This window comes from Tripterygium wilfordii, chromosome 23 (genome assembly GCF_013401445.1).
Source record: "Tripterygium wilfordii isolate XIE 37 chromosome 23, ASM1340144v1, whole genome shotgun sequence".
Lineage (NCBI taxonomy): Eukaryota > Viridiplantae > Streptophyta > Magnoliopsida > Celastrales > Celastraceae > Tripterygium > Tripterygium wilfordii.
The window spans coordinates 11,545,839-12,037,785 of NC_052254.1; the positions used below are offsets into that span (position 1 = coordinate 11,545,839).

General features: G+C 37.8%; 75 protein-coding genes, 4 long non-coding RNA genes, 1 other non-coding gene and 2 pseudogenes across 154 annotated transcripts; 43 read left to right on the forward strand and 39 right to left on the reverse strand.

Annotated features, from left to right (window-relative positions):
• Positions 1-4,869: 4,869 nt before the first annotated feature.
• LOC119993346 (protein tesmin/TSO1-like CXC 5) lies at positions 4,870-11,859 on the forward strand. The gene is made up of 8 exons (XM_038840447.1): positions 4,870-5,546; positions 6,476-6,580; positions 7,256-7,433; positions 8,242-8,595; positions 8,972-9,075; positions 9,171-9,265; positions 9,875-10,300; positions 11,399-11,859. Exons 1-8 carry the CDS (start codon positions 5,143-5,145, stop codon positions 11,554-11,556), a joined length of 1,824 nt encoding a protein of 607 aa, XP_038696375.1. The 5' UTR covers positions 4,870-5,142; the 3' UTR covers positions 11,557-11,859.
• A 554-nt stretch (positions 11,860-12,413) lies between these two features.
• On the reverse strand, positions 12,414-15,898 carry LOC119993347 (protein PEROXIN-4-like). Of its 5 annotated transcripts, none has more exons than XM_038840450.1 (6): positions 15,793-15,889; positions 15,190-15,270; positions 14,759-14,878; positions 14,548-14,676; positions 13,826-13,955; positions 12,414-12,855 (listed from the first exon to the last, which is right to left on the reverse strand). In XM_038840450.1, the coding sequence occupies exons 2-6, from the start codon at positions 15,193-15,195 to the stop codon at positions 12,767-12,769; spliced, it is 474 nt and encodes a 157-aa protein (XP_038696378.1). In that variant the 5' UTR covers positions 15,196-15,270; positions 15,793-15,889; the 3' UTR covers positions 12,414-12,766. The 5 variants fall into 5 exon arrangements, with proteins under 5 accessions (XP_038696378.1, XP_038696381.1, XP_038696380.1 ...); XM_038840453.1 differs by having other exon boundaries at positions 15,190-15,257; positions 15,761-15,888; XM_038840452.1 differs by having other exon boundaries at positions 15,190-15,257; positions 15,793-15,884.
• Positions 15,899-16,014: 116 nt separating this feature from the next.
• Positions 16,015-17,453, forward strand: LOC119993348. The gene is made up of 3 exons (XM_038840454.1): positions 16,015-16,286; positions 16,363-16,481; positions 17,186-17,453. The coding sequence occupies exons 1-3, from the start codon at positions 16,120-16,122 to the stop codon at positions 17,203-17,205; spliced, it is 306 nt and encodes a 101-aa protein (XP_038696382.1). The 5' UTR covers positions 16,015-16,119; the 3' UTR covers positions 17,206-17,453.
• Positions 17,454-18,056: 603 nt separating this feature from the next.
• On the reverse strand, positions 18,057-27,383 carry LOC119993274 (TOM1-like protein 9). Of its 4 annotated transcripts, none has more exons than XM_038840326.1 (10): positions 26,993-27,383; positions 25,684-25,727; positions 24,388-24,486; positions 24,179-24,292; positions 23,443-23,603; positions 22,655-22,736; positions 22,240-22,325; positions 21,671-21,862; positions 19,995-20,500; positions 18,057-18,990 (listed from the first exon to the last, which is right to left on the reverse strand). In XM_038840326.1, exons 2-10 carry the CDS (start codon positions 25,714-25,716, stop codon positions 18,395-18,397), a joined length of 1,869 nt encoding a protein of 622 aa, XP_038696254.1. In that variant the 5' UTR covers positions 25,717-25,727; positions 26,993-27,383; the 3' UTR covers positions 18,057-18,394. The 4 variants fall into 4 exon arrangements, with proteins under 4 accessions (XP_038696254.1, XP_038696252.1, XP_038696255.1 ...); XM_038840324.1 differs by having other exon boundaries at positions 25,649-25,727; XM_038840327.1 differs by having other exon boundaries at positions 24,388-24,551; positions 25,649-25,727; positions 26,993-27,055.
• Positions 27,384-28,927: 1,544 nt separating this feature from the next.
• Positions 28,928-33,205, reverse strand: LOC119992812 (D-amino-acid transaminase, chloroplastic-like). The gene is made up of 7 exons (XM_038839595.1): positions 33,182-33,205; positions 32,613-32,712; positions 31,595-31,948; positions 31,436-31,482; positions 31,042-31,220; positions 29,617-30,290; positions 28,928-29,274 (listed from the first exon to the last, which is right to left on the reverse strand). The coding sequence occupies exons 1-7, from the start codon at positions 33,203-33,205 to the stop codon at positions 29,180-29,182; spliced, it is 1,473 nt and encodes a 490-aa protein (XP_038695523.1). The 3' UTR covers positions 28,928-29,179.
• Positions 33,142-37,276, forward strand: LOC119992583. 2 transcript variants are annotated; one of them, XR_005466411.1, is made up of 4 exons: positions 33,142-33,845; positions 35,371-35,451; positions 36,186-36,695; positions 36,945-37,276. XR_005466411.1 is itself a non-coding variant. In XM_038839356.1 (3 exons), exons 1-3 carry the CDS (start codon positions 33,470-33,472, stop codon positions 36,605-36,607), a joined length of 879 nt encoding a protein of 292 aa, XP_038695284.1. In that variant the 5' UTR covers positions 33,142-33,469; the 3' UTR covers positions 36,608-37,276. The 2 variants fall into 2 exon arrangements, 1 of the variants encoding a protein (XP_038695284.1); XM_038839356.1 differs by having other exon boundaries at positions 36,186-37,276.
• A 51-nt stretch (positions 37,277-37,327) lies between these two features.
• Positions 37,328-42,794, forward strand: LOC119992582 (aspartate aminotransferase, cytoplasmic-like). Of its 2 annotated transcripts, none has more exons than XR_005466410.1 (12): positions 37,328-37,523; positions 38,384-38,455; positions 38,950-39,011; positions 39,084-39,167; positions 39,466-39,565; positions 39,663-39,783; positions 40,177-40,340; positions 40,444-40,581; positions 40,802-40,923; positions 41,032-41,126; positions 41,494-41,598; positions 41,664-41,784. XR_005466410.1 is itself a non-coding variant. In XM_038839355.1 (12 exons), exons 1-12 carry the CDS (start codon positions 37,443-37,445, stop codon positions 42,393-42,395), a joined length of 1,245 nt encoding a protein of 414 aa, XP_038695283.1. In that variant the 5' UTR covers positions 37,333-37,442; the 3' UTR covers positions 42,396-42,794. The 2 variants fall into 2 exon arrangements, 1 of the variants encoding a protein (XP_038695283.1); XM_038839355.1 differs by lacking the exon at positions 41,494-41,598 and adding an exon at positions 42,311-42,794 and having other exon boundaries at positions 37,333-37,523.
• A 579-nt stretch (positions 42,795-43,373) lies between these two features.
• LOC119992813 (aspartate aminotransferase 3, chloroplastic-like) lies at positions 43,374-50,442 on the forward strand. The gene is made up of 9 exons (XM_038839597.1): positions 43,374-43,637; positions 43,737-43,808; positions 44,019-44,080; positions 44,158-44,241; positions 44,359-44,458; positions 44,559-44,713; positions 44,861-45,021; positions 49,773-49,893; positions 50,106-50,442. Exons 1-9 carry the CDS (start codon positions 43,467-43,469, stop codon positions 50,188-50,190), a joined length of 1,011 nt encoding a protein of 336 aa, XP_038695525.1. The 5' UTR covers positions 43,374-43,466; the 3' UTR covers positions 50,191-50,442.
• A 401-nt stretch (positions 50,443-50,843) lies between these two features.
• LOC119992581 (transcription factor MYB3R-1-like) lies at positions 50,844-59,431 on the reverse strand. Its single transcript, XM_038839354.1, has 13 exons — positions 59,209-59,431; positions 57,829-58,031; positions 57,394-57,448; positions 56,695-56,752; positions 55,947-56,041; positions 55,703-55,806; positions 55,360-55,488; positions 53,317-55,138; positions 53,019-53,189; positions 52,549-52,880; positions 52,158-52,272; positions 51,826-52,059; positions 50,844-51,113 (listed from the first exon to the last, which is right to left on the reverse strand). Exons 2-13 carry the CDS (start codon positions 57,903-57,905, stop codon positions 50,988-50,990), a joined length of 3,318 nt encoding a protein of 1,105 aa, XP_038695282.1. The 5' UTR covers positions 57,906-58,031; positions 59,209-59,431; the 3' UTR covers positions 50,844-50,987.
• A 1,752-nt stretch (positions 59,432-61,183) lies between these two features.
• Positions 61,184-65,413, reverse strand: LOC119993225 (la protein 1-like). 2 transcript variants are annotated; one of them, XM_038840246.1, is made up of 10 exons: positions 65,253-65,413; positions 65,070-65,148; positions 64,793-64,942; positions 64,280-64,422; positions 63,917-64,065; positions 63,194-63,292; positions 62,683-63,115; positions 62,229-62,373; positions 61,700-61,760; positions 61,184-61,560 (listed from the first exon to the last, which is right to left on the reverse strand). In XM_038840246.1, exons 1-10 carry the CDS (start codon positions 65,301-65,303, stop codon positions 61,449-61,451), a joined length of 1,422 nt encoding a protein of 473 aa, XP_038696174.1. In that variant the 5' UTR covers positions 65,304-65,413; the 3' UTR covers positions 61,184-61,448. The 2 variants fall into 2 exon arrangements, with proteins under 2 accessions (XP_038696174.1, XP_038696175.1); XM_038840247.1 differs by lacking the exon at positions 61,184-61,560 and having other exon boundaries at positions 61,719-61,810.
• A 613-nt stretch (positions 65,414-66,026) lies between these two features.
• LOC119993227 (coiled-coil domain-containing protein 25-like) lies at positions 66,027-69,349 on the reverse strand. Its single transcript, XM_038840250.1, has 6 exons — positions 69,092-69,349; positions 68,600-68,727; positions 67,728-67,831; positions 67,535-67,622; positions 67,233-67,294; positions 66,027-66,434 (listed from the first exon to the last, which is right to left on the reverse strand). The coding sequence occupies exons 1-6, from the start codon at positions 69,202-69,204 to the stop codon at positions 66,282-66,284; spliced, it is 648 nt and encodes a 215-aa protein (XP_038696178.1). The 5' UTR covers positions 69,205-69,349; the 3' UTR covers positions 66,027-66,281.
• A 234-nt stretch (positions 69,350-69,583) lies between these two features.
• On the forward strand, positions 69,584-72,268 carry LOC119993226 (rhomboid-like protein 11, chloroplastic). 2 transcript variants are annotated; one of them, XM_038840248.1, is made up of 7 exons: positions 69,584-69,864; positions 70,324-70,448; positions 70,813-70,898; positions 70,993-71,033; positions 71,136-71,302; positions 71,383-71,445; positions 71,769-72,268. In XM_038840248.1, exons 1-7 carry the CDS (start codon positions 69,636-69,638, stop codon positions 71,967-71,969), a joined length of 912 nt encoding a protein of 303 aa, XP_038696176.1. In that variant the 5' UTR covers positions 69,584-69,635; the 3' UTR covers positions 71,970-72,268. The 2 variants fall into 2 exon arrangements, with proteins under 2 accessions (XP_038696176.1, XP_038696177.1); XM_038840249.1 differs by having other exon boundaries at positions 69,707-69,864; positions 70,281-70,448.
• A 716-nt stretch (positions 72,269-72,984) lies between these two features.
• On the reverse strand, positions 72,985-74,494 carry LOC119993531 (60S ribosomal protein L37-3-like). Its single transcript, XM_038840700.1, has 4 exons — positions 74,348-74,494; positions 74,134-74,269; positions 73,451-73,552; positions 72,985-73,352 (listed from the first exon to the last, which is right to left on the reverse strand). The coding sequence occupies exons 1-4, from the start codon at positions 74,348-74,350 to the stop codon at positions 73,306-73,308; spliced, it is 288 nt and encodes a 95-aa protein (XP_038696628.1). The 5' UTR covers positions 74,351-74,494; the 3' UTR covers positions 72,985-73,305.
• A 1,969-nt stretch (positions 74,495-76,463) lies between these two features.
• On the forward strand, positions 76,464-78,369 carry LOC119993063 (BURP domain protein RD22-like). The gene is made up of 3 exons (XM_038839974.1): positions 76,464-76,607; positions 76,718-76,823; positions 77,285-78,369. The coding sequence occupies exons 1-3, from the start codon at positions 76,479-76,481 to the stop codon at positions 78,223-78,225; spliced, it is 1,176 nt and encodes a 391-aa protein (XP_038695902.1). The 5' UTR covers positions 76,464-76,478; the 3' UTR covers positions 78,226-78,369.
• Positions 78,370-79,207: 838 nt separating this feature from the next.
• LOC119993396 (protein ALTERED PHOSPHATE STARVATION RESPONSE 1-like) lies at positions 79,208-83,172 on the forward strand. The gene is made up of 4 exons (XM_038840534.1): positions 79,208-80,373; positions 80,929-81,104; positions 81,396-81,619; positions 82,209-83,172. Exons 1-4 carry the CDS (start codon positions 79,401-79,403, stop codon positions 82,999-83,001), a joined length of 2,166 nt encoding a protein of 721 aa, XP_038696462.1. The 5' UTR covers positions 79,208-79,400; the 3' UTR covers positions 83,002-83,172.
• A 7,740-nt stretch (positions 83,173-90,912) lies between these two features.
• LOC119993397 lies at positions 90,913-93,527 on the reverse strand. The gene is made up of 2 exons (XM_038840535.1): positions 93,279-93,527; positions 90,913-91,687 (listed from the first exon to the last, which is right to left on the reverse strand). Exons 1-2 carry the CDS (start codon positions 93,484-93,486, stop codon positions 91,044-91,046), a joined length of 852 nt encoding a protein of 283 aa, XP_038696463.1. The 5' UTR covers positions 93,487-93,527; the 3' UTR covers positions 90,913-91,043.
• A 3,588-nt stretch (positions 93,528-97,115) lies between these two features.
• LOC119993398 (FCS-Like Zinc finger 11-like) lies at positions 97,116-99,580 on the forward strand. Of its 2 annotated transcripts, XM_038840537.1 has the most exons (3): positions 97,116-97,317; positions 97,873-98,990; positions 99,086-99,580. In XM_038840537.1, exons 2-3 carry the CDS (start codon positions 97,921-97,923, stop codon positions 99,174-99,176), a joined length of 1,161 nt encoding a protein of 386 aa, XP_038696465.1. In that variant the 5' UTR covers positions 97,116-97,317; positions 97,873-97,920; the 3' UTR covers positions 99,177-99,580. The 2 variants fall into 2 exon arrangements, with proteins under 2 accessions (XP_038696465.1, XP_038696464.1); XM_038840536.1 differs by having other exon boundaries at positions 97,116-98,990.
• A 2,194-nt stretch (positions 99,581-101,774) lies between these two features.
• On the forward strand, positions 101,775-104,203 carry LOC119993401 (leucine-rich repeat extensin-like protein 3). The gene has a single exon (XM_038840542.1). The coding sequence runs from the start codon at positions 101,865-101,867 to the stop codon at positions 103,749-103,751; it is 1,887 nt and encodes a 628-aa protein (XP_038696470.1). The 5' UTR covers positions 101,775-101,864; the 3' UTR covers positions 103,752-104,203.
• LOC119993399 lies at positions 104,161-111,217 on the reverse strand. 4 transcript variants are annotated; one of them, XM_038840540.1, is made up of 10 exons: positions 111,086-111,217; positions 110,733-110,800; positions 109,830-110,101; positions 108,457-109,117; positions 107,666-107,865; positions 107,330-107,574; positions 106,031-106,740; positions 105,871-105,952; positions 105,533-105,632; positions 104,161-104,297 (listed from the first exon to the last, which is right to left on the reverse strand). In XM_038840540.1, the coding sequence occupies exons 2-7, from the start codon at positions 110,751-110,753 to the stop codon at positions 106,043-106,045; spliced, it is 2,097 nt and encodes a 698-aa protein (XP_038696468.1). In that variant the 5' UTR covers positions 110,754-110,800; positions 111,086-111,217; the 3' UTR covers positions 104,161-104,297; positions 105,533-105,632; positions 105,871-105,952; positions 106,031-106,042. The 4 variants fall into 4 exon arrangements, with proteins under 4 accessions (XP_038696468.1, XP_038696466.1, XP_038696467.1 ...); XM_038840538.1 differs by having other exon boundaries at positions 105,871-106,740; XM_038840539.1 differs by lacking the exon at positions 111,086-111,217 and adding an exon at positions 110,875-111,064 and having other exon boundaries at positions 105,871-106,740.
• Positions 111,218-112,413: 1,196 nt separating this feature from the next.
• Positions 112,414-118,713, reverse strand: LOC119992519 (probable ADP-ribosylation factor GTPase-activating protein AGD14). 2 transcript variants are annotated; one of them, XM_038839254.1, is made up of 14 exons: positions 118,428-118,713; positions 117,724-117,834; positions 117,322-117,383; positions 117,062-117,149; positions 116,895-116,956; positions 116,699-116,819; positions 116,097-116,558; positions 114,842-115,558; positions 114,027-114,194; positions 113,839-113,946; positions 113,657-113,737; positions 113,355-113,481; positions 113,186-113,231; positions 112,414-113,006 (listed from the first exon to the last, which is right to left on the reverse strand). In XM_038839254.1, exons 2-14 carry the CDS (start codon positions 117,808-117,810, stop codon positions 112,883-112,885), a joined length of 2,253 nt encoding a protein of 750 aa, XP_038695182.1. In that variant the 5' UTR covers positions 117,811-117,834; positions 118,428-118,713; the 3' UTR covers positions 112,414-112,882. The 2 variants fall into 2 exon arrangements, with proteins under 2 accessions (XP_038695182.1, XP_038695181.1); XM_038839253.1 differs by having other exon boundaries at positions 113,657-113,740.
• Positions 118,714-119,825: 1,112 nt separating this feature from the next.
• Positions 119,826-124,279, reverse strand: LOC119992814 (psbP domain-containing protein 5, chloroplastic). Its single transcript, XM_038839598.1, has 12 exons — positions 124,154-124,279; positions 123,812-123,996; positions 123,553-123,707; positions 123,099-123,207; positions 122,619-122,668; positions 122,380-122,447; positions 122,196-122,294; positions 121,589-121,648; positions 121,335-121,394; positions 121,207-121,261; positions 120,753-120,802; positions 119,826-120,128 (listed from the first exon to the last, which is right to left on the reverse strand). Exons 1-12 carry the CDS (start codon positions 124,277-124,279, stop codon positions 120,030-120,032), a joined length of 1,116 nt encoding a protein of 371 aa, XP_038695526.1. The 3' UTR covers positions 119,826-120,029.
• On the forward strand, positions 124,108-128,700 carry LOC119993796 (pentatricopeptide repeat-containing protein At1g62914, mitochondrial-like). Of its 13 annotated transcripts, none has more exons than XM_038841047.1 (4): positions 124,108-126,714; positions 127,195-127,463; positions 128,005-128,075; positions 128,150-128,700. In XM_038841047.1, the coding sequence occupies exon 1, from the start codon at positions 124,439-124,441 to the stop codon at positions 126,608-126,610; it is 2,172 nt and encodes a 723-aa protein (XP_038696975.1). In that variant the 5' UTR covers positions 124,108-124,438; the 3' UTR covers positions 126,611-126,714; positions 127,195-127,463; positions 128,005-128,075; positions 128,150-128,700. The 13 variants fall into 13 exon arrangements, with proteins under 13 accessions (XP_038696975.1, XP_038696972.1, XP_038696974.1 ...); XM_038841044.1 differs by having other exon boundaries at positions 128,008-128,075; XM_038841046.1 differs by having other exon boundaries at positions 127,195-127,267; positions 127,378-127,463; positions 128,008-128,700.
• An 899-nt stretch (positions 128,701-129,599) lies between these two features.
• LOC119993526 (dnaJ homolog subfamily B member 4-like) lies at positions 129,600-132,125 on the forward strand. The gene is made up of 3 exons (XM_038840694.1): positions 129,600-130,103; positions 130,277-130,680; positions 131,350-132,125. The coding sequence occupies exons 1-3, from the start codon at positions 129,939-129,941 to the stop codon at positions 131,786-131,788; spliced, it is 1,008 nt and encodes a 335-aa protein (XP_038696622.1). The 5' UTR covers positions 129,600-129,938; the 3' UTR covers positions 131,789-132,125.
• Positions 132,126-132,300: 175 nt separating this feature from the next.
• On the reverse strand, positions 132,301-139,296 carry LOC119992815. The gene is made up of 7 exons (XM_038839599.1): positions 139,230-139,296; positions 138,817-138,914; positions 138,257-138,457; positions 135,178-137,333; positions 134,295-134,415; positions 133,518-133,577; positions 132,301-133,435 (listed from the first exon to the last, which is right to left on the reverse strand). Exons 1-7 carry the CDS (start codon positions 139,294-139,296, stop codon positions 132,554-132,556), a joined length of 3,585 nt encoding a protein of 1,194 aa, XP_038695527.1. The 3' UTR covers positions 132,301-132,553.
• On the reverse strand, positions 138,880-143,237 carry LOC119993743 (E3 ubiquitin-protein ligase At1g63170-like). 2 transcript variants are annotated; one of them, XM_038840961.1, is made up of 5 exons: positions 143,073-143,237; positions 141,472-142,315; positions 140,408-140,533; positions 140,041-140,332; positions 138,880-139,615 (listed from the first exon to the last, which is right to left on the reverse strand). In XM_038840961.1, exons 2-5 carry the CDS (start codon positions 142,134-142,136, stop codon positions 139,367-139,369), a joined length of 1,332 nt encoding a protein of 443 aa, XP_038696889.1. In that variant the 5' UTR covers positions 142,137-142,315; positions 143,073-143,237; the 3' UTR covers positions 138,880-139,366. The 2 variants fall into 2 exon arrangements, with proteins under 2 accessions (XP_038696889.1, XP_038696890.1); XM_038840962.1 differs by having other exon boundaries at positions 143,039-143,231.
• A 1,809-nt stretch (positions 143,238-145,046) lies between these two features.
• LOC119993384 (serine/threonine protein phosphatase 2A 57 kDa regulatory subunit B' kappa isoform-like) lies at positions 145,047-148,934 on the forward strand. Its single transcript, XM_038840519.1, has 2 exons — positions 145,047-147,074; positions 148,235-148,934. Exons 1-2 carry the CDS (start codon positions 145,923-145,925, stop codon positions 148,589-148,591), a joined length of 1,509 nt encoding a protein of 502 aa, XP_038696447.1. The 5' UTR covers positions 145,047-145,922; the 3' UTR covers positions 148,592-148,934.
• A 999-nt stretch (positions 148,935-149,933) lies between these two features.
• Positions 149,934-156,059, reverse strand: LOC119992892 (cyclin-A2-2-like). Of its 4 annotated transcripts, none has more exons than XM_038839713.1 (12): positions 155,833-156,059; positions 154,108-154,474; positions 153,568-153,838; positions 153,263-153,393; positions 152,760-152,852; positions 152,234-152,367; positions 151,790-151,865; positions 151,122-151,198; positions 150,996-151,029; positions 150,762-150,911; positions 150,537-150,671; positions 149,934-150,431 (listed from the first exon to the last, which is right to left on the reverse strand). In XM_038839713.1, exons 2-12 carry the CDS (start codon positions 154,441-154,443, stop codon positions 150,378-150,380), a joined length of 1,491 nt encoding a protein of 496 aa, XP_038695641.1. In that variant the 5' UTR covers positions 154,444-154,474; positions 155,833-156,059; the 3' UTR covers positions 149,934-150,377. The 4 variants fall into 4 exon arrangements, with proteins under 4 accessions (XP_038695641.1, XP_038695639.1, XP_038695638.1 ...); XM_038839711.1 differs by having other exon boundaries at positions 153,568-153,841; positions 154,108-154,479; XM_038839710.1 differs by having other exon boundaries at positions 153,568-153,841; positions 155,833-156,058.
• Positions 156,060-157,535: 1,476 nt separating this feature from the next.
• Positions 157,536-160,452, forward strand: LOC119992816 (annotated as a pseudogene).
• Positions 160,453-164,773: 4,321 nt separating this feature from the next.
• LOC119993817 (protein TIFY 8-like) lies at positions 164,774-170,399 on the forward strand. Of its 2 annotated transcripts, none has more exons than XM_038841090.1 (6): positions 164,774-165,467; positions 166,422-166,615; positions 166,707-167,149; positions 167,263-167,350; positions 169,655-169,883; positions 170,083-170,399. In XM_038841090.1, exons 1-6 carry the CDS (start codon positions 165,158-165,160, stop codon positions 170,157-170,159), a joined length of 1,341 nt encoding a protein of 446 aa, XP_038697018.1. In that variant the 5' UTR covers positions 164,774-165,157; the 3' UTR covers positions 170,160-170,399. The 2 variants fall into 2 exon arrangements, with proteins under 2 accessions (XP_038697018.1, XP_038697019.1); XM_038841091.1 differs by having other exon boundaries at positions 166,425-166,615.
• Positions 170,400-172,020: 1,621 nt separating this feature from the next.
• Positions 172,021-180,607, reverse strand: LOC119993514 (pleiotropic drug resistance protein 1-like). Its single transcript, XM_038840673.1, has 26 exons — positions 179,824-180,607; positions 178,799-179,132; positions 178,554-178,674; positions 178,386-178,474; positions 178,210-178,294; positions 177,975-178,134; positions 177,796-177,872; positions 177,653-177,709; positions 177,446-177,536; positions 177,032-177,333; positions 176,655-176,936; positions 176,231-176,547; positions 175,974-176,134; positions 175,749-175,852; positions 175,493-175,649; positions 175,318-175,410; positions 175,079-175,236; positions 174,624-174,956; positions 174,237-174,527; positions 174,062-174,145; positions 173,843-173,976; positions 173,424-173,651; positions 173,167-173,338; positions 172,647-172,901; positions 172,296-172,566; positions 172,021-172,205 (listed from the first exon to the last, which is right to left on the reverse strand). Exons 2-25 carry the CDS (start codon positions 179,128-179,130, stop codon positions 172,309-172,311), a joined length of 4,341 nt encoding a protein of 1,446 aa, XP_038696601.1. The 5' UTR covers positions 179,131-179,132; positions 179,824-180,607; the 3' UTR covers positions 172,021-172,205; positions 172,296-172,308.
• Positions 180,608-184,174: 3,567 nt separating this feature from the next.
• Positions 184,175-191,164, reverse strand: LOC119993513 (pleiotropic drug resistance protein 1-like). The gene is made up of 24 exons (XM_038840672.1): positions 190,675-191,164; positions 190,429-190,549; positions 190,262-190,350; positions 190,086-190,170; positions 189,848-190,007; positions 189,679-189,755; positions 189,536-189,592; positions 189,319-189,409; positions 188,904-189,205; positions 188,527-188,808; positions 188,103-188,419; positions 187,840-188,000; positions 187,644-187,747; positions 187,388-187,544; positions 187,213-187,305; positions 186,974-187,131; positions 186,518-186,850; positions 186,128-186,418; positions 185,946-186,029; positions 185,728-185,861; positions 185,307-185,534; positions 185,050-185,221; positions 184,515-184,769; positions 184,175-184,432 (listed from the first exon to the last, which is right to left on the reverse strand). The coding sequence occupies exons 1-24, from the start codon at positions 191,004-191,006 to the stop codon at positions 184,175-184,177; spliced, it is 4,341 nt and encodes a 1,446-aa protein (XP_038696600.1). The 5' UTR covers positions 191,007-191,164.
• Positions 191,165-194,508: 3,344 nt separating this feature from the next.
• Positions 194,509-194,580, forward strand: TRNAG-UCC. The gene has a single exon. It is a non-coding gene; the product is annotated as a tRNA-Gly (tRNA).
• A 4,078-nt stretch (positions 194,581-198,658) lies between these two features.
• Positions 198,659-201,431, forward strand: LOC119992947 (V-type proton ATPase subunit c''1-like). Of its 2 annotated transcripts, XM_038839790.1 has the most exons (4): positions 198,661-198,922; positions 199,010-199,087; positions 200,756-200,926; positions 201,025-201,431. In XM_038839790.1, exons 1-4 carry the CDS (start codon positions 198,795-198,797, stop codon positions 201,191-201,193), a joined length of 546 nt encoding a protein of 181 aa, XP_038695718.1. In that variant the 5' UTR covers positions 198,661-198,794; the 3' UTR covers positions 201,194-201,431. The 2 variants fall into 2 exon arrangements, with proteins under 2 accessions (XP_038695719.1, XP_038695718.1); XM_038839791.1 differs by lacking the exon at positions 199,010-199,087 and having other exon boundaries at positions 198,659-198,922.
• Positions 201,432-202,715: 1,284 nt separating this feature from the next.
• Positions 202,716-206,972, forward strand: LOC119993674 (boron transporter 4-like). Its single transcript, XM_038840883.1, has 13 exons — positions 202,716-202,822; positions 202,936-203,018; positions 203,268-203,460; positions 203,594-203,732; positions 203,821-203,986; positions 204,086-204,252; positions 204,345-204,518; positions 204,603-204,698; positions 204,786-204,906; positions 204,997-205,303; positions 205,785-206,064; positions 206,324-206,461; positions 206,610-206,972. Exons 1-13 carry the CDS (start codon positions 202,719-202,721, stop codon positions 206,649-206,651), a joined length of 2,010 nt encoding a protein of 669 aa, XP_038696811.1. The 5' UTR covers positions 202,716-202,718; the 3' UTR covers positions 206,652-206,972.
• A 2,612-nt stretch (positions 206,973-209,584) lies between these two features.
• Positions 209,585-217,287, reverse strand: LOC119993002 (potassium channel AKT1-like). Its single transcript, XM_038839864.1, has 12 exons — positions 216,908-217,287; positions 215,771-216,136; positions 215,340-215,397; positions 214,943-215,260; positions 213,957-214,202; positions 213,645-213,743; positions 213,391-213,423; positions 213,084-213,269; positions 211,870-212,064; positions 211,649-211,724; positions 210,232-210,822; positions 209,585-210,149 (listed from the first exon to the last, which is right to left on the reverse strand). The coding sequence occupies exons 1-12, from the start codon at positions 217,144-217,146 to the stop codon at positions 209,872-209,874; spliced, it is 2,685 nt and encodes an 894-aa protein (XP_038695792.1). The 5' UTR covers positions 217,147-217,287; the 3' UTR covers positions 209,585-209,871.
• Positions 217,288-220,027: 2,740 nt separating this feature from the next.
• Positions 220,028-222,126, forward strand: LOC119992853 (cytochrome b-c1 complex subunit 7-2, mitochondrial). 2 transcript variants are annotated; one of them, XM_038839648.1, is made up of 4 exons: positions 220,032-220,238; positions 220,350-220,507; positions 221,029-221,076; positions 221,872-222,126. In XM_038839648.1, the coding sequence occupies exons 1-4, from the start codon at positions 220,145-220,147 to the stop codon at positions 221,938-221,940; spliced, it is 369 nt and encodes a 122-aa protein (XP_038695576.1). In that variant the 5' UTR covers positions 220,032-220,144; the 3' UTR covers positions 221,941-222,126. The 2 variants fall into 2 exon arrangements, with proteins under 2 accessions (XP_038695577.1, XP_038695576.1); XM_038839649.1 differs by lacking the exon at positions 221,029-221,076 and having other exon boundaries at positions 220,028-220,238.
• A 4,424-nt stretch (positions 222,127-226,550) lies between these two features.
• LOC119993024 lies at positions 226,551-229,400 on the forward strand. Its single transcript, XM_038839915.1, has 3 exons — positions 226,551-226,714; positions 227,515-228,012; positions 228,480-229,400. Exons 1-3 carry the CDS (start codon positions 226,642-226,644, stop codon positions 229,004-229,006), a joined length of 1,098 nt encoding a protein of 365 aa, XP_038695843.1. The 5' UTR covers positions 226,551-226,641; the 3' UTR covers positions 229,007-229,400.
• A 609-nt stretch (positions 229,401-230,009) lies between these two features.
• LOC119993229 (peptidyl-prolyl cis-trans isomerase CYP95-like) lies at positions 230,010-237,866 on the forward strand. 6 transcript variants are annotated; one of them, XM_038840251.1, is made up of 15 exons: positions 230,010-230,167; positions 230,936-231,049; positions 231,194-231,248; positions 231,405-231,493; positions 231,589-231,656; positions 231,757-231,800; positions 233,032-233,070; positions 233,875-233,992; positions 234,118-234,245; positions 234,484-234,847; positions 235,286-235,401; positions 235,799-236,009; positions 236,099-236,797; positions 236,880-236,948; positions 237,269-237,866. In XM_038840251.1, exons 2-15 carry the CDS (start codon positions 230,972-230,974, stop codon positions 237,615-237,617), a joined length of 2,427 nt encoding a protein of 808 aa, XP_038696179.1. In that variant the 5' UTR covers positions 230,010-230,167; positions 230,936-230,971; the 3' UTR covers positions 237,618-237,866. The 6 variants fall into 6 exon arrangements, with proteins under 6 accessions (XP_038696179.1, XP_038696180.1, XP_038696181.1 ...); XM_038840252.1 differs by having other exon boundaries at positions 236,105-236,797; XM_038840253.1 differs by having other exon boundaries at positions 235,823-236,009.
• A 965-nt stretch (positions 237,867-238,831) lies between these two features.
• Positions 238,832-241,861, forward strand: LOC119992578 (cytochrome c oxidase subunit 5b-2, mitochondrial-like). Its single transcript, XM_038839352.1, has 6 exons — positions 238,832-239,057; positions 239,222-239,304; positions 239,387-239,437; positions 241,123-241,189; positions 241,328-241,407; positions 241,507-241,861. Exons 1-6 carry the CDS (start codon positions 238,877-238,879, stop codon positions 241,564-241,566), a joined length of 522 nt encoding a protein of 173 aa, XP_038695280.1. The 5' UTR covers positions 238,832-238,876; the 3' UTR covers positions 241,567-241,861.
• Positions 241,862-245,797: 3,936 nt separating this feature from the next.
• LOC119992555 (acyl-protein thioesterase 2-like) lies at positions 245,798-250,230 on the forward strand. Of its 4 annotated transcripts, none has more exons than XM_038839301.1 (11): positions 245,805-245,953; positions 246,261-246,340; positions 246,619-246,712; positions 246,828-246,942; positions 247,907-247,943; positions 248,099-248,168; positions 248,368-248,472; positions 248,599-248,749; positions 248,836-248,918; positions 249,573-249,666; positions 249,767-250,230. In XM_038839301.1, the coding sequence occupies exons 3-11, from the start codon at positions 246,682-246,684 to the stop codon at positions 249,855-249,857; spliced, it is 777 nt and encodes a 258-aa protein (XP_038695229.1). In that variant the 5' UTR covers positions 245,805-245,953; positions 246,261-246,340; positions 246,619-246,681; the 3' UTR covers positions 249,858-250,230. The 4 variants fall into 4 exon arrangements, with proteins under 4 accessions (XP_038695228.1, XP_038695229.1, XP_038695227.1 ...); XM_038839298.1 differs by lacking the exon at positions 245,805-245,953 and adding an exon at positions 246,007-246,046; XM_038839300.1 differs by lacking the exon at positions 246,261-246,340 and having other exon boundaries at positions 245,798-245,953.
• A 477-nt stretch (positions 250,231-250,707) lies between these two features.
• LOC119993044 lies at positions 250,708-255,759 on the reverse strand. 3 transcript variants are annotated; one of them, XM_038839948.1, is made up of 11 exons: positions 255,564-255,759; positions 254,915-255,070; positions 254,284-254,821; positions 253,090-253,763; positions 252,928-253,002; positions 252,645-252,828; positions 252,471-252,569; positions 252,297-252,363; positions 251,959-252,127; positions 251,149-251,871; positions 250,708-251,077 (listed from the first exon to the last, which is right to left on the reverse strand). In XM_038839948.1, the coding sequence occupies exons 3-10, from the start codon at positions 254,686-254,688 to the stop codon at positions 251,190-251,192; spliced, it is 2,355 nt and encodes a 784-aa protein (XP_038695876.1). In that variant the 5' UTR covers positions 254,689-254,821; positions 254,915-255,070; positions 255,564-255,759; the 3' UTR covers positions 250,708-251,077; positions 251,149-251,189. The 3 variants fall into 3 exon arrangements, with proteins under 3 accessions (XP_038695876.1, XP_038695877.1, XP_038695878.1); XM_038839949.1 differs by having other exon boundaries at positions 254,284-254,792; positions 254,899-255,070; XM_038839950.1 differs by lacking the exon at positions 254,915-255,070.
• Positions 255,760-256,057: 298 nt separating this feature from the next.
• Positions 256,058-260,279, forward strand: LOC119992476. 3 transcript variants are annotated; one of them, XM_038839182.1, is made up of 3 exons: positions 256,058-256,214; positions 256,827-258,334; positions 259,538-260,279. In XM_038839182.1, the coding sequence occupies exon 2, from the start codon at positions 256,968-256,970 to the stop codon at positions 258,234-258,236; it is 1,269 nt and encodes a 422-aa protein (XP_038695110.1). In that variant the 5' UTR covers positions 256,058-256,214; positions 256,827-256,967; the 3' UTR covers positions 258,237-258,334; positions 259,538-260,279. The 3 variants fall into 3 exon arrangements, with proteins under 3 accessions (XP_038695110.1, XP_038695112.1, XP_038695111.1); XM_038839184.1 differs by having other exon boundaries at positions 259,628-260,279; XM_038839183.1 differs by having other exon boundaries at positions 256,067-256,204.
• A 1,747-nt stretch (positions 260,280-262,026) lies between these two features.
• Positions 262,027-269,367, forward strand: LOC119992975 (cellulose synthase A catalytic subunit 1 [UDP-forming]-like). 2 transcript variants are annotated; one of them, XM_038839828.1, is made up of 14 exons: positions 262,027-262,297; positions 263,691-263,886; positions 263,959-264,134; positions 264,637-264,751; positions 264,862-265,048; positions 265,323-265,589; positions 265,711-266,056; positions 266,161-266,298; positions 266,389-266,514; positions 266,744-266,956; positions 267,046-267,310; positions 267,619-267,815; positions 267,915-268,265; positions 268,384-268,971. In XM_038839828.1, exons 1-14 carry the CDS (start codon positions 262,217-262,219, stop codon positions 268,969-268,971), a joined length of 3,246 nt encoding a protein of 1,081 aa, XP_038695756.1. In that variant the 5' UTR covers positions 262,027-262,216. The 2 variants fall into 2 exon arrangements, with proteins under 2 accessions (XP_038695756.1, XP_038695755.1); XM_038839827.1 differs by having other exon boundaries at positions 266,161-266,514; positions 268,384-269,367.
• A 492-nt stretch (positions 269,368-269,859) lies between these two features.
• LOC119992624 (uncharacterized protein At2g34160-like) lies at positions 269,860-272,203 on the forward strand. The gene is made up of 5 exons (XM_038839413.1): positions 269,860-270,070; positions 270,508-270,556; positions 271,205-271,267; positions 271,362-271,426; positions 271,921-272,203. The coding sequence occupies exons 1-5, from the start codon at positions 269,960-269,962 to the stop codon at positions 272,008-272,010; spliced, it is 378 nt and encodes a 125-aa protein (XP_038695341.1). The 5' UTR covers positions 269,860-269,959; the 3' UTR covers positions 272,011-272,203.
• A 405-nt stretch (positions 272,204-272,608) lies between these two features.
• Positions 272,609-276,657, reverse strand: LOC119992623 (adenine nucleotide transporter BT1, chloroplastic/mitochondrial-like). Its single transcript, XM_038839412.1, has 3 exons — positions 275,839-276,657; positions 273,461-273,622; positions 272,609-273,368 (listed from the first exon to the last, which is right to left on the reverse strand). Exons 1-3 carry the CDS (start codon positions 276,385-276,387, stop codon positions 272,895-272,897), a joined length of 1,185 nt encoding a protein of 394 aa, XP_038695340.1. The 5' UTR covers positions 276,388-276,657; the 3' UTR covers positions 272,609-272,894.
• Positions 276,658-277,616: 959 nt separating this feature from the next.
• Positions 277,617-291,826, reverse strand: LOC119992622 (putative ATPase N2B). Of its 2 annotated transcripts, none has more exons than XM_038839411.1 (14): positions 291,275-291,826; positions 290,524-290,660; positions 290,284-290,426; positions 289,155-289,297; positions 288,694-288,773; positions 288,120-288,377; positions 281,961-282,071; positions 281,628-281,750; positions 281,048-281,169; positions 280,899-280,968; positions 280,385-280,477; positions 279,527-279,654; positions 278,721-278,862; positions 277,617-277,983 (listed from the first exon to the last, which is right to left on the reverse strand). In XM_038839411.1, the coding sequence occupies exons 1-14, from the start codon at positions 291,672-291,674 to the stop codon at positions 277,867-277,869; spliced, it is 2,067 nt and encodes a 688-aa protein (XP_038695339.1). In that variant the 5' UTR covers positions 291,675-291,826; the 3' UTR covers positions 277,617-277,866. The 2 variants fall into 2 exon arrangements, with proteins under 2 accessions (XP_038695339.1, XP_038695338.1); XM_038839410.1 differs by having other exon boundaries at positions 289,155-289,300; positions 291,275-291,825.
• A 147-nt stretch (positions 291,827-291,973) lies between these two features.
• Positions 291,974-293,601, forward strand: LOC119992817 (pentatricopeptide repeat-containing protein At4g21065-like). Its single transcript, XM_038839600.1, has 2 exons — positions 291,974-293,411; positions 293,462-293,601. Exons 1-2 carry the CDS (start codon positions 291,974-291,976, stop codon positions 293,599-293,601), a joined length of 1,578 nt encoding a protein of 525 aa, XP_038695528.1.
• A 2,079-nt stretch (positions 293,602-295,680) lies between these two features.
• LOC119992818 lies at positions 295,681-296,474 on the forward strand. Its single transcript, XM_038839601.1, has 2 exons — positions 295,681-296,035; positions 296,161-296,474. Exons 1-2 carry the CDS (start codon positions 295,681-295,683, stop codon positions 296,472-296,474), a joined length of 669 nt encoding a protein of 222 aa, XP_038695529.1.
• Positions 296,475-299,811: 3,337 nt separating this feature from the next.
• Positions 299,812-302,680, forward strand: LOC119993032 (protein NRT1/ PTR FAMILY 6.2-like). The gene is made up of 6 exons (XM_038839924.1): positions 299,812-300,100; positions 300,195-300,297; positions 300,514-300,731; positions 300,839-301,386; positions 301,469-301,809; positions 301,944-302,680. The coding sequence occupies exons 1-6, from the start codon at positions 300,098-300,100 to the stop codon at positions 302,477-302,479; spliced, it is 1,749 nt and encodes a 582-aa protein (XP_038695852.1). The 5' UTR covers positions 299,812-300,097; the 3' UTR covers positions 302,480-302,680.
• A 1,211-nt stretch (positions 302,681-303,891) lies between these two features.
• LOC119993555 (probable sugar phosphate/phosphate translocator At5g25400) lies at positions 303,892-305,377 on the reverse strand. The gene has a single exon (XM_038840730.1). It carries the CDS (start codon positions 305,243-305,245, stop codon positions 304,208-304,210), a length of 1,038 nt encoding a protein of 345 aa, XP_038696658.1. The 5' UTR covers positions 305,246-305,377; the 3' UTR covers positions 303,892-304,207.
• A 5,071-nt stretch (positions 305,378-310,448) lies between these two features.
• On the reverse strand, positions 310,449-312,010 carry LOC119992820 (probable L-type lectin-domain containing receptor kinase S.5). The gene is made up of 2 exons (XM_038839602.1): positions 311,590-312,010; positions 310,449-310,834 (listed from the first exon to the last, which is right to left on the reverse strand). The coding sequence occupies exons 1-2, from the start codon at positions 312,008-312,010 to the stop codon at positions 310,449-310,451; spliced, it is 807 nt and encodes a 268-aa protein (XP_038695530.1).
• A 2,177-nt stretch (positions 312,011-314,187) lies between these two features.
• On the reverse strand, positions 314,188-315,501 carry LOC119993803 (lectin 1-like). Its single transcript, XM_038841070.1, has 2 exons — positions 315,040-315,501; positions 314,188-314,846 (listed from the first exon to the last, which is right to left on the reverse strand). The coding sequence occupies exons 1-2, from the start codon at positions 315,497-315,499 to the stop codon at positions 314,464-314,466; spliced, it is 843 nt and encodes a 280-aa protein (XP_038696998.1). The 5' UTR covers positions 315,500-315,501; the 3' UTR covers positions 314,188-314,463.
• Positions 315,502-316,391: 890 nt separating this feature from the next.
• On the forward strand, positions 316,392-318,278 carry LOC119993661. 2 transcript variants are annotated; one of them, XR_005466555.1, is made up of 4 exons: positions 316,392-316,527; positions 317,704-317,829; positions 317,921-318,019; positions 318,119-318,278. It is a non-coding gene; the product is annotated as an uncharacterized LOC119993661 (long non-coding RNA). The 2 variants fall into 2 exon arrangements; XR_005466556.1 differs by lacking the exons at positions 316,392-316,527; positions 318,119-318,278 and adding an exon at positions 316,537-317,129.
• LOC119993660 (lectin-like) lies at positions 317,137-319,247 on the reverse strand. The gene is made up of 2 exons (XM_038840863.1): positions 318,268-319,247; positions 317,137-318,069 (listed from the first exon to the last, which is right to left on the reverse strand). Exons 1-2 carry the CDS (start codon positions 318,716-318,718, stop codon positions 317,681-317,683), a joined length of 840 nt encoding a protein of 279 aa, XP_038696791.1. The 5' UTR covers positions 318,719-319,247; the 3' UTR covers positions 317,137-317,680.
• Positions 319,248-323,536: 4,289 nt separating this feature from the next.
• Positions 323,537-324,857, reverse strand: LOC119992821 (lectin-like). Its single transcript, XM_038839603.1, has 2 exons — positions 323,975-324,857; positions 323,537-323,898 (listed from the first exon to the last, which is right to left on the reverse strand). The coding sequence occupies exons 1-2, from the start codon at positions 324,450-324,452 to the stop codon at positions 323,537-323,539; spliced, it is 840 nt and encodes a 279-aa protein (XP_038695531.1). The 5' UTR covers positions 324,453-324,857.
• Positions 324,858-326,542: 1,685 nt separating this feature from the next.
• On the reverse strand, positions 326,543-327,470 carry LOC119992822 (probable L-type lectin-domain containing receptor kinase S.5). The gene is made up of 2 exons (XM_038839604.1): positions 327,038-327,470; positions 326,543-326,928 (listed from the first exon to the last, which is right to left on the reverse strand). Exons 1-2 carry the CDS (start codon positions 327,468-327,470, stop codon positions 326,543-326,545), a joined length of 819 nt encoding a protein of 272 aa, XP_038695532.1.
• Positions 327,471-328,963: 1,493 nt separating this feature from the next.
• Positions 328,964-332,629, forward strand: LOC119992411. Of its 4 annotated transcripts, none has more exons than XR_005466378.1 (5): positions 328,964-329,106; positions 329,688-329,797; positions 330,882-331,000; positions 331,599-331,915; positions 332,113-332,629. It is a non-coding gene; the product is annotated as an uncharacterized LOC119992411 (long non-coding RNA). The 4 variants fall into 4 exon arrangements; XR_005466376.1 differs by having other exon boundaries at positions 331,599-331,724; positions 331,816-332,629; XR_005466377.1 differs by having other exon boundaries at positions 330,882-331,105; positions 331,599-332,629.
• Positions 332,630-333,857: 1,228 nt separating this feature from the next.
• On the reverse strand, positions 333,858-334,837 carry LOC119992823 (anti-H(O) lectin 1-like). Its single transcript, XM_038839605.1, has 2 exons — positions 334,390-334,837; positions 333,858-334,240 (listed from the first exon to the last, which is right to left on the reverse strand). The coding sequence occupies exons 1-2, from the start codon at positions 334,835-334,837 to the stop codon at positions 333,858-333,860; spliced, it is 831 nt and encodes a 276-aa protein (XP_038695533.1).
• A 1,059-nt stretch (positions 334,838-335,896) lies between these two features.
• LOC119992824 (chlorophyllase-1, chloroplastic-like) lies at positions 335,897-337,227 on the reverse strand. The gene is made up of 3 exons (XM_038839606.1): positions 336,955-337,227; positions 336,010-336,717; positions 335,897-335,902 (listed from the first exon to the last, which is right to left on the reverse strand). Exons 1-3 carry the CDS (start codon positions 337,225-337,227, stop codon positions 335,897-335,899), a joined length of 987 nt encoding a protein of 328 aa, XP_038695534.1.
• Positions 337,228-343,371: 6,144 nt separating this feature from the next.
• Positions 343,372-349,244, reverse strand: LOC119993440 (DEAD-box ATP-dependent RNA helicase 15). Its single transcript, XM_038840594.1, has 12 exons — positions 349,077-349,244; positions 348,818-348,938; positions 348,349-348,449; positions 347,184-347,356; positions 346,836-347,067; positions 346,599-346,717; positions 345,968-346,024; positions 345,674-345,858; positions 344,852-344,996; positions 344,478-344,561; positions 344,325-344,388; positions 343,372-343,723 (listed from the first exon to the last, which is right to left on the reverse strand). Exons 2-12 carry the CDS (start codon positions 348,931-348,933, stop codon positions 343,713-343,715), a joined length of 1,287 nt encoding a protein of 428 aa, XP_038696522.1. The 5' UTR covers positions 348,934-348,938; positions 349,077-349,244; the 3' UTR covers positions 343,372-343,712.
• A 492-nt stretch (positions 349,245-349,736) lies between these two features.
• LOC119992980 lies at positions 349,737-352,502 on the forward strand. Its single transcript, XR_005466467.1, has 2 exons — positions 349,737-350,085; positions 351,902-352,502. It is a non-coding gene; the product is annotated as an uncharacterized LOC119992980 (long non-coding RNA).
• Positions 352,503-352,710: 208 nt separating this feature from the next.
• Positions 352,711-354,119, forward strand: LOC119992825 (annotated as a pseudogene).
• Positions 354,120-359,857: 5,738 nt separating this feature from the next.
• LOC119993049 (EIN3-binding F-box protein 1-like) lies at positions 359,858-363,554 on the forward strand. Its single transcript, XM_038839957.1, has 2 exons — positions 359,858-360,151; positions 360,889-363,554. Exons 1-2 carry the CDS (start codon positions 360,127-360,129, stop codon positions 362,823-362,825), a joined length of 1,962 nt encoding a protein of 653 aa, XP_038695885.1. The 5' UTR covers positions 359,858-360,126; the 3' UTR covers positions 362,826-363,554.
• Positions 363,555-367,043: 3,489 nt separating this feature from the next.
• LOC119993668 (protein WVD2-like 5) lies at positions 367,044-371,622 on the reverse strand. Its single transcript, XM_038840879.1, has 8 exons — positions 371,333-371,622; positions 370,131-370,406; positions 369,802-370,047; positions 369,610-369,650; positions 369,283-369,382; positions 369,118-369,189; positions 368,905-369,015; positions 367,044-367,861 (listed from the first exon to the last, which is right to left on the reverse strand). The coding sequence occupies exons 2-8, from the start codon at positions 370,398-370,400 to the stop codon at positions 367,424-367,426; spliced, it is 1,278 nt and encodes a 425-aa protein (XP_038696807.1). The 5' UTR covers positions 370,401-370,406; positions 371,333-371,622; the 3' UTR covers positions 367,044-367,423.
• A 3,198-nt stretch (positions 371,623-374,820) lies between these two features.
• LOC119993665 lies at positions 374,821-379,059 on the reverse strand. Of its 9 annotated transcripts, none has more exons than XR_005466557.1 (7): positions 378,813-378,954; positions 378,480-378,592; positions 377,737-377,892; positions 377,484-377,648; positions 376,612-376,681; positions 376,025-376,146; positions 374,821-375,740 (listed from the first exon to the last, which is right to left on the reverse strand). XR_005466557.1 is itself a non-coding variant. In XM_038840870.1 (7 exons), exons 1-5 carry the CDS (start codon positions 378,999-379,001, stop codon positions 376,663-376,665), a joined length of 567 nt encoding a protein of 188 aa, XP_038696798.1. In that variant the 5' UTR covers positions 379,002-379,059; the 3' UTR covers positions 374,821-375,740; positions 376,025-376,146; positions 376,612-376,662. The 9 variants fall into 9 exon arrangements, 8 of the variants coding, with proteins under 8 accessions (XP_038696798.1, XP_038696803.1, XP_038696800.1 ...); XM_038840870.1 differs by having other exon boundaries at positions 376,612-376,699; positions 377,491-377,648; positions 377,823-377,892; positions 378,813-379,059; XM_038840875.1 differs by having other exon boundaries at positions 376,612-376,699; positions 377,823-377,892; positions 378,480-378,604; positions 378,813-379,059.
• A 534-nt stretch (positions 379,060-379,593) lies between these two features.
• LOC119993643 (G-type lectin S-receptor-like serine/threonine-protein kinase SD2-5) lies at positions 379,594-383,230 on the reverse strand. Its single transcript, XM_038840843.1, has one exon. It carries the CDS (start codon positions 382,237-382,239, stop codon positions 379,789-379,791), a length of 2,451 nt encoding a protein of 816 aa, XP_038696771.1. The 5' UTR covers positions 382,240-383,230; the 3' UTR covers positions 379,594-379,788.
• Positions 383,231-387,950: 4,720 nt separating this feature from the next.
• LOC119992548 lies at positions 387,951-388,442 on the forward strand. Its single transcript, XR_005466407.1, has 2 exons — positions 387,951-388,137; positions 388,246-388,442. It is a non-coding gene; the product is annotated as an uncharacterized LOC119992548 (long non-coding RNA).
• A 2,752-nt stretch (positions 388,443-391,194) lies between these two features.
• On the reverse strand, positions 391,195-393,915 carry LOC119993191 (putative clathrin assembly protein At2g25430). Its single transcript, XM_038840201.1, has 2 exons — positions 393,640-393,915; positions 391,195-393,550 (listed from the first exon to the last, which is right to left on the reverse strand). The coding sequence occupies exon 2, from the start codon at positions 393,513-393,515 to the stop codon at positions 391,560-391,562; it is 1,956 nt and encodes a 651-aa protein (XP_038696129.1). The 5' UTR covers positions 393,516-393,550; positions 393,640-393,915; the 3' UTR covers positions 391,195-391,559.
• A 2,887-nt stretch (positions 393,916-396,802) lies between these two features.
• On the forward strand, positions 396,803-401,278 carry LOC119992923 (UDP-N-acetylglucosamine transporter UGNT1-like). Its single transcript, XM_038839763.1, has 10 exons — positions 396,803-397,089; positions 397,994-398,070; positions 398,669-398,824; positions 398,928-399,061; positions 399,335-399,465; positions 399,580-399,624; positions 399,749-399,846; positions 400,393-400,500; positions 400,785-400,841; positions 400,953-401,278. Exons 1-10 carry the CDS (start codon positions 396,924-396,926, stop codon positions 401,025-401,027), a joined length of 1,047 nt encoding a protein of 348 aa, XP_038695691.1. The 5' UTR covers positions 396,803-396,923; the 3' UTR covers positions 401,028-401,278.
• An 880-nt stretch (positions 401,279-402,158) lies between these two features.
• LOC119993669 lies at positions 402,159-405,738 on the forward strand. Its single transcript, XM_038840880.1, has 5 exons — positions 402,159-402,600; positions 402,725-402,824; positions 403,023-403,122; positions 403,906-403,994; positions 405,193-405,738. The coding sequence occupies exons 1-5, from the start codon at positions 402,414-402,416 to the stop codon at positions 405,473-405,475; spliced, it is 759 nt and encodes a 252-aa protein (XP_038696808.1). The 5' UTR covers positions 402,159-402,413; the 3' UTR covers positions 405,476-405,738.
• Positions 405,739-405,882: 144 nt separating this feature from the next.
• Positions 405,883-406,861, forward strand: LOC119993670 (ATP synthase subunit b', chloroplastic). Its single transcript, XM_038840881.1, has one exon. The coding sequence runs from the start codon at positions 406,066-406,068 to the stop codon at positions 406,723-406,725; it is 660 nt and encodes a 219-aa protein (XP_038696809.1). The 5' UTR covers positions 405,883-406,065; the 3' UTR covers positions 406,726-406,861.
• Positions 406,862-412,038: 5,177 nt separating this feature from the next.
• LOC119993047 (adenine phosphoribosyltransferase 5-like) lies at positions 412,039-415,201 on the forward strand. 2 transcript variants are annotated; one of them, XM_038839954.1, is made up of 7 exons: positions 412,040-412,377; positions 412,481-412,591; positions 413,348-413,440; positions 414,099-414,248; positions 414,356-414,414; positions 414,556-414,628; positions 414,944-415,201. In XM_038839954.1, exons 1-6 carry the CDS (start codon positions 412,260-412,262, stop codon positions 414,625-414,627), a joined length of 603 nt encoding a protein of 200 aa, XP_038695882.1. In that variant the 5' UTR covers positions 412,040-412,259; the 3' UTR covers position 414,628; positions 414,944-415,201. The 2 variants fall into 2 exon arrangements, with proteins under 2 accessions (XP_038695883.1, XP_038695882.1); XM_038839955.1 differs by lacking the exon at positions 412,481-412,591 and having other exon boundaries at positions 412,039-412,377.
• A 222-nt stretch (positions 415,202-415,423) lies between these two features.
• On the reverse strand, positions 415,424-423,568 carry LOC119993046 (PX domain-containing protein EREL1-like). Of its 2 annotated transcripts, XR_005466494.1 has the most exons (11): positions 423,075-423,568; positions 422,295-422,405; positions 421,727-421,825; positions 421,475-421,561; positions 420,698-420,806; positions 419,737-420,545; positions 418,326-418,490; positions 417,631-417,873; positions 416,868-417,086; positions 415,855-416,193; positions 415,424-415,730 (listed from the first exon to the last, which is right to left on the reverse strand). XR_005466494.1 is itself a non-coding variant. In XM_038839953.1 (10 exons), the coding sequence occupies exons 1-10, from the start codon at positions 423,165-423,167 to the stop codon at positions 415,948-415,950; spliced, it is 2,181 nt and encodes a 726-aa protein (XP_038695881.1). In that variant the 5' UTR covers positions 423,168-423,568; the 3' UTR covers positions 415,638-415,947. The 2 variants fall into 2 exon arrangements, 1 of the variants encoding a protein (XP_038695881.1); XM_038839953.1 differs by having other exon boundaries at positions 415,638-416,193.
• Positions 423,569-426,310: 2,742 nt separating this feature from the next.
• On the reverse strand, positions 426,311-426,952 carry LOC119993733 (14 kDa proline-rich protein DC2.15-like). Its single transcript, XM_038840953.1, has one exon. It carries the CDS (start codon positions 426,905-426,907, stop codon positions 426,515-426,517), a length of 393 nt encoding a protein of 130 aa, XP_038696881.1. The 5' UTR covers positions 426,908-426,952; the 3' UTR covers positions 426,311-426,514.
• Positions 426,953-427,764: 812 nt separating this feature from the next.
• LOC119992880 (protein FAR1-RELATED SEQUENCE 6-like) lies at positions 427,765-431,329 on the reverse strand. Its single transcript, XM_038839693.1, has 2 exons — positions 431,073-431,329; positions 427,765-430,982 (listed from the first exon to the last, which is right to left on the reverse strand). Exon 2 carries the CDS (start codon positions 429,430-429,432, stop codon positions 428,866-428,868), a length of 567 nt encoding a protein of 188 aa, XP_038695621.1. The 5' UTR covers positions 429,433-430,982; positions 431,073-431,329; the 3' UTR covers positions 427,765-428,865.
• A 3,286-nt stretch (positions 431,330-434,615) lies between these two features.
• LOC119992912 lies at positions 434,616-444,693 on the forward strand. The gene is made up of 10 exons (XM_038839745.1): positions 434,616-436,093; positions 436,702-437,175; positions 437,282-437,583; positions 438,160-438,882; positions 438,964-439,242; positions 439,441-439,602; positions 439,688-440,623; positions 440,723-440,938; positions 442,680-442,940; positions 444,059-444,693. Exons 1-10 carry the CDS (start codon positions 434,761-434,763, stop codon positions 444,401-444,403), a joined length of 5,031 nt encoding a protein of 1,676 aa, XP_038695673.1. The 5' UTR covers positions 434,616-434,760; the 3' UTR covers positions 444,404-444,693.
• Positions 444,694-445,689: 996 nt separating this feature from the next.
• Positions 445,690-448,482, forward strand: LOC119992916 (ACT domain-containing protein ACR2). 2 transcript variants are annotated; one of them, XM_038839748.1, is made up of 7 exons: positions 445,690-445,918; positions 446,032-446,112; positions 446,268-446,319; positions 446,397-446,511; positions 446,746-447,518; positions 447,733-447,837; positions 447,937-448,482. In XM_038839748.1, exons 2-7 carry the CDS (start codon positions 446,042-446,044, stop codon positions 448,273-448,275), a joined length of 1,455 nt encoding a protein of 484 aa, XP_038695676.1. In that variant the 5' UTR covers positions 445,690-445,918; positions 446,032-446,041; the 3' UTR covers positions 448,276-448,482. The 2 variants fall into 2 exon arrangements, with proteins under 2 accessions (XP_038695676.1, XP_038695677.1); XM_038839749.1 differs by having other exon boundaries at positions 445,690-445,868.
• A 605-nt stretch (positions 448,483-449,087) lies between these two features.
• On the forward strand, positions 449,088-452,561 carry LOC119993410 (ER membrane protein complex subunit 7 homolog). The gene is made up of 7 exons (XM_038840556.1): positions 449,088-449,276; positions 449,415-449,458; positions 450,739-450,847; positions 451,071-451,134; positions 451,230-451,346; positions 451,438-451,546; positions 452,239-452,561. Exons 1-7 carry the CDS (start codon positions 449,182-449,184, stop codon positions 452,331-452,333), a joined length of 633 nt encoding a protein of 210 aa, XP_038696484.1. The 5' UTR covers positions 449,088-449,181; the 3' UTR covers positions 452,334-452,561.
• Positions 452,562-454,244: 1,683 nt separating this feature from the next.
• Positions 454,245-457,233, reverse strand: LOC119993408 (F-box/LRR-repeat protein At3g58900-like). Of its 5 annotated transcripts, none has more exons than XM_038840550.1 (6): positions 457,028-457,233; positions 456,311-456,430; positions 456,108-456,200; positions 455,031-455,978; positions 454,785-454,928; positions 454,245-454,682 (listed from the first exon to the last, which is right to left on the reverse strand). In XM_038840550.1, exons 3-6 carry the CDS (start codon positions 456,153-456,155, stop codon positions 454,377-454,379), a joined length of 1,446 nt encoding a protein of 481 aa, XP_038696478.1. In that variant the 5' UTR covers positions 456,156-456,200; positions 456,311-456,430; positions 457,028-457,233; the 3' UTR covers positions 454,245-454,376. The 5 variants fall into 5 exon arrangements, with proteins under 5 accessions (XP_038696478.1, XP_038696479.1, XP_038696480.1 ...); XM_038840551.1 differs by having other exon boundaries at positions 456,982-457,233; XM_038840552.1 differs by having other exon boundaries at positions 456,108-456,148; positions 457,028-457,232.
• Positions 457,234-465,457: 8,224 nt separating this feature from the next.
• LOC119992635 (protein PHOX1-like) lies at positions 465,458-468,903 on the reverse strand. Its single transcript, XM_038839432.1, has 3 exons — positions 466,625-468,903; positions 466,279-466,525; positions 465,458-465,889 (listed from the first exon to the last, which is right to left on the reverse strand). Exons 1-2 carry the CDS (start codon positions 468,720-468,722, stop codon positions 466,377-466,379), a joined length of 2,247 nt encoding a protein of 748 aa, XP_038695360.1. The 5' UTR covers positions 468,723-468,903; the 3' UTR covers positions 465,458-465,889; positions 466,279-466,376.
• A 2,631-nt stretch (positions 468,904-471,534) lies between these two features.
• On the reverse strand, positions 471,535-472,574 carry LOC119992636 (uncharacterized protein DDB_G0271670-like). The gene has a single exon (XM_038839433.1). It carries the CDS (start codon positions 472,468-472,470, stop codon positions 471,853-471,855), a length of 618 nt encoding a protein of 205 aa, XP_038695361.1. The 5' UTR covers positions 472,471-472,574; the 3' UTR covers positions 471,535-471,852.
• A 4,512-nt stretch (positions 472,575-477,086) lies between these two features.
• Positions 477,087-490,036, forward strand: LOC119992950. 7 transcript variants are annotated; one of them, XM_038839793.1, is made up of 18 exons: positions 477,476-477,691; positions 477,791-477,903; positions 478,110-478,891; positions 478,993-479,081; positions 479,199-479,297; positions 480,297-480,987; positions 481,110-484,007; positions 485,354-485,486; positions 485,708-485,831; positions 485,923-486,006; positions 486,086-486,541; positions 487,582-487,677; positions 487,924-488,088; positions 488,246-488,419; positions 488,806-488,919; positions 489,027-489,209; positions 489,571-489,615; positions 489,762-490,036. In XM_038839793.1, exons 2-18 carry the CDS (start codon positions 477,887-477,889, stop codon positions 489,894-489,896), a joined length of 6,285 nt encoding a protein of 2,094 aa, XP_038695721.1. In that variant the 5' UTR covers positions 477,476-477,691; positions 477,791-477,886; the 3' UTR covers positions 489,897-490,036. The 7 variants fall into 7 exon arrangements, with proteins under 7 accessions (XP_038695725.1, XP_038695727.1, XP_038695721.1 ...); XM_038839795.1 differs by having other exon boundaries at positions 477,477-477,691; positions 480,297-480,969; XM_038839794.1 differs by having other exon boundaries at positions 477,481-477,691; positions 485,711-485,831.
• The last annotated feature ends 1,911 nt before the right edge of the window (positions 490,037-491,947 follow it).

A 491,947-nucleotide genomic window follows, 5' to 3' on the forward strand; every position in this document is an offset into this window, starting at 1 on the left:
CGGATTTGGTTAGTGATGGAGTTAGAAATTTATAGGATGGTCTAAAGACGGACAGGGTTGAAAATTTTTTTATGGTTATTTATTGAAAATTGACTGAAAATAGGTAAATATCTATATAGTCATTAAATTAAGTAAATATCCAAATAATCATTAAATTACATATCAAAAATTAAAGTATAAAAATATTAGTAGATAATAAAAAAAATCACTTAAGTTGTACTACATGATTTTTCATTAAATAGAAATCATCTATCATCATGTATGAGTGTGTATCAATCAATATTTGTTCTCTTGTATGAATCTCTATCAAATTATATTAAATAATAATTATAATTTTTATAATAACCATACATATTATACAGTTATTATAAGGGCTTTAGTTTTAACTTTTAAGTTATCGAACTCTATCAACAAGAATATAAAAGGTTGTTATTAAAGCTCACAATTAATAAAACCCACTAATAAAGTTCACTATTTTTAACTATATAATTATAGAGGTAGTTTTAGCTATATAAATATAGAAGGCTTGAACCCCCAGATCTGCCAATGGCTGGTTAGTCACGTTTCACAACAATCTTTTTTAATTATTTTCTCTCTTTTTTATGAGTACGTAAGTTTGTTGAGCATGACTACTTGATCATACATACTTTAGTGATGGATGATTATTTATTAAAAAATGTATAGAATTTAATATTTTAATTTCTAAACATATATATATATATATAGTAAACAACATTCGTTGACACTAAGTGGGGAGAAATTCTTTTCAGGAATTGAACCTAGCCATCAGTGGCGGAGGTAATTAGGGTCAAGGATGGGCAATTGTCCACCCTAAAAAAAATGGGTCATAGTTTTATTTATTTTTTAAGGTTTTTAGTCCATTTTTACCCACCCAAAATTTTTATTTTTGCCCACACTAAATACTTGGCTCAGTCCAGCCTAGCCCAACCTTCACCTTTCCCCTCTTCTCTCAATCTCTCGTAGAATCAGTCGATCAAATATAAAGCGGTAGTCTGTAAGTTCTCTCTCTACATAGAAGATACCAAGATATAGTAAACGTTATGACATTGGTTATAATAAATAGCCTTATTATTTATCGCTATTATATGATTTAGTGTTATTTTTCATACTTTTGAATACATGATTAATAAATAACACCAAAAAATTTCCGGGAGTGCTACTCCCGGACCCCATTTGATTTTGCCCATCCTCACGTAAATGCCTGACTCCACCCCTACTATCCATAACCTATAGATTGCACCACTGCAACGTAACTCTATTATTGGATCACATGTTCGCATATATACAGGGCCAGCCCTGAGCATGGGCTGGCCTGGGCTACTGCCCGGGGCCCCCAATCTGAGGGGCCCCAATATATATATTATATATATATATAGAGATGTATATTTTGATAATTGGAAGCATTTGAATGTATATTTGGATTTTTATTTAATCTTAAAATTGTTGAACAACTTTTTGCGATCAACTATGTCACAAGAGAAGTTGAATGGATTGACCATCTTATGCATCGAAAAACGTATGTTGAATAAGTGTGACTGGCTACTATTGATGATTTTGCTTCTCAAAATGTTGTGAGGTCTAAGATATTTATGTGATTTCATGTAATTTTCAAAATATATAAAAAAAATTTCTTTTTCCAATTTTTATAATGACTGATTGTAAATTTTATGTAATGAAATTCAATACATGATGACCTAACCTCCCAAAATTGGGTTCCAACCATCAAAAATTTCATGTATTATATTTTATGTTTTTTAAATATAAAGGGCCTCCACATAATTTTTTGCCCAGGGCCACCAAAAGGGCAGGGCTGGCCCTGCATATACATACATACATATATATATATATATATATATATATATATATATGTATGTATGTATGTATGTATATGCTAAATTTGCAATATTAGCAGTGATGGATGAAGAAGTTAATTGAAATGGTTATTAAGGCAATTCTGAGCTGGAAGTGGTTGGTATTAACGAATCGAACCTTACAAATCACTAGGCTATGAGTTTGGTGTTGCGCCAGTATTGTAGAAGGCTTAGGTTATGTTTGGGGTTTAGGCCCCCCCTTGATTTCCTCTTCTCCTCAATAAAGTTGCCTTGAACACGAACAAAAAAACGGTCTTTTTATCTGAAAGACAACGATAAGGGTATGCCTACTAATACTTATTTTTCATGTGCTTTTTTATTATAATTTATATATATATATATAAAATAATTCGGAAGATAAGTTTAGTTGTCATCTTGAAAGTACAGAAAACATTAAATCACTTGAAAATAGAAAATAGAAAAAATAAAAGACGTTTTCCAAAACGGAAAACAAATAAAAAATATCCTTACAAATATCAATTAATCAGTTAATCCCAAATATCCATTTAATTTGCAAGAACTATAATATATGTGTATAACAAAAAGGATATAAAAACAGTTTGTCAATTTTAAGCCAGTCATATTAATGTATATGTTAATTAATTAATTATATTCTGGATTTATTGAGTGCCTTAATTAACAACACACACAAAATGTTATAGAATTCTCTCATACATATATATATATGCAATCCTAGCCGGCCAACAATTTTTATACTTGCATGCAGCCAAAGATAGTGACCCAACAGATTCAATCATTTTTAATTTATGATTCTAATCTATAAATATCACATGTACGTAGAAGAATTTCACTTGTGACACCAGTTGAAAGTTGTAAAAAAAAAAACCTCTTTTTTCTTCTTCGATTCCCATTGGCCGGGAATAATATTCCCATGGTATGCGTTAAGTTTTTATTCAACTTATCATGTCGTCAGGTGAAAAACTTATGACGATTTGAGTTTAGACTCATATCAAATATCCAAAAAAAAACTTGTATTGTGTTGTTTTCGGTTAAAAAAAGAGAGTTTATGTTGTTGAATAATTAAAGCAGTTAATTAGTACTAATTTTGTGATTTCTACTAATGATTGTACCTAATTCTGAGTCACCCATTTGTTCTTTTGGATTCTGGCAATTGTTAGAAGTACATTTATTATTAGCTTCAATAATATTGTTGACTGATCAGTAATTGTTTTTCCAATAGATACATAATGTATGACGACGTCGTACCGGCCAACTTCTTCTTTTTTTTATATTGAGGAACTATAAGCCTAATTTATATATATACGCTTCAATATAAATATGTTTCTCATTGAAATCAAATTTTGGACACACATATGCCTAACTCAACCGATAATCAATCGAGCCGCCTCTCATTGATAAACTTTGCATATTTGAATTGTCACACCCTCTCTAATGTGTCTTGTATGATATGCTCGTTTAATTCAATAGCATTGGGCATTCGTATAACCTAATTATAGTAATTTACAGTATTTTTGTGAGCAAATGGGTTATATTTTTCTTATATATTATTGCCACATATGTATAGATATGTATATATATATAGTATGAGAATAAATGGTAGCTTATATCTTTAAAAGAATAAAGGAGTTTGTTGCGTTTTTTTGGAGATCTTAGCTCATGAATAAGAACTAAAATATTACTTATTCTATATAATTTAGTCATCGTGATATCATAATTCATGCTTCACAAGTACTTAATACACTTAATTTAAAAAACTAATACATTTAAAAAGCTAATACATTCTTAAAAGAAATACTTAACACATTTAATTGCAATTTAAAAAATAAAATTCTAGTGAAAAGTTTGAAATTTTTTGGTAATCCAGAACGAAACCATATAATAAGCTTGTCATTTGGACATTTAGTATAAGCCTAAACTCGGGCCATTATGTCCATACTCACAGAAATTTCTCACCTAACGACAAATAAACCAACATCCAACATGTGGCCACAAAAAGATTGCTCGAGTGGGAATATACTTTAACTAAGGTTCATCTTGTTATATAATGCAACATAAAACAAATTGTATTCTGCATGTGTTCTTGGAATATAAAACTAGCTAGTTTATTTTGGAATATTTTAATGACACCACATTTCAATTCTATTAAATTATTCACACTTTAATGTCGAAATATAAATAAATGTCTTAGTTTTATAAGTCCCTCTTCAGTCTCTACTTTTTTTTAGGTGATAAACCTAATTGTATGGATTCACCCAATAAATTACGTAATTGAGACTTGTATATACTCGAGTCAGCATGATGATGAAGTACAATCAAAAAAACTAAACAAAAAATGAAAAACAAGGAAAAAAAACATAAGAACACAAACACTAAAAAGGGCTTTCTCCGAACACTGCGATACGATATAATATTGCACCGGATTCTATTTGCCTACCCCGAGTAACAAAGACTAAAAGAAAAATAACACATTAGATCTACATCAAGGATGTTGGTTTCTTCTTCTTCAACAAGAGAGGCCGATTTCCTTCAGATTTGAAAATCTCATCACTATAAATACTGTCAAAGCCTCAGTTGTCCTTTTGCTAATTTTGACCACCCGGAACGACGGCGTTTCAACTTTTTCCCTAGGAAACGAATCCTTATCAGATAAATATCACTAAATTTAAATTTCATCCGTTCGTTTGAAAACCCTAACTCCAACTTGAACTTCGTTTAGGTCGTACACGTGTACATTACACCAAGACCCCCTTTTCTGTCTGACTTTTAATTAGCGCCAAATTCCACTCCTATAGTCCCATCGCTTTCCCAGGAAAATGGTCTAAACCCTTCATTAATCTAACGGCAGTTAATCAACATATGCCATTATAACGGATCATAACCGTCCAAAATATTTTTTAATTTCACCCGTCCGATCAATCTCCATAATCATTCACCCGTCGGATTTTCATATAATTAAATTTGAAATAATCTCGGAGGGAGAGAAGGGAAGAAAGAAGGAAAAAGATACCCAAAAGCGTTTCGCAAATCTCTCTGCGAGTCCGTACCAGTCGATTTCCTTCGATTCCGGTCAGTCGGCGGAGTCAGATTGCAGTCACAAGGACACTGTATAGTCCATCATTCATTCTCTCAGTCTGCAAAAGTTTTTTAGCTACAAATCTGAACCTGATAGTCGCTATTCTTATCGTTGAGTGTTTCGTTGGCCAGCCGACTTTTTGTCAAACCGGAGAGGCGTTTTTCTGAAGGCGATCGTTTGTGCTTCACAGGATCGATGGACCAAGGCGAAACTGTTTCCGATTTTGCTCCAAAGAAATTGGCGAGGCAGTTGGATTTCACGGCAGCTTGCCGAGCGTCGGCGAATGCGATGCTGACCGAGAAATCGAAATTGCAGTCGTCGCCGAAGAGCTCAATTTTGGAGTCACCGCAGCTGCAGTTGGGTTTAGGATTTCCCTCGGTCATGCAGCAGCCACAGTCTCCACAGGTGCAGCCGCCGCCACAAAGACATTCTCCATTGCAAAAACAGTTACAGTCGCAGAAGCATCAGCCGGAGTCCCCGTTGCAGATGCGTTCTCCAATGCACGCAATACCGAAGCTTCAAGTGCGACCACAGCAGTCACAGATTGCACATCGCGTGCCTCACCCCGTGCATAAGCTCGTGCCAGCATTTCAGGCCGCGTAAGTTTCATACGATTATATGTTTTTTCATTTAGTTTTTCTTCATGGCTGTTTTAGGCCAATTTGATAGGATCAGACAATTGGCATGAGCATGAAAAATTTAATTGCATTGAATTTTGTAGACGATGATTATGTTAGTGGCCTTCTTTAGATGCCTCTGGCCTCTGGGGTAAGATTATGCCAATATTTGTTGTCGGTGTAAATTTTAAGAAATGGTTGGGGTTTTGTTAAAAGGATAATGTTAGCACTTGATTTCAGCAGCTTTTTGTAGAAAAATTGGATTTAACTGACATAAGTTTTGATTGTTTGGAAGAATATGTACAAGTGTCTCTGAATGTCCAAATAAAATACCATAGTGAAATAAAATTATTGCAATGATTATGGTTGTTTGATCGATATTCCAGTTGATTTTGGAATATTAAGGGAAACACTTGTACGATTATTTTGCGCCTTAAATAGCTAACTAAATCATTGAATCTTATTACTTTCCAAAAAGTGTAATGAGGGATGCACTTGACCACTGAGTACTTTAGTGCATTATAATTGTTAATGATTTCTATTATAATTGATTATCTTAGCTAAATTTACTTATTTCTCTGCTTTGATGCTATCTTTGGCACTTAATAGTTCGTTCCATTTATTCTAAGTGGGTAAGATTTTTCAATTTATCTTTTCTTTTCATATCTACATCCATACAGTATGCGATTGTTGTTTGGACAAATATTCTCTAAGCTATATGTTTCACTCAATGACCATTAACTTTTCTCTTTACCTTTTTTTAGGGGATGACCTGTTTCTCAAATCAGAAGTTAAAACACTTAACATACATGTATTTAATTGTTTGTGCCACGTCTCATTACATAATTTCATACAAGTACAAAATGCACAATTATTTTGTCCATAACCTTGAAGGTTGTGTTTTGCTTCAGGAAGCAAGAATCGCCTAGACGACTGCGGGGTGACATTGATGGAAAAGATGGTACCCCTAAGAAACCAAAGCAATGTAATTGTAAAAATTCACGGTGCTTGAAACTGTAAGTATATTGCCTCTTTTGTCATAATTTTGACCTAATCAAAGATTTGATTGGTGATTTTCTTTTTAGCCTTTTGGAAGTTTAAGCAGGGGAATTACTTTACACTCCATCTAGAGGTTGATGGTGATAGTTAACCATTGGCATATGTAGTCCTTAAGAAACTTGTCCCTTTACTGTTGAACATTTTATTGTGTGAAAACTTGTCAAATTTTTTGATTGTGTGAAGGTTTTGCTATGCAATGAAAAGAAATGTAATTCATTTCCTCAGTGAGGCTGGGAACAACATAAATCTCTTATGGAGAATGATAATGTTCTATTAGGATGTGTTAGGTTATATTTTTTTTATATGCCATATTATTTTCAAAGAATGTATACTAAATTTGTTTTCTTGAATAAAAAAGAATTTTATTGGAACAGGCACCAAGAAGGTGCAGTGAAAATTTCTAAGAGGTCAAACTATGAAAGAGCTTGTTTATGACATGTCGTAGTAATTCAGTTGTGTTTATACTCCACAACTGCATTTCTTTAAATGCTGGCTGAAATAAAGTTATTGAGTTTTTGACTTCATTTTGCATTCTGTATGATTATAACGGCGTGCAAATTTTCTTTCTTTTTCCTTTTTTTTTTCAACTTTGTATGTATCATTATCAACCATAAAGTTTATGCAAACTCCAGGTATTGCGAGTGCTTTGCTACTGGAGTTTATTGTGATAACTGCAATTGCATAAGCTGCCAAAATAATGTGGATAATGAGAGTGCAAGGCAAGAAGCTATTGGAGCAGTCTTAGAGCGCAATCCAAATGCTTTCAGACCAAAAATTGCCAACAGTCCACATGGATCTTGGGATGCTAGGGTATGTAATCATCTTACAATTCAAGTTTGAAAGAAAATTTTCTTTCTTTTGATGGTATACTAGGTTCATTTTCAATCTAACTGGGAAGTAACATTCACTGAAGTAACTGAATTGTTGATATAATTATGGTTTTCTTCGATTTCTTTGTCCATGCTGGAATCAGTTACGTTGACAGCATTGTAAAGGCCTTGTCCATATGTTTTAACTGTAGGATGACGTTTTACATCTATTATACAGAAGAAGCTCGAGAATAATTTAGTTAAGGGCATCTGCTTTGTGTTGAATGGTATTGAGTACTTCTATAGTTCTATTTACTATAGTTATACATGATTTTCTTAATGGTACCTTCTCCACTTTTGAATAAAAAGATTTATGAGTGTTTTGTGCAACTCATATCAGAGCGTATCACAACATCTCTAATTTCTTGTATGATGGTTCTTGTTTATTTCCTACCTTGTCTTGGTGATCTTTCTTTTGACATCACTTGAATAAGTCAAGCAATCGGGAAGAAGCTAAATTTGTTAGTGTGATATACCATCTCCATTTCTGGTCATTGGCTAGAAGTGTGATTAGTGCAAAGTATTTTTTTTGAATGCTAAGTTAAGTTGCATGCTTTCTTGCTCCTTTAAATGGCAGATGTAAGGATATAAACTACATCTTTTAAGGTCTCATTATACCTAGAATAGGTGCAATATGTATAATGTTTTATTGTAGCAGGAACGACGTGGCCTATGTCATGTTGGATTCAAGCTATTTATAATCTTGCTGTGATTGGTAATGCATTTATAATGTGTGAAAGCAATTCCAGGAAGAAGCTGGGGAAGTTCAATTGGTGGGAAAGCACAATAAAGGATGTCACTGCAAGAAATCTGGTTGTCTCAAGAAGTATTGTGAGTGCTACCAAGCTAATATTCTTTGCTCTGAAAACTGTAAGTGTATGGATTGCAAAAACTTTGAAGGAAGTGAAGAAAGACAGTCTCTATTTCGTGGAGATCCCAATGCCATGGCCAACATGCAACAGGCTGCCAATGCAGCCATCAGTGGGGCCATTGGGTCATCCGGCTATGGCATTTCTGTTGTTTCCAAGAAAAGAAAAGGCGAGGAAATGTTGAGCATGGGATCCAAAGATCTATCAATTCATACCACTCTACAATTTCAACAGGTGCTTCTTTGTCCTTCTGGTTATGACGTCCTTCAAAGTTATCCTATGTAATTAGGCTGATTTGAACCATTTTTTAGTTTTTCTTTTATTTAAGTTCGTCCCCCTTATAGTGAAAATAATAAAATTCTGTCCCTTTTCAGGTCATTATTTTTTTGCTCTGTTACTTGGACGAACATAAGCTTTTTATATCCTATTATTTACTGCAAAAGTGCAAAGTGTTGTTGTCTCCATTATCCATACGAAAATTAACTCTGAATTTATTAGCATTTTCGGCTTTGCGAAACTCTCATAATCTCTCTGCTCCTTTGTGTTTAAATTTCCATCTTGGCATTTCTGTTTCCTCTTCCTCTTAAAAGAATGAATTCTCAAATGTCAGGAAACTTTTCAAAAAAGTTCCAAAGCCTCCTCTTCCATTATCTCTGTCCCTGTTTCTCAAAGGACTAATGGATCTGTTTTAAGATCCTCAAAGCCCACATACAGGTAAGTGTTTGTGTCAGACTTCCACAAGTGCCTATTTGAAACTTTTTCTTGCTTTCCCTTTTAAAGCTAATTTTCATAACTGCTCCTGGCTCAAGATCTCCACTGGCGGGTGTCCTTCAACCTCAGGACATGAAGGAGCTATGCTCAGTCTTGGTCATAGTTTCAGAAGAAGCTAGAAAGGCGCTTTCAGGTATTCACCGAGATACATAAATGACATTATCTTGTTTCTGAGAATTTCAATTAAATTTCTAATCTTTATCTAGTTATATAACTGAATTGGTTATAACAAATTTCCGATTTTACTATGTCTAAGTGAATTGGCCGTTGGTTCTGAGTGTTGGGCTATTAAGAGAGTAAAAGACAACATCCAAAAAATGTATGTTGCAGAAATGCAAATGTTTCGTTGGATGTGTTGCCACATGAAGACAAGTTTGAGGAAACCGTTTAAGACGGTATAAACATGTAAGACGTAGAGATAGCAGTACGGAGGTGAGGAGAATTGAGAGAATTTGTATAGGAGAGTGTAGGAAGCGAAGATGAGGATCTAAAAAAACTTGGCTTGAAGTTGTAAGAAAGGATATGGATTCAGTAGAAGTTGATTAAAGTATGGTCTTATAGAAATGAATGGCAGAAACGAATACATGTAGTGGATTCCTATTGATTTTCTCATAAATCCATGTAGCTGACCCCACACTTTTGATATAAAGCCTTGAATGATGATGTTTCTATGAATTTAGCGAAGAAGAGATCAAATGTGCCTCATTTTATTTTCTCTAATACTTTGGTTAAACCTTGCCAGAAAAAAGAGGAAAAATGGATGAGAAAACCGAGGGACAACAAAGTACCCATACCTTTTCTGCTTCACCTATTCAAGAGAGTGAAGATAGTGTAAAAGGACATGGTGTTCACAAAACTTTGCCAGATAACCGTTTGAGTGGGGACCAAGCAGCTAGAGAAAAATGCAGCGATGGTGGAACAGATGAAGGTGATCTGAAAAATAAAAAGCCAATGTCCCCTGGAACACTTGCATTGATGTGTGATGAACCTGATACAATCTTTATGAGGGCGGCATCACCTACTATGGTAGCAGAACATTGTCAAAACAGGACTCAGAAGTTATATAATGGACATGAGAGCTCGGAGGTTTATGCAGAGCAGGAAAGGCTCATCCTAACCAGGTTCCGGGATCTTCTCAATCGACTGATTATTTTTGGGAGCATAAAAGGTTAGTTTCTTTTGGGATTTTCTCAATCAGCTGATTACTTTTGACATTTCCTTGGTTTGGTGAAATTTTTTTTCTTTTTGAAAAAAAATAACTAAAGTAGATTACTAAAGTAGACAATCATCAATAGACCTGTGACTGATATGTAATTTGCTGAGAACTCACAATCAATCAGCACGTGTCTATCTTGGTTTCTAAGTCTTAGAAATGCCGCTTCAGTAGATGCTGATAACATGTGATGTGTGAGTCCAACTGGTACTTGCATTTTTTTTTTCGCTATAAATTTCGCCAAAACACCTGACAGCTTATCTCACAGCTTATAAATTAGCTTATTTTTCACAGCTTATAAACTAGTTTATTTTGACAGCAAATAACATATCAATCACAATCAATCACATGAAAAAAAAAAAAAAAAAAGAAGATTACTAAAGTAGACAATCATCAATAGACATGTGATTGTCTACCTAGGTTGCAGTCAACTATTGTATGCTCTGAAGATTCGATAATGTTTTGTATAATGTTTTATATAAAGTCTTTTAAAATTCTTTTCATTTTTTCTGTTTTCAAATTGTCGCTGGAGAGACCACAATTAGTCAAAGGGACCAGTTGAAAAAAAAAAAACTAATTTCTTTTTGCAAAAGTAAAGTACCAGTGTTTGGGATTAGTTGCCTCCAAAAGGTCCTTTTTAAAAAAAAAATAAAAGAGGTTACTAATTTCTTTTAGTGTATGTGTATCCAGCTGGCTGATTATTGGGTTCTGTATTGAGAGGCCTTCTAGGCTAGTCCCATGTCCAACTTACTGTGAAATGGAGGGATACGAAGCAGTTTATGTGCAGTTGAACTCAATTTTTTTTTCCTTATGGAGAGTATCTATCTGGGGTGACCGTTTTAGTTTTGGGGTCTTTAAAAAGTAAAATAAAACTTAGAATGATGACAAAATGATAGGCTGAACTGGTTTTGACATTGCTTTGTGACATCACTACAGTAACAAAGAAGTTCTGTGCCAACCAAGCATTTTAGTTTTCTATTGAGGATTTCCTATTGCGGGTTTTCATTATGTGTCTTATACTTAGAAATTGGTCCTTATGCATTCATGTGGCAGAAACATGTTCCCCAGTCTCCCAAAAAGGATCAGGGAGCCAGCAAGAATCCATGGAGAGAAGCACTATAAAAGCAGAAACTGTTGCAGAAAATCACAAGGAGGCTTGCAGCTATGGCATTGCAAACTCCCCTCCAGCTACGACTGCCGAAAATGTATGAAACATTGACTCTTATCACTTCCGCCTTCAATAATTATATTCTATGGAAGTTACAATACCTGTTTGTTCCCATTGGAGAGATTAGAACCAATACTAAGAGTGGCAATTAGGGCGAAACTGGTAGGGTGATGTCAAACTGTGGCTTGTGATTCATCCCCTCTTCTCGATGAGGCTTCAAGCTAGAGCCCTACTAAATACCGAGAAATGTTCTTGTAGGAATGAAATAATACTAGCTGAATCTCATGTGATTACGATGTTTGCAGCAACTACATATTTATGAAAGTGTTATTTGGATTTCGGGATGCTTTGCTGTTGTAGGGCAAAGTATAGTTATGTCATATGTTAGGACTATATCCCCAACCCGAGTTAAAACCAGTAACCTCTAATTCAGCAGGGTCTGCCCTTAACATGTTTGTCTCCGCATATGATCATGCTCCTTTTGAGAAATATCAAAGAAATGGAAAGCAATCTAAAAGCTTTCGAAGAGAATCCAATCCCACTAGATTTTGGTAAAACAGACGTGAAAATTTCAGGCACCAAATGTACCATTAGTGCGTTGGTTTTTAGCTCTTGAATGAACTTTCCTGTCTCAGGTAAACAGAGTCGCCTTTTGGGGAAATTTTGGACTTAGAAGAAACCAAGTTACATATATAGAACAGAAGATCCATGGTGCTTTGCTTCTTAATAGCTTGTCCATGACTAGGATAAAACGCTCTTCCCAAAAAAAAAAATAGTAATCCCTCTTTTTTCTTGCTTTTTAATATTGATATTTCTAAAAAAATTTATAAAATAATAAGTGATAAATATCAATGATTTTGAATCTAATGATGCATTACACAGCAATTGGCAATCATAAAAAACAAAATAAAAAACAATTACCAATAGTACTCCCTGGCAGCTATAACTATAGTCAGATACAGCAACTCAAAGATGACTTAACAATTCAAGACTCCAATAGTTACACTGATCATTGGAAAATCTGGAAATGACATGTAAAATAAATGATTTGTTGCACAGCATTAATACATTATTAACAAAGACACAGGAGAAATCGGAAGTTCAGGCTTTACTATAAGCAGTTCTAGCAATCTAAGCACAACCACAACTTCAACATCCTAGAATTTCTTTCTAGACTTTATAGGAATAATTCATTCCACACCAACCACGGGAGGTGGTTATTCATTTTGAGCATTAGAAATTGGTTCTCAAATTCACCCTTTCTTTGGCATGGCAGCAAGTCTAGTGTACATTCTTGCCATGGCCTGGAAACCTCTTATATCACTAGAGCGTAAGAGATTCCCTGTAAACAATAAGGAAGAATCTGTTAGGAAGAAACATCATTGTGTGCAGGACGAACAAAGTTGCAAAAATAAATTCCCCATAATAGCAAGAAACAGGAATTGACTTGTCAAAGCCAGAGAAAACACCTTTTAAGTCAACTCCGGTTCCCCATTCTATTGGTTATCTTCTTCTTTTTTTTTAACGACGAACCATAGGCCAAAATAAACCCCAGATACTTGGATCCCCCACTCTCCCCAAGTACATGATAAGTTGCAGGGTGTTTGGGAGAGTTAAACTTGGGTCCCCTGGCTGGAAGGATTCATCCTCAGCCAACTCGATCACCTCTGGTGGTTTGATCACCTCTAGTGGTTCATTGGTTATCAATTTAAATTAACCTTTCAGAACTCAACTTGGAGGCCCCACATATTTATCCTATACTTGTCCAGTTGTCCTCCAAGATACATCCATTTCTGTTCTCATAGAAAGCCACACAAACTCTTATGTGTAAACAGAACATTCACAATGCTTCAGCAGCTTTAGTCTATATCTCCACTGTTTTCACCTTATATGACCACCCTAAGATAGTAAGATATAATATAGGGAATAATGACAAAAACTGACAACTAATAAGGGGGCGTTAAGGGAAAGATGCAGAAATTGAAAAAGACCTCAATATTTTGGTCCGTCAACAATTGGATCAGTATTTGACTCTTCATAATTGCCTCCAGTTGCTGTACTTTTTGATTAAAGAGAGAATTCTGGCACTAATATTCACACCACTGCTAATCAAGTTTCAGGAAAAAATATGACTGCTAACAAGTTTCAGGAAACAGTACAAGTTCTGGAGACAAAAACTCTAAACCAGCTCAATTGAATATTAATGAGACACACTTTCCAGCAAAAATTACGAGTGCTCAAGGTACTTCTAGCACTAACAGGAAATAAAAGCAATGCATCCAAAGAAGTACCAACATTGGACACTAACTTACCTGAATCACAATTTAGTGGGCTATCGGCTTCTGGGTGGGCCATCAATGCAATTATGGCCCTACAAACCGACTGAAGAGTCCAAGCTGGGCTCCATGCATTCTTCAAAATATCAAGGCAGATCTCTCCCGTCTGCAAGAGGCGGGACAGAAAAGGTACTAAATAACACTTAAAGGACAGGCTTTAAACAATTTTACCAGAAATGAAATTCAGTAAAATTATAAAATACACATCATTTTACCAATCTATATCCAACAGATTGAAACATTCACAAAAACTCCAAACTTTAATATTACTCCAAAACTATTATTTTCAAAAGCTCTCAGAATGAGCTCCTTTCCAGTAGAAACAGTCTGAAGAAGAGGGGGAAAATCAAGTGGACTTGTTGACAATAATGCAAAAAAAAATGTTTCTAGAATCTCCTCTTGCAACCATGAGTTCATAACAATTGGAAGCAATCTATAAGGGTCTCTTTAGTTTAGTTACACCAAAAGATGAAAACATTGTGCACATTGAAACATCAAAGGCCAGCTCTACCATCTACAGTTCAATCCTGTTTGCAATATTGCACAGCAATAGTAAGTGGAATAGACAAATGTTGATTTTGCTTTTGGACTCACAGCAGCTGCAGTTGCAGTAAGTTTGGAAAGGAGTAAAGTTAGAAAAACACAAGCTCCTTTTTAAGCTTGAAAACAAGCAAAAGATCACACCAAAACATTCATACCTTAAAATGCACATTCGGATGAAATATTTTGGTCAAGAACCGCACTTGGGGAGGTTGCAAAGGATATTGCTCAGGAACAGAAAAGGCAAGCTGAAAGATACCGCCTTCGTAGGGAGTCTCGGAAGGTCCCTGCATACATACAAGTACAAAGATAAAGTAATCCAATAAACAACACACTAAACCACCAATCTCCAACAATATGTCAGCCTACCTTGATAAGAGCATTCCATTTAAATATGTTTGATTCATCGCATACTAATTGAATATCTGGATCAGCAGCTTTTTCTTTTTGCACCTCTTTGTATTCCTTAAATAACCTAGCCCTTGATGGCTTCAAAAGTAGCAAAAAAGACTGTAATTATACTTCATAATGCTTAGATTGAACTAGGCATTAAACAACAACTGAAACCATTTAAGACCAAAGCCTCTTAAAATACACAATGTATCAGATCTGCAAAAACCACAGATTCACCCCCTAGTAAATGTTCTGAACTTACTTTTTCTAATTTTTCAATCCAAAATAACATGGCTATGACCTGCATAAGCCCCATCTGGGCATTAACCAGGCTATACCCACATGCACATATATGAACACATCTCACACAACTGGAAATGAAAAAGGATCAATAAATAGTTGCTAACCTGCATTTTGAATGATGCTTTCTGCCTCAATCTGCTTCAAAGCACACGCAGAAGATATTATCTGGTAGCTGCAGTGTCAGTCTGTCAGAAAACATTAATCACCAATAATGTCGGCATAAAACAAAAAGTCTACTTTCAATTTAACTCAGATAGCAATCCTTTCATACTCATAATCGCATAGGATGATCACCAAATGAAGGCCATGATTCTAATTAAGCAGAGTAACTAGTTCTAGAACAGCTAAAACAACCAAATGAAAGCCAAGATTCTAATTAAGCAGAGTAACTAGTTCTAGAACAGCTAAAACAACCTTAGATACCAGAAGCTAGTCTAATTTTCTTTCCTTCACTTTCTCTGCGATTGATAGCATGAGTGATGATACACAAATTCCTTCGAAACTGAAAGGATCTACTTATCATTGATATATTATTCATAACTGAGAAAGAACCAAACGAAAATGAGAGGAAATTCGAAACCCTAAATTATCCTAGAATTCGAAATTCTATTGTGTTTTCCTTTTCTCGGTAGCCAAACAGATAACAAAATTGTACTCAAGCATAAATCCATGTACCAAGAATTGCCAATTCTGTAGTTACGACTTACGAGCTCCGAATCTCAGCAATCTGCGAAGCGAGGGGGAGAGGAATGAAAAGGCGCAACCAGGAAGTTCGGATTCTACGCGCTACGGCGACCGGCGGGCCTCTGTTTTTTACTTTTTAGTGGCATTTTGACTATTTAAAGGGCAAAATCGTCCACTTACACCGAGAAAACAAACCGTGTTATCATTATACCATGGACGAACGGTTTGAAACCTACAGCCAAACACGAGACTGAGGCGCACTGCGCATCACGCCCAAAATATCTCAACGTTACATGCGAGCGAAATAAACCCTAGGGAAGGCTAAAACCCTCTACAGTAGAGTGATCGCAATGGCAGGTTCAACGCTTGTTTCCCGATTATCGACTCGATTAGGATCTTTATCCTTGAATCTCAACAAATCAATCACCAAGTCAGTCTTACCCACCATTTCTCCATCGAAATCGAGCTCGGAGTTTCAAGTTTCCTCCTCATTGAAGCGCCTTTCACGGGATTCAAGGTAAAATCCTTTGAAGGAAGTAAAATTGATTCATTTCATTTATCTACTGATATGTAATTCCATTTTTATGGTGTAGATTACCTGTCCAGTTGAGCTGCTTAGTCTCAATGGTTCCATTACATGACGCAATTGCTTCTGCCCGCTTAACATCTATGCTTTCAGCGGAATCGCAGAGCTGGGGGCTAACTCCACAAGGTAACCATCATTTTCATTCATACGCACCCAATGCAATAATTATAACAAGGTAACCATCATCTTCATTCATACGCACCCGATGCAATTATTATAACCAGTTATTAGCCGATGTAATACTCGATTGAGATGCTGATTAATAGATGGAATCTGTACTTGCACTATCTGTAATGGGATTAGTTTATTTTTTAAGAATTTGGAAGAAAAAATTTGTAGTAGGGGGAGCAATTACTAGAAGAATGGGTGCTCAAAGAACGAGTATTTGATTTATCATTGTCGGTTCTTGGTAATCATAGATATTAGCTAGCTGCTTACAGGTTTGGTTGCATTGTGATATATTCAACTTCTTGTGAGGCCTCCTCGTTGAGAAGTCAAGAAAGTATAACCAGATAAGTTTTAGCTGTTGCACCCTTCATAACCCAATAAGTAGAAATGAAATTTGGTATTCATGAACGCTGGAAGGGAGCAAATATTATGTTGGTAGCAATTGTATAGAAGGTCTTTTTGGCAAAAGGTAACTGAAGAATATGGACAGGGTTCATTGATGGTTGTTTTCTTATACCAATTAGCGGAGTTTTTCTAAATAGATTCTCAACATTGTATCCAAAATTGCTTATGTTGAGTGGTTACATTTTGGTCTGGATATTAATATATTCTTTCGTCTTTCATCAATTGCGTTTCTTTGATTCATTTTATCATCTTGGCAGGTATATCTATGCCTTTATGACAGCATCACTTTGGGATGGGAGGATCTCATTGGTTGAATAATTTTGTGCTGCTTTGCTATTTTTCTTTTATGATGAACCGTCTAGTTGTAGCGGCACGGTTCGTGAGAGTTGTTCAATACTTTGGCAATGAATTACTTGCCCAGACTGTAGTCTGGGTTTTATCTGTAGCTTCCAATTTCCAGGCCCTGACATGGTTTTCCTGTTGCAAGTGAGGTGAATTGCATAATAGAAATGACATGTTGAACAAGTGAGAATTCTAAGTTTGATCCTTTTTTTTTTTTGGCTTTTATGAACACATTTAGATTAGATAATAGATGAGTGTCATTTTCAAAAGACAAGCAAGATCATTTGGATGAATTCTGCTGCTGTTTCAAGCAGAACACATTTTCAGTGAGCTATTAGTTTTTCCTTGGTTATGGCATTGATCTTAGTTACTTTTTGGCAAAATTTCTCATGTGACGGTCTAGGTGAATTGCTGGTACGTTTGACAGGATTTGTATGTATAGTCCCAGTAATTAGGATCACAGTGTTATCCCAATTGCTAAGGTGTACATGTGGAATCTATCACAAACACATTAAATCCTGTACATGTACATACAACTGGGCTAACTGGGTGAGATCTTTATCTTCTTCGTTTATATTTTCAAAATGTCGAAAACATAAAACGTAATTTTTGTTTTCCACAAAAAGGGCTAGCCAAACATCCGTTTTCAAAAACTAAAAATATATTAGCCTATCAATGCTGCTCCCATTCCTTCATACAATCCCAAAGCCAAATCACTAGACAACCAAATATCATCCAGTGTCTCGACTCTCCCAAAAACGAAATAGAAGAAACAGAAGGGCCAAGTGAAGAAATCCTAGTCCCTTTACATTATTAAACAAACAAGATTCCAACAGAAATAAAAGGCTTCCAGTAGAAACCCATATCTTAGAACATCAATCCAATTGAGTGTCAACCCTTTTCTTTTCTTTTTTCTCTACAAGAAATGTACAGGGTTTCAATGTCAAACATGGAAAAGGGCTATAAGGCCAAAAAGACCGGGAAGAAATATATATCGGAATAAAAATTTAAATTGATGGTGAATGAAGACAATGAAGCAAGTTAGCAAAAAAATTCTAAGAAACAGAAAAGTAAAAAAAAATAAATTGCAGGTCCAGTCATGATGTGTCATATGCCACGAGCTCTTACACGAGTGGCTTCGACTTTAATTTTGCTATGTCGACAAGGTCTCCGAATAACTTGTCCTCTGGCTTGGAAGTCTTCTTCATGGGTGGCAAATAGGATGAAGTCGGGACTTGATATGAAGAGTTTGTCATACCATTATCATTTCTAACAGACATCCCATACATTTGCTGCTGAAGGTACTGAACGCCTTGTTGCTGACCATATCCATATCCTGGCATCTGGTTACCATACATTTGTTGCTGTGGATACATTGAAGCCATCTGCCCAGATTGCATTGGCTGCGGGACCATACCCATGTACTGCCCGCCCTGGACTTGTTGAGGATGAAAACCAACAAATTGATTGCTCTGTCCAGCCTGATGATTGATCGCTGATAATTGGCCACCTGCAATGGGCTGAGTATACATACCCACAACCTGTTCATTCCCCATGGACTGAGGAGACCAAGGGTGCATACCACTTGACACTGGTTGAGCATGTGTGACAACCACCTGAGTAACTTGCAAAGGCTGAGGAAGCTGAGAGCCAGCCACCAAATTATTGTCCGGCTGTACTTCCCACGGAGGTGGTGGTAGTGATCCACCAGTTTGAGCTCCTTTTCAACATAACACGTAAGCTTAAAAAAATATACTAGAACATATAATGGCAATAAAAGTATGCATGTAAGTCTTGAGGACCTTGTTAAGAATCCAACAACAAACCGATTTGATTCAATTGAAAGTACTAAAGAACAAAATATTCTTCTAATTCTCTAGTCCATAATAAAACAGCTACATAAACTTAGTATTTAAAGACATCAATCCTAAACTAAATTAACAAACAAACTCTAATTAGTTGACAAATAAGGATTCCTAAACAAACTCATAATTAGTTGACTAAACTTAAACAAGGATTCCTAATTATCCTACGATTCTCATTAGAAAGTCACTGTAATAGTTTTTGATCGCTAAAACCCAGAACATCAGAGCACCTTTACAACATAACTCGCAGAGTTCAATAAACTCTACAATGAAATAGGGATGAAAGCAAAAAATATACTCATCACCCTAAACCAAGCATATAAAGAAGGTTTGGAGGAAAATGCAGGGGGCAATGCATGACCCAAAAACCAGAAGTTAGTTTAATCAGGTTATGATGCTTGCTGCTACGGACGGACCCGCATTTGAAGTACTTAGCTGGCATCAGATGTCTGCTGCCAGCTGAACTTCTAAACACCAAATACACAACTCAAAAAACTCTAATCCCAAATCAATTCGGATCAGCACAAATATCCACTCCAATATATATATTTTTATTTTTATTTTTTTTTGGATACCGGGAAACCCCCGACTCAACGGCCCCTTCGAAATCCCTGGGCCGGTTCTAAACCTGGGTCTGACTGCCACATCCCGCACCACGACGATAGACGCTTAAACCCGAACTAAAGCCCGTGCGGGTAAACCTCCAGAATTGTTGCGCCTGGTGTAGCTCGAACATCTGACCTTATGCACTCATGTGCACAAAGACCAATGGTATAACCAACCAGGCTAACGGCCTTTGGATAACTCCAATATAATTTTTAAAAAACTATTTATCAAAAGGGAAAAAGTATAAACATACCATAAGCTGGTGACGGTGGGGAAACAGGCGAGGCTGGTTGCTGCTGTTGGACAAACTGGCCATTCCAGGAAGGACCAGTACCCTGAACATGAAATGAATGCCCATATTGTGGTGATCCTATATTGGGGCCATTTCCATTTTGGTAAAATCCTGTTTCTGGGGATTGGAAATTCTGCTGCTGTTGGAATGGTGTGTTCAAAGGATTGGTTTGCGTACCAAGATTAGCAGGTTGGATATTGTTAGAATTAGGGGTATTGTTACCATCGGAAAACATGTCAAATAGTACAAGGGCATTATGCTGAGATGCAGGTGCAGTTGGTTGCTTCTCTCCCAGGGGAACAAGAGCTAATGAATTTTCAACTTTTGGAGAAGCAAAGTCATCGCCGCTCAGCAGGTCAACTTTTGGATTGGCTGCTGCCGGAGGATTCAGACCAGTTGTGCCAGGAGGTGCAGGAAGCAACAGCTGATTCAGTGGATTAACCCCTGCACCAGAACTTGAGGTAGATCTGCAAAATATCCTGAAACTTTTAGCTCAAAAAGCCAACTACATAAACTTTGGATTCTGGAGAGGAAAATATACTTATCTTAGCCACTTCATTTACCAAATTTCATACAGCTACAAAGTGTCCATCAAAAATAAAAAAATCCATTTTTAATCCAAGCTAACCTTGGATTTAGAAAAATGGAAAGAAAAAAAAAAACAACTTTTTGAACACATTTTTCCAAATAGAAGAGTTTCAAGATCTACCACTGCTGAAAAAAAATGTTAAATCCAAACCACCACCTCTTCTGTTTATTTCTTCTTCTTTTCCTTTTTCCTTTTTTCTTTATTTATTTTTGAAGAATCAATTTAGATAAGTTGCGAAAAAACCGTTTAAGATGGTATAGACATGTACAACATAGAGATAGCAGTACAACGGTGAGAAGAATAAAAAAAATATATAGGAGAGAGTAGGAAGCGAAGAAGACCTAAATAGACAAGGCTTGAAGTAGAAATAAAAGGATATAGATTCAACAGGAGTTGATGATAGTATGATCTTAGATAGAATTGAATGGCGAAAACGAATATACATAGTGGATTCCCGTTGATTTTTTCATACTCATGTAGCCAACCCCAAACTTTTGGGATAAAGGCTCGGATGATGACGACGACGATGATTTTTGGAGAATCAAACCAGTACATGTTTGGGGAAAAAAAATCATAAATACAAAACAGAGAAGAGTTTCCAGATATACTGCAGAAGGAAACAACTAATCAATTTACATTCATAACCTGAAAACTCAGGCTCACACATAAACCAGACGACAACAGTAATTGTCTGGGTCAAAACTATACAGGTCACCTTGAACAACATTATAGACCAACTTCATAATGTAGTCCATACAAATTTTAGGACCAACCACATCAAAAAAAAAAAATCATCTCTAGGCATGGGCATTTCAACCGATTGAGTCCTTCGGGTGAATACAACAATAAATTTGAGTTCAAATTGACAACTAGAAAACCAACTTCAAAGGGAATCTCAAATCTGCACATGCTCAAACCTTAACGGTGAAAATGTAAAAATTAAATGCCTACTTGGCCTAATCCACTAGATTTTTGACAGGACAACTACAGTATATTTTTCCCACTATAGGTTTTTCAGTGCATATGAATTAGTGACTACTTTACTTACCCTCCATCAGGCTTTTTGCTGCCATCTCCAGTGTCAACCAATGGGGCTTCAACATCTAGAAGTGCTGCAGTAGGCTCAGGATTGGGTTTCTCTATTTTAACTGGTGTCCCTGAAGCAATGGCTTCATGCTTGGCTAATACACGTTGCAAGTCATCATTCAGTGCCAATCCTTGACATAGCAGTGATTCATCCCTGAAAAATAAAAAATAGTGGTTCTTCAAGTTAGAGAGATGCAGTATTGGTCCATTAATCATTGCTTTCTGGAAAAGAATTAATCTACTCAGCCGACCAAGATCAGCCAGTTTTGAAAACACTAATGAGCAACACAGATCACAAAAAGAGACCTATATGCAAGCTCGATGCAGAGTTGATTAAAATATAAAAGCTACAAAGACCAGTTCATCTATTCCGACAGAAAATCATTATCATATCATTAGTTTAAAGATTAAAATCAATCAAAAAAGAGTACAAAGTCACCATGATCGCAAAGAAAATAACATCAGCATAGAGTACTGAGAGGGATGAAAAACCTAAAGTGTATCATACAAGAATTAAATGTGAGTCCTTACGTGGTAGAATTAACAAGGTGCACCACTCTTTGCTTATATGTACGGCACTGTTCCACCAAGTCAGCAAGAACATCCTGTCCCAGCCCCTGCAGATTGGAAGTAATCTTACTCAAATATGCAAATATACTTATGAACTCAAGAAATGTACCATTCCCCAGAATAAATAGGTTAAGAAATGATGCATCAGAAACTAATAAAAAGTTGAAAGTTTGTTACTACATGAATCAGACATGTGCTAATCAAGTGACATAACAGAATAATATTACCCAAGTCACACTTAGTTTACGAGCCAGCGTCAGATCAATTAGTAACTTCAATTACAAAAGCCACCGAGTTATCTATTAACCGCAACATAACTCATACTGCTGTTATTCGAGAAGAAAATTTCATTTAATACTTTTAATTCAAAGAATACCTCTTTGTTCCCTGGATTCAATGCATTTAGCATTTCTGCAAGGACATCGCTGATACCCCTAGCATTTTGAATCTCTGTCAAGCTAGCAAAAGAAAAATATCAAATAAGACGAGATACATAATCACCAATTATAATGCAAAAGCAAGCAGTCAAGGTGTGCAAATGTAATGCCAATCGCAACCTTCTGCAGAATCTGCACCACAACAGAATCAGTAATATATATCCCTATTCTCAATGACTACCCCAGTGAAGGGAGGATACCACTGCTTTAATTAATCAGGAAAAGAATTACAACCAAAAGTGCAACAACAACTGGAATACAGAGATGTCAAACACCTAGATTGATAAAGAAAAAGGCAAGTAGATGCATCCCAGCTTGGTGTACGGAATTTAATATATTAAAAATGTAGGAATAACAGATAATACAGCTGGTTTGGTCTTCACAAAAACCAAGGCAAAGGGAAAAACAAAATTGTGTCATCAAAGGCTCCTCTTTTGCTTCATTAAATTCACTACATCTGATGGGCGCAAAAGATAAAAATATGCTACATAAAATCCAAGGACAAACTATTTTTCACCGTAACAAGATAGATCATACATGAAAGTCAGAATGTATTCATACAAATTCCGTCAATTATTCTACCAGCAATTCACTTATTATCGATATCCTAAGTTTTGAAATCAGCACGTGAGACTTAGCAAGCAGCACCAACAAGACATAAGCAAGATTAAGCTTTTATCCAGGTCAAGTTTTACTCAAAGAACAAGAGAGGAGTGACACAATATACCTCAAGGTTGGAAACTCAGCTTCTGTAGAAGACTCGGCTGCCTCCGGTCTAAAATCAGTATTACGCAGATTTTGTGGATAGGAAGAAAGAGGTTGTGTTTGTGGTGGTGTGAATACTGGTGCAGAGCTCTCAGATCTGTGAGGGAATACCGCTCCAGCATGCTATTTTAAATAGAGAGACAATCCATTCAGTTTGGAAGAAAATGATCAGATCATTGCCAATCTATACTCGAGAACTTTTGGCTATTCAAGCTCGGCTCGAGTTATATAGGATAGCCTCGAGCTCGATTTGAGCTTAATATGTGAGCTCGAGTTCGGCTTGAAAATGTGTATGCAAAGTTCGAGTTCAGCTCGAGTGAGTCACCAAAATTATTGAGCTCGAGTTATTGTCTTGCTAATTTTATTACAAATACTAGAATTCAATTTTAATTATGATATATTATGTATCATATTTAGATATTGAAATTGAGCCGACTCGTGAGCTTTCGAGCCGAACAAATATAAGCTTGAGTTCGAGCTTGATAGATAATTGAGCCCTACATTAAGCTTGAATTCGAGCACTAGCTCAGTAAGTACAAACTCAAACCGAGCCTAATCGAGCTCGAACTCGAACTGTTCGATTAGAGCTCGGTTCATGTGCAGCCCTAATTGCCATAAATGCCAAAATACTTGTCTTACTTTCTCAGCTATGATCTTTTGCAGTCTTGAAGGAAAAAAAATGAATCCAAAGGAATTACCAACAACTCCTGGTATGCACCATAATATTGTTGATGTCTTGCCCTAGGTCCTCCAAAAGCCTCTTGCCAAGTATCTATAAGAATCAGTATCTTCTCTTTGACATGTAAGTCAGGCTACAATTAAAAATCAATAAATACCATCAACAATTTAATAAAAAGAATGTAGTAATACAGAGGTACAACTAAATTATTCCAGAATTAGTTTTTACCTTCCTCCTAATTATTCTCACCATCTGATGAAGAACACCCTTCTCTGCTACATGCATGTGGACAATGTCCCCACAGTTCTTTACTATTGTCTCCAGTAGCTAATATATGGAGTCCACACCAAATTTTAAACAAGTTTAGTTGTCACTTCTCAGGAGAATGTTAACTGAAAAAGAGGCATGACAATCATATTTATCATAAATTTATGCAGCCTGGGTAAGTGACCCAAAAAGTAGTAACCCTAAAAGGGCCTGAAATAATCAAGTCTTGAAAAACCTACAGATCAGAATAAGACTGACATTTTCAGCAAACAAGGCCCATATACTATCAGTTACATATTTGAAGCACAAACCCAAGAGTAATAGAATAAAAGAAAAAGGGTATTTATGTTATAAGTAATAATGCATTTAAAAAAAAAAAACAAAAAAGAACCAATCTCCATGAGAACAACAGTTTTCCTCATCATGAATGTACAATCCTGTTGAAGTTACAATTACAGCTATTATACAAGTTCAAAACCCTATTTTTTTTTGGCCTCTCCTAGACCATATATAAAAAGTCCAGCCTGTCAGAATATAACTGACTCAATGAACCTCTTAAATAAAGCCCTTCACAAATCCGCAATGAGAACTAAACTCATAAAATAGTATAAAAGTCAACCCTAATCAAATCGAACTTACAAATTTTCCTTCATTTAGGTGGTTCACTTCCAGATTTTGTTCCTCCCAACTTGCTTACATAATTTATTTTTTTTAAATGCAAAAGAAATTTTACTAATGGGCACCAAGAGAGTGCGGCCCAAAGAAGAAGAGTACATAGAAAGAACAGATGAAAAAATGAGAAAACATATTGGGGCGTTGCTTACATCATATTATTGAATGACACTGCATTGCACTTCTGACAAATTTCCAAAAGTCCAAATAACGTAATTTATTTCTCTAAGGCACAATGCAATGAATGACATTATTTTTTCCTTGGTTTGCAAATCAAACTTATTCTGACTGCTTCAAGAAAGTAGATTCAATGAACAAAATCATCTCTAATGACAGTAGAGGTGCAATATAATCTTTTTTCCTTCACTTCTAGTATGTTCGTCAGGACCTATCCATGTGAACTTGTCGCGCACAAGATGTCCTTAAATAGAACATCAAATGTGATCCACACAAATCTACTCTTTATGAAGACTAGGAAGAATACATCAAGGTAATAAGAATAGCACTACAATGGATTTCAAAATTATAAAAAGTAAAGTGCAAAGCTTACGGTTAGGGCAAGAAGCTGAACTTTGGGATTCTTACTTCCAAGGCGTTTCTTGATGCCCTTGACAACATCCTTTGCTTGCCTAATAGCATTATACCAACAAAATGTCGAAATTAGGGACCTCATCAAACATTTTTTTTAATTGCGAAAAATAAATTCATACCACAAAATAAAAGAAGGACTAGCTAAATCCACTGACAACATTCTTTGTCCACACAAGAGGAGAAGTTGCAAGTCACAGCTTCTATAATTACCAAGAATTAATTTTAGGAGTGCCTTCAGTAAATTTTAGCTACCAAGTTTGATGGCAAGGTAAAAACCTCAGTATGGTCCAAGCAATACTACAGAACTCAGAAAATACAGTCTACCAAACACAGCATTTTTATAAGTACCAAACTCAGCATATGCCTGACACATAACGAACATGCATTTTTAAAGATCTAAAAATACATTATAAGTAGCAGCCAAATAGCTGCCGGATCATCTGCCTTCCATAAAAGAATCAGAATATTCTCATTTTCACGGTAACTATGAAAATTACACACATACCCATCCCAAACAGTGCGAAACTAGGGCGGGTTTGATGTAAATAACTAGATATTTGACAAACGAGAAAATTTATCTCAAGTACAAATGAGACTAGAATTGATTTATCAAGATTATATTTGAGGATTTAGAGAGTGCAAAGGGTTAGCAAGTATAAAGGATCAAAGCCACAATTGATGTTAACTAAATGTCTACTAGATTCATGGAAATACTCTCAGATTCTTGCCTATCACACAAAGACTTAAGTAAATGTTATACTATATTCCCACATGATCAAACAAAGAAAACTAACTGAAGCAAAACAAAAGAACCACATGTCATTAAACACAAGAATATTAGGACCGAAAAGTAGTTAAAAAATTTCCAGCTTCTATTTCTTTATTCTTCATTGAATTTGCATTTGTATTTCCATTGTTTCCGTGGGAGAACAAAATAAGTAAAAACGAAAAGCAAAGAAATACATTACCAAGAGCGAGCTTCTCAACTATTGAAAGGCAAAACGAAATAAAGCATCAATGTTGGTAACAACCATAAACCAAGAATTCAACATCAAACTTAATCTATTACATGTTTCCTGTGTGTATTGTTGACACGTTTCTTGTATGTATTGTTCATGGAACATAGAACAAATGTTCAATCAAATTCACCAAAGCCATCGTTTGGAATCCATCATATTTATACATGAATCAAAACACTCAATAACAAGAACTGCACAATTCCATTCCTAATTTTAAAAAACAGTTTCAAAACCAGAATCAGCCAACAAAGCGAGAAGGAAACATGATCCGGTAAAACTCTTACGCAGGGTCGCGGTTGAGGATGTCGCAGATCTCGATATTCATGGCCCAATCAGGCCCGATCAGCATGGCGCTCGTGGCCCTCTCCACCATAGAATTCACCATCTCTACCAATAAATCCGATTCCGGAACTTCGAACAACTAGCCGACGAGATCGCTACGAATCCCGGCCAAAAAACAGAAATTCCTGCGACCTCCTTATACTACCTCTCCCTCTAGGTTTCCCTTTGCAGTAGTTTCTGGATCGGATAGCTGAAAAAGTAGTTCGACAATAGGTCTCTTCCTCTCTCAATATCTCCAACAAATCTCTCTCAGCGTGAGAGATCAAATCAAATACTTTCCAGTATTTTCTGTTCGGTTGGAAATTTTGCCTTTTATTTCAATTTTCAGTTGAATTATTTGGTAATGAAATTGTTTTCACAGAAAAAAAAAAAAAAAAAAAAACACCAATTAAAACCTTAAAGGTAATACGTGTTAGGTATTGCAATCCACGCGTGCCATACTGACGTGTACTCCACTTGATAGGTGGATACCGTTGGATTTGGCCGACCACTTCCCAATCATACGATTTTTATGGCTTGCGTATGGTGTTAATATGCAATAGCAAACGACGTCGTTTTCAAAGACAAACTAATTCTTTTTGTTTCCATGTTCAGAGCACAATCTCGTAAATAATAATTTATGAATGAAAAAAAATTCCGATTTTGAAATCACTTATAAGCCTAAACTCGGACTGAAGATAAATTAAAGTGAACCAAAGTACAACACGAGCCACAAAGGTATTACTATTAATGGGAATAGAACTCAAGTTCTTATGATTTGACCCAAAAAATATTAACCATTATACTATTATCCAAATGGTTTAAGAGTAAGAGAACTCTTGAACATATCAATATACATACAAGCCAAAGAATAAAAAAAACCTAGAGGCTTTTGTTTTAGAGTAAAGTTGCAGTATTTAATTTAGGTAAGAAATTTATTACAATCTATCTGGTGGGGGGGTTTAAAGAAATTTCAAGCAATAACAGTGGTAGGCGGTAGCCAGTAGGAAGAAAACAAATATGCATCACTACTTGCAAGGCACTGGCTTGGGCATATTGTGTTTTTTAATTTAATATTCTATGAAGTCTAAGATGTGTTGGGCTGATATCACAAGGCACATACACAATGAGTTCCAACAATTTAGCTGATTCACTGGCAGCATCTTTCGGCAAGCGAAGCCTGTGAAGCTGTGTGATCATGAGATCATTCTCTGATGATACTTTGTTGCAGTAGTTATATTTCTTCATAATTGATATATATGTATGTCAGATTGTCAGTCACCATTATGAATCTGGCATTGTATATCTATTGTGGTTGAAGAATTCTATTGAAGAATATGATATAATGACTTTTTTCGCTAGCCAAGACGGCACTTTTGGATATTCAATATGGACTTAAACTCGGACTATTCAAATTAATCGCTTGGACCGAATCGACCAACTATCCGAACGGATTGGTTGGTTATCATCAAAGATACGTTAGTGAGGATTGATCAAAAAATCGACCGAAACTCTGGAAAAACCGATCAAACCGCCAATAACCGACCAATTGATCGGTTATTTTTATGTCACAAAACCAGGGGGAAGAAGACTGAACCCTACCCGCAAGTACAAAAGTTTTTTACCCGACGATAGAATAAATTGGGTTAAAATTCATCTCGTGACCACAAGGGTATCGCTTCCCATGAAAATCGATGTAATGACACTTCCTATGTTTTAAAAGAACAGAATTCTTCAAGTAGTTTATTAGTTCCTATATAATTCTCATACCAAGTACGAATAAGTTGTTCCCGAGTAGGTTATCAGAAGGGGCCAAATGCAGGCTAAAGATAGAATCTTTCAGTTCAAAATTGCATTATAGTAAAAAAAAGAAGAAAGAAAAGAACTAAAAGCCAAGATTTGTACACAAATATAGAACAGATTTCCTAGGATGGCATCCGGCACAGTAGAATATTATTCTTAAGGTTGTCTTTGTATACAAATACACACAGTATTTTCATGCATCAATGCTCTGATTCCCAAACAATGTAGCTGGTGTAAAGCTCGGCATCTAATTGCCTACAAGCTACAGCAGCATTGGAACAGCAGGCAGCAGCTCTTCAGCCTTTTTAGTTTCCACTGAAACACCATGAAAACACCACCAAGTTTGCTTAGTAAGGAACGGGTAGCCGAACTGTTGGAGGGCCAGACTTCATGTCTTCCACAATAAGTTTCAAGAGTTCCTGGGTTATAGGACCTTCTTTGCCTGCAGTACATCGCAAAATCACCGACACCCAAATCAGAAAAATAAAAACATCTTCTAACAGAAGACGTAATGCTTAACATAACTTGCAGTTGGAACTTCAAATGAAAAAGCAACCTTGTAAAGTTCTCCAATATTTCTTAGGTACTTTAAAGATGAAGAAATAAATAAAAAGCTTTTCAAGTTACACAAACCAGGAAACCGAAACAAATCAAAATTACACGGACACCAGAATCAGATGATCACTCATTTGAAACCAATTTACGAGAAATAATCCCATAGAAGTATCTCTGGAACAAAGTAACATATATAATTTCGCATGGTAAGTTACTTGAAATTTCTTACCGTCGCCAATGACCTGATCATCCCACTGCAGTATAGGGCGAACAAGAATTCCACTGCCAATTAACATCATCTCATCTGCTCCCTTCCCTTCCTCCACAGTCACATCTTGTACACTGATTTTAGATAATTTTCCTTCCCTTACCAATCCTTCAGCAAGTGCCAAAACTCTTCTAGCTGTGCATCCGCTCAAAATCTTGTCAAAGCGAGGCATCAGGAGCTCCTTCTCTCTAGTAACAAATGCCACATTCATATTAGGTCCTTCAGCAATAAACCCATCATTATCTAACCAAATAGCTGCAAATGCACCATATTCTTCAGCTTCCATCTTTGACAGTGCATTTGGAAGGTAATTCACACTCTTCATGATAGCAAATTGTTGCGGTTTAATAGGGACAGAGGAAGTTACTACCCTAACACCTTCTGCGTTAAACGGTGATTGATCTTGGATAACAATGGCATAAAGAGCTGGGCAATCACAGCCAGATGGAGATAGTTGAAAATCACCGGGTCCAACAGAGAGCCAGTATCTGAGAGATCCGTTCCTACACTGAGAAACAGTCACCGTCTTTATGAGTATACTCCTGATACTTTCCCTATCAAAAGGGAGGTTTATTTTGGCCATGGCCGCTGACCTTATAATGCGGTCAAGGTGCTGGTCCAGCTCATAGAGGTGCCTGAGAATTTGAAAATGTATGAGGAGGCCGATCAGCACTAACTAGCTTTGCAGCATAAGATACGCCTAAAATAGAATACTTTATTGAAACTGGATTATTTTAGTTCACAACTTTCAACAATTTTGAAAATAACTAAGAACTGGCATTCTTCACTTCAGTTGCCATGGTTTTTTTTTCTTGGCATAGAGGCTAAGGCACATGCGCTGGGCTAAAACTTACTATTTATTTCTAGAGCTTTAATAAGTTAAATTATGCATATCGACATTTATTTCTTGAGAAACAATGCACAAGCTTCAAAATCATTCACTGAAAGAAGTCCATCACATCACTCATCAGAGTCAAAGTATTGTAATAGAGTAATATGCACATGAGACAGTTGCTGCTCTCAGAGAAAAAAATAAGGAAAAAAATTACTTCCAATTTTACAACTGATAACACTAGGTGGAAGGAAACATCCAATGAAAAAGACTCATTTGGAGATGAGGAGCAGGAAGGGTAGATGTACACAGCCGTGCCCCTGCATTGCGAAGATAATGTTCTTGTAGTTTGAAACATGCTATGAAACATTTTGGTGATATACTAAAACTAGTTAATCTTAAAACTAGGCATGAAACATGTATTTGATGTCTCGTGCTGATATTAACAAGGTAATACTCTCAATTCACAGCAAAAAGAAAATCTGTCAAAAATTGCAGTTCCAATGCTAAATCTGAAAAAGACTGATAGTCTTTTGGAGGTCAAATTCACTAACCCGTCCATTATCGCAGCAGTATCAAAGACCCCATGACCTCTGTGGACCATGTGATCATCCACTGGGATCACCATGGCTGCTGGATCAGTTGTTATTCCACCAACAATGCTTGAATACATGGCTAGGAATTGCTGCTTGCCCGTATAATTGTCTCGAAATGTGTTTAGCCTTTCAATGACCTTAACAACAAACATACACACATATTCATTAGATAAAGTCACGTTTACAACTCCACAATTATAAAACATCATTAGTTCTGATTTATTTCTTGTAGCTCTAATCTATGTTTTACCATTTAGGATTTGATGAGCACAAAAATCCCATATATGTAAACAATAACAAAAACAAACCATTACAGACTTTCTGGTAAATAAAAGGAAGATGGAAAATTTACCTCTGGACAAGACAGAACAGGAACGTCGGACTTTGGAATACTAGAATCTGCAGACAAACAGACAGTGTGGTTTTTAGTTCCAACTTCCAAATTAATCAGCAACATCAATAACTTCAATGAGAACCTCGTACTCCCAGTTGATTGCATTCAAGAACTTACCAACCAAAGCTTCGGTTTGATGCGAACAGCAACTGACCTTCACTTTTCCAAACAATCGAGTCCTAGGACTGAGAAACAGAAGGTTTCCCTGAACTGCGATGGATTTATGCGAATGGTTACGGAGTTCAATAGATGGGTTCTGGGAGAGGGGTTTGGGGAGAGACGCCATTGAAGCAAAATCGTAAGAATTCACAGTATGAGCATCAAAGATCAACACTCTGTTATCAAATGTAGTTCGCCCTAGTGGGTTTGGTGGGGTGTCGCTGTTTGTCTGATCACGAGATTCCAAAGGAGACGACGATGATGAGTAGAAATTTTGCCGGCTTCCATAGTTGCAAGTACGGGTCTCATTCGCTTCGGTTTTTAATCATAATGAAAATGTCCAAATCAATTTGACAATCATATTTTAGAATCCATAATCAAATCATATATATTTGGATAACCAAATCGAAATAACCATATTTTTTAGATCGGATAGGATCGATTTTTGGTTTTTGAATAAATGAATAAATCTCAAATAGAATGAGAAAATAATTCATAATCGACTCCAACTCCATCTGATAAAGTTTAATAAAAATTCATGATAATTATAATAAATATATTATCTCAACACAATTAAATAAAAATAAATTTACAAGACTGAGAGAAATAATATGATCATGAAAAGAAAAGAAACATACATGAAGATGTCTCTTTATTTTCGTTTTAACAATAATCAATCTTAATATATATAAATTTTAAAATGATAAATCTCCATGAGTTTCAACTAATCAATCTTAATTTATAATTTGTTATCAAGATATAATCAGAGTTTTACAAATGCTACTTTGCCTCTCATATTCTAATATGTAACTTTTATATATATATATATATATATAATATCATATATGATGTATATATATATATAATATATTAATATTATTCAGTTTTTTCGGTTAAAACTATAACCGTAACTGAAAAAACCATAACCGTAAAAATATCCAAATATTTACTAAAATCATAACCTTATCCAAATAACCATATCCGAAAATTGAATAACCATGGTTATAGATTGGTTTCTCGGTTACAAATCGGTTGTGGACACCCTTAGTTGCAAGCAAACGATGTGAACTGAACAACTGAACATTACGCCATATAATAATGATAATACCCTTCAAATGGGCTGGGCTAGTTGGGGCCCAAATATAGGCTTTTACTAAATGGGCTAAGCCTTGCTTAGCTTGGGCCCTGGAGGGTGGAAAAAAGATCGATTCCGAATCGATTTTGAATCGAATGATAACATGTGTTTACGAAATTCTTACATCTTCGATCCTAATCCAAATTGAATTTCGAATATACTTAATTGATGAAACTCGAATTATTTAAATCTGGACATATAAATAAATACGAATGTAATCCGAATTAGGTGATCCGAACCTTATTTTAAATCAGACAAATTTTATGTTTGAATATGAACCTCCAACATATAATTCATGTTAAAACTTGATTTAATCCGAATTAGACATATTCCATCATTCAACCGCCTGATTCCAGGAGAGCTAAAGCGTAAAGCGCTGCCATCCGTGACGGAACAAAACCACCACGCACCTTCAACTTCAAGGCTTCTCTCATCTAGTCATCTTCCCCTCTAACGGACGTGAAATCACTCACAATTAGGGTTTCCCCGTTCTCTTCCTAGTTCAGAAATAAGATCTTCTCGTTTGTTGATTAGATTTTCCTGAATCTTATCATTTCGGGAAATTTCTAGCGGAGGTTACTGGAAACCGGAAGTTAGGATTAGTGTAGAAACCATTGACTCAATAGTTACAACTCTAGACCTTCTTGGTTACTGACTACAATTTACTGCAATTTGCAAAGCCTTTGTTATTGGATTCGATGGAAATCATCGGGGATGCGTTGCGGCAAGCTTTCATGCCCAAGCATGAGTATGAGAGTCTGCGAGAAGAAGATAAAGCATGGATCAAGCTACAGCGACCAGTTATTTTGGGTTTTGTGGCTGTCATTTGCCTTGTAATACTTGTAAGTACGTTTGTGAGCTTGAATATTGTTTTCCCCGGTGATAGTGGGAAGAGGCTTTTCTGTGGGGACCGGAGGTTGCAGCCTCTGCACATAAACGTGAAAGGAGGCGATTCAGATCTCTTCCCGGGAGCTTTTTATCTCACAGATCAGGAAACTGTGGATTATTACTGGATGGTAGTGTTTATTCCTTCCATGATTATTTTCATGGCATCGGCTGTGTACCTCATTGCTGGTAAGGAATTCTTTGCGTTTTTCTTTAATTTATTTTGGGTTATAATTTTATAAACAGACGATGGAATTTTGGCTACCGTGCCTTCTTATTTTTCCTATCTGTTCAATGTGTTCATAATGGAAACTTTTGCCAATTTTTAGTGGTTTTGTCAAATATAGATGGGTGGAGGAGTGGTCTTTTTTTTCCCCCTTCCTTTTAACATTTAAGGATGGGAAAGAGTTTTTGTAAGGCAATACTCCTGCTGAATTCTCCTTGAGCTTTGCAATGCCCAGGATATATTCCTACAAAACTGTCCTTATACTCACCAATGTCTATAACTCTCGGTTGGCCTATGTATATGAAATAATTTAGCAATTTGGTCAATGAGAAACCTCGAATTTGGTGCTAGTTAAGCATTTGGTGATCCAACTTTTGTAAGTTCATTTTGCTGAAAATATGCATTAACCATAGTGATGGATATACGATAGAATTGGTATTCCGTTCAAAAAAAAAAAAGAATTGCTATTAGGAAAGGAATACATTATTTATGGACGTTTGCAATTGAATCCTTAACAAAGAGGACCACGAGTGTGCTGATCTCTGGTCCATGTCTCCGGAAATTGATGGAAAAAAGTCAAAAACTGATTGGAATATCTTAGAAATATCCTTGCATAGACAAATGCATGTAAAAAAGGCAAAGCTCAGTTATGTCTAGCATGCCAAGTTGAAGGTATTGCTTGTAATGACTTTTAAAAAGTTCATTTTGTTTTTAGGGTGGTTATGACTTATGAGGTTGGTGGGTAGTCAATTTGGTTATTTCATCTGTTCATCAACATCATGCATCTTCATATGGTGTCGAAATTATTGCTTGCGATGACTTGGTCTAAGAGGTTCATTTTGTTTTTAGTGTTGTTATGAGGTTGGTGGGTAGTTTATTTGGTTATTTCATCTGTTCATCAACATCATGCATCAGCACATGGTGTTGAACTGCTGATAGCCTGATGATATGTTTGATAATCAGCCTGATAGTTTTTTAGCGATTCAGGGACGATTGTTTAGACTTTCTAAGCACAGCTTGGTTTTTTTATTCCACTATATCCCAATGATTTACTTGAGCGTTTGCCAAGTGTTTTACATCTGGTGCCTTATATTTAATAATATAATGTGCTCTTGGTTTTAACTTTTCTCAACTCTACATTTGTGTTTTAGGTTTTGGCCTACTTCCACTTTTCATTTGTATAAGCCTAACTTTGTTCCTCCACATCTATATAACATTATCTAAATTGAAAAGAAAAACCCAAAATTTCTGCCTGATTGGTCTCCCTTGGAATATAATCTTAACACTAAGAACCTTCCCCGAGTACCAGAGTCTGTGGCTCTGCCTTTTTTGCTTAATAAAATTGCATTTATCTATAAAAAAGGAAAAACCCCAGACACACACAATAACACTCAGAGATATTCCAGATGCATTCCACCCTTTAACTAACTCAGCTGTGCCACAGGCTTATATTGCTTTCAAATTTTCATGGTTTCAATCATGTTACAGGGATTACTGTCGCTTATTCTGCTCCAGCAAGGCATGGATGCTTGATGGTGGTTGAAAATAACTATTGTGCTTCAAAACGGGGTATGAACTTCAGTTTATATTTGACTTGGTTCTATAGAAAAATGGTGGTTCAATTTGATGTTATCTAGGAGGAAGGTAGAATACCGATGCGGTTTAAGTAAATCAATAGATAGTCTTGGTCCTATTGAAATTGTTAGTGTACGTGAAGATCCTATTCTGAATGATAGGGATAAAAAAATTCATCCTTGGAGTGATACTGACAGTTCTAGTTACAGTGGATGATAATGATTATAGGCATTCTTTGGCTAGCTCTTCTTCCCTCCCCCTCCTCGCCCAGACCAACCTCAAAATCTGATACGAAATACTTGGGATTTGACTGTCTTTCGACAAAGCACCCCAGAAATAGAATGTGAAGAAATGAGTTTGGTTAAACGAAAAAGGTGTCACTGACTTTGTCTATTCAGAAATTATGATGGAAGGAAAGGCAAAGGCTGCTGTAGAATTGGCTGATAGATTTCTTTTGGAATTGATTAACTTACTCAAACCTTGTTTCCATAATTTTTTCTCCTGTTTAATATTTCTGTTGAAATTGCTTGTTGAAGCCAACTTAGTTGCATGGCTTGATTTCACCTCTGCGTATTGTGGATGATTTTTGAGCTAATCTTGATGGATTGATTAATTTGATTCTTTCCTTTAAATACAATCGCATCTGTGCTCTTTTATGAGAGAATTGTTTGTTAGACTTGGCATCACGTGGGTTGCATTTGTCTTGACTTTCTTGTACCAATCTACAGGTGGGGTTCGTTGTCTCTCTATTTTGAATGCTGTTTTTGCCATCATCTTTGGTCTGCTAGCTCTGTTTCTTGGTTCAAGCCTCCTTACCCTTGGGAGTAGCTGTTCCTTGCCCTTGTTTTGGTGTTATGAGATTGCATCGTGGGGATTAGCCATTCTCTATGGTGGAACTGCTTTCTTTCTGAGAAGGAGAGCAGCTGTAATTCTTGACGAAGGAGATTTTAATGGTCGAAACCTTGGTGTGGAAATGTTGGAAGCAAATCCCTTGGAGGTCACACCAGAGCTAGAGAGGCGTGTCAGTGAAGGATTTAAGTCGTGGATGGGGCCATCCCTTCTCTCCTCTGATGAAGAAGATGAACCTGATAGCTACCAGGAAGTGCCTCCTCCATTATCTCTCACAGCTTCGAACAGGCAAAGAGCATGACCTTAAACCAGATATTCAGAACTGACCCAGCTTTTGGGGGCTGGGGTACCAAAAATGCATCAGCAGCTAATATCCCTCCCATCCAAAGGTTATGCCTTTTAAATTCACGTCTCTCTCATTTATTCTCCCTCGTGCACTTTTCCTCCCACCATAAACTCTTCCTTTCCTCTCTCTGTTTTTCCCTTTTCTTCGAAAAAAATCTTTCTATCTACAAGTATTGTTGTAAATGAAAGCGAGATTAGTTTATATAGATATATATATTAATCATTCACCAACAATCTAACATCTGTTGGCCCTTCAAAAGCATTTCACCATAGGTGGTTCATCAATTTTTCAGATGGAGCGGACGGCGGGTTCCGGGGATGCAGAACACAAGAGTTTTGAGTCTTGGATTGGGAGAGAAGAAGAATTTTTACTATTTGAGGACTGTTGGATTGTATGTAAATTGCAGTAGTTTTAGCAATCGGTCCAAGATGAGTTTGTCTACCGGTTTGGTCCTCTGTCAATTACCCCTTTGAAGCAGCATGACCAGTAACTGGTGGTTTGAGAATTGTTATTATGGTCTCTATGATTAATATGCTGAAATTGGTAAATTCACGAGGATAATTATAAGCCTGTATATTGCAAAATTTGTGCATTTTGATTCTTAATGTAAAGAACTGTTCTGTTTTTGTCGCTTATAAAAAAATAAAAAAAAAAACCCACTAACTCATACGAGACGAGGACCCATTAGTCTTCTTAGGTCTCTCCGACGACCAAGAGTCAGATTTATTTGACACGCAATCCTAATCGTTTTGTATTCGCGCCTTGACGTCGACACATACTCTCTCCTCTCATGGAGGCTCTAATCAGCGACTCCCATGGCGATTCCGTGTTCGATAATGTTCCTAGACCTCCAGATATTCCTCTGTATGCGGTAACACTTCTTCAAATGACGAGTTTCTCTTTATCTTTCAGTATCGTTTGCTTGTTTATTTACTCTCATTTTTTTCAAGTAGTCGCCATTGTTGCGAAATTGTTAAGACTGCTTTGTATAGTCGATACATTAGAAACTGAATTACGCTGATACCGGCTTGATTTCTTGCTGTTTTGCTTGGATAGTACTAGAGGTTCTACTACCCTGAGTCTCACTGGGCTTTTTATGGTTCTGCGCTAAGGTTGTATTGGAACATGATTTGATTTTATTCACGACTATGTGCTTGCATTTATGTATAAAAAAGATAATAGGTTGACTAATTGAATAAATCATTCTGTTATTGAGATTTTCTATGCTTATAGACCAGTAGCCAAGCAAAAGATACGTCTGAGCAATTTTAAATGTAATTAGAGTTTGATTAGAGCAAATCTTATGCAAAGAACTAAATCCAATTCCTGTGAGACTCGAAGAATCTGCCATGAACGTCCCTAAATTTGATTGTATTTTGATTAGTTGTCAAGTGAATGGATTGGGATTCTATACTTCTATTCAGCTCCTTCTATATTTTTCCATCATGAATCTCCAAATTTAAGCGGTATTCAAATTCCTCTTGAGAACTTTCAACTTTGATCAGAATTATCATGTCAACCTGATATTAGAATGGGTTAGAAGATAAGTATTATGTGCTGTCCCCTTGGGTGTGGCATTTATTCAAGTAACACTGTATCTCGGCTTGAATCTGTAGACATGATTTCATTGTATGGTTCAATTTTATTGAAACTAGTGCTATGTGATAATTATGTCATAATTTATTGATGTCGGCAATACATTTGACTTCTAAAGTTATGTTAAACAAACAGATGATTGCAGCTTACAATGAAGACCCTAGTCCAATCAAGCTGAATTTGGGTATTGGTGTATATCGGACAGAGGTTAGCGTCCTGTTTTAGCATGGTGGTTAGGATTTGCACAACAGTGATTCCTACTTAATGATCTGAGATTCCTTTTTGTATGTCTGAGCATTAGGAGCTGCATTTTACTGAAGAGGATGACTAATTTGTTCATGATTAAATGAACAAATGCTACCCAATGAATGTACTTCCTGTTGCTAGGATGACAGATTTGGATTTTCTATAATTGTTAGCCTATCATCACCAATCGGCAATAGCATTAGCTCCAACAATTTGGAGTACTGCTGTTATACCTGCAAAAGAGACTGTAAATTCATTATACAAAAATGATGATACAGTGACCAGGCACCATAACATGATGGCGCTTGCTGTGGTTGGCACGAAATTGGTGACTGCAACGACTGCGATAATGATCTTTTAGTTTAACTGAAATTGTGTAAACATGGCTTCTCTTCAATGCTACAATACTAATCTGATGTTATAAATTTTCTGAATTGATCCTCATGATATTACAGGATGGAAAACCTGTTCTTTTAAATGTAGTTAGACGGGTGGAGCAACTACTGGCTAATGACATGTAAGGTACTTCTTCGTAGCAACTTCACTCTACTTGAAATGGTGATTAACTTTCGATTTACATGATATTCAGATCTTCAAATAAGGAATATCTTCCCATCACTGGAATGCCTGAATTTAACAAATTGACTGCTAAGCTTATTCTTGGCGTAGACAGGTAAACCTATCCTAATGGACAACACAAGAAGTTGATTTTATTTTCATAAATCTGCCTTACTAGGACAGTATCATAGGTAATTCTCGAACATAGGAAATACTGCTGAGTAACAGAAGGAGTAGTATGCCATTGGTTGGTATTTCATGTTGTCTGTCTATACATGATTGTTACCTGAACTCTTATTGTAAGATCATCATTAGTCGTTGTTTTTATTGCTATTTTTCTGTTTCATCCACTTTACCATGCTATTGCTACCCTTTTCTTTGCTAATTGCATACTTCGTTTGCTTTGGAGATAGCCCTGCTATCAATGAGAACAGAGTGGCTACTGTCCAATGCTTGTCTGGCAGTGGATCAGTGAGGATTGGAGCTGAATTTTTGGCAAAACATTATCACCAAGTAAGCCGATATTTATACAGAAAATTTATCAGTTTTCCTTTCCAATATATCTTTTGATCTGATGCCATTAATCTTTATTGTGTAATTTGCCCTGCAGCGCATGGTATATATTTCCCAGCCAACTTATGGAAATCATCCAAATTTTCTGATAGCGGCAGGACTTGAAATGAAGACCTACCGTTACTATCATCCAACAAAACATGAGCTGGATTTTCAAGGTTAGGACTATATAAAAATATATATATCCATGTCAAAGTTTCTTGTGTCGTCTCATTCATCTTTTTTTTGTCATGTACTTTGTTCCAACCCCATATTTACCTGGATTTTGAAGTTAAGCTTATCTATTGCACTTGACATAAAAAATGTGAGGGAATTCTAAATTTTATGCTTTTTTATTAGTTTGGAACCGGGAAGTAATTATGATACAGAACACATCTTAATTACTGAAACAGTATCTTGATTTCCTTTACCAATCTATCTCCGTTATATTTATTAAGAATTTGGAAGTAATTATGATGTTGCTATCCTAGGTATCTGATGTTGGGTATGATTATTTTCATTACTCTTTGTGGCTTCTATTGATCAAGTTATAATCACTATGGTGACAACAGGAATGCTGGAAGATATTGGCTCTGCAACGTCAGGAGCCATTGTGCTTCTCCAAACCTCTGGTCATAACCCTACTGGTGTAGATCCAACTCTTCAGCAGTGGGAGCAGATCAGGCAGTTAATAAGAACGAAAGGATTGTTACCTTTCTTTGATTGTGCTTATCAGGTAGGCCTCCCTTTGGCTACAGCTAAAGGCTTCAGAGCTGCTTCTTTTTTAATATATATATATTTTTTTATTTTGGTTCTTTTAAACCTTCTGCTCAATCTAGGGTTTCGTAAGTGGGAATCTGGATATGGATGCAGAATCTGTTCGCATCTTTGTTGCTGATGGTGGTGAATGCCTTGCAGCTCAGTCTTATTCAAAGAACATGGGACTTTATGGTGAACGTATTGGAGCACTGAATATTGTAAGAAACTTGTAGTATTCCATCCTTGTGCAGCAGTCTGCATGATTGCAGCCGCTGGCTTGCAAAATCATTTTGTTATGCCATTGTTTCTCAATGAATACATGGAAAATTTTAATCTCGTTGCAGGCTACCTCCATGGTTTCCTTTGTCAGGTATCTGCTAATAATGAGTCCTGTGGCCATTTTGTGCCATGATCTTCAACGAAAAATTTTCTTTGTAGGTTTGCAAGACTGCGGATGTGGCAAGCCGGGTTGAGAGCCAACTGAAACTTATTATCAGACCCATGTATTCAAATCCACCCATGCATGGCGCATCCATCGTGGCAGCTATTTTGAAGGACAGGTGTTCAATTACTTGGCAAATTTATGTCTTTAGAGAATGAAACCTAATAATATATCCAGACACTGTAGTAGTATAGCCATTTTGACCCTGTTAGAGCTTTATTTGCAGGGAAATGTTCAATGAATGGATTATTGAATTGAAGGAAATGAGTAATCGTATCACTTGCATGCGCTGCCAACTCTTTGATGCTCTGTGCGATAGAGGTACCTTCATGTGAACTCTACTTGAACTTAAGTTTGTTTTGGGAAGTAGTTGGCGAATATTGGGGAATGGATAAGGTTGCCCCGACCTTCATGTCAGTAAAATTGCTTAAAATACTGCTGTTAGCTTGAAATCATTAAATCTCCAACGATAAATCAGGAGAAAATTATACTTGCTCTTTAGAAACGTCGTTGATAGATCAATAACCTGAAGTACTAGAAATTTATTTTCTATAGCTTGTTGAATTGTAAACATTGCTAAATTTGGTGTTTGGCCACTCAGGTTTGACTTTAACTAGCCAGGTGGAGCTTATCTACATAACTGAAATAAAACAAGTAATGATTGTAATCAGGCTTGGACTTGCTGCAGGTGTTACTTACACGCAGAAATTGTTTTGTTTATCGGTAATTTACTGACTGACAATGCTTTGAGTCAGCCATAAACACAATGTGTGTTTGAAGAAAGTAAAAGAAGGTAAGCAAGAAATGCTGTGTTGGGATAAACTCTTGAACCTATGAGCATCTCTCTACTATGCACAGGTACTCCTGGCGACTGGAGCCACATTACCAGGCAGGTTGGAATGTTCACTTTCTCTGGCTTGAATGAAGCACAAGTTTCCTTTATGGCCAAAGAATACCACATCTACATGCCACCTGACGGGTAAGACATTTCGTCCTCTGGACTTCATTTTTCATTGGAAAGATTTCTCTTTCAAGTGTGTAAGATCATTGGTCACTCAGAAGTAAGATCTTAAGTGAAAATTTGGAATAATATAAAAATTCTATTACGTTGGATGTCATACATGAAGTAGCTTTGAGTTCGAGACATATACTCGTATCTCCCCTTTTTACAATTTAAAAGCAAAGTTTGAAATTTTTGAGCATTGTAGTGTAGGCTTGGATGGTTGCGAGTAATTATTAACTTTGGAGAAAACAATGGTTATTATTAGCCATAAATGGTGGATGAATTCTCTCTGATATTATTTGGTCAAGTGTGATTGTTCTCTAAAGTATAATCTTAGAGTTGGTTTTCTCGAATCACATTTGTTATATGAGCAGGCATATCCTTTTGGTTTCGGGTTTGGGGGCGCTAGAGCTCCTTGATTTGTGTCAATTTCAGTTTTCTAGCTTCATTGTTACTTTGCTTATGAAAAATTTGATGAGAAGACATTCGCTCTATCTTGCAGGAGGATTAACATGGCAGGCCTAAGCGAGAATTCAGTCCCTCATCTTGCCGATGCCATTCATACAGCGGTTACCCGTGTCATATAAATCATTGGCAGTGTTCTTACAAACCACCTGTTATCTTGGAGATAGGTGGATCGAATTGAGAGATTGTGACAAGATCATTATCTTCCTACATGTTACATTTAACATTTCCCCAAAACATGAACAATGAAATGTTCTTCGCACGTCTAGAATGGTCTGGCAGAAAAATAATTACTTGAAGTTGAGATTGACAAAACCTACTCAGATACCTGGTCAACTCACTGGGCGTTCCTATGAACTTATTACTTATCAGATAGTTGCAAACTTGCCCCTTTAAGAAGGGTACTTGGACATTCAAATGGAATGGGCCTAACGTTTGGCCCATCAAAAAAAAGCCCCTACCGGCCTGTAAGATATGGATTTTGTTCAACTTGAAGTGGTAACTCGCAAGGAAAATTGACATTGGTGTAGGTGTCTAGTTCTTAGCTATAATTTTAGTTACAATTCTTGCTCAAAATTATGTTTTAAAATATGTTATCGATTATTTTGTTATTTATAATGTTCGTAAATAATAGATCCTGAATTCTAAATCGAAAGGGATAAAGAGCTTCAATTTTTTGTTACAATTGTAATTATATTTCTTTCTCAAAATTATCTTAAATCATTATTAACAAAAAAAAAAATTGGAGTCCCTTCTAGCTTTATAACTACTGAGATGATGAAATGTCATTAGTCAATTGTCAGCTATGGCCCTCTGAGATAATGCCACGTGTCAAAACTGCCATCGTGGCGGAGATGACCCGTAAAGCATAATGGAACCTTTATACTCGTGCCGCAAAAGAGATTTGGATGTCTTTGGTATCTCATTCAATATTTTTATCTTTCAGGGATGAATTTTCCATTTTTGGACGTATTAGGTGTGGACGTGTGGTTTTCCTCATGTAAAATTACGACAACTGCTGAGGACAAAACGGTAAAAGACTACAAAATAGGGCCCACGGATGACAACCACTAGCGTTCCGCCTACTTCAGTCGCCGCGAAAGTTCAGTACAACCGTTTTTAAGTTTTCTTCGTCTCGAGGGGACGAAATCTGAAGAGTTATTGGAGCGAGTTTACGTGCCAAGACGCTGAAAATGGCTTATCCCTCGCCGACTGATCGTAGAATTAGCGCTCTGGCCGGACACCTCTCCGGTGTCTCTCCGTCGTTGGCGATGAATGTCTGTGCCTCTCCGACCTCTTCCTCCTCTCGCGGAAACTCTGTTTTCGATCACCTTGTTCAAGCACCCGAAGATCCAATCCTTGGTGTACTTTTCTCTCTTCCTCTCTGTCGCTCGCAGTTATGTGAATAATCGTTTTGAATTAACTTGAATTTAGTTTTGATTCGTTTTGCTGTGACAAGTTAGGTGACTGTTGCGTTTAACAAAGATCCAAGCCCTGTCAAGTTGAATTTGGGCGTTGGCGCTTATCGTACTGAGGTAATCTTATCTAATTCGTTCATTATTTGCGCTTCTCACACTGTGAAGCTTGAACATAGTGATACTTTATGTCTATCAGCTATTGTTAGGATCTTAAGATTTACACATGATCGGAAAGGCAATTTTATACTTCATACTTCATAGTGAACTGTTACTGGGAAGGCATGTGCACGACACTTATATGAATATGTCCCGTTTATTGCATAACAGGAAGGCAAACCTCTCGTTCTGAATGTGGTGAGAAGAGCCGAGCAGCTGCTTGTTAATGATAGGTGAAATAATATGGTCGTTATTCTTTTGTGTCATTTCTTTGTGGCAGTGGTATGCTTATGTTTTCAAAGATATTCAGGTCTCGAGTCAAGGAATATCTTCCCATTGTTGGTTTGGCAGAATTCAATAAATTGAGTGCCAAGCTCATTTTTGGTGCTGACAGGTACATAATTTCTTTTTTTTTGGGTAATAATTTGAGTTACTAGTCTATTTACAGTATTTTCATTAATTTCTACGACTCTGCGTATCTGAATTGGTTTGTTTTCTCCTGTGAAAATAGCCCTGCTATTCGAGAAAACAGGGTTACTACTGTGCAGTGTTTGTCAGGTACTGGCTCCTTGAGAATTGGAGCTGAGTTCTTAGGAAAACATTATCATCAAGTAAGTTCTCACATATATCATTGATTATAGTGTTGTAGCCATATGGATTCATTTTTTTTTTTTCATTCATCATATATACTCGGATGTTTGCCTCTTGCAGCACACAATATACATTCCAGCCCCAACATGGGGGAACCACCCAAAAATTTTCGCTCTGGCTGGTTTATCTGTGAAGACATACCGCTACTATGATCCAGCGACACGTGGGCTGAACTTCCAAGGTCCACCAGGGAATAATTTATCTAATATCATATCCTAAACTCTGAAGTACTGTATCAAAGTATGATCTAGTGTGTTTAGTGAAGCTTTTGGTTTTCAGACAACTGATGCGTGTAGATCTTTCCAGTCCATCCACCCAGAGGGTGGCAGAGAGCTCTGGCTGGTTTAGGCATCACTTTGTAGGTTCAAAACTCACCCTTCTTCTAACTCCATTTCAAAATTGATGGCTCTTCCTTATTTCTACTTTAGGGGCATGTACAATGAATGGACTATTGAGTTGAAGGCAATGGCTGACCGTATTATCAGCATGCGCCGGCAACTTTTTGATGCCTTGCGTGCTAGAGGTAAGCAGTTCTCATGTGTGCTTTGTGATCTACTGCTCCGTTGATCATGTGCTAAACTTTACCCGTATTTGTTTTCTATGATGAACTCAGTCTTTGTAATTCATCTCTAAAACCCTAAATTCTTCTCTTAAATGGCTTTTTCCCAACTACTTTTCATGTTTCGTGTGCATTTTTTTATTGCTGAATTGGTGGAAGGTTTGTTCTGAATCATTAGGCATGAAGCAGTATCCTGATCCTTGTGGCCGTAGTTGTTGATGTCTTTATGTGGAGAAACTGTGTGAAGGGCCTTTTTTTTTTTTTCCCTTGAAAGTATGAATCTTGGACTAGTTTCATAACTGGACATAAATTCGTAAGGACACAATGGGTTGGGGAAATTGCTCCAGCTTATACGTTAGTGTATGTGGGCCTTGAGTGAATACTAAGTAGTTGGGTATTTGGCTTACGGTACTGAAGGCATTAAAATATAATGCACCAAGAAAACATAGAACATGCAAGATATACCTGTTGGGTGCGTACTTATTGACATTAAATCCTCACATTATGGCCAACTTTGCTCCTCAAATTATGGCATAATTTGCTGCTCAAATTATGGATCAAATTATGGAACATTTGTCTTAGGGTGTAATGTTTGATCCCTATATATATGAGGTTGTAATTGTAATGTTAAATCAATATACATACACACCAAATATTGCCTCTATTCTCTACAATTGCTTCTATTTTTTCTACATGGTATCGGAGCAGGTCATGTTGTAGAAGAAACATTACAGGGAGATATGGTAAATTACACCTCAAATCCAATTTCCCTTATAAATGAGTTTGCAACCTATCTTCAGGAAAAGGGAAGAGTAAATTACACCTCAAATTCCACAACCCTCCTTGGTAAGTTTGCTGGGTTCTTATCAGACTCGAGACATCAATCCAACGACAACTTTGAAGGTATTCTCAGTGCATTCTCTACTGCTATAGAATTTAATACCGTGCATGATTTTTGGATTGTTGATTCTGGTGCCACCGATCATATGACAAATAAATTAACCAATTTGTCTGACTTCAAAAAATTTTCTACTCCATCCCATGTGTCAATTGCCAATGGGAATGGTGTTCCTGTTCTTGGTGAAGGTAAACTTAAATTGTTGTCTAAAGATGTGACTTCAATGGCTTTATATGTTCCATCTTTTCCAGTCAAGTTACTTTCGGTTAGAAAACTCACTCAAGCTTTAAATTGTTGTGTTATATTTCTTCCTCATGAGTTACTTTTTCAAGATCTTGTCACCAAGAAGATCATTGGTAGAGGATTTTTTCTACAAGGTCTCTAATACATCTCAGGAAATTTTCAACCTAGCAAAAGTACTCAAGTCTCGTTTTTTCCTTCTTCCTCGGCCGATCATGTTCTCTGACATCAACGTTTAGCACATCCTTCAGATAATATTCTCACTAAATTGTTGCCAAATGTTGATACCAAATATTTTTCTTGTGAAATTTGTCATTTGTCAAAATCTACTAGACTACCTTTTGTGTCTTCTTCTTCTAGAACTACTAGAATGTTTGAACTTGTTCACTCCGATATTTGGGGACCTACTCTTGAATCAATTGATGGTTTTAAATATTTTGTTACATTTATTGATGATTTCTCACGTGTTACTTGGGTGTACTTGTTGAGATCAAAAAGTGAAGTTATGAATATCTTCAAAGATTTTCATATGCTTGTTCAGACTCAATTTTCCTCTAAAATTCAAACACTTCGTTCTGATAATGGCACAGAATTCATGTCTAAAAATATGACACAATATTTATATTCTCATGGCATTGTGCATCAGACTAGTTGTGTTGGTACTCCTCAACAGAACGGAGTAGCAGAACGCAAAAATAGAGACTTGTTGGAAAAAACTCATGTATAAAAATATGACACAGTATTTATATTCTCATGGCATTGTGCATCAGACTAGTTGTGTTGGTACTCCTCAACAGAACGCAAAAATAGAGACTTGTTGGAAAAAACTCGTGCTTTGATGCTTCACATGCATGTTCCAAAAGTTTTTTGGTCTTATGGAGTATTAGCAGCAGTTTATATCATTAATCGGCTTCCGAGCCGAGTGTTGTCTTTTAAATCTCCCCTTGAAGTTTTGCAGGAGAAAACTATTGATGTGTCTCACTTGAAAGTATTTGGTTGCACTTGCTTTGTGCATATACAAACAGCTCATCGTGATAAGCTTGATGCCCGAGCTGCTAAGTGTATTTTTCTGGGGTATTCTTCGACCCAGAAGGGGTATAAATGTTATCATCCTGATTCTCGAAGATTATTTGTCTCCAGAGATGTTATGTTTGAAGAAGCAACACCTTATTATACAAATTCTGAAGATGATTTAGAGGACGTGTTTCCCTTGCCTATATCCGAGATTATTTCTGAAGGGGTTCCTCACAAGCCTAATATTGCTGAGTTTATTCCGCACAAGGCCGCTGAAAATCCTCCAACTGGACAGGCTGAACTCCTTCCAAATGTGCTAGCTGAAAATCTGGTTGAAAATCCTCCAGCCGAACAGCCCGAGAATCTCCAAGATGTGCATGTGCTTGCTTCCACTAATAATCATGAGGTGCTTGCTTCCACTAATAATCATGAGGTTTCACCATCATTGGTTCGACGGAATCCTACTCGAAACCGCGTCCCTCCAACAAAACTTCAAGATTACGTCACTTTTTCTGCTTGTCGTCCTCTCTCCAAGTATGTCACTTATCATCGTCTTTCCTCAACTCATGTGGCATTTCTCACCGCTATTTCTACTGTTCATGAACCTAAGAATTTCAAGGAAGCAAATTCTCAGGAAATATGGCGACAAGCTATGGGTGAAGAGCTTCAAGCTCTAGCTGAAAATCAGACTTGGAGTGTTGTTAAACTTACTTCTGGAAAACAACCAGTGGGGAGCCGCTGGGTATATAAAACTAAATTTCACTCGGATGGCACCATTGACAGGCATAAAGCTCGCCTTGTGGCCCAGGGATTTACTCAAACCTTTGGTGTGGATTACAAAGAGACGTTTGCACCTATTGCTAAGATGAATACAGTGCGTACTCTCCTTTCAGTTGCCGTAAATTGTGGATGGTCTATGAGTCAAATGGACGTCAAAAATGCTTTCCTTCATGGGGATCTTGAAGAAGAAGTCTATATGAAACTACCTCCAGGACATCCACAGAGTTCGGATTCTTCTTTGGTTTGTCACCTACACAAATCAATCTATGGGTTGAAACAATCTCCGCGTGCTTGGCACGCCAAGTTAAGTACCGTTCTTCAAGAGGTTGGTTTCTCTCGCAGTACAGCTGATTCTTCCTTGTTCATTCGTCATTCTTCCAATACTATAGTGGTGGTCCTAATTTATGTTGATGATCTTATTATTGCTGGGAATAGTATTGATGTTATTTCTCAACTCAAAACCACTCTTCAATCTCGATTTCCTATTAAGGATCTTGGTTCCTTAAATTACTTTCTTGGCATTGAAATGGCAGTTTCCAGCAAAGGTTTATTTCTAAATCAAATGAAGTATATTCTTGATTTGCTAGAGGAAACCGAAATGATGAATTCAAAACCAGCATCCACTCCACTGGATAGCAAATTAAATCATGATACAGCCAGTGAACCTTTACAAGGAGTTAGTGATTACCAACGGTTGGTTGGTAAGCTCATTTATCTCACTATTACTCGACCTGACATTGCTTATGGTGTAAGTCTTGTTAGCCAGTTCATGCACGCTCCTACTCTTTTCCATTTGGGCATTGTCAAACGAATCTTACGTTATCTCAAGGGTTCTATTGGTCGTGGCATAGTTCTAGCTAAGCACGGTCACTTACGGATTACAGGATATAGTGATTCTGATTGGGCTGGAAATGCCCTTGATCGAAAGTCCACTTCCGGCTATTGTATGTTTGTTGGTGGAAATCTTGTTTCTTGGCGTAGCAAAAAACAACAAGTGGTTGCTCGTTCTAGTGCTGAAGCTGAATATCGTGCAATGGCATCCAGTGCATGTGAACTAATATGGCTTAAGAGTTTGCTCGCAGATTTGGGCTTTCCAAGTAGTCTTCCTACGACTCTTTTTTGTGATAATCAGGCTGCTATGCATATTGCTGCTAATCCCGTGTTTCATGAACGCACAAAACATATTGAAGTTGATTGTCATTTTATTCGTCATCAAGTTCAGAATCAAGTTATTCAAACAGTTTACACTCGAAGCCATGATCAACTTACTGATTTTTTTACAAAGGTTCTGTCTTCTGGTCATTTTCACCGATTATTGTCCAAGCTTGGATCAATCAATCCTCTTGATCCAGCTTGAGGGGGAGTATTGACATTAAATCCTCACATTATGGCCAACTTTGCTCCTCAAATTATGGCATAATTTGTTCCTCAAATTATGGCATAATTTGCTCCTCAAATTATGGATCAAATTATGGAATCTTTGTCCTATAATTTGCTCCTCAAATTATGGAACCTTTGTCCTATAATTTGCTCCTCAAATTATGGAACATTTGTCTTAGGGTGTAATGTTTGATCCCTATATATATGAGGTTGTAATTGTAATGTTAAATCAATATACATACACACCAAATATTGACTCTATTCTCTACAATTGCTTCTATTTTTTCTACAGTACTTGAAACAGAAATATTGACCTTTGAATGCAATGTGCTCAAAAGTCTCTTTAATCTGGCGATTTATTCTAATCTTCGTGTGTATGTCATGTCACCTCAACATCTGGCAGGTACACCTGGTGATTGGAGTCACATTATCAAGCAAATTGGAATGTTTACTTTCACAGGAGTGAATTCAAAGCAAGTCGCCTTTATGACTGAAGAATACCATATCTACATGACTTCTGACGGGTAAGGAACTTTTTAAAATTCACATCATCTCGATCATATACAGTTGGGTATTTTACCTTTGATGTGACGAAAGCAGATAATTCACGTCGATTTTTTTCACAAATCTTTAGCCTTCGTATAATCTTGGCTATTTTTATAGAGTACTGAAAGGCTTAAGGTCTCAATAGTGCTTTTACAAGAGAGTGAACCTAGTGATATGCTTCTTGGTGTAGGAGGATTAGCATGGCAGGTCTTAGCGCTAAAAGAGTCCCGCATCTTGCAGATGCAATTCATGCTGCGATCACGCGTGTTTCCTAGGTATGTTATTTGCAATTCACTACTCGATTCCTTTCTCTCTGTTCCTGTTGTTTTGATGCAATAATTTTCACCTCAACAAATCGGATGGATTTATTGTCGGTTCTGTATGTATTATATGTTGTTTCGTTTGTATGCACCAGAACTGTAGGAGCTGTAGGGCTTAAAAGTCCTCGAAATCATGTAGCTAACTCTTGTTGGGGTGGTTTTGAAATAATTTTCCAGAGGAATGCATGCTTTGAACCAAAAACTGAAGAGTGCCTCGCAGAGTGGTTATTCTGTAAGTTGCGTAGCAGGCTGCAAAAATATAGCATCGGTAGAGGTAAACTGGGCCTTATGATTTGGGCTTACTTTGTCTGTGCCTACTGCCCAGCCTAATATAAGATCGGGCCATCCTTTTTGCCTAAGCCCTTAATTTCGTTCAGCCAGCCAGACATTGGGCCCAACCCAAGCTAAATCTAACATCATTTAAGATTGTGCTACTGTTATGGGCCGACAAGACAAAACCTTTTTTGTTGGGCCAGCCAGTTTGCTGGCCCAACTCAACCTCAAATTACGATTGGGCCTCTCATTTAGGCCTGGCCCAATTCTTGGATTTAATATAAACTGCTAAAGCCCATACTATAACCAAATGCAAAAAACATGGGAAATAATACAATGGAAGATCATCTAGAAAGAGGGACAAAAGTGAAGGAATCATAAGGCTCTCCCAAAATATTTATGCAATGGAAAAAATGACGAGAACTATATATAGAAACAATTAGTACAAATAATAGTGACAATGTAAGGTTTGAGCAACACTATCTGCAACCTTTCAAAAGATAGGAAGAGGGGCTTGAGAAGCTTACAGCAGTCGAGGGTTTCTCCTTTGCAGTTTCCTTCCCAGGAGTCCCACATTCGCTGAAGTCAAGAACACGACACTCACTCTGCAGAAGTTCAAAATATTTTTTCAGATTATTTCTTCACATCCATCACGAGTAAATGCATAGCAAAATAATACCACTATACAAGCTGGGGGTCATATTTGATCAATCGTGTACCTACTCATCCTTGCATCATTAAAGAATCCAAAAGGAACAGCCAAAATCTATACGTGGGTTGTTACAATCTATTCACTGATTTGTCCAAGAATGATACATTTAACATCCCATTATAGTCTATGCACCTGACTTCTCTGAATCTTAAGCAGAGCATTTTATGTGAGCTCGAAAAGTAATATAACAAGAAGGTTTTACACGAAGAAATGAATAGTATGCGGACAGCCGGACATTGGTCTTAAATCTCTCCCACAACCACAAAAAAGAATCATTTCCCACTATTTGACCCAGTTACGAATTAAGATTAAGGGTAACTAGGCCTCTGCTCAATGGTGGGTTTAAACAACGATCCGTTGGCTAAAACTCTATATGGGACAGCAGGTATCCTGTATTCATTGTCAGGGCGAGTCTAGCATTTGGGTTAATTTATCCACTTATTGGCAAGGATATATGACTAAGCCCAAATCGGCACCCCGTTTCATCAGATCTATTATGTATTGGCGACCTCTAAAACAACAGTGATCAATCAAATGCATGGTGTTTACCTCAGAAGCACATAAAAGCAGTAGAAAACAATTTAAAAGAAGTAATAGAATCATACCAAAACATTTGAAGCCAAATGGGGCCTGTTCTCTGTCTCATTATGTAAAGTGTGATTCTCTTGGTTGAGATTCTGAATATTGGAGCATTTTCGCCTTAATATTGTTTCTGGAGTGTCATTTCCTAGTACCTCCAGGGCATCTGCATATGCAGCTGAAGTGTGCTCACTTAACTGTTTCATCAACCCGATGGCGTCGTAGCTTCTTTCGCCTGGACTCATAAGATACCCAATATCCTGGAAAGAAATTTCAAGTATTTTGGAAGATATCGTAAAATGGATTTTAGATACCACTGATAAGCAAATAAACAATGGTAAAAAAGAACATATCATACCTCAATTGTTATATCTGTATCAATCCTTGGGCCAGGAAGAAAAGAATTGATGAACCAAGGGGACTTCCACGCAGAAGGGGACTCAATACTTCTTTTGAACGGAGTTTCACTAAATCTAAAAGCAAATATCTTTAATCAATGGCAATAGAAAGTAATGAAAGAGAGGTGGAAAAAGAAACTAACATCAACCATGCACAACATAAGAAGTGAGAATCAGACACGAAGCAGCGTTACATGTATTAATAAGTATCGAGAGATGAGAAAAGAAATTCTTGAAATAAATGCAGCAGTGTCCAACAGATAAATCATCCATACAAATAGCAGCAAATCATAATGAAATAAAAAGTAACAGATTTTCTTTTCTGATAAGTAAAAAGCAACAGAATCTTACACGCTAGAGTTTTCATTCCCAGCATGGTTGACCATATTTTCTAATGGTAGAGATGGACGAACAGGATGTGCCAAGTTAACTGCTTTTGGGTGACTATCAAGATTCTTTCCCCAACCAGAAGGAGAGGAAACAACTAGACATGGATTTCCAGATGAAGACTCTGATGTCATAACTCGACTTGGTGTAGCTCCCAACCTCTTAGTACATTGGTTTCTTGTTGTTTGAGCACTGAAGCTAGATCGTTTTTCCACTTTAATTGAAACTTGGTCAGGAGAAACAATTAACAGATCTTTCATTTTATGGTCAGCAAGAACTCCACGTTGTTGCTTTATCTGCCAAAATTACAGAGAGTCACACCAAAAGTTTATAAAGAATAACCAATGAAACACATAGGAGTGAGTCCAAAAGTCCATACCCAGTGTTCGTGTGAAACCTACACCAAAAGGAGAAAACCAAAGAAAAGAACTTACAGTTTGGGAACCGGCCTCAGGATCAAGGTTAGTTTTAGTATCAGTATCAGTGATCCCTTGCTTTACATTATTTTTAGAATTACCACTCAAAAAATGCTTGTCTGATATTCTATCATCTGAGGTATCATCAGGACCATTCCTCTCAACAAGAACCCCACATTGCTGTTGTACCTGAAAACAGTATAGAGAGCCCCAGCAAAAAAAAATTTAGATGCAACTAATGTAAATACATAAGAATAAGCCCTATTGCATTTGTTATTTTCTTTCTGAAGCCAATACCCAAAAAAAAAAAACTCACACTTCGGAGACTAGTATCAGGATCAACGTTGTTTTTACCATCCCCTTGATTCATTTTCTCCTGAAACTGATCACTATTAAAGTCTTTGTCCGATACGCTAATAATTGATTTAGGAGAATGAGTTCTCTGGTTCTGGTTCTCTCGTCCAACTTCGAAAGCAGGATCCATATTTTCTTTTTCATCAATGGAAGCCACAGAGTTCCTTTTATGATTAGATGATAAGGACATTGGAGATTCTTTGTCAGTCCCACTATCATCAAACAAAACATCCAAACGAGAGAATTCTTTGCTCAAACTGGATGTCACGTCAATCTCCAGTTTCTTGTCTGCTCTTCTATCTGACAAAGGTGACAATAAATCGCGGTTTCGTTTCTTCAAAATGGATGGAGTTCCTGTGAAAGTTTTAGCAGCACTTTTCAACACAGCTTCAGGGCTACTATCCCGAGATGGTGAATCCCACAACCTAAATGGCGTGAAGCAGTTCATAGAGGACATCATCAACTGTCGAATACCCAGAGGACTGTACTCTTGCTGCATGTCACTTCCAGATTGTATGAGATCACAACTTAAAAAAGGAACATCCATGCTTGGAAAACGAGGAGGTTCATAACATAGAGCTCCTCCATCCTGCTGTTCTGTGAGCACACTGGGTTTTTCATCGACAGGAGGGCAAGTTTGCATTATATCTGATCCAGAACCAAATGAGTTCATAGGTACTAGTTTTGAAGATTCCCTTATCTCAAAAGTTTGCTCTTGCGGGCCAGAGTTATCTGCACCATCACCAGAAAGGGAGTTGGCAGAACCAGTGGTATATATAAAGCCATCGGTTTCTCCGGAAACGAACTCTTGCTCTTGAATTCCGAAAGGATGACCAATAAACTGATCGACTGCCCTAGCATATACAATTGCATCTTCACTCACTGCATGCAGTGAAGGAACAGAAAGAGAAGGTTGACAGCATGAAGTTTGAAGTACATCAGACCTTGAAGGATAGTATGAGTGTGAGACCAAAGTTCTGCTGCTTTCAGGTGATTGGAAATTTGATGGTTGGCAAAGTATTGAATCTGAACATCCAACCAAGTCAGCCAAACTTGAACCTTTGGTAAGATCTTCAGAGGGAAAACATCCATCATTCATTGCCCCTGAGAATAGGACCCTGCAACATTCATCGTCAGATATGAGCACATGCCCCTGTTTAGCATGAGTTGCAGCCATATTTTCCATGGAAGCAGGAGCTCTACGCCCTATTGACGTTTGTAAGGTAGCATTCAGCACTTTGTGGCTTGCATTAGTACCTGTACAATGACTTGGCAACCCTGATGATTCCTGCCTGAGTTCCAGTGAAGATATATTAGGCAATTCATGCATATTAAACTGGTGATCTCTACTTGCAGAACTCCCAGCGTTATCTGAGAGATTCTGCTGAAGAAAGCTGGAAGAGAAACCTCCTTCAAAAGGTATGTCCTGGGTATGAAAAGAGCCTGAACTGGAGCTATGCTCCTTTCGTAGTTGAGACTCTTCGGTCAACTGGAATTCCTCCTTTGTATGTATAACTGAATTTACTAAGTCTCCTGCGGACTGAGAGTACCCAACAACATTTGAATCCTGACTGCATTCAGATATTTCTTCGGGTTCCCTGCCAGATCTATGACTACTATCCTCGCCGCTACTCTGCATCCTAGAAGAAGATGCAGGCATGGATTGATGGTGATTTGTGCCAAGAGGCAGGGCTGGAAACTGATCCAATAGACCTGATGCCAAGTAAGACTCCAATTTTTTCTTTACAGAACTGTTCCAGTGATTTTTTATAGCATTGTCTCCCCTGTTGACCACAATAAGATTTTAATAAAAATCCAGATTCTCTATGACAAGTTCAATAACAAAAAATATTTAGGATATAGTCATTGTAAGTACATAGAGGAATTTCCAACAGCAGCAAAAATGAAATAATTCATGAATGAAGGTGAGGAACCAAAGAACATACAAAACCTCTAATAAGGTAAAATTGAAAATGGGATCCTTTATTTCAACAATCGTATATACCTTCCCGGCAAGAATTTGGTTAGTTCTGCCCATCTGTTCCCATAAATTTGATGGGCACGAATTAAAGCCAACTCCTCCTGCTGCGTCCATGCCTCTTTGTTGATGGCAGGATTAAGATGATTGTGCCACCTAAAATTAGTAAAATTAATTTAAGTGGAAACAAAGAATACAGTTCCAACAAATGTGCTGCAGAAACAAGTTTAAACAAAACTACTTAGAATAAAACCGTGAGCTATTACAACCTATTCTAGAAGTATATGTTTACCTTCTCAAATATCTTATGACAACAAGTACAAGTCAAACTAAATTTAAAAACCATAACATCATCAACCTAAAATCATACCTTTCTCGGCATTGCTTTCCAATACGTCCGGGTAAATGTCGTGCGATGGTTGACCACTTTTTTGGCCCATATTTGTGCACCAATTCAATAATTATTTCGTCCTCCTGTTCACATTTGATAATAGCAATCAGTGGCCTCGCATTACGTTTCTTGAATGATTAGTATCCATTCCCCAGTGATTAGTACAATTATGAAAATCCTGCTAGGAATTCACTTAACGCTCATAAATAACAGGAATTTTCACCTCTTTTGACCATGGGCCTTTTATGAGTTCTGGATTCAAAACCTTTTGCCACCTATGCAGGCACTGCACATCAGTCCTATCCTTGAAACACTCCGCTACAAACATCCATACAATTAGATAAGGCAAAAGCGAAGAAAAATCAATTGAAGCACCAAGAAAGGAGGTTGGCTCAGATATCCAATTGCAAGAGAGATGTATAACGAGGTTCACATGAGATAAGAGTACAAATATTGAGCCACAAAGATACATGGGAGAAAAAGGTCAATGCTAAGAAAGAAATTAAGGCACTATGCCAAGAGTGACAGGTTATGGCCCAGATAAAGCATATACGCACTTATCCGACCAAAGTAAAGTAGGAGCAATAACACAAAATGCTATCAATAATTAAGCAAATTGACAATCTCCTAAAACTCATGTTCACTGTTCTATCAATTCAATATTGACAAATGCAAGCTAGACTGGCAGTGATTCATCCATTTCATTAACTCAGAAAAGAGGAATGATTTCATGCAGTGGAAGAACTCTATTTCCAGTAGAAGATATGGTATGTCTTTTAAAAAACAAGAAACAAAAAGGTCCATTGCCAGCTCAATTTTCCCATGCGAAAAAGGAGATGGCCGGTCAAAGAAGAAAGTTTGAATACCTCAAATGGAAACAACAAGAAAATAAAAATAGAGCAATTGAGAAAATAAAACTTAAAAGTGAGTGTAGTGTGACCTATCTATGGTATGTCAGGTAGCTGGCATACCTATTTTCTTCCAGTTCTTCCCTTTGAAACTCTGGACGGCTTTACGCAAAATCTCATCCTAAAAACAAAGAGCAATGTCTTTTACATTTGCATAGAAAAGAGCAACAAGATAAAAGATAAGCAAGCAAACTGTACTGAAAACCATTCTGTACCACAGACAAATCAAAATTCATGATCTCATTATAAAATGTTCTTCCTGAGTGTAGGATTAAAGCAACATTATGTAATGTCACTAGAAGGTAGAAAACTTTTTATCACAAAAAGGAAAGAATCTGAATGCAAAGATCTAGATAATGTTTACACTCTATAGTGCAAATTGATGTAGGAGTTGCAATTATAAATACAGTTCGGAGCCTATGTTTCTAAACTTGTAGACTTGTAGTACCATATTTGTGGTACTTCTATAAGCGGTTTAGAGCATATATGAATAAATGGCCCTGGTGCCCTATTATCTCTTGTTGAAAAAAGGGCACTTAGCTAGAGCCTAGTGCCATACTAGTATGACAAGTTTTATCTGGTCTATTGATCTGACCAGTTTTATTTAGCCTTCTGCTCTTTCGTTGAGCATCGTAATATGAGGGCAATACACAAGTAATTCATTGAAATACCACCAAAAATGTGTACACCTGAAGAAGAAAAGAGAAACACTTATAATATGGGAATGACGAGTTGTAAACAGCAGAAAACTAAAGCACTTACTTCTTCAGCTGTCCATTGTCCCTTAGTAGAACGCCTTGTAGGGCCACTAGTCCTCCTTCAGGAGAGTTTAACACATAATGTCATTCTCAATGTAGTTGTTCATCCCATTTCAAATGAAAGAAAATATTGGCCAAATAGTAAACATGAAAATTATATTTGAAAGGTTGGGGAAACATAAGTGGAGAGAAGAGGGAGAGAGAGATTTTCTAAACCAATCAATATGGGACTAGAGCCTGCCGAAAACTAGCAGCTTCTAAGAATGCGTCTTATCACATAACTTCTCTAAATTTTGCAATGCACTCCCGCAAGAAGATGAATATGAATAACTTATTAAATAAGAAAAATAGGAAGTAAGCAAGTATTTTCTAGCAGCTCATCTGATGATATCAAATTTCCAATTAAAATCAGGATCCCCAAATGTCTTTCAGAAATTACCCATGTAGAGGTCGCATCTTCTGAATGCCATCACTGCACCCGTCTGACGGAGTAGAAGTTATCATGTCACTGTCCATTGTTCGATTGACAAATAAAGCTGCATAACCCAATGCCCACTAGATAGCGATTCTCTCCAGAATATGATCTCCAAATCATTATAAACCTCCCTAACAAGTAACAAGAGTATCCTTCCAAGGCACAGGCTAAACAAGCACAAAGCAAAGCAATTCAGATTGTCGTAAACATAGTGTAAAAGAAAATAAAACCAAAACTAAGCTGTTTAGGTGACTTAAGTTTCTTATTACATTACGGAATAAGTACCAAGTTTACCCAAAAAGGAAAAACATATCCAGAGCATACAGAACAGCCCAACAGTATTGCAAATACTTTATCCACACAAGCGCAGATATGTTACCAGCTATGACCATATTGATGTACTCATATACATGAAAAATATAAGACAGAAAGGATGAGTATTGTCATCTATCAGGTAGAAGAAATGTCTGGCTATGCACAAAATTATATAGCAGATGCTTGTCTTCTTTCTTTTTTGTTTGTTTTGGGTTGAGGTTGCGGTTGGGGGAGTACTTAGTAGAACTGTAGAGGACAACACAAGTCCTCTTGATTTCAAGTCATGTTTATGAATTAAATTGGGAAGGAAGAGTAATATATATATGTGGGGGAAAATGCCATGATCAGGGGACAGGGATGTTCAAACAATTACAAGAGGATGAAATGCATCGAGTTGGAGTGAACATATGGTGGGCAGGAAGAGTACTACATATACATGAGGGAAAATGCCACGATCAGGGATTTTCAAACAATTACAAATGATGAAATGCATCAAGTTGGGTGAACATATGGTAACCTAAACAATCCGAGAATAAATCAGCAGATTGTAACACAGTAACTCTTGAAAATTTTGAAGTAATAGGGGAACATCATATCAATTGACTGTGTATAGAGAAAAACAGCTCTAGCCTACAGTTTCTTGAAAAATTAACTATAATTTTCTCGAACAAAGATAAGAGACAAAAATTCATGAATTCTCCAACTATATAAGAACTAAAGGAAAGGACAACAATCCACTAATGCAAACAACATACTAGGGATTAGAATTCAAAATCTACAAAAATCAGTCACAAAGTATTCACCAAACTATCAAATTCATTCAACATATCATGAAAAGAATTTTCAAATTCCACCAAGTAAATTCAGAATGACCGACCAAGTCATCCTAGGAATGCAAATTTAAAACGAAGAAGTACAAACCCAACCAAAAACGAAATTTAATACCACAAATGAAATCGAGCTAGAATTAATCACCAAGATCGACAAGAGAAATTTCAAATTTAGCAAACAGAACCCTAAAACACTGACCGAACTGAGCTTCAAAATGCGAATTGAAAATCTGCGAGAGAGAAACGATGCCGCAATCACAACGGTACGCATTTGCAGATCCAAATTTCGAAGTAGAGTCAGAAGAGACTGAGGGATCTGCAAATACCCCTTCGAATTCAATCCAGAAAAAAGCTTTAAGCGAAAGAGAGAGAAATAGAGAGAATGAAACGGTCTAAAGAGCTATTCAAACATAAAGGGGCGCACAATGTATTTTCAAACCCTATGGTTAAAGTTCGAGCATCTTCGGCGATAGACGGTCAAGATCCTCGCTCATGGAAATTATGCCGTCCTTTTCTAGTGAGCTTAAATGGTCTTATTTTTTGAAAAGCTCAACGGCCATATTTTTTTCTTTTCTTTTCTTTTCCTTTTTAAATTGAATAATGAATACATGTGTATAATCTAGGTATTTGGAATTACAAATGTGACAATTATACTTGAACAAAAAATACGGGGATTCCATTTATTGAGATCCTAGTCATTCCAATAAATGATGTAAGTGTAAAGGCGCACAATAAGATCATTACCTAGAATGACTATGATCCTTATCACTTCTAATACTTGAACGTTGAATCATAAATTTGACATCATGCATAATTAGTTTGGTAATCTTTTGGATTTTTATAATTTTTTGTTGGATTTGATGGGCATTAGCATGATCAGAAAGAGCTATTTTTTATTTTCAAATAATCCAACCACTACATTTTTTTTTTGATAAATTTTTTGTTGGATTTGATGGACATTAGCATGATCAAAAAGAGGTATTTTTTATTTTCAAGTAATCCAACCACTACATTTTTTTTTAAAACAGGGGTTTGGGGGAGGTAGGATTCGAACCCACGACATAATGGGTGGGTGATCCTTTACATGTAATGTGATTGTCGTTCAACAAACGGCTCATTTGCCACTACATTTTTTTAAAATTTATAAACAATCCAACCACCACATAATTCAAATTTTCAACTAATAATATTAGTCAAAATATACCATATGTATCATGATTAAAAATAATGAAATTTTTTTTTTTTTATCATTCAAAAGTAAATGCAATACAATAGTGAATATAAATTTTTTTTACTGCGTTTTCCTACTTATATGAATCAAAGGGAATGACTGAAACTCAATTGAAAAAAAAAAAAAAAAAAAAAACCTTCCGTCATTATTGTTGTATTTGTTTTGTTTAACATGGGCATTGAAATTGGTTTCCAACTAAGAACTTGGCCCAACAATACTATAGGGTGTCTGTTTGGTGTACAATTTTGCATAGCATTAATGCTGGTGTACACGAAACAACAATTTGGTGACCTGAATTCCCGGTGAGCATAGTAATGCTTTTTTATAAGGTAAAATACGTTTCCCCCTTCTAGTTACAAATTCCCATCTAGTTTGGTAGAAATCACTTGCTCTAAACGGTGAGTTGAATAGGCCAACAGTAGATTCAAGCTAGAGACCGCCAAAAAGCCAACTGTAATCCATTAAAGGAATCATTTGGTTCTAGATTGCACCTACATTTGTCCTTCTATATGATGTGTTTCTAGCATGTTGGAAAATATAATTACATATATCAGACGAGCAATTGCCGACAACACCCAACGGTGGATTTCGAGTTGAGATTAGGGGTGGCAAAAAATAAATTGATTCCAGGTCAATTTTAGATCGGATAACATCAAGTGTTTACAAAATATTTATATATTCGAACCCTAACCCGAATTAAATTTCAGACATATTTAATTGATCAAACCCATATTAGTTTAAATCCGAATAAATAAATCAAACAATAACTTAATCTAAATAAGATGCGGACAAATAAACCGAATAAAATTTATACATTTAGACCCAAATCCATTTTAAATCGTACAAAAAGCTTGTGTTTGAACCTAAATTTCAGACATATTATTTATGTCCAAACTTGATTTAATTCGAGTCGGACAAATTCGATCATCCAAACCGGATATAATTTTGCCACCCCTAATTAAGGTACTGCCAAAAAGTCAATTCCACGTACATTCATATATAGCAAATATAAATAAATTATAAAAAAAGTCGAAATCATTCCAAAAATAAAAACTGAAATCATTCAGCTAACATTTTTTGAATCTTATGAATAATAAAGTACAGTTCACAAAAGTAACCAGGAGATCAAGCAGGCATAGGCCTTCATGCATATTCTCCAATTGTGCTGCACAAAAATTGATCTCAAAACTGAGTCATGTTCACTACACTCATTCTGCTCCAACCTTTTGAGCTTTATTCGAGCGGCCTGATGAAGAATCATTTTCTCTAGCGCGGCGGCGATTTTGGCCATATTTCCCTCCCCTGCTGGGATTTCTTCCCCTGGAGAAACAAATGACAAAAGAAGAAAACTTGAAGAGTCAGTTTGACGATACCATTTAGCTAAGAATACTGAACAATGGGATTTGTAAGTGAAAAACTGTTAAAATCAAAGTGAAGTAGAAAATAGAGTGAGACAAACCTCCCTCGGTTGCCCTTGAATCCCTGCCGGACTCTGCTCCAGTATTCCTTTTCAGCCTCACCTGAGAGGCAAACATGTAGCAAAACAAAACTCAAAACACTGCAACAGAACCTGTATGGGGATCCTAGGATGTCAGCAGAGGGGCATACAAACACAACTTGATAGATTATTCAAGCCATAGGCAAGACAAAATGATTGTTCAGCGTGTAACAACCTACACATCACTAATATAAGTCACACTAGCTATTTATTTGCCGAACTCTAGATACCCTAAAATAAACCAACAAATGAAACAAGTGCATTAAATGGAATTCTCAAGAGCGAGCAATCATAAATGTCCCTTTTATAGGTCGAGCAGGACCCTTCAGTCCATCCCTCAGCCAACCCAAACCAAATAAAAAAAAAGTCTTTTGTCATGCGGAACAACCAGACCCTATCCGACATTCCCACCCTTTTGCTATAAAGTAGAGCTCAAAGCCTGATTTAAAACACACCGGCAAAATAAAGAAAAGGGAAGATTTCTGCCTACCAGTTACTGGCTCTAAAGTGGCAACAAAATTCTTCACAACAAGGCCTCCTTCAGATAGGACAGCAGCTGCACGAGCTTTCTGTGCTTCTTCAGCTTGTTCAAATCTGATGTAACCTGACTCTGCTCCCATCGAGAAATCAACAAACTATGGCATGGGGAAAAATCATGTCAGAATGAGACTCGCAAAGGCTGCATCAACCCCTTTTGAGACCAATTAATGGAGGGGCAAATCCCAAGCTCCCCAGCTCATATGACCATGAAATAGACATATGGAAGTGCCAACAAGAACACCTTGGCATCTTATGATGGCATCAACTTTTCAAGTTGAAAATTCATGATTAAAGATGCTAAAAAATACACATAATCTATGACTAAATCTGTATACTCTGTTTAGATTCAGCAAGATATCAACACTAAAAGCAACCAAATGAAGTAAAAAGTTGGAGCAGTGTACCTTGATAGTGCCATACTTCTGAAAAACTTCCCTAATATCCTCGCGTAAAACCACATCCTTGTTGTCTTTATAAGATTTTGCAGTTGGTTTTTCAACTTTCTCTTCACTCTTTTCCTTGAGGACTTCAGGCAATTTATCTCCCTCTTCACCCTCAACTCCTTTATTTTCTGAGCCATTTTCTTCGTCTACCTCCTTATTCTCTGTAATATTGTCAGTAGGGTTTTCTTCACCAGCTTTGGCATTTTCAGAAAACTCATCATTATTCTTACTAGTAGAGATTTCTGAAGAATTCATATCTCCGTCTATTTTGCAACCATTTGCACTTTCTTTGACGGAGTCATGAGTACCATTATGCGCCATAGAGTCCGAAGCTACCAAGCTTTTCAACGTAAATGCGACAACTACGCCCTTTGGGTAGCCACAAACATCAGGACTGGAGATAATTGGTAATAGGTTATGATACATTTAATAAAATGGCGCATTTAAAAAATGCATCAAATTAACAACTTACTTGGCATCTGCATCTGAATTGTGGTCAGGATTTGACCCTGCAGGATTAGAAATTTCCAATTTCTCTGATAGTTCGGCTCTTTCTGCATCAAAATCCTTCCTGGATGGGAAATTTTAAAAAACATAGAGATGTGTATATATCAAACCCTTGAACACAAACACACACAATAAACACAAACTACTTAACTAAAATAAAGGTACAAAGATAGCGTATTTCTAGATCATTAATATCTTAATCTCATAGATATTGCACGATACAGCATCACCTATTATTCTAAAATAAAATAAGTAAATAACTCTATCAGAGAGTACAACTGGAGTTAAAAAAAACCAGACAATCACTATCAGAGAAGATTCGCCACCCATTAATTTTTTTTGAATAAATACATCTTTATATCCAACCATCGAAAATGACTATAATGGCACCAATAGCACATCAATTAAGAATGCTACAGGTTGTGCAATCAAATATGAAATTCAAGAATCCAGGAACTGCCATTGAGAGGTGTAAAAGGATCTACTAATATATATGCGCAACCAACCATTTTTTGTTTTCAAGCAATGGTCTTTATGTTACAATTAACAGAGAGCAAATGTGATCCATATACCAAATGATGTACACATATGATAAATTTCATCGTTCTCAGACTTTGAACAAAGTTAAATATATGAAAAACACTCATTAACAAATATAATGAAATCAACGGACAGAATAGAGGCTTACTTTGGCTTTAACACCAGCTGAACTCCTGCAAGAGCTAAACTTAGCTTCAAAACCTTCTCAGCTTCTTCTTCTGTCGAGAACTCAATCAGAGCAGTGCCACAAAATACTCTTCTGTCAGCTACGTGACGAGGCATCCTCACACTGTTAACCTGGATAGCAAAAAAAGACCTATCACTAATCTAGACCCACAAAAAAATGCAATAAATACTACGATAAGTCGACAACTACACAAGTACAGTGCTGCAAGATATAGTCCACCATCCAGTTGGCTCTGGGGGCTCAATTAAAATAGCTTTGAAAGTTTAGTACAAAATGCTAACCATTAACAAACAGAATTTGGAGTGTATGAAAGAACACGAATACCTTGGCATATTGACCAAAAAAATTCTCCAAATCTTCCCTCTTAGCTTGATACTCGAGTGGAGATGCAGCAATTGTTCTGTTGTCCAACTGCTCCATCAACTCTTCTGGTTTCAGTAGGGCATTAATCCTCCCTACTTTCTTTCCTAGAAAATGCAATCAGAGATATAATTCAATAAAATACATTACGTTCTTTCAACGACACATATTAGGCTCCTAAAAAGAAACAGAAAATTAAGGGCTTGCTTGGATTGAAAAATGGAGAGAGAGTTATGTGAGGGGGAGGTATGGGAGGGAGAGTCCCATTACTCACCCTTACTTGGATAGAGGGTAGAGTGAATTACAAAATGTTGAGTTGGAGAGTTAAGTGAGGGGAACTTTCCTCATCCTTCAACCCACTTAACTCTCCCTATTACAATCCAAGGTGAAGTTATCCCTCCCTCCTTAACCCTCCTCACTTAACTCTCCAAAACATCCATCCAAGCAAGCCATAAAGTAATCACTAAAAACACTCACCATCTTCAGAGACTTTCAGAAAAGTCGATTTCCTAAGAGTTTCAGCAACGGCTTTCACAACATCTCCAGGCACCTCTTCGGGTTTCACATTGGCCAATTTTAGATGATTCTTCATACGACTAAATGAGCATATCAAAGCCAAACTAACCACTAGTTCAATTGTCAAGATCAACAACAATATGGTCATATGGACACAAAACAAACCGTTGGCAACAAAAAAAAACCATAATCTGAACCAAACTCAGAACACACATATATGCATATATATTAAGGATACTGCCATCCTCGCTCTCACTAATCGTCCTTTTCATGAAATTGTCCGTTGGTAGATTGCTATCACCGAAGTAAAACTCTACCTGTTATTAAAAAAAAAAAAAACGGTGTAGGTTAAGAGGAAATAAACAACAAAGTCAGCGTGTTTTGGCCGATTAAACACAGAAACTTCAGTGTAGCAACTGACCTGTCTAAGGACTTCCTTCGTTGTTTCCTCGTCCAAGGAAGGCGACGCCATTATTGTATCGACAGGAGAGCAGTGCGAGAGAGGGGAAAAATTAGGGTTTTAAGATATTTTTGGGTTTAGGCTTATAACTTTACGTTTTGTTCTCAGTTCACTCACCCTCGCCAGTAAAGAGGTGGTACTCAATTTAATTAAAATAAGGATGCTTACTTTTAAGCCGTTGATATAGAGCACTTCAATCTCGGCCATTGGTTATATTATTAGAGATGATCCTCCGCCATTTTCCGCCAAAAAAAGGGCCCAACCCACGGCATCGTGGTCCAACAAGTGTACGTAGGAGATATACTGTACAGTTCAGGCCACTGGCCACAACAACATCGCCCATGGGCCGTTCACTACCCAGCTGACTTTACCTGGTGGCGGAGCACTTTGCAATCGAGCTCATCATTATTGTTCCAGCTAGGCTGAGAACGATTGATTACAATCAATTTTTTTTCCTTGAGTTTTACATAAATTTAATCGAGGGATCGGTTATTGTCGGTCGTTTATTCTAACAATGCCGAAAATGATTGGTTACGGTTGATTTTTTTTCCCAAGTTTCCTTATAAATTTAACCGAATAATCGATTATTGTCGGTTGTTGATTTTTTGTTTTACTATCAAACGATTATTTTCAATTTTTTTAAAAAAAACCCAACCAATCAGTTCAGTAATTCGATTTAGTTTTTAACCCCCTAGTCCCAGCTGCCTCAAAAATAAATTCAAAGTGGAAAAAAAATCCCAACCAAAATAACCAAAACTTAAATGAAGACAACTCCCAAGTATCTTTCTAAACACCGGGTACAGATTTTCTTTCAATCACCCACATCACAATAAACATAAATCACAGCTTTGAAAAAGGTAATTTGTTCAAGAGGAAAATGACTTGAAAGGCCATGTAAATGAACGACAAGCCCCTTCCATAAGAGGGGTGCCATGGAGTATTTTACTGAACATGAGATAATGAGAACCACACAGACAGACACCCAGTCACTCACATGAAGTCCTCTTCCAATTCCTGCAAGGACTTGTTTCCCGAAGCAATCTCTTTGTTTGATGTCATATTCTCAGATACCATTAAACCCTTGTAACTTCGTATCTCTGCTTGCCTCTCCTTTGCAAGCCTGTCCATTTCTTCACGACGTTTCTGGCATAATAAAGGTATATGACATTAACTATTAGAATAGTTCAACAAATCAAGAAGATGATCGAAATTACGGTCTGACGGGGTTGAACGCCCAATCATTCTAATCTACTGAAGAGAGTCAAACATATAAGGGAATAATGGTTAAACTTATTTTGAAAGAGAGTTGCACTTCGTCACACGCTATTTTTTTAAAAAAGGGAAAAACAGTTTGGGGACCCTGGGATGAATGGATGATATTAGCATCGAGAAAATATGTATATTGCACTAAAGGTTCGTTATAACAAACACACGAGATGAAACAACTTTGGTTCAACTTGAACCAAACACGATAATCCATTTTAAGCTACTCTCATCCATGCAAACTAGCCCAAACTCTATATGAGGAGCGCAATGCCTGTAACCAGTATCCATAAGATGACCCGAAAGATGCATGATTGAAATTCACCTGAGAGAGGGGTGTTCCCCTGAAATCTTTAACAAGGGAAAACTTCGAGTTGTAAACAATACGTTAACGGTTAACTTCCTTTGAAAGCTCAACAAATTCCCAAGGAATCCTTTTTCCCAAGTGAAGTTCAAATTTTTATGCCTGAATAAAATGCTTTAGCACTGTTCCATAAAGGTGAATGTTGATGCCCAGGTTGTATCATTCGATAAATATTGTGTCACCTTACTGATGTTTTTTGAATAATTGTATTAAAAGGGCACCAGGGTGGTAAATGTGAAGACCTTTGAATGCAAATGAAAAAAATGTGACCACAAAGGGGCATAGAAACTATTTAAAAAAGTAATTGGACTGACTTTATCTCTCTGCTGAACCTTCCGCTCTGCTCTTTCAGCTGCGCCCACTGCTTCTCGCTCGGCTGCAACAATACATTATCAAAAGGATATTAGCACTGTCGAGAGAAAAATAGTTTGGTGTAACTTCCACAAAGAAGATTACTAAAAACATGTTAGACACTATGCTATTGAATAAAAAGAAATACAAGATGCAAAAAGTGACCTAGAATTCCCTCATAACGAATAAAAAGTAGACCTCTCAAGTTAGATAATAATAGCAAATCCAAAAGACGGGATTGGGGTGGATTAAAACAAAGATTTACCTTTCAAATCAGGCTTTCTTTCAACTTTTGTCTTGTTTAATCTATTGACAATCTCATTTATCCGCTTCTCTACCCTCACAGTCCGAACCTAGGAGCACAATCATTTGATCAAGTCAGTCATATATCCACATTCCATATAAACAGTAAAAATTATTGCATCAGTCAAACATGCACCCAAACGAAAGATACTCACCATCTTTGGATTGTGGAAACCAACTTGGCCGACGTCCATGGAAGCAGTTTTCTTTAAATTGGCCCAAGGTGTATATACAACATCAACATTATTTACCTTGTTGCCTGCAGATAAACAAACAATAGTAAACAAGTTAGGATAAATAAAATAATACTGGCTACATCATACTCGAAAGTGGTTGTGTGAGAGAGTGACATTCCATCACAGAACCACCTCATGCAAACAACAATCTTGCCAATCAATGAACACTGTTCATTGAACGGCATCTTGAAGATAACTATACTGCTGAGGGAAGAATGCCCTCATTGTGGATCTATGTTGAACTTTTACTTGTGATGTATGGTTGTGCTAAACCTAAGTTCAATCCTATTTTTGAAGAATATCAAGTCTCATCTAATACTTCAATTAAATGGTTAGCAACAAAATCTTCCCTACAGAGCCAGAGCTCAAAACCAGCCTGACATAAGACTAGTCTGAAAGGGCTAGCTAAGACAAGGCAACCTCTAAGTCTACTATGAAAGAAGGTGACAACAAGATTGACATTTCAGTAATCTTCAGACAATGCAATAGCAATAGCAACCATACCTAGTCCAGTATACCTTCAAGGCATCAATTTAAAGGTTGAGGGTGTGGATGGCAAGATACACATGAATATATCTGACTATCGTTAAAGACAGATTGCATATCAATACAGAACTACTTATTACTCTTCACCCCTTTTTGATTTAATATAAATTTCCACAGTAATCACAAAGACAGTAAGACACATGTCTAATCCACATTAAATATGTAGAGGCAACTCGCTAGACTCCATGAACACAAATCCAACAAATTGTATCACTTTCAAACATGAAGACTCTGTCAAGACTTGCCTTGAATGGAATTTGCTTTGACAAGCTGGGCGCAATCCTCAAGTAAACCTTCACTTATATCATCTATAGTCTGACCCTTGTGCAGTCTTACATAAACATGGGCAGAAGACATTTTATCCACATGGAACCTGTAACACATATGCCACAAACAAGTAACCATCTTTGGATAAGGAAACAACAGGAAGAAACATCAAACCAAATGTACTATTTAAAAAACCCTAAAATATCGAAGCTAGAAATCAAACCACAAACTATCAACAGAGACTGTCAAATCAAATCGAAATAAGCTAAATCAAAACAAAAATTTAGATAATTAAGAGGCGGAGAGAAGGAATACGTAGCATCAACGAGATCGAGAAGAAACTACCACAATTGATGTTAATTGCCAAAAAAAATTGATAAATACGTAGTCAAAGAGCTATCTGAATTCATAGAAACCTCAATTTTCGACGATGAACAGAAAACGAAAGTCAAATTGTTCATGCGGAATACCAGATATCTTCGGGAAATCCATATTTGATGAGCTCCTCGTTCTCGAACTTGTCGAGGCCCATAAAGATGGTGTAATCGCCTGCATCTGGGCGGGCTTTGAAGTAGAACACCATCTTCTATTTTTTTCCCCCTTCGCACCAACCAAGAACAACCGCCTCTGCGTTATCAGCGTTCTGTTGCTTTGTTATCCAAATCGAGATGATGGAACCGTATTTGATTATTTCACGTTTCAGGCTTTTTTTTTTTTTTTACCACAAAACGAAAGAGAGAGGAGAAAAAAAATAATTTTAATGGTGTAGATAATATGGTAGGTAATTTGATATAGTTTTGGGTAATAAAAATTCTGTAAAATAGAGAATATTAGTATTTTATCTGTATTTTAGAGAATAAATTGGGCTTAAACAAAACTATTGGGCTTAAGGCCCATTTACCAAAGCCCGCATGGATCGAAGAAAGACGCAGACATAGTAGAAAATCAGGGGGCTGAGATGTACGGGAGGGAGCCGGGAGGGAATGAGGGATAGGGGTTTAGGGGTAAGAAAGAATGGGACAGCTTCACTACGAGTCATTTTCGATGCTCAGACCATCTTCTTCCAAATTCATTCCCATGGCTTCTTCTTTGTCGCTCCATCGGCAAACTCGACTGACCAGGCCGCCTTTCATCGGCGTTTGTCTCTCCGATTCTCAGAAACTAACCGTGCCGAATAGAATTTCTCTTCTTCATCCTATCCCCACCGTCAGATATCGCTTAATCTGCAATATGAGCAATTCAGGTATCCTCTCGCAAACACAAGTTTGTGGTTTATGAATCATGTCTGATTGGTTTTGGTTTTAGGATAAGTGCTTGGGCTTTTATTGTCCCAACCGTTGCTTGCAATTTGAACAAAATTACTGCAGAAGTGCTAGCTGATTGAGTCCTCTGTCACTTGCAATGGAAGCATTTCTCTTTGTTTTTCAGTATGAACATGTTTTGTCTTCTCTGGATATCCATTTGTTGTCTCGGGTGAACTGTTTGTGTAACATATAGAACGGGATTCTTAGAATCAGAAAAGTAACAGTGGCCCTCTGGAGTGTAGACTGCAGTACTTTTGTCATTGTTAATGTGTTGTTCCCATGATTCTACAATTTGAAGTGAGGGTGTCTTATTTTTCTTTGTATTGAGTTTAAGATTAAGAAACATCTTATCCAGGGAAAAAGAACTGTTTAAGCAGTCCCTGTAATGCATTTGTTAGATATCATACCACAGCTGGAACTTGGAAAGCCAGAAGAGAGAAGAAAGCCGGAAAAGCGGGTTAATGGGATATTCTGGATTATCCTTCTTAATCTTGGAATATATGTAGCTGATCACTTGTTTCAGGTACTGGACTAATTTGCTTCACATACATAATTCCTAACAAAAAAGAAACTCTAGAACTGTTGAAGTCCATTATCTTTGAGACTAATTTGATTGTTATCATGACATTTAGTACCTGTATACTATTGTGGTTTGAAATTGTTTGGAAATTCAGACCATATCTGGAGAGTGATCATTTATTCATTTTAGCTGTGAGGGAAATGTTTCAGTGAAAGAAAACATTATTTGCAGTTTGAATTACACATTCATTCTTAGTCTGGCTGCTGGTCTAGTGATCCCTCCTAGAGAGTGCAGCCTGACTGCCTGAGTCATATTATATGATCTTGCAGTTTTGCAACACTGACATAGAAGTTTATATTTTGGGTAGGTCCAGGGCATTAGAGCTTTGTACTTGTACCACAATAGGCCCACCTGGTACCAATTCGTGACGGCTACATTCTGTCATGCAAGCTGGTTAGATCTCTACAAAGTCTTTAGTTGCAATTATGCTTAATGATCATATTCTTATAATATAGTTGCCTTTCACATCTCCTTCTGTCTCTTCCAGGAACCATCTTTCTAGCAACCTTTTCTTCTTATACATATTTGGTAAGCTTTTCATTTTAATTTCCAATTATAGTCTTTATTGACAAAAATTACAACTGAATAAAATGATTGCGAGAGTTGATTGGGACCTTCTTCCATGAACAGGAAAGCTAGTTGAAGAAGAGGAAGGGAATTTTGCATTATGGCTTTCTTACATATTTACTGGGGCTGGAGCTAATCTTGTTTCATGGTTGGTTTTACCAAGAAACGCAGTTTCTGTTGGAGCCTCTGGTGCAGTTTTTGGACTGTTTGCAATCAGTGTTCTTGTTAAGGTATCTAAATCACGATGTCTGTAAAACTGTGTTGCAGTATTAATCTGCCTAAACTCTTACCTACATTTTACTTCTTGTAGATGTCATGGGATTGGAGGAAAATTCTTGAAGTGCTTATATTGGGCCAATTTGTCATAGAGAAGGTGAGTGTTTCTAATGAAAGCATAACAAATGAGCTGTGTAAATTAGCATAAGAATTTAATAATTTGAAGTTGCTTTTACTAAAATCTGAAGAGGGGAAATATCATGGCCATTAGGCCAATTACCCTCGTTTTGACTTTACTAGATGCGGCAAAGAATTTCTCTTAATATTACTTAAAGCCATGATTCTTCGTATCCTGACCAGATTGCTCAAGAGGAATATCATGATGCTTAGTCCTTGAGATATTCTTCCAATTCTGCAGTATTTCATGCTTGAAGCAATATGAATGATCTCTGTATCTGCTCTATTTTTATATATATATAGGTAATGGAAGCTGCTCAAGCCTCTACAGGAATGTCAGGAAGGTTTTCTGGAGGCTACGCTTTGCAAAGTGTTAACCACATTGCTCACCTCTCTGGTGCCCTTGTTGGTGTAGTTCTTGTATGGCTTCTGAGCAGAGTCCCTTCTCATCCTCCAGAATCAGAAATGTCAAATTTGCGTGGCAAAAGAGACCAAAGTACATAATTATTTTCAATCTTTCTTTGTCTGATCGAAATATGTTTTGCTAGGAGCATTGGCTTGCGTGATGAATTTAGTGATTTTTCACTGCTGTAATTTGTGTTTCTTGAGCCTTTGCCCCCACCCCCAACTTTCATCTATCGCGAAACCGATCAGGCGTACACTCTTCAGATTTGGAACTTGTTACTGTGCATTTGAGTTTCTGGCACTGTTTTTCTTCGTCATTCTAGCTAATGTGTTTGTTTTCCTTGCTGAGAACTGAAAATACAATTAGCAATTCACATTATGATTGACTCATGGAACATACACATTGATTTGCGATTTGTTAATTGTTAGAATATGTATTATGACATGTTATATCTTGGGTTCAAACTTTCGCTTCCACAATTATAACCTACAATTTCTTTGAATTTTCCACATATCCACCTATTGAGAAGTTAGGCCATCTATTTGAGCTTGAATTTTCACGTGTTGGACCGTCGGATTATCCAGTCCATCCGTGAGGGAAGTGTTAAGAATATGTAAAAATGATGTGAGCAAAATCTAACAAGTCAATTTAATGGTTTGAATGACAAAATAATCTTAACACTAATAAACTCCATTATATCGAAAACCTACAAATTGATCAAGCGCATCCTGCTATGGTATTAACATCAAACAAGCTTCAATTGCTGTGTCCCCAAACTCTAGATCCTGCCTCCATAAACTTGGCATTTGAAAAAAGATGCTGACAAATAATACCAACCAAACTCAACACCTACTACCTTAGTCCCAAGCATAATCTGGGACTTCCACTAAATCAAGATTAACAGAACACCAATGATACAAATCGGAACAACTACTGCGAGCAAAACAAACAACCAAAGAGAAAATCGGAAAAGCAGTCGTGCAGCAGAGCAAACATTCTTTAAGCATGCTGCACTGAGTGTCAAAATAAGGACATACATGATTGGACTTTGGATTAAGTATAAAAGTGAAAGGAAGCAAGTCCTTATCAGGAATTGCAATGACAACTTGTAACTATCCAATACTTGGAAAAAATCAACAACTCCCTCGTAATAAAAAGCAATAATCCTTAAACAAGGATCAAACTATTCTTAGTTGCGAATACAGGACAAATAAAAGCTCGTATAAGAACATACATGTTTTGATTAAGTATAAAAGTGAAAGGAAGCACGTCCTCAGGAAATGCAGTGACAACTCGTAACTATCTAATACTTGGAAAAAAATCAACAACTCCCGCGTAATAAAAAGAAACACTACTTAAACAAGGATCCAACAATTCTTAGTTGCCAATACAGGACTAATAAAAGTTCATATACTCCCATTACCCTTCTAAACCTTAAGCTGAGGCTGCTGCTCCCTTCTTCCTTGGAGTTGCTTCAGTACCTAAACCAACACATTAATAGCATTCATTTACGCGAAAAAGTAGAAAATAAGACAATCCATACATCCATAATATATTTTAACATGTAAGATAATTTTACCTTCTCTGAAGTTAGTCTTGAACCTGTGTGGCACATTGCGAAGATACCTCATACGGCCAGTTCCAGTGGTCTTCCTACGAATAGCCTTCACACTCCAATTATCTGCGAACAAAAATAGAAAAGCAAGGGTTTCATCACTACGTCGGACCAACCAGGTAGGCAGGTATTCAGGTAAGCACATTAAACTTTATCCTGTAAGCTATTTGTACAAGAATTAAGAATTCCAAAAGACAGCACAATAGCACATTGATTAATAAACATCTCAACCTTACTACTCTGCCTTGTTCGAAGAAAAAGGCAGGAAACTGCAAACATTAATTACATCTGAATCCAATATCTATAGAAAAAAATAATGAATTAAAGACTAGGGATAGCTCAAATTCTTGCACCTAAAGTAATCAAACAAAGAGATGGTATAGAAAAATTGAAAATTGTATATAAAATTAAAAACAGGTCAAAAATCACAACATTCAGAACCTCATATTCCGCAAATCAGTTATATTTCTTCCTATTTATGTTTACAACCCCCTAATCTAGCTTTAGCTACACTCGCATGCGGCTTACATGAAAGGAAAATTTTATTAATCATGCTTTACGGTCGCCTACTGATTCCCTATCGAATTGAATATAATTGTGAGTATAAACTTCATCAGATAACAGAAATCAAAGAAAATAGCAGACACATTTCCGGACGCGACTGGCGGGGAATGCACAGGCACTGCAACGGCTCTTCTGCAGATGGAAGCTGCGGCGTCCGCATCGCACGCAAAGCGTGTGAGTCTTGTTCCTCCTCTTCCCGAAACTCCCAGTACCTTTCCCCTGCCAATGAATATCAATTAAACCCTAAAACTACAAAATACAGTACGCAACAGCAGATAAGACTGCGAGATAGAGTACCATTTCGTTGTTGCAGAAGAAACCCTAAGAGATGAAGTGATCGGGGAAGAGTTCTCCCCGTGAATTGACCAGTTAGATTTAGACCGCCAAGTTTGAGAATTAGGGTTTTTGCTTCCCAAATACGGTTCAAACCCGTGGGTATGAATGAAGGCTACATTATTGGCCCATTACTAATATTTATATTTTGACCCCTTATTTTTTTAAAAATATCTTAATATACCAACAATTTTTAATCTTACCTTTTTATGATCGTGAGTAAAAACTTGCTAATCTTTCTAGAAACATGTTACCAAAGGAGTCAAAGATTCTGCATTTACTTCTGGAATACCTTGAACAAGATCAGATTCAGAAATGACACTACATCTTTTATCCCTAATGGGTATTAGGGTGTCTACGGCCGATTTCGATAGACATTTCTAATGGGTATGCACCACATATTAAAAATCAGGGACATTTATGGCATAGCCACTTGGTACTGGTTAGAGAACAAAGTTTACATTGGTCAATTTCATGCCAGCAACTCATGCTTCCTAGTATATGATAAGATCAATATGCAAATGATCTTTTGGCAAGTTAATAAAAGATTACAAAACATGAATTCTCCAATGTCTGTACATGTTATATCTTCCTGGTTTAGTGAGGATCCGAGTGCTCTGCAATTCTCCAAACTCTAAAATTCGTATCCAATAATTTAGGAGGTATGTCACATCACTTTGTCAGATTTGTCTATATCACATCACTCTGTCAAATCATTTTTGCGTTGTTAAATGTAAATTTGAGAGTCTATGATTGAACTCCTAACCCAAACACATTGAAGATATTATCTATTTTGAGCCACGGGCCTGTAAATATTTGTTCTTCATGGCCCGTAACCTTGATACTTAAGCCTAGAAAATACATATTCAAAGTGAGAGGAGTTAGACTTTACTTATAAACCACTCAAGTAGGTTATGCCAAAGATTGACCAAAAAAAAAAAAAGGTTATGCCAAACCGATGTGAGATTTTAGTCTTGACACTCCCCTGCGCTTTTGTGTTAGATTATACTAAACCCAACAAGTGGACAGGTAGAGGCCCATCCAATTGGACCGAGACATTGCTTCGATACCATGTTGAAATTCCTCGGACCAAACACATTGAAGATATTGTCTGTTTTGAACCAAGGGTCTGCATGAATTTGTTCTTTATGAGTCGTCGCTATTGGTACTTGGGTCGAGAAAACGCATCTTCGATATGAGAGGAGTTGGACTTTACATATAAACCACTATTTTACTAATCCTTATTCTTGACATCCGTCTAGTTGCAGAATTCCTCCATTCGTTTAGTATTTGTTTTTATAAAACTGTTTTTACTAATCCTTACTTAAAGCCAACCAAAACACCTTGCCACATTTATGAATAATCTAATCAATGTTGAGGAAAGATGGCACTTCGCAACTTCCCACTAACCTCATAAGTATGGTGGTTGTCTGCTAATTTGGTCTAAGAGCACATGCATTATAATTCCCCCATATTGCAATGTCTTCATCATTCAGTGAACGGTGGTCACACCAAGGAATACAAGTCCAAGATATTGAGACCACTCTGCATCATGTTACAAAGATACCTGTTAATTCATTATCGCTGCCTCCTCCTCCTCCCTCCACCTGTCTAACTTGAAAGGATCCGACGCAGTTGACAACGTAAGACTGAGGCTAAATCCATGTTTTAGGCAAAAACACAAAAAAATCGGGATTCACTAGACAGATAAACAATATCAAAATATTTTATAAATCGTTGAAAATCAAACTACTAAAGCAAAGGAAATCGAAAAAAATTTAAGAAAATGTCCAAATATAATAATAAAATGCTAATTCCAAGGCCTAAACATCATAGTTTGGCCAAAATGGTCTGAGGCTAGTGGTGAGTTATCCTGTCAAATTTTGCGCAATTTCAAGCTTGTGACTTTTCGATCCTGCCACAAAGTACTATTCTTGAAATTAAACATGAGCGTAGTCCTACATCGGATCGCATTAAGTGAGTGAGGCAGGGACAGTTGAAGTAGTAATAACGCAGTCGACATTGTTGGTGGTGTTACAATATGACTACTCCGACGGCTAATTACTGTAACTTTCTCCAAACAATTCGCTTATAAATGCTGCAACACACTTGTTCTTCCTCACAAATCAGTCTCTGGACACACTTCTCTCTGTTATCTTCCAAGTTTCTGCTTCAAGATCTCAATATGCAGCCCCATTTCATACATATCGTTGCCTTCTTTACTGTAAGCTTCTTCTTCTTCCTCTCAGAGTTCTGTGCACATTGTTCTGTGCACATTTCGTAGCATTCGTAAGCTAACATAGCTAGGTTTATATGTATTTATATATGCTGCAGCTTGCACTGGTGGCAAGCCATGCCGCCATAGCTCCGGAGCAGTACTGGAACTCTGTGCTGCCTAACACTCCCATGCCAAAAGCGATCAGTGATCTTCTGCAACCAGGTATGTACTTCTAATGGTGTGCTCTGTTTTCCTCCAACAACTATCACTTCATCATCTTTATAACTTTATGCACTATCAAAGATCGAGGAGACAAGTCTAATGGGATAATACAACTTTTGGTTGCGGAAAGAGTTGTAATTTTTCAACTCAGTCATCCAATGTTCATACGTTCCAACTTGGAAACTCATTGTTGAAAATTGTTCTAATATGCAAACACAGACAGATTTTTCACTGTTCGGGAAGATTCCTTGTGTTGATTTTTTGTATGCCACATCAGTAGCTTGGTACCCGAATAGTCGAAAATATGTCCAAGTGTGCATATTGAAACAATTTTCAAAGTTGAAACGTTTGAACATTCCGTGACCGAGTTGAACCTGATCAACTCTTTCAGATACCAAATGTTGCATTACCCCAACGTCCATTGAAAACTAGTTCAAAACCTCACGTAAGATCAATGGCAGACTATGCAGAAGAAAAGAGCACCTCTGTCAATGTAGGAAAGGGCGGTGTTGATGTCAATGCCGGAAAAGGAAAGCCAGCCGGTGGCACGGGAGTGAACGTAGGACGCAAAGGAGTTGGCGTCGACGCAGGAAAGCCCGGTAAGGGGACTAATGTTGGCGTTGGTAAAGGAGGAGTCTCTGTAAACACAGGGAACAAGGGAAAGCCAGTATATGTTGGAGTAAAACCTGGGAAAAGTCCATTTTCTTACATATATGCTGCCACTGAAGATCAACTCCATGATGATCCAACTGTAGCTCTTTTCTTCTTAGAAAAGGACATGAATCCTGGAACTACAATGAATCTACATTTCAATCGAAACACAAACATGGCGGCGGCTACCATCTTGCCTCGCCAAGTTGCGAATTCAATACCCTTTTCGTCGAACAAGTTGCCAGAAATTTTCAGCCATTTTTCAGTTAAAACTGGGTCAGTGGAAGCTGAAATAATGCAGGACACAATCAAAGAGTGTGAAAGTCCTGGAATTCAAGGAGAGGATAAGTATTGCGCTACTTCTCTGGAATCGATGGTCGATTTCAGCACTTCGAAGCTCGGAAAGAATGTTCAGGCAATCTCTACAGAAGTGGAAGGGAAAACCCAATTTCAGAAGTATGAAATCACAGCAGGAGTAAGAAGGATGAAGGGTGAGAAGTCTGTTGTTTGTCATAAGCAAAACTATGCGTACGCCGTCTTCTACTGCCATTCTACACAGACAACAAATGCTTACATTGTTCCTTTAGAGGGTGCTGATGGGACGAAAGCCAAGGTGGTCGCGGTATGCCACAGAGATACCTCGGCATGGAACCCAAAGCATTTGGCTTTTCAAGTGCTGAAAGTTATGCCAGGAACAGTTCCTATTTGTCATTTCCTTCCTCAAGATCATATTGTCTGGGTTCCTAAGTAGCCATCTGCAGCAGCTTCAAACCCCTGTTAGATCCAAAACCTCACAGAATTATATTGTTTATATTTGTCAAGATATATGCTATGTTGCATGTCTGATGTACTGGTGGTTTATGCTCAGTTATAGCTACTACTTGTGTTCATATCAGTTGTTTTTAATCTCTTCAGTGGCCATTGATTAATCAACTGTGTTTCTTTCCGCCAAGAGAAGCTTTTGAAGAACATAACCCTAAAGGGGAGGAAAAAAAGAGTAAAAACTAACAGGAAGGCCTAGTAATCTCTAAAGTAAATATACTATTGTTTTTCAGTTAGTATTGGATTCTTCAACAGATAACAGACAAGTACCTCTGAAATTCCATAGACGACAACCCGAGGTTTATAATAAGCAAAGCCTCATTGATAAAGATTCGGGGTGATCTACAATTTCTCAGAATTTAGAATTCTCATCCAACGATTTGGAAGTTGTGCTACATTACTCTGCCTGATTTTTTCTATACCGTTAGATATGAATTTGAGAATCTGTCGAATTATTTGACGAGTGAATGCCACCAAAAAAAGCCCACATGATGTATACATCACAAGTCCAAACACTTCACAAAATACCAGCATTTCTTCCTCAACATTCTTCTGCATACCGCAAAAAAATGGCGCAAGCGAGAATCAAGCCAGGCATGAATAATATTATCATTTATCTGTAGTCCCGTGGGCTGGGCTTGGGCCAAAAATATGACCCGTTTTAAATTTCAGGCTGGACTTTAATCGGGACAGAAGACAGATTTTGACATGTAAACAGGCCCGATTTACCTAGCCTAGCCTGGCCCGATAACCGGGGTCTCGTAATATTTTGTAAAACCCGGCTCGAGCCCGGCACTGAGCGATTTATCGAGAAACAATTTATAAACGACTTCGCAGTACCTCAAAAAATGTGACCGTTAATTTAAATTGATTGTTACGGACACCTCGTAATCGAAAAAAGCGAGTGGTATTTAATTTCTTACTCTCGGCGAGTAACCGAAATTCTACTCTCTGTCTCTCACTGTGCTTCAGCACTCTCCCTCTGTACTAGCTTGGCATTATCTTTGCCTTTTCATGTTCTCCACACTGTAACCGAAAGCTTTCTCTCTCTTAAACCCTGACTTCTCTCTCTAAACCCATCGCTGTATCGGATAATTCTCGAAAATGGGTTGTGCACAATCGAGACTGGACAATGAAGAATCTGTGGCACGCTGTAAGGAACGTCGGAACCTTATGAAAGACGCTGTGGTTGCCCGTAACGCCTTCGCCGCCGGCCACTCCGGCTACGCCATGGCCTTGAAAAACACCGGTGCGGCACTTAGCGATTATGGACACGGTGAGGTCCAAGAATCCCATCATCAGCACCAAGTCCAGTCCCCTGCGGACGCCTCATCACAACCTCAGCCACCTCCTCCCCCGCCGCAGTTCGACAACTTTCCACCTCCGCCGCCTCCTCCGAATTTCTCTCCGAGCCCTGTTAAACGCTCGACGAGCTTGCCCGAGATCATATTGAATCAACACCGGCGACCTTTCGATAAAGTTTCCTTCACCATTGCAGAGGAAGGCGAAGAAGAGCAAGATAAGGAACATGAACAAGAAGCTAAAGGTAAAGCTAAAATTGCGGAAAATACTGCTAATAACATCCATAATAACTTGGCCGGGTCGCGGGTCCCACCTGGTGGTGGTGATGGGGGACCTCAAGCGGCATCACGGGCTCAAGAGACGCCGCCGATGCCAAAAGCAAAAAGCATGGCGTGGGATTATTTCTTCATGGTTGATAACATGCCAGGTTCTTCTTTGGAACCGGAATCGGATGAGGTTAGAAATGAGAACACTGCGGAAAACAATGTGGAAAGAGTGGGGTTCAGTGAAGTTGAGCCGAAGACGCCAGTAAAGCCGGTGGCGGAGATGGTGGAGGCGGAGGAAGAAGAAAGGAAACAAATAGAGCACTCTAAGACGGCGCCGGCAGATTTTAGGAGGGTTGTGGCGAAAGGCGAGCTTCCAAGTGTTAATCTAATGCAGGTATTGAGTGAGATTGATGATCAGTTCCTAAAAGCTTCGGAATGTGCACAAGAGGTATCCAAAATGCTGGAGGCTACCAGGTTGCATTATCACTCCAACTTTGCCGATAATCGAGGTAGTTTCTTCACTAATTTAGTTTTAGCTTGCTTTTGGCCTGTAAGGTTTATATATATGGTTGAATTGAATGTTGTGTATATATATACCTGACTTTTATCATATGAGCCATCTTTAATCCCATTTAATTGAATGAATTCATCTTGTAATTTCAACATCCCAAAACCCTTTTGACTTGCACGGTTGCCCCTTTAGATGAATTGGCCTTTAAAGTTAGCATCTTTAACATTTTATTCGACTTTTCAGAGTTTGCTTTTATGTGTCAATGGCAGCTCAATCTTGGATCTGCATTTTTTTTAAAAATCCTTTTTAAAAAGTGAAAAAGAGCAGTTTTTTGTTATCTAATGCTTCTTGAGTATCATTTTCATGCTAAGCATATCCGATGGTTTTTCATCATCAAGTTCCCTGTCAAAAGAGCTTGAGAAATGTCCTAAAATTGTTTGGTAGTTCATTAATTTTGTCATTTCGTTGGTGGTAATGTCCCTTATATTGGTAGGACATTTAATTCATATGGTTGATTCTGTTGCTCATTAGATCGATTGTCCTTCCAATGCAGGACAAATTGATCATTCTGCACGGGTAATGCGAGTGATCACGTGGAATAGATCATTGAAAGGTATACCAGACAGCGAGGGCGCAAAGGATGAGTTGGATTCAGAAGAATATGAAACTCATGCGACTATTTTGGACAAGATGTTGGCATGGGAGAAAAAACTTTATGAGGAAGTTAAGGTAAATTTCATTATATAGTTTGATTTGTTTGTTTCCGCAATATTTTCCTTGTGTGGCTATCGTCCATTGTTAGTCATAGCGGGTTTCCTTGAGTTATGCATTGTCATTGGTATTGTAAATGGAAAGTGTTGATATTCAATGAGAACCGTTGAAACGGTAATCTTATATCTCTGAATAGGATGCTTTTAATGTTGAGACAACATTTCCAAATCATATATATGTATGAATATTGATGTGAAGTTACGAACATGTGCGAAACCGTATTTAAATTGCTCCTTTTGATTTAATCAGCAAGGTGAATATATTGAGCTCGAGTACCAGAAGAAGGCTGCTCAGCTACAGAGGCAGAAGAAAAAAGGTGCAAGTGCGGAATCCATGGCAAAAACAAAAGCAGCAGTAAGTCATCTTCATACTAGATACATAGTCGACATGCAGTCCAAGGATTCAACTGTTTCAGAAGTGAATCGTTTACGTGATGAGCAACTATACCCAAAACTTGTAGCTCTTGTTGATGGGTAAGTCAAAACATAAGTTAGCAGGAGCTTTTCAAAATCTTGATTCTTCTATATCCTTGCGAACTTACATTATAGTATTTTACCTTCTAAGCATGGTACAAATTATAACGTGTTTGCTGTTCATATTTTTCTAGGCTGTGTCTAGCCCCTGGACTCATTCATTTTTGTCATAAATGGAGAATCCTAGAACTGTCAAAGGCATTTTGAATTCATATAACTTTGCTCTTCGAAAAAACGGTTAGATCTTTTGCTTGGCATTGTGCGTAGGCTGTCTGAACAGGATATGCAAGATGCTGAATGGTTGAAGTTTGCCGTTGATTGAAACTTCGTTGTGTTTCAATGATTTCTTCATCGATATTTACAAAAATGGCTTCAATTGGCTCAACCCGTTTGAAATTTTGGACTTCATTGAGTGCTTTTAGTACCTAAATAACAGCGCGGGATGTTCTCACCTGCAATATAAATGCTAAATGCTGAAGTAGACAATTCCTCTATATAAATACATTACTTCTAATCTTTTTTTTTTTTACTTGCAACTTTCAGATTGGATTTAAGTTTTGACTACCTTTGTTTTATTATTGCTGCCTAGGATGGCTAAAATGTGGGCAAGTATGTGCACATATCATGACAACCAGCTGAAGATTGTCACTGACCTCAAGTCCCTTGACATTGCCCATGCGCCCAAAGAAACAACTAAGCACCACCATGAGCACACCATCCAACTCTTGAATGTTATTGAAGGATGGAATTCACAGTTTGAGAAACTTGTGACACATAAAAAACAATACATCCAGGGTCTGAACAGCTGGTTGAAGTTAAATATCATTCCCATTGAAAGCAGCTTAAAAGAGAGAAGCTCATCTCCCACAAGGCCCCAAAATCCTCCTATCCAAGCACTCCTCAGTTCATGGCAAGATTGTCTTGACAAGCTTCCTGATGAGCTTGCCAAATCTGCAATTTCTTCCTTCGCCGCTGTGATAAAAACAATAATCATTCATCAAGAAGAAGAGATGAAGCTAAAGGAGAAATGTGAAGAGACTAGGAAGGAGCTTTTCCGCAAGAGTCAGGTGCTTGATGAATGGAATCAAAAACACCCCCAACGTAATGAAATTGACGGGGAAAGAGGTGACGATTCAATCCCTTCAGAACCCGTCTCTGAGAAACAATTTGTCGTTGAGAGTTTGAAAAAGAGGTTGGAAGATGAAATTGAAGCTCACCAAAAACATTGTCTTCAGGTGAGAGACAAGTCATTGGGGAGTCTCAAAATTCGTTTGCCTGAGATATTCCGTGCAATGTCAGACTATGCGCATGCCTGTTCTGATAATTACGAGAGATTGAGGTCCATCACGCAGTCCCGAAACACTAATGGTGATCCTTCCTGACATTTTGAACTCTTCTTTAAGCTAGTAAATTACTTGCAACTTAAAAACTCAGTTGTGCTGTAGTTTTTGTATCAGACAGTCATGTTTGTCCTGCACCTTTGATTTTGATAGCTGTGCTGTGGTTGCAACTGTGTTTTTGAAACCCTAATCTTCATCGTTTTCAAATTTAAACTATTACAACCTTATTTTGTGCTGATTCTTAACTGTTTTGGCACATACTGCCATTGTTATTTCTTATTGTTAGAAAGATGAAGCTAAATTTTCTTGGAGGAGCCAAGATGGTGGCTGATAATGTGTCTGTGATTGTAGAACTGTCAATATTTGACCATATTCCAACTAAATTGAAATAATTCATATAAAAGAATCATTTTTCAATGAATAGGGAGAGGCTGGGAGTTCGAACCAGTTGATATATTTATTCATAGATTTCGGCTCAATCTTATATGTTGTCAATATGATGTACAAACATGTTAGATTGAGTGGTTTCTCGATTGAAAAAAAGAGGAGATGGGGACTCACACGCGGCTGCCAGAAATAGACCGCTACTTCGGCAGCCTTACTTTTGAGACCTTTTTAATATTACACATGCCAAACATTATCTCCAAGCATGGGATGACATCTTAGACCTTCATTAGGCTAAAACTGTCATAAGTTGAGCCTAGCCATTAGCCAAGCCTCAATTTATTTTTCTTTTTCTTTTTTCCTACGTAAGAAGGAAAAACTATGAAATATAATTAAATGGTTGGTGAGTCAATCTCTAATTACCAAATTTTCATATTTTTTCCATTCTTAAGAAACTATGAACTTTACCCCATATTGGATGTCCTAAGGACAAGTTCGTATGATATATGATGTCGATCTCGGTTAATTAGTTGATTCTTCTTTCCTTTTGCATTTTAGGGTTTTTGAACCCGAGCCGACCCGAATTCAAACCTAAGTCATCATACAAGTTGCAATTAACTAAAGAAAAGTCCATTAATAAAGTAATTACATGAACCTGCACGTGCCTCTTAATCTTATAAACAAATTCTCTGAGTCATATAGTCTCATGTTACGTGCTATATATATATATATGGCATCACCTATTCACCTATTACTTTAGTCCAGAGCTTCTTCAAGTGCAGAAGAAAGCTTTGGTTCTTTGAGTCTCTGTGAAGCAAGGAATGGGAATGATGAAGAACTGGCGCAGCAGATCAGTGAGGGAAACTATTCAACTAGGCAAGAATCACATTCAAAGTGGCAACAAAGAATTTGATCCAAAACAAAGATGGATCATGTTTTGGAGGAAAATTAGTATCAAGAAGAAGAAGATTTTCACTGATAATATTCCTGTTACATTACAAGCTTCTTCCTATGATCCTGATGCATATCTTCAGAACTTTGATCATGGAACCGGGTGGGCGGAACCCGATAATTTTTCTCGCTCTTTCTCGGCTCGATTTGCTGATCCTAGTAGGATTTTAGGTAGGAATTATTTGATTATTCATGATGAGGTACCTTGATCATCATCTGTCTGTGTATTTCTGGATTTTGGTCTCCAAACTTGTATTTCTATGTGTACATACTTCTCTTCTTCTTTGCTATTTAGAGATATCACACTTTCTTCTCTTTTCTCCTTTCTTTTTTCCTTTGAAGTTTCATCTATGATTGTGATGAGGGTGATAGTCTAATTGGTAAATGTTTCTGGGATCAAACCGTATGGACTCAAGAGGTATTGAGTTCAATTAACTAATTGGGAGCAATATCTTTGTTGATACGCGTTATGTTTTGACCCAATTTATCTATCATTAGGACAAGCTCGTATGATATCGTTTTCGGTTAAAAAGAAGAAGATAATCATAGGATTTGAATGAATAGTAATTAGACCCACCTCAGATGACATAATATGTTTTGAACAAATGTGCAACACAATTTCTTGTATAATGTTTTATTTAATGAACAAGTAATAGTCATAGGGTTTATAGTCAAAGTTTTAAGCCTGAAATGTCTACACTACCAGAGATTTTAACGTCACATTTCTTTGCATAGTCTACAAAATTGATTTGTTTAATTAATTAGGGTAATAATACTAAGAAAATAATAATAAAAAAGGTGCATTGGTAAGTGTCCAAGAAGATGTCATATTGGGTTTTGAGAATATATATGTATATATATAAAATAAAAGGTCATATATTTTATTGTATTAAGTTACCCAATAAATTGGATAAATGAGACCCGTAGACATTCGGGACCACCATAAAGATAGAATACAATCTAGAGGACTCAAAAAAACAGGAACAAATTAAGAAAACACAAACACTAAAATGAAACATCGCCAAACGACATCGTATTAGACTCGACACCGCCGAACAATTGTCGAACGAGTCTGACTCCACCAGTCTATGTCGGGTAACAAAAACTAAATAGAAAACACACACACAAATTACAACTTGGATCTACAAGAGAGGCCAAACTCCTCATATCTGAATATCTCATCATTAAAAATCCGAATATATGTCGTCGGAGCACACCGGAAAGTCGATGATAGAAAATCCGCTACAGATGGGGGAGATCAAAATCCGGAGAGTAGAAACCTGCAAAATCCTTAGTCAAACACAAAAACATAACAAAATTAAACAGATCTATGTGGAGAAATGGCATATCTAACCCATCGGATAACGGGAGAAAGAAAGAGAACATCTTCTCTTTTGTGTGGGGTTTTTTTTTTGACCTTATTTGTGATCTCAAATTCTGAATGTAAGGGAACACAACACACCCAGAGACAAAAACAAAAGCTTCAATTTCTACCCAATTCTTTCTCATCATTTTACTCACACAAGTAAAATAGATGCCCGTTAGGCGCAATAATATTTTTGTGATCACGCGTTAGACTTTGTCCTAATATATTTTCTTTTCATGTAAAAGATTTCTGCACGCGTAGATTTCACGGTCGAGTTTAAAAGGGCAAATTTGCATGACCTTCTTCCAAAACCTGAATCTTTATGCTACTTTTTCTATTCCTCAAGTGGAAGACAGCATGATGAAAGCAAAGAGAATCCAGCAGTCTCAGTATTTGTATTATTGTGAATTTAATTATCATTCTCTTTCAACATTGAATTTGACTTAGGTGAGTTGCTGATTAATAATTGAAGGTTTGAAATTTTTTTGTTCAATAATTAAATTAATAAGTATCTGTGATTCTGACATTGGGAAGAAGATTTTAGCCTGGCCCCCTAATTTGAACTTGTAGCTGGTAATTACCATGACTTTCATGGAGAAGATAAGGAGAAATTCTTTACTCATTAGATTAAAACCTTTTTGTTATATATGTTGATCATCATCATGCCATCTAAAATGGAATTCCAAATAATGAGCTCCATAACCATATCATTATTCTCATTTTTTTTATTTTTTTAACCAGCAATTCATTCAAAACACGGTCATATTTAGGGGTGGTAAAACTCTATCTGATCCGAATGACCGAATTTGTCCCATCCGGATTAAATCAAGTTTGGACATAAGCTATGTGTTCAAAATCTGAGTCTAAACATAAAATTTTTGTCCAGGCCCTAACCCGGTTAGATTATTATCCGATTTAGTTGTCCGGATTTAAATAAATCCGAGTTTGGTCAATTAAATACGTTTGAAATTCAACCCGGGTTAAGGTTCGGACATATAAATATTTCGTGAACACGTGCTCTTGTCCGACATGAAACTGAATTTTTGTCACTCCTGTTGAGTCCCATGTTGACTCTTACACAAATTTAGAGCCTAAAAAGTTGTATGAGTTTGATGATTTACAAGCTAGATTGCATGACTTAGAATCTGAATTGAAATCTTGGGATGAACATGAAAGTGTTATGTTATCAAATGCTTCTTCCTTGCAAAATGAACTTGATGAATTAAGGGAGAAGAACAAAATGCTAGAATTACAATTTTCTAAATTCAACATGAGTTCTGAAAAATTAAATATGCTTTTATCATCTCAAAGACATTATTTGGATAGGAGTGGAATTGGATATGATCCAATGAAACTCAAGGAAAGTTTGAATGCAGGTTTTAGTGGCACAAGTAAAAAGGGTAGTACTTCAAGAGTAGCTGCCCATATGCCTAGGCACAATGGTGCTAGAATTTCACATTCAAAGCCTAGAAGAGTGCACTTGAGAAAATTTTGGGTGCCTAAGGGCATAAATGATGTAGATATGCATGCTTATATCAAAAATGTTTAGAATGGTAATGTAACTAGAAATAAAGCTAGGCTAGTTGCCCAAGGATATAGTCAAGAAGAGGGCATAGACTATGATGAAACCTTTGCACCGGTTGCAAGGTTAGAAGCCATTCGGTTACTCTTAACTTTTGCATGCTTTAGGGGTTTCAAACTTTATCAAATGGATGTCAAAAGTGCTTTTTTAAATGGTGTAATTAAAGAAGAGGTATATGTAAAACAACCCCCTGGTTTTGAAAATTCAAAGTACCCAAATAATGTTTACAAACTTGAAAAAGCACTTTATGGTTTAAAACAAGCTCCTAGAGCTTGGTATGAAAGGTTATCAAAATTTTTGCTTGAAAATAATTTTTCATGTGGATCAATAGATAATACTTTGTTTGTGAAATATAGAGGTAATGATATTTTGATTGTGCAAGTGTATGTTGATGATATTGTATTCGGTTCTACACTTGAATCCATGTGTAATGAATTTGCAAAGTGCATGCATTCTGAATTTGAAATGAGCATGATGGGTGAATTAAATTATTTTCTTGGTTTACAAATTAAACAAACTTCCCATGACATTCATATTAATCAAGAAAAATATACTTGTGATTTGCTTAAAAGATTTGGAATGGATTCATCTAAAAGTTGTGCCACACCTATGTCTGTGGGAAACAAGTTAGAATCCGATCTTGATGGCAATGAAGTAGATCAAAAATTGTATAGATCAATGATAGGTTCACTTTTATACTTAACTGCATCTAGGCCAGACATCATGTTTAGTGTTTGCATGTGTGCTAGGTATCAATCCAACCCTAAGCAAACACATTTGATGGCTGTGAAAAGAATTCTTAGGTACTTGAAAGATACATCATCACTAGGGTTATGGTATCCTAAGAACTCAAAAGTTGATATTCTTGCATATAGTGATGCAGATTATGGTGGCTGTAGAATCGATAGAAAGAGTACTAGTGGCACATGTCAACTCTTAGGTAATATGCTCATATCATGGTTTTCAAAGAAACAAACTAGTGTTGCATTGTCCACTACCGAGGCTGAGTATATGGCCATAGGTAGTTGTTGTGCCCAATTGCTATGGATCAAGCAACAATTGCTTGATTTTAATATGGACTTTGACCACATTCTAATTTATTGTGATAATATTAGTGCTATACAATTGACAAAAAATCCCGTTTACCATGGTAAAGCCAAGCATATAGATATTAGACATCATTTCATAAGAGATCATGTGCATAAGGGTGATATTGTACTTGAATATGTTGAAAGTGAATTTAATTTGGCTGATTTCTTTACCAAACCCTTGCCTAAGGATAGATTTAATACTCTTAGGGATGCATTAGGCATGAAAGAAGCTCCTTAGTTGATTAAATAAGAAGTATTTGTGCATTTTCATTAAGGTATGAATCATATGCATAATTTGATAAGAGTATATACAATAGTATCCTTTTCGGATTAATTTGGAGAGATTGAAAAATGGTTATTCATCTCAAGTATTTATATAAAATCATTTGTATGTATATGCGCATTCGAGGCTCGAAAACTTAACCTCTTTTCTACTTCCTTTTTGATTGATCACAAAAAGGGGGAGAAATTTGATGATGTAGAAAGTGCATTAGTTGCATTAGTGCATGAGTCAAGGGGGAGAGTGTTTATTTTTTAATTTAGGAATGAGTGAAGTATGAAGTAAGGGGGAGCTTAGTGCCCTAACGGCTTAGTGCTCAAACTTTAAATATTATATTTTATATGCATTAGTACATTTCATATATTCAAGTTTGGTATCAAATTCAATTGATATCAAATAGCTTTCTACATGCAAGGTTTTATAATCATCAAAAAGGGGGAGATTGTTGGACCAAAGGTCTTACATTTTAATTTTGATGATTCAATATTATTGTGCTATTTGATTACATGCACTATGTAATGAATTTAAGATTGAATTTGAAATTGGTTTTTATTGATAAGGTTTAAACCTACTTGTGAACTCACTGATCATTTTTATATCAAATGAATTCGGATTAATCTGAAATTTGGTAGAGACATTATTTACATCATAATAAACATTTTTCATGAAGACATGACTAAGAAATGTTGACTTCTTCTTACTCAAAATCGTTGCCCAAATATCTGTTTGAAATTGCTACGAAATGTTATTATTCAATTGATTTATGTGACTTATTATACTATATGATATTTATTTGAGCTGGAAACTTACATACACATTAGCCTATCTATGCAAAGATATTTGGAGAGAAAGTTGGTTGAGATTTGATTTCAAATAAAGAAAGACTTACCATATTTGATTGAAGCCATTAAGCCATGAATTATGGAGAAGGAAATCAAATAAAGGAGTTCTCTTTTTGACTTACCAAAATCACAATAAATTGAATCATCAAAATTAAAATGTAGGACCTTTGGTCCAACAACCCCTAGTCACATTGGACACCGTACTACATGATAAACTTTGGGATGGGAGGGGCTGGAATGATTCCAGCCAATTCCACCCATCCCAGTCATTGCATCATCATTGATTGCACTTAATTACCTTATCAATCAAGTGTTGTCAATGGTTGGGATGGATGGAATTGGTTGGAATCATTCCAGCCACACCCATCCCTAAACTTTGGGCATGTGAAGTCCCCCGTCCCACATGCACCAGGCAATTACAAGGCATTCGACCCATTGGGATGACTCCAAAGAAATTTGCTTGACGTGGGACATCATCACTCTCATTTGCGTGTGTTTGTGTGTATTGTAATGTAGAGAAAATTGTTCCTTTTCTTTCTTTCTTTTCGTCCATGGGTACGCGCAGAAAGGTGCTCTACTGGTCTTTTCTACAGTTTAAGCTTTCCAGGCCTAATGATGATTAAAATTAGTTTTCTTGCTGTAGATTCTCCTCCCCTATTATGAAATGGACCATGTGATCCAGGCAATCATCCTTTCAGTTTTTTTTTTTTTTTTTAAAAAAAGGGTTATTGGAACTGTATTATTAGTCAGTTTGGTATCTGTTGAGTGTTGTTGGTGTTTGATGAGAATCCCACGTCGGAATATGGTGGGTTTGGAGTCTAGCTTATAAAGGAGGACAAACCTCTTATTGTCAACCTAAATTTTTAATAGAGAATTAGACCCAAACTTGTGATGCTTCCTTCATGTGCTTGTTTGATGATTCAGAATTCAGCTGCTGGAACTTTCAACCTTGTTTAGTTGTAAAAGGCTCAAATAGTAATGGGTTAAAAGAATGCAGGCCCATGTTAGAAAGGCCTGGTCCAATAATCGATAAATCTGTGTATAATGCACGTATAGAATCTTCCAAGTACTTCATTTTTGTCCGAGACATTTTTTGATAGCTCAAAATGATCAGGTCATGCCCAACGAACTACTTACTTGTAAAATGATCATGACTGTATATTCCAAGAGTCATTGTGAAGGATGGTGTCAACAACGACGGTGTCGAGCCTCTCTCGCCTTCTTCCTCCTCATCATATGTTGATCTACTCATATCTTTGTTTTGTGTTGAATAAGTTGATCACCAGTTATTTATGATGTGTTCCGACGACATAAATTTGATGCATAATGATGCGGTATAGTCCAATGTTTTCCAATCTTTATAATTTCTTAAATTGCTTTCGTGACGTTAAGTTTAACATTTGCAAGGTTTCAACCCTTTTCAAAAAACGAGTCATTGTGAAAATTAATTGCGCGACTGGCAAAACAGCAGCTCACACTGCCACAGAATTCGGTAGTTACAAATCAATCACAAAAACCAAATAGCAAATCTGATTACAGATATTGAATGACACTATTTAAAATATATAGAAACCTGCTTCCTGAATCCTCAAGTAAATGAAATACCACATATGACAAGTACTAAATATACACTACAATCAATGAGCATTGCATCCATTGCCGCCTTCATCAACAATCCCAGCTCCAAAGCATTGCTCATTTGTTGAGCCCACCCATAATCGTCAGTCGTCAGGATCTTATTTTCAGCTCTGCCAGGCCTTTCCGCGCCTCTTTGTTTGTGGAAAACAAGCCGATATATGACAACTGTTAGATTTGTCAACAAAACTAGATGAAGAGGCCTAAAGCTTGCAATGAATTCCATTATGTTGCTGCCGAGGAGAAGAGATCCTAGATGTGAAGAAACAACTAAAAGAGCTATGGCAACGGAACAAAAAAGCCGTGTGGTCTCTGTAGCTGCAATGGCAGAGGTTATTCGCTTTGGGTTGAAATTTTTAAGCCAGTGTGCCTGACTTTCTACTGGCCAATCTGTGCCTGAATGAGGAGTTGATGAAGTTCGATCTGCGGACATGACCAGAGATGATTGTTCAACGCTGCTAATATGAGGACTGGGATCTACAGGGGCTCCAACACTCGAGACATGTTCTGACAAGGGTAGTCCTACACTGCTTCCACTTTGGTAAGTACCTTTCAGCAACATAGAGCTCAAGGCTTCACCCTCGCCATTAGGAGGCTCTGCACACAAGTGAGGCCCATAAGCATTACAAATTAAAATATCACTCTTTTACAAGCACAGTAAGGAGAAACAAATGGAAGTAGAAACACCTTATCTCTCCTACAACCTTACTTCTCTCTTTCCTTCCCTAGTGGCTATATTGCCGTATCCAGTTGCAAATGGAAATATAAAACGCAATTACTCGGCTATCTGAAAGGGAAAAGGCACAAGGCCCGAAGTTTACAAATGCAGAACCCTCCGCACAGCAAATTTGAAATTCTAATTACTATACCACGCGTTGCACTACAAGTAAGCAACCATTCCACCAGAAAATGCTACACCAAAGCTACAACTGAAAGCAATCAACTATCAAAAATATCACACAAAAGTCTGGGAAGTAAAAAAAGTAAACTAGGGAACTGATGCATTTTAGGCAAAAAGAAGAAGAAGAAGAATACTGATTTATTTCAATAACTCTTTGTCTATCCATTTTCGGGAATCGTACATACTCATACTGCAATCTTTTTTTATCAAGAGTCTCATAAACTTATAAGAAGCCTGTCGGGATTAAATCCTCAAGACCACAATCTTGCAACTAAAAAATGGAATTACAAAAAAAGAGTAGTAGAAGTAACACACTCTAGAAGAGTGTTAACTTAAAGCAGAAGACGAAATCTTCATCATGCTGATAAGTGAGAAGTACATTGAATTTCTCCAGCGTACAACCCAACCTTGACACCATGAACTAATTTTCCGACAGACCTAGAACTTAAACCCTTTTCACCAATGGATTTTCTGAGAATACTTCAATACAACCTAAGGGTTACAGATTCTACCACATAACCAGCCTCCCAAAAAAGTGGGTGTAAGGATCAGTAAATATGCCCTTTCAGCCTCCACCTCCAGGCCCTCCACTCAACAAAGATTGTAAACCAGGATTTGTTTTCTAATAATTCTATTAATCTATAGAAACTATATTAGAATAGGATCAATACTCAGTGCACCGGATGGTGTTGTTGAATTTTCCGAAGACCTACCCTAAGTTTCCATTACTGCTTAATACATCTTCCTTGCTTCCTAAGAAATCAAAACTTGTAACCTACCCAAACTCAATCCACCTGTTTCCAATTGAGTCAAAATCAAGAACACGACACTCATATTCTTACGATTGAGTTCCTGAATCACACATGCCAGCCTTATGAAAACTGAAAACATTAACGGTCAGAGAAAAATTAGAAATTCAAAAATGTCAGACAGTCTGATCTAATGATCTTAGCATCAATTAACATCAAACTTAAATTCAATTTAGCATCATAAGAATGCTCAGCATAGTAAACCAACAGAAGAATTTAACTAAAAGGGAAATCTTTTCAAGCTACATCAAGCAATTATACAATAAACATCACACCTCAATGCAAAAGTATATGTATTTCTCTAAATTCATCAAATTCCGATACACAAATAATTATCATTCAATCACAAGTAAAACAAGCAACACAACCATGGATAACAGAACAACAATTATAAGAAGAAATCCAACGCCAAACAAACACCAAATCCTTATAAAAATGTAAGCATAATCCATATACTGATAGAGATAAAGAAGGGTACCGTTGTTTTGATTCGTTGAAGAGGGTTGTATTTCCTGATCTTGAGGAACCAAGAGCTGAGATCGGTCGATGTTGATTAGCTCTTGAACAGATTCCGACGAAGAGAGAGGTGCAGGAACGTTCTGGATCCGACCCGTGATGAGAGCCAAACGGTCGGATCCTCTTTCAACGATCCTTCTCCTTCTAGATTCCCTGCTGCTCGTTGCCATGTTCGCGAATTGCAGCTCCGATAGAGGGGACTCAGACCCACTCGGTTGAGATATTTAGTATTTAGGCTTCGGTTACCCGAATTGGGCCGTAGAGCCCACGTTGACAATGAATATTTGGGCTGACTTTTCAGTTCCTCTCTATTGGGCCTAGAAGCCCATAATGACGAGCGGTTGTATGAGGCCATGAGCTGGGCTAAGTCTGTTGATATATTCTAAATCGGGCCTTTTGGGTTATGCTCTGATTGGACCTCGAAGTCCATACAGATGAAGCGGGTTATGGGCTGCTGCGCTATGAATAATGCTTGAGATTCCCAATTAATGTGAATTGTCATATGTTAAGTGAGTTTTACATGTGTATTTATAATTAATGGTTAATTTCACCACATAGATTTGGCCGTGGGCAGACACACTCTTGGATTGCCCACCCTCAAAAATTTTTTTGGTTAAATAAAAAATTCGGGCCTTTAATCCACTTTTGCACACCCTGGATCCCAGCCTTTGTCCATCCTGATATGCTTTGGCCCAACCCAAATTTTCCCCTCTTCTCTTCTGCCTCTTTTGATGCTATTCCAACTAAGGTTATTATGAAACGTTTTCAAAATATGATTTTTCATCGACTACATTTATAAGTTAATTGTCAATTATTACTTATCGTTATTATATAAACTTTTGGATTTAGTGTTATTTTTTCATATTTTTGAAGAAATAATTAATAAATATCCCAAAAAAATTCAATGCCCATCCTAACATAAATTTATGCATCCATCCCTGAATTTGGAGATCTTTTGAAGTCATATTTTGGGTGTAGCATTACTCTCTTTCTTGGTGCCATTTTTTCGCGTAATTATTATACATTTAACTCCTACAAATGATTGTTCAATTTTGCTCCTGAAATCCAAAGTAGCTTATCGAAGCCCTAGCTCTCTCGGATTAGGAGCTGGGCCTACATAGTGCACCGTCAGTTGGAAATTAAGCCCAACCCAGAGAGATGATAACCGCGTAGGGCCCCAAGGGGGCGCTGGGACCCGCCAAAAGTGTGATATAATTTGTAGTACTGGAAAGTGGGAGTAGGAACTAGGAAGAATGGGAGAGCTACACCGTCGGTGAGCGGTCCGTTTCAAAAGAATCTTCGCATTTGCGCCGTTCGATTTCACCGAGATGTGTGACAATAGACGTACACGTGGCCGTTTTTATGGTCGAAGTAACGGTGAGTCACGCAAAACGACAAAAAAGGGACAGTACCTAAAAGTTAAACAAAGAGGGAAACAGAGGGAGAATGATAACTTTGAGTCAGTATTATTTAACTCTGGTTAGCAAAGGCTAACCCTAGCTGACGTGGCATCCTTGAGGGGGACCAGCCAATTATTAGTTAACAGTCACTTACCGGCGTTTGCTTCCGTTAATTATTTGAGAGGGACTTAACAGAAAGTGAGACGTTTTGACTGTGAAGTTGCGGGGTTGGTAAACTCTATTTGCACATCCTAATTTACTGTTTTTTTTTTTAAATGGGGTGGGGAATTTGAACCCTAGACATTAAAGTGATACACATTGTAAGCGTTTGGGAGTGCTGTGAGGTGTGGTGAGGTGCTGTGAGGTAAAAAACTGTGGTGCTGTGAGGTGAGTTGGAACGCAAAAACTGTTTGGCGTGTCACAAAAAACTGTGGTGCTGTGAGGTGCGGTGTAACTGAACGCAGTTGAAACACACAGCCAAACATGTTCATTATCTTTATCTCTCCAACTAATGATTCGGATATCGTAATTTACTATATTGCACTCATGTTCATTTCATATTTTCACAATTTCTATTGTCCTTTTGTTTGTTCTACTTGTTATTTGGTACTTAATCCTGTAGCAAATATAATTGTTACAATTTATGAATCAAATTTAAAATTGTAAGAAGATGAAAAATGCATCACATCGCTTAATGTGATTTATAAAATGAGTTCAACACCTTAACACTTAAAGTGTATTTTAAAAGATTAACCTATGTGGATTTTAGACTCATAGTAGACAACACCGTAGTGGCCACAAATCGATTGGGCCCACCAATCTCCTAACTATGAGGCTTAAACCGAATATATGTGGTTAACTAACAAGTTCGCAGCCCACTAACATGGGCTCAAACCCAATATTCTTGTCTATGGATTCAAGCCCAATATCCTTGTTTATTTTACAGGTCCATCAAAGATCAAGGCCCATGGCCCCCCAACCGCCCATATCACATGTCAAACAGTCTGACATCCATAAGACATAACTGCAGCTTACATCATGCCTACCACCCACAACATACGCGATACTAACCTGCAAGACTAACATCCACGCGCAACAAGGTATTACGATCTGACAACTGCCTAGCATGGCACCAATCAGTGACCTACCATACGCCATTCCAACTTTTGGCCTGTCCCCACTTACAAACTGATTCCTTTGGTGTGAATGGCATGGCAGCTTCATCATGACCCCACTTTACAGGTTTGATGAAGTCGGATTTAATTATTCTCTCCTTACATCATCGGTTAAAGCATGCATATGTATTTTCCATAAAGACATTCTCCTCGTCTCCTTGCAATACATGACAAGTTTACATTCCTTCCAGGCGCCTAACCTATCTCAATCTTTCCTTTTTTACTACTTTACAGACCTTACTTTACCATTTTTAAAAAACTACTTTTACTCGTCAAATAACCAACTTGCAGGAGATGGCAGACAACCCTACTTCAACCATTGTAGATTCAGGAGTCTACAAGCACCTCAAGTGATTGGGCCCAACCTCTCTCTCACTCTCATCTCCTACTTCTCTCTACTTGTTTCTTCTTATCTTTCTCCAATTCTTCATATTATAACACGATATCATAACATAGTCTTGATCCTATACAAGACCTCCACCTGTTTGGTCACCTATTAGTCTTTTCGAATGTCCTAATAGATATACTATCCACAAGTGATGTGGATCATATGGACTTTAACTCGTATAGTCCAATTATTAGGCCTCGCAAATCAAGCCTATAAACGTAGAAAGTGTTAGAACATGAAAAATGTCTGACATCATTTAGAGAGTACAAAGTTATATGATTTATAAATGAGCATGAAATGCCTTTTAAAAGACAACCCCGATATTACCTTAGAATCGTAACCGACAATACCTCAAAAGTTAATTAAATTAAACAAAAAGTATCCTAAGAAGATCACAAATCTAGAAAATCACATCATTAAAAATGAAGTTCAAACTTGCTTTTCTACCTCGCAAAATCGGACCGATTAAAGTTGAAATCGTTAACTCCGGTAAGCAACGACCGTCAAATAGCCGTGACCGTTTGTCAGTTGCAATAAACAAACCTCCAAAACAGAAGCCAGGTTTGTCGTTTAGTGCGGACTCAACAACGAAAGGGTGCAAAAGTAAACTGACTGAAGCAAATCCTTTTGTCCAATTTTTTTTTTCCTCTTTTTGTCTCGTCTTTTTCCTGTAAATCAATAATTACTCCCGCATCAACCAACAAAGCTAAGCTAGACTCTCACTGACACCAAAATAATCAAACCAATTACGTATAAAGTTGGTAGTTTATACGTATAGAGTTCGTATAAAGAAAGTATAAAGTGGCAGAGGAGGGAGAAAGTGAGGGAGGAGTATTTCAGAAGCTCTCACTGGTTCGCTGATTTTGAGGCAATGCTAGAGAGAGGGAGAGCGGAGTACTGTGCAAGTTTTCACGAGATATAAAACACACACACACTGTGCAGAGTCTAATACTCTATTTGGATTTGGGTCACTTCTCTAAAACTTTCATCTCTGTGAAGTTTCTCAGAGACTGAGAGGAGAAAAAAGAAAACACCCAGGTGTGCTTTCTCATTCATTCTCTGATTTCAGCGTTTTTTTTCGGTTCCCTGGTTATTTTTCTTGTACTTGATGATTATTCGTTCGGGGTTCTATACACTGTGGGTTTTTGTTGATGGGGTTTTCGGTATTTTTGATATCTTGATTATTGACCTCCCATGGATGATTTATTTTCGTTGCGATTCCTCATCTGGGCATCTATCTAAACTTCAAATTATTTTTTAATTCTTCTGTGGGTTTCGCGACCCCATAACCTCTGCATGAATCTTGATATATGAAAATACATTCTGGGATTTTGTTTGTAGAAAATCGAAGGTGCATTTGGGGTTTTTGGAATCACTGCAGCGAAAAACATCTGTTTGTACATAACTTATATATCTTTTCACATGTCCATATTTCTTTTTATCTTCTTGATTTCAGATGAATGTGAAAGCTTTGATATTGTTTAATCTATTTTGTGTTTGTGCACTTGATGCTTGATGACGCTCTTGGGATGTTTTGGAGTTCTTACTGATTATTTTCAGTTGCTTATTCGAATCTGTTGATTCTTTACACAGAAAAGGGATTTCTGGTATTTCAAGTAGGGATTTAGGGGTTTTGAGAGAATGCTAAGAAAGAGGACCAGGTCTGAGCAGAAAGATCAACCAATGAATCAACTAGCAAAGTCTGATTCTGTTTCCGAATCCTATATCCAATCGGATGTGTGTGGCCATAAACAGAAAAACAGCACCTTGCTCAGCATACCTGGTGTGTTTGTAGGATTAACTCTTAGGGGTTTATTAGATTCAGACTCTGTTAGGAGCCCAACATCACCATTGGAGTTTCGGGTGCTCGAGAATCTACGCAACTCCATTAGGTCCCCAAGCTCACCCCGATATGGGCAACAAAAGAGCTGGGGTTCTGGTAAAGTAGGCTTAAGCATTATTGATTCTCTTGATGATGATACCAAAACATCCAGCAAAGTTCTGCAATCATCAGAGAGTAAGAACATTCTTTTTGGACAGAGAGTGGGAGTGAAAATCCCAGATTGTCAAACTCAAATCAATTCTTTTGAGGCAGCAAAGTCATTGCCTAGAAATTTTGCTATTTCCCCGCATACAAAGAACAAATCTTCAACCCAAAAGGGAAACTCTGATGTTCTCTTTGAAATTGGGGAAACCCTAGTAGAACCTGATCAATTTGGAAAAATCCAGTCTTCTTCATGGGATTCCTGCTGGTCATTTTCGGCACGGTCTACTCCTAAATCTGGGTTGGGAAGTTTTTGCTTGGTGGAAATAACCAACCATGTGAACTCTCCTCCTAAATTGTTTGGAGGAGCCTCATATTCAAACAAGTATTCTCACACAAATCTTACTTTGGCTCCACTGTCCTCTGGCTCTGGCAATGGAGTTTCTGGGTCTCTCTCAACAAGCGAGATTGAGCTTTCTGAGGATTACACTTGCGTAATTTCGCATGGTCCTAACCCCAAAAAAACACACATTTTTGGTGACCGCATTTTAGAGTGTCACAATAATGACTTGAGCAATTTTGGGAAAAATGGAGAGATGGAAACTGGTTTGCAACGCACAGATACTGGCCCCAAAACTGCAAGCCTTTTCCACTCTAGTGACTTTTTAAGCTTCTGTTTCTTTTGTGGGAAGAAACTGGAAGAGGGGAAAGATGTTTATATCTACAGGTTTGCCCTAGTCATACATCCTAGCCTTCTGACTTTATGCATTATAATAATTAGAGAGAATATTGATGTTAATTGTTCATTTCAATTTCTTTCAGAGGTGAGAAAGCATTTTGCACCTTAGATTGCCGTTCCCGGGAGATTATGATGGATGAAGCATTGGAGGAAGACATCTACAAATCTTCCTAGGATTCTCCCACGTCTAATGATGGTGGAGAACTTTCTGATGCTGGCATTTTCATCAATCCATAGAGTTGCTTGCCTAAGCCGCACTCCTATTATTGATGAAAGTCTTATGGGAAGTGGTCACTTTTAGATCATCTGTTTCACAAAGAGCTGTTTTATGTGCATCTGTTAGCTAGCAGCCATGGATGATCGTTTCTGTACATGGTTGCAGTTGCCATTTGTCTTTCAGCTCTCATGGGCTATTTGATTTTGCCATGCATTTATCTGACAGATCTTTGTAGTTCATGAAGAAAGGAAGTGGCCAAATTTTATGGCTCTCCTATGGCTTTTGTTACTTCCCTTTGATCTCTTCTGTGACAGAGTTAATGTATTAAGCCTGCAAAATTCAGACTCGTCTTTACATCAAATATAAAGTCATTTTATACAAACTGCTGTGGTTTATGGCAATGCTGTTTCTTTACAATTTTGACCCAGAATTCATCTGGACTATGCTTTAGATAGAACTATGCATTAACAGTTTCAGTGTTGGTGAGAAGTGTCAATCTGTTGTCAATGAATAGGGATGATGAAGAACTAGTTATCATTATCACTAGCCATATATATGGATTAAGTGGTTGTGGATGCGTATTTTCGCATCCAAGGGAATGATACGTCTCCATTTTAGAATTGATTTTGTCCTGAGTAATCACAGAAGGTTCATAGCTAGGAAGCACAAATACTTTTAAAATGGAGACGTACTGGTATCCGACGCGGCTGCTCGAACATTATAGTATTTGTTTATTTTAATTTTTTTTATATTATATATATATATATATATTTATATATGTGTTTCCTTGTTGTGTTGTGCAAATTTTGAAATTCTCGTGTCAGAGTGCTCGTGTCCCATGTCCGTGATTCCTAGTTTCATAGCATTGTTGCACGTTGCACTTATTGGGCTAAGCCCTGTACTTAGATTAAGCCCAGTTCAATAAAAAGAGGCCTGATGCAGTCACTGCACAGTAGGCTTAAATTGGATTCTTGAGAGCTGTGTGGGTTCATACTTTATAATAACTGATCAAGCCCAGTCAATACAAGGAGGCCTGATTCACTACTTGTTGGGTTAAGCCCATTCAATCCAAAGAGGCCCACTTGACCCAGTAACATTGGCACAGGCTCTCACCCGCCAAAACAGGCAGGTGGCCAGGTGGGGTGGGGGGGGGCAGGCATGAAAGAGTCACGAGCGACGCGGTTGATGCTCAAATACAGGCGCCGACAACTCCGTCCCAGAGAATAGGGACAGAGAGAGAGACGTTCAAGATTTTGAATTGGTGGACCCTCCGTCCATCATTATTCACATGCGGCTCTCTGTTTCTTTGATCACGTCAATTGCTTGAAACGGAGCGGAGTTTGGGACCCACATTGATCAACGCACTGATTGCGTTTGTTGCTACTTGGCATAATCACGACGGCTAAGACTATGAGAGAGCTCATCGTTCACTATTATGGGCTTTTTTTTAAAAAAAATATATAGGGGAGAGGGTTAAAAAAAATACGGGGAAAGAGAGACTCGAATTCGAGATCTTTATAAGATATTACACACATTAATACCTTTTGAGCTACTCGTGATTTATAATGGTTGAATTTAGAAACAAATAACAGCATTTTTATGCATTTTAGCATATAATTCGAAGTTCAAGACCTTTATAGTAGACTTCTATTGCAATCCGACCGTTTTAATCACAAACCTCCAATCTTTTCATCAATGAGATTCACACAATTTTTTAAATTTGCACGGACTAAATATTTGTGATAACATCTAATTCAGGGGCCCTCTTAGCTGTGATTTGAAGGGAGGGTCCCTATTATTTGAAGGTTTGGTCATTTTGGCAAGAAATGGCAACTGTCCCCGATAAGACTCGTCCTTGGTCACACTGACATTTCCGGCAAATACTGCAAAATGTTACTCCCAGACCCCAAATTGTGGGACGCATAGCCTCTGTTTAGGACCCCCCCTACTTTCCATGGCAAAGACTGTGTGATACCAAATCCCTTTCTCTCTTCAACTTAAATTATAAAAAAAAATACAATATTTAAAGCCAAATACATACAAAGTGTGATATACTCACTAAAAAAAATACATACACTAGGTTATATGATATCAACTTCCGTTAGTGAACATGTCGTTGGCTGAGATAATGAACTTCACAGCGATAATTCATAATGTAAACTGGAGGTTGTGAGTTCAAGTCTCAAGGGTGTTTCTATTACCATTCAGTTGTTCGATGGGCAACTGTGTCTGTGTGGATTCCAATTTCCACCTTACAAAAAGAACAAAACTTTCATTAGTGAACCTTTAGTGTCATTTCTCATGAAAACAGAGGGTATAATACAGTTCAATGATTCAATATGACTTTTTGTTGGCATTCCACGCGTGACCAGAAAATATAGCCGCATTATTATGGACAGGAGACACACCACAAGCTTCACCAGAAAAACCAGCAGAGAAAACACACCATGACAGTTGCTTAGTTCTAAATCCCACTTTTTAAGCGCCAAAGCCTCTCCACCACCACTTCTCATCTATCCTCCTTCTTCTCTCTTGATCTCACTACCCATCTAAAGAGAGGGAAAGAAACCAAAGAACACAATAGAAAATAAGCAATCCTATTACACTAGAAAGGAAATCCATAGAGGTTCACTGGTGTGTGTGTGATGAAGACAAAGGTTCAGATTCCAGTCTTTATCACTATTACAGTACTCATTTTCCTTACCGGTGATTCGCGGGTCTCGTCCTACAGCAATGTTGGACTTACAGATGTACAAGCATCATACATCAAGCAAAGACAGCTATTGTATTACAGAGATAAATATGGTTCTAGAGGTGAGTTTGTGAGCATACCTGCTTCTCTCACATTTGATAATCCAAGACTCAGAAGTGCCTACATTGCCCTTCAAGCATGGAAGCAAGCCATAATCTCTGATCCTCTGAACGTTACGTTTAATTGGGTTGGATCCAGTGTATGCAATTACACAGGCGTCTTCTGCGCCCCAGCTCCAGACAACCAATCGATCGAAACTGTAGCTGGCATTGATCTTAATCATGGTGACATTGCTGGGTACCTCCCAGAAGAGTTAGGCAGCCTCACGGATATTGCATTGTTTCACGTCAACTCAAATCGTTTCTGCGGGACACTTCCAAGAAGATTCAAGTATCTAAAGCTTCTCTTCGAGCTTGATCTGAGCAACAATAGATTTGCAGGCAAGTTTCCTTACGTTGTCCTTGGTCTGCCAAAACTCAAGTACCTTGATCTTCGGTTCAATGAGTTTGAAGGTAAAGTCCCTAGAGTTCTCTTTGATAAAGATCTCGATGCAATATTCATAAATAACAACAGATTTGCTTTCAAATTACCTGATAACGTGGGGAACTCGCCGGTTTCCGTCATGGTTATCGCGCACAACAGCTTTCATGGGTGTGTTCCAGCTAGTTTAGGAAATATGGCAAAAACCCTGAATGAGTTGGTTCTCATCAACAGTGGTTTGAGCTCATGTTTACCAAAAGAGATTGGGTTGCTAAAGAATGTGACAGTACTTGACATGAGCTATAACAAACTTGTGGGAGAGTTACCATACGCAATTGGACAGATGTTGAACTTGGAGCAGCTAAATGTGGCTCACAACATGCTAACTGGAGCTATACCTGAGAGCATTTGTTCGCTTCCAAATCTCAAGAACTTCAGCTTTGCTTACAACTTCTTCACTGGCGAGCCGCCTGGATGTTTGGATTTGGATAATTTTGATGAAAGCAGGAATTGTTTGAGAGGCAGGCCAAAGCAGAGATCCACGTTGCAGTGTAAAGTGTTTCTTTCTCGGAAAATACAGTGTAGTGCAATCAAGTGCCATCACTCAGGTCGTCCCCTGCCTCCGCCTCCGCCAGTTCAACCAATTTATCCACCTCCTCAATCACCACCTTCCCCTCCATCAGTATCACCATCACCACCAAATCCATCACTGCCCCCACCATCTTTGTTGCCACCACCCCCATCACCCCCACCACCTCCTCCATTGTCACCACCACCTCCGCCGCCACCATCACCTTCATCACCTCCTCCATCACCATCACCATCACCCCCACCCCCTTCACCACCTCCTCCATCACTATCACCACCATTGCCACCATTATCACCACCGCCACCTTTGCCACCAGCTCCACCACCACCGTTGATGCCACCTTCACCACCACCTCCATCACCAGTGTCACCACCCTGCATACACTTACCACCACCACCACCACCACCTCCACCTCCACCTCCACCCCCACCCCCACAGTCACCACCTCCACCACCCCCATCTAATAACTATCAACCACCACCACCACCACCGATTTATGCTCCACCACCCCCAGCTCCATGTACAGACCCTCCACCACCTCCATCACCTCCACCATGTGGGCAGCAATCACCACCCCCATCCCCACCTAATCAATACTCGCCACCTCCTTTACCTTCACCTACATTTCCACCAGCTCCATTCAATGATGGTCCGTTGCCGCCAATAATAGGGTCACCATATATGTCTCCGCCGCCACCACCATTTTATTGATGCAGTTTGATCCTTCCCTACCAATAACCAAAGGCTCATACATTCTCACCATTTATTCTCCAGAATAACCTACTTGCATATTTCACTATCAACGTACTGAAGAAAGTAGAGCAAGGATGTGAATTATAAATCACATAGGAATTGCATGAGTCAACTCAATCAGAGGAAAGGGGTAGGAGAGACAGAGAAGTGAGGCAAGACGATGGATGGGAGAAGTTTTCAATACTAGAATTCTCATGCATGCCCTTTTAGTTGGTAATAACGGTAAGGTGGGAATTAGAAGATAGTAGGTTTCAGGGAATGTAATTAGAGAGATGAGTTTCATATTAGTTATGATACTGCTGCTATGATGAAGAGCAGAGATCAACGATGAGAAGAGTTTCCGCTGCTCTATTGTGCCTCAACTTCTAAACCCAACATTAAATTTCCATCACAGCTGAACTTGTTTCTTCACTTGTTACAATTTATGGTCACATCGTTTTTGATGAAACACTACTTCATGCCACCAATCTTCTAGGTACATGGACGGATACCAGTTCTTGATATCTGTTGCAAGAAAATTTTAGTTTTTTGAACTTCATGAGGTTCGACCTCAAGTCTCCAATCAATTTGATAGCAGCATTTTTTATATTTCACAATGACCAATAGCAGAGATAATTAACTATTAGAAGGACTGTAAGCTCCAGCCCAAGTAACAATGCATGCAAGCATGTGCATCTATGAAAGTGCATCAATAGCTATGTATTCATACTTTCCTATAAACGAATACAAATCTTTCAATAGTGCTTAATCACGTCAGTAGGTTGATCCAAAAGGCCTTTCTGCTTCTTCAACATCTAACTTGCCTTAAAATATATGGCACTGCCAATTTAAGCACGGACCTTAGCTTAAATAAAGGCATGTTCACAAAAACCAACCTAGAACTAGAATAGCGCAGAGACCACGATTTGGCATATTGTTAGACAGCACTTAATCAACCATAAGAGTGAGGTCAACATTTCTGAGAAATTTCAAAGATAATTCCCCCTTTTCTTTTCATTTGTCCAGTCCATTTAACGTGGATTTTGAATGCTTCGGTTTACCATAAGCAACTGATATTTTCAGGGTGAAGACAGTACAGTATTGAGGCCAAAGGCATGGTTTGGCTATTCCAACAACTTAAAGAACTAAACGTCTCTTCAGATCCGGTTTTAAATGGTTCTTATTTATTATGTTGTGTTCCTATAATTGCAACTAGATTTTGAGCAAAGGATCAGCTAAATGAGACAAGTTGCACTTGTGAACCTCGTGTTCTTCTCTCTTTGGTTTTCTCGTATGAAATATCTTGGTCATTATGGATGCTTGAGCTGAGTTTCCTGTGTTTAGACTTTTCTTATGCTTCTTTAACATCCTCAAGAGATGCATGAAATCCCTAAAATTTCGTAACTATTGAAAAAAAATCTGTTAACATGCTTAGGCTCACTAATTAGCCATACTGTTATAATTTGTATCCAGTCAAAATATGTAAATTATAGCCTTTGAACATTTTTATGGCACCATGTATGCAGATGAATAAGTTTTGTTGTAGTTTAGATTATTTCATTTTTGCACAACTTTGAATCATTTTAACTGTTGAGAAATCGATAGCAAGGAATATAGTGAAAAAGAAACAACAACGAAACATGAAAAGTTTATTGCATCACTTGAGGAGGAATGCCCTTTTCAGTTATGAGAGATTAATGGCTAAGAACTAAAGATATTTGTTGATTTTCTTCCTTTTAGCACTAAAAACCTCATATTACCTTTTTTGAAGTCTGAGGACCGTGTAGTGACAGGAGTCTGGCACAGAAGGTAGTTTCCTTTTAAGATGAGCAACCATATTAAAACTGCATATCACGTTCACTGCAACCAAAAATTCAAAATATTCTTACCTTGAAAGAAATGGGGAAATCCATCAATTAAAAACAATGGTTTTAAAGACCAAATTTGTCAAAGGCTAAGCAAAGCTGATTGTCAGAAAGTAAACCACTTTTCTTCACAATTCCTTTTTTTTTTTTTACTTCCTTTACCCTGGTGATAAGAAGATTAAGAGAACTAGGGAACTACTGTGAATAATTACAAAAGCTAAGCCCTAACATACCTCCACAGTGACAGGTCAAGAGTCTTAAGGTTTCATGTCAGAATCTGGAGAGGTGTCGATGCGAACTGCGACGCATCTTGAGCTATTTTGCCAGCAGATCAACGACAAAACTTCATTCAAATACCTGTAAGAACCATGAATTATGCAAACAACCAATTACCTTTTCAATGTCCTAGTCAGCGGAACGTGGAAAAATCATAAGATTGTCAGTTGTTTGGTAGTTTATCTCAGAGGATAAAGGATGGAGAAGCCCGCTATTAGACAAATCTTCTAAGCCTTTAATATCCTGTTGCAAGCGAGTTGCATGTAGAATCGCATGCTCAAGAACCAACGGATCATCAGGGGTGTTATGCAGAAGGGAGAGTAGAGTCTGCCGATAGACTTGAGCAGCCAACAAGGGCCTTGCAACCTGGCGGCTTTTACATAAGATTGCCACCTTGATTGCATGCTTGCAGAGATTTCCCAGCATTGACCAGTGACAATCACAGAATGAAAACTCAGCACCAGGGTTCCAAATAGTATATGCCGCGGTTCTATCAGTTTGAGAGATGACTTTTGCAAGATGGAGATTATGCTCATCTAGAATCACATCAATATCTGGGATATGCAGAGCCTGATACCAGGCATTGTTTGAGAAAGATTCATCCCTAAGACTTGTGAAACTCCCGGTGTCTTCAATGTATTGATTTAACCAATACAGTGAGTGAAATTCAGTGGTCAAAGCGTGGATCAACCAATCAGTTCTTTGCCAGAAATTAGTACATTTCTCATCAGAAAGCTTGGATTTCAATCTCAGATGATAGGACTCAATTGCAGCCAATGCCTCTACACTTGCTACTGGAAGAGACCTTATGCCATTAACCCAAAACTCTGCAAGGCAAAAAAGCAGGTTAAGAGCAAACAGTTGGACCGACATATTAAGCAATCTACTAGTTGACAATGTTGAGAGGCAGTGGTCATTCTGTGTCATTATGAAGTTTGCTTCAACAGATCCTGTATCCACCAAGAACCATAAACAACTATTTTCATTCTTAAAATTTGGTAAGCACACACTCACACAAGTGAACCTGAAATGATGCCCTGCACCCCATTTGATGGATAGAGAAGATGTCAAAACATTACAAAGTCCTGGGCAAACTTCATAGTCAAATTTATAGGTGAAAGTTATTGGCCTATGCCATGTAAAAACCACAATGTTTCTCTCACCCAGAGTGTGATCAAAAGTGCAGAAAAAGAAAAATACATCATATATTTCAAGAAAAAGTCAATTCTTAGTCATTCATCATCATTATCAAAGCCTTTATCCCAAAGAATATCTTTTGTTCAGATAAAGAATCCATGTGAGAAATTAGTTAGTTCTTAAGGGCCACTACAGCTCCAACCTGGTCAAACGTAGACATGTAATAAATAACGTAGACATGTAATTATTTATTGAACTCAAGCACAAGCAAACAGAGACCTATAACTGGCAACCACTGGCTCTTGAAATGATCCATGAAGCTACATTGATCAACAAATACTTGCATGAAATCCTCAACCGCATCCATAGTATTTGGTCTACTTCTAGTGGAGTACAAAATCAAGCCCAAGTGCTTAACAATCTCTCTCTGGACATCTATGTTGCAGCTCCTCTTTAAAATACTTTTTGTCCAAGCACGGCGAATGTGCCAAGTGCATAATAGGATCCGACACTGAAAGATCTCTCTGCAAGTGAACATGATTATGGCATTCGCAATACCTTCTATAAAATCAAAATCAGTAAACAAATCGGAAAGCCACCCTGCGAAAAGTTTACCTCACAATGGAAATCTCAAATGAAGGATCATCAACTAAGAAGGCATTTAGTCTCCAAGTAGGATCCTTCACTCGGATTCTTTCAGCAAGAGGATCCATCCACTTATGGATATCTTGACCAACAAAAGAGGAGGTTATTACCCATGCAACTGGAATCGCAGTCCGGGAAGAGTCAAAAACCAGTAAAGTGCACAGAGGATACTGTCAAGAGATGGCAAAAATAGTTTCTTTAAGGCACCAATCACGATCAATTAATTTAAGCTAGAGATAAACAGCCAGCAATAATATGAGTAACACATGCACCACAATAATTGCAAGAATATGTCGTCAATATCATATGTCCACGACATATTACAAAAATAATACAATAATTGCACAAGTCTTGGGTAATTTCAATTCATCACTAGGTAGTTTTTTCTTTAAACAGTAATTAATAAACTTCATTGATTCTAGCCAAGGTTTGATTAAGTATTTATTGCGTCACTTTTCCTTGTAAAATTCAGGCCAAGCCAATTACAGTTGAAAATGAGAGAGAGAAGAAGGTCCAAGGCCCATGGAGAGAAAGCCTTAAGGAGAAGATCCTAGCTCAATGAACTGATTTTGTAAAGAAATATATTATAAAGGAAGTGTTTATTATTGTTCGGGTACGTCAATTATATTGTCATATAAATGCAGGTTGACTTGGTTCTTCCAAAAATCAAGAAAAATGATATTTCATAATCTCCTAAGCTTGCATCAGTAATAATAGGAGATTATGAAAATGAGAGAAAAACAAGAAAATGAGTAAATTACCTTCAATTTCTTCAAACCAAATGTTGAATGAGAAGCTAGAGAACCATTATTTCCTAGCCGGACCATCTGTAGCAGCTGCCATTCTGTTTGTATTCCCAAGACAAATGGTTCTGCACCAGAGGCTTCTTGGAAGAAGAAAACATGTTTTGGATGCCGCTGCACCCACATCTTTACACTGCTTCCATCATTCTCATGCAATTCATGCAAAGAATTACGAACAACCCTTTCCATGTTCCGAACATCGTTTCGAGTGAGAAAATCATCTCGGTTGTGAGGACCACCGTGCCCTTGCACCACCTCTGCATGGTGCTGGATTATATCGTCTAGGGATATTCCAACATAAAGCATAGACATAACTTTCTGGCGTAATTCTTCAGAAATTCGTGGAGCATACATAGCTCTTGTTCCCAAAGCAGCCTGATCAAGGATCCCGTGACATGGGGCCCCTGTTTTGTCCACATGCTTTCTTTGATTATAAATGATCAGAGCCAGGAGTGGGCGGGTATATAAACGCTTTACAGTAAAATGGCAAAGACAACCTCTCATCATATGACGCCTCCCTGGCCTGCTCCCCTTTCCACTTGTAGGTTTGATGTTAGAATCGTCACCCATGTTAGACTCACTATCTCGGAAGTCATCAGGACCATATGAACACCAGTATCTGAAAAATCAACCCAAAATTATTTGGAACTTAGACTTAGTATCTCGGAGTTTCCAAGTCATGCCACACGTTATTGTGTGATAACAATACTAAAACCATTTTTTAATAATAATACTTTAATGCGTCATAACTCATGTGAGCTGCAACTGATGCAATTAAATGTCGTATCAAAATTCAAGGACAACTATAATGAAATCTACGCTGAAAAGAGTATAGAAACATATAGAATCAGCAGAAGTATATGTGCTAAAGCCTAAAGGTGATATAACAAGAACATTTCTTTTAGAATTTCACTTTGTGAGCCGTATCTTAAAAATCACTATATACAACTAACATGTCATTTAGGGGTTACAATGAAGCATACAGGTTTCATAATGAGAAAGCATATTACGTGGAACCTTCAAAATTCTAGTGATAGAATGAGCTTTAAAGGTGTTACATTCAATAGCTAGCTTTGGAATTTTCTTTTGTATAGAGACAATTACGCAAGATAGGTAAGCTCTGATAAGAAATGAATAGACATTTTCCAAAACATGATAAACCACTTAGGAAAAAAAATGAAAAAAAGAAGAAGGATCGTCATTGGCAGAAAGCATCTTTCACATGATAAAGAAATCAAGCCGTTTCATTGACATATTGGTTTTCATTTACAAAAGTCAGAAAGAAGATGCTCTTGAAGCAACAATGCAGCAGCCACAGGATTAAAACATACAGTCTATATTCAAGAAAGCCATCAACTCTTGGTTTGCTGATGCTCCCTTCAGTTCTCTTTCTCCTTGATTCAATACGGAAGCTAGCAGGACATTCTGCATGAGAAGATTCTCCTTTCACAAAATCGTCCACTCTAGCAAAAGGGATAAGAGCAATATCATCACCACCTTGACGACCTCCTTCTACCTTTACCCACTTTATATGAGCAGCAGAAAAGTCTGCGAAAGGAGGATCTTGCACTGGAAGGTTCAGAATGTCTTCCATTCTTGGCATCTGCATTTAAGACATTAATGGAACCCCCCACATGACACGCTACTGGATCCAATCATAAAGAGCACTCAATACTGCATCTTTCTTGTTTTGTTTCCCGGTATATCAAATGTTCAAAATAAAAAATAAAAAATAAAATAAAAAAAACCTCAATATAATCATTGGCATTTCTATTTCATGAAGAAGTCTCATATGGTCTGATGAGAGCTAGAAATACCATATAAAGTAGATGTAAATGATAACAAAATCGACAAACAATTCTGATTTCTGAACATATCAAAAAACAAAAATTAAGTAGAAATAGAACTGCGATTAACCAAATGTGAATCAATAAAAAGATTATATTTCAATCACTGATCAGATCACCTCATTGCATTGCCATGCAGTATTCAGATACTCGACAGACTTGTTCAGTGAAACTTAATTCCAACTAGGATCACCATGAGAACATCTTGAAATAAAATATAAGACCTCATATCTAGTTTAAAACCCGGACTAACTAGTTGCTTTAGACGATAATGGATACACCAAAAAGGGAGAGGAAAAGGAAAAAAAAAACACAAAAAGGAAAAAGAAAAAGAAGAGAGACTGCTACACTAGGGAAGATTGATCAAGTGAGAGGGACCCCAATTACCTTCGATTCATGGCCCTTCATTCTTCCTGTACTACTTGAATAGCATAAACCGTCAATCCTACCTTATCCTGCACCAAATTCGAATGCTAAGTATAGAAGAACATAACTATAATCAGGAAAATAGAAAACGCAGCCCATTTACCAAGAACTACACGAAATCACTTCAATTCGCCGCAAAACGTAGACAATATTCAGTGGAATTAAAAAAAACCCTCCGGCGATTGAGATTCTTAATTAAAGCTCCAAGAGCAATTAAGAGAACAAAAAGAGATAAAAATGAAAAGCAGTAGCCAGGAAAGAAAGAGTTGCGACGAAACGAGAGAGAATGAATCAAGCGAAGAAGCTTGAATTACCTTGTACAAACTTCGTCCCGCGAGTCTGCAACTAACTGATACGAGAGAACTGATTGGGGGAGAAGAGTCTCTGGGTTTCTTCGATGGTCAAATTACCAAAATGTTCATATGTTTCCAGGTCTTTTACCTTCGTCGGTGTTACGGACTTACGGTCAGTAACGGCTATAATTATCTGGTACACTCGTGAAGTTTTGGTAGATAAAATTACGACCGTACCCCGGAACTTGAGACCGAGCTGGGCCAAGGTTGCATGCGACCGGGCTGAGCGAATATTGGGTTGGCTTACTACAAGTCCACAAGGCTGATCTGCGGATCTTGAGCATGCGATCCGGCTTGGCGAACATTGGGCTGGACCTGTGAATGTTGGGTTGAGCTGACCAGGGTGGCAAAGATTGGGTTGGGCTCTAAACTCTTTCGACTCACCTGAGCCCATTACAACCCCACCGCCAAACAAAGTGACCGGGCTTGGTGAACGTTGGGTCCGGGCTTGGGAGTACGTTGTATTTTGACCTTAGGCGAGACGCAAAACTGTGTGATGACGTATGCAGGAAATAATAGCTGCTGGAATTTTGACTGGAGTCCGCTTTGGGTTATCCGATTCCCGTGAATACATCGAATCTGTATGACTTTATCGCTCTTAAGCCCAGCTAGGAGTGACCGAAATCCAACTTATTGAGCAAAGCAAACCCAGTTACCACAAGTCGAAACCCAAACTAACCTTATTGTTTGTTAAGGATTGGACTTGACTTTATTAACCACAGTCGATTGGAAGATCCAACCGATGTGGAATTCTTTAACAGGGAGATTGGGTTCTTAACAGGGGGATTCATCTCTCAACAAGGCTTGTCATTTGCCTTGACTGCTATGAAATACATCAGAAATGTTGAGGATTTCTCTAATAAATCAAAATCTAGAAATGAAAGGCACTGGTTGGGTTCATCAATGGTGCAGGGGATGAGGGAAGTAATGGAAGAGAGACTGATAGTGAAATGGGCTGTTGACGAACTCATGGTGTTTGTGTTAGGTTATTGTTGGCCTTCATAAGAAAGCCTGATTTAGTGAAAGATATCAAAACATGCATGGAAGAAAGGGTTTATTAAAGGGCGCAATTCCTCAACTTTCATTATCAATATTGAATTCAGTGATTGCTGTTTGTAAATTGTCTATCAGATCTTTTTCCAGGCAACTAATTTAGTTGGAAACCTTGTACTAATTTTCATAAGTCCAATGTACATACATACACTAGTTGGCAAGCTCAAGGTGACAATGATCCTGGAGAAGGGAATGTCAGAAAGATTTTCTACCACAGCTGAAAGAGAGGGTACAGATTCCATGAAAAAAAAAAGAAGAAATTATCAACAATCTTTAACTACATTACAAGCAGTAACGATTTTTATGTCTGTTTTTTGTCTGTTAATAATAGGATACAAATACAATAATCCAGGTTGTAAGAAGTACAGAGAGGTTGTTTATGTACCTTGCACAATCTTGTTCACTGATGAACAAAGTTGAGAAGCTAATACTCGACGATGGAAGCATTCTGGTACTCAGATTGAAGAAGTTATCATACACACATACCATGACTGTGAAACCTTGGTCCAGAATGGTCAATGTTTTGATCCCCTTCACCAGGAGTGATCGGCAAATCTGATGATTCCAACTACTGCTGTAGAAACACCAGTCAACCAGACTACTCGTTTCATATCATCATCCGCCAAAACGAAGCCAGGATTTCATGAAAACTTCAAGTGCTGAGAAATAATATGATCTTCATGGAATGGATAAAATTTTGCTTCTTTAACCAAATGGGTTTCCTCCAGGTGAAGTAAAAGAATCGGGGCTGCAATTTGAGTATCTGCCTGTCAATTGCTGAGCCATGTCAAAGGAGCCAAAAGCTGCTCCACCACCAACTCCTTGTGGTCTGCAAAGACACACGAAAATAGTTGAATTTATTTCTTTTCGATTCATAACATCATGTCGTCCTAAGACCGAAGCGTTTTTTGGGGGAGAGAGAGAGATACATCAGATAACATTTATGAGGTTTAGATGAAAAGAAAAGAAAATTATGTAAGAGAGCCATTAGCCAAGTAGAAGACATGCCTGGAAGGTGTGGTATAATGGTGAGATTGTTGCCCCATATATGCGCCTGGAATAATTCAATTGAAAATAAGTAAAGATCCAAAGAAAATATGACGGAAACTTCCTTGATATACAACACAACAAAGTGAATTCACTTTTGCATGGCAAGGCTGATCTGAAGGAAAAAGACCTGGAGGCACTGCAGATGCATAAGAATGTGACTGAGGAATCATCCCTGATAGATGGGCATTAGGCCCTAAGCCTGTTGGAACTGAAACATCAGCGTCTGCTCCTTGCAGAGGCACTATGGAAGGAAACTATAACACAAAGAACAAATATTCAATGGTCAAAACAAAATTTTAAGGCTTGAAATGAATCTTTTGCTCTGCAAAATTTTGGCTACAGACAAACGAACATGGAAATGAAGAGTAAAAAGGGAAAATCAGCGTATGACTATATGATAACTGATAACAGTTTTAATATTGTGCTTACTGGTGGGGACTGCACTCCAGCTACTTCACTGTTAAGATCAAATGGGTTTGCTGACTTTGCCGCGTTGGGATAGGCTGGCATATGCTGTAAAAAACAGCCATTTTGGCAGATTAATTTGTGCATGTTTTTCCCAAAATAACAGAAATCCTACTTGAACACAGTGGCGTATAAGATACCAATACCATTGAGTTAGGATAGTGTTGCATATTGTATCCTCCTACATGAGGTTGGTAAGTTTGCCAGCCTTGAAATGAAGCAGGGGCGGCTGAATAGGTAGCAGTAAAAAGATCCTGCAGAGAATAAAATTAGAAGAACATTAAGAAAAAAAAAGTTTATTGGTCCAGAAAACATTATAAGATAAGGCAATCACCGCTGGAAGTTCCTTTCTTCCGGTAGACTTTGCTTCTGCTTGAATGGTGGTCTTGGATTCAACTCCAGAACCGGTTTCTTGGGTCAGCACAGAAATCCCAGGAAATGATAGTTCAGCAGATGGATCAGAGTCTAATTGAGCCTTAGCTACATCTGATGGCGTATATGGCTACAGATAAGTAGAGAAAGCAACTGATTTAGCAATTACGTATACAGGCACGACAGCAAACAAAAAACATTAAAACTGCTTAGAAATTATTTCTAGTCAACAGCTAAAGCTTCAACATTTAATATTTGACTGAAACTTCAGGAGTGCTATCAGATTTGACGACAAATGTTTGGTGGCAGAATGAAAGAGTTAAGATGGAAAAAGACAATTTATATGTCTCTTGTAAAAATAAAACAAATTGACTTTGCTGAACTTCAGAACCGCAGATGAAAAAAAGGAATTTACGAGAATTTGAGAGGTTCTTATTAACAGGAGGGAGTGCAGAAGATGAGTAGTTTCTTCTATTTTACTCTCCTAGAGAAGGTGTATTGACATGGGTTATAAAGCTTACAAGGATAACAAAATATTGTAATTAATGTGGATGCCTATAGAACTCTACAACTGCATTTTGAATAGTCCGTGGTCATTTTTTTTTTCAAATAGACTCTACGAATATTACTATTCAAAACTTTTTTTGGAACATCATCCTATATATGAGGACCCAAATCTATATATATATATATATGTATGAAGATAACTATGGACTACAGAACAATGGCGTAGTTTCTAATTTTTTATTCATTCTACAAAATTACACCAGCACTAACCTGGTTATTTATAGATTCCATTGGCCTGGCTGTCTCTTGTACAGCAGAGTTACTATTGGCAAGAGGAGATGCAGAAGGTTGATTTTGCTGCACGCTGGATATCTGTTGTGCATCAGGAACTTTGACAGTCGAGTCACTGGTAAAATCATGTTCAGCTTGTAAAGGAACGTCATTTGAAGGTTGCACAGACAAGTTGGTAGATATGGCAGTTCTTGAATCAGTAAAGTTATCAAATAAGGTTGAATCAGATATGTGCCCTTCAAGTGCAGACAGTGGAGGTTGTGTTGCCTCATTGGTAGTTGAAGGAGTTCTTGAAGCACCACTACTAAGGAACGATCTTGGCATCTGCTCCGCTGGTGCAGCTGCTGAAACATTGCCTTCAGGGACGTAGCATTTCGATGCAGTTGATGGAGCATTATTGCTACTTGGTATTTCAGGAGCGTTACCAACAGGCGGAAATGAGGGAACTGATAATTCAAACAGTAAGGATTCCAAAGTATTTGTAATTGGGGCCTGACGAGCCTTCTCTGGCGCAGAGAATTCAGATGAAGATGAATTGCCAGAGACATTGGCTGAATGTCCCTGCTGTATTTGTGCTGCTGCAGCATTTGAGGGCTCAGGTTCAGAATTAAAATCGATCAAGCTTTCGGAATTCTGGGCTTTAATTTCCTGGTGATTCCCATCAACAGATCCAGGTTTACCATAAGATGCAGTATTCTGCAATGAGAAAGATTATAGGTTAAATGAATGATATCTATAGAATGTTGGTGTAGAAAGGCTCCAAAATCAACAGCCAATACAAAATCGAGCTTCAAAAGTTGGGAACAAGAAGTTATCAAGAATTTTCCAGAGGTGTATATTGAAAGTTATAAATCACCTCACAGAAAAATAAGGAAATATTACAGTCAATGAAAATGAAGGAGGCCCAGGGTTCTATAACCATCATTATAGAATTTGTTTTACGATGAAAATTGGTAGGGAAGATAAGACATCATTGAGCGTGAAACTAAGAGCATCGAAAATGGTTGCACAACTGACAATTACATCTTCAGAACTTCCGCAGGAGCAGTGTCCAATACATCTTGCTTCATTTTCAAGGTATTTTTATGTGGTTGATTTTGAAATTAAAGATGTGAAGGACAACATAAAAGATTACTCTCTCATGGAAAGGAATTTATTAAGAAGAAATCTCCATTGAAATAAACATAAACTCATAATTTAAATAATTTTCAGCATAACCTAATCAGCTACACACCTGATTTTGAATACGATCCTCAGTACCATTCCTGTTATTTTCTTTAGAACTTTCTCCTGCACGAATAGGTTGACCGTTCTCTCCCAAAATGTCTTTCGCAGGACGTACCACCGAAGAAGTGAACTGATCCACGCTATTCTGACGTTCAGGTGACTTGTTCCCAACCCTAGATTCACTATTTGAAAATCTTCGGCTGTCAGATTGTCTTCTTCTTCCAAATCCATCATCTCTAAACCTGTCATCAACAATCTCAAACCGTGCAGGACTTCTCTTAAAACCTCCATTTCTTGAACTACCCGGGGCATATCGAGGGCTTCTTCTTTCATCGTAATAATATCTAAAACTTCTGTCCTCACTTCTTCTAGCAGTACCAGACCTTCCATTCAATTCACATCTATCCTCATAACTTGGACTTCCATACGCATTTACCTTTCTACTTTCATTACAACCCTCTTTGTCACGCTGAATAATATGCAGAAGAATTTTCAAGAAATTAGACCCACCAAAATAATATTGAGCATGCTTTTGGTAGAATATAACAACATGAGAACTCCATTGCACACGCATGAATGAATATATACAATGAACGTGTGGGGCCTCACCAGTCTCAGCCTTGCAAGCTTTTCAGTACTCCTCTCGTGTAAATCTTCAGCAATCCTCTCCCCAGTGTACTTTCTATCTACATATACATGCTTGATAAAGTCCCGAAGTCTATAAAGATTACTGGAAGCAAACATGTGAATCAGAATATATTCATTACAGATTTTCCAATACTAACTTTAAAAGATGCAAACTAACCTTCCATCAGGATAAGAATTACGCTGAGAATTCCATTCCTTGAAATAAATTTGCCGTGCTCGCTATGAAATGCAATGCAAGTTAAACAATGGGAAAAGACAGAATTTCAGTTTACTGATGAAAAAGCACTATATCCAGGTTTGCTGCTAATGAGAATGAATGCGCACCTCATTTCCCCCAGCTTGAAGAGCACTGACTTCTTCTGCATTAAATTTAGCCATTGACACTGACTTGACTCGATGAGTGAATTCCCGACTATAAATGTTGTTAAAAAAATAAAACCAAAATTAGTGGATAATTTCTTACTCAAGCAAGATAATCAACAATGGAACAGAATACACGGCATTTGCCAACACTCCTACGCATGTCACATTGAACTGTGCAGCATATGCACCATTTCAGGTAAAACACTCACAAAAGCACTTACTGTATCCCACCACAGTTTGTGCAAACAAATGTATTGAAAGTTGTGCAGACATATTGTGGTCCCTGCAAAAGATAAATCTTGTTAGATCTCTTGTAATTTTCTACTCCTATAGAAACCCGCAAAATTTTCCTTTTGTAACTTTTTTGATTAACATTTTGAATAGGACTTGACTCTTGAGGTAAACCCGGGAAGTGAAAGCATGCACAAAATCGACTATGCCAAAGACGAGTATCCTTTTCTTCTAATTACAAGGTAAAGAACATTCTGCTTAAATTGTAGATGTTTATGAAATCCTATTGATTTGCCGGTTTCCTCTCATGTTGTAGCTTTTGAGAGGCTCAACAATACATGAATAATATGAAAACTATAGATACACAGCAGTCAAATATAAAAAATTCATACCAGGCTATTGCAATTGATACATCTTCGATTCTCTGGAAGTTTCAAAAGACCGCGAATGGTCCTTTCAATTTTCTCTTCTTCCTTCATCCGGTTCACCGTCTTTCAAAAAGTCTGGATCCAACAAATGCAGACCATAAACTATTATTTTCTATAAAAAAGAATCAATATGTTTGTCAACAACAATCGAGGTTTCCACGTCAAACACAACGTTCCTTTCAGAGTGGTGAAAAATTAACATAAGAAGTTGTCTTCAAAATTCTGAAAGGTAATATCCCTCAACATTTCAAAATCTAATAAAACAATCCTTATAGAATCATTTAGCCTGGATAATCTCTCTCCCTCTCTCTCAAATTTGTTTTTGAATGAAACCAAAAAACTCTATCCTCTTCTTTAATTTTCTCACCAACCAAACAGCTGGAAGATTTTGAAATCCCAAAAGCTGCCACCCTTTAAAACCCTAGGATAGAGAGACGTTCTGTCCACAGAGCCCCAACAGAAAAAAAAACACACCCAGCTTAACTTCAGCTACAATTCTTCGTATCTTTCAAGCTAACTGTTCTCTTTACCTTCCACAATATTTCTTGTTAGCCAAAAAAAAGACGATTAAACCATGGAGCCATGCATGAAAAATAAAATCTAAAGATGTTGGTTTGTCAGCAAGTAAAAAGGAAAATCATACACCGAGAGAGATTAAATAAACAGACCTTATATTGATGAACCCATCGTACGATCGGCAAAAGCCACGAAACCCTAGAAATGGAAAAGTAGGAGAAAATGAAAACGGAGATCGGTAGCCCCAAACCGATTCCAGAGAATTACAACGACTCAAGGGTTTACGGAGCGCCATGTGTACACAAGAATCAGTGATCGTGAGAGAGAGGTCCTAGAAGGAGAGAAAGTAGCCGTTAGTAACGGTTAGACAGTTAGGTGACCGGTATTTTGGCCCTTGAAATTACAGGACCAATTGCACAGGCCGTATCTACCAGCAATTCCACCCAATGCATTGGATGGTCTATCTATGAAGTGTTTTATTTTAACTGAATTATTCCTTTGGTAGGGGAAAAAAAGCAGCAATATCCAATACCCAAATCCCAAATAGAAAAAGATTTCTATTTGGCAAGCTAATCCCATTCAAAGTGTGAGGAGCTCCCATTTCTTATTCTTCAAGCATTTAAATAGAAATGAAGATGATTACTTACTCAATATAAGATGATTACATTACGTCAATAATGGTGTTGCCCTAGTGGTTAAGTGCATACTAGTCACGCTTTCCGATCAATCTTCAATCCTCTTCGGAAACATGAGCTCACACATAGACTTTCCCGGAGTTTTTCTGATATGTGTAGTTTGTGGATCAGTATGCAGGGCCGATAAGTTTACCCAGTGCACATCCAAAAAGTAGTGATTACAGGTCCCATGGTATAAAAAAAAATGAAAATGCTTAGTTACAAAATGTTCCCTATTGAGTAGTAGTACAAGCCATTCGGCACTCTAGTTGCTACATAACTACATTCCTCACTTCCCCTCCATTATCGAAGCTGTAGTTTGTGGACTAGTACGCAAGCTCAATGAATTTACCTAGTGCACATCCAAAGGTTGTGGTTGCAGGTCCCATCATACACAAAAAAATGAAAATGATTACTTACAGAATGTTTCCTATCGAAGATTAATACAATCCATTTGGCACTCTAGCTACTACATAACTACATTCCTCACTTCCCCTCCATCATCGAGGCATTTTCTTTGGGTCCAAGTACCAAAGCATGATGACTCAGGAAGAACAAAGACGTGTGAGTTTGATGTATCTACGGAAATCGATAAACCTAAATCGGACAATATTATTGATGTGAGTAAGTGGGTGGGAATTTCCAACAAAAATGCTTGCAAATCTTCGTGAAAAGTTCACATCAAGTTTTCATGTGTATCAAGTGGTTCATTCGTTTCTCCGAAACCCTAATGCACAACATGTTGGTGATGAGATGTTATTTCATGAGAAAGAGGCGGTGTGCCATGTGCAACCAATTTGATGATAAATCCTCCATCATCTTCATTCAGCTTTTGTTCCTAAACCGTCATATATGTAGCAGGAGAACCCAGGAACGGAAGTATTAGCAGATAAAAAAGTAAAAATTTGTCCAACTTACAATTTGAACTTTGTTCTGTATGGATAAATCAGAGCCTCCCAAGGAGAAATGAAACTAAGTTAACCAGTTAAGAAGAACAATAAATCAACAAATATGATCCTAAACATCAATCCCATTATCTCTTTTTTGAGAGCTTTTGGCTAAAACAATGACAAAAAAATGTCACCAAAATCTCCATGGATCCTTATATGGTGGTACATAACTATCGGTGGCAGGAAGAAGACGGAAAGAGGACACAACTTGATTCAAGGCAGGTCCCATCTGCATCAAATAAAGGCAACATTAAGTAATCATCCCAAGTTATCAAACCATTTCAATCTCAAGGATTGAAGGAAGAATAGATCTGTGCAAGTCAATACATATTTCCATGCTTGAATAATATACTCAACCTATAATCGACATTAGACATCGAGAATACTGAAGCATTTCAGCATATATCCTCTACATTTTCAGAGTGGTTTCTCTAAACTTTTCACTCAACCAAGCGATTACTTCTTTCCATAACTCTGAACCCAGACACCGGTGTCTATTAGAAACTTCACCCGTTTCCACTGCTAACTGAATGATCAGATTTGTTTTTCCATTTGGTCAGCAATCTCAAACAATCATGTGATCATATTTTCCATCGATTTCTATTTTAGGTTACATTATAATTGTGGTCCACCCAGAGAAGGGGAGATAGAGAAGTGGTATGGTCATGATTTTGTCACACACGGACATGTAGTCTAATGGGGATAAGACTCCAAACAACACCATCGCATGAGACAAATTAGAGGGAGTCATACTGCTAGACTCTTACATATGAATGTGTTAATAGGTAAACAAAAATTGTTTTGTTTGAGAGAAAGATAAAGAGAAAGAGAGAGAGATAGGAGAGAAGTTGACCTTATCCCACTGCTTGCCAAGTGTTGAAGCAGTTAGCGAGTATAAATAACCTGCCATAAGAGTTTTTAGTGAATGAGAAAGCCTTAAAATGGAAAGATCCATTGCCACAACAGTGAAGTCAATGTAAAATAAGTATAGCGCTATAACGAACGTGCCAGCTCATCGATTAATCTTTCATAGACCACAGCATGCAGAGCTGAACTTAATTTTCTGTCTTCAAGTGATATTTCTTCCCTTTTTTTTATGGAGTGGAAGGGGGTTGGTGTTGGGGGTGGGGGTGAGAGAAGGAGCCAGATATTCGAGGGCACTCAAGTTCTCAGTCATGGCAAAATATTACATACGGAAGCTCAAAACAGGATAAATTTTGATGACAAAAATTACATGGGGAAAGGATCTAATTCCAGATGCAATCAACGTAGAAAGGAAAAAAAAACAAGTGAAACTTTGTTCTTACCATCCCGCTCGGCTGTTGAGGCAATGTAGTGTCGATAAAGGTTCGTCTCCTGAGCCTGCATAAATTCATGGGAGACATCAACAACCTATATTGGTATAAAATCTTCCCCAAGAAGAACTATTGCTTACAGTTTTGGTAGGAGATTTGCGAACAAGGTATTCATAATACCAGTATGGCTCACCATCAATCTGACAGAAGAAATTGGTGAAGTTAATGACAAGGGCTGCACACGCAAACACATGTATGCTGCACAACCATTAACCATATAAGCAGATTTATTTCTATCTATAGTCCCTGTGGGATATCCAATTTTGTGCAACTAAAATCTAGTTAAAAAATTTACATTTGAGAATATTCAGGAAGGCAATGGTTAAGAGCTTACTTCACCAGTATGCGTATCAAGAACGGAACTCTCGGCCAACCGCTGACTCGATGTGACTCGCTGCAGAATGTGCAGGATGTCAAGCAATTAATAAGAAGGAAAGCTTTTGAAAGTTATGTAATGCACAAATCTTTAAGGTAGATTATGAACTAACCCAAAGAACTCTATGAAAGCATAGTTCACGACATGCTACCAACAAATTGATCATATTCAACCATTTCGAGTAAGTTCTAGATTTACTAGAGGTTCTATGAGTTCCAACATTCCCAACACTGAGAACCTCAGTTTAGTCCTTCGCTGTCTAGAAATGCTTGATGAATATACTTTGCAGATATTGTCACATGAAAGAAATTACACAAAATTTGGGTTTAATGAGTGGCAAGGATTGAGATACATTGTTTCTACAAATCTCAGTTTTCATACGAAGTCCTGCCTTGTGCTAAATTTGGCTTAAAACTTAATATTTTTTAATGAGTCAATGTCGCAAAAGTACGCAAGAGTGTTTGAACTCCTCATACTATTCTTGTCAAAATGAACCTATTAATAGAAGTCAAACATATTTGCTGACAAAAAGGTCTTCTAGGTAAGCGAAAGGCAGCTACATTACCAGAGCAGACTTATCTGACAAAACAGAATCAGCAACATCCTTTGCAGTCCATGTACTCTTATCCTTAGATCTTATGAACTGAGAATTAGGGGGACCTATCTGAAACAAAGGAAACAAAACATGTGCCTTGAAGAAATGACAAATGAAATCAATCATGGAAAGAATATGGTACATCAGAAGTTACCGAAACAGAGATAATGAGATTGTCAACAATGTCAACACGCTCGGACACAATGCGCAGCCGTGCATCGGCTGTCATATTCAAACCAATATGTTGTCAGTTGTATATAAACGATTTGTCATGTTCCATGGCGTTTGCTAGAGGAGTAGAAAACTACTTTCGTAATTTTTTTTTGGAAATCAGCATGATTCAGTTTCACTTTTCTCAAGGTGATCAAAAAAAGCCAAAAGCACTAGACTTACGAGAAAGTGGTGCAGCTGATGAATATCGCTCTGGTTTTCTGGATTCCACCCTTCGAAAATTGCAGTGGTATTCCAGTTTAGTCATTTACGGATGAACAAAAGTAATGAAGCGTAGAGAACTAGTCTGCTTTTGCAGAAATAACATCACATGTTTTTTTCTCTCAATTTAATTAAGACTTCTGAAAGCATCTGAAACTACATGTCATTGCACAAAAAATTGGAGTAATAATCATCCAACACAGTTTTTATCATTTGTCATGATCTCAGAAGTTTCCAAGTCTTCATTTATAGAATTTGAATTATAGTATGCTTACAAATTTCAATCCTTTAAAAATGGGAATTGCTGAGAAAAATTCCAGCTATCCAGATTGTCTACGTTGAAAGAAAACTTTTTGATGACTCTAATAACCATTCAGAAATAGAAATATAGAGAAAATGTACTACATTTTCCGCAATTAAATTTGGATGGCAAGAACTTACCACTTGAAGAGGAACTTGTTGGAGGGCATCTCGACTGGGTATGAATAAGCATAGGCGTTTATTTCATCAACCAAAGGAACCATTTTCAAATCTTCCTCACAAATGGATCCTGCAATGAAGCTAATATAGTATCGGGTGGGAAGCAATTCATGTAGAATTCAGAAGCATGAATAATAAGTATTTTGACAATAGCATCTCATCAGCATGCAGGGAGAAACTTAAGTATTCATCCAACCCCTGAATTTCATTAACCTCCAAGCCCTTAGCCCTCCCTCAATTCTCCATCATGAAATGTCTATTTCCACCAATTAAGAGACCTAGACCCAAACTGCAATTTCTTGTGCTGATCCTCATTTTTCTAATTGTGTACATGTAAAATATCTATCAACGAACAGAAACAGATTTCAAACTCCCAGAGACTTCAAAAATCAATAATAAGAGGAATTGAGCTTACTTGGAGATGGGAAGACCAGAGACAGTGAAGAAGAGATGCCAAAGAACACCAAACCCCTTTTAGATATCCCATTTTGTTTTGAGGTGAGTTCAGGAGAAGCAGCACATGAACACACTGCTCTCCTCTCACCCAATTCGCACTGAATCTGTCTTTTCCTGTACAGAAGACCAAAACCCAGAAATAAGTGAGAGAAATAGATACAAGAGCTTTAATTGTATACATACACCAATACAAACATACGCGATGACAGATAGCATACCTCAAGAAGACGGGTTTTGGCAGGAGAGGAATATGGAGTTTGGAGAAAGAAAGAGAGGGAGAGAGAAGAACCATTGTCATGGACTCTGCTTTCTCTGGTACCTCATCCACTTCAGAGTTCAGACGTTTGTGAGGGACGGGGGCTACAATTCTTTTGTTCACTTTGGGTTGGGCTGGGCTTGCAATCTGAAACCAGGCCCAACTGTTATCCCGGGTAAAAGACAAAACTCCACTTAAACGACGCCGTAGTTACGGAACGTTAAACCCTCCGGAGTCCATGTGCTCGTTAGGGTTTATATCTTCCTTCGACGTCGATGATTCACTGTTCGAGTCTTTTCGTTACTTTGTTCCTTGAATTACTTCCCCAATCCGTTTGGCTTCCCAGAAACGAGAAGAAAATCTGAATTTCCAGATCTATTCGATGTTTTATATTATTTGTAATTGAGCATAATACAACTAGAGAGCTCATTAGGCAGAGTGTATTGAATTATTGTTTCATTCAATTTTCTCTACAACCATGCAAATTATTCTGGTTATCAAATGCAAATATACCCCAGTCGACGGAACTATCGGGTTTTTCTTCGACTAGTTTCAGTTGTGCTCAAAATCTCTGCTTTTCTTACCTCCAATGCCTGTTTGGATTGCCAAAGCGATCAGTCAATCCCCCAGAATCTTCAAGAATTTCCGTTTCTTCGTGAATTTTTCTTCTTCTTGTGCTCTCAAACCTATTTGTGACAGAGAAGAAGGCACTAGGCTTGATTGGGATTATGAGGAATTGAAGCATACAATGCAGAGTTACGCCGCCTCAGGTGACTTTAGCAATGCTCTTTACACTTTGAATCATATGAAGACTGTACTGGGAAAGCCTACAGCTTATGATTATAATGCTTTGATGTACTATTATTTGAAATCGCAAAATATATTGCTGGAAAGGTTAAAGGAAGTGTACATTGGAATGCAGAGGACTGGTCCTGCCCCAAATGCATCAACATTCAACACTCTTATCAGTGGAATGGTTAAGCTTGGCAACATCAAAGAGGCATATTTTTTTGTTGAAGAGATGTATCGGAGTGGTTATGAACCTTCGGCTAGATGCTTGTCTAAAATGTTGAAAAAAACACTTGAATTTGGGTTTGTAGTTGAGTCGATTAGTGTTTTTGAGCTTATGTTAGGCTTGGAGTATTATCCAACTGAACCCACCATGACTTCATTGATTTTTATGCTTTGCAAGTCCTGGATGATTTCAGAGGCTTATTCTTTGTTCTGTGTTCTTCTGGATAAGGGCATTTATTATGGTGTGCATACATATAATACAATTCTGTGGGCTTTATTTAAATCGGATCAGAGTTACACTGCTCTGGGATTGTTTTCTACGATGAAGAAGAGGGGTATTGTCCCTAATGTGTGCTCGTATACAGCTTTGATTTATGGATTCTGTAAAGAAGGTTTACTGGAAGATGCTCTATGTTGTTTGGATAAAATGAAAAGTGATGATTGTAAGCCTAATGTGAAAACCTACACTGTTATTATTAAGTTTCATTGTGATCACAGGAATATTGAGGAGGCATTCAACTTATTGGATACGATGGAAATGGAAGGTTTTGTTCCTGACTTGCAAACTTACAATGTTATCCTCCGTGAACTTTGTCATCAAGATAGGGTGGCTGACTTATCCAAGCTTATGCTGGATATTGATCAAAAAGGGCTTTCTCCGGATTCATATACCTATGCTGCATTGGCTGGAGGAATGTTGAAAACAGGCAAAGTAGAGATTGTTAATGACCTATTCCTTGATAAGATTTTGAGGGGCTGCCCTCAGGATGTTGCTGTATATAATATATACTTCAATTGTTTATGTCTTCTGGGTAGATCAGAAGAAGCATTACTTCTGTTAAATGACATGAGGGAAAAAGGTGTTTTGCCAAATAATATTACGTATAACACAATTTTGAAGGGCTTTCGCAAGGAAGATAACATCGATGTAGCTTTGAAGCTTTTGGACCACTTTGACTGGGGTGCCAGTGGACCCAATGTGGTTTCCTTCAATACAATTTTGTCTGCAGCATGCAAACAGGGGAACACTTCAATGATTCGTAGGATATTTTATCGTATGGAGTATGAAGGTATTAAGCTTGATGGTTTCAGTTTCACTTCCTTGATTCAGTATTTTTGTACAGTTGGGAAATTTCCGGAGTGTCCAAAGATTTTAGAAACCATGATTCTTGAAGGTCCAAGTCCAACTATAATCACCTTCAACGTGCTTTTGGGCGCACTTTGTAAGGCTGGGTTACTTGGATCTGCTTACAGGATTTGTGAGTATCTTAGAAACACTGAGTGTCCACCAGACACTTCTTCTTATAAAATTCTGATACATGCTTGCATAAGGAGTCACAATCATTATTGGTTGGGTCAACTGTTCAGGGAGATGCGTAGCCAGAGACTAAAGCCAGATGTTTTAACTTACCAATATTTAATTAAAGGCCTTTGTAGGGAAGGGAAGATATCGGTTGCACTCCAGCTCAGGGATCAAATGCTGGAGAATGACCTCACACCAAATATTGCAATTTACAATACCATATTGGAGGCAATGTTGAAGAGAGGTATGTTCTGGGACACTGTCTCGTTGCTTAGAATCATGACGAAAGACGGGTGTAAATTCAATGACACAACCTCGGAGATTATTAGGCGAGAAGTTTCAAAAGGTTCGTTGAAGAGACTTCCTAGTATTGCAAAATGTTTTGAGTCCTTGATATGCAATGATGGTGAACGAGAAATGTCTCACAGAGCGGTAGCAAGCTAATTGATTTACAGAATTGTTGCCTACGGTCCCTTACATCCATAGGCCGTACTTAGCTTTGTCTTTGATGAGGACCCTTTTTGAAGGATATCAAAACTTCGAATCAGGTATGAATGATTCTTATGTTTGTTTTATTGACACCTTTTTGATTAACCTTGAAATGCATTCCATCTCTCGGATGTCTGTGACTAATTTGTGCCGCTGTAGGCTGAAGTAGATTGGTACAACTTGGTCTTCTTTTGAATGTAATTGGGATGATACTATTTGGGACAAGAATGAGCCTATAACCGAATCTTATATTGTAAATTTATTTTTGTAACTCCTCTCACTAGGATGGGATATTATACTTTCCAAGTTTCCTCTACAGAATATCTTATAAATAAGAGAGAAACAAAATAAAGACGAGTACATACTCTCTCTCTCATTTTATCTTTGTATTCAAATATAAAAAGTTGTATGTATGTAGGTAGGTACTTGAAAACAAAATAATAGGGTGTTTTTTGTAAGTTGATGTTTTTTCATCCGATTGCGATCTTGATATCTCAACTCTCAAAGGTGAATAACTGTATTTACTTGGCAATAAACAGGAATTGATGCTTACAAGGAAAGAAGCAAAAACTGTTGGCAATTGCCATAGTTTCCTCCAGAACTAAGCTGAAGGTGGTTAGTCTCCAACAATGATTTTTCAAATGGACTAGCTTTATGTTTTATTAACGAAGACTATCTCTGGGTTCTTTGTCGTGACTAACCACGATGCCTCGCTTTCGCAGTAGCCGTCCACATTCACTGCATTCGGATATTTTAAAACATAAAGCTAGTCCATTCGTTTAGTTGCGACAGAAACAGCTCTATCCAGGTAATATTCTCTTTATTGTTAGATCGAGATTCTAGGTGCATATATGTATTACGCACTTACTTTCACTTTTGCAGAATGAACTTCCCCCTAAAAAATCATGGTAATTTAATTTTCAGAATGACAAGAGTGAATGTGGGGTGTCATCCTTGTCGACTGTGTGGCTACTATTTGATTGAGCGAACCTGAATGTTATTGTTTAAATTTGAAGCACGCAGTATAATATGTGTGTGTGTGTGTCTATATGTATGTATAGCGCATGGAGGTGGGGCTTATAATTCGGTGCACCATAGGCCTGTCTAAGCCCACACACATACCATGTAAAAGAAGTCTTGTCGAAGAGTTAAAATTAAGACACGCTTGAAAGGCTTCAAACATGTTTATATTCCATAATCAACTGAATCTCCCTCTTATCATGAAAATGAGAAATAATCAGCAGGACTTAGGTCTGCTCCTGTGCTGATATATGTTAGTGTACTGAATTTCTTTTCATATAGCATGTTTTTCAAATTTTATAGTTCCCTTTTAACTCTTTCTTGTCCAGCAGCTAGGCTCTCTCGGAAATTTGTTCTATTATACTTGCAGTGACTAACAGTGACATCCTGGACTTGACATGTACTCATCTAAGACTTGTTCTCTTAGTCCTCTTGAGTTATGAAAGGAATCACCCCTGACCATCTCCTTCGCAGAACCCATTTAGCTATCGTATCTGCCCAGTATTCGCTTCATGGAGCCAAGAGTGACACTTATCCGAGCCTCGAACTGCTGGGAGTATGATGCCCTTAGTCTTTCAATCCATCTCTGTAGCCGGGTTCGCCAGCGCCTTTACAACCAAAGCTGCATCACCCTCCATGGACTCCACAATCACATTCTGCGTTTCTCTCCTTGACAAGAAGTTTCACTGCTAAAGCCTCTCGAACTAGATCATTATTTCCCTGCACAAGTTCAGTTTGAATGGCCAAAATCTCTGTTTTTATGGTCTGTATCAACCACAGCAGCAGACATCAAATCCTGCCACACAAGAGGAATCAAAATTCAGCCTAATAAAAGTATAAGGAGGCGGCTTCCATACACACAGGAGTGAATAGCCCATCTCAGCGCCAGTTTATTGCCTTAGTAGAATGTAAACTCCAGTAAGAAAAGTTTCTAGGAATATTACTGCCTACTGGTAAAGGTGTAATCAGGTTGTCAACAGTCAAAGGGAATCAAAAACACTACTCTCTTTTTTTCCTCTATATTTTTTCCAAGCCTAATTAAATTAGTTTTTTTTTTTTAAAATGGGGATTTGAACGTGACCACTAAGGTAATACACATCATCTTTATCATTCTAATTAATGACTTGGGTGTTTTGTCCGAGCTTAATTAAGATATAACATTTTACACGTATAGCGTCAGCCTGTGGACAAAAATTGTGGAAAAAAATTGGACAATTTTAAAATGGGAAGGAAAGTCAGCTTTTACTACCCAAAATGCTCTCAGATAAGACTAGTCCAAACACGACCCAAGAAAAATTGCCTACAAAATTATAAAAATGCGGTCCAAAAACAAAACCCAAGAGCAATTTACCACAATTATAAATAGGGGGTTTATTTGATAAAGCGTATATGCTAATTTATAAACTAACATTAAGGTTGAAGGTTGGTAGGAATCTCACATTGAAAATGTATAAGGATCTCATTTCATTTATAAGAACAAAGCCACCCTTTACAATTATCAAGACTTTTTCATTGGCCTTAAGTATCATTAAGTGAGAGAGCTCAAGAAAGAAAAAAATTGGACGAGTCTAATGTATTTATGGGAACCGATAATACTTAAAGTGGACATTATTGTTAGTGTGAGTAAGCTGAAAATTTACAACAAATGTCAAATACACCATATTGGCATATAAGCTAAATCATCAAGTATAAACTAGCGTTAACTTTAAAAGTATCACCAAACATCCTACATTTTATAAGTTGATTTATTTTTCCCGAATATAAGCTCATCCAAACCAACCAAAGATATCGAGTTGAAAAAGACTAAAATAAAACAAAAAATGTAAAGGTTATTTTAGGAAAGACAAGTTCTAAAGTGGACCGTCGGCACCAAACGCGGTCTTATTAATAACATTCGTTTGATGAAATTCATGAACCAATTCATAATCTGTCAAACTTGGCAACACAAAAGTTCTCTCTCTCTCCTTCAAATAGTCTTTTGAGATTCTCCGGACAAAAGCTTTGAAAACGATATTGAAACAAGACAAACCCCATTGACCATTAAACAAATCCAAGCATTCCTCTCTCCAGCAGGGTATATTTATAATTTGTATGAAGCAGAGGGAATAATCTGTGGCGCTCTGATGTTATTGGGTTATGCATAGATGATTGAAGAGAGGTGAAGAGCGATCAAAGGTGTATATTTGGGGATCTGGGTATCTCTTAAAAGGGTGTGAATTGACTGATATTGTAGGATTTTGATCTGATAAGGAGAAAGGAAAAAATGGGGGTTGATTACTATAACATATTGAAGGTGAACAAGAATGCCACAGATGATGATCTCAAGAAATCGTACAGGAGACTGGCTATGAAATGGCACCCTGACAAGAACCCCAACGACAAGAAAGAAGCTGAAGCCAAATTCAAGCAGATCTCTGAGGCTTATGAGGCAAGTTTTCCTTGTATTCTTCTCTATTTGTCTCAGACATCTGTTAGATTTTTTGTAAATTTTCATTTTACATGAATTCAATCTTTCTTTTTCCTGTTCTTTCTTTACATATAATCTGATTAGGTTTGTACTGAATGAAGGATTGAGAGTTTGAGATATGTTTGTGAATTCAGGTCTTAAGCGACCCTCAAAAGAGGGCACTTTATGATCAATATGGTGAAGAAGGATTGAAAGACATGCCACCTCCTGGCAGTGGATCGCCATTCGGAAATGGCGGTGGTGGGCCGAATGGCTTCAATCCTAGGAATGCAGAGGATATATTTGCAGAATTCTTTGGGAGTAGCCCTTTTGGGTTTGGATCATCAGGACCGGGACGGTCTATGAGATTCCAGTCAGATGGAGGAGGGATGTTTGGGGGTTTTGGTGGGGCTGAAAATATGTTCCGGAGTTATAGCGAGGGGACAATGCCAAGGAAACCACCACCAGTTGAAAGCAAGTTACCTTGCAGCCTCGGGGAGCTTTACTCCGGATCAACAAGGAAAATGAAGATCTCTAGAACAGTAGTTGATGCCAATGGGTATGCATCTTTTCCTTATTTTTGTGTTTATTTCCTAAGCTTCCCATCACATTCCTTAACTTCCTACTGCCTGATTTGATCGAAACAGAGATTTTTTTTGAATTCAGAACATATGTATTCTTCATTCATTCTTTAACAGATTTAAAATGTCTTACAGACTTCCTAGAAGATCTTCACTTGGCCATCGGCCTTGTCAGCCTTGTCAGATGTTTGATCTTGTGCTTTTTTATGCATGTTTACTCTGTAATTATCTCCATAGATCCTGGCATGGCATTTGTTCTCGTCTTTTTGCATAACCCCGAGTACCTTGTTCACTTAGAAGGCACATCTATGGCATTACTAAGATTGTTGATTTGATTGAATCTAATAGGTATCAATATTGGACAGGATGTGTCTAGAACCGAAAGATAAAATGATATTTGTTTTTATGAGGGTGTAAACTGAAGTTCTGGGAATCGTTTTACTTGTTGCTTCAACGATTTCATTATCCCAATTAATTACTTCATACCATCTCTTGCTTGCATGTTCATGGCTGAATTATACTAATTGATAATAGACTGATCTTGTTATGGGATTGTGGTTGGTTGCTTGTGTTTTTGAGCTCCGCTGTCGTGTGTAAGAAATGCCCCAACTTTTTCAACTAATGTTATTTGAATCAAAACTTCATAGGAGGCAAGTCCCACAGACGGAGATATTAACTATTGATGTGAAGCCTGGATGGAAGAAAGGAACAAAAATAACATTTCCGGATAAAGGAAACGAGCAGCCATATCAGCTTCCAGAAGACCTTGTTTTTGTTATTGATGAGAAGCCTCATGAAGTTTACAAGAGAGATGGCAATGACCTCATTGTTAACCAAAGGGTGTCACTAGCTGAGGCATTGGGGGGAACCACAGTGAACCTGACAACTCTTGATGGCCGTAATCTATCGATCCCTGTGACAGATATTGTTAGCCCTGGCTACGAGCTCGTCCTTGCCAAGGAGGGAATGCCTATAGTAAAAGAGGCTGGTAATAGGGGTGATTTGAGGATCAAATTTGATGTCAAGTTCCCTACAAGATTAACCCCGGAGCAAAAAACAGGACTCAAGCGTGCTTTGGGAGGCTGATTGTTGAATCTTATTATGCTCAGTATAAGCCAATAGCTGGATTGGAGTTCAAAGAGCAAAGCAGCCTCCTTTCTGCTCTTCTGATAGACTGAAACCTTCGCTCCGGTGGTGGTATAGGACAAAGCCAAAATTGCTCTCCTCTTATCGTGCAATCTGTGTTTCAGAGCAGTTCTTTGATATTCTTGTGATTGTAATATAAGTTTTGGTAATTCATTCTTTTTTCCTTTTACGAATAATGTATATTTGCAGTCATAATAGTTTTCAAGGGATGACAAATATCCCTGTACATTTTTTCCTTGTTGAAATCTGTTCTATCTTACCTGTAATCAGCAGGTAATCAGCGTGGTGTAGGTTTCGGGCAAAAGACATGTTGATACTAGGCAAAGGCCTGTTTTCAGCAAGAAATACCATGACCAAGAATGGTCTTGATTCAGTTGAAGCAGACAAAAGTACTTTTTGGGTCTTTTGCAGCCGATGGAAAAAAGCAAACCAAAAAGAAAGAGCCCAGAAAATTGATAATCCAAACCAGCCGCCATCAAATTATTGCAGAATCTGAATAATACCAGTTTCTAACTTTCATGTTTTGTTATGGGAACAAAGAAGAAATTCTAACTAGATTAATTATCAACTGCAAACCTACATTCCATCCCAAAAGGAATTACTACAGAAGAAAGAACACTACAATCTACAACCCAAAACGTTCAAAAGCCCCTACTCATAGCCATAGGAGCATATCGGACTATCGGTCGCCAGGCTGTTCCTGGCTCACCTGTTCCATTGGGGACCTCGCCACGTATTCATGGCAGTGTTTTGTTGGCCCTGGCCCTGCATCATATTCACAGAAGAAGAAGAAGAATACATGGTTGCCACATTGGGTTGCTGATGTGGAAGTAATTGGGTCACCATGGGTGCAGTCTGCTGAAAGTTCTGCACAGCAGCGTGTTGATGTGATATCTGGGGCTGTGAAGAAGCTTGTGGTTGCCACTCTGGAATATCGTCATCGTCATCATCATTCCATTGCCTGACTGGTACACCAATTCCCCTATTCGCCTGCCAGGTCCTGGGAGATTCACTTGTTTGGGTTTGTCCATATTTGTAAATCAGCTCCCTCATCTGGTCTACCGGGGCTTGAGAATGCATACGGAGGGGGGCTTGTCCAAGTCTCCTAGAGGGATTTTGGGTTGACCTAGTAGAGAAGTTAAACTCAGGCAAATCATCTTCATCCCGGGCCGTGCCGGCTCCAAACCCCGGAGGCACATCATCATCATCGTCATCCTCCTCAATGGTTTGGGTTTGGGGTTTATTAAAGGGATTGGTTGGACGTCTTGGGGTGACATTCACATTCATGTTTACATCTTTATCTTCACGTCTCCTAGAACTAGTAGTAACGTGGTGCTGCTTTTTAGAGCTGCTGTGTTTATGGTGTGAAGAAGTTGAGTTGGGTGATATGGTTGGAGTCAGTTTTCTCAATACAAAAACACCAATTAGACCATTGTCGATGTTATCAAGTACTCCTGTTTGGTCATTCGATACGATTTTCCCGAGCATCTGACGCATTTTCTCATTGGTGGGGCACAGATAAAGTTCCACTCCTGGAGAGGGCTCGGCAAACCCTACCCTCCCATCTAACACATATGAATCACCCACCTGCACAACCAAATTCTGAGTAATCTATTCTATGGAACCACAAAAATCATCAACCGCGCAGCAAAATCGATTAACTTATTACCTCACGAATGCTAGCCTGGTCACTTTCTGCAGACCCCTCCTTGCATATGAAGTGGACAATCTGGAAAAAAAAAATCAAAAAAAGTTTAAACGAATATTAAATGAACATAGGAATAATATTTAGGTGAAAAATACTAGGTCTACTTCGTGGCAGTTTTTAAATATCATTTCATGGATTTTGTTCGACTTTTTGTTCATTGCAACACCTGCTTCCCAGTACAGCTATGAGTGTTACTGGTTCATTGAAGTTGCAAAAGAAATAATATATAGCTTACTCACGCGACCAACTAGATATTTGGAAAAGATGAAAAACTCTGTGCCTTTTCCCATTAGATATCTAGTCACCTTATCTAAACTTTATGCCTTGATAGAAGTCCAAAAGCAATTGACATACTTCCGTCCTTCATATTTTGGCTTAAAGCAATATAGCAGAGCTAGTCTTTTAGAACAGTTTATCCGCTTCTAACTAAACATGAACGAGCAGATTCACTAAATAAACCCTATCACTTGTATGATTCACAATTCACACAGTTCACAGCTTGGTCTGTAAATCAAGAGATTGTCCATCCATCTTTCTGGGATAGAGAGAAAAATCTAAACTCATTTTCACCAGTAACTCAGCCTCGTCTCCCCCCAATCGTGGGAAGATGCTTGCATGGAATTTGTGGATTATCATAATAGGTAAAGAACAGTTTTCACTTTCTTTTCTCCATTTTCTGTTTTCTGGATATAAGAGAGACATTAAAAATTTAATACACTGAAGAGAAACTTGGGATACCATAACAGCCCGACTTCGAGACATGGGCAGCTCCTGAAGGAATTTTTCAAATGGATTGAGTCTGACCCTCCCTTTGAGCTCAATGAGGGCAGGCCACTCCTTTGTTGACACTTTCTCACCACTGCAACAAAGAAACTCAATAAGCAAACAAGACTACTAGCATGAATTATGCCCAACAATTTTTCAAAGATAACTTCCTAAAGTTAGAGAAAGAATGCACAAATCAAGGACAAACAACTGATCACACTTTTCACCCAGGACTGATTACTGAAAAACAACGGTCAGTACATATACTACGAAGCAGATCCATCACCACCACAAGTCTTCAAAGCAGTCTTTCCAATAAGATCAGCTTTCCTCCTCCGGGTAGCTTCTCAACTGCTGTTTACCTTTTTAACTCTTTTGACTAGTGTAAAGCATATCTGCAATGGCATCAGCAACTAACTGGAAACTACACTAGGTAATCTGCCGATCAACAGGTAGCACTAAATTTCAAAATCCCTACAAATACACTCATTACTCCGAAATTAAATCCTAACCCATCACTATTTAGCTTATGAGATGGCATCTGTTTAATCGTGTGAGATATGAATTATTAGCAAATAACTTTCAACCTATAAAAAGCCAAGTCATATAATGCCAGCACAAACTGACATTGGTTCATATTTGCCAGTGCCAGATTACTGCCATAAGCCATATTGGGAATGAAGAAGTACTACATGGATTTGCCATCTTTTTTTGGATTTGTCGAAGGATAAGAAACACCAAGCCTCAGCTTCCCAGTTCAGGTTACTACATGAAACCTAGTTAATACCCACTGTACTTTAAATAAGAAAGACAAAGACAGCCATCCTCACATCAGTAATACCAAGTTTAAACATACCTTTTGAAAACAGCAAAAACAGGGGCCAGTGCCGAGACATTTAGCTGAAGTAAGCCTTCCCAAACATGTTCACCTTTGGACACACCGACAGGAATGTTTTCTGACTTGACATTTTTGTCACCAGATTTTGCATCAGCATCTGACCTCGCATCTATTGCATCAATATTATCAACTTCATCCGGGGAAGTTTGAACAGGATCTTCTGGAAGCCCATCCGGAGACTTTGACTTCGACTCTAAGTCATCCTTGCCCAATTTTGGTGAGACCTTTCCCTCATCTGCTTGTAAATTTGCAAAAGGCGGCTCTGAATTAAGGGATTCCATGAACTCATCTAAGGAAACAATAGGAGGAAGAAATTCAGTATCCTTCAATCCATCATCCACCATTAGCCCTTGCATTAAATCATTACCCTCAGTAGAAGGAATCGTAAGTGTACAAGAAATGTCACTATTTTCTAATTTACTCTTATCCCCGGTAGCTCTTTCTTCTTCCTTTACAACAGGGTTAGCTGGGGGAGATGCTTCCTTCCCCTCAGTATCCAATCTACTCCGAGTAAAAGAACTTGCACCAACTGATACCTCCACAGAGACACTGTCATCTGGCTCAACTTCAACTTGGAATTCACCCTTGTGTGTTTTTTTCACCAAACGCCTGACATCTGAATCAGGCAAAACAACCATCTGGGCAAGCTCTTCTGCCTTCGCCATCCGCCACTCAGAAAGCTCCTTAGAAGCAAGATCCTCTGCAGTCATATTGCAAAGCTTCTCAGGGGGGATTTCTCCAGCCACAACTCTTTCTCTCAGTTCAGGGTTATTACGATCCTTCAAATTAAACAAAAGAGACCTGCCTTTTTCTTTATATTTTTTATTAACACCTCCAAATAATTTGAAGAGTTCATCTTCAATTTTTGCTGCCAACATTTGGGGGGTTTGATCAACTTGTTCCTCCACTACTCCACCAACTTCCTGGTTGCTTGGCTTTTGATTCTTAGCAGACAGAACTTCCTTATTCTCTGTCAAATCAGCAACGGGATCCATTACCCAGGAGAGCCCATTTCCCTGCAAAAGTTCATCTTTCGCAAAAATGTTGTCACTAAATGAATCCTCGTCAGCTAAAAGCACATTTGATTGGAGCCCCAGATTATCACAAATAGTATTTTGCACAGAATTTCCAGCACCTCCATTGGAAGAATTCTCTTGTGATGCACTTCCCCCATCCTTACCCTTTTCCACAGAAGACCCCTCACTGGCCAGTGAATCATCCTTGGGTAACTTGGATCCCTGGTCAAGAGCATCAGCAAGAGCCAAACCGGACCCAACGGATTGAGAACCTTCCAGTGTCTGCCCAGTTGCAGCCCCACCTTGAGAATCCTTTCCTAAATTTGATGGTTTATTTTTACGCTGAGTAACCAATTCCAAGGCAGATGCAAGTGATTCTCTGAGTTTGGACCTGTAATCTGTCTGAATTTTTGGAGAAGATTGTACTTGCACAGTATGAGGCTTTTGAACTGACGACTGCTGTGGACCAGATTTACGAGGAGCGGATTGCAGTTGTACTGTTCTCTTTGGTGCTTGCAAGTGTTGGGACTGCAAAGTGTTATTTGATGGAGACACTTGCTGCATCAACCATGGCCTGTGTTCACTTGGTGCTACCCTTTTGTTGGGCATTGACATATTTTGTTGTGCAACTTGGTTGGACACCGGCTCCATTGGTGCCTTGCGCTTACTAGCTGCCGATAAATTCTGCATATTATTAAAGCTCATTTCCATCTCCCCTAATTGCTTGTTAGGTAGTAAAATCTGCTGAGGAAACAAACCATAGGCTTGTGTGCCAAGCTGTCCCATCTGCATGTTCGACATTGATAATCTCTGAAACCCAGGATTATATGATGGTATATTTTGGATGTTAGACACTGGTACATGTTGGGGTGTGGGAGCAATGGAACCTGGAGGCAACATGAGCCCCATATGCATGGTTGATACCGCCATGTGCTGATGAGCAGGATTATTTGTGCCCGACCCCATATGTCCGCCCTGTATTGATGAGTCAAATTGATTAAAAATGGATTCCATCTGATTCATTTGGTTGCTTGCCATTGGTAGTGCTGGACACCGGATCGTTGGACAAGCTAGACTCGCAACATATCCAAGTGCCCACTACAAAAATGAACCGCCGATTAGTTTCTAACTCGGTACATTCAGAGAGTAAGGTATTATTGAACAATTACATCAGATGCTGCAATTACACACTTTTTTGAATGCAATTATACACTAAAAAAAACTATGCCTTCATGTATATATCGACAAATGAGATATTGCACCCGTATATGTGAGAATCACAGCCATAATTTTTCAATTCAACTCATGCACCAAGCCCTCTATGCCAAAAAAAAATAAGGCTACGAAAAGAGGTCAATTACAATAACTGAATTTTAGCTATCATACATGTGTAACAGATCCTACGTTAAACTGTGCAAGACTACAAGAACAAATCCTCATTAAGAAAATCTTATTAAATAGTTAAAAGATACAAAACCCATCAGGTATAGAGCCAAGAGATATGAAGAAGGTTGCTGCAACACTACATCTATTGCAGACAAAAGCAAGCAACGCGAAATTCTTTAGTCAAAACATGCTTGCAAATTAGCATTAAATAAAAAACACGACAAGTTTTTCCACACAAGCACCTGCAAAAGGCACAACTCATCTACTTTGATCTCATCCACCAAATCGAAAAATTAAAAATTAAAAGAAAAGAAAAGAAAATCAAACATCCTACGCATGTCATCTCAGATACCCGTCCCACGATTCAGAGACAAAAACTGATGATTCAATGTTGATACTATCCGTTGACACATAAAAATATAAAGATTATGCGATATCGAAGTACAAACCCTAATTCTGGAATCACCAAACAAAACCAGCACAAAAGAAGTAAATCCTGATCCAATAAAAAAAAACCGACTCAAATTCAAACAAATCGACGGAACAAGAAAGACACAAATCCATGCGCAATAAAATCGATTTACGGAATAACCAAAAAGCTTAGCTACGGAATCTTTTATCGTGGCGACGTGTACCTGATCGTAGAATCTGAAAAGAGGTTTACGGTAAGTCGCCGGAAATGGAGTTGAAGATCTGAGCTGATTGAGAGGCAGAGAGAGTCGGCTAAAGAGATAGAACCTAACTTGCGCTCTGTTTGGTGTGATTATAAAAGAAACGAAAACCCTAAAAGCTAATCCGAACGGATAATATATATATGCGCGTGTGTGCCCGACTTTCTGTCCGCGTCAAATTCATGACCCCGTATAAGTTTTTCTAGAGAGTACTTCGGCTTGACACGTGACACTCGATCTGTGGGACCCACTATACTACAGAGGCGGTTCGCTGTGATCTTCTCATGATGGGAGTTGGTACCATCCTAGACCGTCGGATTAGAGGGATTTAGGTACTAACAAACGGGCCGAAAATGGGCCAAAAAGCCCATCCAGAATAGATGGTGCTTCAACAGGCCCATTGACCGACACGAGAGGACAATTGGCGGTCATTTTTTATCTGACAATAAAAACAAACATGAATCACACATGTATCCCTCAAACTCACACACACATGCAACCCATACACACTCGCATAAATGTACACAAATGTTACCCACAAGATACAAGATTTGAACCCTTAACCACCGGGAAGAAATACACGAATGGAAACCAGTTAGGCTAGCACCCAGTGTGTAACAACCTTCAACAATGAATAATTAATGAATCTACGAACAAAAATTATAAAAATTACAACAATTAAGATCTATTTATCTCAAGATTCAAGTGAATTCGTGAACTCCACATATCCAACATGATGAATGATACACATGAAATCACAACTCTATAGTTGGGATAACTCATCGGCAATTACAAGATCATTATTGCTCACTCCATTTACATTGTCCTGTAGCTAAAACTCCACATGACCATATGATGCCGCCATTGAAAGACAATTCCTAGCTTAAACATAACCTTGTAACGCAATTGCCGTGGTATCTATATAGCTACAGCTCACCCTGAGGAAATAAAATCAACTGGAACAATGGCAGGGATGAGCATTCTACTGCCATGTATTCATCCATCCCCTGAAAAATGATCCTCAAGGTACTAGCCCTTCGCGCACATATACTCGGATTGGTGCGTATAATAGAATTAGAACATGGTGCCGGCTACGCCATTGCCCACCCTATTCTCAACACGTCTGTGGCTGGAGTTGGAGCTGGAGCTGGAGCCGGAGCCATACGAACCCAAAATGCTTTCACCAACCTCATTCTTGCAGAGAGGGCACAAGGCGTTGATCTTCAGCCACTTATCCACGCATTCCTTGTGGAAAAAATGTGAACAAGGCAACTCCCTCAGCTCATCATTGTTAGCATACTTTGCCAAGCAAATGCAACAAGCCTGCACAGAATTTGAATCAAGAAACAGTAGCAACAAAATCAGTCTTGTTTTTTGATAAGGAACAGGAACTTTTTGGTTGAAACAGAAATCAGAATCTGCTAAATGTATGTGGTAATACTGGGTTCTAACTTATGACCATAACCTCACAACCATACCATAAAGACTTATATTTCCTTGATTTGAACAAACAGAAAAACTGATGCAATGCCACTTAAAACACTCTAGGAAAACTTACAGCAGAGTTTTAAAACATTTGGTAACAACTTGCCACTTTCATTCAGGATACCCCCACATTCATCGATTTTCTATTTCATTTAGACACAAACAGGGATTCCATTCACCCCTCCTCGCAAAAAAAACCCTCAGTTGGGGTATAAATATAATGCTGGGTATATGAAGTTGCAGATGATCCAATGTGAACATACCGCATCTTCTCCAGATATTATGCGCTCTTTATCTGTTCCTGCCGCCACAAACCCACCATCACCGGCACTTGAACTGCCATCTCTATCATCAGTATGTCTATTTTTCTTCACGTTAAACTTGTATGTTGGTAAAGCATCTATTGATTCTGCTGTGGCACCTCTGGTCTGTCCCAGATCCTCTCTAAACCCAAGAATGGAAATTATACATGGCAGGCAGCAACAGATCGTGGCACACAGGATGAAAGGCATGGCATACCCGATACAGCTTATAGTAAGAAACACTATACATAACCTGCAAAGGGAAAAAAAAAAAAGACATAAGAAGAAATATGAAAGCAAACATACGATATACACAAATGACTGGTACCTATACAAGTTTGGAGCCTCTGAGGCAGATGAATGCCCTCCAAAAATCCAGACATTGCCAACTACAAACCAAACTGCAAAGAAGCAATCCAGAGCCATTTTAAAGTATTCCACCAGCACCTTGAGTCTGCAAGAGCACAAACAGGCCTGTTTGTTTACCTAGAATTTTAAATCACCAACTATGCCATCCAGAGTACTTTTGATGATAGAGAAGTAGAATCGTACTATCCACTGCTAAAAGAAGTTATGCATTTGACGGTAAAGAATTTAACGGAAACACCGGTTACATGACAAGTAGAATCATGGTGTTCATAAATAACTGATGGCACTGACAACCACCATGAAACCATTTGCAAGCAGAGATCAGAGGCTTGATAATCGGATAATGAATTCGATACAAACACTTGGGAAGAATCTAAACTAGACCTGAGACTTTGAGTTTCACATTGTCTGTTTTTATCTGCTTTTGCTCATTTTTGTAAAAGAATTTACATTGTTTTTCTTAAGAAAATAATCAGATTCAGGAAAAAAAATTATCAATGCCTTAATCCAAAGCTAATTGGAAAATAAAGTCAAACTTTCATAATGCATCACCACTGTCCTTTCCATGTATGGATGGTGCTGCCCATCCAAGGGAACAGCAGCAGCACAAATCGAAACATGGAGCAAGAAAAATCCAAAAACTAATGATGTGAAGTAAACAATTTGATGTAGAAGGAACATCTGCTACTGTTAGAGATATATATTTTCTAACAGCTACTTTTCTCTTGCTACTCCAAACCTACCAATAGAATAAAGGATATAAGAATTGAGAGCCAGGCCAAATTCCATAACTCATTACGAACAGTAGTGAAAAAATGAACAAACAAAGTCAAATGAAATATAATCCCATACTGTGGCGTTACACGATAAGGTAGACCCATGGTCAAACAGAAATAGCTAATTACAACAAAACAAACCTTCTGAAGCAGCACTTGCCGCTCATTTCACAAAAGGTACTATAATAAAATAGAATTAAACCAAGCATGTTCAAGTTAATGAACACAACAAGTAAAAAACTCATACCTTGCATTCAGTGCCCCAGAATCTTGACCACCTCTAGGGGATGTAACAGCACTCCGATGATCTTCCCCCTCTGAAGTCCTTGTCACTGAGAGGGAAAAGGGTCTCGCAGAAACGTTTATATGCGAAGAACTTTGACGAGGTTGTGCCGAGTCTTGCCCTGAAACCAGATTACGGTGACGATACCGCCAATAAAGGAGAGGGAGGGTCGCAACACATCCAGATGCATAACCAATCATCCATTCAAATAATGGAGCCCGTGGGTTCTCATGCCTAGACAAAGACAAAACAACAACAGCTGCAATGATCTGGCTCACTGTAAGAGCTAGTTCAACAGAAATCCATAACCCAGAATTCAGCGGACTCCTACGACGACGAGTTTCCCGTCTCCTGATGAATGAAGGGTTTCTTGAGTTTGAACTATTAGAAGAAGATGTTAAAGGTTGATGAATGGGTGTTCTTGCACTACTTGAAGGTCTGTCTTCATGTTGCAATGTATCCAAGACATTAGAAGTCCTTTCCTGAGAAGCGGTCAACAATGAACTATCAGCAGTCCTTGGCATGTCGATAACAATATGCTCACTATTGTCAAGGTTCTCCGCCCGCTCCATTAATAATGGATGAGAATCTGTTCGACTCTCAGAATGTATTTCCGAGGAAACATCCATCTAGTCCACCACCGTTATTGAAGCTGACGGAAGCATAGAACAGCACAAAGCTATCACCTTCACACGCTAAGATCACGTGTCAAAACCACTGTCTTTCGGCCCGAGGACTTGTCAAGTGATATTAATAACATTAAATTACTCCGCACAACAAGAAGCAGATCGACTAACAATCTCCACCTCTGCATGAGCAAGTGAAAATCAAAATAATCAGCAAGAGGACAGACCCCTTTGCCTTAGAAAAATCACCCTGTGTCACTAAGAAAGGTAGACAATACTAAAGAAGTTCTACTTTCAATATCTGCAAATTATGATGGACCTTGTAAAATTATTAACATCCAAATTAGCAGACTAACAGACCTCCTTTGTTTGCTTCAACAAATATTTTTAATTTAGTGAAACGATAATTATCAATACGATAGTGCAAGATTGTTTTCTGCATTTTGCCCTGCTTTCAAAATATGATTAGAATAAAACCAATACGAACTACTCTCACGTATCATCAATAACCTGCAAACAATGAACTTCTTCATTTTCCAAAACTCGATGAGTATGCTCAAAATATAGCTTAAATAAACAAGGAAAAACTAACACAAAACTAAAAGAACCAATTACAATTGTATTATATAATAAAAATCAACAGTATATGATACAAATATCTTTAAAATAAACTCATAAGTTGATTGGAAAGGATTTCTCATAAGTTGATTGGATCGTGACTCATAAGTTCTTTGAACTGCAAAAGACTAAATGCCCCCAAAAAAAAAAGACGTTGACAAACCATCAACCATAATCGCACACTCAAGAACCCTAAAACACACCAATTGACTGTAAAAACCGCGGAAATAAAATCCCAATCAAAACTTCCGAACCGCTACAATACAAGTTACTCTAACCATACATACACTGACAGAGAGACAGCGAAGAAGGGGTTCGTACCGGATAGCAGATTGGGAGCGAAAGAGAGCCGATAAAGGTTTAGACTTTAGAGTTGAGAAATGAAGGAAGCAGCCTAAAACGGTGTCGTACGCCGTTGGAAAAATCGCTTCGTCGCTTTCTTTACAGGAAAGATGAGTCGGCTTTCGAGCTCCATTGCTTGGCTTGATTTGGAAGAAGGAATAAAAACATGGTTAATTACAGATAAACGTCATTTTTAGCATCCAAAGACTTTTTTTTTTTTTTACAAACTCGTCATTCATTGATTTAAAATGAGATATTTAAGGGATTTTGTTAGAATTGTTATAGTAATGAGTAGGGTTTAAGCTGATTTGACATATGATCAATTATTGTAACATTAAAATGATGATATGTATGTTTACGTGTTTTTAACCCTATTAAAAAAAATTAAAAAAAACTCTTTCAAGGTCAATGCCAAGGATACTCGCATAGCCAAGGAAGGACAGGCCCTCCTTTGCTTAGTCACGTGCGATCTCGTCGGTGCGTCGAATCCATGGCCATGTTGCTGCCTGCGCTATCGAGATGATTCACACCATGTCTCTCTCTCAAATAACCCACCATTGTCATAGATCAAAAACCATAATTTCAAATGCCAAGCCGCGTGATTGCTTATAAGTCTTGACACCATTGCATTTGTGGATTTAGTTATGCGGGGCGTAACAAGTGGACCAAATGAAAGTATTTGTTCCGATATCATGTTAAAGTCTGAATCCAAATATATAAATAAGTATTTATTCATTTTTTTTTCCTCAAAGGATTGCACGAATTTGTTTTTAGATCATCTCCGTAATACTTAAGTAGGCCTATGTGAGATAGTTATACCCAAAAGATACATCTGCAGAGATGTTTGAACTTTACTTATATAATTATATGTAACTAGGTTAAGTTATGCACAACCGATATGGAATCGAAGAGTTTCAATAGTTTTTAAATTAAGCTTTTATAAGTTGATAAAGGACAATGCTAGAGACCTCCAAATCTACGTGGCATTAAAATAACCATTGATTAAAAATTAACCATTGATTAAAAATACACATGTAGGATCCACTTCACATCCAACACTCCACATTAAACGGGAGTCTTTTGGGGTTCACTTATTTAGGATCTCAAGCATTATTCATTGATAAATTAGTATAGGGTCGATTGGGGTAGGCTGCTATTCTTTGATAATAGCAGCCCCTCCTATCTCTCAAATCTAGTCCATTCAATTCATTTTTAGAAGATCCAAAGGCTGGTTTTGAATTTATACGTAAATTTTTAACTGTAAATTTACAAGTACGACGCACCATCCATTTTTAGATGTAACTTTTGAATTGACATCAAACTCCCTAGTTTTGCATGTTAACCATTAAGTTTTGAATAACACGTGTAAAATTAATTTTCATGTGGAATTAATGCGTTAACCTAAAATATAAAAATAATGTGGACAAATCTCCACCTGACATTTCTTGTAACCGTTATGTGTATTCAAACGGGCAACATATGTGTCAAAACGAACACTGAAAATTCATTCTCATTTCAAATCACGCATTAAAACATGGAGTATTTTTAATGACCAAATGCAATATTAACACCTTAGATAATCATGAATGACAAACCATGTTAAACCTTATTTCTCTAATAATTTTTGACTTGATTATCTCTCACGATGGTCTCACGACCGGCGGCCTTGTATTAGTACCAACAAATTCGATCAGATCCACTCTCCTGCGGGCTGCGACCACAAGAACACCGATTCACCACTCTTGTCCATCTCCTTCTCCGTCGGCACACATAATCCTCACAATTTCGGGCCAATTTCGGGCTTGGAAGAAAGGAAGAGAGTTATTTAATATGATGTGGATGACGTGTCATTAATTTTGTCCTTTAGATCTATTGAATGGACTAGATTTAAGAGATGGGAGGCGCTGCTATGCCTATTATCAAAGAATAGCAGTCTACCCCTCCCCTGGGACAGGGCAGAGACTTGTTTGAAATAGCAGCGTTGAAGTTTCGATCTGTACCTTTCTACCGTCCGATCATAGTTTGTAGAGTGTCCGTTACTGCCAGCGGACTCCAAGAGGAACGCAAAGTTCTCAAACAGCCCGTGACACAATTCTTTTTTCTTTTTTTTTAAATTATCAATTATTTATGTTTAAAGTAGCAGAGTACCTGCATTTTCCGAGAAAATGCCATAATTTTCTCATCGCCCGAGAAAAGAACCACCAAAACAACACATTGGTATTTTTTTTTTTGCTTTGTAATAATTTTTGATTAATTTTCCTTCTTCAGTTCAATGGATCATGGATATCATATGCTGTGCGTGCTTTAGATCTTCATACACGGGAGCACCAACATCGGATTCTCTCTAGCTTTCAGTGGGAACATCTCTTCTCTTTCTCATTAGATCATTCAGATGTGATTTCGCATTCAAAGGCCTGAAACCTTCACATTCTATTTCTATATATGCACGCACGTATATATGTATATCTTGCTTCCCCTCTCTGTAGGTTTCGTGTGGAGATTGTGATTATGAGAATCAGATTTAGCTTTGCAATTAGAATCTGATCATTAGGGTTTCATGCGCCCCATTTGTAGGCATCATCTATGGCCATATTTGGCAGAGATCTGTCGTTTCGCCAATGTCGCTGCTCCTGAATCCCTTTGTATCCGTATACACTCCAGACCCTGAAATGGACATGCTGTTCCCCCAAAATTAGGGTTTCTGATTTAATCCTCAAGTTCTTGTCAAAACCCCTCCTTATGGTTTTCTTTTAACACTCCATAACTCTTTTTTTTTTTCCTTTTAATTCTAGTTTTTGTTTGTTTCGGTGATAGTCTACAAATTTGACAATGCTTAAGCAAATCTTGAGTAGACTTCCCCGGAAATCCTTGAAGAACGACTCTTCGGAGTCGGTACGGCAAGACTCAGCGTCGCCAAACTCCAGCTCCCGATCCAGTGGTGGCCCTGGCCCAGTGACTTCGGGCACCAGATCCAATGGCCCTAAACGCACCTCCTCTGCCGTGTTCCCCGCGAGTGTGGTGGCAGGGATAGAGCCCCTTGTGCCCTTCAAGGACGTGCCTAGCGCTGAGAGAATGAACCTCTTTGTAAGTAAAGTGAGTCTGTGTTGTGTGACATTCGATTTCACTGAACCAACCAATAACTCTATGGAGAAAGACTTTAAAAAGCACACCTTGCTTGAACTTGTGGACTTTGTGTCTTCTGGGTCAATGAGGTTCAGTGAGCCTGCGATTTTGGCGATGTGTAGGATGTGTGCTGTTAATCTTTTTAGGGTTTTCCCACCAAATTACCTGTTCCATTTGGGTGGAAATGGCGGTGAAGATGATGAAGAGCCAGTGTTTGATCCTGCTTGGCCACACTTACAAATTGTGTACGAATTGCTGCTTAAATTTATCACTTCTTCATGTTTAGATGCAAAGGTGGCAAAAAAGTATATAGACCATTCCTTTATGTTGAGGTTGCTTGACTTGTTAGATTCAGAGGATCCTAGGGAAAGGGACTGTTTGAAGACTATTTTGCACAGGGCTTATGGAAAATTTATGGTGCATAGGCCATTTATTCGAAAATCTATAAGCAATGTATTTTATAGGTTTGTGTTTGAGACGGAGAGACATAATGGAATTGCAGAGTTATTGGAGATCTATGGGAGTATAATAAGTGGGTTTGCTGTTCCTTTGAAGGAAGAGCATAAAATTTTCTTGTGGAGGGTTTTGATACCCCTGCACAAGCCAAAGTCACTTGGCGTTTATTTCCAACAGCTGTCATATTGTGTTACACAGTTCATAGAAAAGGAGCCGAAGCTAGCGAGTACAGTGATAAAAGGGTTGTTGAAATTCTGGCCAATAACAAATAGCCAGAAGGAGGTGATGTTTCTAGCTGAGATTGAAGAGATTTTGGAATCCATTAACATGGTTGAATTTCAAAAGATTATGGCCCCATTGTTTTGGCGGCTTGGATGCTGTATTAATAGTTACCATTTCCAGGTATTTCTGTTCTCTCTTTACCAAGTTTATACATTACATGCTGAAGTTAATCTTCTTTTGTTTGTGAACCCTCATTATTTTTCATGCAATAAATTCCTTTTATGCCATATATTCAGATCGACTTTTGCTTAGAGCAAGAATAATACAATTTATATATGCCATGTAACTGCAATTGATATATCCTCATGGACATGGTTTGGATTGTTGAATTAATTCGGAGATGATAAATGATTCATCTTCCGTCAGCTTTACCTGTTGGTTAAGCAGGGTTTCACATGGTATAAAAGTCATGGCCAATGCTTGGTTCTGCTTTCAGAACTTGACTCCACTTAAAATAAATATGCTACTTATTGGACTCCCAAATTAAGGATAACGTCCAGTCCATCTGTAAACAGGAGTGTTAAACTAATAGTTAGAATTACTAATGATTCACTTGTACATCAACTTGGGGTTTTAGGATAAACACAGTTTCTCAGGCATAACCTTTGCCCATAAACTTACCACTTGTTCCTGATAGACTGGCTGGTTTCTTTTCTGGCTCTAGGACTCCTATGTGCAAGAGAAATATGTTATGCCTTGCCTCATGTAAAGCCACCAGAAAGAAGGTTTGCCACTTTGGTAGATAAAGCTTTAGATACCTAATGTACCCAAAATCGTGGAAAATCACTTGCACACATCCTCTATCTTCATTGTTTTATGTCGGGTTTCCAGCACAAGTCGTGGATTATAACAATGTTTGGGCAATTATTCTCGAAAAATCATAACGTCCACTAGGCAATGACTAATATTGCTTAATCTACATGAAACCTTTTGTTCACACTTGTTCAGTCATAGAACTGATGAAATCTTTACGTTTGTTTCTTTAGGGTCTGGGTATTGCATTCGCTGCAAATGGGTGCCAGTCTTTACGTTTGTTTGTTTCTTTGATGTTCATTCATTTCCAGGGGAACATTGAGTAGTTGTTAGTATTGTATTCTTTTGGTTTAAGTTCATACTGTTGATATATCATCACATGGGTAGCAATTCATAGTTTCATACCCTCCTTACTGTTTATTAGAAGAACCTTTGGCAACAATCAATACTTGTATTGAACTTGAGAGTAAAGCTCCAGTACCTGTTGGGAAAGATTTGAGTACTGTTTTGACAAATTTTTGGTTCAGGTGGCTGAAAGGACCCTTTTCTTGTGGAACAATGATCAAATTGTGAACCTGATTGCGCACAACCGGCAGGTGATCATGCCCATCATAATTCCAGCCTTAGAAAAGAATGCGTATGGCCATTGGAACCAAGCAGTGCTCAATTTAACTCACAATGTCAGAAAGATGTTTGCGGATATGGATGAGTTGTTGTTCATGTCCTGTCATGCTCGATTCAAGGAGGAAGAAGCAAATCAAAGCATGGTAGCTGAGAAGCGGAAGCAAGCGTGGGTGCTGCTTGAGAATGTAGCCAGTCTCCAGCCAGTAACAGGGAAAACTGCCGTCTTAGTAACTCCTTTAGCAACGACGATTGCCTGTTAATTGCAATTCTTGAACTGCTGTTATCCTGACCTTACTATCTTTTGGGGGCCGGGGCTGGGGGAGCATAGAAGTTGACGCAAATGGTTTGGGGATCATGGGTATTTTTTGTGGGTGGTCCTCCGAGAGCCAGTTGTTGTAACTTATGCTGTTATGATCTTTAGCATCTAGTACTACTGTATGGATTGTTCAGTGCTTCCTGCATAATGTTGTTGGCAGGGGCCATGGAGTGGATTGTACAATTCTCTGTATGAGCTAATTGATAATTACCTCTTTTTATGTATTGTATTCTTAATTCTAAGAGAAGCTGAGCAGTGAATTTTTCATGGCCTTGATGGCTGTCCTATGTGCTTTTCACTATGAAATGAGACAAAACTGTAAGATTCTACTTAGGGGTGGCAAAACTCAATTCGATATGGATGATGGAATTTGTCCAATCCAATCAAACCAAGTTTGGATATAAATTATATGTTCGAAATCTGAGTTTTAACACAAAAGTTTTGTCTTGTTTCAAACTGAACTCAGGACCAAACACAAAAATCTTATTTGATTTACTTGTATGGATCTTAACCTAGATTAGATTATTATCTAATTTATTTGTTTGAATTTAAACCAATTCGAGTTTGGTCAATTAAGTACTTTTGATATCCAATCCGAATAGAGGCCCAGACATGTAAATATTTCGTAAAAACATGTCCGATTCAGAACGATTTTTTGTCAGCCTTAATTCTACCCTATATCAGTAAATTTTATGCCTGAAAACCAACTGTTTATTTCAATGAAATTGAAATATAAAGCTAATATTAGGACCAAGTTGACGGAATTTCTCAATAGGCAAATCAAATCTAATTTTGGTTGGCTGCAATTGTTTCTGTTTTTATTTAAAACAATTTAAAATATTTTTCTTCATAAATAAAATGTCAGCAGGCCTATAATAAGCCTACACAGGATACTGCAACTTGGTGGGGGAAGACACTAAACTAAGAAGTAAAATTATGTTCAGAAATCAAGCAGAAATATTTTGAAAACCAAAATCTTCCAAAACTAAAAAGTTAATAAAACGCTAGAAGCAAATTATTTTCTTCAAAATTCATAGAAAGCAATCCCCATAATTGTAATCCACCAAACACCCGAGTCACTAATTGGAGTGATAAGGATGGTGTGTATCATCCTGGTGATCAAAGTTTGAATCCCCTTCCCCTGTTTCAAAAAATAATAATAATTGTAATTCACCATCAGATGGGATCCGTTGCCTTGTGCCTCACTGCCAATTCACTAGTCAATATAGACCTCAAACACTTGATCTATGGCCTTCTACACATAACATTTCATGACAATACTACGGAAACAAGATCATTACATGTAAAAAAAGAGCGTTTGTTTTGTAGTTCATGAACTCTGTAAATACAGAGTGATATATTCAATGGCTAGATTTCCATGGCATTCTTGCCATCTAGCAAATAATTCTAGTAACTGTGAAAGACTGACTTCCCAAAGGTTGGGAAGTTCCGAAAGATTATTACCCGGCAGGCGCACAGGCCTATAATTGTCAAGGTAAGGCAATTACAGGTCATAATTGCTCTGAAAGTAACAAGAAACAAAGAATGCTATAACAATGAAGAAAGACCAATCAGAAACAGATAAGAATCATAACTTCTAATATAGAGGTACTCGTTTCATGATTGGAGTCGCGATTAACCTCAAAGTACTGCAACGCGAAGAAGACGGTGCCATCACATAAATAGTTCAATTCATCTGGAATATATCTGCTTCCTGTTCCTGTTCATTGTTAGAACAGTGATAGAACTCGTTCTGGAGAGGTCAAGTCTGCCACACACTTGAACTGCCATGTCATAACAAAGTCATCAACACAACATATCACAGAAAAAGAAAAGATGGCTTTAAAAATCCCACAAGACCATAAAACCAGGTGGCAGACGGTTTATACCTTTTGCTGTCTGTACTTCTCACGTATAGCATTTAGAGAGCAGCCATTAGTGTTCAGCTGCAAATCTTCCAGTTCAAGAACTGCAGGTTTTAGTTCTGATGCCTTGTAACTGGTATAGTGCTCTAAGGTAGGATTCTGCAAGCACACAGGAAAAGACTATTCACATTGTCTATTAGATTAAAAACGTGTAGGTAAAATATAAATGAGGGGACAAGAGGTGCAGACCCATGGGTGGTCTGTCTGATCCACTGTCCATCGGGCAAGGAACACAGCTGATGCTGCTACGATGGAAGGTAGGTACTTTAGGAAGTTATACTCAAGAAGAGTCAACTCAGCTAAGTAATTTGCCAAAAACTCCATCTCCATACAAGGAACCTGTATATCAATGTAACTAATCACTTCCCCTCTATTTTAAGTTGATGTCGATAAACAATGATCAGAAAATTCTAGTTAAAATACCTTGTAAGAACTCTGTGCTGCTTGAATGAATCTCCTGAAAACCAAAAATTTTGAAAGTGAAAATAAGCAAGCTTTTTAATAAAGGGGAACTTAAGAATGGTAAAAATTACAGTATGATGAGAAAACCTGAGAAATGTCTTTGTGGTTGGAACAGATAACTGGAAGTGCAAGAGATTCAGGAGTTGGCTCTCCATTTTCAATACCTGCCAATATGACTTTAATCAGTAGAGTTGTAGACGTGCACCAGTGCATGCCATTAAGACTACTGTGGGGAAGTTTAACATAAGTATCTTTAGGTTCTTTATTAACTACAGAACACAGCTGAATTTCACCATGTGAACTGAATGTTTATAATTCAGAGTCTTGCCCTCTTCTTATTTGCCCTTAGTTTCTATCTAGTGCCACTCCGTTAGTCAGTTGTGAGGAACTACGTCATATCTCACGGCCAGTTGCACTTCATTCTGCCTTCAAATTGAAACAAACGACTACTTTTAAATGCTTGTTCATGCACATGATGAGAGGGTCTTGCTTATCTCTTCCCATCTTTGCATTATAGCCACCACATCATTTGTCCTATACCCCTCCGTTGTTCATTCACTATTTCTAAGACGACTACCGCAACGCCACCACTATCTATAACTACTTCTGAAAGCATTGATTATTGCTGCAAAATTATGTGCCTAGATATTTACTCAGAGCAAAATGGAAGATGGGAAGAAGTGCATGAGTATTGTCTGTATATCGCAATATATTAAATACTGCTTCAAAACAAAGAACCTATACTTGCTGCATACCTCGCCCCTAGTGTAAGTATTGTCTGTGATGAAACAAAATTCTTCCACTCGTGGTGCACAGATTTCTTCATACTTTCTGCAATCATAGTGGAGAAAAACACACTAGAACCACTAAGTGAAATAAAATAGAAAAAGAAAAAGAAAACAATTTTCGTAATAATGTCACTTGTTTCAAGTCTCAACGGATGCATACAAATATTTTGAATTGTCCAAACCTCAAGCAATTTAATGCTGTCTCCCTCTTATGGTTCTTAATTTTGTAATTAGTTGATGATTATAAAACCAAAACAGTTGCCGTTGCTTCCATAAGTTCGCAATGCAAATTGCAGCTAAATGAGAATGTTAAAACTTAAAAGCATTGAAAGATGACTTTGTAACTCAGCCATAGAGAAAACTATAAGTACATGTCATCCTTCTTAAACCACAACTCAACATAGAACTTACGAGGCAATTAACATGCAAGTTACACCAAGGATCTGAAGTCGCTGTTTTTCAATATATTTTCGCGAGAGGAACCGATCAATGAGATTCACCGTCAAGTATAGCGTATCAGGAACCAACTTATATTCTTCCGAAACCTGAAAGATAACTGTTATTATTTATAAAACCATCCAAAATAGTGTTTGCCCATTCCATAACAAGAAAGATGAAGAGTTTTTTAAAGTTCTGCTGTCTAAATTCAGATAGTGTCAGTCTAGTGCTTCCATAAACATAGAAGTTCCTTGCCAATCATGAAATAATAACTCATAAGTCATAACTATATGTTTAACAAAGCCATAGAATAAATCGAACTATATTTTTTTGTCATGCAGGCTAACATTTGATGATATTCTAAGAAATTAAAAGATTCGCAAGTCCGCAACCAACACACTTTGTTTCAAGTCTTAAATATCAAACAACAGGCATGTTTTGAAGCAAGGGAAAAGATACCTAGTTTACTTCACAATTATGAATATTCGATAAACCTAACCTCCACAAGCCAATCAATAAGAATTCCACGCATGCTTGGAGTGATATCTCGCTGCAAATTTTCCATGTAATCGGTTGAAGGTCTTTGATTGAGCTGTAGGAGAGAAATTAGGAAACCATTAAGTGCAAGAACCAGAGGAAAACATGTAAACTGTATTGTAAAACCTAAAACTCTAAGCTTCAATTCCAAAAAGGAAATTTAAACACTCTTTTTGATCATCTACTTTTAACAAGAGAAGCTAGCAATAATAAAGGTAAAAACTCTAGGGCAAAAGTCTTACCTGCCGCATGGTGAACATGCTATTTCTAGGAATTAAGCTTAAGCCTGTTAACCACTAGGCCAAGGGTTTGCCCATGAGTAGGGCAAGACCTCATAAGTAGAACCAACAGAAAAAATCAATATTTATATAGCTATTGCAATGTGCTTAAGATGGATAGTGCTAGCGATTTCTGCATATAAAATAATGGCAGGAAATAAACCAAAGCAACCATTGTGACAAGTACCTCGGCAACACATCCATTATTGTATATATCAGGCGCATAGAAGCTCCACGATTGAGGATCTTTTACGTTTGAGTCTATATTCACAATGCCTAAACCACTCGAGGCGCCTAGTTTCATGCAAATCTCATTCTCTGCAAAATTCAATCGCAACAACGTCAACATCACATTTGTTCAAAATGGACCTTAAATTCACAGCAACCAAGAAAAGTCCTGTCCTTAACATTGTGTTGTTCATGCAATTTTATTTACTCTCTATTTTGTCACTTCTAACTTATAAATGGAGAAATTTAGCAAAGAACAAACACCTGTCTTTTGCATTCCTGCTGGTTTTATGTAATCTGGTTCCTGAAGCATTTGATCATCTGCACTGGATTCCTGCATGCCATGAAGCATATTTTTCTCTACAACCTCTTTTTCTTGCAACTTCCTTGATAATGTGAGGTCTTGTGGTTCTACCATTCTTATTCTTGATAAATCTTCTGCTAACTTTGTCTTCACATCCTCTTCATCCCGAGGAAATTCCTCTGAGATATCTGTTGCCACCTTCGTTTTGCTCTTTGCCAGAACTCTTCTATCCTTCTTCTCAGCGTGTCCCAAGGGAAAAAAAAATTAAGTTCGGATTATGCAGCAAAAATCAATAACTTGCAACTGAAATAGGGCTGTGGTATAGAGTTTCTTGAAAACATGTAAAAACATTTTTTCTCATGATGATCATGGAGATTGACCATTAAGTGATTTAATTTTAATACTCATGTGGCATTTAAATGAATATGAACTTTCAAATTTCATAATAAGTCGCACTAATTGATAGTTAAACTGATTGTCTAAAAGTTGTAAATTCTTACCTGAACTTTCGTTGCGTTGGTACCATCTATATTCATATCCTCATCAATAATGTTTGTGACATCTTTAAGCACTGCTCTTCTTTTATGCTGAAGTCCATGGGTTCCACTCATGGAATTTTTGTTCTCATCTGAAGCTGCTCTTTTGGAATTAGCTCGAAGAACACGATTCTCATCCTGCTTAAAAGAAGATTTTAATGAGGGGAATATTCCACTGGAAGTCCCCAAGGCTTTGGCCCGTGCTCTTGTGATTCGAGCATTAGGCTCTTCAAATTTGGTAACGCTTTCATTTTCTTTGCTCATAGTTGCCTGCCTTGTAGAGGAGCTATGTGCATACATAAATGATATATCTAAATAATGCTCATTGAACCTGCACTTGAAAATGCCATAATGTCAGACAACTGGAACACAAACTTGACATGCAAGTTTGAATCAACAAATCAATATGTAAGTAAAGATGCAATGCCATTTAACATTACCAAAATCAAGCCAATACAAAACATCAAGGATACTGGCAGTAGTAGCTTTTGTGTATGTTGACAAACAGGACTATTACCATTGCATTTACCGTTCACAAACATATGACAATGTTGGTGGTTCAGAAGGGATTAAACAAATATAAAGCTATTGCAGTTTTTGCGTATGTTGACAAACAGGACTATTATCAATGCATTTACCGTTCACAAATATAGGTCCATGTTGGTGGTGGTTCAGAAGGGATTACACAAATATAAAGCAGACAGATAGCTCTTTGATGAAAATGATAGTATATCCACCTTCAGATGCGGGGAACAAATTATAAGCCAATTTCAAATTTTAGTAGATTAACTTATTGATGTCGAAAACTTTCCTAATAGTAGAAGTTTGTTTCCTTTTCTAGTTTAGTTGCACCTCTGTCGTTAGCTACAATAAACTCTCATACAATTCCGTCAACCTCTCCACTTAAGCTACGTAACCTAATAATTTCAAATTGACCACAACAGAAAAGCCTCATAATTTCAAAGTCCTTCTGGTGCCAACATCAAAAACATCATTGTATACATAAGATCTAAACACTTCAATGATGAAGTCTGCATAAACCAACAATGACAGAAAGAGAATCAACAAAAGGAAGGGGGAACAGAGAACTACGCATACATCATTAAATGCTTAAAGTGTAATCTAGACGTGCTTTCTTACTAAATCAATTTGAACCGTCCTACACAAATGGAGTGCTCAAATTGCTTCATAAATTTCTCCAAATAAACAAAATCCACATGCAGCACGTAAACACGCTGTAGGCGCGAAAATCCACCGAGAATTTAAACTCAAAATTGCCAATAAACTTGCGATAAACATAAGCACCTCATAAACCAAACACATTAATAAGTCAATTTGAACCAAGATTTGCCATGGAGAGGATACCGTAAAGGCATAAACCATCCTCTCAACTCACTGAGCTCAATTCCACCATAAAGCTGCCTAACCAAACAAAATCCAGACACGGCATAACACAAACACACAATGTGCATGAGAATCCCAACAAAACTCAAACCTCACGCCTGGCAAATCAGTCTCCCTCACAGATCTACCATGAGAAACTCAAATCATATCCTCGTTTCAACAAAATCTTTGACTCCAACCGATCCAAAACAAGATTCCGAAACAAAATTCAAGCACGTCAAAATTACATTCAACCATAAAAAAAATAGCGGAAATTTACAGCGAAATAGAGTGAGCTGAGCTTACTGTGTCGTTGGGAGCTCCGCGACCTTCACTAGCGGTCTCTAGAGCTCTATACAGACACAGATAAGAGAAGCTTTTACTGCTTTTTCAACAGAGAGAGAATGTGATGCGTCGATATGAGAGGAGCCTGAGCGGGACGGAGGCACAGTTTAAACTTCCCAAAAAACTTTACTATGTCCACTACCCATTTTGCTGTATCCAGAATTTCAGATCACCTCCATTAAACTCCATGCGAGTAAAGTAAACCAATGGAGCTAGGGTTCTATACAATAGGGTCCACGTAGCATAAAAATGCATCGGCTAATGAAATGCTTGCCACGTAGTATTATAATTATCGAAAATGATTAATATCCGAGTTGTTGGTATTCCAATTATCTCAACTACTCAGTTTAATACACATAATTCAAGTGATTTCGTGGACTCCACCACTACACGTGACGCGTGTGAAATTTTGTGCGTACAACTCAGTAACTAGGACAACTCGAATACGATGTCTATCATAATTGATTATTAATTTGGTAGGGAAATAAACACATCTCGATTTACTTTTGGAAATGTGATCAACTAAACCATCAATCTCGCTCCGTCCTTTGCCATAAAGTACATTTAAAGAAAATAATTGTTGGGAATATGGTATTGTATATTTTATTTGAGAAAATAATCGCATCTCCACCGCTTAAACTTATGACCTCTTATGAGAGAGTGAGTATCCACGGAATCCAAATGAATAATTTAGAGGGGCTGGGAATTGATCATCGATCAATAAATTAAATTTATTTCCACTTTAAATCGAGGGGAAAATATTTTGTAAAATAGAATAATAATATCTCAATGCTATTTGTTACATAGTAACTAGTAAGAATGTTTTTGATATAAATGGAAAACAAAATTTCTTCCATATCCCCAATGGTGAGGAGGGATGGAGTAGAAAAAGGAGTGATCATATTCATATTTGGCAAACATTATCGCACCGGACATTAGTCATATATAAATCCATGGAGATGGCGTACCTAACCTTTTTTTTTTTAACCAACAATGATATCATATAATTTTATTTTTTTGGACATCCAATATCAACCTAAATTCAGACAATTAGGTCCGTGCCATAATTAACCCACTTATAGACCAACAACTTTACTACAAATAATAACACAATCCACAAAAAATACGAGTCCCATTTACCTTAAATTAATTTGAAGTGTTGAATGTTAAGCGGAACCCACAAGTATGCTTATAATCAATGATTATTTCACATGTCACATAGATTCAAGGGTAATTAGGACAAGTGGGTCCTGTTGATACCTTTTTACTTGAGGTGTAAAGGAGGCTGGTCGAGCCGGGCTTTTACCAAGTCCTTTGCTCAACTCGTTTAGTAACAGGTTTAAATCAAGGCCCTAACTCATTTACCAAATGAATCGGACTATCCTACGACTTTTAGGACATGCTCGCTAGCCTCTATATTCAACGAGCTCGAAGCTAGGCCCTAACAAACGAACCGAACTCAAGCCGAGGAGGAGCGTAACCCGGCCCACACTGAAGACCCAATAAGAGTTTCAACTTTCGACAGATCTATCCAATGAAGGCAAACTTTGAGGCTAGATTCAGGATTCAAAGTTCGAACACAGTTGAGTAATGGCACTGAAGAGAAGTACTAAACAAATCATATGCTCGTGGACATTGAAAAGTAATGAGAAAATATGTAAGACATGGCAGGCTTGCTATTGCCAAAGCTCATGGGAAGGGAATGGCACAGACAAATCAAATTTCAAACTTCTCAGGTCTCACTCAAGCAAGCTGGTCCATACCCTAAAATCAAGCTAGCCGCACATTTTCTACCTAGGGATGACCCTAGGGCTGGGCGTGGGTCAGTTTTATCTGCATACAAATCCATTATCGGCCTGACTTTCATGACCATAAACCGACTCATGGAATTGAATCGAAATTTCACCCGACCCATGTAAAGATGGGTCTGTTGGTGATTATAAGAATACTTAAAAATCGGTTGACCAATAAATCTGTTAAAAGGAATTGGGCTAAAAGCCCAAAAACATTACAATTTACATTTTACAAATCCACAATATCCATGCTCAGCCCCAGATGACCCTAACCGAAAAAATCTAAGACAGACAACCCAGTCAGTCCGAGGGTTGAGCTGCATGGGCCAGACCAACCCACATACCGAGCCTCTATTCAGAATTCAAACCCAGCCCAAACCCGTTCCTCTATTTCATTTTGCTTCCATGAATCTGCATCTCCATGAACCGGCTCTCGTGCAAGCCGTGTTTGATCATTTCGTTCTTCTCCTAAGTTGCTGCACACTCCGTGTCATTAACCGGGGTTTCGATCCTCTCCGGCACTGTTCATTTCGATGATCTACCTGATTGGGAAAGTAAAGGAGTTCGATTCTGCGTGGTTCTTGACCGGATTGGTACAAATGAGGGATTAGAGCTGGTTTCGTGCGATACCTTTGCCATTATGATCAGAAGGTATTCCCGCGCTGGTGTCCTTTCTTATCTCTAAAGTTTGTGCTTGCCTTTTGTTAGAGTGGTTTGAAATATGAAGTTACAGTGTAATCAAACTGATTAATTGAAAATATAATTAGAGGTTTGAATAAATTCACTTCTTTGATTTTATTTTGGGATTAATTCATTTTGTGGCTCCTTGTTCTATTGTGCTATGAGTCTAGATTTTCACAGCTATTGCTTCCGATTTAAAGAGAATTCTGCCACACTTTTTTTCAGACCTATTGCTGATTTTGCAGGCAGTTACAGGTTTTCTTCTTGTTTGGATTCCAATCATTTTGTGCTTATGCAATTCTGGAGGAATGACAAAACCTGCAATTTGAACATTTGAATATGCAAGCATTCTAGATTTGATTCACTAATTCTGATTTAGTGACAAATTTGTTAGAGATTTTGTTGGATTCTCTCTGTAAAGGTCATATTAGGGTGGCTTCTGAATACTCTGACAGGAAGAAGGAACTTGATCCAAATTGGCTTCCTACAATTCGGGTTTACAATATGCTACTGGATGGGTGGTTCAGATCAAGAAGACTCAAACATGCAGATGGACTTTGAACAGATATGAGAAAAAAGAATTTGACCCCTAATGTTGTCACATATGGTATCATTTTGGAAGGTTACAGTATGATTCGTCATATTGACAGGGCAATTTCATTAGTGCATGAAACGTGGAGGGAAGGATTGAACCAAATGCCATAGTGTGCAATCCAATTATTGCAAGGCTGGAGATAGTGTCAGTACTAGTAAGATCCTTACGACCATGATTAGTAGGGGTTTTGTCCCAACCCCTACAACCTATAACTACTTTTGCAGGCACTTCTCCAAATTTGGAAAAATTGAGGAGGGGATGAACCTTTATACCAAGATGATTGAATCAGGGCATAATACAGATCGGCTTACTTGCCATCTTCTAGGGAAGATGTCATGCGAGGAACATGGATTGGATTTGGCAGTTCAAGTTAGTATGGAAATGAGAGCTAGAGGATGCGACATGGACCCAGCTACTGGCACCATGCTGATTCATTTGCTTTGTAGAATGCATAAATTGAAAGAGGCTTTTGCAGAGTTTGAGGACATGTTACTGCGGGGTATAGTGCCTCAGTATCTTACTTTCCAGCTATTGAATAATGAGTTAAAGCATCAACGAACGAATGACATGGCACATAAACTATGTGGTTTGATGTCTTATGTACCTCATCCAACAAAGCTGCTCAGTACTTAATGTACTGACGGGGTCCATCATGTGCAAGGAGATCATCTATAATGTGAAAAGGTGAAGCAGTGTCAAGGAGATCTTGTTAAGCATAGAAGATTGTCTGAGAATTTGGCTTCAAGTGCCAACAGGTTGATAGGGAATATAAAGAAAAGAGTCAAGGAGACCGTAAGTTACAAACAGTTAAGCATTAGTGGCAAAATATAATATGTGGATGGGCTGGGAATGAAAGGGTTGCAGTGGCATCTGCATCCAACCTGAGATTTTTCTCTCACTCTCGATTAAAAGGTAAAAGTATAACAACTCTCATGCACAAGGCTCCCGCAGTGGGCGGGGTCGGGACATAAAGGATATTCACAAACCTTACCCTACATAGTTTGTGGAGTGACTATTTTAGGAATTGAATCTACGACCTATTGGTTTCACTCCCACAATTCTATGACCTTGGGATTAATTTTGCTAATATGTTATTCTATGTAATGAGAAAAGCTTGCGCTAACTGTGAAATTTATGAAAACAAATCGTGCAAATGGCATCTGCAAACGTGCTTCTGATGATTTAGAACACATGAAGAATGCAGCAGGAGCTGGACATCGTTGAAGAAGATTTAGAATAGCATTTGGGCTTAGGATCTTATGTGGATTTGAACAGACTTGACTGCTTTGGAGTCATCTTCTTCTACCAATTAACATTTAACTCTTTGAAGCTAGATTTAGAGTCTTGGTTTCTATGAAGGCGCCAGATAGTTGATTGTTTCTGGTCCATGAAGTGAGCTATATAATGTGGTCCGAGGTAAAAATTATCAGTTTTAACTATTTTATGTAGTTAAGGATGATGTTTGTTGATATTTTTTGGCTCCTGCAAAATGATGCTATTGTTGGATGGTTTCATTGCCTAATGACTATTAAACTTGTTATAGGTTGTGAATGATATTCCTAGATAGCATACGGTTGAAAAGAGTCCATTCATTGGGTTGTCATGTCTTCCTCTTGGTGCTGTATATGGCTGGATCTTACATATTCTATATAATCGAGGACAATGTAAAATCTTGCAACTCTGAACTGTGTCTGCACATTTTAAATGTTTTGTTTTCAGCTGAGTTGAAGTATTTGATCTTGTTTAACTCGGGAAACTTGTACTTTTCTGTATGTGAAATCATTTAGCAGCCGTCCTCGCAGTCTTAAATGTTTGTTTTTGATGCTAGACCATCTTTGTTAATGGAGCCATTCGGACAACCATTTAACTGTATTCCCTGTAAAAACAGTTGGCCTTTTGGTGTGTGTAATGGGTTGTGTTACAAATTCAAAGTGAAAGTTTGGCGTATTTGATACGAATGGATAGGGAATCTGGTCCAGTGATAACACACTTGATCAGATGTATGGTCCACATAGGAATTCTAGACTACCTGAGGTGTGCAAGAAACCCCAACTGGGTGCATAATGTAATATGCTTTGCTATAAGTTATTATTGGTGGGGTCTTAGGTGTTTTTTTTTTTTTTTTTAACCCAGAACGACACTATAGAAGCCTGCTTTTTAGAAATCCGATTTGATGAAATTTCTCACTTGATGACAGGGTAAATTGGACTAAACCCTTGCACGTGACAACAAATGTATTGCTCCAAGTGGGAATCAAATTCAGGACCTCTCGAGTTCATACGGTTTGATCTCAGAGAGATTCACCAACCAGGCTATCACTCAAGTGGTTGGTTGTGGGGTCTCATTATAATGATGATCTTATTGATTCTTTGTAATCAAACTGTGCTGCACTGAATGTTTGTTTTTTTAGTGGATTTATGGGGTGAAAGCAGGTAATGAGAGTGGTTAGGTTACTGAAATTAGATTATTTAAACATGGGCATAATTATTAGTTGCAGAGAATCTGATTGTCATATAGTTCAGACTTGGCAATTGGATTTATCTGAATGTGATAGTGATGTTACGCCTGATGTTTATATATGTGGATTGGTTGCTAGGGATTCGATTATAATATCACAATCTCATATTGAATACTGTTGACATGAAGATCATTGTGGATTTGTTGACAAAATTGGCTTCCCGGGAGTGGCCTTTTGTGCGTGTGATTGGGGTGCGATGGTGGGTTTCTCTTTGTCCGGGGCCCTCCATCGATGACTTCATGCTTGACTTCTGGATACAAAGTTCTATTTGTATTTGTGTTAGATTTATAATCCCGCATCGTTTGGAGAACGCTAAACGATGTGTTTCATAAGAAAAACTCAATATTCTCTTAATCAACAAATGTCTTTTTTTAATTCAATTGCCGAACTTTTGGGTATCAAAATGATGTCCAAAGATTTAATTTTGTTCGAAATTGGACAAAAAGTAAAATTTTCATATCCTAGAGAAGAGAATCGTTATACTCTATTTAATTCGAAATTGGACAAAAAACGTAAAAAATTCGTCCATGGATAAAGTTGAGTAATTTTAAACCATGAAAGGGAATTGTTGACCGTACTTGCTAATTTAGGCTACGTAAAACGTTTCGTAGCATTAACTGAGACCCATAAACCCAAAATGGATACTCCAACATTTTATCGATTTGAGTGGGTTGAGATTCTTGTTCTATTAGTCTTCATGTATTCCTATTTCTCCCCGTTCTGTCTCTATTGTGTTGTTAGAGCATGTCCAATGGACACTTGAAACATAGTTTTCAAGTGTCCAAAAGTGAACTTTATGAAAAATTTAGAGTGTTAGAGTTCTACAATGGATAAAAATGAACACTTGAAAACACACTTTCTTGATAATGACACTTGTTTTATAGGTTGTTGTGGAAAATGACACTTGAAATGTGAAGTATGGATATAGTTGATGAATAGTGAAGAGAGATGATGAAAAGGAAGATAGAGGTGATGAAAAGAAAGAGAGATAAAATAGAGAAATGAGTTTGAAGTGTTGGAAAGTATAAAGTATTGATGAATAATGTATATTATGGGACCCATTCACTCAATTAAATTATGCCACTTAGGATAGAGAATGGTTTTGAAGTGCTTGATATTTGGTTTACCACTGGAGTTACTCTTATGGCCATGGTTGTCCACCAAAAGGAGAAGCTATAATTACTTGAGAGGGGGAAATTTTTGAAAAAGAAAGAAAAGTAACAAAAGAGCTAAGGAAAGCAAAACAAAGGCAACTAGTGGAAATCATTAGCCATATAGGTTTCTTTCCTGGTATGAGTAATGTTCTTCCCAATAATGCAGTAATTCATTCATTTTATGATCTGGTTGATATAGTGGACACCCACAAATACAATGATAACTAGTGCTCTTCAACAAGTTAAGAATCTGCTTTCTCACAGTGGACTCAAAATAAAACGTAATGATTTCACTGCCCAAGTTTAACGCTTTGGTGAGCCCTAAAAAGGGACGAGTCTTAGGAAAAAATGATCAATCTTTTTGTGGCAACCATTATGGATTTAGAAGATTCTGAGTTTGATTTCCATTAAGGTTAATATTTTTGTTGTCACGTGTTTCGTTTTGGTCCATATTATTTTGTCGTCGGGTGAGAAATTTTTGTATGCATGGGTTTCACGATGTGAGTTTAGACTCATATTGAATGTCCAAAATGGGGGTGGTAAAACTCTGTTTAGATGATCGAATTTGTCCGACCTGAATTAAACAAATTTTGGACATAAGTTATATGTCCGAAATCCAGGTCCAAATACAAAAATTTTATCTGGTTTAAAATGGTGTTGGAGTCCAAACACATAAATCTTGTCAAATTTACTTGTCTGGACTCTAATCCAGATCAGGTTATTACCTAAATTTAAATTAATCCGAGTTTGATAAATTAAATACATCCGAAACCCAATCCGATTTAGGGGCCGAAGATGTAAATATTTCATAAACATGTGATGTTGTCCACTTCAAAACCAATTTGAAATCAATTTTTTTTTGCCACCCCTAATCCAATGGTCCAAAAATAATTATTATGCTGAGTCTAAAATGGAATGTCCAAAGATAAGTTTTATGTTGTCGTTATCGGTTTTAAAAAAATGGGTATTAGAAAAATATATGTTAAAAGTGTCGGAAATGGAAAGTGTGGTGGCAACTAAGGAGAAATTGGTAAATTGCGTGTGCTGCTTTTACGCGAAGACCAATGAAAGAAAGGGACGGCTTGGTGGAGGTAAGACCAAGAGAGTAATGGTGAGAGCACTACAACCACGACTACTGGAAGGGAATAAGTTCTATCATATTCATCCGGCTTTTAGGTTATTGCATTTCCGCCCTTATATTTGTCTACATATTATAAAAATATACTAAATTGAATCACCATGTACTATTACACCCCTCATTTTTTTTTAACCAATAACAACACCATGCAAGCTTATCCTCTAGACATGTGATATGGGCCTAAACTCTGGCCGTAAGGGCCGTGTGCACAAGAATATTGTTTTTAGTATGAATCGAATTTATAACCTCCCAAATTTATACGATTTGACACCAGAAAAATTCACCAATTAACTATCACCCAAATGGTTGTCACTCACTAATTGTCTAATAATTGAGAGGGCATTTGCTATTGACTATGCTAGAAGGCATGTTAAGGTGTGCAAGTGCATGTGTACAAGTAGACTTCGTTCTTTTAGTGGCTCAATAACCAAAAATGTTTATTTTTTTGTTATAAATTTATCATGTCATTTTACTTATCATGTCAAATTGTCAAGATTTGATACTCAGTCATGATTTCCAAACTCACATCAAAAATAGATTTAAAGAATATCAAATTTTCATGGCATTTTACCATGAACTTCTATGGAGTACTTTACATTAGGTTTTACATAACAATATCATCTCTTAATTGGAAATTACTTAACGATAGCCTAATTGATTATCTATTTGGAGTTCGATTCTAAAATGGAGCAGTTATTTTCAAGTGGTTCATATGACCTTGGCCCAACTAACTTGTCGGATGAGTTTGCACTTGCCTAATGCTATCTTGAATTTAAGCTTAGAGAGCTGTCCATATGACAGGCCTGCTGAGTTGTTCTCGAATAAAAAAAAAAAAAATCCTCTCCTAATTGGAGTGGAAAAGAAAAATTAGGGTTAAAAAAGTTTGAGCAGGAGAAGATGGGCCCTAAACACGAATAACGAAACTTTGCTGTGGCATATGTGTAATTATAGATTTCATCAGGGGTTGGAATTTCTCATTGCAGAATCCATCGTTACAATATAGTCCTGCAAGAAATACAAATGATCTCGAACCCCTCAATTTCTCCTCTCTCGCTTTCTCTATTTGGTCTTCTCCCCGTTATATGCGAGGACGCACAACGCAGCAGACTCTCTCCCCCACAAACATTTGTACTCGACAACAAAACAACTGAATACCCAGATACAGATAGAGAGAGAAGCCCCCACTACATTGAGCAATACATCAACTGATGGAGAGAGAGAGAGAACCTTTTGCTTTTTAATGCTCTTTCTCTTTCTGGGTCTGTCTGATTCTCCCTCTCTTTCCTGAAAATCGTGCTCTCTTTTTCAGTCTCTAATGGAGTGAAGAGAGAGAGAGAGAGAGCAGAGAGAGCGACTCCACTGCGACAGACAGCCGTTGCATGAAGTGGGTATGGCTATGGAGGTGAAATGGCAGGGCTGATAATGGCTCAACCGAACAAAATCTACAATGCCATTGGTGCCCGTGATTTGATTAGTATGAGTGGTACTGGAACTGACAACAAAACATTAGGACAACAACTACAGCAGAAGGAGCAGGGGAAGCCAATGCTCCATGATTTTTTGGGTATGAAAGTCGGTATTGATTCTTCTGTTGTATTGACTCCGAAGACTGGTGAGGCAAGGGTTGCAGAGGCGTCCCCATCGGCTTCTGCCTCTCTTGGGGGGTCTTCTGGGGGCGGCCGTGGACCCATCTCCACCACCTCTGATCTGGGTTCAGGTTAGTTTGTCCAAAGATACAAAAGATTTCATTTTTCTTTGTTGTTTTCATAACCTATGCACGTTCGTGGATTATTTTGATTTTTCTCTTCGTTGATGTAGAGAAGTTTTTGTTAGGAGTGTCTTTTGATGTCTACTTTTGTTAAGGATTTGGTCCATACATATTTAATTTGTTGAAGTTTCTGCATCGGCTAGTGGCATATAAACTATTTTTGATGGTTTCATTGTCCATCTGGGAATATACAGACTCTATTTAATCCTTGATGCTGCTTTGATGTGCTAATTTTGTTCTTTATTTGGGGGTTATACCCTCTTTTTTGTCTGTGCACTGCATCGATTCTCTTGATTTTCACCTGCTGATGTAAACTTTTTTCTGGGGTTGCGGTGGGTGCATGTGGTATGGATTAGTTTCATTGAGGTCATTGATGTAGTTGGTAGCTTTTGTAAGTTTCCTCTTTTCCTTTACTGTTTTTTAAGGGAAATTTCTGTATATGGATGTCTTTTTTTGCAATGGTTTTCATTTATGTGGCCCTTTTTTTTTTAATTTAAATGATTAATGTGGCTCAACTGATAGGTTTTTCAATTGGTTTTTCGTGTGTTTCTTAATGGTTTCACCTTTAAAGGCTGAAAAAGCAGAATTTATCTATATCAAGTTGGTTGCATCTTATGGAAACTTCACTTACAAATTGAAGAGTTTGATTTAGTTCCTAATTGTGCTACTCCGCCCAAATGCTTTTGTTTGTGATCATATACTTGCTTTTGTCATTTTTATAGGTGATATTTTTAAATTGAGTTTTCTTTTTCTGTTGATTTCACCAGGAGGGCACTACTCCTTTCTAAGCTTTCTTGTTCTAATTGTGTTATTGAAATGACAGCATCTTTTAGTGCTTGTATCTTCTGATTTGAGACTCTAACTATCATAATTAAAGTTTGATTTATTTTCTCATCAATTTAGTAGAAAGACAGGTTGGAGAACATCTTGAGGGAGTTCCATTTTATGGTCCGAGGAGTGATGTTTCTAGACATGACATAAACAACAGATTAGCTGGTAATAAGCGAAGCAATTCGGATTCTACATTTATGGGATCATCCAGCGAGAGGATTCCTCAGATGGGTCATGACTCCATTGAGAGCTCGCACTTGATGAAGGTGTGTTTCAGTATCTAGTCATGTTTTTATTCCTACGATTATCTAGGCCAAACAAAGATCAAAACTGATATTACTTCCATATACAATTCAGATGCTTCGGAATGGGGCTGGGGGAGAGCGTCCTAGAAGGTCCAGCGATGATGAAGTGTTGCATGGTATGCAGTCCCTGAAGCCAACTTCTTCTCTCATACTGCAGCCTCCTACTGGCAATAGATTTGATGCAAATGCTGCCAAATGGGAACGATCCATACCCATGGGTCCATTGATGCAGTATCCTCTTCGTGGGAGCCAATTTGTACCTTTTATGCAGCAAGTACCTTCAAACAGGTTCAAAGATGCCCATACTGGTTCTACAATTATATCTCAGTCAGCTGCTGATGAAGGATCTAGAACCGGAATCAAGGGCCCTGGGATTTTGAGTTCCCTTAAAGCTGGTGGTAGTGTCTCTGACAACAACTCAACTGGAACACTGCTCAGTGGTAGCAGAGCAAAGTCTGGGATTCATGTTTCTGAACCAGAATCATCTACTCCAAAGTGAGCTTTCATTAATACAATTCATTCTCTATTCTGATTCTTCTTTTCAGTCATGTTCCTTGGGAAAAAAGAATGATTGATGCTATTATCGACATCATGTGTTATGGTGGCAGTCGGCAGGGATTAATGTCCGCCAGCCGGCAGATGACTATATTTTATGGTGGTCAAGCACATGTTTTCGATGATGTTCACCCAAACAAGGTTTGTTTTCTATTTATTTCCCAATTCTCAAGGCTGCTATGTATTTTGTTGTATTTGACTGGCCCTTGGACTAATAAGCTTAAGCATATGCCTAGTCAAGACTGTAGACCTAAATCCATCTACACAATTGAACTCTCTTAAGAAAGTGAAATATGCTGATTAATCGAATGTGGCTGATGATGACCGGAATTTATACCAATATCTGATGCAACTGAGTGCTACTTACCTTTTTTGTAGAACCCCAGATTAGTGTCTAATTGGCCTCTGACCATGTTATATCTTATCGTAACCTCTTGGCTGGTCTTAATTATTTGAAGAGTTATATGTTTCTGCAAGATTGATTTCTTGCTGTACTATTGCTAGGTCAAAGTCTCCATTCTGTATACCTTGAGTGCTTGTATAAGATCTTCACTGGCAGTTGTACTCTACTGTCACTCTTTATGTTCAAGTGGCTTTTATTGGAAGATTACCTTCGAGATCTTCAACTTTTGCTTGTTAGATAGCAGAAGAACAATTCAAAATCAGATTTAGTTGCATGCTTAATTTAGCATGGTAACCTTGGTTTGCTGTTACGTGGAATGAAAAAGCAGAACTGCATTATTACTCTAGATCTTAAAGAAGCTTTACTGTGAAATTTCATCATTATGGTCTAAGAACCATCCCAAGCCTTTGTCAGACAGAAACTTATTTGCTTTCCTTATATGAGTACAAGGATCTAGGCTTCAGTTTCCCTTTCCAACTAATGGTAGATGTCATTTCACTGTGTTGTGCCCTGGAGACGCGCAAACTTTCTAAAATGTAGACAACGGACAACCTATTTGTTACTGAGAGATTAATTCATTCAATACATATGGAAGTTGCAATGCTTGTCATTGGCTGAACTATTTGTAAATGGCAGCACTCCTGCATCTAAAGTGGCACCAGCAATGCTTAGCTTAACTGGAAGTTGCAATGCTTGTCATTGGCTGAACTAAGTGGATAATCATGAAAGTGATCGACATCAAAATTTTCACAAAAACATGAGTGCTGCCATTTATTGCTTTCCAAACTTCCTGCTTGCAAAATGCTAATTAGCATAAGGAATCCTAGAGTCTCCTCCAGGCAATTCATGTATGCCCTCTTCTAATTAGTGATTTAATAAGCAAGCTCACTTAAACAGTTTAAGGAAAGGGAAAATGGTCTTAGCAAAGAAACATTGAATAGAACAAAGTGAGAAAAAAACCCATGTTTGGTTAAGAACTTTTTATTGGGGACGATGGTACAATTGTGTGATAATTTTATATACTTCCTGCGTAAATGGGTTACAAAATCATTAATACTGAAATCCTACAGTTACTAAAACGATGGTACGATTATATGCAACACTTTTCATTACTTGAACAAAAATGGGAAAGCTTTTTGCCTGATGCAATGGTTTGGTAAAAACTAAAAGGGCAGAACAATAATTGAAATTAATTTATGAAGTCCCAGGAACTTCACGCAAAGATGTTTGTGTTCAATGCATGACATGTTCCAACTATGCTTTGTTCTGAGTTCTGTTGGTTGCTTGAATTTGTTTGGTTCATTGTGTGCAGCTTGTCATTCTACTGTCATATGACCTACTTTCAGGGTTTTATTAAGTGATGTAACAAATTGGGTAGTTTTCAACGACGCCTTAGGCATGGTAGGCTTTTGTGGCGTTTGTGAGTACAGGTTTTTAGCCATTGCGAGTGAACATTTCAAAACTTATGAAAACTCTGGGTAAAAAAGAGTGCTTACTTAAAAATGAGGAGCATTTCAAAATATTTAAGAAAATTTAAAGTTACTGTGCCTCGAGGTATCCTAGAAAGGTCCTAAAAATTGGTTTTTTTTTTTCCCCTTCTTTTCTTTTCGAAATCAGTTTTCCAATGGTTGCAGTCATGTGTCATTCTTATGTTTTATACATCTATAGAATTGCAGCTACAGTATGATGCATAATTCAAGATTCATTGGGTGACATAGATATGCCTACCTGTCTTGTTTATTGTCATGAAAGAGGAATGGCCTTAAACACCATGTCATAAAATGTTGAAACAAAATGGGGTTGCTGAAGAATCCGTTGTTGACGGTACTTCCTTTAACGAACTTGCATTATTATGCATTTTCTCTTTATACATTGATACACTGTTTAGTCACACTTAAGGGGTTATATGCACTAAGAGCTGCCTTTTGTAATGTTTTTTGAGGCAATTCGTAATGCATGAACTTTAAGAAGATTTTAAGGCAAAAAAAGAGTTTCTCAGACATGGCATGCCTTCACCACTATCTGCTGCTTGATCATTTCAGGCAGATGTCATAATGGCCTTAGCTGGATCAAATGGAGGATCATGGTCAACAACCTACTCACCAAAATCTACCGGGAGGCCAGCCAGTGATGATCGCATGTCCCGTGGAGAGTATGAAACATGCATAGCAGGTAATGCTGCATTCCCTCGCGAATTTCATGGGAGGCTCTCTGGCACTAGCAATGCTGCCCAGGATACCGGTTCTGGTGATCGAGTGCCAGCCCCTACAGGTTATCCTTCATATTGTAAATCTATTGTATTTTGCTTATGACTTGGACTCGTATACTTGTGTTGTCCTTGAGATTTTCCTATACGATTGTTTTCTTTATACGTCTGATAGGAAACTAACAGGACCTTCGGCTAAAAGTACATATGATATCGCATTTGTTTACCGTTACTTAATTTTAATTATTTATTTTTATCATGTAGGAGGTCATCAAGGCGGCGTTACGATAGCTAAGGCAAAAGAATCTGGTACTGAAGATAAAAGAGAGAGACAAAGCTGAGAACAGCCAGCCTCATTGGTTTCAATTCTCTCAGACTTCTGAGGAAGGAATGAGGTCTTTGTTCTGTTGTATCCATGTTTCAACCTTATATTTTGTTAGCTTTTGTCCACTTTTTGGGAGGGTTTAGGTTGAAAAATCTTGTCTACAGAGGACCCAGTTTGATCTTTTTTGTTGGGTTTGACACTCGGAATATCTGATATTAACACAACTGACCTGAGCTGCTGCTTCTCAATTCTCATCATCATCTCATGGTGCTTTGTAGATTAGTTATGAATTTGCATTTTCATCTTTTAGGCCTTGGGCTTAGTGAAGGTGGGCCTGAGTCATATACATGGGCTTATGAAAGTTCTGATTTTATCTGGGCCTCTCTTTGGGATACATTGGTAGGGTCCATTTGGACAAGCCTTTATTGGATTTATTTTCATCAGACACCCTTCTTCATTAGTAACAGCAAATGTTGTGGCACTTTGACCCACCACAAATATGAGCTTGGACAAAAAGTAGGTTCGGTTGGGCTTCTAAAGCCCATTTCTCTTTTAACTTCCGCAAATACTGTGGCTTGGGTTTGGGTCCCTCATTTGATAGGTCCAGCCGGAAAATGAACTGGACAAGCCCAAAGATGTCCGAAGCAAATTCAGTCCAAGCCCACTAGTTTCTCTCTGGCTCCAGCAACGTTTATGTTTTTTGGACTCTTTTGTGGAGTTGCCATGAAATAGATTCATTTCTTTCTTCCCTCTTTACTACCACTTTCGAACACCCCATCAGCCCTTTGGTCAACCGTTGGCTAGGGATGTTAATAATATACTTATCCGGTAGATATCCGTAGAATTCGTCTCGAATCATATTGGTATGCCCCGTTAGTTAACGGGTTGGGAAATAAGTATGGATTTTTTTCTGAGAAAATAATGGGTGTGGGGATGAGTTTGTTGTCTAGGGATGAAAATGAATCGAGCTATACAAGGGTGGCTCACGGGAAGCCCTATTCAGGCCAAGTCCGAGCTCAACTCTCATGACAAGGGGGTCGAGCTAGGGTCTTTTGTAATCATTTCAATTAATTCACAAATTGTAGTGAAGATACAAATTTATTGTCGATTGACAAAATGATATGACAAAAAAGCGATAGAGAGATGAAGAGAGTGAACAAATCATAAAATATTGTCAATTATAAATATGAAATATTGTGGAAATGTGTACTTTTCAAAAGGACATTATAAGTATTTAATTAAAAATAACCGAGGATCCTCAATCCTTAAAGAGGATTCTTCTATTTTTATGGGAAAAAAAAATTACTCCTTTGAGAGAAATTCAATTTTTCTAGGATTCCACCAACCAAATATATAAATCATTGAGAAAAATAAACTCTTATTTTTGCAAATCAATCGACACCTAAATCTAAAATGGATGCCTTGTTATATATTGAATATATTTTTAGAAAGTATCTTTTCACCATTTGTGAAAGTTGGCTCGGTCATTTGTCTTTAATTTGTACCTCTCTTCATGCAATAATAACTCTTTTATTAACTAAAATTATCCTTTTCAATTTATGAACTAATATCATCCTATTTTAAAAAAATTACCTTTAAAGTTTGCACCATCCTATTTCAAAAAATTAATATAAATTTAAAAGTGTTGATAATATACTTTTCTATGTTTTTGAAGGTTATCACAAATTTTTTTAATATATTTTAAAAATATCTGAAAAAAATCATGTAGTTGGTTAAAAGGATATTTTGTTAGTTAACATTATCTATTATATCCCATTGCATTGTTGGTTGAAAGAATAAATTAACTATTTCAATTGAAATGTTAGTTGAGAAAATAAACAAATTAATAGGGTAAAAATCCTTGCAAGTTTAGGAGGGAAAAAAAGATGAAGTGTATCATACTTTTATATATATATATATATATATATAGGTTGTTATTTTACATTTATTTATTCTGTAAGGTCATATCAGAATTGACCGTTAGATACAAATTCAACTTCTAATCTCTCTGAATCTTCTTCCTCCTCTTCTTATTAGTCTCTTCTGATCTCCATGCTTTAATCTGCACAATCAATATATCAGTTATTTCAACTGAACACAGCATAATGAAGAGAAAAGGGAGAAGAGGAGACTGTCAAACTCTTGTATTTACCTATATTACGCTATTATCTTTTCTGGAAGTTGAATACTTTAATTGACAAGCCAAAGATGAAGCCAAAGAATACTGCAATCCCAACTGTTATGACTGCAACGACAGGTAAGAAGTCGTGATCAAACCCGAAGTAAGATCTAACGAAATGACTAACTATTTCTCCATCCTCTAATTCATCTTCAAGGTCTCCAAATTGTGAAGAAACTAGTCCATACAATGTCCATGAAACGGGTGACAGGTAGTAGTACCATCTCCACCACACTGGTATCCTCTGTCACACCACAAGTATAAAACCCATTAGTGGGTGTGAGGAAACATGAAACTGAATACGAGAGGTTTGGGTGCGCCTACTGTTTTTGGAACGATGAATCCAGAGAAAAGGTTCCATAATAAATAGAAGGTGATGGAGACAATGGCAGCAATGTTGTGGTTGGGAGTAACGGCCACCGTCATCATGCCATAGAAAGTGAAGTATAATAATGTGAAGTACATGAAGAAGATATACCAGAAGAACTTGGCAACTGTCCAGTGAAACCCTATCATGGCGTATACAATGATCCCGTATAAGATAGTCTGACCAAAAATGTATGGGATCTCAATCATGACCTGCAAAATAAATTTTCAGGCAGCTAATCATTTGGACTGAAAATGCAAGTCTACCTTGTGAATGATTAAGATCCCAGAAGTTGGTATCTCAATTATCCCAGCTACTAAGTTGGATGCACAAGATTCAACTGAATTCGTGAGCTCCATGTCTCACGTGAGAAATATTGTGCGTAAAACTCAAGATCTGGGATAATTGGGATACCAGCTACTGGGATCCGTATCATAATTGCTTGTGGAATTCTACAAACTACAGTTAGTTGTTTACTTGTCCAAAGGCATAAGGCAAAGCTGAATACATTCCAGCAGCTTTTTCCCTGTAAAAGACAGTTCTCTCAATAGCCACTACTGGCTGAACTGATGAAGCATTCTGTACTCCTATGAAGAGAATAGCAGCATACATGGAACCCATTGCATTGAGGAGATCTTGTTGCCTTCTTCTGCAATTCACAAGGACTTACCTTAAGTTGGAGAATTAGTATAAATCATGACACAATCATAACAATATCTTGAGCTTCTTTATACGTTTTGGAGCCTAAATCCCAGAACATCGTCCCCAACAATATGGCAATGAAAGTTGTGAATAGGAATCTGACTGCGGTGTATGGTGGGTTTCGCAAATATGACCAATGCTGCTTCCATAGACAAGCCATAGACTGTGTGAAGAATGATTGAGTGTATCGAGTTGGGAAGTATAGATCCTTGGAACCTGGTGCAGGGACACTTAATTCCTTCACCAAGGCTTTACACCTCCTGAATCATTGACAATTAATAGCTTATCAATAGCTATACAAAAAGGTCATTAAGCTTTGGTGAGATAATTGAAACTTCTCGTTCAAGTTACCCAATTTCAGTTATTTGACATATTGAAGAGTTAAAGTTGTCTGAAAATTGAAGAGATTGTTTAATTAAATCCCTAATGGCAGGTTTTAATGTTGCTCTACCTATATAGCTCTGAGTTTCTGTATATTTCTGTGAAGTTGACTCCCAGAGCTGCTTCTTGTGCTGCTGAAGTAACCTCTAACATCCAAGTCGCAGGATTGTATCCGTCCTTAATCTTTGGAACTCCCTCAACTCCCTTTGATCGAAATCAGGAAAAAAAAATTCAGCTTTTTATCTGAATATACTGGAAAGAGCTTCATACACCATACTCTTTTCCCTACCTGAAAATAATCGATGAGGTGTGAAGAATGGTGGCCTAATGGACCGGCATATATTTCTTCACCTCCCCTTTTCAACAAAAATAGCTGCAACAAGATATATTACTTTTTAACTTTCAGACATAAATGAATATCAATGAAGACATGATTGGCTCCTCACTTGAACATTTTATCTCACCTCATCAAAAGCATCAAATATATCTATGCTTGGCTGGTGGATAGTGCAGACAACAGTTCGTCCAGTGTCCACCGTGTTCCTTACTGTCCTCATTACTATTGCTGCTGCCCTGGCGTCAAGTCCTGAGGTCGGTTCATCCATGAAGATTATAGATGGGTTAGCGACGAGCTCAACTGCAATTGTCAGCCTCTTGCGCTGCTCGGTTGAGAGGCCATTAACTCCAGGCAATCCAACAAGTGCCTCCTTCAAAGAGTTCAGCTCAACAAGCTCCATGACTTCTTCAACAAACATCTGCAGACCATCATTTCCGTTAGATTCAACAAGACATGGATAAACAAGACGTAGAAAATATCGAATATCTTGAATGCTGTTCAACCTTTTATTTACCTTTCTGGTATCAGACTTGACATCAGGTGATAATCGAAGCCACGCAGAATAAATCAACGATTCATAGACTGTGACATGTGGGGAATGGATATCAGTTTGCTCACAATAACCCGCAACGTGAGCAAACGTTTCTTGCTTCTTAGGATACCCAGAGATTTTGATGTTTCCCTCAATATAACCCCCGGTTTTCCTTCCAGCCAGAACATCCATCAAAGTGGTCTTGCCAGCACCACTAACACCCATTAGAGCTGTTAGAATACCGGGCCTACAAGTACCACTAACACCTTTCAAAAGTACTAGACGATCCTCGGTAACTCCATGAGTTTTCATTTCCTGCAAACATGAAGTATACATGCGAGCACTGAAATTAGCAGAGGAGTCATACTTAGTAGATGTCATAACTTTATATGAAACACCTGTCTAGTATAGTCTATTAGATAAGATCTTGGGGATACCTTTGGCATGTCTACAGAATATCTGACCTCATCAAAAGTGATGGAAAGTGGTTCAAAAGGAAGAGCCATCCCACGTTTATGGTTACGTTCATTGAAACTGCCTACCCTTGATAATGGAGTCCTGGATGAAACAGTTCTTTTACTCTCACTTCCTCCTTCTGCATTGTTACAATACTGTCTAAACTATCGCTCAAAGTAGAGATAAGAAAATACTATTATCCACCTGGAAGAGACCTTACCCCTATTTGATAGCTCAACCGACTCTCCAGCTTTACTAGCAATCTTCTCAGCCAAGGCTTCTTTGGATATTACTGCCTGAGGTTTCCCAAAGGCTGCATGTCATTTCTTCATTTCAGAACATCAGCAATAAAACTTCAAGAAATCGGAAAAAAGTAGGAAGATTGTAGAGCTTACGATTCAAGTACTTTAGAGCAACAATGCAGAGAAGATTGAACAGAATACAATATCCTATTAAAGTTCCTGCTCCAATCCAATACCATCGTGCTTCAGTAGGAATTCCGCGAGATTTCAAGACTGAAACTCCTAATGGTTCTGTTTCGTTTGGAGGAACCTGTAACAAATGAAATCTTATCAGTTGATTGAATTCTGTAATCAGCCTTCTATTTTATGTTTGTTTTCATCATTCAAAGTTCAGGAGGAAAATGCCTACGTGACTCCAGCTATTCCCGAGAAACTCATTTACTGCTATAGCATTCTGTGCGTACGTCATTGGTGAGAACCAGTAACCCCAAATCCACCATGGCTTTATATCATCTGGTTCAGTTCAAAAGGAGAAACAGCCTTTACCATCAAAACTAATAAGCATAAAATGATGAGAAGTAGAAACACTTATATTCTTTGTTTTTTGAAAAGAATACTTATATTCTTAGTTCACCTTTTGATATGATGAATCCACCTGGGACTATAATTGCAAGGAATGCACATGATCCAAGGGTGTTGGCAACAATTACATTCCTTCCTAGAGCCCCCATGAATCGAAACAATCCGGATGCCATCTGATTAACGCATAGGAATAGGAAGTATTGTCTGAAAAATCTGAAGTTTAATAAAAAGAAAAAGAAAAAGAAATCATCAAACTGTACAACCCATCATCCAAAAAATTTGAATTCATTTGTTTAAGACTTTTATCACCTCTCAATATTTGGATCAAAGCCAGTAACATAATAAACCAGGATCACCCAAATGGCTACTTCTACAAACGTGATCGGAATCTTGAGAACCCATGTAGGTAGTGAATATGCCCATGAAGGAAAAAAGAGTAGATCCCTTTGCTTGTAGAAGACAGGGAGTCTCGTGATGGACATGGCAAGCTCCGCGAATCCATTAAAAGTGATAATGAACATACCAAAAAAGAGTGCACTAAGATATATTTGTCCATCAGTTATGGTCTCCCGGTGCATCTCTGTTCGGAAAAATAGTGTCGTTGTTACAGTAGCCATAATGATAAGCTGTCAATGGTAGGATGAGAAATGGACAGCCATAAATTAGCAACTTCAAATGGTAAATTTCTGAATTTAAACCAAGTAAGTTATCCATGAATATTAATACCACTCACTTGTGACAATTTAAAAATGTAGAAGAATGAGTTTCTTTTCATAAGCAGAAATTCTCTTGACAAGCAGATTTTCAACAATTCCCTCTTGCTGACACCGTACTTGGTGGTTGTTAAAGCAGCAGGGTGGCCTTTGGACTTATCAAATGGTACAGTGAATTCATCGCGTAGTCTTCGTCCAACGTGAAATGACTGAAATGCTTCAGCAAAATCCTTTACCGTAACAAAGCTAGAAGGTTCATCTCTATGCATCCAGTACTGCTCTTGATCTTTCCTTGATGTCACCTAATGCAAAACCACCGTGGAAATTTCATAAATATACTCAATACATTTAATAATATAAACTAGGCAGGACTTGTGATCAAAAGTAGAATTAGCACTTCTTGTAAAAAGTCAGCAACTCCTTTTCTCTCAGGACATTTGAAGCCCATGTATTCAAAGAACTCGAGCACGTTTTCACGTGGACCTTGATACACAATTTGGCCATCCGAGAGGAGAATTATATCATCAAAAAGGCCATATGTCTCTGGTGCTGGCTGAAGGAGAGAGATAAGAGCAGTTCCATTGAGGATGTGGATAGATTGTCTCAGTGAATTCACTATCTGATAAGTTGTTGAGCTGTCCAAACCAGTTGATATCTCATCCATGAAAAGTGCTCTAGATGGTCCAACCAGCATCTCACCTATTTCACACAACAGAACATCAATTCAGACAAATAACCTTAAATCTGGTGTCGATGAATAGGATTGTCCAAATGAATAAAACATATATAGTTATTTGTTATGATCTTGTACCTGTCGTGACTCGCTTCTTTTGTCCACCAGAGAGGCCTCGTATCATTTCATCTCCCACCAAGGTATCTGCACACACTTCAAGTCCCAAAATCTGTAAAGGGAGTAAAAAGGGGAAAAAAATGTAAATCAAATTTAGTTATTTTGATTGTCCATATCTTCTTATCATGATAATTCATTAGCACAGACCACTGAAATTTTAGGCAATACCTTCAGAAAATAATCTGTAACGACATTTGCCTCCTGCCAGCCGTTCAGCGCTGCTGCCTGTGAAATGAGAAGCACCAAAGCATTTCCTTAATGAAATTAACACTTCTTGCAACACTATTTTACTTTTCCTGTATTTTTCTCACCTTCATGTAGAGATCAAGATCAGGATCAGGCTTAATATTTTCGGCTTTCTCCCTCCTTGTTAGTTCTTCCAGCATCTCTACATAGTTTTCGAAATCCGATAACAGTTTTAGTCTGAGAACATTTTTAGTTGTGAACTTATTAATGAACATGTCAAAGCAATATTTTTATCTGAACTGACCATAACGAGATCCAATCCCTTGACATCTTGCAGAAAAATTCAGTGTTTCTCTCACTGTCAATTCTGGTATGTGAAGATCATACTGACTAATGTAAGCCGACGACCTCTGCGGTACAAAATCTTTCATTCCATGTCCATTATATGTAACACTCCCAGAAACCTGAAGTTCAGTAAGTAAACTAAATCATAACTAGAACGACTATATATATTTGACTTTAATCCACTGTGTGCTTACTTTTAAATCTTTATCAAGTTTTCCAGCCAAAGCTAGTAGTAAGGTGGTCTTCCCTGAACTTGGGGGGCCTAAAAGCAATGTCATTCTGCATAGACCAGATCAATACTGTGATTTTGGATTTGTTTTTGACATTGCAGAGTGTGTGAAAGATATTCTATTTGAATTTTTATCCTTACCTTCCCGGTTTGATGATTCCACTGCTATCGTTTAGGATCGGTAATGGTTTCTTTTGACTTGGAAAAATATGAAGAAATTTCAAGACACCCTTTCGACAGAAGGAGTATTATAAGTTGAGTTTCAATCAGAACCAAAAAAAGATAAACAGAAGCAGCATACATACTTACTTCTAAGGTATTAACACAGAAGTTGAAAATGGTAGGCACTGCTCTTCCTCCTACATAAGCCTCTGCTTCCACATTTAAATGCTCAAACCGGACTTCAATCGTTGGCATATCAATCCCAACTCTGTGATTCCCAAAGAAACAAAACACAGCATTTCATCAAAAGGTTGGAGAACACAAAAAAGATACCCGATTTCAGTCTTTTGCACAAATTTAGTAGCTTAAGCTAATGAAAGCTGAAAGGTTACCTATCAATGCGTTCCTTGAGCTTCAACAAGAATCCCTCATTATCTTCCTCCGCAATCTTGACAAGCCTATCCAAGAGGTTCTTTCTTTCAAGGAATCCAAGATCATTAATGTCAATCTCTCTAGCTTGTCCCTCAGCTTCAGCAAGTATGCCCCTCCTTACTCGTAAATACGTAGGAAGTCTCTCAATAGCGGCCCATTTGAGTGCTTCTTCGTCGTCTTCTTCTCGAGAAGACTTGGAGAAAACTTCCATTGTTGTGTTCCTCCAGATGCTTGAACTCCCTAGACGTGCACTACCAACTCTATATGCATCAGCATCACTCCTAATATCCATTTCTGTACAACCAAACAAAACATTAATTAAACTCTCTATATAGTATATATCACACACTTCATTCAAGAAAGATTTTAAAGCTTAATCAGCTGAGTATCCGGAAATACATACTTCTCTGTTGTTTCTGCAGAGATATTTCATAAGATTTTGATTCTTATTTTCAATGGAGACTAGTGTGTGATTCATACATATATATATACACATAAATTATTTGGTAATAGCTTTTAAGGTCAAACTCTATTACAATTTACATTTTACATGGATTTGTGAAGAGTAAATCCATTTTGGTCCCTTATGGCTCATTCAACTCAATCATCAAGTTTTCAAATTTCTCAACTAGGTCATTCATTCATTGTTCGTTTTTTTCCCTCCCGATAGGTCCCTCGGTCACTGAAAAGTGAGCGTGGCTGTCGGAGTATCACGTGGCATCGCCGAAGCTCCACGTGACAGTTTTAACTTTGTTGGCTGCTGAAGTGTATTTTCAAAAATAAAAATAGAAAATAAAATTAATAAATCATTTCCTTCCTATTTTCTCACCAACCAAACAGAAAATTTAAATTACACAACAAAGAAATGAAACCCCATTTCCGTTTCTTTTCTCAACAGCCTCACAGAAAATCCAAATCTACAGGTTACTTGTTGACATGAAACAAACCCAAATAATTTCTCAGAAACATAAAAAAGGCATCAAACCTTGCACTCCAGAATGGTAGATCCCGAGGCCAAGCCAATAAGCATTGCCATTCTGGGTGTCAAATCGTAGACGTTCAAGTAAACCGGAGCCGACCCGGTCTTCTTCTTCCGGGAAACCAACGACATTCTACACAACATCTTTGGAACACCTTTCAGGCTTCAGCTTTCCAAATCTACCTACGAAAAAAAGTGATATTCTCACATGAAAAAGTTACAAGTTCCTTCACTGGAAAGCGAAACTCGAGTGGCCCGAGGAAATTCCCTGGAGTTTCCGGAGCAGTTTGGGGAAAAAAAATTTTGCAGGACCCTCTTTGTAGCGAATTACAGATTATTTCGGTTCTTCCGGCGGCCGAATACGTCCGCCGCGCTATTTTACGAAAATTCCCATTATTTATTACAATCCCAAATAAAGGAGAGGAAAACCCCCTTTCATGGCTGTCGCTTAATTGTCGCACTGCCTCAGTTATCTACAAAATCTTTTCCAACACATGTTTGTGATAATTGCTTTTGAGCATGAATGCAATGAAAATCCTGCCACCTTCCGACGAAGGCTCTGACGGAGAGAGGATAGATTTACCGGAGCTCGGATTTGATGGAGTCAGTCGGGGTTTTGCTTACAGAGAGAGACAGAGAAAAGATGTAACGTTTTTGTTTTTTATTTTTAAAAAAAAAAAAAAACCACATAAGCTGCTGTCTAGATATGCCACGCGGAGTTCCGGCACTGCCACGTGACACTCCGGCTGCCGCGTCATTCTCCGGTGATCAGCAGTGAGAAAAAACGAATAGTGAGTGAATAAATTGAGAAATTTAAATTTGGTGGTTGAATTATATTCGATGATCAAAATATATATTTACTTGATTTGATAAATATGTATATAAATACGGAAGCACTACACATCCATAAAATAAGCATTCATAAACTTACATAAACATGTGACATGCCTATGTGACTTATTTAATAAAATTTGTTTATTTTTTTAATCTATGTGACGTGCAATTTTACTTGCCACATAGATTATGTAAGTTTATGGATAGGAAAATTATGGACATATATCATTTTGGCTCAAAGACTAAAGAGGCCTTCCTCGAGTGTCAACTCGAGTGGAATTGGTGTGCTTGACTCCCAAGATGTCTTCCTTGAGCAGGAGCTCGAGTGAAATCGTATCTGATGCGTTTTTAGTTTATGTTCAAATAAATTAAACCTAATTTCCTTAAAGTGAGCAAACTAATAGAGTGAGGCTCCGTTTGAGAGAAAAAAAACACAGAGAGCTTGAGCGAGAGTTTCTTCTTGTAATTGGTGACTTTTTCTCTTGTAATATTCTCTACCATATAGTAAATACTTGATCTATGATGCACATGGACGTAGGTTTTTGTCAAACCACGTAAATCTCTTGTGATATTTTACGACTTTGATTTAGTTCTCTACAATGGTTCTGGCTTGAATCTTGTTATTGGTTTAGTCAATCCTTGTGTGCTTTATCTGTTGGTTGATTGCTTTACCTGTTGGTTATGACAGCATAGGCAAGTATTATTTTAAGGTGTCAAACAAGTTGGAAGGCTTAAAATAAAATCTTTGTTGCCATCATTAAAGGCTTAGAATAAAATATTGAGGGTCTGAGTACTAGGATTGTTAAAAAAATCGCCAAAGTCGAACGGACCATAATCGAACCAATTAGTCAATTTTTTATAATAAAAATTACATATTTCTCTACCAAAAATAGAACTGAATTGAAAAAAAAAACCCAAAAACCAAACATAACCAACCATTTGGTCGGTTATATGTATGTCAAAAAATTGAAAAAAATTTGACCACGAACACCCCTACTGAGTACTATGCACTTAGGCTCTACTTGTATATTATAAGTGAGGATGGTTAATAAGGGTAAGAGTTCCATCCTGTTTAGATTGGAAGAGAAAGTTTAATAGGGTATGATAAATGGGTGAATTATCCCTATATATATCATCCTCATTTATCCATATTAAGGCATATATCAAATCCAACGGGGTATATGTGCTAACTATTTGTCCTTCCCGTTGAAAAGTTGGGTTTCAGACTGTCCGTACTAAAAGTCTCAGACTAAAACCACCATGAAAACCGACCCGTACTCCGAAATTATACTCAGATGACACTCATGTGTGTGGTATCTCATAGAGGTCTCGAGTTCGAGTCTCTCCCGTCCCCTTCCTTTGTTTAAAAAAAAGAAAGAAAGTATACTTACATATATATTACTCTTATAGTTCCGGGTAAAGAAAAGGTCTGTCCATTTTAGATGTACATATTTTTGAAAGTATACTTACATATATTAACAGTTACATATATCTTATCGTTCACGGCAAAAAAGGGTCTGCCCATTTTTCCCTAACATTATATTGGAAATTATAGTTGTCAAGTTCTTGAATGATGAAAAATTATAGCCTGTCGGTTGGCTGAAAGCTGAAATTGGAATCTATTGTCTTCCCCACCAGTTTCATTTTACAACTTCAATTCTCGTCAAAAGGCACATCATGTATATATATATATATATATATATATATATATATATATATATGTATATATATATTTATATAATTCATGCATAACTTCTATTCACATGCCTGCCTACAACTAGTTGCCGTTTGTATTGGTTTCTGATAAAACCTAACATGTTAGTTTTAATTGGAAGAGATCATGTGACTTCATTTTTCCTCGACTGTGTTTGTTCTTGCTTAAGTGTGTGCTTAATTTGGCTCATCCTAAAATATGAATAATTTTGTGAAATCATATGCCTAATGTCACTCCTCGTTTAATAAATGTAGTGAACTATGGTCTCTAAGCATATTATTTTTTATTTGACCAAAAGAGAAAAACTTAAAGGAAAAAAATCTATCGATCTATCTATACGTATATATAAAACAGATGCTCTAACCAATTACTCAATTTGTTCGACACTTAGACAATCTATTTGTAAAATTAGTTGTCACATAGATTCATAAGAATTCTCTATTTCTCTTTTTTCAAAAAGCTGTTACTACCAATTAGTATTAATCAAGTTTTGTGACTATTCTTATTCTATTTTCGTTATAGATAACTTGAAAATATTTATGTTGAATTCATTAAGTTAATCACATTCAATGTACAAGTAATAAGTGATGATTAGTATAGCACAAGAAGTACAAACCTTTGATATTTGAAGAGTCTTGAGTTGTAGATGGAGTATTTAGAAACAAACTGCGTTGTTGTTCTTGCCTTGAATGTTCGAAAGCGTGGGGCTTAATTTCCATATAACACTCCGAAATGCACCCCGAACACATATAATCAACTCCGCGACACTCGGTATTACTTTCCAAAGTTTTTAACCCCAAATTTGACTATTCAAACTTGTTCGATTCAAATGAATACATACTCAACATATGTTGACCCTATAAGGATTGTAAAGTACGGGACTTTACAATGTATATACACACACACCGAGAAACAAGTTTGTCATAAATATAAAATGAACAAAAGATTAAAAGGCTTAATTAATTGCCCTCTCTCCTCTTCTGTAATCATTGCATTTTAATTCACAAATTGTATTGAAGATACAAATTTATTGTCGATTGATCAAATGATATGACAAAAATACGGCAAAGAGATGGAAGTTAGATAAAAGGGAGAGAAATAGAGTAAACAAATCATAAAATCTGTCAATTATAAATATGAGATATTGTTGAACATCGGAATCATTGACAAAAAAAAAAAACTCTTCTTCTTGAAAAGTTGGATTCTGCATTTTCACGAACCAATCATCATCATCATCAAAACCTTTATCTAACAAATTTGGGATCGGTTACATGAGTTTATGAGAACATTTACTGGAATCCACCACATGTATTCTTTTTCTCCATTAATTTCTATCATGTATCATGCATTTTCGCGAACCAAACAACACATAAATCTACAATATGGATGTCTTGTCATATATTGAATGTATTTTTGGAAAGTATCTTTTCAGCATTTATGAAAGTTGCCTCTCAGTCGTTTGTCCTTTGATTTGTACCTCTCTTCATGCAATGAGAACTCTACCTTCCCCCTAATCTCCCTCTCCTAGCAAAAGTGACTGAGGGAGTGCAACCCTTGGAGAGGAAAAATTTGTGGGTGTGTACTTGAGGAGTAAATGTGAATTTGTTGAACTTGAAAAGGTTAGATTTAGGATTGAACACAGCATATGAAGAGAGAAAGAAGAAGAGGAGAGACGTCAAACTCTTAGACTTAGTGTACACAAATCCTATATATATATATATATATATATATATATGACAAAATTGAACAAAATCTATGATACAAGGATTGATTAGTTCTTATTGTCTTGAATATACCTCTATTACACTATTATCTTTTCTGGAAGTTGAATACCTTAATTGACAAGCCAAAGATGAAGCCAAAGAATACTGCAATCCCAACTGTTATGACTGCAACGCCTGGTAAGAAGTCGTGATCAAACCCGAAGTAAGAGCTAACAAAATGACTAACTATTTCTCCATCCTTTAATTCATCTTCAAGGTCTCCAAATTGTGAAGTAACTAGTCCATACAATGTCCATGAAACTGGGGACAGATAGTAGTACCATCTCCACCACACTGGTATCCTCTGTCACACCACAAGTATAAAACCATTAGTCGCTGTGAGGAAACAGGAAGCTGAGTACAAGAGGAGATATGTTTGCGCTTACTGTTTTTGGAACGATGAATCCAGAGAAAAGGTTCCAGAGTGAGTAAAAGGCGGAGGAGACAATGGCAGCAATGTTGTGGTTGGGAGTAACGGCCACCGTCATCATGCCATAGAATGTGAAGTATAAAAAGGTGAAGTACATGAAGAAGATATACCAGAAGAACTTGGCAACCGTCCAGTGAAATCCTATCATAGCGTATACAATGATCCCGTAGACGATGGTCTGAATGAAAATGTATGGGATCTCAATCATGACCTGCATAACACATTTTGAGGCAGCTAATCATTTTGACTGAAAATGCAAGTCTACCTTGTCGAAAAGTTATGATACGGATCCCAGTAGTTTGTATCCTAGTTATCCTAGCAGCCATGTAAGATTTCATGTGCATCACGTATTCACGTAGGACATGTGGAACCCATGAATTCACTTGAATCCTGTGCATCCAACTCAGCAATTGGGATAACTGGGATACCAAGTGCTGGGATCTTAATCAATTTTGCTTGTCGAATTCTACAAACTACAGCTAGTTGTTTACTTGTCCAAAGGCGTAAGGCAATGCTGAATACATTCCAGCAGCTCTTTCTCTGTAAAAGACAGTTCTCTCAATAGCCACTACTGGCTGAACTGATGAAGCATTCTGTACTCCTACGAAGAGCACAGCAGCATACATAGAACCCATTGCATTGAAGAGATCTTGTTGCCTTCCTCTGCAATTCACAAGAACTCACCTTAAGTTGGAGAATTAGTATAAATCATGACACAATCATAACAATATCTTAAGCTTCTTTATACCTTTTGGAGCCTAAATCCCAGAACATCGTCCCGAACAAAATGGCAATGAAAGTTGTGAATAGAAATCTGACTGCGGTGTATGGTGGGTTTCGCCAATATGACCAATGCTGCTTCCATAGACAAGCCATAGACTGTGTGAAGAATGATTGAGTGTATCGAGTTGGGAAGTATAGATCTTTGGAACCTGGTGCAGGGACACTTAATTCCTTCACCAAGGCTTTACATCTCCTGAATCATCGACAATTAATACCTTATCAATAGCAATACAAAAAGTTCATTAAGCTTCGGTAAGTTCATTGAAACTTCTCATTCAAGTTTAGCGAATTTCAGTTATCCGACATATTGAAGAGTTAAATTTGTCTGAAAATTGAAGAGATTGTTTAATTAAATCCTTAACGGCAGGGTTTGAATGTTTCTCTACCTATATAGCTCTGAGTTCCTGTATATTTCTGTGAAGTTGACTCCCAGAGCTGCTTCTTGTGCTGCCGAAGTAACCTCTAACATCCAAGTCGCAGGATTGTATCCATCCTTAATCTTTGGAACTCCCTCAACTCCCTTTGATCGAAAATAGGAAAAAAAATTCAGCTTTTTATCTGACATAGTGGAAAGAGCTTCATATGCCATACTTCTTTTCCTTACCTGAAAATACTCGATGAGGTGTGAAGAATGGTGGCCTAATGGACCGGCATATATTTCTTCACCTCCCCTTTTCAACAAAAATAGCTGAAGCAAGATGTAGTATTTTTTTAACTTTCATGCAGATATGAATATCAATGAAGACATAATTGGTTCCTCAGTTTAACTCGAACATTTTATCTCACCTCATCAAAAGCATCAAATATATCTATGCTTGGCTGGTGGATAGTGCAGACAACAGTTCGTCCAGTGTCCACCGTGTTCCTTACTGTCCTCATTACTATTGCTGCTGCCCTGGCGTCAAGTCCTGAGGTCGGTTCATCCATGAAGATTATAGATGGGTTAGCGACGAGCTCAACTGCAATCGTGAGCCTCTTGCGCTGCTCGGTTGAGAGGCCATTAACTCCAGGCAATCCAACAAGTGCCTCCCTCAAAGAGTTCAGCTCAACAAGCTCCATGACTTCTTCAACAAACATCTGCAGACCATCATTTCCGATAGATTCAAAAAACAAGACATGGCTAAACAAGACGTAGAAAATATCGAATATCTTGAATGCTGTCAACCTTCTTTTTACCTTTCTGGTATCAGACTTGACATCAGGTGATAATCGAAGCCATGCAGAATAAATCAACGATTCATAGACTGTGACATGTGGGGAATGGATATCAGTTTGCTCACAATAACCCGCAACGCGAGCAAAAGTTTCTTGCTTCTTAGGATACCCAGAAATTTTGATGTCTCCCTCAATATAACCCCCCGTTTTCCTTCCAGCCAAAACATCCATCAAAGTGGTCTTGCCAGCACCACTAACACCCATTAGAGCTGTTAGAATACCGGGCCTAAAAGCACCAGTAACACTTTTCAAAAGTACTAGACGATCCTCGGTAACTCCATGAGTTTTCATTTCCTGCAAACATGAAGTATACGTGCGAGCACTGAAATTAGCAGAGGCGTCATACATAGTATATGTCATAACTTTATATGAAACACCTGTCTATTGTAGCCTATTAGATAAGATCTTTGGAGATACCTTTGGCATGTCTACAGCATATCTGACCTCATCAAAAGTGACAGAAAGTGGTTCAAAAGGAAGAGCCATCCCACGTTTAGGGTTACGTTCATTGAAACTGCCTACCCTTGATGACGGAGTCCTAGATGAAATATTTCTTTTATTCTCACTACCTCCTTCTGCATTGTTACAATACTGTCTAAACTATCGTTCAAAGCAGAAACAGGAAAATACTATTATCAACCTGGAAGAGACCTTACCCCTATTTGATAGCTCAACAGACTCTCCAGCTTTACTAGAAATCTTCTCAGCCAAGGCTTCTTTGGATAGTACTGCCTGAGGTTTCCCAAAGGCTGCATTTCATTTCTTCATTTCAGAACATCGGCAATAAAACTTTAAGAAATCTGAAAAAAGTAGGAAAATTGTAGTACTTACGATTCAAGTACTTCAGAGCAACAATGCAGAGGAGATTGAACAGAATACAATATCCTATTAAAGTTCCTGCTCCAATCCAATACCATCGTGCTTCAGTAGGAATCCCGCGAGACTTCAAAACTGAAACTCCCAATGGTTCTGTTTGGTTTGGAGGAACCTGTAACAAACGAAATCTTATCAGTTGATTGAATTCTGTAGTCAGCCTTCTATTTTATGTTTGTTTTCATCACTCAAAGTTCAGGAGAAAAATGCCTACGTGACTCCAGCTATTCCCGAGAAACTCATTTACTGCTATAGCATTCTGCGCGTACATCATTGGTGAGAACCAATAACCCCAAATCCACCATGGCTTTATATCATCTGGTTCAGTTCAAAAGAAGAAACAGTCTTCACCATCAAAACTTATAACCATAAAACGATGAAAACTAGTAATACTTATATTCTTAATTCACCTTTTGATATGATGAATCCACCTGGGACCATAATTGCAAGTAATGCACATGTTCCAAGGGTGTTGGCAACAATTACATTCCTTCCTAGAGCCCCCATGAATCGAAACAATCCGGATGCCATCTGATTAACGCATAGGAATAGGAAGTATTGTCTGAAAAATCTGTTTCAGAAAAAAAAAACGAAAAAGGAAAAAAAGAAATCATCAAATTCTACAACCTATCATTCAAAAGTTTTGAATTCATTAGTTTAAGATTTTTATCACCTCTCAATATTTGGATCAAAGCCAGTAACATAATAAACCAGAATCACCCAAATGGCTACTTCTACAAACGTGATCGGAATCTTGAGAACCCATGTAGGTAGGGAATATGCCCATGAAGGAAAGAAGAGTAGGTCCCTTTGCTTGTAGAAGACAGGGAGTTTCATGATGGACAATGCGAGCTCCGCATATCCATTAAACATGATCATCAACATAGCAAAGAAGAGTGCACCCAGATATATCCCTCCATCAGTTACTGTCTCCCGGTGCATCTCCGTTCGGAAAAATAGTGTCATTGTTACAGTAGCCATAATGGTAAGCTGTCCACGGTAGGATGAGAAACGAATAGCCATAAATTAGTATCTTCAAATGGTAACTTTCTGAATTTAAACCAAGTAAGTTATCCATGAATATTAACACTACTCACTTGGGACAATTTAAAAATGTAGAAGAATGAGTTTCTCTTCATAAGCAGAAATTCTCTTGACAAGCAGATTTTCAACAATTCCTTCTTGCTGACACCATACTTGTTGGTTGTTAAAGCAGCAGGGTGGCCTTTGGACTTGTCAAATGGTACAGATAGTTCATCGCCTAGTCTTCGACCGACGTGAAATGACTGAAATGCTTCAGCGAAATCCTTTACCGTAACAAAGCCATAAGGCTCGTCTCTACGCATCCAGTACTGCTCTTGATCTTTCCTCGATGTCACCTAATGCAAAACCAACATAGAAATTTCATAAATATACTCAATACATTTGATAATATAAACTAGGCAGGACTTGTGATCAAAACTAGAATTAGTACTTCTTGTAAAAAGTCAGCAACTCCTTTTCTCTCAGGACATTTGAAGCCCATGTATTCAAAGAACTCGAGCACATTTTCGCGTGGACCTTGATACACAATTTGGCCATCCGAGAGGAGAATTATATCATCAAAAAGGTTGTATGTCTCTGGTGCCGGCTGAAGGAGAGAGATAAGAGCAGTTCCATTGAGGATGTGTATAGATTGTCTCAGTGAATTCACTATCTGATATGTTGTTGAGCTGTCCAAACCAGTTGATATCTCATCCATGAAAAGTGCTCTAGCTGGTCCAACCAGCATCTCACCTATGTCATACAACAGAACATCAACTCAGACGAATAAACCTTAAATCTGGCGTCGATGAATAGGACTGTCCAAAAGTGTAAAACATATATAATTATTTGTTATGATCTTGTACCTGTCGTGACCCGCTTCTTTTGTCCACCAGAGATGCCTCGTATCATTTCATCCCCCACCAAGGTATCTGCACATACCTCAAGTCCCAAAATCTGTAAAGCAATAAAAAGCAGACAAAAGAGGAAAACAAATGTAAAACAAATTTAGTTATTTTGATTGTCCATATCTTCTTATCATGATAATTCATTAGCGCAGATCACTGAAATTTTAGGCAATACCTTCAGAAAATAATCTGTAACGACATTTGACTCCTGCTGGCCGTTCAGCACTGCTGCCTGTGAAATGAGAAGCACCAAAGCATTTCCTTAATGAAATTAACACTTCTTGCAACACTATTTTACTTTTCCTGTATTTTTCTCACCTTCATGTAGAGATCAAGATCAGGATCAGGCTTAATATTTTCGGCTTTCTCCCTCCTTGTTAGTTCTTCCAGCATCCCTACATAGTTTTCCACAGTTTTATTCTGAGAACATTTTCAGTTCTGAACTTAATAATGGACATGTCAAAGTAATATGTTTATATGAACTGACCATAACGAGATCCAATCCCTTGACATCTTGCTGAGAAATTCAGTGTTTCTCTCACTGTCAATTCTGGTATGTGAAGATCATACTGACTAATGTAAGCCGCTGACCTCTGCGGTACAAAATCTTTCATTCCATGTCCATTATATGTAACACTCCCAGAAACCTGAAGTTCAGTAAGTAAATTAGATCTTAACTAGAAAGACTATATTTGACTTTAATCTACCGACTACCGAGTACTTACTTTTAAATCTTTATCAAGTTTTCCAGCCAAAGCTAGTAGTAAGGTGGTCTTCCCTGAACTTGGGGGGCCTAAAAGCAATGTCATTCTGCATAAACCAGATCAATACTGTGATTTTGGATTTGTTTTCGCCATTGCAGAGTCTCTGACAGATATTCTAATTGAATTTTTATCCTTACCTTCCCGGTTTGATGATTCCACTGATATTGTTTAAGATCGGTAATGGTCTCTTTTGACTTGGAAAAATATGAAGAAATTTCAAGACACCCTTTCGACAGAAGGAGTATTATAAGTTGAGTTTCAATCAGAACCAAAAAAGATAAACAGAAGCAGCATACATACTTACTTCTAAGGTATTAACACAGAAGTTGAAAATGGTAGGCACTGCTCTTCCTCCTACATAAGCCTCTGCTTCCACATTTAAATGCTCAAACCGGACTTCAATCGTCGGCATATCAATCCCAACTCTGTGATTCCCAAAGAAACACAACACGGCATTTCATCAAACGGTTGAAGAACACAAAAAAAGATACCCGATTTCAGTCTTTTGCACATATTTAGTAGCTTAAGCTAATGACAGCAGAAAGGTTACCTATCAATGCGTTCCTTGAGCTTCAACAAGAATCGCTCGTTATCTTCCTCCGCAATCTTGACAAGCCTATCCAAGAGGTTCTTTCTTTCAAGTAATCCAAGATCATTAATGTCAATCTCTCTAGCTTGTCCCTCAGCTTCAGCAAGTATACCCCTCCTTACTCGTAAATACGTTGGAAGTCTCTCAATAGCGGCCCATTTGAGTGCTTCTTCGTCGTCTTCTTCTCGAGAAGACTTGGAGAAAACTTCCATTGTTGTGTTCCTCCAGATGCTTGAACTCCCTAGACGTGCACTACCAACTCTATATGCATCAGCATCACTCCTAATATCCATTTCTATACAAGCAAAGAGAACTTATTAATTAAACTCTCTATATAGTATATATCACACACTTCATTCAAGAAAGATTTAAAGCTGAATCCTCTGAGTATCCGGAAATACATACTTCTCTGTTGTTTCTGCAGAGATATTTGATAAGATTTTGATTCCTTTTAATGGAGACACGCATGTGATTGATACATATATACAGATATACTTACACAGAAATTATTTCGTAGTAGCTTTGAAGGTCAAACTCTATTACATGATTTATATATACATACATACATACATACATACATATAGATATAATCAGGAATTATCTTATATACGGATACCTCCAAGTTATATTAATTTATGCACCTCAATTTCACCGTTGATTTGAAATATGTCGGATCCACTTATCATTTCACTTTGAAAACACTTAAAAAGTGGGGTATGCAAGTTATTAAGTTACGGACATCCGCACTTGAGAATGTCGATGTAAAATGCAGACTGCTTTTTAAGAGGGTAGATAAGTAAAATGACAAGTGAGGACACTACTTTGAGAACCACACGTTCCAGATCAACGGTAAAAGGGTGATCCGTATTTTACACCCTCATAAAATAATTCATATATTTATATATACCCCATGAAAAATGATTTCAATTTAACAAAAAAATCTTGAAGTAGTTCATGTATGTGAATATCCTCTTGGTTACTAAATATTTAAATAATATTGTCATTGTATGGACAGGATTCGGGGTTCTCAAATTAAAGTTCAGACTCAAAAATTTCATCCAACGGTCAGTATCAAAGTGTGAAGACACTTGATGTAAAATATATTTGATACTTTACATGGAATATTTCAGACATTTACGGTATCCAAACTTGACTTTTTTGACATTTCCCCCCCTTTTTTTTTGTGTATTTGCACCCCAATCCCCAACAATCGATGGATCTCAAAATTAGGATTTTTTGTGTCATTTGATGATAATTTTGAAATCTGTCATCTCCGGAGAATTGCGGAATCCCAAATTCATATGAGCAAATATTTAACGGGTCAAACAAGTATTTATCTTACGCACAAAAAGCTTACCCACTAAAGTAAAAAGTAAAATATTTTGTTGTTGTCATTAAATGGTTATTATAAAAGGATATTTACATAACATGTTTCATCACGGGAAATTCATGACAACATGGTATATATGTAATAGGCTAACTACTTTGTCCCTACCCTTGAAATATTGAGTTTTGGATTCTCCCTACTTAAACCTCCATAAAACCGATCCTTGTTTGATTCGCGAATCTAAAGATGAAAATGGAAAGATGATATCGAAAAATTACCTTTCCTAGCATCGTTTTTCTTTACGACTATTTGGATTACATTGTCTTTATTGATATCATTGGTTTCCTTAGCTATATTTGATTAAAGTAAAAAAATTAGGATGAAATAAAAATATCCTTGTTATCATATATAATTTAAAATAATATATTAAACAATTGTAGCTAATATTTTCTTTTGGTAGTTATATTTAGAACCTATATTCCTTGAAATTCTAGAATTTCAAAAATTACACCAATTAAACAAAAGAATTATTGACAAAATGAAAACTCTTATTCTTGAAAAGTTATATTCCGCAAACCAAACGACACCTAAATCTAAAATGAGTGCATGATAAGTGGCGGATGCATGTTATACATCGCCCCCCACAAATTATTTTTTAAAAAAAAATCAGCTTAAATTATAAGTATTTACCATAAATATAAGTATAATGTTTGTATTACTTAGAAATTTATATATTTTATAATAACTATATAATATGTATGGTTGATGTAAAAATTATAATTATTGATTGATACACACTCGTGCAAGAGAATAAATATTGATTGATACACATTCGTACATGATGATAAAAGATTTATACTCGCTAAAAAATCATTTTGGCACAACTTAAATATTTTTTTTGTTATCTTGAATATTTATGTTTTAATGTTAAATATTTACTTAATTTATTTACTATATAGATATTTACTTAATTTAATAATTAGATAGATATTTGCTTATTATGTCACCTTTTAGCAAAAAAAAAAGATTTTAGGGGCCCGAACCCCATCTACCTTTAGTTCCCCTCCCAATATATTCTCAACGCTCACATTAACCGAGCCACGTCAATTATTTTTCAAAATTCGCCATTGTGCATGATCATATGTTCCCATATTTGTACAAAATCCCAATGGATCCGGGGAAAAAGAAGGGTCGGTCCATTTTAGATATATATTTTATTTACTGTGTACTTACATATCTTATTTTATGTATATAGGGTACATGCACCAAAGTGGGTGGTTTGTTCGAATCCCAAATAATAATAAATAAAAAATCCAAGTCGGTCAACTAAATTGATATGATCATACTTTATATTATATCATATTACATTATATTATATAGTTTTCATTAACTTCAGCCACCCAAATTTGGAGTTCTCAGCGTCACGAATGACCAAATCATTTGAGGTGTTACTTCATTGGCTTCTATTTTGTATTTTGTATTTGTACTAAAATTATTATATATATTAGCTTCTCATTAGTTGTACTGTTGTAGGGTACTTTTCAAATACAAAGATAAACAATTATATTTTTAGAACATGTGAGACCCAAAACGATCAACCCCACTTCTCATTTTAGTTATCAATATTTTCAAAAATTGATGCGTATTTTAGGTCCGTATTTTAAATCCGCATTGAAGAATTCTTTTATATATATTAGCTTCTTATTATGAGTTGTAGGGTACTTTCAAATGATAAGCAATTCTTTTTTTTTTTTGTTTTGTGTGTGAATGCCTTTGGAGTTATGTACGCATCCTGTTAATTAATTTAATTGGTTCCATCCACCACACAAACTAGGAATAACTCGAATGGAATCTTTTCCAAAACAAGTTTTGTCGCATATATACAAGCTACATAATCACGCGCATATGACATATACATATATATAAGTTGACTACATATATATATATATATATAATGTTTGAGTACGATAAGAGAATTCCTATATATATATATATACATATATATATATGAGTAATTAGTGGGTTCATTATTTAATGTTGCAGATGATGTTGAGGAGCATATTCTATGATCAATTTTTATGTGATTCCAGTATACATACATAGCATCAACAAATGTCGTTGTTTGATTGAATAGAATATGTATACATATATAACATATATATCTATATACATTTTCCTAAACTAATTCCAAAATAAACCTGCAAGTCAGAGACAGACCATCATGAACACATTCAAATGGTCGTTGATTGACTATATATATATATATGAATTTTCTTATAAGATCCTAAAATGAGGTATATCGAAGACAGACCATCATGAAGACATTTCTTGTGTTGATTTTCTATCGTTATTATCAAGTCCATATTAATGGTACCATTGGCAACTCTCAACTCTTAAGCTGGTAATTTGTAATAAGTTGCGCAAATATCTTCTCTATTAAATACATTAGGGCGACATTTTGAGCATCAGCGTCTGTAGTCCAACGGTTAGGATAATTGCCTTCCAAGCAATAGACCCGGGTTCGACTCCCGGCAGACGCATGCTTTTTTGGATTTCGCATCAGAGTTGACCTTTTGATGAAGTCTTTTTGTACCACAATGAGTCATCGTTGCGTCCTAGCCGTTCGATCAAATCATGATCCCTTGATTGTCCATCTTGGCCAATGGCCACCACTTCTCCCATGGCCTTTGTAGCACCTGATAATTTGTCGTCTTTGAAAGAGACCGGAGTACCGGACCTTAGGGTTTTATATAAGTTCGTACATGTTCAGCCCCCTTTAGATTGCTCAAGCTGACCCACAAGAGCCCAGCTAGGGCCTCAAAAGAAGATGGGCTTAAACTTGGTCTTGGGCCATGTCGATGCAGGCCTGGACCATGCTGTCCCATGAATGGATCTAAACTCAATCCGCCAACTCATCCCTACTAACCATTTGTAAAGAGTTTGACAACCAACTTAACCATCCCAACTAAAACTTGCTTTGTTCTCTAATCTCGCTTTCTTTCGCTCGTACCTCTACCATTCTAACTCCTGCATCATTGCACTTTATCATCCAATCCCACATTTCATTCCTCTGCAAACTCCTACTCACCGAGTCACCGTAGGAAACTGTCATGATCCCACATCGGAAGATGTGGGCATGCCAACGTAGTATATAAGTGGGAGGGCCTTCCTCCCACAGTAACCAAGGTTTTCATGGGACGGGCTTCTCTTCCCCCTATCCCTGCCCATGAGGGCCTTGGCTACAGCCCGGCCCATTCGTGGGTGTGAGGGTTGGGCCTTGGATTATGCGTGGGGGCCCAGGGATTTATCATCCAATCCCACATTTCATTCCTCTGCAAACTCCTACTCACCGTAGGAAACCATGCAAGTATTTCAGTCAGAGACTCTTTAACTTCTTAATTGTCTCTCCCCAATTTTATTTTATTTTTTCCCTTTCTTTCTTCTTCTTCTTTGTCTATTTTCTTATTCCAGGAAAACTCTTATTACTGAAAAGCTGAATTCCTGCCTCCAGCCACATCCCAACTCCCATTTTTTTATCCTCAAGGCCTTCTTTTTGGAGGTGGACTATCTTTGCTGATACAGCAAGTTGACTTATTTTGTTGTACATGGAAGGTTTAGTTTTAGGACTAAACACAGCATATGAAGAGAAAAGGAAGAAGAGGAGACGTCAAACTCTCAGCATACACACAAATACTATATATATATTAGACAAAATTGAACAAAATCTATGATACAAGGATTGATGGGTCCTTATTGTCTTGTCTTTACATCTATTACACTGTTATCTTTTTCTGGAAGTTGAATACCTTAATTGACAAGCAAGCCAAAGATGAAGCCAAAGAATACTGCAATCCCAACGATTATGACTGCAACGCCTGGTAAGAAGTCGTGCGAAGTAAGAGCTAACAAAATGACCAACTATTCTCCATCCTCTAATTCATCTTCTAGGTCTCCAAATTGTGAAGCAACAAGTCCATACAATGTCCATGAAACTGGGGACACCATCTCCACCACACTGGTATCCTCTGTCACACCACAAGTATAAAACCATAAGCAATTGCAGTGGATGAATTTTGGGGGGGCATGGATCCAATTTGACATCCCATTTGTTGAGCCATGGATAAAAAAATTGTTCCAATGAAGTCAATTTGTTGGCTCCATTTTGATGGGACTAGCATGGGGGAATGGCAAAGCTCATGCCCCATGTTGTTTCTCCAAGTGAGTCCCACAACAAAACATACTCACATCTACATCAAAATTAATATTGGATATCACCTCTATTACACAAAAAGTAAAGCCAATAAATTTATACAATTGTACCAATATATTTTGTTGGCTCAGCCATATCAACAAAACACTTTTCCCAATACATTTTGTTGTCTCAAACAAAAAACTATCATTGTGGTTGCTTAACATGAAAATTTTTGATGACCCATTAAAAATACACCTTTTGCAACCCATGCCCCATTAAATAACAATCATTGTGGTTGCTCTAAACTAGGGCCTCAAAATATGGGCTTGCACCTTGGTCTTAGACCGTACTGATCCGTTAATGACCCGCATTTGTGAGGAGTTAACATAGTCAACTTCATCATCACGACTAAAATTTATTTGTTGTTTAATCTCATCTCTCTTTCGCTCTACCATTTCTAACTCCTACATCGTTGCACTTTATCATAGAGCTGTGCAAATAAAATCGAAGATCGGACCAAAACTGGTAACCGGATCGATCGGTCTGGATTGGTAAGTTGACTAAATTTGGTCAAATGGTTTCAACAACCAGTATCAACCAAGCTAATCCGATCTGGACATGGTTCAGAATTTTTGTAATCATTGGTACCCATTTTTGATGGTTTTAGTTTAAAAAATTACAAAACCGTGATTTTCGGATTGTGCCCTACTTTATCATCCAATCCCACTTTTCATTCCTCTGCAAACCTCCCACTCGCCGAGGGAACCATGTAATCATTTGAGCAAGAGACTCTCTAAGCTTCTTAATTAGGGCTGTTACTGGTATGGTAAATTATCCATTGGTATACCATTACCGACGTATTGGTTACCGAAAATAGCAAAAGACTGGTATACCATTACCAATTGTTCGGTACGGTAAATTTACCGATGACTTCGGTAACGGTAACGGTAAGCAAAGTTCAAAACCGGTAAATTTCCCGATTACCGACATATATATTAAATATATATTAATATTATTTTTAGTTTTAGTCTTATGTAATTATGACTATTAGATTAATCTAATTTAATCTAGACCATTGATTATTTTTAGTGTTATCGTTTATATATCACTCGTAGCAATTTCATTAACTTTAAAGCAGTGTTTGTTACATAACAAAATGCTTTGTTGGTATTGATTACAGGCTTTTCTTCTCTCTTTTCGTTATGGTCTTTTATCTTTTATTTATCTTGTTTCTTCTAGCTTTTCTGCTATGGAGTTTAAAACACTTCGGATACTAAAAATATTAGAAATTAATGAAATGAAAGATTTTCTGTTATAGATTGTTGGAATAATATTATGTGAATTCTCCTTTTTTTTTTTCTTCGATTGATAGGTCTTTTCTCTGATTCACATGTAGCACAATTATCCTTCTCATTAATCTATCAATTTTATTATTGGTATTGTAGACAAGATGAAAGTGTTATAGTCTCATACAATGACTCTTAGGCTCTGTGTGGGAGTTTTTTGTTATTGGTTTAAGTTGGTTCGTAAAGTATTGGTTAGGGTGGGTTTGTTTTGTATTGGTTTGAAACTATGTGTGGGAGTTTTAGAAATTAATGATTGACTTGGTTTAAAACCATGTGTGGGAGTTTGAGACATCATTGGCTTTGATTGTTTCATTTAACATACAATTACTCATATATCCTTTATTACAAACACATTTTTATTTTATATGTAATTAGAAAAATTGCAAGAATTGCAAGTAATAAAAATTCACAATACAACAAAACAAACCCAAAAAATGATTGAGCTAAGAGGACCTGAAAAATTGATGTTTTATTGTGTTGGTAGGGTTAAGGGCAAAGTTGACATATGATTTGTAAGGTGAGGGTATATTTGGGTATTAATTTTTAAACCAACATGAACCCACCAATTTGGTGGGTTGTAAAAGTTGATCAAAACCTTCATGGATTGGTTTCCCTTGTTTTTTAAAACCAATACAAACCAATCATTTAAAATGCTAAAAAAAACTACCACACATGATTAAAATGAACCAAAACTAAACTAAACAATGAAAACCAATGAAATCTTAACTCCCACACAAGGCCTTAAGCACAATGCTACTTGATGCTTTTTTTTCTTCTGTTTTTTAAATAGGTTTTAAGAATTGGTAAATTTACCAATTACCGACTTACCATTACCGATCGATCGGTATACCGACCATTGGTATACCGACTCTTCCGGTAACGGTAACGGTAACATTTTTTGAGTTACCAAAAGAATTGGTATGGTAACGGTATTCCGTGATTGGTAACGGTAACCGTACCAATAACAGCCCTATTCTTAATTGTCTCTCGGGCTCCCAACGCAGCTCGATAATTGTTGATGGGCCTGGCTCAATGAACCCAACTTGTGGTGGGCTGTATAAGATATGCCAGTACAGGGCCTTAAAATTGTGCCCGCATTGGCACGAGCAGATTCCACGTGTCTGCTCCGTCACCTCTCACATGTCAGACTGATCGGGGGTTCTTGAATCGTTAATTCAATCGAGCAACAAGATTGCAACGGAAATTGAAAGCGAGAATGTCAGGATCTTCAGTGGTAGGAGATTCTAGCTCGTGGTCACATGCTCTGGTTAGGATATCTCCATACACTTTCGCCGCCGTCGGCATCGCCATCTCCATTGGCGTCTCTGTCCTCGGCGCTGCCTGGTACTCCTCAGTTGCTTGACATGCTCGATTACATGTATTTGTTGTTAATTTTTTTGTAATTTGGTTTGGTAAGCTTGGTTTTTGCAGGGGAATTTACATCACCGGAAGTAGTTTAATCGGTGCTGCAATCAAGGCTCCTCGTATTACTTCCAAAAATCTCATCAGGTATTGAAATTTTACTAATTGATTATCGTTAGGGTTATCATTTGATTGTTTTTTGTAATTTAGTTGTGTTCTTAGTTTGTTCCGTCCAAAAGGTTAAAGGTATCCGGTTGAGCTATTAACCCTAGAGACGTTTTATGGAGTTAGTTCTCTATTTGTTTTTTTTTATCATAGTTATTCATTGATCTTAAAATGCTTTGTGGATTTTTTTGCAATGAATTTCCTAACTGACTTTGATCATCCTTTGTGTGACTGAAGCAAACATTACGGTTTTCAATTCATATTTCTTTGATGAATTAGATTCAACGACTTGGCAAACTTGGATTTTACTTGTTAGGATTTGAATGGGAAGGATGAGTTGAGTTTTGTTTGTTTAGTGTAGGAACGAAAACGAAAATTCTAATTTTGGATTCAAGGTAAAGGAAATATTGATGGAATTGTGCTTTCTACGTTTATACATCTTGTCACCCTGGTGCTTATTTGGTTGGTGGGAGAATGTGATAGCCGGAGGGAAATGAAATCTTACTTTTTGCCTGGGGGTCAACAAGCATGAATTTTATCAATGATTGTCCCTCTACTTCTTCTCCACTTTGGTAGTAGAAAATGGCATCATGAGCCTGGCTAGTACTTCTGTTCTCACTTCTCAGACAGCCATTTAGTTATTTAGTTGATCTTAGACCATGTGAGTTCAACTTCTTTTTGGCTACAAAACATCTTATTCCTCAGTAATAGTAACCTGAACTAGTCAAGAACTTTGAGAGTTAAAGAACTGTTATGATTTTGCAGCCTCATGAGACTCTGAGAATGTTAGCTAAGCCCACCATCCAAGTTGACATGATATGGTGGCAATTTAACATGAGGGCAAGCCTAGGGATAGTTGCAATTTGCAAAGCTACTTCATTGCAAGTTGCAAGGTAGACGTCAGAGTTTTATTCGAAACAGCTTCTTTGCAATAAATGTCTCTTCGTTCATCTACTCTCCCGGCTATCCCACCATTATGGCAGAACCTTTCTGATGTAGGTTGTTTCACTAGCAATTTATCATCTAGAATTTTAAAAATTAGCCCAATTTTAAATGCAGTATTTCTTTTCATTGTTTTTAGCCCTGTAATTTTTATATTCACATGCAGTTTTTGCCTATTTTATTAACTGAATTATAACTTAAAAAATACATTTTTAAAACGAAAGGAACACTGTGCTTTGCACAGGTAAAATCCTGGATAATTTAAGTGGCCCATCACCTTAAGAATTCAGAAAACCACGGCTATTTTCCCTTGCCACAGACTTTTTTCCTGTTATTCGAACTAGGGTCTCCCAGATGGACTGTTTACCTCTGGGCCCTGGCCAATCCATCCTCTCCCTTGCAGACAACTTAACAATATTTGTTTTAATGGAGTTTTAATGTTATATGACCAGTCTTCAATCTTTGGGTTGCACACAATATGATTTAAGCTCAATAAATGTTACATGTATGGAAATTTGCAGTCATTCAGTTTTGAATTTTAGTCATAAAATCAGAAACATGCAATGATGTGAAGCTTTTGACTTTTATGTTGGTCTGCAATCTGCATTGAAAATAAATTGATTTCAAACTTCATTGGTTATTGTGAGTTCTGGATTACCAGTAGTGGATGGCCTGAAATAGTGAATTTGTTAACTTGTATCTTCTCAGTGTGATCTTTTGTGAAGCTGTTGCTATCTATGGTGTTATCGTGGCCATTATTCTACAAACAAAACTAGAGAGTGTTCCAGCCTCCCAGATTTATGCTCCAGAGTCTCTTAGGGCAGGATATGCAATTTTCGCATCTGGGATTATTGTGGGCTTTGCAAACCTTGTCTGCGGGTTCGTGTTATCTATCACGTTTTCAACTCTGGCAACTCTCTTGCTTTTTCTTTATGACATTTTTGTTATAAGTTACAACTTTTATGTTTCGGTAACAGGTTGTGTGTAGGAATAATTGGAAGCAGTTGTGCATTGTCCGATGCCCAAAACTCCACACTTTTTGTGAAGATTCTTGTGATCGAGATTTTTGGAAGTGCACTTGGGTTATTTGGAGTCATTGTGGGAATAATCATGTCTGCTCAAGCTACATGGCCTACAAACATCTAATATGTTTGTTCTTGAAGATCTTGCTTCAGCCATGGAGTGCCACATCTGTTATGCATTGTGCAGTCCAGAATGAGTTATCTATCATAGTATCATTAATGAAGTATGTATTATATTCTTTTAGGTTGTAAACTGGCATGGTGAGATTGTATTTTGCCCAAATATCCCGTGCCGCATCTGCAGGTTTCTATGTTTATAGTTCTTGATAAGGAATCAACAGTTACAGATCCTTTTTACTGAATCTATATGTGCAGTGATATCGACCAAAACAGATCAAGTAAACACAAGAACTCAAACAATTATAACGGCAAAATAGAGAGTAAGGGAAGAAGAATGACGAATAATTTATCCTGGTTCGGACTTAATACGAGATCCTACCTTCAGCAGCATTGATGTTTAGAGAGTTTACAAGATCAGAGTACAAGAAATAACCCTTACAAGTCTCTTAAGGTTTTAATTGAAAATGGGTGTTATATGCATAATAAAATACTCCAGGGGTGTCATTTTAAAAAAAAAACTAAGTATTCCGCAGCCCAAATTAGTAATTCCCCTTTCTCAAAAATTGTTAGTAGCCACGACGACGGGTAAAGACAAGAGGGCGGAACGAAAAGCGTGGGGGCAAGATCAAGCCGATACCGATTTTGTAGCCGACCCACAAATAGTCAAGGAGGTCCTACGTGGCATAACCCCGCGAATCCATTAGTTTTTTGAATAAAGTCAATAAACTTTTCGGTTTTGTCTCTCTTGGCACAAGCTTCTTGGGCAGACACCTCTCTCTCTCTTCCTCTCGCGCTACCAGGAGAGTCTTAGAGAGAGAGGAAAAAAACTAGTTCTCGCCTACCGGAATCTGGAATCTCCGGTGACCTCTCTGCCCGGACTCCGGCTCCGGGAGTTTCCTACATTCTCTTCCTCTTTTATTGCAGCTTTATTGCGCCAGGTCTGTTCGCATCATTTTTTGGCTTTGTTGTTTATGTATTGTTGCGTGTCTGTGAACACAATCGCGTATAAGTGAGAACGTCTTTGGTTTCTGCTTCGATCGGAAATTGCGTTTGGTTTTAGCGTGTTCGAATGCGTTTTGATTACGTGCATGCAGATTTGAGACCGCCGATTCTGTTTGGTTGTCGAGAAATTTCGAAAGAAAATAAAATATTTAAAGTTTAAATTTGTATGACTCAAAGTGATGCATGCAATGATGATGATTTAGTTTCTTGAATAAGACTAGCCATTGAAATCAATTGTGCCTGCGGAATTGCATGATGATACTTCATCAATAATGGATGTTTATTGTTCATACAACAATTGCTTCCACCAATGATTTGAATCCATTTTTGTTCCGTTATGTTTTTCGAAATTCTCAAGCGCTGTTTATTAGATGCCAAACAGGTCATTTCAGGAAAGTATTGGGGGTTTAGTGATTGTTTGATTGTTGTCTTGATGTAATGTATAGTCATTAGTTTGTTTCCGTTTAAAACAAACGAAAAATGCTAAAACTTATGTGATTTTAACTCCCATTCAAGTTTTCTTAGCAATGGAGAGTCTCGGAACTCCCTTCAAGGGAATTATTGGGGATATCAAGGGAAGAGCTGCTTGCTACAAGGAAGATTGGACAAGTGCACTCTGTTCAGGCATTCGGTATGTTTTATTTCATGTTGCAAAGAAGCTACACGCAGGGAACTAAATTTTATTTTCTTATAATCCTATGCCACTTAGTCTAGTTTATTCACAGTCCTTATAATTTGTATCAGGTTGTTGGCCCCTACTGCCTATATCTTCTTTGCTTCTGCTCTTCCTGTTATTGCGTTCGGAGAGCAGCTCTACAGGAATACAGGTACTTTCAGTTTGTTACAATATTTGAAAGATCCATCACTGAAGAGATGGAAATTGGTTTAATTCAAGTCTCTTATATGACAGAACAGCTAATGCTAGAGAGTAGAGACTTCTGCTTCTCTTCTTTTGTCTTTGTAATTTAGTATTTGTGAGAGGGGGAGTGGGCATGTGAAATTAACATGCAAATTTGTACTATTAATTTTTCTATTGAGGTTATGATGCTTTATGAGCCTGAAGATGTTTTTGTCAGATGGAAGTTTAAGCACGGTGGAAACCTTGCTTTCTACTGCAATTTGTGGAATAATCCACTCAATCTTTGGTGGGCAGCCATTATTGATATTAGGAGTTGCAGAACCGACAGTCATCATGTACACTTACTTGTATAGTTTTGCCAAAGGAAGACCAGAGTTGGGACAGCAGCTGTACTTAGCGTGGACAGGGTGGTAAGCTAATTTATATTCTCCCAACCAACCCCACCCCTCACACCCACACAAAAATGTATTTTAACTTTTTTAGGTTCTTGAATTGACAGATGCTGATACTTTACCCATCTCTTATTCTCTTTACATTTTACAGGGTTTGTGTCTGGACAGCTTTCCTTCTTGTGCTTCTTGCAATATTTAACACGTGCACAATCATCACTCGGTTTACCAGGATAGCAGGGGAACTGTTTGGCATGTTGATAGCTGTTCTCTTTATGCAAGAGGCTGTTAAGGTACTTGTAAATCTTGGGTAGTAAGAAAATTGATAAGACAGAAACAGATGATACATTGCGCTAGATATTTTAACTATTTCAACTGCAGGGACTGATAAGTGAATTCAGCATTCCAAAAGCTGAAAATCCAAAAGAAGAAAAGTATCAGTTCCAGTGGCTATATACAAATGGGCTGCTTGCCACTATTTTCTCATTTGGTCTACTCTTCACTGCCAATAAGAGCAGAAAGGCAAGATCATGGCGATATGGCACAGGTACATGAATATTCATGACCATACCACTACATAATTGTTCTTTGTGGGATTCCGTTCAGCTTTTTTCATTTTTTCTTTTCTTTATTGCATTATGTTCAGGATTCCTCCGAAGCTTTATCGCAGATTATGGGGTTCCCTTCATGGTTGTGGTGTGGACAGCATTATCTTACAGTGTACCCAGCAAAGTTCCTTCTGGGGTTCCCAGGAGGCTGTTTTGTCCTCTTCCTTGGGAATCCGAGTCATTGTACCATTGGACAGTAGTCAAGGCAAGAAACTCAGATGATGTTACTATCTTAGCTGAACTATGATAATGATGGTTATTATGTGCTAATCATTAATTGATACTCTTCTATTGCAGGACATGGGCAAGGTCCCAGTTCCATATATTTTTGCTGCCTTTATACCAGCCATCATGATAGCAGGTCTATACTTTTTCGACCATGGTGTAGCTTCACAGATGGCACAACAGAAGGAATTCAATCTAAAAAATCCATCTGCTTACCACTATGATATGTTTTTGCTCGGACTAATGGTATATACCTGAAAATTTGGGAGTTTTTCCCCCAATTTTTGTATCTTGTGTATACTAATATTTTTCTTGTATTCTTGGTTTTAGACATTGATCTGTGGATTACTTGGGCTGCCCCCTTCAAATGGGGTCCTCCCGCAGTCCCCCATGCACACAAAGAGTCTGGCGGTTCTCAAGCGGCAGGTGTGTTATGATACAAGAATAAAGTTCTTTTTTCATTAATATGGACTTCACTTCTTCAGATTCTTACCCAGTGGGAGCAATTTTCAGTTGATCCGAAAGAAGATGGTGCAGAGCGCCAAGGAATGCATTAAACAACACAGAAGCAACTCAGAAATCTATGGACGAATGCAGGCTGTTTTTGTAGAAATGGACACATCTCCAAGTGTAAGTGCTATAGGCTTCTGACTTCTGAGTAGTGTTTGCATTTTAGTGTGAACGTGAAACAATTAAAGAATTTTGTTGCAGACTACTGCTGTAGCTGAAGAATTACAGGATTTAAAGCAGGCTGTAATGAAAAGTAATGATGAAGGGAGTGCGAAGGGAAAATTCGATCCTGAAAAACACATCGATGCATACTTGCCTGTTCGGGTAAATGAGCAAAGAATGAGCAACCTTTTGCAGTCACTTTTTGTGGGTTTATCAACATGTGCGATGCCTATACTCAAAATGATTCCTACCTCGGTTCTTTGGGGATACTTTGCCTACATGGCAATTGATAGTCTCCCAGGGAATCAGTTTTGGGATAGGATGCTGTTGCTCTTCATCACGCCAGGCCGACGTTATAAGTAAGTCCTTCATCTTAATAAAGCATAAATTTCATGATAACTGATAGGAAATGGTGGAACTTATTAAATTAACAGTACAAGACATGTACTAGCTCCTTTATATTGGTTGAATCATCTTGCTTTGAAAGATGATTTTTCATTATAGCCTGGTAGATCTTAGGTGCTCAGTTATCTTTTACCTAGCCGTGAGAGAAACATCTTAGCTCTGAAAATTTGATCATCAATAACGGTTAAAACACACATGCCCGCATTTGAAGAGGATTTTGTTTTCTTTCCCCATTGTATTGATAATAGAAACATGGAAAGTCAGTTAACCTCATGTTCCAGACAAATAGTTCCTGAAGAGCAAATAAATTGGGGCTAATTTTCACTCAACAATTAAACACTATTAATACGTGATAAATCTAGTTGATTATGCAACATATAAGATTAAATTTCATTGGCTTAATTTAATCTGTTTTTATGGTATTGTGTTGGGCAGAGTCCTTGAAGGTGATCATGCTTCATTTGTGGAGTCAGTGCCATTCAAGGCCACGGCTGTGTTCACGCTCTTCCAATTTTTCTATTTTCTGGTTTGTTTTGGGGTGACTTGGATACCAATTGCTGGAATATTGTTTCCTCTGCCATTTTTCTTGCTTATCACCATAAGGCAACACATCCTCCCAAAGTTTTTCCATGCTAACGACCTTCGGGAACTGGATGCGGCTGAGTATGAAGAAATTGCCGGTGCTCCAAAAAGAAACCGAAGTCTCTCTATCAAGGTAAAAAATTCGGTTTTGTCCCATTCATGGTCAATGCACACTTCTAAGAACATTGTGCCCTAGTATGTATAAAAAAGAATCAGCATCAATATCATCTCGACAGAATTCATCCCCACGTTGAATTTCTGCTTGTTTGGTTGTCTGCGAGGTTTCTCGAGAGAAGATTTCATTTTTTAGAATTAGGTTTACATTTGATGTTGTTTTGGTTCATTACATCGGTAATTGTTCTCATCCATGGTGTGTGCTACCTTGTGAACAGGACAAAGATACACCTGATGCACGGATTGAGGCAAGTGAAGATGAATTCTACGACGCTGAGATACTGGACGAGATGACCACCCACAGAGGCGAGCTGAAACTTAGGACTTTAAGCTTCAATGAAGATAGGATGTATCAGGTAGGGCTTAATTAGTACCTCTTGAAAATGGTGCTGCAGCACTATGGTAATTATTATCACTATTTTCACCGCTATGATTATCAATATCCCCATCATTGTGGTTAGGGAATCAATGTACGCTTATACTAGAATGTGGAATCATTTGCAGGTTCATCCACAAGACGAGGTCCGAACATCAGGAGGGTCATGATGACAAAGCATTAGGATTTAGTGAGTGCTCCTTCTATATTTAGGAAAATTATTATAGTCCTCTCCCCGACCAAAAGACCATAGGAAACAGGATACTCTGGGTAGAAGTCTTAAAGATGTTGCCTTTACTTATATATCTGCGAGCCAAGATAGGAAAAACAGAAACATGTGTTCCTTAAGGGGAACAAAAAGGAATAAGGAAGCTGCTGCTCTTGTTTTCTTTTTCCTACATTAGGTAAAATCAGTTAGATTAACAGCCATTCATCATCTGTTTTGAGTGTTTTGCTTCCAAAATAAGAGAGAGGAGTGAGGTGGTGGAAATGGAGATGAGAAAAATAGGGGATGTGAAAGAGAGTGGGATGTGAGTTTGACAAAGGGTGTGTCGTATATTTTCTTACAGAATGATCAAGTATATTTGTACAAAATTTTGATTACCTATAAGAAGTTGAGAATTCGTAGATTTCTATCCATGATTGTTGAATCTGTGATATGTATAGGCTCTTTCTTTGCATTTTCAATGTCCTCTTAGCATTTCAATTGGCATTTTTAGTCATAGAGTTTCATGTCAGACTGGCTCCAAAAGGTTAATAACTGGAAGCCATGTGAAACAACTGGAGTCTAGAGCAGTGCATTATGCAAATATGGAGATTTGAAGTAAAACCCAGTTTGATAAATCGTGGAGTGAAGCTGAATTCCTATATCAAAAAAAGACCATCGCGCACAGCTCATTAGTTATAGTCCTCTTGTAGGCCAGTTACATGGCAGTTGCTGCAGGTCGTTAGAACCCGGAAAAATCAGTTGGTTGGCCCTTCCTGTGTTATAAGCGAGAAGAAACAGGGGAAGACATACTCATTGTACGACCATCTTCGTGTTTACGTTTCAAAATCGCACCCCCGTTCGGTTCGTCGTTGCGTAACGTTTATTACTGTTGCGTATGCTGTTACCCTTGCCAACGATCTGGGCCTAAGCCACCAGGGTGCTCCAAACGCGGGGGCGGTCCTCCCTCGCAAGCGAACGAATACAAACGTGGCTGCTCCAATATCAACCGATGCGGAACCAGTTAAGCTCCAGAGATCATCCCAAACGCGGTGGCGGTCCTCCCTCGTTATTCTTTACTTTGCTCTTTGTAATCAAACTTCCGTAAAATCTAGGTAAAATTTAGAATTTTATACTCTGAACTGTATAAGCGTCAGAGATCATCCCAGAGATTGGGGGTGATAATGTAAAATTTATCACAATGTCATGAAATTGAAAATGTTGTTTTTTTCAAATGATGTTATAGTCGAAGATTTTCTTATTAAAGTTGTAATAAAAAGACATTAATCAATAATGTTAGGTAGCTCATATAATGGTATCTCAATATTCGGAATCAGCGCATAAAACGTTTTCTAGTAAGATTTATTGTCGATGAGTTTTATCGGGTGAATCTTAATTCTATTATTTTTTTAAATGAAATTTCAAAAATAATGAATTTTAAATTGTATTTTAAAAAATAATAAAATCTATGAATCGGGACTGCATTGTTAGTTGAAGTCATTTCATTAGTTTCAATGTACATGGTGATGAAGAAAAAAGCTAAAATGAGATTACAAAGTGCTCTTGCAAATTATGTGTTAATTGTTGATTTGCCCATTTCAACTACCAAATATTTCACTGGTGGTTGTATAAAATTGTAATTAAAGTTCAGACCTTCGGACGGCTTGCAGTGCGAAAGGTGAGAGATCTTGAGGAAGAAGGGGTTCAGAGCTTGTCTTTACGTTGGGCCGAGCTGCATCACGGTCTGTTGTGAATTACTGAATTGGGCATTTAGTTTTGTTAAAGGGCTTTGCTTAATTCTACTATCAAGAACTGTTTGGGCTTGTTTTCGATGGGCCATGCGGTGAACTGGGCCGTTCTAAAGTTGAAGCCCAATACTGGGTCACGGCGTCACACCAATGGGTTATGCTTGGTCAAGCTTAAGCCCAGTGTTTGTTAGTAGTACTTATTAGTACTTCACTACTTTGGTAGTTGCCTTTCAGAATTGTCTTAAGGCGGCTTTAATTTGGGCCGGGCTTGATTGCAGCCTTTTGTCTTTTGGGCTTTGGAGTTATTAAAGGGGCTTTGATTAATTCCGTTTATCATGGCTTGTTTGGGCTTGTTTCTGATGGACCAAATGATACACTGGGCTTTTCTAAAGCCGAAGCCTAATGCCTGCTCATGGCGGTGGATTATGCACATAGGCATGCATAGCCACATGATACGAGTAAAGTGGTGGGCGAAACCGTGGAGAGTAGCGTTTCCGAAGTCCCGAACTATTTCCAGTTCCAGATTTTTTCCTTATATCAAAAATCCACACCCCCATACACGTCAATAATATTGTCCATTTTGAGTTATTTAATTTCTGTGAATATATCAGAACCACACGACTTTGTATGAATATACTTATATATATCACTCAGTTGAGACTTACCCAACCATTTTGGAATATATGGTCCTAACACTTCCCCGTACTTGTGGACTGAGTTATATATATCACTTGGTTGAGACTTACCCAACCATTGTGGGATATATAGTCTTAACACTTTTCCGTACTTATGGGTTGAGTTATGTCCAGACTCAACAAATGGAGTAGAGACTACGTCCAATAAGGCCAAAATATTGCCCACTTTAGGTTATCCGATTCCTGTGAATACATGACGTCCGCACGACTTTGTTCATCCTGAGCTCAGCTACTACAAGCCGAAGTCCAATTCACTGAGCAAGCTCAACAATACAGGCCGAAATCCAACTCAATAGGTTCAAAAAATGCCTTGATAACATGTACGGATAGGGTTACCCATATCGACCACTCGATTGGGACTTATCCAACCGATGTGGGATATGTAGTCTTAACATGTTATTTCCTTGTAATTTGCTTCAGATTAGTTACCATCAATAAAAATTCAATAGCACAAATTTTAAAAAATGAAATAATACTGTTTTTCCTTGTGGTGTCTGTACATAAAACACAACACAGAAATATACAGCTTTTCACTATTTCTTGCTTTCTATGTAACTATGTTAACTCGCAATTGTTTATACCTATGACGCCCTCTTCATTTTCTCCACCATTTACTACACTCATTCAAAAGAATGTATGTATATCTATAGACGTGTATTTATGCAATTCAATATCTTGTAGAACAAAGAATATCCCCACCTTTTGGTACTCCCTCAAGAAGGAATCCAAGTGTCTCATACTTTTATTTTCCATTATCACCAAGGAGAACTAGTTCATCACCATCTCTAATGAGCTCTATATCATCAATTTCAGCTCCTACCTTACTTAAAATTTTCGTAGGAGTTACTCCAAATTTTTTGGCACCGATATCAAGTAATTCTTGAATTGACTTGGGTAATAGAACAAGCTTTCTTGCAGCTTCATCTTTTTCAGGGCAAGTGAGAATCACTCTAGCTGAATAGCCACTCAAACTCGGAAAACCGGCAAAGCCACAAGCAGATGCAGCGGATTCCTTTCCATCTGCACAATTATAGCTTCAACTTCTAAATAAAATTCTAATACCATAGAAGGGAAAAAAAAAATGTTAGAGAAGCATGCTCACCGGCATTGGCAGCTGACATGATCCCAAAGAGAGAATTGCTGAAACAATTAGCTGGTTGTCTCTGGTGTGCATCAGACCAAGTCACTTCACGAACAGCTGGCATGAAGTCGTGGGAATATGGCGGTATCGTGGGCTCGCTACTGTACTTGGCAAGGCGCTTTCCAAGATATGGCACTCCATGCTGGTTGGGGATTGTGACAGCTGGAGGTTCTTTTCTCTCTTGTCCAGTTCCGAACATATTTTGAATGTCTTCATGGCCCTGATGATCTGCCAAAGCCCTTGGTGTCCATCCATGGATATCTGGTTTATCAATGTCAGCGCCTTGGTCTAAAAGGAACTTAACTATTTCAGGGTTTCCATCACTAATTGCCGTATGAAGTGCTGTAGTTCCACTTGTCGTAGGCAGTGTTACATCCCCTCCATAATTGACAATGTCCTTGAGCAAATCTAAGTTGTTTTGCTCAACAGCAGTTGTCGCAAAGTGACCCACATCACCCGAAGTAATTGTTGCCCCATTGTTTAGAAGAAGTTTAATGGCAGATTCATGCCTCCCCATTATTGCCTCCCATAAAGGAACATTACCTTCTGAATCTGCAGACATAATTAAAGCAATGATCTACATCTATTCTTTACAGTTGATGACTTCTGATCACTAATTTAGGGCTAAGAAATTATAGCAACAAATGCACAGGATAATCATGTTGACATAGCAGAATTTGTTCCTAGAAATCCTGTTTCTCAATTAAAATGATAGCATATTCCTAAACTAGTATAAGACATGTGTACACATCGGCATGCTCTATGTGGAAGGGTAGCCTGAAATTTTAACACAAAATGATAGGACATGAGATCTTTTAGACGTTTGCGCCAAATTCAGTAATATAGATGGAATGAAATCATGAATAGTTTAACTAAATTGTCGACCTATGACAAAACACAGTTTTGAGATTTTGTCACAGGAAAAAAAAATGTGCCATTGCTCACTTCAGAAAGAAAAGCAAGTACTCAACGATTTCATGAATTTTGTCACAGGAAAAAAAAATGTGCCATTGCTCACTTCAGAAAGAAAAGCAAGTACTCAACGATTTCATGAATTTTCTCAGCAGTGTCCCTCTTCTCTTTTAAAAATCTCCCGCCTGAATTTTCTGACCTTTCCACATCAGGGCATTCACACGCTATGTTTTACATATCCAAATCATCTTACAGGATTTTCCTCATCTAATCTTCAACTGGTGTTACCCTGACCTTAAGATCAAATATCTTCATTTTGTCTTCAATGTTTGGTAGTATAGTCCCATACTTATTTCAAAATTTCAACATTCTGATATCTACTTACAATTTTCAAAGGCAAAATAATTAGAGTTTAATATCACAACTGTAGAAGGGGCATTGAATTTACTAGTAATTGAGGGAATACCTCTGCTGTTTGGATCTGTTCCATATTCCAGAAGTAGAACAATACAATGTTCACTTCCTCTGGAGGCCGCAATATGCTGTTTCAATAACAAGTATTAACTCCCAGTTGTCTATCAAAGAAAACTTTTTTGAGACAAAAATGACCCCTTCCCTCCGGCCAATCTTTTATGTGTGTGTATGTATGTCTCATATGTCTATATATAATGAATAAACATGCATTACCAGTGCTGTTCTCCCGTTTTTATCCAATTCATTTGGATCTGAACCCCGTCTAAGCAACTGATGCAACAATAAATCGTCGCCTCTCATAGCTGCAAAGCACAAACTGAGAGGCACGTCCATTCTGCCATGAGCCAGCATGTACTCTGTGTGCGCCAAAATTCCTTCCATCACGGGATCATTTGATTGTTTCAGATGCTGCATTGATAACAACACCAGTGGGTGATTTTACATATGCATCTCTTTATTTAGTCAATAAGGCTGTTTTTATTAAATTTTAAACAAATAACAGGAATAAAAAACCAATAATATCAGCAAAGAAGGTATTCATAATTCTGATTTTAACGTGCTATTCTGCTGTAGAAAACTGGCAAAACAAACATAGAGCATCAAGTAGAATATAACAGAGGAACCTGCCTCCATTTCAGTTAAGTACGTTAATCTTTACATCAAAGAGGCAAAGTTTCTGCAGAGAACAATGGTTTTTGTTTCAAGTCATGTTGTTTTTATATCATTATTAGCGTGAGAGGAGAACAATGCTATATGATATATATTAGATGCATAGTGCCTATAGTATTCGTCTTTAGATACACTCAAAGAAGTAAGATTCAAGGTCCGTCAATGCCTACATGTAAAACTGATCAAACATAAGCATAAGATACAGCTCTAATAAATGTAGTAAGCCTGATCAAATAGTAATGATAAATGAACTAATAGACGTAAACTTATAAATGTCGATTAGCTACAACAAATTCTACCAAGCTTCTTTTTTTTAACAGAGATCCAACAATTAAAGAACTGAAAGAGAGCATTTCCCTACTCTATTATGATAATCGTTGGCTGATTGTGACAGGACCATCCATAGATGAAAGTAACTAAATTTATAAATACTTTCCATTATAAGGAAATTTCGAAAAGGGTAATACTTCCACTTTCTAAACTACAATAACTAGGATAGCCAACCAATTGTTGAATACACACAAACTTGACAATTCAAAAAGAGAAAAACAAATAAAAATCTCACAGTAATATTAAACCTGTAGAATGAAGAAAGCTGAAGACAATAAAACAGCATTTATGCGCACATGCACTCACACCTGAAGGAAGTCCACTAGTTCGAATGATGAGTCATTAATTACTTAATTTTACTTGAATTAGTGCAAGCGAAGATGAGAAAAAGGGTCATTAGTTTAGCAATGTGTCAGAAATTTAAAGACCTGAAGTAGATTGTTCATGATTATTGTCCCATCTCCAACATTTGACCGAACAATGTTGAGAAAAGCAGTACGGCTCAGACGCAGCAGCTGACTTAATCTTTTGGTCCGAACCGTGAATAACCGTGGCGTGTAACACAGAACCCCTACCTCACCCACAACATCTCCAGTCTTTGCCTCACAAACAACCTGCAAGAATCCATTGCAAATAGCATGCTTAAATTTCATGGTAAAGAAGCTTTCCACATCCCGAGAAAGTCAACCACTGCAAAGGAACAAACTATGAAAATGTCTATAAGGCCAAACTTACTTCTTCCATGCCATTCTTCTGCACAATAAGTTCCTGTCAAGAAAATTTAAAATAAGACACTGCCCACTGTGGGATGACGGTGCAATTAAAACATAAAATGACAAGCAAACACATTTTCTAGAGATCGGATGGAAAAAAAATTCTCCAAGCAACCCTTAGTTCTCTTTTCATTTATAGTGAGAGATTAACTTCTGACATTCTCAGGACTGTATACCCAAACAAACACATTGTAGAAGTGGGAGTCAAGTTCTTACCACAGCACCAGTAACCAATATGTACAAGTCCGAGGGTGTTTCATTCTGCAAAATCACATCTTCTTTTGGAGGAAAATATTCAGCCTTCATCTCTGAGACCTTCAAGAATTTTTAAAACATTTCAAAAGTACATAACAAGGGGGAAAAAGGTGGTCTAAATAGATACAAGATGGCCTGGCACATCACTATTGTCTTGTGGAAGGACAATACTTCTAAGCATGAACATATACAGTAATGTTCTTTCTTTACATTGTTGTTTATTGGCCAAGAAGAACTTTTTTGACGAGGATAGAATAGTTATAGTGGCATTACCATTTGGAACAGCAAGTCATTTGACACTCCACGAAACAAGTACACCTTATCAACGAGGGAATAGAAGAGATAATGTGAAATGCTTGAGCGGATAGCTTTAGGAAGAGTATCAACGGTCTCTTGCTGCTGTAGACCCTCTGAGTCAGTTCTGTACTTTAAACACAAATGAGCAATCATTTGATCTTGCAGACGCACAGGTAGTTGGTTCCTTTGTGCGAAACTGGAAGCAGCTTGGATAGTGTCTCTCTGCAATTTCAAATAAAGGAGTTCACAATACAACAAATGGAGTTGAAAGCCAAAAAAGAGCGTGAAAACAGCCATATAGATGTAAGTTTATGGCACAGTATTTCATGATAATATTTCTGAAGTGTAACAGTGATTTGGGACCATGCATATAAAGTTTGAATAGCTCTTAACTACTGGATAGTGTCTGCTATGGGTGTTGTATGCCAAAGTGACAATATGTCTTGGCAGGAAAAAGGACAAAAAAAAAAAAAAAAGAGTTAATGGACGGTGATTTAAAAAAATATATAATATTTAAGGGCTTAAGTTAGGTAAAGACCTCAAGGGTAAACTTTTTAGTGAAAAAACTTAGAACAATAGCTCTTTTTCCTTGTAGCTTAAAGCAAGCAGTAAAAAAAATAGTAATTCACAAAGTTATTCTTCAACATAAAGGAGAAAAAGAAAAGCTGCTACACAGGCAATAATCTTTTGGCATTTGATAAAATTACTAGCTGATTTGAGATGCAAAATTAATCTTTTGCAATTTCAACTCCAGGCTAAAAGTCAAATCATCTAAATTGGTGTCCTAACTTCCATGTTGGAAAAAAACTGCTTCTAAAAAAATATACTTTCCAAAGACAAATAGACAATCTTGCAAACATTGTGAAGTTGCCACCCAATGGCTTGTAGACCAAAATAGTCATGCTTGTTCAGACTTCAGAAAAATGAAGATCATCAAAATAGAAGGACAGACATTTACTCACAAATTTCCTCGTTCGACTAGTAGCATGAACTACCAGGTTTGTCATATTTCCAATCAAATACGCTGTCAGTCCAAGATTGAACAACATAAAGACGGTGACAAACGCCATCTCCCTAGTATTTACAGGATGGAGATCACCATATCCAGTGGTTGTGAGCGTGCTTATAGACCAGTAAATAGATGTCACATAGCGGGCCCACAAACTCTGATCTTCAAAGTTTTCCTTGGAAAGCGCCATAAATGTGCTTTTTGGGTCATGATAATTATCGGCAAGAAAGTAGCAGAAGCAGGCAGCAAAATGAACAGTAAAAAGAGTAACCTGTATGGACAATATTGGTTGGATACACTGAAGAGGAACTATGTTCAGAAAAAGACCAAATATTTGTAATGAAACTCACACATATAAGCTTTGAACATCGAACCCAAAAGTAGCTGTAGTTCCTATCCTTTTCCAATCTGAAATAACAAAGAAAAAGTATACCATAATGCCAGCGGAATATGGGAGAATGAACATAGCAAAGAAAGAAAACCAAACATAAGCCCATTCATTTTCCATAGCCAAAGAAAGTAGCACCAAGAAAATGATATCCGGTGCTTTACTGACAACGCCAAGTGACAAATAGAATAGGGTTTATTAATTTCTATAAAACATTATTATGTGAGAGGAAAGGAAATAATCACAAAGTGTAATTGTGTAAAACACTTTATGATCAATTAATGGACTGAACAACAGTTTATTACATTATTGAGGATACTAAACATAAGTACCATGGTTGTAATTTCTTAATAAATAGAAGTAGCCGGAAAAATAATGAAACTCCCATTATACCTGGAGAAAAATTTGCTGACTCGCCGAAGACGCCAGAGACGAAGCATATTGAAATATCCATAAGGCTGAAGAAAATGGGGCAGTATTCTTCGAGCAAGTTCAGATGGGATAGTGGAGATAACATCAAAAGCCAACCAGGTTCTGGCATACCTTAAAGCAATTTTTTTATGATCCTCGACCAAGAGATAACTAGTTTTATCGAGGTATGCAACAAAGAAGGTCAAAACAATGTCAATGGCAAAAAATCCATTGACCACATTATCAGTTATGGACAAAGGTCCCTTTGGTGCTTTGAGGAATCCAAATTCAAACGGACACACCCATGCTGTGTAGAAAACTAAAAGGACCAAAAATGTATCCCAAATTCTGCAATAACAGTGTAAGTTCAGTTACATGGATTAAACTTCGAGACTTCGAGTTAATGCAGTATATATACATAAAATTGGACGACTAAAAAAGTACAAGCCAAAAAAAAAACAGAACTTCATTAACACTATTATCTAATCAATTCAGAGACCAATTCGGTATGAAAAATATTATTTATCAAAAAAAAAAAAAAATGGGAATGCTAGCTATTAAGTGGAAACAGAATTGTGTGATGATCATTCTATCACCCCTAAGTAGAAACAAAATTGTGCAATAATCATCATATAACATTTATATTTTTCTATAAGCATTTGAGACTGCGTTTGGAACAGATTATTAAGGGAAACATGTAAAAATCAACCAAAGGGGAAAAGGGGGGTCAAAATAAGCAATAGATGCTGCCACTGATGAAATTAGTTGGTTCCCCTGAAATCACATAAAGATACATTTGTCAAATTAGGAAAGAAACATATGATATGACTAACATTTTCCCAGTTTTTTCTCCAAAAATCTAGTGAGTTTTCTGGGCTTAAAATTCAGCGGGAAGACCCAATCAGGAATAGAACACCAAGCCAACGAAGTGGGAGGTATATGAAAACCTAGGTTTTCCCATTATTATCCAAATCAACAACAGTAACTCCTCCTCAATCAAATCATTAAATCCAAATTGTATTAAAACAAGTCCACATAACAAAGTAACATTCATCCCAAAACAGAAATTACATTCGCAGTTAATGTTACAAAAACTTAACGAACCATGGAATTAAGAACCTGTAACGGGGATCGAAGGGGGAGACAATGTAGGGGCGAGAAAGGACTGTACGATTACTACGAGCGGTGGCGCCAAGAGAGGGTAAAATCCCGGCGCTGAGGCTGTACTGACTGCCATCGTCCCTAGACATAACTTCTACATCAACCACACCGCCTCCGCCACCGTCACTGACTCTTCCACATAGCAACGACGATCTCCTCTTCTTCTGCCCCATTTTGCGCTCTCTCTCTCTAAACATAGTTGTTGTTCCCTGACTCCTCCACGAAGACGCTTGTCCAGGACCGAACCACAAACACCACTCTCTCTCTCCCTCTCCCTCTCCCTCTCCCGTCAATGTATCGATTGATCCATCTTTTGCTGAGCCGGTGATGAGAGAGAGATATTGTTGTTGTGTCCAGTGCGTATGTGAGCGCGTTCTGCCTGTTTATAGTTACGAATTCTGTCTGTCCCTCCAAAAAACAAGGTTCGCCTACTTGAATTACTGTTGTGCCCCCGTTCTATTCTCTTTTTTACTAATTTTATTTTTAAAGTGTCATTTTTTTTAAATGATGGAATAAATCTTTAATTGTGTGAAAGTGAAATATGACTATTTTTTTATTATAGGGAAAGGGATGGGAAGACTCGAACTCGAGATCTCTATAAGATATCACATATATGAGTGTTATCTGAATTACTCATATATGTTACATTTTAAGTAATATTTGGTAAATGTTACGCGGACCAACCATTTCAGGAATATTTAGGATTTTAATCAATAATTTTTAGAAATACCCCTCATTTATGATAAAAAAATTTACCCTCATTTAGGTTTGGATCTTGAGATGCAATCATGCAAATGGATTGAGATTTAATTGACCAATTTGAGTTTTTTATTTGGGCGTTTCTCTAAAAAAAAATTTTGTTTTTAGATGCAAGCTTATGCAAAATAGGGCATTTATGTAATTAAATGTAACCACTGAGGATGTTTTAGTCAAACAAATACTTGCCACGGCTAGATATTTCATATATATGGTATGTTACCAATGTGTTCAAATTTCAAATGTTTATTGCCTTTATGGTTCTATGGTCGAGACTTGTTATCTCATATTGGATTGACAAACCCAACTAAGTAATATATGAGTAAAAATCAAGTATCTCTCACACAACAAACGTGTTTTCTAAGCCTAAGTATTATGGAGACGATTCAGGAAAACAAATCCGTGTGAACCCGTGAAATAGAGCGAACAATATTTGTTAATGTGTTTTGGTTTGGATTTTTAACAATGTGTTCTTTCTCCACTAGGTGACAGAGAGAATATTGAGATATGTTGCAAGGCTGCAATTCAATTATAACGATTACATTCTTACAATTCATTTTTAGGTCAAAAGAATCATAGCAACGAAGACATGAGGTATATATATAGGTTCGAGTTTGACCACTTGTTACATTCCACACATATACATGAGGGATATATATGTACATGCATGTCATGTAGTGAAAAGTATATATTCTTGTGGTCACGTGCTTAGCTTTGGCCTAACTTATCATGTTGTCAGATTGGAAACATCTGTGCCCGCAGGTCTGACGGCTCGAATTTAGACCCATATTGAAAGTTCAAAAGACAGGTTTGTATGGTGTCGTTTTTGGTTAAACAAATTATAGTGAAAGTAATGATCAAGGTATATATATCTGTAGGGGTGGCAAAAAATCGATTCAAGGTCGGTTTCGGATCGGGCAACAACATGTGTTTACGAAATATTTACATGTCTAGACCTAACTCGGATTTAATTTCGGACGTACTTAATTGACAAAATCCATTTTGGTTTAAATCCGGACAAGTAAATTGGACAATAACCTAATCCGGGTTAGGGTTCAGACAAGTAAATTGAACAAGATTTATGTATTTGGACTCATACCCGACTTTAAACTGGATAAATTTTTTGTGTTTGAACTCAAATTTCAAACATATAACGTATGTCCAAACTTAATATAATACGGGTCGGACAAATTCGACCATCCAAACCGGACAAAATTTTACATCCCCATATATATGTTCCAAGGCAACCGCAGGTGTGATGTTCTTCTTTCTTGAGACATTCATGGTTTGCTCTTTATGTTCTTTCTACATGGACGGAGGAAATGTGATTCTTCTACACCATGTGAAATCTCATCTTCTTTTTTGTCTTGGTGTCGTCAAAGGTGTGGTCTTAACCGGGAGATTTGGGTGCTAAATATTTAATGGCCACAATATATTGTTAAAGCCATGTCTCAAGAACACTCATTTTGGACCATACAATAGTTAATTGGAGAATCATAGAGTTTGATGCTTTGAATGACATTTAGCATTATTTAAACAAGAGAACGTTAAAATATTAGCATGCATGAATGTCAATGAGAGGTGGTTCGATTGAAAATCGATTAGGTTATGCATATGTACGTTCAAAGTTCGATTCCAATCAAAATCATATTTCTCAGTGATATTTCAAAAAAAAAGAAATGCATGTGAATGTCACAAAATTTAAACTTTAAATTATGAATGGGTGCTAAAGATGCATTGAATTTTAAGTGAGAGTGTGTTAAGAATTTATCTCATATCGGATTGATATAACTCAAACGAATAGCATGTAAGCAAATGTCCAGTCTCTCTCATGCAACCAACGTATTTTTCGAACATAAGAATCAATGACGATGACTCAAGAACAACAAAATCATATTAATTTGTAGTGTTTGGGTTGAATTTTCTAACAACGTGTATGGAGCCGCGGGCCCGTAGCACCAAATCTGTTGACACCATTCATTTGGTGTAAGTGCGACCCCCATACGTGATGGGACTTGCACGTGAATGATGTTAGATGAATCCGCACTTTAAATAAAATATGGGATACCGCACCTGAAAACCGTTCTTATATAAACGTGTAAAGTTTAAAAAAAAAAATGTCAACAGATTTCCTCTCGTGGGCTCAATTGTGATGGGCTAGCATTGTTGGGCATATCAAAACTACCACCAGAGTTCCAGGCCCAAGACCAATAGTTAGTAGGTTTGCCTCTGAATTCGTCGTTCACGGTTCACCAACCCAAAAATCTCGCATAGATCAGATAAAATAAATTTAAAAAAAAAAAAAACAACAAATAATCGCAATTAATAATCGACACACACTTGAAGAGTATTCCAGGAAAACCGAGAGAAGCCGAGGCAAGACTACCGCAGCCAGAAGTAGATAGTTGCAGAGGGTGAGAGAGAGAAGGATCGACCAAAATGTCGTCGTTTCTGCAGAAAATCGTAGATCCGAAGAAGAATCCTTTGGCAAAAATGCACATGAAGGCCGTATCCACGCGTCTCCGCCACTACGGTTAGCTGTTCGAACCCTAATCTTTTTTTTCTTGTTCTGGTGCACTGTAGGAATATATACGCAGGTTAGTTGTAGGTGTTGATTTGTTATATGTATTGAATCGGCTGTTAGGGCTTAGATACGACGATCTGTACGATCCGTACTACGATCTGGATATTAAGGAGGCGTTGAATCGGCTGCCCAGAGAGATTGTGGATGCTCGTAATCAGCGCCTCAAGCGCGCCATGGACCTCTCCATGAAGCACAAGTACCTTCCAGAGGATCTTCAGGTGCATTTCACTACTCTTTTTCGCGTCGATTCGTTCGTTGGTGTTTTGTGGTTGGTTATTCAGAAAAGGATAGGATATGGAAATAATATGTATTAGTTTGTGTGTCTTTTACCATAATTGTTTTTGTGTGCGAATTGGGATGCTGTGTGGACCGAATTCTGTCAAAATTGTGTTGACTACATTACAGGTAGAACGTGTTTGTTCATATCAAGAAACTTTTGTTTGCAAATATTATTGAACGACATCCCTATTCATACTGTGTTGTCTTAGTTAGTTATGTCATATGAGAATTACGTTGATGTGTTTCTTCTTTCTTGTGCGTATGGATATCAAATGATTTGTCATGGTTCTACCATGGCTTTAGTCTGGATGGGATGAGGAACTCATTGCTCTCTTTTTATTTCCCCTTAAATACGATAAAGCATACTGGGGAAATTTGATTGGTTTTCTGCTGATTTCTGCATTTTTATTCCATGGCTATGATCCAGAAGCTTATTTTTTTTCATTACACCTTTCTCCAGGCGAAACAAACCCCTTTCAGGAGCTACCTTCAGGATATGCTGGCTCTTGTAAGTACTCATTTAAAGGGAAAAGTTCTTTTTAGTTTCCAGTCTCTGATCTATATTCATCTATGTCCCGTGGAACTTCCATTAACACCTTTATTATGTTGTACTTGCTGTAACACCATTTAAAACACTTTGTTTATTGAGTTGATGATGACCTCTGGTTCACTGGGTGGTTCCTCACTGCCTGCTTCAGGGCAGGGGTCCTAGAACCCCTAATCCAGAACAATAAAAAAAATGCTTTGTTTCTTGAATGGTTTTTTTTATTGAGTTGATGATGGCCTCTAGTTCAGTGGGTGGTTCCTCACTACCTGCTTCAGGGCAGGGGTCCTAAAACCCAATCCAGAACAATAAAAGATGTTGTGTTTCATGCATTGTTGGTGCGTAATTATTGAAATTCTGAGAAGTATATATGCATTGCCTGTCTTTTAAACTGCTGAGAATTAGTATCACGCTCTCAAAGATTTTTTGTTGACTGACTTCCATGTTTTGAGAAAGCTCTCTTCCCAAGTTTTGCGAATATCCATGCACAATTAGGACATAGGAGTGACGACTGAAATGTTATTTGTCACATGAAGAAGCTCGGCTTGGGATGCATTTCGTGATTTGTTGGCTGTTTCTTTTTCAGTATGCTGTATAAGTGGTTGCCAAATAGCCTTCCTGTTTTAGTTGAATGCCTGAGTAATGTTATGATGACTGATGAGTGAGTTATGCTTTAGGAATAACGGACTTTTGTTTTCTTTAGGAAAAGAAAGTTGATACATGTGGTCTGAAATCCTTTACAATGTTAAACTTTTGCAGGTGAAGCGGGAAAGAGAAGAACGTGAGGCTTTGGGTGCCTTGCCCCTCTATCAGCGCACCCTTCCCTGAGTATATATGCTTCTCCTGTCGCTTATGCTGGTGGGTGAATCTTAGATCGAATTATATGTTTGTGATTGTTACAGAATTTTTCTGCTGTTGACGGAAGATGGGATATGCCTTTCATAGCACTTCTCTAATAAATATGTGACAATATGTTGCCAATTTGCTGCAATAAGCCAGTTTGTCTCCTACTATATGATAAGGGTTTTCTTTTCGGTGTTTGCTTTTAATATATTTGCCCGGGCGAGGTTATGGATCCCAGAAGATGTCATTTTACATCTTAATATTTTTCTTCCTATTAGTGCTGTAGAACTTGAAGATTTTGTTGGTAATTTTATCTTGTCTCCTTTGACATGGCACACGGTTTCTACATATCGAAAAGGTCACTTGTGTTCTGTGACTGTTTAGTAGATGGTTTTTATGGTGAAGACGCTGATCTGTGTGTGCCATTCCGATGAGGAACTCTTGGCAATTAGATAATGGGCTGTGGTTTTCGATATGTGGGTGCAATGAATTGGAATCCAGTCCATTGGGAAATTCTAAAAAATTATTCTCCGTTGGCAATGAGTTTGTGTATAGTGATCAGTACCTGAAGATGGGATCTTTGTAAGGTCACATACCTGATAGTGCAACTCTTGCGTTTCTGTACTATTCAGGCTATGCAATTATTTGTAGTAGTCTCGAGTTTGCCAAACTGATAATGTTTGACTAGTAGTCTTTCCTGTTTTGTTAAAAAATGATTTGTATATGTTAGTAACAAGTTGAGAGGATCTGTTAAGTGTTAGGTTAAACAAGTAGCAGTCTCTTCAATCTACTGAGTTAGTAGTGTATTGCGCTGGACGTGGCTGCGGCTTGTCTTGCCAATCATGGTAGTGACATGACTCCGTCGTGCATCAAAATTGTGCAATTGGAGCTACAATATATATATATATATATAGACATACAGTTGCAGGTACTAGAAAAATCTACAGGTTGATGTATCTTTACCCCAAGGGGACAATTGATGGCGCATCAATGGCCAAAGCAAGCATTCAACAGATAAAATCAAATGGGTAGTTTCTTTGCAACAATTCTTCTTCCTAGCGTATAAGACTCTTTAGTTTCTCCGTTTCTGCTTGTAGGAAATGAAGCATTCGCAAATCTGTGAAGAAAATTAAATGTGTGCCTATGGATCTGTGTCTTGGTAAATGATGACACTTGTCAAAAATGTGACACTTTTTAGAAGTGATGGGAATCTCAGTCATCACAGTAGTGGATGTGTTATTCTTATTCAATCACTAGGTTTTGTGGGTCCTTATATTTACATCAATTAAGTGATAAGATTCACTATTGAGATGTCATTTATTGGGATTCCTAACGTTTTTGAATACCTTTTCCCCCCAACTAATGCTAGGTCGCCATCACATGAACTGGAACAAAATTTGCGTCCACATATCAATCCATTATGGCATGTCTCTGCATAAATGTATCCACGTGCGGCTGCCTTCTATGTTTAGTTTGTTTCATATACCTAACCAACCTCTAGTTAAGTGACTGCTTACATGGGTGTCTTTACCGTTTTATCTATACTTCTACGCATCAAGGATTCGAACCAGTAGATCTCCTTTTTACTGGACACATGAAAACTTTCTTTTTTAAGAAATTGAGTGAAATGAGAAGAAGAATGTGAGAAGGTTTGACATAATCTAATGCAGTTAAGGTATTGTCTGGTCTGTCTGTGCTCAAAGCTCTCACAGTCTTGTCTTTCAAAAGTGCACTCAAGTGTTGTTTTTTTTTTAAAAAATAGAATAGGGGATTCGAATCTTGATCACCAAGATCACACACATCATTCGAACACTTACGTGTGTTTGTGGTGGAGTTGTATCTTATAAACCAAATTATTTAGAATTTTACCAAAAAATGTGGAACTTTTTGGTCTTAAAAAATGGAAGAAAAATGAGTTCCTTCGTATATACAACCACCCCACCACATCTTATGTCTCTATATTTGTAAAAACTCTCTCATTCATATTTTCATAAACTGGCCATGTGAGAAAGACCCCCGCCAGCTTTAATGGGGAGGCTCATCGTTTGTTGTTGTTTGTTTTATTCTGAAATAAGTTCACTTTTTTTTTTCTTTTCTTTCCACTTGACCCTAGTTGTAGTAGGTCGAATACCGCATAGAAAACATAGATTCGATCTAAGGTGATTGGACTTGGATAAACCAAATTGGGATAACTCAGTTGGTTCTCCGCTTCCGACAAAAGTGTATCCCTAATAGTACTTATCTCCGTTCGATTTCGGGTCGAGTCTGGACCAAATTTATCTGTTGATAGGTTGCGCACGTGGCTTGTTCTACCCGAGTTTAGGTCTAGTTCAAGTCGTTTGACTATCTAAAATAGATAAACCCGATGATATCGTTGTCGTTTAACGACACAGAGGTTAGACTTGGATTGACGAGCTTCCATTTCTTTCATAATTCAATGTAAACATGTGCATTTCAGCTGGTGCGTAGATTCATGTGTCTTGATATGGATTTCTGTACGTGTTCCATAAAATCTTAGATCTGGGACAACCTGCAATGAATGCTAGCCACGTTGAGACATTTGTGGAAGGGAGATTGGTTCTTGCCGTTTTCCATTTCACCCCGAGCGAAAGAGCTAATTCGTAATTGACTCTCACTAGACAACTGCTTTTCTCAAGTTGCAACTTTTTTTTTTTTTTATATTCAAGTCGAAATTGAGATTTCACGCAAGTGACACGTTTTCTAAACCTATAAATTAATGATAATGACCCATGAAGAAGAATAAATTCACGTAGGCCCATGGTCTATAACTGATAATATTCTTGGTGTATTTGGATTTGGATTTCCAGCATAACTGACTAGTGTTTTAAGAGAACAGATATATGTGTTTTTGGTATTTTGACATCATAAATAAATATACTTCTTTTTTATATTCAAGTCATGGCAATGTCCACTTTATATTGTGATGGTAAAGATCAGTGTACGTGCACCTCTTGCTTGGCTTCCTAAAGGTGACAAAATCTTGTATATATGCACTAACATGCGATCGATCGAATTGTTCTATTCCAACAACAATAAAATAATTTGTGTTGTTTTCTTGTTAAAGAGCTTGAATGAATGAATTGAATTGAATCATCCGATGAGATTCACATGGGTGCCATTTGATTCCTACTTCTGATGAGAAGATCGAGGTGGTGCCTGTTTCCTTCTCATCCACCAAGCCCCAATATTATGTCACATGATTTCATATACAAAAACAAAAACAAATATTGTATTTTATGATATAGAATTTTGATAAGGAAATTAAAGAAAACATTAGATATTCTCATAAATCTACACCACCATACACATCCATTTCCGATGATGAATATTATTTACATCCCCTTTTTAACTAAGTACACTCTAATAACCCTTTAAAAACACACTAAAGTGGGGTGTTCTTAGTAAAAAATATGGTGTAAATAATGTTCATCATTTCGGATTCAAATTCTCGTCGATACATCGGATTATTCTTACGAATTTGCTCCTCATGGCCCAACCGATCGATGTGGTATCTTTTGGTCTTTTAACAAATATATAATAGTCTTATAGAAGAAGGAGAGTAGGGCATAAGAGTGAATTGAGGATAACTATTGGTGAATATTGGGCCAGATAAAAAACTTGGAAGATACAAAACGGATCATGACTCGATCGGGTTCCCCCTGGAAACCCGGCCTGAGCTCGGTCGTCCACATGCAGATGTGGCTGATATCAAAGTCGGCCCACTTTCATGGCTTAAAAGCCTGTAGGCCCACATGCCTTGTTCTTTGTTGGAAGCCCAGAAACAGGCCACGATTTAACAGTACATTTGGCATTAGGTCACTTTGTGGGGCCCGTTTTTTAGTCCGGCCAGGCCCAGGCCCCCCTCGTGATATGTTTCTTCCCCCTCTGACATCACGATTTCCTCCTTCCCCGCTACATTATGCAGGGCTAGTTTAGTAATTTAGATGCAATCCCATAATTTGGCTTCTACAAATCATAGCATTGTTGTTTTACCAATTTAATGTTAAGACTTGTAATCTCACACCCGATTCGCATAACTCAAACAATTATGAATGTCATATAAGCAAAGTCCAAGTATCTCTCACCGAACAAATGCGTTTTTGGGCCTAACTACAAGGGAGACGACGCAAGAGAATAAATATGTGTGAATCATTGACCTAGAGTGGACAATATTTATTAATGTGTTTGTATTTCTAACATAATACATATAGTCAAAAAAAAATTATTCTTGAGTCACGTATAGGTTTGAGAAAGTTTTATTTTGATTGTCGACCTAACGCAACCCTCATCCTTTATTCAAATTTGAGACCTACTGCAAGAGTAGGCGAAATTTTATGTTGATTGCCGATCTATTTATCGTAACTTTTATCCTCTATCCGAGTTTGGGACCGGTGCAAGCGCATAGGAAATCTTTTACGGTCATTCATTATTAAAAATAAAGGTCAAATTCGTCAATCAACCCCCACGTGAAGACACAAAATGGCATATTCGTCATTCTCTCGAAATCCAAGGTCCTTCTCGCACTGCATCATGGATATAAACCTCGATCTCCTCTCTCACTTCTACGGCCTTCCCATCCCACTCCGCTCCACCACCTTATTTTCTCTCTCTAACCCTCCTTCCCTCCCCCCCTCTCTCTCTAGAAAACCGCACAGAGCTTCCACAATGCGAGGGACCATCATATTGCTGTGTGCGCTCCTGTTCACTTCCTTCCACATCGCCTTCTCTAGAATAGACGGTAAGCCTTTGCATACTTGCACAGTTGCACATTTTGAATTTTGAATTTTGAATTTCATTATCTTCTCCGGTGTCTGGAGAACTACGTCGTACTTGAAGTTGTTTCGTCTACCTAGCTAGTCTGTTTCCGACAACCTTGCTTGACTAGTCATTTCCATAGTGTTGAAGATAATTCAATGTGATCAGAGGGTAGATAGGGAGATAGATAGATTCTGCTCATTTTGGTACGATTGTGCAGAGGAAGTAACATGGTCTGTCATGGGCCTTTGGGTTTGCGATTGGTCCTTTAATGGGCCCAACAGGAACGTGACCAAACCAAACCGCCAATCTCAATAAATACAACCGTAAATCTCAGTAAAACCCTTACCATATATAGTAGCCTGCCCACTTTGTAACCACAGCTAAAATTTGCCCAAAATTACTTGCCATTTATTGTCTTGTTAGACAATTCCGACAAATTATTCAGTGGTCCTGATACACCACGTGACATATTGAATTGTCGATATAGTGTAAAATTGGCACATTTTTTAAATTTGTATTGTAAATTATGTATCTTCATTCTCAACTATTCATGCATTGTCAACAACTGTTAGTGAATTAGCACACCATCCTATTGGTTTTTGTATATGACATAGTGTGCGAGAACCATTGAATAATTTCTCGGCAATTCGCCAATATTTTATTGTATCTAGAATTCTATTAGGTAATCAAAATACGACATATTTGAATTCCTCATGGTAGAGAAAATGAGATTCATAATTTCATTTTTTTTTCCCTTTTCTTTGTCAACAAACAATACAGGGTTGCTGCCAAATGGGAACTTTGAGTTGGGTCCAAAGCCGTCGGATATGAAAGGGACGGTGGTGATCGGCCGGAACGCAATCCCAGAGTGGGAGATAGCAGGGTTTGTAGAGTACATAAAGTCAGGGCAAAAGCAAGGAGACATGTTGCTAGTAGTACCAGAAGGAGCCTTTGCAATAAGGCTTGGGAATGAAGCATCAATCAAGCAAAGAATGAAAGTAATCAAAGGAATGTATTATTCCATCACATTCTGTGCTGCTAGGACTTGTGCACAAGAGGAGAAACTGAATGTCTCAGTCTCCCCTGATTGGGGTGTTCTTCCTATGCAAACTTTGTATAGCAGTAATGGCTGGGATTGCTATGCTTGGGCCTTTCAAGCTGAATCAGATGATGTTGAGCTTGTTTTACACAATCCTGGTGTGGAAGAGGATCCGGCTTGTGGACCCTTGATTGACTCTGTTGCATCCAGAGCTCTCTACCCTCCTAGAGCCTCAAACAGTAAGTACTGGAAAACCCAATTCAAGTTTTTAGTAATTGTCGCTTAGAGCTGAAATCGAGGGCTAATATAATTTTTGGTCACTAAAAATAGGGGTGTAAATGGTCGGTTTTTAGTCGGTTCTCACTATTCTTTTTTGAAAATAACCACCGTTTGATACGGGTTTTTTGGGTAATTTTCATATAGCCATAACTTAAAGAGTTGCCAATTTCTAACTTAGTCACGGAATGTTCAAACTTTGAATCCAAAATTGAAAATTGTTCCAATATGACAATATGCACATGGATAGATTTTTCATTGTTGGAATAGATTCTGCCTAATAGTCTAAAATATACCTGGGTGTGCATATTAGAACAATTTTTAACTTTTGGGTTATCGAGTTTGAATGTTTGACCTGATTAATTCTTTAAATGACCGAAAATTGTATTACCCCATTGAAATTGATTGTTGGGTATGTGAAATTGTGCAGAGAACATATTGAAAAACGGTGGATTTGAAGAGGGACCCTACATGCTACCCAACACAACATGGGGTGTACTAATTCCTCCAAACATTGAAGATGATCACTCTCCGCTCCCCGGTTGGATGGTTGAATCACTCAAGGCAGTGAAGTACATTGATTCCGAACACTTCAACGTTCCGCAAGGACGACGAGCAGTGGAGCTTGTAGCAGGAAAAGAAAGTGCAATAGCCCAGATTGCGCGAACCGTCGTTGGCCGGACTTATATTCTGTCATTTACAGTTGGCGATGCCAGTAATGCTTGTGCAGGGTCCTTGATGGTTGAGGCATTTGCAGGGAAAGACACACTTAAGGTCCCTTATGAGTCCAAAGGCAAAGGAGGGTTCAAGCGAGCTTCGCTTAGATTTGTTGCGAATTCTGTGAGAACAAGGATTATTTTCTACAGCAGGTTTTACACTATGAGAAGTGACGACTTCTCTTCCCTGTGTGGTCCTGTTATTGATGATGTGAAGCTCTTGAGTGTTCGTAAACCATGACTCATGTCATGTGAAGCTGGTCTACATTGATTGCATACCGTACTAAGAGATTCAAAGTTGAAGTCGGTTCCTGTATTAGTATTTTTTTTCTTTTTTTTTTATGGTGATTTTGAAAATAAAAAATATTATTTATCTACGGTTGTTTTTATTTTTGGCAAGCCTTTTGTGTTTTGAGAATCTCTCCAAAGTAGGGTATTTTGGATCCATCCCGATGGAGTAAACCCTCGGGTTCGTACCCCGTATGTTTAGAAAATTCTCTACATGTTTCAGGGTAAGTTGGTTAGTATACTAATATATGGATGATGGAGTAGTAGAGTGATTTGATAAAGTGATCATGTTGTGTATTTTTGGATTTTAGCTGAATAAAATAATGAGGGAAAAAAAAAGTTATTTATTTACGAAATGTAGTTTTATTCAAGTTTACATGCTTCAAGCTGATTAGCTTGTTTGGTGAGCGGGGATCCACAACAAAGCCGCTTTGCGGTCCCGCTCCGCCAAATAAGTGGCGGATGCTAGCGATTCTGTTGACATTATTAATATTTTATTAATAAATGTTTTTATACAAAATTTATTAACGTTGTATTAATAAATCATTGATATTTAATTAATAAAATATTTAGAATTTATACTTAAAATTAATTTTAAGTATAAATTAAATTAAATTTAATTATAAAAATCATAAAATATAATATTATAAAGTTTAAGATATTATAACCCGAGTTTAAGATATATTGAATGTTCAAAGATATTACAACCCAAGTTTAACATATATTGAATATTCAAAAAATAAGCATATAAAAAATAGTTCTCAGTTATAAAAAAAAATGATTGCAGCATTCATAGACCCAATAATAATGCTTTAAAAAACTAGTGTTATCAGACCGCCCCGCCGGTGGCCGGTTCTAATAACACTGAAAACAACACACGGCGAACAACTAGGCCAAAGCCCATTAGTTGGGTTTGTTTATTTTCTTGGTCGGTTTTCCTTAAATGGGTTGGATTTGTTTGGATTATTGCAATTCAGATTCTCAGACATAAGTAACGTTGGGCAGGGGTGGCTTGGTCACTTCATGCGCTAGCAGAAGGAGCTCAGAGACTAACTTGAGCGTGTTCTTCCGTCTCATTTCTCAACCTTATTTTCTGTGGCTCTGCGTCTCTCAGGTGAACCCTAGGGTTTCTCGTCTGCACACACAATCACAATCACACTCATTTTACTCTTAGTTTCAATTTTTGCTAATTTTCTTTCATCTTCTCTCCTTGTTTACGCTCCTGATCCGAAATATGTAGTATCGTATTTGTTGTTTATAATTTCTGTTAAATTTTGCAATATGCGCTTTCAGTTTACATGTAGCTAGCGTTAGTTTGATTTCGCATATTATAGCTCGCCAAGATGATTTGATGAAGGGTCTGTTCTTGTGAGTTGGTGCTGGCGTCACGTAGGGTTTGGGGTTTTGAATTCGTTGTGAGATGTTTATTGTATTCTAAATACTTTGTTATCAACAATCGATTTAGAACTTTGATTCCTCTTGCAAGTGCCCTTCACAGCATTGTTGTGGTTATAGAAATTATACGCAAAAGAACTGTGCTCGTGATCTTGATTTGATCCATAGCAGCTATTACTGTTTTTGTGCATTTGTTTCCTGACATAATTAGTCAGAGAAAGGCTTAGATCTGTAAGAGTTTTTGATGGTTTTTCAAGTGCTTTAAAGGAGCTTGATATATTGTTCCTCGTTAGTTATTGAAATTTTACTGGGATGTTGAATTAGGTTTAAGGTAGTGCTAAGAATATATCCGTTATTGTTTGTCTTGGTGATACTGCTTTGAGCTCTGATTGTTAGTTTTGTCATTATAGTTAGAATATTGAGGAGTTTATTTATCAGCTTGTATAAGCATACATTTCTTTTGCGTTTTATTTGTGGTCACCAATAGCTTGAGCTCTAATAGTGAGACTGGAAAACACAGAGGATGGCAAAGAAGAAGAACACGCTGGTTTTTATGGATATTTCTATCGATGGTGATCCTATTGAAAGAATGGTTTTTGAGGTATATTGTGTGCCTGTGTGGAGATTTGCAATGCTCTAGTCCTGTATTCTTTTTTCTTCACTAATGCTGTCAATGTCTGATTTTTCTTCTCTTTGATTAAAGAGAAATATTTAGTTCATTTATGGGCAATCTTTGATTCTGCAGCTGTTCTACGATGTTGCACCCAAGACTGCTGAAAATTTTCGTTCCCTCTGTACAGGTGACACATGATTGCATAATTAATATTCTGGATTTGTTGTTTTTCCTTACAATAAGTACCTTTTGCGTCAACAATTTGGTCTTTTTTTCCTGATATTTGATATCAGACATCGGCAAATTTAACCCTTCAACTATTTATTGAGAATTTCAATCTCAGGTGAAAAGGGAATTGGACCTAAAACAGGACGACCACTGCATTTCAAAGGGACCTTCTTTCACCGCATCATTAGGGGTTCCATGGCAGAGGTTTGTCACTTAGTATTGCATGCATGAAGATGGTTTTGGCTTTTGTTCTTAGAATTTTGTTAGTGTGGCTTAGAAGTGGTCTCTCTTTTGGTCGGTTACCCTTGTTTGGTGTAGGATACAGGGCTGACGCTCACGACTGCTTTTCTTGTGATGTAGTTTTAAGGTTGTACTTACTAAGTTGTCCAATCAATTTAAAATTTGATAATCTTTGTCGTGTGTAACAGTCTTTTAAACGACGTCTTTCTTGGTATGTGTATTTACAGCTTATGCTTTATCTTGCAGGGTGGCGATTTATTGAGACAAGATGGTATGTATTCTTTTTGCTTTTTTCATTTTATAATTCCATTATTACTTTTGAAGGTACTAGTTGTGGCAAGATCCAAGTCATGACTCAAATTTAGGGTGGGAAATGTCTGAATATATTATTATACGTCTTGTCCTAATGCATTTGCATCTATAATGTAATCCTATCCACTTGAAGGATAATTTATGAGCTATCTATATCTCTTTAATAAAAGTTTGTATCTATAATGTTAGAGACTTGAAATACATTTATCGATGTATGGCTCAGTAAACTTCTTTTTTGGACCCTGATGGCTTGTGATTCTTCATTTTTTGGACCGAGAGCTGTTTTACTTCTGATATTTGCTCTGTTATACCCCTTCAATTTAAACTAGAGGTTGTGATTCTTTCGATTGGGTACCCTATTGGAGTTTAAAAGGTAAAAACATAAACAACTTTTTTAGGCAGGGTTGGGGAACGAGTATAGTTTAGCAGTACCTTCACTTAAGATTCAGTAAAAATACTTCTCTATCTTTTTACACCTATTGAATATGAGCTTCAGTGTTGGTTATTATGTGATTTTGCAGTAGTTGTTGTCATCATTCATCAAAGCTTTAATCTTAATGCTTTAGGGTCAGCTACATAGGTTTATCAGGAAAATAATTTGGGTCCGTTCATCTTGATTCTCTCAGCTTATATTATAGTATCATATTTTGGTACTTCAATTTAATCCCCAGCCTTCCTTTTTTCTTTTTAGCACTTCCTACTTCGGAGTTTTCAAATTTTTGCATTGGAGCTCTAACATTTTATGTTGTACATGCCTAAAGCCATCTGGGATGAACCTCTCATCTTATGTCTTGAGCAGATTTGTTTTATGGATAAGCATTTTTAGAGAGGGAGTAATTTAAACCTGCACCTAACACAAGCTATGAGGAGTAGGGCACCATCAGTGCGACAAGGGCTCCTCATCTCTCAGTGGTCCACTACATCTACCTTAGATTGAGTTTTTGTTTTTAATCCAATCATAATCTTGCTAAATATAATGATTATGAATTTATGATATGTGATCATGCTATATTAATTAATTTATATCATTTTCAAATTGACTAATTGAATTTCATTATTAATTATAAAGATCGAGTTTGTTTTGGTCGATATTTCAGCAACACGAGAGTCTTTAGCTACCATTTATAGAATTAACAGGAGTAATTTTTATTGCTGGTTATGATCAATTAGATTTTAATTTCCTTTTGTAGGTGCTGGTGGAGAAAGCATATATGGGGGGAAGTTTCCAGGTGAGGATATTTGTTTCTGTTCTTTATGAACTGGCAATAGAGTTTTTTTTTTTACTGTTTTCCTTGAAGTAAATCTTAATAAATGACTCTCGGATTTTTTCAATTCTTGATTTGGTTAATGGGTAATATTGTTTTTTTTATAAGCAATATTGTTATTCTATTTCATTATTCTCATTAAGTATATGTGTGTCCTTATGGCTACTGCATCTGGAGGAGCTGAATGAAAACTTGAGAAAATGTATGGCAGGGTGTTTTTACTTGCCCTTCATGTTAGGATAATGCATTAATGTGTCATAGAGTACCTGACTTTTGTTTGCTTCTTCTCTTTGTCCTCTTGGAGGGGTACATCTTTGTAACTTCCTCTTTTTAAAAATAAGTTTCTTTGTGGAATTAGTTATAAAGGTATTTTTTGGTTTCTTTATAAGAAATATTTGCCTTAATTGCCTTTTTGGGCTAATGAACTGTCTGGATACGGGTTGAAAGTTTGCTGATGAAAAAGTGGAAAATTCTATTATTAGTTTGCAGCATATGTTTATTAAACTGCATCTTTATTTCTAGTCTGGAATGGCCATACTAATTTATTGTATTATAAATCATCATATGGTTTTATTCTGCCATTAAAATATTGCAAATTGATCTTTCTGTGCTTAAAATGGTGGAACTGGTGAAGGCATTTAAACGTCTTCCAAGTTTTTGTGTGGTACAGTAATTTTTTTTCATGAATGTAATTAATTCTTCCCATCAATACTTACATTCACCTATTGTTTTTAACTATGTATAAATATTGTAATGATGATGTTTCAGACGAGTCACCCCAGCTAAAGCATGATGGACCTGGTCTACTTTCTATGTCAATTTCTGATCGTGACATTTCTGGTTCTATTTTCGTCGTCACTTTTAAGGCCAGCCATCATCTTGACAGGTTTGTTTAGTTACTCTTCTGTTATTGTTTTTTGTTGATAAGAACTTTCATTTCATATACCGCCTTGTATTCATTTTGATTGCTGTGTGCTAAACATATTCTATATGGCGGTGTCCTTTTAACAGGAAGTATGTAGTTTTTGGTAAGCTTGTGAAAGGAGATGAAGTACTGAAAAAAATTGAAGATGCTGGCGATGAAGAAGGAAGACCAGTTGTAACAGTGAAAGTGATCAAGTGTGGGGAATTCAATGAGGGTAAGGATCCTTAACTATCGACTTTTCTTTGACTTTGAGTGCTTATATTGGTTTAAGTGCTCTTTGAGCATTTATTTTGAATTTCCATTGCCCATTTTGGATGTAGGCTTGAGTTTGAGGAGTTATATTCACCTTTACTTTTTATAATGAGTAACAATCTGTTTTTTTGTATATGTTCTATTTGTAACTTTGTACCAAACTATCAATGTATCCCATTGGTTTGATTATTTATGTGCAGACGTGAAAAAATTAAGTAAACTGAAGGCAGGAAAGGATGCTTCCCCTGATGCCTATAGTCGTGAAATACGGAAGAGGGGAAAACACAAGAAATCTTCAAGAGACAGAAGGAAGAAGAGGAGAAGATACTATTCATCTGATACGGAGAGTTCCTCTGATTTTGAAACAGATGAATCTGAATCTGATAGTGATTCCGATTCATCTTTATCATCATCAACTGATGCAACCTCTTCGAGTGATGACAGGCGCAAAAAGAGGAAGAGGTCTTCTAAAAGAGACAAATATAAGCGTCTCAAAAGAAGAGATAGGAAGCGTGATAAGAAGCGAAAGCGGCATGATAAGAGATTGAAGCACCGATCAAGAAGGTTGGTTTGATTCAATTGGTGGTCCTTTTCGCTTCTGCGAGATTAAAATTGTACATGCTTTGTCCTTTTCTGTTGAGGCGAGGGTTTTGTGATTTGGTTGAAGATAGATTTTTTTGTGCTTGCACCATTATAAGTGGGTTATTTGTGTCATATTGCATACTTGGCATGTATCTGTAAAACATGGCCTTTATTCTACTGTATTTCAATATGTGCTTGGTCAATGTTTCTAACAAACATTTTGTTAGTCTGATCAGTTCCTAGGTAAAAAAGGCCATAATCTGGATAGTTGATGGAGTACTTGGTGTAGTAGACACCATTGTGCATATTACTTTCTGAGCCATTTCAATTCTGTATATATTTTTTTTATCCCTGTTGTGGTATGTTACTCCTTGTGATCTGATATCTTTTCAATGTACTGAAACCTGTGTTTTTCGTTAGGGCCTTGGATGGTCTTTCCAATTCTGAGAGTGAGAGCAAAAGTGGAAGTAGCTCTGATGATGGTCTTGATGCTCAAGGACAGGGTAAAACATGTAAAGAACTTTCACAGAAAGCTGGTATGTCATGTGGTTGGCATTTCTTAGCATATTCCTATTGCTCCTTGTAACTTGGGTCCCAGAAGCTGGTTTATGTTGCTGTTGATTTGTTTGATTTTGCATGTCGTTATCAATCGACTTCTTGTCCTTGATATCGGTTCTTGTTAGTGCTGATACTATTTAGAGACTCATGCTCTGTGTTCTGACATCAACATGAGGTATTTGGTTCAATAGCACTCTGTTGATGCAGGACAGTGTTGGGTCCAAATGTACAGCTTTATTGCCACATTAAATTTGTTTTTAAGTTCCAACTTTTTCGAGGCATTGTGTCTGTTATGTTGAAAGATTGTGTCTGATCTGTGTATTTTTGTGTAACTTTTTTTTTTCGGCACTTTTGTGTTTGTATGCTGTTCTGCAGCTGCGCATCTATCTCTTATGACAGGAGATGAAAAAACTGTTTCTGTACGATGTAAATGGAGAGAGGAAGCAGGTGTTATTGAGAAGGAAAGCAGTCGGTCCCCCAAAGAAAATGGTGAACAACATAGCAATGGCATCGAAGCATATGCTAAGTCTAATGGGAGTACTGATAGACAGCCTGATGTGGTCGATGATCACCCAGGCAAATCTAGGTCTACTCTTCATTCTTGTCACTCCTTAGTTATTCTTTATGTTAACCGATTCTTCCAGATCTGGTATTTTATTAAAAGTTGATGAGCAGGAGCAGAAGCATGAGTCCGAAGAGGACCATGAGTAAGAGTATGAGTATTAGTCCCAGGAAGAGAATGAGCAGGAGCCCAAGTGCTAGCCCTAAGAGGAGCATGAGCAGAATAGCAAGAGTCAGTAGAAGCCCTCCTCCTGTCACACGGAGGAGTATCAGCAGAAGTCCTGTCAGAAGTGTTAGCAGTCGGAGCCCATCTGTAAGCAGAAGCCCAGTGAGGGGCAGAAAGGGTCGTAGCATCAGCAGAAGCCCGGTGAGGGTCCAGTCTCGAAGAAGCATTAGTAGGAGCCCCGTGAAATCCTTGTCTCGGAGAAGCCTTACTAGAAGTCCAGCCAGAACATCTTCTCGGAGGTCTTTTAGCAGAAGCCCGGTGAGATCTTCTCGAAGAAGCATAAGCCGGAGTTCAGGCCGGGCTCCTTCTAGGAGAAGTATTAGCAGAAGTCCGATTAAGCCCCCAAGCAGGAATACTCGTCGCAGATATTCACGGAGCCCTTCCCCTGTACGTAGGACCAGGTCACCTCCTTCTGCTCGAGGAAGAAGTTTGTCTAGAAGTGATTCTCTTGATGGCTCCTCCAAGCGAATTAGAAGGGGACGAGGTTTTAGTCAGCGTTACTCTTTTGCTCGGCAATACCGAACCCCCTCTCCAGATCGTTCTCCTGTTCGATCTTATCGTTACGGTGGCAGAGTTGACCGTGACAGGTAGGAAACACATTTGTGGGAATACTTAGAACTTTGTTTTCTTTCGGAGAACTAAATTGAGAGTTCATCTTCGTATTTCCAGATATTCGAGTTACAGAAGGTATTCTCCTAGGCGTTATAGAAGTCCACCAAGAGGAAGAACTCCTCCAAGGTTTGTCCTGCCTCTCAATTTTCTTAGTGTTTCATTAATTTCTTCAATTCTTTTCTTTTTTTTGGGTTTTGTGAGAGTTAGATGTTGAGTATTAGAGTGTAGCGTACCAGGGGAAAGAGAGGTCTTCAGTACAGAATTTTGGTAAAATAAGGCTGTGTTCTTGCAAAATTTTCTTTCCTCCTTTCCCCTCAAAATCCCTGGTTTTGTTTGTTTGGGTGTTCTGAATCTCCTGAAAGGTGTCTTGAGGAACCCTGGCAATCTGACATCAGAATGCATATTTTCTTTTTGTGGAAAGTTATTCCTATGGGACGTGTCTACAGGTACAGGAGGAGCAGGAGAAGCAGAACAAGGAGCCCCTCTGTATCACGCAGGAGAGGCACCTCTGTATCACGCAGTCCAAACTATCGCAGTCGTCGTTCTAGTCATAGTCATAGTCCCATTCGGAGTCGATCCCCAGTTGAAGTATCTAGATCTCGGGTATCACTACGGGCCGAGAGGCGTAGGTCACCTTTGAGGAGCAGGAGCCCATCAGAGTCTCACTCATCATTGGAATCCCGTTCTCCTAGGCGACTAAGCAAAGATAGGTCAAGGTCGACTTCTGGAAGCCCTGCAAATAAGAAGGTCCAGGCATCGTACGATGATGGTTCTCCTGACTCGGGTCAACTGTAAAATGAGCGAAAATCAGAGCATCGATTGTGCTTTTGGTTTGGATGAGCACTAGTTTCTCTGCATGCTATCCCATCTGGACTTACATTGATCTCCTTCTCGTCAGAGTCTATGATCAGTTGTTAAATGTCCGTTTTATAGTATGTTCTAGATTGATTGATCCGTGGTCTGCTGTTAAGGCTTTATTTTCAATAATGGATTTAAAGAGTCATATGAGGTTGGTGTGTTTAAGAAAGCATGTCTTTACTTTTATTGTGCTGCAGTGATTAGCTCATTTTTTACTGTCGTGTGCAATTTGAAACACGGGCTGTAGGTACTTCAAATGTGTTATTAACCCGCATTGTAATTGTTTGGCCCATCAAATCATGATGGGAAAGGATATGAGAATCGGAAACAAATGTTACATAATGATAAAACAATTCCATCGAGGACGCATGTTAATGGTTTTACAGATTCTTAAAATTATGAATAAAATGAGAATATAAGTGGATATAGATTTTTTATTCAATGAATGTTACATAAAATTATTTATCATATTCTTTATTTTATTAATTTTTATGATAAAGAGTATAAGACACTAACTTTTGGAGAGAGTTGCGAGTTCTTTAATTTATTTTTATTTTATGTAATAAATATCCAAACGTGGAAATCAGTATCACTATAGTTGTTATGCAAAATAGGTAATCTGATAAAAAATATTTTTTTTTACTAATTTTCTATATTTATTCTCTAAAATAAGGAAATAACTATATTTAGTTAATCTGACATTCACATGCCTAGAACATTGAAAAATACATGGACAGAGTTTCAAATATTTTTTGAAAAAGAAAAAATAAAACAATTTTAGAAGCAGAGTTCCTCCCTTTTTCATCTTTGTTCACTTCTCTAAAATAGAAAAATAACCATATTTAGTTAATCTACATGGCCAGAACATTGAGGAATATCTAAATAATTTAAGAAATATATGGACAGAGTTTCAATTTTTTTTTAAAAGAAAAAGAAAACAATTTTGGAAGCAGAGTTCCTCCATTTTCCATCTTCAGTCTGAATTGCAAGGAAATGCTTTAATCAATTCAATTTTTATTTATAGCCAAAATAAATAAAATAAAACAATTAATTAATAGAATTGATTTTTAGCAAAATCCAAATGGCAAATTCTCATTGGTTTTACCATTATATTAATATACATAGCCTCTCTCTCTACAATTTGTAATTTATATTTTCCAAAGTGTTATTTCTTCTCGCGTACGGAGCAAAACAAAATGTGGAGAAGAGTGGTGACGTCATCAGCAGCCTCATGGCGGCGACCATCAAAATCGACGGCGAGTACTCTTACCCGGAGATTTCTTTCCTCCACGGCGCCATCGTCTCAGTCACCATCGAAGACGCCGCCGTTTCACACTATCTCCTCACAGTCTTCTCCCAGTGCCGCCTCCGCCTCAGGTAGCTTATTTTTATTCTTTTCTTGAATTACTTAATCTAATCTCTATTTGATCGCAGATCACTTTCCAGATTACGATTTTCTATGCCTTCATTTTTTTGCTTTAGTTTCTTGGCTTTTTTCCCCTTTGGTGTGGGAGATATGATTAGCTTGTGAATTACGGTAGGTATGGAATTGAAGAAGAAGTTTGAAGAGATGATACCCGCTGCTACTGGCCATGAGCGTGAAGAACTTGAAGCTGAGCTCCAGGTAACTTATACACTTTTTATTAATTTTAAAACGTAAATTTTTCGGATTTGATAATTTTCATGTTTCGTTGATGTAAATGCAGGGGAAGAGGGTTCTGGAAATCAATTATCCCGTTGGTCCTTTTGGTACCAAGGTCAGTATCTATTGGAGCTCATACTTCGCTGTCCATTTTCTTCTACTTAACTAGTCGTGAGGGATTCTCAAGGAATTCCAAGAAATTCTTGGTCATGATGTTCATATCTCCCATGTTTAGAATTGCCTGCTTACTCAAATTAAATGTATGTAATTAGAATTTTAGGCACGATAGGAAAGGTAATTCCCAGGCATCTGCGGTCATACGAACGAATTATCTTCAGTCACACTAATGAATTATCTTTGTGCGGAGAACATATGTTTAATATTCATATCTTGGTGGACTTGGGTGTTGTAGGAATACAATTGATTGTCTTTCCAGTCCCCTCCTAGCAAAGGGAGATAGACCACACCTACAAGGCTACAACTTCTTGGTTAGAAGATAAATTGAGAAAAGGGATGGTCCCTTTACAAGTACAAGTTATCAACAGGGACAAGGAACATCGATTTTGAGATTCATGACCGTTTTATGAATGAATTGATTGTCCGCAATATGCCTTGTAGGTGTGTTTTTTTTCCTTTCTCAGGGCCTTGTAGGTGCATTTGAAATAACATATTTGATGCTAAGGCCAATACATCACTACCCTCACTTCATAGGACTGGTTAAGAAGGCAGTGGGCTTGTAAATCACAAAAATCATACATTATGATATGATCCTGCTATTGTCATTGTCATGGTGCAATCTTCTGCTTGGGTGCTATATCTTGACATAATTGAGTGTTTCTTCTCCCTTTAGAAAACAGAATGAGGTCTTAGAAAAACTTCAAAGCTCTTGGCCATTGTCCATATAACCGAAGGCACTAGGAAAAGCATGTTTCAAAAGCGTAAAGATTCTTGCAACTGTTGCTTAGTGATAGTAAAGGTAAACAACTCCTATGCAGTGGCCGGAGTCGGAGATAGTCATGAAGTATGTAGACCTTACCCCCAAATAATATGTGGAGATTTTGTATTTGCAAAGCTTTTCTCCAGCATGTTTCAAAAGCCTAAAGAATGAGTTGCATTTTACAAGCATTTAGGGGGCTCAGAGAATCGGATGATGAAGAAACTTTTTTCATGTGAAGAAAAACATGAAGAAAAATCTCTGTATTTCTCAAATTGATGTGTGAAACTTTTTTGCGACTTGGTTTCATGGAGGGTATTTGATTGTTCTTTCAACTAGAGTATATTTCCTTCTACTTTATGCCAATTTCTTGACTTTCTCTCTGTTGTTTCTCATCCAATTTCCTTCTTCAACTTCATTATTGGTACTTAAATCAATACTCTACAATTGATGCTGATTCTTCTCACTAGAGTTATTCTACTCAACATCTTTTAAAAAATCTTAGTCTTAATGGTAAATCCCACCACTCTGCATGTTGCCACAGTGACTAGAATTCACACATTGAAGGAGGAAACGAACTGACTTCTTTCATCATGCAGCTTTTAGTGGTAGTAATATAAAAAGCAGATATGAAGACATGTGAATGATAAGTTTTAATTCCCAGCTTTGTGATGCCACCAAATAATTGTGTTTTCTGCACCAGTTCTTTTTCATGCCCACTTTTTACATGCTGGTTTGAGTTTTAGAGGTGATTGAAGGGTGGTGGTGATAACTTAGTTGAGGGACTATGACTGCATGAAGACTAAAGTGATGCCAGTTCATTGACTATATCTCTCTGTTATGTTTTTTTTTTTTTTTGGTTGCAGGAAGAACCTGCTATAGTTAAATCTATCTATGACAAAAGGATAGTTGGATGTCCTGGTGGTGAGGGAGGTAATCCCCTGTTATCAATTTGGATTTGTGTTTCTTCAATTTTTGACGATGTTGGATTTGCCTGTTTCCATCAATGACTGTGACCTCATTTATAAGTTTTGGTGATCTACCATGTTTCTGAATTACCTACATTTGCAGAAGACGAGCATGATGTTGTATGGTTTTGGCTAGAGAAAGGCAAGCCTCACGAATGCCCCGTCTGTACCCAGTATTTCAAGGTAAACTATCGCGAGTGTTTTTTTTCCAATGAATTGTAGTAATTATTTTTGGGTAACTCAATTTAATGAGAATTATCTTATTGAATACATGCTCTGCAGCTGGAAGTGGTAGGTCCTGGAGGTCCCCCACATGGCCATGAAGATGATCATCATCACTGAGCTTGCCTGCAATTTATAGCCGGAATAAATTTGATCAAGTGATTATGAGAAAATTGACAATATTTTGTAGCCACATCAATCTTTCTGTCCTTACATACTTTGGCTTCTTGAGATTATCATGTTCAGTAGCCTTTTTGTCATTGATAAATGGGATTTTTTTTTTCTTGGTTTCCTGGTGCCTGGTTGGGCATTGGATTACTGGAAACTTCACGGTTTAGACATCATGCTATCAAATAATTGATTGATGACTGCATTGATTGTTTGTTAAATATCTTTACAGTCAACATTCTTTTCTGTATGTTCTTTCTGCACTGCATTACCCCTCTTTCATAGGGAGGCCTGATAGGGTAAGTTAGGAGCCCTTCTATATTTTATCTTTTGTCCGATTATAACGAGGAATTATTTCTTATTTATAAGATATTGGACGTATGCGTGCTAGTCCATGGTAGTCTACTCCTGATGATCAGATGCTTGCGAGATAATACTGCTAGTTAATGACAGAAAACTTCTTTGGTTTTTTGTTTTGTCATTTATTATGTCTATGATATCACTGAAACATTCTCCAAATCTCCCAATTTAAGGGAGACTTGACAACTGCAGATAGATTTTCCTAATGTTGGTTATCCTAGCACATACTCTTTGAGCTATGTCATGATTGATGCCGTGAAGTATATTCTCTATCTGTTTTATCTATTTCTGCGTATATGCTGCTCTGGTTTGTAGGATTATGGTCAACTCTCAAAAGATGGCGTCTTCTGCTAATGCTTCCTGAAACAATCAGTGTCTTTCTGGAGCTCAATCAGACTCCCCTGAACAGCAACAGAAAGCTCTGCAGCACTGACTACTATCACCAAGGTCAGTCCCCAAAACAGAAACCTACTGGAGAGGATGTGGCTGGAACTTCACTCACTGTTCTGGGATGAACACATTGTGAAATTGAGGGTTGCCTGAGAGAAGCTCTGACGCTGCCAGAGTTTGTCACTGCCCTAGCTTATCTTTCAGTTAGAGGTTGTTCAGCAAGAGCTCGAGAGAGAACTTCTAATCTGATGAAGAAGAAGATAAGAGTTGGATTTTTTCAGCATTGATGGTAGAATGAATTTTTTTTTTTTGGAATAACCACTTTCTCCATATTTTCTGCTTTAAAATCATATACTAAAGATTCTGGTTATTCTATTATTGAATAGGTTATTGAGTTTGATATATATATATATTTTTTTTGTTTTTATAATTGAGGAACCCCCTAGCCCAATATACCCTTTGGACAGTTGAGGGAGTCTAAACTCTGGGTTGACAGACTCATGCGCACGGAAGTTTTTTCACCTGTCAACAAGATAAGTTACGGGCCAAGGCCAGTGCAGTAAGACCCGCTAGCAAACCAAAGCCCATGTGTAGGCGATCACAAAGAAATTACTAACAGCTGGATTGTAATTCTGGGCGCACACTCAATTGGAGCGCCTAGTCAGGCCAAAAACCAACAGCGCCTAATCAGGCCAAAAACCAACAGAGCCACCTCTTTGTGATTTTATGATTTTATTGAGTTTGATACAATACATGTTGAAATTAGTGATTGATTTATGGAGATTTTTTTCTCTTCTATGTATTTTGGACTCTACATATTTCTTCCAAAAGTCATAAACCATGACTAATGTATCAAAAAACTGATGATATATCTGCTTTTTACTGTATTAAAGCAGAAAGTCCTCTCTTGGCTTTAGCATCAGTTGAAAGTGAGTTTAGTTCCACTAATCTTGTATTAAACAAAATTTAGGATGGAATAATGATGTTGGGATGCTGTTTTTTTTAGTTCACTGATTAATGACATTGTTTTGTTGATGGGAATAACTGATTTATATTATATGGCAACTTGTTTTGTCATTTAGTGATGCTTTGATGGGACTAATTTCAAATATGTTATAATTAACATCATAATAATCCTAGTTACGAGAGTTGGCTTGGTTGACAATTGATTTGAGTTAGGTATATGTATGTCCAAAGTTCAATTCCAACCATAAACGTAATTCTCTGTGGTATTTAAAAAAAAAATATCATAATAATCTTTAAAAAAAATATCATAATAATCTTTGTTTACTATCTAAAGCTGATCCAAATACTTCTTTCTCGGAAGGCTTACAATTTTTAGTTACAACTCTCCCTCCAAAATCATGTCAAATTATGATTTTTTTTGTAAGTGTCATATTAGAATTTAGTGTTTCAGATTCTCAGTACTTTTGGTTACCAAAAAAGTTTAATATTTCGGGTTTAGGGTTTGGACTTTATAATTTTTTTATTTCAAAATTCACTATATTCTAAAATTATTTACACCAAAATACTTAATAAAATATTTTAATTCATGATTTAACATAATTTTTGAAAAAATTATAGCTAAATTTTTCGGTAAGAATTGTAGCCCCGAATCTCCGCCTTTCTAATTCAAAATCATTACACTAATGATCTCCCAAATCCTAAAATTATCATTAGTTTGATTACAATTAGAATCATGATGATGGAGAACATGTGGAATCCAATAATCATTTAAAATTGGCATAAACTATTTTGGGAGTTAATTCTCTCCACTTTTGCATCATATAGTACAAAAGAAGAGGCATCAGCATACTGTCTTTTTGTTATTATTATTTTTTTTTGAAAAAAAAATTAATTAATTTAGTGAAGGATGAAATCTGATCTTGTCCTATCTTATTAATCACGATTATTCCAAAAGGCAATACCACTACTTTAAACCTTTGAAGACAGGACATTTGTCTATACTATGATTCTCTTATTTTTTTTCTAGCCGTGTGGGGCCTGGTAAGGGTTGACAACTTAAAAGTGATGCCCTAAAAGATTCATTTCTCAATTAAATTCTCATAATATAATTTTTCTGCTCACTCACGTATCTGCGGATCTTACTATCCCATAACCGAACTGTATTAGAAGTTTCAATCCATATACATTAACAATATTATATGATTTGGGTTATTCGATTACTGTAGATATATCAGGCCCGCAAGACTTTGCATTCTTAGGGAGGTCACTCATCCCAATAATACTCTCACAGAAGCACGGTTAAATGCATAGTTATTATGGGATGTGATTCATCTCCTCGAAGAAAACACATCAATGATGCTAATGAACTGGATTTATCTATATATGTTAACAAATCTACTGGTCAATTATTCCCAAAATTTTTAACTTAGAACCGACTATTAACCAATTGAAATAATCATCGATAACCGATCAATTGATCGGTTAAATTCACTACGAAAAATTGAAAGAAAAAAAATGACCGTAACGGATCGTATACACCCCAACTTATACCCTTATAACTTTTGGTTGAAGATGAATTTTTCGAATTCAAAAGACAAATTCAGCGCAGCACAATTACATTATAACAATTTGCAACTTCTGACGTATTGCAGGAGATGATGAAATTACGCTTTCACATGGTATTCGCTACTAAGTGGCCTCCAGCATATATATATATATTTATTGGAATTGTAACGTCATAATATGAATTGGTGCAAGACAAGTGTCATAATATATTTCCATAAATTGTCAATTTTCAGACCAACCTCATGACAAATTAAAAGGTTGTATTCGAATATTTGTGGATGTGAATATGTTTGTTTGGAATGTGACTTCATATTATTGAAGTCGCAATCGTGATTATTGACCGTCAGAATGTTATTGGTCCCTTCCTCCAAGTTTCTTCCAATTACACGCAAAAAGCTCCTACGAGATTGAAAGTTTAATTTTAAACTTAAATTAATGTAGCTATTTCAAAATGGTTTGTCTTAAATTTCAACTCAACTAACATATCGGACATATTTGCGAGTGTCTAGATTGAGTTCGATTTTTGTGAGCGGTCCAAAAGATACGATTGTTGAGTTGTTATCGATAATAAAATAAAAATAAAAATAAAAATACAAAAGAGAAATTAAATTAAATTAAAAACTCGCAAATTGAAATGCAAGTTTATATGATATCCTTCGAAAATGATGTCCAGATTAAATGTCTCCTTTTTTTTTTCTTCCACAAAATTAGTTTATCATCGTTGCATTGTCATTTCTATCAAGAAACAGTACAAATTAGGTTTTTATTTGGTAATTTAACACTAGCAGTCTTCCAGTGATGAAGATGGAAATGTTGAAATGTTTGAAGGGTATTTGCGTCACGTAAAAGTTGATAGCGACCCAGTTTTGGACTATGGTGGGGGGATTCTACTTTCGTTCTTGGGGTTTCTTTTAAAAAAGTATATGAAGAAACAAATAACAAAGGGAGGAGGAAAAGGAGAGAAAGTTGTGGGAAATCAAAGCAAAGGTTTATCAAGAGAGAAAAGATAGAAAGCCCTTACGCTTTTGGGTCTCTTCTTCCACAATCCCCATATCAGGTTTGGTGGTTTGTTGCCATGTTAAAAAAGCTTAAACGCCATCTCTCTTTCTCACCATATATTATTCAATGTCATTAGATCTTTTTTATGCCTGTAAGTTCAATACCTCATTAAGCTAGTGCTTGGCATTTCAACTTCCAGTTTTGTAGTTAGTGGGTGTTCATCAGTATGAATCATTAAAAAAAATTACAAATGGGAACATGGGTTTTTTTTTTCAATTTTTCAACCATTAATTGCACATGGAATATGGGTTTTCATGTTTGGGAAATTTTGGGATCAAAATGTGGTTTCTTTTTATATGTGACAGTATTCTACCGGCTGCCTGCCATAGTTGAAGTGCTTTACTTTTCCCCCACCGTCGCAAGCATAGATTCTCTAAAGGGTTTGGTGAGCTTATTTTTCTAAATATATGTGCTTTGGTTTGTTTTGAGTGTTCTTGTAATAAAGACTAAATGCTTTTCAGGGCCCTTTCTCAATCTCTCCCTTTCTCCTTTTTTGATGCCTTATTCTTTCTTAGATAGTCTTTTACTATTTAGAAGGTTTTAGGTACTGTTTAACTGCCGTAAGCAAGGAGTAGATGATGTTGATTGAAGGGATTATATTCCCTTGCACCTTCCTAAATGAGTATAAATAGAGAGAGCCACTTCTGGTTTTCATCATTGCAGGATCTCATCTCCCTAACACCGACAACAAGGGTTTTGCACTGTGTACTTATTTGGGCAAATATAATGAGCCATAGCAGATCCACTACTGGTTCTGGTATGTCTTCTTCTTCTTCTCCCTCTGTAATGACTGCCTCCCTTAGCTTGTTGTATTTGTATATACAATTTTTAATCTTGTTTGCATCCTGAAATGGTTTATTGAAATATTTCAGGAAGTAGAACTGCTAGAAGCACATTTGAGTTTGGAAGGACACATGTTGTCAGGCCCAAAGGGAAGCACCAAGCCACTATAGTTTGGCTACATGGCTTGGGAGATAAGGGTTCAAGGTAATCTCTATTGATTTTCTATTATTCCTTTTTAAACTGCATTAGCATTTACAGGTTTTTAGATGATTATTTCAGTTGTTATTTTGCTTCAACATTTTTTTTTTCTGGAAAATTCTCGACTTTCGTAAGTAGGTTGATAGGAATTGTGCATAACGGTTCCTTATGGTGCATAATGGTTCCTTTGCATGTGCATGAATTCAAAGTACGCAAATATAGGAACTTGAGTTGCATTTAATTTTCATCATTGATGTAGTTCTTCCAGTTTTTCAAGAAATATTTGGTGAAATTCGATTCCTTTCTTTTTATATTGAGAATATGCTCATAATAAAAGGTCAACTTGCTTTGCTCAGAAAGAAACAAAATGGAGGGACTTGCAGAATGTCAATCTCTTGTCCTCTTTTGGTGGAAAAGTTAGGAGATTGATTTTTTGTGAACTCTGTGCCTCTTTGTGGAATATTCTTGTTATCGTTGATTGGATTGGACAAAGAAAAATGCGTAAAGCATGATTAATTTTTGTTCTCATCCTTCCTATAGTGATTAATGCTCCACTGAGATGGTCTCTAAATATCTGTATGCCTAAAGATAGAATAGGGGACAACTTTTTCACAAGCTTAACAATCCTTTATTTTGGCAAAAAAAAAAAAAAAAAAAGAAGAGAAGGAAAGATTTATGTTATTACTAATGTATTCATGTGTATGATTCCGAAGCTGAGAGCTCATGACATCACAATTGTTATATCGGATGATTTACAACACCTATGCTAACATTGAATGTGGTCCCAAATTGAGAAGGGTCAAGTGGGTGTTTAAAAACAATATCATCACACCTTCAAGCTTCCTAAAGTTTTTCATCAACCCTCTAAGGATTTTTTATTTTTTTAATGTCTTGTCTTGTCATCACCTGGTTAAACAATTTCAAAGAGGCCCTACAGTGACTAAGATAGATTCCATTTTCTTTTTTGCAGCTGGTCCCAGCTTCTGGAGACCCTTCCTCTTTCAAATGTGAGTATAAGTGGTTTATACACTGTAGTTTCTATGTGTGCACATTCAATATATTATATATGTCATTGATTTTCTTGATTCTCAATGATTGAAGAACATATAGTCACTTATATATAACTTTATTGGGGTAAGTTTGCTAACTCCTGATTTTGCAGATTAAGTGGATTTGCCCAACTGCACCTACTAGACCAGTAGCATTATTTGGTGGTTTTCCCTGCACTGCTTGTAAGACGCTATCACTTTGAATTTTGATCAACTGCTTAAGTGACTTCTAGCTCAGAAATCAAAATTGTGATCAATAATAAAGTTTTCTTCAATTCTTGAGCCACATATCCTGCCAATGAGAATTGATGTCATTATTCATATTCTTCTGTTGAACTGAAAAAATGATCTAATAATTTTCGCTTACATATTTTAATTTCAGGGTTTGATGTGGGGGAAATTTCAGAAGATGCTCCTGATGATATGGAGGTTTTGGATGCTACTGCTGCACATGTTGCGAATCTATTGTCAACAGAGCCTGCTGACAGTAAGTTTATATCTTGGCAGCATCCAGAGCTTTGGAGCCTCTTCTATAGAACCTTTTAGAACCATGCTACAATCTTCTCCATTTTGCCTACTTTGTTGCATAATGGAGTAAATCATGCTTTTGCAGTCAAACTGGGTGTTGGTGGCTTCAGTATGGGAGCTGCAACTGCCCTCTACTCTGCCACTTGCCGCGTTTTAGGAAAATATGGCAATGGGAACCTGTATCCAGTTAACCTAAGTGCAATTGTTGGTTTAAGCGGATGGCTACCATGTTCAAGGTTTGGCTTCTGATTTAAACACAGCCGCTCACAGATTTGCTTTTCGGTTGATCAATTCATTCATCTAAGAAACTGTTGTTTTGCAGGACCTTGAGGACCAGGATGGAAGGATCATACGAGGCTGCAAGGAGAGCAGCATCCTTGCCAATTTTGGTTTGCCATGGCTTAGGTATTCATGCTCTTAGATCATTATATAAAGCTTATGTTAATTCTTAACAGCAGCGTTTAGGACAATATGATAAGCTCATGCAGATGTGAGTTTTCCTTCTCCGTTCTTCCTCTCAAAAGCTACACTCTCACCTAATCTTTTGGAGTCCATGTCGTTTCTTATCACTCCCACAATCCCATCCATGTCTTTTTTGGTTCCCCCCTCTATTTTTAGCGTCTCCTACTACTACTCTATGCACTGCTGATGATGTTTGGTGAAGATTGAAATTTTGCAATGTCCTTTTACACGATGTGTGATACTTCTCTGGTTGGACATGATCTCAAGGACTTCAATGAGTGTTGAACAGAAGTTCTCAGTTAAATGGCACCATGGAAAAGCATTGTGTAAGCTGACAAGATCTTTGATCATTAGCAGAGAGGCTGACAGTCAAGTTCTGGAACCTGGAATCGGATCATGCTAGTGCTTTAACCTACTATGAAGCAAGAGCTTTGTAGTACCACCTAGTAATAGCATAGAAGTCAGTTTGTGTTTGTTCCTGATGCCATTTAACGACATGTTGTGGACGTCATAGGCTCATAGCACATGGTCCACATCTGCATGGTAAAGAAATTACTTAGTGGTGAACAGTAACACGCTCTATATTTCCTGCTGCAGCTGATGACGTGATCGCATATAAACATGGACAGAAATCAGCAGAGGCCTTAACTTCAGCTGGATTTCGAAATCTTACATTTAGAACCTATAATGGGTACATATTCTCGCTTGCTTCTTTCATCAAGGAGTACTATCGTCTTCCGGTTCTTCCATATGTAATATTCTCAAACTGTTTCTTTGTATTCAAAATGCAGGCTGGGTCACTATACAGTACCTGAAGAGATGGATGAAGTTTGTAATTGGCTAACTGCATGGTTAGGCCTTGAAGGGTCTCGATCGCGCTAGTGAAAGTAAGTGAAGAATATGGACTGCTACTTGCAACTTTTATAGGAGATTCGAGGCGGCGGAACCTTAGAATAGATGCATAGTTTGGGGTTATATGGTATAGCTCATGGTTTGGAGTTATTATTTACTAAATTTACCTTTAGGGTAATCTTCTATTTGGTGTCTGGCAGACAGGGAAGTATGATTAGTTTTTGTAATTTTGTCTTTCTGGTTCATGTGAAGCTGTCTGGCAGTTATGCTCAGTCCAGGAAAATTTTGTTTGCTTATATGTAACTCAAATAAGGAGTATGTGTTATATAACTGTTGCCAGTGATAATGTATTATTCTGGGATGGATAATAAGAGCTGGATATGGATGGGCTCATTTCTCATCACCTTCTTCTCTCTACATATTGATATGGGCTTTTTGCCCCGTGTACTTGGATCGCCCCACTGTCTACTTATGGGCTTTTAGCCCCCGTTGGCCTGGTGTCCTTGGATCACCCATGACCCAACTCTCTACTTTCTAATCCAAAATCCTACAGAGGAAACTGCTCATTGCTCAATGCTGACAATGCAAATAGCTAAATATACGACTCTGCAAGTTGGGCTTAGGGGCCTCCAAATGACAAGATAGGCCCGCCCAGGAAGACAAACTTGGGCTTAGCTTTGCACGACCAGGTAACAATATAGAAATATGAACGGAACAAGCTCAGCTAAGGATGGATGTCATTGTCCGCATGCCGCGAAGATTGGGAGTTCGAACCAGCTATTATTTGGTAAGCAGCCCAAATTAACTGAAGTGGAGTTAAGAGGGTACACCTATGAACCACTTTAAAATGAAAAAAGAAAAATTATTTTTGCCCTTTTGGAACAAGCTAAAACTTCCATCATTATTTCTTCCCTCTAACCATGAGGAATAACTACCAAAATAAACATCCAGTTCAGGAAGGAAGCAATACTAACATAAGATAATAAAATAAAACTAGAAGAGAAAACTGATGATTCCGTGGCCATATCTCCTTGACTACAAAGTTACAGAGCATTTTTTTATGGTGGAAACTTGGAACATTTTTACCTCAGAAAGTCATGATGGAGATCAGGCAAATAGATGGCACAAAGGATCGTCGTATCGAGCCTGATACAAATATCTGAATCCTTGCAAAGGTGCTGCACCAACCAAATACAGCAGCCTGCTGTTATACGTTCTGAAGAAGTATTACTGAGTGCAATGACCAAAACCTGTAGATCAATCATTAAGATTAAGAAACAAAATTTGAGGATATAATGTGTAAACATTACAAATTGTTTACCTCAAACTGCAGTACAGTTGAATATCTGTTTCGACATTTGCTCAAACATCACTTTCTTTCTGATTAGTGCTGCCCTTTGAATCAATACAAGGAGTAAGAGGTGGAAAAGAAGGCACAGCCTGCAATATGAACTTGCGTCTACTTTTTAAGCCTCCTCCTGATGAGCTTGATCCAAGTTCTTGCATATGAGTGTGAGGCAGAGAAACTCGCTTCTGGTTGGGGGAGCTTACTTTCACAGATTTATTCAGGGTAGAAGCATCTTTCAGTATCTCAGGTGTGTCATCTTCAAGAATGTCATAGTACCTGCTATCAGTGTTAACCCTCTCATGGTCTTTGGTCCCACATAACTGTGTCATAGGTGAAATTGGTGAACAATGCCAGCGAAGGGAACCATCAGAGGAATAGCAACTACTTCCAGTGCCAGGTTGAAGTCGAGAAGCATTTGTCCAATCCATTGTTTTAGATGAAGCAGAAGACATGACCATTGAGGGATTGGGCAGAGGTGTGAGGTTGGACATATCTACTAGTGAATCACATCTGAGTGAGAATCTGTCCCCCATTAGAGAACTATTGTAATCTGTTTCCTGACCATAAGGGTTTACATCAAAAGTCCCTTTACTTGTTTCGAGAAATATGTCATTGCTATCCGAATTTTGCAGAGACCTCACAGGTCTTGCATAAGATGATAAGATGGTAAGGTCTGACTCAGATGATGGGAGGTATCTGCAATAAGCAAAAACATAGAAGTTGAATGTAAACATCTGATCCCTTTTAAGGTAAACGGAGATGTCAAACTATAAGAAAGCTTACTTGGAGCCCCGGAATGATGGTGTGAGAGGCGTGAGATAGTGTGAATCATACAACTCAGCAAGTAAGAAATCTTGCTCCGTCGCCACCACTTCCAGTCTGTCATCAAATGTCTCAGCCAACCTTTCCTCAGTGCCTTTATTGCTCATCATTTCTTCAGATAGGCCATATTCTGAGAGAGAATGACAGTTCTAAAATCACTATTTTACTAGCATTAGTCTCTCTGTCTGTAATTTAGCTTTGGAGCAGCTTGAATTAAGCTATTTTGTAATGTTCCAAGGTTAATATGACGTTTATGAAAAAAGTGACCATGGCTTAAGAGAATTTGTTCAATCTCTCACCGTCTTTCTTGCCATAGACATTTTTGCATCCCTCACATCGACATCCACTTGAGCATCCAACATTGGCCTTTAGAACATAAATATTAAGGACATAATTAGTGCAGACAGATATGGTGACAGTAAAGGTGAAATCATTCAGGGCACAGGACGGCAACATTCTTGTAGTATCATTACCTGATAGCATTCACAATATTTTTTCAGACACATTGATTTTTTGCAGTTGCATCCTTTTTTGTGCCTAGCTGAGGATGGTGTCGACCCATTTCCCTCTTCCTATGAATGTTTAAAATGATTACAGAATGTATATACAAATATTTGACTGAGAAGTTCATTGAGATTGTTACATACCGCATTGTTGGATGGAAATTCAGTGACAAACTGCACAATCTTGGGGGCAAAAGCAAGTCGATTTCGGGATTCAATTTGTTGCCTTGTCTCAAGGACTGTTTCTTCATACTCGGGTCTGTTAAAGCAGCCTTGGCAAGAACAAGGCTCAGCACAATAGATTCCAGCAGCAAAGCAGTCACAATAACTGCGGATTTTTTTCCCATTGAAAAATGAAATAAGAAAAGAAGACATTATACAAATATATGACTGACTTGTACGCAATAATAGGATTCCATACACTTACAGTTTCAAGCATTTGGTTTTCTTACAATTGCAACGTTTGCAATCGTCACCATCAAGAGTGCTTGAAGATTTCTTCCTGAAACATCATACACAATTTCAAGTATAAGAAAAGTAAACACACAAAAGAATAAAAGTATCTGAGATTATGAGAAAGCACATTTGCCTTTTCTTGCTGGGGCTAGGTTGTTTGATTTCCTCAAAATTGTGAGCATGCGCTACATTAACCTTTATTTTACTGAGTGGAGTTGCATAATGCTCTATTGGAGGCAATGTATTAAAGGGTTTCATGGGTTGGAGAGCTTCAGCAGGGGTAGAACCTGCAGCTATTGAAGCTTCACTTTGAAACATCATGACTTCATTGATGTCCGAAACCTTCTCAACTAAACTTGATGATCCCGAGCGGCTCTTGATGTTCTCCGGGGAAAAACAGGAAGTACCAGATGCTGACCATATCCCAGGTCCACCCATACTGTTATCTGCTAACTTCATCATGACAGTTGCACTGCAACCCACTGGCACATTGTTCACAAAGCTGTTTAGGTGCAAGCCAATACCTGATGGCTTGGAAATAATGTAGGGAACATTTCCACAATGGCAAGGAGGAACCATGGTTGACATGGGTTGGGACAAGCCAACCAGGAGCTTCTTGCTAGACGTTGTACTTGAATCCAAATAAGATGCCTCTGAACTCTCCAATTGCATAGCGGAAAGAGGTTGCCTTGTACTGGTTATATTATTCCGTGGATTGGAAGAACTGGTGCTGCTCAAAGTGCTCTTTGGTTGAGCTTCTCCAAATTGAAGGCAGCGCCTGCTTATGCTTTGCTGGTTTTGACTAGCCTACATGGACTGTTATAGTTATTCTAATGCCAAAGAAAAACATGAAAAAAAAAACTACTCCAAGCATTAGGTAACAAAATGTATTTACAGATAAAGAAACTCATGTTTGTTTGCTAAGCAAGGACTGGCAATGTGTACCTTCAAGCCACTCCTATTTCAGGAGAACCTTGATCATGACCTCGGGTGCCTAACTAAACAAAGAAGGATCCATCCAGCGACTACCATGACCATGAGATTTGACTAAACACAGACACATGCTTAACTAGCTTCCTTCCAAGGCTACAAGGGTCAAATAATTTCCTTAAGGGAAACAAAAATAACATTTTGATACATAATTAAAAAAAAAATTCCTCTTAAATCTTTATCCTACTATCAAACATTTAGCATTTGCAACACGCTGCTACTTATTCGGTATGTAGCCACAAGCACCTTCTAACATCAATTTACCAGTTTTGTTTCATAAGACTTTATGAAACAAAACTGGTAAATTAATGAAATATAACTAGTAGATTGTGGTTACCTGCAGACCTGAAATTTCAAATTGTTGTTCCTTGGAGATGTTATCCACAGATAGGGCAGACTCAATATCTGGATGGTCAATAGAAAGCGATTCACCAAATTTCTGTCCCTCTACAATTTTCACTGGCTCAACACCAAACTTTGACTTCCCCGGAAAATCGTCTCCAAATTGTTCCCTAAAGGGAAGAGCTGCATCCACTTCCCTCCATGCATCATTACCATCTAACATCAAGTCATTCTTAGATTCAGCTGAAGGAAGCAAACCATCAGACTGTTCCAATTTTGAACTGACTGAATATGCAGAATTTGCATGGTCCACCTCAACAGGATCAACCAAGTACTGGTCAACATCTCCAGAGGAACTGTAAGAGTGGCCTGGGACTGGGAGTGAATTTGTTGTATCCATGTCCTTCTGATTGATTGACCCACTAAACAAACAGCCAGTAGTTTTGGTGGAATCATCTAAACTATCATCATATTTCTTGCTTTCATAGTCATAGTGAGTTGTTTCTACAAGCAATAATGAGGAGCACTGAGGCCTAAGAAGAATTGCAAATTATATTCAATCAATGAACAGCCCAGAATTCATGTATGTCAAAGTGAAAATATAATGTACCTAAAGGATCTCAGACCTTTGTGGAAAACTTGTTTCACGGTGTGAACTTGTATGTGGTGATGTGAATACCTGAGGAGGGGAGATTAGACTGAGGTATACTTGTGCAAAAATGTGCACACCTGATATTCTTTATTGGAGAGAGATTGCTTATGAAGTTAGTGACAGGAGATTCCTGAAATCAGATAAACAAAGGATAAACAGGATATCTGCGTCTGCATTTCAGATTGATGGGAACGAAAATCAATTCCAATGGATTTACAAGTTTTTTTTTACTAGAACAGCCCTCCAATTTCCATTTAGAAACCTAACGGAAGGTCATAAATCAATCCTAAACAGTTTTTGTAAGAATGTAACTTGGGATCACTAAATTTATGCACATTTATGTCTACTTGTGTCATATACTTCATCCAGAATATATATGCATCAGAAAAACATGACTACATCAAAAAAAATTCCTCCGAGAGTCCACATCCACGAAATTGTAGACAAATCCAGAATTCAGCAAAGAAACAGAGAAAATAAATTAGGGCAAAAACCGCTATACATGACAATAATACCAAACAAACACACACCAAATTCAACAGTTGTATAGAGAATCAAACTAATCAAAGGAAATAGAATACTTAATTTCGAAATTAAAGCGAATTGGGTGCAAATGTAGTTACCGAACAAACTTCAGTTGTGGAGGCAGCAGTAGTGGTGGCTGCAGTGGTGGTGGTGAATTTAGTGACCTCCATAGGAGAATCCATGGAGTGAAAACCTAACCCTAGACGTCACTACTCTCTGCATCTTTGCCCTTTTCTTCTTCTTCTATATGCATGAGAAGAAGAAAATGCGTCTGCATGCTACGTGTTTTTTTTATTCTCCTCCATTTTTTAAGAGAGGGAAATTGAGATAAGAAAAGAGACGTACGCTAATCGGCGGGATTTTAAAAACCGAGCGGGAACATAAAGATCACCGGCCTTTTTGAAATTGGGCTAGCCCGTAAGTATCGCTCAAAAGCTAATCGTTTTAGTGTTACTTTAGTTGGGCCTAAGCCTGCTGTCATGGGCCCAAGCTAAGAGACCATAACGAGCCAATTATGGGCCTGATTTCCTTGAGCTAAAAGGCCCAAAACTACTTCTTATGGGCTTGACGATACGTTTCACTTCACGATCACCATCTACGGCATCTTTTGTCAACACCAGCAGTGGCTGCGCAATCTTCTGCAGCAGCAGCAGCAGCAGCTACGGCAAAGTTCGGAGCGGAGAACCAGACATGCACAGTTCCCATTCGTAATGGTTTTGAGAAGGGTTTCCAATTTCCGGTAACGCTGTGTAAGCTCCTTTAGTCCTTTAGTATTCTCTTCTGCAACTGCTATTGTTATTTCGGCAATAGGTATTCGTTGAATGTGAATATGGACTGTGGAGTCGTAAAAGGGGATTTCGTGGGATATTGATTGGCATGAATGCGTGAGAATTGATTAGTGTTTTATTCATTTGCGCTATTTTCAATGTGTTTTTTTTCTCTAAAGATGGATGCTATTGACTCAATAAAGTATTAAAGCAAATTCTATGGATTTTATGAGCTAGTGCTTTTGAGAATTGTTCAGGTTTGGGTTCTCTTTACATTTTCTTTTTTAGGTTTTTCTTTTTAATACAATACTGAAGATTATATATTTCAAATTGATATAGAATTGTGCAATTATTGGAAGGTTGTTTTGAACTATTGTGAGAAATTGTGTTGCGCACAGCCTTATAGGGTAGAATGGATTTTCAGGTGTTGGACGGGTAGCAGAGATTTTTCTTTAGTTAATTCATAATCACTGTATTTCATTTATGATTTATCAGCCATATATAATCATCAGATGACCTATTCACTGCATGTCAGTTTCGACAAATGTTTTTAAGATCTTAATATTTTATGCTAAAATGTATTTCATTTTTCAGATGTTTCACCGGTTTGATATTGAAGCTAATGTCGGGAAAATGATTGCAGAAGCATAAGATTTAGCTGTGTCATGAACTGTATTGCATGTAGCAGGGTCGAATAGGGTTTTATGCTATTGTAATAGAAAGTAATACCCAGTAATGGCATACAAGCATGTGCAAAAGTTTATTTCCTTGGCAAATTGTGCTAGCACGAGAAAGGGTATGATCCATTTGAATGTGATGTTGTATCACTGTAGAAGCGAACCCAGTGAAGAGAAACTGTCATATGAATGGTATGAAAAGGCATTTCCTAAGATGAAAAAATTGAGCTATTTGTTGAAAGACGTGGATTTGATTGATGGATGCCTGGTTAACATAAAGGATGATTCAATGATTTTTGATCCTCATATTCAGCAGAAAATGCATACTTTCAAATCAATTGTCAGGGTGTTTATCGGGTCTCCATTACTCCAGCAAATACTACAGAAGGATGCTGTGGTATTTTCAGATGGTGCAAAAAACAACATTATTTCTTCCTTCAGTAAACCTTGTGAAAGAGAGCCCATGGTTGTTAATTCTCTAAACAAGGTGGCAGACTTCCTTAACATTTCTTCTCAAAAAAGAAAATTGGTGCGGGCAACAGTATCTCCACAGGTCACGCAGCATCGCATATGGTCAGGAGCGCTTATGGAGATTTTAAATGGGTTGAAAGCAGAGATGGATTGTTTAAATTACGGATATTCAGATGAGGGGTCAAATATGGCTCAGCAGATTGTTTCTGGTTGTCTGAAATTCTTAGCTGAAAATGACATTGGCCATGATCCTGACTCAACTTCATGGATGCGGCTAACACCTAGTAAAGTTTTTGACTATTCTGCTTCATCTAAATGGGAAGATGTTCTTGATATGTTCAATGATCTTATTGTCTGCTTAGAGGGTGAAATGGGACTGTTCTATCATGTAGCCAAACTTAAGGTCATGAAAGAAGGGCTGTCTCAAATTAAGGGCATTATGGTTGAGAAAGGTATTGGATACAAGGATGCTCGGTATCAAGGGATCCTGGTACGAAAGAAGCTCTCCAAGACATTGGGTCACTCATCCCGATGCTTATTCACCCTTCTGCTGTATTACCTCTATGGATGTGTGAGAGATATCGAAGTGGATGTATGTGGCAGTATTTATGGGTGTGGCAACGAGGATAGGTTTTCATTGTGCATGGGAAGAATTTTGACGTCAGAAGATGATAAGATGCTCTGGGGTGGGGTGAAGCAGTTGAGCAGGGCTCTACAACTATTCAAGTTCGTGTGGGAAACAGCTGAAATGAAAGGGGCTCTGGACTTGCAAGGCCACTTATGGTGCGTGGGGGCTGAAGAACGATCTGTCACCTACAGAGGAACTACTTTCTTTGTGCATGGAATCAATATTTGAACTTGGTTTCCCATGATATGAGCTTGACATTTGGATGCTGTACAATGGCGTGATATCATGCAGTGGTCACTGCAGAAGGGTCCTATTTCAACTTTCAAGTAAGTACTTATATTTACTTTATAAATTCAATTATGTAGGATATTGTTTTCAAGAGAAATTCCTTGGTCTATCATTTGATGTCATAAAGCCTTTTGTTATGTGGTATTGGTATGATAATTTTTTACCCTTGACAATCGTTTATAGGAATCAAGGCTGCATCTTTGCTGTCATGCACGTGTGAAACTTTTCAGTTGATTCTTAAAACAAAGCTGTAATGGAAGTAATTTGTTTGACATGTCGCATTTTAGTGAGACTTATTGGAGTAAATATGTCAAGGGCATGAAAAGTTATATGAGGCTTGTCTGCTGCTCTTTGTGAAAGATTTATGGGTTTGAAGAGTATCTAATACATTTGTTGGCTTACTTTAATGCAAATTAAGTGACTCTCTTGTGAACCCCTAAGTGCATCAAGCGTTGTGAATAAGCTATAGAAGGTTTCACCACAGTGCGTAATGCATTTGGATGTTGGATGCGGACACCCTACCCTAATATATAAACTCTTAACTCTTGGCATAGGAATTCATATATGTCTCTCTTTTCTAGTGGATACAATCATCACAAAATGAAATTTGTGGATTGGTTTCTTTCTGGTCAACCTATGTTTTCTTGGGAGACGGGGATGCAACTCCAGTTGATACAAGGGTGCAAGCACTAAATTTACAACATTTACAAGCTGTTCTTTGGATTTTTCATTCATTACAAACAAATGGTGCTGCAGAAATACAAGCAGTATGAAATGAAGTGCATTTACCAAAGGTCCATGAATAATCATTTTTCTTCTTTGATGTTAAGAAGTGAAAGAAATGGATTAATTGAAAGATGTGAGGTGTTATTGGAATTAAAAAAAAAAACTTAATAACAAAATCGGGAAAAAAGGTGCACTTGAGGGATGGAAAATTGAATTTCTCCATTTAAGTTCGGTAGATATCGAAGATGTCGGTTTTTTCAACCCCACATTTATTTATTGTTTGTGAGAAACCCCACATTTATTTTCATATACTTGCCTTTATGTTAATTTTTATGGGTCCTATCATTGCTATATTATGACAGGTTTTATATGCCTCTTCCTGTTCTCTAGCTCTTTTTTTTTAATCTCCTACTTCACTTTGAGTCTCCAGAGGATAAAAAAAAACAATACAATAATGTTTGTACTAATTTTTGTTTTTGTGATCAATTGAAATGAAATGAATGTTTCTGCCACAGATGATGAAGAAAATCCGTATATTCCCAAGGGAAGCGATTTTGTTGTATCGTCTTGAGAAACAAGTCGGATAAAGTTATCATCATTTCCAGGGAGCATTGTTGGACTTGGTAAGAACTAGTTATCTGCCATCAAAGCATCCGCCAAGGATGAGATTGCAGCGTTTGGGAAGACGGAATTTGACGGGTCGGAAAAAAGGCTGGGGGGAGGTTTCAACCGGCTGCGTCGAAGAATATGTTTTTAACATCAAATTCCAGAGTTTGATATAGATGACAAATCAGAAATCCTTCTTCGGAATCTCGCGGCCTATGAGTGGGCTCACGATTGTGAGGAGACTTGCTTAAATCATCATTTTTGCCGCCATTGATTCCCTGTCGATACTGACAATGATGTACCTTGGAAGAGACCATTGCAGAACCAAAAGTCCTCTCCCCAACCCTTCACCAACAACTAGTTAACTACTCCCCTTACCATTGACTGCGATATCCGGACATGGGAGCCCCTTCCAGCTCACAACAGCTTTCAATAAGTGGTCCAACTTATTACCCCATTCAGCTTTGTAATGTAGATATTGAAGAACACTACTCCGAGCAGGAGAGGAGGAACTAGTGGTTCCAATGCTGATGGATCTTTATGAGTAAATAAAGCATTGACAAGAAGAATGTGTAAAAATTGAGGAGTGTTGATTGATTGAAAAATCAGTCAAATATCGGAGAGAAAAATGTCAGCATGTCGTTCAACTTACTCCGTGTCGTTAAATTTCTGTACTTGTGGACCTCGCGACCCGAATTTATACTCATATCCCGAATTTATATTCATATTAGAGGTGTAAAGGGCAAAAATCACCGTATGTTTACTTTCTTATGATATATTGGATAATCCATTATATTGTTAATGGGCCTGTGTTGAAATTAGGGGTGGCAAAAATTGAGTTTTGAGTTAGACAATATCATGTGTTTATGAAATATTTATATGTCCGAACTCTAACCCGGATTGGATTTCGAACGTATTTAATTTATCAAATCTAAAAAAGTAAATAGGATAATAATCTAATCCAAGTTAGGGTCTTGACAAATAAAATATTATGTTTGGACTCATACCAGGTTTCAAAACAGACAAAAATTTTATGTTTGTATCAAGATTTCGAATATATAATTCATGTACAAACTTTAGGTCGGACAAATTCAAATCATTTGAACCGGCTAGAGTTTTGCCATTTCTAAGTTAAATTGTCCGGTGGACGAAATGGTGAGCTTGTAATTTAAAGCAAAAAAAATTATATGCAAAGTTAATTAGTTAAAAGTCGAGTCCACCGACACCAATTTTTTTTTTTTATATTTATTACAAATAAAATAGAACGTATTATTCAGCAACTCTTGAATAAGAAGCGTAAGGCTACCGACAATATCCGGTAACTCCAAGTACAGGCTGTAGAACAGCAAAGACAAATTTCGGTCTTCTGCAATAAACTATGACTCCTCCACCCACCAACCGTGCAACCTAATGCGTGTCGGTATCTCATTGGCTGTTTGATAGTCTAAAACATAAACCTGGGCTCGTCTTTAACCAGTCATTTTCTTACACGGCATCATCTGGCGATGTGGTAGTACGTAGTGTGTCATTCAGTTTCGTTGAATATGACAGTGATGTAGTAGCTGTTGCAGCCATGGAGTTTCATTGAGTCGTTGCAAATTTGTGAAATGTCAGAAATTAGTTTATTTTTCCATTTTATAAAAAAATTCTAAATCTAATCATGCAAAGAATAAAGTTGGAGGACAATTATTGATGATATTAAAAGGGATTTGGTAGTTGAAGTGTTATTTTCATTTTTTTTTCCCAATTTAACTTTTCACATATTAATTGTTTAAGTTTATATTATTATAATAAGGAGATAATTATGAAGACTATAATCACACATCGATCTAAACAAAACCTATTCATTTTCATGTAAACATTGTTTTTTTTTGGACTCAAGTACTGTTAACTGTGACAGTTAAGAGAAATAAAGCATTGTAGGCTCAGACTCATATTATTAGTTAGGGGTGTTCACGGTTGGTTTCGGTCCATTTTTTTGTTATAAAAATAACTGATCAATCAGTTGATTATTGATGGTTTGGTCGGTCTTTTGGGATTTCGATCTGTCCTTATTGACATATCATTGATGATAACCGATCAATCAGTTCGGGCGGTTGAGAGATTCGATCCGAACTGTTAATTTGGACAACTCTATTATTAGTGTATTTGGGATGAAAATTTCAACAATAATATATCAAAACAAATGAATCAAATTCTCTATTCAAAAATATCGCTTGTATCAATTAATCTTAATTATTTGTGAATATAATAAAAACTAAGGAAAAAAATGAAAAATAGAAGCCAAGGCGGACTCACATCAAGCCGAGCTGGGTTTAGTTATCCTACTACCGAACTAACCGGTAAAAACATTACATCCTGAGAATACCAAAAGACAATAAAATAACACAAAAAAAGGATAAAAAGACAAGCCATCAGCGGATGATAGCTTGATAGATTGGTAATAGCTGGAAGGAGAAACAGAGTGTGAGAGATGGCGTATTGAATGGGCGACGATTTCAGTCTTAATCGTTGATATCCTATTCTCTCACAGCAGATCTGCTCTCTTTAGTTCTTAGTCTTGTGAAAACAGTGAATTCAGCAACACCATGCAGGCAAATGCGGGTATGGTGGCCGGGTCGCACCGGACGAACGAGCTTGTCCGGATTCGTCACGATTCCGATAGTGGGGTTCGTCCGTCCTTTCTAGCACTGCCCATTTTGATTTTGATCTCAAGCTTGATGCTATCTGTTTCTATGTTCTCATTGTGTTCTTTGCTTTTTTATTTGTGCCGTTTTGCTGTATAGATCTGAGTGTAAATTGAGTGACAGTGAACTTTCATAGCCAAAATTTTGTCTCTTTATTTCGATTTGGGAATTGGGTTGTCGGTGTTAGTTGATCTTGGCTCGTTTAGTAATTTATATTAGTGTTATCGGTTATATCAACAGCTTACCTTATCTGGTTATGTCAAAGTGATTTCTCAGAAGTTTGTTACTTTTAGTGGATTCAATCGACTGTCATGCCCCATACTTCGATCTTCCTTCTTTAGGAATGTGTATAAAAGTATTTATAATGGAACTTATATTTTTTCTTCTGTATGGATCGCTGGTATTTGTAACTGAGCGACAGTGACCTCTTACTCGACTCTCGAGAGTGTGTACAATTTTTCTGTGGGTATGTTATGCAAGTTTTAGGTCTTTATTAGTGGGTTTAAGTGCTTAGATCCTCTAATCTCTGATCTCGTTATTCTTATTGTTGGAAACTTTCTTGTGTGGATGACGGTTGGATTTTTGTTTATAGTTTTAAGTATAAGAATAATGACAAAAAGTTTGATAGCTGAACTAGTGATAGTTGAATGCCTCACCTATTCTCTTTTTGTTTGGTGAGGTGAGTTTGTAATTAGCTTATTGTTGCTTTCGATCAAGTGTATTAGTATTACAACAGAGATCACAGTTGTCATTGTGATTCAACTTCTGTTTCATGGGGGATGAGGTCTACTTTACGTTAAACATACATAGTTATCCAAGTTCATTTGAAAATTACATACTGTGGTTTGTTGAATTGGCACTATATTTGTTAGTATATGTCACTAATTAGGTTCTTGTTGTAAAATACTTTTGAGAATGAGCTCACTTGAGCTATAGGTTGACAACTTAGATTAGCTAGCTGACTATTTGTGCACTGTCGCTTAAGATTCTTCCTCTCTTTGGATTTAAAGTAAACAATCTATTTCTTAACCTGTTTCATTCATCGTCATGGTTAGTTTTGCTTGTTGCTGTAATTTAGTTTTGATGCCAAGCTTTATGGAAAATATCTATTACTTATATCTATTTTTTCTGCTCATCATTGATCTGTCTAATTAAATAGGGAGTTTACTGGCTGAGAACAATACGTTAGACTAACATCTTTGTGCATTGGAAGAATTTTATAATTCGAGTGCCTAGACTTTTGACAATACATCCATTATGTTCGAGTCTGAAGCTTATTTTTCATGAGCATTTGGAGTGCAATAATGAGCCCTGAAATATGCTCTAATATTTGCTGTTAGAGTTCTGATTCTTTTGTGGTCTGTGTTAAATGCAGCCCAAACCTCTCAAGAATTTGAATGGCCAGATATGCCAGATCTGTGGTGATAATGTTGGACTTACAGCAGCTGATGACATCTTTGTTGCTTGCAATGAGTGTGCCTTCCCAGTTTGCCGGCCTTGTTACGAGTATGAGAGGAAGGATGGAACACAGTGTTGTCCTCAATGCAAGACCAGATATAAACGGCAAAAAGGTTACATTTTTACTGGTTTATTTTACTCATTTGTGTATCCAGAAAATGAAGTTTAAACATCTGCTATTTCAGGGAGTCCTCGTGTGGAAGGGGATGATGAAGAGGAGGACATCGATGACCTAGAGAATGAGTTCAATTATACCCATGATAATAGCAAGGCTAGACGCCACTGGCAGGGTGAAGATCTTGCTTCTTCCTCTAGACATGAATCTCAGCAGCCAATTCCTCTTCTCACCAATGGGCAAGTGGTAAGGAAAGTATAATGGTTTTCTGTACATATTCATGCGTATTACTCTGTTTATGGAGATTTTTTTAACTTGCTGACATGCATTTGTCCTGATTCATGTTGAGGCACTATCCTGGATGATATCGGGAAATGATAACCTCTTTGTGTAGTTGGTTGAGACTTCAAATTAGTCTGATCATGTCTCAATGTATATGCAAGCAATGCAGGCTTAAAGCACTTAATATTTGTTTTTCGAAAAATATACTTAAAACTTATTGGTTACAGTATAGGTTGGATAAAACGTATAAAAGGCATTATTATTCACCTTGTGGGTGGTGGTTAAATTTGAGGATATACTTGGTTAAAGAACTACAATGTGCCCTTTTAGCACTTAGGAGAGATGAGCTGTGGGTTGTAGCTTAAATGATGTTGCATTTCCCTTTCAACACTTTGCGAGTTCATTTATGCAGTTTGTAGTGTTTGTTTTAGTAACTCTCTTCTTACTACTATTTCCGTTGTTTTAGATTTCTGGAGAAATTCCCACCCATGATAACCAGTCTGTGCGAACTACATCGGGTCCTTTGGGTACTGCTGAGAGGAATGGTCAGTCATCTCCTTATATTGACCCAAGGCAGCCAGGTAGTAATTCCTTTTTCCCCCTTTCTGTTTACTTAGAGTTCTCAAGCTAGGTTTTGTATGCTCGAGATCTCGTTCGAATTATCATTTGGTTGTTCCATTTCTCACTACAGTTCCTGTGCGTATTGTGGACCCATCAAAGGACTTAAATTCTTATGGTCTTGGGAATGTTGATTGGAAAGAAAGAGTTGAAGGTTGGAAACTCAAACAGGAGAAGAATATGTTGCAGATGACCAATAAGTATTCTGAAGGAAAGGGTGATATAGAAGGCACTGGTTCAAATGGAGAAGAACTCCAAATGTGAGATTTTTCTATGAAAGCTTTTATTTTTTGGTTGTTTCAAAGTTAGTTGTTAGATGTTATACGTGCGTAAAGTTATGTCATTTTGCTTGCGAGTCGGTCATGGGATTCTTTGGTCCTCTGCCCAAAATTTGTTTTGCATTTCTTAAGATCTGTTTGTGCATAGGGACCTAATTTTGATTCACAGAATGATGGGTTCTGTGTGTAATGATTTCTTCCCCAGGCTGCCAACTAAGCACTTCTGACATGGGCTTCTCTGGTTTGTATGTTTCAGGGCTGATGACCCCCGGTTACCCTTGAGCCGTGTGGTGCCTATTCCTTCATCTCACTTGACCCCCTATCGTGTTGTCATCATTCTCCGGCTTATCATTTTGGGTTTCTTCATGCAATATCGTATAACTCACCCCGTGAATGATGCGTATCCTTTGTGGCTAATCTCTGTTATCTGTGAGATTTGGTTTGCCATATCCTGGCTTCTGGATCAGTTTCCAAAATGGTCTCCTATTAATCGTGAGACCTACCTCGACAGACTTGCATTACGGTTAGTTTAATTTATTTTTTTTTCCTTATGGCTGATGGTGTAATGCACCTATGAGGAATTTGAACATGAGCTGGATGGAGGCTACTACTATTATGATTTAACCGTAGTTCTTATCATGCAGGTATGATCGAGAAGGGGAGCCGTCACAGTTATCCCCTGTGGATATCTTTGTTAGTACAGTGGATCCCCTCAAGGAGCCTCCTCTTGTGACAGCCAATACTGTTTTATCTATACTTTCTGTGGATTATCCTGTGGACAAAGTTTCGTGCTATGTTTCAGACGATGGGTCGGCTATGTTAACTTTTGAAGCCCTTTCTGAGACTGCAGAATTTGCAAGAAAATGGGTTCCTTTCTGCAAGAAACATAACATTGAGCCTAGAGCCCCTGAATTTTATTTTGCCCAAAAGATTGATTACTTAAAGGATAAGATACAACCCTCTTTTGTTAAAGAGCGCCGTGCGATGAAGGTGATATGATATATTTGATGCTAACCTTGCTCCTCTAATGGCTCAAGTCGGTATCTGTGATATTCTCTATCGTTCTTACTTTTCTTTTATTTTTTGTCTCACAGAGAGAGTACGAAGAATTTAAGGTGCGGATCAATGCCCTTGTCGCCAAAGCTCAGAAGATGCCTGAAGAAGGCTGGACAATGCAGGATGGCACTCCTTGGCCTGGGAATAATCCAAGGGATCATCCGGGAATGATACAGGTAAATCATCATTCGTCAGTACTATCAGGATTTTCTGTGTGTTTTAATAGAAGTTTAATTCCTCTTTGTTTTACGATTTGGTCTAAACAGGTGTTCTTAGGTCATAGTGGGGGACTTGACACCGATGGTAATGAGCTACCTCGACTTGTATATGTTTCTCGTGAAAAGAGACCTGGTTTCCAACATCACAAAAAAGCCGGAGCAATGAATGCATTGGTTTGTTATCCTTATAACTTTTTCCTATTTAAATTCTTCTTCTTGACAGGCTTGGCAATGTTAATTGCATCAACCATTGTTAGTAATGTAGTTGGTGCTTTGCTTCTTGTCCTCGTGCATAAATTTTGGTTTGACGGATTGATTACCAGCTGAAGTACTTGTATGCATGAAGTTCAATATATTGCTGATTCGTTGAATTATTATCTAACTCGGGTTTATTGTGATACAGATTCGAGTTTCAGCTGTCTTGACAAATGGTGCATATCTTTTGAATGTCGATTGTGATCACTACTTCAATAACAGTAAAGCTCTTAAAGAAGCTATGTGTTTTATGATGGATCCTGCATATGGAAAGAAAACCTGCTATGTACAGTTCCCTCAGCGTTTTGATGGCATTGACTTGCATGATCGATATGCTAATCGCAATATAGTTTTCTTTGATGTAAGTCTCAGTTTATTTATCATAACTCTGAAAATATTCCATTATCCATTTGATGGTTTAGAAACCTGTGGTGTTGTTTTCTTTTGCAGATCAACTTGAAGGGGCTGGATGGCATACAAGGTCCAGTCTATGTGGGAACTGGTTGCTGTTTCAACAGGCAAGCTCTTTATGGGTATGATCCAGTCTTAACAGAGGAGGATTTGGAACCAAATATTATAGTCAAGAGTTGTTGTGGTTCAAGAAAGAAGGGAAGAAATGGCAATAAGAAGTACATTGATAAGAAGAGGGCAATGAAAAGAACTGAATCAACCGTTCCCATTTTCAATATGGAAGAAATTGAGGATGGCATTGAAGGTTTGTGCGAATTTTAAGTTCTTCTTCCTTGTCTCTCTTCCAGTTTACAGGCCTCTTTACTGTAAAATTTGGAGAAGGCCCATTGTGCTTCTGCATGTGCTCTAGGAATTTAATAGCGTGTTAGTTTTTACGTTTTTGTCAATTAACATCAGTCCAATAGCTGCAATTCATGATTTACGCATTTAATTAAGAAGTTAAAATTGGGGTTTGTCATGTTTCCACGCAAGATTTGAGGTGAAACCAGATAATGTTGACAGAAAAGTTTTTTTTTTGTTTGTGTTAGTAAATGCATTTCATATGCTATGCAGGATACGATGATGATAGGTCTCTTCTTATGTCCCAGAAAAGCTTAGAGAAGCGTTTTGGTCAGTCTCCAGTTTTCATTGCAGCGACATTCATGGAACAGGGAGGCATTCCACCTACAACCAATTCTGCTACCCTCTTAAAAGAAGCAATCCATGTTATTAGCTGCGGATATGAAGATAAGACTGAATGGGGAAAAGAGGTTAGTTAACTGCTTTGTGGCATTAACTATTTAGCAGTACCTGTTTAGGCCAATTGTGTTTTGTGTATATGTTAAATAAACTTTTTTTCTACCAACCAGATTGGATGGATTTATGGCTCCGTGACTGAAGATATCTTAACTGGGTTTAAAATGCATGCTCGTGGTTGGATCTCAATCTATTGCATGCCTCCACGCCCTGCATTTAAGGGATCTGCTCCTATCAATCTTTCTGATCGGTTGAACCAGGTGCTTCGATGGGCCCTTGGATCGATTGAGATTTTTCTGAGTAGGCATTGTCCCATATGGTATGGCTACAATGGGAAATTGAAGCCCTTGGAGAGGCTAGCCTACATCAATACCATTGTCTATCCCCTCACCTCTATGCCATTGCTCGCTTACTGTATCCTTCCTGCTTTCTGCCTTCTCACTGGAAAATTCATTATTCCTGAGGTATGTGAATATTTTTTTCCTCTTCACTTGAAATTTTTGAGCACATTTGTATGTGTGACCCTTGCCTAAAAGTTTTCTGCTATCACAGATAATTCTAATTTTTATTATGATTCTGCAGATAAGCAACTATGCCAGCATGTGGTTCATTCTTCTCTTCGTGTCCATTTTTGCTACCGGTATTCTTGAGCTTAGGTGGAGTGGAGTCAGTATTGATGACTGGTGGAGGAATGAACAATTTTGGGTCATTGGTGGTACATCTGCTCATCTCTTTGCCGTATTCCAAGGGCTGCTGAAAGTTCTTGCCGGCATTGACACCAACTTCACTGTCACCTCTAAGGCATCTGATGAGGATGGGGATTTCGCAGAGCTTTATGTGTTCAAATGGACATCGCTTCTCATCCCTCCTACCACAGTCCTCATCGTGAACCTGGTGGGTATTGTGGCCGGTATTTCGTATGCAGTCAACAGTGGATACCAGTCATGGGGACCTCTATTTGGCAGGCTATTCTTTGCATTGTGGGTCGTCGTCCATCTCTACCCCTTCCTGAAAGGTTTAGTGGGCCGTCAAAACCGTACTCCTACAATTGTCATTGTGTGGTCTATTCTTCTTGCTTCGATTTTCTCCTTGCTCTGGGTTCGGATTGATCCTTTTACTTCCGATGCCACGAAAAGTGCAGCAAATGGCCAATGCGGAATAAATTGCTAGATCACTTTTGGGATCAGTCTGGTTTGTTTTAGTACATGTCATATATATCTCGTCCTCCAAGGTGCCCGTTGTGTATATAGGAAGGACATTTAAATGCTGAAGTCACATGAATTATTTACAGTTACGGACATTTTTTGGAAAGAAGTAACCTTACCATCACTGAAACATTCGGAAGACATTTATATTCAGGCATCATTGTTGTCGTGTGGTGTGTCATGAGGTGTTTTCTGTTTGGACAATCGCAATAGATGTTCTTCTGAGTTGAAGTGTGATCGTTTGCTGATTCTGTTTTGTGATTGTCATTTGTATCTTATAGAAAAATCTGGTTACTCATCCAGTTAAGTTATTTCAAAGAGGAAGAAAGAAAGATGAACCCATGGCATTGCTTAGTTTATTATACCAAGGATTTTTATTTGGATTATTGTCACTTTCTTGAACTGAAATTTTTGTAGCCGAGAACAATTTAGTAGACGTGTTTTTTTTGGACATTCCATTGAGTTCAAATTCAGGTTGGACGGTATGCGCAAATTTGTTGTTTGATAAGTTAGTTGGGTCAAGTTTTAGCGTAAATTATTTAAAAATAGCCATGTTAGTTTATAATCGAACTCTCAATCTCGGAGGATTGGTTTACTGGTTCTGTTCATGTGTGAAAAAATTTAAGCTTTCATTTCAAGGGGAGATCAAGACTCAAGAGGTTCGGCTGACAGCTGACCAAAGGCAGCAGCCAATGCTCATTGTTTACATGGGTTTGACGAACTGGGCTCGGATGGGCTTTCGGCCCAAAATAAAGGTCCTGAAATTGGGCGGAGCCCAAAACTACTGGGTTCGTCAAAACGACGCCGTTAAATATTGATAGGAGCAGATAACGACTCTTTAATTCTCAGGGCCGAACTGGAGACGGAGGGACGGGTTTGGTGTTTCAGATACAGGAGAAAGAAAAGGTCGAAGAGCGAGAGATTAGGGTTTTGCTATATCTAGAGAGTAGAAAATGGAAGGGATCACAGAAGGAATTAACAACTTGAATGTGAATGGGAAGAAGAACCGAATCCAAGTCTCAAACACCAAGAAACCCCTCTTCTTCTACGTCAATCTCGCCAAGGTTCTCTCTTCGAGCCCCTCTCTTTACTCTTCAATTTAGCGTAACTAGAAACTTACGTTTGTAATCTTACGACTGAACTTAACGCTTTTTGACTGCTGAGAAAACTGAAAATTTTTGTTTATTTTTCTATATAAAGGCTTAGGAACATTCTGAATAGCAGACACTGGATTTGTAGTTTTTTTGTCATAAATATTTGATGATTTGCTTTGGATGTTTGTCATGTTTGATATTGATTAGTAGAAGTATTGTTCCCTGGCAGTGGAAACTGAACTTTCCATGTTTTTGGGCCTACAGTGTACTTTTGTGCTATCTGGTATAATGCTGAAATGTTGTATACACGCTCACACGAGCACAATCTCTTGTAATGTAGAGAAATTCATAGTTTCTAATGGGAGACATTTATTCATTTCATGGATGTTTTATGGCTGTTCATGCAGAGATACATGCAGCAACACAAAGAAGTGGAACTTTCTGCCCTTGGAATGGGTATTGTTTCTTTTGCCACCCCTTGGTTTACCGATACATCTCTAGTTTCTCTAAACATGAATTCATGGATCCCTTTTCTATCTGTTGATACTTACTGCTTTTTTGTGTGCTGAAATATCCTAAGAAGTAAGAACTGATTTGGGTACTGCTTCAATTCCAAGAGGAGCGCTAGAGATATAATTTAATCTTGTCATTCTATTGTTGTTGTTGATAAAAAGTTACTGAGCTAATTGTGTGTCAGAAAATTAATGATGCAGTTTAATTGCTTTTTCCGTGCTTGCACTAGATTTATGAGTAAAGTAGTGATATTAAAATATGGATGATATAGTAGAATCTTCAAAGAATCAAAATCCTATTTTGATAGATTTCTTGTTAGTTGTTAATTGCTTGATATTGCACTCTTTTTAGTTCTTACTAACTGGCTGGAGGTCATATCCTCAGCTTCCTTCGTAACCTTTCTTTGTGCTTTTCCTGGTTGCCTTAGTAAAGTTTGGTTCCATTCTCAAAATATTTAGTAATTCGTGGTCCATGGTTGGTGTTGCAGAAGATCATAACATGTTTATTGTTCCGTGTAGACATTTCATCTTGTAGTGCTTCATTGTTTTTTTAGTTTTTATTAGAAAAATTACATTTATGTTGTCCTTACAGCTATTGCTACGGTAGTTACAATTGCTGAGATCTTGAAGAATAATGGGTTGGCACTTGAGAAGAGTGAGGCCTAATTTTCCCTGTGATTTTTGTTTTTGATTTATTATTTTTGTTCTAGAAGCTATTGGGAACTTTTCTTTATAGATTAAATATACAGGGATCATGACATCGACGGTTGACATGAGGGAGGAATCAGGGGGACGCCCTGTTGAGAAAGCTAAGGTAAACCTTCATTACAGCATGTAAAACACAACTGTACTTCAGTGCAGCATTTATTTCTTCATGCATCGTGTATATCTTTGGCTGTGGTAACCTTACACCTTATTGGTTTTCCATGCATTAACTTAAGTTTGATCTGGGTTATTATGATCTAAAATCTCTGTAAGCATTTAGCTTAGAAACATGGAATTTGTGGCTTATGCATTGGAAATGCTTGGAACTGAAATGTGCTGGTGTCGATTTTACTTGTGTGCTCTAATATATATTAACCAGCTGATGATGCTTGCCCTTCGTTAAAGATTCTACCATCAAAACACATGTTTCTTAGATGCTAGGTGGACTCAATTTTGTTGGTCATGATTTCTTTTTTGGAGTAGTATTGCCCAAGGATTCACTTCTAGATTATGGCAGGCAGTCATAGGCGTATTATTTGGAGTAGCTGTTGTCTTGATTTTATCTAGAAGCAGCTGAATTATTTTCTTTTGCCCCTTTTATAGATAGAAATACTGCTGGGTAAGACCGAGAAGTTTGATGAGTTGATGGCAGCTGCTGCTGAGGAAGCTGCGTACAACGAGGAGCAAAACTGAGATGTTCTCCAGAATATTAGTCTGTTCTCTTTAGTTTTGTCTTCCGAACATCTTTTAACATTTATTGATCGGAGTTTTATGCTTGTTAGTGATGATATTTTTAGAAATTTTGTAAAAAACAATGCATTCTTAGTCTATTCAAATTTGTTTACCAAGTTTTTGGCTTTTGGAAGTAAAGCAATGATGTGTACAATTATCTTGTTTACATCTCCATGGAATGGGGTTGCTACCATGTCAAGTAGGATGGTTACAACAACGGGTCATTGGTTGAAATGGTGAACTTGATTGCGGTAATTGTTGTGAGTTCAACTCCTAATGGTGTTCATTATTGCAATTTGCGAGATGAGCCATTGTTCAACCCAGTATATGCGAATGTTATTCTACGTTATCTACCTGCACTGGCCTTTGGACCATGGGGTTGCGGGAATTGGTCCATGAGGTTGTGGGGTCTTCGGCCAGTTACCAGTGGACAGCTGGGGGGAACTCCTTATTGTTATCAAGAAAGTAGGATGGTTACACCAGCTGAATTGGTCAATCAGGCAAATCTGATTGTGTACATTGTCAATTGGTGATTTTGCAGAAATCAGAAGGAAATGGATGATAATATACCCCTTTTTGTAATCAATTAGAGCAAGAAGCAGGGGATAACATAAGAGTTAAAACATGAAACCCCATCAGCGAAAACAGGGCATGATGAAGCAAAATAATGCACAATTCTGCATTCCCAAAATTCTTCAGTGTCAATGCCTTATCAGTTGTAACCTCAAAAAAAAAAAAAAAAAAAAAACTATCTTTAATTGAGTCCCCAGTAAATTATTAAGATGAAGAAAAAATAAATAAATATCCCATTCTCATCAGAGAAGCATTATTTTGTCCATTCTCTTCTATGCTTCCTCATCCTCCTCTACAAGTATCCTCTTGCAAGCTTCATAGCACATAAAGGAAATCCCAGCAGCAGGTACCAACTTCAAGCAGCTAGGACCTAACCCCTTGTATAAACCCGGAATCCCTTCATGTTCGAGTATGCTGGCGAGTGCATGCATCACATTCTTGTATACCTGCCTCCCACTAACAGCTCCTACCTGCATATGTTTCCGAGCCACCTCGAGAGGAAAAGTTGCACTACTTGATATCGCACCAGCAGCTGATCCGATCAACAGGGTTTCAATGTTTCCAATCTTTTCTTGCTTAAAAGCCTTCCTGTAGGCTTTTCGTAATGTGTCGTAAGCAAAGTAGTTTGTGGCAGCATAAGGAATCACTCCAATTAGACTTGGGGCAAGGCCTCTGTAGAGTTCTCCAGGGCCCTCTTCTCGCAATATTTTGACGAATGCATCTACTATACCCTTATAAACCCCTCGCTGAATAAATTTGCAAGACAACAGTTGTGAGTAATGTAAACACTTTTACATTTCAGCTAAGCAGTCAAATCATAGTCGAGCAATGGCTTTACCTGTATGGTTAGTCGAGTCTTGATCAACTCCAGAGGATACGTGCACAAAGTCGAGCTCACTCCAGCACAGGCCCCAGCAACTAATGAGGCAGGCACGGGAAGTTTTGCTTGTTCCCCAGGTTTTGGTGACAAGTTCTTGTTAACTGTGTCGTAAACAAACAACTGCAGAGAGATTAAGAAACATTTAGACAGAGGCTAACAAATGTGACAGAATAAAACTTCTGAAACAAGACATTTCCTTTGTATAGCAAAATTAAGTTCCATGGCTTTATTTTCAATACCAATTAGACAAATATCATTACCATAACTACTGCATCACACATTCCAACAGCATTCCATAAAATAAAAATAATATCCTCCTCTTCGCATCTCCAAGGGAGGCTGAAGAATAGGTTTAGCTTTTACAAAGCCAAACACAAAAAACCTTGGCATCTGAAATTTGAGGCCAACCATGTCCAACTATGAACATATCATCATCTGAGCCTTTATGCCAATAGTTTGGGGTCGGCTACTTGAGTCTATGAGAAAAATCAAAAGGAATCCGCTATGTATATTCATTTCCACGATTTATTTCATTTAGGATCATGATGTCCAACAATGAACATGAGTCAAAATGAGAAAATGCCAGGGTGTTCTTCTCACTAGTTTCTCATAAGGATTCACATAACTGAGCCCCAACATGGTTTAAGATAAAGGCTTTGACACTAATGATGAGGAAGGAAACATGGATGAGTAAGGTCAGCAAACACGCTGAACACAGCAGAACTTCAGACTTAATTGACAAGAAAAAAATGTCATCACTAGAGCACTTGAGCATGGCTCACAAACTCCCAAGCACAAGATTATAACATAAAAATCCAGAAACCCAAGCAGGAACATTTGGATTTTGCAACCCAAGAGCCTGCCGTCATATTTCAATACCGTTTTCAGCAAAGTACAATTCGTTGTCACTGACACAAGTTAGTTAAGCATGCATCAAGGCTGGATCAGCGAGTATGAAAGACTTAACAAAGGTTCTTGTTTTCCCAAGAAATGAGTTTGAGATATCGGAGGCAGGAAGGGAAGGAAGGTCGCCATAAGGTCACTCTCCCCTTGCAATGTTTTTAACAAGAAAAATAATGGGAAAAAAGAGTTGCACAGTTCTATGGCTTTATCAACTTACCTCTCAGCTACAACAAAAGTTTTAACTTTTAAGAAACCCTCCTATGCCCAAGTTTGGGTGAGTTAAGGAGTGAGGGTGTGATCTTCTTTTATAGTTGACACCAATATTTTGAACTAAGTTTATTGGGCAAAAGAGGTAATTCTCAGGCTTCAACTTAAAAGTTACTCACAAAATTGTCTTGTATTTGTAAGGTAAAATGTAAACAACTCTCGTGCACAATGCTCTCGCAATGGGCGGGGTCAAGGACAAACAAGATGTACACAGACTTTATCTCCACATAATATGTGGAGAGACTGTTTTCAGGAATTTATCTATGACTTCTAGGTTGCACTTCAACTTGAAAGTTACTCATAAAGGTGTCTTGTATTTGTAAGTAAATAAATAAGTGTTGGTACTATCAAATAATTATGGGAGGGAAGAAGCAAATGAAAATTTAGGTAAAGACATGTTTGAAATCATTCACAATTAGACGAAGTAAGCACTACAAGAGTAAATATCACTACTCCTATATAACTATTCAATATAAGAGTTGAGCTCTTCAACAGTAAAAACTAAAAACAACATATACAATTAACAAAAAGTATTAGATTTACACAAGAATTTTTACATTTATGATTTTCATATCCCGTTTACTCACAAACTTCTATTTTTTTACTAAATTTTAATTTCAAGGCATTGGCAAAGGTTAGCCATGCTTATCAATTTATCATGAGATCACTATGTTGTTTCGAAAACTGAGAGTCAGATCACTATAATACAAATTTAGCTGATAATGAGATAATGAAACAAATTTGTAACAATACCAGACACCAGGAACTACCAAGGCAATAAATCTTCACAAAACTACACCAAGAAAACAAAGTGTTCAGTTTAATTTATCACCATCAATTTCCTGGATTTTCGCAGCTCCGTGGCTTGAATTTCCGCATTCCCAAACAAACAAACAAATGTTCATAAACAATAGAAAAGAGATGACATAAGTGAAACAGAACCAACAAAAGGAGTGAAACCTGAGCACATATCTACTCTCATGTGCTTAGCTACAGGCAATGGGAACTCATAGTTGGATTGTTAGTCATTGACAGGCATTTAATGACAAAGCTTTTTTTTTATCCTTCGTCATACTTTTGAACAGCGAATTAAGAATCCAAACAATTCGTAAATGTTGAATATAAAAGCTGAATGCATCTAACATAAAATCATGAGAAACCATTACCTCAATGGCCTTGCTAGGCGCGACTCGAATGACATTAACTAGATTGCCCCTAAACAACCCCTTCCACCCATCAGTCTTCATTATATTATGGAACACCTCAGTTGAAGAATTCCCACTACTCCCCACCATCAAATGAGTCCTTATAGTCTCCAAAGGAGCCACTGCCGTCCTAGATATTGCCCCCGCAACGCCGCCACTTATTAAGCGCCTCAAGGACATATTCTTTACCTTAATCTTCAATTTGAGGCCACCCTTTTTCTTCTTCAGAGCCCCTTCCTCCTCTGGGACCCCCACAATGCCAACTCCCTCGGCCGAAGATACATACTTGACATACAAATTGGAATATAGAGATTTCAGGCTGTTATTATCACGAGAATCTGGAGAATTTGATGAAATACCAAACCCTGAACCTATCTGATTGATGCTCGCAAATAAACCTCCAGGGGGATGACAGCTCCCATCTGGGACACCCCATTGAGACCCCAAATTACAAATTGAGAAAAACCCATCTTGTTTATCATCGAACAACTCAATTTGTCTCCTACCCATAAATCAAAATCCTTGAAGTTGAACTTTTTCTTCAGGGTTTATTGGAGGGAAAAGGCTGTGAACAGAGATGGGTTGCTGGTAGAGATTTGGGTTTTAGACGAGGAATACGATAAAGGAGGCGATGAAAAAGAGAGATAAACAAAAATTGCAAAACCTAGAAAGAGAAGAGAAGAGAAGCGCGGTAGGTGAATCTCCCTTCGCTTCTCTTTCTCTTTTTAGATTGTGTTTGGTGGATAGTATATATATGTGTGCAGCACGGTGCTCTCTGCTATGTGTTGGAGAACCTTTGAAAGGGCAGCCGGGGACGGAAGCATATATTAGTATTAGAATTCAAATCGTCTTTAGGAGGTTAAAATTGTAAATTTCTAACATTATTTTTATAGTGTTTTTTTTTATTGGCTCTAGGATTTTATTTTATTTTTTTGGGTTAAAATTATTAATTCTATTTATAATTATTAGAAAATGTGAGACAAATAAAGTTCTTTTTGAAAGGCCATCACCACCCTAATACCTCCATTAGTAGGGAAAAAATTATTTCAGACTTACAAACAGGACGAGTATTTTTTCCATATAGAATGCCTCCTAAAGAGCATCTCCAAAGAGAAGAAAAAACTCCTCATGCTCAAATCTGATTCCCTCGACCTCTCAGCTCCTCATGCAGCCCCGCGGGGGGTGGTTAGTCATTGGCTGGAGTAGACGCAGCATGGTTCTCTTCCCTGGCCTATGCTGGAGTAGGGTAGGGATTTATGCGGCTGGATTTTAGCCTCAAGCTTCAAGAACATCTCTCTGGCGGGAAGAAACTTATTTGCTGATTGAACTGGCAATTGCTATGAATTGTCATTATTTTAGCCTAGAATGGGATGCTCTGATATTTGAAGGCACAAAAGGATTGTTCTGACTCCTTATGGTTGTGTGTGGAAATCATGTTTCTCCTTTAACAGGATATTCAGTGTGATATGGTTCATACTCCAATGGTCAACAATCAAGTTCAACTACCTGGTTCGCTGGCACAACAAGGAATGAATTCTACTGGCTCGGTCACTCTTGTAGAACAAGTCCCTATTGCTTGTAATGCCTTGGCTGTATTTTACTCTTTGATCTAATGAATTTCCCTTTTTCTCAAGAAAGAAAAGAAAAGAAAAAACTACAGGTTTCAAACACGTCAAAGAAAGACAAACCAAACCATAACAATCCACACCCAGTTTGAAGTTGCACTATGCACCAGTATATACTTAGATAAACAAAAAAATTTCATTCTATTTAAAAAATTTCATAGATGTGTAGTTTATGGTCTAACGAAACCCACATTTATTATAATCCACTTTCACAATTCAAAACGAAAATTTCTATCTCCCAATGAAATTGGTAACTCTAACTGGTAAAATGCAATTCCTATACCTTGATTGCTCTCAAGCTCTAGGTTAAGGCTAATAAGAAATCAAGTAGCATGAATAGCCTCTTCACAATGATGAATGATGCTTAAGATGGTGAGATACTGGCACAATTATCTGCATATTCCCGACGTTGGAAATAAGGATGAAGGGTATGAACACCGTCCAAGTATAAAGTTGTCTGCATCTCAATTAAGCGAGAGACCTACAAAGAAAGTTTTCTCTGTCAAGCATGAGATCTGCACCAATTCACTTATTCCTCCTATACAAAAACAGATAGATATATGCACTTAATCATCATTCATCGGTCTATAACCAGTAACATTGCCCAAATCATGAACGTGAGAGATAATAAGAAGTTTTAGATGCAATGTTGGTCTAAATAAAGTCAGCTCCTCAGATAACATGCAGCTCTCCCCAAGTTTCTATTGTAAATGTAAGCAAATATGTAAATAGCTGTCAATGAGAAGTGCCAGATATCATGCCCTCAAGGTCTCAAGTACTCGACAAATATTATCTCTTAAGCTATTCTGGTAAGGAATACAGTCACATCACTGAGGACGGTAGCAATAAGGAGTTGGAATAATTTTCCCTACCCATGCTAAGTTTATCAGATTATCTTAAAAATACACATGCACTATCCAGTTAGATCATGATCCAATGTCATATACGAAATCAATGCCATGTCTTTCTTAGAAAGTCGTGGAATATACATTGTGCTGGCAGGCGTTAATGTTCTAAACCAATAAAATCAATTACAAAAAATACCAGTAAGTTGTCACCGATGAGACTTATTGAATAAAAACTCAATGTAAGCAAGGGTTGATAAAAAAGCTAATCCTTACCATGTTTAATCAATTGATCTGTATTCAAAATATGCTTGCATATAAAGTTTATTTTAAACAAAAACAAACGTGTGTTCATGAAAGGCAGAATACTTACTGCTCGACGGAAGGAAAACATCTCTTCTTGACCAGATAGCATGGAAACTATGCCAGCTGGAGCACCTCCAGAACCAACATTTCCTTCTGCTAAAACATTTCGGCGAAGTTTCCCACCTTCTATTTCCGTTTCAAATTGGAAACTGGAAACAAAAAGACAAAGTTGCTCATTAGGCGATTGACACATCATTCTACATCAAATAACTAGAGTATCAAAACATGGCATCGAAAGCATGCATTAGTTTATGCTTGATATTATTAGCAAATTGGTTATGTTTGAAAATGGTAAAAGCAAAATCATTGCAAATCCAAGTTTCTACACGGGTAATTTTGTAAAATTAGTCCGTCCAGTTTTAGGGACCATGATAATAATACATAAGAAACACATTTGTCAATCAATTAAAAGAAAAATAGATCAGGAAACTTGATTGTATTCAATGGCTATCATGATGTTATCAAAAATAAAAATTATAAAATCAAGGAGACACTCCCTGAGGAACCCATTAAGTATCAACCTAAATCCTTCTTCTACAAGTAACCAAAGTCCGTCTGCAAAGGAAACCAAAAGAATAAGCTTGCTCATCATGATTCCCCTTGAATGCAACAAGAAAAGTTCCCACAATTACATCAAAATCTTTTCTGATGAAGGAGCCAAATCCCCCTTTTTAGCTATGCAGAGGAAGAAAAGCAACTAATTTGAAAATACAACAGCTAGGAATCAAACAGCAGGATCGAGAGCCGACTTTAGAATACAGAAATATCAACATATCTATGTGCTTTGACGGTAGACATCTCAGAACAAAATACCTTTCCAAATCAAAAAGAGTTCCCTCTTCGGTTCCTTGAAATAGATCTTCAACAGACGAAGCAGCGGAACAAATTAGGAGGCAGTGGTGGTTGTACAACTCATCAATGAGGGTAATAAACCTACGTGCCTGAGAAGTGAACCCAAAAAACTGTTATTGATGTGTAAGAACGTGGAACTCCAAAATCTTAGTTGGTAATCTTTACAGGAAAAAAAAAAAAAGAGTAATCATATGTAACAGAAAATACGAGGGCAATTTGTAATTCAACAGAGGTCAGGGAGATTAGCTTAGGTTGTAACGGACTTCTATTTAATGTTCAACTTGGGGAGGTGGGGAGAAAAACAAAATGGGATTCATAAATAATAGATACTATATACACACAATGCAAACAGAGGTCTGGAAGATTATATGTAGGCTGGAAGGGATTTGTTTTGACTGTTCAACTTTGGGGAATGAGGGATTCAGACCTGCAACTAACTGGTTGATTGTAAACTCCTCGCTAGAAGTTAGAAGGGGAATTGAATCCTCTTTAACTGTGGGTTTAGAGTGATTGTCAAATGTCAACTAATAGTGTCTACATCTCTTCTTTGCAGCCCCTTCCATTGTACATTTGGGATCACTGTTATCTGTGATACTAATGGTTAGGGTTTGCAAGCAGCTTTATTGAAATATTAAGAAGTCCGATGTTGTGATTTATCAAGAACTTTCCATTGGTCTTGTTGCATGTATTGCCCAAGAATATGTTTGGCATCAAAGTGATATGTCATTGCATAATACTGAAGTTAGAATAGATTCGTAGACCAGGTCGACTTATTCGTTTTAAATTATAATCCAGTTAGTGTTAAAAGCAGGGTGATACCTTGTCACGTATCTGCATACTCATTACTGGAATATCAGAGATGAAGACAGTGTGAAAATGTTGTGCTACTGCAATATAATCGGCTGCCCCTACCTGCAGAAAAATGATTGAAAGTTAAGAGAGTACTAAAGGACTAAAGGAGAGACCTCACTACTTAGTGCGAAGGAATTCCCCAAAAAGATGCATCTGAGTAACAAAAAAGCTCAACTACCTGGCTGAGAGCGAGAGTGTGTTATGGTGTAGAAAACAGGTTTGAATATTACCTATCTCACCATGGCCATGACTACTTAACTAAGGGATTTACTCACCTAAGCCTTCCTAAGTCACTAGGATATAGTCAGTAGACAGTAATTCAATTAAAGGGAGAAATGAGCTCCTCCAAAAGAAAGAGACAAAATAGATCCTAACAATAACTTGAATTTAGAAGCAGTGAAGGATAGAAATGTGGACTTTCAGGAATAATTATTAGTAGTAGCAAAAAACTGATATTCACACATAAAGCAAACTGCAATACCGGCTGCCCACATAGATACTCAAATGTGAATCGCGCCACTCCAATGCAGCTTTCAGGAACCACCAATGTTCTGTTTTTAAACAGAAACATGTCACTAAACAAGACCAAAATAAATCAAGTTGATTTATATCATTGAAGTGGCTTATTACCTCCCAAACATCACTGGAATAGTGGTAGATGTGATTTTTCCTCCCAACTCACCTGTTGCCTCACGCCACATATTCTCAAACTCCTTCACAGCAGTGGTATCTAAAGGCCAGAAATAATGAACCTGCAGAAACGCGAAAAATACATTCAGAGTTCAGACATTAGGTAGAATGGTGGATACATATATGCAGACATGTTTTAAATCATTTTCACTTCATGAGGATTCTTTGCACAGCAGTGACCATGCTCCAGTACCTCATCGTCATCCGTTCAACTCATGGACACTCTGCAATGTAGAGATACTGGGGACCTCTGACACTTACAATAAGGCATTGAGCTGCCCTTGAAATTAATTTTCTACTTAAATGTACTGTCTACAGGCTGAACTGTGATCGGGTAAAACCCATTCAAATATTGAAGGAGTATCTCATGGGAATTTCAGCTTTCCTAACCCCAAGGAATGTCTTCTCAGCCTTTTGAGGTCAAGATACCCATCAAATGAAGATAACAGGTGGGTTAAAACGGTTATGAAGAAAATAAAAGGGCATCAACAAATTCAGCTCGAAGTGCTTAATAGTTTACCTGGTCTTCAGATGTTTGTGCTATTAAACGGCGATAATCAGTCTCACTTTCAATTGGAACGATCTCACAGCGCTCCTCTAACTTAGCAACAAGTTTTAGAAAGATCTCACGTTGCATGCCATCCTGTGACAATATTTGCAGGCACCAAATTAGCACAGCCTATCCCCACTTTGAATCCTTTCACAAACACTACGCATCATATTCACATGTAACTAATGCAAATAGACTGAGAAATATGCATAGCAAACAAGGATAATCATAGTCCATGTAATCCACATGCATTTGAAGTCCACTCACATCAAGGCCCTTTGCATGCTTTGGTAAAAAACACACCTGATTTAAGTCCTTTGGCGCTCGGTTACTGGTGGCCACAAGAACAGTTCCGGTATTTAACAATCTGCTTAAAATTCCAGATAAGGCCACAACAGCAAATACATCAACAGTCTGTAAAGTAAAACAAGACATTATAAGTCATAAACAAGCTGTAAAATGAATAAGCTTCAATTTATCAGTAACAGGATTTATATCAAACAAGGCAGTTATTTAATGCAATCACAAACTGATGAAAATCCAAAAGCAACAAAATGGTTTCTAAGCTATCAACATATGATTCATTTCAATCAATCTAGGCTTTCTGAGAGCAGTTTCAATTGTATCACAGCAGTTTTGATAAATCTATCAATCTACATTTGATTCTATCTTACAACATGGCACCATCTTTTACAAATACTGGTAATTTTCCATCATGATCAGCCTTACAACAACTAAAAGTTGTTACATTCAGCATATTGCTTCCAGTACAAGGAACTATTGCTCGTAAATTGAGATTGATAAGTGTTAGAATATATGGGGGTAATTGAGTCATTGTACATGTATTTTAGAATATACTAGATTGTATTTAGTGCTGTAAAAGATATTGAAAAAAAGTAAGATGGAAAAGATGAAAGCTTTCAAGACAGAGCTTCTCTCGTAACATGGTATCGGAGCCGATTGCGTCGATCGCGATTGTGCCTTGGTGGTTGCAAGTAAGTTTCTGTTTGGTTTTGGTTTTCTATCTGGAAGTGTTGAAGCAATCACCTTCTCTCTTCTTGGTTCTGTTTCTGGAGTCTGGTTTCTGTTTCCAGTGGTGGATTCGACTCAGATTCAGTGCCTAGTGCGACTGATCTGGTTGTGCATTTTTTCTGCGCAGTTGCACAAACTTATTGTGCGAATCTTCGTGTGTTCTGTTTCTCGGCTTTATTCGGGTGTGTGAGCAGATATTTGTGCTGGTGATCTATTTCTGTGGGTTAGTGAGAGTGTTTGCAAGTCCAAATCAGTGCTGGTGATTTCTGTGTGTATTTCTGCTGGTGATTTCTGTGGGTGTGTGTATTTCTGTGGGTGCTGGTGATTTCTGTGGGTGCTGGTGATTTATTTCTGTGGGATAGTGAGAGTGTTTGCAAGTCCAAATCAGTGCTGGTGAATTCTGTGTGTATTTCTGTGGGTGCTGGTGATTTCTGTGTGTTAGTGACAGTGTTTGCAACTCAAAATCAAAGCTGGTGATTTCTGTGGGTTAGTGACAGTGTTTGCAAGTTAGTGACAGTGTTTGCAACTCAAAATCAAAGCTGGTGATTTCTGTGGGTTAGTGACAGTGTTTGCAAGTTAGTGACAGTGTTTGCAACTCAAAATCAAAGCTGGTGAATTGATTTCTGGTTGTTCTGGTTGTTTTTTTTTATTACACAGACTGATTTCTTTGATCTGTTTGTCATGGCTGGTTCTAGTGAGACGAAGACATTTACTGAGATTATCACCACTGGGCATCGTATTACTGATAGGAAACTAAATGGTGTCAATTATAGTCAATGGAAAAGGGTGATTAGAAGATATCTTTCAAGCATTGATGTGGAGAACCACTTGACTGAAAACCCACCAACAGAGCCTCGAGCAAGGACTCAATGGCAGAAAGAAGATGATAAATTGTTTACCATGATTCAGCACACTATGGAACATTCTGTTGACGACATGGTCGGGCATTGTGATACTGTCTGTGAGTTATGGCAATATTTGGAGTCCCTATATTCCAGCAAGCAGAACTTGTCCCATGTTCATGATTTGTTATCTGGTTTGTATCGTGCTGATCAGAAGGGGCGAACCTTAGTTGAATATTATGCTGATTTTAAGCGAATGTTTGAGGAGAAGAGGACCTTATATCCCATAATAGCTGATGTGAAGAAAATGCAAGAACAAGAGGAGGAGATCATGGTTCAGTGCTTCCTTGCAGGGTTGGAATCCGAGTATGATGTGGCTCGGTCTCAAATCCTTACAGGCTCCACTCTTCCGTCACTAGCTGAGGTGTTCTCTCGGCTGCGCAAAGTCTGTAAGGATGGTAAAGAATCTGGAGTCTCTGCTGGTTCTGGTGATACTTCTGCTTTATTGGGCTGGACACCACCAGTTGGTGGTAATAGAGGTGGTCGTAGTAGTGGTCGAGGAGTACGTGGAGGGGGTCGTGACAATGGAGGACGTGGAGGTCCCAGGACATGCTATTATTGTGGAGAGCAGGGTCATTTGAAGAAAAATTGTTGGAAATTGAATGGTAAACCATCACCGCGGTTTGCCAATGCTGTTACTCAGGAGGGTCTTTTGCCTACTCCTACTGGGGCTGTGCCTTCTTCCATAGCACCTAGACCTGATGGTCATATCATGATTTCAGCTGATGAGTATGCTCGGTTTGCTCAGTTTCAAGCTACCTAGTCTACTGCCAACCTTGTTCAGTTAGGTAATCCAACTGCATGTCTTTCTTCGTCCTCCGGTGCTTGGGTCATTGACTCTGGAGCCACCGATCACATGACTAGCAATACAGGTATTCTTTCTTCATTTCAATCCTCTCCCACTCTACCAAATGTTACTCTAGCTGATGGTTCTAATGTTCCTGTACTTGGTAGTGGTACAGCCTCACCTACTTCCACCTTATCTCTATCTTCTGTTTTGTGCTTGCCTCATTTTCCTTTTAATCTATTATCAGTGAGTAGAATCACTCATGCTTTACATTGTTCTGTTCATTTTTTTCCTGATCATTGTGTGTTCCAGGATCTGGTGACGAAGAAGATTATTGGTAGAGGTCGTGTGTCTAATGGTCTATACGTTCTTGCTGCTGATTGTTCACCAGTGCCACGACCAATTGCTTCCATTAGTGCTACCTCAGTCTATCAGTTGCATTGTCAGTTTGGGCATCCTTCGTTAAATGTTTTAAAGTGTCTTTGTCCGTCTTTACTCTTTAGGTTCAGTGTCTCCATTAGAGTGTGAGGCGTGTCAGTTTGCTAAACATCATAGGGCGTCTTACATTCCTCGAGTCAATAAACGGGCTGCGTCCCCCTTTGAACTAGTTCATTCAGATATTTGGGGTCCTTGTCCAGTTGTGTCTCAATCTGGATTTCGTTATTTTGTTACTTTTGTTGATGACTTTTCCCGAGTAACTTGGTTATATTTAATGAAAAAACGTTCTGAGTTATATTCTATATTTTGTGCCTTTCATGCTGAAATTAAAACTCAAAATAATGGTTCTCTTCGCATTCTACGTAGTGACAATGCCAAAGAGTATTTCTCTGACCCTCTTTCTTCTTATCTTGTTCAGAATGGTATTGTTCATCAGTCATCATGTGTTGTCACTCCACAACAAAATGGAGTAGCTGAAAGAAAAAATCGTCATTTGATGGAAGTTGCCAGAGCCTTATTATTTCATATGAAAGTTTCTAAGATTTTTTGGGCTGATGCTGTCCATACTGCATGTTATTTAATCAATCGTATGCCCTCTTCGATTCTAGATGGTCATATACCTTATTCTGTTCTGGTTCCCTCTCAGCCTCTCTTTTGTCTTCCCCCACGTATATTTGGTTGTGTGTGTTTTGTGCAGGATATCCGACCTAAGGTTACTAAACTTGACCCGCGTTCTCTGAAATGTATTTTCTTGGGATACTCTCGTCATCAAAAAGGGTATCGTTGTTTCTCTCCCGATCTAGGTCGATATTTAATCTCAGCTGATGTTACCTTCTTTGAATCTACCCCTTATGTCAGTGGTGCTTCTGCTTCCTTTTTTGCTCCCGAAGATGATTTTCTTGTCTACCGTGTATCTGGACAACCTTTTCTTCCTGAGTCTTCTCGTCCTCCTATTACTCAGACATATTCTCGACATAGCTGGCATCGTCCTGCGGCACCATCTATAGTGAATTCTCCAGTGGCACCTACGGACGACCTTGACACTCAGCCTTCACCTACATCTTCATCTCCAGATCCGAATCCTCCTGCTCCTGATGCTAGTCTTGATTTACCTATTACTCTTCGTAAAGGTAAACGTTCTTGTACCTATCCTATCTCTTCATTTGTTTCTTATAACAGTCTATCTCTTGTCTCCCAATCTACTATTTCTTCTCTCGATTCTACTCCTGTTCCTAAGTCTGTTTCAGAGGCTCTTGATCATTCTGGGTGGCGGCAAGCAATGGAGGATGAGATGTTTGCTCTTAAGGAGAATGGTACATGGGAACTTGTTTCTCTCCTCAAAGACAAACATGCTATTGGTTGTAAGTGGGTTTTCACTATTAAAGTGAATCCCGATGGTTCTGTGGCCCGTTTGAAGGCTCGGTTAGTGGCAAAAGGCTATGCTCAGACATATGGCGTTGCTTATTTGGACACTTTTTCTCCAGTTGCCAAGATTGCTTCTATTCGCTTATTTATTTCTCTTGCTGCTATCTATCACTGGCCTTTACATCAGTTAGATGTTAAGAATGCCTTTCTGAATGGTGATTTGCTTGAAGAGGTCTACATGGTTGCGTTTTCTTCGGAAATCATTATATGGGTTGAAACAGTCTCCCCGTGCTTGGTTTGGTAGATTCAGTGAAGTGGTCATTGAGTTTGGGATGTGCCGAAGTGCTCTTGATCACTCTGTCTTCTACAGACAATCTGAGTTCGGTTGTATTCGTCTAGTGGTTTATGTTGATGATATTGTGATTACTGGGAGTGATAGTATGGGTATTAGTGCTCTTAAGTCCTTTCTTCACACTAAATTTCAAACAAAGGATCTTGGACCTCTCAGATACTTCTTGGGCATTGAAGTGTCACGTAGCAAGCAAGGTATCTTCATATCTCAGAGGAAATATGTCCTTGATATACTTAGTGAGACAGGTTTGACTGATGTTAAACCTTGTGAGGCACCTATGGTGCCTAATGTGAAACTGGCTGCTGAAGATGGTGTTCTACTTGCTGATCCAGAACAATATAGGCGATTAGTTGGGAAACTTAATTACCTTACAGTGACGCGTCCAGATATTGCTTTCCCAGTAAGTGTGGTTAGTCGGTTTATGTCATCTCCTCGAGCATCTCACTGGGATGCAGTTATTCATATCTTGAAGTATCTTAAGGGTGCTCCAGGTCGAGGTATTGTTTATAGGAATCGTGGTCACAGTAGAGTAGAAGGAACAGGTTGTGGTTTTCTTTATAAAGATCATGATAATCTTGGAGTAGAAGGATTCTCTGATGCTGATTGGGCGGGATGTCCTATAGACAGACGGTCTACTACAGGTTATTGTGTCTTTATTGGAGGAAATTTGATATCATGGAAAAGTAAGAAACAAAATGTAATTGCACGGTCGAGTGCTGAGTCTGAATATAGAGCCATGGCTCAATCTATTTGTGAACTTATGTGGGTGCGTCACTTGCTTGAGGAAATTGGTATGAAAGACTCGACTCCCATGCGATTGTGGTGTGATAATCAAGCAGCTATTCATATTGCTTCTAACTCAGTGTTTCATGAGCGTACGAAACATATCGAGGTTGATTGTCACTTTATTCGAGAGAAACTCCAACAAGGAATGGTTCGTCTTAACCATGTTAGAACTGGGGATCAAATAGCCGACATATTTACTAAAGCTCTACCAGGGAGCCGAATAACTGATATTTGTAACAAGTTGGGCATGATTGATATCTATGCTCCAACTTGAAGGGGGTGTTAGAATATATGGGGGTAATTGAGTCATTGTACATGTATTTTAGAATATACTAGATTGTATTTAGTGCTGTAAAAGATATTGAAAAAAAGTAAGATGGAAAAGATGAAAGCTTTCAAGACAGAGCTTCTCTCGTAACAATAAGAAACACAAGTAATAAGGAGGTGCCAACACAAATACAGAACTAAGAGATTATCTACAGGAAATCAAGTCGAGTACATGAAAGTAAGATCCACAACCACAAATAATGATCAGCAGCACAGAACAAGATCATGAACGGTGAAAAACTGTCTAGATCATCTAAGCTTTAACAATGTACCACTTAAGAAGGTCAGGCTGTAGTCAAGTGGAGGAATTGTTACTTGCTGTTAAAGTTAATCTAAATTGTTAATAATTCAAAAGGTAAATACCAAAGATGATTCCCCAACTAGCACCAATAATGAACCATGTCATTATCTGTAATAGATCTAAGCACAAAATATCAACTAAACAAGATGTTTCAACACATGTTTCGTCTTACTTGTATCTCATCAAAGCAAAGAACACTAGCTCCTCTTCGATCTGCTTGCTGGTCCACTAGAAACTTATCTGCTACAGCAGGAAGAATGTTTTTCATCTGTACTTCTTTTTTGTATCGTTCTTCTGCAGCTAGCCATTCCTTAACTTTTACATCAAACGGCAGATTCATAATCCAGCTTGATATGCTTGATTGTAATGACTTTTCCTCCACTTGATTTTTCCAAGTCCTATGCATATGTTCATTTATTTTCAGCATAGCCTGTAATTGTGAGTGAAAAACATAACTGATTTTTCCCAAAAGTCGTATCTAGCTGAAAAGTGCATATTTGAGGGTGGGTGAGGGGTGTGACTTGTGAGTGTAGTTAAGGGAGAACGAGACAAAACCTGTATCATCAATAATGTAGCATACTTTAATACATTTATAGAAAGTAAAATCACAATGAATGTTAGTATGAACTTATCACCATATTAAATTGTATTGGAGAGCACATCGATGTTTTTTGATAATGGAAAAGAAGAACTAGAGGATGGTGGACATAAGGAAGATCTTATCGAAAATCAGAATTAGAATTTACCTCATGAAAGTGAAGCCTCCTCCGTTGTTTAACAGTTCCGTCAGTGGCAGCAAAAAACATGTCCATAAGCATTGTCTTTCCTGTACCCAGAAAAATTCTTCATCAAATGATATTAATATAAGCAATATACTTGGATGAATTTACATAGTAAGGATTTAGATGAATTTGTGTCCCTATTGGCAGGTCACAGATAATTCTTTCAGGGACCAGGGAGTGGGCATATATCCATCATAGATACAACAAAAACTTTTTGAGTGGGACGGTGCCTTCTAGTGTGGAAGGAGTTCAAACGAAAGAAGAACTCTCTGTATTGCAATTTATATAATCTCTGAAAGAATAATAGAATTGATTCCTGGAGAGATGAACTCGGATGGCAAAACAAAATTTCTAATTATGGCTCAATCAGATACCAATTACTTATATTCCAACTGTCTCTTGAGACATAGAGATGAGAAATATACCACTACCAACGTTGCCATATATATACAATCCTTTTGGAGATGGAGGTAGAGTTGGGCGGCGACCAACTACTGAATCCAATTTCCTCTCTCGGTTGAGATATGAAACCCATTTACCCACTCCAGGTTCTACATTCTCAGGTTTTCTTCTGAGTCAAGAAAAATCAAATTGACACAAAATATGACTACCGTAAGTTTTGCAGAGAAGAAAGCAACATATGATTTCAAACTAATGTATCATGTATGCACCCATGAATTTCAGATGTAATTGAGGAGACTGGGACAGACAATCTACCAACAATTTTTTAACAGTGTTCAAATATACCTGGAAAGATAAAAGGAAAAGTAAATACTTATCTTTTAGTCAAGCTTCATGGAACGTGTTTCTGAACTTTGAATAAAGTGGATGACATTTATATTATTCTTTATGGATTAAATTCTATCTGCAAACGACTGTGGGACCTTTCTTAATTCCTTTCCTTCCTTTTCTTGATATATTATAGTTGTCTGTTACTCCTAACGATAATTTAGGCTATTTAGCATCAGCAATGCTGTAGGGGTATGCAGTTTCTACAGTGAGACTCACAAAAAACTGTAAAAACTAAATAGTTATCGATTTACTTAAAATGCATGCACTGGCATAGAAAATTTTATTGAAGAATTAGTATTATTGTGTGTAAACTAAATTTATTGAAACACGTTTAAAATATCAAGTATGCTTCAAATTTATCTCCTTTCCCCAAAAATGGATGTTCTCATAGACTCGTGTTGCCGACCCCAAACTTTTGGGATAAAGGCTCAGATGATGATGATGATGACGACATATGCAGCCTAATCATGTGATCCGAAAGTATCTATATGCTATTATCCTGGTGAATGCCTCAAAGTGGCATTATCGGAAAATTAGCAAAAGGAAGAAAAGCAATAATCATGGAGGTAAAAGGATAACGGTATGGTGGCGACAGTAAAGATGGTGTGGTCATAGAAATGCCAAAGTATACCATGTGTAGCAGCAACCATTGGCCGCAACTTCCAAGATATATCATATACTTGTGCTATATGCATAACTATAGTAAGAATGCCACATGACATAAACAACTGATCCTAAAAGATGTATACCAGAGTGCCTTACTGGAACATCCATCTTTCTAGAAGACCATTGCGCTTCTTATTAACCGATGTCCACAAGCCTCCCTCTTGCTTTTGTTCAGCTTCCTCCATCAAAAGTCTGCGTCGCTCAAGCTCCCTCTTCTCCTCCCACATTGCTAGCTTTGCCTACAATATTTTAAGACTGTAAACAAACATAGAGGCACTGAAGCATCATCAGAAATATAAATATTTAGCATCATAGAATGTGGAATCTAAACTTTACATGATATTCCTCCATGTCTTGCTCATATTTTTCCAACCTTCCACATAATTTTTCCAATTCTGATGCAACTCTTTCCTGGTAAGGATCATGCTGTAGCTTCCCTTGATCAACTAAATTCCTATAGTGCATTAATGGACCTGAAGGAAAATTACGTATTCCGAATCACAATTACGGAAAAGGCATTGAGAAATTTCAAGATGAAAGAAAGTGCTAGGGCAATACTGAAACACAAACCAAATGAGACAAAAACATAATTCCATGGCTGACATAGCCAAATAGATATGTGTGCAAGATTTTACAAAATGCAACCAAAAAAAAACAGAGCAGCCAAGATAAGGACAATTTCCCTTCATCTAATATCAATTCCGATAAAATACACTCAAAAGATAGATTGGATGAGTATCAATCAGGTACGTTAGAGAAAATCTATCCCTGATTGATAGATCATGAGGAGTCATGACTTCCCTTCTAGAAAATCTTAGCACTCCTGCCGGACCAAGACTAAATTAAATCAAATTCGCCCTAAATTACAAGCGAGACAACGTTCACCGCTATACCAAACAGTAAATCATCCATATATGAAATCGAATTGTTCAATAATCACACATGAATGTTCGCAATAAATAAATAATTCAATAAACAGAATATGAACGAACAAGATAATATGCAACTGAATGACGAAAACGGGAACCGAACAGAAATGCATGCATATAAATACTCGTCTATGTATTGTATATGTCAGAGAGATTACCCGAGGCCTTATGGAATGACGGATCGGAGTAGAACCGAGCCGGATTGACACGAGACTTACAGGAATATCTTCCATGGACCAACCCTGGACTAAGAAGCCAAGATAACCTTCTCATTTTCCCCCTCTCTGCGATCGCGCGAGATTGAAATTCTTCTGATGTTAATGGTCCAGAAACAAAAGGTCGAAGACAAGAAACGAGATTTGGAGAAAGACGTAAACGTGAGTGACGTGGCCGATTTTGAACCTCCCAGGTGGATTTTTTGTTTTCGTTTGATGGACCAAAACGTCGTCGTTGGGTATCCGTCAAACCCGGAGGGCCGGTCCGGTTCCTGCAGAAATGTGGCCGTTGAGAGACCTTGGGGAATGAAAATGCAGTCCCAAACGAGCCTGGTCCGAACATTCGGGAAAAGAGAAGCAGAGCAGAGCTGCCTAGCTCTTCTTCAAGCCTGCAACACCTTCGAGAAGCTAACCCAAGTCCACGCCCACCTCCTCAAATCGGGACTCCAGAACAATCTTCTGGTCCTCACAAAGTTCGCCTCCACATCGTCTGATTTAAATGCAATCAATTACGCTTCACGGATATTGCTCTCACCGGAGGTGGATACTCCCTTATATGATACGTTTCTGTACAATACAATCGTCAGAGCTTATGCTCAGACGGGTGATTATAAAGGAAGGGCTGTATTGGTGTATAATTTTATGAGAGAATGTGGTGTTTTGCCAAATAAATTCACTTACCCTTTTGTGCTGAAGGCCTGTGCGGGTATTGGGGACTTGAATTTGGGCAAGTCGGTTCATGGGTCTGTGTTGAAGTTCGGTTTTGACAATGATGTTCACGTGCAGAACACGATGGTTCACATGTATTGCTGCTGTGAAGGAAACGTTGAGATGGCAAGAAAGGTGTTTGATGAAATGCCAAAAGACGATTCGGTGACTTGGAGTGCGATGATTGGCGGGTATGCGCGTTTAGGGTTGTCCGCAGATGCAATTGGTTTGTTCAGGAAGATGCAAACTGTGGGTGTAAGACCTGATGAGATTACCATGATTTCAGTTCTGAGTGCATGTACTGATTTGGGGGCGCTTGAGCTTGGCAAGTGGGTGGAGTCTTATATCCAGAAAGAGAAGGTTCAGAAAAGTGTTGAGCTTTGTAATGCGCTGATTGATATGTTTGCAAAGTGTGGTGATATTGATAGGGCTTTGAACTTGTTTACAAATATGAATGAAAGAACAATTGTTTCATGGACTTCTGTGATTGTTGGTTTGGCAATGCACGGTCGTGGCTTAGAGACTATCTCTTTGTTCGAGGAGATGATAGAAGCCGGGATGGTGCCTGATTATGTTGTATTTATCGGGTTGCTCTCAGCTTGTAGTCATTCTGGGCTAGTTGACAAAGGAAAACGGTACTTTGATTCAATGGCAGAGAAGTATGGCATTTTACCTAAAATAAAACATTATGGATGCATGGTTGATCTGTTATGCAGGGCTGGACTTGTTAAAGAAGCATTGGAATTTGTTCAGAATATGCCCATGGAGCCAAATCAAATCATTCTGCGAACTCTAATAAATGCTTGCCGTGCTCATGGGGAGCTTAAGCTTGGAGAGAGCATCACGGAACAACTAATTAGAAATGAGCCAATGGATGAGTCCAGCTATGTATTACTTTCCAACATTTATGCAAAAATGCTCCAATGGGAAAAGAAAACCAAGATTAGAGAGGAAATGGATGAGCAAGGGATGAGAAAGATCCCAGGGAGCACAATGATCGAAATAGATAATGAAATGTATGAATTTGTGGCTGGAGATAAATCGCATAAAGAGCACAAAGAAATTTTTGAGATGATGGATGAGATGGGGAGGGAGATGAAGAGGGCTGGATATGCTGCTTCTACATCAGAGGTGATGCTTGATATAAATGAAGAAGATAAGGAAGACGCTTTGAATCGGCATAGTGAAAAGATCGCTATTGCTTTTGCCCTTCTTAAGACACCACCTGGAACTCCAATTCGGCTTGTGAAGAATTTGCGAGTTTGTGCTGATTGCCATTCTGCTACTAAATTCATATCCAAAATTTATAATCGAGAAATAGTGGTGAGGGACAGAAACCGGTTTCACTACTTCAAGGATGGTCTATGCTCATGTAAAGATTTTTGGTGATGAACTATGGATATTTTTGGTGACCAAGTACAGTTTCTGATATGGTTACTGGAAGATACTATGACTGCATTAACCGAATGGAACTACATGATGAATCCCTGGAAGGTTGTTTGCATGGAGAATTTTGTATTCGTGATGGTTCACTGAAAGATAGTTCTGGATCCCAAGCTTGATACTCTAGACTGTTCGACATTTCAGCTGGTTAGCTCTCTGAATTCTTTCCACCAAACTTCAAATCTATCTAGCATTTAAGAAGGTAGATGAGGAACCATATGCTGGAAGAATTATCATGACAGGCAGCAATGAGGGTCGACACTGCAGCTGAATTTATCATCTGGAAAATTGGTGAAGCTTCTTCTTTAACTGGATTCTTTATGGATGTTCACTCTTTTTGTTTCAGATGGGGTTTGCTAATGGATAACTAACCAAAAAAAAAGATGTTTCGGAAACCATCAGTCTGAGAATGCCTTCATTGAGAATCTAATCAATAACCTTGTTTTGTTGGAATTACTTGTGCTTTTTGATATACAATTTTTTAATAAACTTATGAAGTAATCAATATATTTCATTCTTGATTGAATACGAAATGATTCTTGACTTTGAGCTTATAACAAAAAATCTGATCTTTATCGATCACGCGACTGTTGATCACCGAAAGGCCATGTTCATTTGTTTTCTCTGCTCAACGATAATGGTTGAAGAAGCTTTTTTTCTCAGCATGATTCATGCATAACTCTCGAAAAGAGCATGCTTTCTTGACGATCCTACCTTCTCAGTCCTCAACAAAAGAGAGAGAAGTTAGTTGAACCCGCATAGCAAAAAGGGGATTTCCTTACACGTGAAATCCTGTCTACCAGCTAATGTGTGTTAGGGTGATATCAGGATTTTAGTACGTGATGCCCTTTGCATGATGTCATTGAGTGACTGTACTACAGGCATCGATGGTATTTTTCGCTAATTTTCTTGCCATTTTAATTGTCTAAGCTTTGGCTCTGTATATGTCTTCTTTTGATTGTTCACGAGGAAATTGGATTCCAACCCCTGCCTTTAGGCTGGGTGGTGAGTGGTTCGACCATTTGAACTAGTGATGCAGCCTTTGGGACTCTATATCAGGGGAAATATTTGATGTACTCCAATGGCACAGCCCTTCTTACTCGGATACATTCGAAAATCCTCTTGTCTAAGCTGTAGATATATATATTTATACGATCTAGTGCTACCCTTCTTGTTCTATTCCTTCATATTTCAGGTTCAAGGTACTGTAGGCTCACCTTGGTGGATTCAGCAAGCTTCTTTTTTCTTTTTTTTTGTTCTTTCACAGGAGATTTTTTTAGAGTTGACAATGACAACATAGGAATATGTAAAGTTGTGAGACTCCCCGGTCCCCATCTCCCAAATACTGGAACTTCTATTGCATTGGTCCATAGAGAATCTTGCTTTACAAATAAGTGCTCTGTACTGTATATTCGAATACTAACCAATTTTCTTGCCTCCATATATTGATGTATACTGAGGCATTTTCAGCAACCAATGGAACTTTTAACAAAGCAATGAGAGGGCTTTCACCACTTCAAGGAAAAAAGAGACTGTATGCCATCTATACATAAATGAAGAAGAAAGAGAGAGTTGAAATAAATTCCCACACTGAGTTTGTTTCCCTAACTAAACTCCAATTTGCATTAGTAAGTAATTTTTCTCTAAAAGCTATATACTTATCCCCTTTTAGATTTCACCACCTAATTTTAGGCTCTCGTGTTATTTTACTTCTAGAACCTTTCTTAAAACAAATGTCAACCACTACCATCCTATGTTTTAAGAAAGTTTCTAAAAGTAAAGTAACACAAGAGCCTAAAATTAGGTGGTGGAATCTAAAAGGGGATAAGTAAATAGCTTTTAGGGAAAAATTCCTTACTAATGCAAATTGGAGTTTAGTTAGGGAACCAAACTCAATGTGTGGAGAGATGGCGAATTGTATCAAACAAGTAGCAAAAGAGGTGTCTGATTATGTATAGATGGCATAATCAGCCCTGCATAACAGATCAACCATGCATCCATAATGTTTTATTTTAGGTAAAATGCCATACTTCTCTGCCATGGAATCAAAGTACTGTTTTCCTTTGTCAACTAGCCCAGAATGACTACAAGTTGAGAGCAACCCAATAAATACAACATAATCAGGCATCAAGCCCAGATGAAGGAGGAGGATTGCGGTAGGTTGGCGGCCAATGTAAAAATTTACCAAACACATGAACATGAGTCTAAATGAGACTATCGTTAGGGCATTCCCTACTTGCGAGGCGTTGCATCGAAACCTGGGTGCATCGAAAAATGAGCAAGGGCTGGCACCGGCGTGCCTCCATACTCTTGCTCTACATCGAACCCTGGATGTAGTGATAAATGAGCAAGGGCATGCTAGGGTGTTCCCCGTAAGCAACGAGCCGCATTGGCGTCCGGATGTGGTGAGAAATGGGCAAGGGTTCCCCCGCTTTGGACGGTCGAGGGTAAAGAAGCTAGTCCATAATCATAATCATAGGATTAGGATAGGCACGTGGAACATAGGGTCGCTTACAGGGAGATTAACTGAATTAGTTGACACCATGACTAGACGTAAGGTTAACATAATGTGTCTACAGGAGACTAAATGGGTTGGAGAGAAATCTAGAGAGATTGAAAACGCAAGTTATAAGTTATGGTACACTGGAATTGATATGATAGAAATAGAAATGGTGTAGGTATAGTAATAGATAGCGAACTAAAAGACAATGTTGTGGAGATAAAACAAACAAGCGATATGATCTTATTAGCCAAACTATTGCTAGGGGAGGAGATAGTTAATGTCATTAGTGCTTACACCCCACAAATAGGGTTAGATGAAAACATTAAGAAACAATTTTGGGAGAACCTTGATGCGATTATCCAGGGCATTCCAATTAGAGAGAAAATATTCCTAGGAGGAGACCTGAATGGACATATAGGGAGAGATAGTGAAAACTTTGATAGTGTGCACGGGGGGTATGGGTTTGGGGATAGAAATGAGGTTGGATAAACTATTTTAGAATTTGCCATGTCATATGACTTGTGTCTGGTAAACACTTGGTTTAAGAAAAGAGTCACATTTGATTACATTTAAGAGTGGTTATAATGCTAGTCAGATAGATTTCATTCTTATGCGAAAGTTAGATAGGAGACTATGTAAGGACTGTAAAGTGATCCCAGGGGAGAGTCTAACCTCTCAACATAGGATGGTAGTGGCTGACATTTGTTTTAAGAAAGGTTCTAGAAGTAAAGTAACACGAGAGCCTAAAATTAGGTGGTGGAATCTAAAATTAGGGAAAAATTACTTACTAATGCAAATTGGAGTTTAGTTAGGGAAACAAAGTCAATGTGGGGAGAGATGGCGAATTGTATCAAACAAGTAGCAAAAGAGATGCTTGGTGAGTCAAAGGGTCCAATACCTAAAGGCAAAGAAACATGGTGGTGGAATGAGGATGTTAAAAAGCAATTAGGACTAAGAGAGAATGTTATAGGAAGTTAAAAACTAGTATGGATGGGAATAGTTATGAAACTTACAAAGTGGCCAAACAAGAAGCCAAGAAGATTATAGGGGAGGCACGTCATAAGGCATGTATTGAGTTGTATAACAAGTTAGATACAAGAGAGGGAGAAAAAGATATTTATAGGTTAGCTAAAACACGCGAAAGGAAAACCAAGGACTTAAATCACGTAAAATGCATCAAAGATATAGATGATAGAGTTTTAGTGAAAGATGTAGAAATTAATGAGAGGTGAAGACATTACTTCAATGAATTGCTTAATGGCGGGCACGCAGGAAGCATTGAAAATCTCCATAGCTCTCGAGAAAATAGGAATCCGTGGTATGTAAGACGTATTAGGGAGACTGAAGTGAAGGAAGCCTTAAGGAAAATGAAAAGGGGTAAAGCCATGGGACCGAATGGAATTCCAATTGAAGTATGGAAGTGCTTAGGTGATGTAGGCATAGTATGGCTCACTAGGTTATTTAATCAAATTATTAAGACTCGTAGGATGCCTAATGAGTGGAGGAGAAGCACCATAGTACCCATATACAAGAACAAAGGGTGATATTCAAAGTTGTAATAAGTATAGGACCATCAAACTTATGATCCACACATTAAAAGTTTGGGAGAGAGTTGTGGAACAGACAATGAGATCGGTATCCACGATATCCGAAAATCAATTTGGTTTTTTGCCAGGACGGTCCACAATTGCCAGGACGGTCCACAACGGATGCAATATTTCTACTAGTGTAGAAAAATATAGACAAAAGGAAAAAGACCTCCCTTTAGTATTTGTAGATTTGGAGAAGGCATATGATAGGGTGCCTAGGGAAGTAATGTGGTGGATTTTAGAGAAAAGAGGAGTCCCGACTAGCTATATTACTATGATTAAAGATATGTATGAAGGAGTCGTAGCTTGTGTTAGGGCTATTGGAGGAGTTACAGGGGAGTTTCCCATCACGATAGGATTACATCAGGGGTCGGCACTAAGTCCGTTCCTGTTCGTTATAGTGATGGATGAACTCACACGGCATATCCAAGGTGAGATATATAGCTTGGTGTATTTTGTTTGCGGATGATATAGTTCTAGTGGATGAGACAATATCAGGAGTTAACTCAAAACTTGAAATATGGAGGCAAGCATTAGAGTCTAAAGGATTTAAACTAAGTAGGACTAAAACAGAATATATGAAATGTAAGTTTAGTAAGAGTAGGCAAAGGAACGAACAAGTAATTAAACTAGATGGGAAAGAAGTAACAAAAAGTAAGGTTTTTAAATATCTTGGATCTATTTTCCAAGAAGATGGTGACATAGGTGATGATATAGTTAATAGGATTAAACACGGGTGGAATAAGTGGAAGAGTGCATCTAGGGTGTTATGCGACCGGAGAATTCCCTTAAAGTTGAAGGGAAAATTCTATAGGTCAGCTATTCGCCCTGCAATGATGTATGATTGTGAGTGTTGGGCTATCAAGAGATAACATATCCAAAAAATGCATGTAGCATAAATGCAAATGCTTCGTTTGAATGTGTGGTCACACTAGGAAAGATATGATAAGAAATGAGATCATTAGATCTAAAGTAGGAGTGGCACCTATTGAAGATAAGTTACGAGAAAATCGATCAAGATGGTATGGACATGTCCAACGTAGAGATAGCAGTGCAACAGTGAGGAGGAATGAGAGTAGGAGGCAGCAAGGTAGATTAAAAAGACATGGCTTGAAGTTATAAGAAATTATATGAATTTAATAGGAGTGGATGAATGTATGATCCATAATAGAAATGAATGGCGAAAACAAATACATATGGTGGATTTCTAATGATGTTCTCATAGAGACTCGTGTAGCCAACCCTAAACTTTTGAAATAAAGGCTCAGATGATGATGATGATGAAAGAGAGAGCTGAAATAGTTGGGGTTGAAAGGAAACGTCAGATGTCAATTTTAGTGCACTCCATTCAAAAGGTATGTAAACTGATCCGTTGGTTGCATGTAGTGGAGGGGCCAAGGAAGATTGTGGCTATACTTTCTACCATTGGTTTAAAATTTTCCTTCTCTTTATTTTGTACCTCTTGCAATTATTGAACCACATGCATTGTCTGTGTATTTCCCTAGTACAAGTAACATGAAGACATATTTGTACTAGATTGGCAATACGTTGCAGCCTTTAGTCTTCTCGCCATTTTCATTTTCCTTGAAGGCATGATCTAGAGATCATGAGCGATGGAAAAGGTTTTGATAAGAACTGGCAATTGTTCCCTCTTGCGAAAACAACTTCAGCTTTTTCCATGTTAGTATGTTACTCATTCTGACATATGAATACATTGTCGACTGAAAATGATCCATTTGAACTGTAGATATATTCCTTCTCAAAATTTTATCCATATAACCTTTGCTCTTTGCAGTGCATTGTTTGAGTTGCTGATGAGATCTTAAACAGAATTGCAATACCAGATCTTGTCAATGCACCCCATTTACTCACCAAGCCAGGTTGGTTTTTCTTTTCTCTTGATTCCATTACAATCCAATTTCAATAGTTCAAATCATTGCTTCACGCGTAGAAGATTGAAATGACTATGACAGTTCCCGGATGAAAACGATTTGTGAGAGAAAATACATAGTGTTGTGTCAATTGTGCACAGTGGTTGATATGTCATTATATAGAAAAGGCCTTATGGCATTATTGTATACAATGAATTTACTTGTATGTAGTGTCAAGAAAATAAAAAAGGGTAGATGTTTGATTTCTCTTTTCTTCTACAGTGGGGAAGAGAACAAAACAACATATATGGAGCCCTGCTGTGGGGCAGCAAAGGCACCTAAATAGAAAGCTTGTTTTTGTGGTGCATGTTCCAGATTCTATTTTCCTTAGTTTTGCCCTCCAATGATCTTTGTCTCCTTAAATTTGCAAAAATTATATTGAAATTTGAAGAAGAGAAACTATAAAACGATGTATCCTTCACAACTTTCCTATACTACAGTCTTATAAACCTGATCCCTCGCAATGCCATAACAAAGAGAGAAGTATCATAGTGAAGGTGACTGTAAGATGATTAGGTGAACTGAGACTGCCTAGTAGTAACTTGAACATTCTAGCTTCTGTTCTAGCTCGATTGAAGTAAACTTTGAAAACATGGTTTGTTTCTTTGGCTTTAATAAGGAATGTCTAAAAGTTTCAGTATGAACTTTTTTCATATGGTATTTATGTTACCTTTCAATTCTGCTGGCAGGAAGAGAAGATGAGTTGGTCTGCTGTTGATGCTGTAGACTACAAGGGATTCCCTGCTGACAAGTCTAAAACTGGTGGTTGGGTACCTGCTGCTCTGAGCCTAGGTTTACTACTAACTGCAAGTTTTCCTTTTGTTCTTTTCCTTCTAGTATCAATAATCCCATTTTTTGATCATGCATCCAAGTTCTACAATAAAGAAAATGATTGTAAGCAGTGCCAGATAGAAAGTGTGAGGCTATATTGGGTTGGCTCAAATGGAAGTAACTTTGTGGCTAACGAATTTCCCTTTGAATATACTAAACTAAGGAGATTTTCTCCAGGGATTGAAATATGCGAGAGGCTCTCAACAATGGGAATAGCAGTTAACCTCGTGACATATTTGGGTGGAACGATGCATTTGCCCAGTGCAACTTCTGCCAATATTGTGACTAATTTCATGGGTACAGCTTTTCTGCTCTGTTTACTGGGCGGATTCCTTGCTGATTCTTTCTTAGGAAGATATAAGACAATTGCAATCTTTGCTGTCATCCAAACTCTTGTAAGTTCTGAAGTTCTCAAACTTCCTCATCAATCAGTTTATAGCTATGCCTTTCTCCTTTCATTTTTTTCTTTCTTATTCTCTTCATCAATATCTTACATGGCTAGGGAACCAGCATGTTAGCGATATCATCTAAACTTCCTCAGCTGCGTCCACCTCCGTGCCATGGCCGTGAAGATGCTACCTGCAAACAAGCAAGTGGATTCCAAAAGGGAGTCCTTTTTCTGTCATTGTATTTGATTGCACTCGGAACTGGTGGCCTAAAATCAAGTGTGTCAGGATTTGGAACTGACCAGTTTGACGAGAAAGACGAGAAGGAAAATACCCAAATGGCCTACTTCTTCAATAGGTTCTTCTTCATAATTAGCACAGGGACTTTGATGGCAGTCACAGTGCTTGTTTACATTCAAGATGAAGTGGGTCGAAGCTGGGGATATGGGATTTGTTCCATTTCAATGTTTGTTGCTATTTTGATATTCTTATCTGGAACCAAGAGATACAGGTACAAAAAGTGTTTGGGAAGTCCTATCGTCCATATTTCCCAAGTTGTCATGGCAGCTAGAAGAAAGAGGCATCATCAAGTGCCTTCTGATATCACCTTATTATATGAGAGTTACCCTGAGGAATTGAGAATCCGTCACACAGATCATTTACAGTGAGTCGCTCTTGTCTCTGCTCTCCATTATTTCACTCATGAAGTTTTCTCAATTATGATTCATATTTCATTGTGTCCGTAGTTTCTTGGACAAAGCCTCTGTTATCGCGGAAGGAGATTATGGAAATGATGGATCTTTAGCTCCAAACCCTTGGGAACTATGTGAGGTCACAAGGGTAGAGGAAGTGAAAATGATGGTCAGACTGATTCCCATTTGGGCAACAACAATTATCTTTTGGACAACATATGCACAGATGATCACTTTCTCAGTGGAACAAGCATCAACTATGAAGAGATGGATCGGAGGCTTCCAAATCCCCGCTGGCTCACTTACTGTCTTCTTTGTAGGAGCCATATTGATCACTTTGGCAGTTTACGACCGCCTGATAATGCCACTTTGGAAAACCTGGAAAGGGAAACCCGGTATGATGTTTTGCTCCTTGTGAAGCCTTACTAATCATTTTCTTTGTCCACTCCTGAATGCCCTTACCATTACCAATACTGAATAATTGATTATGAGCTTTTAGAGAAATCATATTTTGTTTTATATATCGCAGGCTTCACCAACTTACAAAGAATAACCATAGGTCTCTTCCTATCCACAGTTGGAATGGCAGCTGCAGCACTCGCTGAGGTGAAACGTCTATCAGTGGCGAAATCAGCTGGTCAGACCACGAAAGTTCTGCCAATAAGCGTCTTCCTACTGATCCCACAATTTTTCCTTGTGGGCAGTGGGGAAGCATTCATATACACAGGCCAGCTAGATTTCTTCATTACTCAGTCACCGAAAGGGATGAAAACAATGAGCACAGGCATCTTCCTTACAACTCTTTCACTTGGATTCTTCTTTAGTAGCTTGTTGGTTTCCATCGTGGAGAGCGTTACTGGAATTAGAGGTAGACAAGGCTGGGTAGGTGAGAACATCAACAAAGGGAGACTTGATTGCTTCTATGGACTTCTAGCTATATTAAGCTTCATTAACTTCGGATTATTCCTTGTTAGCGCCATGTGGTACAGGCGTAGAGCATATAAGCATGTTTCGGAGATGGAAATTGTGGGGAAGAAGAGCCCCTCGGCTGTCGAGAAGTGCTAGTTTTGAGTCATAAGATCACTTACCAGTTTATGTGTGTCATTTCTTTTTTGTACCTGTGAGTTTTTGCTTATTATTGGAATTGGATAAGGTAATTACACTTTGAAAAAGCACAAGATTGTAAGATCATAAATGATTGTTGTATATATGTTGATGCTATGATGTTCAGAAAAGATTTACATACCCTTTTGTTCTTAGAGATTAGACAGTGATGTCTTGTTAATTTTCATGAATTTATGCTCCCTTGGCACTAAGATCACTACTAGGATTAGGCGAATCAGTGATGGGCAAAGTGGTGCATGATCAATAGAAATGCAGTCACTACTGTCGATGGCTACAAAACACTTGGTTTAGAACTCATTAAGTTCTCTTTAGAGGGTCTAGACAGTGACTCTCTACCAATGAAAGTTTATCTGGAATTTCAGACAAGGGACCTTTTTTAACCGAGGAAGACAAAGAACATGAGTATGAATTATTCCTAAGACCAACCAATTTCTTGGATTTATTACCCTCCATGTCTGGTTTCTTCCTTTCACTTCCAGATAAAAGTTTTTTTGCTCAATCCAGTGACAAGTATGAGAGAGCACTACAAATGTGATTTTTTGGAAAGACACTCTGAAACGGGCTCTGTCCCATGAACTTTGTACCTACATGCAATAACTGCTGGTTGTTCTACCAGACTCCAAAAATAGTAAAATACAACCGCCCAACTTCAGTCCTTCAAGAGGGTCCCTAGATTGGTAAAGAAGGGTTCTAAGCCCTAAATACATAATCTAATCAATTTGGCCATTGGAGTGGCTTCAACATAGAATGAAAATGAAAAGCAAGATGCAACAGTCTACCAGCCTTACTTAGTGGAACTGGCCTGAGAGCAGCCTACTCGTTACCAGCTCAAATCGCGAATAAAGGTAGTTGAGATATATAGTGTGTTTGGATTGAGGGATTTAGGGGGAAGGGAATGGAAGAGAAGGGAATCTTCTCTCTAATTCTCTCCAAATCCCTCCCTTTAATGAAATCTTTATCTCAATCCCTTTCAAAACTCTCTCCTTAATTTTTTATAAACCATCCAAACAAGGGAATTGGAAGAAACTCTATTTCCCTTCCATTCCCTTCCCCTCAAATCCCTCAATCCAAACACACTACTAAAGTCAATCTCTAGCTACTTCATTCAAAAGTCAGAAAGGGCAAAGATGTTCTTCATATGAAGGTACTACCTGCGTTACTTTATGGAGTGGACATTCAACTTACTCAACAATGAAAGCATGCAACATTGCAACTATAATTCATCTCTCCCCATCTGAATTTTAAAAACTTGTACAAAGATCAATCCTTTGTTACCACCACAACTACACATTCATCAGCACCATCCCAAAAAATCCACAAAAGACAGTATAATTCAACATCACACAGCAAAATAAACCCAGGAATGAAAGAAATAAGCATTGATTAAAAAGGTTACTACATATGAAGCAAAAACAAAGCGAACTTGGACTCGAGATCTAATGACATACAATGGGGCAACCATAACCAGTAAGCACAATAAACTTAAATCTAAAACAACATCGTGAGTTCAAAACCATCCCAATGAGGAAACAATGCTATCAGGCTATCAATTTCCTCTTGCTCCAAACCCTTCCTCCTCCTCATTTGCTCTTATTGCTCATACTCTCCTCCTTTTCAAGTCTATTTTAACTAAAATCAATTCTCAGATAAATTATGCCAAAAAAATTATTAGTTCTCGGATTCACTTCTCTTGGCATCTGTTTCCTCTAAAAGCCTCCCAGCTTCCTCATCAGTCTGTGCTGCCTTCTTCTGCGCTTCTTTGGCCTTTAAAGCCTGCAATTTGGAGTGATTGTAGTATCCAACTCCCAAGAAGGCCAATCCATACCCAAACAAATTGATGGGCGTCACAGTGTCCTTAATCACCGACCAAGAGAATGCGATCAAAAGCCAATCCTTGACCACGCCGGCCACATTCATGGTCAACGCCGAGGTCTTGCCCACAAGCAAGAACACGGCAAGATTCAAGGCAAACGCACACAATGAATTGGTACCAAAGATCACAAAATCGAAATGGAAACTCGATGTCTCCCTCAGAATAGGGTATTCGACAAAGATCCATGGCAGAAACAAGAAAGCCAAGCAACATGGAGCAACGTAATACAGAGATGTAATCGGATTCAAAGTGATCCCTTTAGATGTAAGTAAGATTTGGATCATAACCAATCTAGTGGCCTCAAAAGCGACGGCACCCAGTTGCAGAATCACACCCCAAGTATCAAATCTGGCCTCACCGTAAGCAGCAATGCCGACTCCGAGCGAGATCGAAACCATGTTCATCATGGTGTCACTCTTGAAACCCTCTTTCTTGAAGAGCACTCCGATAGAGTACACGGCGACCGGCATCAAGGCTTTCAACATCTGAATGAATGAGACAGACAGATATATATAAGCCGAATTAGAGAGCCAGAGAGAAAGAGAATACAGAGCTCCGATGGGGACGACGGAGGAGAAGTAGAGATCCCACGACATCGTGACCGGCTCCACCAATTTGAAGACCTTGATCACGAGAACAGCTAGGGTTGCACAGAACGACATGTGGATCATGGTCAGCGAGATCGGGAAAGGCCAATTGTACATCTTCTTGTCCAAGATGTACTTGTTGTAGACGATAACCGTGAAGGAGAGGAAGATCCAGATCGCGACATAGGTGTAGGAGAGCAAGATCTTCTTCAAAACGCCGTCGCTTAATGACCCACCCTTCCCCATTGCGGCAGAAGACGGAGAAGCTCCGATGAGAGAGGGAGAGACGAAAAGATCTGAACTTTATGGTGTATTTCAGTCACGGCGAGATATATAGAGAGAGAGAGAGACAGATCTTGGAGGGAGTGGATGGATTTTGTCTGTACGTGGGGTAGTTAAATGGACGGACGGATTGGACCTTAAATGGGCTTTTGATTTTATTTAAGGGATTTTTAAAAATTAATTTCATAATTTATGATTTTTTTTGCCAATAATGGAGTTGACTAGAAATGGGTAAGTCATATTGGCAATTTGAGATTTGGTTGATAACTAACATGATAAGTAATACAATGAAGACCTTAAATACTTTCTTTTAGTGTTCTCAAAGGAATCAATTACACTTTATCAATCTAGTTAGGGTTGATCTACTAATATTACTATATTAGGATTTATTATGTATTAGTGTATTTTACCGACGAGAGGTGGCTTAATTGATAATTGATTGAATTAGGCATATGTGTTCAAGATTTGATTATAATATGAAACTAGTTGCATGCCCGCGCTTCGCGCGGCACATATTTTGATAGGAAAATAGAGATGTGTAAGAATTTTTTAATACTTTGTTAACATGAAGAGCAGTAGAGTAGAGTTTTAATTGTAGAAAATAGAGATGTTTGTGAGATGAATATAAAGATAAAATATGTACAATACCTTTTTTTTAGTTTGCTAATAAAAAAAATTTTCTAATAGGGTGTAAAAAATTTGATTCATAAGAAATAAGTATGTTAAGAGTTTATCAATTTTTATTTGTGTCGTTAGTATCTACAAAGTGTTATAGGTCACCAAAGCATGTTTATGAGACGATATTGTATGGTTGGTACAACATTCTCTATAAAGTGGCATTCAATATCGAGAAATGCAATGTAGCATAAGTAATATTTTTGAAATTATATTTTTAGAATAAGATTTTTGAATTTATATTTTTGAAATGTTATGTATGACTGGTAGATTTATGCCCATAATCACTCTGACCTTCAACAACTCACTGAATTCTATCATGCTTTCATGTCACCACTTACATGTTCCAATACCAAAGGGGCTGAATTTACTTACACATTAAAACAATATAACGTGAGAAAAACCTCTCTTGTTGTGTATATTGCAATCCAAACAGACTACTAAACCTGACCAAACTCTAAACATGCACAATACATCAATTAAATACTACAAAAACACACAAAATACATAAAAACACACATAAAATGATAAAAACACACAAAAATAATGATAAAAACACGAAAAAAATTCTCACAAAAATGATGATAATTAATGCCAAAAACATACAAAATGTTTTCAAACTAAATACTACAAAGGAATTTCATTAATTGAGTAATATCAAAAGCCTCTCATAATTAATAATACATGACCTTAGTAAAGCTGAAACAACATCAAACCACTTCCATGAAACATTAAATCCCCATTATGGGTCTTAAAGTTTTTCAATATATTTTAATTTTTTCTTTTGTCCTTTACATTTTTGTTTTTTTAAATTAATTCTCATCACTCAAGTTGTCAATCATTCTTTTTTATCAAGTTTAATTAGAATGTGTAAGCTTTTTTGTAGAGGCGTCCACGTGGCACCAAGAATTAAGGAGAAGCCTTGTGGATCCTCAGTTATATATATATAAATTGATATATTTCTCAGTAATATTTCAAAAAAAAAAACTTAAGCTAAATACATTTTGTTCCCACCACTCGGAGATAACCGAATTGGTTTGGGGCGTTTCTTTTAGTTAGAGTACCCAAGTTCAACTATCCACATTAATACGATTTGGAAAATGACATGTACCTCATCAGTTTGGTAGTCGATGAGAGCCCAACAAGTTTATTCAATTCTTTTATTCCAGAATTCATTGTCCAAAATTTATTGTTTTAATATAAATTTCATTATATTTTAAAGCACAATCTAGAATTCATTGTTTTAGTTCTGAACCATTGTGTTTTCGAATTCCATTGAAAAAAATAATGTAATTAAGATTTATCGGATACAACTCATCAACAATGGATTTTGTTAGAAAGAGTTTTATGCGCTGATTCCAAATATGTAATTTTTTCAAAAAATCTAACATGTATTTTGAGAGTTAAAAGGTTTTAAAATTTCATTTAAGATATTTGGGCTTCCATGTGCTACCACTAAATGGGTTATCTAGCACTATTGATATGATTTCTCTTGTAGAGTGGAGCAATCTAAATATTCAGAATTTACATCAACCAAAAACTCATAGTTTCTCCTTGTAAAAAAAATATACAAGTTTTTGCTCCAAATACTAGTTTTACACTTTGATTAAAACACTTCACTTTTGTATATGGGCTTCGTTTAAAGGCCCATGTATGTGAATTTTAGTTATTTTCACCATTTACAAGAGATAGAGATGTGAAACCCCCTATTGTGGGATTGTGTCGGAGCATAAATCACGGAAGCAGCAAAAGACTATTTCACAAAGAACAGTGTCACGTGGGGACTTTTTGTTTAACGTGACCGACACGTGTTAAACACCCACTAAGCACGCAAACTTTACTCAAACCATATATGTTAACATAATACTTGGAACTCTTAAACTAATACTCTCTCTTTTTTCAAGCATTTTATGCCCTTTTTTTTTTCCCTACACGTCTAAAGACACTTAATCTCATTCAACCTTTTTTGTTAATCTTGTTTGGAATGATTAGGGTTTGATTGAGACTCAACTTGGGTTGATTGAGTTCAACTAGACGTTCTCTATTGGAAAACCATTGAAACTCCCAATTGCGAAGAATCTCAACTCTATCATGTGTTTACTTGGTTAATTTTGTTGAAATTGGTTAAAGTTTATTCAAATGAACATAAATAGTTAGTTCATTTGAGTTTTTTTTTTTTTTTTTTATTGGATTTAGGGTTTAGGGTATCTCACCTGGCAACAACTTGGTATTAGCCTAATGATTATATCTTCGGATTTAGAGGTGAAAGATCCTTCAGGTCACGTACGAATCAGTGGGAGGTAATTCCTTGGAGTTTTTTGGGTTCCGTGGACCGAGGACTTATTTCATAGGAGAGTCAGTTCGACCTTACTTGCGCACTGAGCTTCGACTCATAGCTAAATTGGTGGCCCACTGTGTGCATGTGGTACTCATCTTAAGTTTAAAACTAGCTCAGGGGATTACAAAGTGGTTATTGGGTTGGGGCCTTTCCGATAAAAAAAAGAAAAGAAAAAGAAAAAGTCCCACCTCGCCTAAATTAAGCTCCTATAAGATTTTTTTTTTTGGAGTCTATACACAAAAAAAAAAAAAAAACCCTAAATTAGGAAGCAAAGTATAAGAAATTAAATTGATGGGTTTTGCCGTGTTGGCTAGTGAGGCTGCGTTGAATGTTAAAAATAAGAAAATGAAATTAAGAGATAGAAGCACAATACCTAACCTATAGTATAAATTCATACATAAAGCCACCACACCAAACCTTCTATTAATATGGTCCATGTATAGAATAATAGATCATAGTCCACATTTTTTTGGTCATAATCCCATTGACTATTCTATTCAATGTACAAAGATGGAGACTTCATGGTTTGCACATTAAATTTGGAGTATTTTATGGTTTTATTGACTAGCTCCACTTGCTTCCCAACTCTCAATTCCCCAATTTCGTTATTAAGGGTTGAAAAATCTTGATATGTAATTGACATCCAAACCAACATTTGAGATATTGGTGTAAACCTAATTTTTGCATTATAAGAGCAATAATTGTGAGATTACTTTTCAACATCACCTAATTAAGCAAACAATCAATAGACAAAAATTATTTCCTCCAAATTATTATAAAATTGTTTTTTATTTTTTATTTTTACATTATCTTATTAAAACATGTGTATTTGAATAGATGAAATGGGGATTGGGGATTAGTGGAAGTGAAGGTTGCTTGAGAGAGCAAGGCAAAAGGGATAGAAAATGTGTGAAGTTGCTAATTGATGATGACTTCGAGAAAACTCAGCTTCTCAAACTAAATCACCATTTGCTAGTTGTGTCCATGAATTGATGTCCCAAGTCTTGGAAGTCAAAACTTTCAAGAATCTAATAATCTTAGCTGGGACCACTGGTTGCTTCAAAGAAGGGGCAACGTAACTTTTGGTCTAAAAATTATCTATTTACAACTCAGTTATCGAAAGATCAAATATTCCATTTTAAAAACCTAAAACTAAAAAATTGTTCGAATATGATACAATGACAGATTTTTCACTCTTCAGGTAAGTTTTTTTTTTTTTTTATACCACATCAATAGTTTGATTGGCCAAATAGTCGAAAATATGTTAGAGTGTGCATATTGAAATAATTTTCAATTTTGGATTCTCATGTTAGAACGTTTGAATGTTCGGTGACTGAGTTGAACGTGATAAACTCTTTCAATAACTAAAAGTGACATTACCCTATTCAAAAAAGCCCAAATTAAAAAAAAAAAACAGTATAGTCCAATCAAATAAGTCCCATTAATATTATTATAGACAAAGGCCCAATGATAAATACAAAGGCCCAAACCAAGATCATTAGATCCAACGGGCTTAATCTTAACAGCGATTAATCGATTATAGCCTTATAGGCTCGCAGGCTACACCCAAAGCCCATTATAATCACATATACTAATATTAGCCCACTAGCAAGGGCAGTAGCCCAATATGTTCATCGACTTAACCCACTCAATTTCTAATACCCAAAAATAATAGTTACAATTTACAAATCCACCTTTGGTTGAATCAGGCAATTGGCTACTTATTGTTTTCCTTCCTTTATAACTGCATTATATGCTTGATGGTTCTGGTGTTCTTATCTATATATATAGTTTTTCATGGTAGCATTGGATCGAGGGAGGAAACATAATCTTAATTAGTACTCCATTAACATTGTAGATAGATTCAAAGGCATTGTAACAACGTATTATACGTTCATATGAAATGATGAAAAAAGTGCTAAAACAAGTTGACAACCAGACAGACATCTTGGTCATGGGGGTTGGAGTGCGACCATCTCAACTGGGGTTCTTACCTCAGTCGACATCGCTTATTTGTACATTATTCTGTTCCAACTCAAAAGAAGAAAGAAAGAAAAGAAAAGAAACACAATGAAAATTGAAATATTTCTGTGATTGGATAAGTTGGTTGCTGACTTGATCATTCTTCATTAATTTGACTGATCTGTCGAAGAACTAAACTCCCAGTTTTGTCGTAGATTTGAACTTCCAGCTGAGAAGTTGATGGCTCTCTGTGAAATACCCAGTGGCAGCTGTGAAGCCAACATAGACGAAGTTTGGAATCGTAGCTGCGATGTCAATTTGCAGGGAAAGAATCTTCACAAGTGGGTTTGAATCATATGCTGCATGTACTTCAAGCCATTTCGTCCAGCTGTTATAATCGATTTTAAATGTGATGTCCTTCCCACTTTTAAGGTCAATTCCACTGCCGTTGAGAGTCGCAGCTATTAGTGGTTTGTCTACTCTTGTTGTCTCGACGGCGATGTGATTCCCATCCATGTCAAAATCGTTCTTGTAAGTATCCAGCTCCACTACTAATTGACGAATATCGCTAGCTCCATCTGCACATAAGCTTAATTTGGTTAGCTAGGTAGCTCTAAGAAGTGCAAGGAATGGTGAAATACAACCCAATCCCAATCCTATTGTAAGATATATATTTGTTAAATTAACAAATAACCTAGAAGAGAAACACTAGAATTTCTTCAAAACCCTCAAAGTTTTGATTAATTTCTTCAAAACAAAAGATAATGAGCCTTAGAGAGGGCTACAACCCTTCCTGAAAAACATAAAAACACAAAATTAAAAAATGTCCAGTGAAATTTGACCACCACGTCAAAACGAGTCTCCCAACCAAGTATCGCACAATTTTGATGATATGAAAAATTTTCGATCCTACTGGTCAGAGCCGACCCTTACCCAAAGCAATCAAAGTTAGGGCTTTGAACACTAGGCCAACCTAGGCATCACAATTTTTTTAAAAATTTTTACACCTAGCCCAATTGATTAGTCCAATCCAAAAATAAATTTTAAAAGAACTTAAATTAATTCCCTAGCTCCTTCCTCTCCTCTCCCTCATGTCTCAACACTCACGCACACGATACATGAGTATCGTCTCATTTTACGGGAATTTTTTTTCCGGCCGGCCACCATTTTACGATGCTGATTTGTTCACCAAAATATCTAGGACGGGCCCTACTACTAGTCAATTTGTTTATAATTAACTTGCCACTAGTCCTCCATCATAAGTATTGTCCGGCCTGTGCCACAACCATGAATAAAAATTGAGATACAGGGTGTGTGTGCGTGTATATATTACCTGAATCTGGAACGATTCCAAGATTGAAGCCAGCTGGTGAAGAACTATTATCTGGAGCAAAAATAAATGTCATTCCATCTCCTGCAGGTGAATTGGGGGCTCCGACAATTCTGACTGTGAAGGTGGTAGAGACAAATGCTGGCCAAGCAGCCACCGGTTCACGGTATAGAACCCTTCCAACCAGGTTCCTAGTTGAGCCTTCAGGTAATAGCGTAGGCTCCGGCGTAAGCATTAAGAAACCATCAGCGGCCCTAACAGAGCCGGTGCATATTAGGTTGCTGGAGGAGCTGCAACTTTGATAGTTGAAAGCTCCAAAAGCAAAGTTAGTCGCGGGGACTTGTGCGTCAAGCTCCGGACCAAGCCTTGCTGCATAAGCTTGGTTGAGAAAGGCAGCTGAAAGAAGCAGAACAAGAAGATGCATTGTTGTTGTATGTACGTACTTGATTCATTACCAGCTTCGCCATTTGTATATAGTGGCTATGATGCTTAATTAACTCCGTCAGATTAATGGGTTGTTTTGTTACGAACACTAAGAGACAATTCAGACAACTAATATCGTTGTTCAAATATCTATGGAAGATGACATCTGGATCCAGTTATTAACCATGAGAAATATCAATCTTCTTGTCATCCTCTATATCAAACTGGAAGAGTTATTAATTCTCAACTCAATCACCGAATGTTCAAACATTTCAATTTAGAAACTTAAATTGAAAATTATTCCAATATGCACACATGGATAAATTTCTCACTATTCAATCTAATTTCTTATATTGATTGTTTATGCCACATCAATGATTTAACTGCTTGAATAGTCAAAATAATTTTTCAACTTTGAGTTCTTTGAACGTTCGATGACCAATTTGAACCTGATCAACTCTTTCAATGACAAAAAGTTACAATACCCTGTTCAAAGAAACTGACATCATTTTTTTCCTCAAAAAAAGCCCAAATAAAAAAATCTAGGCCTTCTACAAAAATTCACAACAGTCCATTAAAATTTGCACTACTTTAACAAATTTCACTGGGTACCAACCCCCAGTGAAAATACTAGTCCATCCGCTCCTGAGAAGATGAGGCCGGTGACATGAAGGGTGGTTGGCGAGAGACTTGAATGTTTTTTTTTTGCTATGTTCCAGATATTTTTCAATTTTTATGAGGTGTAGATGTCAGATATAATGGGGTATAGTTTAAAAATAATGGGGTGCAAATAAAACTTATTTAAGAGGACCCCAATAAAATTTTCTTGTGCCCCCATTAAGTTTTTTAAAGGCCCAATTTAATAAAGCAAATTCATATTTAAGTCGTCTGGCACTCTGGCCCATCAATATTCAAGGTTAGGTTTTTTTCCTCCTCTTTTTTAGGCTTTAGCAGTTTTGCTGCCACTTCCTCTCTCTTTAGCAATTTCTCTCTTTATTTGCTGAAAACAGCCAGCACCGAAGGAAACTCTGTCACTCGATATGTGGTTCTTTCTCCATTTTTGGGTGCAAATTTTTTGATTTTTCCCCCTATATATTAAAAAATTTACATGACATATTGTTTGTTTGGCCTTCTCTGTCAATGCTATTTTGTCTTGGCCAACAAATATGTATGGAGTTTTGTGTTTTGCTGATGTGGCTGTATTGGAAGATATGTTTTGCTAATGTGGTTGTATTGAAAGATTATATTTTGGTGTAGTTTTATTGTGGACAATATGGAAGACATGAGAATTTGTTGACCTCCATGTTGGGTGAGAATGAAAAATGTATAGGAATTTGTGTTTTGTTGATGTGACTATATTGAGAGATGTGTTTTGTTGATGTGGCTATATTGAGAAACGTGTTTGACTTAACTTTTTATGTAATAGAAGTGAGACTCAGTACTGATTTTTATTGACCCGACACATTAGAAGTGCTCTTACATATTATATTTTATCGTACTTGGATGCTTCAATGCTTTCTTTGAAATTTTTGTTAGTTGAATTTAACATATTAGTGAGGATTATATAAATAAATTGGTGTTATATAATTAATTTTAAAAAATATTTCGGGGCGCTGCCTGCATAACCCTACCATTTAATTGTGTCCCAGTGAAGTGAAATTGGATTTTGGATCTGCCACTGCATCTTCTCCACTCCAATTGAAAGATTTACTCTGGCAGAAAGAAACACTGTCTCTGAGATTCATTACAGACCAAAACTCATTCTTGGATCATATAAAAACCTCAGAACCAGAGTACTACCGATTAACCCATAATACAAATTAAAACATGATAAGACAGTTAAATTACATTGCAAAAAACATCAAGGGTGTTCATCAGTAGATGATAATCAACACAAAAATAGTGGTTGATCAATATGAACAAAAACCCAATCACTGGTATCGAAATCTGCAAGTATTCTTCGCTAATCTTCGAACCCAATTTTCTGCTAAATCGCATTTCTTATGCGACGAAGGTCTCTCCCCCTCCCCATCCCTTCGTGAACCCAAAGTGAAGCTCCTTTAACACTCGCCAAGTACTCATGAGGTGGGATCCTGTCATCGTGATCACTGTTGTCATCGTAGCTACCTCTGTTTTGTTTATTACATTAACATTGTAGATAAATTTTATGTCTTAAACTATCAAAATTGTATTATATCAAAGGCATTGTAACAACGTACATACGTGCATATGAAATGATGAAAAAGTGCCAAAACAAGTTGACAACCAGACAGACATCTTGGTCATGGGGTTGGAGTGCGAGGCCATCTCAACTGGGATCAAACCTCAGTTGACATGATCGCTTATTTGTACATTATTCTGTTTCAACTCAAAAAAAAAAGGAAAAAAATTGAAATGCAATGCCATGTTATTTCTGTGATTGGATAGGTTGGTAGCTGACTCGATCATTCTTCATTAATTCGACTTTGTGTTGGATTTAAACTCCCAGCCGAGAAGTTGATGGCTCTCTGCCAAAGAACCAGTGGCAGCTGTGAAGCCAACGTACACAGAGTTTGGAATCGTAGCAGCGATGTCAATTTGTAGGGCAAGAATCTTCGCAGGTGGGTCTGATACATATGATGCATATACTTCAAGCCATTTCGTCCAGCTATTATAATTGATTTGAACTACGATATCCTTCCCACTTTTAAGATCAACTCCACTGCTGTTGAGACTCGCAGTTATTAGTGGTTTATCTACACTTATTGTGTCGACAGAGATGTGATTCCCATCAATGTCAAAACCGTTCTTGTAAGTATCCAACTCCAGTACTAATTGACGAACATTACTAGCTCCATCTGCACATAAGCTTTGGTTAGCTAACTAAGAATGTGCAAGGAATTGTGAAATACAATCCCTACTAAGGATATCCTATTGTGGGAGAGAGCTTTCATGTCCAAACGAGTCTCCCGCTCAAGTATTGAATAATTCTGACAAACTATGAATAAAAATTGGGATAGAGGGGAGAGGGTGTATAAAACTATATATTACCTGAATCTGGTACGATTCCAAGATTGAAGCCAGTGCTGCCAGGTGGTGAAGGACTATTATCTGGAGCAAAAATAAATGTCATTCCATCTCCGGCAGGTGAATTGGGGGCTCCCATAATTTTGAATTTGAAGGTGGTAGAGATAAATGCTGGCCAAGCAACCACCGGTTGACGGTATAAAACCCTTCCAACCTGGTTTTTTGGATAACCAGATAATAGCGAAGGCTCTGGCGTAAGGCTTAAGAAACCATTACCGGCTGTAACAGAGCCAGTGCAGAGTAGGTTGCTGGAGGAGCTGCAACTTTGAGCGTCGAAAGTACCGAAAGCAAAGTTAGTAGCGGGGACTTGTGCGTCAAGCTCCCTTGCTGTATAAGCTTGGTTGAGAAAGGCAGCTGCAAGAAACAGAACAAGAAGATGCATTGTTGTTGTATTTACTTGATTCATTACCAGCTTCGCATTCATATATAGTGGCTCTGATGTTTAATTAACTCCGTCGGCTTAATGGGTTGTTTTGTTAAGAACAATATGAGACAATTCACACAACTAATCTTCATTCAAATATCTGTGGACGATGAAATCTGTATCCAGTTATTAACCATGAGAAACATCAAACTTCTTTGTCATCTTCTATATTGCCATATTCCAGGAAGAAGAAGAGAAAATGTGATTAATATGACCATTCTTCATCGACGAGGAATTACAGGAATCTTCGTCAGCTATGTGTAATTGCATACACCGCCGCCTGTGATTGTCTTTGTGATTAATACAAGTCTCGTCATTGCTGTCTGATAAAAACAACTAGAAGACATGACCACCTTAACCTCGTGTTCTTTGGCCCACTATTTTACTGGTGGGACCCATTCACGTACTGTCAAGCCCAAAGAAACAAGTTTCAATTAGCCCACTTCAGTCCGCTTCTCATATATCCCATATCGCTCAAGTGTGGTGAAATAGAGTGTTTTATAAGATTGGGCAATCCTATCACTAGTAAACCAGTTTTCTAGCCTATAGTTAGGCTCATGACAATTGGTATCGAAGCCAAACCACACTTGGGCCGCGTTATGTGGACACTTGGGCCGCGTTATGTGGGCCGGGCCCTGTAAAGGGCTACCACCAAACCACACTTGGGCCGCGTTATGTGGACACTTGGGCCGCGTTATGTGGGCCGGGCCCTGTAAAGGGCTACCAGTTGACCCCGTACCCTGTTGAGGGTGGCTCACGGAAGCGTGGTGTTGAGGGTGCTAGTCGGCAAGTATGGTGAAGTGGAGTGTTTTATAAGATTGGGCAATCCTATCACTAGAGTGCATAGTTAGGCTCATGACACCGCTACAGTAAGCAATATCACTAGTAAGCCGGTTTCGGTTTTCTAGTGCATAGTTAGGCCCATGACACCGCTATAGTCAGCAATGACATATGGCTTGGGGTTGTAAGTTGTAACGAAAAGGAATCTGTTTGTCGTTCCTTAGCAATTCCCTGTTGATTTCATAGAGGTGGGTGGTTTCAATGAGATTTTTTGGTTTGTTTGGTTTGTTGAAATGTAATCTCTGTTTTAAGAATTCATTCTCATTTGGGCTTCGTCACATTATGTAGTCTGAGTGGCGATTGCCCTTGCTCTGTGATCTTCTGCTTCATCATAATTGCTTATCCATGTTGCTTCTTTTGTAAATGGGATTCATTTGTTTGTAATAATTAAGGATTCGTTGAAGTGTTATGCAGATTCAGGTATTGACTGTGCTGTAATTTATTTATTTGGACAGGGATTTGTGTGCTTGATGTATATGTGTACTTGGGTCATGCTAGGTCATTGCCTATCAAGTGTTTGATAAAATGCCAGCCGGTTGGGCTATCAAGTTTTCGGGAATGCTTCTGTCTTGTTCCATATTTGTTTAGATTGATCTATATTCATTCATGTTGGGATAGGGCTCAAGAAAAAAAATGCTGCTGTTGGCTATAGATGTGGAGACTGAGAAATAGAAGATTAGTTGGTGCAAATATCTTGGTTTGAGGAGGGTAGGGTATTAGAAGAAGGACCTAACTATGGAAAGCTTAATCTACTGCTGTTGGAGGTTTCTGTCTTGTTTTAGTCTGCTGTGTAAGCTGCTTTGCCTTTATCTCCTCTATGCCTCTACCATGACGTTTTTTAGGTCTTGTGGTAGGTTAGTTTCTGTTCTGCTGCTTAATGAAATTCTGTCTTACTGCAGAGCTTTGCATTTCCTATGCTCTGGTGTGAAGGAGAAGGACTGATGTCAATAGTTTTACTGGACAAATATTTCATGTCCCTTGTATCTATATAGTTTTTCATAGTGGCATTGGATGGGGGGAGGAAACATAAGTATACACAATCGTACATTAACATTGTAGATAGATTTTACGTCTTAAACTATCAAAATTTATCCAAGACTTTGTAACAACGTGCACATGAAATGATGAAAGTGCTAAAACAAGTCGACCACAAGACATCTTGGTCATGGGGTTGGAGTCCTACCATGGCAACTGGGGTCTTACCTCAGTTGACATCACTTATTTATACATTATTCTGTTTCAACTCAAAAAAGAAAAAAGAAAAGAAACACGACGAAAACTGAAATGCAATGCCATTTTATTTCTATGATTGGATTGGTTGGTTGCTGACTTGATCATTCTTTAATGGTTCCACTTTGTTGTAGATTTAAACTCCCAGCTGAGAAGTTGATGGCTCTCTGTGAAATACCCAGTGGCAGCTGTGAAGCCAACATAGACGGAGTTTGGAATCGTAGCTGCGATGTCAATTTGCAGGGAAAGAATCTTCACAAGTGGGTTTGAATCATATGCTGCATGTACTTCCAGCCCTTTCGTCCAGCTGTTATAATCGATTTTAAATGTGATGTCCTTCCCACTTTTAAGGTCAATTCCACTGCTGTTGAGACTCGCAGCTATTAGTGGATTATCTACACTTCTTGTGTCGACAGCAATGTGATTCGCATCAATGTCAAAATCGTTCTTGTAAGTATCCAGCTCCACTGCTAATTGACGAATATCACTGCTAGCTGCATCTGCACATAAATGGTTAAATACAATCCACTTATCATAAGATATTTGTAGGGCACAGATATGTTTGCAGTCTTATCCCAATATTGCAGAGAGCTTTCATATATAAATGTTGTCCGGCCTGTCATGAATTTTTTTAAAGAAAAGCCTGTGCAACAAACTATGAATAGAAATTGGGACACAGGGGCATGTGTATATATTACCTGTATTTGCTTGTCCGACAATTCCAAGATTGAAGCCAGTGCTCTCAGCTGGTGAAGAACTATTATCTGGAGCGAAAATAAATGTCATTCCATCTCCGGTAGGTGAATTGGAGGCTCCGACAATTCTGACTGTGAAGGTGGTAGAGACAAATGCTGGCCAAGCAGCCACCGGTTCACGGTATAGAACCCTTCCAACCTGGTCTCTATTTGGGCCTTGAAAACCAGGGAATAGTGAAGGGTCCTGCGTAAGGCTTAAGAAACCATCAGCGGCTGTAACAGAGCCGGTGCAGAGTAGGTTACTGGAGGGGCTGCAACTTTGACTGTTAAAAGCCTTGAAAGCAAAGTTAGTCGCGGGCACTTGTGCGGCGTCAAGCTCCGGAGCAAGCCTTGCTGCATAAGCGTGGTTGAGAAAGGCAGCTGCAAGAAGCAGAAGAATAGGAAGAAGATGCATTGTTGTTGGTATTTGGTTGATTCATTACCAGCTTCACCTTCATATATAGTGGCTATGATGTTTAATTAGCTCCGTCAGATTAATGGGCTATGTTGTCAAGAACACTAAGAGACGATTCACACAGCTAATCTTTATTAAAATATCTGTGGAAGATGAAATCTGTATCCAGTTATTAAGCATGAGAAATATCAAACTTCTTGTCATCTTCTATATGTTGCACTATTCCAGGAAGAAGAAGAAGAAAAAACGTGATAAATAGGCCAATTCTTCATCGGCCGGAATCTTCAGCAATGCATAGCCGCCTGTTATTGTCTCTGTGATTAATACAAGTCTCACCATTACTATCTAATAAAAACAACAAAAAGACTGCTGTAATTTTTATTTTATTTGGGCAGGGATTTGGGTGCTTGATATATGTATGTGTACTTGGGCCATGCTAGTTCATTGCCTATCAAGTGTTTGATAAAATGCCAGCCCGTTCTGCTATCAAGTGTTCTGTAATGCTACTGTATTTTTCCATATCAAGTCTGGTATTGATCAAGATCTTGGGTCATGCTAGTTCATTGCCTATCAAGTGTTTGATAAAATGCCAGCCCGTTCTGCTATCAAGTGTTCTGTAATGCTACTGTATTTTTCCATGTCAAGTCTGGTATTGATCAAGATCGCAGATTGCTGCAAGTAACAAGTTCAGATATGATCTGTGGAAGAGAAGGAAAAAAATGTGATAAATATGGCGACTGTTATTGTCTTTGTGATAAATACAAATATCGCCATTACTGTCTAATCAAAATAACAAGAAGTCAAAAAGACATGGCCAAAGTATAAGCTCGTGTTGTGTTTCTTGTTGATGAATTCTCTGTGACAGGAATATTCGGGGCAGCAGCTGCAAACCCAAAGACAGGAGGGAACGATAAGAAAGAATAAAAGAAAGCCTGTCCTTCATTCTAGATGCCCCGTTGACACTATGAAACAAACCATGGCTACAAACTCACATCGTTTAGGTGTGAGAGTGAAGTACTAGATATAAGGGAGGCTCAACTCCCTAACTAATAACAATCGATTTTTCTGATGTATGAATCTCAAGGGGATCGGTTGTTGGACTAGGCCTTCCGGGCTCAATATGAACTGGGCTTAAGGGAACAAATCCATGCGGGTCTTAGGCCCTCCTAAGCAAACAAACTGTTGTTATTGAAGGAGAGCGATCTTTCTATACCAAGCTGCTTTTGCGAGACAACTTGAGAAGAGTGATTATACCAATGGGGAGAACCATTCCAATTTCATCGAAGCTGAATTTTGAAGGGGTCGAAAGGCTTTGATTGTATTATGATCCAAAGAGGAAGGCAAAAAATTATGATTTTGAAATAAATATCAAAATATTTTAGATTCTTAAAAGGGAGATGAGATATGTGCACGGAGAAGATGGTAGTTAGGATATTAAATATTATATAATTAATAGGTATGAAAGTGTAATTGGAGAAACTTAACGTGTGTATTAGGAAAAAAATTAATGTATTAGCCAAGCATATACATTAACTCATTAAGTCCAAATTCTAAAATTCGTGTAGAAATAACGATTCCTTTATTAGTTTGCTGTTAATTTGGGCCACTATTTTTCGGGTCTGGCCCATTCGGTTGTTGTCAAGCCCAAAGAAACAAGTGTCCATTAGCCCACTCCAGTCCAATCCGATATATACGTAAGCAGTGTCTGTCGTTTCTTAGCAATAAGCCAATAATTCTGGGTTATTATTATTCCCTGCTGGTTTCACAAAGTCGTTTGCTCCACGCAGACTCGCAATGCTTTGAATCTGTCAAGAAGGTGGAGATTTTTTTTGTTGCATTTGTTTGGTAAAATAATTTGGAAACTTTGATTGTCTTGCAGGTAACAGATCAAAGAGTAAGCATGAAGATAAAGAAGAAGAGGAAGAAGAAGAAGAGATAGAGAGATAAGCCAATGAACTTGTAATGTTATTCAATTGACTTATCTCTCTATCTCTTCTTCTTCTTCTTCTTCTTCTTTATCTTCGTGCTTACTCTTTGATCTGTTACCTGCAATACAATCAAAGTTTCTAAATTATTTTATGGTATCGGAGCATTATGGATCCAGAAAATTCAAACAAAGTTTCTAAATTATTTTATGGTATCGGAGCATTATGGATCCAGAAAATTCAAACACTGTTACGGTCTCACAAGCATTGGCTAATGGCAATGATTACATGAGGAACACTTCACAAGCATTGGCTAATGGCACAAGCATTGGCTAATGGCAATGATTACATGAGGAACACTTCACAAGCATTGGCTAATGGCAGTGATTACATGAGGAACATTGCAGTGGCAGATATAACAAGCATTGGCTAATGGCAGTGATTACATGAGGAACACTGCAGTGACAGATATCAACAATGGAGTTAATCTCCACACAGTGACTACAAATGGTAATCCTCTTTTTTTTTCTAACCCACCCATCACCACTACATCTATTTTATCCACACCCCCATACACACCAACAATATTGTCCGCTTTGGGTTATCCGGTTCCCGTGGATACATCGGGCCCACACGGCTTTGTTTCTCCTTAGGTCCAAGCATGTGGGCTAGGCCAACCCACTCAAGCCTAGGAAAAGGCCTTGTATAGTGTTAAGGGTGGTCTTTTAGCCTTATAAATAAGACTTTAAGTCCCACATCTTTCGATGTGGGACAACACTCCCCGCATTTGTGGGTTCTCAAGCCTAGGAAAAGGCTTTGTATAGTGTTAAGGGTGGGGGGAAGGGTGGGCTTTTAGCCTTATAAATAATACTTTAAGTCTCACATCTTTCGATGTGGGGAAGGGTGGGCTTTTAGTCTTATAAATAAGACTTTAAGTCCCACATGGGACAACACTCCCCACACTTGTGGGTTGAGTTATGTCAGACCCAACAAGTGGAGTAGAACATCTATTTTATCCACACCCCCATACACACCAACAATATTGTCCGCTTTGGGTTGTCCGGTTCCCGTGGATACATCGGACCCGCGCGGCTTTGTTTCTCCTTAAGTCCAAGCAGGTGGGTTAAGCCCAACCCACTCAAGCCTAAGAAAAGGCCTTGTATAGTGTTAAGGGTGGGCTTTTAGCCTTATAAATAAGACTTTAAGTCCCACATATTTCGATGTGGGACGACACTCCCCTCACTTGTGGGTTCTCAAGCCTAGGAAAATGCCTTGTATAGTGTTAAGGGTGGCTTTTAGTCTTATAAATAAGACTTTAAGTCCCACATCTTTCGATGTGAGGCAACACTCCCCACACTTGTGGGTTGAGTTATGTCAGACCCAACAAGTGGAGTAGAGGTCATGTCCCACAGGAACGAATTGTTCCGATACCATGTTGGAAATCCACACCCCCATACACACCAACAATATTGTCCGCTTTGGGTTGTCCGATTCCTGTGGATACATCAGGCCAGCACGGCTTTGTTTCTCCTAGGTCCAAGGAGGTGGGCTAGGCCCAACCCACTCAAGCCTAGGAAAAGGTCTTGCATAGTGTTAAGGGTGGGCTTTTAGTCTTATAAATAAGACTTTAAGTTCGATATGGGACAACATTTGGTTAATTGACGTATAATCTCTGTTTCAAGAATTCACTGTCAGGCCAGCACGGCTTTGTTTCTCCTTGGTTCAAGGAGGTGGGCTAGGCCCAACCCACTCAAGCCTAGGCAAAGGCCTTGCATAGTGTTACGGGTGGGGTTTTAGCCTTATAAATAAGACTTTAAGTTCGATATGGGACAACATTTGGTTAATTGACGTATAATCTCTGTTTCAAGAATTCACTGTCATATGGGCTTCGTCTCATTGTGCAGTCTGAGTGGCGATTGCCCTTGCTCTGTGATCTTCTGCTGCATCATAAGTGCTCATCCATGTTGTTTCTTTGCTTGAAGTGTTATGCAGATTCAGGCATTGACTGTGCTTTAATTTGATTTATTCCGAAACAGATTTGTGTGCTTGATATATATGGCTACTTGGGTGGGTCATGCTAGCTCATTGCCTATCAAGTGTTTGATAAAATGCCAGCCAGTTCTGCTATCAAGTGCTCTGGAATGCTACTGTTTGTTTTTTCCACATCTTTTTTTATTGAATCCACATTCATTGATTTTGGGATAGGGCTCAAAATAAAATGATGCTGTTGGCTATAGATGTGGAGACTGAGAAATAGAAGATTAGTTGGTGTAAATATCTTTCCTTGGAAGCTGCTACTAGTATGTTGGTCTGAGGGAGGTAGGATATTAGAAGGAGGACCTGACTATTGGAAAGCTTTAATCAACTGCTGGTGGAGGTTTCTGTCATGTTTAGTGTGCTATAAGCTGCTTTGCCTTTATCTGCTCTATGCCTCTACCTTGACTCTTTTATGTCTTGTGGTAGGTTAGTTTCTGTTCTGCTGCTTAATGAAATATTGTCTTACTGCAGCGCTTTGTAATTCCTATGTTCTGGTGTGAAGGAGAAGGACTGATGTCAATGAAAACTTTGATAACCCAAAACTAAATGGCGAGTCAGTATGGTATTGATCAAGATTGCAGATTGCTAAATGATATTAAGTCTGGTATGTGAATTATATTTCCTGCCATTTAGTTTGTTGTAGTGGCTTAGTTGTTGGTAGACCTACAAGTCCTGTTGTATAAGCATAGTGTTGTAGTATATCATTCCCTCACCATCTGAACTGGGTTCTTACCTCATTTGTCATCACTTATTTATACATTTTTTCTGTTTCACCTTGAGGGAAAAAAAAACACGATGAAACTTTAAATTCAAGCCATTTTATTTTTGTGATTAGATTGGTTGGTTGCTGACTTGATCATTCTTTATTGGTTTGGTTCCACTTTGTTGAAGATTTAAACTCCCAGCTGAGAAGTTGATAGCTCTCTGTGAAATACCCAGTGGCAGCTGTGAAGCCAACATACATGGAGTTTGGAAAAGTAGCTGCGATGTCAATTTGTGTGGAAAAGACCTTGTCAAGTGGGTCAGATTCAAATGCTGCATATACTTCAAGCCATTTCCTCCAGCTATTATAATCGATTCGAACTTTGATAACCTTCCCACTTTTAAGGTCAATTCCAAAGACATTTGTCCTGAGAGTGATGTAATTCCCATCAATGTCAAAGTCGTTCTTCTGAGTATACAGCTCCACTGTGATGAGGCGAATATCACTAGCTGCATCTACACATAAGCTTTGGTTAGCTAACTATGAACAAAAATTGGGACACAGGGGCCTGTATGTGTGTGTATATATTACCTGTATTTACTTGTCCCACGGTTCCAAGATTGACACCAGTCCTGTCATCTGGAGCCATAATGAATGTGATTCCATCAAAGGAAAGGATGGAAGGTGAATTGGAGACTCCGACAATTCTGTATGTGAAGGTGGTAGAGAAAAATGCTAGCCAAGCCCCCACCGGATGACGGTATTGAACCCTTCCACCCTTGTTTAGGACTTGAAAACCAGCATATGGCGAAGGCTCCGGCTCAAGGCTTAAGAAACCATCATGGGCTGTAACAGCGCCGAGGCAGAGTAGGTTGCTGGAGGAGCTGCAACTTTGGGTGTCGAAAGCAGGGAAAGCAAAGTTAGTAGCGGAGAGTTGTGGTGCAGGCTCTGGAGCAAGCCTTTCTGCATAAGCTTGGTTGAGAAAGGCAACAGCTGCAAGAAACAGAACAAGAAGAATATGCATAGTTGTTGGTATTTTTGCTTGATTCATTACCAGCTTGGCATTCATATGTAGTGGCTATGATGTTTAATTTTTGTTCAAATCTATGTAGAAGAGTGAGAAACATCAAACTTCTTGCTCTATTCTATATTGCAATATTCCTGAAAGAAAAAACATGTGATAAATGGGCCAATTCTTCATCGTCGAGTAATTACTGGAATCTTCGTAAGCTATGCATATAGCATATAGCATACACCGCCTCGCCCGTTAACTAACCTCGTGTTCTTTTCTTGGTATTGAATCCGCTGTGAAAGGAATAACTCTGCTGATTGATTTACTGGTTCGTTGTTGCTTTGGGCTACTATTTTCTGGTCGGGCCCATTAACTTGTTGTCAAGCCCAAAGAAACAAGTGTCCATTAGCCCAGTCCAGTCCGCTATATGTGTGATTGTTTATTCTCTGCTGGTTTCATAGAGGTGGGTGAGTGACTGGCGATTGCCCTCTCTGTAAGTGCTCGTGTTCTTTCTTTTTGTTTGTGGGAGTCATTTGTTTGTAGTGTCTTTGTCTAATAATTAAGGATTCGTTGAATTTTTTTGCAGAGATTTGTGTTCTTGATATATATGTATACTCGGGTCGTGCTAGTTCATTGCCTACCAAGTGTTCGATAAAATGCCAGCCCGTTCTGCTATCAAGATTAGTTGGTGCAAATATCTTCCTTGGAAGCTGGTTCTAGTATGTTGGTCTGAGAGAGGTAGGGTGTTAGAAGGAGGACCTAACTAATGGAAAGCTTAATCTACTGCTGCTGGAGGTTTCTGTCATGTTTTAGTGTTCTATAAGCTGCTTTGCCTTTATCTGCTCGATGCCTCTACCATAATTTTTTTTTTCTTTTATTTCTTGTGGTAGGTTAGTTTCTGTTCTGCTGCTAAATGAAATTCTGTCTTACTGCAGCTCTTTGCAATTTCTATGCTCTGGTGTGATGGACCAATGTCGATGAAAATTCTTGACGAGTCAGTCTGGTACTAATCAAGATTGCAGATTGCAAGGAGATATTAAGCCTGGTACGGTTATGTTTCATGCCATTTAGTTTGTCGCCATGGCTAAGTTGTTGGTAGACCTACAATTTCTGTTGTATAAGCATAGTCTTGTATAATGAAGCCAAACCAGCTCCATTTGCTTGAATTGTGAAATTTGATTTTTTTTTTGGGAGTTTGGAAGAACCTCTCATGGATGATTGATTGTTTCTTTTGATTATGAGAAATTATCTTGGGTTTTTTGCTTAGTTGTTAATTCATTTCTGAAGCATTTCCATACAAGTGAAACATTAAGGGCTTGCCCGTTTGAGGTGTTCAGGGATATTGGGTTGGGAGGTGTTCAAGAACCCTTGACCGTTTCAGGTGTTCGAGACTGTTAGGACAAAATCTCTCTATAAGGTTATATATAAAAATCCCAACACCTCCCAACCCCTCCCAACCAACAACCTTGAACACCTCAAATGGGCAAGCCCTAAAAATTGCAAACCTTGAGGAAATTTTGTCTCAACTTGACATTTATAAACAAGAAGATAAGCTTTATTTCATGTGAAAATATGATCCAATGATTGACAGACTACTTATTGTTTTCCTGCCAATACAACTGCATTATACTTGATGCTTCTGGTGTTCTTCTGCTTTGTCAACCACTTACTCCATCTCAAGAGTAATAATTCTATAAGAAATTATTTCATCCCTGTTCTGTTTATTGTCTGTTGATTTGTTTTAGATTTTATGTACTGCTCAATTTAGTTGGCTTTACTGGACAAATATTTCCTGTCCCTCATGTCTATATAGTTTTTTGTGGTGGCATTGCATCGATGGAGGAAAGATAAGTATACACAATCATACATTAACATTGTAGATAGATTTTATGTCTTAAACCATCAAATTTATCAAAGACTTTGTAACAACGTGCATATGAAATGATGAAAGTGCTGAAACAAGTTGACAACAAGACATGGAGTGCTACCCTTCTCAGCTGGGGTCTTACCGCAGTTGACATCACTTATTTATACATTATTCTGTTTCAACTCAAAAAAGAAAAAAGAAAAGAAACACGATGAAAACTGAAATGCAATGCCATTTTATTTTTGTGATTGGATAATTTGGTTGCAGACTTGATCATTCTTTAATGGTTCCACTTTGTTGTAGATTTAAATTCCCAGCTGAGAAGTTGATGGCTCTCTGCGAAATTCTGAGTGACAGCTGCGAAGCCAACATACATGGAGTTTGGAATCCTACCTGTGACGTCAATTTGTCGGGAAACAATCTTCTCAAGTGGGTTTGATTCATATCCTGCATGTACTTCAAGCCATTTAGTCCAGCTATTATAATCGATTTGAACTTTGATAACCTTGCCACTTTTAAGGTCAATTCCGCTACCATTGGGACTCGCAGCTATTAGTGGTCTTTCTACGCTTGCTGTGTCAACAGTGATATGATTCCCATCAATGTCAAAGTTGTTCTTGTAAGTATCCAGCCGCACTGTTAATTGACGAATATCACTACCTGGTTCTGCACATAAGCAATGGTTAGCTAACTAAGAAGTGCATGGAATGGTTAAATACAGTCCACTACAAATGATATCCTATCACAAGATATTTGTAAAGGACAGATATACTACTTGTATTTGGTTGTCCTACGATTCCAAGATCATCTAGTGAAGGTCTATTAACTGGAAGCATAAGAAATGACACTCCATCTCCAGCCGATGAATTGGAGGCTACGACAATTCTGAATTTGAAGACGGTAGATAAAAATGCTGGCCAAACAACCACTGGTTGACGGTATAGAACCCATCCAACCTTGTGTTTATTTGAGTTTCGAAAGCCAGGGAATAGCGAAGGCTCTGGCGTAAGGCTTAGGAAACCATCATGGGCTGTAACAGCGCCGAGGCAGAGTAGGTTGCTGGAGGAGCTGCAACTTTGAGTGTCGAAAGAAGGGAAAGCAAAGTTAGTTGCGGAGAGTTGTGGTGCAGGCTCCGGAGCAAGACTTTCTGCATAAGCTTGGTTGAGAAAGGCCGCAGCTGCAAGAAGCAGAACAAGAATAATATGCATATTGTTGTTGTATTTTCTTGATTATCCCACTTCTTGTTGTGAAGATTCATTACCAGCTTCGCATTCATATATAGTGGCTAGAAGAGTGAGATTTTTACCCAGCTATTAAGCATGAAAAATATCAAACTTGTTGTCCTCTTATGTATTGCACTATTCCTGAAAGAAAAAAAAAAAAACATGTGATAAATAGGCCAATTCTTCATCGATGAGGAATTATTGAAATTTTCATCGACTATGCATTTGGCATTTTGGCCTGTTGCTAACCTCTTGTTCTTTTCTGGGTAATGAATCCGCTGCGAAAGGAATAACCCTGCCGTTTTCCTAATTGATTTTCTGGTTCCTTGATGCTTTGGGCTGCGATTTCCTGGTCGGGCACAGTAGCTAGTTGTCAAGCCCAAAGAAACAAGCGTCAATTAGCCCAGCCCAGTCCGCTATATGCGTATGATTTTAGGGCTTTTTACCTATAAGAACAAAAATTAAAATTTGTACTTCAATCAGGACAATTCAAAAAAAACTTTAGAAAAAACGACAAATCCTAACAACTTATTATAAGTACCCTAAGATCCATCATACTTTCAAGTGCGTGTTGTGATTCTTCTTCTTCCTTTTTTTTTTCCCTCTCTCTTCTTATTTCATGCCGACCACAGGAAGTTGGCTGTCTGACAATCGTTTTTGACGAACGAACTACCGAAATGAAGCTCTATGTCAATCCGATCAAAGCTTAATCATCACCGGTCGTCAATTATCACTTGATTTGCAGAAAAAGTTTTTGAAATCACGACATTGTTTGGAAAAGAGCTAGATCCGGCTAACGCCGGTGACCATCAACACTACCAATCAACTCCACGAACCAAGACTCATCACCTTTGAAGTTTTATTGTCTTTTCGAACTCTTTTTTTTTCCTTCTGAAATTGGATCTAAATATACAGATAATATATCTATTTCGAATATGTTCTTATAGGTTTTCTGTTTTGGAACTTCTTTTTTGATAATTTAATAATTAACTTCAAATTGATAACATTTCATTAAAGACATAATAGTTTAACAAAGACATATAACATTATGACAAATATCAAATTAATCGAAACAGATAACATATCATCTGTAGATCCAAAATCAGAACCAAAAAATCACGAAAATCACCATAGAAACTACCAAAAATAATGATGTGATGACAGATTGAAGGAATACTACAAGTCCCATGATGATTATGATTAGATCTAGAAATTCAAATACCGAAAACATCCAAAACCAAGAGGATCGCAAGGTAAATCATTATAGGAATTCAAAATCAATGCAAGATTTAGATTAGAAAATCAATTTCACGAAGAAAACTGGAAAGAAAAATATTCCCTGCAACCATAGTAGCCAAAGAGGAGCTTCCGCAAGCCAAGGAGGAGTTTTTGTAAACTCATGATTTATTTATTTTAAAAATCTAAATAATTAAAATGAGGTTATTTTAGTTATTTGAAAAGATTAGGGTAACAATTTGTCTTTTTTGAAGAGTGTCATTATTGGAATAAAACTCACTTATCTCTCATTTTCCCATGATTTTATTGGGTGATTATTATTCTCTTTTGGTTTCATAGAGGTGGGTGTTTGCTCCCGTCGCAATGCTTCGACTCTGTCAAGAAGGTGGGGATTTTTTTTGGTTGCATTTGTTTGGTTAATTGACGTATAATCTCTATTTTAAGAATTCATTGTCATTTTGGCTTCGTCTCATTGTGCAGTCTAAGTGGCGATTGCCCTTGCCCTGTGATCTTCTGCTGCATCCTAACTTCCTCAGTGCTTATCCATGTTGTTTTTTTTTTTGGGGATTCATTTGTTTGTAATAATTAAGGATTCGTTGAAGTGTTATGCAGATTCAGGCATTGACTGTGCTGTAATTTTATTTATTTGGAAAGAAATTTGTTTGCTTGATATATATGTGTACTTGGGTCATGCTAGTTCATTGCCTATCAAGTGTTTGATAAAATGCCAGCCCGTTCTGCTATCAAGTGTTCTGGATTGCTAATGTCTTTTTCCCTGGCTTTTTTGATTAATCTGCATTCACTGAAGCTCTTAATCTACTACTGGTGGAGGTTCCTGTCATGTTTAGTGTGCTATAAGCCGCTTTGCCTTTATCTGCTCTATGCCTCTACCGTGATTTTTTTTTTCATGTCTTGTGGTTGGTTAGTTTCTCTTCTGCTGCTAAATGAAATTCCGTCTTACTGCAGTGTTTTGCAATTCCTATGCTCTGGTTTAAGGACTGATGTCAATGAAAACTTCTTGGCGAGTCAGTCTGGCGTTGATCAAGATTGCAGATTGATAGAAGATATTAAGCCTGGTACGTGAATTATGTTTCCTGCCGTTTAGTTTGTTGTAGTGGCTTAGTTGTTGGTAGACCTACAAGTCCTGTTGTATAAGCATAGTCTTGTAGTATAATGAAGCCAAACGTGTTCCATTTGCTTGGATTCTCAAATTGGCTTTGTTGTTGGAGTTTGGAAGAACCTCTCATGGATGATTGATTGTTTCTTTTGATTATAAGAATATTATCTACGGTTTTCTGCATAGTTGTTAGTTCATTTCTGAAGCATTTCCATACAAGTGAAACATTAAAAATGGCAAACCGTGAGGAAATTTGTCTCAACTTGACATTTAGAGATAAGAAAATAAGCTTTATTTCATGTGAAAATAAGATCGAATGATTGACAGAATTCGCGTAACATTTACGTCTTTTTCAAGTAAGCAGTTACAAAATACGAAGTTAAGAGATGTTATCAGCTAGAACTAGCTGACACCATTCATTTATTTATTAATTAAAGACAAATACTCAAAGCATAAAACACAAAGGAAAATTGGCGTGCAATGGATATAATTCATAATAGGATTATCCAGAATATTTGATCATTCTCTATGACTTCACTGTGTAGATGATATGAAATCCCAACTGAGAAGTTGATAGCTCTCAGTGAAAGCCCCTGTGGAGGCTCTGAAGCCCACGTGAATATACTGCAGAACTCTGGTAGAAAACTCCACTAGTAATTCTGATGCATGCCCTATAGGAATTTGGAGCAATTTCTTCCAGCCATTATTATCAATTCAGACCTTGAAATCTTTTCAACTTTTGAGGTCTATGCTAGTGTCGTTAAGACTACTAAATATAATAGATGTTCTACACTTGTTGTGTCAGCAGCAATGTGATTCCCGTCAACATCAAAATCATTCTTGTAAGTATCAAACTCCACCGCTAGTTGACAACAATTCATTCTAACTGCAGTTGCACACAAATCATTGAATTTCTCATACACTTGTTCTGTTTATGTTCATCAAAAAAGGGGGGGGGGTGTGGTGGAGGAGAACTTTCTTCTTTTTATTGCTGGAAAAATATAAACCATAAGCTGCTGATAATGTATATATATTACCTTCAGGTTGTGATTCCATGAGTCCAAGATAGGAGCCAGAGCTGTCATCTGGAGCCATAGCAAATGTTATTCCATCCCCATTACCTGGTGAATTGGGAAAGGGACTTATTCTAAACGTGAAGATGGTAGAGATAATTGGTTACTTAATTGTTTTCCTGCCAATATAACTGCATTATACTTCATGGTTCTGGTGTTCTTCTGCTTTGTCAACCACTTACTCCATCTCAAGAGTAATAATTCTCTAAGAAATTACTTCATCTCTGTTCTTTTTATTGTCTGTTGATTTGTTTTAGACTTTATGTACTGCTCAATTTTGTTGGTTTTACTGGACAAATATTTCCTGTCCCCTGTATCTATATAGTTTTTCATGGTGGCATTGGATCAAGGGAGGAAACATAAGTATACACAATCATACATTAACATTGTAGATAGATTTTATGTCTTAAACTATCAAATTTATCAAAGACTTTGTAATAATGTGCACATGAAAGTGATGAAAGTGCTAAAACAAGTTGACAACAAGACATGGAGTGCTACCATCTCAACTGGGGTCTTACCTCAGGTTGACATGATCACTTATTTATACATTATTCTGTTTCAACTCAAAAAAGAAAAAAGAAAAGAAACACGATGAAAACTGAAATGCAATGCCAAGTTATTTTTTGTGATTGGATAGGTTGGTTGCAGACTTGATCATTCTTTAATGGTTCCACTTTGCTGTAGATTTAAATTCCCAGCTGAGAAGTTGATGGCTCTCTGTGGAATTCTGAGTGGAAGCTGCGAAGCCAACATACATGGAGTTTGGAAACATACCTGTGACGTCAATTTGTCGGGAAGAAATCTTCACAAGTGGGTTTGATTCATATCCTGCATGTACTTCAAGCCATTTAGTCCAGCTATTATAATCGATTTGAACTTTGATATCCTTGCCACTTTCAAGGTCAATTCCGCTACCATTGGGACTCACAGCTATTAAGTGGTCTTGCTACACTTGCTGTGTCGTCAGTGATATGATTCCCATCAATGTCAAAGTTGTTCTTGTAAGTATCCAGCCGCACTGTTAATTGACGAATATCACTATCTGGTTCTGCACATAAGCTATGGTTAGTTAACTAAGAAGTGCAAGGAATGGTTAATACAGGCCACTACAAATGATATCCTATCATAAGATATTTGTAAAGGACAGATCTCCTACTTGTATTTGGTTCTCCTACGATTCCAAGATCATCTTGTGCAGGACTATTAACTGGAATCATAAGAAATGACACTCGATCTCCAGCAGATGAATTGGAGGCTACGACAATTCTGAATGTGAAGACGGTAGAGAAAAATGCTGGCCAAAGAACCACTGGTTGACGGTATATAACCCATCCAACATTGTGTTTATTTGAGTTTAGAAAACCAGGGAATAGCGAAGGCTCCGGCGTAAGGCTTAGGAAACCATCATGGGCTGTAACAGCGCCGAGGCAGAGTAGGTTGCTGGAGGAGCTGCAACTTTGAGTGTCGAAAGCAGGGAAAGCAAAGTTAGTAGCGGAGAGTTATGGTGCAGGCTCTGGAGCAAGACTTTCTGCATAAGCTTGGTTGAGAAAGGCCACAGCTGCTAGAAGCAGAACAAGAAGACTATGCATGGTTGTTGGTATTTGCTTGATTCATTACCAGCTTGGCATTCATATGTAGTGGCTATGGTCAAATCTATGTAGAAGATAAAAAATATCAAACTACTTGTTCTATTCTATATTGAAATATTCCTGAAAGAAAAAACATGTGATAAATTTTCCAATTCTTCATCGACGAGGAATTACTGGAATCATCATAAGCTATGCATATAGGCACAGCATACACATCTTCGCCTGTTTTCCTGATTGATTTACTGGTTCGTTGTTGCTTTGGGCTATGATTTTCTCGTCGGGCCCATTAGCTTGTTGTCAAGCCCGAAGAAACAAGTGTCCATTAGCCCAGCCCATTAGTCCGCTATATGCGTACGGAGTGCATGACTATAATCTCTGTTTAGCCCAAAGAAACAAGTGTCCATTAGCCCAGCTCATTGCATTTGCCATTTTGTTTGGTTAATTGACGTATAATCTCTAATTTAAGAATTCATTGTCATTTGGGCTTCGTCTGATTGTGCAGTCTGAGTGGAGATTGCCCTTGCTCTGTGATCTTCTGCTGCATCCCAAATGCTTATACATGTTGCTTCTTTTGTTTTTGGGATTCATTTGTTTGTAATAATTAAGGATTCGTTGAAGTGTTTTGAAGATTCAGGCATTGAATGTGCTGTAATTTTATTTATTTGGAAAGAAACTTGTTTGATTGATATATATGTGTACTTGGGTCATGCTGGTTCATTGCCTATCAAGTGTTTGATAAAATGCCAGCCCGTTCTGCTATCAAGTGTTCTGGATTGCTAGTCTTTTTCCCTATCTTTTTTGATTAATCTACCTTCACTGAAGCTCTTAATCTACTGCTGGTGGAGGTTCCTGTCATATTTAGTGTGCTATAAGCTGCTTTGCCTTTATCTGCTCTATGCCTCTACCATGACTTTTTTTTTTTAATGTCTTGTGGTAGGTTAGTTTCTGCTCTGCTACTAAATGAAATTCCGTCTTACTGCAGTGTTTTGCAATTCCTGTGCTCTGGTGTGAAGGAAAAGACCTGATGTCAATGAAAACTTCTTGGCGAGTCAGTCTGGTATTGATCAAGACTGCAGATTGCTAGAAGATCTTAAGCCTGGTACGTGAATTATGTTTCCTGCCATTTAGTTTGTTGTCGTGGCTTAGTTGTTCGCATAACATTTACGTCTTTTTGAAGTAAGCAGTTACAAAATACGAAGTTAAGAGATGTTATCAGCTAGAACTAGCTGACACCATTCATTTACTTATTAACTAAAAATAAATACTCAAAGCATAAAACACAAAGGAAAATTAGCGTGCAACGGATATAATTCATAATAGGATTATCCAGAATACTTGATCATTCTCTATGACTTCACTGTGTAGATGATATGAAGTCCCAATTGAGAAGTTGATGGCTCTCAGTGAAAGCCCCTGTGGAGGCTGCAAAGCCCACGTAAATATACTGCGGAACTATGGTTGAGATGTCAATAGAGTAGGGAGGAAACTCCACTAGTGATTCTGATGCATACCCTATAGAAATTTGGAGCAATTTCGTCCAACCATTATAATCAATTCGAACCTTGATATCTGTTCCACTTTTGAGGTCTATGCTAGTATCGTTAAGACTCCTAAGTATAATCGGCTGTGTATCATGTTTTACACTTGTTGTGTCAACAGCAAAGTGATTCCCGTCAGCGTCAAAATCATTCTTGTAAGTATCAAACTCCACCGCTAGTTGACGACGAGCCAGTCTAACTGCAGTTGCACACAAATATTTGAATTTCTCATATACTTGTTCAGTTTATCTTCTTCAAAACAGAAAAAGAAAAAGAAAAAGAAAACTTTCTTCTGTTTATCGCTAGAAAATTATTAGACATAAGCTACTGAGAATGTATATATATTACCTTCAGGCTGTCGTTCCATGAGTCCAAGATAGGAGCCAAAGCTGTCATCAGGCGAGGGACGGTCATCTGGAGCCATAACAAATGCCATTCCGTCTCCATTACCCGGTGAACCGAGGAAGGTCTTTATTCTAAACGTGAAGGTGGTAGAGATAATTGCCGGCCATGCACGCACAGGGTGTTTGTATAGAACCCTCCCAATCTGGAAGTTTCGAACATTTGGTTGTGGCTCGGGAGTAAGACTTAAGTGGCCATTACCAGCGGTAACTGTACCGGTGCAAATCAGTTTGCCAGTGTAGCAACTTTCACTGTCGAATGAGGGGAAAGAAAAAATAGTTGCGCTGGCTCTCGGTGCTGGCGCAGGAGCAGGGATTGGACCAAAGTCGTCATAAGCTTGGTTTAAAGAAGCTTGGTTGAGAAAGATAGCTATTAGGAGTAGAAGCAGAGACATTGTTGTATGTATATCTGTATATGAGTTTGTATCATTGTATCACACACACACACACACACACACACACACACACACACACACATATATATATATGGTGACTAGGATGTCTATAGTTCGTTAATGTTTAGGTTAATTGTCCAAAATAATCTTCAATAAGAGGCTTCTTGTTGCATTATTTACTTACGTGCTTCAACTTTTGTACCCATCCTGACATCTGTGAACAATTAATAACCTTGATATTATAATTCTTGTATTGTTTGGAGTTCATGGCTTTACTCAGTGCACACCCGAAGGATAGTAGATGCGGCCGGGTCATTAAATGTTAACCGGCCGCATCCCATGTGTTTCCCTGCACAATCACAGCTGTCGAACAAGGGAACATACGTTATTCCGTTGCAAAAAAAACCTTAATTATTTGGGTGTATAGAAAACTCAAAACTGGACTTAGATACCTTCTTTGGGACGGGAGAAAATATAGATGTGCACTTCATCAGCCAATGTCATAGTAATGGTAGCAAGGACAATGTAATTAAGCTTTCAAGAAATTTCATTACTGAGTGATCAGTTATTTTTGTTCTGGGGTTGATTTGGTCAAAACTATTGAGACTTCATATTCAGAAAACTAGACTAACTAGTCATGAATTTTAATACAGGATTTTGAAGTTTGGGTCACACTTTAAGATGGCTCTATTGACATCAATATATACTAGACAAGTACACAGATGTAATCAACTAATCATAGGTCTCCATGATATTTGCTATGGATAGTTCAATAATCTCTTTTTTTTTTTTGGTTAACAGAGACAACAACAACAACATACAAGCTTGTCATGTGAACATTCGATATGAGTATAAACGAGGACCATCAGACTCGCGCACACAGAAAGTTTTAACACCGTTTGTTGTTTAGTATAGACTATTATGGTATCATTCTCGGTTATAAAAAACAAAAAGTTGAGACTAACTACAGAGAGCATAAAATTAATTGAGTATGTGGAGGAACCATTAGTTATAAAAATATTTATTTTCAGATTAAATTTACATTAACGAGATAATTACTTATACCTATATATAGCAAAGTAAAATCTATCAACTTTAGTATAAGGCTTAATTTTATTGAGGCCAATACATACATCAAAGAGCTTCTTATACTATAGCATCGATATACCCACCATTTTATGCATCACAATCTTGTACTCACAAGGATCAAGATTCACAGGATGAGGAGCAACGCTAGGGTCTTGAGCAATGATTTTGAGAAAACCAAAATCGTTTTCAAACCCGGCCTTCAAAGAAGCCACAACAAGCCCTCCCACACATCTCTTGAATGGGTCTTTTGGGCCCTCCCCACCCTTGATAAAAAACTCTACATCTAACATATCCAAATGACCATAATTCCTAGCAACAAAATGGCCACAAGGAGCTTCACATCTTTTGTAGAAATCATCATGGTTAACACCCTCTGGATCACATGATGGCAGAGGCAGATGCAGAGGCAGATGCAGAGGCAGAGGCAGAGGCAGAGGCAGAGTAGAGTCCACACCGGTCCCAATCACCGTCACCGAAATTGGCAAGTTGAAAGACTGATCATCGAGGATTTCAGGAGGGAGTTCTTTGTTTGGAAATTGGCCAGCGACTGGGGCTATTCCAATTAGTGCCTTAAAGGGATTAGAGGAAGTTTTGGCACGGTCAAGTGCAAGTTTAAAGGCTACTTTCCCTCCTCTACTGTGCCCTGCAAGAGCAATCTTGGTTAGGTCTTCACGAACGTTGTCAGGGAGCAAGGGTCGGAGGCTTGAACGTAACAACCAATCTGTCACTTCTCCTCCGAGGCGGACCTCTTCGTCTACATTTGTGACAAGAAATTCCCAATACGTGTATAACTGAAACCAACATTACTATTAGCCAAAAAATGAATTTTAATATATATAATAGCTGGTATCCCAATAATTTCCGCTGCTGAGTTATACTCACAAGTATCATCATGTGAATCCCACAAACTCACTCAAATCATATGCGGACTGATATCTTTTATCATTTTCGGAAGAAGTGTATTTATTTCCAACAAATTATGGTCACTGTATAATTAACGTAAGGAAGAGAGAGACAAATTTATATACCTGGGGTGCAACAACTATATACCCGTGGGAAGCTATATGTGTGAGGAGTTGTGTGTAGAAGATGTTTTGGAGTAGGGTCCCATGGTGAAACTGAAGAAGTGGGTATTCTCCAGGTTCAACTGGTGTGACAATGAACAATGGTTTTGGGGTTGATGTCTCAACCTTAAAGTTTGTCGTCTGATAAGGTCCGTCCACAAAGATGGGAAGTTGTTTAATAAGAGTATCACGGGGCGGGGGCGGGGGCGGGGGCATGGAATCCAACAATGAAGCCATCTCCTACAATTAAAACCTCTTTATGGTTCTTATGGATCTAATTCTTCTCTCAAGGTAAAGGGTACTCTCCTCTAATTTATAACTGATATGCTTTTGTGTGAACATAATTAATTATGCCAATGGAGTTTGGTCATCCTAGGAGCACAATTTTCTCCTAAACCGGATCCTCTAAGCCTGAGGTCATGTTTGATACACAATTGATGTTGTATTGACGGGTGGTGTGGGATCCTAATGTGTCAAAGTTTGTTTTCATATTAGATTGGATAAGATCTACCTAATAAACATATGTTCATACTGTGGAAATATTGGCTCACACCTGCTGTCAAGGGTTACTGAGCAATCTATCCGGATAGGCCAAGGATATTTGCAGACAAATGTCGCAAATTTGCAATCGGGATAGGTTTTTTTTTTTTTTTTAATCAAGCACACCAACACCGATTACACACCACACCATGACAGACCAAAAAAAAAAATGATCTGGCGGATCATGACCACTATGTTAGGTTTTGTTGTTGAGTGTGTTGCTTCGGCAATACCCTTGGAGCGCGAGAGAAGAAGAGATAGAGCACTCCACAAAGGCAAACATTTGAGAGAGAGTGTGAGGGGATTCAAGAGATAGGTGAGAGAGCGACTCTTGGGGTTTCGATTGGCTTGTTTTCATATTAGACTGGATAAGATCTACCTAATAAACCTATGTTCAAAGTGTGGAAATATTGGCTCACACCTGTTGTCAGGTGTTACTGAGCAATCTGTTCGGATAGGCCAAGGATCTGTCCGGACAGATGTCGCAAATTTGCAATCGGGATAGTCATGTAAATAGAACTTTAGGTTTTGTTGTTGAGTGTGTTGCTTCGGCAATACCCTTGAAGCACGAGAGAAGAAGAGATAGAGCACTCCACAAAGGCAAACATTTGAGAGAGAGTGTGAGGGGATTCAAGAGATAGGTGAGAGAGCGACTCTTGCGGTTCCGATTGGCTTGTTTTCATATTAGACTGGATAAGATCTACCTAATAAACCTATGTTCATACTGTGGAAATATTGGTTCACACCTGCTGTCAGGTGTTATGGAGCAATCTGTCCGGATAGGACAAGGATCTATCCAGACATATGTCACAAGTTTTCAATCGAGATAGTCATATAAATAGAACTTCAGGTTTTGTTGTTGAGTGTGTTGCTTCGGCAATACCCTTGGAGCACGAGAGAAGAAGAGATAGAGCACTCCACAAGGGCAAACATTTGAGAGAGAGTGTGAGGGGATTCAAGAGATAGGTGAGAGAGCGACTCTTAGGGTTCTGATTGGCTTGTTTTCATATTAGACTGGATAAGATCTACCATATAAACCTATGTTCATACAGTGAAAATATTGGCTAACATCTGCTACCAGGTGTTACTGAGCAATATGTCTGAATAGGCCAAGGATCTGTTCAGACAAATGTCGTAGATTTGCAATCGGGATAGTCATGTAAATAGAGCTTTAGGTTTTGTTGTTGAGTGTGTTGCTTCAGCAATACCCTTGGAGCACGAGAGAAGAAGAGATAGAGCACTCCACAAGGGCAAACATTTGAGAGAGAGTGCGCGGGGATTCAAGAGATAGGTGAGAGAGCGACTCTTGGGGTTCCAATTGACTTGTTTTCATATTAGACTGGATAAGATCTACCTAATAAACCTATGTTCATACTGTGGAAATTTGGCTCACCTGCTGTCAGGTGTTACTGAGCAATATATCCGGATAGGAAAAGGATCTGTCCAGATAGATGTCGTAAATTTGCAATCGGGATAGTCATGTAAATAGAATTTTAGGTTTTGTTGTAGAGTGTGTTGCTTTGGCAATACCCTTGGAGCACGAGAGAAGAAGAGATAGAGCACTCCACAAGCGCAAACATTTGAGAAAGAGTGTGAGGGGATTCAAGAGATAGGTGAGAGAGCGACTATTGGGGTTCCGATTGGCTTGTGTGGGGTGGGTTCTTGTCTTTATTTAGCTTGAAAGAACACTATAGTATCTAGAGTGAACTTGTTCTCCTTGTATTGATGAGTCTCTCAACTGATAACTTCTAAAAACATAGTGAAATATTGGATCTCTATTGTAGTTGTTTCACACCTTAGGTATTGATTTCCACTTGGGATTGACTGAATTATATTGTTGGGTAGAAGATGAGCGGGGAGAATCCAAAGAGGGATACACCGTCATCATCATCTTCCACATTGGGCCAATCTTATAGGAAGGCTATTTCCAATGCTAGGTTTGAACTAGAGAAATTTGATGGTAAGTGTAATTTTTGTTTGAGGTAGCATGAGGTAATTGGATTTGGATGTTACTCTGGGTGATAAAGCGAGTAATATATCTGACAGTGTTTGGGAGAAGTTGAATAGACAGTCTTGTAGCTTAATTGTTTGTGTTTGGCCAATGATTTGAAATACTTTTTTATATAGTATCCGACAAATAATTCGGTGTCGAATCATTTGAATGAGAATAACAAAATTTTGGCAAACTTGAATGTCACAATGATGAATACTACACTTGTGACTTCTGAGTCTAGGCATGTTTGTTTTGGGCACACTTATTCGGAGGCTTCACAGGGATTGATGGAGCCTTATGTGATGATTGGTGTCATAACGTGGAAGCTTGATTTTGGTAATCATTGTGTACTAGACAAGAAGACTATATTCCGTTTTGAAAATTGTTGAAGTGTATTTATTTCCAACAAATTATAGCTCCCCAGGTGTAGCTTTATGTGTGAGAAGTTATGTGTAAGAGATGTTTTGTTGATTGGTCCCATGGTGAAACTGGAGAAGTGAGTATTCTCCAGGTTCAATTGGTGTGACAATGAAAAATGGTTTTGGAAGTGAGGAAGGGCTTCATGTCTCGACCAACTTTTGATTTATAATTGATATGCTTTGTGTGAACATAATTCATGATGTTAGAACTTCCAATGAAGTTTGGTCATCCTAGGAGCACAACGTTAGGTTTCGATCATAAGTTTGATATTCGGGCCGGATCGAGTGTAGAGTTGAAGTTTGTTGCGGTGTAACGTTGTTCTCACGTGATTACGTGAAGTGGCAGAAGAGGCTTACTGGAGATCTTTCCACGGAGAAGGCTGTCCAGTAAGGACAATTTGGTCAAGCGTGGAAACAAGTGAATGTGGGCCAAAAAGACGGGTGTCAGGGGCCTGCACTATTTTAGTATAAATAGGGGACTTGTTTCTAGGTTTACTTAATCCTAATTCTTATTCTTTGTTTCTCTGGGTTTAGAGAGGCGGCTGAGAGAGAGAGAGTGTGTGAGCAAGGTGGGGTAAATCCTTGTGGTTTATCTCTCAGTGTATCTCTTGGAGGTTTGAATATGGATTCAAGGGTGTGAGACTAAAAGAAGTTCAAGATGTAGAATCTTAGAGGGGATGGGCTGAATTGGGGCTGATGGAAAATCTCCAGGGTTCTTGGGTTTTCTTGGGTAGAGAAAGGTCATTGAGAATATGATTGTAACAATTTCATATAGTGAAAGTTTCTCTGGTTGTCTCTGACAACACCCGTGGTTTTTTCTCCGGTTTTGGAGTTTTCCACGTAAATCTTATGTGTTGTTGATTGTGTTATCTCAAGTTCAATTTTTCTTTGGTTTGTTGATAGTTCTATAGGAAGGATCATGGGGAGTAATTCCCCAACAATTGGGATCGGAGCTTTAGGATTCAATTTCTTGGGCGGTTGAAGTTTTCCTTAAGGAAGAATTGTCAGGTGTTGACATCGAGAAATTTGATGGGGGATGGATCAATTTTGGGCTTGTGGCAAGTTCAAGTCAAAGTTGTGAAAATTCAATCAAGGTTACACAAAAGGCATGTGTGTGAAGCATCAAGGTGAGTCGTGAGGTACAGGACACAATGAGGTTCATCGGTGTTGTGGTGTACCGAAAAATATGTAGGTGTGCCAGATATGGCAAGGAAGTGGAGTTCATGCATGGGTGGAAAAACTCAAGGAGGAGACGTTGGTCGGAGGTGATGCGGATGTTGCCGGGGCAGAGTTTTTGGTGGTGGAGTTATCACCTGAAGAAGCTCTTGAAGGGTAGCTGGAGTGGTCACCAGGGGCATAAGGTGTGGACAATCACCTAAAGAATGAATATTGTCAAGGAGGAGCGGTTCAGCTAAAAGCACCAAATCAATAGATGAAGATGCTGAAATTGTCGCTGACAGTAAATTTCTTTTCTCCATAAGAGGTTGGTTATCTTTTGGCATATTGATTGATTTCTAGGTTGCCATGGAAGAGGATGGGTTACTGAAAACGAGTCCACAAGTTTGCAAGCAAGCATTGGTTTGCCATTAATGCAGGGTGTGTGGTGGAAATGATGTCGGAGGGCTGAGGAAGTCCTGGAAAAGTCAAGCATAAGGGTTGCACCATAAAATTCAGCAGATTTTTTCGACATATGCCTAAAAAAAGAAAATCTTGGAGCGGGAAAGTTTTGCGTGGTATACTCTTTTATGGTGGAGTATGATTGTTGGTAAAGACAATGCATAGCGAAGGCTATGGAGGATGATTCTCGATGTAGAGAGTTGACTGTCGATGAAGACGGTGATCATAGCGAAGGCTATGAAATTTGTGATCAAGGTGGAGATTTGTTAGGTTTTGATCATAAATTTGATATTCGGGTCGGATCGAATGTAGAGTCGAAGTCTGTTGCGGTGTAGCGTTGTTCTCGGATGATTACGTGAAGTGGCAGAGGAGGCTTACTAGAGATCTTTCCTCGAAGAAGGTTGTCTAGTAAAGACAATTTGGTCAAGCGTGAAAACAAGTGAATGTGGTGGGCCAAAAAGACGGGTGTCAAGAGTTTGCACTACTTTAGTATAAATAGGGGACTTGTTTCTAGGTTTACTTAACCCTAATTATTATTCTTTGTTTTTATTGGTTTAGAGAGGCGGCTGAGAGAGAGAGAGAGTGAGCAAGGTAGGGTAAATCATTGTGGTTTATCTCTCAGTGTATCTCTTGGGAGTTCGAATATGGGTTCAAGGGTGTAAGACTGAAAGAAGTTCAATATATAAAATCTTAGAGGGGATAGGCTAAATTGGGGCTTATGGAAATTTTCTAGGGTTCTTGGGTTTTCTTGGGTAGAGAAATATCACTAAGAATATGATTGTAACAAATTCATATAATGAAAGTTTCTATGGTCGTCTCTGAAAACACCCGTGGTTTTTTCTCCGATTTTGGAGTTTTCCTCGTAAATCTTGTGTTGTTGATTATGTTATCTCAAGTTCAATTTATCTTTGGTTTGTTCATAGTTATGTTGGAAGGATCCTAGGGGTAATTCCCCAACACACAATTGTCTCTTAAACAATTAAAACAGGACCTACATTTACTTTAATGCCATACTCAATTGTCTCTTAAACAACTAAAACAGGACCCACTTTTACTCTAATGCCATACTTGAAGACAACGTTGTATTGTGGGGTAGTGTTGGATCCATTTTATGTAATGGTGACAAAATTCTATTCGATTCGGAGACCGAAGGATCCATTTTATGTAGGGATGATAAAACTCTATTCGGTTTGAAGATCAAATTTATCCAACCCATATTAAATTAAGTTTGGACATAAATTATATGTCCAAAATCTAAGTCCAAACACAACATTTTTATCCATTTTAATCCAAGTTAAGATCCAAACCTAGAATATTTTTTCGTTTTACTTGTCCTGCCCATAACCCAAATTAAATTATTATCCGATTTATTTATCGAAATTTGAACCAATCCAGTATGATCAATTAAATACGTTCAAAATCCAATCCGAATTAATATCTAAACATATAAATATTTCAAAAACACGTGATATCATTCAACCCAAAACTTTTTTTTCCCACCCCTAATCCTACGTCAAGTTCTTTTTTTCACATTAGCCTGGATGAGATCTACCTAATAAACGTAAGTTCACAACATGATAAAAATTTTCAAATTTCATGCAAATTTGTAGCATCAACAAAACAATACTCAAGTTTTCTAGTACACTTATTACTTGAAAACCTCCAAATCCGTTTTTCCAAACTAGCTAACTTGAAGGCATAAACCTCCCATGTCTTCCTCATAAAGGTCAATTAAACAACTTTCAAAAAAGAGGTCAAATAGCCCAATGAAGGATAATCCTCTCCATGTGACATAGAAACCATTCAGAAGAATTCATCAACCACCAGGTGTATACCAACCAGGGCAATTCCGCATAATATTCCAATTTCCATCATAATTTAAACATAGCAAAAATACAAGCCATATGAAATCTAGTCCAAGTTTGCTGCAAGTATAACTCCAGAAAATTGATAAGCGATTCAACAACAAAGTTGTCTAAATAAACTACAATAATATGAGATGGCACCGTAAACCACATGGTAAGCATCGGAGCCGTCAATCTAAAGCATTCAACATTAGTTTGAGAAACAAGTACAAGAGAGGCCACACCAACCATATCGGCTATTCTGCTTCCATCTGCGACAGACCCACCATGTCTTGGACCAAAACTCCACTAAGACGGCACTACACATGACAATATTGCCAAAACAATGAAGAATTAGTACATGTAGACAACTTATAACTTGAGTACACTTCCATTCTAGCGATCACAAAAGCCACAACATGCAATTAAAAAAAATTCAATACAGTGAGCTTACGATCCGGTACTAACATTCTAGATCTCACAAGAGATGTGCAACAATCCATGAGCTAAGCGGTTATTATCAAAACCCATAATTGCATGTGTCTATTAAATCAGCAGACATTTCCCAATTCAACTAACCAATGGTATTATTATGCATACTTCAGAAAACCCAAACCCTTTAATCATCACAACAAAATACCTCACAAGCCAACGCCTGCACCCTCAATCATCTCTGACCCGAAATGAAATCAAAGTGTCAAATTTTCCATCAAGCCAAACACTATTAAACCGAAAGATAAGAAAGCCACCAGCACAATATTTAGTCAACTGAGCAATCTAAAAGGCCACACATTTCATGACACGACAGCTCACAAACAAAGGAGAGTGTGCACAAATAGTGCGCATCAATATTCAAACCCAAAAAACACGACAGATACAGAAACGAAAAGCCATCTTGGCAGGCAGATATTGGTTACTCACTGTATGAAGAGGTATCAATTTGCTCAGGAAGCTCCTTTATATCCACCTCAAACCTCTCTTGAACCTATATAATCAATTAGCCGACTATATCAGATCAGAACCTAAAACACATAAAGCAATGCAAATGAAATCAATTAAATAAAAATTATCAACCTGATTAAGAACATCGGAGTCTGAAGCTGAGGAGACAAACGTTATTGCCAGACCCTTTGTGCCAAACCTACCAGCTCTACCAACCTGTCAACAATCCAAACGTCGAGCAAAATCAGCCAGGCATTTCAGAATGAATAATGCTTGAGACACCCAAAATTTGACCCCCAAAAGACCCCCATTTAATGTGGAGGGTTGGATGTGAAGTGGGCCCTACATGTGTGTTTTTAATCAATGGCTCTTTTAATGCCACATAGATTTGGGGAACTTTTGGGGGTCAAATTTTGGGGGTCTCTAGCATTGTCCTTTCAGAATAAAATAACAGGAAAATTAATCGAACATTTCCTTTCACACAAAACTAGTTTAAGTTAACTAACCCTATGCAGGTAAGTATCAGCAGAATCCGGCATGTCATAGTTGATGACGATGTTGACACGTTCAATATCAATTCCTCTACCAACCAAATCAGTAGCCACGAGAATCCTTTTATGACCCTCCTTGAAACCCTTGTACCGCATCAACCTGCATAGAGAGAACAGTAAGCTACCATCATCAACTGCAGCAAGGACAACTTTGAAAAACAGTAGAACTTAGTAACTGCCATCATGGTAAACAAACCTAAATCTGTTGATTAATCATCTACCATTAAGGGCAGGAACTCAAGTAGTAGATACAAAACTTATTTAAATAGAAGCGCCATTAGTTGAGGGTTAGACCCTATTAGAGCATTCACTGAAAATAGAGAACAAAACACACCACACTCCATTGTCAACAGAAAGGTTAAAAAGGTCATAGCATAAGAACATACGGAACCACGAAATGCACCATCAAAAATTAAAATACACATCAATTTACACTGACAAACACCTAAATAGTATTGAAATATACAATATGTAACATGGCCAATTTAAAATAAATGATAAGCCACAAACTAATATATTTTCTAAATCCGTATCTGGCGGCCCAAATTGATCAAAAATGGATGATATATATCACGTATTACACAACTTACAAGTTGCACACACCACAATTTACCAAATGAACTCCTCTCAGCAAAAGCATCAACAGCAGAATGATTTTAGAAAACAGAAAGAAACGCATCCAGTGAAGCATATTGAGAGGAAAATATGAACTCTAATGAATGAGCGGACAAGCCCTAATGCATAAAACAATTAACTAATAAGAAGTTAAGAACAAACCTTTCTTCTTGGGACATGCCTGAATGGATGCATATTGAGGGGAAATTACACTCCACCAGTAACTTGTTCAGCTCGGCCGCTCTGTTCACACTCTTGACAAAGATGACAACCTGATTAAAGTCCAATGCATCAAGAAGGTCGTTCAACTTGCGATTCTTCTCCAGCTCACTCAATTTGATGTAGTGCTGTCATTTCCATTATCAAAGTAAGATAGATGTCAATGGACAAATTAAGATAAGTTCATCTGCCAATCATATATGCCTGAAAAAATGCTTAACAATTAAAAGCATATACCTGTACAAGACCATGAAGGGTTAACTTGGCCTCGTCATCTACATAAATTTCCATTGGCTGAAAGGAACAAATGTCACAGTAAAACATATTAGGTGCCTTCTTCAAGCTAATGGAATCCAGTACCAAATGAATGCGGGCGCACATCCCTCGATTTGAGGTTCTGATCCATCGCATTTGTCCCCTTCCAAATACACAATTTTTACAGCAAGCAAGAGCCACTGCCCCTCAAGACAGATCTACCACGGAAGTAAAACTCAACACCTTCCCACAAAGAATCCTACCCAAACAAAAAAAAAAACTAGAACCAAAAAAGAATAAAAAAACAACCTGCCCCAATTATCTAAACCAACACTAACAACCCTCCAACTCCCAGCCTCAACAAACTAAACGATGACCAAGTAGAAATGGCGACCTGAATTCCTTTCTATAATTATAAAACCCAACTATACAATCAGGCTGGCTACAATTTCCCAATGGAACTGAAAATAGCCACCGCATATGTAGACTGCCAATGACAGCTTAGAGCAACAGAACCACAGCAACCAAAACATCTATGGAACTCTGGGCGAAAGTTGGCATTATGAAAATTATGGACTTCAAAATTCAAGTAGAACTGGCGATGGGAAATTACATCTTGCATGAATTTCTTGCAAACTGGGCGGATTTCTTTGCTAAGCGTCGCAGAGAACATCATAACTTGCTTGTCATGAGGGGTCATTTTGAAAATCTCCTGTACATCTCTCCTCATGTCTGCAGGCCACATCAAAATATTACTCTTGAGGAGCCAAGAAAAACCACCACAGCACAAAGAAAAAATATAACTTTTCTGAGTACCACATCTTCCAAAAAAACAAGAGTAAGAACCTACCAAGTGATTCAAGCATCTTGTCACATTCATCGAGGATGAAATGCCTCACTTCCTTCAAGGAAAGATCTTTGTCTCTAGTCAATGCCAAAATCCTTCCGGGTGTCCCAACAACAATTTGGGGGCATTCATTCTTCAGTAGATCTTTGTGAGTCTTGATATTGACACCACCATAAAAGACAGCAACTTTGATATCAGGCAAGTAAGTACTGAACCTCTCAAACTCATGACAAATCTGAGAACAAAAAGGCATATTGAACAATAAGGAAACACCCAGGATTTCCAAGAAGCCTAATTAAAAATATAACGTTCAAGGTCCTTCAAAACAAAAGATAGGGAGTATGAGCATGCCTGGTAAGCTAACTCTCTCGTGTGACATAAAACAAGAGCATTAACACCAGTTGCACCAGAATCAATTTGCTGCAATGCAGACAGCACAAAAACAGCAGTCTTTCCCATCCCTGATTTAGCTTGGCAGATGACATCCATGCCCAAGATGGCTTGAGGGATACACTCATGTTGCACTGATGGAAGAAGCAAAGAAATTGTAGCGAATGAACCCTTGGGTAAGTAAATATAACCTCCTTGATCCTTTAATTGAAAGGTTTACCAAACCATAATACTGCTCCAAAATCAAGAGTGATATAATTTTATATTACCTGAAAACGAAGCAACTTCATAATTCAGATGAGGAAATGAAAAGCAAAAATTACCAAATAGACTAAATGCTTGCAAACAAATCATAGAGGACATGAATTCATAATTTCATATGATGCAAAAGCACATGAAACTAAACAAATATAGAAGGTATTCTGGCAAAGAGAACTGAGTAACAGACAGGTAAGAGGGGGCTGCTGTAGTTTTTCTACAGCAGCCCATGCTGTAATTTCATTACAGTTTCGAGTGATTTTTTTTAATTTCAAAAAAATTATATTTATATTTTGATCGTTTATACGAATCCAACGATATATCATTTGTCCGAAACAAAAATCAAATCCAACATAAAAATGACATAACAATTCTAAACCGTTGAATATAAACTCAAAACATTTGATGTTTCGATCGCGATGAATTTGATTTTTGTTTCGAACAAAAAATATATCATTGGATTCGTTAGACCGAATACTACACATGTATAATTTTTAAAAAATAAATAAAATTTTTTTACTACCTCAAATGTGCTACAGCGGGGGCTGCTGTAGTAAAAACCCGTAACAGACCTGCAACCTCCTAATGTTCCTAAATAGCTATAAACAGTCAATATTGTCTGTGCGGACAAAATCCACCTTGCCTCGAAGAGTCTAAAAAGCACTTCATTACAAAAGCTTCTGAGTTCTGACCACACGGTGATAAATAGATGACAAAACACATACAGAACATATTTTTGTAAACTTTCTTTACAATATTTCAAAACATATGGCTTGGCGATTGAAAATCATAATCTAGTAAACATAGGGTTTGAGTAAAATCATTGCTATGAACTAACAGCAACAAAAAGAAAGAGTTTCTAGTTTGCCTTCAGAAGGATGCTCAAATCCCGAATCCACAATAGCTCGGAGAAGCTCTGGCTTCAGGAGGAAGTCTCTGAATCCTGAACTGTGTATTCCAACATAGCCCCTTCAAAAAAACAAGAACAACCATTAATTAATATAGAACTTGTGAGGAAAGAGTAGTAAGTCATTCATTAATGGCAAAAATCAATAGAAGTACAACTAAGTCATGATTATATAACAAATAGCCAAATTGAATCCTACTGCAACTTAGATCCAACGACCCAATCAACATGATTTACCAGACTGAACCATTGGACCATAATAATATAGCCAGTAATGGGAAAGCAAACCAAGATCATTCTAATGTTAAACCCAGTTTTCCCCTTATTTTTCGTGTTATACAATCATAATAAAAGGATACAACCTTTTTCTAACTCATTCAAAGCAAAAGGAAAAAAAATACACAGAATCAGCCATAAATCATTTACTAACTTTTTGGCACCTTCGCCATTAACTTTGGCACCGACTGAATCCGGGGCTTTCTCTTCCTCTTCTTCATAGTCGAGAAGCTCCTCTTCGTATGCTTCGTTCTCTCTTGATTCTCCCATGTTCTCTACAAAAGCAAGATTCCGAATTAGAATAATCCTAAATCGAAGCATATTACAGCGTAAAAAAAAAAAACCTAAAGTTAGGGCTTTACAATAACGAAACGGTAAGCAAGCATAGATTAGGGTTTTGAACGAAAGAATACCTGCTAGGCTGCTGTGACTAGAAGGATTTTGGGGTTTTCGTGTTAGGGTTTGGAAAGTCTGCAAAGTAAAAAGGTTAGCTACCTAAATTATCTAAATCGGGAACGAATCGCCGAGAGATTGAAAACCTAGAACAGAAGCTGATACACCTGTGAGAGCGAGGGTTTTCGTGGTTTGGGAACGAGCTTATAAAAACAAGGGAAACGTTTCAATTTCCCTAGATGCCCTTCTAAATGTCTGCAAGTTACGATTATGCCATGCGATATTTGTTTTCTGGGTCTAGGACCCACTTTATCCGTGATGCAGGTCCATCGTTTGCATCCTCTTTTTTCTTGACGATGGAATTCCACCCAATACGGCAATACCATCCATCGGTATTTTAATGGTAAATCTATGAGCCACATACAATTTTCACATACAATTTTTTCCTTCGCATGATATATGATTCTCAGAATTTGAGCACGTAACCTCTAAATTTAACCACTAGATCAGATGACTGAAAAATGAATACATAAAATAAATCATCAACCCATCTTTATATTTGTAGTGGGCATCACCTTTTATATATTATAATTTTTCTAGACACCCACTTGGATTATTAAACAATAATATTGAAGATGCTGATGGTCATTTTCACATTAGATACCCCTTAAATTTACCCAGAAAAATTTGTTGGATTATTAAGAACGGTAATAGATAGGACTGATATCTGTTTGCAATCAATATCACCAATCAGAAAGGTTGTTATAAAGTACAACCACGGTGTATCAAACTTCATACAAAGAAAAAAGTCCCAAACTTGCATGTTTTCTACTTTCCGCAACCTCCTTCCTCCCTCTTTTTGTTCAGAGCATTCAGAGATCGAAAGGTTGATGGAGAGAGAGAGGGGAGGGGAGAGTGAAAGGAAGAAGAAGAAGCACTTTGGTTTGAATCACTGACCAGAGGGCTAATTGTTGCAGGAAGGAGAGGATAACACAAATTCATCAATATTCAAACAATGCCAGTTTTGAGGTCTCTCCATTTCCTTGTATCTCTTTTTTTTTTTTTTCGGAACTGGGAGCCAGACAGATTCTTAATGTTAATTGATTCCTTTGTGGGTTTTCTTCATTCCTGAAAACCCAGAAAGTAAGGTTTTTTAAATCCCTTTTGATGTTTGATCGAAGATGAAACACTTCATTGTTGAAATTAGAATGTTGCGTTGACGTTAGAGAGGCTAAATTGTTCGGAGTCATAGAACGGCTAATTAAAATCTAACGGGATTTTGTGGCTTACTTGAGCTGAGTGTTATGTTTTTTTTTTTGATTAGGGAACCTACAGACACGTCTTGCGGGCTTTGCCCTACGCGACGGCCCAGAGTAAACCCTAACCCAGCCCGCCACCCCACTAGACGGTCTGGGCTTTAAGTCAAGGCCGAGGCCCAGGTGGGATATAACTCCAGTGGACTAGCATGCTAGCGCTTCGTTCCCCGTTGGAATCGAACCCCTTCCCTCCACATGCACGCGCGAGCACGCACAGTTGAGTGTGGAGACCGAGTGATCGACCAACGAGGCTATACCACTTTCGTTCTGAGTGTTATGTTTTCCTAAACCCTGAAAAGGGGGAGAAAAAGTCTCTAGCCATAAGAAGCAGAATTGAAGTCTGATATATCTGTGAGGCATGCACTTCGATATTCCTGTGTTATATTTTGGCTTTGCTTTTATTGTACTTAGGCAGCTTTCCACAGTGATGCAGTTATAGCCATCTTTTTTGCTGCTTTAACATTCAGAAACAGATATGTGAAGAAATTTATGATTTTTTGAATGCAACTTGGTGCTTGTGGAGCAAATTACTGCACACCATGTACGGTTCTACATACTCCGTATGTACGGTTCTAGAATATTGGCAGCTCCCAGACAAAAGAACTTTATCCAGAAGCAGTTTATCCGACAGTTCAGTTATCCGACGGTTATAATTAGGCAAGAGCAGTTACAACAGGAGGTTACCAAAGGCGGTTAAATTGTCTTAGGAACTGACATAGCTGCATCAAATGACAAACCCCAAGGCCTATAAATACATATCGTTTCCACATTTGTAAGGGGATCATTGACACTCAAATTTAATAAAAGATCAGACTCCGTGGACATAGGCAAGTTGCCGAACCATGTAAATTTTGTGTCGTCATTTTTTTAAAGTTTTCTACTTTATGCGTATTTTATACTTCGGTGCAAATTTGGCATCGACACAGCTAATATCATTCTGTATCCGAGTGAAATTCAGACTCTATCTAGCATCACTTGCTGTTCCGTGTGAAATAAGTTCTGAACACAATGTATTCTTGTTTGTTGTGCTGTTCCTTGTCTGAGTTTAAAAGACCCTCTGTCTTTCTTTCCTTGGGTGTGTGTGTTTTTTCTACTTCTTTTCTCCCCCTCTCCTTTGTTTCTGTGTGAGTGCAGTTTTTTGTGGTGCAATGGTGATCTTTGGTTGGTTTCAAAGACTTAGTTGTTTTTTTGTGTGGATTTGGGACTAGAGAGTTTTTAGTAGTGTTTGGTGGGTGGGGGGTTCTTACCGTATATGGTGATGGACTCATTTTGTTACATGGGTTAAATAGGGAGGGTGTTTTTTGTTGGTGTGAGAAATCTAGTCATTAGTGACAGTTTTGTTGGCTCTAATGTTTTACCTTGTTTTGGGGTGGTGTACTGGGAGTCAGGTTTGTTGGGGTTGGGGGGTTGGGTGTTGCCTGGTAATTTCTACCAGTTTTAGAATTATAAGGTACTCTATGTATATATGCTTTGGCATCTGCATATACATATATGTTGAACATGTCTCTGAGGTACTATTTTGATAACAGCAAGAACCAAAGTCTCAGAAGGAATCATCTTGACAGAGGACAGGATATACAACTAGAACAAGGATACAAAATTAGCAAGAGTCTTCATAACACATCAGCATGCTCATCACAGTTCCTACACAATACACAGTAGCGGGGCTTCATGAAGATGTAATCTCAAGTTTGTTTCAACATTTAGAATTCCCAGTGACTCTTCAACACTCACCAAATAATTTCAAGCTGACCTTATCTCAGCAATTTCAGGCCCCGATCCAATACTTTGGTCTTGCATCCATTCACCATCCTTTTCTAGCGAGCACTCCATCACTCCAGTTTCGGTTTTCAACATATCAGAAGTTATTGGACATGATTCAGCCAGCATTCCATTACTCCAGAATCAGCTATCAACATATCAGAAGTATTGGTCATGTTTCAGCATTTCCTTGCCCCTGCTGTCTTTTATGTTTCATTTACCTCACCTATGGCTATTTGTTTTTCATTTCAGAAGTTTTGTTTTTATTTCTCCTGTCCTACTGTACATCTCTTAGGCCATCCCATCTGATGCCTTACTGTTCTTCTTCGTTGGTTCTATCTACTTTGCTGCTCATCAAAAACAAAAAAAGAAGTTCTGAACACAATTTTTCTTCCGGTTTTTTTTTTATGTCAGTACATAAACATTGCTTTACCTACCACTAAATAAGTTTGGAATGCAAACATGTGTTGAGTGATACATTAGATTTTCTAATTACACTTTCTTTTCTTCCCAAAACCAAAGAATATTGATACAATGATTTTCAATTACACGCCATTCAATATCGTTTCTGGGTTCGATGAAAGTTGGGCATGTTGTTTTAGCGGAGAAGTGTGGAAGAAAAACAAGAATAGCTTTTCTTGCCAAAATATTTATTTTTGGTGCTGTTCATTTCACTGCTACTTTTCGTTTCTTAGTTGTTTCACTAGTCTGTTTTATATGTCTGGCTGCTTAGATGAGGACCGAGACCATGGAAGTTGGTGCTAATCATAACGCTTTTTGTAACAGGGCAGAGGTTGTTTTGGATGCTGTACTAAACCCCCGCTGATTATTGTAGTGGATGAACCATCAAAAGGACTACGAATGCGAGGCCGAAAGGTTCAGAAATCCAGCATATCAGAGGATTTCTGGAGCACTAGTGCAGGTGATATGGACAATAGTGCAGTACATTCCCAGCAAAGTATCTCATCAATAAATAAGCACATCAAACCAGCTCCATGATGTTTCTGGCAGCTCCAGCAACCCATCTGAATTTGTAAATCATGGTGAGTTTGAACATCATTAGTACCCGACCACGTTCTTGGTTATAAATTCCATTTTTAGCTCATCCTTATATGATTTTGTGTAGTTTCGTGGTCGAAAATAAATACAGCATGAAGATTATGCTTAAATTAATGATTCTTGTGTTTGATTAGGATTGCTTTTCTGGTCTTAGAATGCTTCCACATTGGAGAATCACTGCCTCCTTGGCTTATTATCCTGCCTTGTTGTTTTCATTTTTGTATCTATCAAATCGAATCATAAAGTAAAAACTCTTTGTTTGATGCAGATCTTCTTCTCTGGAACCAAACAAGGCAGCAATGGCTTGGAAACAAAAAAAACTATGGGGCGGGTGCAATTTCGAGAGCCAACGATAAGGTGATTGTTTTTCCTCTGGTTTTTTGGTATTGAGGTAGGTGAGAAGAACATGCCATATAAGCAATGACTCATCCTTAAGCCACCGTTCCGTGTTTCTCTCCTAGTAAACGCACAAGTGATTATATACGTCTGTTTTTTTTTCTGCAGTTGGAGTGCGACTTATGAGAGTTTGCTGTGAGGTCAATGTTATCTTTCTACCATTGCTGCTCGAGAAAATGCTCTATATGCGGTTCCTGACAGCATATGAAACTTCAATCCGACAGGAAATAGTGGATTTTCTAGTTGAAGTTTGGGTGCAAGAGGGCTTGTATGATTGCACAAAGAGAACCGGCGAAAGCTCTTCTTCTTCTTCTTCATTCTGTTTTTTACCTCATACGAGGCTTTGTTTCTGCGTAGGATTGCAATTGCTTATATCATACGTTGTAGGAATGAAGGGATGTGAAAACCAAAATCTTAACGGGTCGTATAGACTATAGAAAGTTCAAATGGGCCGGGGAAGTGGATGTAATATTCTATATAAACTTGGCCCATGGGCTGATAATGGACCGGAGAAGCGAATGTGATATTCTTTCTAAACCTGGCCCATGGACTGTCAACACTTAACAGTTTCAAGCACATACAGAATGAGAAGGAAAAAAAAGAAGACATTTGGGAAAAGTGAGACGGCCAAGGAGGGAGTCAAAGGTGCATGTTTTCCACGCAAATGCGTGTGAAATAATAATAATAATAATAATAATTAACATGTTTTTAGCGTTTAAATTATAATCTAGGGAGAGTCTGGTCATTGGTGAGTCATCACTGTAATTGATTGTATTTCTTTTTTTATACTCGAGGAATCAGCTAGTCCAATATATCATTTGAATCGTTGAGTCATGAGTGAACGTAAGCTTATGATTGTCAAAACAGTTTGTACCATGTTCACGATTTGTAAGACTAGGTTGAAGCCTGTGGCTAGAGACTCAAAAGTGAGACATGCTCATAGAATCAGGATTTCATAAAAAAAATATTTGGTTAGTTCAAACTCCCGATCTGAGACCCTTTAAATTGTAAGTATGAAGAGATAATCGATTAGGTTATTGGAAAAGTGGTTGCTGTATTTCTTTTCACCTTCCTAGTTGGTGATGAGTCAATCTCAAATGAAAATCTAACTTGTATTGAATTTTTGACAACTTTGTCTCCTAAACCCTCAAACACCAGACAGAAGGTGATTGTGGGCCAGTTTCATATTTGAAAACTCAACACCATAAAGGTTACGCTTGATTAGATGGGACATGGGCCATAATTTATTCAAAAAATAATAATTTCTGTTGGAAATCCCCACATCGGTTAGATATTTAGATGTGACGATTCAATATAATTAATACGGGGAAATTCTGTCCTCATTCTATCAACAAGATCTTTTCTTGATAGAGAGAAGTAACGATTTGGCCCTTGTACTTTTCAAAATGGGTCAAGTAAGCCCCTATACTTATTTTCGTATCAAAGAAGCCCTTCTACTTTGGACAGTGGACTACGTTAACCCTTCTGTCCCATTTTCCGTTAAAACGTGCTGATATGGCAGTTAGTCAATGACATGTCATTTTTGTAATTATTTAATATTTCACGTGTATTTCCAACGTGTCATTGACCAATTAATCGATGACACGTGGCATTAAATTTCTACATGCTTAAATTTTGTTACTTTATGAAATCGATATATTGATGTCCTTATACTTTCATAAATGGGTCAACTAAGCCCTTATAGTTGTAAAAAATGGGTCAATTCAACCCTTTGTTTCAATCAGTTCCAAAATGCCCTGTAATCCAGATCAAAAAAAGTAAACCTATCAAATAACACATAACACACAAAGTCCTTCAATTATAATTCAACATAACATGAAATAACACACATAGGATAGCCTGATACCGATAAGTTTCAATACAAGTTTAACATAACACATCTTAAAAGTTTAAACATGAAATCCATAGTGAAAATATTCAGTCCCTATCTAAGAGCCACCATCGCCTTGTTCTTTGGAAGAATTATTCTTCTATTTCGTATTCTGACTTCCACAATCAATGACCCTTGACATAGATGTTTCAGGGTGCAAAATAAACAAAAAATAGATGTTATTTCATTATTAAAGTTACAGATGCATACTATATACGTTAATTGATGGTTGAACACTTACATTTAGAATTGATCGACCGGTTTCAGGATTGATATAGAGTCCATATCCAGTTAGCAATGTTATTTTCTTTGGTTTTGTCTTAGGCCTGCACTCTTGTTAAAAGGGCTAATGTACATGTTTTTTGTGGCTGCCATTGAGCTGCTGGATTGTCCATCGATTATTTAACCTGCAACAAAGTTTGCAACTGCAGTTGCTGACACAAAATTAATGGCACTTCCTTGATGCACAAGCCTGCTGGCAGTATTGCCACTTCCTTGATGCACAAGCCTGCTGGCAGTAGCCCTTGTAGGAGCTGGATTTGAGCCAAATGCACACTGACTTGGTGTATGTGCCGCAGTTAGGCCACTGACTTGGCTACTTGAAGTACTCCTACCTAGACATGTCTTGCTTCTTGCATTATGGCCCTTACCACCACACACATGACAAGTCATTTTCCTTCCTTCCCTAGTCAATTTGGTTTTTACAATATTCTCATGAAATTCTCTTCTTCTTTTCTTCTTTGGTCTCCCGGGCATTTTCCTCAATTTAGGAGGAACCACACCTTCTTGCTCACTTCTTGGCCACATATCCTCCCCTCTGATTGGCTCAAGTGGTTTAGAATATGCCCTCAAATAAGTAGTCGTCTTGTACCAAAGATTGATGTATTCTTCTACCTTATCACCATTGTCATGAATTGCTCGGGCAGCATGGGCACATGGGATTCCAGAAAGTTCCCATGCCCCACACGAGCATGTCCCCTCATGTAATCGAACCACGTACTGACTTCTCCCACACTTCACTTCATAACTACCTCCTCCATTCCATTCAAACAACATCCTGAGTTCAAAGTTAGGGATACCTATATGCTGTTTGAATCTTGGGAATCTGCTATTCTTTCGGACTGCATCATCTCTTAATTCAATGTCTTCATCAGTGCTATCTCTATAGCTACCAGGATCAGATGAATTGAAATAATCACTGCATGGACCATCTGACTCACCACCAGTATCCAGTTCAGCATCGGCAGCATCCAATTCAACATCACTACCATCCATTTCAACATCACCTGTTTCAGCATCCCCTGTATCTGCAGTAACATCCTCAGTAGCAGCAACTCCTATGGTAATATCATCTTTGTCACTTTCATTTAGTAAAGCCACTGATTTCCATCCTCTACAGTAATTTTTCACCTTCTCTCTCGCTTCTAGAACTTCTTCATCATCCTCTGAAGAATTATCTTCAGGGAGTAATTCTTCATTTTCTGAATCACTGCTACCATCACTACTAGCATTGGGAAAAAATTCTTCATGCGCTGAAATTTGCTTTTTCCTTCTAATAGCTCTGGTTTTTTTCACCATTTCAATCCCTATACAACAAAATCAATTGAAAATCAAAACCCAGAATCAACAAAAAATTGAAATCCCCGAAATCCTTAAAATTAGGGTTCATATTTTTCGATTTTGAATGGGTCTCCCTCATTAAGTGAAATCTAAGCAAGAACAAGCATGGAAAGATAGCTTAAAGGAAGATATCATTCAAACTCATCATCAAATTTCAAAGCAAGATTGAAATTCGAAACACAAAAGTGAGAGATTAGAGAAGAATTATACCTGGAAAAGTGAGAGTTGAGACCTTTGCAATTGGTTGACCGAAGAAGAACGAAGAATAACGAAGAAGAACGAAGAAGAAGCAAGAAGAACGAAGAACGAAGAAGAGGAATGGCGCAATTTGTGTTTCTAGGGTTCTTGTACGAAGAAGAGGAATGGTGCACTCTTTGTTTCTTATTTTGTAAAAAAGGTTTAATTTTACACCTATTTTTTATTTTTACTTAACCTAAAGCCATGTCAACTAATTATATCCATGCCAACACATTTTATGCCATGTCAGCACGTTTTAACGGAAAATGGGACAGAAGGGCTAACGTGGTCCACTGTCCAAAGTAGGAGGGCTTCTTTGACACGAAAATAAGTACAGGGGCTTAGTTGGCCCATTTTCGAAAGTACAGGGGCCAAATCGTTACTTCTCCCTTTCCTGACATAATGACTAAGGCTTGGGCCTTGCTCAGTAAATTGGGCTAAGAAAGAATAAAATCGTGCGGACTCGATATATGTAATAACGGATAATATTATTGATATTTAGATCTCTAATAATTTCTTATTTTCTAATAAACAAATTTAAAATATAAACTATTATTTTTTTGGTTTATAATTTGTTCTTGGTACTTTCGTTCATGGAACTTTTCAAGTTTGACTCAAAAAAGAGCAGGAGTTTTGACTTAATATTAATCAAAATAATGAAAGTAGATAGTGCCAATGTGAAAGAGAGAATATATACATACAGCAATTTTTTATTTATTATTTTTTATGGTAGTAGGGGACAATAAAATTAATAAATCAGTAGACTTGGCCAGCAAAAGACTATTTTATAAATTAAAAGCTAGCGACTGGAAACCTTAAAAATGCAATGTACCTCAAGATATTTAATACTTAATAGTCTCTCTACCCAACAACCTCTCCTCTCTAGTCTCTACCGCATGATAATTTTTTTTTAATTTTTAATTATCAAAAAAATAATTTTTTTTTCTCATGGTTAGACAATAAAAAGGAGATAACATAAGCTTGAGTATAATTGAATAGAAATTTTGAAGTCCAAAATCCAAATTTATTAATACTAAGGAACTTTAAGAAACAAATTTTTTTTTTCCTTTCAAATTTCCCTTTTTTTGCAATAAATGACCAAAAAAAAGGCACTTTTTTTTTTAAAATAATGCCTTTAGTCATATATATAGATCCCTTACTCATCATTACAAAAATTGGCATTAGGCCCCTCAATTTTATTTATTTTTGATAGGTCCATAAAGTTTCTTCTTGTACCATGATTTTTTACTCAAAAAAAAAAAGTTAGCATCATTTTTATTGACTAAATTATCCTCAATTCAAACGCTAGATAAATTTTCACAGATATCCATCTATCAAAAACACATACAAATAGATTAAAAAAAAAGTAATAAAAAAGCGTAAATCTCAACAAATAAATTTAACAGATAAAAAGACAAAAAATAAAAAACCTCACTAGATAAATTTCAACAAATAAGATTCAACAGATCATAACTTCGCCTACACAAAAAAAAAAAAGAAAAAAAAAATTGAAACAAAGTATGGAATGGGGCTTTGTAAGAAGAATATCGAGGATCGACATGAAACTGTTCTTCTTGAATTGAAATCCTTCGAAATTTATGAGAAATGAGTCTCAAATTAGGGATGACAACGGATCGGATACCCTTCCAATTAATGAATACCAAAATGTTTCAAAATCGTTTAAAAAACCATTTAAAATTCCAAAACCATAACTATTCCATAACCATTTATCATCAGGTACCCGTTTATCATTTAACTTTTAAATTTTTAATTTTTCTATAAATGTATAATTCAATTTCTTAAAAAATAATATGACTTATCATGTTTGAATGTACAATTTATAATCTATTATATTATTTTATTTACTATGAATGTATAATTTATAATTCTATTATATTATTTTATTTAATATGCTTGATCATGTTAAAATTTAGCATCATAATAATATACATTTATATAGATGATTTATAATTCACTTTTTTTATTAAACTGTTCAGGTACCCTAAGACCCGATATCAAAAACCAAACCCGACCTTAAGCCGTAACGGATTTGAAAATAAAAATCAAAAACTCTTTCCAAACCCTATAAAATCAGTTTTCGAGATTTGAATGGACCTGATATTGTATGGATAGTGCTCAAATTAGTTTTTTTTTTTTTTTTGCCATCTATATTTTAAACAACTAGGATAATTATTTTCTTTATTTCTAATTTTTTTATTCAATGAACTTATTGAAGCATTCCTTCAATCATTTTGTCTTTTGCTCCAATTTTATTTAAAAAAAAAAAAAAAGAGTAAATGAAAGTAAAGAAACCGCTATCCGGTATCTGGTTTGTGGTTTGTGGTATTCTTGTTTTGGTGACGGGGGAGAATTCCACTTGTATGTGCAAATACATTGCATTTGGGTTTTCCTTGTGTGTATATTCATGTACCGAAACTTCTATGTGCAAATACATTGCATTTGGGCTGGCTTTCCCTGTGCGTATCTTCAATGTACCGAAACAACACGCTATTCACAAATAAAAGGCTCTCAACAGCCTCACCCCCACTCTTCATTCGTTACCTTTGTTCTCTCTCACCACTTCTCTCCTTCCTCCTTTTTTTGCCCTATTGGTAGGGTTTCCGCGTCCTTGTGAGCTTTAGCTTCTCTCATGCATCGGTGTTTTCAAGTATTATACAGTATTGTGCCAGTCTTAGCGTTTGTTGGGTCTCTCTTTTTTGCACTCTTTGGAGGGTTTTTTGGTGGCAAGCGGTGTGAATTTCAGCTCCCCGGGTTTTTTGAGCTGTACCCATGTCTAAGCTCTTTGGATTCAGTGGTAAGCTTCTCGGATTTCTGTTTTTTTATCTGATTTTTTTTATATGATTATTATGTGTTGGGTTCTTTTTGATTCTGCTGTTTTGATGGGGTTTGTTTGATTGAAGATGTAGATCTTATTGAATTGATTGATGCATGAGATCGTAAGGGTTATTAACATATCGATTTGTCGTCTGGGAACTGGGTGATGTATCATTTATTGGTTTATACAAGGGTTATTGTTTGCGGATCGGGGTTTATTTGGGGGGATGGATGGGTCTTTTATTACTGGAGGATGGGTTATGGTTATGCCATGATTTGTTTTCCTAGATATGATGGGGGAGATACAAGATGGTTTGAATTTTTTTTTCCTTAGATGATGAATCAATACAGGGAAGGATTCATCAAGTGGGATTGTGATGGTTTTGACTGGTTACAAAACTCTTGGATAAGCAACTAGGTGGTTTGTTGATAATTGTTACCCGTAATTTGCTTCGTGAAAATTTGTTAATATGGATTCTCTTGTTGTTAAGTTTGAATATGATGTTGGATCTAGATGGTAGGGTTTCACTGCATATTCTAAGTTTCTATGCATCAGCTATTTATGTTTATGATGATCTTGATCTTTACCAGCTTGAAATTGTTGTTGAATGCTCGAACCTTAGCTATAATTGTTAATTTACTTAATTATATGTTGATTGTTCATATGTATTGGCCAATTTTATCAAATTTATTGAAAAGATTGAGCTTGTTTCTCAGGAGATACTGATTTTTGCCCCGGGGGGCCAATATACACCAACCACAAGGAGTCTAGCCTCTTTTTATCACTTGGGGGTCATGTGGATATATATTTTCCTCCTCGCAAGAGGTCCCGCATCAGCGGTCCATTTGTTCTCTGTGGAGAGAGGTTTGAGCAGAAGAAGCGGCCTTCTATAGAAGTTCTACCAGATGAATGTCTTTTTGAAGTCTTGCGACGTTTGCCTGGAGGCCAGGAAAGGTGTGCCAGTGCCTGTGTTTCTAAGCGCTGGCTTTCACTCGTAAGCAACATCCGGCGGGATGAAATTTGCAGCAGCAAAGAAACCCAGTCTTCAAAGGGTGAGGCTGTTGTTAGTGGCAATGAAGTAGAGCATGAGGTTGAAGATCAGGAAGTTGAGGGTGATGGATACCTCACCCGAAGCCTAGAAGGAAAGAAGGCCACAGATGTTAGACTTGCTGCCATTGCCGTTGGAACTGCTTCTCGTGGAGGATTGGGCAAGCTTTTAATTAGGGGAAGCAATTCTACTCGTAAGGTGACAGATGTTGGCCTCAGGGCAATTTCTCGTGGTTGCCCTTCTCTCAGGGTTCTTTCCTTGTGGAATTTGTCTTCTGTAGGGGATGAAGGTCTGTTTGAGATCGCAAACGGTTGTCAAATGCTGGAGAAGCTTGACCTCTGCCATTGCCCTGCCATATCCGACAAGGCCTTACTTGCAATTGCGAAGAGCTGCCCTAATCTTACGGATTTAACAATTGAATCTTGCCCAAACATTGGTAATGAAGGTTTGCAAGCTGTTGGCAAATTTTGCTCCAATCTAAAATCCGTTTCTATTAGAGACTGCCCTCTTGTTGGGGATCAAGGAATTGCCGGTCTGTTATCGTCTGCCACCTTTGTCCTGACAAAGGTGAAGCTCCAGGGTTTGTGCATTTCTGATGTGTCTCTTGCCGTTATTGGTCACTATGGCAAGGCTGTAACTGATCTTTTCCTCACTGGCCTGCCAAATGTGACAGAGAGAGGCTTCTGGGTCTTGGGTAATGGTCAGGGGTTGCAGAAGTTGAAGTCCTTCACTGTTACATCCTGCCAAGGAGTGACAGATATAGGACTCGAAGCCATCGGAAAAGGTTGCCCAAATATGAAACAGTTTTCCCTTCGTAAATGTGCATTCTTATCTGACAATGGACTGGTCTCATTTGCCAAAGCTGCCATGTCCCTTGAGAGCCTTCAATTGGAGGAATGCCACAGGATCACCCAAATTGGGTTTTTTGGTACACTTTTGACCTGTGGTTCCAAAATGAAGGCTCTTTCTCTGGCGAACTGTTTTGGTATTAAGGATCAAAGTCTAGGAATGCCTCAACTGTCCTCTTGCAAATCTCTGCGATCGTTGACCATCAGGAACTGCCCTGGTTTTGGCGATGCCAGCCTGAATGTTTTGGGCAAGATGTGCCCTCAACTGCAGCATGTTGAATTGAGTGGGCTCCAGGGAATAACCGATGCTGGACTGCTCCCCCTTATTGAGAACTCTGATGCTGGTCTAGTGAAAGTTAATGTCTCTGGATGCATGAATTTGACTGACAAAGTGGTTTCATCAATGGCAGAGCTTCATGGTTGGACTCTTGAAGTGCTGAATCTAGATGGATGTAGGAAGATCAGTGATGCAAGCTTGGTGGCAATTGCAGGGAACTGTGGATTGCTTAGTGATCTTGATGTCTCCAAGAGTGCAATTACTGATTTTGGGATTTCGGCCTTGGCTGGTTCAAACCAGCTCAATCTTCAGATCGTTTCCGTTTCAGGTTGTGCATATGTGTCGGACAAGAGCTTGCCTGCCTTCGTTAAAATGGGTCAGACACTTTTGGGGTTGAATCTCCAGAACTGCAAGGCAATCAGCAGCGGCACAATTGACTTCCTTGTGGAGCAGTTGTGGAGGTGTGATATCCTTTCTTAAGCTCGAAAGGGGTTCATTTACCCCGGGTATGAAATGGGGTTCAGCTATTCAGAAAGGATCATAATTTCTAGTCAGTCTATGCGGTTAGCAGCAGTATTTGCAGTTTTTTGGGTCCATTAGCTATGGGTCTCGTCTCCAGTGCTCGGTTCCCTTTTCCAGGAAATATGGCCATTCACGCTCCTTTTTTTTGCGGGTTCCAGTTCACTGGAAACCTGTTCGAAGTCTTTTGTCTCCCGACCAGGGAGTTCCATTTTCTTGGCCGTAAACACCTGAGAATACAGCTACCGAGTTCTGGCTCTAGGTCTTTCTACTATATAACTGTCACTGTTCTTATGTTATTGGGTGTTGGCACCTTGTGTTTTAGCTAGGCCATGGGGCTTAAGCTTTTTCGTTTCGAGTCTGTCTCTGTCGGTTTTACCAAGTCTTCCACGTCCGCGGCGTGCTGGTAGGGTCTCTGATTTCTGCAAAGGGTAGGGGTCTTTGTGGTTTTATGGGTTGCTTTTTGCAGTTTGAATGTTTTGGGGGGCGTGTATTCCTGGGGCTTTGGTTTTGACAGCAGATTTTGTAGTCTGCCATGACAACTCTTGTGAGTTGTTTTTTTTTTTTACCAAGCCCTAGTTTTGCAGGCCTCACTTGTTCATGAACTCTATATTTTGCAACCTATTTATCATCATGTAATGAAAGTGGATGGTCTACCCTTTGTGATATATGGATTTCGTCTTTATATAATGCTTATGCAAAAATAAGCAGTCACCCTTTTGTACTACATGATGCCTGATAATGTTATGGACCCCATAATTCTACTAGTCGGATTATGCGGATTTAAAGTAAAACTTAAAATGCGGATTACACATTGAAGGGTATGGATACGTGAAATGATAAATATGGATCACTTTTTTTGAGAATGTGAATACGTGAAATGATAAATGTGTTATCATTTTTGGAGTGGATACGTTAAATGACATGTGGATTACTTTTTAGCGTGTGGATACGTGAAATAAACTGTTTTGGAGGTCATATGTTTCCAATCAACGGTAAAAGTATAATCTTTTTTAGTGCACATGTATGTATAGATATATATATATTGTGTGTGTGTTTTTTTTTTTGGATTACAAAGAAATGGGATTGGAGAAGCTCAAACTCGAAATCTTTATGAGATATCATATATATTGTGTGTGAGATTTTAGATATTCAAATAAAGAAATAAGCATTAGTATATCACATAATTGAGCATGAATCAAATCAATTGTTAATTATTTAAGAGTCATTTGTCACTTACACAAATAACTAAGATTAATATTAACAACAAATCATGGATTTTGAGGGGACTTGCTAGCATATTTGATATATGGTGATCTTTTTATATGATTAATATATTTAGGTGAGTGTAGTGGTTGGAGGAGAATCCAATCAAAGTGGAATAATATCTTTTTGGTCAAACCTTCTTTCACCAACTCATCAATTATTATTTTGACTATCAACATTCTTACTATTATTGGGTTGGTGTCCTGTCCCCAAACCCAACAAAAGTAATGGAAAAGAAATCCATGTTGTTATCTTCAAGGATTTTTGGTCTCCAATGCCCACCACTACCACCATGTGCCTTGCAGCATTAACACCATTGATCTCCAAATCTAAGCACATGCTGGTGGGCCTCCAAATAGGACCTGGTTCACACTTCAAAGAGCAGACCCCCCTCTGGTCTCCACAAAATTTTGGGATCGGTAAATTCATAATTTTTCTTCTTTCATTCTTGTGGTAAACGGATTTGGAGGCTCCGTAATTTCTTAAAATGTATAATTCACATTTAATGGTGAAGAAAAAATCAGACAAATTTTAAAAATATAAAACAAGAAATGTGATGTGATGTGGTACACATTCCAAACTATTGGATTCAAATTATAGATTTTACAATTTTATGAAAATAATTTTGAAAAAAAACATTTAATTAATCATTTTAGAAAACACGGAAACAGAAAATCACTTGAAAACAAAAAACGAAAAAAAAAAAGAAAGACATTTTCTCCATGATTATAACCAACATTAATGTTCTTTAGAAAATAGAGACAGAAAACAAACTAAACGGACCTTAAACACTTTAAGATATAAAAATATTTTGGATTGATGGATCAAGTCATGAGGATTTAGAAAATTACACTCAACATCCTAAAAATATTAATAACATTAGTTGTTGATTTAAATAAAGAGAAGAATGTCACTGGAGTAGTTAAGAGTCTCCATCACAAACCTACTATTTCTAAAAACCTCCCAAACAGACACCCATTTTCGTGTACTAATCCAATACTTTCTTCACCAATAAATGGCTACATGTTAACAACAAGCTTAGGCTACCAATATTGTATTCAAATATCGAAAATGAAGGGAAAATGAGGGGAAAATGAAAGGAAAATGAGTGGAGAAGAAAAAAGAGCACTTGATCCAGAATGTCGTTGAAATTTTTGAGTAAACAAATGTTGGCTGTCACAAATTGTATTTAACTAAGCCTAATTTGAAGTCGACCTTAAGTGAAAGAAATTGAAAAAAAGAAGAGGAGACCCATTGGGTTGGTGTGGATGGATGTTTACATGTGAGGGGTGATTGTGTTAGCATATATAGATAAATTCAGTTCCTTAATATCAATAACGCATTTTTTTTTGAGGAAAACATCTCGTAATAACTCCGCAATTAAGAGTATTTATATGAGAGCACTAATGGGATGAATGACTTCCTGGGAAGGAAAAGTCGTGTGAGCCCGATGTATCCACGGAAATCGAACAACCCAAAGTAGATGATATTGTTGATGTATATTGGGTTGAAAATTCTAATAGATTGTTGAGAGTGAACCCCCATGCATTATCGTATCATAAGAGTGAGAAAAAAAAAGTATATATGGAACAAACTCGCGTCTCCACACTAGTAACAATTCGTCTTTTTGGATGAAAGCCTGTACGACTTCGTCTACCCAGTTCCAACACCAACACATACTAATTTGAGTATAGAAAAACTAGTCGTTGTTAGTTAGTAGGTTTGAGCTCAACTATATTCATCACTAAGTTCCCACATAGAAGCGATGTGAGATCGAATCAGTATCTAACCAAGAGATGGACTTGTAAATCATGAATTATAGCCCTTGATTATCATATTAGTATCCAACTTTTCTGTTAAGAGACTAGACAAAAAGCCCAATAGAAAAAGGAAAGACAATGATTTGACACAACAAATATCAATTGTAGCCATTTTTTTTTCCTTGTAATCTTGTGCTTGTCCTATCCAACTTTGCAAAACATATATGATAACATCAGAGAACAATTTGATACGGATAGATAATTCCATAAATAAGTGGGTTGGGTCAGGTTGATTTTGATGTGATGGATGCTTTAGAAGTTGCGTACTGGTCTCATACACCCAAGATGGGCCAGGCATTCCAGCATAGGCCCATTTTAACTGGGCCAAGCCGGTTTTGATGTCAAAAACGCGCGTTTGTACGATAAGTGATGTCATCAGACACCTCTTATTTTCTCTATTTGCAGTAGGGCTGTTAAAAAAATTGAGAAAATCGAATTGAGTGGTCGGCTTTTTTTTGAAAAAATTGACACATTTCACTACTAAAAATTGAAGCGAATCGAAAAAAACCAACCGTTTAGTCAATTAAATATATGTAAAAAAAAAACCGACTGAACCGACATCAAAAGCCCAATATATGTAAAAAAAAACCGACTGAACCGACATCAAAAGCCCTTGGTTTGCAAATTTGATTACAAGTCAATTTGACTCATTTCCATGTCTTTCTCCTCAATTAAGAAAACCTCATCAAAGTACGCTTTAGGTTCATCGGTTTTCGTGAATACATTAGGCCGACACGACTTTGTTTCTCCTTGAGCCGTCTCACTTATTGGCGTTTGAGCCCACGGGAAAAAGATCTAGCTGACTTAAGGAGGTGGACTTGCTTTTATAAACCTAATGGGATCCTCACATCTTTTAGAAAAAGATGTGGGATTCCTAACAAGGAACAAGCTCTTACACAATTCTCTTTCAAAGAAGGTGGTTTTCTCCACGGCACCATCAATTGAACCAACCGTCAAAAAGACAGATTGCGCGGTTTTTTTTTAAAAAAAAAATTAGTTACAATTGATTGAAAATTTTACATAGAATTGACCGATTGATCGGTTAAATTCAGGTAAAAAAACCGACCATAACCAACCAAGGAGAAGGCAACTATTCAACAGACAATGGAATAAACAATACCTTTTGATCAATAATTATGTAACAGTAGCCCAAAATTTTACAAGATGATTCCAATAAGCAGGCAACAAGAGATGCTTAAACAACATAAATTAACATAACTTGACAAAATGACAACAGACGATACTGCAAAGTAGGATGCATTGTCCTAATGACAAGAACAGCAACTCTTTGAAAGCAAGCACACACAGACAAAACCATTGTTGCTGACTATAGACAGACGACCACTCACTACCCATAATCCAAAATCCTTTCCTTTGTGCTTCCATTGTCGAATGATTTGAACCTTGCACCTCTTATTCATACAATCTAATTAAGGGTATCATATATGAATATCCATTCAATTACTGACACACTTAATGCTCCAATGCAATGGCTTCTTGTACCAGAATGGGTTGAGTCTGCTCTGCAACAATATTTCCTTCATCTGTTTCGGTATGAGTTTCACTTGCTTCAGCTCTCTCAACTACCCTCTGCTCTAGTGCGGGCGACGTAGTTTCACTTGTCGCATTGGAAAAAAAGGTATTTTCCTCCTTCGAAGCTTCAGATAGTATGGCTTTTTCATTATTTTTTGAACTCGAAGAAACAGTCTTCTCAGAAGGCAGTTTAGGGAGAGACTTTCGCTGTGGCTTCCTCACAATTACAGGGGACATTTTGCTTGTATTGCTCCGAGATGATTTCTCATCCAAGCTTAGACGACCTGGTCGCAAACTGTGGCTGCCATTTTCTTCAGAATCAGGTGTTGAGCTCTTCTTTCTGCCAAGCTTGGGAGATCTAGCTCTTGTTGGTGGTATCTGCACCAGTGTAGCAGAAACATTCAAGAAAAGGCCATAGAAAATACCATTCAAAAACACATAAAACCTACAGAAGGCAACCCAAAGAGTTATGATGCCCAATATAAGGCAATGGGTTTAACAGGACAGTCAGACACAGTGTTACTCCACCCTAGGCAGCCATGCACAACTAGTTAGCTCTCAAGTCAGAGATTTAGCTCATCCAATAATGCAAGAAACTAAAGAGATGAACTAGTCAATAAATTTATATGTAAAAATACTACACCTCCATCCATCAGGACCACGGAGATGAAGCTGGCAAAATGGGAAGATGAAGTTTCAGCTGAGACATAATGGATTACCTAATGCAGTCCTCTGAACAATGATAAATTGGAGGATTGCAGATAAACTCACGGGATCTATGAAAAAAGAATATAACCCCATGACTTAAAAAAATGATCAGAACAAGTCAAACATATTAAAGCCCTTTATATTTTCAATAACATAATAGTTTTAAAACTTTCTGAGGTCTACGTTTGGAAAATATGTTCCATGCAAACTGTAGAGATATGACTTCCACCAACTATTATATATAAGGGGAATATAAAGAAATGAAAGCACAAGAGAATAATAATCCAGTGCTTGATTCAGCAGCCAGCCAACCACTCAACTTTCAAAATGCAATCCCAAAAGATATCATGTGGAAAATATGAATCCCTTAGAATTAGGTAAAAGATCCCCACGACAATGAGAACATATTTACGAATAATCCTTCCCAAGGACGGGACAAGAGCCAACCTTTTATGTCGTATTTTCAGTAACTAAATTTGAACAGCAAATACAAGGTAAGCTCACATCATCAACCAACCATCAGTTCATGAAAATTGAAAAGGAACAAGCCAGTTAAACAACAGAACGAACCCACTGCACCACTTGTTAAGGATAATAAGCATGCATGCAATCAAAAGACTTTGGTTTTATATTTCTTCCACGTGATTACTATGTTTCATGTTAGGTACAGTTTGAAAGATGCTTAGCTATCACTAAGAAAGACAGAGACATGCCTTCTTAAGCTCCGCCTTAGGTGGTGGAGGTTCTTGATAAAAGCTGGGCATGGGAGTTGCTTTGAAGGTCAGACTCTTTCGAAACTGCTTAATCTCGGCTTCTTGAGACTCCTGTAATAGAATATATAGATTTTCAAGACAAGAACAAACTAAAAACTTCATCTAAATTCTACAACTCGAAGGTGAAAACCTACAACAACAAAAAAATCCTACCTTAGACCTCGCTTGCAAAGTAGTCTTTTCTACTTCCTTTGCATGAATCTTTTCCTCAAGTTTAGAGTAGAACTGTCCAATCAAACAGAAGAAGATAATATGTTGTTAACTCGACGAGCCACCAAAGGTCCAAAAGAACCAAGAATGTATAGGTACATAACCAACCTCTTTCCTCTTCTCAGCTCGTTCATCACATTTAAAGCTGAACCCATAATTGGGAAGGGCACCGGCCCTGCATTGTTTGGCCTCTTCTGCCTTTGGACTTCTGCATAATATATAAGGATTAAGTGGCATGCCAACTAGAAAGGTATCCTATAAAAATATAAAAACAAAGCAACCCCAACTCAAATCAGAACAGGTATTATCAATTTATGCAACCTCAAATCACAACAGGTATTATTATCCATTTACCACCTCAACAAATAAAGATTCTGAAATTGGCAGGGAAAGTCATGAATAAAGGCAGAGAGACTATCGGCCAGAGGGACTTACATTTGGCCATCAGATGACGCAGCATCAGACTTTCCAGATTGCTGCTCCATGTAAACAACAAAAAGGAAAACAGTAAAAATATACTCACAAATCAAAAAGACACTAAGCAAAACCCATACCAACTAGAACACTGAAAATTCGAGATACAGCCATGCTACACATGAAAAAACTAAAGATTGCACTATCTTTTACCTTGGATGAATGAATCTGCCTGTCATTAAAGGAATTACTTTTAACAGGCTGTTTAGCGCGTTGATTTGAACCCACAGAACCATTTGAAAAGGTGGATGTTGTTCCCACATCCTTTTCATCTCTGCTTTTCTTCACCCAAGTTGCTGATATGTTTCTGGGGCTTGATGGCTTCTCAGTCTTGCTTTTCCCTGGAACCTTCACTAACTTGGCTTGCTTTGAATGATCTGCATCTTTCACTTTCCCCTCCTATGGAACAGCATAAACAAGGCATAAAAAATCAGCTGGTGACTATCTAGAATGCAGTTGAATTTGATTAGATCACCTACTACCTTAGAAACAGTCAACTTCTTGTTCTTCACACGAGCATTTGATTCCTCCCTTGGCGCTGCAGGAGATGAGTTATTGGTACCACTATTATCCAACACTTCTGCAGTTACAAGATTTCCATTTCCCCCTGTGGTCTCTGAAGTGCCCTCAGAAATCCCATTTACATTATTAGCAACAGCATCATCCTCTCCAGAGCCAGGAAGTTGCTCATGAACACCATTTAGATGGACTACCTCGAGCCCATCGGCAAGCTTCAGATTATCAGAGTCCATGAAACACTGCCTGAAATAATTATTTAAGCAACATATATATCATATAAGAGCCGAAAATAACTCAAGCAAAATGAACTTTACAGGACTTCCTGTCTTCTATATATTACATTACATATAACAACCACGATACAAATAAAGAACTTGGCCAAATATAAACTGTCATCCCCAGAAACATGAATTCTAAAATCTGTAAAATATGCTCATGCACAGCTTTCCGATGCATTGTGTCCTCCTAAACAAAATGGCAACCGTAAGTGATTGTCTCAATTACAAAAAAAAAATCTTAGTAAATGTAAGGAACAGTGGACAGAACCTAATAAATCTCTCACAAACAACTGAGATCATGAAGAAGAACATTCACCCATGAGTTAAAAATGTATGAGCCCTTAGCTGGTAGCATAGAAAACTCGAAACTAAACTAACCATTTTAATTAATCTCACATTTCAAATATATGAGCCCAAATCACGAAGCGACCAAGTACAGAAAGTAAGGCCTAATTCAGCTACCAGTGGGAGCATATTTAGCCAAAACAAGGCTACGCTCCTATGTCAATCAATGATTCACATGAAAGGGGGAAAAAGGAGAGGGAGCGTAAGCATCGAAAGTGATAGAGCGAGCAACACGGAAGCAAAACGAATAAACTGAATTAGGCAATATACAGCAAGATTCCAACAAAAACTAGGATCCCCGCATAAACTGCAAAACGCGCACAAATTTTCGAAGAAAATCAAAGAAAACCAAAAGAACAAAACACTTTCCGTACTTCGCCACATAATGTCCACTTCGAATCTCATTCGGCATAGGGCTTTCACTCTCAAAAGGCCAAAAACAGCTACAACATACTATCAAGATTGAAAATCTCAATCCATTTCCACAGTATTCTCAGGAATCGAAGAAGAAAAGAAAGCAGAAACGAGTTCCGGTTCCTTACCTCGGGAAGCGCGCGAGAACTACAGCTCCATTAAGACGGAAGATTAGATTCGACTTCGACGAACACAACAGAAATTTGCAGAGAGCTTTCAAGGATCTGCGATGTAATTAGCCAAAGAGAAACGAAACAAGGGATTCACAAATCAGTAAATCCAAACACTAATCAAGATCTCTCGGATTCAAAATCAAAATTCAAAATTTTTTCTTCTTTTTTTGAATATACATAAATAGAATGCGCCTGTGGAGGCTCTCTGTCTCTCTCTGTCTCTCTCTCTCTCTCTCTCAGCTGTGTTGGAGTATAAAAACAGGGGGGGTTTTGCCTTTTTAGAAGAGAGAATAATATACGGTTATACGGTTTCCAAGGCAGCAGTTCACTCAAAATACGGACGGTTAAAGTAACTGAGTAACTAACTACAATTAAACACTTCCAACCAAATTTATTTCTTTCGCAAATGCAAATGCAAATTGTTTCTCTTACCAAATGCAAATTTCAAGCAATATATAATTATATATAGTATTTCCAATTTGTTTTTAAAACAAGTATTTGAGCAGCGTTTCAACTTTTTAACCACCAAATACCCAAAATACATCATCTTTGTTAGAAACAAATTTATTAATGGTATTTTATTTTATATATATATATATATATATATATATATATTAGTCATGTCAAATATAATATGCTATAAACCAACAAATATTATATTATATGTATATGTAACAAGTTTAATAATATGCAATTTTAAATTTTTTGTGTGAAATATGTCCTTTAATTAAACATGTCCCTAATTGGCTTGAAATGTGAAACAATTTGATAATTGGTTACTTCTATTATATAATGAACTACAAATGTTATTTGTCGCAGCATTTTGAATGGTATATATATAGTATCAGTGAAAATTGAAACAAATTGTCAAAACATTTGAAATAACATATATATTAACGTTTGAAACAATATTTTAAAATCAACATATATGCTACTTTTCAAATTATTTGCTACTTTTATTTGTTGGGTGAGCATTTGTAAACGTAGTAGTGATATTTAAGAAGCCACCATTCCTGTCTTATTATTTGTCCGATAATATTTGTAAAACATTATTTAATTATAGGAATATTTAAAACATTATTTTAAAGCATTGTTTAATTTTCTGTTGTAATGAAAAATCAAAATCCAAATTTAGGTGGCACGTTAAACTCAGCGGTCCTATATTGATGAAACTAGAACCTGGTAGCAGCTGTTTTCCTTGCCAATTAAACATTAACCAGACAATTATTGATGATTTGAACATAACAACTAACAACCTAAATTTTTATTAGGCCACCGAGTGATACTTGGAGCCGGGTTAAGGATGCCAGCAATAATAGTCAATGTAGTTTTCCTGCAATTTTAATTAGGGGTGACAAAAAATTCAATTTCAAGTTAGTTTCGGGTGGGAAAACATGATGTGTTTATGAAAATTTACATGTGCGAACTCTAATCCGGATTGAATTTCGGACGTACATAATTGACCAGACCTGGATGAGTAAATCGAGCAATAACCTAATATGGGGTAAGGTTTGAATAAGTAAATCGAACAAGATTTATGTATTTAGACTCGAACCCCGTTTTAAATCGGTCAAAGATTTTATGTTTAGATCCGAATTTCGAACATATGATTTATGTTCAATCCAAACTTGGTTTAATCCGAGTCGAACAAATTCAGTCATCCTGACCAGACAGAGTTTTGTCACTTGTAGTTTTAATCATATATGTCCAATCTATTTATCAGTGTGTGTCTAAACAATTTTTAAAATTTGATAAACAAACTGAACATATGTGATGGCCACTATAATAACTTACATTGGTAGGGCTCTCGCCGGATTTTGAACCTCGACATGCCATTGCATGTGTGAGGAACAAGAAGCCAAAATTGGTTTCAACAGAGGAGGGTATGCAAATTGTGGGCAGTCTTAAGACAAGATGTGTGTCAATGCCCTGATCCATCATAACCCTCATTTGTCCTTTGCTGCAAGTATATATCAAGGGCAGACAATCAGACACATCTTGTCTGTGGCGCCATTTGATTGTTTAAAATTCCAGGTGAAGTGTGAATTAATTAGTAGGTGCATAGAACAAGAAAAAAAAACGATAATAAACGAAAAAAATTATATATATATATGTATGTATGATGTATATGCATATGCATAAGCCATGATAACCCGAACAATCAGGCAATGTTGTCGGATGTGCCATGACGGTGTAACCGACATCATATTTCCCGGATCACCACCAGGATCATCCTCTTAACCGTTACTACCCCTACATGCACTCATAATTCAGTTTTGGATTCAAGTTTTTCTTTTTTTAAGCTAGAATCCGTAATTATTTTTTGGGTGTGTATTGGATAAACCCACCGAACCTGTATATTAACCCATAAACCACGTATATCAGACAAACTTGTGAAAAATCTCTTTTAAGTTTTGGATTAAGTTGGAGTGGTAAAAGACATGCATTAATAGTGTGCTACGTGCAGCACACCAACATTTTTTCTTTTATTATTAATTAGAGTGGTGAGAGTGAGAATCCGGCAGGTGGCCACCCCTGCTAGGTACTTGGTTCAATTCTCATGAGGGGCAGGGGTTTGGGTAGTTGAGGGAGTGTGGGGTCTAGAAAAATACCATGTGGGGCTTATAACTTAAAAAATAATTAGTGGTTGTAGTATCTTTCACTTTTGGAGTTTCATATGTATTTCATCATGGTTTAACTGATTCTCTCTTGGAGTTAACGCGTAAAGAATCTCACTCGAAATTGAGAATTCAATTCTAAACTAACTCGAAATTGAGAATTCAATTCTAAACTAAAGTAACTATTTTCAAGTAATTAGCACAAGGCCTAGACCCAATTAACTTATTAAACAAATTTGTGCGTATCTAGTTGAGCAAAGGGTTTGAGCTTAGTGGACTATTAAAAAACATATGTCCTGGGTTATTTTCAATTACCAAAAAAATGAAAGTGATTTAGGTAGTTGAGGGGATGTGGGGTCTGGGAATATAACCTGTGGAGGTTGAACCAAAAAAAATATTGGTGATAGTATGAATCTTTCACTTTAGGGGTTTCGTATGTATTTCATCATGGTTACATCTAGTTTAGGTTTTAGTCAAATTATAAACAGAATGCTTTGCTTAATGGAGATGCCAAACTTGATAAGGCAGAAAAATACTTTTCTAAGTCAAGTTGGTAAAAGACAGGATAAGGTTAATGCTAATTGAGGTTTTTGTCAACCTTGGACATTATTCTTAGGCTTACCAAAGTCCTTATCCAATTCAATTCCTTTTATCATAATACACTCACACAATGAGTCATATCGCATCAACAATATTGTCCGTTTTGAATTATTTGGTTTCTATGGATACATTGAACCCGTACAACTTTACCTTCCCAAGAGATCACACATCCCAATAATATTCTTGTGAAATCACACTTAACTACAAAGGTATTACGAGATGTTTTTCTTCAAGAAAACACGTTGATGGTAAGAAACTGAATTTATTCATATATGTTAACAATATCTCATAAGGAATAAGCGTATTAAACGTGTAAATGACTCTAAGATACATACATAATGATCATAGTCATTACTCGCACTAATTCGATTAAGATTTTTGTCTCTCTTACCACTTTCATTAAATATTCAATTCAATACACTCAATTCTTAGTTGAGAACCTGAGGTAGTTGAGCACGTGACAGTTGGGTCCACTCGGAAGCACCTGCTCGGCGGCTCCTCAAGCGTCTAAAGACATTTTCTAACATCTACACGTGGTATTATTTTGTCCCACTAAGATCAAGTTACGTGCAAACACGTGGCGTGCCTAAACTTTTTTTTTTCAAAAACCTAGAATTACCAGGCGAACATGCATATCGAACAATTATACCAACTCTAAACTCATACCACCAATGCAGCCCGTTCTATACTAATGACAAGTAAGATCGAGTCAAAATCTGTGTATCTTACTTTCTTTCCCCAAGGACCCCCAACAATGGAAGCAACATTGTGGGAGGACCCCCTTGACTTTGTCCATTGTGGGTGTTTTAGATAAGATCAAATAAAGTTAGTTTTGGACATTTGGAGATATATAGTTGTTTACTTGTTTATTAACCTTCTATGGAATTTGTTGCAGGATCTTGATTTAATGTCCTTTTTTTTTTGGGTGTTTCCCTACCTTTTTTTCAAGTCTTAGGGATAACTATTAAAACAGTAGTTGTTTTCATTACTAAATAAATTGACAACAATAAAATGCATGATGATTTCATTGACTTGACTTAATCACTACAGAATTTAAAAAGCTAGGAATACCTTCCATGGTTGAAACCTGAAAGTTGGTTTGGTGCCGGTGGTTGACTGGTTGTAGATTTCTATCCAGTCTTTCTCTGCAACATATGGCAGCAACTAAACATAAGTAATCACAAAATACCAACATCTGAATGAATATATACTGTTTGTTGAAATAAACATGGAGCTTTTACAACTATTAGTTCATAATTTTTTGAGTAAACTTGTTCAAAAAGAATATGATTTTCCATGCATTGAATAAAATAATGCATCAGAACTGAATAAGATTGACATCACAACTATATCTACCCCATCAGCTAATTTCATCTCGTAGATGTTAGTGGAAATAGTGAAACCTAACCAAAAGAAAGTGAAGGAATACCATTCTCAAAAGGCATCAAAAGCTTTTCCACCTTGCACCAGAAATTCACTAGCTTAATATACACAGTCTTAAAAATCCTCAAAGAAGATATATTGATTGTCAGCATACTCTTTTTGATCCATCTGCACGAAAAATGATATCAGTTCTGGCTAAGCAACAAGAATACCATTCATTGTTCATATGACAGAATAAGATCAGTGTGCATTATATGGCATCCATTTGAGCCACGTGAATAGCTGGAATTCGCATGGACTGTACACATCTATGCTAAATTGAAATGTATTCAAAGTGGACAATTGGGTAAGTCATGAGTTAGCTCCTACCTATCAGTTGTATTCCATGAACTAAAAATTGAAATTAATAAGAACTAGTTCTGACCACTGCTTCTATCTGGAATGATTTTGTATGATTCCTTGCTAAAAGACGTGCATCTTAATCTTTCATTGCTTCCCAATCCGATCAAATTCATTCATAAAATTCCCCCTTCCATATAAGTTATAACAGCCCATGAATAGCATATTATTAAACAGCATCGACCAAGAAATAGGAAAGCCGAAAGCGTAAAAGATTTTTCAATAATACTGAACCTCAAATAATCATCATCCTCAACAAGCGCACAGTCTGAAGGAAGCCCAATCCTACTTGACATAGCAGCAGCTGCAAGTCAAAGTAATTCTAAAAAAAAATCAAAAGTAGCTCTACTTCTACATATCAAATCACCAAGAGCGAAAAATTTTCAGACAGGCAAGATAACCACAAAAACAAGCATGCAAACTAGAAAATGTGAAATCCTTCTTGGAAACGAACAAGGAACCCCGATAGAAGCATATCTGGAACAACTAATCTTTACTCCTGTTTTGTTACTCAATGTACATTTCCATATCACAGCAAGGCAGTCCCAAACGTGTAGAGTAAGATACCACATCAAGAAAATTTCATATCAAATACAAAAGATCCCAAGAAATTAGCATAGGAGTTAAAACTTAATAATAATAAGAGAGGAAAAGATTCTTCTCAAGACTTTGATAGAAGTGGGGATTGAAGATAGGAAAACAGCTATACACTATAAAAATGTGATAGAAGATTGATTTTTAAGCATATATTCATGACAAGCCTTTTCTTTAAAAACATTGCTTCAAACCAGAAGCATCCAAAGATTCTTGAGGAATTTTGCCTTCAGCATCAGCCTCCCTATACAGAAACAACTAATCAAAATTGGCATGACTTCCAAACATACTACTCAAACTCAAACATGCCACTTGTTAAAACTCTAGATCAGAGCCACATGGAACATTGATATGCAGTTTTTGAGTTTAAATAAAAATAATACAGGGGTACTGGCCATTAACTAATCTAAAAGTTCAAGGTTGAAATAATTTCCATGGAAACCCTTCATACACTCTGTTCATTTAACAATATGTTTTATACCGTGTTAAATTGCAAGGATAAAAAAGCTAACCTCTTACATTGAATCTAATCTGCTCAACTGGACTGGTATTGTTGGATCGCCACAAACTGAAACTGCCTCTGCTCCAGCCACAGCAATCAAGTTTGCCAGGATACTAATAGACGCAAATTTCTTACACATCAGCAGGCGCCATTCTATCCATGAATAAGAACATTCCTACAGAGACATTTCTGGTTAATGAACTGACAGTAATGAATACATCTCGTTTCTTGCTTTCTCTAGAATCTAAGAAGAATACACCTACTGAGGAGTTATGTGGTGGGATATTGAGAGGAAGATGGGGCGCACATGCAGACACACACACACACAGAGAATGGGCGGAGGTCATGCCTTGAGAGGTTTCCTCAAACCAGCATTTTCAGGTCTACCAAGTTCGTAAGTTATAGAGCCATTCATACCCCTGCAGTGTTGATAACAGTGACTAGTTAAGTTTAGATCGGTAAGAAAAGAGCAAAAAATCAGTTGTAACCAGGTAAGGGCATGGGATCAAAAGAATTAAAGTGGAAAATAGACAATGTAAATTAGCTATTGCTTTCAATATAACATAACAAAACATCATTTCAAAGGTTCCAGCATCGTGAAATGCGGAGAAGGCCAGCAGCCTTGCCTTTCGAGTTTACCTTCTTTATCTCTCTCTTCCCAATCAAATAGTTACTTAATCTGACCTTTAGCACATAAAAAAAGAGAATAAAATTATACAACAATATTCCTATTAAATTCAAAAGTGAAACTAATTCCCCAGCAATTCGTACAAAATTTATAAAACAGATTATATTGAAGAAACCAATATTGACTCCACTTCGTCAGTTCATCTTTGAATCCTCATTCCAACAAAGAAAATAGTAACGCTGATGCTTATTTACGCATAAGATTAGTAATCAGAACTACAGAAAATCCAACATAACAAACAGAAATCAATGTTCAATTCATGATCAGCAATATCAGCTAGACATAAGGAGGCAATAGAAAAGGAAATTGTAAACTCACTCGGCTACCTCAGCTACAATAGCCTCCATAGATTCATGAAAATACGAAAGAAATGGAAGTGTAGAAAGACTAGCACTCTCCTTCTCTTCGAACGATGCACCACATACATGAACCTTAAGAAAAATCTGAACTCAATATTTGAATGAAAAAAAAAAAAAGTCCTTAGAAATCGTGCTGCATTTCAATAAACAAAAGAAGCAGGAGTGGAAGACTTTAATTATAAAACACACAAATTACATTTTCCTACTTCACTTTCTTTTCCTCCGTCTTCTAGCCAACCAAACAGGGTTAAACGGAAACTACATTAAATAAAATTAAAGATCTAGTGATTACCTGATTCATTATCGGTGAAGATTCATTACCGGTGAAGCTCTGACAACGAGCATGTAAGGGCGCGGCGAGAAACCTGACTGAAGAGGGAGCGGAAAATTTGAAAGAAAATGTTGAGTCGAGAAACCAAAAGAGGGTCGCGAAGGAGCCTAAAAGAGCGGGATGAAGGGAAGTAGATGACGAGCTCATCATCCTTTATCGGACGGTTGAGACATGTCACATGAGAGTTCATGCGCCATATTCGGAGAGGTTTACATGCTTTTTGGCCAATGGGATAATGGGAGTGATCAGCTGCGATTGAGTACTGCATTGAAAATAGAGACTCGTTGAGGATTGGTTCCCACCGTAAAAAGTCAAAGACTTGGCTCCTATACTAATGCCTTTTTTTTGGTAAAAATGAACAACCCAACATGGGTGTCGGGCCGGGCAGGGTTAGGCATGCGCAAATTCGTCTAACTCATGTGTTAGTTGGGCATAGGCCCAATACAAATTAAGGATGTAAATGGTCAATTACGGTAGACTTTTTTACTTAAATCTAACTGAAGAATAGGTCGGTAATCGACGATTATTTTGATCAATTATCGATCCGCTCTAAGTAATTTTCAAAAAAAAATAACTGATCAGTTGGTCAGATCGGGTCAATTTGGTTTCTACAATTTTTTTCACGACCCCTAATGCAAACCACTTTAAAATAGTGGCACTAAGATTGCAAGGCTTTAATGTAAGTTACTAGTATTTCAAGAGATTTGCTCCATGAAGATGCCAGGATTGCAAGGTTTTAATGTAAGTTAAATTTCTTGAATTATAATGATGCCATGGTAGTACACCTTCAATTTACAGAACAAACTCACAGATAAGTTATCAAGCTCTAGTAATGGCGCTTAAATATGTTACAAAATTTCAAGCAATTTAAAGGATAGACATGAACAAAAGATATGAAACAAGTGGGGAAAAAAAAGGGCCAAGACATCAGTAAATGTTATCTGGGACCGGAGAGTCTCACAGCAGAAAGGGTCGTATCACTGTTCCACTCTGATGGTCCTGAAGATGCAGTGCCCTCCCCGCTCGTCGACTTGGAGAAGCTCGCAAAAAGGCGAGATCCCATTGGAGAGGACATTGGTGGAAGAGGAACTGGAGATACGGCTTCAAGCATTTGAACAACTTTGTTCATCGATGGCCTCAAATGCATGTCTTCCTGTATACACCATAATGCAACTTTCATACTTCTGGAAACACTCTCTTCGTCGTCTGCAGATACCTTCAGTTTTATGTCAACGATCTCTTTCAGTTTCCCTTCTTCCATCATCTTGAAGGCATAGGATGGGAAGTGGGATTTCCCCGAGGATTCTGTCGGGTCAAAGTTTCTCCGTCCACCGATGATCTCTAGCAATACCATTCCATAGCTATACACGTCGCTCTTTTCAGATATGGCGTAGTTGGTTATCCATTCTGGAGCAAGGTATCCTCTAGTGCCTCTCAGGGTTGTGAAAACATGGCTTTGTTCTCGAGTCATTAGCTTTGCTAACCCAAAATCGGAGACTTTGGCCCGGAAATGGTCGTCAAGAAGCACATTTTCAGGTTTAATGTCGCAGTGAACAATCTTTGCATCACAATCTTCGTGGAGGTAAGCTAATCCTTTTGCCGTTCCCAATGCTATACTGAATCTTGTTTCCCAATCTAACAGGAATTCTTCTTGGTTTTTCTTGAATATCCATTTATCCAAGGACCCATTAGCCATGTACTCGTATGCAAGAAGCCGGTGTCTTCCTTCAGCGCAGAAGCCTTTGAGCCTTACCAAGTGATGATGATGGATGCTCCCAATTATGCTAACTTCAGCTCTAAATTCTTTCTTTCCTTGACCAATGCCTTCTAACTTCTTCACAGCAAGTCTGGTTCCATCTGGGAGAACTCCTTCGTAAACCGAGCCAAACCCTCCTTGCCCCAGCTTCATTGAGAAATTATTTGTTGCAGTTTGAAGATCTCTGTAGGAGAAACGAATAGGCATCCCGGACAAACCCTCCAAGAAATTATCCTCTTCTGAAGTCTCTTGAGGAGATTCTGGCAATCTCTTCTTCCACTTGTAATATCGAAATGCTGCATAAAGTAGACCAGCAATGAGAAGTACTGTGCCAGTAGCTATTATCGCAACGATTGGGAAGCTTTTTTTGCTCCCATCAATTGTGCCACTTCCTCCATCGCTCAAGACTTTAATGTATGAAACAAAGCCAGATCCCCCATCAGAGGACTTGAAACTACCTATGCTATCTAGCAGAAAGCAGTTGCCAGAACTATTTTGGAAAAATAGACCAAGGCAAGAGCAGTTACCAACACAAGAGGCTTTGCAACCATCTAAATCGGTTTTCGAAGATGGTGGAACGAAACCAAGAGCAAAATATCCGAGCCCATCTTCAACATTGACGAGCTGTGTCGAATCATTTGAACGATCACATGGAGAGACAATCCCTGTACTGCAATTTCCACTGGCACTGAGAGCTGAAGTGCACTGGCATTTGTCGTTTGAACAAATATAATATGCACCGCAAGATTCTGGCGCATCACATGGATCTGTCGGAATTTGTGTAGGCGTAGCACCATTTTCCCCGCCGTCTTGGAGATTATTGAAAGAGATGAACCCATCACTTCCTAAATCCGCAATCCAAGTTCCATTGGCATCGTTCGTATCCACAAAAATAAACTGCCACAGTAGTACTCCGCTGCTGTCATAAAACCTCCATGAATTTCCCTCAATAGTTGCCGTGGCAACCACCCCACCATCTTTATTGACAGTTATCCGATTGTCCTTCCGTATTGACCAATAAGGCTGTGGATCTTGATATGCTGCAGAAAGAGTCATATCCCCCGACTTGATTTCAAGAACATAGCTCAAGTTATTGGAGCTGGGATCACTCACAAGTTTCATTCCTTCCTTTAAGACCTGGTTTGTGATGAGGGTATCTGTCGGATGGTCAAAACTCTGCCAAATCACATTGCTATCACTCTCAACCAAAACCAAGTTTCCGTTGTCTCGCAATTCCATTGCAGACACACCTTTCCCACCACTATTCGTCGTCCAAACGACACTCCCTCCCTTCTGTAAGAACACATTGCCTTGCTTGTCAAAGACAAAATTATCAGAATTTGTAACAGGAGAGCCTCTATTAGCAGACCAGATTACTTTCTGTGAACTGCCCATGTGAACCACAACTAGCAGAAACAATGTGACATCAGAGGTCGTGTAGAATCCAAAAGCAAAATCTGAGTTGTTCGATAAAAGAAACAATCCGTCCCGATCAATAAAACTCATTTGAGACCCTTGAAACCCAGGATTAATCATGCCAATACTTTGAATGCTAGCACTGGAGGTTTCAGATTGGAGGCAAATTAACAAAGAAATATAGCCCAACACGCAAATGATTTCCCCAAATTCCATCACCAAAATAGAGCTCAAAATTCAGCCAGATTTGGAAGAATAAGAGGTCACAGGAGGAGATGAGCACAGAATATCAGCGAAAAGGAGGAATCTTACCACAAAGAGAACCAGCAGAGGACAAAAGGGATACAAAAGAACCCATTTAAGACAAGAACAACAGCCAAAAAACCCAAATTGGGAAACCAGAGATGTGCAGAGCACATGGCCCAACCCAGTTTCTCTATGATTCCAACTTGAACACCCTTCGAAGAAATCAAATCCCAAATGCTTTTAAGTCAGGAGGTCAACAAAGATAAACGATAACCTCAGTTTCTGCAACTACAGACAACTCTATATCACAGACAAAAGAAAGGACAAAGACCCACTTGAACAAGCCTGAAAGAGACTCATAAATCACGGATGTTGGGTACTCTGGATTTGGCCATAAATTGACAGAAGCATTGAATGCTTGTGAACTGAACCAGATTCAGAATAAACTTCTTCCCGTAACAAAACCTACTCCTCTAAGACCGATGAAGCAATAAAGTTAAGATAGAAAGAGACACTGCCGCAAAGCAAGATGTTTTACCTCTTTCTTTTTGTTACAGAAACAATTGGATTTGCAGCCATGGGTCTCTCTGTCTTGTTTCTTAAATCAGTCGAGTCAAAGAGATCTGAGGTGGGTTTTAACTTTTAAATTCCCAGCTGCCAAAAGAACTCTTTTTTTTCTCGCGTGGATTGCCGCAGAATGAACGATTTCTTCTTGTTTATGCATTTTCGCTCTGTTATCTCGAACATCTGTGGTCAAATTCATAAGACTACTCCCCCATATGTTTTTTCAGATTCGAACTTTCAACAGTCACGGATTGACGTCACACCGTCACAAAATCAAAGACGCATTTTGCATAAGAAACTCTTTTTTGCAACAATTTTTCTTGGATTTTTATGCGAACGGGATTATAGAAAATTGCTACTGTACATATGTCTGTCGATCGATTATTCAAATGGAGTATTATACTATCGAATTGATTGACGTTGGAGCAGAGAAGGGAAGCCAGGTGGATGGGTGGTGCAGGAATTAAGAGACGGTTGGGATTAATTTAATGCAAAGTTGGATGGGAGTGACGGAAAGGTCAAAAGCCGCGCAACAAACGCATTCCCTTGGCCAGGGTAGTACATGCAACTTCAAATCTGGGGCCCGACCCAGGTCAACGGCTCGAATTCCTATAAATACCCTCCATCTTTACTTCGGGTCAGTTTGGTAAAGCATTTGCAAAGTAGCAGATAAGTCAATAAAAATGATGGTAGCAGAAATGTTAGACAATTTTAGTAGTAGATTTGCTGCCTGAATGTTGAATAGGTGTTTGGTTGAACTTTTACTGTTTACATTTGTGTTGTGTAGCATATTGTAACGGGCAGGGGTATTTTGTATATTAGTTGTATACGTTGTATCCAAACATACTAATTAATTTAAAAAATTAATATAATGAATTTAATTAAATTTAAGATAATAATAAATTATAAATTAATTAATCAATTATCAATTTAAATAAATTTAATTTATTTATTTAATGAGAATGATTTTAATAACAATATTCCTTCATAAGTGGAACAAATTTCAAAATAGTAATTAAATGAAATTAATGGGGACAAATGAGTCATAAACGGTGAAATGCTGGTAAAATGATTCAAAATAGTAGCATTATAAAAGTAGCCTAAAATGCTGCAAAAAACCCCCTCGAATTACGGGCCCGAAATTATTGTTTGGCTACACATAGCATTTATTCTAACAAGTTATATAAATATTGGTAAAAAAACTCATCCAAACGGGCCCTTCATATGACATTCAAGCCAATGAAATACAATTAGGCAGCACAACCTATATGACTGGTCTGTTTGGGGCTTTGGGGTTCCGCAATTTTCTAAGATCTACGATTCTCATTTAATGGTGAAGAAAAAAGTCAGATAAATTCTAAAAATGAAAAAATAAAAATGTGATATAATATGACACATCTCTCAAACTATTAAATTAAAATTGTATATTCTACAATTTTAAATGAATTGCGGAGCTCTCAATTCTCTGTTTGAGAGCGTGTTGTGTTTTGATCTCTAGCAATGATATGAGAAAAGACAACTTCCGACATGCAACTTGAATTGTAGACTCTCAACAAACGCATTCCCTTTGGGCCAGGGCAGTACATGCAACCTGAACCTAGGCCACGACCCAGTCAACGGCTTGAATTCCCACAAATACCCTCATTCTTTATTTCTTAAGACATTCGAGCCAATGAAATGGGTTGATAACTTGATATAACTTGTCTATCATACAAAGATTCACTGTGTTCCAATTTTGAATTTTATTACTAAAAGTGCATATGTTTCAAATCGGTAATCTAAAGTGCAAATTTATTATATTTTGGTAACTCGAGCAGATTTTATCTTACTGACTTGAAACATTCGAACATTCAATGACGAAATTATAACACATCCAATTTTTCGGTGACGACAAATTATATTAACCCTCAATGAAATTAAAGCATGCAGCATTGCCTATGACTTGTCACTTGTAGTATGAAGAAAACAAAAAAAAAAATTTAATAAGGCCAAATTAGGGACTGGAATGGTGAAGAGGGATTTGGGAAGTTGTCACTGAGCCAAGTAATCATCCCCGGAAATCGTGTTAAAGAATTGTTATTTTGTGAATGGACAAATGTTTGGACCTTTCTTCGTGACATTGGGTTGTGTTATTTTATCATTGGATCTCTCTTTGTTACATAATCGAAACCCACTAATCAATGAACAAATGTTTCATATCTCCCGACATCCTTAAATATGTCTGCCCAACCACGTGTATGTGAATAAGCCTACAACCACATGATTTTGTTATTAAAAGGTCCTCTACGATTAAGAAGAGTTAAACTCAAATTTATAAAACACATGATTGAGTATCTTCTAACCAATGTGGAACATTTTGTATTTCTAACAATTTGTTAATCCATATCGATAAACAAGAATCAACTCATAGTTGTTGTTTGGAGGTCGTGACCGAGCCCCATATATAGTACTAGCATGTGCTTGTTTGGCACGTGTGGTTTGCAAAGTATTGTGTGGGCTCATAGATTTACTTATTACATAGTTGAAGGATAATAACGACGGGTTCTCATTTTATAAAAATAAAAATCAATATGGGATAAGAGCATCCACAATGATGCTCTTTTATTGGGGCATGAATGAGTATAAAGTGTGTTTTATTGGACCAAACACGTAAGAATGAGACATGATTGGTATCCATGTTGGCTCCAACACATTGACCCCACTTAACCCACACCATCAACTACACCAAACATCAATATTGGGTTCCACATTTATTACACCTAAAATAAAGTCAATAAATTTATATTATTATATCAATACATTTTGTTGACTCAACAAAATACATCCACCAACATATTTTGTTAGCTGCCCCAATAAATTTACACTATTGTGATTGCTCAACAGCCAATATTTGATGGGTTGTTAAGGCCCTCTTAATAGCTTGGTCCATATTTGATGGGTGGTTCACATGGGTTGGCCCTTAAAATTAATGAAGTAGCAATAATTCATGTGCACCAAACTATTTTATAAAAAGTGGATAGAACTCAGTGTAAGTAATGACTGTACTTTTGTACACAGCCGGTGTGCGTCGTGGAATCAATGTTTTCGAAATTTGCGCTTAAGTGAACATTTATTAATCCGATTTTGTTTATATGTCAATGAACAAGCTGTGCAAATGACTAGCAATCAGAAAAGATCTAGGATACCACATATATTTATATACATCTATATATGTATAGTGTGAAGCAAAATAATTCAGAATCAGAATGAATCGAAACAGAGAGATAAAATGTTTGGTACTGAGAATCTTCTAAAAATATAATTGTTCGAATATAACATGCAATAAACCAATTAATATTTATATTGCATGAACAGTGAAGAGGCTACAAAAATAAAACAGTAACATTAATCAGAAACAGTAACGTTAACACATATGAACTCAATAATTGATGCTTAAAATTAAAATATCAAAAACCGTAAACAACTGGTAGGAATTGTGGGAGCGAGGTACGCCTTTCGCGAATCTCCTTAAAGAGAAATGTCCCAGCCACTGGTGCCAAGCTCTCCGGATAGACTCTTCCCAAGATACAACGCTCCGCAAACCACTAGTAAGCAGCAGTACTTCAATACTAATGGACTTAGACGAACCAATTTAGAATTACACTCTCAAAACAGATGAAGAAAGAGAGACTAAGAAGAGCAGCAGAATGACAGAAGAAGAAGAAGTTTTTTCACTTATGAAGCTGCTGCCAAGGCTCTCCTTATATAGGAGGCTTAGCAACAAAAACCCAGAAAAATCAGTGAGTAATCACTGATTTTCGGATTGGCAATTTCACCAAGCAAGGTTGCAACCACCAGCCCATATATTGGGCTGTTGCAACTGCTCTGGTTGACCAGGTAAAGATGCAACCAGTCATGGGCTGGGCTTGAACAGTCCATATTCAATAAATTTGGGCCTCTCTTATGGACTTGTAACAAAGTGCAAAAATGTAAGAAATTATTGGGCTAAGTCTGCGAAGGGCCTTACCCGCACACAAGCTCACCTCGCCACGCCCGACCGGCCGGCCTTGCCTGGCTCGATGGGCGGGCGCGTGTCTGTTTTAGTCCAAGTTCATAATGTGGAGCCTCTCACTCCTACAAAAGCTTGGGTGCCCTTGGGCCCAAAGTCTTACTACAACACTTGGGCTTATAAACAACACATCCACATGGTATTTTTCCAATGTGGGATTCCCATACACACACTTATTGCACTATATCCACCATGCTCATCATGATCACTTTGGAGTCTTTTTATATTCAACCAATAATGGTCAAACTATAGTTGATACTGAGAATCTTCTAAAAATATAATAATTTGTAAAAGTTATTATTGAGTCAACGATGTGGTTTTGAAGTGTGAGTCCAACCTAAAAATTTGAAACTTTTTTTGAATGACAAAGTCTCACGGCTTGCGAATCTTAAGTTTAGAGTGTGGATAGTACCTTAAGTAAAAATATCTCTCATCTATTTCTTTTATTTCTCACCTTTTTCTTCGCATCCCTCTCAATTTATTCAAACTGAAACACTCCTTTCAACATGATAGAATGGGTGTGTTTGATCAACTTCAACCTTAACTGAATATAATATTTAAGAAAAATAAAAAAAAAAAGTGACAACTTTCTGGTAATTATCCAGCATTGTCACCTAATTTATTAATTATATATATATATAATATCATGCAGTCTCTTTTCCAAGTGGGAGGCCTTGAAAAAAATGTTCATCAACTTTAGGTTATAAAATTTTATTAGGTGATTACTCCTAAGTTTCAATACAGATGATCAGAATTGGTCACCAAAACACAAGAATTCTTAACTGGGGAAGTTTCCAATTGATGCATTGTTAGTCCCACAGGACCATGGGTCTTATCATTTAAAAATAATAATAAATAAAACTACTTTACTGTCATTGCCCACTAAAACCAGTACAAAATGGAAAATAAAATCCTCTAATATAAATTATATATATGCTACCATACAACTATTTTATGAAATGTTTGTGGGGCTTCTATTCAACAACTATAGCTTGTGACCTGAAACCTGCCTCGGCCCAATATATGAGCCCATCATAAGAAGAAGTCCAGATAGAATGTTGGGCTTGGGCTTCAATGGAGGCGATCTCATTCTCATTCACTCTTCCAGCCGGGGCACTGCCGTCTGCCAGGCAAGAGACACAACTCAGAATTCACTGCCAATAGCATCCCGGACTCAAGTCGACGATCTCTTCTTACTCAAGAATGAATCAAGAAACTACCATTGCCACCGGCATCATCTTCAAAATCGAATCCAAGTATATCCGTCTCTCACACATTATCGAATCCAGCTATAGCTTGGGGCCTTGTATAACAAGAGTTTTTTTTTTTCTTCTTTTATTTAATATGTTTTTGATGGATTCCAGGTTTTCATGTGCTGTCATTGTTTCTGAGCCATCTTTATGCAAAAATTTCTTACTGCGAGTGCGTTACAGGGGAAGGTTTGATGTCTACACCATTTGTTTCTCCTGTTATCCTAAAGAAGAAGGTAACTGTGTGCTTTCATGATTCATCTGCAATGTGCTTTGAGCATCGTTAATGAATATCACATGATGTTTTACTATTATTTTTACATATCGCTTGGTTATAAATATGTTACCCAAGCCAATGGCAGATTTATAATGAGCGCAATCCATAGCCCCGGTGGGCTGAGGGTATCAAGGTGAACGGCTTGAGTTTTTTTTTTTTTTTTTTAAAGGTCACAGGCTACACACACATTAAGCCATGCCCGAGAGGCATGAAGGCCACCACAGCGGATGAAAAACTACCCAAATCCCAAACCCCCTTATGAGAATAAAACCCTGGATCTCAAGGTCCTGGACAGACAACCTGACCAATCAGGCTATCTCCATCTGGAATCATAATGGAATGAGTAGGATTGTTTTTCTCGTTGCTTTCATTGTATGTATTCATTTTATTTTTGCAGTAATTTATTATAAGTTTTAAATCCTGATTTTTTTTTCATGGTTTAGAGTTTCTATGAAATGACTTGTAAGCTTGTTGAGAAATATGGTGAAGTGAAAATTTCTTATTTTTAACTAAAGTGAGAATAGATTGCATTACTTGCAAATACACTGACTTAGAGGTTTTATGACTCGAAATTGTTTTGTTTCATGTTTCATTTTGGGCTTCAACAAAATCTTATTTATAGAGGAGTATTAAATTAATATATATTTACATATTAATTGTTCAAGCTGGGGCTCGACCCGTTTAACAAAACTTGTCTAGGCCCAAGCTCGGTTTTTAATGAAACAAGCTGAGCTCGAGCCGGGCCTGTAACATGCTGCCCGCTTTCATCCCTCGGTGAGACTTGCAAACAACTGATGACAGCCCCATCCTCAAATTATGCAGGCCCCACACAGCTAGCAGTTGACCTCTCTATTCATTAAAATTTTTTTCGATAAGCTCTATTTATTAAATCTTAAATAACGTATTATCAGGGTGATCCATGAGTTTGACCATTTGGCTTAAGTTTGACTTCTAATTTACTCTCTTCTCTACTTCTTTTTTCCCCAATAAATTTGATTTACTAATGTACTTCCTTGGCCCCAGTACAAAAGCTTGGTCACCATTTACCATTCATGCCCTGACAGAATCGTAATAACATCCAATTGAATGAACAGGGGAGGGTCTGCGGTGCAATTACGGCACCGTCCAGTCAACGGCGGAGGACACAAATTTGCAAGCAAAGCTAACATGAGAGTGATGCATGAACATAATTTTCATGGAAGTAAAAAGTAATTAAGGATTAAGAGAAATAATAGTAGCACGGTCCACTGTTAGAATTGCGGGATGCAATTTAAATGTTACAAGTTCAATTTTTAAAACAAACTCTCTACGTATTATGTGGGAGAGAAATTTACACAATCCTACTTGTTTTTGATCTCACCTACTGTTGAAGTCTTGTACACGAACATTGTTTCTCTAGAAACCAAAAACCTATATATATCTAACAAAAAACCCCCTATATATGTATCTTTCGAAATTTAGCTTGCTTCTACTTCATGATATATATAGTGTGAGGTCCAAATAGAGCATCTCCAAGGTTCAACTAGCCCAAAAAGGAAAAAAAGTAACAAAAGAAATAGGAGGGTCCAACTTGTAAAGGGGTACATAACGCCACTTTAAAGGTAGAAGAAAAGCAGCATACGGTAAAAGAAAACTTCGTTTTTGTCGACAATAATGCTAAGAAAATGTGGGTCATGGTCTCATGGATACCAAAAGCCAATTACTTAGTCAGTTGGAGTTACACAGTTGACAAATAGACAATGACAATAAAGTTATGACTGGGGATCCATGATAATTATAGAAGCAGGATCCCTCCAAATCCTCTCTTAATCATCAATCCTACTGTGCTACTGGTTATCTTGGCACTCTTTTATCATTCCCAGCAATATCTATGCTAGAATGAAACAAGTGTTGTGTTATAAACTCCATTATCCTCAGGTTTGATATTTGGTAATGTGGGGGGTTTGATGCCAACATCTAGCCAACCAACTAATCTAAGATGAAGGAAACCACAAAGATCAATGCCAGGAAAAAAAAAAAAGGAATCTAATGCCGATCTACACATCAAACATGTTGTCATGTCCTACTCATATATTCTATTCCCGCTATTCCTCAATCTGCAATTATTATCTTAGCTGAAAGGCCAAGAAAGGTATGAAAGGTTCTCTATGCATTCAACCACAATGTAACACTTCAAGTGCTGGTGTAGTAGAAATGTACATCACTTCAATTGCCACAGTCGAAAACCAGAGATCAAGTTATTGTCATCTAATCCCCCTATTGCATACTCTTCTCTTCTACTTACAGTTCTACATGAGATTTATTATCACACACTCTTATGCTGTATTAAAAAGGAATTTCGACAATAAATCAAAAAACTCCATAACTAGAAACAGGAACACAAATTCCACTCTTACGCACCTCAATTACGGGTTCTAACAAAATCAGAAACAGAAACACAAATCACCAATAGGGTAAAGAATAAGATCAATTCATATGGTCTTCTAAACCTATTTATTATCCAATAATAAGCCTAACAGAAAAAAAAAAAAAAAAAAAAGAGCCAAAGAAAGAATAATAACAGAAGAAAAGAAAAGCTGGAGCTTTAACTGACCATTTGCGCTTTACAGAAACAATACAATAGCCAATAGAGGAACTAAGAAACCACAATGACAAGGATAGATTTTCTGCAATTGAATTAGAGATTCCAAATGGTCGCAGCTAAAATCTACAAATCTAGAATGAACCGGTTTTATTTCCAAAACACGGGATCCATAAAGAATAAAAGGCATCAAGATCTACTATCATCACAAAGAACAAATTAAGCTCCCCAGATTTTAGTCATTCGAGTTCCAGTTTTGCCATTTGCCCACATTGTTTTCCAATAAACCGAAGGAACTTCATTATACAATACATCATGAAAAACATTGGCAAAGAGAATATAACATCATGAGACACGTCAACAAATTTCTAATATTACAAGGCACAAAGAGACATCGCCATAAAATACAGATCTCCCAGCATCAAAATTCCCCACAATCCATAATCCTTTTAACTCAGCCTTCCACTCTCCCCACATTTTTGCGCACAAATTGAAGGAACAAGATCATATCATTTGAAGCAACAAGAAGGAAAGAAATAAAAGGAGTGAATGAACATGCACAGAAATCACCTATAGATAAGGAGTGTAGTAATACCCGGCAGCAGGTGCCCCCATCCCATTAACTGGTGGCATCCCATATGTCATCCCCGCTGGCATAGGACCGGTTGTATAGTACCCCGCACCAGTTACTTTGGCCAAAGTAGCTTGGCCTTGCATCCCATTGCTCTGATACTGCTGCCATACCTGTTGCTCCTGCACAAGCAAATGCTGTTTCTTTTCCATATCAGCCATTTGCACATATGAAGGTGGCGGAACTGTCAAAGATGCTGCGAAAGGGTCTTGATTAACGGCCTGCACAGTTCCATCTGGAGCAGGCAGAGCCAAAACAGGTGTAGCACTCTTCCCTGACGCTGGCATTGCAACACTACTCGCACTCCCTCCACTTAATTGAGCAGTGCTGACATGCTGCCTCACAATTCCCTGATCATACATGCCGTTTAACAACAGAGGATCAAACCCACCACCCAATTCGGCCTTTTGCTTGGCCAAATTGCTTGCAGTCTCAACCAACGCCAATTCCCAATCTGCCTTGCCAGGTTCTGCAGCTGGAGTCTGCCAAGCTGAGGTAACATGAGGTTGCCCATCCGAAGGGAATGCCTCCCACGATCCATTTCCATTATTGGTCGGAGGCCCTGCAAACAAAGCCACAGCCAACCTATTCCCTTGATCATCAGCAGTAACTGCCTCATCTCTCAAATTTAACAAGTCCTCCGTCACTTGGGGTTGTTGAGGCTTTGGTGGCTCAGGCTCAGGTGGGGGTGGAGGAGTGTAATTCTCTGGAGGAGGCAACGCCTTTATCTCATTCATATCAGGCACAGGCTCCTCCTGTGCCACTGGAGCCTTCTCCTTTCTATCTGGACTCTTCGGCTGCTTTGATCTATCCCTCACAAACTCCTCCAAAGTCTCCAACAACTTGCTTGTAATCCTCTGAATATCCGGGTACTCAGAGGATCTTGCTACCCCAGTATCCTTGCACCAATTATAAAACCCAATCAACTCATCAATCTGCTTGGCCGCACTTGTATACGCATCAAACGTTTTGACACAGTCAGGATACTCCATATCAAAAAACTTGTCAAGCAACACTGCCAGGACCTCACAAATATCAGCATACAACTTGAAACTCTCCTTCACAATCGGATAAAGAGCAATCAATATCATCCGATTGTTCTTGGCCAACCCCGTAGGCCGGGACGACAAGAACCGGTCCAAAAGCCGCTGCAGATGTCCCATCTTGCCAAAAATCCTCTCCGGCTGCATCTCCCTCAACGGAGTAGCTTCCCTCCTCTCCTCTCTACCTTCCCGACCAACGGCCTCACTCATGTCCCCATAGGATCTAGTTCTTCTAGTCATTCCGTAACCTCCGTGTCCATTTCCGCCCCTAGAATCACCAAAATCGTATTCATAGGGCCTCGGCGGTGGAGATCTGAAATTATCTCTGCCTCCTTCATACACCACAATTGCTCCATTACTACTCCCACCACCGCCTCTTTTTCGCTCAAACAGTATCATCTCAAGCCTTTGGTCCAAATACATCGCATAAGTCCTCACAAATGCAGAGTGGTCCCAAGAACTCGAATGAGCCTCATCTCTGAAATCCGACATGTTCAGGAGCCTGGTACCACGCCTAGTGGCGTACATAATCTCTTCTTGAAGCAAAGGATCTCCATCGTTCAAGAGCCTGTGAACGAGTATAAGCGCCTTGAGAGCCACGATCCAGTCGCGCGTCTTTCCGAGGCGCTTGGAGACCGCAGAAACACAAGCGTGGACGTATCCGCGCGAGTAGGAAATGAGATTCAGGATCTCCCTAACGTACTTCTCGTCCGCGGGGTCGTCGTCGTGGCTGGTCGCCTTCACGATCGCCACTTCCAGATCCGGTGCCATGTTGCTTGCCACTTTGGCTATGCCAATGCTGGTCTGGTCCTTAACGGCTCCGATCGCTTTCCGGATCGTGCTCGGTGCCATCTCGACAGTGAATCCAAATCAAACCCCAAGCTCGACTGATCAATAAACACCGACAGCGATTGAACTCGTAAGTTCAACAATCAATACAGTCTACTTAATTAACTGAAAAAACTGATTTAATTACCGTTGCGAAATTTCCGGTGCTCTAGATCTGCGGAGAAGACGGTCCGATCGGGGGGAAACGGCGTGGATCTGCTGACTCTCGAAGCGGAGAGACGAACACGGCGTCGTATTCCTTTCTGCGGTAGAGTAAGCACGGTATTGACAAAGAAGCGGAAAAAGTGATGGAAGGTTCTGGTACGGATACGTGGAGGGATCAGGACCGTGGAGACCTGGTTAGAGAGTCAGAGATCAGAATAGCTGCCTATACTGGCAGAAATGTCGGAGCATATAAACTATAAAGAAGGCGAAGAACATATATATATAATTGGACGTGCTGAAATGCTGGATTTTAATAGTAATAATGTTTTTCTTTTTCGACATGCTTCAATGAGTACGGCATAAGATAATGATGTTGACAATTTTCTTGCTAGCGTTTTAGCTTGCATGAAAGTGGTTGATTGATTGATACTAATATAGTAATATATCATTTGATTACTCGGTCGTTTGAAGATGGAAATGGGAAGAGGATTCTAAGAATTTTTTTTTTTTGAAATTCACGGTTTTTTTTTAGATAGCCTGGTTGATCTGGTTATCTGTTCAGGACCTTGAGGTCCAGAGTTCTATTCTCACTAGGGAGTTTGGGATTTGGGTAGTTTTCCATCCGCTGTGATGGCCTTCATGCCCCTCGGGCATGGCTTAACGTGTGTGTGACCCGTGAGCCTTTCAAAAAAAAATAAAATTCACGGTTCTTATTAATGTTTGGATCACACATTTATCGACATTATTTATTTTTTTTGGTCATGTTTGTGGTTAGAGTAAAAATAAAAATAAAAATCGTATTTAATGAATGGAAAATAAAATAATATAAAAAAGATATATTTAAAATTCATAATTATTAGATATTATAAAAATTATATGTTTTATAAAATGACATTATAAGTATTTAATTAAAAATAAATGAGATTCCAGTAATTCCTCCTCTTTTTGGGAGGGGTGGCATTTAGTTTTTCTTATAACTAGTTGCATGCCCGCGCTTCGCGCGGCACATATTTTGGTTGGAAAATATAGATGTGTGAGAATTTTTCAATACTTTGTTGACATGAAGAGCAGTAGAGTAGAGTTTTAATTGTAGAAAATAGAGATGATTGTGAGATGATGATGAAGATAAAATATGTACAATACCTTTTTTTTAGTTTGCTAAGAAAAAAAATTTCTAATAGGGTGTAAGAAATTTGATTCATAAGAAATAGGTATGTTAAGAGTTTATCAATTTTTATTTGTGTCGTTAGTATCTACAAAGTGTTATAGGTCACCAAAGCATGTTTATGAGACAATATTGTATGGTTAGTACAACATTCTCTATAGAGTGACATTCAATATCAAGAAATACAATGTAGCATAACTAATATTTGTGAAATTATATTTTTAAAATAAGATTCTTAATATTTTTAGAATAAGATTTTTGAATTTATATTTTTGAAATGTTATGTATGACTGGTAGATTTATGCCTATAATCACTTTGACGTTCAACAACTCATTGAATTCTATTATGCTTTCCTGTCACCACTTACATGTTCCAATACCAAATGGTCTGAATTTACTTACACATTAGAACAATATAGCGTGAGAAAAATCTCTCATGTTATGTATGTTGCAATCCAAATAGACTACTAAACCTGACCAAACTCTAAACATGCACAATACATCAATTAAATACTACAAAAACCCACAAAATACATCAAAAACACACAAAATGATAAAAACACACAAAAATTCTCACAAAATGATGATAATTAATGCCAAAAACATACAAAATGTTTTCAAACTAAATACTACAAAGGAATTTCATTAATTGAGTAATATCAAAAGACTCTCATAATTAACAATACATGACCTTAGTGAAGCTGAAACAACATCAAACCACTTCCATGAAACATTAAATCCCCATTATGGGTCTTAAAGTTTTTCAATATATTTTAATTTTTTCTTTTGTCCATTACATTTTTGTTTTTTTAAATTAATTCTCATCACTCAAGTTGTCAATCATTCCTTTTTATCAAGTTTAATTAGAATGTGTAAGCTTTTTTGTAGAGGCGCCCACGTGGCACCAAGAATTAAGGAGAAGCCTTGTGGATCGTCAGTTATATATATATAAATTGATGATATGGGTTCCAAAGATTTCACGTGCCAAACATAAGAATCTTTGATAAAAAGAAAACTCTTATTCATGGAAAGTTAAATTCCGCGAACCAAATGACACCTAAATTCTTCCTCCTTCCTTGAAATTATTTCTCTTGAAAAATAGAGAGATTTTCCATTGATTGATAGTGTTAGTATTATAGTATATCTATATGATTACTGATTTTATGTGATTAACTTGATTTTAGGTATGTAATTAGCTCGTTCTTTGAAGGAATTGCTTTCTTATACACAGGAACTTGTACTCAATTTACATATAAATATAAAGTTTTCTTAGTTTATCTTTCTTCTTGTTTATTCTAACAAGAGAAATACTTTATAATATTCTAAAACATTAATAAATTTCGAACTATAGAGTACTTTTAGATTTTTTTTTTATCGATTACTATTATGGCTGAGTTCATGCAAATAATTTCATGATATAGTGGTTAAAAAAAATTATTATAAAAATGTGAGTTTTAAGAACAAAACATGTCGGTGGCCTAGTTTAGGCCAATTTGTCCTTAACCATATGTCGTATTGGGTTCAAATCTCACACAGTGTTTTGGCTGAGCCTTAGCCTCCACAGACCCTATTTTAATCAATATTTTGAGCAGGAAAAAATGTTTTTGTAAAAAATTATGAATTAGTTTTAATCGAGTTTATGAGTCCAAACATATATTTTTTTGTCCCAATTGAATATAAAAAATACATAAAAAATTTAAACCATTGAATATAAACCCGAAATATCTACGTTTCTCTTGCAATGAGCTTTTTTTTTAGGACAAAATATATGTATGAATTCATAAACCCGATCAAAAACACGTACAAGATTTTCAAAGGGACTTTTATGATGACCTGGGGCCCTGGGCACAACGGCACCGTTTAAGGAAAAATTGACTCGTTTTGCTACTCTCCGTACTCGCTTGTTCAGATAGCCCAGGTCCATTTTATAATGAACCAACAGGCCCATTACTGCTCCATTGACTCGTTGACCACGATTGCATCTTCTCGAGTTCAGGACTCACCTGGCATGGTTCGTGACAAAAAATTCATTATTATCATGTTTCATTTGGCGGGGAGTACTTAGAGCTCCAAGGTAGCTGAAGAGTTCCACAGCTTGAGCGATGTCTCTCATGGCGTCTAATTCGTCAAAAAATCTGATGTTGCCAATGTCTACTGCTCCAAGGGAGGAGAAAGAGAGACTCCTTAAAGCCAATGAGAAACTCTTCAAAGGATCCGCTATGACTAAACGAGGAGCCTATGCTGCCATCTCCTACATGTCCTGTGCAGGTACTTTCCGCTTGTTTATTCATGCCTATTAAGCGTTCTATATTATCAATTTCCTTATCATTAGTAGATTAATCGCTTTTCAAATCGATATATTACAAGTTTGTTATCGTCGTTGTAAGTATCAGTTAACGCATTCGTTACACTGAATTCTTGATTCGGCTCTGAATAATGCCCTTTTTTGCGATTTACAAAATAGAAATTGAGCTGGTAGATGTATGAACTAAATTCATAATTGCTTCTGCATGCGTGAATCGTGAAAGAAATTGTGTTCTAATGTGCATTTTTTCTTACTGTACAGAATTATCGTGGGAGAGTTTGGGTTTTGTAAAAATTTCTTGATATAGTGACCACTCGTTGTGATGTGTTAATCCTCATTTGGTTTCAATTATACTTTTGAACTGGATTTTAGCTAATATATGTCCTTGGGTTGATTCCGGGGAGAACCTGTCTCATCAAATGTCATATGTTTCAATTTAGAAGATTGAATTCTATACCGTAGTACGAGATGCTGCAATTTCCTCACTCTGTTATCTAAAAGAGGAAAATAAAGGAGAATAATGTCAAGTTATCATATCTGAAAAGATTAGGGGGCAAGCAATTATGATCTTGCATTTTTCACTTTACCTCTGTTATCGCCTGCTATTCCGAAAGAAGCCCATGCCTGATGCCTCAACTTTATAGATTGCAATGAAACAACTCTCTTTAAGTCCCTTCACTGAATAACCATGCCTAATTTTTAAGCCACGCGGAAAATATTTTCCTACGCATGGTTTTGTGAGAATTGACTTCAGGAATATGGCATGGAATTTGCCCATTGTTCCCAAAAGGTTCTTTGGTTTATGTTGAGATTCCTTGAGGGTTACTTTCTTGTTGTTGTTCTTCAGCTATTTTCCCGATTTTGCAGTGCTTTTGATTATGTTCAACAAGGCGGCTCTTACTTCATATAACTTCCCTTGCGCGAATGTTATAACACTCTTTCAGGTAGGTTTCAACCAAGAAAACATATTGCAGTGAGCATCTTTCAATATCTGAGGATTATATTATTTCTGATTGCCATGTCATTTCCTCTATCTCTTATTGGCATGATTTAATGGCCGGAACATTACTTGTTTTCATAAATTTCTAGGAAATATATTTGAGCAACCAATGGTTTCCCGTATTTTTTTCCATTGTGAAAATGGATGAACTGAAAATATTATAAAAGGGAACAAATTCCAAAGTTAGGGTAGTGGCAGAATAGATCACGGGATTCTGGGAATGTACCCCTCCAAATCATAAATGTGGAAAAATGTTAACCATAGTTTCAGTTTGATAATTGGAGCCCATAAACCCTCTGATTTCCTCAGTAATTCTTCTGATTTCTTTCATTCCCTCTGGTTCTGAGAAATGTTATGTAAACTGGTGCAACGTCGAAGTTAAATTGCAGCACACTTCTTAGGAGTTGTTTGTTGTTCATTTTGTTTCCTGTTGGTGCATATTAGTTGTATTGGTTGCTTTTTAGTCTATAAAAAGTAATTCAAAAGCAAGTTTGGTTATTATGTCCAAAATCCATGGTTACTCTCATCTGGTTTTGCTGTAGATGATATGCTCATGTGCTTTCCTTTACGCGCTGAGACGCTGGAAGCTTATTACCTTCACGGCAGGTGAATCTTTCATTGGGTCTGATAGTACTTTTGTGCCATTGAAGACATTGATGCATACTCTTCCTCTAGCAGCGGCCTATTTGCTTTACATGGTATGCATTAAGTTACATCACGCAAACAATCTCTGCATGGATAATTTTCAAGTATTGATCTCTTGGTTTTAACTAATGCATATGTTCTATTTCTCATTGAAAGCTAGCCATCATGGAGTCTGTCCGTGGAGTTAATGTTCCTATGTACACCACTCTTAGGCGGACAACAGTGGTGTTTACGATGATTATGGAGTACTTTCTTACTGGGCAGAAGTATGCGCAACCTGTCATTGGGAGGTAAACGTGCCTCTCCTAATGCTATTTTCGTAGTGTTTACATTACTATTGATTAATAAGAGACTATGATGAGTCAAGGAAACAAATTGAGTTGACATCTCTAAATTTCAACTGAAGGTAGAAAATCGAACATGCATTAAATTAAGTTAGAGTTCTTGGGAGCGTTTGCTTTTGCTGTCAATTCAGGTTTTATCTCTAGAAATGATCATGGATTCTCTTACTTGAGTTGTCATATTGCTGATTGCTAACTGAGAAAATTTAAGGGCAATGCCAGTGTTGGATTGATTGTTGGTGGTGCATTTATTGCGGGAGCTCGAGACTTGTCCTTTGACTTCTATGGGTATGCTGTTGTTCTCATAGCCAACCTCACCACAGCGGTATATCTTGCAACCATAGCCCGTATTGGTAGTGCACTAGTGCTCACTTTTTTCATGTCCCTGGAATTCTTTGGTTGAATTTCTTTTTTCACTATCTTGGTATCATTTTCAAGTAGCTACTGATGTGTTTTTTTTTTCTCAGGAAAATCCAGTGGCCTTAATAGCTTTGGCCTTATGTGGTGCAATGGTAAAGCTAATTTTTTGAAACTTGAACCATGGCCTCCGAACTTGCAGTCATATGACCACGTCTTTTTGCAGATTCCATTTCGGATTCAGATGTTACAAAATTATATTGCTTTTTTCCATAATAGGAGTTTTATGCGGACCAGTTTTGCTAATTTGGACATTTATTCGTGGTGACGTGGAGATGGCGATAAATTTCCCTCATCTGTTTTCACCTGGTTTCTTGGTACTTTCTGCTCACAAGTAAACTTTTCTTTGTAAATGTACATAACACATACACTATGACAGTTGAATTGGATCCCTCAGGACTGTTCTTGTTGGTTTATCAATAGTGTCAATACCTCATTTTCCTTCTCATCTTAAATGTTGATGTTGATGTTGCCACAGTTTAGTAGTCTAAATAATTTTGTCACAATTGATAAACCCCTAACCTGCCCTCTCTCTTTTCTCCGCCATGATCCGAGAAAAAGGCACACCTTAATTGTTTTTCTGAACAATTAAATAGATTGAGGAGAGGGGTGCATTTAGGCCCACATCGCTTTGACGTTTTTCAGTTTTGTTTGGGAATCATAAAATATTAATCTAGCATGAGACTCTCATGTCATAGATTTGCAAATTTTTTTGTGGATTATTGACAGCTATGGTTTCTAACCCAAAGTTGATTTCTCATATCTGTATCTGGTCTTCTATGGAGTTTTGGTCTGCAATTAGATGCTATGATAGCAGTATTTTTGATTAATGGATCCGATTCTCCCCCCAACAATTTTGGCAGGTTGTGATGCTCCTTTCTTGTATGCTGGCTTTTTTCCTGAATTACACTATATTCCTCAACACAACTCTCAATTCAGCCCTCACGCAGACCATTTGTGGCAACCTAAAGGTTTGTTTGGCTGCTACTTTTTATTACCTTGCGCATGCCATATTCATATTTTGCTTCCTCGGCTATGATGATTGTCTGTGTTATCATGGATATTTGGCTTCTCTCCTCTTCTCATTACTAGGTTAGTTGAACTTCTGTTGTGGCAGTAAGTTATTAACTTTTGCGTGGACCAATTTGCGAGACATTCAACTTCATGTGATGGAATGCGTTACTATATCCGAAGCCAGTTCTATTCACTCGCTGCTTCCACTGCGTGTAATGATCTTTCAAACTTTGTATTGTAGGATCTTTTTACCATTGGACTTGGCTGGATGCTTTTCGGCGGCCTTCCATTTGATACTGTAAGTGTACACCCTTCACCTATCTCCACCTTTTTCCAGGCACTTCCACTTTTTTAGATTATTGGTTTCAGCTTCTCATTTCTGGCTTGCGATGCATTCACTTCCTCGCAGTTGAATGTTGTTGGACAATTTCTTGGTTTTCTTGGCTCTGGTTTGTATGCCTACTATAAGGTCGTGGGCAAGTAAAAATCAATGCTATACCTTAGTCGGAAAGTTAACTATATATGATCGACTGTTGGAAGACGTGCATGGAGATCAAAGGACAAGGTTGCCGTGCTCATCAGTTTACTGGACTGGATTGCCACGTTCATCAGTCAGCTGAATTGGGTTGCCGAATTCATCTTTCAAATTGTTATTTTCTCACCATCTTAATCCTTTTTCTTCCTCTTTGACAATTTCCATAAGCATAAATGTTGCAGAATAGTCATTTTTTCTTTTGTCTTGTTTTTGCCTTAAATTTCGCAATTACTATTCTGCGAGCTTGCACAGGCTAAATTTATGGAGTCCGCACAATAACACACAAATAAGGGGGAAATATAGGGGTGGTGGCAAAAATTTATGCGGTTCGAATGATCGTTGTTTGACTTTGATCAAATCAAGTTTGGACGTAAGTTATACGTTCGAAATTTTGGGTTTAAATACAAAATCTTGTTCAGTTTATAATCGGATCAGGATCCAAATACAAAAATCTTGTTCGATTTAAACTTAGACCCGAATTTGGACATGTAATGATGTATCTTCTCATGATTCAAACCATTTAGAAATTGATTGATGGCACATGATAATTGTATAGAGCAAGCTAGTTTGGAATTTGGGGTTATTTGATGTTATTGACTTATTATATTTTTCTTTTATTCTCAATTTGAATATTGTGTCATTATTAACTTGTTTTGTATTTGAAATTATATCATTATTTGTTTTGTATTATACTTTATTTTTAAGTTTCTATGGATTGTTTCAATGGATTGTAATTTCATTTTGAGGAGAAAAAAAATGTACATTGAATTATCCAACATTATATCACAAAAATAAAAATGACATTTGAAGAAATTGAACAAATCATAAAATTTGGATTTAAACAAATCCTCTCGTCAATTAAAAACGTTTCAAATCCAATCCAAATTAAGGTCCGAATGTATAAATATTTTGTAAACCCTTGATGATATTCATCTTGGAACCGACTCAGAACTGATTTTTTTCCCCTATGGAACTACTGAATTAGTCGGCGATTTATGAAGTAATCTCAGGTTAATTAACGTTTATATTTTAACGCCGTTCACAGAAAGGCGCGCGTAACCGTTACCTTCCAAAACTGTCATCCCCTCCAGAACCATTCGGAGACGGAGGGAGAAAGACAGAGAGAGAGAGGAAGAGAGAGATTCCCATCTTTCTCTTTCCATCCCCTCGCGCAAGGAATCTCTAACGACAAAAGCTCCTAAACAGCTCTCCAAAAGAAGGCCAAACCCTAACCTTTAATCGACACGATGCGTGTCGCTCTCTCTTAGGAATTTCTTCATCCTTTTGAACGTAGTCTTCGTCCATGATTGGATTGCAAGTGTCGGCCATGATATTATGTTGAAAATCCAGGTGGAGGATCTTAGCCCTAGGTTTTCGATGGACGGCCACCGAAGCTCCGTATCATTGCCGTTCTCTCCGTTGATGCTCGTCGATGACCGTTCAAGGAAGAGTTCTTCATATTCTAAGCTCCCCGAGGAGCCCATCAAGCTCTCCGTTCTCAAATTAGATGGCTCTAGTTTTGGTAAGTCCTCCCCCTCTCTATTTTTTTTTTGTATGGTATGAGGAGAAAATGGGGGGAAATAAGGGAAATTGAAGTTTGTTGATCAGGGCGAATTGGGATTAATTGAGGGGTTTGAATTTCACAGATGTTGAAGTTATGAAGACGGCTACCCTCGCGGAACTGAGAGAGGCGGTGGAGGATGTCTTCAGTCACATGCCGAAGAAGGGAGTGGGCAAGATTTCATGGTATGACATTCTTCTTTCTTTTTCTTATGATGCACATTTTAATCAAAAAGCTAACTACTCGGTACATTGTAGTTTCCCTAGCCTAGAATTTTCATTACCATTTTGCATATCTAGCTGTGTTGTTGAGGTGAGATGGATTCTATCTCTGTTCTTTGTCTAACAGTCAGTTACTTCTTTAATGTGATTTGGTTCACGGAGGCCACATGTATGGGGACATTTCTGCTTGTGTTTCGATGGTCAAAAGCTACTTACAGAAACCGACTATATCAGTAACTATTGCATCAAGGACGGTGATCAGGTTTGAGCTGTTTGACTCTTTCTGGCGAATATTTGTACCAGATTTTTCCATTCTTGTGCTCGTAAACCGTTGAACAGTGTTGTTCCTACAACTTATTTGTTGAACTGATAAATCGAATGTATACAAACCAAATGTATAATCTCTATAAATTCATGGCTTTATCTGTCTAGTGCTATTTTGCTCTCTAGTTCCATTTTATGAAAATTTAGTAGCAATTCAATCTTTATTATGGATTGTTCCAAGCAAAAGAAAAGAAAGTAGATTGTCAGAATGAGGATTTTCACTCCAATGAGACTGAGTGAACCAATGGATTGTTCATTTATATTCTCTAGAAAAGTAGTCTTCTTCCTCTTTTCATAATCATTGGTTCACTTGGGTACCATTTAGTAATGATTTTCCTAGTTTTACAATATTTTGGATGTTTTTCTTTGTTCTTTGTTCGATTCTTAGAAAAGAAGTTAATCATAGATGTATTTTTATGGTTCTTCAAGCTCTGACTTTAGACTTCGAAATGCTATGGGATATCTCGCTCTATCAAGAAGTACTGGCTGACAAGCGATAATGTTAAGAATCTAGTATTGATGCAGTTCTTTTAAATTGTTTTATTTTGTGGGAATGCACTATGTTTATTCTAAGAGATGCAGATTTGATGCAGTTTCATATTCCTCTTTATACACATTTGTTACTTTATGTATTATTATTGTGTGAAAATCCAATGGTTTGACTATTTTTCTCTCAAGAGGTTTGCTGCTTTAAATTAATTCTCATTGTCTCAATATGCAGCTTTATTTTATTCGGCATCACTCACCCTGCTACAGCATGGTAAAAAAAAGATCCAAGAAAAGGGTTCTTGGCCAGAAACAAAGAAATATGTAAGACAATTCAAATTTCTAGTCTTCTTTTGTGTATTTCTATTATTGCATTGTTAGGTGTTATCATGTTAATAAAGTGGCATGCAAATTTGCTATAACTTTTCTACACAGACAGGACTTTATTGTTAGCCAGAAAATCTGTGATAATATGGCTGTACTGCTAGCATTTTGAAATAGGGGTTTAATGCTGCAACTGGAAATTCTTATAATTTAGGAAGTCGACACTGCAGCATAGTTAACAACACGATTGAATAAAATTTATCCCCTTATTTGTATTAGAGAGGGCTTCTTGAATACCTGACATATGTATAATAGAACTGATGACCTGAGGATCTCATATGGCTTCTGTATATAAGTTACCTACATCCAGATACTCAATGAAGAAAGTTGATGGTGCTTTGCATAGACCCCAGCATCAGTTGCTGAGGTGGTGGCTGCACCCTTGCACTCACTTTTAGCGTCATAAAAGATTTCACAATTCACAGCCAGTAAAGAGTAAACCCCCATATTTAGTTAAAATCACAAAATTCATTTATCTACTTTCCTATTTCGTGGTAGATGATGGACATGTTGCCGTGGCTATACTATAAACCACCCTGTTCCTGGTCACTGTACATTTTAGCCTTGTTGGGTGGGGTGGACATTTTGCACTCTGTGCAGGAAAGTGAACTAGTAAAGATATTCTTGTTTTTCAGAACATAGCTGAGTGCTCCACTACTAGAATAAGTTCTTAAAATTGTATCCATGTTTTTCTTCAGTGATGACTGATGACTGCTGAAATTTTCTTACTGCCCATGCGCTTGTTGTATAATTTATGGGTTTATGTGCTCAGCGTTTGAGATTGTGACATGGAATAAAAACGGAAAAGGAAATAAATGGAAAAACGGCCCACCCTGCTAGGACAGATATGATTGCCTTTGCCATCTTCAAGGCTGTTAAAAATATAATTCAGAGAGGACATGAAACAAAGCGGGAAGAGTAGATTGAAATAAATTTCTTAAACTTGTTTGGATATGTTCACAGTGTTCATTGACTTGATGATAACAAAGTTATTGGAGATGTTTTCTGAAGGAAACTTCCATCGTGTTTTCCAGATGCTGCCTTATTTATTTAAAAATTTTCACATTCACCTTGCAAATTTTCTGTCTTCTATTCTTTTACCAATTGATGATGGGATACTTAATTTTGTGTATGGCAGGTCATGGTTGCTACGAAATAACCTTGATGTTGAAGAACAGAATGACCAGAGAGAGAGACTCGAGGAGCAAAATCACAATGACATGGAAGTTGATGACTCTGATGATATTGAGAGTGGACACTCCCAGGATTATTATGACAAGGATGAAGATTTTGTTGGAAACCAAGAACGAAAGTTAACCCACTTTTTTAGAGGGTGCTTTTCATACTCTAGTTTGCCTAGTGTGCAAATATCAAGACCAGGTAAGATTTCTCCCTCCAGATCTGCCTGTGATTTTTCGTGAAGATCGTAAACATATGTGGTACTAGAGGCTACTCTAGAAGGGATAAATGAAGAGAGGACTAGTGGTCCGCGGAGCTCCATATACAAATTTTCTTAGCCGTGAATTCTAGTCACTGTCATTGGTTTATATGGTTACGGTAGCTGTTTGAACTTCCCAACGCATTTGTGTATGTGCGTGGGAGGTATGTGTGTGGGAGGTTGCAGGTTCTAACACTTACACTATAAGCAATTTGATTTGAGGTTACTTAACCGGTTTATGTGATTTATGGGTATTAAAAGTGGCTCGTGGATTTTCCATTGGGGTGGGATTCGGTGGATTATGCTTTTGATGGGTTCCTTGTCAGTCATTGCAAAAAAAAAAAAAATGGTAAGAGTGTGGACACTGGCCAGCCGGTCAGGTGAGTCCGAAATTGGGTAAATGGGCTGGGCCAGGATGATCCAAATGGAGCCCAAGTTCACAGCCTCATCAATTTGTGTGGCAGAGAATGAGATAGGCCATAGCCATATCCGCTTCGTTCCCACACAAAAACGAACTCACAGAGTTGATTACTTTCGCAGAGTGACCGCCATTGCAGAGCAATCAAGAAAGCCATGGCTAACGTGATCATGGGCTCCTCCAAACCCGTCATCACATCCCTCTCAACCCCTACAAACCCAAAACCGAAACTCCAAATCCCTCAAATTTCACTCCCTCGGAAAAACAATCTCCCTTCCCCTAAACAACTCCTCGGCCTCTCCTCCTCCGCTCTCAAATCCCTCTCTCTCCTCGCAGCCACCTCCCTCACTTTTGCTCCTCCCTCTCTCGCCGAAGAGATGGCAAAGGCCTCTCTCTTCGACTTCAACCTCACTCTCCCCATCATAATGGTCGAGTTCCTCCTCCTCATGGTCACTCTCGACAAGATCTGGTTCACTCCTCTCGGAAAAGTCATGGACGATAGAGACGCCTTAATTAAGGAGAAGTTGAGCAGCGTGAAGGACACTTCGGAGGAGGTGAAGAAGCTAGATGAGCAGGCAGCCGCGGTGTTGAGAGCGGCTAGGGCTGAGATAGCGGCGGCTCTGAACAAGATGAAGAAGGAGACGCAGGCGGAGGTGGATGCGAAGTTGGCCGCAGGGAGGAGTAAGGTGGAGGCAGAGTTGCAGGAGGCGTTGGCGAATTTGGAGACGCAGAAGGAAGAGACAATCAAGGCTCTTGATTCCCAAATTGCTGCCCTTAGTAAAGATATTGTGAAGAAGGTATTACCTGTCAATTAATTACTACTAATTTTCCATGTCTTAATTATTGTTGGATGGAGAGTATCTCATAATTGTGTTCATATGTTGATCAACTCTACCATATTGTATTTGTATATGAAGAATGCAATTCTTAGAACTCTTGTCTTTGTCCAGAGACTCCGTTTTAGTATCCACCAAGTCTCCATACCCTCCCAATTATGCTAAAAAAGAACAACTCTCCAATCATAGCATGTTTACTTCTTGTGGTCATGAATTCTATATTTAGCAAAGATTTTCTGCTGATTATTGTCCAGAAGAAGCTTTGACTTCCAATAATCAAAACATTAACCCTCTGGTTCAGGGTTTAGATTAGGATCATCACTAGCAAGTGCTGTACGAGGGTTGGTCATAGGTGTAGTGTATTACAAATAGTGCCTGATTCCTTAACTAGTGAGTTGGAAGGTTCTTGTTAACAAATCCCTTTCGATTAAAAGATGATGATATTCATGCAAGTGGTAGCTGTAGCTGGAATAAAAAAGGGTTACATTTGATACCTCAATTTGTCCACGACATTTTGAGGTTGGTTGTAGAAATAGTTCTTAAAAAGTAACTAAAAATCTTATGGGATGTCCCTGGATGAGGAAAGTAACTAAATGCCATGCATGATACTTTGGCTCAACTCTCTGTTTATAATCTGTAATGATCCAGCTTCGATAACTTTGGTCTCTGTGAAATCGACAAAGAGAGTACTTTGTCTGGGTGAGGACATACATTCTTAAATTTCCATCCTCTGTCTTCAAGAATAGTGGTAGATAATTATTATTTCAGCTGTGTGAAAGAAACTTAAGGTAGGTAGAACTGTAAAAGGATAGAGTTGCCCATTTCAATATTGAAAAAGAATGGGCGTCCCTTACCTTCCTTGGTGAACTTTAGTTCACTCTCTGGCTTCTTTGTCTGTAACCTAAAGGTATCAGTTGGTTTATCATCCAATAGCTGCATTGAGTCAAGGATCATGTTAAATTGTTCTAATGAATCATTACTTTGATCCTTAGTTGAGACAACCAATTCATTTGTAAGCACCGCGATCCTTTCTACCGCATGTTCAGCTTAAGAGATTCTTAGTTTTGTCTCATGCAACTCATTTTGCATTGTTTGAACATGCTCATAATTTCTCCTTTTGCATTGTGGTGGCATGAACTTGCTACTTTTCTTTAATATTTCTTGGACGCAAAATTCTGACTCTTTAGAATGAAGAAGGCTCTGTGTTCCTCCAAATTCATTATTCCTCTTCTCTAGCGCCTCCTGTAGTCAAGACATCTCTTGTATTGCCTGCTGCAAAGAAGAATTCTCAGACTTCAACTCCTCCTGTAATTCTTCCATTAGCTCCTTTTCCATGGACAAGTCTCTTTCAAGTTCCTTATTACGAGCCTCTGCAACTCGAAAAGCTTCGCTCTTTCAACTTCTATATGTGCATCTTTCAATCTTGTCATGAAACACGAAACACTTTCCTTTTGTTCTTTTGAGTTCCTCGAGCTGCTTTTGGAAAAGCAGATCATGCTCTTTCATCTGTTTTCTAGATAACTCAAAAGTGATTGCTGAGAAGAAATGAGCTGAGACATAACGTCAGCAAGAAGTGTTTTCACTCTCCTGAAATCCTCCAGAGTTCCATTAGTTTCTTCCACATTCTTAGATGCTGTCCTTGCCAGCTTCTTCAGTTCTTCCTGTGCTAATAAGTAATAACCACTCTGTTGCTTGGCTTTTCTACATTGAGCTCTGCAGCCTTGGGCTTCTACTCTTCGAGCGTAAAATCTTGGGTCAGGCCCAATAACTTGTTTGAAGCAGATCGAACTAAACTATGCCCAATTGAACCGGGCCCAGACCAGTGCCTCACGTAAATTACCCAGGCCTGAGGCCACCCACTACTCCCATACCACAGTTAGTAACAATTTATTTAGGCTCTAATTCTTGGGCCAGGCCCAATACCTTCTTAAAGCAAACTAAACTATGCCCACTTGAGTTGGCCCAATTCACTAAGACGAACCACTCTAGTATATCTTTAGTTGATACTCGATAATATAAATAAAAAAAATTATTTAAAAAAATAATAATAATGATGATGACAAGGCTTCTTATCAAGAAAAGGCTATAATCGAATTGATGGGGCATTTGACTGATTATTCCACAGTATTGTCTGTTAATTAACCATAAACATTCCATCAAATCCGTCCAATTAACATCAATAATCTACCAAATTGCCTCCGGTCATCAAAGTCAAGATTAGTAGCTAAACCTAATGAAAACGCTATAAAATGGGACCCCCCCAAAAAATAAAATCACTTTTCGCTTGTTAATGATGAATCGAATCTGATTATTATAAGGATTGGATAGACTCAAAAAGATTCAGCGACAATAACAGCCCAAAATATTTTCTATTGTTTGGTGTATAGATAAGCCTCGTATCAACTTCTTCTGAGTACGAGGTCCATGCCCAATATACCAAACAAGAGGATTGATGATATCTTACGTGGGTCCCAAAATTACCAATATTTTAATTAATTCGGCATTGGTTGAACGAATATTTGTCTGGATAATCGAGAAAGCATCATACAAGTATATTCTTTAGACATATGATATAAGTCTAGATTTGGGTCGTTGAATGACAAAGCAGACCGAACCAAAATCTATAGCGTGGCTGCAAAATATTAATGAAAGAATAGTTTGTTTGTGAATGAATAGAAAATATGAAATTTTTTTTTTTTAAATACCATTAAAAAACATGTTTTTCATTAAAATCAAACCGTGAACACACACCTAACTCAATCGATTATGAACGAAACCGAGCCACATTTTCCTTGGTATGAAAAATTTATTGAGTCACGTTTAAAGTCTCTTTATTCTGCATTGCAATTTCAACTCATTGAATGATTGTAAACAGTAAAAAGTGAAGGGTGTAGCTGGAGTGCACGCGATTGCTACTCTAAACCCCAGCATTTGACTTTGGGGTATACTGTGTATGCTAAATAAGGCAAAGCAAGATCTAGCAGGATCTCTTAAGCAGATCGGAAATAGACGGCCCAGATTTCTGGAACTAGGGAATCTATTAATCTGGACCGTCGGAATGAGAGTGTACGACGTGATATCATGTGTGATCTTGGCTGATGTTGATAGGTCGTGGTGTATACGAGGTGTTAATGATCACGTTATTATGTATCATAGTACCTTCCCTCGCGTGCGCGCCAACAGTGTTTTCTACGTCAGGGATTATGTCTGTGGGCCCCTTCGCATGCCAAAACCAAAATGCGGCTCCACTCCCACCCTTATGGCGCGTCTCGCGTGTTGTAGTGATCCCCATCATTTTTTTAATAACCGAGAACAATATCGTACAAGCATTATCCATTGGTCATAGTTCAGTGTGTGACCACAAAAGAATTGCTTATAATGGGGATCGATCTCAAGACCTTTAATATAATTTTAATTTATTGTTTTAAATCATGCATATGTTTTGATGAGATTTACGATTCCATTAATATATTTTTTTTATCCAAAACAAAAGTCAAATTGAACGTGAAAAGACATAAAATGTTTTTAGTTTATATTTAACGGTCAATATTTTCATATCTTTTTCACATTCAATTAGAATTATGTTTAGGCTTAAAAAAAATATTATTAGATTCGTAGACCTAATCAAAACACATTCATGATTTTAACGGACATCGTTGTAGTTCCCAAAATATGCTCACTAGACACCACTAGCAACTAAAAACTTCACTAGGGATTTACTTGTCACACGCAATATTTGAAAGTGTTGGTGGTTTTGTCGATGATATCATTCGTATCTACCAAAGGGTCCACAATAATCAAGTAACAAAATCTGATTAGTATAGAGAAGACAATTTTGGTCGCTAACAACCCTACACACGTGTCCTCAAATTAAGGTAATTACCATCTTCACTCTAGGGACACAAAATCTAGCTATTTCAATTCATAATCTGGGACACGTGTTCCCTCCCTTTCATATGATCATACTAGTCCATTTGTGGTCCTGCTAGGGACCACCACACTTGATTCTCTGCCAATTGGCCACCTATTTTTGCGAAATGTCCAAATTCATCTGCATCAGTGCAATTTTTCCTAGTTACGTGGTCAGATGGTCATTTGACCGTTCGATTGCGTGTGTGCTCCATTTAAAGATTGCGTTACAATAGTTTGTATTACAGGGAATGTTCCCCGTCTCTCTCTTCTTTTGACCTATTTTTGTTTTTTTTTTTGACGGGACTGTAAAACGTAGGCCTTTTTTTTTTTTTTCAGAAGCTACGCACTCTACACACTGCAAAACCCAGCGACGCACACATATGAGTTTTTTTTTCGTACAGACACTCTGACATTTTTTAATTACTATTATAGCATTTTTTATTTTTTTTACCTAAATGACATTTAACGTTTTTAAAGTAAAATGAGATGGTTAACAACAGTATAATTCAATTTTTTATAATGACGCCACTGTTAAAAGCGTCATTATAGTTAATCGACTGATGACGCTGTTTGTAGAAGCGTTTTCATCTAAAATTATTGAAGACGTTGTTGTAAATAGCGTATTTAGATTGAAAAAATCATTAGCGCTAATGACGCTTCTTGGAGCGGTGTCATTGTGAATGACGCTTTTCCGAAAAAGTGTCAAATGTCATTTTGATAAAAAAAAGAAAAAAGAAAAAAGAGGGTGCTATAGTGGTAATTAAAAAATGTTAGAGTGCCTGTAAAGAAAAAAACTCCACATATATATTGAGTTGAGATTGTACAAAACAAGGGTATTTTGGTATATTCATCAAAATTTTGTGTGTAAACTTAGAAATTATTGGTGTAAACTTATCATATTTTAAAGGTGATGTAAAAATAGTAGATGAGTGGTGTGCAAATAAAATTTATTTAGCAAATCATTACAATAACTGTGAAGAGATAAGGTAAATTTGATTTTTTTTATTAATATCAATTAAATTTTGATGAATTTATTTTTCTAAAAATATAAATAGAATAAAAAAAAAGGATTGAGAGTAAAATTATTTTTTTTTTTTCATGTTTAGAATGCTGTCAATTGCTTTACATCTGGAGTGGAAGCCTAAGCTTTGAACTCATGGTGTGATATTGCACCTTCCACACATTTTTTATGCGTTCAAGTCAAAAGCAATGCATTAGAAAGGTGTAAACACACTGCGAAAAGCACCCTTGAGTTAATTTTGGTGATAAGTAGGGAGTGTATGATTATGCAGCGTGGCATGCGAGTGCGATCCGAGCGCGTGATGAATTGGAGTTGGCGAACATAAATAGACAAAAAATTTAGTATTTAATGCCCCAACCTTTTTCTTTCCATTAGCCACGCAAGGCATGGAGGATCTCGAGAGGATTTGATTTGATATAGCAAGGGAGTTAATACCCTTCTGTAAAATCCAAATCCAAATCCGCTTGCTGAGAATTCCGAGGAAGTATTTTTGTTATTCAAATTCAACCTTCTTTAGATTTCTTCTTCATACGCATTTCAGAGAGAGAGAGAGAATTGAAAGAAAGGGAGAGAGAGTTGTATGCATAGAGATTCTGCAGAAAACAGAATGTATGCAGCAGAGAACGGCCTCAACGGAGACCCAAGACTGGAGGCCATTCATCAAGCCATTCGAGTCGTTCCAGATTTTCCCAAACCAGGTTTTTTTCCTTGCTTCTTCCGTGCTATGCTTTTCTGGTTAGAACTTGGATGTTTCGTCTCTGTGGGGAAATTCGTCGAACACTTGGTTTGTTTTCTTGGTAGGGATAATGTTTCAAGATATAACGACATTGTTGCTGGATCATAAGGTGTTCAAGGCGACGGTGGACATCTTTGTCTATCGATACAAAGACAGGGGGATTTCTGTTGTTGCTGGTCTATTTCGTGCCTCTGCTTTTCTTTTCTTTTTTTATTAGAAAGAAATTTTATTGGACTCCCGGTTTGACAATGTGTGATTGAAATGATAAAAAGAAAAAGATTAGGAGAGGTTGTTCCGTTGCTTTGGTGTGCTGGGTTGGTTACAATGTCAGTGGTCATAATTGGGTGATTTTCCACAGAGGAAGTTTAGAATCGTTCTCTCTTTTTGTTAGTCTTTGAAACTGCAATTTTTCCCCAAAAGAAAATGATTCTGGACGCAGTTGCAGTGTTGCAATTTGTTTCTTCACAGAAGAAAATCCACCATGTGAATGTCTAATCTCATGCTTTTTTTATAAGATTAGCAAGAAGATTTTGTCCCAGTTATCTTTGCGTCATTGGGTTGATTTTTTTTTTCTTGACACTACTTCAAGATTTTGCAATTCCCCCATTAGAGTTGCTTGTGTTTGCATTTTGAGGGGAAAGAAACAAGTGGGCTGTTGCCAATGTGTTGGGATACATGGTTTGATCTTGGCTTAAAATTATATCAGTCCCGTCTTTATGTGGGTGAAGACTGAACTGTTTTTTCCTATATCAAATGTAGGGTTCGGATCATTATTATTACTTAATTGATGTGAGTTACATTGGGAAAAAAGAGAGAGAAATGCATTAGAAATGTTTGAAGCAACAGAACTAGATTTGGAATTTATGATTCTCAGGCATTGTTATTCCAGTGATTTTTTTAATCATTGCTTATGTTAGTTATGTTATCTGCAGGGGTTGAAGCCAGAGGCTTCATGTTTGGTCCTTCAATAGCATTGGCGATTGGTGCAAAGTTTGTTCCTTTAAGAAAACCTAGAAAGCTACCAGGTACGCATTCAGATGGTATTTGTGCTTCTGCTTTACTTTTGTTTGTCTGTTAGGTGAGACAAAGTCCAGAGGTCATAATTTTTGCATTTGATCATCTTACACGACCATTTCAAAAGTCAGCAGAGCAAATCTATTGAAGTAGAGATGTTGGTAGGTTGTGTAGAAAGTTTATCAATGAAAAGTATTTGTGTTTGACTCTCTTGAGGTGTCGCATTTCTTTGATTAGTTGTCTAAAGTGATAGTTTGTTGTTGTCTTTGATTCTTTCCTGTATAGTAGCCAGATTGTGCACTTCTTTGATGCATGGGTTGTTCAGAGGCACAGGTTTTCTTAATGTTGTAATTTTGTAGGGCTATCTTGATTTGATGCAAATTAAACGATGCACTCAACTGCTGATCAACACCTATTCAGTAGTAACTATAGGATCACAAGTTCATATGAACAAATTCTGAATTTCTAATACCTATTTAAATCTTAAATATATGATTCTCTTTTCCTCCCTCGCTAGCAAATCTATTTGTGGTAACTATAGGATCTTCTGAAACTGTCTTCTTTCTTTTTAGTGTTGTTAGTTTGTTTTATTCGTTTAACTGGCATTCTCCATAGTTTAGGTTTCACACGTATCACTATCCAATTGAGACTTGAAATGCAAATGTATAGGTAAAGTAATTTCTGAAGCATATGAGCTGGAATACGGAACTGATTGTCTTGAGATGCACATTGATGCTGTCCAACCCGGGGAACGTGCATTGGTAATTGATGATGTGGTGGCTACTGGTGGTACCCTCTCTGCTGCGATAAGACTTTTAGGTGAGGTAGTTTTAGTGCATTAATTATTTTGGCTTATCTTGTAGTTCTTATATAATTCCAATTTCTCATCACAAAGTGAGTTAACCCTGGGCGTTACGTTTTCTTAGAACGTGTGGGTGCTGACGTGGTTGAATGTGCTTGTGTGATTGGGTTGCGTGAGGTCAAGGTAATACTTGAACTATCTATGTTACTTATTTCCTAAATTATTACAACCTTCTTGTCTTGTTCCTTGTCATGATACTCGGTAATTTGTACATGGTTTATGTTGCGAAGTTGATTTGCCTCTTGATAATTGAACATCTTGCAGGGGCAATGCCGGCTTAACGGAAAGCCAGTTTATATCCTTATAGAGCCACGCCTAGTTGATAATTGTTGCTGAGGTATGAGACCTTCCTCACGAATCGTAGTTAAAATTACCTTCAAGAGTTTTACTGTGATATCAGTAGGTTAATGTAAACACCTCAACGGTTTGGATTAAGGAGGACACTTAAGTGCACTGTTAATAGGAGTATCTTGAATATACGAACTACGATGAGACTACGTTCTTGTAGATTAAGTTAATTGTTACCCTTCTACTTTGATCGAAACCCGACCCCTTCAGCCTTTTATGATCTATAATAACGTACATAGGCGTAGCAACGGATGTCTAGCTTTTGACTGTGTTTTGGTATATATATTTTTTCCATTTCTTGCAGATCTATGTGACCTCAAGAAGCTTAGGCGGAGATGCCAACACAAATGATGCTTAAGCAAATGGTCGTGATAGATTTCTCAACCAAAGTCGAGTGCTAGCGATGCGATGTGATATATGCTTCCCTGATCGCTATGTACAATGTTGTATTCTTTTCCATAGGCAGGCTGTTTTATGACTTTAGAGTTTGAACTTTGAACGAAACATGAATGAAGAAGGCCTCTTTTCGCATACATACAATGCATAATACCATGATTTGGCACTTCTCAAACATAGTGGTCGATTATTTATTGGCAAGTACTCTCTGTACTGTGACTAGTTCTCAATGTTATATTGGCCGTCTCTCGTTAAGGTTTGCTGGAAAAGTGATCAGCGAAGTAATGCAGAGCGTGGTCGAAGAAAGTGAAAATTCATAAAAACAAAAGCGGTTAGTTTCAATTCACTAAGAATTCAATCTACCAAAAATTGAACGACGTAGAAAAAAAGACAACTCTCTGATTTCATTATAATTCTCCAAAACTATGAGCCTATTATTTATATTATGTTTGCATACCCTTGATAATCCTAATTAAATCATAATATTTCCTATAAAAAAATATTGGACTCCTAAAAATACTACTCAGGCTCATACTTTAAAAAAAAAAGAAAGAAAATAAAGTTATGGTCAAATCTCCTTGTTGACAATCTCGCTCCACATGTGACAAAATTGGCCATCAAATTAATCTTCATCATCACAAAGGAATGTTTTAAATTTTGTGTCCAAACTGCTACCACAAAGCTGTGAGATCAACCTGTTGAAAAGAGGGAATGTGTCAATTTACTTTAGTTCCTTTTCTACGATATGTATTCCTGATTCGCCTAATGCGGGTGGTGCAAAATTAGGCGATTCAACTGCTGTTTTATTGTGAACCTTACCAATTGAAATATGCCAGCTGATTCAGAACAGCAGTACTTGACATTTCACTGTAATCTAGAAAATATGACAACCACAATATTTACTCCCCAGTGTTATGTTTCCACAGGCTCCTCTGGTATGCTTATCCTTGGAGCTTCTGTATTACCATTAGAAATGATATCCATTTTGAGGACTCGGCGTAGAGCAGCGTTTACCTGTTTTCTCAACCTTGCATTATCGGTGAAGATTTCCGCTAGCATCTTCCTCAACTCAAGATCTATTGTTCTTGAATCATCATCAATGCCAAAATGTGCATTAGCCCCAGTACTAGTTCCATCTTCGACAACTAATTGTTGTGCCTGATCAAAGGTTTTTTTCAGCAGAGAGAGACTATACAAGTTACATTCAAATGACACATGAATCTGGGATGAAAAAAAACTATTAACCATTTTGATAGTAGCTGAGAAATCAATGCCAGAGATGGAGGCTAGGAGAACCTACAATATGTCAATATCACTCCCACACTCGAGAGAGAACTTCATAATATCCAAAGAAAAAAGGCCCAACCAAGACATCAAAACAGCAGCTTAAGGCTTAAGCAGTCGAGCATTGGATTGGGCAAATTTTTCTTTTCAATTTTTTCTTGTAGGATGGGAAAACACCTCTACCTTTAGCCCTTCTTTCCCATATATGTCAGTTATACAAACAGCAATGATGTTTTCTTTACTCTAATCTCAATAATGCATGATACATAGTGTTGCACCATTAAAAGACAATATCCCAAAAACCGAGTATAACAGAAACAAAATTTCTCTTTGATTGTGTGGCAACCTAAGGTAAGATGAGAAATAAGACTATTCCATCTACAATTTGGTTAGAACAGTCCAAGGTAGATGAGAGAACATTGTTTAACATGGTTTAGGTATGTTAAATGGAGAGAGATTGGTATGGTGGCGTGTAAAGATTAAAATTTTCAAGCAAAAAGAAGTTCAAGGTCGTCAGTACCAAGACAATAAAGTGAGTTGAAAAATACCTCTGCAAGTAGCAGGACAAGCTGGTCATCAGATTTAGTCAACAAATTCAAAGCATCTGTCAAAGAGGCTGGTTCTGCGTTAGGATTATCTTCATCTTCAATGGAAAGTTTAGTACTGCATTCCTGAAGCAGGTTGTGAAGAACCCTGCATTCATCCAGCAGCTTCCTCCGAGCAATTTTCCCATGCTCACCAATTTGTCTTTCCAGTTGAAGACGTTTCTAAAGAAAAAACAACTTGTAAATTTTTTAATCATTTGGCTCAAAAGCAAAATATCAAACTAATGGAGTCAAATTCAGTTATATGAGGCAGACTAGAAAGAACCACTGAAAAGTTATAGATAGTTCTTCTTGTCCTTCTAAATTGATAGTTAACACCAACCAGTCGAGAGGAAATGGATAATCCTAAAATAACCAATTAATAAGAAATAAATTAGATAAAAAAAAAAATTCAAACGATAAACCGTGGACACTTGAACTGGTCCATCAACCCAATATCAGTAAAATCACTTTTTTTTTGGGGTTGTGGAGACTCAAACTAGCTCCCTTGGCTAACTCATGCACACCCTGGGGCATATACTAGATAGACAATAGATCCAGAACAATAGGCGAGAGACAATGCATAACTTAATCGCCAGTTTTCTTGGCTTTGACTTCCCAAAAAATGCTAGGAAACCCAAAGATTACTGCTGCATGTTTAGATAACTCACACCTAAAAACAAAATTTTACATAGAAATTAAGTACTTCAGTAAAGGAACAGATTACCTCAGCTTCAGATTTTTCCTTCAGCGACTGACTAAGCTCCTGCTTTAGTTCTGTCTGGGAACATCTTAGTGATTTAACCTCTCTAACAAGAACTTTAATATCTGCTTTTGATTTTGCTTCTAGCTCTTCATATTGCTTTGACAACTTCTGAAGCTGCTCTTTGGTAGCATTCAACTCATCCAGCAATCCAAGGTTTTCATCAATGGTAGAATCTTTAATCAAAACAGTAGATGACTTTTCATCCTGTAAACATTTCATCTATTATTATCGAAAATATCTCTGTTTCTATCAGAAAAATCAATATATTTTATTCTTTGGTTCACCAATTTTCTTGCAACACATGAACACATGCACATCAGCACATACATCTTTGCGTTTTGCACACAACATAAATGTATTATAGTTAACTGAAACTTGAAATGTTGCAATGTAAGTCATATTTGTTAATTGCTTCTCTCAGAATATCTAACATGATTAATCACGTGTAATGTAAATATGCAATGCTCCAACCTATTAACAACACAAGGATGCAAAAAGAACTTTGTCGGTCTTCTAAAAGACCATAAACCAACTTATGTTCTCTGAGGCAGTTTCAAGGCCCAACAAAAAATGGCACAGAATTTTAGAATAGTCATGCTGCATGTGAATTTTATAACCAAAAAAGGAAGCAAGAAGAAAAAAGGTCAAGGCATAACCTCTTTGAATTTCAATTTCAACTCCATTTCCAAATATTTGCGCCTTAGTTCCTCCATATCCCACTGCATTTGGGTAAATCTATCCTTCTCAATCATAATGGCTTGCTGCAGGTTTTCTTTACTTCTCTGTTTAGTAGCTTCAAGTTCCACCTCCAAATCCCTGACCTGAATAAATGCAATCAGTTATTCCCACATTATCATACAAGTAAAGAAAGTTTTAATATTGAAACTATGACCCTATCACCATTCAACAGTGTAGCAAGATTTGTTAGGATCTGGACTGTGCTAGTGCAATAAAGTCATTGTTCTCAAGTAAGACTCATTAAAATTACAATGCATTAGAACATAAAGAAGTAATAAAACAAAAATTTGCAGTGTTACTCACTTACTCAATACCAACCTCAAAGATGTTTCAGTATTGGAAGATAAAACTTTACAGGACACTTATTAGGAGGTGAAAACACGTCTAATACATTTCACAAGGAGAGAATCAAATCAACAAAATCACTGAAACACAATTACATGAGTCGTCTCAAAGGGTGACCATATGGAGCAGCACTCAAGTTTCCTGAGGCCCTACAGCTGCTACGGGAGAAATAATTGACTATTGCTGACCACATCCTTAAAAAAGCATGTTGGAGTAAACTCCCATGTACAAGAAATTATAGGGCATTTCCTGGGGCTCATGGGACAGCTCAACCATTCACCAATTAGTTGATATGCCCCCGCCAAGTACAATAATCAAATTTTCATTCTTTCGATATCTTTTCAAGAATCTCCATCAAGGTAGCTTAAAGTCAGAGATATATGTTTCTTAGTGGAAGCCCCTACCATTTACGCTTAAGATTTCAACCATTAGCATTTAAAAAAATAGCTTGCCACCATAGTGCATTCTACCTCTCAACACTACCATTCTAGTAACAATGTTGTCATCCATTCTGGTATATTGAGGACACTCCATAAATACTCATTTTGGATCATTGTGAATGCTGCAGGAAAGGGAAACCCATTATCATTCTAAATTTTGAGCCCATAAAAAATACTGTCAACTGGGTATTCTGGGCACCAGACAGAAAGACTCTGGGGACCAGACAGAATGACTCTAGAACCAAAATGCAAACGCTGACAGCGCACCAACCGAACAACGTGCTGCGAATATAGTCCAGTAATCACAAGGCATGGTGCATCATTCATCGTCATCAAAGACCTCAACCCTAAGCCCATATATCATAGGCCTCATTCAAATATCAAAATACAAACTGCTTTCCACCTTGGCTAGTCATAATTTGCCAGAAAAGGAATGATCGACTATCACAAACAATTTCAAAATACAATCAATTTATTCAGCAAAGAATGGGGAAAATCTAAAGATAACACACTAGACCAGGAAAACAATATTTGACTCATATACCTTTGTGTCAAGATAATCTTTAACTGCTATTTCTTGATTTAATCTTGATAAAAGATCCTCCATGTCTGTTTTGGCAGTGACAAGTCTGCGCTGCATGGTCAACAGAACCCTGTTCATCTTATGGCGTTGATCCACTGGAATGACAAGTTGTGAATTAGCAGCAAACTGTAACTCTGTAACAATACAAATATCTGTACTACTTGAGACCTCAGCACCTCCAGGAAGATCCAAAGACCCATCAGCAGATACATTTGGAATGCCAGGGATTGAAAAATCACTGTTTCTCAAAGAACTTACGTCGCTTCCAGCACTTTCTGTTGACAGCTTTCGAGCATGACCGATACTTTTGCCATGCTCAGGCTCGGAGAAAAGTTCCAGCCCATTGGTTGAAAGAAATGAAGCTTGAGAAACATTTCCATTGTAATTATTCATATTTACGACGTTATTCACAAGCTTGGCATGTGGTTTATGCCTTGGAAAACCTTCAAGCTGCTCTAGAATAGTTTGTCCCATAAAGAGTCCTTCATCAATGTTGGACATGCCATATTTTACAAGCTTTTCTATAGGGTTAGCCAAATCTTCACCCATTGTTACATCCTCCACACCAATTTCAAAATTTTCATCATTTCCTAGTCTTGGAGTGCTGAGATCGGATGTATCGTAAGCTGTATCACTGCCATAATCTGATGTAATTGAAGAACTACCACCAACAAGTGATAAGCTTGAGAGGGGAGGCGCATGAGGTGAAGATATTGTGCTATTGCTGGTATTGTTTGCTTCGGAAGCTTGCTGATCCACATCTTGAAATGCTGAAAATAGTACAATGAGCCTTTAACTAAAGAGAGACGAAAAATATAATGTGTTATTTAAAATTAATTATATTTAACAAGTTATCCATTTTCTCTTTAAGAAGACATGTAGGGACTATATATGTTTCCAAATACAATTGAATGACACATACAAGATCTAGCAGCAGCTTCTAATTCGAGAAAGGATGCAACTGCAACACTTCTTGATATATCAATGTCAGATAGTAGCTTTGTCATCCATTCCTCCAATGAGCACCTTCTCTGCAACCACACTAAGCCTTTTTAAGAATATCACGGCATATATATCAGTTCATTTTCTCTCTTTTCTCTAAGACCTACAAGCAGCTTCCAGTTCTACTTGCACACAAACTTGCCAATACCCTATAACATCGTCATGCACAAGAAAAAATAGATATTTGTAGGGTAGCTAACATATTTGAAGATATCGCGAACACCAAAGAAAAACACCTCAATATTTACTCCCTAGAATGCATCAACATTAACTTAGTTGGATGAGGTAAGCATACAACCACATAAGAAGGTAAAATATCAGAGCTCGGAAACAAAAACATTTCAAGGCATTGCCTGTTGTAAATTTTCAAAAATATAGTCATCATGTCCAGTATATTGACAATACATAACTCATAAAGCTCAGTAGCCCCATTAGAGGAGGCCCAAGTTAGCATGTCACTCCTCAACTTGTATTGTTAATTTGAGATAGATAACTTGGGCCTTTATCTTGATAAAAAGGATTACAGTAAACATCGAATCCAAAATTAGAACTGCATTTCAGGAAATATTTCCTTCACATTTAGAACGACGAAGTTCCGCTGACAATGACCATGTACTATTGAAAGTATAGCAACATGTTTTGGGAATTGAAGTGATGCCAACTGCAAACAGAATGAAGCAGAATACATATTGCCTACCTCTTCCAACAGTGCCCTACTTTTCATTCGCAAGATTCCCTTGGGGGGAGCTGGTGGAAGACTTTTCTTGGGAAAGGCCTTTTTAAGCTGACAAAAGGAATGAAACAATACATAGAACAACTTAGATTAATATAACACTAATTTCCTCAAGGTACGATTCTGTAAATATTTTCAACATTGCAGGCCACTATAATTTCCCAATGGATGACAAAGAAATACTCTTTGGTGCACTCAAGAAAACCATAGACTTACGTCACTAAATAACTTCAAGAAACCATTAAATCTTCTCAGTACACCGCGTGTGATTGTAATCCCAGCGGGTGATTGCACACCAACCTGAACCCTGTAAAACTGCCCTTTGAGAATGTTAGCAAAAACGCACAAGCATGTGGAGGTTATCAAAACTTAGATGGCTGACGACACCATCCATATTAATGTATTTGTCATTCCTCTCTTTCTTTCCAAGGATATAATATACGCAAAACAAGAATCTTATAAACCTGTCACATATTTTCCGAATCCACAACACAACAAACTAAGTTTCACACAATGGAAATATGATACAGTTGTTCTAGGATGACCAGAAAATTTCACATGAATGAAACTACACAAGATACTTTAAAAACAAATGCAACTTGTTTGCACATTTTCCAGCAGTCTAGTAAGCCAAAGCATTACGTGACCTAAAAAAAGTAATAATTTCCATCATTCTATCTCCCAAGTGATTCAATACTGTCAAATCCAGTCCCAGAAACTAATATAGAAATAACATCTAACCCTTGGAATAGAATAGCATTGTAGAGTCATTCAATTTGAGTACCACTACAGGATCTGAATCTCTTGACTTTGGAAGAACAACCCACGAGGGTATTGTGACACAATAAGTCCACCCTGTGCGAGGATCATGAGGCCAAACTGTGCCCCGTCCATTCTGCATGAAACAAATGACTTCTGACATAAGAACCAAAGCCAAAACTCAAGAAAATCTTAGAGAGGATATGAAAAGAAAAGTTAAAAGCCTTGTAGTCATAAATGGACAATTTTTTCCATTACTGACGATGTGCCCCTACATGAGTATTAATGAATGAAACCAGGCATTGCCTCAATAGGAGAGCTTTCAGGCTCCTAAAATCTTAAATTGGAAGTACAGCTAAATGTTACAATGCACTTTCAGCTAACAAAAAGCAATCCTCCACATCATTACTGGGATCGACGTACATGAGCTAATATACCCTGTAACCACTGGATGCTTAATATGGTATGAAGCTAACCAACTAAACTTAATCACACATACCACAGTTTTAATAAACTTCAATCTAGAGAATAAAGTGTCTACCAATTAAAACTGATTTATAAGTCAAGAATTGACCAGGAACCAAACTGCCGCCTAATACCAGCACCTGGATGACTGAATTAATTATTGTAATTCCCTAGGCGTTGATTCCTAAAAGAACCGATCATGATCACATAACTCTCAGCTTAATCAGACTTGAATGATTAACAAATTGAATAAAGGTACGACAGTTGGTTCAATTAAAGCCGAATGAGAATCAATTACCACCAACAATTCTCGAAAGTTACGTCGAGTGCCATAACTCACCCATTTCCGAGGCGGCGGGCTCCAGTCCATCCCCAACGGCAGCGGCGAAGTCCCATCGTGCCTGTGCTTCGGTGGACTGAGCCTCGGCATCATCTTACGCACTCTCTCTTTCTACCTAGAAATTGACAATTATCCTCGATCTCCGCAAATTGACCATCCGCTACTCTCTCTATCGAATTGAAGCGCTAGGGTTTTGGTGATCGGATTGGTGGAAGTTTTCCAATCGGAACCGAACAAAAAACGGGTGGCGATCGTAAACTTTCACATCCACAGTCGTCACTTCCGTCAGTGCCAAACGACAGCGCACGATAACAGAGGATAAGGAAACGTGGCTCAACGAAGCCGCGATGAGTAGTGTATCGCCTGCTTCAATTTGAATTCTGTCTCTTCTTCTTCGGTCTGGCTCCGTCCGTCTCTCCGCAGAGAAAGTCTCTATTGAGTCTTCAAACAATGAAGCTTCGATCTCCTGCGCTCTCACTCACCATTCCAATATTCTTTTATTTTTCCCCTCATAAACGACAAGCTGGACCTAACTGTCGTCCCGTACAAGTACAAGTGTACAACTATCACGTGGATCACTAATCCGGGCATCCGGCCCTTTCGGTTTTTAGTATTGGGCTTTGGGAAGCCCCCATATGGGCCGTTGGGCCGAATACTCTATTATGGTCACAACCAGCCTTTTCAAACTGTACCCTTTTATATCCACATCCTTCAAAAATTGACATTTTTCTAACCACACCAAACCAAAAGTAACCAAAAACTCAAACATTTACAAACTACACCCAAAAGCAAAAACCCTAAGCTTCTTCTCGACCCATGTACTCATCATGTAGTCAGCTATGCATTTAAGGTCAAACATGGGAAGGGTCGAGACTCTTTCAACTTTAGTGATCGATTCACTTGTCAATTTCAACTCTTCTTTAGATCCAACATCGTCACCTCTTCGATAATGTTTGTTGACTTGAAATTGAGTCTGGATTGAGTTGGTCGATGTTGAGTAACCAGAAAATAAATGACTTGGCGCAAATCATTGATCCTTGTAAGAAACCATTTGGCTTCCTTTCTATTGTGATTGAAAATAGATATGATTTTGTGAAAGAGGAGGAGTTCAGATTCCATTTGGCCTTGCCGTTGGTCGATGTGATTGGGCGTTGATGACTAACCCACAGATCCAAGTAGCAATGACGTGCAAAAGGAGAATCGGACTCCCTTCCCTTCTCCGCAGCGTGCTCAAGGCAGAGTTTACTCTCTTTTGTTCTTCGATTTCATTGAAGGGGTGGGGTGCGAAGAGCTCACGCCTAAAAAAAAATACATGATCACAACAAAGTCAACATAAATCGAGGGGTGGCTAAAGTTTACCATTTCACTTGATTTAGGCGGAATATAGGCGGCCCAATTGGCAATATTTGATTCTATATCAGAAAAAACATGAATGGGCATAAGAAAAAGCATTGACCATATGTCCCCTGAACTTGAGCCAAAAAGGACACGAACTTGCAATTAAGCTTGTCCTGGTGCATTTACTTGTTGATAAATTCATTGTATTTTCTTCTGGCCAATAGTCTCGTGAATGTAGTTAATTACATTGGATGAACAACGTTAAAATATTTTATGTTTCTCTTGTTTTTGTTCTTTAATTTCCTGCTATTCGCTGCTGTCAGTTGGGAAGGTCGATTCTCAACAGGTTTTACTTTCGTGTGTTGCAAAGAAGTAAGGTGAATGAACAAGTTTGGTTGTACATGTGTGTGGGGTGACACCAAGCATGTGTATTGATTCCGATTCCTTGACAAATGGGACCTTCCACATCTTCCTTCCCCATTAACCCCATCACTGAGCCTCTTGCCATATCCTCTCATTGATCAAGTTCTTCCATGCTAAACTACTTACAGAAGAAGATTCAACACAGCACAACATCCCATTTAAAATCTGAATGTAATGTGTACATGTCAAAGTCATTATCCATGCAAGCAGATCCCCAACAGATTTTCTTATCCTGTATATGAATCTAGCTTCTAAGCTTTGATTCCTTAATTGAATTCCAAAACAAAGGAAAGACATTAATGATTACATCAATTGAACGTTTACGTGAACGTTTGCATGAGAAAGAGATGGAGAGAAAAAAAAAAGTGGCAGTGGCAGAGAGGCAGACGCAGGATTTTTTCTTAGCAAGGGCAAAGCTATGCCGGGATCAGATCCTTCCCGTAATTTTCCACAGCGATCTTGAATTGTCATTTAGGCAATTCCTTAAGCATTGATGTACTCATCTTGCTTAAGAAGAAGTCACCTTGTATATATACACAGTTCAAGAAAGCTGTGGAAGATCACAGAGAGAATCATATATCCGTAAGAAGAAGCTCCACATGCCAAAATTGATAGCTATATAGCCTGAATTTAACCAGGACACAACAAGAGAGAAGGAAGAAGAATGGTACAAAATTGAAAGAGGAAGAAGAGTAGTAGGCAGATTGGTAAAAGGAAATTGTTATATAAGGGGTGATCTTAGGGTGAAATTTATGTCTACAATGTTACCATGACTAGCTAGTTAAACATTACATGTGTCGTCACTTCAAACACGTTGTAAAAAAAATCTACCGCTTCTGGAAGAAGATATAGGTAAAATTATATTCTTTGTCGTTTTAGCCTTTTAGGACACGGTCATTATGCAGATCTGATTTAGCTATCTAGTTGAAAAGTTTCATGGAGATTCTCACCTGGATTTTTGTCTTAATGAGTGATGCGTGTTGAAATGGTTTGTTAAAAATCTTGTTTGTTGGGTGAGATGTGCTTGGATATTGTCCGCTAGGGGATTCTCACTTGGATTTCTGTGTTAATGAGTGTTGTGTGTTAAAATGATTTATTAAAGAAAATACATATTTTTATTGTGTGAGAGGTGTTTGGATATTGTTCGTTCTGGGTTACGGGCCCATACAATTTGTTCTCTTGAGCCGTTTCCGTAGTATTTAGACCCAGAAAATACTTTTGTTGTGTAAAAAGGTTCTTGGACTTTTGTTTATATGTCACTCGGTTGCGTTAATATGGGATTACAAGTCTTGACACGTGTTGAAATGATTTGTTAAAGATCTAACCGCTCCGTGAATGGTGATGTAATCTTTGTTGAAATGTGGCCGATCTCCTAATTATTTATTAGCTCCATAATTACAGCTTTAATTAACGTTCATCCATGGAATCCATATTATGTCTAAATTTTGCAAATTAGAACCCTAGCTATACATTTGTTTACAAGGCATTTCAAATTTCAAAAGAAAATGCATCAAAACAATATACATTACATAAGATACGACACAAGGCAACCTTGAAGTTACCTAATTATTCGAACATACACATCACATATGAAAAAAAAAATATCAGACAAAATAAAACAAGAGAAACAAAAGAACAATTGTTAACAAAGAACAAGCAACATAAGTAGATCTAGGTTCTTATTTGCATTGGAAGCCTGGAGGAACAGTTTTTCCGCAAGCGCTAACGATTGCACTGAGTGAAACCGGCACGTTCAAGTTAATCCCAAGCACATTAGCCTTAATCGCAGTGCAAAGACACAAAGCAGCTTCCAAATCAGCCAACCCTTGAATCAAAGCACAACACTTGCTACTAGCTGGTGTTCCAACAACAACATTAACAGCACCGAGTAGCTCCGCGCACACTCCTAGTTTCAATGTGTCTTTAGGACAAGAAGCAGCCAGTGGAGCGGGAGCTGGAGCTGGAGCTGGCTTCGGCTTGTGCTTGCAGGGATCACAAGCGTCTGAGAATGTGGAGAAGAAGAAGAAGAGATTGATGACAAAAATGGCTGCAGAGAGCTTGTTGTAAGCCATATTGCTAGGTAATAGTGAAATGAAGGATTAGGGACTCTAGGGTTGTGTCCTTTATAAAGGAAATTTGTGAGGTCTGTGTTGAGAGTTTGATTGAGTGGAAGAGAGTGAAAATATAGTGATAATGTAACTATTTTTTGTAATCTTTTCATCCATACGTATGGGTATGCAGGCATTGTACAATTTTGCTGGCTTGGTTGGATATTTTTCACAAAGACAAACATAGCCAGCCTGTGCTCAAAAGCCATTAGGGTAAGCTATGTACCTCATTGGCTTAAGCAAGTTGAACAGTGCAATGTCATTAGACAGGAGAGAGATTGTGAAGAGTGTATATGATAGTGGGACAACATTGGTGTCTGTTGGGTTGTGCTGGATGTTTTGTCCAGTATTGGGTCATTTTGTGACAAAAATTGAAACTTGAAAGACGGGCAATTTGAGGTCCAGGATGTGAGTAGGATCACATGCTGATTGAAATGCACGGTCCGTGTTTTAGAAGGCGACTGGACGACTTCTGGGTCTTGTTTGATGAGATAGCTGTTTCAAGCTCTTTTGGGTACTACTTTCATATGTCCCGCTAAGAATCATCAATTCTGTTTTTAATGCTAAATAGCACTTCAAACCAAGTATTGAAGTTGAGATTCACAACGACATTCAGATATTATCCACTCTAAACAATGGGCCCGCCCGGATTTGTTCTTCAAACGCTATCACCATTGGTTCTTAAGCCCAAAAACGCGTCATTAATGAGAGATGAACTAAATTTTGTTTATAAACTACTCGGTTAGATTATGACAAACAGATGAGGGGTTTTTAGAATTGACAATTGCTAGCAAAAATAAGGCTTGGATTTGAGGGTTGCTCCCATCTAGTTCAAGAATTGACTAAAGCAATTTCGATTCCCCTACAATTCCTAGTCCAATTCTTTACAATTCCACTATAAATGCTTAAAAAACCAATTCCCTCTGCTAAATACCAGCACATTTATAAGAGTAAATTACTACTGCAGTTTCTTAATTTCTACATTACTTCTGCAACACCTACACTGCTATATATTACATATGACTTTGAACAGTTGCACTATACAAATAGGTTAAGCATACAAATAATGCAGAGTGGGAGACCCCACCAACCCCACCAATGTCTGAGTCTCCGATGATGACACCAATGGTCTTCTCTGGCTCAGCGGGTCCTGGAGAGTTTCTTTCACACTCTCCTCTCCTCGCCTTTTCCATCAACAGGTCCCTGAGATGGCCTCTCTTGAGAAGCTCAGCCAGCTCATACTTCAGTGCGGTGCAATCTGGTGTGGTGTGCCCGTGGTCTTGGTGGGTTCTCTCTGGCTTATCTTATGGGGCCAACTTACTCGGTCCCCTATACTCTTCCCCAAGGTTTCTCTTAAGACCAGAAGCTGAGCTCTCCAATCAGTACCAGAAACAAATGGATCAATAATTAAGGCATCTTAATCAAATTGAAATAACCACCTTGTAAGTGCATCTGTGCATGCACAATGAAAACAGACGGACAGATGCCCTAACTCACAAAAGAAAATGAAAGAGGATACCCTTTGCATTTCCTGCTTTTAGCTTACATTGGATTCATAATTTGCAATGAGTTGTCCTCTGCAAGATTGAATTTGCTCAACAACTCCTCCAACTCTTGCAGCGCAATCCTATAATGTTCTTGAGTTTGTGCTCCTTTGTCTACAATGCGAATGACACGTTTATACAAATGATTAAATCCAGTAAACTGGGTTATTCACATCAATATTGCCAGAGCCATTATCCTGCAGGCACCTGCACTTAAATCCTTATTCCACCTTTGCAGAATGTAGCAAGACGAAATTTCATCCACCCCCTTATAATTAAGAACACTTGGCACATGCCGGCACAGATAACCTTTATAGTTGAACAAACTGCAAATGCATCGAATATCAACTTGATTTGTCTCATAGAACTTCAAATTGCCTAACCTTCTTCTGGAGTTACAATTGGGCCATTGACACTCACCTGCCTTGTGTTGATGCAAGAATACAAAATCCCCTCCACCTCAGACTGAAACCTCCTAAAAAATTCTTTTGCATAAACCTTAGAGAGCTGCAGCTCAAAATTACATCTTCTTTTCAATTCAAACCTCGAGTTTCTTGACTGGATATCTGCCATGGTTTCTTTTTGGTGCTTACTGTGCAGGACCAGATCATATTTATCTACAAATTCTTTGCAGGACGTGTGTTTATGTACATAACCATCAAAAAATACATTTAAGCTCTCAATTTCTTGGATAGGGATCATCCCAGCAAAAAACACATCCTTTAAATAAACCGGAACCCACCATTGACGTTCTTCATACAAAGCTCGGAGCCATTTATTATCCCCAAGTCTGTGCCGCTTTATCATATCAGCCCAAGAAATTTCAAACTCAGATATCTTCAAGGAATTATACACTGCTTCGTATAATTGTCGTTTGATTGCTTCATATCCTTTTAGTCCTCCCAACCTCTCTGGAACTCTCTGCATGTTATACCATGGCAGCATGCACAATAACAATGACGAGCTTTGGGGAAAACCTCAGAAATTGCATTTTGCAAGGGGTAAGACTGGTCAGTAACTATAACTTGAGGAGGAGGACCGATCATGCAACTAAGCCATGCCCTAAAAACCCAAATGAAGTAGTCAACTGATTCATGTCCAACAAAAGCACAATCCAGCAACACTGACTGTCCATGGTGGTTCACACCAACAAAGGAAATCAGCGGGATTTCATATTTGTTTGCCAAATGCCAAGCATGTTGTTTCAATTGCAACACTGTCACAAAAATATGCATAAGCAGCCCAAGACCTAGCATCAGCCCAGAATATATTCCTCATAGCCCATCATCATCAAGATCCATTAAGTAGAAGAAAGTCGGATTTGTCAACTTCATGAGGCAAAAGTAGTTATCAATTGCATATGCATCTCCTTCTTTGAGTTCCAAATGCCTGAACCGATACACATGATTCATACCATCTACTTGTTCAGTATTGCCATATTCATTACCTGGACCAATATACATGATTCATACCATCTACTTGCTCAGTATTGCAGTATTCATTACACCCACTATCCATAACAGCTGACTGGTACAGCTTAATGGAGTGTACTTCTTTAACAGGGTCTAGTGGTGGTTGTGCTTTTCTGGCAGCAAGAATCATCTTTTTATGCGATTCGTAAAACCGTTTAATTTGGGGACTCAGAGGATGGTTATGCTGAAGCTCAACTTCAACAATTCTCCACCTTTTAGAGTCTAGAAGCCTGATGACTATCATTGCGGGACAACCGGTCCTCGTTTCTGGTTTTGGTCAATTGGCTTCACTCTTTTTCTTGAAACTGTGCTACTGCCTACTGCAGCTAAGCTTTGCTCTATACCACTCCTTTCTCTTTGGTCTAAACCAAGAGTTGCCTACTCTGATGCCAAACCCCTGTTTCCTGGCATACAATCATAAGCTTCATCAGTAGAACCAAACTCCAAACGCACAGTAGGTGGCAAGGGTTCCTTCCGCAAATGTGATTCCCCAGTTTCATCATACCGCTCCGCTGCACTACAGTCGTTTTCAACCTCAAATTCATCATCTTCTTCAAACACCGGCTCCCTATTGAGACAAACTTCTTCCATATAGAGTAATTAAAAAGGAAAAGGTCACCATAAATTTCATTTATAAACACAAAATAATCAAGGTCAAACAAAACCAAGATTATTCATATATCAAGTTCCATGGCAAATAAAGACCATAACAGTCTACAAAAACAGAAATTTCGATTCAATACAGGGATAATCCAATCCCACACAGAATATGAAATGAAGTTTCTATACCAAATATGAATTTTTTCCAATTTTGCTGATTGAATAAACTAAAATGTCAATAGTCTCAGCTAGATATTTGAAAAATTAGGGCATTTTCTTCCAATTTTGCTTAGCATTCGGTACTTACTACTCAACCATAAAGGATATCACACATAAGTCTACGTTCTCACTGTCTTCAATGCAAAATTCACCATGATTGAGCTCCAATTCCTTACATACACAAATGGTAAGCAACTCACAAACCTAACCAGAAGAATCTCGTATCATCAACGGGAGTAGGGAATTTGGCAGGCGAGCAACGGAAAGAGAAAACGATAAATCAGAGTCCGGTACCGTATGAATTCGGATTCTCCTTCTACTTTGATGATCCATTTTTTTACATTTTGTTCGATATTCATGATGCTGAGAGAGTGCGAATCTGCACTATCTGGTGGCGATTCTCCTATCGGAACTCGGCCAGGATAGAATCGGCGGTGAGATTTAGGTTGTCAGTACCCCGAGTTGGCGCCGGAGGGAAAGTGCGAGTCACGCCGGGGGTTACAGAGGTTTCATGGATCTATCGAGTGTAGAGACTGACACGTGGAAACGGTGTGGCATTTTTTAACGGTGGTTTCACGGGAAACGATAATTGAGCTGTCATATCTAACGGATCAGGTTGCCAGCAGAGCGTGTTGTAAATTCTTTTTGGAAGGCTTAAAATTTTTATTTTTATTTTTAAAAGTTATATTTTTATTTTGATTGGTTTCATTTTTAAAAATCTAATGATATATTTTTTGTTTTAAAAAAAAACAAATTCAACTTGAAAAATGTATTGTAATGTTTTTAATTTATATTCAACGGCTAAGAAAGGTTATGCACTTTTCATGTTGAATTTAATTTTTATTTCGAATAAAAATTATATCATTAGTTTAATCTTATTATTGGACTACAGTGGGGCTGCTGTAAAAAAATTTACTGCAGCCCCTCTCACCCAATGGATCATGGGCCTAAATAACGAGTTGCATCCTTGTATATAAATTCGAAAGTCGTGAACATGTTAGTCAAATTAATTTATTGGGCTTGGGCCTACCTGATAGGATAGACCAATGCGATTTTTGGTCCGTACATAATCTCCCGCCACCCGTCTTTTTCTCCTTTCCCAAATTAGGCACAATATAGAGCAACTCACCTAGTCTGTTGTCCATAGCCAAAAAATAAAAAATCACTTGTCCATATTGATAACTAATAAGTTAATTGGCTACACCCTGCCTATCCTAATTCCCGATAGGACCACGTACATCATATGACATGGATCTTTCCAAAGAGTCAAAACCGTAAACCCACACAACATGGAATTCCAATCGGACGACCAAAATTCCAATCAAACTATTATTTTTTCCGTGCGGACGTGGTTCCATTGATTCGACGAGAGAGAACCTTCATCACGTGCATCATCATGGGTCCCAACCCGCACGCGGAGTCGCTTGATCATTACTTTATCGTAGAGTACGTTATCTAACAACTCTACTTCCGTCTGCACTCGACCGCCACCCACTAAACCCTCGCAACAAGGCCGTCTCAAGCATTTTGGAAACCCTAGACAAGTTAAGAAACTGAGGTCCTCATTCCCTAAAATATATTTTTTTTTATAAATATGAAACCAACATATCTAATAAATTCAAAATGCAATATAATTAGTTCTTGAATACAAATAAATTATCACAAATATCCAATAAATTAAGCGACTCAAACTTATAAATTTATTACATCAAATTAAACAAAATAACGCTAAACCAAATAACTCATGGGGGAGGGGCCTCACTTGTACGGTTTGGATTTGATTTGTTACCGCAATCAAAGTTATAGGTCAATGAATTGCACTTTTAAATTTTTTATATATGTGATGGCGTGTCATTTTGTATTTGGGTTAATGGGTTTGTTTTCTCAAATAGCAATATATTAGGATTTTTTTTCTGATTTGGGGGCTCCGCAATTCCTTAGAGTCTACAATTTATATTCAATGGTGAAGAAAAATACATACAAATTTTAAAAATGAAAAAACAAAAATATAGTGTGATGTGGCACATCTCTCAAGCCATTGGATTCCAATTATAGACTCTACAATTTGAAACTAATTGCGGAGCCCCCTAATCCATTTTTTTCTTATATCAATTGATAAGTACACTGTACTGTCTATATACACCTAAAAAGATACACAATTTAATGAAAAGTGAGGCCCCTCCCTCATGAGAGGCCCTAGGCGACTGCCTATCTGACCTCCCCTTGGAGCCGGCTATGCCTCGCAAGTAGGGGTGGGTCGGGTGGCAAAATACTCCATCTAGATAAACGAATTTATTCAATCCGAATTAAATTAAGTTTGAATATAAGTTTTATGTCTGAAAATTCGAGTTCAAACACAAATTTTTTATCCATTTTGAAATAGATTTTTGATTCCAAACAAATAAATCGTATCCAATTCACTTGTCTAATCTCTTCCCGGATTAGGTTATCGGCTTCGTTTGGTTGACAATTTCATCAGTAGCATATATGGTGATAGCAAATATGATGATAATATATGATAGCATAAATACTTTCTGAAATGATGGTTCACGGTAGTGTTTCATTCAAACTTTTGCTGATAACATATATGTTGTGTAATATTTTGTGATAAATTACGTGCATAAATATTATCCATTTTAGTTATAGCATATGCTTGTAAATATAAAAAATAAATAACAATTAAATTATAAAATAAAGATAATTAATTAGAATACTTAAATATGTTTGAAATTACCCGTTTCACATTTTTATAAATTTAAAAATTTATATTTAAAATATTATGCATATAAGTTCATACACATTTGTTATATATTTATAAAAGTGAAGGGCAAATTTGTTTGTAATATGAGAACCCTAAAAATCAAATTGGAGTATTTCGATCAGTTCAATACAACATAAGGATATATTAGGGAAGAAATGTTCAATTGTGAGAAAATTATCCAGCTGAGAATAATTTCCAAAGTAAAATAAAATTGTTCTAAAATAGTTCTATCATGTATGGCTATTTGTTTGGGTTTCACAATATATTATTTGGTGCACGACCACAATAAATTTTACCAAACAACCATGTTGTCCGATTTATTTATGGTTTTGTTAATTAAATATGTCCGAAATTCAATCTAAATAAATGTCTGAATATATAAATATTTTATATTCACGTATTGTTGTCTCATCCGAAACTATTTATTTTGGCTACTCTTACTCACAAGTCTCCCACGAAAATAAAAAGATAAAAAAAGAAAAAAAAAGGAGCAGTTTAACTATCATGCGCCGCTGTGCCCGAACTCCAAAAACATCCTCTTCTTAGAGCATCCACAGTAGTATAATATAATACAGCACTTCAAAATTATTCTCTCTCTTCTCCTCTTTCCTATGTGGCACAATTTAATTGGATGAGTGGGTCCCATAATAATACTATTCATCAACACTCCATAAATTCCAACACTCTATATTCATTTTCTCTATTTTCTCTCTCTTCCTTTTCATCATCTCTCTCTTCCTTTTCATCTTCTCTCTCTTTCTTTTCATCTTCTCTCTCTTTCTTTTCATCACCTCTCTCTTCTTTTTATCACATTTCTCCTCATTTTCATCATCTCTCTCTTCACTATTCATCAACTATATATATACTCCAACTCTCAAGTATCATTTTTCCACAACTAAATTTTCAAGTGTCATTTTTCACCCATTGTGTGCATGTAGCGCTATATTTATCAAAAAAGTAACATTTCAAGTACTTGAAATACACTCCATTATATCCATTGTGAGAGTATAGCACTATATTTATCCAAAAAGTATTGCTAACAATGTTAAATATAACACCATTGTGGATGCTCTTACCCCCTCACCCACACAGCACCCTATTCTCTTTCTCTCTCCAGAATTATAAAGATTTTGTTCAACAAAAAAAAAAAACCAGCAAGAAGGAAATATATACAGGGAGGCTGAAAACAAGAACCAACGCCAAACACTTCCTATCAAGGCAATGAAGTATACTTCATCTGAGGCAGTCTCATCCTCCTCGTCTTCTGCACCCGCGTTATCCGACCAATCGCCTCCCGCCACCTCATCGTCGTCGATAGTCTCCGTTGATGACCTTGCAACTTCCGTTGGGTCCAGGGACGGGAGTGGTGGCGCGGCAGAAACCGTGACTATCGATCGGCGGGGCGAGTTCTCCGCCGTGTGCCGATGGACGATTCACAATTTTCCAAAAATCAAAGCTAGGGCACTGTGGAGTAAGTACTTCGAGGTTGGCGGCTATGATTGCCGGCTCCTTGTTTACCCTAAAGGAGACTCGCAGGCACTGCCGGGATACATCTCTATCTATCTCCAAATCATGGACCCTCGCGGCACCTCCTCCAAATGGGACTGCTTCGCTAGCTACCGTTTGGCAATCGTGAACCTAAACGACGATTCCAAGTCCATTCATCGAGATTCGTGGCACCGATTTTCAAGCAAGAAGAAATCTCACGGTTGGTGCGATTTCACACCCTCCTCTACTGTGTTTGATTCCAAATTGGGTTATTTATTCAATAACGATTCTGTTCTAATTACCGCCGACATTTTAATCCTAAACGAATCCATTAATTTCAATCGAGATAATAATGACGTACAATCTGCATCCTCATCTATGATTTCCTCGTCAATGGCGGCCAGCCCTGTGTCTGATGTTTCGAGTGGCAAGTTCACTTGGAAGGTACATAATTTTAGTTTGTTTAAAGAGATGATAAAGACACAGAAGATAATGAGCCCAGTGTTCCCTGCTGGCGAGTGTAATTTGAGGATAAGTGTGTACCAGAGTTCAGTGAATGGGCAAGAGCATTTGTCAATGTGTTTGGAGAGTAAGGACACTGAGAAAAGCATTGCCTCAGATAGGAGTTGTTGGTGTTTGTTCAGAATGTCGGTGTTGAATCAGAGGCCTGGGTCCAACCACATGCACAGGGACTCCTATGGAAGGTTTGCCACTGATAATAAGGCTGGGGACAATACTAGTTTGGGTTGGAATGATTATATGAAGATGACGGATTTTGTAGGGCTAGATTCAGGGTTTTTGGTGGATGACACTGCTGTATTTAGCACATCTTTTCATGTGATCAAGGAGTTCAGTAGCTTTTCAAAGAATGGAGGGTTGATAGGTGGGAGGAGTGGGACTGGGGCAAGGAAGTCTGATGGGCACCTGGGGAAGTTTACATGGAGGATTGAGAATTTCACAAGGTTGAAGGATCTTCTGAAGAAAAGGAAGATTACAGGACTTTGCATCAAGAGCAGGAGGTTCCAAATTGGAAACCGAGATTGTCGTCTCATTGTTTATCCCCGAGGTATGCAAAAGAATACTTTCCTTTATTTGATAGATATTGTTCGTTTTGGCTAGTTACTTCCCATATTCTGTTCGCTTTGATGGTTAACTTTCACGATAAATATCACAGAATGCGGCAATATCTTTGAATAAATGATCACTTTTGCATTGTCTTGATTGATAGATTTTATGTCAAAAGGTTTCACAATTATTTTTCCTCATGAATATATTTAAGCCAGATTATTGTTTATTCATGGTAGTGGTGCCATCAAAATTTTCCCCTCATACAGGGTATGAAATCTGTCACTAATCAATATGTTATTGTTTATGCTACAATCCTTGCGCTTAAAGTAATTTGACCCTAGATGTAACTTGCTTAGGATAGTTCAACTGATAACAAATCTATATACGCATACACTCAATGAACCTTCGTGACGTCATGCCTTGTTGTTGTACTCGTTTCCTGGCCTTCAAAATATTTGAGCTTGCTGCTTAGTTGTCTTTCTCTCCGATACCACGGCTCCTAATTAATACCATCTTTATGCTTGAGATCTCTTGAGCTGGACTGGCTGTTGATTTGGTTGGCATGAGAGAGTTAACTGATGATTCATGTATGCTTGATGATTTCAGGGCAGTCTCAGCCTCCATGCCATCTTTCTGTGTTTCTTGAAGTTACAGATTCAAGGAATAATTCCTGTGATTGGAGCTGTTTTGTGAGTCACCGATTGTCAGTTGTAAACCAAAGGATGGAGGAGAAGTCTGTCATGAAGGAATCTCAGAATCGCTACTCCAAAGCTGCCAAGGATTGGGGATGGCGTGAATTTGTGACGCTTACCAGTCTGTTCGATCAAGATTCTGGGTTTCTAGTTCAGGATGCTGTTGTATTTTCTGCAGAGGTTCTTATTCTAAAAGAAACATCCATAATGGAGGACTTTGCTGATCAAGTTACCGAGTCAAACCCTACTGCTTCCCAGACTGATGCAGTTGGCAAAAGAAGCTCATTTACATGGAAGGTGGAGAACTTCTTGTCCTTCAAGGAAATAATGGAAAACCGGAAAATCTTTAGCAAGTTCTTTCAAGCAGGTGGATGTGAGCTTCGGATTGGTGGGTGTTTTTTTCTCTTTCTCATAACTCTAAAAAAGCTGAAAATGTTGCTCTATTAATCTGCCTTTCTTTATTCAACTGAAAAATTACTTTCTTCATGTCTCAGGTGTGTATGAGTCCTTTGACACCATTTGTATTTACCTAGAGAGTGACCAGTCAGTTGGAAGTGATCCAGATAAAAACTTCTGGGTTAAATACAGGATGGCTGTGATGAACCAAAAAAACCAAGCCAAGACTGCATGGAAGGAATCGTCAATATGTACAAAGACATGGAATAATTCTGTTCTGCAATTTATGAAGGTCTCAGATATGTTGGAAGCAGATGCAGGGTTCCTTGTTCGTGACACTGTTGTCTTTGTTTGTGAAATATTGGATTGCTGCCCTTGGTTTGAGTTTTCTGATCTAGAGGTGAGTACTTTAATATCTCTTACATTTATTGGCATTTTTCGATTTATGTATAGCTTTCATTTTGCTTTTTGATTTTCTGTTCATATTTTCCTTGCAAATTCCTTGTTTGATATTTTTGCAACCTTACCAATCAAATATGTTGGGAACATTTTTACAAGTTTTGGAATTGTGTGCCATCTCTATGTTAGTTTTTCTTTCCTTTTGTTTTCTATCTTGCTTGTAAGCTTTTTGTAATTTACTACACCAAATCACCAATATCAATATTCTCATGGTAACCTTAAATTCTGCTTGTCCTGGACACTGTTGTTTTTGTTCCACATACTTTGAGCACTGGTGTTATGTAAGTTGATTAATTCATCTTCTTCATGTTTATCAGTTGTTGTAGAATTTTGGTATGCATAACTTAACATAATATCTTAAATATTCAATTCGGCTTATAAATTTAGCGAATGCATTTGAATTTTCCTTTCTTGCTTATCTGTGTCTTTTGCTTGCAGAATCTTGGTTTTTTTCCTTCCTTCCTTTATCATGAGGTTAGCATATGTCCCTATTCATGTGTTTATACGCTTTTGTTAGGTTTTGGCATCTGAGGACGATCAAGATGCTTTAACAACAGATCCTGATGAACTCATAGATTCTGAAGACCATGAAGGAATGAGTGGTGATGAGGAAGATATTTTTAGAAACCTTCTTTCTAGAGCTGGCTTTCACCTCACATATGGAGATAATCCTTCCCAGCCTCAGGTCACTTTAAGAGAAAAGCTCTTAATGGACGCTGGGGCTATTGCTGGTTTTTTGACTGGATTACGTGTTTACCTTGACGACCCTGCCAAAGTAAAGCGTTTGCTTCTTCCAACCAAGCTATCTGGTAGTAACGATGGAAAGGTGTCAAAGCCCGATGAATCTTCCCCCAGCTTGATGAATTTGCTGATGGGAGTTAAAGTGTTGCAGCAGGCAATTATTGATTTGCTTTTGGATATAATGGTTGAATGCTGCCAACCTTCAGAAGGAACTTCAAACGACGAGTCTTGTGATGCAAACTCAAAAACCTCTCTTCATGGCAATGGTGCTGCCAGTCAGCCAGAATCTGATAGGGAAAACGGAGCAGCAGAGTCTGCAGAGTTTCCTATATTTGAAAGATTGGATTCTGGCATACTTGATGCTAGCAGCACATCTGCTGTACAAAGCTCTGATGTGGACGGAGTTGATGGACCACAAAAAGCTGTCTCTGGACAGCCAATTTGTCCACCAGTGCCATCTGCTTCTGGTTCTTCTGAAACTTCTTCCATTCGCTGTAAGGTATGATCTCTTGTCGAACATGTGGTGAAGTTTCTCACTTGTTCTTTTGTTTCAACTATGTGAACTAATTGACTCTTCCAGACCAAGTGGCCAGAGCAATCTGAGGAGCTCTTGGGGTTGATTGTAAACTCACTGAGGGCCCTTGATGGAGCAGTTCCACAAGGGTGTCCTGAGCCAAGGCGCCGGCCCCAGTCTGCCCAGAAGATTGCTCTTGTACTGGACAAAGCTCCTAAGCATCTGCTGCCAGACCTAGTTGCTTTGGTTCCAAAATTGGTTGAGCATTCTGAACATTCATTGGCTGCATATGCGCTTCTAGAACGACTTCAGCATCTGGATGCAGAGCCATCACTGCGGGTACCTGTAAGTTAGTCCCCATGTTATCTTTAATTTCTATAGAGGGTTATTGGTCTTTCCTCTGTGTGATTCGAGGACTACTCTTCAGAATGGTAGGAAAGTTTTTTAGTTCTTGAACTTTCATGGGTTAGTCTTGTTTGCATGTAATATTGTCTCAATGTCGTCTACTGCTGCATTCATTTTGTAATTTTGATCTTTTTTCAGGTTTTTGGTGCTCTCACTCAGCTTGCATGTGGCAGTGATGTTTGGGAACGAGTGCTGTTTCAATCTTTTGAGCTTTTGGCAGATGCAAACGATGAACTTCTCACAGCAACCATAGAATTTATATTCAAAGCCGCATCCCAGTGTCAACATCTCCCTGAAGCAGTACGCCTCTTTCACTCTTTATACTCTACTTACACGACCTAATTTATTGTATGCAAATGGTTACCTTCTTTGTTCTCTGTTGTAGGTCAGGTCTGTCCGTGTTAGGCTAAAAAGATTGGGTCCTGAGGTGTCTCTTTGTGTCCTTGATTTTATGAGCAAAACTGTAAATAGCTGGGGAGATGTTGCTGAAATGATACTCAGTGATATTGATTGTGATGTTGATAATTGGTCAACCTCATCTTGTGGCCTCTTTTTGTTTGGTGAAAATGGACCTACCACCGAAAGGTTGCATGTGGTGGAAGAGCAGACTATGTGTGTGAGTCAGTATTTTTCTGATACATACATCCTTATTGAGATGTTATCCATACCTTGTCTTGCTGTTGAAGCTTCTGAAACGTTTGAGAGAGCCGTAGCTTGTGGTGCCATCGTGGCTCAATCCGTAGCAGTGGTCTTGGAGAGGCGCCTTGCTCAAAAATTGAATTTTAATGCCAGGTTTGTTGCTGAAAATTTTCAGCACCCAGATGCAGTGGGAGAGGGAGGGAGAGAAGTCAGTGAACAGTTGAGAGTCCAGCTAGATGATTTTGCATCTGTTCTTGGTCTTGCTGAGACATTGGCACACTCTGTAGACGATCATGTTAAGGGTTTCGTGAAGACACTTTACATGTTGTTGTTTAAATGGCATGCTGATGAATCTTATAGGGGGAAAATGCTGAAGAGGCTTGTTGACCGTGCTACCAGTAATACTGATGCAAGTCACGATGTAGATGTGGATTTGGATATATTGTCTCTTTTAATTTACGAGGACCAGGAGATTGTGAAACATGTTCTTAGTATGATGAGGGAAGTAGCTGAACTTGCAAATGTTGATCGGGCAGCTCTTTGGCACCAGTTATGTGCAAGTGAAGATGAAATCATTCAAATGCGTGAAGAGAGGAAGTCTGAAGTTACCAATTTGGTTAGAGAAAAAACGGTGTTATCCCAAAAGTTGAGCGAATCAGAGGCCGTTAATAATCGTCTCAAGGTATTTGATAAGAGATTAACCCATAATGTAATGTAGTGACTACTTCACATTTGTTCTTTTCTTGGGTCATTTTATTATTATTAAATATATAAATGGCAGACTGAAATGAAAGCTGAGATGGACCGCTTCGCCCGTGAAAAGAAGGATCTTTCTGAGCAAATTCATGAAGTTGAGAGTCAACTTGAGTGGATCCGGTCAGAGCGAGATGATGAGATTGCAAAGCTTACTGCAGAGAAGAAAGCACTTCAGGATCATCTTCATGATGCTGAAACACAACTCTCTCAACTAAAGTCCCGGAAACGGGATGAACTTAAGGTAGATAACTGCTTTATTCACCTTGATCCTTTTCCTTTATTATGCTAGAAGAAATGATTATATAAAAGTCTATTCTAGGAAAAGTTATGTCGGAAAGGATTCGGTTAGTATGCTGTCTGGAATGGATAGACATTAACTATGGGGCATTTGGTCCTTAACCTCAACTCTACTGCACAGTAGATTTTTTTATGTACCTGATACAATTTCAATAAAATATTGTTTAAGATGGCTGATATGCTTGCATTATGTGGATTGCTTGCTTTTAAGGTTCATGTTGTTCTTGCAAACTCGACAAATAAAATGCTTGAGTTGTCATTTTGGCATTGCTTAGAAGCAGGTTCCTTATGGCTGATTTTTTTTTTCTCACTGGAAGATGGTTCTTTTTAACCCTCTTGGACCCTTGGTAGCAGGATGGAATGGTATCTTAAGTAGCTCTGTGATCTATATTATGAGTCCGATCATTTTTATATAATCAGGTCATTGTTGCTTCATTGAGGGTTTTGAAGTTATTGTCAAAGGAGTTGTGTTCTATTGCTTTAGCTAACTCGCTGTACTGACTGGGTGGGCTTGGTGTCTCTTTAATCATTCCTTTTGTTACTAAAAAATAAACAAAAAAACTTGTCAATCAGGATAATAAATATTAACTATATAACGTGATGGTAGTATTTATTATTCTGTTCTATGCTTTCTACTGCAACCTCAAGGGTAGGAAACTTATGGTTAATCCATTAATTCTCGAAGAGATGAAGATTTCAGATCTTTTAGATGCAAGGACGATCTTAAGCAATAAAATTATGTTGTGGTTTCTGTCAGAACTGTTTGGAGATGTTAGAATTAGGGCCTCGAAGTTGCTGTACAAAGGTGGTGGTGTAACTGGTGTCATTGTTGGACAGAGCGGGTGATCGTTACCTTTCTAACTTTTTTGGTTATAATTTGGCTGCACACTATGGTGGTGGCAGTTAGTGTTGGATGATGGAGGTCATGATACCTTTGTTAGAATCATGATTTGTGTAGTACATGATATTTATCCTTTTAGAATATAATGTATTATTTTTTGGGTGAATTTAAGAGTTCTAATATGCATATGTTGACTCTGATTGGTTTCGGATATGCATGTTTTCCTGGAAACTTATTAAGCTTGGATATGATAGTTCACTTTAAAAAGAACAGTAGAATAGATATGATCTGCTATTCCAGGGATTCTAAATCTGTATTTTCGGAATACATTGTATAGGCTTTTATTATTTTTTTGTTAGTTAGGAGTTGGTGTCTTTGACCTTTCAAGTATTACAAGTTTCCTTTCAGAAAAGTACTACATTTTCATATTCATTTAAATTTATTGGCTGATATCAAGGTCAATTAGGAAAATCATTTGTAATTCTTTCATGTTTATGCTCAATTTGAAGCATTTATTTTAATAACCCAAGCGGTCTAACTAAGCCCGGGGCGGACCCCAACCGAAAGGTGCTAGACGGACTAACGGCAAGTGAGATAAAGAAAGCAGCTGGCCCCATGTGTAAAACCTTGCCGCGAGAGTCTTTCTCCATTGGAACTGTCTGTTGGGGAAATGATTATTCTTTTTTCTTTATGGACAAATGGAATTTTAATAATAATCTTCGTTTTGCTGTTTGAGTTATTGGATGGAGGTGTTTAATATATAATCGTTGCATTTGTTCCATCTATCTTTGGAATATAGTGCTAAACTGATTCATGTTCTGATGACGATATATGAATGTGACAGAAAGTATTGAAGGAGAAAAATGCTCTAGCCGAAAGGTTAAAGGGTGCTGAAGCTGCTCGGAAAAGATTTGATGAAGAATTGAAAAGGTACGCTACAGAGAATGTCACTCGGGAGGAAATCCGTAAGTCACTGGAAGATGAAGTTCAGCGATTGACACAAACCGTTGGTCAAACTGAAGGAGAAAAGAGGGAGAAAGAAGAGCAGGTTGGTCGGTGTGAGGCATATATTGATGGGATGGAATCAAAATTGCAGGCCTGCCAGGTATTTACTCTGAACATAGCTTATATATTTTCCATTTTCTTTAATCATTTTCGGTGCCGTTGTCACCCGTCTTCTGCTTGGTGCGATTTTTAGTTTGGTTTTGATTTGTGAAGATGCTTTCAATGAGTACTTGTGTTGTTTTCCTCTCTGATGGAAACCATTGGAGACTACCTTGAATTTGTGAAGCTGGGATGTCTAATCTGCTGGGCGTGTTCTGCCAGTTGATGTCAACCCTTTTTTTTAAACCTTAGTTGCCTCATAAATCTCATTTAGTGGATATTTTTGCAGTATTTAATGAATCTATGGAGGTGTGTCTGAACCTCACTTGGCGATGGATATTTTAATCTGTTAATTTTCTCTGGCTTTGCCTCTTCAACTTTTGGTGCTCCCAATCTTTTAGCAATTTCCTTGAGGCCATTTGTTGAACCCTTTGTAATTTTCGAAGCACCTTCTTGGTGCCTGTTCAATAACATTATTTTGCATTCAAAAAAGGGGGGGAAAAAAAAAACAACTCTAAGAGCATGATTGATGACCCAAGTCTATAATCATGCTCATTAATAATGCGTACCATTGCGACCGTGTTGTGGTTTTTTCTCTTCTCCTCAAGTTGATGTTGGTCTGCTTTGAAATATTAGGGGACAGTTGGGTTTGAGAATATATTTGTTGCTGGGCCTAAAATGAAAGAAAGAAAGAGAAAAATGATTGTTGTAGGTTATTTTGATTACATAGTAATCTATAATGGTGAGACAATGGTGTGGCAGTAAGGAGGAACGAAAGAATTTGTATAGGAGAGAGTAAGAGGCGACAAGGAAGACCTAAAAAGACATGGCTTGAAGTAATAAGAAATTATAAGAAGTTAATAGGAGTAGATGAATGTATGATCTATAATAGAAATGAATGGAGAAAACGAATACACTTGGTGGATTCCCGTTGAGAACTCATAAACTCATGTAGCTGACCACCTCCAAACTTTTGGGATGAAGGCTTTGATGATGATGATGATGAGTAAAATCTATAACGGTCTCTCCCTCTCTCTATTGTGTGCGCATATATTATTAATGCCTTGTTATCGATTTTAGGTGGCACTTGGATTTATGTCCTCTGTTTTTCCTTTGTAGCAATATATTCACACCCTTGAAGCTTCACTGCAAGAAGAGATGTCTCGGCATGCCCCTCTTTATGGTGCTGGTTTGGAAGCCCTGTCAATGAAAGAACTGGACACACTTTCTCGTATTCATGAGGAAGGCCTCAGGCAGATTCATGCCCTTCAACAGCGCAAGGGCAGTCCTGCTGCTAGCCCTCTTGTGAGTCCCCACTCACACCCACACAATCATGGGTTATATGCTTCTGCACCGCCTCCAATGGCTGTTGGATTGCCTCCTTCACTCATCCCGAATGGTGTTGGGATCCACAGCAATGGACATGTGAATGGTGCAGTTGGACCCTGGTTCAACCACAGTTGAATTCTGCAGTAACAGTTTTTTCTTTCGCCACTAGTGACACTTGTTTACATAAAGAGCTGGATGGTATCTCGATATTAAGAGAAGTTCTCGAGGTATTTCTTGGCGTTTGGACTGATAGGACTGTTGGAACACGTCGTTGGGAGTAAAGTTGGAATAGATGGGCCTCCGTTTTAGGTAATTGACTGTGAGGGAATGATTCCAATAGAACTAACAGTTGTAACTTGCAAGTGTCATGCATACCTGCTTCTTCACAAGGTTATTATAGACCTATTGAAAAGTTTTGTTAATCATCGTCTGCCTTCTTTTTTTTTTTCCCTTGATCTCTTCCTTCTCTCTTCCTTCTCGTAACCTTTAATCGGTGGAGTATTTTCTCCAACCCAATCGGTGGTCGGATAAGCTTCTTTTGGCTTTACCATCAAATGCTGAAATTAGTGAATTGTTCCTCAGGAAATCCTGCTTTTTAATGGGTATTTTACTTATTTGCTTATGTTGTTATTTACACTATTAGGGTTGCACTTTGAATGGATCTGGAGTTACCCTGAAATGAATGTAAAAGGGCTGTGGCATACGGTGTTGGCATTGTTGGTTATTGGAAATCCGTGCAGTTGGGATGTTGAATTGGACGCACAGGGTTGAATTTGTGGAATGTTAATTGTTGGGATCCCTATCATTACTGGTTGGTTGTTGAAAATTATCGACAAATCTCTCTCTCGATTAATTACATGAATTTCTTTCTGGTGATTCTCTCTTTAACCTTCTTGTCCACTCTTCATCATGCTGAGGTTTCAGTGATGCCATGAAGAGGTTTCTGGTGTATCGGTCAATTTGATTTTCATACGTATGCAAGTATTTAGCAAACCGATATCAGCACAGGTGTGTCATTGAAGAAACTAAAATCGGATAATTACTGATCAGGTGGAAAACATTGAGTAATCGTTGTCGATTTGGATAGATAACATGAGTAATCATTGTCAATTTGGATTGAATTTATATGAAAGCTAATCTTACAAATAAATGATTTGCAATTGCATGGATGTGTGAAATCGTCCATTGTATGGTAAAGCATACGTGAAGCAGAAATAAAACGTCACCTCAAGACTATGAGAAAATTGAATCCAAAACCAACCGTGGCCGACATGTATTTTTGACTTTGTATATGTTTATCTCATATCTCCTCTTCTGATTTTTCTTTCAAAGCCTAATCAAATCTCACCCACAAGTTTTTTCTTTTGACATTGGACCTATATATATATATATATATATATATATATATGCTAATCACACTATCTAAAAACTTGCCAAAATAGTAAAAAAAGAACACAAAAACCTCTTTCTATCTCTCCCTCTCATTTGTATTAGCAGGTGACCATTCGTGTAGTTCCCTTGATAACTTTTTTTCGTAGTTTCTCCTTTAGGAGAGAGATTGACATCATCTTGAGTTCCTCTCTCTCTTCTCTTGTTGCGGGTATTTTTCCGGGCATATTTCTCTGCATTTCTTTACATATCTGTATCTCTGTAAGCTAAATACTTCCTCCTTTGGTTTTTTCTTTCAGTAAAAAATATATATATATAAAATGCAGTGAATGCATGTCTTTTAACCGATGTGAGACATTTTGTATTTCTAACAGATTTTGCAGCATGAAGAAGGTTTGTTCGCCGTACTTTGATCCTGATTTTGATGATCTGCCAGAGAGGATCTATGGACCACCGTAAGTTCAATATCCAACCACATTTACGTTTACCAACTGTTTGCCAAAATATCCACCCCGACCCCGCTATTAAGTTTTGCCCCCGATGAGTTTGAATCCTGGATCCGCCAGGTCGCCACTGTATATAAAAACCCTCCTCTCTTTTTGTTCTGCAGTTGTCGAGTTTGCATTGACAATGACAGCATGGAAGATTCTACTATTGTTAAGGTATACATACATGCCACAGAGAAGAGATCAAGATTATATATATACACCGTCTGATTTTGTGTTTTGATATGGTGCAGGTGGATAGCGTAAACAAGCAAGGCCTTCTCCTAGAGGTGGTGCAAGTTTTAACAGACATGAACCTCACCATCTCCAAGAGCTACATTTCTTCTGATGCCGGATGGTTCATGGATGGTAATATATACACCTCCTTCCATATATGTACTATTCGTGTATATAATCTCACGCGTCGGGTGAGGTTTTGATCCAACTTATCTTATCGTCAAGTGAAAAACTTATGTACGTATGGACCTGACGACAAGAATTTAGACACATGCCGGATATTCAAAAGGCAAACTTGTATGGTATTGTTGTCAGTTACTATATAACCTCACAATTCATAATTGGTCTTGTAATTTGGATTTTCAGTTTTTCACGTTAAAGACGAACATGGAAACAAACTCACTGATCAAAGAGTTATCAACACAATCCAGCAGGCCATAGGAACTAAGAAAGTAAGCCCAAGATCGGCCCAACCCAAACTCTACTCCAACGAGGCCCATTACGGGTCCGAGCACTCAACAGACCACAGTACCGCCATCGAAATGAGCGGAACAGACCGGCCCGGCCTTTTCTCAGAGATATCCGCAGCACTGGTGGACCTTCACTGCAACATCGTGGAGGCCCACGCTTGGAGCCACAACGCCCGCCTCGCTTGCGTGGCCCACATTTCGGACGAATCCACCGACACGCCAATCGACGACCCTAACCGGCTCGCCACAATCGAGGACCACCTCGCAACCGTCCTCCGCGCCACCACCGCCGTGAGTTGGAGTGGGACCGGCACTGACAACCAAGAAGTGAAGACTGGGGAGTTTCTTGGAGGGGAAAGCACTATGACGAATGTGGAACGGCGTTTGCATCGATTGATGGTTTCGGTTAGCGATTTTGAGGAGTCTCCCGGGGAGATAGAAGGGGATTTGAATTCTTCGGGGTTTAATGTCGATGGTGGTTGTGATGATCAGGAAGGGAAGAGGACTGTGGTTTCAGTAGAGAGTTGTGATGAGAAAGGGTATTGGATTGTGAGTATTGAATGTAAAGATAGGCGGAGGCTCATGTTTGATACTGTTTGTACACTCACTGATATGCAGTATGTCATCTTCCATGCTTCAATCGGTACTCGTGATGGTTACGCATTTCAGGTATGCCCCTATTGATCAATTGATGCCCTGTTAATCATCAATAGTCGTATTTTCCTGTCAGAGTTTGCTGTCATGTTGATGCAGATGGTAGAGGCATTTCAACAAACAGTTTCTATCCTGATCAGAAGTAAAGCAAGTGTTTGTTGAAATGCTTCAGTCATATAATCACATATTTTTATTTCTCGGTCGAATTGATCAGTTTCATCAACCGCAGGAGTACTTTATCAGACATATAGATGGGTACGCCATGAATACAGAAAGCGAAAAGGAGAGAGTGATAAAATGCTTAGAGGCTGCTATTGAACGGCGAGTTTGTGAGGTCTGAATCAAAACTATTCACTGCCATTTTGATCTTTATTAGTTGATCTTAATCTTCATCTTTACTCTTATATATGTATGTATATATATATATGTGTAGGGGGTGAAGATAGAACTATGTGCAGAAAATAGAGTAGGACTACTCTCGGACATAACTAGGGTTCTACGAGAGAATGGACTTGCGGTTGTTAGGGCCGATGTTGCTACTAAGGGAGAGAAGGCAGTGAATGCTTTTTATGTGAGGGACATCTCAGGGAATGAAGTAGACATGGAATTTGTTGAGTCAATGAAGAGAGAAATGGGTCCAATAAAACTAGCAGTCAAGAATGTCGACACCACCACCAGACCAAGCTCACCGGAAAGGTCACGTTTCTCAATCGGAGACATGCTCAAAACCCAGATTGAACGTCTGTCCCAGAAGGTTATTCCGATCAAGTGATCATTGCTGCGAATTCATGTATATATGATAGTTGTCATTTCTTGGATTAGGATTGTGTGCAGATTTAAGATCCAGTTGTTGATTCATTTCTAGCTAGCTAGGGTTTGTAAATAACAGCTATGCAAAACTCTACGGTTGCTACTACCACTAGAGTCAAATCCTCTGTAAATATATACTCATATCTATTGAAGTCTTAGATTAATCATCCGCATTGGGTTTATCGATTCAAAGTGTGTGCATCGAGCTCGAACGATTTTGTTTTTCTGGGCCATCGTCAATGGTACTTAAATCCAATAAAGGTTTATATTTGACTGTCCATAATTTTTATGCCTTTTTTTTGTTCAATTCAATTTTTGTCTGAGAGAAAAATATATATATATATATGATTGGACTTGTAAACCCAATCAAAATACATTCATAATTTAAAAAAAAATAAAAAAATTTATGACCCTAAATCACCACTAGTGTGGCAGAACCCAACCATCCGATAAAAATACATTTTTGGATTCCGATAAAAGAGATCTTAGAGAAGCACCATGCAGTAAATTCTGTGTTGTTTTAATTAAGGATATTATAATATAATTTCATTACGGCTAATTAATCAACACATTGATCTTGATTAGATGTTAAAATGGATTGCTTAACAAAAACTATAGGGGCCAAAAACAAACGCATAGCCCAGTTACAGTGTTACAGTCCAGCCCAATCAAACGCATAGCCCAGTTACAAATATGGGCCCAAATGATCCTGTGGCCTTGGCCCACGGAAAAGAGCCCAAGAGACCCCTTATCAGGACTGCAGTCTTCCGCGAAACTGAGAATTCTTCACCGTTCCTCCTAGTTTGATAGTTTCCAACTTTCCATCATCAGTTGTCAAATCTGCGTCTCTCAAATCTCGTCCCCAGTTATGGCTTCCATCATCAGATCCAAATCGGTTGTTGTGGTACTTCTACTACAAACTTTCTTTTCTCTTCTCTCTACCGCTATCGCAATCTCTCCAGGGTACGGCTTTCGCAGCTCATCTTCTCGAAACCCTTGCTTACTTGATCGCCGAAAGACGATTAATAAAAAACTCGGAAGATTTTTCTAGAGCCATTTAGGTTTTTCTGTTGGTTGATTGATTTATGTTTATGTGTGCAGGTCTAATGATGGCTACACAATTCATGGTCGAGTGAAGATCCCAAGTATATTCCCGTTTTCCTATTCTTATATTTTAAGGTCATAGATGGTTGCTTTGTTCATGTGTTGAGTTACTATTTCTTTGAAAATAATTGGTTTGGATTAGGGGAAAGGCTTGTTTTATGGCCATAAGCTTTTGGTAGGGATCTCATCCCTGATTTGGGGCTTTCGCAAACTATTTAATGCATTTTTTTTGGAAACAAAAATTTTAGTTATGTTCTTTAACTAATTCAAGGAAAGGTTTCTTATATTTTGTTCTTAGTATGGATTCGTGTAGGCTATCCTAGCATTATTTGGGATAAAGACTTTGATGATGGTGATGTTGTTGCTCTCAGCTTGAGCAATGTTCAAATTATCAAAACATGAAAAGGCCTCAAGTAGCAAATACTGCAGTGTCAAATGTCGTGCTTATGTTTTGCTACTTGTACTACAATTTTGGGAAAGGTTGTTGGATCATGGATGTAACTAATCAAACTTGTAATGTGAGTGCTGATCTTGTTGAATGAGAATATGAGATAGTGCTGGCAAAAATTATTGAGAAATAGTAAAATTAATAGGAAAGTGTAAATATACGGACTGGACAGATGGAATTATGATTGCTACTAACGAATAAAACCTTTTGAATACGAATGATCGATTCACTACTTTGACATCTCATCTTGGGAAAATGGCATCTTAATGGAGAGAGAACTAGCAAGCCTCCAAAATTCTGTTTTGTTCTCTTTTAAAAGAGGTGGGAAGAGAGTACTGCTTGGAAGAAGCCCGTGGTAGCTGATCATCTTTAATGGGAACTCTAGCCTCAGTGCCCAAAATATAATTGAGTACTAAGATTATGAAAAAGACCGTATTAACCAAGGTATTGAAATTGTAATTGATAATAATTTTGCAAGTGAGGTTAGTTCAGTTAGATACTGTGCTCAAAGCCTCAAACAGTTGTTGGGGCTGGGGATGTTGGATATTTGTCATAACCACCAATGTACTGCTCCCATTAGAGATGTTGAAATCTTGATGATGCTGTATAATGATACTCTTCTCCTAGTCACTGATATGTCATTTTGAATTTTATTGGCATTAATAGCGTGAGCTTTAGAGTTTGGATGTATTTGTCTGCATCTTACTGTCCTCTGGCTGCCTTATACTGTGTTTGGTGTTTACTTTTCATCTCATCCTGATTAATGTTAACTTGGTGTTAGCTTGGCCTAATTATAATTTTCCCTTTTGCATCTTCTTAGTGCTTTTGAATAACTCATTTTTCTTTCAAAAAAATGTTGATTTTACATCGCAGGTATGAGCATAAAAGGTTTTGGTCTTCCTGCAAAGAAGTCAAATGTGAAAGTTATACTCAATGGTGGTCAGAAAGTTACTTTTGTGAGGCCTGATGGATATTTTTCATTGTATCCTATTTTTATGCGCACACTCACACACACTGTGTTCTATTTTTTTGATATGTTTGGAACATTTTGTTTAATAAAATTATTATTTTGCCTTTGCAAAGATATTCATATTTCCAATCCTTCATTTCTTGAAAACTGCTTAAGGATTTACTTTTGAAACCATGAAAATTCTCTTGTTTATTCAAGGAAGGCATTTTATATTCCTTAATTCGTATGCTTAAAGCCACAATGTGCCAGCGGGTACTCATCTAATTGAAGTGGCAGCAATAGGCTATTTCTTTTCTCCGGTGAGAGTTTTTATGTTATTTTTCTTTTCAGTCTTTTTGCTATAAGCCTATCACAATCTGTAATTTTAATTGTTGAATACTCTGAAAATGTTTAGGTCCGAGTTGATGTTAGTGCAAGAAACCCTGGCAAGGTTCAGGCAGCATTAACAGAGAACAGGAGGGGCTTGAGTGAGTTGGTTTTAGAGCCATTGAGGGAGGAACAATATTACGAGGTTAATGCACCTGTTCCTCCTCACTTGATGGTTTATCAGTTATAGAATGATAGGTTTTCTCATGTTCTTTCTGTTAAATGGTATATGACAGATTAGGGAACCTTTCTCCATAATGAATGTCGTGAAAAGCCCAATGGGACTGATGGTTGGATTTATGCTGGTGGTTGTGTTCTTGATGCCCAAATTAGTGGAGAACATGGGTAAAGTGCTCAAATCTTTCATAACCTATAATGATTCTTAAGGTTCTGATTTTCTGTCGAACCGGGTTTCTCTCCTTTCTTGAGAGCATGCTATTTCAACTAAAACGATGTGTTGATTTACCAAATAGAATTCTCTCCTTTGAATTGGCCATATGTCTGGATAGTTTACTTGCTTTTATTTACTAAGAAACTCATCATTGAGATTTTTTTTTATTGTAAAACATTTTATTGCAGTGCCAAGAGGGTGCAAATCTGTTACAAGATGACTATATTAATAGCCTCTTGAAATTGATAAAATAATCAGAGCTCCAAAAATTTTGGACTGTTGAACCAATTGTCGATAAGTGTGTCAGTAGAAGTCTCTTTATTGTTGAAAATCTTCTATTTTGCTCATTTTAAATAACCATGCAGTATCCATAAGGAAAGAGTTGATGGTTTTCCTTGTATATTTGTCTCTAGACATGCCGGCGAATATCATGGTTAATAGATTTTATTTCTGTAGATTAGCTGATACTGTGAAAATTTTTAAACGGCTTGTTTTACGAACTTGAAATTATCCAAAGGCGTATAGTATAGCTTCATCAGTCTTTCAATATTTGAGTGATGTTGGCTTCAGATTTATCTTTTTTGTCTACATACTATCTGTTCTTCCATTGACCATTTTCCCTTTTAAACTGTGCATGTTGGCATAGATCCCGAGGAAATGAAGCGAGCACAAGAAGAAATGAGGAATCAAGGGGTTCCCACTCTTGCAAGCTTGTTGCCAGGAGCTGGTAGGAGCAATTGATAGATGTGACCATACAGCCTTAAGCATGAGATTGGTGATTTCTTCACTTGTGCAGAGGCTGGGGCAGCCCCAATATTGTGGTCAGAGGGCTATGTTGTATTTAACTTGCTAATCGTGTATAAGATTATCAATTGTTTGTGATCTAAACTAATACCTTTTCGCCCGATTGACATTAATTTTACGATTGAATTTTGTGAAAATTTATGGGGTAGTGGCAAATTTTCACACTGTCCACGTGATTTTTTTCTTATCCGAGGAATGAGCCAGGTTTAGTTTCTCTCTTGTGAGCACTGTTATCTTTAGGACTGCACTATGCCACTGAAAATCTAAGGTGTTTTTTTTCTCGTGCAAACGAGTTATAAATAGAGTGATGCTTTTCTTTTCTTTTCTTTTTTATCAGGCAGTGATACTTTTCTTTTGTTATGAGAAGAAAATTACAAAATGTTACTCGTAATTTTCTTCATTTTCTCGTGGATTTGGGTGTGCCCTCCATGCGTAATTTAGTCTATAGGATATGGAAGATTAAATTGTGGAATACCTATCTGTGATCTGTCCTAGGAGTCGTATGATCCTCTAGGGACGTCCCAAAATTGTCCAAGAAAAAGTTATTTAGGGTCGGTTTAGGATTTCCTAACGAGTTAAATAAATTTTTGATTACAGAAAAATACTTAAATTTTCATTTTGATTATCCAAAGGTCAAATGTTCCACACGTCAGTCATCCAAAAACAAATTTGTTACACTTTGGTTCCTTGGACAGAAATTGGGGATTTTGGGCAGTCAATTGTCCTATGTTGTCACTTTAATTGACATAGAGATTATATGTACATGGTATAAAAATAATATTGTTATTAAAGTGATAAAAATTAACAGAATAATAAAAATTACCCCAAATTAGTTATTAATTATCCCATAACTCTATTAAAACTTAAAAGCCCAAATTCAGAATAATAAAAATTAGCCGAGTTAATTATTCAATGCCAGCAACCCTTCCACCATTAGCCAGAGATCTGCAGGAGACCACCGACTTGAGTGGCTTTGTCCGATCCAGCCAGACCCACCACTGTCCGATTCTGGAATCATGGCGTATTGAAAGTCTCGAATCTATGCTCGAGAACATGTACACTGATGGTGTTTTCAAATCTTGAAGAGGCAAAAATCTCCTTTTGCCATCAAGTAGAGTCGGACTGTTGAAGGAGTTTTGGATAGGATGCAAAACCTGAACCTTACATCTTGACGACAATTCTGGAGGAGGAGGAGGAGGATTTGTGGATTTATTTAGGGTTTTTTATTTTATTTATTTAGGATGATGGTTGCTTAAAGGGTCTGTAAATTGTGTGCCTTAACAAACACGTTAAGTCTCAAAAAAATATTGATAATTCTGTTGTAATTTCATAAATAAGAAGGAAAGCCTTAGCTCGTTGAGTTTTATAACAATTTAACTATATATATATAGACATTGATAAGCAAGAGATATAAGGTCCGTTTGGCCGAGGTTTTTTTTTTTCTCATAAAATTACATTGATGCACAGCATTGCCTTCATTGATGCAGGTTATAGGCAAGCTTGAGAGTCATTCTGAACCTGTCTCTGCGCTGACTTCAATTATTTTTCTTTCACGATATCAAATTCATGCATGACTGATTTCAGAACTTCTGTGGAATGTTTATGGGTGGGGAAAACAGAAAAGTATGTCCTTACCGATTCCACCTATCAAGTTGGTTATCGGATTTAGAGAAGTTGGTCGGCGGCCAATAACAAAAACACAATATAAAATACCAAAAAATATAGGGATCTCAGTCATCTCAATAAATGATGTATGTGTAGGAGCCCACAAAACCTAGTGATTGAACCAGAGAGTGAAATCATTTCCTGGGATGACTGAGATCCCTATCACTTCTTCTGCTAAAATACGCATATAGCTAAATCAAATTACCTCGGAGAAACAATAAGATTATAGAAACAAGTAGTTACCTCAGAGAACAACGATTACATATAAATAACAATGCATCTGGGTAAATCCAACTTCAAATATTGCCTAGAAGCTCAAAGGAGCAGTAGTTTGCTTCCAAGAGAAAGATTAGTTTTGAATTGCTTTGCACGCTTCCTGGCAGTACGTATTTTCTCCATATGATCATACTCCCACGGGGTTCCTAACAGAAGTGGTTGACGGGGATCAATGATAATCTTCTCTAGCATAACAGCATTCTCAACCAAATATGCAGCGAACTCATTGTCAATGGTACACCCTTGAAAGCCGATTATTTCCACCACCTTGAGGCATTGATGAGGACATCTTGGAAGCTTTTGTTGTATCCTTCTTCCACATGGGTTACGAAGTTGAAGACTTAGCTGGCAACAAAACAGTAAAGATTTATGCTTAATTGGAAGTGTCCTTGGACATTTTCTTATACGTCATGAGTGTTGAAAACAAATACAAGCAACATTACCGACCTTCATTGTAAATCTGCATAATGAGGGAGATGCCTTTATCAAGGGAGCAAAAAGGAGAAGGCTGTCACCATCTTTTGCTTCAACAGCCAATTCCAATGTCTTGAGGCGTGTGAGCACTGGAAATCTGAGAAGCCCCATACTTTCCTAATAACATGTACATGCAGTAGACAGCACAACTCAGTCTTATTATAGATTAAAGAAGTGAAGACAAGGAAAAAAAAACAAACAAAAGTCAAGCATGCTAACCTTAACGTGCATCACCCTCAACCGAAGTGTCTGTAGTCGAAATGCATAATTTGAAAGTAGCGAGGGATTGTCGACAATATAGTCTGAATAAGGCCCCTTAATATCTAGTTCGACCAGGTTGGGGAGTTTCTCATAAGACATGATGAATCTTGGGCCAAAATATTTAAATGAAAAGAGATTTGTTGCAGAGATATCTATGCTTTTCACATTGAAGCAATATTTGACCTCTAAGTACTTCAAGCAATGTAGCGGTTCAGGAACTTTCAGATCCACAATAAGATCTGAACCTTCTACACATAATTGTTCAAGAAATGGGCAATTGGATAGGAAATACTCAACAACATCTCCAGTTATCGCTACCTGCCTCAACAGGAGGACTCTAAGGGAACTACATTTGGAAAACCCCACATTATGCGTATGCAAAGTTCCTGAGGGTAAACGGAAAACGGTAAATGGAAAACGGTAATGCTCATACTGAGGGTAACCTGCATAATTACGGAAGTCTATCACAAGGCGTCTAACTTTCTTTTCCAATGCAAAGTTAACCCATCTATCAATATCATGTCCAAAATCCCCATTCAAATCAAATCCAACACTAAATTTGTCCAGAGTCAAACCTTGATAGGACTCCAACACACTATTTACCCAATTTACATATTTATGCCTTTCTATCATAAGCAATTCTTGAATCCGTTGCACCTCCAGGACTCGTTGCACCTCCAGGAATCGTAAAGTAACTGAAGCATCAAAATTTAAGTCGGGGATAAAAGTCCACACTTTGTACCATCGACTTGAAAGGACGCTGGTCCTTGCTGCTTCTCTCAGTGTCATATGAGAGAGAATAGATTCCAGAAGCGCATCTGGTAATTGACTAATCTTATCCACCAGAAGTGCACCTGCTGATCGACTCATTTTATCCTCCGCATGTTTCCCTCCATTTGTCTTTTGCTAATTAGTCACAATATAACACAAAAAAAGGATTAGAGATATCATAGAATCGGCCTGAACGTAAAGCCATTATATTAAGCACACCAAAGAAAGCAAGATAATTATATAAAGCACAGTAAAGGGGCTAACCCTGTGTTTTTCGACAAAGACTGATTTGCCTCTTGCTTTTCCTGCCATTATAAGTTAAATCGGCATTGTGTATAAATTAGCAATTCTAGAAACCTGAAACAAACAATCAGAGAGATTGATAATTTAACTTGCACGCTGAACCCTAAAATTTTCACACTGAACACACCACAGAATGAAATGTGAAGCACAATAATGAGGCTAACCTTGTGTTTTTTGACAAAGACTGATTTGCCTCTAGTTTTTCTTGTCGTTATAAGTTAACACACCAAATACTCGCAATAAATCAGCAAAGCATATAATCATAAACTAGCAACTCCAATAACCTGAAACCAACAATCAGAAAGATTGATAACTTAAATCGCACAGTGAAAGTTTCAAACTTAAATTAATCACAAACTGTTCGTGATAAATTTTCAATGCACATAAATTAGCGATTCTAGATCCCAAAACAAACTATCAGAACAATCTAAAATTTAAATTGCAGACTGGACCCTAAAAGTTCCAAACTTTCGAAAGAAATCAAAAAGGGGTGTCTAGCAGTTACTTCTTTTTGTTGATAAATCTGAGAAATTTTATTGAGGAAGGTTTAATAAGACAGGAACAAAGGACTCCAGGGTAGAGAACCCTGACTCTAAAACCCAGAAAAAGCAATTAACCCAAAAGAAAAACAAAACCTATGCAATTAACCTTAAAGCCAAAAAACAGAGGAGAAACCCAAAATCAGAACTGAGCTTCAACGATTGTTGACAATCAAAACAACCACAATCAGTAAAACAAACAATCAAGGGCAACGACCAACCCAAGACCACAGAAATCAACAGATCCTCGACCTAAACTTTTAGAGACAACTAGGTGCGAGAAATATAAAACGAACCGTCATAGACGAGGGGAGAAGCGGAAGGAAACCAGAGATTCCTTACCGCATTCTGCTAATATATAGAGGAGGGGTTCCAGATTCAGGAAAATCAAAAGGGAAACCGGAAAACCAAAAAAGGACTTGTCTCCGTATTCCGTAGTTGATTTGAGAACTGCAATTGTTCTCAACGGTCCTTTTTAAATTATTTTTTCCCCTTAATATAGTATTTGCAGGCCTGACTCCCGTGAGCAGGTCTACTGGCTCTTAGTACGGCTTTTTACTTTTCCGATCCGGCATGATAACAACTCGAACTCCACTTCTTTTTGATTAAATTGGTTTGTAACTCAAAGTGCATGATTTTTTTTATCTAAAAATTAATTTGAAGAAATTAAGTCAAAATAAAATATTTGACTGTATAATATGATTGTTTCGAAACAATAATATTGTAATGTTTTATAAATAGTAACATTATAAATGTGTTATTATATTGGAGTATAATGCCAATATTTTTTTTATGTTATTTGTAAGAGTAATTTCTATAATTGTTAAAAGTCGGAAAAATGGTTATATGGGGTTCGTCTACAACCTCAATTCTTGCAACACTTCAAGAAAGAATGTCATGAGAAGCTTTAAGTTCAAACTGGGAGTACTAATAATAGAGGTTCCGACGGTCAAGTCAGTGACGGAGATAAAGAAGGTGATCGGGTGGTGGGAACTGATAGGGAAATCGTGTTTGGACTAATTGTTTGATCGTATCCATAGGTTTAGTATTTAGGTTTGTAATAAGCCTCCTTCTTTTCCTTTTCCTTTTCCTTTTTCCCATAGATGGGAATGGTTCTATATAGGTGGTATATATCTTGGAAATTGTGTCTAATAACTTGTGTATCTTTGAACAATTGGATGGGTAAGAACTTGTTAGAAAGAGTTTGTTAAGATGGATAATGTCCGACTAGACACCGGGAAAGTATGTAGACATGTCACGTGTCATGTTGAGAATGGAAGGTGGAACTTTATGGGAGATATATGAGCATGCATTATCTGACATTGTACAGTAAAATAATCATACCTGATGATTCTTATGTTTCAAGTAAAGCCAATGACATCATTATTTGTACCATTCATACTCCAATGTGGTTTGCAACGAGTTCATAGGAGGGAACATTGTTAAGAAAATTAATAAATCGAAGCTTTGAGGCGTGAATACATTGTCCTTAAAACATATTATTGTCACTACATTTTGAACAATAATCAATCTTATAGGATTTAACAAAGTGTACACTCTCACAAGAATTTTCATAGGAAAGAAGGAGAAAAATTGAAAAAATAAAACGTAAGGAGATAATTATGGACTTGTGTTTATATAGATATTCTTATTGGTAGTTATATCATGTGAGGCAACAACATCAGATGTCTATTACCATCAGACATCTTGAACCAACATGTGCCTCCAAAATAACTGTTTTACACAAATTCAAAACTGATGTATTAGAGCAAGAGCAAACATTAAAAATATTTTCCTAATTCAAACAAATGAATCGAACCGGTTCATAACCGCTCAGAGTTACAATGGGATTAGGTGCATCTCCTCCAATGAAAAGGGTTTGTTACTAGTTTGAAAATTCTACCTATTATATACTACACTTCACATCCTCCAAGGAAAAGGGTTTGTTACTAGTTTGAAAGTTTTGTTTATCATATACTGTACTTCATATATTTTCCTGGGTGATGTGAGACAAGAAACTTAACCTCTTCTCCCCACTCGAGCCAGATGTTGGACTAACCATCTCAAGTTGTCAAGAATAATGATTCCAAGGAGGATACTGATAGAAAATCCATATCTTTTTTTGAGCGATGTGGAACAAAAGACTTAACCTACTGTCTCCACTCGAGCCGGATGTTACACTAACCATCGTAAATTGTCAAGAATAATGATTCCAAGAAGGATGTTGATAGAAAATCTATATCTTTTTTTAAATGATGTGCAACAAGAGACTTAACCTATTCTCTCTACTCGAACCGGATGTTACACTAACCATCTCAAATTGTCAAGAATAATGATCCCAAGAAAGGATATTGATAGAAAATCCATACTACAATTCGAGGAAAAAAGACATTATTAAGCTCAACTGAAGAAGAAGACAAAGAAAAGTTATAGAAAATTTGAAGTTACGACCTCATATCTCTGAACTCATTTGGAAAAGGACAAAAAAAATTAATTTTTAAATACTTAAATTGAGTAAAAAAAGGGTACTTAGAAGGGGGAAAAAAGAAGTGTGGACCTATCTTTTCAACATTTGTAAAATGACAGTACTATGACTTTTACCGTATGAAAAGAAAAAAAAAGAAAAGAAAAATAGTAGAGCTCGTAGAACGGGCTTGAAACCCAGTGGAGAGTGGAGACGTTCTCAGCCTCTCAGCCCAAATAGTAGAGCCCATGGATGGCTCTTCACTTGCCTAGTCCAATCCAAGAGTCAGCCCATGAAGCTTGAGAAGAGAGTGACTCGGGTCTTTTTTGTGGTGAAAAGTTGAAAACCATAGACTGGAAGGTTGTCTGAATTAGCCCCTGCCTCTAGCTTCTAAATTCTAATCGAACTGTCTTTTTTAAGTTGAAAGCAAGCAATCTCCTCCCCTACCCCAGCAATTCAAACTAAAAAATTGTTCTTGTTTTTTGCAAGTCAAGCTAAAAACTTCCTCACCTGTCCACCATACACTTACAAGTACTTTACGAGTCAATTTGGGCCACTGATGCACACAGCTCTAAGCCTATATTTTTGCTGCTGCAGATGCTGATATTAGAGGGTGATCGTTCCATGCTAGGCCAGTTACCTTGTGCGTTCTAGTCTGTGCACAAAACACGTACAACCAATTTAAAGGGCTAGAACAGAATGTTTTCTTAGAGAAATCACATAAATGCACAGTAGAGAGAGAGCAAGGAACAGACAAGTATGGAAGTCTCGACGTCCCAGTGCTCAAGTTTGGACTGCATAATCCAACTGCCAGGATTTTAGCATCAACAGATCACCAGGCTACACTAGTTCGGACTTGCAACAACTTGTGTACACTTGAACCCTCTGATCTAGTTCCATAGGAACAATTCAGATCTGAGCCCAAAGCAACAGCAAGAACATTGTTCCGCTAGACCAAACAATAAATCAAATTGGCCCTAATCCTAAATGGAAATCAAATTGGCCCTGAATTACAAGCGAGATGATTCTGCTTGGATAAATCATCCATGTACCGATATACGAAATCGAATGGTTCGATAATAACCTTCTCATTTTCCCTCTTTCTCGCTCAGTGTGTGTGATCGCACGAAATTGAACAGTAGTTCTGACGTTAATGGTCCAGAAACAAAAAGTAGACAAGAAATGATTTGAAGAAAGATGTATACGCATCGAATTTCTCTTTCATTTATGCATTTATCATTTTCCCTCTCTCTCACTGTATGTGATCGCGCGAGATTGAACAGTAGTTCTGACGTTAACGGTCCAGAAACAATATAAGTAGAGAAATGATTTGCAGAAAGATGTATACGCATTGTATTTCTCTAGATATATACTGAAAACGGGAGTTTGCTGTTTGCTTTACAAATTTGTTCTTATTCAACCTGATTCTATATATGAAACAGTCAGAATCAGAAACTACTTAAACGGAATGCCCGATTGCATTGCAGCAGCTCTGATCTGATTCATCATTGCTGAATCTGTGCCTGGCAGTGTAGTAAGAAATCCCGCCCATCCAGTCTCCTGCTTAAAGAGCAGCATTGCTCTGAATTCTTCCGTATCCGCGACCACCACCTCCACTTTACTGTTCAGAATGCGCGACAGAAACCCTAGATTTTCCTGTGCTTTTGTCAGTAGCGCCAGTTTCTTCTTCATTTTGCGCGATTGAGATGGAATGGCTGTTGCAGCTAGGAGATCAGTCACAGCCTTCATGTAGGCCTGTATAGGTCTCTGATTCTGAGGCACAGGGTGCATGAGAAAAAGAGAAGTGAGGGAGAACGAGAGATGAGAGGGAGAGGCAGAATGAGAGAGGGAAATTCAAAGGGGAAATGTTATTTGTCCCAATACTTTTGGTCCCAAAATCTTCCCAATCCCATTTGGCATTGCCACCTAAGCTTATGACATGGAAAGCATGTTGACATGGATTGACATATTTGAAATTTAAATTTCTCTCTTCTCTCTCCATTCATCTTTTGTTCAAAATTTGAAAATTAAATATTTCCTCCATATTCTCCAACACTTTCATCTTTTATCTCATGTCTTTTTACACACTGTTTTTTGATCATATAAATTCAAGGTTACATTGTTTTTTCTGGCACAAAAATGTTATAACAATGTTTTTCTTTCACACAAACCTGCGTTCACATTGTTTTCAAAACAATGTCATTTCCAGAATAGGTAAATATACAATGTAAATTGTCAAATTTCCATAACAATGTAAATTGTCAAATTCTCAGAACAAAGTAAATTGTCAAATTTCCAGAACAATATAAATTTGTCAAACACATTGTAACATTGTTTTCAATACAATGTAACTTTCAGAATTGGCAAACACATTGTTACACTATTTTTAATACAGTGTAACTTCCAAAATATGCAAAAAAAATAAGTGAGAAAAAAAATTACATTGTTGCTGGAGGTGGAGGTGGAGGTGGCCGGAGATATTATTGGAGGTGGCTGGATGCACGGATCGACTGATTACATTGTTGTTAAACAATGTATGTTCCACTGAGTTGCCGGATTCCGGCAGCAAACTGGCCGGAAGATGGGTGAGTAAGGTGTGCCTTGATGTGTGGAGTCTCGATATGTGGTAGGTCGCCGGAGGTGGCGGGATCTATGCCATTTTTGTCGGTGACCTCCTCCTTTAAATGCCCTTTTCAGACGATATGGGCGACGATGGGTGGCGTGAAGGGTCGGAAAATGACTATTGTGGCTAGGCGCTTCCGTTCGGTGAGTCGACGGCTCCGATTGGTGGCCGGACAGAGGAGCTCCGGTGAGTGACAGTGTGTGTGTCGTGAGAGTGGGAGGGAAAAATGAGAGAGAGAGAAGAAAGAGAGAGAGAAAGAGAAGAAAGAGAAAGATGAGATTGTTTATATAGACAAAAAAGCCTAGGTGGCATACTGATGTGGATTCCCATATAGAATTGGGAACAATTGGGACAAAAATTGTTGGGCTATTTAACAGGGTTGAATTCAAAGTTAAAATGACTCGTTTTCACTCTGTTAAACATACATGACCTGATGGGACATCTATAGTATACTACCCTAACTGCCTAGCTTCTTATCACGTGATTGCAAATTATTTAAATACAATTTTATTAAGTAAATAATAAAAATTATATGAACATTATTATTAATAATTTTTAGATGAACATATTTTAAACTCTAGCGTATTTTTTACTTAATAAAAAACGGGATGTAAATCACTTTTTTGGATTGTGCTCGGCCCAAAGCCTAACCAATAACCTGATACATTATATAATATATATAATTAGTTACTCATATATGCTAATGTCCGAAAGCCCGAACCCCGAATCATCTGGACCCGGGCTGTCATTTTCGTGTCAAGCCCAACCCGAAATCCAAATGTTCATTCCGATTAAGTTGAAAATTTTCATACGCATTCCTTAGGTCAATTGCGAGCGTGATCAATCAAATTAACTTCAATTGAGCCGAAACTTTATAGGGACCTAGATTTCATCATATTAAGCCAAATTGGTCAAGCATTGTGCGGGTGATTTTAAACAACAAAACTATTCATTTAGGGTGGTTCCAAGTTGTTTTTGTTCAAATGCGAGCGTAACGAGTCAAATTAAGAGTAAAAAAAATTATAGTAACCTAGATTTCATCATATTAAGCCTGATTGATCAGGAAATGTGAGGGTGATTTTCAATTCGAGAAATTTTCCAAAACACCAAAACTAGATATTTAGAGTGTTTGGAAATAATTTTTCTGAGACTGTAATATTAATTTGATTTTGAGTTCAGATTTTGAAAATAAAATGTGTTAAGAAATTCATTTGGAAGTATTCTTTAACACAGTTTTTTGAGATTCATCTTGGAGGTCCAGATTTACTATGGCCGCTTGTCCTTGCCGGAAGCCGATTTTGCACCGGAGACCTCCATTATAAACCTAACTTGGTCTCCACCTCAACTGTTTCATTCTCTCCTAAATCGACCAGAAAAGGGCACGCTCAATTCAGAAGAGCACCTGTGGTCATCGTCGTCTTGGACGAGACTGAAAGCAAGCAACTGCTGTAGTCATCGACGCTGACATTCAATATCACAAACCGTCGGCCTTGTCTTCTTCCTCTGTAGGGAAAGCGCAAATCTGAAGCTGGAGAGACAATAACAATGTTCTCTTATTTATGAAATTGCCACCTTTGATGATAAACAAGTTCATCTTATTTACAAATATGCCACCAAAATTTTACAAAACACCATAAATATTTTGATTTTTGAAAACAGTTTCTAAAAACTAGGTGCCAAATGAATTATCAAAATCAAAACATTTTTTAAAAATAAAAAACTATTTTGGAAATCCTAATCAAATAGATCCTTAGAGTTCCCTCTAGGTCGTTTTTGTTCAAACACGAGTTAAATCAACTCCGATTAAGTTAAAAAATGTTAAGCTTAATTTGACCTTTCATTAAACTGACATGTGTCATGTTATCATCATGACCGTTGTTTTTTTTTCAAAGTAAAAGTATAAATATAAATGTCTCTTGTTTTATCGGTCAGGAACATCGGGCCTGGTCCGACCCAGACCAATGACCCGATACCGGCCCGGTATACATCTTTTGAGATTGGCTACATTCAACGGTTTCTTATTTGTTGGGCCAACAAAAACGTTGGCTCGGTCTCATCTTTATTACACAGAAAGTCAAGTCAAATACGTATTCTAATATAGCCACATCAGCAAAACACATCTTCCAATACAACCACATCAACAAAACACAAATTTCTATATAATTTCTCTTTCCACCCAACATGGAGGCCAACAACATTCCATTCCTTCATATTATCCACAACAAAACTACACCAAAACATCAAATATCAATACATCCACATCATCAAAACACTTATCCCAATACAGTCACATAAGCAAAACACATTTTACAATACAGTCACATTAACAAAAGACAACATCTTTGTTGGCCCAATAACACTTTACCATTGCATCTTGGGGTAACGTTTTACTAAAAACGAGTTCTGCTTCTTCCTTGGGCTTTCTTTGCTGGAATTGAAAGATTCGTTTGTTACTAATTGTCCTCCTTCACATCTTTAGTAACCCGAACCTTGAAATGACGATGGCTTTTTTTTTCTTTTGCCTTCCTTGGCTTTACTTGTTCATTTCTTGGCTTTACAGTTTTCTTTCCTTTTGTTTCATGTGGAAATGCAGAGGACAAATTGTTGTTCAAAATTGACAAGACAGACTAGTTTTAATTGGGAAGAGTATTGTAAATTATAAATTGGCTGGAGTGATCCGCAAAGAACTGCAATCTTCTTCACTACTAGCACGGACGTTGTCGTAGCTCGGTGCTTTTTTACACTAATAAACTTCTTGTATGGGGCAGTGCTTCGCAGTTAAGAGAACACCATCAGCAATCCTATCAATCCAAATTAAACGAATTCACTTTGCTGTTCCACAAAGTATAAAACTCCATATTTTTTAGTCAATTTTAACACCCAATTCACGAAACTTTCCGCGCAACCTCACAGAAATAGAAAGAGCGAGAGAAATTTTTATTTAAAAAGAAAAAAAGACGAATGAATGGAAGATGGATTTAACGAAAGATTGAAATTTTGAGTGGAGGAGGCTTACGATTATCGGTATACCATGATCCAGCATGCGATGTTTTTCTCACCTTCTCCATTTTGAAACAAATCGATATGATAAAAGCCCTAATTTTGTAATCGAAAGAGTATCTTTGTGATCAAGAGATGTTCCTACCTCTCCCACGCCACACTTTATATTATAGCTAGTAGTACGGTACATAGCCTATTCATGTACACGATGCCTCAGATACGCGCAGGTCGAGTCGATACGTCACTTTCTATTTCACAACAAAAGTGGAAAGACATTAATTTTAGGAAGAGAGGGTATGTCAACAACTAGGTCAATTGATGAATCTCTCTAAAGTGAAACTGTATAGACTCTGAGATTCAAAGGAGCAACACAAGATTCAGAGTAGCAACATCTTTGTGGACACGCATTGTATTTTGCCCTTAACTTCTCACTAGATGTTTAGTTTATCTGAGGCATACTAAAAGTTCTCGCTAGATGTTTAGTTTATCTAAGACATAATAAAGTCAGCAGCAACGCGACACTCTAGTGGACGGTACTCTGGCCTCTACAACTCCATTGCTTTCGTTCGGGATAGAAGTTGTGTATAAATGTATCACCATAATACTATTAAGTACTTTGATTTAAGTTCTTTTGCCCTAAAATGATATTATGGAGGGGTGAGTTTGAAAGCCTAAAAAAAACAGATAGCAAGTAATGTATCATATTGAATTTGACCCAAAAATAAAAGGTTGAGATGCACTAATAGACACCAGTTTATGACATCCAAAACCAACAAACTTGTGTAATTGAGAATGCTAACAATCTACAACAAATAATGCCCTTCTATTTATGAAAAACAGGATGATATTATCCCCACTTATTAATTCAAATGAACAAATGAAATCATATACTGATATACCCATCACCCAAACTACAAACAACTGCAATCACTCTATAAAAGAATTACCCCCCACAACCCCTAAATGGGGGAGGAGAAGGTTTTCCTATAACTGGCTTTGCGTCAAAATTTGCAAGCTCTTTCAGTAACACACACTTGCACACCCTTTGTTCTTTGCTCCCAAAGCAAACAACAAGTCCAACATAACATAACATTTCACACTGGCAAAAAAGAAAAACCTGCAACCAGAGAAAGAACAAAGAAAATTTCTTAGTAGGTTGAGAGTAGAGAAATCATATATATAGAACCAAGTTTTTCGAATATGAGAAAAGGGTAGTCATATGTTGTCACGAGATCAGCTCCATGAGAACAACTAAATACAGTTTTGGAAGGGTACGTTTCTAACGACCTCTTGATTATGACCGACCTAAATACAGATCCGAACAGAATTGAAGAACCAACATGCTGAATTAGCTGTTAACATTAATCATATCACAACAATCAGTTAATTTTTTGGAGGTTATAACTAAACTGTGCCACATAACTAACAAGTCGAATGCATATAAGGATAACAAAACAAGGGAAATATAACTCAACAAACTAACTAGTAACAAACACGTAAGTTTACCTATCTTACTTGAAGACCACTTAGCGTTTGAAGAATGAAGTAACAACGGTTGAAGGATTTCTTCAGCCCTTGAAGAATTCCCCACCAGCAGGAAAAACTCAAACATGCTCCAAAATGTGATGAATTTTTGGAACCTGCCGACGGAACAATGGCTCTAGCCGGAAAGATGGGACACCAATTTGCCATCTCTTAGCATCATACATTTCATTCCAAGCCTGTATTATTTCATCAATTCTAAACCCCAAACCTGCAAATATGACAGGAGTGATCAAATGTTCCTGACATAAATTTGCAACATGTGAAAAGAAATGTAACCTGACCCCAACAAGCAACGTTTGTAGTCTACCTTCCAGTGCAGTTGAATTGGAACAATGGTTCTTTATCATAACAGCTATATCTGTTGGAGAAGCACCAGCAAGTTCAAACTTCTCAACTGCTACCTCTAAACATTCTTCCCAAGTGGGTAGCTCTAGCTTGTATTCCACAAGAGAACGTTCATAGAGCAAAGTACCCCAAAGAAGGTATATTTGCGAACTCATGTTTGCAGCTCGCTCTGCTGCTTCGTCTGGCGATATTTCTTCAAACAGCCCATCCAATTCCATTTTTTGTAACTGAGCTTTATATTTATCAAATTTGGATAGTCCATTTAGTCGTCGCTCCTCCATCTCCTCCCACATCTGCATACCCTTCTCCATGCAGTCCTCTGCCTTGTTAAAAAGCTCAAGGACCTCCTGAGAAGCCGCACTCTCTAAATCAATGTTGCTCCCAGCTGCATGGTACCAAACAAGTTTTGCTTGCTCAAACTGCTGCTGCCCAAGTGCAAGATAAGCTTCATAGAAGTCAGGTTTGATTCTCAGTGCTTCTTCATATCTCAACCTTGCCTTCACATACTCTTTGTGCGTCCATTCATATGCAGTCTTAATCTGCTCAAGCACAACTTCTCTAGAACCATCCTCAGGTAAGAGCACCTGCTTTCGGGCCTGGGACAAGTGAACATTTCCCCAGTTGAACAATGCCAAAGCCGCCATCTCTTGAAACTTATCCGAAGCAATATCAAAAAGTTCCTGGGCATCTTCAGAAGTTACAGTATCCTCCATAGCCTCTGAGTACAACTTCATGCCAAGCTCATGAAGGTCCAAATATGAGTCAGAATCAAACCCAACATGGTTCTTGAACAACCGTGCAAACTGGACAATCCAGTCCTCAATGCAAGTTGACCCTTTTTCACCTTCTACACCATTCCACATATTCCCATTCTCGACGACATCAGTTGGTGTTGGTTTCTCCTCTCGCCTGTACACTTCCTCCTCCTTCTCAAGGCCTGCTCCCTCATAAGCTGGTTCTTGATCTGGGTTAACTTCTGTAACATACAACCTAAGTGAACCAAGTGAACCCCGTGAATCACTCGATAACTCAGCCAACTTCAGCTCCTCCGTGGTAGTTATTGTCACTAAATCACCTTCTTGATCCCTATACTTAACAAGAACACCCTTCAAACCTGGATACCTATCTCTCACGATATCCCTCACCAGCCTAATACTGCAATTCACCGGCAATTGTGCCCACCTTATATCCTCACCTAGCACCAATTTCACAGTCCTGGTAATCACCTTCTCTTCCTTAACATCCTTGGTCGCCTCCTTATCTTCCTCAACATCCTTGGTAACCTCTTTCTCTTCCTCGACATCCTTAATCACCTCTTTCTCTTCTTCAAGATTCTTTGTCACCTCCTCCTCTTCCTCAACAATATCCTTAACAACAGCAACCTTCTTCTCCTCCTCCACAACCACCTCATCGTCCAGTTCCTCTTTTTTCCCCTCCCCTTTACCACTATTCTTCTTCTTTTTCTTCAATTTCTCCTTCACCACCTGACGCAATCGCATAGCACCAGCTATTTCTACTTGATAGTCCTCAACATTAATACCCTTTTCGCTCATGGCCTTCTTAACACTCTCTAGGACCTCCAAAGCAGATAGATTATTGGGTTCCACAAACAAAACATTATTCACATCCCTATATGCCAAATCCAATCTATTCAAAGCCTCGTAACACCTAGCTCTCTTCAACAACGCTTTGGAATATCTGGGCGATACTTCTAGAGCTAAATTGCATTCATTAATGGCTCGAGGGTACTCACCGAGGCCAAGCTGCATGTAACAAGCGGCCATGTTGGAGCGTAGATAGGCGACATCGATGTGGTTTCGAGGAAGAAGCTTGAGGGCCTTTTCGTACTTCAACATGGCACCTTCATGGTCCTTTTTTTGAAATAATCTGTTGCCTTCCTCTTTGAGCTCCTGAGACATAGCCATGAAGATCGCCGTATCTTCATCGAACGCTTTCGAGGTTCGATCCGCCGAATGTTTGGTCGACTTCCCGTTGATATCACCGGTTTTTGGTGATGCCGGGGTGTTTTGAGACCTCTTCTTCCCGGTGGGCTTTCCCATGGAAGCTGCGGTTCAAGTTTTGTGAGAAACCAAAGAAATGCCCCAACAAGAAGACTGAAATTCGGAATTTCTAAAACTTCGATTTTTCAATATAGATCAATCAAATTTGTGTTTGTTAATGGCGGATTCGATGAGCAGGGACAGACATTTCTGCGATTTTCTCTGTCCTAGGGTTTCCTCGGGCCAAGAGTCCAAGACAGAATTATTTAATAGGTTATGTAAGTAATTAGTAATTAGTAATTAGCTTACTATGATTGTCCATGACCAAGAAAGAAAATCAAAACGTTGCGTTTCTTTAACGCCTCTCAAAAGTGCATTGGGCCTACAATGATCAGGCCAGAAGGGCAAGCATTAATTCTGACCTGTATTTTTTATTAATATATAGAGATTTCAATTAAAAATTCTGATAAAATCTGGATGGAATTGGGGATCATGGGTCCATGTTTCCTGGAATGTAAAGATGGATATTCCATGAAGAATGGATCCATTTTGGGTTCTTTGGTTTGGAAATTGGAGGACTTTCTCTTTTCCAATTTTCCATTTGTATTTGATGCAATCAATAGTGAAATAATGACCTGGTCAGCCACTATAAATTATTTGATAACTACTTCTTAAGGAGGATGGCCTAAAAATTGGTGATATCTGCAATACAATAGCCTGCAATTTAAATTAGTGCCATCCAATCTGTTTAAAGTATAAAAACAGATTGGATTCCACAATAATAAACACAATCAACCCTTTTAATTGACTTCCACTGCAGGGCCATTGACTCGGTGGCTTCATGCTAACATTCCTTTTGTTTGGATTGGTTGATAGCTTGCACTATGATAGGCAAGATGCCAAGAACCTGTCAAACCCTTTGAGGCTTTGACTGAATGGATATAGAACATTATGGGCAACAAACGTACAAGGAGACTGGGTCATAGCTGACGGATCAAAGGTGCCAGTAGCCCTATACAACTTTCAGTGTAAATCTCAAGAATGAACTCGACTGAAGGCTACTGACATGCAATAGACAAGACAAATTGTTCTGGTTGAGCCAAAAGCTCCGGAGTCCAAACCTTCCATCTCTTCCAATTAGCATAGATATCCTTGAGCACCGCTCAACATCTCCAAATTATGGAGAATCACCCCAATTTGCTCTTTGCGAGGCAACTCAACTGCTGCATTTGAGTAGTTGGTGTACTCAGAGATGGAAGAAGCATTCGTTCTTTCAGGGTAGCATCACAATATGGATTAGAAACGGTACCGTTTAAGAAGACTTTCCAAGTTTTACTTGGGCGCGCGCCCATAGTTTTTGGGATGGGCTAATAGCCTGATACAATACAAGGGAACGACGAATGTTTTTTGTTAGGGACTTGGTCACCAGGCCAGAGGCCATACGTCCCCCTTCCTGGGCCTTATTTTTGGCTGTCTGTATGGGTTCATAGTACCACACCGGCATGGTTGGGCCTTATGGAGTCCACAAATTCTGTTCTTGCCCGGCTAAAAGGCTACTTGGTTCATCACGTCTCTTCACTCCTTGCCAAAAGGGGCATCCTTACCGACTTCTTGCGGTTACTGTCTTATTCAGTTGGGATGAAAGTTCACAGGTGTCGCCGAAACCTCTAAATATGGAATGGGAAGCCATGTTTGATGTTTCAATACAAGAAGCACACTATGGGTCACGTCTTTTGTGACAGCCAAGAGGAATGGTGAAGTCGCTTGCAAACTCTACACACCATCACATGCGGGCTTCTCAGATGCTGGGCTGCTATATAATAATAATAATTAAAGTATTAAACATGATAAATCTCTATTCAGTGGGCCTTTCCTCTTACGGGGGAGACACGTCACACCTGATTTTCAAAGCTAATATAATAATGTAAAGAGCTGGTGGGTAGGACATTGCTTTCTGTCAAAACCACTTCTGACATGACATTTTTCACTTCACTTTACCAAAAGAAACATTACTTTGAGAAAGAAATAGAATTACTACCGTCTTCTCAGGGTTCGTGTGACCTAAAAACTAATTTCAGTCATTTGAACACAATTTGATTCGGATCCCATTTTCATAGTTTTCAAATTTTGCTAACTTTCCCTCTCCAACACTGTCTTTCTTCGTTACGAATCTTTCAAAGGCGTCCTAAAAATATTGTGGCTGATTGATAAGCCAGCTGTCCCATAATCTCGTCTTGCATAATTTCATTCCACTGGTCCATTTTCTTTCCTTCCAAGTTCCAACAGTTCACGGCAGTATTTTAGGTCCATGGTTCCTTCCTACAAATAAAAGGGTCATTGTGTTCACATCTATTTCAGCAACCATTTTACTTCAAATAATTCAGTTTAGATTATATTATTATCCAACTTTATTATCATTATTCCCACTCCCAATAGCATTCAACTATTGAGGCTCCGTCCCCGCAAAGGAATCTGTCTCTAGGTCCAGCTGTCCATTCTGCCGAAAAACAATGCTCCGGTTCAAAGCAAATGACCGATGCTTACAAGGAAAAAAGAAAAAGATAAAAAAAAATATATAACAAAATTAAATGAAAAATAAGAAAGAAAATATAAAAGATACGAGAAGTCCAGAAGAGAGAATGTACCTCGCAACAGAGAACGAAACCGGAAAACGATAACGGCGAACGTAACGGACACAGGCGACGGTACAGTGAAAGTGAACGGAACTGACAACGACGACGGAACAGCAGATGATGGCACGCATAACGGATAACCCAACGCTGCAGAGTACACGGATGGATTGAACGTTACAAATCATCCAGCAATGGTTAAACCAAACAAACGACCTTTTACGAATTAATTAATTGATATAAAGGCAAAATTAATGGAGATTTATATTTTCAATGATGATATTGATTAATTGATTATACTGATTTGGTTCTGCATTTGTCAATATCCAAAATCTCCTTGCATAGTAATTGTTATGTACAAACGGTATTTCTCTTCGAACTAGTCCCACAAAAGAAGCTAGGGTTTCCAGGTCTCCAAGTACAAAACTCGCCGGGTTTGACAAATTGCCGCTGCACGTGTGCAGAATTCGTCCTCGTCTCGGTTCAGATCCGGATCAACAATCATCCTCCGAGTTGACTCGGACCATCAGAGGAGAAAAGAAAAAACAAACAAACCTGAATCAAAGATCCTCAGCTTTGGACATCACTGAAAGCCGACTCTGCCGAGGCTGGAACGCTGCTCTTCTTCTCTGTTGGTGTGAAGAAGGGCGAATCAGAGCCGTCAACGCTCTTCTCACCAACTCCCCTTCAACTCCACCGATCCTCACCAGCGAGTTCGTCATCGCGGATCTCAGCATATTCAACTGATTTGACGGATAAGAAACCGAACTGCTGTTACCGTGGTTGCTATCGACTTTCTTATGAAGATTGCAACGAAACGACCCCCGATGCGTCGTTGGAGAGCACGTACATCTCTTCTTGGGAAGCGAAACCGGATTGTGCTGTTTGGATACGGCAACAGAACGACCAGGCGATGTAGATCTATCAATAGAGAATCGAAAGGAGGTGGACACCGGAGCTGATGTATACAGATTGACACGAGTAGGAGATGCAGATCTCTGATGCCTATGGGTAAAGAAGGTAGAAGATGAAGAAGAGAAACTGGAGCTTGTCGACGAAGCGAAGCCTGAAGATGAAGATGATATAGAGTAACTAGGATTTGATGAGTGGAATTTACCAGACGGTGAGAGAGAACGGAGAACTGGTCCGCTTGATCTTCTAGAAGATGAAACGGCCATTTTTGGAATATAGAAAGATCAGTAGAGAAAATTGGAAGGAGGAAGGACTTTTTGTTGAATATCTCCCGTAAGGCAGGTTTGGCTGCTTGGTTCGGCAAACCTAGCGAGTCTCCAAGGCTGAATTTATAGGTAAGAGATAAGAGGGTAGGGTTGTAATTAAGAGTTCCTGCCGTTGGGTTTTCTGTCTTCTTAGTTTCTCTGGTTAAGTTAACTATGGTTAAGTGAGTGCCGGTCTTCTTCGGATTCTAATACAACGGCTGGTCGTGATGTTGACTCCACAAAACGACGAAAGAGTGAGCAGTTTGTATAACAGCTTTCCTGATTACCTGGCGATGCTGCCGCGTGTGAACCTCAAGAAACGGCGCACGCAAAAGTACGAGATTGTGGCGCTTCTTTGTTGGAAATTACGACGTGCCATTGCGTGAACATGTTGTGTGACCTAACTGTCCCTCAACTTTCTATTTTATAACAAACATGTCCTACTTTTTTAGGTGCATTTTAGGAAATAGAAATTCAATTTCTTATTAAATTAAATAATTTAAGTTAACTTTTTTTAAAATTAATTATCAATTTTTCATTTTTTTTAAATAACATTGAGAAATATACTTCTCATTATAATCGAATGTTGGGCTTACATATATATAATCCAACTGATTGTCAATTAAACCACCTCTCGTTTTTAAGTAGTATTCAATCTAATGTGTTGGTCTTAGGTCCTAATTAAGCCACTGTTAGAATGTTCTTATGTCAATTGTATCGGATGTCCTCGGATGGAAAGAATAGTCTTAGGTCAATTAGTACTTTTTTTTTGGGTATGAGCAGGTCAATTAGAACTTACCTTACTCTAATTGCAATTTCCAAGAAATTTCACAACTCGTTTAATGTTCATAAATGTACTAAAAGTAGATTGAATATCGACTGGAAATTCAACTTTTGATTCAGTTGGAAATTGAATTTAGGTTTGAATAGCCAATGATGGGTTGATCCGGCCTGACCAAAGGAATCCTCTCTGATTGAATTAACAAATAGGTGAAACGAGACGTGACTTGGTTGACACGTAATAAACAAATAATAACGTGAACAAAATCAAATCCCTATAGCTCTTGATTCTATGGAATCATAAAGGTGTTTGATGCTACACAACATCAATATGATTATAGTAATCAGGTTGTAACTTGGTCAATCGAATACATGAAACCAATCGAAGAATGAAGATCCTGATTACGGAGAAACTCGCGAGTTTAGTCAATGATTTACATATGCTAAATTCATGGAAAATATGATTAATGAAAAAAGACAATTAAGGTATAATGTATTTCATTTTTAAAGCTAATCAACGTTAATTGTATCATAATCGCATCGTGTTATTAGCCGGTTTGAAGTTCTGTATACCTGCCTCCTCTTAGGAGGATTAGATTAATTAGCCGCTTGGAATTTTACATTATATAAATGTACTTGGTTAGACATTATTGGAGAGAAGATGACGATGTGTGTGTATAGGTTATGGCCAGTGAAGTCCTTCCACGTTCCATCTCAAGTTAGATTGGACTTAATATATATAGGGGTGGCAAAACTTTGTGCGGTATAGATAATCAAATTTGTCCGAGCTAGTTACCAAATCCATTATGTTTCAAGGTCTCATCTATAAGTGGTAAACCCCTATGTAAAATAATAATATTATAGCTGATTAATAAATGTATGACAGCTGTGGCGATGATTTTGACCTATAAAGTGATGTGATTTTTTAAAATTCATACATACTTCTAGAGGATATGGTTTTGGGGTTAAAATAATGCAAATACGTGATGATAGAAGATGGCTGGTGCAACGGTGCTTGAAAATTTGTGTATGGTCAAGTTGTCAATTGAGTATTGACTTAATTTGTACTAATTTGTGGAGTTATGGATAACAATTTGAACAAAAGCAAACATATACTACTCATCACAAACAAAATTTGCTACTCTTCAAATGGAGAAGCATTTTAGAAAACACGATAAATAGTAAATAACTTGAAAGCAGCTCGATAACAAAAGAAAAGGAAAAAAATTATGAAAAATAAGAAATACGAAAAAAATATAAAACAAACCAAACCAAACCGACCCTTAAATTGGATAACGATTAATACAGAAAATAAACCAAACCGATTCTAAAATGGGATTGCTGTTGAGAAGGTTAATTACATACAACTTACAAGTGGTTGGCTGTGACAATAACATTAGAAGAGATATGGTTGGAAAGAAATACCAAAAGGAGGCACTGACTTGGAACCAACTTGGAGGTGAAGTGGAATGAGAGCAATTCTATCATGTTATCCTTTGCTTTAGGCCTTATCTTTTTAATTAAATCCATTTCTTTTATGCCAAAAGAAAGATCCCATGTAAGCCACTCGTAGTTCTCATAGTTCTACTTATTTCTGAAAAGAAAAAAAGGACGTCGAAAACTGACACGTAAAGATATTTAAAACAGCAGCAGATTTGAAAACGGATATTTGTGGGCCCAATGTACAGTAAGCCGGTTCTGTAAGCTACTAGTATTAGGCCCACATAAAATACTAGTGGCGATAGTCAATTCAGCCCACCTATACCAGGCCCACATCAAAACCGAGTGGGGATGGTCAATTCAATGAGGGGCCCAAAGAAAAAGCCAATAAAAGCAATTTTAATAAATATAATTTATTATTATTATTATTTGTAATTTTTTAGCAGTCATTCTTAGTATAGCAGTTTAGATTATTTTATTATTGAAACATAGGCATCATTTTTTTTCCGTAACCGAGAACGAAGTGATAGAAATTTATCCTTAAGACATCCGATATAACATATGAACATAAATTCGGGCTATCAAATCTCTGTGCGCAGAAGTTTATCAACTAAGTTTATATATATAGTTAAATGATGTAATCAAATGTCTCTAAACTACATTAAGTTAATGTCTTAATGGATGGTCTTGGTAGGTGAACTATCTAATGAAAATTCTGACCCCGATTTAAAAAAGAAAATTAAAATACGTATACGAACTCGTCAAATGACTTGTTGGAGGGAAACAAAGACCTTTCATTCACCTAAAGGTCGCATTTTATGTTATGAAACAATTTAGCACCCCTCTTACAAGCAAATTAAGCAATAAATAGATGGAAATCCATTTCAAATTCTAATTTTTGTCTCCGCTTATGATATATGATTGCACAAAATGTTTAAAAATACAAAGATATCAGCATTTATCATTCCAAAAGCACCTCAATAATGTGTGACACTGATTAATTGGGTGTGATTTTCAATAAGACTCTTACTATGATGTCACCATACTCTATAAATGAGCGTCACACACTACTGTGATGCTTTCGAATGATAAATACTGAGATGTGTAACACTTCTGTTAGATGTCACGACACCCGATGAATGAGTGTCACACTCGATGTCGTTTTGGCTCCTACTAGGCTGTGACCTCTCTAGAAAATGCTTATTAATGTCTCCTTTCAACTGACGAACAACATATCCACTGTATTAGTCCCAACACTTGAAAAAACAATGGAGAGATTTGTCCAAAACGAATAGGTTTAATTAACTTAGAATGGTAGAAACACAAGACTTTTCTTCGAGTTATATTGTTTCATTTCCCTAGTTGTAAGAAAACGAACGAATCCAATTATGCAAGGTTGTGTAAATTTGGCAAGGCTTCTTCCTTGTTGTCCAAGCCAAGCAATACCATATTTTCAATCACTTTTGACGAGAAAAGAATACAAAAGCTATGATCACAATCAAATATAATGACATCATTCAGTGTAGCTGATGATGATATTAAACAATGAAAATTGTTTGTTTAAACAAAGCTCGGAAATAACCCACTATCAAATTAGATCAAATTTATTGTTACACTTCATCAAAGTTACTATATCTATTAGAAATATAAAATATCCCACACTGTCAATCATGTAGTTTATAAGTTTGTGTCCAACTCCTCTCAAATGTAGAAGACCCTTTTTAAGTTTTAAAGACAAAACTGTATGAGTCGTAAGATCCAAATCGAACAATATCTACACAAATAGATTGGGCCAAACCTCACTATTCCTCTTTGTGCCTACCAACTTACTGTTTGTTAAGTTTTGTACTGATGTACCATTAGCATATTAAATGGGTTTTAGAATTAGAGAGGAATGGGCTTGTCTTATAGTGTTTAGGGCCTAGAATTGAGCTCAAATGGGTTTTAGGATTTAGATAAATGGGCTTGTTGGGGACCCGGCCCTAATCCATTGAAAAAAAGACAAAAAAATTCATAAAAGGAAAAAAAACAGGCTGATTGTACTTCGTTTGGGAGACGTTTGCCTTTATCCAAACATGGGCAATTGGTGGAGCCCACATATCTACTCGCACCATCAGAAAAAATAACCTGTTATGGACGTGTCGAGCTTCTATTGGATAAAGTCAACAAGACCCCACACCAATCATCCTGTGATGTCACAGTCTCTGACCAACTTGAACTCTATAGACCAGCTGTCTTCACAATCAACGGCTAGCGGCTTACAGCAGGTCAATCCACGGTTCTAATCCATTCTATCCAGAGCACTCATCGACGTGTCAGTGTCTCGTCAAAACATGCCTAGAAGTGATGACTAATGACCCCCTCTCTCTCTCTCATCACGCTCTCTGTCCGTGAAGCCCCTGCTCTTTTTCAGAGTCACAGTGCTTCTCTTTCAACCCTCTTTACCTTCCATCCTCCGTCGCAGGATGAAGAATACGTGACAGATCAAATGCCGTCTGACATTGCCATCATCGACGCCATTGATGGCTTCATCAACATCACAAGAACCTCGAAGTCAGGTATGTGGTTTTTTTCGGTTGTTTTGTGCCTGTAATGGCTCTCCTTATACTGTTATTTGTGATCTAGTTTCTTCGTGAGTGTGTCTGTGTGTGTGAAAGAAGAGGGAGAAAAAAAGAGAGTACGGCACCTGGATTCCCTGAAACTGTCAGAGGCGTTTTGAGTATTTTTCTCTCATGGTCGCGGTCTGTTGGTATTTAATCTTTAGGCTATGCAGTATTTTCCGTGACATGCAGCTCTGTGGAACCTCTAGTATCGGTAATGCTAGGAGAATGCTGAAATAGATATTGCATTTGTGACTCGGAATCGTTGTTAAGAAAGAAGTTGATTCTTGTGTATTCTTCTTTCCGGGAAAGAAGTTCACTCTGCTTTCAGGATTGAGTCGCATGTCACTATAATTCTTTAGGTAACGTTAAAATAATTTTTGAAATGAAGCTCCGAGGTTAACATAATCATATTGTTTAATGAGTTCTTACATGTTGATGGATGGCAATGGCATTGATAGTGAATCTAATTGTGCACGAGATGGATGAGGTCCAAATTGCACATAAGATGGAGGAGGCTGCTAATCACAAGAGAAATAAGGGGCAGTGGAATTTGAATGGGCGCCATTGGCATGTACATACTTGACTTTGTATGTGTTATGTGTGTGTAATCTTGTGTGCATGTGCTTTCTTTCATGTTGTGACTCTTCATGATCTAGGATGTCTGCAACTACAACACCAGTATTTATATATACTTATTCCAATTACTATCTGGTTGTGGTTTCCATTTTCCACATATTAATTTTGGAGCTTATGATATTGTCCTTTTCTTCATTGTAGATCGACAAAGCTGAATACGGCCCATAATTTATATCTTCAAGTCAGATTTGGAATTTCGAAACTCCTTCTTTTGGTAGGCACAAAGAGGAGGGTACCAAGAGAGGCCATAATTTACATCTGCATGCTTCTCAGTTCTCAAGATTTAAGATCGGATGCACACAGAATGATGCCGTATGTTATGGTTCCCGACAAATTGAATTCAAATCCATGCAGCCAAGGTTATGCTGACCGGGAAAATTCATTTCCTGCCCTCTTATCTGGGCCACAATCACTGTCGCCATGCGATTTTCAGGAATTTTTGAATCCCAAACTGTTCTGTGCTACTGCTAAGCTTCCTGTTGACGGTGGTAATGTCACTGCCAATACTGTGGGAAGTGGAATTTCAGTGATTTCTGGTGGTTTGATATCTGAAAATCCAAGCTACCGAAGCCTGGAAAATGGAATGAATCGTTATCCGGTTTTCTCGTCCAGTGCAATGATGAGTCCCGACTGTGGTAACAATTCTGTTGGGTATGATGGTCTTTGTTCTGTGAACTCTAATTTTCAAAATTTAGACCTGGTTAAGGCAATCATCCATCACGCCACTCCAACTGAAGGGAGGGTGAATACAATTTCTTCTTTGGTAGATCAATGGCATGTTACAACTGCTTCGAGTGCTGTGAAGCACCGTAGTGGGAAGATTCTAGGGTTGCAAAAACTGCCATTGGAAGCAGATCCTATGTTTTCTCATAAATATTCTCCTTTGACAGACGGGTGTCCTCGTGTTTATTGCTTGAATACAAGTCAGTGTTTTCTTTTCTTTATACATGCTGTTTCCGTAATTATTTGATACATAATTTTTCTGTATGCATTCTAACTTTTGTTTTTCGTTAAACTGGAAAAGGTGGATATCTGCTTCTCAGCAACACTGGTATGCTAGGTATTGTTTGCTCGTGCCATTTTTTCCAAATGTCTGTGTCCAACTTCTGTGAGGTAATTCTCCCCAAGTCAATTGTGATTTTAGTGCCTTTTTCTGACGAGACAAACTTTTATAGTGTTAGGTATTGCCCTTAGTTAAAGGGATTTTGTCTTGCTGTTGCTATTCTACAGCATTCTGGTTTGCGGGATGTCAGTCCTGGCAATGTTGTCCGTATGCACACTGGGGAGACCATTGCTCGGTGGCGTAAACTCTACTTCCAGAAATTTGGGGTAAGATGTATATGTTATTTTTGATGCTTATTTCAAGCAAGCAGTTGCGAGTTTTCTTTTTATCTTATAAATGGATGCTCATGCATGTTCGTGTATTCAAGTGCTTATAAAGTATGCATGTACAGAATTGCAAGAAAGTTGGCTTATAGACATCATTTAACTGATTGTTTTAGCCTCATTTTATTATTTATGTTGGAATGTTGTTGCGCTACTTATTTTGCAGTTGGAGGGCTGCTCTGCCTGAGATTGATTTAAAAGCAGAAGCCCCACCACTCTAATTTACTGCATTTCCATTTTCCATGGAACTTGAAGTGGTGATTTCAGATTTGAACGTTTAAGTCTGGTGCAACATTTCTTCAAATTATGCATATGAACATCAATGACTTAGCAATATGTACATTCGTGCTCCAATAGAGTTTTTTTTTCTTCCCTTGACGTTGCGTGGGACGTGAAGCCTGATCACTAAAAGCTTATAGGATTGCTGATATCCACCCTTAGTGTTTTGTTCATCTAAGAACCAAGATGATGGTGGATGCTTGGCCATGGAATATAATAACATATGATCGTTAGGAACATTTACATGTTTCACAGCAAATAATAATGCCTAAGGAAGGTGATAAAACAATCTAAATGCTAAGATGGTTGAGCGAACGATTTATGCAGTGATTGTTAGGCTATGTGACGAGTCTAGTCTTAAAAAGTGAGTTAAGCGCCATTTGTTGTAAATGCTAATGAGTATTTTGTCTAATGTCACACACATAGATGTTTTTGATGTTTTGTTTATGCATACAAATATTGATATGAAAATATTTGTGTGGATGCACTAATGAGTTCTCAACGTCTTGATGCTGACTGAGCTTAATTTTTTCCTTAATTTTAGATTATTTTTTTCTACACACTCTGGTTTTTGTTTTATTTGGAATTGAGAGTTTTATTTCTTATTGGCATGTATTTGAAGCAACAAGAACACTGGATGGTGATGTTTTTATGATGCTTTAGATTAGGGCTCCAGAAGATCGGAGTGGATGGGAATGGCCCGAGGGATTCTCGCTGACTGCTGGCTTGATGAAATCTGGTGAAATCGTGCCATATATTTCCAAGAATTCTGACAGGGTTCAAGTAGTTGGTTCTTCTGGGGGTTTGATGACGTCTGGACCGCATTTAGACAATGTTACATTTCCAAAAAACAGTCACACAGACCAGAATTTTATTATTGATGCTTCGCATGACATGCAACGGATAAAAGCTCTGGATGATAACAAATTCCTTCTTAAAGGCTTCGGCAGCGCTTCCCCAAGCAATTTGCATTCAGAAGCACATGTCCAGGTGATGGAGTGCCCTGCCTCTTGGTGTTCCATGAAGACAGAGTTTGTTGGTTCAGATTCAAACAGAAAACGTCAATTTACATCTTCTCAAGGTGATTCTGTATTGAAAATTGCGAATTCATCCATCGTCGACCCAATCCTTCAAATTGCTGTTAAAAGTTCTCATACTGGGAGACTTATTCATGCAAGGGATGGTACTGCGACGGATAGGGATGCTGCTTCAAATATAGAGTTGAGGCTTGGGCAACCATATCAGCAGAATCAGCCTTCAAGAAATTCACTTCCATCATCATTTGGGGCACAACAATATGAAGCAACTGTCGATCCACAGAAATCTCTCCCGCCAGGTCAATTCATTCATAATTGTGAGCAATACGGTGATTTTATTTTTTATGATAAATTACTCATATTAGGGTACTACTGAGATATCTGTCTTTTCCATATGTCAGCTGAGTCTCATTTGACCAGTTGTCACTGAATGATGCAGCAATTAATTGCGGGGATAGAGAGGAATTTGGGAAGTATCTACCCAGTTTTGCTGGCATGTCTGATATAACCATGAGAAGAGTACAAGTCCCCTCTGATATCTTGAATAGTGAAATTGGAACTAGTGATGGTTTAGATGCTACCAAACTAGAAAAATTCGAAGGTTATGTGGCTGTGAATTCTGTGGTTCCATTATTTACTAATCGTACTCCGCTTGAGGGAAGTATGCTATCCACATTCCCAAATGATACAGTTGATAATGGTCATCATCGTATTGCCAACACACTATGTTATGATTCTCGTACTATGAAGAGTGGTGTACTGAATGTTCCCTGGCATGGTGATAGTGGCTTGGAGAGGCAATTAAATGCCAATGTCTTCAAGATAGGTTGCTTTAGACATCCGGACAAAGTAAAGGGGGTGGACTATGTTGCTGTTAGTTCTCATGCTGCAACTAATGTGGATTCTAGAGTTAATAGACAGATGGGAAATCCAATGTCTCTCACTGGAGTTGCAGGTGGAAAATGTTATCCCAGCTTTTCAGTAGCACATGCAGAGAACCATTTTAAAAACTACTTCTCTCATGTGCCACCAAAGGCTTCCGAACCCATAACCTTTGCCAACCATCCTGAGAATGTTCCTTCTATTGACAGTTGTGAACACATTGATCATGGTTTCCTTGGTTCCATGGGGTCACCCACGGGTTCTCGGAAATTCTTGCCCTCTGAAATAGTTGCTAGAGGAAATGACTCAGATGTTGGACTCACTCCAGCTGTGTCAAAACAAGGGAGTGCTGGTGTATGCCCGTACATGCTTGACGAAAATATGAGATTGCTTGCATTGGGGCAGATTTTAAAGTTATCCAGACAACATCATGTAATATCTTCCCTCGGAATGGATCAAGAGCATGGGGGAGTTGGTAGCTCTTCTACTGTGGAAGTGGGGCATTCTGTTACTCGGTCAGCCAGAGAACAAGATGCACATGTATATAATATTACCAGTGAACAGGATGCACATGTTTCCCCTAAACTAATGCAGTTTAGTGCTACTGGTGGGATGGATGGTAATTATGAATGTTGTAGAAACAATATGAGTCAATCAAAAGAGATTGGAAACTGCTGTAGTCGAGCACCATGCATGTATTTGCAGAGTTGCAGATATGCTGCCCACAAAAAATGTTATGGAGGGAATTGTGATTCAAGCGTTGGAAGTTCATATGATACCTACAAGGAACATTTTGCATATGTCGGTGACAAAGCTTCTGTGCCAGTTGCTTCCAAATTTGTTTGTGAACATACTGTTTCAAGGGAAAAGGTTACTTACTTGGATCAGAATGGAAAATCGGATTTGCAACAACCTGAGAGCAAGAATTCTCATCCGCAGTGGAGAGATGTGCCCAGTAAAGTGAAAAGAACTTGTGAGGTGACTGCCATGGAAAAGTCAGCTGCTTTTTTAGGTGAAAAAGGAGATATCGACACTGAAGTATGGGATACTTCTGTAGTGTGTTCCAAAGAAGCTGCACCATTAGCAGACTCCTTAAAGAATCAAGAAGTTTCCTACTTTTCTTCTGAATGTTCAGCCCCTGTTGTTCATCAGGTGACAACTGAAGTCAATAACATGGATTCTTCTGTTGTTGGTGAGGAATCTGGATGTGTTAACAGTTTTGTGGTCCGTGAGAGTTTGGTCATTGACAAATGTGGGTCATCATCTGATGGTGCATTTGAAAGTAAAAGAAGTGCTGAGTGCTATTTCTCCAATTGTAAGACGAATCCAAAAAGAGAGGGCTCTGACAAAGTTCCTGGTAATCAATCATCCCGTAGTCTAGTTGATGAGCTTAAGCTTATGGATTCCTTATTGTGGAAAAAAGGCCAAAATGAAATGCATATTGGAGTTATCACTCATAGGGAAAGCAATAATTTGCAAAAAAATGAGGCAGCATTGGAATCTGGAAAGAAAAAGAGGCCAGAAAAACTGAAAAATGTAGATTCATATTTCTGTACAGCTGGTCTCCCTAAAGCTCATGATAGATATGACGGTTGTGCTGAAACTGCTGGCTCATCTTCGTCTCTGTCTATCAATGCGCAAATGCTCCCCATACCGGGCGAAGATATGTTTGGTGCTTGTTCTGCTCAGCATAAATCCAAGCTTGGAAGGTCTTTCTCACCTTTGGTTAAAGCACACTCTCGTAAAAGAGATCTGCTTAATCTTTATGATGACAGAAACGAGGATAATGGTTACGAGAGACAGTTAGATGGAAGGGTTGACTTTCAGGGAATTTTTGAAGGTTCTGGCAATAAAAAGTCCAGAAATGATGGGACTTGGGATGCTTCAGGATTGATTTGGAAACAATCAGCTGGTGGTGACAAAAAGGCAGCAAGCTATCCAACAAGTGGTAAAACAGAATCATTTTGTCAATCAGTTGATGTGAAATACAGGAAGGAGATGCCAGTAGTATGTGGGAAGTATGGTGAAATATGTAGCCGAAGTCTGGCTACAACATTGAAACCAGTCAAAATTCTTTCCCTCAGCAGGATCCTCAAAACTGCCAGAAAATGTACACTTCCCACGAGCAGCACCTCTAGACTAACTTCTCTGGGGGATTTGAAGAAGAGAAGCTTTACTAGAAGAAATAGACGGTTTTATGAACTCTCCAACGTTAAGAACGATGAAGAAATTGGAAATCATAATTCCATAGTTTCTGACATGAGCCTTGAAGCTTCTGAAAAAGAAAGGGGATGGGCATGTACTTCTGGAGATCGGCAATTTAATGACAAGTTCTTCACGGTGGATGAAAATCAAGATGATAAAAGCAAAAAATATTGTGATGTTACAGACTCTCAGCCGAAGCCAAAATGCAAGGAAATTCGCAAGCGCAGCCTTTATGATCTGTCATTAAGAGGTACGAATGTTCATTTTGTTATCGCATTTTCAGTAAAATATTCGACTTCATTGAAAAGGACACTATGAAATACAACTATGCCCTTTACGATCGGTAAGCGGGTTTCCTTCAACTGAGGATGATATCAATTTTTTTGTCGGAATGAATTAACCCTTTATCATACTCTATTATCCTATTTTTTGCATGTATCACAAAAGGAAAGAAATTTGATGTGGTTCAAGTTCTTAAACATTTCATTCTTCAAGCTAAATGGAGGATGTCAGAGTTTATTTTGGTTAGCATTCATCGGAATTTAAGATCAGTGGAGTTTCCATTCCCATTTACTTCACTACATAATGAATGTTAAATTATGTTAGCCCTTCATCATTTTTACCTTTTTTCATCTTCATGCCCGTTCTACTAAACTGTGTAGTGCATGACAATTTTCAAAATTTATCTGAGCTATTGACCTTAATCCTCTCCCTGGATATGCCATAACAATACAACATTGTACTTATTGTTAATGGTATGTTGATATGTATAACCAGGCGTCTTTCCAGGATGGCTAAAGTACTAAATGCGTACATTCATGCAATATAATACACATTGCATATTGTGTACCTATACTGCCCGTGCTATTGGACTAAGATCCAGCAGTCATTACGTGAACTTGCTTTTGCACATTTAAAGTTACCTAAATTACATTCGTCTGGTTCAACTTACTGTCGGGCGCTTGCTGTCATGGGGCTTACTTGATTTGCCTATGGAATTGGCAAATACAAGATGGCTTATGCTAGTAATTGGTAAATTACTTGCATCTCTAGCAAGGCTTAATCTTTTTGTGCTTGATTGAATGATTGCCCACAATTACTTTGGGGCATAAGCTAATTAAATATTTTTCCTGGGAATATTGCTGGTTCTAAGGCTATCTACATGTATCATTCATGGATACTGTGTTGATAACATTTAGTGTTACTTCCAAGCACTTAGTCCAATAATCAAACAAATTGCTTCCCTTAAAGTACGTTTACAGGGTCAATTAATGTCAGGCAGGTAGAATAATGATAGCTTCTTATTCAACATTAGGAAAATTCACTCATATCAATTCCTTATGTTGATCATCATTATCATTTCTTCATCCGCGTTCTTCTTGATACAGTCTCAGTTTGTGCTTATGAACCTTAATATTAACAGTGGTTATATGCTTTGGCAAATAGGTTGCTTCAACTATTTGGGGGTTTACCTTTGCACATGGTTTTCTCATTTAGGAAAAACAAAAATAATGTCCACAGTACTATAGTTGTTTCTTTTCAGGAATGTTTTTGTTGGACCTAATGTCAACAGTATTTGTGTTTACTTGCTTTCAGGAAATGATTCTAGTGAAATATCATCGCATAAAAAAGTTTCATGTGCTTTCCGAATAGAAAGGGACAAACATTTGAAGAATGCTGGAGATATAAAAAGCTGTCTAGTTGGAACAAGCAAATTCAAAATGAAAAGGTAAATGCAGAAATAGTATGTTGTCTTGTATGGGGGTCTTTATTTTAAAAATATTTTAGATAGCATGAGAAAATTTTCATTTATTCTATCTATGTCGTCTTACACAAATATTTGTTTATTCATATGTTGTATGACATGAGAAATTGTGCGTGTTGTTCTGGCCGCTTATGTAAACCAGAGACTTTGCATTTCTAGTATTTTGATCTCAAGGATTATATTAGCAGATCTGCTCAGGAGCACAAGCATGTACCACTTAGGAATTCTGATGCATTATGCTGTGTCTGTGGAAGCTCAAGTGAAGACGAAGTTAATTGCTTAGTGGAATGTAGTCAATGTTTGATCAGAGTACGTGGCCTTCAAAATTGGGTCGATTTATGTTCCTTTCTTATATATTCTCTTATCATTCTGTAATATTGGTCAATGCCTTTGTTAGCAGGTGCACCGGGCTTGTTATGGTATTTCCAGAATACCTAAAAGCGGTTGGTGCTGCAGACCATGCAGGACAAGTTCTGAAAATATTGTAAGAAATATTTGTGTAGATAATCAATTTTATTTTTGCACTTTGTATGGTGACTCCTGACCCCTTTATCATCATCCAGACATGTGTTCTTTGTGGTTATGGAGGTGGGGCAATGACTCAAGCTGTGGGGAGTCGTGCAATTGTTAAAAGCCTTTTGAAAGCTTGGAACATTGAAACAGAACCTGTAAAGAGAAATTGTTTTAAGGAAATGTCGCAGGAAGGAGGAAACATGTTTCATTCGTCTGGATATTTAGTTGAAATTGATTCATATCCGGTTTTAAGGCTGGTGGATATTGAGCCAGCAACCACAACTTTGCGGAATATAGATATGCAGAAACAATTGGATATTGTGCAGAATTCTTTGAGATGTGTTAATAACTTAGAGGTACATAACAGCATTACAGCTGGGGTATTTGATTCAGCTGTGAAGCAATGGGTTCATATGGTTTGCGGACTTTGGACCCCTGGAACAAGATGCCCAAATGTTGATACTATGAGTACTTTTGATGTATCTGGTGCTCCACATTGTAATGCGGTAAGCTTTAACTAGATTATACTTAAGCCAAAGTTAGATGTGCTGAATACCATGTGTTAACCATGCTTATGAAGCTGCCATGTCTGCGGATTCTTTTCCTGTTGAATTTCCAATAATGACTTAGGCTTGAAAGCAGAAGCTGGTTTCCAAGCTCTATGTCCAGTATGTGCTTGGGCATTACGAAATGTGTCTGTTGATGGTGCTACTCCCCTAGTTACTAGTATAGTAGAAAGACCTATTGGAACTAAAGATAGGATCTTATGCCTTCCTATGTTTTTATATTACAATATGCTATATTGCTATCTATGGATTTTGTATGTGATGTGATAGTTTAAATTTTCATACATCACATCTTGGCACTTTGCCATTGATATGCCATATATTTACAGAATAATAAGTATCTGTGTTGATTGAATTTATGTCATGGATATCAGCTCAAAACTCGAACATTATACTTTCAGTGTCTCATGTATATCAGCAAAAGAAGGTCTCTCATGGATATTTCTAGGGCTTGGTGAGATTTTGTTGCTGAAGGTCTTTTTTAATCATGTTGAGAAATTTGTAACTGAAAAATATTAACATTTTAATGCTAATATACATGGCATGGTTTGCAGAAAAGAAACCTGCGGCTGGCTTGTGCTACTAAATCTGTTATACTGAAAATTCTACTTTCTAGATATTTAGCCCCTGACAATGTTTGATCTAATAGAAGTAACTAGAATTGATGAATTGAGCCGCCATTACTTAAATATAAATTCCCTGAGCATAATGTCGAATGAAGACCGAGTGAATGTAACTAAAAAGCAGCTCCTTTACATGACTGCGCTGTTATCAGTTTTAAGTTTTTTTCTTCATTTCTTTTCTTTCAGATACCTTTCGTTTTAATTTCATTGGACTGGATATATATGATTCTATGTTATGCATGGTAGAAATTAGAACAAGGGTCTTATGTATTGTAAAAGTAATCCATTTTTCTTGGTATGTCTTTGCGTGGACTCAGAACATGCTATTACTGATCTCTGCGCTCCTTAATTTTCCAGATGTGTTCAATTTGTAATCGACCTGGTGGCTCCTGTATACAGTGCAGGGTTGTCAACTGTTCTGTGCAGTTTCATCCTTGGTGTGCTCACCGGGAGGTATGTTGACTGTGAAACTAGCTTTGGCATTGTGATCCAAGATCATCGCTGTTATACAATGCTTAATAAGTGAATGATTTAACAATAACGGCATCCGTTAACTGGTATAAGTAATTTTTCACCTTTTTGAAGCCATGACCTTCTATTTATTGTGCCAAATACATGCAGAACATGTTGTCAAGAAAGTTTGGTACCATTGAATTTCTTTTGTGTATCCCATTCACTTTATCTATTTATTGGTTGCAGGGTCTGTTGCAAAGTGAGGTTGAAGGCATTTATAATGAAAATGTTGGTTTTTACGGAAGTTGTGTGCTTCATGCAAGGGCTTCAATGTCGGAGCCTGGCAGCGATATCACCTACAATGAAGCAGGTTGTCCCAGAGAAAAGGAACCAAGCTGTGCCAGGACAGAGGTACTGTATCCATTGAGGATTGTAATGTTATTTTTCTTCTCTTTCTTTATTTTTTCTGTTGTGTGGGGTACCTTTTTCTTGTTTTGGAGAAAAGGGGTGGGGGTTAGGGGTGGGAATGAGGGCTATGAAATATCTCTTATGGTTTTTTTTGGTCTAGGGTTACAAGGGATGCAAACGGGATGGTTTCTGGCGTAATTTCTACAAAAAAGAAACTGGTGGATGCCTTGTTCCTCAGGAACAGTTGGATGCTTGGACTTACATCAATAAGCTGAAGTCATGTATACAGGGCCTAATAAAACCACCGGTCTCAGATATTGAGTACGATTGTCGGGTAACATTTTTGCATCTATTCCAGTTAATGATATTCAAATAGGCAATATCCCAATGTGTTTGTTAAAGACATTGCTACATTCCTCGCAGTAGGAACCCATTCATTAGGTGACCTAGTTCACGTAAATCTTCTTTAATGAGTTTGTCCAACCATAAAAAGTTGTGCATTAATTTATTCAAGCTAGCGCTATCATTGGTCACGTCGTCTGGATGCTTACTTTTCTTCCTTTCTGCATTCTCTTGTCCTCCCTTTTTCCATTTTCCCCTTTCTTCTTACTTCATGCCGGAGACCTCCTGTTGCATATTGAATTAATAGTTTTTGTTTATTCTCACATACTCAAGTCTACATATACCATCTTGCATAAGATATGTTTCATTTTTTGGCAGAAAGAATATGCTCACTATAAGCAAGCAAAAGGTTGGAAACATTTGGTTGTTTACAAATCTGGGATTCATGCTCTTGGTCTTTACACATCTCGGTTCATCTCCCGTGGTGAAATGGTGAGGTTGTTTGTTTTCTGTTTTTTACCTTTCTTTCGCTCTAGACTAGAAATAAAATTTCTCTGTGATTGGACAATGCTATATGCCTATATATTTGATTTCTCTAGGTGGTAGAATACGTTGGGGAAGTCGTGGGGGTTCGTGTGGCTGATAAAAGAGAGAACGATTATCAATCTGGAAGAAAACTTCAATACAAGAGTGCTTGCTACTTCTTCAAGATTGATAAAGAACATATCATTGATGCAACGCGAAAAGGGGGTATAGCGCGATTTGTTAATCATTCTTGCCTGGTAATTTCTTACCCTGATTTTGGTTTTAATTTGTTTGAAAAGCAAGGTTTTAGCTACAAATTGATTGCTTCTATTATGATGTTGATTCCATTAAGCTAGCCTAGTACTGGTAGCTAGTTTTTCTGTAGCGTTGCCGCGAAACGCCCCAAAAACTCTGTTGCTACTGCTGGCAATCCTTCTAGTAAACAAAATCGCATAAGCAAGTTATGGGCAGCATAGGGATTTAAATTTGAACTTTCTTGTTGGAGCCATAGAGAGACAAGGACTTAACTTGTGCCAGATGATATTTTTCATGTGTCCTTTCATACTATTATTGTCTGCTTTCATTCAGCTTGCTAACTATCTGAATTGGCATGACCAGCCTAATTGTATTGCCAAAGTGATTTCCATGAAGACCGAGAGGAAGGTAATTCGAAATTCAGTTATCATACTCACCCAAGTTGCTCTTGGTAGTTATTTGCACATATACCAAGTCTATTTTGTAGGTATATTTGTTAACCCGTGATTATTCTAGATCATTGGCATATTTACTTGCTTGGCCATTTGCTGCAGGTTGTGTTTTTTGCAGACAGGGACATATTTCCTGGTGAAGAAATAACATATGACTACCATTTTAACCATGAAGATGAAGGTAAGAAGATCCCTTGTTTTTGCAGTTCAGAGAACTGTAGGCGCTATTTGAATTGATGGTCTGAACGTTTGTAAATGCAATTTAAACACCATCAAGTTTGGTCTTCAGTTTTTAGCTTCTGGCACTGAATGATGTCCATTGACCAGTCTCTTTAAATTTCTATTTCCGTGCACATATAATATTTGAGTTCGAAGGAGTACTGGGCCAGGTAGGCTAGTGGAGACTTGTGGGCTTTACTTATGAACAGCCCAATGGCCTAACTCAATATGGGCCACAAATATATAATGAAGAAGGCCTATTTGTTACTTACGTGTGCTACTATCCAACGGGCTTTTATTTAGGCTAAGGTAATGGAAAATTAGAAGAAAAAAAAAACAAGTGGGTTTTTTTTTTTTAAGTTATAGAATTAAGGATTTGTTCATAAATGGTAAAATAATGTGTAATGTTAAAAACATGAGAATTGGCTATGAATTCTAGGGCCAGCGTCGGTGAGATTAAGGGTACCAGGAATATGGTCACTTTCCATGAAAAAGAGGAAATATTCGGGAGGGTATCAAACTGACAGCAGAATGTGATATACAAAATGTCATCATTGTTAGTGATTCCAAGGGAGCCGAGGAGAAGATTAATGCGTCAGAAGTTGGGCTAAATGAAGGAGAGATTCACAAAATGATTGAAGGAGGCCTATGTACCCAGGTTATCTTTAGACCAAGAGATTGTAACAAGATAGCTCATTTTGTGGCTAAGTTTGCCTTAAGTTGTTCAGCTCTATGTGTTTGGAGTTTTATGTACGAGCCATTGTGGCTTAAGGAAGCCGTATTGGCAGATCTTATGTCGGTTGATACTTAATAAAATACAGTTTTTTTCCCCCTGAAAAAACATGATCAGAACTACTTTTTCTTTTTCTTTTTTGTCGTAATTGAGAAAGAAATCCTACAAGTTTATTACTTGACCATTTGATTTGAGTTTTTAAATTCAGGCTGTCAAACTTGCATGCACTGTAATTTGGTAATTTTGTTCAAGCCTAAATTCGTGTCATCAGACTTGCGCGTAATTTTTTTTTACAGGATAATAAAATAAGTTGGATTAAAACTTAGTGCATGGCCATAGGATATCGCTCATAGTGAGAATTAATGTCATGATCCATCGAGCCCTTACAGTTTAACCCTAAAAATGACACCAAATGCAACTATTCCACGACCGAGACAAATATAGTGCCCGCCTCTATGCTGTTATTTAGTTGTATCAATGTCCGTTGGGACATATATAATTCAGTTTGATCCAATTTTGAATTGGTAAAACAATTCAAATCTACTTGAGGAGCTAAATTAAATGATCTGAAATGTGGTCTTAATTATATAAAATTGCACGTTGGAGCGCAAGTTTTCCAATCTATAATTATTTTGAAATGCTAATAATTTATGTATAATTTCTTATTAACAAATTAATGAGCAAATGACATCCGAATTTGAATTAAGCCTACTAACGATATTTAAAATACTACACAATTGTGAAAAATATTATTTTCATTGGTTATTAAAAACAAGTTTGCCAAATAAAACACCCCAGCTACTAATTGAAGTGGTGAAATGATGATGTGTAGACAAGGTTCGAATCCCCTCTCCCATCAAAAAAAAAAATGATCAAATCACGTGGCATCTCTAAATCTCCGTAACCGTAAAGTTGAAATTTAATCACAGAATTCCACCAAATAAATTACAAAGGCAAAGACAAGCCTCTTAACATAAGATCCCCCCCCCCCCCCACCCACCAATAATACTGTAAACTATTATTGTAATAAAAAAACTCGGCCTCAATCAAATCAAAATAAAAATTTGGTCACACCTGCCAAGCCACGTAGTCCTATCATTATAATCCAATCAACTACATATCATAATCAAGCTTATTATTTCTTACTAATCACTTGTTAATTAAATAGTGTAAATCACTTTTTTTTAAAAAATCAAAATGGGACACCGCGTGGATACCGTCTGTATTAGTGTATTGACTCGGGTAAAACGTGTGGGGCCATATAAACTAAAATCTACTAACACCATCACCAACACTATATATATTGTAAATTGCTAAATAGCTCATGTAAATGATT

What these genes read in the sequence shown, in the direction of transcription:
- LOC119993514 (XM_038840673.1), bottom strand. Translation starts at nt 179,130, where the DNA reads ATGGATATTAGGAGTGATGCTGATGCATATAGAGTTGGTAGTGCACGT. An exon ending in GGAATCATCAAACCGGGAAG is followed by an intron (nt 178,295 to 178,385) that starts GTAAGGATAAAA and finishes TGGTCTATGCAG; the next exon opens with AATGACATTGCTTTTAGGCC. An exon ending in AAAGAAGCGAGTCACGACAG is followed by an intron (nt 177,334 to 177,445) that starts GTACAAGATCAT and finishes TGTGTGAAATAG; the next exon opens with GTGAGATGCTGGTTGGACCA.
- LOC119993669 (XM_038840880.1), top strand. Translation starts at nt 402,414, where the DNA reads ATGTTGAAAATCCAGGTGGAGGATCTTAGCCCTAGGTTTTCGATGGAC. An exon ending in ATTAGATGGCTCTAGTTTTG is followed by an intron (nt 402,601 to 402,724) that starts GTAAGTCCTCCC and finishes TGAATTTCACAG; the next exon opens with ATGTTGAAGTTATGAAGACG. An exon ending in GGCCAGAAACAAAGAAATAT is followed by an intron (nt 403,995 to 405,192) that starts GTAAGACAATTC and finishes TGTGTATGGCAG; the next exon opens with GTCATGGTTGCTACGAAATA.
- LOC119993346 (XM_038840447.1), top strand. Translation starts at nt 5,143, where the DNA reads ATGGACCAAGGCGAAACTGTTTCCGATTTTGCTCCAAAGAAATTGGCG. An exon ending in AATTCACGGTGCTTGAAACT is followed by an intron (nt 6,581 to 7,255) that starts GTAAGTATATTG and finishes TGCAAACTCCAG; the next exon opens with GTATTGCGAGTGCTTTGCTA. An exon ending in ATGGATCTTGGGATGCTAGG is followed by an intron (nt 7,434 to 8,241) that starts GTATGTAATCAT and finishes AAGCAATTCCAG; the next exon opens with GAAGAAGCTGGGGAAGTTCA.
- LOC119993670 (XM_038840881.1), top strand. Translation starts at nt 406,066, where the DNA reads ATGGCTAACGTGATCATGGGCTCCTCCAAACCCGTCATCACATCCCTC.
- LOC119993002 (XM_038839864.1), bottom strand. Translation starts at nt 217,146, where the DNA reads ATGTTTAGAGAGAGAGAGCGCAAAATGGGGCAGAAGAAGAGGAGATCG. An exon ending in ATGACTTGCTGTTCCAAATG is followed by an intron (nt 213,744 to 213,956) that starts GTAATGCCACTA and finishes AAATTCTTGAAG; the next exon opens with GTCTCAGAGATGAAGGCTGA. An exon ending in AACAGATCCAAACAGCAGAG is followed by an intron (nt 210,823 to 211,648) that starts GTATTCCCTCAA and finishes TTATGTCTGCAG; the next exon opens with ATTCAGAAGGTAATGTTCCT.
- LOC119993674 (XM_038840883.1), top strand. Translation starts at nt 202,719, where the DNA reads ATGGAGAGTCTCGGAACTCCCTTCAAGGGAATTATTGGGGATATCAAG. An exon ending in GCACTCTGTTCAGGCATTCG is followed by an intron (nt 202,823 to 202,935) that starts GTATGTTTTATT and finishes AATTTGTATCAG; the next exon opens with GTTGTTGGCCCCTACTGCCT. An exon ending in ATCATGGCGATATGGCACAG is followed by an intron (nt 203,987 to 204,085) that starts GTACATGAATAT and finishes CATTATGTTCAG; the next exon opens with GATTCCTCCGAAGCTTTATC.
- LOC119992578 (XM_038839352.1), top strand. Translation starts at nt 238,877, where the DNA reads ATGTGGAGAAGAGTGGTGACGTCATCAGCAGCCTCATGGCGGCGACCA. An exon ending in AACTTGAAGCTGAGCTCCAG is followed by an intron (nt 239,305 to 239,386) that starts GTAACTTATACA and finishes ATGTAAATGCAG; the next exon opens with GGGAAGAGGGTTCTGGAAAT. An exon ending in ATGTCCTGGTGGTGAGGGAG is followed by an intron (nt 241,190 to 241,327) that starts GTAATCCCCTGT and finishes CTACATTTGCAG; the next exon opens with AAGACGAGCATGATGTTGTA.
- LOC119992582 (XM_038839355.1), top strand. Translation starts at nt 37,443, where the DNA reads ATGGAGGCTCTAATCAGCGACTCCCATGGCGATTCCGTGTTCGATAAT. An exon ending in TGGCAAAACATTATCACCAA is followed by an intron (nt 39,566 to 39,662) that starts GTAAGCCGATAT and finishes TTTGCCCTGCAG; the next exon opens with CGCATGGTATATATTTCCCA. An exon ending in ATCTACATGCCACCTGACGG is followed by an intron (nt 41,785 to 42,310) that starts GTAAGACATTTC and finishes TCTATCTTGCAG; the next exon opens with GAGGATTAACATGGCAGGCC.
- LOC119992916 (XM_038839748.1), top strand. Translation starts at nt 446,042, where the DNA reads ATGAAGAAGGTTTGTTCGCCGTACTTTGATCCTGATTTTGATGATCTG. An exon ending in GAGAGGATCTATGGACCACC is followed by an intron (nt 446,113 to 446,267) that starts GTAAGTTCAATA and finishes TTTGTTCTGCAG; the next exon opens with TTGTCGAGTTTGCATTGACA. An exon ending in TGCCGGATGGTTCATGGATG is followed by an intron (nt 446,512 to 446,745) that starts GTAATATATACA and finishes TTGGATTTTCAG; the next exon opens with TTTTTCACGTTAAAGACGAA.
- LOC119993384 (XM_038840519.1), top strand. Translation starts at nt 145,923, where the DNA reads ATGCTTAAGCAAATCTTGAGTAGACTTCCCCGGAAATCCTTGAAGAAC. An exon ending in TTAATAGTTACCATTTCCAG is followed by an intron (nt 147,075 to 148,234) that starts GTATTTCTGTTC and finishes TTTTTGGTTCAG; the next exon opens with GTGGCTGAAAGGACCCTTTT.
- LOC119992581 (XM_038839354.1), bottom strand. Translation starts at nt 57,905, where the DNA reads ATGGACAGTGACATGATAACTTCTACTCCGTCAGACGGGTGCAGTGAT. An exon ending in AAGATGCGACCTCTACATGG is followed by an intron (nt 57,449 to 57,828) that starts GTAATTTCTGAA and finishes ACTCTCCTGAAG; the next exon opens with GAGGACTAGTGGCCCTACAA. An exon ending in GGAAAGCAATGCCGAGAAAG is followed by an intron (nt 55,489 to 55,702) that starts GTATGATTTTAG and finishes TACTAATTTTAG; the next exon opens with GTGGCACAATCATCTTAATC.
- LOC119992622 (XM_038839410.1), bottom strand. Translation starts at nt 291,674, where the DNA reads ATGTTCGGACCAGGCTCGTTTGGGACTGCATTTTCATTCCCCAAGGTC. An exon ending in AAGACATGGAGGAATATCAT is followed by an intron (nt 290,427 to 290,523) that starts GTAAAGTTTAGA and finishes AAAATATTGTAG; the next exon opens with GCAAAGCTAGCAATGTGGGA. An exon ending in GTATGCAGATACGTGACAAG is followed by an intron (nt 279,655 to 280,384) that starts GTATCACCCTGC and finishes TTCACTTCTCAG; the next exon opens with GCACGTAGGTTTATTACCCT.
- LOC119993032 (XM_038839924.1), top strand. An exon ending in ACCTGCTGCTCTGAGCCTAG is followed by an intron (nt 300,298 to 300,513) that starts GTTTACTACTAA and finishes GATTTTCTCCAG; the next exon opens with GGATTGAAATATGCGAGAGG. An exon ending in TTGCTGTCATCCAAACTCTT is followed by an intron (nt 300,732 to 300,838) that starts GTAAGTTCTGAA and finishes TTACATGGCTAG; the next exon opens with GGAACCAGCATGTTAGCGAT.
- LOC119993226 (XM_038840248.1), top strand. Translation starts at nt 69,636, where the DNA reads ATGGGACAGCTTCACTACGAGTCATTTTCGATGCTCAGACCATCTTCT. An exon ending in CAATCAGTGTTCTTGTTAAG is followed by an intron (nt 71,303 to 71,382) that starts GTATCTAAATCA and finishes TACTTCTTGTAG; the next exon opens with ATGTCATGGGATTGGAGGAA. An exon ending in GCCAATTTGTCATAGAGAAG is followed by an intron (nt 71,446 to 71,768) that starts GTGAGTGTTTCT and finishes ATATATATATAG; the next exon opens with GTAATGGAAGCTGCTCAAGC.
- LOC119992947 (XM_038839790.1), top strand. Translation starts at nt 198,795, where the DNA reads ATGTCAGGATCTTCAGTGGTAGGAGATTCTAGCTCGTGGTCACATGCT. An exon ending in TCTGTCCTCGGCGCTGCCTG is followed by an intron (nt 198,923 to 199,009) that starts GTACTCCTCAGT and finishes TGGTTTTTGCAG; the next exon opens with GGGAATTTACATCACCGGAA. An exon ending in ACTTCCAAAAATCTCATCAG is followed by an intron (nt 199,088 to 200,755) that starts GTATTGAAATTT and finishes GTATCTTCTCAG; the next exon opens with TGTGATCTTTTGTGAAGCTG.
- LOC119993274 (XM_038840324.1), bottom strand. Translation starts at nt 27,093, where the DNA reads ATGGTGAATTCTATGGTGGAGAGGGCCACGAGCGCCATGCTGATCGGG. An exon ending in ATCCTCAACCGCGACCCTGC is followed by an intron (nt 25,728 to 26,992) that starts GTAAGAGTTTTA and finishes TAATGCTATTAG; the next exon opens with GCAAGCAAAGGATGTTGTCA. An exon ending in CACCTTGTTAATTCTACCAC is followed by an intron (nt 21,863 to 22,239) that starts GTAAGGACTCAC and finishes TTTATTTTTCAG; the next exon opens with GGATGAATCACTGCTATGTC.
- LOC119992583 (XM_038839356.1), top strand. Translation starts at nt 33,470, where the DNA reads ATGGAAATCATCGGGGATGCGTTGCGGCAAGCTTTCATGCCCAAGCAT. An exon ending in GGCTGTGTACCTCATTGCTG is followed by an intron (nt 33,846 to 35,370) that starts GTAAGGAATTCT and finishes ATCATGTTACAG; the next exon opens with GGATTACTGTCGCTTATTCT. An exon ending in CTATTGTGCTTCAAAACGGG is followed by an intron (nt 35,452 to 36,185) that starts GTATGAACTTCA and finishes ACCAATCTACAG; the next exon opens with GTGGGGTTCGTTGTCTCTCT.
- LOC119993665 (XM_038840869.1), bottom strand. Translation starts at nt 379,001, where the DNA reads ATGATGAGCTCGTCATCTACTTCCCTTCATCCCGCTCTTTTAGGCTCC. An exon ending in ATTGTAGCTGAGGTAGCCGA is followed by an intron (nt 377,893 to 378,479) that starts GTGAGTTTACAA and finishes TCAACACTGCAG; the next exon opens with GGGTATGAATGGCTCTATAA. An exon ending in GTTTGAGGAAACCTCTCAAG is followed by an intron (nt 377,649 to 377,822) that starts GCATGACCTCCG and finishes ATGTCTCTGTAG; the next exon opens with GAATGTTCTTATTCATGGAT.
- LOC119992853 (XM_038839648.1), top strand. Translation starts at nt 220,145, where the DNA reads ATGTCGTCGTTTCTGCAGAAAATCGTAGATCCGAAGAAGAATCCTTTG. An exon ending in CACGCGTCTCCGCCACTACG is followed by an intron (nt 220,239 to 220,349) that starts GTTAGCTGTTCG and finishes ATCGGCTGTTAG; the next exon opens with GGCTTAGATACGACGATCTG. An exon ending in TTCAGGATATGCTGGCTCTT is followed by an intron (nt 221,077 to 221,871) that starts GTAAGTACTCAT and finishes AAACTTTTGCAG; the next exon opens with GTGAAGCGGGAAAGAGAAGA.
- LOC119992624 (XM_038839413.1), top strand. Translation starts at nt 269,960, where the DNA reads ATGGAAGGGATCACAGAAGGAATTAACAACTTGAATGTGAATGGGAAG. An exon ending in TGGGTTGGCACTTGAGAAGA is followed by an intron (nt 271,268 to 271,361) that starts GTGAGGCCTAAT and finishes TTAAATATACAG; the next exon opens with GGATCATGACATCGACGGTT. An exon ending in GCCCTGTTGAGAAAGCTAAG is followed by an intron (nt 271,427 to 271,920) that starts GTAAACCTTCAT and finishes CCCCTTTTATAG; the next exon opens with ATAGAAATACTGCTGGGTAA.
- LOC119993733 (XM_038840953.1), bottom strand. Translation starts at nt 426,907, where the DNA reads ATGGCTTACAACAAGCTCTCTGCAGCCATTTTTGTCATCAATCTCTTC.
- LOC119993397 (XM_038840535.1), bottom strand. Translation starts at nt 93,486, where the DNA reads ATGGCAACGAGCAGCAGGGAATCTAGAAGGAGAAGGATCGTTGAAAGA. An exon ending in TTCAACGAATCAAAACAACG is followed by an intron (nt 91,688 to 93,278) that starts GTACCCTTCTTT and finishes ACTTGTGTGCAG; the next exon opens with AGCCTCCTAATGGCGAGGGT.
- LOC119993440 (XM_038840594.1), bottom strand. Translation starts at nt 348,933, where the DNA reads ATGGGAGAATCAAGAGAGAACGAAGCATACGAAGAGGAGCTTCTCGAC. An exon ending in CGAGAGAGTTAGCTTACCAG is followed by an intron (nt 347,068 to 347,183) that starts GCATGCTCATAC and finishes TTTTGTTCTCAG; the next exon opens with ATTTGTCATGAGTTTGAGAG. An exon ending in CAAGATGCTTGAATCACTTG is followed by an intron (nt 346,718 to 346,835) that starts GTAGGTTCTTAC and finishes TGTGGCCTGCAG; the next exon opens with ACATGAGGAGAGATGTACAG.
- LOC119993410 (XM_038840556.1), top strand. Translation starts at nt 449,182, where the DNA reads ATGGCTTCCATCATCAGATCCAAATCGGTTGTTGTGGTACTTCTACTA. An exon ending in TGGTCGAGTGAAGATCCCAA is followed by an intron (nt 449,459 to 450,738) that starts GTATATTCCCGT and finishes TTTACATCGCAG; the next exon opens with GTATGAGCATAAAAGGTTTT. An exon ending in CCTGATGGATATTTTTCATT is followed by an intron (nt 450,848 to 451,070) that starts GTATCCTATTTT and finishes GTATGCTTAAAG; the next exon opens with CCACAATGTGCCAGCGGGTA.
- LOC119992812 (XM_038839595.1), bottom strand. Translation starts at nt 33,205, where the DNA reads ATGAGAGAAGCCTTGAAGTTGAAG. An exon ending in TCAAACCGAAGCTTTGGTTG is followed by an intron (nt 31,483 to 31,594) that starts GTAAGTTCTTGA and finishes GTTTGTCTGCAG; the next exon opens with ATTCTAGTATTCCAAAGTCC. An exon ending in TGATCAGGTCATTGGCGACG is followed by an intron (nt 29,275 to 29,616) that starts GTAAGAAATTTC and finishes GATGTACTGCAG; the next exon opens with GCAAAGAAGGTCCTATAACC.
- LOC119993024 (XM_038839915.1), top strand. Translation starts at nt 226,642, where the DNA reads ATGCGAGGGACCATCATATTGCTGTGTGCGCTCCTGTTCACTTCCTTC. An exon ending in CGCCTTCTCTAGAATAGACG is followed by an intron (nt 226,715 to 227,514) that starts GTAAGCCTTTGC and finishes CAAACAATACAG; the next exon opens with GGTTGCTGCCAAATGGGAAC. An exon ending in CCCTCCTAGAGCCTCAAACA is followed by an intron (nt 228,013 to 228,479) that starts GTAAGTACTGGA and finishes GAAATTGTGCAG; the next exon opens with AGAACATATTGAAAAACGGT.
- LOC119993660 (XM_038840863.1), bottom strand. Translation starts at nt 318,718, where the DNA reads ATGCATCTTCTTCCTATTCTTCTGCTTCTTGCAGCTGCCTTTCTCAAC. An exon ending in TGTCGGACAAGCAAATACAG is followed by an intron (nt 318,070 to 318,267) that starts GTAATATATACA and finishes ATTTATGTGCAG; the next exon opens with ATGCAGCTAGCAGTGATATT.
- LOC119992950 (XM_038839793.1), top strand. An exon ending in AGGTCAATTCATTCATAATT is followed by an intron (nt 480,988 to 481,109) that starts GTGAGCAATACG and finishes TGAATGATGCAG; the next exon opens with CAATTAATTGCGGGGATAGA. An exon ending in CAAGCTGTGCCAGGACAGAG is followed by an intron (nt 488,089 to 488,245) that starts GTACTGTATCCA and finishes TTTTTGGTCTAG; the next exon opens with GGTTACAAGGGATGCAAACG.
- LOC119992912 (XM_038839745.1), top strand. Translation starts at nt 434,761, where the DNA reads ATGAAGTATACTTCATCTGAGGCAGTCTCATCCTCCTCGTCTTCTGCA. An exon ending in TTGAGTTTTCTGATCTAGAG is followed by an intron (nt 437,584 to 438,159) that starts GTGAGTACTTTA and finishes CGCTTTTGTTAG; the next exon opens with GTTTTGGCATCTGAGGACGA. An exon ending in CCGTTAATAATCGTCTCAAG is followed by an intron (nt 440,624 to 440,722) that starts GTATTTGATAAG and finishes TATAAATGGCAG; the next exon opens with ACTGAAATGAAAGCTGAGAT.
- LOC119992975 (XM_038839827.1), top strand. Translation starts at nt 262,217, where the DNA reads ATGCAGGCAAATGCGGGTATGGTGGCCGGGTCGCACCGGACGAACGAG. An exon ending in GTCACGATTCCGATAGTGGG is followed by an intron (nt 262,298 to 263,690) that starts GTTCGTCCGTCC and finishes TGTTAAATGCAG; the next exon opens with CCCAAACCTCTCAAGAATTT. An exon ending in AAGAGCGCCGTGCGATGAAG is followed by an intron (nt 266,057 to 266,160) that starts GTGATATGATAT and finishes TTTGTCTCACAG; the next exon opens with AGAGAGTACGAAGAATTTAA.
- LOC119993401 (XM_038840542.1), top strand. Translation starts at nt 101,865, where the DNA reads ATGAAGACAAAGGTTCAGATTCCAGTCTTTATCACTATTACAGTACTC.
- LOC119993063 (XM_038839974.1), top strand. Translation starts at nt 76,479, where the DNA reads ATGCTGCAACACACTTGTTCTTCCTCACAAATCAGTCTCTGGACACAC. An exon ending in ATATCGTTGCCTTCTTTACT is followed by an intron (nt 76,608 to 76,717) that starts GTAAGCTTCTTC and finishes TATATGCTGCAG; the next exon opens with CTTGCACTGGTGGCAAGCCA. An exon ending in CAGTGATCTTCTGCAACCAG is followed by an intron (nt 76,824 to 77,284) that starts GTATGTACTTCT and finishes GATCAATGGCAG; the next exon opens with ACTATGCAGAAGAAAAGAGC.
- LOC119992814 (XM_038839598.1), bottom strand. Translation starts at nt 124,279, where the DNA reads ATGAGCTCTCTAGTTGTATTATGCTCAATTACAAATAATATAAAACAT. An exon ending in CCAAAACCCGTCTTCTTGAG is followed by an intron (nt 123,708 to 123,811) that starts GTATGCTATCTG and finishes TCTTCTGTACAG; the next exon opens with GAAAAGACAGATTCAGTGCG. An exon ending in ATCTCATTATCTCTGTTTCG is followed by an intron (nt 122,295 to 122,379) that starts GTAACTTCTGAT and finishes CCTTTGTTTCAG; the next exon opens with ATAGGTCCCCCTAATTCTCA.
- LOC119993668 (XM_038840879.1), bottom strand. Translation starts at nt 370,400, where the DNA reads ATGGACTCTGATAATCTGAAGCTTGCCGATGGGCTCGAGGTAGTCCAT. An exon ending in AGAAGTTGACTGTTTCTAAG is followed by an intron (nt 370,048 to 370,130) that starts GTAGTAGGTGAT and finishes GCTGTTCCATAG; the next exon opens with GAGGGGAAAGTGAAAGATGC. An exon ending in CTAAGGCGGAGCTTAAGAAG is followed by an intron (nt 367,862 to 368,904) that starts GCATGTCTCTGT and finishes ACACTGGTGCAG; the next exon opens with ATACCACCAACAAGAGCTAG.
- LOC119992820 (XM_038839602.1), bottom strand. Translation starts at nt 312,010, where the DNA reads ATGCATCTTCTTGTTCTGCTTCTTTCAGCTGCCTTTCTCAACCAAGCT. An exon ending in TGGAATCGTTCCAGATTCAG is followed by an intron (nt 310,835 to 311,589) that starts GTAATATATACA and finishes GCTTATGTGCAG; the next exon opens with ATGGAGCTAGCGATATTCGT.
- LOC119992813 (XM_038839597.1), top strand. Translation starts at nt 43,467, where the DNA reads ATGGCTTATCCCTCGCCGACTGATCGTAGAATTAGCGCTCTGGCCGGA. An exon ending in CAGCTGCTTGTTAATGATAG is followed by an intron (nt 44,081 to 44,157) that starts GTGAAATAATAT and finishes AAAGATATTCAG; the next exon opens with GTCTCGAGTCAAGGAATATC. An exon ending in TGATGCCTTGCGTGCTAGAG is followed by an intron (nt 45,022 to 49,772) that starts GTAAGCAGTTCT and finishes AACATCTGGCAG; the next exon opens with GTACACCTGGTGATTGGAGT.
- LOC119993643 (XM_038840843.1), bottom strand. Translation starts at nt 382,239, where the DNA reads ATGGAATTTGGGGAAATCATTTGCGTGTTGGGCTATATTTCTTTGTTA.
- LOC119992476 (XM_038839182.1), top strand. Translation starts at nt 256,968, where the DNA reads ATGGCATACAAGCATGTGCAAAAGTTTATTTCCTTGGCAAATTGTGCT.
- LOC119993555 (XM_038840730.1), bottom strand. Translation starts at nt 305,245, where the DNA reads ATGGGGAAGGGTGGGTCATTAAGCGACGGCGTTTTGAAGAAGATCTTG.
- LOC119992923 (XM_038839763.1), top strand. Translation starts at nt 396,924, where the DNA reads ATGTCTCTCATGGCGTCTAATTCGTCAAAAAATCTGATGTTGCCAATG. An exon ending in TGGCCTTATGTGGTGCAATG is followed by an intron (nt 399,625 to 399,748) that starts GTAAAGCTAATT and finishes TTTCCATAATAG; the next exon opens with GAGTTTTATGCGGACCAGTT. An exon ending in TGTTTTCACCTGGTTTCTTG is followed by an intron (nt 399,847 to 400,392) that starts GTACTTTCTGCT and finishes CAATTTTGGCAG; the next exon opens with GTTGTGATGCTCCTTTCTTG.
- LOC119993044 (XM_038839950.1), bottom strand. Translation starts at nt 254,688, where the DNA reads ATGGATACAACAAATTCACTCCCAGTCCCAGGCCACTCTTACAGTTCC. An exon ending in AATTTCCATCCAACAATGCG is followed by an intron (nt 252,570 to 252,644) that starts GTATGTAACAAT and finishes AAACATTCATAG; the next exon opens with GAAGAGGGAAATGGGTCGAC. An exon ending in TGTCTATGGCAAGAAAGACG is followed by an intron (nt 252,128 to 252,296) that starts GTGAGAGATTGA and finishes ATTCTCTCTCAG; the next exon opens with AATATGGCCTATCTGAAGAA.
- LOC119992815 (XM_038839599.1), bottom strand. Translation starts at nt 139,296, where the DNA reads ATGGATGAATACATGGCAGTAGAATGCTCATCCCTGCCATTGTTCCAG. An exon ending in TTTTCAGATTCTACGATCAG is followed by an intron (nt 137,334 to 138,256) that starts GTACACGTCGCC and finishes TCATTTTTGTAG; the next exon opens with TGGGCACTTGGATATGTTGC. An exon ending in ACCAGGCTAGCATTCGTGAG is followed by an intron (nt 133,436 to 133,517) that starts GTAATAAGTTAA and finishes TTGGTTGTGCAG; the next exon opens with GTGGGTGATTCATATGTGTT.
- LOC119993225 (XM_038840246.1), bottom strand. Translation starts at nt 65,303, where the DNA reads ATGGCGTCGCCTTCCTTGGACGAGGAAACAACGAAGGAAGTCCTTAGA. An exon ending in TTTTTGGTCAATATGCCAAG is followed by an intron (nt 64,066 to 64,279) that starts GTATTCGTGTTC and finishes TTTGCTATCCAG; the next exon opens with GTTAACAGTGTGAGGATGCC. An exon ending in CACTTTAGAGCCAGTAACTG is followed by an intron (nt 61,761 to 62,228) that starts GTAGGCAGAAAT and finishes TTTGCCTCTCAG; the next exon opens with GTGAGGCTGAAAAGGAATAC.
- LOC119993348 (XM_038840454.1), top strand. Translation starts at nt 16,120, where the DNA reads ATGGCAGGTTCAACGCTTGTTTCCCGATTATCGACTCGATTAGGATCT. An exon ending in CGCCTTTCACGGGATTCAAG is followed by an intron (nt 16,287 to 16,362) that starts GTAAAATCCTTT and finishes TTTATGGTGTAG; the next exon opens with ATTACCTGTCCAGTTGAGCT. An exon ending in CTGGGGGCTAACTCCACAAG is followed by an intron (nt 16,482 to 17,185) that starts GTAACCATCATT and finishes TCATCTTGGCAG; the next exon opens with GTATATCTATGCCTTTATGA.
- LOC119993817 (XM_038841090.1), top strand. Translation starts at nt 165,158, where the DNA reads ATGGCAGGGCTGATAATGGCTCAACCGAACAAAATCTACAATGCCATT. An exon ending in CACCTCTGATCTGGGTTCAG is followed by an intron (nt 165,468 to 166,421) that starts GTTAGTTTGTCC and finishes TCATCAATTTAG; the next exon opens with TAGAAAGACAGGTTGGAGAA. An exon ending in CCAGAATCATCTACTCCAAA is followed by an intron (nt 167,150 to 167,262) that starts GTGAGCTTTCAT and finishes TTATGGTGGCAG; the next exon opens with TCGGCAGGGATTAATGTCCG.
- LOC119992817 (XM_038839600.1), top strand. Translation starts at nt 291,974, where the DNA reads ATGAGAGAATGTGGTGTTTTGCCAAATAAATTCACTTACCCTTTTGTG. An exon ending in CAAGGATGGTCTATGCTCAT is followed by an intron (nt 293,412 to 293,461) that starts GTAAAGATTTTT and finishes GACCAAGTACAG; the next exon opens with TTTCTGATATGGTTACTGGA.
- LOC119993049 (XM_038839957.1), top strand. Translation starts at nt 360,127, where the DNA reads ATGTCTAAGCTCTTTGGATTCAGTG. An exon ending in TAAGCTCTTTGGATTCAGTG is followed by an intron (nt 360,152 to 360,888) that starts GTAAGCTTCTCG and finishes CTTGTTTCTCAG; the next exon opens with GAGATACTGATTTTTGCCCC.
- LOC119992519 (XM_038839253.1), bottom strand. Translation starts at nt 117,810, where the DNA reads ATGAAGGAAGAAGAGAAAATTGAAAGGACCATTCGCGGTCTTTTGAAA. An exon ending in TTCAAGCTGGGGGAAATGAG is followed by an intron (nt 116,957 to 117,061) that starts GTGCGCATTCAT and finishes TGCATTTCATAG; the next exon opens with CGAGCACGGCAAATTTATTT. An exon ending in GAAGAAAGGAACTTCCAGCG is followed by an intron (nt 113,947 to 114,026) that starts GTGATTGCCTTA and finishes TATTCTCTGCAG; the next exon opens with GATCTTTTTACTGCTACCTA.
- LOC119993347 (XM_038840450.1), bottom strand. An exon ending in AATGGAATGCTCTTATCAAG is followed by an intron (nt 14,677 to 14,758) that starts GTAGGCTGACAT and finishes GTATGTATGCAG; the next exon opens with GGACCTTCCGAGACTCCCTA. An exon ending in CCCACTAAATTGTGATTCAG is followed by an intron (nt 12,856 to 13,825) that starts GTAAGTTAGTGT and finishes TATTGTTTACAG; the next exon opens with GGAATCTCTTACGCTCTAGT.
- LOC119993396 (XM_038840534.1), top strand. Translation starts at nt 79,401, where the DNA reads ATGGGTTGTGCACAATCGAGACTGGACAATGAAGAATCTGTGGCACGC. An exon ending in CAACTTTGCCGATAATCGAG is followed by an intron (nt 80,374 to 80,928) that starts GTAGTTTCTTCA and finishes CTTCCAATGCAG; the next exon opens with GACAAATTGATCATTCTGCA. An exon ending in CTTGTAGCTCTTGTTGATGG is followed by an intron (nt 81,620 to 82,208) that starts GTAAGTCAAAAC and finishes ATTGCTGCCTAG; the next exon opens with GATGGCTAAAATGTGGGCAA.
- LOC119993513 (XM_038840672.1), bottom strand. Translation starts at nt 191,006, where the DNA reads ATGGATATTAGGAGTGATGCTGATGCATATAGAGTTGGTAGTGCACGT. An exon ending in TGGATTCATCATATCAAAAG is followed by an intron (nt 187,748 to 187,839) that starts GTGAATTAAGAA and finishes GAACTGAACCAG; the next exon opens with ATGATATAAAGCCATGGTGG. An exon ending in GATTCATCGTTCCAAAAACA is followed by an intron (nt 184,433 to 184,514) that starts GTAAGCGCAAAC and finishes GTGGTGTGACAG; the next exon opens with AGGATACCAGTGTGGTGGAG.
- LOC119993531 (XM_038840700.1), bottom strand. An exon ending in CGCCAGTCGCGTCCGGAAAT is followed by an intron (nt 73,553 to 74,133) that starts GTGTCTGCTATT and finishes TTTTGTTCGCAG; the next exon opens with ATAATTGGAGTGTGAAGGCT. An exon ending in CAAGACTAACTTCAGAGAAG is followed by an intron (nt 73,353 to 73,450) that starts GTAAAATTATCT and finishes GTGTTGGTTTAG; the next exon opens with GTACTGAAGCAACTCCAAGG.
- LOC119992880 (XM_038839693.1), bottom strand. Translation starts at nt 429,432, where the DNA reads ATGCTGCCATGGTATAACATGCAGAGAGTTCCAGAGAGGTTGGGAGGA.
- LOC119992822 (XM_038839604.1), bottom strand. Translation starts at nt 327,470, where the DNA reads ATGCATATTATTCTTGTTCTGCTTCTTGCAGCTGCGGCCTTTCTCAAC. An exon ending in CGTAGGACAACCAAATACAA is followed by an intron (nt 326,929 to 327,037) that starts GTAGTATATCTG and finishes GCTTATGTGCAG; the next exon opens with AACCAGGTAGTGATATTCGT.
- LOC119993803 (XM_038841070.1), bottom strand. Translation starts at nt 315,499, where the DNA reads ATGAATGCGAAGCTGGTAATGAATCAAGTAAATACAACAACAATGCAT. An exon ending in TGGAATCGTACCAGATTCAG is followed by an intron (nt 314,847 to 315,039) that starts GTAATATATAGT and finishes GCTTATGTGCAG; the next exon opens with ATGGAGCTAGTAATGTTCGT.
- LOC119993229 (XM_038840251.1), top strand. Translation starts at nt 230,972, where the DNA reads ATGGCAAAGAAGAAGAACACGCTGGTTTTTATGGATATTTCTATCGAT. An exon ending in ATATGGGGGGAAGTTTCCAG is followed by an intron (nt 233,071 to 233,874) that starts GTGAGGATATTT and finishes ATGATGTTTCAG; the next exon opens with ACGAGTCACCCCAGCTAAAG. An exon ending in GGCAGAGTTGACCGTGACAG is followed by an intron (nt 236,798 to 236,879) that starts GTAGGAAACACA and finishes TCGTATTTCCAG; the next exon opens with ATATTCGAGTTACAGAAGGT.
- LOC119993191 (XM_038840201.1), bottom strand. Translation starts at nt 393,515, where the DNA reads ATGGCACCGAGCACGATCCGGAAAGCGATCGGAGCCGTTAAGGACCAG.
- LOC119993047 (XM_038839954.1), top strand. Translation starts at nt 412,260, where the DNA reads ATGCATAGAGATTCTGCAGAAAACAGAATGTATGCAGCAGAGAACGGC. An exon ending in TCCAGATTTTCCCAAACCAG is followed by an intron (nt 412,378 to 412,480) that starts GTTTTTTTCCTT and finishes TTTTCTTGGTAG; the next exon opens with GGATAATGTTTCAAGATATA. An exon ending in TGCTGCGATAAGACTTTTAG is followed by an intron (nt 414,249 to 414,355) that starts GTGAGGTAGTTT and finishes ACGTTTTCTTAG; the next exon opens with AACGTGTGGGTGCTGACGTG.
- LOC119993526 (XM_038840694.1), top strand. Translation starts at nt 129,939, where the DNA reads ATGGGGGTTGATTACTATAACATATTGAAGGTGAACAAGAATGCCACA. An exon ending in AGATCTCTGAGGCTTATGAG is followed by an intron (nt 130,104 to 130,276) that starts GCAAGTTTTCCT and finishes TTGTGAATTCAG; the next exon opens with GTCTTAAGCGACCCTCAAAA. An exon ending in ACAGTAGTTGATGCCAATGG is followed by an intron (nt 130,681 to 131,349) that starts GTATGCATCTTT and finishes AAAACTTCATAG; the next exon opens with GAGGCAAGTCCCACAGACGG.
- LOC119993743 (XM_038840961.1), bottom strand. Translation starts at nt 142,136, where the DNA reads ATGGATGTTTCCTCGGAAATACATTCTGAGAGTCGAACAGATTCTCAT. An exon ending in TCTGGGGCACTGAATGCAAG is followed by an intron (nt 140,534 to 141,471) that starts GTATGAGTTTTT and finishes GTGCTCTTGCAG; the next exon opens with ACTCAAGGTGCTGGTGGAAT. An exon ending in GAGGCTCCAAACTTGTATAG is followed by an intron (nt 140,333 to 140,407) that starts GTACCAGTCATT and finishes TTCCCTTTGCAG; the next exon opens with GTTATGTATAGTGTTTCTTA.
- LOC119992635 (XM_038839432.1), bottom strand. Translation starts at nt 468,722, where the DNA reads ATGGGAAAGCCCACCGGGAAGAAGAGGTCTCAAAACACCCCGGCATCA. An exon ending in CAATTCAACTGCACTGGAAG is followed by an intron (nt 466,526 to 466,624) that starts GTAGACTACAAA and finishes TCATATTTGCAG; the next exon opens with GTTTGGGGTTTAGAATTGAT.
- LOC119992821 (XM_038839603.1), bottom strand. Translation starts at nt 324,452, where the DNA reads ATGAATGCCAAGCTGGTAATGAATCAAGCAAAAATACCAACAACTATG. An exon ending in CGTGGGACAAGTAAATACAG is followed by an intron (nt 323,899 to 323,974) that starts GTAATATATACA and finishes GCTTATGTGTAG; the next exon opens with ATGCAGCTAGTGATATTCGC.
- LOC119993796 (XM_038841036.1), top strand. Translation starts at nt 124,439, where the DNA reads ATGCCTGTTTGGATTGCCAAAGCGATCAGTCAATCCCCCAGAATCTTC.
- LOC119993398 (XM_038840536.1), top strand. Translation starts at nt 97,921, where the DNA reads ATGCTAAGAAAGAGGACCAGGTCTGAGCAGAAAGATCAACCAATGAAT. An exon ending in AAAGATGTTTATATCTACAG is followed by an intron (nt 98,991 to 99,085) that starts GTTTGCCCTAGT and finishes AATTTCTTTCAG; the next exon opens with AGGTGAGAAAGCATTTTGCA.
- LOC119993408 (XM_038840550.1), bottom strand. Translation starts at nt 456,155, where the DNA reads ATGGCAGGAAAAGCAAGAGGCAAATCAGTCTTTGTCGAAAAACACAGG. An exon ending in TCTTTGTCGAAAAACACAGG is followed by an intron (nt 455,979 to 456,107) that starts GTTAGCCCCTTT and finishes GTGACTAATTAG; the next exon opens with CAAAAGACAAATGGAGGGAA. An exon ending in TATGCAGATTTACAATGAAG is followed by an intron (nt 454,683 to 454,784) that starts GTCGGTAATGTT and finishes TTTTGTTGCCAG; the next exon opens with CTAAGTCTTCAACTTCGTAA.
- LOC119992823 (XM_038839605.1), bottom strand. Translation starts at nt 334,837, where the DNA reads ATGTCTCTGCTTCTACTCCTAATAGCTATCTTTCTCAACCAAGCTTCT. An exon ending in CATGGAACGACAGCCTGAAG is followed by an intron (nt 334,241 to 334,389) that starts GTAATATATATA and finishes GTGCAACTGCAG; the next exon opens with TTAGACTGGCTCGTCGTCAA.
- LOC119992555 (XM_038839298.1), top strand. Translation starts at nt 246,022, where the DNA reads ATGTCATTAGATCTTTTTTATGCCT. An exon ending in TAGATTCTCTAAAGGGTTTG is followed by an intron (nt 246,341 to 246,618) that starts GTGAGCTTATTT and finishes TCATCATTGCAG; the next exon opens with GATCTCATCTCCCTAACACC. An exon ending in TTGGGAGATAAGGGTTCAAG is followed by an intron (nt 246,943 to 247,906) that starts GTAATCTCTATT and finishes TCTTTTTTGCAG; the next exon opens with CTGGTCCCAGCTTCTGGAGA.
- LOC119993399 (XM_038840540.1), bottom strand. Translation starts at nt 110,753, where the DNA reads ATGAAGGGCCATGAATCGAAG. An exon ending in TGAAGGGCCATGAATCGAAG is followed by an intron (nt 110,102 to 110,732) that starts GTAATTGGGGTC and finishes TCTTAAATGCAG; the next exon opens with ATGCCAAGAATGGAAGACAT. An exon ending in CCAGTGGTTGCCAGTTATAG is followed by an intron (nt 106,741 to 107,329) that starts GTCTCTGTTTGC and finishes TTTGCCTTGCAG; the next exon opens with AGTTTTGGGTTAATGGCATA.
- LOC119992623 (XM_038839412.1), bottom strand. Translation starts at nt 276,387, where the DNA reads ATGGGTAGGAGACAAATTGAGTTGTTCGATGATAAACAAGATGGGTTT. An exon ending in CGCCTAGCAAGGCCATTGAG is followed by an intron (nt 273,623 to 275,838) that starts GTAATGGTTTCT and finishes ATCTCTCTGCAG; the next exon opens with TTGTTTGTTTACGACACAGT. An exon ending in AGACTCGACTAACCATACAG is followed by an intron (nt 273,369 to 273,460) that starts GTAAAGCCATTG and finishes AAATTTATTCAG; the next exon opens with CGAGGGGTTTATAAGGGTAT.
- LOC119992892 (XM_038839711.1), bottom strand. Translation starts at nt 154,443, where the DNA reads ATGTATGCACATAGCTCCTCTACAAGGCAGGCAACTATGAGCAAAGAA. An exon ending in TTATTGATTGGCTTGTGGAG is followed by an intron (nt 152,368 to 152,759) that starts GTTAGGTTTATC and finishes GTTATCTTTCAG; the next exon opens with GTTTCGGAAGAATATAAGTT. An exon ending in ATACTTACACTAGGGGCGAG is followed by an intron (nt 151,199 to 151,789) that starts GTATGCAGCAAG and finishes TCATATTGGCAG; the next exon opens with GTATTGAAAATGGAGAGCCA.
- LOC119993227 (XM_038840250.1), bottom strand. Translation starts at nt 69,204, where the DNA reads ATGGTGTTCTACTTCAAAGCCCGCCCAGATGCAGGCGATTACACCATC. An exon ending in GGATTTCCCGAAGATATCTG is followed by an intron (nt 68,728 to 69,091) that starts GTATTCCGCATG and finishes TATGTGTTACAG; the next exon opens with GTTCCATGTGGATAAAATGT. An exon ending in AAGAAAGCCTGATTTGAAAG is followed by an intron (nt 67,295 to 67,534) that starts GTAAATCTTTGT and finishes GTATTGTTGCAG; the next exon opens with CCGAGCGAGAAGCAGTGGGC.
- LOC119992636 (XM_038839433.1), bottom strand. Translation starts at nt 472,470, where the DNA reads ATGGCCGTTTCATCTTCTAGAAGATCAAGCGGACCAGTTCTCCGTTCT.
- LOC119992818 (XM_038839601.1), top strand. Translation starts at nt 295,681, where the DNA reads ATGAGTCTAAATGAGACTATCGTTAGGGCATTCCCTACTTGCGAGGCG. An exon ending in AGTTGACACCATGACTAGAC is followed by an intron (nt 296,036 to 296,160) that starts GTAAGGTTAACA and finishes GAAATGGTGTAG; the next exon opens with GTATAGTAATAGATAGCGAA.
- LOC119992824 (XM_038839606.1), bottom strand. Translation starts at nt 337,227, where the DNA reads ATGGCTTCATTGTTGGATTCCATGCCCCCGCCCCCGCCCCCGCCCCGT. An exon ending in ATATAGTTGTTGCACCCCAG is followed by an intron (nt 336,718 to 336,954) that starts GTATATAAATTT and finishes TGTTGGTTTCAG; the next exon opens with TTATACACGTATTGGGAATT.
- LOC119993046 (XM_038839953.1), bottom strand. Translation starts at nt 423,167, where the DNA reads ATGATGCCGAGGCTCAGTCCACCGAAGCACAGGCACGATGGGACTTCG. An exon ending in GCCCGCCGCCTCGGAAATGG is followed by an intron (nt 422,406 to 423,074) that starts GTGAGTTATGGC and finishes TGTTTCATGCAG; the next exon opens with AATGGACGGGGCACAGTTTG. An exon ending in AGGAAAAATCTGAAGCTGAG is followed by an intron (nt 417,087 to 417,630) that starts GTAATCTGTTCC and finishes TTTTTTCTTTAG; the next exon opens with AAACGTCTTCAACTGGAAAG.